We start from the raw sequence: 510,918 nt of genomic DNA on the forward strand, positions 1-510,918 counted from the left end.
TTGCTGGCAGGACTTCCTGCTTCAACATCTAGAACTTCAACTATGCAACTCTTCTCCAAAATAAGCTCTACAAAATGCCCACAGCATTTCTATAAACCGCCCTCAGCACTATAGGACTTTACAGACCACCACGAGTTCCCTGTCTTTGGGCAGAGAGAAACATCTTCCAAGCTTACTGCTCTCATTCCTAATTTTCTCTGTTACTTTGAAACCCCTATATTCTCTGGTACTCTTTTGATAATGTCACCACACTCAGAAATATAACCTGTTTGGAACTCCTTGGAATGAAAACAACCATCAATTCACTTTGCCATCCAAGTATTTCTCACTTAGCCATGTTCTGTTCAATGTTTCAGTCTGCTTTTTCAGTTCCATTTGTGGGGAACAGAATTCTAAGAGAGCTCCCAAGAGTCTCAGCTCCTCATATACATACACTGTCCATCTCTCAGTTCTTCAGTGAAACACTTATTGAGGTGGTGTTATGTGCAAAAGATTCTGCAGATGTAATTATTTTAAAAATCTATTGACTTCAGTTACACAAACAATAAAAAATTTAAAAAAAAGAAAAAAAAATCTATTGACTTTCTGATAAGGAGACCTCTGGTCAGGATGGACCTAATCACTCACATGAACCTTTTAAGTGTGGATCTAGAGGTCAATGGGAGAGAGAGAGAGAGAGAGAGAGAGAGAGAGAGAGAGAAAGAGACAGAGAGGGAGAGAGGTGAAGTATAATAAGCAGTGAACACAGCAGAAGTTCTTTGATGCTGACCTTGGAGATGGAGGAGGATGCCTCTTGGCCAGAAATGTGCTTGGCTTTTAGGCATGGAGTGTTCTGTGCCCCTGATGATAGTCAGCAAAGAAATGAGGATCTCAGTCCTGCAACAACAGTGAACTGAATTCTGCCTTAGGAAGTAGATTCAGCTTCCCATGAGAACACTCCCTAAGAAAAACCTTGATGTCAGCCAGTGAGACTAGACAGAGAACTACCCATGTCATGCTTGGACTTCCAACCAACAGAACTTTTAGCCAATAAATGGATGTTGTAGTAAACTGCTAAGCTTGTGAGAGTTTGTTACTGAGCAATAAAATGCTTTTCAACTATCTCTTGTCTTTGCATTTATCATGCAGATTCTGTAGAGTTTGTTTCCCAGTTTACTTTTTAAAGCTCTTGCAGGAATTTAAACCCAGAATTGAATTCAAATATATAAGAGAGCTATAAAGTGAGAATGTAAGGAGCATATCTGAGTCCATACTGCTTCCATATAAGGTCTTATGGCCCTTTTAATAAATGATCCCTAAAGAAGACAAAATCATGACCTTGTTTACTGTGAAGATATAAATATACCAATTTTTCATTTATTAAATATATGTTTTCTCTGAAAGATATGGGATAAATTATTATTTGACCATATTGTATTCACACATTCCTTTCTGTGATGTGGTATGGGGTGTGTGTGTGTGTGTGTGTGTGTGTGTGTGTGTAAAATACATATATGAAGATTTTTTAAACTGCCTGTTTTTCTTTCCTAAAATACATAAAATATTGACAAGAATATTGTATTACTTGCATATTTTTTTAAATTTAGCCATATAGAAAGAGGTTAATCATGTCTTAATTTAGTACATATTTATTGTTGAATAAATTCAACTCAATGGGGACTATTTTAGATATCAATGTAGGTGAGATGATACATAAGTGAAAACTAATATTGTCAAGAATTAAAACAACAATGAGTTAGTACTCCCAGGATATAACTGTTTAAGGTATAAATATCAGTGAAGGAGAAAAATGGGAAAAATAATGTCAAGAAAAATAAATGGTACTCTCTTCTAGTACACAGAAAAAATTAAATGTGTCTCACCAGTACATTATGATAGTAAAAAATAGGGAGAAGAGCGTCATCAGGAACACAACATGTTATCCACTGATTAAACCTCCTTAGGGACCTATGAACACCCCAAGATGACCCAGAACAAGCCAGAGAGAAAGAAAATGTGGATGAAAATATGATACCCACCTGCAAACATTTGAACATTAAACCTGAAATGGAGCTATATATCATTACTCACTACCTACAACTAAAAATGATAACAGAAAATTACAAAAGGTCAGTTCTGTTTAATCTTATTTGTAAGTACTCAGTATATCATCTCTTCTCTTTGATATTTAGAGAAGATTCATAACCTAATGAGGTAGACCATTTAGTCAAAATAAATTTATGATCCAGGTCAAATTTAGGAACATATGTGTATGTGTTTGTGTGTTTGTGTGTGTGTGTGAGTGTGTGTGTGTTTAAGGTCTTTACTACTGTAAAATCTCGAACATGTTTAAGCTTTTCATTCTCTCAATTGCCTTTTTAGTACCTAAGAATAATTTTTAATGATAATTTGTGTTTATACCACCTGTGTTTTAGACATTTATGGTAAGTGGAGCAATGATTTTCAGTGAAAAGATGATAACATTGCAAAAACTTAATAATTTAGTCAATGGTATCTCTGTGTCCTAAAAAGGATATCTCTTTATGCTAAACACAGCATTTCACAGACTAAAAGGTAAAATAATACTTTATAGTGAAAAGCATGTTGGGCTACCAAAAAAAAAAAAAAAAGACAATGGAAGATATATTTAGGTACCCAAATATCATTCTCAAGAATATTTAATTTTTAAAAAAGAGCATTTCTGTGGAGACCTTTAAATTCATTACTGGAATACCATTCCTGCTACAGGGGTAATTTTTTAAAAAAAATATTAAGTTATTTGATTTTATTCTTGCTTAAGGCTAGTATTTGCCCAGGAAGATAAAATGAATTTGCAAAGCACATAATAGAAATTTATTATCACTAAGGGTACATTATAAACACAGGGTTTTTTTTTTTAAGGACAGCTGATTAATTCACCAAGCAAATATTTATTTTCAGCAAACTCTATTGATGGGCCCTGTTCAAATCACTATAAAGACAACAACTCTAGTCTTCCATGAAATTTCTTCACGATGGCTCTTTCAGCTATGAAAATGCTTGACTGAAATTCTTGAAAGGCTATGACAAGTTTAAAGCTCAACTTTATGTTGCTAAGCAGAGCTGTGCACATTCTGAAGTTCGGCTGATAATAGTGGTACCTGGGTTACCAGCTGCAAGTTTCCTGCGGATTACACTCCTCCATTCTCTCCACTTTTTCCCACTTCCACTGCTAAGACATTCATTCAGGCCACTGTCATTTTCCCGCTAGATTAATGCAAAGGTGCCCGCATTCATTGCCCAGCCTCCAGCCTTGTGCACTTTCTTCATCTCCAACCTTACACATTTTCCAAACTGCAACAGCATGAGCTTTCTAGAAGTTCTATTCCCTTGCCTATAACCTCATTTCCCCCATTGCTTTTGAAACAAAGTTCACATCCTTAAAACAACACACAGGACCCCTGCTAACATGTGCAACCTCGTATTACTCACTCCTTTCTATTATATGCTCTTGCCATGCTGAGCTGCTTTCTGTTCTCTAACTATGCCATGCCCCTTCCCACCCTTGGACCTGTGGGGATATTTTCTTTTCCCTGACCAAAAAGTCCCCTTCCTTCTTATCACCCTCCTCTGCCCTCTCTCTCTCTGTTCTTCATGTTAAGGTTTAATTGCCATTTCTAGAAGAATTCCTGGATTCTCCTTAACCACTTGCCCAAAGTTAAATGGCTCTCATCTTCTCCTGATATATTTGCTCATTATACACAACTGCCTGTCTTTGCTCCCTTTCAACAAATGCCCTGTGTCTTGAGACTACTGCTTTCATGTCCCCAGTAGCACGTATGGTATCCAGGGCATAGCAAACACCCAAGAAGCATGTTTGATGAATGCCAAATGAATGATTAAACAAGGTAATCAGGATGGAACTCTGTCCTATCTATTGAATGTTGTGATTAAACTGGAAATATATTTATTCCTTGGCATGCAATGCTTCTATTTATGATTTTTACCCAACAGTTAGAGGATACCCAGCCAGATGGCATAATGAAATTGGATACATTGAGAAAAGTTGAAAAACAGGCTGTTTTCAAAGATGTGAGAGGGTTTTAAGAAAATCATTTAGGGATAGCGTAGAATATCAGGGCTAATGGTAGATCCAGGGGAAGAATAGTACTCTTAAGACTGAGAGGAGAATGGCACTAGGGCCAAAGCTGGGAGCCAGCTGTTGAGGGGGACCTTGGAAGAGCATCTCAGGTCCCTGTGAGCAACTTGGAAAAGAAGGAGCCAGAAGAATAAGGATCTCCCACCCTTTGACCTCTTGCTCCACTGTCCCTGTGGGAGGAAACCAACCCAGAAGCCAAGGGGCAGAGAAATCTGTGGATATAATCTGGGAGGGTGATGTTTGGATGCAGAAGAGAAAACAGGGGAAAAAAAACACACCGTAACGATGCAATATTTCAAGAACTGGAAAACAATAACAATTTTCCTCTCATGTTGCTGGAGATGGAACCCATGATCTTCCACTACACAGTTACAGTCCCAGCCATGAAAAACTATGGCAATTTGTAAAGAATAAAACAGGGCAATGAATTTTGGGCAAAATGCAGAGTAAATGACTAGAAATATGTCCTTAAACCAGCTGGGAACAAGTCTTGTTAATAGTGTGTTCTAATGGAATTAAAATAAACCAACCTTCTAATGAAATGTTTAAAATTACTTTGTTAAATTCTCCTGCTCTATCATGCTCCCAATCCTCTCATTTCTGTTCTGGACACTGTGTGGTAATGTCATTCCCTCATCCCCGAAGTCTCCTTCTTGAATTTATTGGCATGTCCTTGCATTCGAGATAACAGTAGGTCTCCGGGTGTTGTAAATTGTATTTAAATCAGTAAGGGATGCTTGAGTAAGGGAGTTTAATTCTGCAAGTCTAGGGTTACATGAAAATTGTGAGGTCCAGGGCTTGTTGGGACTCACTGAGTGTGTCAGTCGGGTTTTCATCTCTGTGACTAATAAGAACAACCTGGAGGAGGAAAGGTTTGTTTGGGCTCATAGTTTCAGAAGTTCAGTCCAGAGTTCACTGTCAACTAGCTCCAAGGCAGAAACATCATGGAAGAAGGGCATGAAAGGGCAGGGAGAACACCGCCAATGACCTACTTCCTCCAGCTAGGACCCACCACCCAGCAGCTATCAATGGATTAATTCATTGATGAGATCAGAGTCCTCACGATGGCCATCAGTTATGGTCTAGTTTTACATAACTCTAGAATGCATTTTCTCCTGAGTTTGTCACCTCTATGGGTTTTGGATACCCCACAATTTTGTAGCATGATTATAACAGTAACAGCAAAATAGTGAAAAAGAATTCCAAATACTAGGGAAGACAGCCAGCATTCACTGGGCAATGAGAAAAAAAAACCCTGCTGTTTCCCATCAGCAGAGAACAGTCTGTAGGACCCATTTCGTGGGTGTGTGGCTCAAGCTGAAGCTCTTCTTTAACAAATCATAAAACCAACTGAGTGCCTGAGATTAACAGCGTTTCAATTTGGAAAAGTCCAAAGAAGGTCCATAGTTGTAAGTGGAAATACCAACGATGAAACGGAAAGAGATCTTAAAGAATCGTCAATCCGCAAACTACTTTTTTAGTCAAATAAAAGATCACCATTGGCAAAAGCTCACCAGAATTAATTACAGGACCAAAACTGAATTTCCTAATATGCCCATTGGTTGATTTATGATTTTCATTAAAGATGTATACTATAAAATAAATTTACTTGCTGTGTATTGTATATATATATGTATGTGGGTGTGTGTGTGTGTGTGTGTGTGTGTGTGTGTGAGAGAGAGAGAGAGAGAGAGAGAAGCAGGCACACAAGATCATCGTGTTTAATTAATAAAAAAATTTGTTCTTCATACATAGAATCTAGAATATTCCTCATGAATAAACTTTTCTATTTTAGAAAATATTTTCAACCATGAAAAGAAACTGCAACTTCTGTAGTTACAAAGTAACAAAAACTATTATTTATTTACATGTACTACCAAGAAATGCCGATTTGACATGCTCTACTTAATACCCTACAGAGGCATCCCCCTGCAGGTGACCTGTCTGTGCCTTATTTCCCCCAACCCCTCCATGATGTGGCCCTTCCTACTTTCCTAACCTCAGCTTGGGGTATGTGACCTCACTGTAGCCCTTCTGACTTCCTTTCTTTTTTCCTAAATACACCAAATCCTCTCATTCTGGAGAGACACATGTGCTAATCCTTCTGACATGATGTTCTTTAGACCATTGACTTCATTCACGCCTCATCTTGAAGGATGGAGTCAAACAGCACCTCCTTTCCTCCACTCCTACCTCAGAACCCCCTTTCCCATATTAGCTATTGTATAATCCTAGTTATTTCCTCCATAGAGATTTTCAGCCTTACCTGCTTATCCATTTGTTTTTTGTCTAGTATCTTCTTTCCCCTCTAGAGTAGAATCTTGTTTGTTTTTCTAGTTTACATGCTAATCTTCAGAGCCACTATATGCATAGATGATCAATATATATACTCAAATGAATACAAGAAATGAATTTTTATATATTATATAATACATAACATTATTCTTGGTGCATTAAATTTCTTTCCATTTTATTTAAAATATTTTTTAATCATGGAGATAAATAATGCTGGATTATTTGATCTTTACCATGGATCTTACTTTAAATTTAGTTCTGTCAATAAATTAATCACTGCTTGCCTACAGCAGCCAGGCACTGTGCTTGGCTCTTGATAGGAATATTAGTTTTCCTCCAATTCTGTTTATATTTTCCATAGTTCTCTGAGATAATGGACCCCAGAACTGGGCAGAACAGATTCTCCCTGGAATATTCATATGTTCAATATTTTTTCTGTAAATAAATATAATAATTTCAACCCTACACATCTCTAATTCAGCTGATGTTGAAGTTCTGTTTTCATTAACCTATGTTCCTAACACTTTATATTTAGATAGTGGATAAAAGTCATGAATGATTATGCCACATTCTATTAGTCCTCTGTTTTATTTTCCTGCAAACAAGGAATATATGCTGGAAAAATTTGATTTTAGGAAAATAATTTTCCTCATGCAGATAGAATTTAAATTTTACAATGAATGTTTAGCAGGAGCTGTATTTATTCTGCAAAACCGACTGGCTACCCAAGGTAAGTAATGGTGTCTATAAATATTTACTAGTTCTTTTCATCAACAGATGTGCTCTCAAAATATTCAAATAGAACAGGAGGGAATAACACGGATTTCCTTCACCTCCCTAACTTGATGATTTTTTTCCTTGTTTGTAGAGATATTTCCTTGCTGCTCCTCGTTTCATCCTATGCGATAGAGTCATGCGTGAGTTTAGCACCTATGATAACTTGTATAGTTAAAAGTAATGTCATTTATTCCATTTAATCTGATGGGTGATTCAACAGTCTATCCATGGCTAAATGGGACACGCTGAACATTCCATTTTCCTGCTTTAATTCTTGATATTCACCACATTTACAAAAAAGTTAAGAATTGGGGAATTATTTTTCTAGAGTCCCCATGTGAAACCCTTGTCTCTCTTCTTGCTGCTTCTTCACCTTGAAACACAGTTCACTTTGTTCTTCTATTAATGTCTTTAGTCAGCTGGACAAGAGTCACGGGAAGCTCCTGTACTAAGAAAGATTTGCACTCCCAACACACAGCTATTGACAGTGCTCAAAAAATAATTTGCTTTTAATAGTGGATGAATAAAAATAACAGGAGAGTTGTCTAATTTGTCTACATTTCGTAATGTAGATGTGATTTAGTCGTCCATGAAGTGCAGTCTGAAAAATGGACGTAAAACAGCTCTGTGTAGATTTACTAAACACTTCTTCAATCAAAAAAGGAATTTTTTAAAGCTTGAAAAAGATACCAGCTATGGTGTCCTGAAAGCCTATCGAATGGGTGGCCCAACATACAAAATTACATTGTACCAATATATAACTCTAATACAGGCGTTTATAAACATGGAGATTTTTATGAAATAAGATTGGTATAATGAAATTAAGAATAAAAGTGCTCAGAACAATGACCAGTACAGAAGGCCACAGGAGAGAAAAAAGAAGGTGAGGGATATTGAAGTCCTATTTAGCCATGAATTGATTGTTGAATAGCTTATCACTGAGGTATTTTACTATTCTAAAAAATAATTCACAAATGTTTCAATCTATGATTTTCCAATGAAGTTAAATAGGGTAAGTTTTGAGGTAGCTGCATGACAATGTTTGCCTCTATGGAAAGTTTTTCCTTGGCTGTTACCATGTGTGTCAAGAAATATATTGAAGAGTCACACTCGGAGGTGCATACCTGTGGTCCCAAGTACTCAGGCAGCAGGGGCCATATGGCAGCTTGAGTGCAGGAGTTTGAGGCCAGCCTGGGCAATGGAGAAAGAGTTCATCTCACAATAATAGTAGTAAGAAAAGAGAGGGAGAGACAGAGAAGAGAAAGAAGGGGAAGGAAGGAATGGAGGGAATTTAAGAAGAAGGAAAGAGACAAAAAAAGAAAAGATAAACAAAGTAAGAGAGGAAAGAAGTATATTGAAGGATAGACTTTAGCAAGAGCTCTTACTTCAAGCTTGTTTACTTTTACCTTAGTATTTAAGGTTCAGGTTACTTTTACAATTCTGAGCCAGAAATAATATCTTTTTTCTCCTACAAAATAGTTTAAGGTGATCTTTCAAGTTTTAAATCCCAGTATTATTGCCTGCCTCTTACTAACGCAAAAGCAGGAAGGTAAATATCTAATAGGATAGGTCTTAACTTCTTTCCTTTTTTTAATTTTCTAAATGTTAAGAAAGGATTTCTAAGAAATTTCTCTTTTGTAATAAAAAAACACACTTTTAAATAGAATATCCAAGTGCTCTAATGAATAAGTATATGTTGACATAGATTCAGATGTAAATGATTAAATAAATAGCAAAAATTTACTGACACCAAACTGAGCTGGCTTGGTTAGCTCATTTTAATGATCAGTGTTAGATAATAGTTGTAACACACGGATATTATTACATACTATTTTATAAGGCTACTAAGTATAAGGTTTCTTGAATTCTATACTAATTTTTAACCTTTACAGTAGTTTTCAAAAATCACTGTTTACCTTTATTTAAAAAAAATCCTCCTGTTAAAGATAACTTTGAATGAACAGTCAAGAGAATCCCTTGCTCAAAAAGGTTAGGACATTCACCATGGTCTGTGTCCCTCTGGGCTGAAATGATATTAGATTTGGTGAGGTGAACCGTATATCACAAGTACTCCCAGTGCTGGACAAGGAAATATTTCATTGCAGGGGAGGGGTGGATTTAGAATTACTCTGTGCTCTCAAATGCTGTATTTTATCTTTGGACACATCATTGACATAGTCTCTTGATTTCATCAAATTTCTCACCAACTTGCTTGGTTGTTCCCCTCCCCCCCAAGCAAACACACACACACACACACACACACACACACACACACACTCATTGATAGAAAGCACAAAGCTATTTTGATTTTTCTTTTTTCTTTTACTTGCTCCCAGCAAATCTTCCTCCTTTCTTGCAAGCTTAACACTTCTAAATTTAGTGATATGTGATTTGAATTAATTAGTTATCACTGTATTAAAAGGGATCACGTCTTATTAATTTTTGTATTCAAGGCACCTACAAAATGACCATACTGACTCAACAAGCCATGTTTGGTGAATTTATTAATAAAATATTTGGCAAGGAAAGGTCTATCACAAACTCGTCCTTTGACATGTTACTGCTGAAACTTACAGTATGAAAGTCCCCTCATGGATTCCAAACATTTCAAACTATTTTTTTGACTTAAGGTTTAAAGTCATTTATCCATATCTTTGTTTTGCCATATCAAAAACTGAGCCCACATTGGAAAATAACTATGTATCCGAATATTGATTTACAGGAAGTTACTGCAATTTTTGGTATACTGTTCACATAAAATTTTCCCTTTAAACAATTAAAGTTGTATAAATACAGTTTTTTAATACAGAGGCACATGTGTATTTCCACATTTGATCTATTTCTAATTTAGGTTTTACTATATATAAATAGGATTTATGAAATTTTATTGCTAAGAAGTTAAAGATCACTATTTGAAAAAAGTTTTCTTTTTATTATTTTTGAAGAAAATTCATAATTGCTTAACTTAAAAAATTACATACATAAATTCCCAAGTGACTTTGATTTTCTTAAAATAACTGCAAGCAGTTCTTATTCAATCAACCAATCAATACATATTTATTGACTTGCTCTATTTACCAAAACTATTAAGCACTGAATATTCCAAGTTATTTGACCTTGAATTATTGCTTTATTTAGGAAGCAGATACATAAAAATAATGGCAACACATCTTGTTTCACTTTTCTTTACTTATAATCATCTTTTAGTTTTTCTGTTTGATCAACGTTATTTTTCATATAACTTAAAAGTTTTTAATTCTTTAGGGATCATAGTTCTTTCTCATTTACTATTAATCCTATGCTCTTTCCATATTTCATTTTTCTCAAGGCATTCCTTTTTTCTTCAATAATCTTCTGAATTCTTAATTTTTGTTTTAATTAGATATATCTGGTCCTTTATTTTTTTTCTAAGTTTTTAAGAATGTCTTCCTAAAAAGAAGTTAAAGACATTATGAAACACAGTTTTCTTTACTTCTCCATCACCCAATTATTTTGATCTAACCCCAATTATAGTTTATTATGCCATACTTGCGATGGCAGGAGGCAAATCATTGCCTTTCCAGATTCCTCCATGACAGGAAGTTTTAATGCTTTTCCCAGTGTCCTATTTATTTCTGATGTTGAAAAGTTTCTTCTTGAATTTCAGAGAGGAAGTTCTACTTGCATGATTCCACATTCTGCATTCTGGGAAGGGAAAAATAGCCCTCCCTTCCTCCATTGTGTTCACCTTATTTGTCTTGGAAATTTCTTCTCTTGAAAAAATGTCCACATGAAACTTTTATTTTCTGAATAGAATTCACACTGAATGTCATAATGTGGCTAAATCTATATATGAAGGTGAAAATAATCTGGGGAACTTTTTCAAGGTAAATGAACTTGGTCAGACATAAAGGATATTTTAAAGTCCCAAGGATCCTTAAAACCATCTAGGTCCCTGACCTCACATGCTGCAGAAATAAAACTGAGCCCAGGGATGGGAGAATTGCCCCACATCACGTGGACAAATTCGGTTCTCCAAGCCTCTTTCCATTCCATATAACCAATGAAGCTGTCTAAGAACCGTTTTATTACAATTATTAATGGATATTAAGTGCATTTTCATACATGCATATAGCCGCTTTAAATCTCTCTTTAAGAGTTTTGTATTTCTATATTTCTCTGGAAGTATCTAGATGAGGTGATTTCTATCTTCTGTTTCAAGAGTTCTGCCATTCTCTCCTTCTGGTTCAGTAGGATAGATTGTGTTCTTTTGATTGTGAATCAGCATAAATCATGCCCTATTGGTTTTTTTTTTTTTCTTGTTTTACTCCTACCTTGAAGAATAAGAACAAGATAAGATAAAGGGAAACTACTCTAGCTACTAGACTATCCTCTGCTGTTTTTTTGTAAAAATCTCTTTTTCCAAGTCAATACATCTCTGCCTTCCCTCAATAAAACAGTTGGGGCTATAAATAATATGGTTTAGAGGTATTTGCAACATCCACATGACCTGGCATATTGTGCTAAATGCATTTCTGCTGAATTTTTATTTTGGCTGTTCATTAAGCCAAGTCATCATTAACACCTGCACAGTTAAAGAAAAACAAACTCAGAAATAGCAAGAATTATCCCATAATGGTGCTGTACTTATAGCTTAGGTTTTTCTTTTTCTTTCTTATTTTTTCAATTTAAACTTTTGTACATTTTTTCTAACCCTCTGCCCAATCTTCCTTACACACTTTTTACATCTCTCTGAGCAGCCCACTAGGCTCATTCTTATATTATTATTTATATTTTCACAGTTCAGTTTGAATGCCTTTCTTATACTTAATAAAGGTGGTTTCCCCAAAACTGAAGAACGATGTTCTTCCACAAAAGCACTCTTTTTTTTTATTGGTTGTTCAAAACCTTACAAAGCTCTTGACATATCATATTTCATACATTTGATTTAAGTGGGTTATGAACTCCCATTTTTACCCCGTATGCAGATTGCAGAATCACATTGGTTACACATCCACGTTTTTACATATTGCCATACTAGTGACTGTTGTATTCTGCTATCTTTCCTATCCTCTACTATCCCCCCCTCCCCTCCCCTCCCATCTTCTATCTCTACCCCATCTACTGTAATTCATTTCTCTCCCTTGATTTTTTTCCCTTTCCCCTCACATCCTCTTATATGTAATTTTGTATATCAATGAGGGTCACCTTCCATTTCCATGCAATTTCCCTTCTCTCTCCCTTTCCCTCCCACCTCTCGACCCTGTTTAATGTTAATTTTTTCTCATGCTCTTCCTCCCTGCTCTGTTTTTAGTTGCTCTCCTTATATCAAAGAAGACATTTGGCATTTGTTTTTAGGGATTGGCTAGCTTCACTTAGCATAATCTGCTCTAATGCCATCCATTTCCCTGCAAATTCCATGATTTTGTCATTTTTTAGTGCTGAGTAATACTCCATTGTGTATAAATGCCACATTTTTTAATCCATTCATCTATTGAAGGGCATCTAAGTTGGTTCCACAGTCTAGCTATTGTGAATTGTGCTGCTATGAACATCGATGTAGCAGTATCCCTATAGTACGCTCTTTTAAGGACTTCAGGGAATAGTCCAAGAAGGGCAATAGCTGGGTCAAATGGTGGTTTCATTCCCAGCTTTCCCAGGAATCTCCATACTGCTTTCCATATTGGCCGCACCAATTTGCAGTCCCACCAGCAATGTACAAGTGTACCCTTTTCCCCACATCCTCGCCAGCATTTGTTGTTGCTTGACTTCATAATGGCTGCCAATCTTACTGGAGTGAGATGGTATCTTAGGGTGGTTTTGATTTGCATTTCTCTGACTGCTAGAGATGGTGAGCATTTTTTCATGTACTTGTTGATTGATTTGTATATCCTCCTCTGAGAAGTGTCTGTTCAGGTCCTTGGCCCATTTGTTGATTGGGTTATTTGTTTTCTTATTGCTTAATTTTTTGAGTTCTTTGTATACTCTGGATATTAGGGCTCTATCTGAAGTGTGAGGAGTAAAGATTTGTTCCCAGGATGTAGGCTCCCTATTTACCTCTCTTATTGTTTCTCTTGCTGAGAAAAAGCTTTTTAGTTTGAGTAAGTCCCATTTGTTGATTCTTGTTTTTAACTCTTGTGCTATGGGTGTCCTATTAAGGAATTTGGAGCCCGACCCCACAATATGTAGCTCAAAGCCAACTTTTTTTCTATCAGATGCAGAGTCTCTGATTTGATATCAAGCTCCTTGATCCATTTTGAGTTAACTTTTGTGCATGGCGAGAGAGTTTTGTTGCACATGGATTTCCAGTTTTCCCAGCACCATTTGTTGAAGATGCTATCCTTTCTCCATTGCATGCTTTTAGCCCCCACAAAAGCACTCTTGTCACTAAATGTCCCTTGAGATTTGATGCAGAAACCACTTTTAGGACCATAATTGTTACTTACCTAAACACTAATGGTTCAATGATCCATAAGCTTGCTCAGAAAGAGTCAATAGTTAAATATTTTTAAGAAATTCAAAGAACAAAATTAACAGCCTGAAGAGCTGAAAAACATGCTGTGAACCAATGTTTTAGAAATGATTCACTATGAGAAATTAAATTCGTTAAGCTACGAAATTAAAAGGTGGTATTTTCACTGCATAATATAACTCCCAATCAAATGTCATGAGAAGATGCGTGATATACTGGTGCTTGGAATTCATTTTAGGTAATTTTCTGATCATCTATTCATCACCCTTAACACTCACCAAATTTTATTCACTTAGCCATTAGAAATATTTCTCAGGGTTTTGGAAAAAAAAAGGTCTAGGAATGAGTTCTAAGTTTTCGATAGCTGTATCATAAGTAAATGAAGGAAAGACCATTATAAAAACTAGCATATTCCATGATAGGCTAAGAATGCCTAGTAGTCCATCAATCAGGCAAATTCAATCAGAAGTGGACTTGACCATAAGGAGTTTTCCCCTATTAACTACTAAAACTTTTTTAAATTGAGAAATAATAGAATCATAATGATATTCTTATCAATTCCTGTACTTCACAAGTGGGAAGAGACAGGCTATGAAAGCTAAATGACTTGAAGCAAACAAGAAGTAGAGTCCAGATCATCTAAGGCTGGCATACAGGGAACCAAGCCAAAAGTAAATGTGTAAATTGGTTAATTCATTCAAGGAGGACTCATCAATTACAGCTACATACAGCTCAGGGAGCACTCACTTTTATCTTTAAAAGTCATACTTAAGAATTAATTTCAGTATAGTGGTGAATATCTTCCCTGTAAGGGATTTAGACCCTGAATTAAATGTTAAACAACAAACCAGACACACAATTTAGAGATAAAACTCTCATGTAAGTTACTTGTCCACATTGTAATCAGGTTATTTGACTTTTGTTGTTGAGTTGTGGGAACTCTTTATATATTCCAGATATTAACACCCTCAGCTATCTAAAGCAGTCAAACTCAAGAAGCAGAAAGTAGAATGGTACTTACCAGGGGAAAGAGAGGAGGAGGAGGAGAAGGGAAGTTGTTCAGTAGATGGATAGTTTGTTTTACCAGATGAAAAAGTTCTAGAGCTTTCTTTTACAACAACATGAATATTGTAATGCTACTGAACTGTACACTTAAAATGGTTAAAATGGTAAATTTTGTGTGTTTTTAACCATGGTTTTAAAAAATGTACAAAAATAAAACTCTCGACAGAAAAATAATTCAGGCTCTGTTTCCAAGAAACCAGAATCAGGCAGGCAAGTCTTATAATAGTGTTTCTTCACTGAACCAAAGTTTGTTACCAACAGATATGTTATTCCCAAATCATTAGCAATAAGACCACTGAAAATGCAAAAGGCAGGCATTTGGATTTGAATAACAACAAAATTCTATTGTAGTAATGAGGTAGGTTTCCTCTTATGCTTTTTAAAAGTTTAGGTTTTCTTTATTAATTCATAGAAACTGCTTGAATGCAAAAATAAGTAATCAAAGGTTCACTTAATTTTATTTGCCCTAGTTTGGTCAAATTGTAGCTAGCATGAGGCTTGGAACTAATTTTTAAAATCTCAATTAGCTGGATGTTCTTTAATGATCAAAAATGTATCCTAGCCTTGGTCTTCACCGATTCCTTGACACAATGTTCAGCTTGTGGGATTCTGAAAGGCATGACCTGAGAGGTCTGCTAATGTCAAATATAAAAGCCCTTTTGGGGAGTTCCCTTAACATCCACAAACCTTCTGCTGAACCCACCCCCAGCATTAGCCTGTGCTTACAATAGGCACTTTGCTTATCTAGTATAACCTTTGGATACAGACAAACACACCTCCTGTAAGTAAAGCTAAAGAAATTCTAAGACTTCAGAATCAGTGTTTGAGATAACCAACTAACCTATTGACTTGTCTTTCAGGACTGCGTTTCTGGAAAACCTGGGAAGGAATGTGAGACAGTGCAGGGGAGAAGAGCAGAAGGGGAACCAGGAAAGCCACTGAAGGCAAGCTCTTCCTTGACAGGCAAAGAGGTGGCACTTGAGCGATGGGACGGACCCCGGGCGGGGGAACCGAGGACCCGTCACCGGCGGACGACAAAGGCCGCGCAAAAGCAACGCAGGGCGGGCGGCGGGCGGCGCGGGAGATGAAAAGCGGGAGGCGGAGCTGCGGGGCGGGCGGGGGCGCGGGAGGCGGCGGGCGCGGAGGCGGCGCTGCAGCCCCAGCCCGGCCGGACCGCGGAGGCCAGGCGCCCGGCTCAGCGCTGCCCGTACTCCCGGCGCCGCGCTCCGCTCCCGGCCACCTAACGGCCCGTGGCCGGCAGGCGTCCACGAGTTTGCCCCGGAGCGCGGGGAAGTTTTCTGCCCGAGCTCCGCTCCTGCAAAAGCAGTACCTGCCGGCGCCGGGCGGCTCCCCTGGACTCCCCGCGAGGTAACCGCGCTGGGGCTGGGGGCTGGGGGACCCGAGGGCCAAGGCTGCAGGGCGCCGCCTCGCACCCGCGGTGGAGCGGGCTCTGGGTGGGCGGGAAGTGCATCCGCACCTTTGCAGGTACTTCACCGCCGCGGGATGAAGGAGGCATGTCACCTTTCCTTGCTCTCCCCGCGCCAATGTCTCAACCCACTTGCACCCACTTTATTAGCTGGGTAGGGGTGGTGGTGGCGGGAGATGAAGTGGGGTCCGAAGACTTGGAGAGGGGCTGATGGGGGAGGAACTTGTTAGCCACCTGTTCTGGAGTCCTGGGTCCCGGTGGGGCACCCTAATCTCCAGGACTCTTGCTGCTAGCCCCCACGTGGGGCTTGTAGAGGTTCCAAAGGGGACGTCAATTAAGCACTGTCTTGAGTTTCCGATGCCGGTTGACCGGGTCTTCCAGAGTGTTTGGCAGAAAGTGGAGCATCTCCGCGGTGGTGTCTCCTTTGCGTCAATCCCAAACTCAGCGCGACCTTGCTGATGCTGCGGGCGAGGTGGGAGGGAAGTTGAGAGGACACGGAGCTCAGGTTCCATCGTGGCCTCAGCAGAGGGGTTGAAAGGGGCGCTATGAGGTGGGCTCGTGGAGCGGAGCGGGTCAGAGAGAGAGAGAGAGGATGAATTGCTTGGTGGTTTTGTCACTTGCTGCTGCTGTTACTTTCTCACGGTTACCCGCTCCCTTCTGCCCCGTTTGAACATCCTGTCTATCAGCATGTTTCTGTTGGAAGGCTAAAAGGTGTTACGTTTGATGCCTGTCAGGAGTTATTTCCAACTAAGTTCACAGGTGCTAAGTCTAGAGCTGCCGCCCCTCTTCCCTCCCCTCCCCGCAGGTCCGCCCCCGACTCCCTCCCACATGCAAACTGTGCCTGAATAATTCCCAGGATTTTGGAAGGAATGGCATGTAAATAATATGGAGTGTGTTTGTGTGACTCCCCCGCCCCATTGTGCTATCAGATCCAAATCAAGACATTGCGGATGTCTAACAGGACTCCTTTTAGGCAGGTTCCCCCCCCCCTTTTAGAATATGGTTAACAAATGCTTATTTTTCTTCTCTTTCACTCCAAACTTTAATCTATCTCTATGCATTTTTTTTCCTTTTCTATTACTATACCTCTTGGTTTAAAAGACGTGGACTTTTGGACTCACACAAATGCACCAAAATATACTGTGACCATATTTAATATTTATCTGTCTCCCTGATTGAGTGGCCTGCCACCTGCCAATTCCAGTACATAATTGTAACACCATATGCCAGTCTACCAAATTGAGGATACGAAAAATGTTATTGTTTTCTATGGGCAAAAGTAGCCTGACTACCAAATTTTATTATTGCTGAAAGTGTTTTTAAGAGCTTCAGTCAAAGTGAATCAGATTAACAATAAAATTGAAATTCTATCTGATACATTCAAACAAAATAAAGTACCTGGGCACTGATAATTGACTGGTAATTGAGGGAGAATTAAAATCTTCTCATCACATGGAAAACATTTTGAGTGAATACTAAATAAGAAATAGCACACATTGAATGCCTTGAGAAAACAAGGATTTTCTTATTTCATGTAGTTTTTATTTCCTTTGTTATAGTAACGTCCTCCAGAAAATGAGCACCTTGCATATAGATGTTGGTATGTACTAACTAAACACCATATTTTGTAATACAGAGGCTTGGTGACAGTCCAAATGCATAAATGTTTTAAATCATTACCAACCATCTGTTCTCTCCCACTCACTTAAAGTGCAATATTTTATTTTCACAGGTATCACTACATACATACTCATTTCATACATTTCCATGAACATCCTGAAGCCTCACCTGGTGGTATGTGATGTTGATCTGAGTTTGGCAAGTGTTGTGTTTAGCATATAAGCTCCTCTTATAAGCCTTTCTTCTTTTATTTTCAATCAAAGAAGAAATCAAAAAAGTTTTAGAGCATTTATGCCGAGGCTGAAATATACTCCAGAGAAATCTGCTCACCAACCACTACCTTTTGGTTAGCAAGAGAAGCTGAAAATTAGTGCAGATCTAGGCTCCTCCTCATGACATTCTTTCCCTTCCTCCATGGTCACAAGCATAGCATTTGATGTTCTAAAGCAGTGGATTAAAACCCTTAACTTCAGAAAGTTAGTGCACTTTCCACATGAGCATAACACCTTCCAGGGAAAAATTTTACAAAATGAGAAACGAACTTAATGTTCCAGTCTACATATTAATATACCTAAGAAATACAAATTATTCCCCACACTCCTATTTGCACGTATGGATAGCATGGGATATTATATATATGGATGAAATGTTTATCTAGAAAGTATTCTTTATGTCTGTGTTTGTGAGTCTGGATGAGTTAGTATGTAATAAGCCACTGTTCATGTCATCATTAAAGAGACCTTTGAGGTTTTGGGTGCCCCCCCAACCAAGAATAATTCCCCATTCGGTGCTGTTTGTTATAACTAGTACTGCAATGTTAGGGTGTTTTATAGCCTCAAATTAATTTGCATAATAAATGTGTGTTGTTTGTTCAGTGCAGCCAGAACCTTAGGACTAATCTTTTAACTCAACTCTGGGCACAGTGTCCCAAAGTTAATGGTGAGCTTGCTAATACTTTGCAAATAACTGATATGTACTTGAGGAACATTAAAAACCTAGGACAACACAGGACTTTGCAATACACTGTTTCTGCCTTGAAAATATAAACATTATCTAACTTAGAACCAGTATAACATTAAAAAGAATGAATCCAAACTATAGATAATGTTGAAAGTAAAGTTGCCTTTAAAACTATGGTCTAATTTAAACCTTTGGTTCTTAGATAAAAATATGCTACATCTTATTTTTCTGTATACTAAAAATGAATTAGTAAGGGGAAACAGTTTCACCGTATGTAGCAAGCACTCTAAATTATTCATGTTAATGAAAGAAATAGAGGCAAAGATAATCTAAAATCATGGTTATTTAAAAAGTCATTTGTGTTTGTCTTTGGAATGTATTACATGTTTGATTTGAAAAAAGATTTTCATCGTTATTGTGGGCAAATTGCCTTTCTAATTATTTTGTTTTGTTCAGGTTAATTTTTAAATGAGCTAACATACCTCAAACACCAAAACTCATTTCTGAGGAGGTGGGGCAGATGGGCAACTTGCCCAGAAAAATTAGCTGGGTTGCAGGAAAAAGAAAACCTGGTAGGAAGACCTTCAAGTAGATATATAGAATTCACAGAAAGATAATCAGGAGTTTATTGTATATCTATTTAATGGATGTGTGTGAAGAATTACACAGGTTTCTTGAAAATATAAAGGTTCTTTTTTTAGTCAAAATTTGAGAACTTCAATCCCACTTCCCATGTAGCAGAGGTTATCAACATTTTAAGAAATTGTTTTAAAACCAAATAGGAACATACTAATTTTCATATAAATTTTTATACTTATTTTGATATGAAATATTTGAAAACCAAAAGGAACATACTAATTTAAACATCTTACTACAGAGTTTTGGAGGTTTTTTCCTGAAGCATACATCTGTGTATGGTGTTAAGTGACATCCCTAAGCCTTATCATGCACTTTCTAAAAGCAGCAGCAGTAAGAAGCCATCTGAATAAGGGGTTTGGTCCATTTGATCTCTGTACCTGTGCTTCAAATCAAAAACACATTTCATCAAAGGGAAGCTCTCAAGCATCTATTGTTACCGTGGACCTGGTTAGATAAAATAGTTGAAATTCAGCAAGACTGTCAATTTAACAGATTTCTATTGTGTTTTTCAAAAGCTCTAGGGCAAAATTGGTTGTGGATGAAATAGTTACTTGAACAAGAAGCTGATTCACACCACAGCAGTTGCAGTTAAACACCTTATTTGTAATCAGCATTTAGCAGTATATGGATTGTGGTGACTTGTTGGTTCCATGGTCTCAGAATTTGGGAAACTTTTGTGTTGAAGGTTAGACCTGCCAAAATATATCATTGGAAAAACAGTTAAGATCATTTTTTATTTCAAGCATCATATCCAAACTCTAACTTTCATAGAATTAAAGAGAATGGTAATAGAAAAGCAGATGGATCCCTCAGAATGAAGACTGTTCTCATTATCAGTGTTCTTATTGCTTAAAGGGTAAGGATACCTTTTTTTTCTTTTCAGGGAACATTTTCATTTTTTATAAGGCATGACATTTTTATAGATTGGACGGGACTGAATATTTTAAAACAAGTACTGTGATTGGAAACATAAAATTTGAGACCCACAGGTTATATTTTATAGACCTTTATTAAGGGAATTGGTTTCTTCTGATCACTACCTCAGTATTAGAATCAAAATTAAGCTTTTTTTTTTTTTTTGTTACAGAGCTAAGAAGGACCTTAAAAGTAATTTATTCCAATGAGCTGTTTTACAGTTAAGGAAACAATGAGGGCCCACAGTGATCATGATGAACTGCTAAAGGTCACACTGGTAGTTAGAGGCACAAACTAGAAATTTCATGAACTCACTCTGACCCAGCTACCCTGTAGTAAATTGAGTAGTCAGATATGGAGTTAACCCTTGCTGGCCATCACAGTATCAACTAGTACACAGTAGTCATGATGTACAGTGGTACAGAGGTAATTGCAGATGGCTGAGGTTTGCTGTCTTCTGTCATACACTGAATAGTCACTGGGATATGGACTGTGGTCCTCAACCCTCAGAAGTTCTGTCTTGTTGTTGTTGTTGTTGTTGTTATTATTATTATTATTATTATTATTATTATTATTATTATTTGATACCAGGGATTGAACTCAGGGACACTCAACCACTGAGCCACATCCCCAGTCCCCTTTTTTTTGTATTTTATTAGAGACAGGGTCTCACTGAGTTGCTTAGTGCCTCACTGTTGCTGAGGCTGGCTTTAAACTCACAATCTTCCTGCCTCAGCCTCCTGAGTGTCTGGGATTACAGGCGTGCACCACTGCACCAGCTTTTCCTCTGTTTTAATAACAAATATTTTGTGCTGCCTTCTTTAATTTCTTCAAATGTAATTCATAATTAGAATAATTGCTGAATATAGCTGTAATTAAAAGGAACAATAAAGTTAAAGTAATTTGTAATAATATGAATTTCTCTGTACTGTTTGGGGTGACTTCATTAGAACACAAAATACAGAGCTTATATATATGTATATGTGCATATATGTATGTGTTTATATGTTTATGTGTGTGTGTGTGTAAACACTAAATTTGAATTTAAAACAAATAAAAACATCAGAAAACGTCCATGCAATAAGTTCAGGAAAATGAAGGAATGAAGATAAACTAAAGGTGGGTTAGGAAAATTAGAAACCAGATTTCTTTGTATATGATAACTGTAAGGAGAACATAATGGTAACTGTCTAGGGAAAATTTGCCAAGTCAAATCCTAAACTGTAAGAGTAGAGAAAGCACAGAAGTATATTTTGCCAGTAAGAGAGTGGATATTATTAATATACTTCCACCAAAATTCCAAAATGACTTCATGGGGAATTTCCATGTTTTACATATTAATGTGTGTTCGACTTCAAGGAACTCGACAGTTTACCTGCCATATCATAAATAATAAACAAAATATTTCTGAGATGAAATTATTGACTTGTGCTGTTATTTTCTTGTTTATTTTCTATTAATATAACAGTCTATCAATTCTCGAGTTAAGAGATGGAATATACAAAATGATTCAATAATTCATCAGAGCAACCTTATTATAAATTGCTGGACTTTGGGTGGAAGTTCTTACAAATCTTTAATTGTGATTGTGTACCAGATTCTACAGGTTGATACTCCCAACAACTTTAGTTCATTGGGATGTGTGATATTATATGAAATATTTGGAAAGAGCCATCATTAAGTGTCCCCCACCAAAAGCCAGAGTAAACCCCCCCACACCTGCCTCCAGTAATTTTAATAACTCTTGAGTGGATACAACCCTTCCTGAAATATTCCCAAGGGATGATGAGCCATCAAGCTAAAGAAACAAGATTTTTATGTAGGTGGAGATTATCTTTCTTGCCACTACTCATCTGTCCACATTTCCTTTAAGTGGGGTCAACCCCTTTGCCCACTGGTCTCCTGCCTCAATGGAAAACCACAGACTAAAGTCTGCCCTCAAACTCAAGATCATGCTCTGAGCTTTTTCTGTCATTGTCACCTTTGTAAAAACTCACTTCTTCTGGTCCTTATTTCCCTTAGGAATCTATCTTTTGTGGGTAAATATGAGTGTTGACAAACTAATGTACAAGCAAATTAATATTTCAGTTCTTCCAGGCCTTAATCTTGCTTCAATATGGAGCTCCAGAAATTGAAACTTTTATATATATATAAAATAAGCGAGGGTAGTACTGAAGTTCTACAGTAAAAGGTGTCTCTATGGCTAGAATGTGGTATACACACACACACACACACACAAACACACATACACACATACACACACACACACGCCATTACATACAAAGTTAGAGAGAGAATGCATTCATAATTCACACATATATGCATGTTTATGTATTATGTATGTATTACATATGTTCATCATTTTAGGCACAGAAAAATACAGGAAAGGTGTTATTAAAAGTTTGTATTTTTAATGCCCTCAAACATGCTTATGCAAACAGGAACTGCAGTAGTTCAATATTGGAAGTTACACATAATATGTCGTCCTGTGAAATGTGTTTATAGCAGAGGCTAAAATCTATTACCAACTCAAACTGTTGAATTAGCATTCTATTATATCATTTGAAATAAATGTGCCTGTGCTGGCATATTGGAGTCAGGGGTATAGTGAATTTTGTTGTCTGTCTTAGAGGTATTTAATCTGTGTACTGTTTACATGCTAAAGGCATTCCAACACATATTCTCTGCAAAATATATAGTATTTGTAGAGAAATGAATGGGCGTGAACATACTTTATATACAAAGATATGAAAAATTGTGCTCTATATGTGTAATAAGAAATGCAATGCATTCTGCTGTTGTGTATTTAAAATAATAAAATCAATAAAAATTGAAAAAATTAAAAATAAATAAATAAAAGAGACCAGAATGCTCAGAGAGAGAGAGAGAGAGAGAGAGAGAGAAATTAGAGAGCTCGGAAGATAACCTGTATATACCACATAGAGGAGTGAATAGAATCTCAGAAGCAAGGAGAAGCCTGAAAGTTAAACCTGAATTTTCTTTCAGTGTTCTATCAGACCATGGTGCAAGACCTGCTCTTGAGAATGAAGAGGTAAAGTGAAACACCATTTTAGTATTTGCTTTAGCAAATATCTTGAACTTACCAAACTGTAGAATTTTTTTTAAAAAATGAGATTATTTTCCCACTCAGACTCAGTTTTATGTGTCTTTTAGAACATTGTACATCTTATTCTTTCTAAAGAAGAAAGAAGCTTTTTTGTTGTCAACCTGAGATTGAAGTCATAGTATGGCTGCAGTGTGTATGTGAATAAACAATTGCTTTGACACTGACCCTGGATTCTGGACATAGAAAGGCCACATTTCACCCAAATCAGGAGAAGCAAAGCAGCTTTTCCTGCAAAGGAGATGCAGCAATTGTATAGAGCACAATTTGCTCTATGATTGTTTTGCCGTCTGTGGTTCATCCTTCCTAGAAGCTTTTTGGTCAATTGAATGGCCCAACATTCAACCTCAGGCTGACCCCTAACTTTATTCCTTTTACTTTTGTTACAATTTCTAATACGAGTGTAGCTGTAGCGGTGCAAAGGGAATTGAGAGAAGATGAAATTGAGGTTGTTGGATTGTGGAGGTGATAAGGAGAATAAGGAGCTGCTTTCATTTGAGCACCACAGAGATCTATAGAGGCAATGAAATTTTACTAGACTATCTGCCGTTTCTTGTTCTGCTTTTTATTCATGTATGGAATAGAGGCAAAGATTATGAAAGCAAAAGCCCTCCTTCCTCTTTGTACTGTTAACTGTGATACATGAGAAAACCTTGTTTGTCAGAATAAACATGTATGGCACATTCTGGCCACAGAGACTCCTTTTACTGCAAAACTTTGGTACTACATTCACCTGAAATCAAAACTCTAAAGAATCAAGATAACAAAAAGAAAAATACACCAACCAGTTCAGGTGACAATAAAAATTTCTGAAGTTTCTATTGGTTCTGTATAAAGATGGGAACAACTCTGTCGATGCAAACAAAGAATATAATATTTTCCCATCAGTTTCAGAAGAAAGAAGCCCCAAATTCCACTTAGTTTTGTAGTCATTTCTATTGTGCTCTCTCGCTCTCTCTCTTTTTTAATCACACAGGGAATTAAAGCTGTGACAGCCTACTTTAAGTAAATATTGTCTGTGAGGATTAAGGCAAAGACTATCGTATTGATTATGTGCTTAAAAATAAATTTCAAAATTAAAATACAGGCAATATTTGTTAGAAACATCATTAAGTATTTTTTTCCCACAGAATTCTGTGAACAGGAAGTTAAAAGGAAAATAATTTATTTCTCCTCAAAAAATCAATTTCTCAATTATTAAAAAATGCTAAGGTGCTAGTGAAATTTTGGGACTAAAAAACAATATGTACCAATACCTGTTTATCTTCTAACATTGGCACTTTGTTATCAATCAGAACTTTTTTTTTCAGAGAGTAAGTTTCCTTTGCTCTGACAGGGCTAGCATTCAGTTGTATGCACTGCTACTATCTTTCTGGTTATTTGTAGTGGGAGTGTAAATTGTACTAATGGTTAAATAGTTTAAATTCTACTCCTGTACTACCAGGAACACTTTTGTAACTTGAGCCTATGGATATATACACGCCCTAACGAAGTCTGTCTTTCTTTTTTTCAGACTTTACTTATCAGGGAATTATAACTGTGTAGAATAGAAATGAATTTTCAAATCACTCAATTCCCAAATACCAAGATTTTCTAACCACACCGACATCAAGTGCTACCTGTTACCGAAAGCTCAGTCCTTTTCCCTGGTGCCAATTCATGCCAATTTAATAACAAGGAAACAGTTTTGAGAAAAAGAAAAAAGGAGAAGAACAGGGGACTCCAATCCCAGAGGCTGTGGTTCTGCCCATAAGGGAGAAGAGAGGTGTTTTAAAGAAGCTCTTCAAAGGCTCCATTTCAGGTGTCCCCTGATGGTGTGTTGAAATACACTTGTTAATTTGGGAGATAGTCACTTCCCAGATCTTCTGGTGACATCTCTTCCTGTGGTAAGTGTTTGTTCAAGGAGAGATAACTTGGCCTCTGATGGGAAAAGGTAATGTTGTTCCCCACCCCTAGGTTATGGAGGGGGAGAGGGAGAAGAGGAAGAGAAAACAACTGGTCCCTTTTAAACTAAGCAGCAAGGGCTATCTCCAAAAGGCAGAGTGAACCACTGTTACATACCCAGTAAGAACTGCTTGAAATTTAATGTAGAACATTCCAAAAAATTAATTACAGCTCAGAAAAGCCCTCTAAATTCCCATTTAGGTATTTGCTATCTCTTCTTGTCTGTCTTAATCAAACATCAAGGGAACTGTGTCTAAATCCAACTTGGAACCTCTGCCCAAGGTACTCTAAGCCTCCAGGTTTCCCAGAGCCCAATCTAAGTTTGATTCTTGACAGTCCCTTTCCTTCAACCCCAAAGGTCTTCCACAAGTCCTTCACTTGTGCCTCCAAAGTACAGGACCCACATGCTTCTGCCATCGCCCAAGTCTACATTTTCAGCTTCCTTTGGGTAGGTAACTGCAGGGGCTCCTTAACTCATTTGGCATTGCTTCCCCTCCACATCCACATCCACCCTCCAGAAGAATGCCAGAGGAGCCTTGTCACAATGCACATATAATCCTTATGACCCCTCTGACTGCACACACCACTTGCTCTGTTCAAGGCAGTGTCTAAAACTAGGAACCTGGTTCTTGTGCAAAGCCCAGAGAGGTCAGCCTTTCCCAGTCTCATCTCCTTGCTGCTCCCCTTCTCCCTCTGCCTCGGAAGCCTGGCTGACTTCCATTTGCTCTACCTACCAGGCTCTCTCCCATCCTCACAGACTCAGACCACCATACCCAGACACTGCCTGATTCATTCTTTGTTAACACTTTTAAAATAACTAAAATGTCAGTTCCCCACATGTGCCATCTCTTCTCTACTAGACTGATTCAAATGTTCTTATAATCTACATACACATACATATATATTTGCATGCATAGAAATTTGTACATATTTATGTATCCATATCCTTCACTATAGTTAGAAAAGTTGTAAAATCACATTTATTTGTGTAATTATTTAATTAACCACTTAGGGACCTATCTAATTTTGATGGTCCTTGTATTCCTAGCAAATGCCCAAATGCCTGATTCAAGGACAGAGTGGAATAGCTCTTCAATAAATGTTGGATGGACTTGTTTTTCTTTATCTCTCTACATGCATACATATATACTGCACAAATTCATATTCTAATGAAAAATAAATAATGAATGCCAGCTATAAGCCTCACTTTTTTCTTCGTGACCTCCCCAAATATCATGCTCCTCTTCTCTCTTTTCTCTCAACAGTGCAGAGGTGACTTAAATAATACTACATTTACTTAGAAAATGAGGCTGGTCTGTTTATTACTCTCCTCCAAAACAAATTCCTAGGCATGCATTTTTACTATTTCCTATAGCACGTGAAATTTTTGATAATTTCTGGAGTTTTAAAAAGGTTTTACTTTGAAGGGGGTTTATGCTGTTCTGTGTGTACACATTTCAGCATGAAGCAGTGGTTTAAGCTGTGCCCATGTTGGAGAAAAGAGAAAAACAAATCCTCTGACTTACTATTCACATGGCTCCCATATGAAGATAAAGGAGATTAAGGAGAACAAAAATTAAAATAAGAATAAATATGTGAAGTTGAAAGAATAATGTAAAAGTATATTATAATTTAAAGGTTCACATGTTTAAGAATTACACAAAGCCTTCACGCTAGGATGGAAATTGTTAAGGAAGAGATTGGACGCTTACTATGTTTTATGAGCTATGCTAATATTTGTGCCTACATTCAAATTGCTGCATTAACATTGAGCTGGGTTGGCTTCCTTCTAATTGAAGACTTTCCTGCTTGAAGTATTTTAGGGGACCCTGATAATTCTAGAATACCTGGTGCCAGAAATCAAGGAATTGCTCAAAAACTGATGGGGACATATCAGAGGGACATAAGATACAGGTTTAAGGGACTCCTGCTGGCCAAATTTGAGATCTTGTGAACATAAAAAGTAATGACATATGTAACGGATTAGAGCACATTAAATAAGAAAAAAATCCACCTGCTACTGGTGTGTATATGAGCAGATAGAGTAGATAGGAGGAAAGCTCTGCTTCACTGAGGCTTACAAGCTGATAAGTGGAAGAAACGATGGAATGATAATACTATGTTTGCAACCACCGATTGCAAGAATAATCAAAAGATGTTCCAATATTGGGTGAATGGTTGCTGGGGAAAGGATAGTCACACAAATCATTTTTTTAATTATAAGGGGGAAAAATACCTTTATAAGAAGCCAAGACACCAAATAAAACAAATGATCAGACTTGACATCACAAATCTGAAATCATGTGCCTTTGGTATGGTACATGGAAAAGGATGCACTTGCTTCTTCAATATTCTGTCAAAAAAAGTTTAGAACCAAATTACGAAAAAATAATCAGACAAATTCAACTTGGTGAATGTTCACCAATACAACCAACCAGGACACTTCAGAAATGTTAATGTTATTTTAAAAATAAGAGTCTGGACAATTGTGCAGGACTAAAGAAGACTTGGAGACCTGGCAACTAATTGCAACACGTTCTTCTTGATTGGATTCTGGATAAGAGGGAGTTACAAAGGATATTAGTAATGGGACCACAGGAGAAGTGGTCTATAGAGCAATGGTGTGATGTGAATGTAATATTCATGTTAAATTTCCTTAATGTGTGATAATCATACTGGAGTTATATAGGAGATTATGTCTTTGGGAGAGGGTATACTTAAAAGTATTTAGGGATGAAATTTCATGAGCACTGCAACTTACTTTCCCATGCTTCAGCAACAATCTTTTTAAAGTGTGAGTGATAAACAGATATGATGAATGTCAACAATTGTTTAATGTAGATTCAGTTTGTAAAGACTATTCATTATATTATTGTGGATCTTCTCTGTATGCTAGACAATTTTTTTAAATAAAAAGTTGAAAATATTCTATGATTTTGAGCCAACTGTCCAAATGATGAGATAATTTTTATATATTGAAATGAGCTGACATGTTCAAAAGGTTTTTTTAACCAATTAGTATCCTCTAAACTAGCTAAATATCTTTCTTCAGCATGCCATAATAATTCTATAGCTTATATTTAGACACTTAAGAAAAAGCTATCTGTAAAAGTATATGTTGCAGGCAATATAGGGGTTAAAGCTTAAGATGGTAGTATTAAAAATATTAAAATACTACTTTTTCTGTTTCTCATATATATGAAAACTTTTCAACATGGGAAACCTTAAGGGGAAATTAAGCATCTATGGGAATATATCATTTTCTTCTGCCATATTGTTCCTAAACATTGGTGCTTGCCCACAAAAATAAGCCTAAATTTACTGATGACTACTACTAAAATCTGTACAACCTAGCAGAATGCAATGTGCATTGTAGACTAGATCCCAGGAAGATTTAAGATGCAGCGGGATTCTCAACTGCACATTGTCAGGAAGTGCAGCAAGCACTGTGAGTACTTCTGTATTAGAAAACCATACTTAAGGTCCAACAGCATACATTTATGAATATCAAAAAACAAACTTTCCCTTTAGTTAAAAAATAGTTATTGAGGATCAGTTCTATGTGAGGCACAAAGTAAATGAGGTTGAGTAAAAATTCTTACAAAATTTATAAATAAAAATGTATTTCTTCAGAAAGATTTAAATTTAAAAATATTTATTTAAAATACACCTTCTACTATTAAAACATATGATGTCACATTCCTACTCAGGTTCCTGCAGAAGTGCTTTGCCTTGTGCTAAGATAATGTTTAGGGCTCTACAGGGTATGTATTTTCACGTAACCACAGGAAGTGGAGAGGTATTTTTTGATATATGATATTAACAAAAGAACCTATAGCCAGGTACAGTGGTGCATGCCTGTAATCCCAGAACTTGGAAGGCTGAGACAGGTGGATTGCAAGTTGGAGGCCAGCCTCAGCAACTTTTTGAGGCTCTAAGCAACTTAGCGAGACCCTGTCACAAAATTTTTAAAAATTACATATAACAACAAAAAGGTTTGAATTTCTGAAAAACCTGAAAAAAATGGTGCCCCTTATTAGGAGAAGGATTGGAATTTTTGAAAAATCTGGAAAAAAAAAATGGTCTCTTGATACTGACAACCTATACTGTCCAAAATTTCACTATAGTAGATTCTCCTTGAAAAAAAAAAAAAATGCACACACACACGCACGTAGTTCATTTGTAGCTTGTATTAACACAAATATCAGTAATTTATTTGAACTAGGTATTGTTTTAATAAGGGGAAAATACTAAAAATTGTTATGGGGAAGGAGCTATCATTAGAAAGTTTTGATCATCTTCAAATAAATGTAATAATAGCTTTGCTCAGACACCATCACCCTCTGCCACTCCCAGCCTCTCATGTTTGTATTAGTGGTGAAACAAAGGGTACCAGGATACCCACAGTGCTACCGAGAGTTTTAAGACCTGAGAGAACTGGATGGAATTGAATTTAGTGATCTTATTAAACTTTTAATATATTTTTATTTCATATTTTTTCAAAAAGTTCCAAGACCATGAATAACAAGTGAAAAGTTTGAATTTATAGCAATAGGAAAGGCGGACTTCCATACAAAATTTGGCATTAAAACAAAGCAGCTATGCAAACAATTTGTGTAGGTAATTATTGGCTGGAAGCTATTTATACTCTAAGTTTATTGCATATACACATATGATAATAAGACTTTGCACAAATGAAAACTTTTGATCATAAATCCATGTAAAAGATTTTGCCTTGGGAGTAATTCTGGATGTTATGAGTATATTTGAATTCCCTTGCAAACAATGCAGATTTCTAGACCAAGTAAGTACCCATTTTTCACTCATGATATTTAATAGGTCATTGTACCTAAAGTCTTAGAAAGGACAAATGTAGTTGTTCTATCTGTACACGTATTAAAACCTTGCAACTGCAGAAGAAATTGCAAAGTAGAACTGTGAATCTTGTCACCAGCAGTAACCTAGACTATAGTCAGACTCATAATTATCAGAAATAAATACCTAATCTTTACCTGAGAAGTCCTCTTATCATTACATATTGGAGTCATTGATTAACTGGGGTCTTTGTGGTGTCTACTTAGTCACTTAGAAAAAGCATTAGTAGAATAAAAAGCATTAGTAAAATAAAATCTAGCACAGCTGTGTTAATGAATCTAATACATTTATAACACTTAATGGAATTGTACACTTCTCCCACCTAAGCCAGTTTCACTATATGTTAATAAAAATCAAACGTAGTATCCTTCCATTCCCCTTTCTTGTTTTAGATTTTGGTTTTTAATTTTTATTATTATGTTGTATTTCATATTTAGATGAAAGCAGTGCTCAAAAATCAGTCTTTTCAGGACTGTTTTCCTTTCTGCGTTATTTTGGTTTATGTTGGAGAGCTGATTTCATTAATAAGAAGTTTATCCTAGAAGAACTCATTGTGGACTATTCTTCCTGATTTTCCGTGCCTAATCCACATCTCCCCTACCTCCACCCTTTCCCCTTGTCTCTGGTCCATAAGCCTTTTTCTGATAGTTTTCCATTCTTGAAGGAGACCGACAAGGTGAAATGGCAAAAGGTGGTGTACTGGGCTGTCTACAGGTCTGGTATGGGTCTTGTCCAGAATATTCTGTCTCACCAAAATCATTTCATTTGCCTTCACGTTGGAACATTCAGAAGCTTGTAAGTCTGTGTTGTGATTTGGTGGTCACAGCTCCATCCCTTTTCTTCCATAGTAGCTCCAGCATGGAGACCGCTCCATAGCTAATAAAAGTGGTAAGTGACTGTGTTATTTTCTTCAGCCCCATGTCCCCAGCCATTCTGAGTTTCAACAGGGAAACATACACTTCCCACATAGCCTATTTATGCCCCAGATCTCACTGTTCCAACCTAAGTTTTTCTGGACAGACTTTTGAGACTATATTGTTCTTATGAAAATCTATCCAGCTCCAGGTTTGAGAATGGTTTTATCAATTCTTACCTTTCTCTTATTTCCCTCCAGATTTTAAAGAATTTGGCAGGTATTCTTTGCAGTTATTAGTTAGTTCTTGTCCTTTTCTTATTTGATTAAAAATGAAGTTCTTGGGCTGGGGCTGTAGCTCAGTGGAAGAGCACTTGCCTAGCATGTGTGAGGCACTGGGTTTAATTCTCAGCACAACATACAAATAAGTAAAATAAAGGTCCATCATCAACTAAAAAAAAAAAAAATGAAGTTCTTTTCCTATTTTGTGTACTTACTATTTTTTATTATATTATTTCAAAGAAAAAAAGTGAAGTTAAAAAGGCTTTACGTCACCATTAGCAGATATTTCAGAGTTCTAGTCACTAATTTATTTGCATTAAATATTGTATTAAATGCAGAAATTACATAAATTGATAATTCTAAAAATAATAAAAAATAAGCAGGGTGTGCCTGCTCTGAATATAAGGAGAAATAACGTTTTCCATGTCCTCAAGGTGTCCTGCTTTTGTCAGGGGAGAGTAACCACTGAGATCGACACAGCATCTCGACTGTTTCATACAGTGAAGGTGTATTTCCACTCAAGTCACAATCTGATGACGATCAATGGAAACATTCTCTTCCAGGAAGATTTCAGGGATCCATGTAACTTTCACTTAACAGTTCTGCAGTCTTTCTGTGCCTTGAAGTCTTCCACTGTTTCCTCTGCAGATAAGAGAATAGAAAGATAATGTGAAGAACTTGTAAGATATTTGTAGGGGCCAAGCCTCACCGTGGTATGTATGACTTTTATTCATATTTCACCTTATTGCAAAGGGACCAGAAATAGTGGCCTGCATTTGAGTTCAGGAGGAAGAGAAAGGGAGGATTCAGGGAACAATATTGTCTGTACTACACCCTCTTCAGGCTGCTCTCATTCTTACCTGCAAGAAGTAGCCAACTTACATTTTATGTTAAGGATTCACTTGTTTTGCATATGTGCACAAAACCCAAACAAAATCTTGTTTAATTTTTTTCTGCCTTTGACCTTTAATAAGAAGAGACTCATACTGTTCACATATGTGACTTCTTTTTGTTTAGATTTTTATTGTTTGAAAATAATAGATGTTTTCTAGAAATTGGAAATAATATATAGAATGTGTCCATTACATAAGGTTTTAAAATTTATTTTTCAACTAATTTATTCTTGCTGATTTGGACTGAATGTTCTATCAATTACTGAAGGAGAGAGATTTAAAAATATGCCAATTTAGGAGAAGTATCCATTTAGTGATGGATTTATCCATATTCTTTGATTTTTCTGTCATTTTCGCCTTATGTTTTTTTAAGCATGCTATTATGTGCATACAAATGTAGGACTGTGATATAGTTCTAGTGAATTTTATATTTTATTGAAGTGTAGTCACTCTATCTGTGTATAGCATTGAATTTTAACATCTGTTTTGTCTGACTGTGGTATAGCTACCATATTTCACCACATAATTTTTGCAGATTGTATGCTAATTTTTTTGTAAGAAAGAGGGGTGTGACCATTATGTGAAGCTTTTTATAAAAAATACACTGATATTGCTTAAAAATTAATTTGTTACTAAGCTGTCTTCAATACAAGAATTGGATGCATGGAATACTTGTGAGAATATGTTAAAATTGCATAGTCCAAATCAATGCATAAAATTTTCTTGTGAAAGTTTAGCAAACATTTTTCTGATCTAAAAAGGAAAGTTAACACATTAGTTGTTATTCACTTATGCATAATAGTCAAATTATTGCATTTGAAAAAATTTACTACAGTGTTGGAAAGTATTGACTTGTAACATCTAATCTTCTATGTTGGAAGATTCACCACTGCTATTGTTTTGTTGTCTGATGCACCACCCCCAGGACCATTCACATAGGATGAGTTTACCCTTAGTACTGCAGCCTCTGGACAGACCTTGCAAGTTGGCTTTTGGAAATACACGGACGGTACATGTGTGCAGAGAATCCTAGGCTCATGGCTCACAGTGTGTTGAGAGGACAAATGAGCATCCAGATGCCACTGATGTATACGTTGTTGCTCTGTTACTTTTGAAGTGACATGAGGAACAGAATTATACCAAGTGACAATTATTAAGGTTATAAATGGATCTGGAGGCTGAAAAGGGGTGTGATAATTATGCAGTGGCAATGATTATACAGTGAAGTAGGGTACACCAACTTGCCAGTGATTTGTAATTCCTTGGTTAATATTAATACATTCTCTGTTTACTTTGAAATCTGTCTTCATGGTTTAAGATTGTCTCTTATACATTATATCTGGTTGGATTTTGAAAAAAATCCATTCTAATATTTATTTATTTATTAACTAAAGAGTTTTTGCCTTTTCACTTTTATTGTGATTACAAATCTATTTGAGCTCATTTCTGCTCTCATTTTTTATTCCTACTCTACTTTTCCAATAACTCTTATTTTTTATTTCTTTTCTTTTACAGAACTTTTCATACGCCTTCCTCCCAAATGATAAATACTGGAATGCTTTCATTTTGATCACTCCTCTCCTGACTTTTAGGCTATTGCTTTCTTCACATGAATTAGAGTCTATTGTTTTTATAAATAGTAAATATTTTAGATTTCTCTAAGTGCTTACCATTTTCTTTGCTCAGCACCCCTTCAGTCTGCCCTTTCATTCTAATTCTTGAAAGACAGATTTTGCCAGGTCTGTGAATCTGTAGGAATAGTCACTGCATTTTAGCATCTTGCACCTAAGTTCACCTAAGTTTTTTTTCCTTTCCTACAAAAGTAGAAATACTCTTCCTAAAGCTAGAAGTGTCTTGCTCTTCTGTTTGCTCAAGGTTCTAAGTCCTTATCACAGACTCAAGCAAACTCTTTTTTTTAAATTTATATATAACAGCAGAATGCCTTACAATTCTTGTTACACATATTGAGCACAATTTTTCATATCTCTGGTTGTATACACAGTATATTCACACCAATTTGTGTCTTCATACCTGTACTTTGGATAATAATGATCATCACATTTCACCATCATTAATAACCCCATGCTCCCTCCTTTCCCTCCAACCCCTCTGCCCTATTTAGAGTTCGTCTAATCTTTGCATGCTCCCTCTCCCTACCCCACTATGAATCAGCCACCTTATATCAAAGAAAACATTCGGCATTTGGTTTTTTGGGATTGGCTAACTTCACTTAGCATTATCTTCTTGTAATTCTAAATGCCATGATTTTATTCTCTTTGATTGCTGAGTAATATTCCATTGTGTATATATGCCACTCACTCTTCATCATTGTCTAACTATCCTATTGAAATGTTCAAACAACACATCAACCAGTTTTACCTTCCAAAAAATCTCTGCCAATCCTTTGTCCTACTCCTGTTCCTGTTTGATATATTTGCTGCCCCCACTCCCTGCAAGCCTGTTTGCAGTGGCCGGTCATCCTGGCCATCCTGGCCATTCCTGGCCAGGAATAAGAAGTCATCTCTTCTTATTCCTGTTTTGGACCTACTGGTTTTTGTACCCCGATTTCTTCCTCTGGTCTTCCTCCCTTGCTTTATTAGGTCCTCCTATGGGTTTGGGGGAGGTAAATTTTTTCAAGAATTTGTCTGAAAATGTTTGTTCTACATAAACCCTTGATTGAGACTTCAGTAGAATTTGGTAGCTTATAATAGAATTTTAAGTAAAAATCATTTTTCTGGAGAATCTTGAAAACATTCTTGCTCCATTTCTTGTTCTAAATTTCAGTGTTGCTAATTGACAAGTCGGAACAATTCTGGTCCTTGATCTTCTGGATGGAATCTACTTGTTTCTCTCTGACAGAAAACACAATCTTTTCTTTATCCTTAGTGTTCTGAAATGTCAAGATGATGCATGTTTCTTTCTTATCCATTATGATAAGTCCTTTGGTGATCTCTTTGAGTCTGAAAACTCATACCCTTCAGTTCCCCCAAGTTTTCTTGAGTTATATCACTCATGATCATCCTCATTTTGATTTCTCAGTTCTCACCATCTAGAGTTCTCATTATTTAGATGCTGACTTTCTTAGATTAGTCCTATTTCCTGGATTTATTTATTTATTTTTTCCTGTCCAGTTTTTCAATTCTTTGTTCTTTAGTACTGTTTCCTGAAAAATCACTTTAATTTATCTCTTCTAAATATAATGAGTTTTTCATTTGGTTTCATTTTTCATTTGTAAGAACTTTTATTGCTCTCTGGTTTCTTTCCTTTCTATTAACTATAGGGTCCTGGGGAATGTGTGGCACATTTCCTGGGTTTTATGGCACACAGTTATCTTGCTTCTTGTTATCTATGGAAACACTTTGACTTTAGCTTTTATGATCTTTTAAGTTAGTTATCACTCCTCTGTGTTCCACATTCTAAAACTTTATGATTCTCTCTTTATCTCATAATCATCTTCTCCCTCCTTCTCTACGTCTTTGCCATTATATTTCTCATCTATTTTAGGGGGACTTGAGCAAGGATCAGTACTGAGTCCAGTCGACCCCCATTTAACTAGAAATCCTCTACATCAATCAGCTAACAAATGAATTAAAATTGGCCAGTATATTAATAGCTTTAAAACATGAATAGTTACTTATAAATTTTATAGTATCCTTGAGACTTCTGAATACTTTTCTATATATTTTATTATATTTCTCACTTTCTGGAATATTAATTTTCAGAGTTATATATAATTCTGTTTTGATTTGTTGGCATGATTCTAGGCTTATCTCTATATGTTTATATTATTTCTATAACTACCTTAGGGAGTTTCTTTGAAATTTTAACCTGAGCCCTGTGTTTTTGTGATGTATCCTTGGAATATGCCTCAAGAGTTTATTAGATGATTTTTGTCACATATATTTGCAGCTTTATTTTTCTTCTTAAAATCAAGATTCCTAGATTAGCACCTTTACTGCTTGAGTTCATGCTGTTTTGCTATTAAATGGTTGCAGGCTAGCCACATATGGGCTAAAATGTGAAACAAGGAGTATATAGTAAAACTCAATAAATATGCATATGTGATTGCTTGAAGCTAGTGATGATGCTTGGCTCACAAACTTCACTATCTATAAGAAACAAATCATATTCATTTTAGAATATGCATACACCTGTACTGTTTTTACAGAGTTTTATGTTAGCCATAGAATTTTACTATTGTGGTGAAAGCTGTATTATTCTTTTTATAAAAGAAATTATACAATAACAACACATCAGACATCTAGATAATATATAATGAAGAAAAAAATCAATCTCCCAAATAGGTGTATTGATTTTCTAGCTAATCATCAACAGAAATAACTACCTAACATATCTAGCATTAGGAAGTTGTATTCTACATAAATACAATACCACTTCAAGGATTTTATTGTTCCTATAATGAGCAGATGGGGGAATTTGATGCTATGTATAGGTGATAACATAAAACACTTCTTACCTAGATAAATAAGAACAAGTAGCCATAGGAGTTATGTATGTTTTATTGACTCACTATAAAAATATTTATTTGAACTTATATGTAGACAAGTTGTTGACTATGGAGCTATGCCAAACTCTTTCCCTAAATTATCTATGTCAGGAATTTGTTGCATAGATGTAGTCTTAGCTATTTGACATTAAGTAAATGCAGAGATGGCTATTTTCACCATAAAAATTGACATTCCAAAGCCAGTTTGACCCACTCTGCTTTATATTGCAGCTAACATTCTAATTTGAATCACTGTTTGTATAAGAAGCAAGTGGGAGAGATCAAAATGACTTTCTGGCATCTCATTGCCAGTAGCTTTTAAATGCTACTGGGTTTTGTTTACTTGTTTTCTCAGATTTTTCAAAAGTTGAAATATTGCTGTGAAACTTAAAATTCTGTGTCTGTCTCTCTTTCTGTCCTGTATTGTCCTCCTTTTGAAAGAGCTTGCTTTCAGTCATAATGCCCCCACCAAATTCACTAGATTTTATGAAGTATACTTTCCCCCTGAAAGGTACTTTGTGTAGTCGACATGAAAAATTTATGTCCTGTTTTAATTGAAACAAATGCAAAATTTTAAGTTATTATTACATAGTACCCACAGTACCCCATTATTATTTAAAGTTCAGGGAGATATCTATATCTATATCTATGTATATGTATATATATATATATGTCTTATGTATATATATATATATATATATATATAGACTTAGCTATATACACACATACACACACAAACACACAAACACACACACACACACTATCTTTCCCTTACTGCACACTACAGTAAACACACACATTTTTCTTCTCAGTCTGACACTCAGACTAATGGTAGTGCTAGAAAATTCTTCATCTTTCAGTTCCATTCTTCCAAATCTCTTTGGTCTTTTAAACTTTTTTTCTCAATACATTCTACATTAACCAAGTCATCTTCTCTGATCTTGTATTTTTCTTCTTGGTTTTTTATTTTTGTCCATGTTTGATAGTAAACCCTCATTCCTACTATTCCTTAAATCCATCCCTTTTTCTTGTGTTCATGTATTTTAAATGTCTGTTCATTTAACGGTCAATGATAATCTTCTGTGTTGGTTTCTTAATCACAGATTCATCATGATCTACTTCCTATTACACAGTCCTTTCCTTCTGAATTTCTTTTAGATCCTGATGCTCTATTACTTGGACTGAAGGAACCCCTGAGGCTGTAACCTGTACCCTGTTTTATGCTCCCATTTTCTCTGTGGATGCGCTCGAGTATAAGCATCATTTTTATGGTGCCAATTCTCATAACACCATTTGTCCATTCAATCATGCCTGGATTATTGTATCTACTTCTGAGCCCTGCATTTAAAGAAAAGCATTAACAAACTCAAATATGTCTGGAGAGGATGATTAAATTGATTGAATGCTTCTAAACCATGTCCCGTGAGGAATGGCTGAAGGAATTGTATATATTTATTGTTTATCCTGAAGTAAAAAAGATTGAGGGTAGACAGAATAATTGTTTTCAATAATTGGAAAGTCTGTCATGTAAAGGAGGGAACAGATTTGTTATGCGTTGTTCTAGAAAGCTCCACTAGAACCAACTTATGCAAATTGTGAAAGGAGACATTACAATATTCTCTAATAAAGATCAGGGATTAAAGCCTAGTCCTTCGACTTTTCCTACCGTGACCAGCAAGGGCTTTAGTCATACTGGGGCTTCGTGAATACTGATTGATTGAACGGAGTGGACATGAAAGAATAAACCTCTCTAACAGTAAAAATAGAATGCTTTTTGAAGTAAAAATATTCAGTCTTTCAACAAATCTTTATTGATTATCTATAGTACAGCTGTCTCTGTGCCTGAAATCAGAGTATTAAAAGATTCGTATCTTAATATTGTAGAGCACTTTTTTGGGTAAGGCATTCTTCTAGATATTTCCACATGTTATTCCATAGCACCCTCATATGATAGGTACTTTAATTTTCCCAGTTAGATGTGAGAAAACTGAGGCACCTGGAAGTCATATAATGAGCTGTTTCACAAGGCTGAGAAGTGACCAAGCTGTAACCTAAACCTGGACAGGCAGGCTCTAAGATCTGTATCCTTCACCACTGTGATAAACTTCCTCCAAGAGGATTGGGAAATTGGAACATGATCCAGTCTGGTCCTTTCTCTGCAGATTCCTTGCTGAATGGCTATCCTGACTGCCTCTGTGGTCTTCTTACCTTTTAGTCCATCTGTACCCTATGTCCACATGAACCTTCCCAGATGCAAACCTGATCATTCCACTCCCCTGGACACTTCCATTGGTTTCTCATGTCCACAGGACAAAGCTAATCTCCACAGGTTAGGTCCCTCTTCACCTATACCTCTTTCTTCATCTCTCCCTGAACCCTGAACCAAACCATGCAGTTAAATGAATCTGTTATGCAGATTTCTTGTTTGGGGAGAAAACAGGGTAAATGTGAGAATTAATCAATATAAAATATTTAAAACTGCTTTCAATGCATTGACTACTCAAAGAAACGTTAGCATGTTTATTTCCATCTACTCCTGATGATCCTGTAAGAGTTGCTGTACACAAAGTACAGTTTATTCCTTAGTTCTCCTGCTATATGGACAACTGCTTTGTAGTAGGACTGAGAAGTAAAGCAGATTTGTTGGGTCACCTAATTAATTCAGAGGCAGAGTGGATGCAGGAACAGTCCAGTCACAGTGTTTCCTCTGCAGACTTCTGTACTTTGCCTTCCTCTGGGCCGACTTCTCTTTCAGATTGGCTTTCCATCAGGGCAACTAAAAGGCGTCCAGCCAGCCACCGCAAGAGCTACATATAGGCTTTGTTGCTCACAGTCACCAAGGGAGAAAACATTACTTCCTACATAACCATTCAGTGGAAGCTCTGAGCTTCATTCTGGGTAAATCACCTGCCAAACAGTCACTATGACCAGGGAAACCCAGAGTCAGCTGTAGTAGTGGGTTTTGAGTGGTGAACCCTAGAAAATATGTTCAGATCCTTATCCCAGAAACTATGACCTTATTTGGAAAAAGGGTCTCTGCTATTGAAATTAGGTTAAAGATCTTGAGATGAGATCACCATGGATTATCTGGATGGTCAGTTACTCCAATAAATATCTTTGTAAGAGACAAAAGAGGACACACGAAGGAAAGGAAAAGGTAATGTAATGTCAGAGACAGAGACTGGATCTAGGCAACCACATGCCTAAAGTCACTAGAAGTCCACAAAGCGAGGAGGGATTCTCTCCTTTCTTTTTCTATTAAGGGGAGCATGACCCTGAGTACACCTTGACTTCAGACTTCTGGCCTCCAGAACTCTGAGAAAATAAATTGCCGTTGTCTTAAGCCACCATATTTGTGATAATTGGTTATGGCACACACAGAAAAGTAATTAAATGGCCATTCCTGGGTCAACTATTTTGATCAGGAGCATCAGATTTGCAGTCAGGATAATGCTATTTCAGGCCTGTTCATGGATCTGAAGGTGGGGACAAGCCATTCTAAACTAACTTCCACAGAAAGGCAGAAGGATATTGGAGAGGCAACACAATAGTCACTTCAATATCCTCTAATTCCAATTTCTATTTTACCCATTTCTTTTGGGTATCCCACAATGGATCCCAACCATGGACTGTAAGCCATAAGCATTTCTTACATTACACTATTATTTCTAACAATCATATCATTTGACTTGCTATTCCTTTAGCCAGTCCATAATTGTCTCTTGCCTCATCTGTCATATCCATTACTGATAACTCCTTCTAGTTGTCTTAGATATGACTACCCAAATTGACATGTTCTGGTATCACATGGTTAAAGCCTAGGATTTTTTTAAAAAATGGCTTAAGGGCTCCCTCTATCTTCATTGATCCCTTTAGTAAAATACAATGGATTCTGTTCATACCTTGTGTGTTGCTTAATGTTATTCCAATGATTCTCAATATGTGTTTGTTAATGGTAGTCCTGACGCTTCTTGACTGGTATAAATACATGTTAAAAATTCTTATGATTGCATATAAATAAATATAAAATACAGCACTCTTTATGTTTCATCCCTACTAAGCATTTTGAAATATTTCAAACTTTAAAATCTAACTTAGACTGGGGAACAAGTAAAGTCAAAAGATGGGATGAACAGTCCATTTAGCAATAATCTCTGCATTTTCCCCCTCTAAGACAACTATTTGTAATGGTCTTTGGTTTTAATTTTATGTAGTCTTTGAAATAGGCTATTGTTGCTTAAAAGAGAAACTTCTATATTGAATACTAAAATGTAAAATATAAGTTTAAAACTTTTTCTTCTAAAACAAAGAATTTGAGGGCAAAGCCTTGTCTTGTTAAAAATTTTAATTATAATTGGATCTTAATTGCAATGACTAAAAGCAGAAGGTACCTGTTAAATAAATTACACAGGGAATCTAAGCAACAAGATATATAAGAAAGCACCTACAAATTAGTGTCTAGTAAAGAAATATATTTCTGTGTCTGTATGACAAAACACATTGAACAGTTAAGTAATTACAGGAGGGGACCATGAAACACTAAACCTAAGAAACCATTTGAAAAAAATCATCATTATTCCATCCATTCATAGCAATTTTAACCATCTTCCTTCAAAATGATATTTTGTAATGGTATTGCACTGTGTTAGTTTCTCTCTCTCTCTCTCTCTCTCTCTCTCTCTCTCTCTCTCTCTCTTTCCTATTAAAGCAAATAATCACAGATTTGGTGGCTTAAAAACAGCACAAATTTACAGTTAAATAGTTCTATAGGTCAGAAGTAAGATATGAGTTACAATCAAGTTTTAGCAGGGCCAGATTCTTTCCTGAGGCTTTGAGTGGGATCCATTTCCTGTCTTTTCCAACTTCTAGGAACCCAGTTTTCTTTGACTCATGGTTTCCTTCTCCCATCTCCCAAAATAACTAAGGTGAACAAGTCCTTTCTGTAGACTCCTCTTCTGTTTCCTTCTTCCAGTCTTTGGGACCCTTGGGCTGAGATGGTGTCCACCAGATAATTCAGAATAATAATTCGATATGTTCAGTTCAGCTGTCTGGCAGTTTCATTCCATCTGCAACCTCAATTCTTCATCACCATTGACAGTGATGTATTTGTAGGCCTCAGTGATTGAAAGGTGGACATTTTGTGGTTGGGGGCATTATTTGGCCTTCCATATGTACCACTGTTAAATTCCAGATCTTGATCATTGTGGTATGAATATATAACATGCAATCACTGGAGGAAGCTGGATACAGACATTCAGGAGTTTACTATTTTCATGTCTACGTGAATCTTAAATTATTTCAAAATGAAAGTTTCTTTAAAAAAACTTTCTTGTGGGAGGAATGGGGGAAACATATAGACATGCTTGCAGAATTTCAGGAATTATAGTGATCATGATGCACTGCTAACGGTCACACTGGTAGAACAAATATTCTTAAAAAAAAGTAGAATGCAGAAAATAATAGAAGTGAGAGCACAAATCAATAAGCAGAGTACCAAATATAATAGGGAAATTATGATATACTTTTACATAAAACAGAAAAAGCTCTAGAAAAAGTCAAAAAATAAGAGAAAAGGTGCATATATCTACATTAGGACTATAAATGGAACTATACCTACAGCTGCAAAAGAGATCTTTAGAATCAGAAGAAAATCCTATGAACAACTTTGTGCCTATAAATTAGACAACTAATGGGAAATGATAATTATTTAGACAAATGTAATTTTCCAAAGGTGATTTTTAAAAGAAAGTAAGATATTGGATCAGCAAAACCAAACAATGTTCAAGTACACACACACACACACACACACACAGAATGTAATCTATAACAAAATCAGCATTGAAAATCAGAAGTAAAATATTAGACTATAAAATAGATTTGAGTGCATGTTAGCTCTATCAGATGGATACCTTACAATGTACACAAAAGTAAATTCCAGGTCGATTCAAGTATTTGATATGAAAAGCAGAACTTTCAAACTTTTGAAAGGAAACATAGAAACATAATTTTATGATTTGAAAACAAGGAAAGTTATCTTAAAAAATCATGAAGGACCCGGATGTAGCTTGATATTTCCCATTTTCTCTTCTGGGAGGGTCTCGGAAGGAACTATATCAAAGGGCTCCCTGAACCTCTGGCTTTTACTTGTACTTAACAAATGGGAGTCGCTGACAGGTCTAAGGGCAGGAGGAATTTGAGGATGGGCTAGTTATCCTTCCACTTGCTGTCTCCAGATTCCAGAAATAGCTTTCTGCTTTTCTTTCTTCCCTTCTAGAAGCAGGTGCTGTTACTTGTTTTGGGGTACTTGCTCTATCTCTTGTTGGTCTCTCTAAACCCTGCCCACATCTTTGTAAATGTTCTGTTATTAAACTCTCCAGAGTTTAAATGTGACTATATCATGTGCTTTCTTTCAATACTCCAGCTGATAAATCGTAAAGAATGATAAAACAGATTGAAAACTTTTGCATGATAAAACAACACCAGTGAATGAAGGAAAAAGGGAACAGATGGAAGAAAAAGTTACAAAGAGGGAGATCTTTGTCACACTAATAAAGACAATGAATTCGTATCCAAAATACATAAAAACTACGCATCTGTAAGTAGGGAAGACATACAACAAGGAAATTCATAGAAGTTAAAACCAGAATGGCAAAAGGCAACACAAAATGAACAAACAAAGAGAATTGCTAATCTTCAAGCCCTACAGAACCTCTGGTCCTTGTTACATCTTATCCCTACCCCTGGGCAGCTGTGGTTCAGAAATGAATGGGAGATGAGGTGCCTGAGTCCATCAGGGTCAATACCTGTCTAGAAGCTTGTCGGGGAGTGAATGCAAGGGCTTGCTTGGGGATTTCCAGAGGAAAGTGCCCCTGGGTAAATACATTAGTGATTAGACCCCAGTGGGGGAGCTGGTGATGGAGCTCCCTTTCACAGAAACCTGGGAAGGATGGAGAGAGGGGAGAAGACTCTTGTTCTGCAGAGCCATGTGTGCTTGGGGACAGAGGTAGTAAACTTGTCCAGGGAAGGCAGTGCATTGATGGACTTCATCACTGAGAACCTTTATTTGCTTGGGATGGGTAGGAAAGAGATGGAGAATGTTGTAGCTACTATGGGAGACAGAGAAGGCATGCACTGCAGAGGTGCCCCCAAGGGTGAGGACTGGGAAGAGGGCCACGAAGCTGGAGTTTCTTGTATGCCTAACTGCCTGCCTCATTTGGTCTCATCCCCAGCCTTCCCTGAAATCCCACCACTCCCTCCCTAAAATCCGAAACTTCTGCCAAACTCAGCAACTTCTAATATCCTTTTCTGTAAATTGCCCCTAGCTAGTAATTTATCTCTATACTGAAGTCCCAAAATACCTCTGTTGATAGCCATGATTATTTAAAAGAATAAATTTTAAAGTGTTGGGAGAAAGATAATGGAGTGAAGCAATTATCTTTATATTTCTTTTCCTAATTGTGAGGGATAAATCAATAGGCTATGCAAATAAAACTAAATATGTATTTTTAACAGAGAACTGTAGATGCTATATTTCAGTATTTTAATAGTCTCTACTCCTCCATTTGGAGTTTAGGACTACAGCTTTACAAAGACAACTATAACATTTACTCATCAATTACCTGAATTCTGTTATTGGAGCTCAAAATTCAATATGCAATGCATGGTTAAGTACCTCTTAGGTTGTGTCCATGAGTGGGAAGAAGAGGTTGCACAAAGTACAGGAAGCCTTTAGCCATAGAAACACTATAGAATGTTTGGACATAAAACAGCATTATTCCAAGTAATTTCAATCTCCAGTAGTCTGCACTTTTTCTGCAGGCTTGGAGGCAGATGCATGATCTTCAAATAGGTGTGTTTTCCCATCACAACTGACCCTCAGGTTTGCTTAGAGCAATACGGCTGCTTCCTCTGCCTCACCTTTGTTTAATGAGAGCCATTTCTTCACACCAATGTTGGGTTAATGGACTGAGATGGGAGAAAATCAAACGTATCTCTGCGTTTTACACCAGATTGCCTTTCTGCCTTGTGGCTTTAATCATTCAATCCTACTCACATCTGCCATAATCACAGTTATGGCTTTTCCCCTGTCTGTCTTCTCACCCAGGAGGGTATGTCAGGGTATGGCAACATCTCCGGAAGAAAGGCAGGGCAAATCCTTAATCTTTTTCCAGCATCGTAGGTAATAATTTTCCTATGCAAACCCCCAAGGAGTCTTTTTTTTTTGGCTCTTACACCCACCATTCTCATAGGTTTGTGGCTCTGTGCTGATTTATGAGTTTTCTTCTATCCTTTCTCTTCTGAGATAAGTTTTAATTATGTAGACAGATTGTAAAAGTCTCTTTCTTCTTGTAAACAACTATTTCTTTGTTCGTAGTGGATTTTGTCCAAATGGCTTCCTCCTATCTGAATCTTCTTACATACCCAGGAATTATGTCTGTTCATGGTTTAACTGTGGGATAAGGGTAGAGAGAACTGGCTTCTTTCCACAATTTCCCTGGGGATTCAATCTTCAATCCCTAGCACTGCAAATCTCCCTTGGGACCTTTGTTGCATATGTCTTGAAAGACCATCATATTTTATTTTTGATTCAATACAAGAGCAAAGGATCACTTATCAGATAAGCAGTATGGTAATGCTCTCACTTCTCCTTATTTAAAAACCTCTTTTCTTACCAAAATCAAAATTCAAAATACTTGAAATCCTTAAAAGTACTAGTGAAGTCCTTAACAGTTACTCCTGCCCCAGGGACTCTAAGTGGATTTGAAAACATGCCTCAGATACGTTGATGACCATACCTCTTTATTGTGGCCCACATAGTAGTTAAAATATAAAGAAATTATAGGAAAAATATTTTTAAATGAGTATTTGAGATGTGACATTTTTCTTGTTCTGCATAAATACTTTTAAATGTCGGGTGAATGTTTTTCCTAATCAGATCATTCTAATTACCTGAATTTCGGTGAATGTGCACAAATGCACTGGCATTTTATGTGAGCTCATGTGTGTTCATATTTTTCTAAAGGGAGCTGTTTGCATTTTTTATTAGATCTCAAAAATGGATGTGACTTAAAAAATAAATGGTTAAGATTACATTGAATGAAATTGTTCTGAAACAAAAGCATCTCACTATTTTTAAAAATCAAGTAAACTTTTATTACTAAGGGAGATTTCTGGATTCTGAGATAGATTTCAGTAATTCTAAGCTACTGTGGGAGGGGTCCTTGACCTCTGACTTTTAAAATTGATCCTTTTATGCCTTTGGTGGTTTTTAAATTCACCATGTAAATTTGAGAAATTATGCTACTTTTATATAAAAAGGAAATGTTAGATTAAACTCCCCATTTTTGATTTATATGAAGCCAACCCTTCTTATTTGTGAATTACACCAAAGTGGGATGAAAAATATTTGGAAAGAAAAAAAACTGTGACTGTAATGAACATGTACAAACTTTTAATTTTCATCACTATTTCCTTAGCAATACAAGTACAACAACTATTCTTATACTATTAACATTGCATTAGGTATAATAAGTAATCCAGAAATGATTTAAAGTATACCAGAGAATGTGCTTTAAGTTATATGCAAATGCTATGTCATCTTCTATAAGGGACTTGTGTATCCTCAGATGCTGGTATCCACTTGCATCTTGGAAGCAACCACCTTGAACAATTATATTTTGTCTGATAGGAAGTATTTTCCTACATTCCACAAACATATTTTTCAAGACCAGTCTTCAGCAATCCATTCAATGCTATTCTTCCTTTCTCTTGAAATCATCTTAACATAACCCTAAATGTAATTTTACTTTTACAATACAAAGAGCTTAAGTTTGGCCAAAGTTTGCCTAATTTATGTTAGGGTGTTATTTATTAACTGTAGGATGATACATTACTTAGATAAAAGAATGCAATAGTAAACTGCCCTTCAAAAGAGATCTACTTTATTCTAACCTGTCTTAAGAGCATGACATTGCATGTAAGTCTTCAGTGTTATCCATATGCTGCAAATTTTTATCATAGTTGGATATAAATGCCATCAGTCACCTAAAACATGGATTTTGTTTTAAATTCTAGGTTACTTCATGGAATGTGCCTTCAGAGGACCCCAAAAAATTAAAGTTTTATGGAAAAACAAATCATGCAATCTTCAGATTCAGACATGAGGAGAAAGATAGCCATCTGAAGTGGTCATGAACCCCAAGCAAGTCTTCCTCTCTGTGCTGATATTCGGAGTAGCAGGGCTGCTCCTCTTCATGTATTTGCAAGTCTGGATCGAAGAGCAACATACAGGTAACATGTGAACTTTTTCTTTTTCTATTTTAATCATAATGTAGCAATGACCCTTTTCAATTAAATAAGTTGTGATGCTATAGTAAGTCAATTTTCTCCAACATTATCAACAACAAAAAATGACTTACAAAAATGCAATTCTTATCTCCTAAAAGAAACTAAGATCATACCACTCCAGAGGTTATTTGCTTGGAGGTTTAATACTTAAAATATTTGTTATGTCAGTGGGAACAGCCTGGCCCCTTGAACCCAGCATAGATATCTTTTAGAGAATTTACCTGCAAAAATATAGCATTTCTTCTATCTCTGGTCTATCTACCAAACATCAGGCACAAACCTAAAGGAGGAGCTAATGTACAAAACAAAACAAAACAAACAACAAAAAAAAGCAACTCTCTCCTAACTTTTTCTTAATTCTTTCAATACTTTGTGTTGATAATTCACATTGACACAGAAATTCTTTAATTCCTATATTTAAAGCAGGGGCTAACAAACTTTTCCTGTAAAAGACTATGGGAAATATTTTAGGCTTTGCAAACCAGACCATTTCTATCATGTCTACTCAGCTCTGCAAATGTATCACAAAAGCAGCCAGAGTTGATAAGTAAACAAATGGACCAGGCTGTGTTTCAATAAAACTTTATTTAAAAAACTGATGGTGGACTAGATTTGGCCCACAGGCAATAGTTTACTGAACCCTGCTATGCTCATCTTGTATTTTTTTTCATTCAGTTATTAGCAATTGCTGCATATTAGAAGCATTCGATTATATTTATAATGATAGTACTATTAATAAAGGAAATATCCTAGAGTATCACAGAAACATAAATACTCTGCTGTTGTAAAATTTACTTGTTTTCCATTGTTAGAAATAGACTGTGGTTTAATGACTATTAAGGAAAATATAGTAAAAACAGAATGACTTCTTAATCATCTCTAATTGTGAAAAGAGATTGCTTATAATTATTTTCTAGAGAACCTATAACATTGTCAAAATGTGTTTTTTATTCCCATTATAATTTAATATGAACTATAAGATTGTACTAACTTTTCTATATTACTGAAAATTTTTATCATAATAACTGATGATACTTAATGAAACCATGTATGATAAAATATATGGGACCAATTCCTCCTGAAAGATAATTCCTGGTAGAGATCCTGTCACACAGTAGCCTCCAAAGGGTGTATGTTGAATGAATGAATAGATTGAAACTCACCATAGACTTAGGCTGGGATGCAATAAAGGAGAAAGAATCAAAGGTTGCCATATCAGGAGGATAGCTAATATCATCCTCTCATATAAAGTTTACAAGAGGAGTATCATAAGACTCAAATACACAAAGGAAAATATGTTTACATATGTAGACTAATATAGGGGAGAAATGTGGTTTATCTGTCAGAGAGCAACTAGATGGTACCTGAGGAAACAGTTAAGTCATACAATAATACCCATAAATAGAATACAGTTGACAAAACATATTCATAGGCATTGATACCTAATATTTATTGAGAGCTTAATACATACTAAATGTTGGCATATTTTTTTCTAATCTCATGATATTTTGCTAGATGGGTGATATTCTGTTGTACAACTAAGAAAACTGAGGCCCCAGTGGGGTAAGGAACTTGAGGCCTCATACTGGTAGGCCTTGGTACAGAGGGAAAGCCCACCTTTGAACCTGGGTTGTGCCACTATGAGGTCTTGTTTGTACCCTGTCTCAACCTCTGTGAAGAAAGGGGAAATTTTCTGCCGGTCTATAGTACAGATGAAGCCATGGAGGGATTTAAATGATGTGCATACAAAGCTAAGAGTTTTCAGTATGACCCACACCCAGGTCTTCCTACATGTCATGAATGCTGAGTCTCCTTACTGAAACAGTGGATAAGACAGATGTAGAATAAGTGTAACCGTGTAAGTAGAGATGTTTCAAAAATCAATGAAATTGGTGAATTAAGCAACATACAATACATAGGTGTGTAACCTCTGCTGCAAGTCGAAATCTTAATTTGAGTTCATTGTCTCTACAAGCTTTGGAAAGTTATTGTCCTAGGCTAAGATTACCTAATAAAACATTTACCATTTATCCTCTTAATTTTATTTGTGGTTTTCCAGAAGCACTTTCTTGGATTCTTAATATATTTAAATGGTCTATATATAATGATTCCCAAGCTACTCGTGACAATCAGCATAAACCTTAAACTCATGTTTTTACTGAAGAAAATCTGCATTATTCTTCATGAAGACTTCTGTCTGAGCTCTGCCCACAGAAGGCCAGGGACTTGTGGGTATTATACAGTTTCCTAGACAGAGCGGTAGCTCGATATTTTATATATGTTTTAAATAACACCAGGAGCATCAGGCATTTTTAAAGGCAATCTGTTTTTAGACATAAAATATATGAATTTGTGCTTCCATGTTAAATTAAAAATTGAAAAATCTGTCTTTTGGATACTTAAGAACTGTCATGCAAAGAAACTTATCAGATGAGCTGGTTTCAGCTCCTGAAACTTCCTATAAGTAATGAAGGATTTAGGATTGGAATGGTTTTGATTCAATGTACATTTCACTTACATGTAAGAACTTTTATGTTCTTGTCATACCTTTCATTTAAGGCTTTTAAAATCTAAGATATGGACTATTTTTCTCCAAGCATCCTTGGATTTCCTGAGCTTTTTATATCAAAATAAAATGTTTTAAAATTCCAAAATAGATCTTTAAAATGATACGCTCTGATATGCAAATAGAGATTATAAAGAGGTATTCTTTCAGAGATGAAGGGGAAGATGTATGGCAGAGAAATTAAAATCTGTGCAGTTGTGCAACCTAGTTCCATATACCCATTTTTGATAAAAAATTAAATGATCCATTTCTTTGTGCTGTGTATCAATGTAATTATGAATTTTATTTCAAAAATTTATTTGTAATATTTAAGAATACAAGTTTTCCATTCAGACAGATATGAAGAGCTCAGATGTCCTATGTGTTAGCTTTGTGACTGTGCAAATATCTTATGCTTTCTAAGCCTCAGTTTCCTCATCTATGTAATGAGGTTAATAATTTCTACATAGGGTTGCACTGAAGGTTAAAAGACCAGTGCTTGCAGAGCACTCAGCATGGTGCCGAACAAGCAGTATGTACAATGAATGCGGCTGGTATTATCATCCTAGAAAGATGCAGAGCTTGTTCTGAGTTCTCATATTAAGACTCAGTCATAATTCAAGAATACTAAATTGTGCCCAAGCTTGGGCCTTGACTTATGAAGAAATAAGGAAAAAGGAAAAAGGCTCAGTTCCAACTCAGGTTAAAATGCAATATAACTAGCCCAATGCCAATCTGGTTCCTAGTACAGAAGTCAGAGGGAGAATTGCATGCAGGTTGGGGGCGGGGGGGTGGTTATCGTCCAGCAGCATCTCGTGTCTCTGCATGCTGCCTCCAAAATCAGGTGTCCATGCCCACAACAGTATGTCTTGAAGATTTAGCAATCAGAGATGCCAAACACTGTGGTGAATCTGAGGATATAATGGTGACACAGACATGATCCTTTTTCTCAAGGAAACTATAGTCTCATGGATATTAAAGGAGAAAATGGTTCTGGGTGCTGGCCAGTGAGTTGGTACAAGAGGATTGACTGCAGTGATGGAAAAGAGACAGGACCTCCATTATGGAAAAAATAATGAGTTGGGACAAAATTAAAGACCCCAGTCAGTTGTCAGTGATAGAATTGCTGATCAGGTAGAAATGTAGGGAGAACCTGGGTGGGGGTTGGGAGAAGGATGACCACATCAAGAGGACAAATTCAGGATAAATCACAAGTATAGCTCACCCTCCCCCAAGCTACTGTTCAAATTTGCTATTTGGTGCTCTTTCTGTAGGTAGAATCTTGCTGTCAAATACAATCTTGCTGCCAAAGTGCATGAGGTGTAACTGTTTTATATTTGCAATACAATAGAGCTAAGACCCTCTCATGAGATCTGGAAAAGAATTCAGAGATTCTCTTGAGTACACCTGCTGAATGTCTCCTCCAAGACCCAGGATGAGATATAATCCCCAAGTGAGCTATGAAGAGGGTAGAACTGAATCTGTGGTATTTGGAGGTAATGTATGGTATTAATTACCTTTGGAAGGAGGCAATTAAGGAAAAACAAGACCATAAGGATGGGACCCTAGTTCAATGGGACAGTGCCTTTATATGACACTCATGTGATGCTTTGTGCCTCTTGGGACTCCACAGAGAGTTCCTTCCAGCAAGAAGGACCTCACCACATGCAGTTGCCTGATCTTGAACTTTTCATTTTTCAGAAAAAATGAGTTGAATAAACCTTTATTCTTTATTAATACTCCTTCTGTGACATCAAGTTATAGCAAAATAGAAAGTGAACTCAGTCATGACTTGTTCTTTTAAAAACATAAATCCAGTTCCATCACTCTCCTGTTTAGATTTTTTTAGTGATACCACATTATTTTTTAAACAAAAACATCTCCCCACAGGCACAGAGGAGAATGGGCTATTGCTTTATTGCCACATCTCTTCCTCTACCAAACCAAGTCCTTTACTGACTTTGTGCCCTCAGTGCCAGGCCTGAGATGCTCGTCTCCCATCTTCCATCTCTCACCTCTTAAGGTTTAGCTCAAATATCATTTTCCTTGTTTACCCTTGTGTATCAGCATCCCATCCTGCCACTCTCTCAAATTCTATATTTCCTTTACAATAAGTATTACAATAGGTACTTGTCCATTCTGTTACTTGTTGTCTCATTTATTGTTCATATCCCTCTCTGTCTTATTAACTCCACGAGGGCAGGGGCCTAATCTGGCTGACTGACCTCAACATCCCCTTTCCGTATCATGAAACCTAATATGTGGTCAATGAATGATGTTTTTGTTGCATGGATGGATAAATAATGTTTTGTTAGTTATCCAACATGCCAGCCAAATATTTACATAGACTATTTGAATATTCCCAGGGACAAAGAAGTCAGCACTACCCAAGGCATCCACTGGACTACAGCAACCTCCTTAGAAAGATTCATATATTAATTAATAGAATCTGCATCCTTAATCTCTTCTCATCCACCCACTTGTACTCCTGACACTTCATGAGACTCGCTCTTCCTCTATAACATGGTATCATCATTTTCCTGAAGGTTGAAACCTTAGATTTTTTTAACCATAAAAAAGATAACACAGGCCACTCTCAATTGAACCATAACATTTACTCTACATTATTTTAACAACATGATGTGTATTGTTCTTGTATATAATTTGTGTGAAAAATAAGCATATCTAATAAAATTTACTATCAAGTAATATACACGTTTTTAAAAGTGCAAAACAGTAAAACTTAATACAGAGCTCATCTAATAGTTTATATCCTTCTAAGATTTCCCAGAATTAAGTTTAATCTCAGTTATTTCAAATTAAAATAATTCCCTAGCAGCATTCTGTATTATAATGGTATTAAAAAATCTTTCTGAATAATATCTAAGCATTTTTATTCAGGACCAACATTTTTAGCTATTATTAATGCCATTTTTGGATATATGCTTTGAACTCAGAAACTCTTTCTTTCCTATCTTTAAGTAGACATCTTTTGTGATTTCTGACAGTTTCTGATTTGTACCAAATAAATACTAATATCCAAATTCAGTTTATGGTTAAGCATTAATACCTAAGGTCAATGATTTTACTATGAGTTATCATTGATGGTCTATTAAAGAATCATATAGTTATACCTCCACTTTGTTCTGAGGGTGTAGCTCAGTAATGAGCATGTGCTTAGTATGCATGAGACCCTGAGTTCAATCCCCAGCACCAGCAAACAAAACAAAACAAAACAAAACGATCTAGGGAATAAATGAAGAATGATTGAGCCAAAACTATGATCCTATTTTCTTAAAAGTCATGTCATGTTGGGTGTGGTGGTGCACACCTGTAATCCCAAGTGTAAACTCAGGAGGCCAAAGCAAGAGGATTGCAAATTCAAGGTCAGCCTCAGCAATTTAGTGAGGCCCTAAGCAACTTAGTGAGATCCTGACTCAAAATAAAAAAATAAAAATATCTGGGGGTGTAACTCAGTGATATAGCATCTCTGGGTTTAACCCAGTACCAAAAAATAATAATAAAGAAGAAGGAGAAGGAAGATGAGGATGAGAATGAGGAGGAGGAGGAGGAAGAGAAGGAGAAAAAGGAGGAAAGGAAGAAGAAGAAGAGGAAAAGGAGGAAGAGGAGGAAGAGGAAGAAGAAAAGTCCTGTCACCAATTCCACAAATCCAGATTCTATGAGACTCTGCTCCTAAACATTATTTGCCTGAGAAGTAAGGTCAGGGTTGTATCCCATTTGATGGCTACTTTTTTCTTTTTCAAAAGTACACAAGCATCAGTAGTTTAAGTTGTATTTTAACCCTTGTTTTATTCAACTTTGTGTTGGTGTGACCAAAAACCCCGACAACAACAAATTTAAGGAGGAAAAATTTATCTTGTCTCAAAATGTCAGAGGTTCAGTTCATAGTCAACTCCATTACTCAAGGCCCAAGTTGAGGCAGAACATCATGGTGGAAGGGTATGGCTGAAGAGTGCTGATCACCTGATGATCACATACTTTCAGAGTATGCCTCCAGTGACCAACTCCTCCAACCATAGTTACCTATGGTGCCTATAGTTACCACCCAGGTAATCCAATGAAGTGGATCAATCCACTTGATTAGGATACAGCTCTCATAATCTAGTCATTTCACCTCCAAACATTTTTTTGCATTGTTTCACACATGAGCTCTTGGGGAACACCACATATCTAAACCATAACAACCTTCCTGTGTTTGTAAATATGAAAGCAAAAATTAGTAGCTGCAAGCTCACAGTTTCAAGCAAAGGAAGGCAGCCTTATTGCTTTCTCTCAGATAATTGACCAATTTTTCACAAGCAAACTGTCCTCTCTGCTTCTTTCCTAGGGAAATTCTATCTTGCTTTCTTTTTCAAACTAAGTTTATTCTTTTTCTCTCTACATTGAAGCACTATTTTTGGCATGAAGAGTGGTTTCTGGACTACATGGGTACCTTCTTTGCTCCTGAGCCCCTCTGATGAAAGAATGCATTCCTTTCCTCCAAAATTAGCCTGGTCATCCCGATTGTGATGTTGTTGTATTGAAATTATATTTTCTTTCAGGGTGTCTTTTTATACCCGAATCAGAACAAAGCCACTTCTAACATGGAAAGACATAGTCTCAGAGGAATAAAATGGCGTTTCTTGAAAAAGCCACTCCTTTGAATTACTTTCCCTGGTTTAGCCAAGATGGCAAACATTTTCTAATCAAATGAGCACATGCTTCTGCCTCCATGCTCTAGATGCTGCCACAGCCCATCTTCCTTGGATGCTACTGTCCCTCCCTCAGGCCTTTGTGTTAGTTCTTCTTCCTGGAGTACATTTCCTGGGCGTTTCCACTGCCGCCATTTTCTAATCCTGTAGGCTATAGCTTCAATGTCACTATCCTACTAGAATAGATATCTCCTGATCTTTTCTCTCATGGCACCTGTTTTATTGTTTTAGTGTTTTTAATTTACTTCATGGTGCTTATTCCAATCACTAATCACGTTTTGTTTGCTTACATATCATCTGTGTCTCCCAGTGACATGGAAGATTCCTGAGGGTGGAGAACTCGTGTCTTGGTCCCCTGGGCTCCTGAAGCTTCTTTCTGCATCCAGGTGCTGATTGCAATCCTTACTTTGCCAAGCGTCTGACGTACCCCCGTTTTCACTGTTGAGTCTTATTCACCCAGCTCCCTATCCCCTGCGGACTCTCTCTTCACTCTCTTTCCCAGGTGTCTGAGCATCTGGTAAGGTCGAGTGCTATCAGCCCCATTTGCCTCATTCCCCAGAAGTGAAGGAGTAAGGGTTTCAAGTTGCTTAAAGTCTCCCGAAATTAAATAATGTTCAGTAGCCAAGCTGTGCAAGAGAGTCGATCCCTTTGTCAAACCACGCAACAGCTGGGGGTGGGAGGGGATGGCAGGAGAGAGACTTTCAAATGATTAATTCAGTTTATTCAGGAAGAGCATTGCAGGGGGAATATAGGTGTCATAGCAAACTATGTGCATATTCAAGGAGGTTGAGGCAAAGAGAAGATTTTACTAGCAAAACAAGGAAAATTCACATAAGCTGCTTGGAGACATGGTTTATTGCTCTTCGCGCCTGTGGATAGAAATTGGCATCAGCTTATTTGTGGGTGTTTGATTGCTGAGACAGTGTTCTGTCTACAGTGTCTTATCTGAACTGCTGCAGTTAAAGAATGTTAAAGGTAAACTTTGTCACAGAAATATGTGCATTTTCAAGCTCTGCAAAGTCTGTGGTGCGTGTAGAGCATGAGGGAATTTCTTGTGAGGTTCTACAAAGTCTTTTTGAGGCAGCCGTCCTTCTTCATTATTTCCCAACTTTAATTTTGTCTGGGTCTGGCAAGAATGATTTCATATTGTATCAGCAACTTTCTGTCAAAACTTTTAGATAGATTTTTTTTTAAAGATCTATTGATGCATTTGAATTGAATGCATTTGATCTCTACATATGTGTGGAGCACATGTGCAGGGTCATGCTGTTGGTTCAGATCAGCCCTTACTCTTCTCTGGCTGCTCTTCCCATGCCTCCATTTCTTTTGCAGGCTGCTCCTTCTCTCCCACACTAAGTTATACCAAAAAACTGCCATATTACAAAGTAACCCTTCATTTGGTCCATTGACAGGTGTCTGGCCAACTCTCAACCCATCATTCCTAATACATTACTATACACCGTTGCTCACAATGATTTAGCAGTCCAGGAATTGTGTGGCTGAGCTAAGCTTGGCCAGTGAATGATTCGCTTTCTTGGAGCTTTGGTTTTTGAGACCTGGAAGAGAGAGAGAAAAGAAAACCAGAAAGGAAAAGAGGAGCAGTTATAGATGAAAGCCAGCAAATGTTCAAGTCTCTGGAACTACTTCTTCAAAGGTCCTATACAGTTCCTGCTCTTTCTTAATTTTTCCCCATTATCAGTGAGCGATCATCTTTCTCAGAAAGGAGTTATTGAATTTCAGAGGGGCCTCAATATGGAACCCATTAGCTCTACTCATCCTTTAGGATAGAGATTGAAGAAGCACATGGCAAAGAAGCATGCACCACTGTTTATATTTTATTTTACACTTCAACCTGTTTACTACTCTGCCCTAGACTTAATGCAGTGCCTGGCACTAGTAGCTGCTTAGTAAATCTTAGCCAAATTAATGAACCACCCTAAAAGCTAAGCTTAACTGAGTTAAGACAGTGAAGCTGGTGTTTAACTTTGGATTTTTCAGAAATTAAAGTGCTTGATTTACTAAGGGGTGTAGATTTTTTCTCCAGGGGTATCCTGAAGTATCTCTCTTGAGATCACAAATGTGTTACCTAAAAGAAAATGTGGTTTACATGCAAAATGGAATGTTACTCGGCCATAAAATGAATGAAATCCTGCCATTGTGGCAAAGTGGATGGACCTAGAATACATTATGTTAAGTGAAGTAAGCCAGACACGGAAAGACAGTTCCTTATGAACTCTCTCAAATGCAGAGGTTAAAAATGTTGCTGTCAGTGTAGAAAAGTGTGACTAAGTGATTACCAAAGGTGGGGAGAGGAAGGGGATGGGTAATAGGTACAAAAATACAGTTAGCTAGGAAAAATGAGTACTACTGTTCAACAGCACAGCAGAGTGACTAGAATTCCAGAAACAGATATATGTTTTATGAAGATCTAGAAGAGAGGCACTTGAAGGACCCAAACATAAAGAAATAAGGAAATGGAAATGCTAATGACCCTGGATTGATCTGTATACATCACATACATGTATTGAAATATCATACTCTATCCCATGAGTATTTACAATTATTATATGTTAATTTTAAAAATTACTAAAAGAGAAAAGAATAAAATTATCAAAGACTTTGAGAACAATAACAATATAGAGAATATGTTACCCAGAGAGGTTAATTTTTCCATTTTTAATGGCTAAGTTATCAATTAGCAGATATTTTGGAAGGAAAATTCAAAACTTAAATGAGGGCTCACAAATAATAACCTTTTAAAGTCTCTTATCCTGTTATATTTCATGTGGCTAGCATTTTGTATCTAAAGGAGATATTAGCAAACTCTTAGAAGCTCTCCAGTTTGGAAGTAGTATTTTGTAGTGAAAAGTACTGAGCTAAAGCTATTGACTTCTAACCTATTTTGTATCCTTGAACAAGTGGATTAAGCACTCCAGATTCTGGTTTCTTTTCTTCTCCCATTTTCTAACTTTTTTTTCCTTCCTGAGATAACTACCAAGTCTAAATTTATCATCACAACCCTTTATTTAGCATCACATTCTTGTCCATGTCTCTATATTTTTAACACATTCTTGTATTCCTTTTTCATTTCCATAGCCACACACACACAAACAGACACACACACACACACTTTCTTGCACCTTGCTTTTTCATTCAACAGCAGTTTTTTGAAATTTGTTTATATTAATATAGGTAGGTAGTTCTAATTCATTCACCTAACTGCTAGATAATACTCCATTATGTGAATATGCTACGTTATATGTCCATCTCCAATTGATGCTCATTAAAATTGTTCCTAAGGTTTTGCTCTCACACATAATTCTGATCCAATATCATTGCATATCTTTGTTCACGTGTTTGAGAGTTTCTGTGCAGGGAAGAAATTACATATGCAACAAAATTCCCTCATACTCAAAACTCTATATGCCATATTATTATCTTTTTCTCTGCTCAGGTGAATCCAGATTAGGACTTCTGAAAACACCACATATGTTCAATGATCATTCGAGGAAAACATACACAGAAATATTTATTTGGGTACACAGATTTCCATGCAGAATTACAGCAGAAAGATATAACTATCAGACACAGAAACTGTTCTCAGTGTTTCTTTCTTTATTGGTATGCCAACAGAGTAGTTAACAGTTCATTGAAAATCGATTAAAATAATTACCAGGTCATTAGAGTGGACTTCCAGTATGAGTGTAAAGACCTCACTCACTAAATTATTCAGAGCAGTAGGCAAGTTAAGTCCTGTTAGCAAGTATTGATTCAGTATGTAATACCACCTAGTCCAAACTCTAATTTTCCTAATAAAAATAAACTCTTTTGAATCCAAAGCATCAGCTGGCCCCAGCTTCCTCCTTTCCCAGAAAAGCCACTGAAAGGCTTAAATTTGCATCGCCAGTCAGTAAGTCACAATACCGGCACTAAAACATAATTCCTTCTCCTCTGGACTTCTTTTCCTCTTCCTTTCTTTCTTCCCCTTGAGATCCAAGAGGACTCAAGACACTTTGAATTATTTGTACATTTCCTGAAGTGATCTGAGCATAACTGTCCCAAAGCCTGGGTAAGCCTAGCAACCAGATGCATCAATCACCAGGAGCAAGAATTTGATCTTTCTTCTCCAGCTGAAAATGTGTGCTCAAATATGTGCTATGACAAGTGTGGTCGGACCCCAGCTTCAGAAGCAACTTCAGTGTTACCCAACCACTGTCTTTGAGAATAACTCACTCCTCACTCTGTAGCTTTCTTTCCAAGTTAACTTTCAAGAGAAACTCAAGCAACTGAAAGTTTTGTTGGCAAGTTGCACAGCATCTAGTTCATCACAAGTAAGTAGACACCTGGAAATGTGAGGCATTTTTAAACAAAAGAACTTCAAGTTTCATTAAATGTTCTTTCTGTTATTTTTCCCTAAGTTGCAGAACACTAGAAGTTTTGTTATGGGGTTGCAAATATTTGTGTGTGTGTGTGTGTGTGTGTGTGCTAATCCAACACAGAGAATTAATCACTGGTGTCCTCTTTATATTTCTTAACCTTTTAGGTACATTTCTTGTTGTGCGAGTCTGCCTGGGCTGTGAACATTTGCTGTCAGGGTCAAGATTCCAGCACATGGACACAGGGGACCCCAATAAGAGGTCAATGGAAAAAAGCTGGAAGAGATATTTCAGAAAGTAAGAGTAGCCAGTGCTTTATGCAGATCTCTGGGGTCATCACTACCTTCTGGCTCTGTTTGTGAGCTTTACGACTCTAGATACTTCATTTTTCCAGTTCTCATGAGTTAAACTTTTGGGTCATTAATCATGCGAGTTACATAGGCTTACTGCTGTATGCAGAAATCATTTAATTAATGATTATCATGTTAATGGAGAGATATATTTCCAATAGTTAGAATACCTACATTGCCAGCCAATCTTCCCTACTTTCCTACATTAAAGGTGTTGGGAAACATTTTTTACTTTTCTTGATGAATTAGGAATAGAGTTGTGGGGATGTTTTGCTCCTGGTTATGAAGAAGCCATATAAGCTTTTGGTTATTTTGTTTCACAAAATACTATATTCCACAGTGTCATTCTCAAGATCCACTGGGCTGTCTCTTTTTGAATGTGGCAGCTGTAGATAGACCCAGATAAATTAATGGAACCTCATTGTTGTTGCCTGGCAATCCCATATTCCCTCTTGAGCTTTTTCTCTCCTGTTTTAGAGAAGTAATTTCTGATGTGTTTTACTTCCCCCTCAGTGACCTTCTCTCCTCTTTCTCTCATCAAGTACATCTCTTCCTGGTGTCTCTGACAAGATGGCTTCTCCTCCTCCTCCTCCACAGAAAAGAGATAGAGAGCATCAAAGTTACACCTCCCAGAGCTTCCTGCTACTACAATATAGACTAACCTACTTCTACTTCCATTCCTTCCTCTTCCTCCAGCTACTTCCTCTTTCCTCTAGCTACTTCCTCTTTCCCCAGCTACTTCCTCTTTCCCTCTCCCTGCTCCTCTTCCACTTCCTGCTGCTCTTCCTCCTCCCCCCCCCTCCTCCTCCCATCTGGCTTCCAAGGCCTTCTACCCCTTTAGTGTTCCAAGTTATCCTCTGTTTATCCTCCTCTCCTGTATCTTTTTATATCTCTCTGCTTCCTTGTATCTATATTTAAATACAGTTCAGTCTCCCCTGTCTGAAAATAAAGCATAACTCAAATAGCCAGTTCTTTCAACCACTCTTTCCTTATGGCCCCCCATCTATTCCATTTCTCCTCTTCAACTTCTTCAAAACATTTTTGGGTAATCACCATCTCCACCTTATTACTCTTCACTTTCCCTTACCTTATTCACGCAGTTGGCACCCATCATCCACTGGTCCTGTTCTTCCCAAGAACCTTCCCACCACTGAGTGCTGTGAGTCCTTCCCAGTCCTCATCTTCTGATCTCTGTGCAGCATCAGATACTGGCAACCACACCAATGCCAGCTTCCCCTGCCCTCCATGTGAACAGACTCTCCCAGTTTTCCTGCTCCTCTCTGACTGGACTCTCCCTTTCCTCCTCCAACTTTGCTCCCTTTCCCTATCTGTTTGACATTGTGTCTCCCAGAGTTCGACCCTCAGCCTTCTGTGCATCTCACTCAATGTACATCCCCTGTGGGAGCCCATCCTCAGAAACCCAATCCTTCTCCAGTCTCTGTAGCCATCTGCTTCTGGGCATGTGTACTTGAATGCCCCACAAGCCCCCACTCAGGAAGACCAAAGCTTTCAAACATGGAAGCTTCATTACTTTGCTTGAAGCTCCTTATGGTCCCCTAGTGGTTCTTATGACAAAACTCTTCATCATAATTTGGCTGTCAAGGTCCTTCACCATGGCTCTGAACCTAACTCTTTCGGTTCATTTCTGGCCACATTTCTGGCTTTGCATTAAGCTCCCAACTGAGCTAAACTCTTGAACTGTCCATTGGATCCCCCAATCCTATGTCTTTGCAGGTTCCTCTAGAGCATGTCTTGTTCCTTGGCTGTCTAAGTTGCCCTTCTCTTGTGCTGTCTACAGGTCTCTGCTAAACTCTCTTGATGGTATACATAGAGTGTATTATATTGCCCTCAACCAGTGGACCATGATCTGTGGAGATAGCACTAAGGGGACATATTATCACATCTCCTGGGCCTGTCTTGTGCTTTCCTTGGCCATAATAGGAAATATTTCAGTAGCCCAATTTGAAAATATTGAATTAGAAATATCAGCATAAAAATATCACTGGTGTGCCTTCTCTCTTAGATGTCAAACACCCTCTCCAAAGCCATGAAAATGTCTTTTCAGAGTGCCCGTAAGAATCCACCATCTCATTTCATAGAGAGAAGAGTACTCATGTACAATCATTTGTCCTTGGTCATTGTGACATATTTTTGCAAAACTTCATCATGCAGTATTTTAATGATAATAAAGTTCAATTGTAGTGCAATTTAATATTCTGGCTTTTTTCTAAAGCAAAATAAATTTACTTTTCAGGTTAGTTATGAAACTTCCATTCTGTTGCTGCTCTTATATTCTCAATGTTACCTTTCTAAAATTTATTTGTTTTCCAGAACATTTAAACTCACTTGGGTTACCCGTCTATGTGACCCACAGTGCAAAATTGTTGTCCAAAGTGTTTGTCATTTTTTAAAGCCAGTAAAGAAGGATGGGGGATAGAGTTAACCTCAATGACATTGACAGCTATTTCTCAAGAAGCTTCCATTTGTTTGGCCTCATATCAGGAAAAGAACAAAATGTATCTTGTGCAAATGTCATTTTTTTCTATTCAAATGACATTTAATGATTATGTGGGTGGCTGCTGGTTACATATTTAGTAAGACTCTTGATGGAAAAAAATTAAGAAAGCCAGAAATTGATGTCAAAGTGGTTCAGATTCATTCGAGAAAAGCAATACATTGGGGAGCTACCTACCTTTCCACACTGTGGATGTGCCTCGAGCCCAGTACTTTGGTGGAAAACACCAAAACATACTTTTAATAAAAACATCACAATGATAAATGTAGAATTCTAGAATGCTTATAAAGTGCCTTCTGGGTAGTTGTTTGCAAATAAAAAAAAACATACATGAGGACTTACATATTTCGTGGTCCTATGAACAGCTCTCAAATTACTTTCATAATCAATTTATTGTGAATGGTTAATTTGTATGAATTGGGATCACATAAGTTTGCACTTCTTGTAATATGAAACATGGTTAAAAACAAATAATTTTTAGTATAAAATATTCTCATTGGTTTCTACATGACCCATCGCATAATAGTTAGCTAAGAGAGACATATATAATATCACTAAGAAAAATTATCAATTTGAAAAAACTCATCAGATGTTTAAAGCCAAAAATATCTAGTAACAGGAGAAAACAAGAGTAGCATCCAGCTTTCATGCGCTCAATAAACCAACGTAAGCTTGACTAAGGCTTCTTTTAAGTTTGCGCAGGAGAGAGACAAATCCATAAAACGGTCAGTCTGCTTATTATCACGCTGCCAGAAATATATTGTAAATACTGAAACTGCCTCAGAATTTTGGACTCAGAATTTTATGATTGACCTGTAAGGGTCAGTGCTTGCATTTTAGATCCATCCCTGAAGCAATTCAATAATCAACAGAAGTCAGAAGTCCGTTCACTGAACCACTGAAGAAAATTAGGTAGAGATTCCTGGTTTGCTATGAATATAAGGTTGTATGTCTGATAACCTTTAAAAAGCTAAGGAAAAATACATAACTGCAACCCTAAATCTCATCTCCAAAAAGCATGGTGCTACAGTTTTGGAAAAAAAATGTGAAGTTATAAGCAATTCAGAATTGAATTGATGGAGAAATTGTACTATACTTTAAATGAAATCTAGTCGTAATGGGAAATTTTAATAGATTTTAATTCTGTCCTCTGGAAGTGTTTTACATCCACTAGACTGAGCTTGAAATGGTGGGCATGCATTTGAACAAAAAATCTGAATGAATTCCAATACCATCATTGAAATTTAAATAGCATAAGTCTTGCTTAGTTTGGAGCAACAGGTAGGCAGATTTTTCCCTCTGTATCTCTTATATTTAAATTTCCTCTTCTCTGTTTACAATTGGCAAGAGTCAGGTTATCCTTGATTTCTGCCAAGATGCCAAGTTCACTTGGCTGATGTTGGATTCCAGAAGGCAGAGAGGCATCTTCCCTGAAGCAATTTCTGATGAAGAAGAAAATGAGATCTCAGGTGTATTTTTAGCATCTGGAATTCTTAAATATTCATTTATTCAGTTTTGACTTTGGGGACCTTTTGCATGGTTACATTTCTTGTATGTGTACAATGAGTAACACTACCGTGTGAATCATTCTATTAACTTCCAACAATCGTGTTGCTTTTCCTGAAGTGAGAGCTCCCTTGTAAGGCTCCTATGACTTTATAAGAGCATATATCTGCCCGCATTTGTGTTCTCTGAATATTTATGAGAAGCATTGATGGCCAAGGACTGCAGAGAGGTACAAGAACTCCCAACAGAGGGGGTTTGTGAAAATGTGACAGGGTAGTATTTCCTCTGCCTGATCAGAAGTGTCAAAGAGCCTAGGTTTTAGGAGATGGTGGCATTTGAAGAGCAGGCTCATCACTAGACTCTGGCTGTCTCCTCAGATCTTAGCAAACCACATTCTTGATGTCAACATATAAAAATGGTCTCTTCAATGGCTGCAATATTTATGCCTGCTTTGGAGCAAGTGGCTCCCCAGCAGCTCTGAGAACTAATAAGGTGTCCTGGGTAAATGAATAAATCTTCCCTTCTTTTTGACATTCCTCCCCATTGCCTAGTAGCTTTCCCCAGACTTCTCCCTTCTTTTTGTTCTGTTCCTGTAGAATTTAACTCAATCCATGGAATGAAATCTATCTTTATGGTCTTAGGAGCTACTTTTTTTTCCCCCTACAAATGCAAACTTTTTATTTATTCTTAAAATCTATACAATTCCAATAGCATCACTAAAATACTACTGAATATTTATTATGAGCTTTTGCCAGGGCCATGGATCCCTGGGGAAAAGGAAGTAAGCAGATTTAGAGACATTACTGGGTACTGGCTCTGAATTGACACTCGTTTCAGGAGACTTCATTTCTTCATCACTGACAGAGAAGGGACAATAGGGTGGAAAAGGGGGGTGATGGTTTTCTCACCCATCATAAAGGATCAAGGCCAACATCCCTAAAATAAAAAAATAGGTTAGCAAGAGAAAAACAAAACAGCTTGCATACAACCTACAAAATCAAAGAAGGAGTTGAGTGTTTGAAATTTGACTCTCTTTTTCATAGAAGAAAGGGAAGTGGGGAAGGTAGTGACAGTTAAGGAAAGGACACCAACACAACCGTGTTGGTCAACTGCATTGGGAAAAAGGGTATCTTCATACCAAGTCTCCCGGTTGACCTCTCAGAACCACCCTCCAGAAAACAGCCATTATTTGATGAGATCATCCTAGGGAAGGAGTTTAAGGCAATTTCATCTCTTTTGGAAGACATTTTCTTAATCAGACAAGGGAACTTCTAATGCAGAACCCTTCCTGCCCTTTAGGAAGAAACAAGGGAAGGTTAGCAGGACCTTGATTCTGAGACTCTGTCTTCAGCTCCATGTGTCAAAGCACCAGCAGGACTTGTGAAGGTCAGTGATCAATGGGGTTTCAGCTCAGGCCCAGTGGCCAGTGTTCTACAAGGCCATCTGTGGTCATTCCCCAATTACAGAATGCATAATGGGAACCGATACTTGGCCCCAGCAGAATCCCAGAGCTGGGAATTTTTTTTTGGGGGGGGGGGGTACTGGGGATTAAACCCAGGGGCACTTGACCACTGAGCCACATCCCCAGCCCTATTTTGTATTTTATTTAGAGACAGGGTCTCACTGAGTTGCTTAGCACCTCGCTTTTTCTGAGACTGTCTTTGAACTTGAGATCCTCATGCCTCAGCCTCCTGAGCTGCTGGGATTATAGGCATGCGCCACTGCACCCGGCTGTGGTGTTGAGAATTCTGGGAACATGTCTAATGTGTGTCTATTCTCAGAAAATATCCAATGCAAGAACTCTGCCTTATCTGTATACTATTCCCAGTAGATGTCTATTTAAAAGAAGGAAATAAACAGTTGATCAGCTCCAAGGAACTCCCACTAAGTAACCCAGTTACCTTGACCAAGACCCTTGACCCACTGGATCTGTCTCCTGACCTTTAACATAAGGAAGTTATCACAGGAGTTGTTCACATTTCCTTCCAGCTCTAACATGCTGATCTTTCCACTCCCAACTCTTCTCTCAGATTTTTTTTTTTTTATTTCAGGAGTCAAACTGGAGATGTATTGGGTTCATATCTATTTCTTTGTATTATAACAAAATAAAGATAGCCTAGACATGCCTGCACATTTTTAGTGATAGATTGTACAATAAAAGCTGATGTTTTCCTATATTCTTTTGCTTCCCTGTGTATCAAACTTACCTTTATTCCCTTTACTCTCTCTGCCAGTCCCACCTCTCCATTTTGGAGTTCTTGCTAGTTTGACATGAAAAATGTGTTAGTAAGTCTAATGGATAATTATATGGGGGAGGGGGAGATCTAAATTTCAAATACAGAATAATTGCCCAAGTCTTAACCAAGGCTAGCATAGCATAATTACTTTATTTTTCCATTCCACAATTTTGTATTGTTGCTTTGCATCTACAAGGCTGATTTTTCATTAATTTTTAATGCTGTTTGTAACCCGATTGCAGTTTGTATTCAGTGTGACTTTGAATAGAGTTCTACTCACAATGAAACACAATATTGTAAAAAGCTTTAATATAAGACAAAAGCTCTTACTGAAGTTGTAGGACCGGCATTTATATTAAGGTTGTCCATTTAATGGAAGGAACATGCCCACGTGTATCTAGGATCATATCTGAGCACTAGCAACAGTTATGAGCAGTTCAAATAGGAAATCATTTTTTAAAACCTTTTATGGTAAGTTTCTCTAATTCATTTATTTGAAATGCATGGATGCATTTGTTCTTTTGTTATTACAATACAGAGGGCTCACACAGGGTCATTGCTGCCTCCCTCTCTCATCTACACTTCTCTTCTTTTTCCTGGTAATTAGAGGGTGAGAGTCTCAGCTTCTCTCCTAGGGCTTCCAACCCAGCTTCATGGCACCCTGGAATAAACTATATTGATCATATTTGTGAGAAAAACACCCAAATGTATTTATACACAGCACTGGATTTTAAGAGATAGAAATCTTATTTTCAAGTATGGTAAATCAATAGATAAGTAGATAAATGGATGGAAGGAAAGAAGGAAGGTAGGAAGGAGAAAGGTACATTCAATAAGAGGATTTTCAGAATAGCCCCTGGGAAGTCCACAGTGGTTTCAGGAATCACTCAATTTGTTGTTCTAATCATTTTATCATCAGGACTCTCTCCTTTCTGGCTCCTCTTCTTGGCCTGAGTTTTTCTGTTCACTGTAATCCTCAGTAAACTACCATGTTTAACAGAGAAGATACCCATGAGAAATTCCAGGCTTTTTTATCATCTTTATTGATAGCAATTGCAAAGAAGAGACCCTTTCTCCCCCCAGTGCCCATATCAATCATTGAGAATGGACTCTGAATCATCCTGCTGGGGTCTTCTGTTAAAGCTACATAGGAGTTGCTGTACTCATGGAAATAAATATTTGGATGGGCCATTCTGAGCTACAGAGCTTTCCCCATGCCAGGAAATTATGGTTTGTGGATTAACAGCCGCATGCCAATCAAGGGGAGAAGATACAGTACTCTAAAATCAGGCATGGAGACAGGATTTAAATTGATGTCCACAATACCACATTCAACTCTGCAGGGGTGGAGAGCTCACAAAGTGACCTCATAAGTCAGAACCAGAGAAGACTCACTGGAAACCCTCCTATCCTTGGGACAAGCCTGAGTTTCCAAAGTTCCTAGACTTACTATTTCCTTGAAGGGTTGTGTTTCCTGTCCAAATGCCTGACAGAAATCAGGATTGTCTATCTCTTTTTATGCTGATTACAACCCCATAAGGTAAATACTAGTAAGATTCCTATTTTACATTTGAGGAAACGGAGACACAGGGAGGGTAAGCAACTTGCTGAAGGGCCCACAGTTAATAGTGGAGTAGGACTTCACAGGCTTTTTTTCAGACCATAATAACCTGAGACTTTTTTTTTAATTTTTGAATATTGAACTGGAGTATTCCAGTTCAATAATTCTGGAATTAGTATCCTACAGTTTATAAGATGACCAAAGTTATTCTGATGAAGAACTGTCTTCAGATCCACTGATCTCAAGAACAAGAGGAAGGTGGGATGACAGAAGACCAGAGGGTTTCAGTTATGGGATAAGCAATAGTAAAGACAAGAATACTTTTTTTGAAGCTGGTATTGCTGTTTTGCCCAGGCTGGGCTCAAACCCTTGGACTCAATCCCAAGTGGCTAGAACTATATAGGCTTATGCCACCATGCCCAATAGAAACAACCTAATTTGTGGCAACCTGGTCAGGAAATTCTGGTACTGTTTTATCAGAAGGAGAACATTCTGGAAAGAGGTTAAGTGATAGCATGTTCTGATGTCTCCTTTAATCACTGCTTTCTCTGCCGCTATCAAAAATTACTCTTAATAATAGGCAACTAAAAGATGTCCAGCTGCTTCCTCTAACAGGACTGGAAAAATATGTTTTATATCTGTTTAAAAAATATTTTTACTAGTGTGAAATGTGAAACTTAGAACAAAGCCTCTGTGTCATTTTAGGTACTATTTCTTCTTCTTGCAATTGTTTTTCCCTTTATCTCACCTAACTCCTGCTTACCTTTAGCTCTCACACTCCCTAACAGCACATCCTTGGAAGGCCCCCTAATCTATCTACCTGTTAGATCCATGGATATACTCTCTAGGCCTTCTGCCTTTCTTTCATAGCAGTTATCATAATTTGCAATTATTAATTTACTTTTGTGACTAATCATCTAGACCATATTGATCTCCCACATTAAATTAAACCAAACTAGTGACTGTTATAGTTTGGTACTGAAAAGTCCCTCAAAGGCCCATGTGTTAAACACTTGGTCACCTGCCCATGGTGCTATTGGGAAGTGAGGAAACCTTTTGGAGGTGGAGCCTAATGGGAGGAAGTTAGGTCATTGGTCATATGCCGTAGAGGGGGATATGGAGACCTGGTGTCTCTCTCTCTCTCTCTCTCTCTCTCTCTCTCTCTCTCTCTCTTCCTCTCTCCTTCTGTTCTCAACCAACATGAGATGAGCAGCCTTCTCTGCCACATGCTCCTACCATAATATACTGCCTCACCACAGGCCTAAAGGCAACAGGGCCAAGCAACCATACACTGAACCCTCTAAAGCTGTGAGCCCAAATAAACTTTTCCTCCTTATAGTAGATTTTCTCAGATATTTTGTTGCAGCAACAGAAAGCTGATTAATGCAGTGACTGTATTTGATTATTCACTGTTATGTTCTTAGCATATTGTGCAATGCTTGACACATAATGAGAAGGTGAGAAGGTAAATGCCATTGATTTGGTAAGTCAGTCATTTAAAAACATTGGTTATCAGGGAACATGACACGCACCAGCTATCTGATTCTTCTCTGATGACTGAATGAAAACAGAGTACTTTAAGAAAGCACTGATACCTAGAATAGAATCAGTACTTACGGTAACATCTCCCTAAATGGAATCTAAACCACGTAAAAAGAAAGAAGTGGAAGAAAGCCTAGGAGAAACTTGAAAAGGTCTTAACAAATAGGAAAAAAAAAAATTTAAAACCACTGGCAAGAAGGCAATTATCACCTGCAAACATAAACAAACAGAATCTTAAACTGTGAAAATAGCTAGAGACCCCATTAGAAAAGGGCAAGTAATCAGGCCATTAGCCAGAGAAACAAGAGCTAATTACAGTGAAGCAGCAATAGTGTTCTTGGGTGTATTTTTTTTTCCACAAAGTGCTACAACTGAAAAAAGACTTTTACTATCTTCTAACCAGTAGACCTCAAACTCAGGTCTCCATGTCCTATATGCTGAGGCATATAAGCTGTTAAGCTGTGCATGAACTTCCAGAAGTCCAGCAGATCTTACCCCTCTCTCTAAGATGGCTGAATGAATGACTTCACAGAAAACAGAAGTCCTTGGCATTTCCATCCAGTCACATTAACTCTATGAGGTTATGGATGCACATTATTAACTGAAGTGAAGAGGTGAGAGTAGTTGGGTTGGTAAGCTAATCATTTAAAAAACACTGGTTGAAGGGGAGATATAAAAAGGTTGGGTGACTTTTTCCAGTCGCAAATGTAGCCCACCCCATGCCCAGAGTGGATGGTCTTTTCAAGGATCTGTGAAGATGTGAAAATATTTGAGAGCAGACATAGTTTTTGATTCTGCAAAGGAAAAAAAAAAAACAGAATAAATTAAAAGCAATGCCTATCAACTTAAATGCCTAAAATATATCGCTGTAGATGTCACTGACTGTTAAATAGAAATCTTGAACAGTTTCATAACATTTGAAGACTATATTATTTTTTATCCAGGAGATTTTGGTTTGGGTGGAGTGGGTAGGAGAGAGAAGGGCAAGTGGGTGGAATAGTGGCCATTCTGACAGGACTGAGGGGGACATGGGAAGAATCAGGCTGAGGGAAGCCACTTAGTGTCTGGTGGTAGGGATGATGTTTCATAACAGCAGTGAGTGACTGGGAACCAGATATATAGGTGGACATGACCACAGAGGCCTCAGGGGACGCTGTGGGATGCATTCTCCTGAGCCAACTGCAGAGGAAAGGATCATTGATATTATTTTCTTTTTATTAAAATCTCTTTTTGAAGTATTTTGTTGAGCTTAAATCTGACACTTTGGTTAAATAGCCTGGTTTCAGAGCCCTACTCAGTCTGTAGATTTCTAATTCCCTGAGTTTGAGCTCTCTGAACCTCAGTTTTCTCAACTATAAAATGGGTTATTTGTATGTATTTCCAAGGCTGTTGTAAACTTATTAAAGAATGTATGAAGAAGAAATAATGGATAATCTGGACTCATTGTAATTAAAAACTACCTGAAAGACAATGTCAAAGGAATGAAAAGACAAGCCAGGAATGGGGAGAAAACATTAAAAAAAAAAACACATCTCATAAAATGTCATTATCCAAAATATGCAAAGAATTCTTGAAAGTCAACAATAAGAAAATGAACAGCCAATTTTTTTTCATCAAAGAAAGTATACAATTCATCAAAGAAGATATACAGGTTCAAGTAAGCATATGAAAAGATGCATAACATCATCTGTCATTAAGGAATTGTAAATGAAAACAATTTAAACAACAAAATTAAAACAAGCGAGATACCTCTACACACCTATTCAAATGGCCAGGGTGTATGGGAACTCTCTGCACTTACCGCTCAATTTTGCTGTGAACCAAGAAATGCTCTTAAAAAAAAATAAATTTATTGCGGGGCAGGGTAGCTCAAGCCTGAAATCCCAGCCACTGAGGAGGCTGAGGCAGGAAGATCACAAGTTCAAAGCCAGCCTGTGCAATTTAGCGAGGCTCTAGGCAACTGAGAGAGATTCTGTATTACGCAGCACTAAAAAATGACAAAATCATGGAATTTGCAGGGAAATGGATGGCACTAGAGCAAATTATGCTTAGTGAAGCTAGCCAATCCCTAAAAAACAAATACCAAATGTCTTCTTTGATATAATGAGAGCAACTAAGAACAGAGCAGGGAGGAAGAGCAGGAAGAAAAGATTAACATTAAACAGATACATGAGGTGGGAGGGAAAGGGAGAGAAAAGGGAAATTGCATGGTAATGGAGGGAGAACCTCATTGTTATACAAAATTACATATAAGAGGTTGTGAGGGGAATGGGAAAATAAACAAGGAGAGAAAGGAATTACAGTAGATGGGGTAGAGAGAGAAGATGGGAGGGGAGGGGAGGGGGGATAGTAGAGGATAGGAAAGGTAGCAGAATACAACAGTTACTAATAGGGCATTATGTAAAAATGTGAATGTGTAACTGATGTGATTCTGCAATCTGTATTTGGGGTAAAAATGGGAGTTCATAACCCGCTTGAATCTAATGTATGAAATATGATATGTCAAGAGCTTTGTAATGTTTTGAACAACCAATAAAAAAAAATTTTAAATTTTAATAAAAGGGCTGGGGTTGTGGCTCAGTGGTTAAGCACCCCTGTGTTCAATCCCTGATGTCAGAAAATAATAAATGTATTTATTAAATTAATTTAAAAATTATTTGTTTATTAATTTTTAAAAAATAATATAAGAACCACCTGGCACAAGACCTGATGATACAGGGCATGTATAAATTTTCCTATTGTAATATCTAAGTAATTTAAATATAGCAAGGGTTTTTTGCATATTATTTAAGTATTGTCCCCATTTTTCATCCTTTTAAAGAGTCTTCTTACAGAAACAAAGAGTAGACACATAGTTACCAGAGACTAGTGGGAGGGATGGGGAAAGGGAAGACATTGATCAAAGACCACAAAGTTTCAGTGAGACTGGAGAGGATAAGTCTTGATAATCTGTTGCACTGAACAGTGGCCACAGTTGATAATAATGTATATCGCAAAATTGCTAAAAGAATAGATTTTTAACATTTTCAGCTCAAAAAAGAATAACAAACTAGTGGGGTGTCATTATGTTAATTAGTGCAATTGAATTTTCTGCAATGTACACATAGACCAAAACATCACATTGTGATCTATAAATGTATAAAACTATTATTTATCAATCAAAAATAAAGGAATAAATAAAAACAGTCTTTATAACTATAGTATGAAATATGAATATTAAAGTAGAGAAAATCATCTCTATTTTCAAACCATATAGTCCTGTAAGTAGAAGAATTCACCAAAAAAATTAGAATTAATAAGTGACTTTAGGAAAGTGGCAGGATATCATCATTACAAAATATTTCTGTTTCCATATACTACCCATGAACACTATGAAGCAGAATTGGGAAAGTAATCTCATTTACAGTAGCATTAAAAAGAATAAAATACGTAATTCAAAATATTGAAAAGAAGTACTAAACTTATTTTAAAACTGTAAAACATTAAAGAAAACCTAAATAAATGCAGAGATAGCCAGTGATAAAGGAATAGAAGAGTTAATGTCAAAATGGCAATAACACTCCACACTAGTAAGCAAATTCAACACAACTCCTATTATTAAATAGGAACTACCTGTTTAAAAAACAAACAAAAAAAGTTTCCTTTTATTTGGGTACAAGTGACACATGCCTGTAATCCCAGTGACATTGAAGCATGTAAATTTCAAGTTTGAGGCCAGTACCAGCAACTTAGCAAGGTCCTGTTTCAAAATAAAAAATAAGGACTCGGGTAATAGCTCAGTGGTTAAGCACTCCTGGGTTCTATCCCCAGTATCTCTCACACACACACACACACACACACACACACACACACACACAAATTATTTAATTTAAAAGCTTACTCTTTTTAGCCAATATTGACAAACCAAATTTAAAAATTTATATGAAAATACCAGGAGGGAATCAAAATAACTAAAATAGCATTGAGAAAGATGATCAGTCTTGAAGGAATCACACTTACAATTTCAAAGCTTATTTTAAAACCACGGTAATCAAGATAGTGTGATGATATTCTTGAAGAGATATATAAATCCACAGATTAGAATCAAGTGCCCCCCAAATAAATCCTCATGTTTATGGTCAATTGATTTCTAACAAGATTGCTGTGAGAATTCAATAAGGAAAGAATAATATTTTCAATAAATGATATGGAAACAAACAGATAACCACATGCAAAAGAATGAATTTGGGGGCTGGGGCTGGGGCTGGGGCTCAGTGGTAGAGTGCTTGCCTAGCATATGTGAGGCTCTGGGTTCCATCCTCAGCACCACATAAAAAAAATAAATAAATGAAATAAAGGTATTATATTCATCTACAACTAAAAAATATTTTTAAAAAAGAATGAATTTGGGCCCTTACCTCATGGCATAACTAAGAACCTAGAAATGGATCAAAGACATAATGTAAAAACTACAACTATAAAACCCTTGAAAACATAGACATATATCTTTGTGACTCAAAGTAGGTAATTGTTCCATAACTCTGACACCAAAAACACAAACAATAAAAGAAAAATTAGATAAAACAGACTTCATCAGATTTCACTTTTTGGTTCATAGGACTGTCTCATCAAAAGAAAAAGATAACTCAAAGTATGAGGAAAACTGTTTACAAATGATATACTCAATTACAGACTTGTATCTAGAATATATAAAGAACACTTGCAAGTCAATAATGGAAAATCCAAGCAACCCAGTTAAAAAACAAGCAAAGAATCTGAATAGACATTCCCCCAAAAAGCAATACAAATGACCAGTAAGCACATAAAAAGACTAAAATTGCTCGTCGTCAGGAAAATGCCAATCAAGTCTCAATGACTTATCGCTTCATACCCATAATGACAACTACACAAGAAAACAGACAAGTACTGGCAAAAATGTGGAGAAATTGGAACTCTGGTATAATAGTGGTAGAATTGGAAAATAACTCAAGCCACTTTGTAAAACAGTCTGATGGTTTCTCAAAAGCTTAATAGATGAGTTGCATGGTATGTGAATTATATCTCGAGACAGCTGTTATATTTTTAAAAGTAAGGTCTGAAAGAGCTTGATTAGATATAAGGAAAAATCTCTTAGCTGAATGTAATTAAACAGTGAAGTATTGAAATGTGTTGAGGAAGGTTGTTGAATTCTCAGACGCATTTAAAAATAGGACAGACCATCTCTTCAGGATAAAGAATAATCCTGTTTGGGGATAGAAGGGGACACTTAGATGTGACTTGAAGTCTCTTTCACTTATAGGATTCAATCATGATAATTGGGTAATAATGCTCAAAACACAAAAGATCATCTAGTGCATTACATAGGCTATTATAACACAGAATTTCAGTTATTTCAAACTTTAGTTCACAAAGTGAGCTTGCAAGATGTTGGTTTATCTTTTTACATGCTCTGCAGTATTTATATAAACCATATCTAGGGCAGACAGCAGAAGTACCATTTAGGTTAACATGTTCATATTTTGTTCACCCCTACCATTTATTTATTTGTTTGCCTATATTGTTACTGAGGATTGAACCCAGGGGTGCTTTCACACTGAACTTTATCCCCAGTCCTTTGGTTTTTTATTTTTAAATTTGAGACAGGGTCTCATTGAGTTTCCCAGGCTGGCCTCAAATTTGCAATCTTCCTACCTCATTATCCAGAGTTGCTGAGATTACAGGTGGTTACCATGGCACCCCGCTAAATTTAAGTACCTTAGATTGATTTATGAAACCAGCAAGGATTATGTCTTAGTCTGTTTGGGCTGCTATAACAAAGATGCCATAAACTAGTTGGTTTATAAACATTAGAAATTTATTTCTCATGGTTCTGGAGGCTGAGGAGTCCAAGATCAGCAGATTCTGTATCTGGTAAGAACCTGCTTGCTGGTTCACAGATGTAGTCTTCTTGCTGTGTTCCCAAATGATGGGAGGAACAGGGGAGCTCTCTGGGACCTCTTATATTGAGGCACTAATCCATTCACGAGGGCCCATCCTGATGACCAAATTTCTTTCCAAAGATGCGGCCTCCTAATTTCATCACCATATGGGTTAGGATTTCAACAGATGACTTTTGGGGGGCATAAAAACATTCACACCATAACAATATGTGATCATTTGGAAAATTAATCATTGTTGTGATCTAAGGTGTTTTTTAACTTCTTGACTGGATGACTGACAAATATGGGTAGTCTTATTTCAAGACTCTGTTGGGGTTTTGTGCCAAAGAGCATATTATTAAGGTACCCCAGCTAAACAGAACCAGTAGGAGATACTGGTTTAAATTTGTGTGTGTGTACACACATACATGTATATAGGATGCAATTATGGAGGCTGGGGAGTCTCCTGATTCGCCATCTGAAACTTGGAGACCCAGGAAGCTGGTCATGAAATTTACAGATCTGAAAGCCAGAGAGCTGATGATGTAGATTCCAGTCTGAGTCAGAAGACCTGGGAACCAAGAGTCAAGGGCAGGAGAAGGTTGGTGCCTGAATGCAGACCTCTCCTCGGTTCAGGCCCTCAGGGGATTGGATGGTATACAGCCACATTGGAGAAGGCCATCTGTGTGAGTCCAGCAATTCAAATACTAGTCTCTTCCAGAATCACTCTCACAGACACACCCAGAAATAATATTTAACCAACTGTATGAACTCCCAAGGCCCCGTCACAGTTAGCTATGTAGTTTACTTAGGCAGTTGATCCTGAATTGTTTGACAACTGTGTCTAATTCATGAGCTATTTTAAATGTCAAGTGTCCTTGAGTCTCTCCTTGCTACACAAAAGACCTTCCTGGAAGAAAAGAAGTGCTTCTCCAGATCTGCCCCTGCCTAGCCATGTAGATCTGTCCTTCTGACTGCCCTGGGCTCCAGTTCGTCAATATCCAACTCTCATGTATACTACAGAAGAATAAAATATTATCATTTTGTTTTCTTTTAATTTCCAAATATTTCAGGTTAATTTTCTGGAAATTTTTTTTTTTTTGTACCAGAGATTGAACTCAGGGGTACTTGGCCGTTGAGCCATTGGATTTTGTATTTTATTTAGCAACAAGGTCTCACTGAGTTGCTTAGTGCCTCGCTTTTGCTGAGGCTGGCTTTGAACTTGGGATCCTCCTGCCTCAGCCTCCACAGCCACTGGGATTATAGGCATGCACCACCGCACCTGGAACTCTGCGAACTCTTAGGTAGTGAGCAGGTACCCTCATCATCTGTAAGTCAGTTATTGACAATGGTTCTTATAATTCACAGTGATTTAGAAAGCAGGGTATAGTTGGTGTCTGGTGATGCTGTAGGATCCAACAGACAATGTGCTGCTTCTCCTGGGCCCATTTGCACCTTAAAAGAAGACACAAACAAAGCTTGCTCTCTTGTCCTCAGCCCCATTGCATTAGAGGACTATGGTTTTTTTAATAGACCTCTCTACTTTATGACTTAAGCAATTCCTGCTTCTCCTGTGAGAGATTTTAGAGAGGTCATATTAGTAGATTCCCTAAATCCATCCTACTTAAGATGATTAGTTAAAATCAAGCTTGAATTTGAATCAAAAATCACTGGAGGGTTTGTTAAGACCCATATTGCTGGGGCCCCCATTCTTTCTGAACCTGTGGCCTTTTGTGAAAAAGCCTGAGATTTGCATTTATAACTAGTTCTCAGTGCTTCTGACCTTGCTAGCCCTTGACCACACTTTGAGGGTCACTGGTCTATAGTAACCATTTCACTAGCTGTTTGTGGGTGAAAGATGGGGCATATGATCTAAATTTAGGCCCTCAAATATTGAAGAAATGTCTGCTGAGAGACGTGCCCTGCCATATTTCTAAATAAACTTATTTCCTTTTCTTTTCCCTTTGGACAGTCTGTTTCTCAATGTTTAGATTAGAAATACCTTGAGACTGTCCTGTGACCACAAGGAAACCAAGCTGATCATGACTCTGAGGCTGAGGTAGCCAAAAGGGGAAAAACAAGAAATTTGAGTCCATGATGAAAGTGACCAGATAGTAACTTGCCTAAGGCCTGAACTTCCGGTTATATGAGAAAATAAATATCTTTTTAAAAAAATTTATTGGTGCTTTACAGTTATATACAATAACAGGATTCATTGTGACATATTCATACATACACATAATGTATCCTTGTTGTTTTAACCAATTTGAGTTGCAGGTTTCTGTTTTTTTAGTCAGAGGTATCCTAATTAATATGTCAGAGACGTCAGGGAACCTGAAAACAATAAAGGCATCAGAAAACTTCAAGTAGGAAAAGGAATCTTTCCATGCAATCAAGAGGAAATATTAGACACACAGTGTCAAGCAAGAAGAAACAGAGACACCGTGTGTAAGTGATGAGAAAGCAGCTAGGCGAAGGCCAGTTGCAGATTAGCAAAACAGAACTTTCTTCAAGTGGGAGAAGCAATTCAAACAAAAGACTAGGCTAAATAAAAACTCTGTTGAGGAAATCTACATTGAACACGACCACTTTTACAGTAGGATTTATTTTAATGTGTTTCAACCCTGAGGCAAAAGCTCTGTCTTTCTCCATCTGCCTTCTCAGACCACCCTGGTAATAAATGACTCAAGTCTGCTTATACCTAAAGAAAGGAAATTGGACTTTCCCCTTCCTCTGCTCAGCCAGGAGCTTCCCCTCCTGCTAATGGATGACACAGCGCCCTGACTTCTCTCCAAGGGGCCAACGGCTCAGAGGCCAGCTGCCCTGAACCATCTCTGATTACGGAGAGAAACATCAAATTGTCAAACTCACCTAGGTAACTGGGACGTAGCCTTGAGGTTAAAAAACAAATTGTCAGAATCAATTTTTAAATTCACTAGGAGCCACTATCAGACAAATGAAGTGGCCGTGATGAGCCGACTCCCATAGAGTGTGATGGGAATCAAGCTACCCGCATCAGCTCCAATTAGATCTGGCACCCGAGGAGCCCGAGCACACAGCCACGTGCCACCTCTGAGTAAACAAGCTGTCATGGCAACATGGGGACCGGACAATTACATACAACACAGATCTCAGCTGGATTATTGCAAGACATTGTGTGGTTTTCAGCTGTGGCCACATGCCCATGTCTATCCAGGTTCAAGATGGCAGATGTATCACTCAGTATTTTGCAGTCTAAAAGCAGAGTACAATGAGCAACAGTAACACAAGATCCTTTAAATAATGGGAAAATCCCACTTCCCAGAGTGAACCAAGATTTTGTAGAAAAAAGAAAAAATATAGTAGGGCCTTGGTTAAAGATGGACTTAATGCAATCTACTCCCAAGTGACTGCAGGCCATCCCCGGTGTGTGCATGAATTCTTAAAATTACAATCTTATCTGCTTTCATGGGCCTTGGTTTATTTGTTTGTTGGGTTTTTTTTAATGTAAATCTTGTTATTTACTGAGATGCACTAGATACACTACTTTTGTCTAATTTTGGATGTAACCAAAAACCTCTGACCTCTGCAGAATACCTTTACTGCCTTGAGAATTGTCATCTGATGTTTTGACGAATCTGTCAACACATGACAGTGCAGTCCTATAGAGTAAGGAATATAGAGAAGTGGGATAAAGACAGAACTTTAGTTCTGTCCATCCTTCCATCTCCCTTGATAAAGACCAAAATTTAAACAAAAAATGAGTTATATATCTCAATATGAAAGACATTAATAATTATATCTTTAGAAATGAAATCAGTATGTCCAGTATGTCCCATGTTCATTGTAGCATTATTCACAATATCCAAGAAATGGAAATAACCCACGGGTGTATCAACAGATGAGTGGATAAAGAAAAGGTGGTACATATACACAATGGAATACTATTTGGCTATTAAAAAGAATGAATTCCTCTCCTTTGCAATGACATGGGTGGAACTTGAGATCATTATATCAAGTGAAATAATCCAAGCACAGAAAGACAAGCAGCTCCTGATCTCACTCTTATGTAGAATATAAAAAACGTTGATCTTGTAGAAGTTGAGAGTAGACTGGTGGTTTCCAGAGACTGGGTGAGTAGCAGAGAGGGGGGTATTGGGGTTGGGGAAAAGATGATGATCGGTGGGTACTAAGTTATAGTTGGATAGGGAAAAGATATTCTGTCATGCTATTAATGAGTAGAGTCACCACAGATGACAATAATGTGCTGTACATTTCAAAAGAAATGACTATGAAAGTATTTATCATAAAGAAATAATGTTTGAGGAAATAGTAATAATTGGACATAATGTTTTCTCCATCTCCCATGACTATTTCCTTTCATTGCAACTGTTTCCTAAACATTCAAATGTTTTTGGTAAAAAGTGAAAGAGTGTTATCTTGAAAAAGGAAAGTATTCTTTCACACAGAAAGATAAATATTTCCCTTTAGATGCATTCATTTCTTTTCATTATTCCTTCCTAATTTGTGGAATCTCCTTTGCCCCTACTCTTCTGATTCTTTAGTCTCTTAAAAAGATCATATTTATTTTATAAAATTCTGTCAGAATTTATCCTATAAAGCTCTGTCAACGCAAAGCATTATCTAATATGTCTTCCCATAAAATTGAAATACTTATCACATGATAAAAAAATTTCCTTATTTTATAAAATAATGTGCCTGTTGGCATTATTTTATATTCAAAAGTCCTAAGGAATTTTGACTGGAGTAATCAGGAAAAAAAAATGTCAAACCAAGTTATTCTGAGACTCTGACCCAATGCAACACCCAAGCAGAGAGTTGTGTTTAGAAGAAGCTTCAGCCATAGCTATGAGACAAGATCTGAACAGGAATGTGTAGCATGATTATAAGAGTCCTGTAGGTCTAGTAAGGAAGAATTTGTGAGTTTCCCGGAAGCACATGGGATAAGTCAACAAGGGACTTGGAGAACAGGCACTAGGAAGGTGTATCAATGGGCTGATGGATTTGATGGCCAGATGGATGCACTAGAAGTTTCAGAGATAACTGCTAAATGTAATGGTAGACTTCAGGTTCTGAGAAGCTGGAGAAATGGGCAAGAGAGCAAGATAGAAACAAGTCCTGTGTTAATGAGTTGAGATTTGAGTGTAACCTAAGCAGAAATTTCAGTGGTGGGGAATCTGCAAGGTCTGCCTTGTACAACTTGCCTACGATTGCATTCCACCCAGTCTCTGTTCCCCCAAACACAGTGCATTTGGAGGGAAAACATGCCATTAAAACAGAGCTCTGGAGATATTTATAAAATTTGGTTCCTTAGTACTGAAATGACAGCAGAAAAACCAGCTGTCTCTGGAATGTCCTCTGTGGTGCCATCTTTCCTATCACCAATGCTATGAGAAGTGTGATCAGGACCTTGTACACGCCAGAGCTGTCCTAGAATCTTGGTTGGGAACCACTATGCATATGAAATGGCTCAGACTTTTCATCCTGACTTCAGTGTACTACAGAAGCCCCCATGCCAGCCTTACTCTTCTGGCATCTGTGTCCTTCCAGAGAGCATTTAACTGACAGAATGGGATCATCAACAATGAAACCTTACAAAATTCCCAACAGGAGCCTTCCCTGCTGTTTATATCTAAAAACTAGACAAGATGGTACCCAAGCAGCTCTCCAATATGATGAATGGAAATGGGCAGCTAAAGCCAGGGAAACTCAGCATGTCTGTTCTTTCTTATTCCACTTTTGATACTGCTGAGAAAGAATAAGAACCCATCATATCACTGGTTAACACTTCAGCACTCCATGGCCTACAGAATAGAATTCTAACTTCATAGGCAAGTATTTATGGAATTTGAAGTAACCTCCAGTTGTTCAGCATTGTCTCCAAATACACCAACGTGCACACATAACTACTAAAATATTTAAGTATGACCAAAGTTCTTGGATGATTTCTTTCTTTTGAATTAGGAAGAATATCTAATTAGATTTTTTTAAAAAAAGGTTGTTTCATGGAAATAAGATAGTAAATAGGCAGAATAACTTGTTAACTAATAATTATGGGTGATGGAAGGTGTAAAAATTTTAAAAATGAAATATTCATATAGTTTCTGGATTTTGACATGGACTTGGAACAGTAAAAGGATATGTTTTGTTGCATAAATAAGCGATATTTTAATTAAACTTTACTCCTACATTTATTAGTATTAGCCAGAAACCAAACTATAAATATTGAATAAAATCCCATTTTAGCATAGTTGAGAATAAAGTATCATGAAAAATTCAGAAAGGGAAAAGATTTAGTATACAGGTTATAAACGTGTCTTCCTTTGGTCACACACTAAGTCTCAAGGAATAGGAAGCTGTTGCTAAGACAACAATTACAACAAAATGGGAACAAATTGACTGGTCTAGCAGGTGAATTTATTCAACCCCAGTAGTAGTACTGTGAACAAAATTAGAGCCCTAGTTTTCAAATGAAGCTAATTATTAAGATGAAGAACTAAGAAAAATGATCCTTAGTTAAAAATTTTATTTAAAGTTCAGGCTCAGCTAATTCTACATATTGTGTGGTACCGTCTCCATTTCCTCAGAGGCAAAAAGAATAAAATAAAAGCTGAAAAAAAAACCCCACACAATTGAACAATCAATACTTGCCAACCAATTACTAATAACAATGTCTGACTGAGTTTCCTGACTGTTGATGTATTGATGAATTTTTGAGAAATGTACTTGGGTTTCTAGCTATAGAAGGTGAATTTCCCTCTAAGCATTAAAATGCTTTTGCTTGTTTCATAATTAAAATAACCTGCTTCTCTGAAATGAAAGCAGAAAGGGAGTCAGAATGCGAAAAATTAGAGGGATAGCTTTGAGAACTTGTATCCATTAATGTTTTTCAAACTTCCTAGATTTCAAAAATATTTCCTCCTTGTATCTTAAAATCCTATACTAATTTTAAGTTGTCCACTTTGATGGATAATCCCTAACTTGGAAAACCAGATTATTTTACATGTTGGGGGTGGAGACCTAAAGCACATTTCTAGTCCAACAAATCAGACATTAAAGTTTCTATGACATTATGTGTCATTGCCCTTGCATCTGGTTTTGCATAACATACTATTCAGAGTAGCCAAAGAACTTAAAAACCAATTCAATATTGAACTGTATTTCCTGAAGAATAAGAAAGAGGTGTAATTCATTATACATCGTAATACGTCTCAAAACTGTCCTTACTTTCCATCCCTTCTCTTCTCTTCTACCTTGTGGCTGCTACAGATTTCTTCGTTCACAAACCTTCCAAAACGTTCTCCCAGTAAACAATGTGGGAAACTTTTCTGCCAGTCCCCCCGTTCCTTCTTTTAGTACTTTACTATTAGGGCTACCACCTGTTCTACAGATGCTAAATCACAGAGTCCTCAAATTGGTCTGCAGAAACAGAATTCTTAAGGAGAAATCAAGAGGAAGCAACTGGTTTCAAATAAAAAAAGTTATTTTGTGCTAGCTTTTCATCACTGTGACCAAAATATGCGACAGGGACAGCTTAGAGAAATAAAACTTATTTGGGTTTATGGTCCATGGTTGGCTGACTCCACTTCTCTGGGCCTAAAGTGATTCAGAACATCATGGTGGACGGGTGTGTGGAGGAAAAAATACTCAGTTCATGGCCACTGGGAAACAGAGAGAGAAAGAAGAGAGAGCCAGGGACGAGATATACTCCAAGGACATGCCTGTAGTGACCCATTTTCTCCAACTAGGCTCCACCTGCCTATAGTTAACACCCAGTAGTCCATTCAAATTATTAATCTATCAAATGGTTTAATCCATTGATGAGGTTACAGCTCTCAAAATCTAATCATTTCACTTCTGAACAGTCCTGTATGAACACATGAGCTTTTCAGGGGATACCTCATATCCAAACCATAGTAGCAAATTTATTCAAAGCTTATCATCAAATGCCGATTGGATAGTAAGATTGCCCAAACAAGATTCTATATTTCACCAACAAAAAATGCAACATATCTTATTAGAAAATGGCAAATATACTCTTATTCCATTTTTATAATTGAAGATAGTTCATTTCCAGCAATTTATGCCACTGGGCCAAATTAAACTGAATCTTGAAATGCAGAAAATCATAGCCATTTTTCTCAGTTTTAATCATCATAGCACCTTCATAAATTTTCCTATAGCTTGCATGATCTATTAAGTTACTAATACTTTTTCTTGAATTAATTTAAAGGCTGCTTGCTTAGATTCACCCTAAACAAAGATATCCGTGAATTAGTGCAAGCTTTAACATGATAATAACATTGTTGATTAATTTTTAAAATTAATGCATATATCCAAAGTAAGAATTGGTCATCTTTAATATTTAACATCATCTTGGAAAACAGGCTTCAGGAATCACTGACCCCCGTCTCTTAGCCCCACATAAGTACACAGACACAAACTGAAGCAATGCAAATGTTCTATTAATGAGGATGGTGTGTAAGCCCAGGTACAACTCACTATCTCTGCCTTTGAGCAATGTCTTATTTCCCTCATAAAATCACCTGTGATTTACCATTTACTTATTTATCAATCAATAATTATGAAGGACCAGCAGTACATTTTGATTTCCAAATGAAATGACATCTAATCACTAAGAATTTGGGAATTTGTAACTATTTTGATTTGACATGAAGACTAAGATCATTTTATACCTTCAGTCTAAAAATATCTACACCCACTATAATTTTGCAATAACACTTAGAAGACATACTTTCTCAGAAAGGTAAAGTATTTGTAGCAGAGAACTCTCAGTGACTCTGACAGCAGAAATGTCATTTACGATAGACATCATTCAGGTGATGGAAGCACAGATATTTAAGAAAAGGGTGTTTAAGCCAGAAAAAAAATTTATATTTTGCTCTGTACAAATGTTAGGTTCACTCTATGATATTCAAAACTAAGTATGCATATTAAATAAAATAATTTCTTGAATTTTCAGTACAGGTTCCTCTTTTTTCTTAATAGCTTAATCATGTTTTAGCACTTTTTCCCAAATACTAAGTTTGAAAAATTAATTTTTTTTAATCCAAGTTTTGTAGGATGGGTTAAAGGGTTATACCTAACATTGTGGTGTAACTCTGGATTTAGCAATAATTTGGAGATTACTGTTTTCTAATTACTTGAAAGCAAAGAAAATCAATTATATTTTGGCTTTTCAGGGCCTTACTGCATTAATAAATCATGAGAGATTGGGGCATGTAGATCAAGAGTTTATCTGCAGCTGGGAACCCAAGTTTTCCTATAGTTCTCCTGACAAGTCTGCAAACTATTTAAAAGGGGAGAATTAAACCAAGCAGTGTGCTTCATAGATACGAAACCACAATGGACTTGGCTGATAAAGGTTAGCTGTGATGATCCCTGTACCAAGTGGGAAATGCTAAAATCAATTAAGATGAATTCTGTGCCATATCAAAGGATTGTGTGTATTGGTTGCTGCAAAAGTCACCTGACTTAGGTCTGAATTTTATGCCATAGTGTGTCTTCCTGTTCATTTTATCTGGAGTTTATTTAAAATATAAATTATGGCTAAGATATTTTGGGGCTACTATATTGATTTCCTTATCAGGTTATGATTTCACATTTTTCACCCATAGAATATGAAGATTGGAATTTCCCCTCAAGATGAATTCTACTTAACTTAAGTCTTGGAGGATACTATTCTATCAGTCTGTATCCTGGATTTGAGAATGATGATGAAATTTACGACATACATTGCTTTTCTTTCGGAGTCGCTCTTATTTTCTAACTGTAAATATGTGATACACAGGTCACGAACCTCTTGTTTTGCTTATTATCCAATGTTGATTCAACACTGAAACCAAGATTTGCACATTTCGTTTATCTCTCAAAGTTGTGAGTCAATACACTTTTTGTGTTATATAACTCACTTTAAAAGCAATATTTCCAAAAATTCACATTTTGCAATGTGAATTAGGCCCTATTGAGATAGTGGGTAGATTGCAGATTCTGGAAAAGGAAAATCTAAGTTTTAGTTGTGCTGTAAAAAGTTTACAAATCACCTAACCTTATATGAGTGAAATATCTCATCTGTGAAAATAGGTCAGCATTGTGAATGAACACAATCAGGTCCTAAAATCAGGAATTCAGTAGTGTGAATCCTGTCTTGGATACTTGCTAGCTGTATGGCCTTGGATTAATCACACCTAACCCCTCTGAGTCTCATAATACTCATCCTTACATTTGTGGTTGTAGTTGGAGCCACATCAGATTTCCATGAAGATTAACTGAAAAAAAAAAAAGAAAGAACATTCCAAGTATTATATCCAGGCCCACATTTTTTTAAATTTTAGAGCTGAAAAAAAATCCCTTCTGCAAATACCTTTATCTCTAAGTTCCTGAAATCCATATCTGACATACTTAAAATGAAACATTTTCTGTAATTTTCCATGTTAACATTCTGTGTAAATACATATCAATAGCAACATAAAAATAGCTATACATAAGAGGAGATTGGCAAGCCTATTTAACAGTTTTGTAACTAAAACTGAAATTTCAGTCATAAATATTTTCACTTTAATATTATCATGGAAGATAAGCCTTCTAAGTTTTCTAATGTTAATTTTTATTTTGAATCTTGAACTAAATGAAGGATGTGTGTGTTTGTGTGTGTGTGTGTGTGTGTATCTCCAACAAAGAACAAATGAGAGTAAAGATTTTCTTTGAATAAGATATTCTCTTTCCTTTATTAAGGATTCAATAATTTTGTCCCCTGTTCCAGACCCCACAGGGAATATAACAGCTGTTCCAGATCTGTCAGGGGGTCTCAGTTTTTGATGATTATGAACCCCCTAATTCACTCTATCTTCTGTAGCAAATAAGAGTTCCCACTGTGTGTGTAGAGTTCTCTTGTAAAACACACAAGGGAAAGTCCTGGGGACTGAATTAGAACAAACTATATTTCATGCTTTTATAATTATGTCAAAATAAATCCTGATGTTACGTATAACTAATAAGAGTCAATAAAAAGTGTAAAAAAAAAGAAAATGGAGAAAATTAGTTTCCATAGCATATTAATTCACCTAATGTGAAAACAACTGCTTTTCATATTTTTAACCTGAAATCTACATTCTCCTATGTAAGCTTCTGTATTTTTGATTCTGATTTAGCATAAAGATATAAATAAGGACATTAGTCTTTTTTAGGTTTGAAGAGCATCATTCAATCATCTCTCAACCTCTTTAGTCAAAAAACCAAGAGAAAGAAAAATATAATTACATGGAGTATTAATGTAACTGTTGCAAATACTGTGATATTGGAAATTATGGGATATTAATCAGCCTGATACTTTATAGTTTTAACATCAAATAATATAGTGACACTTTATTCCAAACTGTGACCAAGAGTAACTCTCTTCTAACAATGAGAAGAGATTTTCAAGGGCAGCCTGACACAGAAGCCACCATCTCATTGTCCTGGGCATTGTTCAGGAAGATTCTAAATCAGTGCCAGTCTGTGAGCCCCTGCCTGGCACCTCTCTGCAGAGTGTTCCTAAACCTGTGTGTCTCAGTAACAACATAAAATTTATGAGCAGCTCCCTTAGATAGCCCCGACTATCCCAGCATCTAGGCACTTTTTAAAGTGATAATAGCTGCAAATGCAGTGCAGATGTTTGTAACTCAGTACATTTGCAACACGGGAAATGGAATGGTGAGAGGAAAAGGTGTAAATGTGAGAAAATGTACCTGGAATGTAAAGATGACTTTCCTGTATGACTTTGTCCTGTATCTTTGCCAAGCAGGACTGCATTTCCAATTCCCAATGGTTGGTATGTTTCTTCTCTGCCCATATGTAAACTCCTTCCTTTTTTTACCTACAGTGGAGTCCCAAACTGTACACATCACCTTCTTCAAGACCCTGGGTATCACTTATGCCGAGATGATGGGAGAATTCTCCTTCTTGTAAAGTGGCAACCTGTCATGACATTATACCTAAAGGACATAAATAAGTTTCCATGACCTTCTCAAGTCTTTGAAAATGAGCTTTTATCCTTATGAAGCATCACCAAGTGTCAGGAATTGGAAAGATGAAGAATCACTAACATGATTGTCTTGAATACCTGAAATTCTCAGAAGGTTGCTCATTAACATGTAGATCACTTTGGACTGTTTGAGGTCCACAGGGATCCAGATAAATTGTCATTTGCCCTGCACACAACCCTTTCACAAATGTCATCTCGGGGGGGGGGGGGGGCTGTGAGTTTTAGCTTCCTCGGGAAACTAGACTGATAATAAGGTTATCTGGTTATCTAGTAAGACTGAAGGCTGATAGGGTTATCTACTGTTAGTGAGTTTAATCCCAAAAGTCATTGTAAAGTTGAGATAATGTCCTTAGTAATTTTGTGAGGTCTCAGGGACAGGTACACATGAAGATACAGTCACCATGAGTTATGGTTCGGCACATTTCAAATTATTATAAATTTACAAAGCAGAATCTGCTAAGAATAATGAAGTGGAATATACTTGGTACACTTTGCTTATGAACAGGAGGCACTTGGTAAATATTAGAAGGACTTGCTTCAGCCCGCTCTTGGTAACCACAGACTCTCAGGGCAGATTCTCAGCAAAGGGCCAAGAAACTCAATTAAAAAGGTGATTTTGCTAGTGTTTCTGCTAATGTTGGGCCCAGATGAGCACTGAAGGTGACCTATACTGTCAGTAGGGATGTCGAGACAGAAACAAACTTCTGCACATCTTTTCAAGTACTCCCCCCAGCCCCATGCTGACATTTCTGATGTCAATAAATATAAATTTGTAGAACAAGCTCTAGAGAACAGGATGGAGACTAATCCAAGAAAAACTAACTTTCAGACACTCCAGTAACTCTTTTGCAGTTCCACCGTTGTGTGCAGAGAGCAGAAGAGGCCCCCTTCCTCTTTCCAGATTGGCATTCAAGATGGTGTAGCACACGCTTGGATTCCTGCTTCCTGTCTCCATGCATAAAAGCCATTACCCTCTCTGAGTCAGGTTTGATGGGAATGTTTTCTGCTCCATTTAAACTTGTTTAGAAAGTTTAAGAAACCAGCTAATTTTAAGAGAATATCCACAAGAATATCACACCTCATATTTTGACACCTTCCCTTACTTCATGGAAAACATGTTATTCATTTGAGTATCCATTAAGGCTTTAGGGCTCTCAAGTTGTGAAAAACATGTGTACTTTATCCCACTTGAGGCTTTTTTTAGAACTTACTATCAGGAAATCGGTTGGAAATATGTGTGTCTGTATGTGTGTATATGTGTGTATATGTGTGTGCATGTGTGTTTAAGTAACTAATCATATTAACTTCAATCACTATTGCAGGTTGTGGTTTAGTTTAGTATTAAGCACACCAACATTAGAGTCCATTAGACTGTATTTGAATCATTGTTCTATTACTTAATAATCCTGTGACCTTGTGCAGATTATTCATTTTAACTCTCAGTTTCCAGTTACTGTTAGAATCCAATGAGATACTTATAAGTGCCAAACATAAAAGAAGCACTCAGTACAAAAATAAAAAAAAAAGCTATTGTTAGATTTTTTTGGGATAGTTTTAGGGAATACCCAATCAATTTCCTGAAAATCAGTTTTCCCAAGTTAATTGGCCTGTTCATCCAATTTTCAGTCCCCAGAAATGGCAGTTCATCAATAGAAAAATTCACTTCTTGGTGTAATATAAATATTTCAAACCAGGTACAGGACAAGTTGCTGCAGCCAGAGTTAGAGACGATGGCAGGGCAGGTGTAGGAGTACGTGGTGGAGAGACAGGACACACAAGACCTGAATTAGTTGTCAGGATACAAATGGTGAAACACGCCAGATGAATGTTTACTCAAACCTTAATGCTGAGTCAGTGAGAAGGGAAACCTGAAAACCTGATGAAATGAATACCAGGAAAAATTTTACATAAAGTAGCAAATTATTCATTAATAACTAATGACAAACGGAGTTTTGGTGAATTGACTTAATGTATATTAGCTATTGAAAAATTGGCCTGGTTCTCTATGAGGCCCATTTTTATAACAAGTAGGAAGAATGATCACATTTAATTTATCTTGTAAAAATACATGTTCAGAGGCAATCAGATCTTATGTTAGTGCGTATCAACCTGGTAATACAAAGGAAAAATGTTCACCTCAACTAAAATCTTCAAGGGCTTAGATCTCCCTCAGGAAAAAAAAAAATGTGCTTTGAAAAATTCATCCCCAAATAAATTATAATGTATTAAATTTTTTAAAATGCATAACAAGTTCTTCACAATTTGAGGTATATGTGGTAAATAAAAAATAAAACAGCATTACCTCTTTTCCAATCCCTATTTAAGCAAGCTTGTGACTGAACCAAATGGGACCACAGGAGTCTATATAACTGTCATTCTTCAGATTAAATTACTACCTTTCCTTGTAGCTATCGCTTCATACTGGTCCTGTATTTCTTTGTGAATCCTTCATCATTTGGGTTGGGATGAGCAATACCATATGATTTCATCATCTTCCTAACATAAGATCCAACACACCTACTGAAGAAGCATGATGTTCTCTCACCCTGAAAAAAAAAAAAACCCCAGTCTCTGAAAGATATGTGAAATTTCCTGGTTCCTATGGGAATTTAAACCTAACCAATTGCACATTGCACACAAAATAAGCATTTAGATGAAGTTTCCTAGCACTAAGCATGCCCTTTCAACCGGACATATCAAAGTCTAAGTATGTTCCTCTTATACTGTCATCTCGCTCCCTCAGGCAGAAAGAGGCCTGAGGTTGTCTTTGCTCTGAGTATTGATAAAACTTCAAGTAAATGACAGTGAAAACCAGCTGTGAAAAGCTTTTGAATTTTTTGCCCAGAAGTTTTACTTAGAAATTGACTTGCTTTGAAAAATTAATTCCAGTTCCCAAGTAGTGTAATTTAGCCCTTAATTATATATATATATATATATATATATATATATATATATATATATATATTGCAGTTTTATTGTCATTCCCAGTATTGAGGCAAAGTAAGTGCCATATTGAGGATGGAACAATCAGCTACAAAGATTAATGCCACCATTGAATGATCACTACCACAGAACCTGGAAAGAGGGACGTGCAGCTACAAAGCAGTATGTCCTCACCAGAGTGTGGCAGGAACAATGTGGACCTTGCATGTTTCTCTGCACAATATTGTTATGCAAATCAATGAGAATTACTGGAATGTCGGAAAATTCATTGAAGTTAAGATATAACCTTTCTTTCATGCTTAAATATAAAATACGGACATAACCATCAATTTCTCAAAAATCAATTATTTGGAGTAAACTAAAAAGCAAATTTTCATTATCCAATGAACTTTGTATGTGAGACTATCCTTTGTCCTTCATTTTTTTTTCAAATCCTGTTTTGTGAGATGCACCTGTTATATTTTTGGAAACAGATTTTTATGGTAACTTGGTAGATCCTTTGTTAGCGTCACATTTCTAGCAACTTTAATACCAATTAATACTGGTGGGAACCTTTGGCCAGACTGATAAACATGAGTGGGTGATTTTAGGATTAAGTCTCAGAGACAGAAAGCTCCCATTTATGTTTTTAATTAAGTGCAGGCTTCTGTCCTTTGCTTGAACCTGAGGAGTATCGTGTAGCAGGATTTCGGTGGGGCAGCATTCCGGCCATTTCACGGAGCTCTCTTTTGCAAACAACACTGAGAGTTAGTACAGGCTGTGCTTGTGGGCTCTGGCCTGTGCATGGTATTTTCAATCTCCTTTGTAACGTTGCTTTCATTCCAAGATCTTAGACAAATTTTAGGAGAAACTGGATATACCATCATGTGGAGAGAAGAAACAACTCAGCATCTGAATCTCATTCATTTGTTACTTACTCTATTGACTGATGTCCTTAGTGTACGGTGGTAAATTCAATATCCAGGAGAGCTTAAAGATGAAAAGAGGAGGTCTCTGTCCTCATGAAGTACCTCACCTGGGGGCAGGAGGGAGACCAATAACCATGCTCAGATAACAGAAGGCTAAGTGGATACTGTGCATTGTGCCGTCCAGCGGCCCAGAGACGGAGCCCCTGCTTGCTTTTCTGTGATCTAAGAAACAGTCATCTGAGAAAAATTGCTTCACCCTTCATCTGATGTTGATTTGATTTTTTTTTTTAAGTGCCCTTTCAGCCGGCTGCAGTGGCACACACCTGTAATTCCAGTAGCTTGGGAGGCTGAGATGGGAGGATCAGAGGATCACAAGTTCAAAGCCAGCCTCAGCAATGGTGAGGTGCTAAGCAATTCAGTGAGACCCTGTCGATAAATGAAATACAAAATAGGGCTGGGGATGTGACTCAGTGGTTGAGTGTCCCTCAGTTCAATCCCAGGTACAAATGCCCTTTCAACTGAGTCCCTTTCAAAATATGTACCCATGTTCTATCCCTGTCTTTTTTTTTTTTCTTGACAAATTTCTCCCTTGAAGCCACCTGTGTGGCCTATACTATCTCTCCTAAGGAAACTTATATCAAATGCTACCCTGATTTTTCTCCGTGATTCCATCTCTTCATTTCCTAGTCTTTTCAGTCAGCTGTTGCTTTAAATTCTTTAGATTAATGAAGCTTAAAGAGCAGTCATGACTCCCCCTGCTCCAAACCCACCCACCTCCTGCACCAAACCTACCACCCTGCTTGGATATTTATGTGTCATTCACGTTTGCTGCCATGACTGTTAGCTGGCCATCCAGGCTTGATAATTGGGTTTCATCCTGATGTAGTCTTTGGACTTTTTTTGAACTTCTCCCCAATTGTCCCTAATATCCAGTGAGTTAAAAGTTCCCCTTGGTCCCTGTTCCACAATATGGTTTACCTTCCCACACAGTACACTCCCTGCACAAAATTATGTAGTCAGGCTTTTATGCCCTCTAAGCTCAGGGAATACCCTCCTCAGTTCATTGTTCAAACACTGAGGGCGTGTCTATTGTATGCAAATCACCTTGAGGTATCAAGGATACAAAAAAAATGGAAACAAAATACTGAAAGCATTTTCTTAGAGGACAAGAATTCATTCTAATGAAAGATGCAGATAAATTATTTGTGAAAAACAATGTGACATAAATTTGATCATAAAAAATATTATAAATCTAATGGACTTTCCAGACATCTATAGAATATTTCATCCAACAACAGACGAATACACTTTCTTCTTAGTAGCTCATGGAACTTTCTCTAAAAGAGACCATAATTTAAGGTCACAAAGCAACTCTTAACAGATTTTTAAAAATGGTATAATTTCTTGCATCTTATCAGATCATAATGGAATAAAATTAGAAATCAACATGGAAAACCCCTACAAAAGCATATAAACACAGGTGATTGAACAATATTCTTTTGAATGATGAATGGATGATAGGAGAAATCAAGGGGAAAAAAATTTTAAGTTCTTAGAATAGTGATATAACACACCAGAACTTCTGGGACACTATGAAGGAAGTTCTAAGAGGAAAATTTATAGCTATGAGAGCCTACATAAGAAAATCAGAAAGATTTCAAATAAACAACCTAATATCGCATCCCAGGGCTCTCAAAAAAGAACAGACCAATTTCAAAACCGGTAGAAATAATTGAGATCATAGCCAAAGTTGATGAACTTGAGAGTAAAAAAGCATCATGAAACCAAGAGTTGAATCCTTGAAAAGACAAACAAGATTGATAAGCCCTTAGTGAAATTAACCAAAAGAAAAAGAGAGAAAGCCCAAATTAATAAAATTAGAGATATAAAGGAGAAATCACCACAAACACTTCAAAAATCTAGAAATCACCACAAACACTTCAAAAATCTAGGGACAGTTTTGAACACTTATACTCCAATAAATTGGAAAACCTTGAACACATGGATACATTTCTAGACAAATACAATCTGCCAAAACTGAATCAAGAAGACATAGAAAACCTAAACAGAGCAATAACTTTTAATGAGATACAAGCAGTAATAAAAAGCCTTCCAACAAAGAGAAGCCCAGGACCAGATGGATTCTCAGCTGAATTCTACAGACCTCTGAAGAAGAACTAGTGCCAATACTCCTCAAATTATTCCATGAAACAGAAAGAAATGGAACACTTCCAAATTCTGAAGTTAGTCTCACTCACATACCAAAACCAGATAAGGACACATCAAGGAAAGAAAAATACAGATCATATATCCCTGGTTAACTTAGATGCAAAAGTACTTAATACAAAATTAGCAAATCATATTCAGTAATACATTAGGAAGATGGTACACCACAACAAAGTTGGTTTTATTCCAGAAAAGCAAGGTTGGTTTGACATATGCAAATCAATAAATGTAAATCATCGCATAAATAGAATTAAGGACAAAAAAAATACTTAGTCATCTCAATAGATGCAAAGGTCTTCAACAAAATTTAGCAACCATTCATGATACAAACACAGAAGAAACTAAGGATAAAAGAAACTTACCTCAACATCATAAAGGCTATATACAAACAACTCAAACCAACCTCATAGTAAATGGGAAAAACCAGAAAGCATTTCCTTTAAAATCTGGAATAAGATAAGGCTCTTTTATATAGTGCTAGGAATTCTAGCCAGAGCAATTAGGAAAGAAAGCAAATAAAAGTGATAAAAATATGAAAGGGAAAAAGTCAAATTATCATCACTGTTTGCAGATGATATGATCCTATATCTATAATAACCAAAAAACTCCACTAAAAGTGCTAAAACTAATAAGCAGCTTTTGCAAAGTAGCAGGTTATAAATCAACATAGAAAAATGATTCACTTTCCTACATACCAAAAATGAATCTGCTGAGAAAGAAGTGAGGAAGTGATTCCATTCACAATAGCCTAAATAGTAACACCTGGGACTAAATCTAATCAAGGAGGTGAAAGACCTCTACAGTGAAAAGTATAGAACACTGAAGAAAGAAACTGTATATACAGATTTAATGCAATCCCTAATCAAAATACCAATGACATCATTCACAGAACTAAGGAAAAAATGTCCTAAAGTTCATTTGGAAGAATAAAAGACCCAGAATAGCCAAAGCAATTCCAAGAAAAAAAGCTATGTCATCACAATAACTGACTTCAAATTATACTACAGAGCTGTCGTAACAAAACCTGCATGATACTGGCATAAAAACAGATACATAGACCAATGGTATAGATGACACAGAGACAAACTCACACATCTACAGTCACCTGATCCTTGACAAAGTTAACAAAAACATACACTAGAGAAAAGTCAGCCTTTTTAACAAATGGTGCTGGGCAAACAAGAAGAATTAAGAAGAAGAAGAATGAAACTAGAGTCTTACCTCTTACCCTACACAAAACTCAACTCAAAATGGATCTAAGATCTAGAAATTAGATCCAAACTATGCAACGCCTAGAAGAAAACATAGGGTCAACACTCCAGCATCTAGGCACAGGCAATGACGTTCTCAGTAACACCCCTGAGCTTTGTTTCCTAAAGCTCAGGAAATAATGCCAAGAGTTAATAAATGGAATGCCATCAGATTAAAAAGCTTCTGCACAGCAAAGGAAACAATTAGAAATGTGAAGAGAGAACATACAGAATGGGAGAGAATCTTTGCTAGCTTCTCTTCTGACAAGATGATTAATATCTAGATTATGTACAACTCAAAAAACTAAATAACCCTCTTAATAAGTGGGCAGATTAATTAAGCAGACACTCCTCAAAAAAGAAGTAAAACTGGCCAACAAATACATGAAAAAATGTTTAATATCATTAGCATTTTGGGAAATGCAAATCAAAACTACCCTGAGATTTCATCTTATATCAGTCAGAATGGCAGTCATCAAGAATACAAGTAATAATAAATGCTGGAGAGGATGTGGAGAAACACGTACACTTTTACACTGTTGGTGGGATTGTAAGTAAGTACAACCATTACAGAAATCAGTATGGAGTTTTCTCAAAAGACTACGCATGGAACCATCATATGAACAGCTACATGGCTCCTTGGTATTTATCCTGAAGAATTAAAGTCATCTTACTACAGTGACATATCCATACCCATGTTTACAGCAGCACAATTAACAATAGCCAAATTATGAAACCAGCTTAGGTGTCCGTCAGTGGATGAATAGATAAAGAAAACGTACTATATATACACAATGAAGTTTTCTTCAGCCATAGAGAAAAATGAAATCATGTTATTTACAGGAAAATGTATGGAACTAGAGACCATCATGTTAAGCTAAATGAGCCAAACTCATAAGGTCAGGGGTCATATATTTTCTCTTAAATGCGGAAGCTACAGAGGAAAAAGGAAAAAAAAAGTTGTGGGTGGATCTTTAGAAAATCAAGAGGAGATTACTAGAGGAAAAGGTCCAAGGGCTGGCAGGTATGGAGGTAGTGGGGAAATGGTAGGAAGTGATATTTGCCTAATCATATTGTTCTACTATGTGCATGTAGAATGTGTAACAACAAATCCAATCATTGTGTACTAATATGATGTACTAGTGAAAAAATGTGATGAGAGTACCATCTCTACTTGGCCATTAGGGAACATGTCTCTAAAGAAGTGACTCTTAAATTTTGAAGCATGAACAGGAATCAACCAAGCAGAAGGGGAGGAAATAACATTTCCAAGTGAGTGAGAAGTAGGATAAAGACGTATCTGACCTTGAGTAGACATGCAGACCTTTTATTATTCATTTAGTGACCCAGTCTTCCTTTTCTTAATTCCCATGAGATTTGAAGGCTATTCCACCTTCTTTTGTGGTTATTGTTGTATTTTCCAGGTCCTACCCTTAAAACCTTGGGTTACAGGTTTTAAGGGCATGGACCATGCATCAGTTGTCTTTAAATTCACTATAGAACTTGTAACAGGCTGAAAAATAGCCCAGAAAGATTTCCACACCCTAAACCTCAGAACATGTGACTGTGTTATCTTACATGGCAAAAGAGAGCATGCAGGTGGGATTCAGTTAAGGACCTAAGATGAGAAGATCATTCTGAATCTTTCAGGTGGCCTTATCACAAGGGGAAAGAAGAAGGGCCACATAGAAGAGGTAAGGACAGAAACTGAAGTCAGAGCAATGTGACAGCCAACTTTGAACGTGGGAGAGGGTCATGAGTCAAGGAATGCAGGGAGCCTCTCAAAGCTGAGAAAGGCCTGGGGTGGATGGATTCTCCCTGAGAACCTCTACAGGCAATGCAACCCTGCTACACATTTTAGATTTCTGACCTCAAAACTGCAAGATAATAAATTTGTGCTTATTACTAAGCTTGTTATGGTTTGTTACAGGTGCATAGAAAACTAATATAGTGTTTAATATTCATAAGTGTTGTGTAGATTCATGACATGGTTTTCAATATGTTCCTTCCTATATTACCATGGCAGGTATAGAATCGGTTTTTATTTTTGCATAGGGAATCCTAAATGTAACAATCACTAGATTGTGCTCATTTGGTAAAATAAAGCAAATGGAAAATGTTCGTAATAAAAGTTTTAGTTTTCAAAAGGGATTTACATAGATGGCTAATGAGAAATTCCAGATATTGTGGTATAGCCACTTTCTTCCACTAATGATATCCTTTAGTTTGGAATGCAATTCCAAGAAAATCTCTTGGGGGGCAATTATTAGAATCTATGAATTTTCACTAATGTTCCCACAAAATACCATCTTACATTTGTCTTATGCTCTATAATTTACAGCACAAAGACATTATTTTGTATGCATTGCATGCTTCTTGGTGTTTTCAAAGAAAATCCATAACTCCTTTTAATAGATGTTGCGGACAATGAGAATGAAACATGGAGTAGAATTTGAACATTGCAGGAGGACCTTAGAACACACCCAGTCACCACCAGCAGCAAGTGGTAGAAATAAACACCTGTGTGTCCTCAAACCTGTGCAGGACTTTGGTTTAACAATTGAACCACCCAGAATTTAGTCCTAATTTTAATTGGCCTTTGATAATGCAGAATTTCAAATACAGTCAGTCTTCATTCATTAATTCTGTATTTGCAAATTCAATTATTTATTAAAATTTGCTTATAACCTCAAAATCAATACTCATGGCACTTTGACTATCATACACAGATTTGCACAGAGCAGCCAAAAATGTGTGTTGCTCAATGCTCAGCTGGACATGACCCTCTCTGTCTTCTTGTTTCAGCTCTTGCACTAAAATGGACATGACCATGCTCTGTCTTCTTGTTTCAGCTCTTGCACCAAAATGAGCATCAGACAAAGACAGTCCAATCTAGTGCAAGAAGCTTAGCTCTGGAGGTAGCTGTATGGAGTTTGAGTGCTATTTCTATTGCCTCATAGAGAGACAAATCACTTAACATTGTTGAACCTTGTTTTAGTTAGTTTTTCATTGCTGTGACCACAATACCTGACAAGAATAATTTAGAGGAGGAGAACTGTTTGGACTCATGGTTTCAGAGGTTCAGTCCATGGTCAGATGACCCCATACCTCTGGGCCCAAGGGGAAGCAGAATATCATAGTGGAAGGGTATGGTGGAGGGAAGCAGCTCAGGTCATGGAAACAAAGAAGCAGAGACAGCTCCACCCACCAGGGACAAAATATAAATCCCCAAATCACACTCCCAGAAGTCTTCTTCCTCCAGTTGCACCCTACTACCTAAATTACCACCCAGTTGATCTCATCCACTGATTAGGTTACAACTCTAAGAATCTTTATCTTTGAACGCTACTGCAGTCTCTCACACAAGAACTTTTGGGTGATACCTCATAATCCAGACCTTAACAATCTCTTGTTTGTTTGTTTGTTTGTTATGAAATAAACTAGAATTGATCAGGACAAGTTGGTTTTAAAATTAAAGATTACAATTTATGTGAGATTATGTGTATATGTGTACAGATAAGTATATATTTCTCCTAGGAACAATGGTTCAGGGTTCATTAATTCCATGTTTACAGAGTCTTTATAGGACAAAAATAGCTTGAGAAACATGAGTGAGCTGTACATTTGGATGTGAGATATTTTACAGAGCAACTAGTCCTGGCCATGGTAATATTAGAAAATGCTCATAATGAACCTCCACTGGAAATAAATGAACTCAACTCCTGTGTTAGTGATAGCTCAGGCTGGGCATCACACTCTGCTCCTCTCTTGTAGAAACAAGAATGGATGAAATAATGAATTCCTTCTACCATATTTTATATTTCTCTGTTTTTATATAAGCCATATACATTACTTACATGCTTATTTTTAGCAAGTTACAAATTTTCCCCACTGTATTACATTTCATAGATGTAGATTAAAAACCATACAAAATTCATAGAAATGTGATCATGTTATCACTTCCCTACTTTTCCCAAAGGAGTTTACTTCTTAGTGGGGAAAAAAAAAAAACTCCATGCCAAACCTCCCCAACTGCACACACATATATTTATTATGAAGTAGGATTTTTGTCAACATGCTTTCATTTAATAATGTTTGATTAAGTACTATAGTAAGCATGTGTGGAAGAACCAGATACACACATACACGTATATATATTTTTTCATTATTCCTTCTCACAATGCACTTATACCATTTTTGGAAACTAAGTGAATATGTGGAAAAGGAAGAGAAAACTGTATCATCAAATACATGCAAGTATATTGGAATCTATCCATTCAATCACTAACTTAAAGTATTCCAAGAGAATATGAGAAGTCTTCCAATCATAATTATAACTCTTTGGAACTTTTCATGATTTCTATTCATGACCTGATTAAAAATAATTCCTTCACTCCCTTCTACCAATGGATTGATCCTAAACATTGGTTAAAAAAAAAAAGTAGAAAAAAAATACTGGTGCCACACATGACTATCACAAAAATTATTCTAGTGTTTCCATACAGAGTCCATAAACTCTAGCTTGGTGGGTGCAATGAACCATATGAAGCTATAAATTCTGAATTTTATGCACCTTATAAGAACACGGTATAAAACATAGATGGACTGCCTTTTCTGGTAGAGTGAGAATTCCCTGGTCAATTTTTGCAGTTATGTTGTGTATTATAGCCACTCGAGTCCATCTGATAGATCATCTCTCTGAAGAGCGAAACCTGTGGTTAAATGATTTGTTATCATCCCATTCAACCTTTTTCCCCTCATTGAGCATGTAGCACCTGACTCCTTTTGCCATCATACAGAGAAAATTCAGAACAACCAACCCCTGTACAATTTTCTTGGCCTTAATGTAGGTGAAAGAGAGATACATAAGATTCAAAACTTTCAGAAAGAATTCATAACCTGGGTAGAACCATGCAGAAGAATATAAGGAGTTCCTTGTGTTAACAGCAGGCAGGATGTCAGTTCTTGCCTTGTTCTGGCAAACAAAATCTAACTGGCTTTAAATAAGAAACTGCTAAAGGACTGAGGGCTTGCAGACTGTGTACGGCCATGCTGAACTCTGTTTTGGGCTTTTAATGGCCACATAGGCCCACACTTCCAGGGTTCGCTTATGACTCAGGTACCAAGTGTTCCAGAATCCTAGCTAGAGAGTTCCCCTTCTGAAAATAATTTCAGATGGACATTTCAAGGCCTGAACAAAGCTGCACCTACTAATATCACACATACACAGCTGCACACATATTCATTAATAACAACTCAGTCCTTTAAATTAAATTAAACAGGATAGAGTTACTGCTACTGCTTCTGAAATTGCCCCATATCAGAAAGACCTTAAAATTTCTAATTATGTCTCATTTAACTAAACTCTTAGAAATTTAATCCTCTTCAAATAGAGTCTATTGTCCTAAAATTGCACATTTAGATAAGGAACCGAGTTCTTTTACCAAAGTACTTCCTGAACGTTGTGAAATGTCAGATTCAATAATTTATCACCTGGATACAGCATGCTTTGAAGTTGAGGACATGCTAACAATGGTAATGACACAGTAAATTATGTTACCATGGCACAGTCACCTCCCATGTCTTCTTGGATTTCAGCTCCTTGAACTTCACATCTTTATCAAGGCCTGGGTCAAAGAGGCATGGCAATCACACATGCATTAAAATTGTTTGATCTTCTAGAATTTAAACATTTGCTCCTTGGATCCTGGCATCCATGACATTTTTAGGTACAATAAAAAAAAATCCTAAATCTGGCAGACATATTAATGTTGAGGTGTTTTGTACTCCACTGCCGTTCTTCTCCCACCTTCTTAAAGATACAGGAGGCTAAGAAATTTTGCACTTGGCAGGTGAAGGTGTGTGGAAGAGATAAGTTCTTGCAGATAATTGATGCCGGGCAAATGAGATTTTTATGCTTTGTTATAAATTTTTAAAAAGCAGTTCTGGTATAGTCTAATTTTACAGGTTAACATGATCCAGTAAACTGTGCTGATTGTACCTACAAATGGATACAAGAAGTAAATTTGGAAGGTGTGTCAGCCTCTTTGGAATTGGAATGTACTTTCTCAACATTGGGCCTAGAGGAGAGTGAATGATACTCTTAGATAAGGCCAGTTGGCAGCCAGAGTTTGTTTTATCCTTCCTTCCTTGATAGCTTTCTGAAATAAGGCTTTCTTTTTTTCCTCTGTGTTGTATAGCAGGGGGTACTTTCCTTTTGTATCCAGTGGAAATTTAGTACATTTGCTATGTGGTTGGACAAGTTTATAAAGAAAGTGTAACCAACATCAATCCAACAGTGGAGCTCTTTGCAACTAATGAAATATATCAGCAGAAAACCCTCAAAATCCTCACATAAGAGCTGCAATATGTGCTTTTCAAAGGGTCTATGGCCGCACCAATTTGGGGGCATTTTAGTTTTCTTTTATCTGTGATCTAGACTGTACTCCCTAGCTTTTAGAAAGTATAAATAAAAAAATAGAAATACATGGTGGGGAATAATTTCTCCAAATCATTATTATTTTTAAAAATTTTTTTGTAGTTATTGATGGACCTTTATTTTATTCATTTACTTATATGGGGTGCTGAGAATCGAACCCAGTGCTTCACACATGCAAGGCAAGTTCTCTACCACTTAGCCACAACCCAGCCCAAACCATTATTATTTTTGCTCCTACTCATTGACTGTGTTATAGATATTTAGTCTTCTAGATTGCTATTCTTAAAATATATATGTAATTTATGTATTATACATAATACATAATATGCATTCTACATAATACATAATATGCATTCTACATAATCACATATAAATTATGGATTATATATTTATTTACATATGATATATTTTTCTATTGTACATCAATTATACACTTATCAATTAATATCATTTATCTTTTAATAATTTCTAACATATAAAATCTGACATACTCATGTATTCTTCTCTAACTTGAGCAATGTGTAAAAATAAATAAATAAATATAATATAATATAATCACTATAACAAAGTTAGAAACAGAAAATGTCACCTGCGCTGTGTACAGGTCCAGTGCCAACATGAGGACAGGAGCACTCCATCCCATTTCTCCAGGCAGGCTGACAGCACCTTGTCAATGTCAAGACTGGGGCAAAAAGGGTGGGGTAGCTCAGAAGGGTGGGAATGTTTTGTCATCATTATCTCCCAGTCACAATTTAGCAGATGGAGAAATGGTGGCAGTAAGTAGATTTCATTTTATGGCGACTCTACAAAGAACACAAAAGCATGTGAACCCCCAGGCTAGTTTTTAAATGCCAGTTGTGTTATAAGTTGTTCTCATTAACTTGAAAACATTTTTAAAGTTTTATTTTTGTTGAAAAACTCATGCTGGGGCTGGGGCTGTAGCTCAGTGGTAGAGCGCCCACCTCGCATGTGTGAGGCACTGGGTTTGATCCTCAGCACCACATAAAAATAAATAAAGACATTGTGTCCAACTATAACTTTACAAATATTTAAAAAAGATCTCACACTGGACACTTAAAACTCCACCCCTTACTAAATAGTAAGGACCTAAATAAGAAGATTATTTCCTGGAGGCAGGGAGCCACCACAGGACCCTGTGGGATGGTGGGGGTGACAGACAGTCTTGGAACTTTCCCCTTTTTTTCCTCCAAATTTTCATTAATACTGATAATTGGCCAAACCTGCCAATATAAGAAAATCTGGGAAATTTGGTTTCTGGTGACACAGAGCAAGGCAGGAAAAAGGTGTCCATAAATCTGAGAACAAGTAGATCCTATACCACCATGATTGGTAAGAGCAGGGGTGACAGAAAAGCAAGTTTGGGAAATGGCGAGGACCTCAGTTTGCCTCTAACACAGGGTTAGCTAAAACAAGTTCAGACCTCTTTTCTTCATAGTTTTAGGGAATCCCATAGAGTACCTTGCCCGTAGTGAGTGCCAATAAAAATCTTCATTAAATAAGTGCATGAATGTAAGCATGAATGGTGATGTAAGCTAAATATAGAATTGTGTAATGGAAATCTGGAAGGTCATGGAAGAACTTGAATGCAGAATTCAGGGTTTGACATTTAAGTGGTAGGCAATGAGCCATTAACTGCTGTTTTAGAGTTTATGCCTGAAACATGACCAAAATGATCCTTTCTTTTGGATAGACATGATGATAAGATTTTAGCTCAGTCGGTCCATTATATCGTGTATAATTTGTCACGCTCAGGGCAAAATAGAAAGGTTGGGCCTCTATTTCAACTATTAAAAATTTCAATATAGAAACAGCAGTGCTAAGTGCTGAGCCCTTGATGCTAACCTGAGCTCACTGCATTACATTCGATGCTTCAGCGAAATAAATTTACTAAACTCAAAATCAACTGTCAAACAGAGTAGGGTAGCTACAAGAGAGTTTTAAACATAATTTATGACAACTATCATTTTTTACTTATTGTTGAATGGACATTATCTTGATCTTTTCTGAAATTAACTCTCTATAGGCAGACAGGATGCTTAGATAAAAATAACTTCCTATGAAATAGTTATTCAGAAATAATATAACATGATAAAGGCAATATTACTTAAGTATTAATCTGTGTTCTCATTCCATTATTTAATTCATTTTCTTAAAATAATTTATTTTGGATATCTTTCTGGGCTTCAATGGGAACTAATACACAACTGTTTGGTTTACCAATATTCAAGTCAGAACAGTGTTTTGTTTCAATTCGTGTCTGGTAGTGCTCACTTCAATTAATTAAACTAGTACCCCAAATTGATTTTCATGGATCTATTTAATCTTCATTGTGTAGCAATGTAAGACAGATCTATTCCAAAAAATCACAATGAATTAATATGACAGGAGTTCAGAAACTGGAGTCATGCTATGTATTATACCGTCTGATTTCTACAGATGTTCCAATGTGTGTTCAGTAGCTTACTGCAGATTTATTGCACTGTCTATATAATGGTTGGCATCTACAGTCTATTAAGACGTTATGCTTGTGAAAGAGTGTTGATTTTATATTTAATATGAGTGTAGAAAGAATATTGGATTTTTTGGAATAATTTTCTACCATTCTGATTGTTTAAAGTCATATTTTTTTTTCCTTTTTGCCAGATTTTGGCCAAAAAAAAAAAAAAAGAATGAAGTAGAAAGAAACTTGGAGGTTTTGAAAATTCAGTTGAAAGAGAGAGACAAGGAACTCCAACTTCTGTAGGGTATATGTTAGCAAAAGAATAAAGATGTAAATATTGAAAACAACAATTACTATAAATTTTCCAGAACTGACTGTTCTGATTATATAAATAAGTAAAATCCTAAATATTATATTTAATCTTTCACCTAAAAATAACAGAACTGTGTATAATGCCAACAACGAAGATTTAAACAAAGACAAATAAACTGGACAGTACTCATCTTTAGCAGCAATAGATATTAGAAGACAATGAATTAATACCTTTAAAGTACCATGAAAAAAATAACTGTTAATCTAGAATTCTATTTTTAGCTAAAACATCATTTTAAAATTAAAAAATACACATTTTCATCTTACAAAAGTAACCCCCACCTTTCTGGCTTAGGTAGCTCGGTAGACACTATGATTTACTGAGATAGAGGACAAAATCAGAGTATGTTGAATTTTATATATTTTAGAACATATAAATAGAGCTAATTAGTACTTAATTGGATCTTACTATTTTGATGGAGATAAAGAGTTGAGAGTCATCGACATTTAAAAGACTTTCAAAGATATGGGAGCAGATGTTGTTGTATAGAGAGAAAATTTAAAATAAAAATTTAAGGGGTTGTAGGTAAAAGCCCTAAAGAACCCAACATTTAAGGAATAAACAAAAGAAGAAGATGAGGAAAGATTAAGAAGAATTTAAGAGGTAAAAGGGAAAAACAAAATGTGGTGTCATGTGAACCAAGGAAATAGTGTGGAATCCGTGATAATTGTTAAAGAAGTCAGATATGTTATCAATGTCATACATAAAATTATATAAAGATTGAAAATCCTTCTATTATATTTGCCCACAAGAAGATTATTGATGATCTAGACGAGGAGAGAATTATTGCTGAAGTGGGACAGGAAGAGAGAGTGAGTTCAGAATTGAATGGAAAATAAACAGCAAGAGACAATAAATGTGGGCACCTTTCACAAATCCTGGCTGTAAATGAGATGGAGGAGGAAGAACAGCAGCTGGCAAGTACTTTGGAGTGGAGGGAGGGCTTGCTTTGTTTTCTTATTATAAAGCAGAGATTTGGTTCTTTTCAAAGATCTGAAAGACCGATGGAAAGAATTCAATAGCGAATGGATGAAGAGAGAAAGAAAATAATTTGAAGAACCTACAAGATTTGTGATCCAGAACAGCCTTGAAGAGGGAAGGGACATCTCTTCCATTGTGACAGAATGAAGGAAGAATTGTGTGGCTGCAGATATGTCCAGAGACTTTGAAGGGGAAGGTCATTTTAATGGTATCTATTTTCACCTGTGAAGTCAAAGATAGGGTGATGTCCTGAGCAGGGAGATGGTAGAACAAGAAGTCTGTGGAGAAAGGAGAAGCTATAGAAAGCCTGTAATGATGGGTTAAAAGAGAGAAAGAGAGAGAACAGAAGAATTGCATTTCAAATACCTCAAAAGTCAATTTAGGGTTGGAAGCCATGACTTTTTGGTAAAAATATGTATCTTATTTGGAAAAGTGTGCAACTGAGTATTTTATTACATCTTCACTCATCAATCAAATGAAAAGGTAGATACTTGGATTGATCCTACAGTATTACTTTATCAGAAAGTTGAATTTAAAGGTTAGGGAACAAGGATTTTTCTGCAAGCTATGAGAGTAAAGTCATGAAGCATTGAGGAAATAGCACTGATTTATGCATATACTATTTATAGATCTAAAAGGAGTAGACTATCAGTACAAGTTTTAAACATTTTTCTCACTTTTTTTGTTGGAGCATTATGGTTATACATAATAATTGGGTTCATCCCAACAAACTCATACATGCATAGAAATCAATTTCAGTTCATGATCCCCCTCTCCCCCTTTCCCCTCCATTCCTGCTCCTTCCTCTAGTCTACTAGACTTCCTTTCACTTATCTATTAATTTGTATTTGATTGTTCCTTATGTAATCTTATCCTTTAATTTTTTTCACTTTAAATAAAAGAAAATAATGTTTTATGTGGTGTCACTGACAAAGGTCCAAATAATGTTTTAGAAGTAAATGATTTAGAAATTAATTTCATCAAAAAAATCTCTTCTTTATTCCCCTTATTTTCTCCAGATTAATTTCTACTTAAATATTTATATTTTATATAAGGTTTTATCAATATTAGAAATGAGGAGCTGGCAACGGGTAGCGCATGCCTGTAATCCCAGCAGCTTGGTAGCCTGAGGCAGGAGGATTGCAAGTTTAAAGCCTGCCTCAGCAACTTAGCAAGTCCTAAGCAATTTAACAAGACCCTCAGCAACTTAGTGAGATTATGTCTCAAAAATAAAAAATAAAAAGGGCTGGGGAAGTGGCTCAGTAGTTAAGCACCCCTAGATTCAATCGCTGATGCAAAAAATAAAAATAAGAAGTAAAGAAAGAAAGAAATGAGGAAAATAAAGCACATTATTTTCCCTTGGTGGAGCAAGACTAGGATTGGGAGAGGGAGGAGCAGGTGGCAAAAGTTAGGAAAGGGAAGGAACATTTAGGTGTCTTCTGTACAAGGCAAGGGGAAAAATGGATCATTCCGAAAGTGTCCTTGAAGGAATATAGCATACTCTCACTGTAACTTCTTTCTTTCTTCACAGATTATTTTTAATGTGCTTTGAGTTTCAATACCTTTCCCCAGACCATGTCACAATGTTGTTACAATAAGATGATTGATGGGGAGAGGGACTTATTCAACTGAACTGGATTGATAGTCCCAGCACCATCAGCAGCAGCCTGTCAATCTGAATACATTAGGTTTAACATCCTCAAACTCACAATAACTACTCCTTTCTAAGTCTCCTTTACCAAAGTGCACACAGGACCTACAGGAAAATGAACATAAGAGACTCGAATTATAAATGCTACTTCTTCCACTTCATTATAAAAATAAATGAAAAGAAAATACCTGTGTGCTACCCTACCTATGGAAATTGACCAAATTTTGTCAGTGGATCTTTTGACCCTGCTAGAGGGGAGACTTTTCTTTTCATTTACTTTTCTTTCTCTTTATTTTTCCAAAGAGAAGGAAAGTGTCAGACAGCAGTTGTGTTGTCACTGCCAGAAAATATTATTAAATCATAACTACCACACCAGAAAGTATTGCCCCATAAGTTTAATGCAATGTCAGTTTTGATCTAGGTGTTTCCCTCTCTCTCCAGAGAGATGTTTAATCTTTTAAACAAAATTGAACTGAATGGATTAAAAAAAAAGGGCCTGTGGTAGTAAAGTGTCAGTCCTGTTTACCAGCCAAATAACCAATTAGAGACATCCCCATAGGTGAGTGTACAAATCTGAAACATTGGTTTGACTATGAAAATATTGATTGTGGAGGTGCAAGGACAAATAGTACCATTTACTTGAGAGAAAACTATTAGAAAATTGGGTCATACTACTGGAATTTAATGTTTTCAATGTAGATAGCTCTCTTTATTAAAAAAAAAAGTTCAGAGGGTGCAAAACCAGATGAGATCAAAACATGGTATAGAAACCAATACAGAAATGTAAGGGTTTATTAAAATCATCATTAGCAAAACTCAAAGATATTTACTGAACACAGTGAGTTCCTTAAAGTCATGATATTTACAAAAGTTTAATGAGACCTATTTACTTAGTCTTTTTGGAAATGACTTGAATGGTCTTTTTAATAGCCAAATGAAAACATAAAAAGGAATTAAAATAATTTGGAATATCGTAAAATATAGCTAATGAAAAAAGACAAGCAGGTATACATAAAATTGTGGCTAAAATATCACCAGCTAGTTAAGGCACTTTGTTAAAGGACGAATGTATGAGCTAAGTGAATGGTTGAAGCATTTGAGGGTTAGTATCATCCTGGCAGTTCTAAGAATCATATTATTTTTTTATTTTACTGGTGCTTAAAAGTTGTGAATTTAGAGTCACCATCTGCTAAAAATGTAATAGCATTTCTTGTAATGTTGATAATAAGCCTAATAGTTCAAAATTGCTGCTTCTGTCTTGAACATTCAGAGACAGAAGTTCAGAGAGGAACTGGCCAGTCACATAACTGTTAAGTGGGAGTTGTGGATCTAAGGGCAGACCTTCTGCGACTTTCCTTTGTTAATCCTTAGCAATTAATACTCCATACGTGCACATGAGCAATAGCTATGTGATAGCATGCTCTTTTCCTTTTGATTTTGTGGCCCAGATCTAAAAGTCTTCTACTTTTCCTGATTCACCCATTATTTTTTAAATTTTTTATTTGTTCTTTTTTAGTTATACATGACAGTACAATCTATTTTGATATATTTATACAAGCAAAACACTCCCCCACTTATATTGAGTCCCATATGGCTTTATAACTTTTGGCCACCCTCACCTAACACTGTCATTTCCTAACTGATTCTTGTTGACTTTGAGGGTTAATCCATGAGGGTTCACCCTAACACAGATTTGGAAACAACTTCCTAAGGCAAGTAGCTCGTTTGGTTCCACATATTTGTTGTCTGTTTCTTAAGAAGGAAATTTCTTATTTGTGTGCCCTTCCTCAGGTTTCTTCCATTTCTATATATTCCCTGGGCTGTAAACCATTTTCAGAGTCACTAAACTTTCTCTTTCAAAACAAACAAACAAAAGATTGAACAACTCTAAAATAGTATTTCATTTTACAGAAAAATCCATCTTTCCCTTTTTTCCCCTCCCTCTCCTGACTGGATTACCCCAGGAGTCTCAGGTTCATAACCAAAATGGATTTCTACGACATCAGGGAATTTTCTCCAAGAACCATGTTCTGTGAGGTGGCATTCTGCCCCTTCCCTAGGGGGCAACAAGTGGCTGTGGCTGGTTCTGTTTTGACAGCAAACTTACTTTCTTGTTATATTTGTGTTTTTAACACATATCTATTGAGTGATTATGGAAGATGCCAGAATGACAAAAATAAGGATGAAAATTCCTAGTTTTTCAGTCCTGGGAGGGGAAAATTCTCTAAAGACCCTTATCATTCCTTCAAAAGCAGATTGAAAATAGGTAGCTGGCTGTGAGCCGTTCTTTCCCCAGCAAACTTCCTTATACCCAGCAAACTTCTTGACTACGTATGTATTTTAATTCCATTACGTGACATTATCCAGTCTTCAAGATGAAATATTAAGATGTTTATGGAAAATTTTTCTGCCATTTAAACACAGGAAGGAAAGCTCCAGGCAGTAACTGTTCTCTCTGTCCCCTCCATTTACACATTAGAGCCCTTATTTGTATGCACCAAAACTAAACATCTTGCCAGGGGATACCTATCCCTTTGTGCCCTGCTAAAGAGGTGGCATATGAAGCTTGAAATTCTTAAGATGACAAATAGCCCTGCAGGTTTGGCCTCTTCCCCTGCTGCCCTGAGCTGCTGGCAATCTATTTCAAATTGTGTGTGCATTGTAGGGTGAAGTGTGTATCCAGGAGTGCCAGCCTCTCCCCGAGCAGTGTCCTATTGAATATGGGATTAGGTGCAAGTCTCCAGGGACAAACCAGAGAAGGAAAGTTTATACAGTCACCTGCGGCACAGGCAGATGAACAGAAGCAACCTCTACGTTCCACACGTCTTTCAAATGTTTGTGATGTCGTGTGGAATTTTGTCATATACTTTTAAAAGGACCAAAAAAAAAAAAAAAAAGCACCCTTCACATTTCTTTGGATGAGTAGTTCACCCATCCATGCAGGCCTAGAACAAAAAAAATAAATAGATCTGAATTTTAAACAATCTTGAGTTGAAGCTAGACTTGCTGTTTTCGTTTAAAGCCCAAATGGTACTTTTCAGTACAAAAAAAAATGTCATCCTTCTGAATCACAGGAGGGATGTGATAGTGGCGTTTGCATGGGTGGATATTTTTGGAAGCCAGACATCGCAACCTAAGCCCCATCGTGCTGGCTTCATGAAAACGTTGGCAGAGCTCATACCTGCCTTATTATTTTTTCCCTGTAAGGCTTAGGTATTTGTAAATGTGTGATCTGAATTTTGTTACATTTTTTTTCTTCACCTTTTGAAATTACTCTTTTCTCTATCTATCTAATATCATGTCCCCAGGTTTCCGCCTACTTGGTTTGAGAGCCGAGCTCAGTCTGCCTATGAATGTTCAGATCTAATTTCTTTCCCTAAAATATTTAGCAATGTCACAACAGAGTTCAAAATAACTGGTCAGAGTAGATCCAGAGATATTTTAAGTTCTGGGAAAAGTCTCTTACGTATCCACTGGAATATAATTGGATGATGCATATTTGAGATTGGTTTCTCACCCTCCATAGTCTCCCAGATGGAGACCAAAACCTGCAGTACCAATGTCCATGGTTCTGCTCGCCTCCCACCCCCAGCACCCTCACCCAGATTTAAATATAATTGATTCAACTGGACAATAAAACCTCAGTTAAAAAACCAGATAAACATAATATGTGAATAACTTTATAACTTTTTTAAAAATCTGTAAAAAATAGTGAACTGGGGAGTTTTAAAATCAAACTGACAGATTGGGGCTATGTAAACAGCCAATTCAAATAATTCCATGAAAAAAAAACTTTACATATTTTGCACAACAAAGGAAGAATAAAATTGACCCATTTCCACAAGACTTCAGAGAAGATTTTATACAAAAGACAGTAGATTGTCTACATCCTATAATATCATGCAAGAAAGAAGGGCTAACCCTGTCCTACTTTATATCAATATAAGATATTTAAGAAGGGTTTTTTTTCAATTTTTTAAAGATGTAGCAAATTCAACAATTATTTATTTATCAATTGGACTACATTTAATTTATTTGTATTTTATCTTCTTGGGGAAGCATTGCTAAATGTTTTTGAGATAGGAAACTATAGATCACAAATCAAAGGATAATTTAAATCAATCTGTGTCTTTCAGTTTTGCACAGAAATTAGGACAATTTCATAGAAATCTGAGTAAGTATATGTAGCAAAGAGTGATCTTTGAAAGTCCTGGACTCAAGTCCAGGATCTAACACTTACTTGGTAATCTTGGGCAAGTTTATATCTGATTTTCTGTTTCATCATTTATAAACTATGGAAAAAATGTTTTCCCCCTTTTACCCCGTAACAGATGCAAGAACTCAGTGTTTCAGTGTGTGTGTGTGTGTGTGTGTGCGTGCTAGTAATTTCTGTACAGGAACTTACCCTTGGTGTGTGGGTCATGACACATCTGCTTCTACAATACCTGAATCTGAGGCAAGAGCACCAGAGTAGATGCCCCTTTCTTTCATTGTAATCCCCCCAGCCTTGTGAAGGGCTGCAGGCACATGAATTAAGACTCATCTACACACACATCGCAGCCCCTGGGGACTGGTATCCTTTGGATACCCCCTTATCCCTGGGGCCCACACTCCAGTGATGCAGTCTGGTCCTCTCCTCTGGAGTTCTGATCTGGACAGAATTTGGAGAAAGAATTTGGCATTCTCTGTGCATAATCTTGGTAAGGTGTGGACTCCCAAGGTAAGCACCTTAACCTTCCTCACCCTCTGTGAAGATAACATGTCTGTAAGAGGGCAAGAAGGACCCTCTAAAGTACTGCCCCTGGCTGGGGAATAATCTCACCCCACAATTCCTGGGACTATCTTAAAGACAATGTTCTTTCCTTTTAGTTGTACCCCTAGGTTATGTAGTGGAGAATAATATCATTTTTGACCTGTGTAGAACATAGGATGCTATTAGTTTAAAGGAACTAAAAATATTTAAAAGATTTAAAACCTCATAACAAGAAATTCTGAGGTATAGTTTCCCTTGGTTCAATAATTCAGGGGCTCAGTGACAGGAATCCATAGAATGAGTTGTTTTTGTCTTCATGTCCCAAGCATTATATTCAGATGTGACAACATCCACCAACAAAAAAGGAGATGGCTTCTGCTATGTGTCTTTTTATTAACAAGGAAATCCTCTTAATGAAGCAACTCGTTCAAATTCGTCTCTCATGTCATTGGCCAAAAAAAAAAAAAAATCTCAAAATCGAGGGAATGAGCCCCCTATAATGATTACTTTAAAAGTGTCATGCATATTTTGTGAGAAGAAAGGTAGGAGAAATGATCAGGGCAGTCACCCAATATGTCTGTCAGAGTAGATAAAGCTAGAAGGTTACTAACCATCCTAGGAATGCCAGATTCTTAGTCCTGTGCAACCCAGTTCCCAGTGGCTGAATATGGTGGAGACACTCTTTTTTAATGTTCCCACTGAGTTTTTGGTGCTCACTTATACCCACCCTCTTGGACTGTGCTACCTCTGCCTTTCTGGCAGGCTGTGTCACTTGCTTTTCCTGAAATCAGTGCCTCATACTGGACATTGATAAAAGATCTTGCCAGAAAATAAAGCACATTGCCTTAGGCATTTGGGTGCTGTGTATTTCTCTTCCCTCCAGGAGTGTCTCACTCTGTGTAGAAAGGCCCACTCCCAGCCCCTGCTGGAGGTCACATGGGTTTAGCCAGTATACAGACTTTTCTATGGACCTTCCCTGCTCTCTCTCTCTCGCTCACTCTCTCTCTCTCTCTCTCTCTCTCTCTCGCTCTCTCATAATAAGCACTGGATGGTGTTTGCTTTTTGCTTTCTCCTAAATTCCAACTGTTGGCCAGCCTCTCCTGCACCAAAAAAAAAATACTCTAGGCAATTAATTTTTCTAGAAAACACAACTTGTCCACTAAGTTTGCGGAGGATAGTTTCATAAAATTACTCCTGAAAGCAATAAAGTAATAGCCACTGATCTAAGCCCCTTTCCTTATTTTCTTCCTTCGGTCTATGAAATATGAGCTTCCCTAACTATCTAAAGCCTAAACCTTTGATGTGGGTCAATGTGAAAGAAAAGATGAGTGTGATAAAGATTTTTTTTTTAAAGATAAATGAGGGAAAACTCCAGGCTAGTGAGAATAAAACTGCGCTGACATCTCAAAGAATAAAATGAAGCTCACCTCTGGCCTCCACCAGCTTACTTCCAGGCTAATGAGGCAATGATTAAGAGAATAGGGGAAAGAGCAATGAAATGTCCTTGTTTCTTCCAGATGAAAAGCTGAGCAGGAGTGTGTGTCCATTAGCCAAGTAAATTGCTATTTAAAGTGAACAAACGCAGACTTCACAAGCAGAGATTCTGACTGGACTCATATCTTTACCTTTCCAAATAAAATGTTCCCCCTTTGCTGCCTTCATGCAGAAAATTAACTCCAAATAATATTAAAACTCCTAATTCAATATAGGGTCGATTAATTTAGTCTTTAAAAGTAAATCTACCCAGGAAAAATAAGATGGTTTGGAATTAGTTAGCAAAAGTTGCTATTGAATCTTTTGAGGGTTTCCTTGCAGAGGGTATCTATATAATATTAACAATAAATGGTAAAGTTTTTGAAGCCTAGATGGATAATCAAATGTTGTCGACTCCAAGAGAGACCTCAGTTGATGATTCACTAGTTTTAAAAGGATAGATCATTGGCAAGTGTCCACTCTACTTTTGATTGCTAATCTAAGCATAGGGTAACATTTTAATACTCTGATTAAACCAAAATATGCATTTGTTGGCAGAGCTGGTGCTTTAAATGCACCCCAAATGATAATATTTTTTATTCTTTAAAATGAAAAAGAGTAAGCTTAGATGCCAAAGTGCTGGATAATAGAATCTATTTTCAGATATAGTTGAGAAAAGCACCTTAAGGAAGAAGGAATGTAGGTAAGCCCTTGGTTAATATGTATATCAATAAATATTATTCTTGTGAAAATAGAAAAGAAGTTGTTTTGACTATCTATCGTTGCATTAAAAAATGTTCCAGAATATAGTGGCATTTAAAAAAAAAAACACCTATTTTGCTTGCAGTTTTGTGGGTTAAGAATTTGGGAGGAGTTCCACTGGGCAGTTTATCTGATATCCACATGACACCCATGTAGATGGGTGGAACTGAAGAATAATTCCCAGTGTGTTCATCAGCTTTCCATTATCATTAACCAAATAACTGAGATAACCAACTTCCAAAGGACAAAGATTTATTTTGGCTGATGGTTTTAGTATTTTCCATCCACAGTCATTTGGCCCATTGCATTTGGGCCTGCCATGGCAGGGAGGGCAAGGTGGAACAAATCACTCAGCTCATTGGCAGGGGGTGAAAGAGACAAAGAGACCAGAATCCCCCAGCCCCCTTCAAGGATGTACCCCCCAGTAACCTATAACCTCCCACTTGACCCTACCTTTTAATGGATTCTAGCACCTTCCACTAGCACTAAGCTGAGAACCAGGTCTTTAATAGATGGTTTTGGGGGGAAATTCAAGATACAAACTTCAGAATCCAGGATAGTTCCTTGATTGACACATCCAGTTTCTAGGATGGGATGGCTGGGAAAGCTGAGAGTCACTTATGTAATATTTAGGCAGCTCTCTTTCTCAATGCCATAACAATCGCCAGGTGATCCAACTTCTCACACTGCATCTGGCTTCTCCAGAGCATGTTTTCAAAGACTCAGGAAGTAGAAACTACCTGATTCTCCAGGTCCAAGCCTAGAAATTTACAAAGCATTATTTCTGCCTAATTTTACTGATTAATCAGATTACTAGGTCTGGATGGCTTCTAGGAAATTAGGTTCCTACCCCTGGGTCCTGGCCTGGGCATGGCAGGCACCTGGCTGGCTCTGGCAGATCCAGGGAGGCTCTGCTCTGCTCTCACCTGAGAGGCCAGGTTTCCTGAGGAGCCAGCTAAGACTACCACATGGGTTTGTTAGGAATGCTGTGTGAGGGGTGGGGCAGGTGGCAAGGCTAGGGGCCACCAGAAGATACTGGGAGAGGAAGAAAGCAACCTGGGAAGAAGGCCATTAGGCCTAGGGCAATGGAACAAACCAGCTCAGAATAAGAGGCTGAAAGAAAGCTGCCTGGGCACATGGTCGAAGCTCATACTCACACACATCTGTACCTGCAGTGGAAGTTTCATGAACCAACAGTCATTCCTCACTGTGTAAAGTGCACTGAGAGCTTCTGTTCCATTCTATTCTTGAGGTGCTTTGTTTTATTTGCTTTTGCTTTGCTTTGCTTTGCTTTGCAGAGCTGGCTGTTGACCAGTGAAGTAGAGCAAGTCTATAATGCTGGTGGCTCTGGAGGTTGAGGCAAGAGATTCAGAAGTCCCAGGCCAACCTGGGCAATTTGGTGAGACCTTGTGTCAAAATAAAAATTTTTTAAAGGGCTTGGGATGCAGCTCAGAGATAAAGTGCTTGCCTAGCATGTGCCTGCCACAGTCCAGCTGCAGCAAAATAACTGGGGGTCGATGAGCAACTTGTATAGATTGATACAGCAGGAGTGGGAGCCGTTTATTGTAGGACAGGAGGGGTATATATACATCCACACAGCTTATCTAATTAACATAAACTCGATACAGCAGTCAACTGATAAGGAATCTCCACACTTAATGGCTTGCTGGCCTTACTTCACAAACCACTCCCTCTGGCAAAATACCAGGCACCATCCTGACTTGTTTACAGACTCTAACATTTGCCAGGTCCTGGTTTCAATCTCCAGTACAGGAAAAATAAAGAAGTTTTAGTTTTCTAGTGCTGATGACCCTCTGAGAACAAACATGCCTTTCAAAAAAGCCCTCTTCCATCCCTCTCCAAAAGAGGAGGAAACAAAGTGCCTAATACAGAGCCTTTTCTCCTACTTCATGAATGCAAAATGTTCAGGATGCTACAAAATCTCATTTTCATTCTAAAGAGTGAATAAATATATTACAACAACATTCTCTACAAAATAATTCATTCTGTTTTTTATTTTACATAATGAACACTTTGAGGACATTTAGAATATTATTTTCTTTCAAAATGATTATTCACTCTTAACTTGGTAGAAATGTGTATTACACAAAGGAAAGTACATTTCTGCTTTAGTCAGTAGCTGGAGCTAATGTTATTAAAACTAGTGTTCCCATTTTGCTGAGCTATTTAAGACCTGGCAATAATGGGTATTTGCTTTTGCCAATCTGACTTCAACATCTAAAGGTCTTCCAAAAATCTTCTCTGCCAAGAAATGACTGCCTCCAAAATGAGATCCTGAATATCAAAAGGTTTAGTCTAAGATTTAAATCTCCCAGCCCAGTGTTGGGAATCTGAAAGGGACTATTGCTTGTCGCATTAATTATGTGCATGTCAGATGGATCGAAGTGGGAAGAAATTCTGTACTTGAGAATTTCCAAGACAACCTAAAACGATTGTTCTTCATACTGATTTTGCTTCTTCTTTGCAGAAGGGTCAGCCCAGGGGAAAAAAAAACAAACCTTTGAGCATTCGTTTTTTTCTCCATGCTATGACGGATGGCAGACCCTAGGGCTGGGGAGTGCAGATGGAGAGTCAGCTCTGCCAAGGCAGATGGTCAACCTCAGAGGCCCAGATTTATCTGTATCGATATGTTTCTGAAGGGCCAGTTTTTGTATCTCAGTACACACTGTCTGAAGCCCCCAGTTCTCAGTGTGCTTACAATGGCTCGTTTTGCCCAAGCATCCTAGCAACAGATCAACTAACAAAATAGAAACAGACACAGGAGCAAGTGGAATTTATCTAAACCTGCAAAAGGGCAGGGAGGATTCCCCCACCATCCAGAGGCTCATCATTAATGTCAGCTGAGGCCACTGACATTTCAATAGCAGCATAAATCCAACCACAAATGATAGAATAAAACTGTTGGCCTGTTCCTAGTGTTTACCAAACAAAAACTATACAAGTTGTAGTCCTATACAGACCATTTTAGACCAACTAATTTTTAAATTGGCCCAGTTAAACTTTTCTATTCCTGTCCTTACAATAAATCAAGTTCATTGTTAAAGGTCCCACCATTTATTGGAAGGAATGGAGGAATGGGGGAAGGGTTCTTCTGATTTTTCTGAGCAATGCTCCCTGTCTATTTAGACCACATCGGACTATTGACAGATCCATAGTTGCTGCTCATTCCAAAAGTGGATAGGATTGGAGCCATAAACCCATGTGGCCTTGGCTCATGATTGGGAATTTTGATGTATCAATTTGGGTTTCACTAGCCCAACTTGTATTTGGAAAAAAAACAAACAAACAAACAAACAAAAAAAAACACCAAGAGGAAAGGAAAAGAATTCAGTAAAATGAAAAGCCACTTCTCCCTTAGAAACCAAGGGAAGGCAAGTGAGAGAAATGTAATTGAGATGTCAAGAAACACACAAAGACTGGGAGCAGTGGCACATTGCTGTAATCCCAACAACTCAGCAGATTGAGGCAGGAGGATCACAAGATTGAGGCCAGCCTCAGCAATTTAATGAGATCCTAAGCAACTTCATGAGTTGCCTCAAAATACAAAGGGCTGTGAATATAGCTCAATGGTAAAGCTCCCTGGGTTCAAATCTCAATAGGAAAGAAACAAAATTCTCAAAGACTGAAACTACAATAAATGAAGTAATTGACGTTGAAGATAGAATTGTCATGCAATTCTATGTATCACCTGATACAGAGCATCCCTAAAGACAAATACCTAACAATACACTATTTTCTCTGCCCCATGCACTGAGGCGAGAGCTTTATAAACATGAGCATATCATGTACTCAGAAAAAGTAGGAATTAAGTATTCAACCTTCACAGTGACCCTGCAAAGTAGGTACTCATATTACCCCTGTTTCAGGATGAACACATTTCAACTTGGAGAGGTTAAGCGATGTGCCCAATATCCATTGGTATTTAACTGGCAGAGTGACAAACCCATGCTCTTCAGCACTCTATGGAATGGCCCTTCATCATGATGGCCAATAACCTCGGACAGGATGAAAATCTCTGGGCTCATATTTCAATTCTGCCATTCACTAACTCAAATCTTGTGCATATTACAGAAAGATTCTGAGCCTGCTTTCACTCCTGAAAAAAAGGAAGTAATTATCATCAACTCTGTGATTTTTAGGGAAGAGTGAATTAACTAATATTTAAGTGGCAACACAATGCCCACCTTTTAGTAGGTACTAAATAACAACTAAATCACTTTTTAAGAAACTCATTCTGAAGATCTTCTGTGGCATTCTACTTCTGAACTACTATGATTAGATATTCACCAATTAAAATAAGTAGTTGATTTATTCAAATAATTCAATAAACAATAAATGGCTAGTAAAAAACAGTAATTTCCAGAAATATTTTTAACAACATAATTTACTGAAACACTTTCAACACCTAGGGACTAGTTGTAGATGTCTTATAAAATATCCCATTGCTTACTTCTCCCTGCTCTCTCACCTCAACTATTTGGTTTTTTGGCTTCTCATTATTTATTTGCCACTTAGTAGTTTGGTGGTTTGGCAAACTACTTTATGATTCAAGATTGTTGTTGTTATTTTTTTTAACCTGAAGTGGTTATATTTGTATCATAATACTGTGCAGATAAAATGAATTATTCCATATAATATGCTGATAACAATGATAGGTATATGGATATTGTTTTAGAAACATTAGCTACTATTATTAGTGTGATTATAAAACACTCTACTAATATCACTTAGAAACAGGAATGAAGTAAAACAATTTGGTTCTAATTCATTTTCAGTTGAAATATCAGAGAGAAGATAATAGATGATAATTACATAGACGGTAGATATTGAATGTGTGTGTGTGTGTGTAAATACACACAAACATAAGCAAGAGAAGAGGAGAGAACAAGAAGTAATATGGAAGGTGAAGTCCCTCTCTGCTTTCTTCTCAGGGTTACATAGCCCACAGGGACCCATGATTAAGATAAGTCAGTCTTAACTCGAAAGTCCATGTTCTTTCTCCTAAATCATGCTGTTTCCTGTGGGAAGAGAAAATCTTGCATTTAAGAGGATTTTATGTATTCATTTTCCTCTCTCCTTACAGACCAAAGCAAGAATAGTTGGTGTATCTACATTCAATACAGGAATAATTTTGAAATTATTTTAAAATACCAACAAAGGCATTTTTAACTCTGATCACCCAAATATACATTCGGAAGACTGCTTTTCTCATGAATGTTGCATTATACTAGATAATAGATAAACATAGCAACAGTGGAGAACAGAGCTTTAGGTCTGGCTCTAGAAATCCACCTAGCACTATAACCTCGTTGCCCTGTCTACGAGTTGAGGCACTTGAAGCAAGTAAACCTTCAAGCCCCTTTCTCTCTAAATCCCTATAAAATAACCAGAATTAAAACCCTACCTCCTTCCATTCTCCTAATTAAACCAGAAGTGTAGAAGTACTACAGTTTCTAGAAATATATTGACAGTGTTTTTCCATTATAGTCTAGATGAAACAAAAACAGCATTAAAAAATACAAGGGAGTTAGCATTGTGTTATCTGGGGATTGTCATGCCCTTCCCCCACTTTTTTTTAAAATAAGGAACATGTGCACAGTAATTTTCTTTGTCATGATTCTATGCCTTCTTCATAGTGCATTTTGCCAAAGAAACATCGGACATAAATGAACATTCTCAGGTATCCTAGCAACAGGATGTGATTAATAATACCTCTCAGAGCAGGGCAGATAAAATGCCTGAGAGTGAACGCAAACTCAGAATTGGCTACTGAAAAATTGGTAGTGCAGTAAGGTATGCTTGATAAGATTCCACGACAGACTTTATTATACAAAGATGGAAGCAGGAAAAAGTGAGAATATATTTTAGAAGGGAAACTGTATCTGAGCATGAAAATGTAGTGTTTTGTGTGCACTGTATAATACATATGCACACAATGCATGTGTGTACTAAAAAGCACACACACGCAACACACACACACACATATACAAGACACTGAGTTATAATGCAAATGCCCCTTCTCAATACTGATAAGTCATCATTGAATTGCTGTTTATATGCCTGGGGTTTTAAAAGATCAGAAACAATCACTATGATTAAGAGACTGCTTCTCTTCTAAAATACTGAAATGTACTATAAATTGATAGCTATTTGATGTTTCTCCATGGAACAATATCAACACCTCAAGTCTAAATAGCTTTTAAAAATATCAAGACTCAGTTTATATAAATAGTCTTGATACTTGGTATTTAGTGTTCAATTAAACACATTTTCTCATATAAGAAAAAAGTTTTACCTTGCAAATTCAATTTTTATGAGATTAGGTTCCATTTTCATTTCTCACAGGTGGAGTGCTGCATTTAGGTTTAAATAGAAATAAGATGTAAACCATACTTAATGTTTTGCTTTTAAACTAGAATCTGTGATAAGATAAAGCATAACTAAAGCAGAATCCATGTTCATTATTCCAAAAGCCTCTCTGTTATTTTATCACCCACTTTTCTAATATAATAGTTTTCTAAGTTGTCAGTTGTAATATAAATATCTGCTAAAAGCTCTATTCAGGTTGTACTTCCACTAAATTTTAGCAGTACTAAAATTTGCTTCATACTCTTTCACATTTCAGGGTGGGTTGGAGAGAGACACAGCTCTCCATATGCCAGGTTGATCTAAAGCATTTAGGTTCAGGGCTTGGTGCTGGACACAGGCAGGCAGAAAGACACAGGACTCAATGCAGACTAATCATGAGCCAAGCACTGGAGGGAGTGCTATGACAATGATATCAAGAACTAAAGACACCTGGGTATTTTTCCTAAATAATTAAAATCATCAAACTATAGCAATTTATGCATACATAAATTGCTCATAACAGCACAATGCAAAATAGCCAGACTATGGAACCAGCCTTGGTGTTCATCAGTGGATATATGGATGAAGAAACCATATATATACACAATGAAATTTTATTCAGCCATAAAGAAGAATCAAATGGTGTCATTTGCAGGAACATGGATGGAAATTGAGAGCATTATCTTAAGTGAAATAGCCAAACTCACCAAGTCAATCAATGTATGTTTTCTCTCATATGTGAAAGGCAGAGAAAAAAACAGAAAATCAAAGAGAATTCAGTAGAGTGGAAGGAAAGGGACCAGAGAAGGGAGGAGGGAAGGAAAAGGGGAAATACCAAGGAATAATTTTGACCAAATTATATCATTACATCATGTGCATGTACTAATATGGAACAATAAATACCACCATTATATACAATTACAGTGCACCAATAAAAATATGGGGAAAAATGGCTAAAGGGCCACAGAGAAGGGTTCTCAATTTGGTAGGCACAGAGGGCTGAGGGAAGTGGCCCAGAGGAGGAGTCTTCACCGAAGGTCTGTCAAGCTTCAAAGAATGAATAGGGTTTGGATAAGCGGGAATGGCATGGTGGGAGGAATAAGTGGGGAGCTGGAGGGTATGTCATTCCTGGCAGTAATAGGTGAGTGTTCTGTGCCTGAGGATAGCAGCAAAAGGTAGGTTGTGGCCAAATCGTTCAGTCATAAATTTCATATTAAAGAACATGGATTTTAATCTTCAGCAGATTGGACGACAAAGGTGGAAAAACCATTGAAATCCAGTAGGAGCCTTTAGAATATATATCACCCCAGAACAAGATATCAAGTTCATGAACCAGGGGGATGGAGTAAGAAAGGAGAAGACAGAAATGAAAGGCCTTATCGAGTGAGAATGTAAGAGACTGAGGGAGAAAAGAGAAGCTGAGCAAAAGGGTGCAGGATATGGTTCTTTTTAAAAAATAATTAGAACTTTATAGTTATACATCGTAGTTGGATTTACCCCAACAAACTCCTACAAAGCTGGAATTCAATTTCAGTTCATGATCTTCCCATTCTCCCTCCCCTCCCCCACTCTCCTTCTTGTACTCTACTAGAAGTCCTTTCAGTCGTCTACTTGTTTACATTTGATTGATTCTTTTTACTTATACACGAAGGTGAAATTCCTTATGGTATATTTATATATGCACATACCATAATTTTTTAAAGAATTCATTATGCATTGAGGAGGCAATTGTTCTCAGGTTTCATGTTGGGATGCTTTTCTTTAGCATCATTGAAATACCTGACAAGAACAATTAGAAGAGGAACAGCTATTTTGGGCTCCTGATTTCAGAGGTTCGCCCATGGTAGGCTGACCCCTTGCTCTGGGTCTGAGGTAATGACAGAACATCACAGCAGAAGGGCATAGTGGAGGAAAGCTGCTAGTTCATGCAGCCAGGAAGCAAAGCAAGAGAGGGCCATGAGCCAGGGACAAAATATAGTCCCCAGGGGCACACCCCCAGTGACCTACTTCCTCCATTCATGCCTCACCTGCCTACAGTTATCATTCAGTCATCCATTCAAATTATTCTCCCATGAAATGGATCAATCCACTGATTAGGTTATAGCTCTCATAATGTTATCATCTCACCTCCAAATATTCCTGAACTAACAAATACATGAGCTTTTCAGGGCACACCTCATATCCAAACCCAAGGGATGCCTACCAAGAATGAGCAGTTTTGTAGGGGAATGTAATGATTTAAGGACATGTGTTGAAGTACAATCGAAGATGCATAAGTTTCCACTACTCTTAAAACTGACGTAGATTTTGGAGTTAGAGATGAGGATCTCAACTAATTTCTTACTATGAAATTAAATATGGAGAGAATGAATAATAATCCATACAAGAAAGATAAACTGGAAAAGAAACATAGCAAGCCATTTCCATTTAAGCACTGCAATCTGTGTCATTTGATGATTATAACGTTGTCTTATGTATGTTTTTATTTTTCTAATTTGAAGTTTAATGTATATATAGTGAAGAATTGAAATCTAATTAAGTTCCTTTTAGAGCTAATCACTTTATAAATCTATTATTATAACATTTATATAGCACTCTTCAATTTACAAAGCCCTTTCCTCTAACACAGGAGCCAGGAATTGTTTGAGATTTCAGTAAAAAAAAAATGCTTTAGACCTGTCTTGCCTCCCTTCTGAATCATTGGACCCCAATATTTTATATGAATTTCATCCATTTTTTGCTGGCTTACTCTATGGATTTCATCCATGCAGCAGGTTCCATCCCCACTTTACACATGAAAAAGTCAGAATGACTGATTTGCTTGTAGTCAGCATCATTATAGGTATGTTATATTGAATAAGTGATACAGTCTTTCATATATATGCAGAACAATTCCTCCAGAATTAACAGTTTAAAACTATAATAAGTTTGTATTATCGCAGTTTCTGGGGGTGGGGATTTTGTAGTAACTGAATGGATGGTTCTGGGCCCAGGTCCTCCATGAAGTTGCAACCAAGATGGCAGCTGGAGCCTGAATGGGACATTCACATGCCTGGCAGGTTGATGCTGGCTGCTAGCAGGAGGTCTGTGTTTCTTTTTGGCTATTAATAGGAGGTTTTAAGATACAGGGACCTTTCCATAGGGCTGACTTGTATGTCCTCAAAATATTGTCAGGCTTTCCCCAGAAGGAGGGATCCAAGAGAAAGCTACAATTTTTTTAGGGCCTGAACTGCAGGTCACATGCTATCATTTCTGCAAAATCCTATAAGTTATATAAATCATCTAATTTAATGTGGAAAGGGACTCTCCAGGGACATGAGTATCTGGTGAAGGGAAGATGGGGATCACTGGTAACACTGACTACCATACTATCTTTATATATCTCAAATACTTTCACTTTCAACTTTTTACAAAGCACATCTTATTTCATTCTGATGCAAATTATAGACTCTCAAAGAGACATTTTTCTGTAAACATAAGTCAAGTTTCGCATGCATTTTTTTCATAATTTTTATTGGTGCGTGATAGTTGTAAATAATAGTGGGATTTGTTGTTACATATTTGTACATGCACACAACATAAAAATGTAATTCAGGTAATATCATTCCATGCATTTTTTAGAGTTTTCAAAAATGTTTGAGGCTTCTAGTAATCATAAGTGTACAATCAAATAGTCAGCTGTGGCCTATCCAATAGTAAAATTAAATGAGGAGGTACATCACACTTGATAATAAATGAGAGGTTTAAGTGAACTAATCATACCATTTATCTGTTTGAGTCATTAAAATAAATTACAACAAAGAAGGCCTCTGGAAACCACCCAAATGAATAGAATGTGCCATCAATCAAGGTGCCAGTTAGCTGAATTCTACACTTTGAGTTGTACATTTTCTTTTTTTTTTCATTTTATTTATACATGACAGTAGAGTCTATTTTGACATATATATGGAGTATAACTTCCCATTTTTCTGGTTGTGGGTTATACATTTTCTACCATGTATTTTAGAACTTTTTAAAGACATGCAGGCCTTGTAGAAAAACTTGAGTAAAGTTCACATGTAGTTTTTATGTGTTACATAATGTCTTAAAAACCAGCTTCAACAGTGAAGTATTGATAGACTAAAAGAAAGTGACTCTGGAAAGACGACCCTTATTTACCCATGAAAACTGAGTCTCTCATCTCAACAGTGGTGTCCACACACCATCACCATGGTGTAAAGCGCCTTCTCTAAACTCTTAAGCATGCACAAGCATCTCATGAATTAGCAGAAATCTTAGTTTGTTTCAGCTTAACCTATTGCCCCATCTGGATGTTGCTAAATTCCTTGAATGAGAAGCCATATCCTCAGCTTCACCTTCCTCACCACCCACTTACCCTCAAGCCTTCACAGTCTTTCTTGTGTTCCTTGTCCCCTGTCTGTTAGAATCACTGCCTCACAATCTGTCAACCACTGTGCACTCAACAGTGTTGGATGCTGTTAGAGCTCCCACCCTAGACTTCCTGAAAACTCTTCTGTGCTGTGTGACTCTTCTCTCATTTGATCTGCCTTGATCTCTGCTGTTTCTGTCATCTCATAGTCTGACATCACAAAACAAAAGTTGCATTTTTGTTTTTTGGTTATTGACCTCAGCCCACTCCTTTGTGCCATCTGCTTTTAGGCCTCATCCAACCACTTTGTTCAACCAATAATGGGTATTCCCTCATCTCTAATAGCTCCCAGGCTCCAAGTCCTTATAACACTTCAAACTCAGTACGTCTAAACAGAATTCATCATGCTGCACCCCACCACATCTTATTATTTCCCCAAAATACATCACTGTGCCCAGAGTTATCTAGTCACCTGGGCTTCTCCTTCTCCTCTGCAACTCACATTTTGTAAATCACTGAGCCCAATTACATCTGCCTCCCCGCTGTCTTCTGCATTCCCTATTTCTCTCCTCTCCACTCCCTGTATCATGGCCCATTCACCCTTTCGTCACCTATTGCCTAAAGTCTCGGACAATCCTCTTCCTTAGGCACTGGTATTAGTGTTCAAATCCTGAAAGCAAGCCCCACAGTATGTCTTCTTGATCAATTTTCCTTGTCCACCTTGCCCATACTATTTATTTCCTTTGCCAAGAACCACGCTTTTGCCTATTTCAGATTCCCTTAATCTCATGCATAACCTTAAGATCCAAATCCAATACTCCTTTCTCCATAATTTCACAGGCACTTCCTTCTTTCTTAAAAGAATTGCTTCATCCTCTTGTATCTTTAAACGTTCTGCATCTTTTGGTGTACTTCTCATTTCATGTTAGATTGTCCTTTCTATCCTTCAAGGTTATAAGAAATCACAATCTTATTTTATTTAGCTGTTGTCCTCATAGTGCTTTCCATGTGGATTTTCATTTCGTGGTTTATTGTTTAGTGAATGACTCTTGTTAACGAGCTTTTTAAAACCAAACAGCATAATTAGTACATATTTACCCAGTTTTTATAAATTAATATGAAGGCATTCTTTCATCCTTGAGAACTGTGCATGACCACCTCTGGAAGCAATCTGGACGTGGGCTGAAATAGTGGTTGTGTTTGGAATTGCCAAACACATCTTTCATCTGAGTTACATCATGCTCTCTTGACCCCACACTGCAACTTATCTGCCACTTCTCATTTCAGGAAGAGTGGAGAAGAAAAGAGAACAAAAAGCAACTTCAGGTAAGATTTTGTTTTAATTGGCTCCAGCTTTATTTCCTGTTTATTTCCATCCTTAAAAATCTCTAGCTGTAATTTAGTGTTCAAAAATTCACATACAGAGCAATGGCTTATCGTCCTTGAATTGAACAATATTAAGTAATTTAATATAAATTAATACACTTAGCCCTTTTACTTTGACATTCGTCAATTATGTCCTTTTCATTCTATATATTCAAAAGAAAATGAGATGGAATGTATAATTTTTCATGATTATCTATCCAAAGGTAAGTCTTACAACCAGAAATTTTAAAACATAGACATTGCAATAGTTGACAACTAGTTTCTTTCCCCCAGATGTCTATGAATCTCAATTGTTTCAAAAACCATTTGTGTAATTGATATGTTTCAGAACAGTGTTAACTACCTGAGAAGAATCTTTACATTTGGGAGAAATTTTTTAAATGTTTCCACATCTAAATTCTGTAGCCACTCAGAGGTGAATGATGTTTTGGCAAAATGTCAGTGAACATAAAAGGGGTTGATATTTACTAGCTAATGAAAAAATAAACTTTTATATTTCCATATGTTCATTACTTTGTTGTGAGGTAAAACAAATTTTCACTTACGAAGTAAATCTTTATGATAGGGACTGACTTTCAGCTCACAATGCCCAGATATTGCTAATAATCATAGAGAATTCTCATTTGGCATATGTAAATATTTCCATCTCCCTTCGTAAGTCCCCATCAGCCCACTATTCCTATAAGAATTGGAAGGTGCTAATGTAAAGAAACATCTCAACACTACCATCTTTCAACTTCCTTTTTGTGTGTATGCTGGAGGGGGTTGGGGGGAATCTGTTAACAAGGTTTTATTTATGTTTCCAAACAGCCAGTATATTCTCCTATAGGAAACAGTCTAATTTAAAAGTGTGTAAATAGCATAAGTCCCTACCTCTTTTCTCCTCCTTAACTTTAGCATTCATCTCAAGCAAGTGGACAATTATTCTCTGTCCAACTTCCCTGTTAAATCTTGTTGTTTCCATTCTCTCTGATGATCTTTTAAAACCCAATCATGAATACAAAAAGAAAAAAGAAAGAAAGAAAGAAATGTGAAGGCAAGAAACTGTCTGGCCTCCTCACAACTGTGATTACTTCCATTATTGCTCCTTGAGGGGAAATTATTTGTGCTGTTTCTAAAATGCTATTGCTGTGCGGCTGTAGGTACTGGCTTCTTAATTAAGGAAACCTTTTAGTTTGGAAGAAAGCTAAATTGACCAGAGTTTTCAACCAAATGCCTCTTTAAGTTCCTTCCATAGGGATCCTAAAGTTCTATGTGACCAATGTGACAAAAACCGTTAGAGACAGAGGCAGGGAACAATAGTCTACAGGGTTTTGAGGAATCTCCCTTTACTAATGGAGCTAATTTGCTCCATGTGATTCAACTTGTCTGATTTCTATGAGAAAAGGAAGTCAAGGATAACTAATGGATAAAGCCCAACTTATTGGGGAAGTTTGGAGAACTCCTTATTAGTTCAAACAACACAGACCATGCCCTCAAGAAATCTGTATGTGTAAAGATAGTCAGGATTTTCAAGATCCAGACACAAATTTTGCCAAAATAGTCATAAATACCCCCAATCAATCATTTTGTGACCCTGGCCCACATATGCCATCTTCAGACAAAGTAGGTGCTTAAGAGACCAAGAAGAGAATCATGGGCATCTCTATTTCTTCCTTCCTGCCTGCACTTTGTTGCTTGTTCTCTTAAAATTCTATATTCTGCCCCCTGGGTTAGACACCCCTATTGTTTACAGCTGGGTCCCGTCTCTCACCTGAGGAAAATCAATGGTAGGTCCTGGGCCCTTTCAATTTATCCCTATCCAATTGCACTAATCATAATGGAAACCAAAGGATTCAGAAAAGTATATTGTAGATAAATATATTTCCCATTCAACAGGAACCCACCAAGTTCCTCATAGTTTTTGTTGGTTAATTTTTTGCTTAAAGAATCATGCATCTAGATGAAAGTTACCCAGAGGTAAGTTTTTGCTTAGGATAAACAATAACTTCCTAACAAGGCTGGAAAGAATAAAATTACGTTAGTAAAGATGTACAAAATCTAGGCATCTGTTACTCAGCTTTTCAGCACTATGACCAAAATACCTGACAAGATTGACTTAGAGAAAAAAGGATTTATTACAGCTCTTAGTTTCAGAGGTTTCAGTCCGTGGTTGGCTGGATCCATTGCTTTGGGTCTGAGTGAGACACAACATCATGGTATGTTGAATTGTTTTTCCAAAATGGCAATGAATGTTGCCAAGTTATACATATTCTCTTGTGAGTTCTCTGTGGCTTGTGTAAAACAGCATCATATTGGAAGCCATAACTATGGCAGAGGAAAGCCACTCAGCTCAGGCAACCAGGAAGTGGGGTAGGGCAGAGGAAGGGAAAGGGACATGGCACACCCATAGTGACTTACTTCCTTCAACCTTGATTCACCTGCCTACAGTTTCAACCACCTCCCAGGAGTCCACTCAGCTATCAATGGATTGGTCCACCGATGAGGTCAAAGTCCTCAGGTCCTCCCAAAAGTCCCACCTCTGAACACTGCTATATTGGGGACCAAGCCATCAACCCATGAGTAAGTCCTTGGGGCACATTCCATATCCAAATCACAACAGCACCCCTGTAAGGAATGTTGGCAGAAAGAGTCTGGTTAGATTATTCCTAAGGTTCTTTCCCATTTTATGTCTATGGTTCTACTTACTGTTATTACTTAATTTAAGTGAGTCTTTTATGTGTTAAAAATCAACACACAAAAAACTTAAATGGCTCACATTTTACTATTTTAACTAAGTGAATCATGTTCTAAAACTTAGGCTAATTTATTTTGGACTGAGTTTCTCATACAGAATATATCTCAGGAGGCTAAGACTGTGAAATAAAATTGTCCTATAGTCTAGCAACTTGCACTTGGAATCAGTCTGCATTCTGATTATAATCCTAGTTACAGTTTCATATATAATGCTGTTTTCCACCATCCAAGAATAACTCATAAGAGAATATGTATAATGTGGCATGATACATTATCATTTTTGAAAAATAATTCAAAGCATATTCCCATTGACTCAAAGTTTGGATACCAATACCCTGTTCATACAACATGGTCAGAAAAATCAAAGCCAAATTTGACTACTTGGCTTGGTGAACAATTATACCACATACTTTAAAATATGGTGGTATAATGGCAACTGGACAAAATATGAAGAGTCAAGTTCTTGTTATCATCCATTTCCCTTGAACCAAGGGGCACTCAACCACTGAGCCACATCCCAGCCCTTTTTATATTTTATTTAAGAGACAGGGTCTCTGAGTTACTCAGACCCTTGTTAAGTTGATGAGGATGACTTTGAACTCATGGTCCTCCTGCCTCAGCCTCTCAAGCTGCAGGGATTACAGGTGTGTGCTACCATGCCCAGCCATTGATTGTTTTAATGACCCAATTTCTTCACCAGAAACATAGAAAAAGCTGGGTGCATTGGCACACACCTGTAACCCCAGTGATTCAGTAGGTTGAGGCAGGAGGATGACAAGTTCAAGGCCAGTCTCAGCAACTTAGCAAGACCTTATCTTAAAATAAAAAAACTAAATAATTCAGGGGTAGAAAGTCCTGGGTTTGATAGCCAGTACTAAAAAAAAAAAATAGGAACAATGATCATTTTATATAAAAATTCTACTAAGTTTGAAGTACCTGAATTAGAAGAAATACCTGCGTTGAATCCATAGAATTTTTTTTTGGTGGGGGGTGGCAGGATATACCCAGTATTGAACCCAGGGGCACGAGACCACTAAGCAACATCCCTATCCCTATTTGTATTTTCTATAGAAACAAGGTCCTACTGAGTTCCTTAGTGTCTCCTTTTTGATGAGACTTGGTTGAACTCTCAATCCTCCTGCCTCAGCCTCCCAAGCTGTTGGGAAGTCCATAGAATTCTTGATATTAAAAAACAACTTAGTATAAAATACAGTGAGAGGAGTGCTTCATAAGTTATTGTTTAGAAAATCTGTTAGAAGGCTTATTAAGGTAAGTAAGAGACACCATCTGTTAAGTATATATTGTTCCCAATTTTTCCAACAAGAATCCTTTCAACTTCAGTTAAATATTAAGTAAAGAGCAGTCCTAGTGGAACAGAGAATGGAGTGATCAGTAGAGATGATAATACATATTGTAAAATGAAGCTGTATACTTTCTATTTATGGCATTAGAGCATCCATAAAGTTAGCAATGGTTTGTTCATTTGCATAATCTACAGTTACCAATAGTGAAGAACAGTGCTATTGTTTTTCTCAACTCAAAAGGTGAAATTTGTTATTGGAAATTTAGCACACAGTAGAACACCTGCTTTACAAACTCAGTCCTTTGGTATCTACTTTAGACTGGGCTTTTTTGTTTCTTGGAAATGTTTTGAACAGCAATAACACCTCCAGTTTAAAACATTTTCACACACTTTCAATATGTATCCCTTCAGAATAAAATACTGAAGAAAAATTTCCACCTGTGAGTGAATAAAATGTTTACTTTCTTATATATTACTTATTTATTGGTTGTAAATTTTCAAGTAGATACACACTTAGCATGGACTTCTTCTGTCATTACCATTTTTGTATATTTTTGTCATAGTTCCCATATACTATCAAAAATACCCTCAAAATTATGTATGAGGAAGATCTAATTTGTCTTAGTTTTAATTATCAGTGATGAACATCAAACTTACAAAGTCAGCAGTACAGATAACATTTGAGAACCATCGTTTTTTAAAAGTCCAATTTTTGAACAACAATATTTTTTTAAAGAGAGAGAGAGACAGAGAATTTTTTAATATTTATTTTTTAGTTTTTGGTGGACACAACATCTTTGTTTATTTTTTTATGTGGTGCTGAGGATCGAACCCAGCGCCCCGCACATGCCAGGCCAGCATGTTACCACTTGAGCCACATCCCCAGCCTCGCACACCAATATTTTGTAATATCTCTCTGTATTTTACTCTCCTTTGAGAATGATTATTCCAAATAATCAAATTATTTGAAAATGTTACCATTCCAACATGTTTATGTCCTTCAAAAGCTTTTTATTTTTTCCTTGAAGCCATGTCATTTGGCAGCACAAAAAGTGCAGGAAAAGTATCTGAGGCATTTGTAAGTTGATAACATTCAATTTTATAAACATCTTCTTGATCCACATCTTTATAGTCCTGTTGAGGATGCAAAGGTGAGTTCAGTGTGGGATAAATGTCCTCAGTTCAGTCACTCTCTGCTCAGGGAGAAAGGCAAGTACTGAGGATTAAAGCACAGTATGAAGAGTGCCTTTTAGAAAATTATGTACAGTATTTCATGAGGAATTCAAAGAAGGCTTCCTGAAAGAGGGGAAATTGGCATCAATCCTTGACAAAAGAATGGGAGTAGTTTACCAGGTACAAGATGGGAAAGGGCTGGCTGTCCAGAGAGACAGAGACAAGCAAAAGCGTGGCCTATGGAGGGACAGGTCAGTGGTGTAGTAAGTGGACAGGTCAGTGGTTTAGGGCACAGTCATAGACCAGAGGCAGAAGGTGTGGCCAGAAAAGTAGGTGTGAGCCATAATCCACAGGGACATCTGTGCCATTCCATAAAATTTGCACTTTGTGCAGTAGACGCTAAAAACTCACCAAGTCCAAGCGATTACAGGATCCATTTTCCTTTTCCAAGGATCCATTCACTAGAAGTATGGAAAGGCAGAGGAACTGCCTGGGGATGCGGAAATCAGGTGACTTCTCATTTTAATACCTAAGAATGAAAGAATGAAGGTCCCAGGTGTCTTTACCAGGACAAGGACATTAGAGAGGAAGCCAGAGAAATGGAATACAGATGCAGATGGAATTGACTGGACTGACTGGATATGGGAAGCATGGGAGGGTGACTCCCAGCTTTCCAGCCTGAGATGAGGTGAAGGGCCACGTGTATAGAAAGCACAGAAGGAGGGACAAGTTTGGCAGGGTGGAGAATCAATGCCACCATGTCTTTGTTGATGATACTTGGCTTATGAGATACAAAGGCAAAACTGTTAAGAATGTTGAACAACTAATAGGCAATACAGCTGATACATCCTGGAGCTCCAGAGACATGTCTAGAACACAGCTTCACCTTTTAAGTCATTGGTACCTGGATAAGAGGTGAAGTCCTGGTTAGGAGTGAGCTTACCCAAAGGGAGTTGGGGGTGTGAGAAGAGAAGAGGCAGGATGCATCGCTGGAAAATTCCTAACATTAATGAAGAACACATTAAGAGAAGTGGGATCCTAAGAAAGACCAAGGATGTCCTCTGAAAATGGGTGGCAGTCTCTGTCTCTGAATCCCAGGGAGGAAGAGAATGAGAAGAAGGAAGAAATGTTCAAGGCATGCCACAATGAGCAGTAGAATAAGCACTGGAAATGTCTTTTGGAGTTAGAAAAAGGGGGGGCAGATCCCACAGAGAAATTATTTTTTCAGGGGTTCTATAAATGAAAATCAGATGATAGTGGTTGAATAAGGGAGTACAGAACAAATGCAGACTTTTCAAAGAGTTTTTGAAGGGAAAGGAGAGAAGAAGAAGAGACAGACAGAAACTCAATCATGAAGTCAGAGAATGGATGTCATTTCAGTTTCTATGCTTAGTGCCTTCCATTTACCCGAAAAAGGAACTTATGAGGATTCTTTAGGAAAAGTTAATTGCTGAAGGTTGCATACACTTACTAGAGGAACAGAAACGCATTCTATTCAGGGACTTTCTGGAACCAGCTTGTACCATCTGGAAAGATACCTGTGACTACTGACTGTGGCCATCTCTTCCCAACTCTGCATTCAGGCCATGAAGATACCTTCAGATCGGCCATGGTGGGAGTCTTCATACCATAGAAATTGGCAAACACTACAAACCAGAGTTGGTCCGGCTTTAAATGTTGACCAGTGCACTGTTGGAATAGCAAAGCCTGGGAATTTCCCACCGCTTTGCAAATGGGACTTGGCCAAAGTCACTTCTTCAGCTAACTCTGAGACCTCAATCCAGACCTGTGATTGACAACCAGCCTAACATGTACCCAGACCTCTGTTGAAAAAAAAAAAGTAGTAAATTATTCTTTCCTCATATCCTGTGCCCAAGTGGTCCAGGTTGGAAATTCTTCTATTTATCCATTCTCTAGGACTAAGCTACCAATTTTCTGCTTTGGCCTCCTGGGCAATCCATCCCCAGAGTGTTTGCTTTTTTTTTTTTTTTTTTTTAATTTTTTATTGTTCGCTGTTCAAAACATTACATAGTTCTTGATATATCATATTTCACAATTTGATTCAAGTGGGTTATGAGCTCCCATTTTTACCCCATATACAGATTGCAGAATCACATCAGTTACACATCCATTGATTTACATATTGCCATACTAGTGTCTGTTGTATTCTGCTGCCTTTCCTATCCTCTACTATCCCCCCTCCCCTCCCCTCCCCTCCCCTCTTCTCTCTCTGCTCCCTCTACTGACATTCGTTTGTCCCCCTTATATTATTTTTCCCCTTCCCCTCACTTCCTCTTGTATGTACTTTTGTATAACTCTGAGGGTCTCCTTCCATTTCCATGCATTTTCCCTTCTCTCTCCCTTTCCCTCCCACCTCTCATCCCTGTTTAATGTTAATCTTCTTCTCATGCTCTTCAACCCTACTCTGTTCTTAGTTACTCTCCTTATATCAAAGAAGACATTTGGCATTTGTTTTTTAGGGATTGGCTAGCTTCACTTAGCATAATCTGCTCTAATGCCATCCATTTCCCTGTAAATTCTATGATTTTGTCATTTTTTAATGCAGAGTAATACTCCATTGTGTATAAATGCCACATTTTTTTTATCCATTCATCCATTGAAGGGCATCTAGGTTGGTTCCACAGTCTAGCTATTGTGAATTGTGCTGCTATGAACATCGATGTAGCAGTGTCCCTGTAGCATGCTCTTTTTAGGTCTTTAGGGAATAGACCCAGAAGGGGAATAGCTGGGTCAAATGGTGGCTCCATTCCCAGCTTTCCAAGAAATCTCCATACTGCTTTCCAAATTGGCTGCACCAATTTGCAGTCCCACCAGCAATGTACAAGTGTACACTTTTCCCCACATCCTCGCCAGCACTTGTTGTTGTTTGACTTCATAATGGCTGCCAATCTAACTGGAGTGAGATGGTATCTTAGGGTGGTTTTGATTTGCATTTCTCTGACTGCTAGAGATGGTGAGCATTTTTTCATGTACTTGTTGATTGATTGTATGTCCTCCTCTGAGAAGTGTCTGTTCAGGTCCTTGGCCCATTTGTTGATTGGGTTGTTTGTTCTCTTATTGTCTAATTTTTTGAGTTCTTTGTATACTCTGGATATCAGGGCTCTATCTGAAGTGTGAGGAGTAAAGATTTGTTCCCAGGATGTAGGCTCTCTATTTACCTCTCTTATTGTATCTTTTGCTGAGAAAAAACTTTTTAGTTTGAGTAAGTCCCATTTGTTGATTCTAGTTATTAACTTTTGTGCTATGGGTGTCCTATTGAGGAATTTGGAGCCCGACCCCACAGTATGTAGATCGTAGCCAACTTTTTCTTCTATCAGACGGCGTGTCTCTGATTTGATATCAAGCTCCTTGATCCATTTTGAATTAACTTTTGTGCATGGCGAGAGAAAGGGATTCAGTTTCATTTTGTTGCATATGGATTTCCAGTTTTCCCAGCACCATTTGTTGAAGATGCTATCCTTCCTCCATTGCATGCTTTTAGCCCCTTTATCAAATATAAGGTAGTTGTAGTTTTGTGGATTGGTTTCTGTGTCCTCTATTCTGTACCATTGGTCCACCCGCCTGTTTTGGTACCAGTACCATGCTGTTTTTGTTACTATTGCTCTGTAGTATAGTTTGAAGTCTGGTATCGCTATACCGCCTGATTCACACTTCCTGCTTAGCATTGTTTTTGCTATTCTGGGTCTTTTGTTTTTCCATATGAATTTCATGATTGCTTTCTCTATTTCTACAAGAAATGCCGTTGGGATTTTGATTGGCATTGCATTAAACCTATAGAGAACTTTTGGTAATATCGCCATTTTGATGATGTTAGTTCTGCCTATCCATGAACAGGGTATATTTTTCCATCTTCTAAGATCTTCTTCTATTTCTCTCTTTAGGGTTCTGTAGTTTTCATTGTATAAGTCTTTCACCTCTTTTGTTAGGTTGATTCCCAAGTATTTTATTTTTTTTGAAGATATTGTGAATGGAGTGGTTGTCCTCATTTCCATTTCAGAGGATTTGTCGCTGATATACAGGAATGCCTTTGATTTATGCGTGTTGATTTTATATCCTGCCACTTTGCTGAATTCATTTATTAGCTCTAATAGTTTCTTTGTAGAGCCTTTTGGGTCTGCTAGGTATAGAATCATGTCATCTGCAAATAGTGATAATTTAAGTTCTTCTTTTCCTATTTTGATGCCTTTAATTTGTTTCGTCTGTCTAATTGCTCTGGCCAGTGTTTCAAGAACTATGTTGAACAGAAGTGGAGAGAGAGGGCATCCCTGTCTTGTTCCAGATTTTAGAGGGAATGCCTTCAATTTTTCTCCATTCAGAATGATGCTAGCCTGAGGCTTAGCATAGATTGCTTTTACAATATTGAGGTATGTTCCTGTTATCCCTAGTTTTTCTAGAGTTTTGAACATAAAGGGATGCTGTACTTTGTCAAATGCTTTTTCCGCATCTATCGAGATGATCATATGATTCTTATTTTTAAATCTATTGATGTGGTGAATAACATTTATTGATTTCCGTATATTGAACCAGCCTTGCATCCCAGGGATGAATCCTACTTGATCATGGTGCACAATTTTTTTGATAAGTTTTTGTATCCGAGTGGCCAGAATTTTATTGAGGATTTTTGCATCTAGGTTCATTAGAGATATTGGTCTGTAGTTTTCTTTCTTTGAAGTGTCTTTGTCTGGTTTAGGTATCAGGGTGATGTTGGCCTCGTAGAATGAATTTGGAAGTTCTCCCTCTTTTTCTATTTCCCGAAGTAGCTTGAAAAGTATTGGTATTAGTTCCTCTTTAAAGGTTTTGTAAAACTCTGCTGTATACCCATCCGGTCCTGGGTTTTTCTTAGTTGGTAGTCTTTTGATGGTTTCTTCTATTTCCTCAATTGATATTGGTCTGTTTAGGTTGTCTATATCCTCCTGACTCAATCTGGGCAGATCATATGACTTAAGAAATTTATCTATGCCTTCACTATCTTCTAATTTATTGGAGTATAAGGATTCAAAATAATTTTTGATTATCTTCTGTATTTCTGAAGTGTCTGTTGTGATATTGCCTCTTTCATCCCGTATGTTAGTAATTTGAGTTCTCTCTCTTCTTCTCTTCGCTAGCATGGCTAAGGGTCTGTCGATTTTGTTTATTTTTTCAAAGAACCAACTTTTAGTTTTGTCAATTTTTTCAATTGTTTCTTTTGTTTCGATTTCATTAATTTCAGCTCTGATTTTAATTATTTCTTGCCTTCTACTTCTTTTGCTGTTGTTTTGCTCTTCTTTTTCTAGGATTTTGAGATGAAGTATGAGATCATTTATTTGTTGGTTTTTTCTTATTTTAAGGAATGAACTCCAAGCAATGAATTTTCCTCTTAGAACTACTTTCAATGTGTCCCATAGATTCCAATATGTTGTGTCTGTGTTTTCATTAATCTCTAAGAATTTTTTAATTTCTTCCTTGATGTCTTCTATAACCCATTGATCATTCAGTAACCTATTGTTCATTCTCCAAGTGATGTATTCTTTTCCCTTCCTTCTTTTATCGTTGATTTTCAGTTCCATTCCATTATGATCAGGTAGGATGCATGGTATTATCTCTACTCCTTTATATTGTCTAAGAGTTTCCCTGTGACATAATATATGATCTATTTTTGAGAAGGATCCATGTGCTGCTGAGAAAAAAGTGTAACTGCTTGATGTTGGGTGGTATATTCTATATATGTCAATTAAGTCTAGGTTATTAATTGTGTTATTGAGTTCTATAGTTTCCTTATTCAACTTTTGTTTGGAAGATCTGTCCAGTGGTGATAGAGGTGTGTTGAAGTCTCCCATGATTATTGTATGGTGGTCTATTAGACTCTTGAACTTGAGAAGAGTTTGTTTGATGAACATAGCTGCACCATTGTTTGGGGCATATATATTTATGATTGTTATGTCTTGCTGGTGTATGGTTCCCTTGAGCAGTATGTAGTGTCCCTCTTTATCCCTTTTGATTAACTTGGGCTTGAAATCTATTTTATTTGATATGAGTATGGATACTCCTGCTTGTTTCCGAAGTCCATATGAGTGATATGATTTTTCCCAACCTTTCACCTTCAGCCTATGTATGTCTTTTCCTATCAAATGTGTCTCCTGTAGGCAGCATATTGTTGGGTCTTGTTTTGTGATCCATTCTACTAGCCTGTGTCTCTTGATTGGTGAGTTTAAGCCATTAACATTTAGGGTTATTATTGAGATATGGGTTGTTCTTCCAGCCATATTTGTTTATTTATGTTACTAAACATGGTTTGTTTTCCTCTTTGATTATTTTCCCCCCTTTAGTGTCCTACCTCCCACTGTTGGTTTTCATTGTTATTTTCCATTTCCTCTTCCTGTAATGTTTTGCCAAGGATGTTTTGAAGAGATGGTTTTCTAGCTGCAAATTCTTTTAACTTTTGTTTATCGTGGAAGGTTTTAATTTCATCTTCCATCCTGAAGCTTAATTTCGCTGGAAACACAATTCTTGGTTGGAACCCATTTTCTTTCAGTGTTTGAAATATGTTATTCCAGGATCTTCTAGCTTTCAGAGTCTGTGTTGAAAGATCAGCTGTTATCCTGATTGGCTTACCCCTAAATGTGATCTGCTTCCTTTCTCTTGTAGCTTTTAAAATTCTCTCCTTATTCTGTATGTTGGGCATCTTCATTATAATGTGTCTAGGTGTGGGTCTCTTATGATTTTGCACATTCGGCGTCCTGTAGGCTTCTAGGATTTGGGATTCTGTCTCATTCTTCAAGTCTGGGAAGTTTTCTCGTATTATTTCATTGAATAGATTGCTCATTCCTTTGGTTTGAAACTCTGTCCCTTCCTGTATCCCAATGACTCTTAAATTTGGTCTCTTGATATTATCCCATATTTCTTGGATGTTCTGCTCATGGTTTCTTAACAGTCTTGCTGAGCTGTCTATGTTCTTTTCAAGTTGAAATACTTTATCTTCATTGTCTGATGTTCTGTCTTCTAAGTGTTCTACTCTGCTGGTAGTATTCTCAATTGAGTTTTTAAGTTGGCTTATTGCTTCCTGCATTTCTAGGATTTCTGTTTGTTTGTTTTTTATAACCTCTATTTCCCTGTATAGTTGATCTTTTGCTTCTTGGATTTGTTTATGTAATTCATTGTTGAAGTGATCTTTCATTGTCTGATTTTGCTGTCTGATGTCTTCCTTGAGACTCCAGATCATCTGAAGCATGTATATCCTGAATTCTTTATCTGACATTCCATCTGCTGCAGCTATTACCTCTTCTAACGTTGAGTTGACCTGCAATGCTTGTGGTCCTTTCTTTCCTTGTCTCTTCATACTGTTCGCGTTCCTTTCTACTTGGTGAAACTGTTGTGCTATTGAATTTTCCCCCTATAAATTTATATTGGTCTTGTATAGTTGCAAAGTCTCCCTCGCAGGCACGGGCGGCAGCTCTGTCCCTCTGCGGGCCGCTAGGCTTGTTCTGTCGGTGGTCACAGTTCTGTCTACTTTGCAGACGCAGGCAGCGGCACTGCCCCTCTGCAGGCCTCTGGGGCTGTACTGCCAGTGGGTCCCAGGTCCGCCTACCTTGCAGGCGCGGGGGGGGGGTCGGCTCTACCCTTCCTCAGGCCACTGGGCATGTTCTGTCTCTCGGTTGCAGGTCTGGCCTGTTCTGATGGTGGTCACAGTTCCGTCTACCTTGCAGGCGCGGGGGGGAGGGGGCGGCTCTGCCTCTCAGCAGGCCGCTGCTCCTCTTCTGCCGGTGGGTCTCAGGCCCGCCTACCTTGCAGGAGTGATTGGAAGCTCTGCCACTCCGAGGGCCACTGGGCCTTTTCTGTCGGTGGTCACCGTTCCACCTACCTGGGAGGCACGGGGGGTGGGGGGCGGCTCTGCCCCTCAGCAGGCCGCTGGGCCTGTTCTGTGGGTGGTCACAGTTCCCTCTACCATGCCGGCGCAGGGGGAGGGGGCGGCTCTGCCTCTCAGCAGGCCGCTGCTCCTCTTCTGCTGGTGGGTCGCAGGCCCGCCTACCTTGCAGGAGTGATTGGAAGCTCTGTCCCGCCGTGGGCCACTGGGCCTTTTCTGTCGGTGGTCACAGTTCGACCTACCTGGCAGGCACGGGGGGTGGGGGGCGGCTCTGCCCCTCAGCAGGCCGCTGGTCCTGCTCTGTGCGTGGTCACAGTTCCCTCTACTTTGCCGGTGCAGGGGGAGGGGGCGGCTCTGCCTCTCAGCAGGCCGCTGCTCCTCTTCTGCCGGTGGGTCGCAGGCCCGCCTACCTTGCAGGAGTGATTGGAAGCTCTGTCCCGCCTTGGGCCACTCGAGTGTTTGCTTTTTAAGGAAGCTCTCTTGAAGAACTGGTTCTCTGAACTGTGTTAATGAACTCTATTTTAAAAATAGCCAATTTTCTCTGGATTTCTGATTTCAGAATAATATTTATTGTTGAGTGAAATAAAGTCTCTTAGATGCACTTTTCCATCCACAAAATAAAAGACTTGCATTGGGGCTGTTCGTTAAAAGAAGTCTTGAAGAGTTTATTTTTAAACAAACTTCATTTTCCAGACAGTAGAATTTATGATAGAGAATAAATAACAACACAGCTGTGCCACATTATTTTGCAAATACCTTAAACTTCATTGTGTAACACTGCATTTAAAGAGTGTTTTTATGCAAACTAAACAAATCTGAAATGATAAGTAGCTAGTGTAGGGGAAACTGCTGTGTCACACCAAGTAGTCAGAGTAGAAATATAAAAACACCTCCCTGAAATTCCTTCCACATGTTTGATGTTTAACTTGGATTGCTATTATAGTGAGCATAACAGGACTGATTTGCATTCCATTGAGACTTGAAACATGAATTCTTTAGATGTGGGGGAAATAGTATCTTCAGTCACTCACAATAGGTTTCATGTTAAAGCAACATGCCCCACTGTATAAATGAGAGAAACTTACCTCTGTGGCCATTCTTTAATTATGTATGTGGTCCTTGCACCTGAAAAAAAAAGAAATGAGGAAAAGTTTTATCATTTGTGTTTGCCAAAACGACTTCAGGTTTCCATCTTAAATTAAATGTTCTGTTTTTAAAAGAAGTCACGAGGAATTCCCAATTAAAATGGAAATTAACTCTAATAAAAATGGACTTTCATGAGCTGAATGATCTTATTAAGCCAGCACAGAACCAAGCAGTTTGCAAAAAAAAAAAAATTAAGCTCATGCTAATTTGAATTTATTATGAAAGTGTACCTTATGTGTGTATGTTATGTTATCAGTCAATATAATAGTGTATATAAAATAATGTAGAAATGTACATAAAAGTATGTATAGTAGACTTTTTTATGACATGATTTGGGCATGGAACATTTCAGGAAAATGCAGATTTTGATAAGTTAAAAGTGCCACTTACACAAACAAAGCAGGAAAAATATACACAGAAATAAAATACCAGTGATCCTCATGCTTACTTACAAAAGGAGTCTTAAGTCATACCTGATTTTCCCATGGGGAAAAAACATGAGGTTGTATTTCTAACCAAAGAATGGATGCCCAACTTTTATTTTTTGAATAGACATGACCACAAACATTTTAATCAACAGTAAATGATATACTTGTATACTGTGTAACCTAAAGCCCTCTAAAGTAAATGCATGTCATTTGAGCTGAGCAATGCAGAAATCATCCTATAGATTGTCTTATTCTTTCACTGAAAATCCCAAGATAAGAAAGAGGCTTTGCAGGACAGCAGAGCCACCAGGAGGAACTAAGAAGCCAAGAAACACCTGAAGCCTGCTCCTGCCACAAGTGGGAATCTAACTTGTATGGCAGTTTCAGAAACTCTGGAAAAGGCCAAGGCTTAGTGGGAGAATTAGAGACTCCAAGGGAAGTCACGTTGTAGGGAACACCAGAACCAGGGTCCTCTTTCAGAAGTGGTTGAGTGATGGATTGACTAATTCACACTGAGAAACTAATGAATGGCCGTGGATCACCATGTTATTGATTATAGATGGCACATCGGAGTTCTCGTAGAGACACTCATCAGTGTCTGACAGGAGCACTTACAGGAGGGGATGACTCTGAGCATGGCCCACACCTCCACATGAACATCACTCTTGTGCAGTCTTCACAGAAGGTCTCTTGAACCCTCTCTTGCCTACATCTGTTTGTTTATACATTGCTCCTACGTCTTGGCTATTAGTAAGACTGTGCATCTCTGTGCAACACATTTCTGACTGTACAGAAACAACCTACATTTCTCACTCTGGTCTGCTCTTTTTGTCTTCATAAATGTCCCTGAGATGCATTCTTACTACATGTTCTCTAAAAACACAGCTTTCCCACTGGCATTCAAAGAGACAAACAACATATCATATTCAAAACCTGACTTTATTTCATGCAATATTTCTTGTTTCCTTTAGACATTTTTTCTAATATTTTCTAACTACCTAAACTTACAGACTTCCTTGCCATTTTAAAAGTTTCATCCAGGATGAAAGCAAATGTGAACTACATTAAATATGAGTTTTTTCATTGACCTTCATGGTACCTAGAAATGCATGAAATCTTACTAGAACATATAGTTATTTTCTCTATATTTTTTTTTTAATTTTTAAATTTATTTTTAAAAAATCATGATAAAGTGAATATAACAAAATCTACCGCAATGACCATTTTAAAGTGTTAAAATGATTTAGTGACATTATACATTGTTGTGCTACCACTACCACCATCCAATCACTGAACTCTTTTCATCTATAAAACGGAAATTCTTATCCCATTGAACCCAATACTCCATTTCCCCCTCCCCAGCCCCCGACAGCAGCATTTTCTTTTCTGTCTCTATCAATTTGACTACTCTGGATACTTCAATAAGTGGAACCATACAATATTTGTGTATTTGTGGCTAGCTTATTTCATAATGTCCTCCAGTTTCATTCATGTTGAAGCATGTGTTAGAATTTCCTTCCTTTCTGCAGACTGGGTGATATCCACTTGTTTATTCACGCCACATTTTATTTATCCATTCATCTCTTAATGAACACTTGGATAACATCCAGATTTTGACCATGGTGAATGAATAATCCTGCTACAATCATGGATGCACAAATGTCTCTTTTAAATATATATATATATATATATATATATATATATATATATATATATATATTTTCCCAGAGGTAGAATTGTTAAGTTATATGGTAATCTACAAGGTTTTAATTTAGCAATAATTACTAAATTTGTAAGACTCCCAATTTCATCATTTATGTATTGGCTTATTTGTGGCTATTGCTGGTGGTGATTTTTACTCCCTTGTGCTTTCTCCTAGATTAGCAATACCCAACTAAAAAAAAATCATACAAGCCACATATATGTCAATCTGATTGAATGATTAGTTGCATTTTTAAAAGTAAAAAAAAAGTGAAAATCGTAACATTATTTAAACTACTATGCTAAAAGTATTATCATTGTATCATGTAATCAATATAAGATGCTAAAAATGATACATATTCTGAACATGTGTATTACAGTAAAAAAAAATCAGTAGTTTATATGATAAAGCAGTTACAGATAAGTGTAGTCTACCTAGACAATAAAGGTATATTTTATGGAAAACTATTTTTTACTGCTTCAGTGTTTTAATTAAAATTTAAATTAATTAGAATTGTGCTAGTCACATGTCAAGTGCTCAGTAGCCACCTGTGGCTTGGGGTTACCATGGTGAACTGCACAGAGCTGAACACCATTGCTGGCACTTCCATGGGACAGTGCTGCTCTAGGTTATGATCTTTCTGAGGGCAGGGAATTGGATCTTGGTCACTGTCACAGCCTCATCACCCGGTTCATAATAAGTGTTCAAAATGTACTTGCCGGATGATAAGCTAAATTTACTCACCAAACATTTAACTGGAGGCTCACCATTTGCCAGGTATTGTCATGACCCTGGCACCCTGTGGAGTGAGCTTATATAAGCAACATTCCTGTCCCAGGATGTCTTTGCAAAGACTGAGGTTGTTACAGGTTTTATTTGCTTAATTTATGAACTAGATTTTGAATGAAATGGGAAAATATACTGAAAACAAAGAAGCTGCTTGTACAGGTCTTTGTTTAATCTCAGTGAATACTGATTTTAAAAAATGAAGGAAAAGGTGGCTTTGTCAACCAACAGACTGGAAAATGGCCCTGTGAGTTTGCTAAGGAAACAAGTCCCTAAGAATGGTGGACATGGATTACAAAGATTTGACTAACGAAAAGCAGAGACGCGGGAACATTCGCAAGGAGGGTCAAAATACTTGAGACAGTGCAGTGCATTTGAAGAGGTACAAAGGATTATCTCTAACGAACCCCAGGGCCATAAATCTATAAATTAAAATGCAAACTTTATTCAGCATCCTAATTCATTTTGGAAGAGAAGTTACTCATTCATTCATTTATTGAATAATTATTAGCAGAATGCTTATTATTTACTACTACGAGTCAAAGGAAAAACACCAAAGTTATTTATGAAGTAAAGACACACACACACACACACACACACACACACATACACATGCTTCTTTTGATTTGATGGTTTGGAGGAAATGAAGAGTAGAATAGTATTTTCTGAATTTTGCCTTCGGATTCATGATTGATCAATTTTGTTTGCCCTTGAATGAGTATTTGCCTAAAGAGATGATGAATATTACCTTCTCAGCATATTGTAACATGAAAAAGAGAATAAAAACCACTGCTTTTCATCGCTCATTGTCTTTATTTCACTTGTCGGTTTGCAGTATTCTGCTACTACTAAAAAACGTACGTAAATACAAGGAAAGCATATTACCTGCATGCAGAATTCCTCTCCTACCTACATGCTATTGAAAACAGGAGTCTAGGTCCAAAAGTCATTTGGGGGTTGGACTGAAGAGAAATTGCAGGATGTCACTAGCATCTGTCTTTTACACAATTCTTTGTTGCATCGCTTTTAATTGCAATCAAACACATTTATCAGTGACTGATTGGAAATTAATATAGAGACCTCTAAATTTAAAAAAAAATAATAGGATATCTTTGTTAAGGAACGTTTTATTCTTATTTTTATTGCAAAATGAGCCTAGCCAGTGTTTGTATGCCTGCCCAGTGATTGCTGTCTGCGGCACATCCTCCACAATGGAGAACAGTACTAGTCACTGTGTGCTAGAGGGACAGCTGTGCACGGACTTCCTGGGAATGATAAGGGCATTTGTTAATATCAAGTGATAGCATTCAAAGTATCCTTCAACGTGTTTGAAGAATCACTGCTACGAAGTTTTTAAAAATGTCCTCATATTCAAAACTAAATTTAATTCATATGTAACTATTGTGGTTGTATAAAATATTAAATTGCAACATTAAATGATTTAGCTACCATAATTGTTGATCTAAAATAATCCAACCCATAAAAGGTCATGACTATGTATGTAATATGTAATGCTCTTTGGGGCTGTTGTGTATATTAGAAAATTGCCATCTTCTTTTTTTAACCCAATGTGAATGTAGAGAATATTTTTTAAATGTAAATTATAAATTCATTGTGAAAATTTATTTTTCTAGTTTTGAACTAGAATGCTAGGAAAAAATATACATCTTCCTTATGAAAAAGAATATGTATGTATATATGTATATATATTTTGACCCATTACAGAAGTCTTTCAATTACAGCTTCCCAGCACATCTGGCTAAGATCTTGGTTTGACACTTAAGGACCAGTAATGTCCAGTTCTTGTTGTTCTATTCTAGTTGCAATGTTTGAATTACACTGAACTGCTCAGGAAGCATTTAATATTTCTGTTTTGCAACAATGTTTAATTATCTGAATGGTTTGAAAGTTGGCAGTAGTCAAAGTCTTTGAGAGATCGCAAAAATTAAAGAAACAAAATCTAAATGACCTGAAAGATGGATCTCATTATCTTCTGTTTTTAAATAATGTATAGTGATTGGTGGCAGAAATAGATAAAGCAAGCAGATGCCTCAAATCAACTTGATTTTTTAAAAATCTTTTCTCTTTGAAGACACTGCCTGTTTCTAGTATAAACACCAGAGAATCTACTGCAGTACAAGTTATACATCAAACTCTTTCTACTAGGGGATGGTCAAATTTAACATTGTCACTCATGAGAAAAATGTCAAAGGAATATCTCTGTACTGAGTGAAAAGTAAAATATTTGCATATAAGATGATACCTATGTGAGGACATTCAGTTCATGTTTGATGATAGAAATGCAAACACCAAGGCAAAGATGTGACTGATTAAGTTTTTTAACCATTTGATTTCATAATTTATATAAACAAAATAATACAGTATAGTTTACTATTCTGATGGAGATCTAGGTAAAAAAAAAAAATAGACCACCAATGTGACCCTTCAGTACATAAGTGCTCTTCAGGGCAGAGGAGTAGGGAACATTAACAAAACTCAGTTCTGAGCATTTGAAATCAGAAAAAAAAATCATAATTTTTAGCAACTCCACATTTCTTCCTACTCACCCCTGCCTCCACCAGCTCCTGGTATGTTCTAGAGATCTGCTATACATCATACTTGTAGCTAACCATTTTGGATTGTACACTTAAAAGTCTGTTAAAAGGGTAGATTTTGTTTCAATGTTCTTGCCATGATAAAATATAATTTTAAATATGATAAATAGTCAAGTTCTATCTACAAAAAAGATTGGCTGATTGTAGTTGTAAATATATTTAAAAAGTGAGCAAAGTATCAAAATTAGTCATACAGTGGTCCAGCTCTCTGTCTCAGGTAATGAGAGATTTGAAACATACTGATCCCACCCAGTAGGTGGGCAGTTTTGACACCACTTACCTCCATCTGAAGTGGGGAGAGTGTTATCTTCAGAAAGAAACTTTTCAATGTTTCTCTTTCTGTATAGGTGAAAATGTTCATAATAAAATATTGGAAAGCTAAAAAGAAAAGAAAAGGAAAAAAAGTGCCTTTGCTTTCTCCTTCCGTACAAACTCTATATTTCAACTCTAGGTCACATCATTTAACTCTAAGTTACATTACCTTTCCAGAAATGCGTGTTGGAGTGGGCAATCACACTGGGTCTTCCAGACAGCTCAGATGAGCAAAGAGGCAAAAGGGATTTCCTTTTTACATCCATCTTTCTTTCTGCCCTAAAACTAAAGAAAAAGGAAAGATGAAAACCTGATCATCCTCAGTTTGGGGACGTATCTACAAGGCAGGTCCCCTCTTCCTGTGTGCCAGCAGACTAGCTTATGCAGCGTGTTCCCCTCTTCTCACCAATTTCGATCATCCAGTGTCTGTATTCATCTATGTGCAAAATATCACATACACTATTAGACTGCCAAGAGGTGTTTGCACTTTTGAATTCTATGAATGAATAAAAAGATATAATACGTAGCACTTGTATTTTCTACTTTTTAAACAGCATTACATATTTAAGTTGTACAACTTGGTATATATATGTATATATGTACACATATACACACACATATATATACAAGCATAAATACAAACACTGTGGACCAATAACCACATTAAGCTAATGAATACATCTGTGAAGTTACATAGGTACTCTGTGTATGAGTGAGTGAGTGTGTGTGTGTGTGTGTGTGTGTGTGTGGTGTAGAACACTTGAGATCTGTTTTCTTAGCAAATTTCCAGTATACTAAACAGTATTGTTGACTACTGTCACCATGCTGTACAGGGGAGCATCAGAATGCATCCATTTGCATAACTGAAACTTGGTAGATTCTGACTAATATCTCCCAATTCCTTCATCCTCCAACCTCTGGCAACCACCATTCTATTTTCTGCTTCTATAAGATCTAATTTTTTAGATTTCTCATATAAGTAAGGTTATGTGGTATTTGTCTGTCTGTAACTTATTTTATTTAGTATAATATTCTGCATTTTGTATTCATGCTCTCTTAAAGGGCAGGATTTTCTTTTTCTCAATACTGAAAAATATTCCTCTCTCTCTCTCTCTCTCTCTCTCTCTGTATGTGTGTATGTGTGTGTGTGTGTGTGTGTGTGTGTTTTACAGCTTCGTAATCCATCCATTGTCAACAGACATATAGGTCATTCCCATGCCTTAGCTATTGTGAATAATGCTATCATTACCTTAGGATATCATGCAACTCAATAGCAAAAAAAGAAAAAAACAACAACTAGTAATCCAATTTTAAAATGGGCAAAAAGTATGAATAAGACATTTTTCTAAAGGATGTATACAAATGGCCAACAGGCATTGGAAAAGTTGCTCAGTATCACTAATAATCAGAGAAATTCAAATCAAAACTACATTGAGAGATAATCTCACAACTGCTTGAAAGGCTGTTATCAAAAAGACAAAAGATAACAAGTATGGGAGAGAGGATGTCGTTGGAAGGGAACCCTGGTCCACTGTTGGTGGGAATGTGAATTGGTACAGCTATAATAGAAGACACTATGGAGACTCCTCAAAAAATTAATAATAGAGCTACCTTATGGTCCAGCAGTCCCACTACTGGATATGTATCCAGAAGAATTGAAATAGGTTTCTCAAAGAAACATTTTCAACTTTTTAGCTGGTTTTTCTAATTTTTAATAACTTGCTTAGGTGATCTCATATTTTTCTATTTTCAGTTGGTCAATATCTATTGGAAGAGAACTGCCTTTTGAGTGGTCACACTTTAGTTACTACATTAGCTAGAGTAGTAGATGGAGACACCTCTGAACAGGTGGCATTTGAACTGAATCCTGATCAGTGTGAAAGAACCAGTCATGAGCAGAGTTGAAAGAAGAAGGAATGGCAAATTTAAAGGCCCTGAGTCAGGACAGGCTTTGTGGGTTGAGGGGACAAAGAATGAAGTCCATGTGGTAGAGAATGGTGTACAAGGATGAGTATATGTAGGCAGCATATCACTCATATGGGGCCTTCTAGATTACTGTAAGAAGTTTGGATTTTATGATATTTCAATGGAAAATCCCTAGAGAACTTTAAACAAGGATATGAGATGAATTGTTTTTCCTTTAAATACTCGGACTTAGAAGAGATTCTAGAAAAGAAGCGGAGATTATAAGACTATTTAGAAAGCCATTTAAGTTTACCAAAAGAAAAACAGAGAGGCCTGGTCCAGGGTGATTTCAGTAGATATGATACTATCACATTCAGAATGTATTTTTGAAATAGGTCATTCTGATGGAAGGATTGGATATAGGAAAAATAAGAATAGAATGATAAAGAATGACTTTAAGTTTTGGGCCTGATCAAGTTGGTGAATAATACCGTTAGCTGGGATGTAGCAGAACATGATAGGAACAGGGTTGGAGCTGAGGCTAAAAGGTGAGTTCAATAAATGTTTCTTGAAAGAAAAAAAAAGGTGAGTTCAATATAGTGTATCTTAAATTTGAAATGACTAATACCTATCCAAATAAATATGCTTCCTGGATGTCAACTTCAATCATCTAGTGAGAGATAATAGGGGAGTTAACCAAGGAAGTATCAGTGGGAAGGGAAAAGGGGGCAGATTTGAAAAATATTTGAAAAGCCAAAACTAAACAGGATGTGGCTATTGATGGCAGGTGAGGGAATTTCCTCCTTGCAGTCTGGCTAAGAGGAGCTTACCTGATGAAATTACACACTTGAATTGGAAGCATGTTTACATTATTCCTTCCTTCCTCTGCCTTTTTGAAATTGCTTTGTGAAGGTACCTTGTCCTTCCAACTCTAAGGTCAGGGACCAATCACCCACACACAGCAGCCTACGGAATAATACAAGATCTGTGTCTGGGAGGAATATTCTGGAGACTATTTGGTGCTAATTTTTCATTTTATAAATGAAATGAATACAGTCCTGAGAGGTTCACTTGCTAAAGGTCACACACCAGCTTTCAGGAAAAGTCTGCAATGTTATTGGAAGCCTTCCCCTTTTGCTCCAATCCTACTTGTGGGGCAACCTTCAAAGGATGAAGCTTCATCCCTTGTATGTCAGAAAATTGGGTCTGTCCTGGAAGGAGTCAGTGTAAAGGTTACCAGGGCAGGCTCTAGTATCCAACTGCCAGCACCAGTCTCCTCACGGGGCCCCTCTAGATCATACGACCTGACTTGCTCACCTCATATGTGAAATGGAGATGGTAATACTTTAATTTTATGGAGTTCTTATAAGGACTAAGTGAATAATGCCTGCCAAGCCCTTGGCCTAAGTCGAGCTCATGGAAGGTTCACAATAAATTTTAGCCATCTTTTTTATTGCTTTGGGTGATTACTTGATTTCACTTGCCTCTGTCTTGTAGCATGTAGGACGCCAACATTAATAACAAACACAGAAGTTGATTGCTCTGGTATGAAGGGTGCATGAAATAATTGTAGGTGAGTACTGAAGGGAGAAAAGAAGGAAGAGAAGGAAGCAAGGAGGGAGGGAAAGAAGAAGGGAGGCTCCAATATGGAAAGATCTTTCTTATAATCTGGCCCACATACTGAAATGTGAAAATGTAGCAGGTATTTCTTTTTAGTTTTTTTTAATATCTAATTAGTTTCATATGACAGTAGAATGAATGCACTTTGACACATCACACATAAAAGGAGTATAATTTCTCATTCTTCTGGTTGTACATTATGTAGAATCACACTGGTCTGGTCATGTAGTCATGTATGTACATAGTGTCCGATTCATTCTACTATCCTTCCTATCCCCATCCATACCCCTCCCATCCCTTCACTCCCTCTGCCTAATCCAAAGTATCTCTACACTTCCCTGCCCACCCCCATTGTGAATTAGCATCTGCATATCAGAAAAACTATTTGGCCTTTGGTTTGGGGGGATTAGCTTATTTTACTTAGCATGATATTCTCCAGCTCCATTCATTTACCGGCAAATATCTTAATTTCATTTTTCTTTAAGGCTGAATAATATTCTATCATATATATATATATATATATATATATATATATATATATATATATATTTCACATTTTTTATCCAGAAGAACACCTTGGTTGGTTCCATAGTTTAGCTCTTGTGAGTTGAGCTGCTATAAACATTGATGTGGCTGCTGCATCACTGTATTGTGGCAGGTATTTTTATTGTGAATGTTACCCCTTTTCTGACCTGCAAAATATTCAGCCTGTTACCAGAAAATGGGAGAGGTAGAGAAAGATGGTATGTCTCTGCAGGGTAGTTACTGTCAGAGGTTTGCTGTTGTTTCTAATGCTAAACTCAGTTCCTGAACTTCTCAGGTTGTACCTTCCAGATGTTTCTGTGTGCCAGTTATAGGCTACAGAAAGAACAGAGACAAAGTGCTCTCCTTCCATGAGCTTGCATGAGACAGAGACAATTGACAAAAGGATTTACTGAAGCACAGAAGCTTCAGTAGACTGGGTGCTGTGAGGATTGGCAGCATGGACTCATGGTTAGAGCACCAGAGTTTGGATCCAGCACTGGGAAACTTTGTGACCTTGTCAAATTAGCAAGCTCTCTAAGCCACAGTCTTTACCTATAAAGTAGTGACAGTGATGATACTGAAGGAAGAAATAAGGTTAAGGAACAAATAAGTTGATACCCGTAAGGGACTTGGCCTGGCATGCAGTCCACTCCTGCACCATTGTCTGACTCCCAGCAAGAAACAATGGTGGCTCAGAGGATGGCCACTCTGAACACTGAGATGTGAAATCCTCCAGTTTAGATCTTGAAGAAGGAATGGGACATTTTCAAATAGAAGGAAAAGAGTTAGTCCAGTCTTGTGAATATAAATAGATGTGGCCTACCCAAGGGATTTCCAGAACTGGTATAAGAGTATTGAGTTACGCAGGTAAGTAAGGATCCTATTTTAGTGAGCACTGGATGCTGAGTTAGACTGGCTCCTGTCATAGTGAGAAGTAATTAGAGTTGTTTGAAGAGGATATTAGCATGGGCAAGGCGATTTTTAAACAATTGATTTGGTAAATCAAAATGAGGATGGAGACTGAAATCAGGAGTACCAAGTTGGGGACAGTTGCAAAAAAGTCTGGGCTTTGTTGTACTAAGAACCTTAGTTGGAATATTGTCAACATAGAAAAAAGAATGAGCATAAGATATAAAAAAAAAAAAATCAAAAGGTGACCATATGGAAGCAAGTATAGGGATGAGATGCCTGGGAGATGTCAAAGTCACATGCCTGGATGGCAGGAAGGACTGTCTCTATAACAGATAGTAAGTTTGGCGGATGAATGGTTTGGTGAAAAGCATTATGTGTTTCATTCAAGTATCTCTGCACTTGATCCAACCATAGACCCACGTGGGAGCTAGAATTTGTAGAAGCAAAATTGAAGTTCAAGAGAAGCCAAAACTAAAGCTAAGGAGATAAGCCTAAGCTAAGGAGACATAAATCTATATATCCAGAAAGCACTATGTGGGGTTGAGGGGGAATGAATACAACATATAAAGGAAAAACATAGTAACGGCTTGGCCGCGAAGAACTTCTTTATTTATTGTCCTATTTCACAGAATTTAAAAGCTGCATTGGATATTAAGACATTTTGTAGAATAGGGAATGAAGGCTCAGAGAAGCTAAGTGAATGGGTTTTCTACCAGGTAGCAGAGAATCAGGCTTGGGGCTCAGGCCTCCTGGGTCTTTTCAGTATTATTCTCATTTTAGCAGCTGCCTCTTGGGCGGGTCCCGCTCTTAGACACTCCTGGATAGGATCTGCTTTGCACTCTATGTTGGGCAGAGCATGCTAGACAGTGCTGCTTCCTCTGCAAAGGGAGCCTGGCAGGAGCACCAATGCACCCTGCTCTGGGCAGAGCACAGGTACTCCTCCTTATAACATAGAGTGGCTTTATTCAGGATGCCCTATAAAGGAGCACTTGTCACAAACACTGATACTGGATCTCCCCCTACTTGTCTCTAATTTGTCTTTTCTTTCAGTTGGTTAACTAATTTTGCAACCTTCATAAAACATAAACCATCTATCACATCCTCTTTGCTTTTTTCACTCATGTGAGTTCATTGATCCATTGTTTATAATCTCCTTCCAAAAAATACTCAGGCAGGATGCAGTTTTAGATGAGGGATTCTTTAAATCTCAACCACATGTACTGCCATATGATGGCAATAATAACTAAATCAGTGAAAAATAAACAGCTATTTCTGGAAGTGCACAAAACTGATGCTCCAGGTACAAACATTTTGAACAATTGAACGTAATTTGATTGAAGGGATAGTCATTTGAGATCTTAACCTTTTTATGAATTCCTTATGAAGCCACAGAAATCTCGATACCTTTCCAATTTTCTTCTCGAAGGAAATAACTTGAAAAATGCCAAGAAAAGAAACAGAAAGCATTTAACATAAGCTGAGATCATTAATACTTAATGGGAAAACATAAAAATCTACTGTGAGGCATTTTAAAACAGCTACTATAAAACCATCCCTTCCAGGAGACTAGGAAGTTCTTCAAAACTAGGGCTTAAATAGTCTTACCCACAGAAGGACTTGACAGAAATAGAACAAGTAAAAAACCCAGGGATTAGGAAGAAGTAGATGGAGAGCAATTCAGATTACTTCATTTAATTGCTATTTGTCATCACAGATTTCCTGAAGCTTGGTACCCCCCCGGGACCACTGAGTCATAGGCTCTTCTGTTATATATATTGTCTGCTGATGAGGTGAGATGACCTTTCAGGATTTCTTCAATTTCAAAACTATAAAAAACCAGTTCTGTTGGCAATATCCGTAGACAAAATTTGTTTTCTGAAACCCCTTTTGTTTTGAACCAGTGAGGTATGAAGTCAAGAAATACTTGGGTTAACTCAAGGAAAGCACCACGATTACAGGGCTTCCCTCTTGCAGATTTCTATGACAATCTCCTCTCTTTCTGGGTTCTTCTGGTTTTGGTCTCGCTGTTCTCTTGCTGATTGATCTTCAGCTGTCCCAAGTCCCCTTTCGGGACTCCAATATCACATATAACCCACTGCAGTCACCTCTGTTCTGAGGCATAATGGAATGGAGAAAAAGAACACTCAACTGGAGTCAAATTCTAGTTTCACCTCTAGTTTTGTAGCCTTGGGCAAAATACCTAAACTCACTCTCTTCTTCCTCTCTTCCACCTTATTGTTTTTTCTTATTTTAATGTTATCTAAATAACTTATTCACAAAATAACGAATACAATAGAAGTTCTTTTGCTGGTCTTAAGTGATTTGCCTGATAAAGCCCTCCTCTCCTTTCTCCCAATGTAACCCATTGACTGAGATTTACAGCTAGCTCAACATGGGGTGCCCCTGAGCCCACTGTGAGCTGGCCCCACCTGTGGAGAGATGTAGGTGGACCAAGAACCCATTGTGTTTGTTCCCAGATCTGCTGTGCCAATTGTACTTGTTCATTTAGAAATTTAACCCAATTATAAATTATGTAAGCCAATGACATAATATGAGTATATAAAAGGGAATTTCTGTTTCTCTGAATTGGTTTTGAAAATTCTCTATGGAGTTGAATTAGTAAAACCTATAGAATTAGATGTGAGTAAAATATTGGGGGGAAAACCCTTCAATCTAAGGGGATTCTAATCTAAATGGGATTCTGCTTTGTGCCTTTAAGTTGTCAATCCACTTTAATGTTAATGAAATTGGGAAATACGGATGACGATTGTGAGTTTGGTTTATGTAAGGAAATGCAGACTGGAAACATGTAGCTTTATTACATGCACAGAAATCCTGGTAGTATTCCTATGGGATTCTTACAATATTAGTTAGATAAGGGTCACATAAAGCACTCAGTAGCATGTCTGGTATTTCATAAGGATTCAGAACCTGTTAGCTGTTATTGTGGCTATTATTGATTTAATAATTGTGCATCCAGGCAATTTTAAAAGAAGAGGGGGGAAAGTAAGGTTAGATCAAATCAATATTTCAAAAGAAAATATTGGGATGAACTTTTAAATTCAGCCACTAAATATTGGACAGCGAGAGGCCTAGACTTCACAGTGATATTTTTGTTTTCTTTATTTTTACATCTAAATATCTTTTTGTAAAATCTAGAGGCTATTGATAATCAGATTGCTGCAAGATTTAGCTGGGAAAAAAAAGTGACTCATTATTGAGGAACAGGCTTTGGCAATCCAAGTGTAATCCTGTTTAAATTTTAACAAATTGCAACATGGCCTTAGGAAGCTGTCTAACCTTTTCCTATTCTTTTTATTCTTTATTAGGGAAGGAGGATGATAAACCATTTTTTTTTCCAGTGCTGGAGATCAAATCCAGAGCCTTATGCATGCTAGGCAAATGTTCCTCTGAGCTACACTCCCAGCCCTGATAAACAACTTTATTAATTTATCATGTGGCCAGAAGAATTACTTCAATTTCTCCTAAGAAAAGTACATATGGTCCTATTTGTGTTCTCTTACTGGAAAGTGAGCTCTACCTGGCTCAGTGTACAATTCCGAAGCATGAAGCTCTCCAACCCTCAGGATAAGGATCAGTGAAATGCTACTTTTTTTAAAAAAAAATTGATTTTCCATCAAAGCTCTAGAATTATTCACTTATTAGGTTGTTTACGCCAAATTTCAACATGTGAAATGTGCTTCACCACAGAAAATGAAAATGACTCAGATTAAAGGGATAGAATGAAGGGAAAAGATCCTGTTTCAATGGATTATGTGTGCCCCTAAATAAGTAGTAATTCCATATTGAAACTTGTAAACACAATGTAAGAACGTGTGTACGAGATGCAATGTTTAAGCTCTTATTAATTTTAGCAGCTCTGGTCAAACTCAATTAATTTCCATTATGTAAAGCAAAGCCCCAATTCTGACACTGAAAGTCAGATTCCCAGTTGTTCAGAGATGAACATTCACAGGTATTTAATTTATGATCACGTACCTAGTAAGTCAGTCCATACAACCATCCTATAGGTAGTTATTACCTTAAAATATAAATAGGAATAACAATGACTCAGAAGATACAGTATGGAAAAAATCCTTTGAAGAGCTGTTCACTCTATTAATATTTTGGGGGAGATGGGAGAGAATACCTCTCCTTAAAAGACAATTCATGAAAGCTCTCCTTCCTCTTTACCAGATCTTTAAAGTATTAGCTCTCTCAAATGTAATTTAATTCAACCCATATTTATGCATGACACTCACCTAGGTTTGGGAAAGTTATAAAGAGGAATAAAAGTGGGTCATCCCTGTGTTCAATAAGTTTGCTATATAAAGTGGGAGACAGGCCTTTGACTAATGTACTTCAGTCTGTTATGTGTGGAGAGCTGAACCAGACCAGGAAAGAGTATCCAATGCCTCTACATGCTGTCATTATGATGTCCCAATGTCAGGTTTTCAGACACACTTAAGCAATTGGCAGTTGCGTAGCCTTTATCTTTGCGATATAACCCAGAGGAGGAAAGCACCTGCCATGTCCACATTTTTTAAGGAAATGATTTGATCATTATAAGCCAGTACCTTAAAAGGGATACCAGATGAGAACAATCCATCATACAATCAATAAGCAACTTACCAAATATCATAAGAGATAAAGAAGCAGATGCATTTGACTTTATGAGTAGCTGTTTTTTCAGCACCAATTTAATTTTCTTCCATGATTAAGTGATAGGCCATATAAATAACAGATATAATCAGTTTCATGTGGAAGAAGATTTGAGGTTCTAGCCTAAACAATAGTCTTATCGCTAAGCCAGGAAAGTGTGACCTTAATCATGCTGCTGTTACATGGGTGAACAGGTAAATAGAAAGTTGCAATTACATTAGAGTGGGTTGGAGCAGCGGATTACATATCAAGTTCCAGCCCGTGGGGATCAGTTGTACTGAAAGACCTATCATTTATTGATGAGCTATATAAATGACTTATAAATACCTTCATCTGAAATGCAGAAATTACTAAATCAAGTAGAACTGCTGAGACCTTATACGAGGCAATTCAGAACAATACAATTCAAAATGCACTTGGATGTATTTTCTTTTAATCATTCTAATAACAAAAAAGCATTTCATTGATACAAGTATAACCTGGTATATTTTTGCACAAATGAAATTTGGTAAAAACTGATTAAAAAGACAAGAGCCAAGAAAACTTTGCTCTCAATTAGGGTTAGAAAAACAATGCCATAAATGAATTGCACTGACAGTAGGAGATTTAAATGGAACAGGAAGGAAGTACAGAAAATTAATATTCCTACGTTGCTTAGGTCACACTACTCTTGAGTGCTTATTTAAGTATTAGCATATTAACATATTTCAAAAGACGTGCATGCAAAGAACAAAACATAATACATATGTATTAAAGATGTTATATTTATATTTACATAGTATAGAATATGATATGTGTTATGATTAAATATGTAAAATAGTATGTGGTATATAATATAGATATTATCATAGATTATGAATTCTATATTTATAATGTTATCTAAGGAAGAATTGGAATTGTGTACCTGAAAAAGCCAAACACTGCTTGTGTAAATACCTGCTTTCAGTTCCTTAGAATTGTTCTCAGCATAAGCAGAGGCCCTCCTCTCCCCATAGATGACTGACCAAAGAGAAATATAGTATGTTCGTTGGGCCATTTCATCTGGCAGAAGACGGTCCTCCTTAGGACCGTCATTAGGATGAACAAAACTCTTACACAGCTCTTAGTATAGAAGGAACAACCATTACTTCTGGACAATGTAATTATCCTTGGATTGCTTTCCCCAGAGCCCTATTTTCTCTACCTGGATTTCCTCTACTGTTACAAGTCTTCCAAACTAAGGTACCCAGGATGGGCCACTGACCCCCCTCCCCCGCCCCAGGGCTAGGAGAAGTACATGGCATATCTACCCCAAGTATCAATGTTACCCAAAGACATATATCCAAAGTATACAATTTTACACAAAGATTTCAAGTGGAAAATATAATTTGCATATTAACATACTAATACATTAATTGAGCAAAATGCTAAAAATAGAGGGAAATCATCTTCTGTGAGATGGCTATTTTCCAACTGCACCCATCCCAACTTCCCAAACTTTCCCAGGCGGAGAGCTCAGCCACAAAACTGTCATTTGCATGACAAAGTTTAAAGGTAATGCCAGGTTTGCTAATAAGTGACTCCAAGCCTGCCATTTCTTCCTTAGCCCAGAAACACAGAAAATGACATATTTAATTTCATGACCTTCTTCTTGCCCATGACTGTCCTTGTTACTATAAAATATTAGAGGTTTTGAGTCTTATTTGTTAGAAAGATTTGTAAATGTCTGGATGTGATAGTAACATATGAATTTTCTTTCTCTTCTTTTCCAGGATGGGACCCAATAAACTACTTGCAGCCTGCACCCAGAATCAGTGAGTAACCTCCTCATAATGTTTGAGTCTTGGCTACTAACAGATTAGCAGAGCAGCAACTAGACTATCTTAAAACCTCAGCATTATGTCTAAGTGCCTGTTCTGGTGTTGATTACCATCACCAGAAGGCACAACCCAGGTGGCTCTGTTGAAGTGTATAAAGTGTCAGAGAATGGGAAGAGAAGCAAGCAGACCATGACCCATGCCCTCAAGGAATTTATAAAGGAAACCAAAGCCTTCAAAGATAGATTTCTCTGATATCTAGCTTAGTGAATAAGTAATATTTATCTTATTTGGAAAAGTTTACATTTTTATTTTGAAAGCATTTACCACTTCTGCCTGGAACATTGGACCATATTCTTTAGTTTCCAAGGTCCCTTCCTTTATAAATATAGTAAGACCTTCTTAACTCAGATGTTGTTAATGAACAATTTTTGAATCATTATTCTAGACTAATCGGAAATATATTGTTGAATGGTCTGCAAAGAATGGTTATGCTAAGCACAATAGAGAGAACTCTTGATAACCCGTGCAAAAAGATTGCATTATTCTCATGGGTCTTCATATAGCGGTCTTTAGGCAAACACATTCAGCTATAAAATAAGGATCCATGTCATTAAGTAGATGTCTCCTTAGACAGACTTTATTGGCAGATCATAGTATTGAAGGTAATAAAACTGCATTGCTTTCAATAAATTCCAACTTCCCTAATTCAGTCTAGCCTTTCTTCCTTACCTTGCCAAACTCATTATTTCAATCAGATGAAGTTTACTATTGTGCAATTTGTGAATATACATATTTACCAATAGAAAATGATCAGTTCCTATTATTTCATTTGAAAATTAATAAATAGAAATTTTAGGTTTTAGGATGCATTTCTGTAACATGGGTCACAGGATAATAGTAGTATATTTACTTTCTTTCACATGAAAAATGTTATACCATTCCATTTCCTTTTTTATAGTTTCATACAGTAGGTTTTTTAGTTTTGGTTTTGTTGTTGTTGTTGTTTTCACTTAAAACTCAATATTTTCACAAAGCAAGCAAGACCACTTTCCAGTACCACAGCAGATTTGAAGTGAGGGAAAAAATCAGACTATGTCCTCCTTAGAGCATGTTGAAAAACTGGAATGGTAACTGAGTCACCTTTCATTTCTTTATTCCTTTATTCATTCCACAAACACTAAGCCATGGGCCATGCTTATTGCAGTCTAGGGAAGTAGTGATAAATAAAATCCTTTTCTTTGTATTCACTATGTTGGCAGCTTTAAAACTAAGAAAGAGATAGAGACAAATAATTTTCCCATATGATAAGTGACATGTTATCCCAATAAGCAAAGTGCTTTGGGAACACAGAAACCACATCACTAGAAAAACTGGGGAAATACTCATAGTAGGTATAACACTTAGCTGAATGAATAGAATTCCTACAAGTAGAGAAAGGAAGGAAAGCTTTACAAGCAAAAGAAGAGCATAGAAAGCTCTAGAAAAATAGAGCACAGTGGGAGTTAGTAGTGCAGAGCTACAGGGTGGGAGTGGTGTATGGTATGTGAAAAGCATATGATCAAGAAAAGATGCTTTTGAAGGATTTCAAAATGACCCCTGGAGTTCAGAGAGAAAGACTGGAGAGTCATCTGCACAGAGTTGAAATGTAAAAACATGGGAATAAATGAGACCACTTGAGGATGGAGAGAGAACTTTCAGGAACACGGTATAAAACAAGTTTCTTTCTGAGACAGAAGGAAAAGGGGGATTTAAAAAAAATAGATAAACTTGAAGGTGAATGCAAAGAAATTTCAGGAAGTTTATGTCTGAGAGCTTCCATTTTCTTTCCCACTGTCTGGTTGGAAAAGCGTGCGATATGGAACTGGAGGACACCAGTTTGAAAACTAATTTAGCCACCCATGATCCATGGGACGTGGGCAGGTCATACAATCTCTCCAGATGTCAATGTCACCATGCGTAAAATGGACGCAAGGATAACAATGAATTAATGAGTTTGAGAACTTTATAATCATGTGAAGGTGCTTCATAAACTATAAAACACTATGCTGAGAAGCAGCTAGAGTGGCCAGAACACTGCTGAGCTACCTGGCTGAACTCTTGTGTATGTAAGAGGGATAACAGTGCATAGATTACAGAGGTGGCTGAGAGCAGGAAAGAGGTATGTATGTCCTGGGTGTGCCCATAAATGATGCTCTAGAGTTGGGGCTGCAGGACTGTTATCCTGTGTGAGTTATCTCCTGTGACTGTTATCTATGCTCCTCCACATCTCTCTGCTTTTGCTTGTACTGCTGGAAAAGATTTCCTTCCTTTCTCTACTTGTGGGAATTCTATTCATTCAGCTAAGCTTGCCCCAGGATACCTCCACATCCATCCCCACTGTTTCTGGAGAAAGAGGGGAAAAAATCACAATGAGAAATGAATAGAAGAAGGGGATATATATAAATGTTTTTAAAGCAGAATGAAGATCCCATTTTTAAAACATGACTTTGCATATAGGGCCATACTATATGCAGCCACATGGATAATTGGATAATCTGGGATTGGAGGAAATCAAAGCAGGTACCCTAGTGGCTAAGGGATAGTGCTTTTGAAAGAGAAATTGGAAATGTTGGTCAATGCAGATTTCAGAAATTTAGAGGCCTTATACTCAAGGGTTGGTGACCTGTCCTCAACTCTGTTTTGGCTGAATGATGCCTTTTCTGTTCAATATCAATAGCCTGTGATCCTAAGATTCTTGTCATTGTCCAAAAAAGTGAGTGGCTTACTCTAAAGGTAGAGTTCCTATATGTCCGCATGTTCACATGTTCTCAACTATCAGCTAAACTCCAGCCACAGGCCTACTTCTCAGAGTAGGTCAGTGGTTGGCAAGACCCCTGACTGGCCTTCCTCTCTTCCCACAGCCCACCCTTATCTCACAGTCCTGATCTCAACCTCTCCTTGCACTTGAGCTTGAGTTTTCTAGCACAATGCTTTTCCCATCTCCTCTGGAATAGAAAAGCACAATTTGCCTCAAGTTCACCTGCCACCTGCTCCTCAGGCCTTCACACAATTCTAAACCTCAGCATAGGATTTGCAGGTTGCAATATACAGAACTGCATGCACAGCCTCCCATGCTTGGACAAGGGTTATCTCACTAGCCACTAGGAAAATGTCTTGTGTCCTCTTAAAATGCTTAGTGAGCCTTGGGGATCCCAAGCAAGAGCTGCCAAGATCTGTCTTGATAGTTACTAAACTTTCCTCAGAGGGAGATTTGAATTGCTAGGGCTCTCATCCTTAATTTGCCAAATGGCAGTAATAAAGAAAATATAGGCTAAATCTTGCACGTTATTGACTGCTATTTTAATTAATGTAAAACATATTCCTCATTTGGGAACATGGTTGACTCATTCAGTCAGTGATTATTCATGAAAGATGAATGCAAGGTGCTAGCAACTATTGAAGATCTTTGAAGAAAATGAATAGGAGCATCTTCTATGAATAATATTTGCAACATTAGGAAAAACCTGTCAAATCCAGACGAAATTCTAGGTTTCTGTGAAACTATGACTCCAGAGATTAATTAGAAGTTGGGAGAGCCCAGAGCTTTTTCTTCTGTGTCCTTCCTCCTCCAATCAACTCCTCTTTTGTCTCAACCTGAGTCACATGAAATTCACCTCCAAACTCCCTGCTTCCTGTACATTCCTTCAGTTGACTGGAGTGACCTGTTAATATGCAGCTTGCCCCAAGACACCTCAACATCCACTCCCCACATGTGGGACTTCTCTACATGGCCTGAGCCACACACAGTGCAGATACATCTCTGCCTTCCCCAAGGAAGGACCCATTGATGCATTGCCTCCTGTGGTGCAGACAGGGTATTTTCCCTCCATCCCATAAACGCCTATCAGTCTTCTTTTGAATGTGCTTTTGAATCACCCATCTCTTGCCAGCCAGACCCCAGTGGCCCCTGAAATTACCATCTCACCCCTGCCTTCTTTCTACTGAAGAAGCAGCTCATCTCTTCCTGAAAGCCCACACAGAGGTGGACATCTCTTCATTTTATTTTTTTGTTCAACCACACTCTACTTCTCTTTCTTGTTTAATCAGCCTGCCTTCCATTTCTGGGTTCTTCATATATTCTCTTCTTTACTCACACCTTCTTTCTACCCTTCATTTATCTCACAGGTCTTACTGACACTTGGGATTGTCTTCTATCACTTTTCCATGTAGTTGGAAGAAATAAGACATGTCCATTCAGTGGCAAACTGAAAATTAGGACTACGGTGGCATTTCAGTTACATTTTTCTCATTGTTCTTCAAAAATCCTCTGCTAGTAGGGAAACAGCTTTATTTGGCTTTATTTGGCAATCCCATGAGTCTCTGACAGCAAGAAAACAGCCCAGACTGTAACATTTCAGATTTGGGGAATCTTGATAAAATGTTGTAGGCAGAATCTAAAACTTGAATTTTCTACTCTAGGTTCTATGCTTCCCTAGGATAGAGAGTAGGGGGGGAATGGCTTCTATTTAATGAACAGAGAGTAATTCAGAATCATTTCTTAGGGCTAATGAACTGAGAAATGTCCTTTGAAACTTCAGGAAGAAAATCTTCTAGCAGGGTTTATGTACCAGCCAAAGAATACACATATTCAAGGGGAATACCATTTTATATCTTGATAGCAGACTGTACTCTGCCAAAGGAGAAGCCTACTTTGTGCACAAGCTGCAGGGGTGGGAGACTTTAAGGAAAGACACACCCCTCTCGAGCTATTACAGATGCTCTCATTCAGAGTGAGTTGCGCTTGTGCCTTAGAGAAGCTTAGCATTAACTAGGAGCCTCCTCCTGGGCACAGTTCCTGGAAGGGACAGTATCTACTGGTACTCAGTGTTCTTGGTGCTGATTAAACTCAAACAGAAGGAAGGAAGCACAGCCGGCAGTGATGAGTGCCACAGGTTGTAGAGATGCGTGGCCTAGACCTGAGTCCATATTCCATCTCGCAAAAAAGAAGCTGAGGTGCTAGAATCCGGGTTGGGTTGTTTTAAAGCTCAGAGGTAAAGAGGGCAGTTACCCATCCTGTTGTATTGATCGCCAGTCCCCAGCAGCCCCACTGTTCCTTCCACACGCCATAGGGCATGCTTCCCATTGTCAGCCCGAACATCCTTCTCTGTAAATCCAGGATTATCAAAACTGGTAGGAAGGGATAGTTAGACTTTTCTGCAGCCTTCCTGAGCTTATGTGAGAATTAAGCCTTACAAATCTTGTAAGATTGGATGAACATGATATTTTTTTAAATGAAGTCTCAACCTTAAGATTCGTGGCCTAAAGATTTCAGCTGACAAGTCCCAGAGCTGCAGAGGAACAGGAGTCCATCCTCCTTGATGGCCTCCACCCCCCCCCCCTCGAAGGACCACTGCAGCTATTCACACAGCTGTAAATTCTGCACAAATGGATGCTGTCATTCTCCTATCCAGAACAATAAACCATGGAGTTGTTAGGGTCTTTCTTCTTTTGTAGGGGAAGGGGTTGTACATTTTTATTCTTGTATGGAAATAATTAACAAAGAAAATGTGGCACCCCACAGTTAATTTGGCTGTTCTTTTAAATGTTTTCCTGGTACCTGAATTATACAGACATATTATTTTAATAAGCTGATCTGCAAGTGTTTTTTCCCCTTCTCATTGAGGTTCGAAGTAATCTAGAGGGTCAAGGTTTCCAATCTTTTTCTCTTTCATTAAAATGATCTGTCATTTCCATTGTGGCTACACCCAAAAGTCAATTTTTTTTTCCGTTTTGTTAAAGTGCCCTATAGAGTAATTCAGTGGTGATAAAGATGGAATTCTTCTCAAAGTGTAACTACTCCCCTTGCTGGAATAAAGTGGCAATGACATTCATCTTTGGAAATTGAATCCTATGCAGGGCAAGGCTTTTTTTTTTTTTTTTAATTTTTGGGTTTTTTTATTTTTTTGGAACTTTTTGTTCTTGAACATAACACTAAATTGAGACAGTTTAATGAGACTGGATACATTCATCTTATCATCATTGTACTTTGTATATCAGGTAGACTAAATTTATGGTACTGCATGAGATATTTTTTAAGGTTTCTCATGCCTAGAAAGTAAGAAAATATGGTCTGTGGCTGTAGCTCAGTGGCAGAGTGCTTGTCTAGCATGTGTGAGGCACTGGGTTTGATCCTCAGTACCACATAAAAATAAACAAATAAATAAAGGCATGTTGTCCATCTACAACTACAAAAAAAATTAAAAGAAAGTAAGAAAATATTACCGATGGTGTTCAATGATGAAATTCTTTTATAAATAATAGAATTTCTTAATTTGTTAAGTGAGGTACAATTTATACACAATAAAATGCACAAATCTTCATTCAGTGTTCAATCCAATGAGTTTTGATAATTGTATGTATCTATATAATAGCCATCCAAACTAAGGAGTTGACTCTTACACACTAAATAGTTCTCTTATCTTCCCTTCCAGTCAATTCCAATCCCAGACCCACTACCTTTCTTCCTCTATACCCCTCACTGGCTAGACAACACTTTCTTATTTCTGTCCCTGTAGTTTATTTTGGCTTATTCTGATTCTCGAACATCACATCAATGAAGCCAGATAGCACATGCTTTATAAGGGTTTCTTTCACACATTATAATATTTTTAAAATTACTGCACATATCTTTAGTTCATTCCTTTTTATTGCAGCATAATATTCCATTGCATGGCTATGTTATTGCATTGTCTATAGTTATTTACTGATTATTTTTGTCTTTGGCATTTGAGTTGTTCCTAGTGCAGGGATATTATGAATAAGACCATATCCACATTTTTGTACACTTTTGTTTATAAATATGATTTCATTTCTGTTGGATAAATGCCAAGAACTGAAATTGCTAGATGAAGGTTAATGTTTAACTATGTAAGAAACTGCCCAACCACTCACCAGCAGCACTGAAAGTTCCATAAGTGCTTCATCCACACTGACAATGGATATAAAATCGTACCTTGTATGATTTCAATTTGCATATCTCCAAGGCTGTTTGTTCATCTTTTTGTGTGCTTATTGCCCATTTGTATACCTTCCTCAGCGCAAAGTCTATTCAAGTTTCCTCTCATTTTTGTTGAAAACAAAACCAAAAAAAATAGATCAATTGTCTAGTGTTGATGTTAAGAGTCCTTATATTCTGGATATAAGCATTTTGTCAGATACATTCATTGTAAATATTTCAGTTTGTGGTTTGACTAGTCACTTCATCAAAGTCCCTCTCCATAAGGAGAAAGTTTAATTTGGATAGAAAACAATGAATTTTTTTCTCTCTTTGGTGGTTCATGCCTTTTAGTGTCCAAAGAAATCTTTGTCTGCCCCTGGGTTGTGAAGATATTCTGTTACTGAAAACGTGGTGATAGGAACTTTTTAAAATTAGCAATAAAAATGAGGACAGTTCGAAGTCAAAGAGGCATGTTTATAATAGCTACAGCACAGGACTGCTTCTATTCTTTTCTAAATTTGTGATTACTTCTTAATTTACAGATGTCTTTTTAATTCATCCCCCTTTCATCAAAGAAATAGAAGGTAGTAATAGAAACTTACATGTTTTGGGAACTGTCACACTTAAAGCACTGGGGAATCTCAGTGTGAGGTTTGAATGCCCTATGTATGATAATGACTTTAGATAATGATCTTTATGTCACAAGTGATTTTACAGCACTATTCATTGTCCTTCAGCAATGACCTCAATTCCAGGGAGACAGAGCAGGCTATTTGTATCCTTTATCCTCACCTTTGCAGCAAGAGAATGATAGCAAATTATCAAATAGCTTAATAATATCGCTTATTGCATAAATATGTGAAATCATTAATACCTTAAAATATAAACTCTCAAATGTATTTATATATATGCACACACACATATCTCCCTATCTATATAGATAAAGATATAGACATAGATATATATATAGAGAGAGAGAGAGAAAGAGATAAAAACAGATACAAACGTATATAAAAGAACCTCATCACCTTCATTAAATCGATGCTCTAACATCACCAGAGCTTAGAAAATCTCTAACAAGCCAGGCATAATGGCACATGCCAGTAATACAAGAGGCTCAGGAGGCTGAGGCAAGAGGATCATGAGTTCAAAGCCAACCTCAGCAAAAGCGAGGCACTAAGCAATTCAGTGAGACCCTGTCTCTAAATAAAATACAAAATAGGGCTGGGGATGTGGCTCAGTGGTCAAGTGCCCCTGAGTTCAATCTGTAATTACCACCACCCCCCAAGAAAAAAGCTCTAAACAGAATTTATCCCTTTACCTATTGTTTATTGACCCATACTGTGTGCTAGATACTGGATACAGGGTTGCAAACAAACGACCAGGTGCGTGACCTCTGGGGGCTTACGGTCTAATGGGGAAACAGTTCGTCAAATAACAAAGGAAATGTTATTGATTTCATTAGATGCTCTGCAGGAATATTGCAGGGTGCTGTAAAGACAGTACAGGGAAGACCTGTTTCAGGGAGGTCTGCCTGAGCCGGTGGCAGAATCAGAGACTTGGACTGAGGGGAAACAGCTTGCAAGTATGAGTGGTGATGGATAGCACTTCACCTAGACGGTCAGGGTCACTTGCTGGTGTTCATTGAATAGACAAAAGGTCCACAGAAGTGTGAGGCAGAGAGAGGGATGCTGACCAAATCCCATTGGGGACATGAGGTGGATGTTGTTGAAGAAGGCTGTAGAAGGCCAAGGACCAGATGATTAGGAAGACTCAGAGTCTTAAAATCATGTCCAGGACTTAGAATGAGACCATGGGAGGGACACCACATCTCACAAACCTAGCCAGTTATTATTACTCCCTTCTAAGGCAGGTAACGTGGACTGGAGAGAATCAGGGAACTGCACAAAATAATGGCTTTAAAAGGAGTCCATAGGAATTATGCAGTTAGAAAAGAAAGGAAGGCATCCTCTACCCCGTTGGTCAGGTTTAATAAACATTTGAGGCTTATCTAGTCTATTGGAGTACAGGAGCCCCTACAAGATCCTCTCTGCAATTTGAATTTTTCCAGTCATTATAATCTGCCTATATGGAAGGGTAGACAAGATATGCTAGCAGGTATCCCTTCCTTGGATCTTCAAGAGAGACAGACGTGTGACTGGGAGCTACCAACAAGGTTGTGGTCAGACTATTGAATGCACCAGGGCCAGTGTCCCCTCCTTGATCCAATACCTTACTGTGGCCATGTAGCAAGTGCCTGTCTTCCTCCTCTCTAGTCAGCATCTACTACCAACAGCACATGGCACAACCCCCTCTAGGGATCAGCCGAACCTGGGAAAAGAAAAGGTATGGGCCCTTGACACTGGAGAGGCTGGAGCCTTTAGAGAAAACTGCATCAGAGTAATAGAATGTGGGCATGCAGTGCCAGGATGGTGAGCCTGCATCAGGGCCAGCATGCACTGGCTACAAAATGCCCTAGCGAGGACGTCAAAGACTTTTGACATTTTTTAGCTCTTCTATTCAGTCGGATATCTGAAAATGCCAAAAACAACAATAACAAACTAGTTTTGGGAAGAGGATCAGAAATGAATACTCAAGATTATTAATTTCATAAGTGGGAGTCAAAAAACTCAATGTAGAGATGAACAAGTAAGTGATGGACAGAGTCTCAATGACACTGTGGGCGTTGATGAAAAAAGAAAAAGAAAAATGAAAAGTAGACATGCATTAAAAGAATGGCAAACACTAGCTGGGCACAGTGGTGCACACCTGTAATCCCAGCGTCTCGGGAGGCTGAGGCAGGAGGATCGAGAGTTCAAAGCCAGCCTCAGCAATGGCAAGGTACTAAGCAACTCAGTGAGACCCTGTCTCTAAATAAAATCCAAAATAGGGCTGGGATGTGGCTCAGTGGTTGAATGCCCCTGAGTTCAATCCCTGGTACACCCCTCTCCAAAAAAAAAAAATGCAAGGGACTGGGGATGTGGCTCAAGCGGTAGCGCGCTCGCCTGGCATGCGTTCGGCCCAGGTTTGATCCTCAGCACCACATACAAACAAAGATGTTGTGTCCGCCGAAAACTAAAAAATAAATTTTAATTCTCTCTCTCTCTCTCTATCTCTCCCTCTCTCTCTCTCTCTCTCTCTCTAAAAAAAAGGCATAGTCTTCTGCAACTCTTTAAAAAAATGCAAGCACTAGAAAAGCAAATAATAAGAAAAATATAAATGTTAAGACAAATCTAGTAAAATATATTGTTAACAATGTTCATTACAAGAAATCTAATAAATGTAAACCAGAAAAAGTTTTCCCTACTAGTCTTTATAATGTGTATGCAAAAAAAATTTAAATCAACCATTATTTGTTTAAAACTTTTGTTTAAAAAAAATGGACTCTATTTCTCCCAAAAATCATCTAGCTCTTGATTTACTGCTTTTGAAATCCAGAGGTAACTCTAGAGATAAACTCAGACGTTTGGTAATAGGGAAGATTGGGAGTCTCTTTTACAATGCTATATATATTTTTGTTGAGTTGGTTGCAAAAACATTAGTTTTAACAGATCTGTGATTCTTTAAAAAGGTTTTCCATTCATTGTATTAGATATTTTTTCCATACCTCCTGAGGCTAAATTTTGCTAGTTGATATCACCATGGAATTGGAACATAAGAGCATAGAACTAATTTCCTCATTTGACTTTTAAATTAGTTTGTGTGTATGTGTGTGTGTGTGTGTGTGTGAACTAAAATTGAAATGTTTCGATTATGAATAATGCCAAGATGAACTGGTACACTCCATTGACTTTAATGAAGTGCACATGTTCCTGCAGGCTTATGAATGACAGCCTGGTTGCAGAGTTCTTGAATCTTAATATTTAATATTTGCTGTATGCACATATTTTATTTATGATAATACCATAATTATAGCTCTTTAATTTTATGAACACAATTGAACTTATAATTTTTTTCATCAATTTTTCTAAGGGATTGACATTACTAAGGGTGTGCCCAACCTATTTTTACATAAAAAAGTTGACAACCAATTTAATATATTCAAATTAGCTAAGATATTCTACATGACTTATTTGAAAGGCACAGTGCCAAGAGATTAATTTTCAAGGAATAAACAGATCATCATTTAAAGTCATCTAGATTTTTAAAGTTTCAATTCTTGGTAACCAAAATTTTAAAATGAAATTTGGATCTTTGATGATCATAGTAAAAAGTATAGAATAAGTCAAACATTAAACAATACCTACTACCTCACCGACGTAGTCGTCGATGAGCTTGGCCAGCGCGTCGCGGAACTCGATGAGGCCCTGCGCGGGCAGCGCGATGGTCTGACCGCTCTGTAGGCCGCCGGGCCCGGGCCCCGCGCCGAAGCCGCCGCCGCCGCGATTGACCGTCTGGCGGATGCGCAGGAAGCGGCCGCGCTGGTTCTCCTTCAGGTCCAGGTAACCTGCTGTTTCTGGGAACCAAGAAGACTGCAAAAGAGAATGGCTCAGGAGAACTCAGAAGGAGAAAATAAAAAAATAAGTCAGAGAGGCAAGATGAAGTCAAGATGGATTTAGGTCAATAACTGGGCCTTCCTTCAGCCATACACACTATAAGCAGACTACCAGACAGCCAAGGAGCATGCATAAAGGTACTCCATCTCCTTAGTAAGTAGGAAGAGGCAAATTAAAACCACAAAAAGATATCACTATGGGGGCTGGGGTTGTGGCTCAGCTGTAGAGTGCTTACCTAGCACGTGTGAGGCCCTGGGTTTGATCCTCAGCACCACGTATAAAATAGATGTATTGTGGAGGCTGCTTCTTGGACCCTGCTACTATCAGAGCATACACCAAACACTAAGCGGCCGAATTCCGGCTCCCGGAACTGAGCCCGCGGGGGCTGCTTCTTGGAGCCTACACTTATAGGAGCTTACACCGAGCACGGAGCGGCCGAGTTCCGGCTCCCGGAACTTCCCTGGACCGGGGCTAGGAGCCCGCGGAAACTGTGTCTCGGTCCGGGTCCTGCTGAGGGCAGGTCAGGACTCACCCATTGCTTGGGTTGCCTGGCAAGGGGAACGAAATGCTGCCATTCGCATAGGATACCAACATGGCAGAGATCTGATGTCAGCAGAAAGCGGTGGAGGAGAGATCTTCATCAATACCAGCGGTGACATAAGCAGTTGGTCTTCTGGTAAGGGGGGTGAGGCTCAGTCACCCGAGTCTCCTCAATTTGTCCTCGAGCCGGAGGGAAGGAGCCGGGCCGCCGCCAGCCCCCGGAGCAGGCCCAGCGGCTCGCCAGCGTGGTGACCGCGTGACCCCAATTGGAGAGGGGGCGGAGCGGAGCCGCCACCCACACCCGCCAGGTGGGCAGACCCACGACCCAGTAGTACATGGGCGTGGTAGGAGGGGCAGGGCAGAGCCGCCCTTCGCGCTTGCAAGGTAAACAGATCTGTGACAGCCTGGCGGGTCAGGCCCAGTGGCCTGCCAGTGTGGTACACACGTCACCCCAACTCGAGTAGGGGCAGAGCAGATCCTTATCCCACGCCCGGATCAGGCCCTGCCGGTGTGGTGGTCACGTGACCCCAATTGGAGTGGGGGTGGAGCGGAACCGCCACCCGTGCCCGCAGGGTGAGCAGACCAGTGATCAACCTGCAGATCAGGCCCAGGGGTCCGCAGGCGTGGTAGGAGGGGCAGGGCAGATCCGCCGCCCGCGCCTTCAAGGTAGGCAGACCTACAACAGACCGGCGGATCAGGCCCAGGAGCCTGCCGGCGGGGTACAAACACCACCCTAATTGGAGTAGGGACAGAGCAGAGTCGCCTCCCTTGCCAGGAACAGACCCAGCATCCTGCAGGCGGGGTAGTCACGACACCCCAATTGGAGTAGGGGCAAAGCAGAGCCTCCACTCGTGCCCGAAAGGTGGGCAGATCTGAGACCGACCAGCGGGACAGGCCCAGTGGCCTGCTGGTACGACAGACACGTCACCCCAATTGGAGTAGGGGCAGAACAGAGCCGCCACCAGCTCCCAGAACAGGCCCAGTGACCTGCCGGCGTGGTAGCCACGACACCCCAATTGGAATAAGGAGAGAGCAGAGCCGCCGCCCGCACCTGCAGGAAAGATACGCAAGCAGTATGAAAAGACAAGGAAAGAAAGGACCACAAGCAATGCAGGTCAACGCAACTTTAGAAGAGGTAACAGCTGCAGCAGATGGAATGTCAGATAAAGAATTCAGGATATACATGCTTCAGATGATCTGGAGTATCAAGGAAGACATTAAACAGCAAAATCAGACAATGAAAGATCACTTCGACAACGAATTACGCAAACAAATCCAGGAAGCAAAGGATCAACTATACAGGGAGATAGAGGTTATAAAAAACAAGCAATCAGAAATCCTAGAAATGCAGGAAGCAATAAACCAACTTAAAAACTCAATGGAGAATACTACCAACAGAGTAGAACACTTAGAAGATAGAACATCAGACAATGAAGACAAAGTATTTCAACTGGAAAAGAACATAGACAGCTCAGCAAGACTGTTAAGAAACCATGAGCAGAACATCCAAGAAATATGGGATAACATTAAGAGACCAAACTTAAGAGTCATTGGGATACAGGAAGGTACAGAGCTCCAAACCAAAGGAATGAGCAGTCTATTCCATGAAATAATACAAGAAAACTTCCCAGACTTGAAGAATGAGACAGAATCCCAAATCCTAGAAGCCTACAGGACGCCGAATGTGCAAAATCATAAGAGATCCACACCTAGACACATTATAATGAAGATGCCCAACATACAGAATAAGGAGAGAATTTTAAAAGCTACAAGAGAAAGGAAGCAGATTACATTTAGGGGCAAGCCAATCAGGATAACAGCTGATCTTTCAACACAGACTCTGAAAGCTAGAAGATCCTGGAATAACATATTTCAAACACTGAAAGATAATGGGTTCCAACCAAGAATTGTGTATCCAGCGAAATTAAGCTTCAGGATGGAGAATGAAATTAAAACCTTCCACGATAAACAAAAGTTTAAAGAATTCGCAGCTAGAAAACCATCTCTTCAAAACATCCTAGCCAAAGTATTACAGGAAGAGGAAATGGAAAATAACAATGAAAACCAACAGTGGGAGGTAGGACAGTGAAGGGGGGGGGGAAACAATCAAAGAGGAAAACAAACAATGTTTAGTAACAGAAATAAACAAATATGGCTGGAAGAACAACCCATATCTCAATAATAACCCTAAATGTTAATGGCTTAAACTCACCAATTAAGAGACACAGGCTAGTAGAATGGATCACAAAACAAGACCCAACAATATGCTGCCTACAGGAGACGCATTTGATAGGAAAAGACATACATAGGCTGAAGGTGAAAGGTTGGGAAAAATCATATCACTCATATGGACTTCGGAAACAAGCAGGCGTGTCCATACTCATATCAAATAAAATAGATTTCAAGCCAAAGTTAATCAAAAGAGATAAAGAGGGACACTACATACTGCTTAAGGGAACCATACACCAACAAGACATAACAATCATAAATAATTATGCCCCAAACAATGGTGCAGCTATGTTCATCAAACAAACTCTTCTCAAGTTCAAGAGTCTAATAGACCACCACACCATAATCATGGGAGACTTCAACACACCTCTATCACCACTGGACAGATCTTCCAAACAAAAGTTGAATAAGGAAACTATAGAACTCAATAACACTATTAATAACCTAGACCTAATTGACATATATAGAGTATACCACCCAACATCAAGCAGTTACACTTTTTTCTCAGCAGCACATGGATCCTTCTCAAAAATAGATCATATATTATGTCACAGGGCAACTCTTAGACAATATAAAGGAGTAGAGATATTACCATGCATCTTATCTGATCATAATGGAATGAAACTGAAAATCAACGATAAAAGAAGGAAGGAAAAAGCATACATCAATTGGAGAATGAACAATAGGTTACTGAATGATCAATGGGTTATAGAAGACATCAAGGAGGAAATTAAAAAATTCTTAGAGATAAATGAAAACACAGACACAACATATCGGAATCTATGGGACACATTGAAAGCAGTTCTAAGAGGAAAATTCATTGCTTGGAGTTCATTCCTTAAAAAAAGAAAAAACCAACAAATAAATGATCTCATACTTCATCTCAAAATCCTTGAAAAAGAAGAGCAAAACAACAGCAAAAGAAGTAGAAGGCAAGAAATAATTAAAATCAGAGCTGAAATTAATGAAATCGAAACAAAAGAAACAATTGAAAAAATTGACAAAACTAAAAGTTGGTTCTTTGAAAAAATAAACAAGATCGACAGACCCTTAGCGATGCTAGTGAAGAGAAGAAGAGAGAGAACTCAAATTACTAGCATACGGGATGAAAAAGGCAATATCACAACAGACACTTCAGAAATACAGAAGATAATCAAAAACTATTTTGAATCCTTATACTCCAATAAATTAGAAGATAGTGAAGGCATCGATAAATTTCTTAAGTCATATGATCTGCCCAGATTGAGTCAGGAGGATATAGAAAACCTAAACAGACCAATATCAATTGAGGAGATAGAAGAAACCATCAAAAGACTACCAACTAAGAAAAGCCCAGGTCCCGATGGGTATACAGCAGAATTTTACAAAACCTTTAAAGAAGAACTAATACCAATACTTTTCAAGCTACTTCAGGAAATAGAAAAGGAGGGAGAACTTCCAAATTCATTCTATGAGGCCAACATCACCCTGATACATAAACCAGACAAAGACACTTCAAAGAAAGAAAACTACAGACCAATATCTCTAATGAACCTAGATGCAAAAATCCTCAATAAAATTCTGGCGAATCGGATACAAAAACATATAAAAAAAATTGTACACCATGATCAAGTAGGATTCATCCCTGGGATGCAAGGCTGGTTCAATATACGGAAATCAATAAATGTTATTCACCACATCAATAGACTTAAAAATAAGAACCATATGATCATCTCGATAGATGCGGAAAAAGCATTTGACAAAGTACAGCATCCCTTTATGTTCAAAACTCTAGAAAAACTAGGGATAACAGGAACATACCTCAATATTGTAAAAGCAATCTATGCTAAGCCTCAGGCTAGCATTATTCTGAATGGAGAAAAACTGAAGGCATTCCCTCTAAAATCTGGAACAAGACAGGGATGCCCTCTCTCTCCACTTCTCTTCAACATAGTTCTCGAAACACTGGCCAGAGCAATTAGACAGACGAAAGAAATTAAAGGCATAAAAATAGGAACAGAAGAACTTAAATTATCACTATTTGCAGATGATATGATTCTATATCTAGCAGACCCAAAAGGCTCTACAAAGAAACTATTAGAGCTAATAAATGAATTCAGCAAAGTGGCAGGATTTAAAATCAACACGCATAAATCAAAGGCATTCCTGTATATCAGCGACAAATCCTCTGAAATGGAAATGAGGACAACCACTCCATTCAAAATATCTTCAAAAAAAATAAAATACTTGGGAATCAACCTAACAAAAGAGGTGAAAGACTTATACAATGAAAACTACAGAACCCTAAAGAGAGAAATAGAAGAAGATCTTAGAAGATGGAAAAATATACCCTGTTCATGGATAGGCAGAACTAACATCATCAAAATGGCGATATTACCAAAAGTTCTCTATAGGTTTAATGCAATGCCAATCAAAATCCCAATGGCATTTCTTGTAGAAATAGAGAAAGCAATCATGAAATTCATATGGAAAAATAAAAGACCCAGAATAGCAAAAACAATGCTAAGCAAGAAGTGTGAATCAGGCGGTATAGCGATACCAGACTTCAAACTATACTACAGAGCAATAGTAACAAAAACAGCATGGTACTGGTACCAAAACAGGCGTGTGGACCAATGGTACAGAATAGAGGACACAGAAACCAATCCACAAAACTACAACTATCTTATATTTGATAAAGGGGCTAAAAGCATGCAATGGAGGAAGGATAGCATCTTCAACAAATGGTGCTGGGAAAACTGGAAATCCATATGCAACAAAATGAAACTGAATCCCTTTCTCTCGCCATGCACAAAAGTTAATTCAAAATGGATCAAGGAACTTGATATCAAATCAGAGACACGCCGTCTGATACAAGAAAAAGTTGGCTACGATCTACATTCGGTGGGGTCGGGCTCCAAATTCCTCAATAGGACACCCATAGCACAAAAGTTAATAACTAGAATCAACAAATGGGACTTACTCAAACTAAGAAGTTTTTTCTCAGCAAAAGAAACAATAAGAGAGGTAAATAGGGAGCCTACATCCTGGGAACAAATCTTTACTCCTCACACTTCAGATAGAGCCCTAATATCCAGAGTATACAAAGAACTCAAAAAATTAGACAATAAGAGAACAAACAACCCAATCAACAAATGGCCCAAGGACCTGAACAGACACTTCTCAGAGGAGGACATACAGTTAATCAACAAGTACATGAAAAAATGCTCAACATCTCTAGCTGTCAGAGAAATGCAAATCAAAACCACCCTAAGATACCATCTCACTCCAGTAAGATTGGCAGCCATTAGGAAGTCAAACAACAACAAGTGCTGGCGAGGATGTGGGGAAAAGGGTACACTTGTACATTGCTGGTGGGACTGCAGATTGGTGCAGCCAATTTGGAAAGCAGTATGGAGATTTCTTGGAAAGCTGGGAATGGAGCCACCATTTGACCCAGCTATTCCCCTTCTTGGTCTATTCCCTAAAGACCTAAAAAGAGCATGCTACAGGGACACTGCTACATCGATGTTCATAGCAGCACAGTTCACAATAGCAAGACTGTGGAACCAACCTAGATGCCCTTCAATAGACGAATGGATAAAAAAAATGTGGCATTTATACACAATGGAGTATTACTCTGCATTAAAAAATGACAAAATCATAGAATTTACAGGGAAATGGATGGCATTAGAGCAGATTATGCTAAGTGAAGCTAGCCAATCCCTAAAAAACAAATGCCAAATGTCTTCTTTGATATAAGGAAAGTAACTAAGAACAGAGTAGGGACGAAGAACAGGAGAAGAAGATTAACATTTAACAGGGATGAGAGGTGGGAGGGAAAGGGAGAGAGAAGGTAAATTGCACGGTAATGGAAGGAGACCCTCAGGGTTATACAGTGGAGGGGGTAGAGAGAGAGGAGGGGAGGGGAGGGGAGAGGTGGGGAGGGGGGAGGGTGGATGATGGGAAAGGCAGCGGAGCACAACAGACACTAGTATGGCAATTTTCTAAATCAATGGATGTGTAACTGATGTGAATCTGCAATCTGTGTATGGGGTGAAGGTGGGAGTTCATAACCCACTAGAATCAAAGTGTGGAATATGATATGTCAAGAAATTTGTAATGTTTTGAACAACCCACAATAAAAAATTAAAAAAAAAAAAAAAAAAAAAAAAAAAAAAAAAACAATACCTACTGTTGATATACACAAAAAATAGAAGCAATTGGGAAAGTTTGAATAATGATATTAATTGCACAGTTCTTTGAGGAAGGATTCTTGCTAATTTTTATAACCAAGGAGTCCAACCATCCATAATAGTTGTTAGAAGAGTAAAATGTGCTCAGATACTTTTAAAACTATATTTAAACTTCATGTCATATATCAAGGTCTCAGGATCAAGCTATGTTTTTCCTTGTTTGATTATTTTTTGTTAATTTTTTCATGACAAACTACTAATCAAAGTATAAGGGAATATTTAAATTAACAATTCTTCACCGAGTATGAAGAGGGTAAATGACTTAATTCATGAATGTAGCAATGTTGTATGTTAAAGAGATTTGAAATGAACAATGTATTCAGTCCATGTAACATACTCTGAAAATTCGCTATTACAGTTACATGCACACACTCAGCAAACCTTACATGCTGCACAAATTCAGGGAATGAGAAATTAGGAACACCACCTTACTTGCTACTATTGGTACTCTGCATGTGTCAGGAAAAGCCTTACTAGTTGAATCATATAGTCCTTTATTTCATAAATGATGGAGTTTAGGTGGCCCTACCCAAGCTCATATCTACTTGAAAGAATTAGGTCTAGAAGCCAACACTCCACTATCCTGGCTTGACCTCTATATGACACAGGTAACATTCATACGCCAGGTGTCTCACCATCTAGCACATTAGAAAGTTCCCATGAGGACATGACCTAACTTAATGTCCAAGTTCATAGTTGGCAATGCTTTGACTTATAGACAGCAGCTACAATTTTAGTTCTACGTCAAAAACTCTTGAGGGTAAAATTTATCATTGTACCTTTTCGCTTTATGTTGGATTCTGAACTTGGAGTATATGTCCTGTCCATTACCTCCTATTTGTGTGATTTGGGGGAAATTATTATGCCTCTCTGAACTTTAGGCTTTTGTGTATGTTTGTCTTACCATTTGCATGGCACAGTGCTCTGTAGACTGTAAGGAACTACAGAGATTATAAATATCCAATGGACAGCTATTGATATATTTGTCAGTTTGTAGAGTTGGGGGCATATCAATGACAGCAGAAGCCAGTGGGTGCATGCGTGCCCTCCCACCAGTATCTAGTGGAAGGGCTTGCTTAGGCTGAGGTATAACCAGATACATGTGGGCCTGGACATCAAGACAGGGGGAACTTGCCCCTCTTTATAGTGTTGCCCTTATGGAGGACAAAGGCAAGGGCAGGCTTGTCAGTAGAAGGAAATCCACTCTTAGGATCCGAAGTACAGGAGGCTTCGGGGAAATACCAGCTGCTAGCACTTGCTGGGCTTGTGGGAATTTGGATCCTTGAAATGCTCACGCTCCTGAGGAGAAACCATGAGTCTAGCTCACCACCCACCTGTCACCCCACAGGGACCCCAGTGAGTGCATTCACTCTAGCCTTCCAGTCTGCTCACAGATAAAAGTTTGGAAACTTTTAAATAAGAGAAATAAACACAATAGGTGTCCCAGGTTTACTTCTAGACTCTTCTCTTGAAGGATCTCCCGTTTTCCATTTCTACCCTCTCTCCTGGGCCAGCTGTTTATTTCTTCTGGTGTGATTTCCTAATTGTAGCCACTACTAATCTGCTAATTACTCTGCTGATTCTTATCCAGCCCTCCCACACAAATGATCCCCAGTTTTGTTCCTGTCCTGTTCTTGCCTAGGCTGAGAAAGGCCCTCAAAGTTTTCATCATGGGGACCCGGCTTTCCAGTTCTGACTGGGCTCCATCCCACCCACACCAGGTTTCTCTGGGCCAGGTGCTCAGGCCATGACCTGCCTGACTCAGCATTTTTGGAAACATGTCTGGGCTACCCCCAAAGAGCACCCTCGGCTCTGCTGAAACAATTCTGCATTCTCCAAGATAAAGTCAAGTCCTACCTGTTCAGTGGAAGGTTTCCCTGAAGCTGTTCTGGTTGATGCAGTCCAAGCTGGACTTGTATTTGTCTGAATTCTTACTACTTTAGTTGTTAAGTGCTGAATCACCTGGAATTTAATTGCTCTCTGATTGTTCAACTTCCCAGGTGAGACAAAGAACTGTACTGTGACTGTGTCATAATGTTCCCTGCCCTTCTAACAGCCCAGGCTTAAGGACCACCTACTTCTGGATTAACTGCTCAATCCATATGCACGTGCAGGTGAAAGATAGACTATTTCCTTTGCTCTCCCAGCAACCTTCCTTTTGTGAATTGGTCCCTTTCCATCCCTTGAGCATTTTTAGCTCTGGATTCTGGAATCAGATAGAACTGGATTGAAGCTCTGGTTTATTGTATGACCTCGGGCAAGTTGTTCAGCCTCTCTAAAATCCCTCTACAAAATGCTGATGTATTATGTCCTTCAGCCCAGACCTTCATGTCACTAACTACCCACAAAGGCCTAGAGACAAAGCTGCCTGTGGCAACAAGTCCCTCTGGTTGTCTACCTTACACCTCTCTTCCCTTGCCCCATCTGCATGCTCTTTCAACAGCTCATGGCCACATGAGCAAGTGACCACAGCTTCTGTAGCTATCATCCTGAGATCCTTTGGGACAGTCAGGAAATACCTAAATATTGAGATAAGTGTTCTCCACATTCATTGAGAAAGTTCTACCAAAATCAAAAAGCTAGATGATAGATATGAGTATCTAATACTGGTGAGCACCTACCAGAGTCAGCAGCTCTATATCCTGCAATCCTTGAATCTGCCTTTGTAACAGTTCTTATTATCTTGATGTTCTGAACAAGAAACCTGAGGTTCAGAGCAAGTATGTTTCTTTTCCACAGTCCCAAAGGGACTAGGCATGGAGTGTGGGTACAGCCCGAAGCTATAGGGCCTCAAACCTTACCCTCTTTCCATTCCACATCAGATCATTCCAGGTGACCCTAGATGATGTCCATCTTGATTACACCAGCAAACTTCTAGTCATGTAGTACAAAAACACAGAGAGAGATGGACATGCTTCTCCATAGGTCATGAAAATTGTAATAGTATGAAAGCAGTCAGTTGGCAGAAGAAAACATGAGAAAGTATGAAAGGCATCTTCACTTAAATGGTTGGGGCTACAAGCCAAAGGCTTTGGCGTTCAGCTTTTGGATATTGAGTAACATTTTGTGATCTTAGGTAAATTGACTGCATATAAAAAGAAAATCCTAATATATCTACAGACATGTTACAAATGAAAATGATTACTGAGTATGATATAATTATATTTAATAAAGACCCTATTAGTCTTATGACTATTTACAAGGTCTAAGGCACATAAATCTTCACAGAAAATAAGGTTCAAGGGCAAAACAAGTAAAAATGAGGATAGAAATATTACCTTGATCCTTGTTCTGAGTTAATTTAGAAACTATTCTTTCAAGTTGCATCTCCGCAGCTTATGGTACTGAGTATTTCTGATGCAAAATCGGTTACCATGGATTTGATTCTGCCAAAGGCAAAAGGAAAACATAAAGTGGAGGTGAAGAGGACTTTTTCATAGTTCAAGAGTGTGAAAAAACTTCCAGAGGTTTTGTTTCAGAAAATATGCTTTTAAACGTATTTGACGGTACCTTTATCAACAGAGCCACAGAATAATAAAAGCTTATTTAACTTGTCTTTCCTCTCCATTATTCCCCAAAGTCCAAGACTAAATGAAGGAATGCTCTCACCAACTGCATCCCATACGTCAGAAATTTATTACCACACTCCCTGGCACTATTTCACCCATCTTTCTAGAATATTTTAATTCTAAACAGAAGGTAGGGAGATTATACTGGGATCTAGACTTTAGTCTGATGATAACCTGGCACCTTCCATTAATCCAAAGATCTCACTCATTTTTTTTTAATTAAGGATTTTTAGAATTTGTTCTTTTTAGATATATATGCCAGTAGAGTATGTTTTTAGATATCATACCTACATGGAGTATAACTTGTTCTAAATTAGGATCCTGTTGGTGTTTTTGTACATGATGTGGGGTTTCCTTGGTCATGTATGTATTCATATACGAACATAGAAAAGTTCTGTCTGGTTCATTTGATTCTGAACAACAACTTCAAATTAGGCATCCTTCACTAAGCCATAACACATACAGGACACCCTGCCAACAGGATGGGCATGCAAACTCCTCACCTCCGCCTAGGTGTCCCTCGTGTGCCATGATCACTCAACTCTCTGAGGTCTCCAATTCATGGAATGGGCTCTCCAGCCACGAGCTGAACCCCTGTACGTTTTCTTGTCCATACAACAGAGTGTGGTCCAGGCTGACAGGGAGATGAAATGGTCTCGAAGATCCTTTTCAACATTAAAGTCTTGAGATTCCATGACTGAATCAGAGTTACATGTACACAGAGGATGCAACAGAACATTACGGCGAATCCAACAGGGGCTCCTTTCTTCCTTGAGTCCTTGATGTACAGGGCGAAATCCTACCTGAAATACAGAGGTATGTTTCTGTGTGTGGTTGCAGGAAAGAACACAGTAAGTGGGCGAGAGCACTTTGTCAGAGATTCCTTTGGTCTCCAATTTGGAGTTTCAGTGATTTTGACAAAGGAAAGAAAGAAACAAAAAAACAAGAACCTGCTGCAAACCTCAAGAATGAAGGGCCATCAAAGACTGCATTCTGTATACGGCAGCAGCAGAGACGCAGTTAGAAATGCCAATCTTAAGGAATACCTCCTGAGAGCCCCATACTGTGCTGGGTGTTAAGGAACAAGAAAGCAACAGGGAAATGTAGAGACAACAAACAGACACAGGAGAGCAGGCTGGGAGCAGCTGGGTAAAAGCTGGTCTCTTGGCCTAACAGGGAATTCATTTAATAATTTTTTTGCAATTAATTTCACCTTTTTCAATGCATTATTTTCTATTTAAAGAAATGTGTGTTCAAAATGCACTATTTTGAAACCAAAGGATGTAAGTTGAGGGGAATTATAAATTAGGCCAGGAACTCCACTTAAATTGATTTGGTTTAGTGTAGCATGTTTAAGAGCGACCCAGTGTAAGGGAGGGGATCAGACCTTTCGGATTTATATCTGATATACTATAATTCCTAACTAATTGATTGTGGTTGCAAATACTTAAAAGAGCCACTTGACCATTCTGAAGTTATTTCTCTACCTAGGTCAATTGTCTGAAATACCTATTTCGTAAGTCCTCCAGTTTGAAATTTAACCAAATTCTCTTCCTGTGCTCTGGGTACCATCTCTCCCTGTGCTCTTATTTACCTTCCTGGATGGGTTATGCACATTTCCTTCTTGACCTAGAACCTCTTCTCGACTTTCTTCTTCAGTTAGTATTCACAATATTACGTCTTCTTCTTGAGGGAGAGAGAGAGCAAGCCACCTGAATCCTGTGTCTTCTTCAGGTACAGCTCTTTCCCTTAGTTGCTCATCCTGAAAGACTTTTCCCTGCATCCTTTTCTCTCCCCACCACAAATCTCTTCCTGTCCACTCTATTCTGACTTCTGTCTCAACAGTGCCACTGGCTCACATTGGCTAATGATCTCCAGGTTGTTACATTTAAAAGACATTTCACAGTCTACGTGATATGATTTGTCTTCATCTAGTTACCCTCTCTTTCTTGAAAAAGAAAGCTTGCTTCTCCCAGTCTGTTCCTTCTCCATGCTTTGAGAAGCTGTCTTCTTCTATGAGACTCTTCTTGGCTGACCCTTAGTCCACTTAGCTTTCGAATCTATTCTCTTTCCCTGCAGATTTCAGCCATTCCCACAGGCACTGGCCATCTTCAGAACGACAGAGCCATGTCATCAACTGCCTAGTGAGGTGCCATTACTGCCATTCCCCTCAAACCTGTTCCTCTTCCAACATCTCGCAACCCACCTAGTTACTTCTGCTGGAAATGTAGAACTTGACACTTCCCCTCTCCTTTAGCTCACACATTCAATTGTAAGTCCTATCCATTTCTGAAATGTGCATCCTGCTCTCTCTTTCTGTCCTTCTCCACCCATGGCCACCTCTCACTGACTCTTTCCGTGCCACTGTTCACGTCACAAAACGCATTTTGCCATATGCAGATCTGAGGGTGCCACTCCACAGCTTGAAACATGTCAGGCTTCCCATCATCCTCAGAAGGAGATGCAAATTCCTTTACATGATCAGATAAATCAGCCCTTTTCCTACCAACCTCCCTCTACTTCCTATGACTCTCTAGAGATCTGCTCACCTTTGCACTCAGCTTGTCTCACCTGCTCTATCAAGAATGGTCCTTCCAAGTACCCACACTGCAATAATTACTTCTCCATCCTCCCTGACTCCCCTTCATTTCCCAATCCCTCCCCACTTCTGAGATTGGCCTTAGGGTTCAGATTAAAGACCACTTCCCCCAGGACAGTCTTATCTCCTCTTAATTAGAAAAGATGTCCAGATCTGGGGCAGTAGCTCAGTGACAGAGCACTTGCCTAGCATGTGTGAGGTACTGGGTTCAATCCTCAGCACCGCATAAGAATAAACAAATAAAACAAAGGCATTATGTCCATCTACAATTAGAAAAAAAAATTTAAAGAAAAAAAGACATCTCCCCACTCTTGGCTATCTTAATACTCCATTGACTCCATTCTATCCACACTATATTAGCACATTGAAATTACATAATGATTGGAGCAATTTTTTTGGACAGATCTTCACACATTATGTTCATCTCTGACCTTCCATCAGTTTGCCCATTTCCTGATATATAGTCAATCTCAAAAATTTTTGCCAAAGAAATGAATGATTAAGTTTTTATTTTTTCTTTATCTCTCCTAAAATCTTTCCAGACAATCAAATTTACCTTCCATAGGTTTCCCATCTTATAAGGAAAAATTGGCATAAAAGGTAGAGACAGTTTGGGTTCTGTTTTCTAAATTACATAAAGGGACTAAGAGAATAATAAAAATTAAAAGGAGAAGTGAAACCCTTGATACATTGTATCATTCCCTCAGAAAAAGGGAAGCGCTTTGCTTCCCTTTGTTTAGATACGCCAGGACTCACATGAGTTAGTACTCACCACCCACATTTCTTCCGGCCGCCTCTCTGTCATTGGTCACTTTCCTTTGCTCTGTTGGTCCATATTCTCCTTTTGACAGATGTGGTGAAGATCAACAAGTGAAAGTTCGATTTTATCAATGTGAACTTTGACCTTGCTCATCTTTTACTTTTTTTCAGTTCTATTTTAAACATGTTTTAATTCTAATATTAAAGTCAATTAAAAATACAGTAAGGATGCTCCAAATATAAAAAGTCTTATTTGGGAAATGGGAACAATGGGATTGCAACGCGGAACACATGCATAAACCAAAATGGCCTCTAGGAAGTCCAAAGAACAAAAGAAGGCTAGAGGTTTTATCAAAAAAGAGAAAAAATATATGTAAGTTGTATTCAGAGAAAGCTTATTGACATTTGCGCCCTTTGCAAAAGTTGGCTGGCTCCAACTGGGAAGGAGCAGCAGTGGCTGTTAAGTAAAGCTAGTCTCAAAATCACAGCAGGCAGTTTCATCGTCAGGTAAAGGAAAAACTAGACTTACCAAGTCATTTCTTTGCATTTGACTAGCTGGTATTTGTGTTCTGAACATTTCCCCTGAGCTCTCTTGTCTCTATTTTAGTTGGTTATGAAAAGAATGATTTCTTTGTATAATCAGTTTTTCTACCAGGCAGCTAAATGTACATCTCAACAACCTAGAAGCCTCTACCCACTGTTGAATGTTTATATATCTGCTTACAATTCTCCTGACTTTACGGGATTAGTAACTCCAAATATAAACAGAAGAGGTTTATCTTGACTTAGATTTTGCAATCATACTAATGGATTTTCTCCTATGTCCACACCCTTCTCTATGCCTCCTCCTGCAGCTAACAAACAGGATATCCATGCAGGGCAGCAGGTTACAAGAACAGCCAGTCAGAGAACAAAGCCAAGCAAAAGGGCTTATGTTAAAATACCACCTGAACTGTGGCCCCTGAATACTGTGCTCTGATCAGATGGGCTAAACATATATAGAGAGGCAATCGGTAGGATGTAGGCAAAGAATCATTCATTCATTTGTTCATCTAGCCATAATTTATGGAATGCCAACTATATGGCAACCACTATGTATTTAATTAATTGGAACTATATGTAAATCTTTTTAATTAGCATTATTCTTTGGGTGGATCAAGCTCAGTATCATTGGATCACACACGTAGGTGCTGGTACACAGTAGGGACTGGAATATTAAAGCACACTGTGCCCTCTTTCCTCCTCCCAGGCTATTTGATATTTGTCATGACAAGATCACCAACTCGGCTCATTCACGAGTGCCCTGTTCACCAGCACCCAAGCTGCTGAAAGGACTTGGTTTTGCTGGCTCCAATTTGATTCAAATCAGTGAGATTGGACTATTCTACGCAATTTTTACATGACAGATTGAACAGAAATAACTTCTAAAAATTGCAACAATCCCAGGAAAGACTGAGAAGCAATCACATAAATCATTTGAACGTGCAATGGGAGAGGCAGATAGCAAATATGCAGGGAAAAAAGAACAATGCTGTAACTGGAGATGGAAAGTGGGTTTTAGGAACAATTTTTACAGTGATAAATGGTGACATACTAGGACACTGTAAGGATAAAGTACTAGAGATGTCTGGCTGTTTCAACCATACTTGAAATCTAGTGAATGAAAATTAAATGACTAAACAACATTACAATAAAATTTTTATATGGCAGGGAAACCCACTTTAAATCCAGTTCATGCCCCCCCCCACACACACACATTGGTAGAAGTTTCCAGAACAATGAAGGTACATATTTGCCTCAAGTTTATTGAAATTAGTAGACCTCTGTGAGTATAATATATCCTCCCTGTGTCTAGAGTTTACCTAAATTTTAAAGATCTCTCAAAATAGATTCATCAGTCAGCATTTGATCCTGACCAAAAATATAAATAAGAAAAATTAATAAAGCCTACTAGTGTAGCTAACCTCTTTCTCTTCAGGATGCTAGTTAAGATCTTTCTGTTATTCTGACTACATCAGAGACAAAATTCCAATTACATACTGACTCTTTTAACTTCATGCTAATCAGTTTCCCTTTCAACTAGGTCTGAAAATAGGTGTTGGAAATAGGATTAGGGTGGTATGGGGAGTGAAAGAAGGAAAACCAGAAATATTTGAAGCTAAGAATTCTAAGTGAATAATTAGAAGCAATGCCTCATATGCCCAATTGACCTGGGTTCTACTCAAGATCAGCAAGTAGCCTAATGGTCCTTAACTGCATCTGCATTCCAGAAGTAGCTAAAGGATTCAACAGGCTTCCATTAATAATAGTGGGGAAATAGTGGCTGGAGAGAGGCCAGGGCAGAATGGTTCTATTTGTGAGGATCTCATGACCCTGGTAAAGGAAAGGTGGCCCCTCCAAAAGATTTCACAAACTGTTGGAGGGCGGCTCTCCCCCGACTGGAGACCCATTGATGAAACCCCATGCCTTCGCTTCCTCATTCAGAAAATCAGTATCTGTTCAAAAATCTGTAGAAAGCTACACAAAGACAATTTATAATGCCTCCTATTTGGCCTCTTTATTCATAGACAGTTTGCCAACTAGGCTACATCAGAACCGGATGTGTTAAATGTACTAGTTAAGCTCTGGAGCACTGGGGTTCTAAAGAGAGTTTAAAAATAACATTGATTAGAAGTAAACATGGTCCACAGTCTATTGAAAGGTCATTGTGATTCTGCTTCAAAGAATTAAAAGAGTTTCTACCAAATAATTTTGAAGAAAAAAAATAAAAGACATAGAGTTAGCCTACATCAATTATTGGAGTATGCATCTTAGTAACTGCCATTTATTAAGCCCTTAAGTACATGCTGACAAGCTGCTAAGAACTTTACACGTAGCATCTCATTTAATTCCCACAAAAATCTTCTGCTACTATTATTATTTCCATTTTACAGACAGAAAACTGAGGTTCACTTACATAGCATGGCCCACGTCATATGAAGTTACTAGGTCAGTTTTGAAACCTACATATTTCTCATTGCAATGTTTTTCCTCTTAGCTACTATGCTAAATTTATAAGAGTCCTAGAAATAATCAGGAGAAATCATAACTGGATAAGAATTATAGAATGAAATGCCATTCTTCTTATCTATCCTGCTATTTTATTGTTTCATAAGATGAATGGAAAAAAAAAACTATGTCAGGAATTGGAGTCATGATATCACTTAACAGAGGAGGAGGACATAACAACCACATTTCCAGAGAGTCTATTTAGTAATACTGTCACTGGGGAAAAACCTGTTCCTATAATAGAGGACTATAGATTTTTGCAATAAAATCTATAGTCCTTAATTTCTTCATAAATTAATTTATGAAGAAACAGTAATTCATTGCTATGATGTCCTAGATCTACTCAAAAAAAAAACTTTCTTCTCTAATTAAATTAAATTGATTATAAATTGGATTCTTCATCCCAGAGATGGCCACATTTGTACTGGAAAAGGAAACAGCTAGAACAATATTACTGTGTAAGAGATTTTGAAATTGGACCTTGTCACTAGGGGGCACTTAGGGATATAAAATCAGCATTGCCAAAAAGTACTTTCTGGAATAAAACAATTAGCGGTCATATGTCTTTTCAAGGAAGGAAAAGAAGAAAAGAAAAAAAAAACACCTGTTTATAGACATCGTCATTCAGTGTATCCCCTGATGGACCATTTTTAGGTATCAAATTGGTTGGAGGAAGAGCATTTACAGTAGGCACAGTTTTGAAGTCGGAAGCCCCGTCTTCTCTCTCCCTGTGGCTTTTACCACTGGAAGCAATACCTGAATGTGTTAAGGAGGGAAATAAAAGAAAGAAAAAGGAGGTACAAACACCTTTGCCTTGCTTGGTCCCTTTCATTGCCTCTTTCTCTCTGCCCTGGGCTACTTTACTCCTCCCCCAGGACATTTGTCCGCCCCTCTCCTGCTCAGTTATTTGGTCTTGGTTTTACAAGACTATCTTTCATTTTGTTTTGGTTTTTTTTCCCATAATGCCTAGTTTTGTTCTCCTGCTTTATTGTTCTCCTTTGCTTTCACTGATGTGAGACTGAATTGTGGTTTGGGCTTTTATGCCTGTTTTGTGTGTGTGTTTGTTTGTTTTACTTGTTTTTCTTTTTGGACATTCAAACTCTTATTAAAGCATGCTTCTGGAGTCCATTTTAACTAATCATTATGGTAATGGACAGTGTGTTGACTGAGACCAGAAGAGAATAGTTTCTCACTCTGATCAAGTAAAATGGGAAGAAAAAAGGAGCAAATAACACATCCTCATAGAATAATCTCTTAAAGGAAACAGACAAGCAGAAAAAACACATTTCATGGTGTAGATACAAGACTAAAACCACAGATTAAAAGGGAAAGGTGTAGCCGAAAAAGTTTGTTTTTGTCTGTGTGATACCCCAGTAACCACTTTAATTGATTTTCTGTTCCAAATCCACTATTTCTTTAGGTTGTAGGGTGAAGAAGTTGTAAACTACATAAAACCATCAAGGACTATCTTTACAGGATGTCACATCTTTCAGCAACACCTTATAGTGAAGATAAGGGACCTTCAAATGCCCTCTCCCTTTATTGGTGGTGGTGGTGGTTGGGGGGGTGGGGGTCTTCCTATATTTTGTACCCTATCTATGAAATTACCCTGCAGTTATAATTAAGAAAATAATTGCAAATACAATTTACCAGGTCCATGCCCATCATTTCATCCTGTAAATTGAAACAAAGAAAGCTTCTCTACACTTCACCCGACGACCTAGTTTGTGAGCTTTGGGCAAACCTCCCAGGAGGGGTAGAACTGGGTCTTCCAGAGTAATGAAATGATGGTGTGGGACTGGGAATCATGAATTTGATTCCTCTTTCCCCTGACTCTCCATGTGGTCATGGGAAAGTCTACACATCATCAGGGTCTTTTAGGTAGGAAAATGATTAGGATAATTATTATGCAGATTTCTCTAGGGCTTTGATTTCAATAAGCCACTCAGCACCCCATTCTGCCCTCAACCTTTAAATAAACTTATTATTCACACAAACAACAAGTGATATTTTGGATGCTAAGTTTCCACAAAGTTATTTCAAAAATATTTTTAGAATACTGTTAATTTTATATTACTTATTTACAGCTAAGTCAAAGTATAAGATTCAGGGCTGGGGATATAGCTCAGTAGGTAGAGTGATAGAATGCTTGCCTCACATGCACAAGGCCCTGGGTTCAACCCCCAGCTCCACAAAAAAAAGAGAGAGAGAGAGAGAGAGAGAGAGAGAGAGAGAGAGAGAGAGAGATAAGCGATCCATTCAGTTAGTCAATCCTTATGTCTGAGTTATAATGAATAAGCAAGTTAATTTTAATTTCTTTTTGTGACTTACTGAAAGGCATTCTTCTTTCCACAGTTTGCCACTGACTTTTCCCACTTGGAACTATTCCACTCACCTAACACCACAATTCATATGTGCATTTACGTAGTCATTACTTTAATATTGTGTAATTACTTAATACTTCCAAGAACATAGAATATTTTCACTTGTCTTATAAACTGTTGCATGTAGACAGTCTCTGACTTAAGATGTTATGGAAATGTTAGGCATTCTATAGAAATCATACTTCAAATTTTTAATCTGTCCTGGACCTTGTGATGTTCCACATGATCATGACACTGGCTGGGAGTAGCAAGCTCCCAGTCAACCACAAGATCACAAGGATGAACACCTGATAGTCTACAGTGTACGGTGTCTCTAAGCCAGGATGTTCAGTAGGTTAGGTAGATTGAGTGTATTTTCAACTTATAGTATTTTTGTTTTATGGGGGTTTATTTGAATATAGCCTCATAATATGTTGCATTCACTTCCTGATTTTTAGAAATACCAAAATGGTCCGTGGTTGCAAATACCTTAGTTTTTGTTGCAAGAGCCTACAAACAGACCAAGCTAGATCGGAGCACTAGAACTTGCTGCAAAATGTGCAAAGACAGCAGGAACCAAGGCTCCTCCACAGTGGTGCCACCAGGGCTGGGTGCTGAGCTTTATTGGAAGTTTGTAAGAGAGTTTTTGTTGCCCCAGAAATAGGAGCCAACAAAGCCAGACACCCTTCAATACAAGGTCAGTTCTGTCCAAAAAAACAAATCCCAGTTGCATATGGCTTTCTAAAATCCTAGTATAGACATTCTTAGAATTTAAACATGTGTGTGTATGTGTGTGTATATGTATGAATGTGTGTGTGTGTATATATATATATATATATATATATATATATATATATATATTTCTTTTTTTACTTTTTTGTTTTAATTAGTTATACATGACAGTAGAATGCATTTATGCACTTTGACATATCATACATAGATAGGATATAATTTCTCATTTTTCTGAGTGTACATGTTGTAGAATTGTGTTGGTCATGCAGTCGCATATATACATAAAGGAATAATGTCTGTTTCGTTCTACTATCCTTATCCCCACATCCTCTCCCATCCCATCCCCTCCCTTCACTTTCCTCTACCTAATCTAAGGTAACTCTATTCTTCTCTAGTGCCCTCCCCTTATTGTGAATTAGCATCCACATATTAGAGAAAACATTCTGTCTTTGGTTTTTTGGAATTGGCTTTTTTCGCATAGCATGATAGCCTCCAACTCCATTCATACTGGTGAATGCCATAATTTCATTCTTCTTTAAAACTGGGTAATATTCCATTAACTATATATACCACATTTTCTTTATTCATTTATCTATTGAAGGACACCTAGGTTGGTTCCTTAGTTTAACTATTTGTGAATTGAGCTTCTGTAAACATTGGCATGGCTGCAACACTGTAGTATGCTACTTTTAAGTCTTTGGGGTATACACCAAGGAGTGGGATAGCTGGGTCAAATGGTGGTTCCATTCCAAATTTTCTAAGGAATCTCCATACTGTTTTCCAGATTGGTTGCACCAATTTGCAGTCCCACCAGCAATGTATGAGTGTGCCTTTTTCCCCCACATCCTCTAATTAGATCATCCTAGACCCCGAGGACACTATTACTTGTTTGGGTGTATCCATCTGGAATTGCTGCTGAGACATTCATAGCATTCTAGATATAGTTCTGATTCTCTTACCACTACATGATGCTTTTTAGGTACCTAAGAACTTACATATTAAGGTTCATATTATTTTATTATAAATTATTGTCCTTTTTCCCCTTGAATATAAACAGGATACTTTACTGATTTTTTTAAATGTATGTAAGTTTTTTATGCTTGTAAGTTTTATGCTTTTTAGTTCAAGACAGCTGTATCTCTTAGCCATTGCTGCAAAAGAAACAACCACACAACTTTGTAGTTTAATACAACCACAATTTATGTAGTGTACAATTCTGTGGATTGGTGATTTAAACTTGGGCCTCCTCTTTTTTGGAAGGGTTGGGTGGTAGCAGGGATTGAACTCAGGGGCCCTTGACCACTGTGCCATCTCCCCAGCCTTATTTTGTATTTTATTTAGAGACAGGGTCTCACTGAGTTGCTCAGCACCTTGCTTTTGCTGAGTCTGGCTTTGAACTCACAATCTCCTGTCTCAGCCTCCCAAGCTGCTAGGATTATAGGCATGTGCCACCATGCCTAGCTTGGGCCTCTTCTTATTCCCATAAACAGTTGCAGAAGTCCAGCCTGGTAGTGGATACATCTTACAACCTTAGGGCCTCAGGACAAGCAAGCTGATTCAACCCTGGTCCGTGTTTCTCTCATCCTCATCAGGCTTCAGGAGACTTGTTCACCTGGCTGAAGCACAGGGCTTCACCATGCAAGCCTAGACTCAGAAGGGTCCCACACCACTTCTATATTCTGTTAACCAAGACAAATAACTGAATCCCTCCAATTCAAAGGAGAGAAAAATAAACTCCATAAGCAAAGTCCCTTTATAGTGGCATGTGGGTACACAAGGAAAACAATTGCTACTCTGTTTACAGGCAAATGATCATAAATATTTGCTGTAAAAAGAGAATTCGGTCTATCTCCTTGATAGGTTTAAGGACCATTACTATTTCCAAATAAGAAACAGAAAAACAAAAATATGATCTTAGATCATTCAATAGGCATATAGAAGGTGGAAATAGCAATCAATATTCTATAGTAATAAATAAAAAGTGGAATAACAAGAATAGAAGAAATAGAATATGGGGCAAAGTAGAGGGAACTGTGACCACGCACAGAGCAGGCCCAGCGGCCTGCTGAGGGGCAGAGCCGCCCCCCACCCCCCGCGCCTGCCAGGTAGGGGAACTGTGACCACGGACAGAAAAGGCCCAGTGGCCCGCGGCGGGACAGAGCTTCCAATCACTCCTGCAAGGTAGGCGGGCCTGCGACCCACCGGCAGAGGAGGAGCAGCGACCTGCTGAGAGGCAGAGTCGCCCCCTCCCCCTGCGCTGGCAAAGTAGAGGGAACTGTGACCACGCACAGAGCAGGCCCAGCGGCCTGCTGAGGGGCAGAGCCACCCCCCATCCCCCGCCCCTGCCAGGTGACCACCGACAGAAAAGGCCGAGTGTCCCGCGGCAGGACAGAGCTTCCAATCACTCCTGCAAGGTAGGCGGGCCTGCGACCCACTGGCAGAAGAGGAGCAGCGACCTGCTGAGAGGCAGAGCCGCCCCCTCCCCCTGCACCGGCAAGGTAGAGGGAACTGTGACCACGCACAGAGCAGGCCCAGCGGCCTGCTGAGGGTCAGAGCCGCCCCCCACCCCTCGCGCCTGCCAGGTAGGGGAACTGTGACCACAGACAGAGCAGGCCCAGCGGCCTGCTGAGGGGCAGAGCCACCCCCCACCCCACGCCCCTGCCAGGTGACCACCGACAGAAAAGGCCCAGTGGCCCGCGGTGGGACAGAGCTTCCAATCACTCCTGCAAGGTAGGCAGGCCTGCGACCCACCTGCAGAAGAGGAGCAGCGGCCTGCTGAGAGGCAGATCCGCCCCCTCCCCCTGCACCGGCAAGGTAGAGGGAACTGTGACCACGCACAGAGCAGGCCCAGCGGCCTGCTGAGGGGCAGAGCCGCCCCCCACCCCTCGCGCCTGCCAGGTAGGGGAACTGTGACCACGGACAGAAAAGGCCCAGTGGCCCGCGGCGGGACAGAGCTTCCAATCACTCCTGCAAGGTAGGCGGGCCTGCGACCCACCTGCAGAAGAGGAGCAGCGACCTGCTGAGAGGCAGAGCCGCCCCCTCCCCCTGCACCTGCAAGGTAGAAGGAACTGTGACCACGCACAGAGCAGGCCCAGCGGCCTGCTGAGGGGCAGAGCCACCCACCACCCCCCGCCCCTGCCAGGTGACCACCGACAGAAAAGGCCCAGTGGCCCGCGGCGGGACAGAGCTTCCAATCACTCCTGCAAGGTAGGCGGGCCTGCGACCCACTGGCAGAAGAGGAGCAGCGGCCTGCTGAGAGGCAGAGCCGCCCCCTCCCCCTGCACCGGCAAGGTAGAGGGAACTGTGACCACGCACAGAGCAGGCCCAGCGGCCTGCTGGGGGGCAGAGCCGCCCCCCACCCCTCGCGCCTGCCAGGTAGGTGGAACTGTGACCACCATCAGAACAGGCCAGACCTGCAACCGAGAGACAGAACAGGCCCAGTGGCCTGAGGAAGGGTAGAGCCGCCCCCCCTCCCCCCCGCACCTGCAAGGTAGGCGGACCTGCGACCCACTGGCAGTACAGCCCCAGAGGCCTGCAGAGGGGCAGTGCCGCTGCCTGCACCTGCAAAGTAGACAGAACTGTGACCACCCACAGAACAAGCCTAGCGGCCCGCAGTGGGACAGAGCCGCCGCCCGCGCCTGCGAGGGAGACTTTGCAACTATACAAGACCAATATAAATATATAGGGGGAAAATTCAATAACACAACAGTTTCACTAAGTAGAAAGGAACGCAAACAGTATGAAGAGACAAGGAAAGAAAGGACCACAAGCAATGCAGGTCAACTCAACATTAGAAGAGGTAATAGCTGCAGCAGATGGAATGTCAGATAAAGAATTCAGGATATACATGCTTCAGATGATCTGGAGTCTCAAGGAAGACATCAGACAGCAAAATCAGACAATGAAAGATCACTTCAACAATGAATTACATAAACAAATCCAAGAAGCAAAAGATCAACTACACAGGGAAATAGAGGTTATAAAAAACAAACAAACAGAAATCCTAGAAATGCAGGAAGCAATAAGCCAGCTTAAAAACTCAATTGAGAATACTACCAGCAGAGTAGAACACTTAGAAGACAGAACATCAGACAATGAAGATAAAGTATTTCAACTTGAAAAGAACATAGACAGCTCAGCAAGACTGTTAAGAAACCATGAGCAGAACATCCAAGAAATATGGGATAACATCAAGAGACCAAATTTAAGAGTCATTGGGATACAGGAAGGGACAGAGTTTCAAACCAAAGGATTGAGCAATCTATTCAATGAAATAATACGAGAAAACTTCCCAGACTTGAAGAATGAGACAGAACCCCAAATCCTAGAAGCCTACAGGACGCCGAATGTGCAAAATCATAAGAGACCCACACCTAGACACATTATAATGAAGATGCCCAACATACAGAATAAGGAGAGAATTTTAAAAGCTACAAGAGAAAGGAAGCAGATCACATTTAGGGGTAAGCCAATCAGGATAACAGCTGATCTTTCAACACAGACTCTGAAAGCTAGAAGATCCTGGAATAACATATTTCAAACACTGAAAGAAAATGGGTTCCAACCAAGAATTGTGTTTCCAGCGAAATTAAGCTTCAGGATGGAAGATGAAATTAAAACCTTCCACGATAAACAAAAGTTAAAAGAATTTGCAGCTAGAAAACCATCTCTTCAAAACATCCTTGGCAAAACATTACAGGAAGAGGAAATGGAAAATAACAATGAAAACCAACAGTGGGAGGTAGGACACTAAAGGGGGGAAAATAATCAAAGAGGAAAACAAACCATGTTTAGTAACATAAATAAACAAATATGGCTGGAAGAACAACCCATATCTCAATAATAACCCTAAATGTTAATGGCTTAAACTCACCAATCAAGAGACACAGGCTAGTAGAATGGGTCACAAAACAAGACCCAACAATATGCTGCCTACAGGAGACGCATTTGATAGGAAAAGACATACATAGGCTGAAGGTGAAAGGTTGGGAAAAATCATATCACTCATATGGACTTCGGAAACAAGCAGGAGTATCCATACTCATATCAAATAAAATAGATTTCAAGCCAAAGTTAATCAAAAGGGATAAAGAGGGATACTACATACTGCTCAAGGGAACCATACACCAACAAGACATAACAATCATAAATATATATGCCCCAAACAATGGTGCAGCTATGTTCATCAAACAAACTCTTCTCAAGTTCAAGAGTCTAATAGACCACCATACAATAATCATGGGAGACTTCAACACACCTCTATCACCACTGGACAGATCTTCCAAACAAAAGTTGAATAAGGAAACTATAGAACTCAATAACACAATTAATAACCTAGACTTAATTGACATATATAGAGTATACCACCCAACATCAAGCAGTTACACTTTTTTCTCAGCAGCACATGGATCCTTCTCAAAAATAGATCATATATTATGTCACAGGGAAACTCTTAGACAATATAAAGGAGTAGAGATAATACCATGCATCCTATCTGATCATAATGGAATGGAACTGAAAATCAACGATAAAAGAAGGAAGGGAAAAGAATACATCACTTGGAGAATGAACAATAGGTTACTGAATGATCAATGGGTTATAGAAGACATCAAGGAAGAAATTAAAAAATTCTTAGAGATTAATGAAAACACAGACACAACATATCGGAATCTATGGGACACATTGAAAGCAGTTCTAAGAGGAAAATTCATTGCTTGGAGTTCATTCCTTAAAAAAAGAAAAAACCAACAAATAAATGATCTCATACTTCATCTCAAAATCCTAGAAAAAGAAGAGCAAAACAACAGCAAAAGAAGTAGAAGGCAAGAAATAATTAAAATCAGAGCTGAAATTAATGAAATCGAAACAAAAGAAACAATTGAAAAAATTGACAAAACTAAAAGTTGGTTCTTTGAAAAAATAAACAAAATCGACAGACCCTTAGCCATGCTAGCGAAGAGAAGAAGAGAGAGAACTCAAATTACTAACATACGGGATGAAAGAGGCAATATCACAACAGACACTTCAGAAATACAGAAGATAATCAAAAATTATTTTGAATCCTTATACTCCAATAAATTAGAAGATAGTGAAGGCATAGATAAATTTCTTAAGTCATATGATCTGCCCAGATTGAGTCAGGAGGATATAGACAACCTAAACAGACCAATATCAATTGAGGAAATAGAAGAAACCATCAAAAGACTACCAACTAAGAAAAGCCCAGGACCAGATGGGTATACAGCAGAGTTTTACAAAACCTTTAAAGAGGAACTAATACCAATACTTTTCAAGCTACTTCGGGAAATAGAAAAAGAGGGAGAACTTCCAAATTCATTCTACGAGGCCAACATCACCCTGATACCTAAACCAGACAAAGACACTTCAAAGAAAGAAAACTACAGACCAATATCTCTAATGAACCTAGATGCAAAAATCCTCAATAAAATTCTGGCCACTCGGATACAAAAACTTATCAAAAAAATTGTGCACCATGATCAAGTAGGATTCATCCCTGGGATGCAAGGCTGGTTCAATATACGGAAATCAATAAATATTATTCACCACATCAATAGACTTAAAAATAAGAATCATATGATCATCTCGATAGATGCGGAAAAAGCATTTGACAAAGTACAGCATCCCTTTATGTTCAAAACTCTAGAAAAACTAGGGATAACAGGAACATACCTCAATATTGTAAAAGCAATCTATGCTAAGCCTCAGGCTAGCATCATTCTGAATGGAGAAAAATTGAAGGCATTCCCTCTAAAATCTGGAACAAGACAGGGATGCCCTCTCTCTCCACTTCTGTTCAACATAGTTCTTGAAACACTGGCCAGAGCAATTAGACAGACGAAAGAAATTAAAGGCATCAAAATAGGAAAAGAAGAACTTAAATTATCACTATTTGCAGATGACATGATTCTATACCTAGCAGACCCAAAAGGGTCTACAAAGAAACTATTAGAGCTAATAAATGAATTCAGCAAAGTGGCAGGATATAAAATCAACACGCATAAATCAAAGGCATTCCTGTATATCAGCGACAAATCCTCTGAAATGGAAATGAGGACAACCACTCCATTCACAATATCTTCAAAAAAAATAAAATACTTGGGAATCAACCTAACAAAAGAGGTGAAAGACTTATACAATGAAAACTACAGAACCCTAAAGAGAGAAATAGAAGAAGATCTTAGAAGATGGAAAAATATACCCTGTTCATGGATAGGCAGAACTAACATCATCAAAATGGCGATATTACCAAAAGTTCTCTACAGGTTTAATGCAATGCCAATCAAAATCCCAACGGCATTTCTTGTAGAAATAGAGAAAGCAATCATGAAATTCATATGGAAAAACAAAAGACCCAGAATAGCAAAAACAATGCTAAGCAGGAAGGGTGAATCAGGCGGTATAGCGATACCAGACTTCAAACTATACTACAGAGCAATAGTAACAAAAACAGCATGGTACTGGTACCAAAACAGGCGGGTGGACCAATGGTACAGAATAGAGGACACAGAAACCAATCCACAAAACTACAACTACCTTATATTTGATAAAGGGGCTAAAAGCATGCAATGGAGGAAGGATAGCATCTTCAACAAATGGTGCTGGGAAAACTGGAAATCCATATGCAACAAAATGAAACTGAATCCCTTTCTCTCGCCATGCACAAAAGTGAATTCAAAATGGATCAAGGAGCTTGATATCAAATCAGAGACACGCCGTCTGATAGAAGAAAAAGTTGGCTACGATCTACATACTGTGGGGTCGGGCTCCAAATTCCTCAATAGGACACCCATAGCACAAAAGTTAATAACTAGAATCAACAAATGGGACTTACTCAAACTAAAAAGTTTTTTCTCAGCAAAAGAAACAATAAGACAGCCAATCCGTAAAAAACAAATGCCAAATGTCTTCTTTGATATAAGGAGAGCAACTAAGAACAGAGTAGGGTCGAAGAGCAGGAGAAGAAGATTAACATTAAACAGGGATGAGAGGTGGGAGGGAAAGGGAGAGAGAAGGGAAAATGCATGGAAATGGAAGGAGACCCTCAGAGTTATACAAAAGTACATACAAGAGGAAGTGAGGGGAAGGGGAAAAATAATATAAGGGGGACAAACGAATGTCAGTAGAGGGAGCAGAGAGAGAAGAGGGGAGGGAGGGGAGGGGAGGGGAGGGGAGGGGAGGGGGATAGTAGAGGATAGGAAAGGCAGCAGAACACAACAGACACTAGTATGGCAATATGTAAATCAATGGATGTGTAACTGATGTGATTCTGCAATCTGTATATGGGGTAAAAATGGGAGCTCATAACCCACTTGAATCAAATTGTGAAATATGATATATCAAGAACTATGTAATGTTTTGAACAGCCAACAATAAAAAATTAAAAAAAAAAATAAAAAAAAAAAAAAAAAAAAAAAGAAACAATAAGAGAGGTAAATAGAGAGCCTACATCCTGGGAACAAATCTTTACTCCTCACACTTCAGATAGAGCCCTAATATCCAGAGTATACAAAGAACTCAAAAAATTAGACAATAAGAGAACAAACAACCCAATCAACAAATGGGCCAAGGACCTGAACAGACACTTCTCAGAGGAGGACATACAATCAATCAACAAGTACATGAAAAAATGCTCACCATCTCTAGCAGTCAGAGAAATGCAAATCAAAACCACCCTAAGATACCATCTCACTCCAGTTAGATTGGCAGCCATTATGAAGTCAAACAACAACAAGTGCTGGCGAGGATGTGGGGAAAAGGGTACACTTGTACATTGCTGGTGGGACTGCAAATTGGTGCAGCCAATTTGGAAAGCAGTATGGAGATTTCTTGGAAAGCTGGGAATGGAGCCACCATTTGACCCAGCTATTCCCCTTCTTGGTCTATTCCCTAAAGACCTAAAAAGAGCATGCTACAGGGACACTGCTACATCTATGTTCATAGCAGCACAATTCACAATAGCTAGACTGTGGAACCAACCTAGATGCCCTTCAATGGATGAATGGATAAAAAAAATGTGGCATTTATACACAATGGAGTATTACTCTGCATTAAAAAATGACAAAATCATAGAATTTACAGGGAAATGGATGGCATTAGAGCAGATTATGCTAAGTGAAGCTAGCCAATCCCTAAAAAACAAATGCCAAATGTCTTCTTTGATATAAGGAGAGTAACTAAGAACAGAGTAGGGTCGAAGAGCAGGAGAAGAAGATTAACATTAAACAGGGATGAGAGGTGGGAGGGAAAGGGAGAGAGAAGGGAAAATGCATGGAAATGGAAGGAGACCCTCAGAGTTATACAAAAGTACATACAAGAGGAAGTGAGGGGAAGGGGAAAAATAATATAAGGGGGACAAACGAATGTCAGTAGAGGGAGCAGAGAGAGAAGAGGGGAGGGGAGGGGAGGGGAGGGGAGGGGAGGGGAGGGGAGGGGAGGGGGGATAGTAGAGGATAGGAAAGGCAGCAGAATACAACAGACACTAGTATGGCAATATGTAAATCAATGGATATGTAACTGATGTGATTCTGCAATCTGTATATGGGGTAAAAATGGGAGCTCATAACCCACTTGAATCAAATTGTGAAATATGATATATCAAGAACTATGTAATGTTTTGAACAGCCAACAATAAAAAATTAAAAAAAAAAAAAAAAAAGAAATAGAATATGGAAATATGCAGAAATAGCAAGACTATTGCAATCTTCCAAATGAGGGATTGGCCAAAAACATTAAGGATGTCCCAGGCCTCCAGGCAGGATTCTGCAATTCATGCACTGCAGGGTGAAGGAAGTTGAAACCTCACTTGTTTCCCAAACTCTGGGCTCTGGCCCAGGACTGAATTAGCCTAAAGGAAGAAGCACTTTTTTCTAATTCTTCCACCCAAAGTGCACGCCTTTTCTTTACTTTGTCAATCTTGAGGGGATACTTACTCAAAAATCTGCCTTTTCATATGAGTGGGATTAATTTTTTGAATTGCAAAGGTAATCTGAACATTCTTGGCCCTGAGTCAGGAGGCTGGGTTTTTGTCTCATGATTCTACACATTTGCTCAATGTTCCCTCTACCTCGAATGAGCATCTCCCTCATCTTCCTGGCAAATGTCTTCTTGCTTTTCAAGAATAACCCTAAGATTACCTGTGTCCACACAAGATTACACAAGTGTTTCTGATTCTGTGCCATTTCTCACCTTGATGGATGAGAATGCCAGCCCAGTCCTCCTCGTGTTGGTGCTTTGCCCGGTAACATCCCTCCATCATCAGACCTTGTCTAAAATGGGATCCAGAATAATCTTAGCTCTATTCTATCATAGCTAATCCCAGCCTTCTGCCCTCCAATCATGCACTTTAAGGTCTCCAAGGAAGAAAGTACACAGCAAAAAGACTCGAGCAAAGAAACACTCTCCAGTTTTGTAATGCTTTTATGCCAAGCACCATGAAGTCTCTCTGAGCCAAAGTCAAAGGCAGGCCATTGGTCCCCAACCCATTTAGGTCATAGAACCTTCTTTCCCTTCTCAACTAATTCTGCATCCAAATATCAGCTTGTCTTAATAGTTTGAAAAGGGAAAAAAAATTCTCAGGAAAGCAGAAAAATTGTGCACAAAACAAACATCTTTACACCCCTCCTGCTAATGATTTATCCATAACATTGTTAGATATGATTTGGTATCTCAGCTCTCCTCCATAGTTGGAAATCAGAGTCTAGAGCTGTTATTACATTAATTAATATGAATTAATATCATCATGTTATAATAATGTAATTATATTAATATTTATAATTTTTATATTATATATTATATTTAAGTTTTTATAAGTGTTCCAAATCTGGGACAACAGGACAAAATGGATTAAAGAACCAATTTATAAATCCACTTCCCCCAGTAAAGTCTTACTGGTTCCCCCAGTGAGTTGACTATTTCTCTGTTTTCTTTTGTTACCTGCTCAAATGCCATTGTATCCTTTCGGTGCAATTATCTCCAGATGGATTTCTTGTATTCCAAGGGATATGCAAGATCATCCATTAAGGAAGAATTATTCGAATTTATTCTTGTGTGTGTTTTTTATCTTTCTTTATCTTTCTAAATCTGTACTTTGACTTGAATCAAAGTGTGAAATATGATATATCAAGAACTATGTAATGTTTTGAACAACCAACAATAAAAAAATTTTAAAAAAAATAAATAAATAAAATAAAGGCATTGTATCCAAATAAATAAATAAATAAATAAATAAACCTGTACTTTGAGATTAATGTAAATTTACACCTTGGTATAGGATAAATGATAGATTGCTAAATAGATAACAAATAATGATAGACAGAACTGAGTGTTGCATAATGAAAAGAAAGATATTAAGCCTGTTTGTGCAGGCTGTGAACTTCCTAAGCTGGGTTTTTTCCATTGCCATGTCACCAGGTCAAATTTCATTTGCCCAATAAATTCATTTTGACACTAAATTCTTTTAGATTCTCTGCATCTGAGTTCTCTTACTGCAAAAGATTACCTGAAAAGTACTTTTCTGGATGAACATCTCTGCTACCCAGCTCATCTATGCTTCCTAAAAGCCCCAATGTGCCAAACAAATCCACAGTTCTACGTATAAACTAGGAGCAAAGCAGATACAATCAGACCATTTAGAGGTCAAGAGTGAATCTAGAGAGCTCCATCCACAGCTTTGGAAATGGAGCAAGGTACCTGCAGGGATGGGGTAGGAGGAAGGTAGAAGGCATCATTCTGAACCTGACCCCCAAAATGAACTCCAGCTGTCACTGGGTTAAATGAGTCACCATCAGTCTTGTTTTCGCTTTCATTTAATTATGCAGTCCTCTTGTACCTAAGGTTCTTTTTTCCCCTATTTTCACTGATACGTTTATCACTAGCCACTAAATAATTAGCTTTGTGTCATTACACACTGTCCTCACTCAATGTCCAAGTATCTAATTAAACTGATTACATGTACAGTTATGCTCTGCCTGGCAACATATTAGTCAGCTACAGACCACATACACAATGGTGGTGTCACAAGACTGTATCACCTGGTGACACTGTACCTATCTTAGTTTGTGTAAGTAAACTCTGTGTATACACGAGATTGAAATCAACAAAGAAGGCATTTCCCAAACCTATCCCCAGTGTTGAGAGATGCCTGACTATAGTTTGCATTTCTATTTTAATTATATAAGTAGACTTCCCTGAATAGTTTGGCAACAATAGCTTTACTACTAACTCTAATGTTTTAGAAATTACAATGCTTATAATGAAATCCCTGTAAGGTTGGTCATTTTTACCTCACTGGTTACAATCTCAGAAGTTAAAGAGAAAAAGGTAACTTTCTAATGGTGCAATATAATGAAATGCTATTCCTTTCTCCAACTTCAAACATTTTCTTTGTATAAACTTTGATTTTTTTGTTTATTCTATTTAAATTTAAAATTAAATATCGAGTTTGATCTTATGAAACATTTAATTACTTTTGGAAATGCATTTTATGAGACCCAGCGAGTATCAGTTTCAATGATACGGACTAAAAAATCTAATATCATGCTTGGAACACAAGTTTTCAGAACACACTGCGTCGGTGGTGATATTTACTTTGGAAAATGAATTATTGTGTTATGGGCTAAATCCTGCCAGAATTGATTTTGAAAATCCAAGGTTGAATATTTTTGGATACAGTAGTTTAATATGAATTGAAAAGGCAAATAGTATTATATTAAAGTAAAAAAAGTAATAAAAATGATTTCAATAAATTGTTATACTTGTATTTATTACCTACTCCATGGCTCTAAACCATAAATGGGTAGGTATATCTGAAGTGTAAGCAAATACTGCTCTGGATAAATGTGGTATAAGCACTTTCAAAGCTTGTTGCACAATCTCATTATCATGATCAGTTATTGCTTTTCTTCCCAAGAGAAAAGTTGTCCATCCTAATTTAGTATTGAAAACCTGATTTTTATTCTATTCTCCCAAGTGAAAAGTACCTCCAATTCTTTCAAGTGGAAAGATATGCAGAGTGGCTTTTGGGGGTGTGGGAACCAAGGAATGGCCAGAATCTCCAGATACCCAGAGAAAAACCCATCCAGGTCATGGACAGTGCACCTCACTGTCCCGTTACAGAAAAAGCCTGGCCTCAAAGTTCTGTCCCATCTGCTCCCATGTGACAATCACTTATTGCCAGCAATTATGGGAAGTTGTTTCCCATTTGGTATGAATGAAGAGGATAATTAAGACACCATAGTCAGAATTTCTTTAAATTTTTACTTCTGTATTTTCATCTTTTATTTTCTTTATTCTCCTTGTCCATTCATAAGTTATCAATTTTAAAAAAAAAATGTACTGTGTGTCTAAGCCAGTGCCACATCATAAGATTGCAGAGATCAAGGATTTGTTCCCTCAGAAGGGGGTACAGGTAGGTAAACCAGCGAGACCCCCTGGTACAGGTGCCACAATAAAATATGGTCAGGGTGCCATGATGGCAAGTGGAAGTGGAGGAGAGCCCGGCTTTGCAGAGGGTAAAAAGGCTTCCTAAACATCAGCCCTATGCCACTCTGGTATGTGAGGGGCTGGCTTCAGCTCTCACTCGTGCAGTGCCCTTCAGAAGAGTGGGCTATGACTGTCACTGCTTCTGGTAACTCAGTGGTTCCCAATGATGACAGAAGACAGTGACATTTTCAAAAATGCATTGGTAGGTAACATAATAAAGTGTTAAAAGGTTAAGATAAAAGAAAGTAATTAGCAGTTGGAGATTAGCTTTGAGTGTATTGTGTGGCTGGAAGGCCACAAAACAACAGGTAACTCACCCATCTCCTCATCAAAAGTTTCCAACTCTGTTTTCAAGGACTTAGACCTGGGAGTCAGCTGTATGGATCAAGCAAGGCAAGGAGAGGATCCCTTTGAAGCAGCTTAGCTGGAGCTTCCACTGAGTAGTGAGATCGCCCCCGTATAGTGATTCCTCCTCCACTTCCATGCCATTGGAACCCTTATAATGAGATTATGTGATAATACATAATGTTCACAGATCATTTAGAAAATATATATATTAGAGTTGTTGTGGCTTGTAGTCAATTATATAGATAATATTGGAACATTTTGGCTTTATAACCAAAGACTACACTACTAATAATAATGCTTTCTCACTTGGGAGTTTGCTGGTAGTTACATACTGGAAAATTACTTACTTAAAGGAAATTTCTCCCACCTTCCACATGATCACTAACTTCTGACTGAGCAATAGCATCCAAAGCACTGTACAACCTTAACGGTCAGATCTGCTGCTCTTCCCTTTTAGAGGTGAAAATGTGAAACAGAATTAAACATCTTACCCATTTAGCTAGCAAGAGGTAGAGCAAAACTGGGATTGAGGCATTCAGAACCAAGGTCCCAGGCTATCATTATGCTGAGGTGCTTAAACTGAAGAAAATACTGTATATTTTTCTAATATGAATATTATTTGCTAGAAGGGAAACTTTGTTGATAGATACAAAATAGGACTCTTGTTGACAATAGAAAAATATGGTCCAAATCAAATGATTTTCTATTATCATTTTTCTCTGATAAACAACAGAGAATCAAATTAAGGGATTAGGTACCTACATGTACCCATAGCTATAATATCTGATTTTAGGTTATGCAGACCTGTGCATGCAGGCACTGGTCACACACCACACACCCCTGCACACTGTGAAAGGACAAGAGACAACTAGCAAAGCCCAAAGCAGCACTTTAACTTGGGTTCACATTTTCTCCAGCCTGTCTTGGAAATTACTGCCCAGTTTCTAACATCATTTGGCCACCAATTCTCCCTCCTACCATTTAGCCTTTCTTGCCCACAGAGTTTGATTTTGCCCACATAGAATAATTACTGCCAAATTGTTAACTAGTGAACTGAAAACACTGACAAAGAACAGACCTTTCCAATCCTTTGCTTCCTGTGTCCAGAGACCTCCAATAAAAAGATTTGTTGCTTAGAGTCATATTTACAGAGAATAAGTTATAACAGCATAAGCACAGGGTATGGGCATGTAATAACTGTGCAGAATGAACTACTTCTTGGAGTTATAAGCCAGTGTCTACAATCTTAAAAGGACCAAGCAGGTCCCTAAGGATACACTGTTGAGCAAATCATCATGGGATTCACAGACTGGTTCAGACCTGGTCCTCCTCTATGAGATACACAAGCAATGAATAATCTAGCTCTGTCCCCAAATGGGCATTTCATAGTAACTATATAATTTCTTATTGTTAACACTATTGAAAACAAGATCTTTGATAATTATGAGATTTTCACATCTCTCTTGAAAGGGAAACTGAAATTTGAACTGAAAAAAAAAATTTTTTTGAGAAGCACAACCTAAACTAGATAATTATAAAATGTAGAGCAATTACATTAAAATACATGACAAATCTGTTTCATTTAATGATAGCAAAGCAGCCTTTCTCTCAGGTTCCTTGTGTTTTAAACACTGTTATGTGGATTCATTCTAGATTTTTAATCTCAATTTAAAACTGTTCATAAAAATTTTCTAAAACTGATTTTTAAATCACTTGCTTATTTCTCATGTATCCATGAGCTATGACAAAAAAAAGGGAATGTGAGTCTGACATTTGTGGATGAGGCTTGAATTAGCTACCTATTGCTGTGTGAACACTATCCCAAAACTCAGCAGCTGGGTAACAACAGACTTATCATTTCACAGTTCTGGAATCCAGGGTCTGGATTCACAGGAATCCAGGCACAGCTTAGGCAGGGAGTTTTACCTTGGGGATTTCCACCACCTGCCGTCATCTTAAGGCTTGGTTCTTCCAAGTTCACTCATGTGCCTGTTGCCAGGTCTCACAAGATCTGCTTCCAGATTCAATCATATGAACAATTACACAGGACTGTCTCGTGGCCTGACAATGGCTTGCCCCAGAAGTGAGCACCAAGACAGAGCACCCCAGATGGAAGCCACAGACTTTCTACAACTTAAAATTAGAAGTGATGAATATTATACGCTAGAAGGAATCAGTAAAGCTACTCAAGTGGAGGGGATTATACAAGGACTTGAAGACCAGAAGGTAAAGACTGCTGGGAGCCATGACAGGGCACCTTACAGAAGAGTTATCAGAAACCAAATTATAAATTCAGGGTTTCAAGTAGAACAAAGTCAATGTTATTTTTTGCTTTGCTCTAGTTTCCTCTAGATCTAGTTGCAACCCTTAGATTTTTAGTATTGTGAATCATTTTCTAAAGAGGTATGTTCAATTTAATCTTTATATTTTTTTCTGTTTCTCTTGCTTTAGTTTTTTCTTCCTTTTACTCATTTATCATATTATTTTGTCATTTGTCTCTTCCCCTTCTTTTTACTTTTTTAAATTCTTTTAGTTGTCAATGGACCCTTATTTATTTATATGCGGTGCTGAGAATCGAACCCCATGCCTCACACATGCCAGGCAAGTGCTCTACCACTGAGCCACAACCCCAGCCCCTGTCTCTTCCCCTTCTTTACTGAGAGCACTTGCCTGCCATGTGTGAGGCTTTGTACTGGCTTTGTAGCAATCTATGAAAATTCATAGATAAAGAACATTTCTGCTTTGTTTGGGGTTTTGGTTACTCTCTTAGGAACGATTTTGGCACATGTTAACACCATTCTGTGTCCACCTGCTTTTCTGGATTTAAAGGTTGTGATTCTTCACAAGAAATGAAACTTAAAGTTTAAATTCTCTTTATTTTCTCTGACTTTACCACTTTTGAGAAAAAGCTTATGATACCTAAGTAATTTCTTACCCCAGAGTGGTAAGATTCTGGATTGAAATTGAGTATCACCTGCAGGGCTGACCAAGACCAACCATGGAGAGTTGTGTGTAGACGGTCTGAGATGAAAATTCTCTAGATTTATGTGAGACAGTTTGTCCCATAAAGTGACTCTCCCACTCCTTCTTGGCTGCCACTAACATCCACATGGTAGAAGATGATGGTGGTTATTGTGCCTAATGGAAAATGTCCCTAATGAGTAGTCTGGAGTTTTGACATGTATTTGTTTGAGCCATATTTAGCATGTCTGCCTATAGATTACAAGAAAATCAAAACTTCATCTAAATTAAAGACCCTGCAAATGAACGCTTACAGAAACTTGGCTCACCGTGTATATACAAGGTAAATAAGTAAAAATGCCCTCTTTAAATTCAACCATGATTACTTCTTCCCATGTTTTTAATTCTGAAAACTTTTTTGTAGTGGCTTAATGCCATTGTATCACTTGGGAAGAAATGTTATTTTATTTTCTAGTCCTGTAGTTATTTTCCTTTTCAAGCCATTTGTCAGTACGAGTAGTGACATCAAGGCGTGAAAATTCAGGGCCACCAAACAAGTGACAGTGACTGAATAAATGTTTGAAATGGATTTATTCACATTCTAATCTATCAATTAACCAAATAATTTTGGACCTTGAATGTCCCCCAAAGTCTCATGTGTTGAAGACTTGATGGTAGCCTGTGGCATTATTGAGAGATGGTGGGGTTTTAGGTAGGTGGAGCCTAATGAGAGGAAGTTAGATCATTAGGGGCTGTCCTTGAATGGTATATTAGAACTATAGTCCTTCTCTCTCTCTCTCTCTCTCTCTCTCTCTCTCTCTCTCTCTTTCTCTACCTATCTATCTCTCTATCTCTATCTCTATCTCTCTCTATCTTAATCTCTCTCTCTCTCTCTCTGCTTCCCAGTTTCCAGAAGTTGAGTGGCTTTTCCTCCATGTGCCCCTACCATGATCAACTGTGCCACCGTGGGCCCAGAACAACATTGCTGACCAACTATGGACTGAAACCTCTGAAACCATGAGCCAAATATTTTTTTCTCCTTTTAAGTTATTTATCTTAGATATTTGCACAGCAATGAAAAGCTGACTGACACACTCATCTATGTTCATTTATTCAATGAGCTTTTACTTTCTGTTAGGAATTGTGCAAGGCCTAGGAGTTTGAGTGGTGAGTAAGAGACAATGAGTCCTTACCTTCAATGATTATAAAATCCTTTAAAGAAAAAAAAAATGACTCTTTTCTCTTTCTCAAACCCTCTGTAACTAGGCTCTTGTTACCATCCATTCCCAGAATAGATCACGTGTGGCCTTCTCTTCTTCACATCACTGGTTTCTTGTTCAAAGTTTGAGGCTAAGACATCTGATGGCAAAGCTTCATGTTCCTGAGTCCTATCTTCAGGGTCTGGGAAAGTGCTGACCTGTGGTGTGGGCTCTGCCTCGCAGTGGAGCCAGCTCCAAACTGAGGAAGGAGGTGCAGCATGAATAGGAAAATATGTAACAAAGAGCCACATCTACCTTTCCCCTCTTACTGGATTGTTCCATCAGCATACAACCATGCTGTTCTTCCTCAAGTTTCTCTCCTAGACCCCCTTTCCCTCACAACTATACAACTATTGCCCACTGTTCTTTGCAGCAAGAGCAATGTACCCTTCACAACAGGTCTATTTGTCCATATTTTTCTGAAAACCTTTCTGCATTAGTCAGAGTTCTCCAGATAGACTCTATATTAACACACACACACACAAATACTACACACACATACACACCAATGCATGTGCATTTAGATATAAAGATATGAGGGGTTATTTGGTGAATTGGCTCACACAACCAGAGGCCACCTGCAAGCTGGGGAGCTAGACAAGTCAGTAGCCTGGCTCAGTCCAAGAAGCTGGAATCCTCAGACATAGGAAGGCTGAGAGTGCAGCCCCCATTCTGAACCCAAAGGCCCAAAGGTCCCAGAAAACTGCTTCAAATGGCACAGGTCAAAGGCCAAAGAACCTGGCATCTGATACTCAAAGGCAGCAGGAGACTGTGCCCCATCATAAAAGGAAGAGCTAGAGAGTAACTTTCCCCTTCCTCCATCCAATCATCAGACCTTCCCCCTCAGGTCATTGATCTACCTGCCAATCCTCTCTGGCAACACCCTCACAGACACTCCCAGAAACAACACTTCTCCAGCCATCTAGGTGTCCCTCGAGCCACTCTAGTTGGCACTCCAAATTAATCATCACACTGTCCAAAGGGACTTTCATGTCCATCACTTCACAGGACTGCTCCAGGTTATCAATGACCACCTCACTACCAGATCCATTGGCTGAGTCTCTGTCCTCATATTCAACAGCTCTATCAGAAACATTTGACCCAGTTCCCTCCCTTGTCCTCAGAAGAGGCTCTGCATCGACATCCACGACAGACCATCTCCTGTTTTCAGTGGCAGGTGCTCTTTGCTGTCCTTGGTTCCTCTCTCCTGTCTCTAGTTTTCTAGGCACAGAAATTCCTTATCTTTCCTTATCTTATGCCATGGTAACTTCATCTAGTCTCATGCTACTCACCTCCAATTTATATCTGTCTCTTTCTCTCTCTGGACCCCAGATTTACAGATCCAGCTGCTTCCTTGATGTTTGATATTAAAGAAACATAGTAAGTCCAAATAAGTTTCTCTAGAAACTACAGTTCTAGATCATCAAATTGTCAGAGAAAGGATACATATTCTTAGAGAAGCTGAAAAGAAAAAAGAAGGAAGGAAGGAAGGAAGGAAGGAAAGAAGGAAGGAAGGAGAAAAGGAAAAAAGTAAGAGAAGATTTCCAGTCTCGTCACCTGAAGTGTTACAAACAGTGCTTTGGTTAATATGTCTCGGTGAGCATGTACATGCATCCCCCGTAACTGTGTAACTGGAAGTGGAATTTCTAGATTGTGAGACAGACACATACTCAGCTTTGGTGAATTCTCATTGCTAAAGAGTTTCCCCAAGTGGTTATACAAAAAAAGAATCCACCCTTAGAATAGGAGAGCTCCTCTCTTTCACATCCTCACCAACAGTTGACATTTTTGGCTTTGTAACTGTCTCTCTGTATCTACCACCATCTATGAGGAGCTTAAGACAAAGGACTTTGGATTCCCAGGGTGTGGCATACAGTAGGCGTTTGATGAAATTTTTGAATAAATAAATTTTATTTCGTTCTCTTGAAATACTGTCACCTAAAGAAAGTAGTTTCATAATTTTTGAGTAAATGAATAAATACTTGAAGGACTCTCCTGTGGAAAAGGAATAGTAGAACAAGGTATAACAAATAGGGACTTCTAGGAGTCAGGAATCACTGACATACATGTCAGAGAAGGGTTTGGAGAATATTCAAAGGCTCCCTAACCCCTTGGCTACTGCTCCTTCTAAACTATGAGCTCAGTGAAGCCAGTGACAGGATTCCATTCACTGTGTGTCCCCAGTCTCCAAGAGGGGCTAATGCAGTGCCTGGCACACAGTGAATTACTATTAGAGGAAGGAAAGTAGGAAGGGAGGGAGGGAGGAAAAGAGGGAGTTACATAATGGCGTGCGTGGAGTTGTGTTGTTGCTACTGTTTTGGTGCTTGGTGGCTTCTGCTGGTGAAACTACAGTTCTAGATCATCAAATTGTCAGAGAAAGGATACATATTCTTAGAGAAGCTGAAAAGAAGAAAGAAGGAAGGATGAAATGAAGGAAGGAAGGAGATAAGGGAAAAAAATAAGAAAAGATTAATTTTAATAAATTTATCCATAATTTTGTGATCAGAAATGTTTCAAGAAACTATAAAATAAACTGCAGCACACATGTACATTCTATGTTTTAGGGCCTCTCTCTCTCTCTCTCTCTCTCTCCCCCCCCCCCTCTCTCTCTCTGCCTTTTTTTATTTTCTTTTAATTACCTATGGGTGAAGGGACTGGGAAGTGGGTCATCATAAGCCTTTCAATGTTCAGAAACGGAATCTTGCCCCTGGGCAGAGACCAGGTTGTGAAGAGCCTGGTGGGTCTTGTTTACTCTGTGCAGGAGTTTGTGCTTGATCTTGCAGGCAGCTGTAAACCAGTGAATGATGTTAAGCAGGGAAAAATAGCATAATAGATTTGCTTTTCTAAAGGTCATTCTGACAGCTGTGGGGAGGATTGATTGGGAAATGGGAAGGGGAGGATGGGAGACTAATATACAGAAGACCAGTTAAATGTTGAAACTGATCAAGAGAGAGTTGATGAGAACTCGAACGAGGGCTGTGATATGATGGAGGAGAACAGAAATGGATTCAACAGCTTTTTAGTAAGTTGACTCAAGCCACTGAATTTGCAAAGGTAGTAGGGTTTGTCAGAAAGAATTAGAGTCCGCTTTAAATTTGATAGTAATAATTAAATTGTCAGGCCGACACTTGTACTGGATGTTTGAGGTTATGCCATGGAAGGACTTTGTTAACTAGAAAGCACTGCACACGTACAAAGTGGGATAATTGGAAGTCATATCTCCCAAGTCCCTGCGTCAGGGCAAGTATCAAGAGTTTGAAAATGAGTTCATGTTTATGGGTGACCAACAGCAGGATAGCACATCTATTCTCAGACAGAGCTTCCTGTTTGTTCTCAAGCACACATTACAATGGAAATTAGTAGCACTCAAATGATTGATGGTGCTCTCTTCTAAACATGCCACTTAGCAAATACTTGCTGCAGCTAAGTAAGTCAGGAATTCACACACTGATGGATGCCAGACACGAAGGCTATTTTTTTGTGAATGGACTGAAGATACCTCACTGTGCAGAGAAAGCATCATGACTACATGGGTTGTGAGCAAGACATTTTTTTTATAACTTGGTATTTAGGTGTGAATAATGTTGCTTGATTGTGCATATTTATGTTTGTGGCCCTGTCGAAAGAAGCATTTGGCTGCTTCTTATTGATATTTTATGAATTTTTTTTTATGCAAAAGCCTTTATTTAATGCCTACAACTCAATTTGTAAGCAATCCTAATTTCCCAATCCACTTCTTAATTTGGAAAAAAAATACAATATTCCAACCTTGTTAGTAGAGTATGTGTGAAAATAAGGAGGAAAAAGTGGGGAATCTTCTGTGGCTTGAATCCATTTCATTATCACAGAATTTTCCTTATATATCTAAGCATCAATTCTACATAGACAACTATTGATCAACATTTTGAAGAAAGGCTGTACATATGTTCTTTGAGATCACTTAATTTTTACCTATCCTTCCTGCAGTGCAATTTAAAATATTCAGGCTTCTGTTTTGGCCAGTGGGTTGCTGTGAAATAATCCCATAACCTCTCTCATACCACTTTGCTCATTTTCTGCCCTTGGTGAAATATTCATTATTAACTATTATAAATTATAAAATCTTTTTTCCCAAGAAAAGTGTGGACTTTCTTTTTAACAGATTTAGCCCAGATAGGACAGCTTGCCTTAGGCAGCACTACTAGTAATTGAATGTGCATGCTCAAGTGTAAACCATAGGAATTTTTAGAGAAAAGGAAATCTGACGTATAAAATGGAGCTAAGGCAGAAGGGGAAGAGAAGGGGAACTTCAGTGTTCTGGAACTTCTTGATTCCCATGTGTGAATCCCTGAATAATTGAACACTATAGCATATGTAAAACATTAATTTTCTCTCTTTCTGTCCTCCAGTTTATGCTTGGCACATAATAATCATTATTATCACTATCCTTATGTATAGGTCAATTTTGGGGGGGAATTACTTTTTTATTTGTTCTAATTAGTTACACAGGACAGTAGAATGCATTTTGATATGTCATACATAAATGGAGTATAACTTCTCATTCTTCTGGCTGTGCATGATGTAGGATCACACCAGTCATGTAGTCATATATGCACATAGAGTAATAATGTCCACCTCATTCTACTATCCTTCCTACCCTCACCCCCTCCCCTCCCTTCACTCCCCTCTATCTAATCCAAAATACCTCTATTCTTCCCTAGTCACCGCCCTTACTATGAATTAGCATCCGCATATCAGAGGAAACATTCGGCCTTTGGTTCTTAGGGACTGGCTTATTTCTCTTAGCATGATATTCTCCAGTTCCATCCATTTACTGGTAAATGCCATAATTTCATTCTTTTTTAAGGCTTTGTGTATATATACCACAGTTTCTTTATCCATTCATTTGTTGAAGGACATTTAGCTTGGCTCCACAGTTTAGCTATTTGTGAATTGAGCTGCTGTAAGCATTGATGTGGCTGTGTCACTGCAGTATAGACAGGCCCATTGTATTATGGACTTAAGCATTAGGTCTCCACAGTCAACAAGAATGTATTGAGAATCTATTCTACTTTTAGGAACTGTGGGTTATAAAAATAAATAACACATGCCTCTTGCTTTAGCTCTTCGTCTTCTCTGGAATAGACAATACATAACTTTGAAAGAGTATAATGAAACTATGTTGGAGAGTTATACAGAAGTACAGAGGATGCTCACCTAAGCTTAACAGGTAGAGAAGGAAATGATACTGAAAACTCCCAGAGGAAGAAATATCTCTGGTATCAAGGGACCTTTATTTTATTGTTTATATGTGATGCTGAGAATCGAATCCAATGCCTCACACATGCTAGGCAAGCACTCTATCACTGAGCCACAATCCCATCCTTGTTTTGTTTTGGTTTTTTTGTTGTTATTTTGTTTTGTTTTTTGGTACCAGGGGTAGAACCCAAGGGCTCTTAACCACTGAGCTACATCCCCAGCCCTTTTTATATTTCATTTTGAGACAGGGTCTTACTATGTTGCTTAGGACCATGCTAAATTGCTGAGGCTGACTAAGAACTAGAGATCCTCCTGCCTCAACTTCCCAAGTGGATGGGATTACAGACATGCACCACCACACCCAGCTCTTAATGGTGTCTTGATGAATTCTTGGATATAGTCTAGAAGTGGGGAAGATCAATATAACTTCTTTAAAAGCAGTTGGGTAACATATTTCAAAAGTCATAAAAAGTATTAACACTTAGAATTTCTCTTCTTTGAATTTTTAGCTTAAAAAATAAAAGCACATGAGCTAGGGTTGTAGCTCAATGGTAGAATGCCTGCCTAGCATGTTTAAGGCACTGGGTTTGATCCTTAGCACTACATGAAAATAAATAAATAAGTGTATTATATCCATCTATAACTAAATTTTTTAAATAAATAATAAAAATGCATAATTATATTTAAGAATATGAATTGAATAGTTGTTTGTAGTAACAATATAGAAACCATTAATAGAGAGATATTTAAGGAAATTATATTTCATCAACTCAATGGAGTATCAGACAGACAGACATCATTTTTGCTAAGAGTATTTACTAAGCAATCTGTACCAGGCAAAGATCTAGACTCTGTGTACACAGAGTCAAATAGACCTGATTCCTACTTCAAGGAATCATAAGCTCCTTCAAATAGGAACCAATAGTAAAATGGGAAATATAGAGGATCAATGAACTCTTACAGAATGAGGAGAAACACAGTTCAGTGGTGGCAGAAAGAAGGCAGAGTGCACATGAGGCCCTGATAAAGCAAATTAGTAAGACAAGTGGAGCCACCAGGAGGATGGGGTACAGGACTTGAGTTTTGAATGATTGAATGATAAGTGGGGAGAAAGCATGGAACTAAAAAGATGTTCTAAAACTTTATAAAGTTCCATTGGAAATAAAGGCAGCCTATACCATTGGATATACAGTTTGATCCAGACTATGTAAAAAGACACAAACTGTAAAACTGATTGACAATAAATAAATAAAAAGAAAGGGACCAAAACTATAGTGATAATGTTTGTCTTAGCAGTGACACTTTTCTCATTCCTCCTATTTGGCTTTTCCCAAATATTCTTTTAAGGGTTCTCAGCAGGAGGATAAGAGCATGAAGTGTTCCTATTTTAAAGGGAAACTATTCACAACCCCATCTCATAACAAAATAGGATGGGCACATTTCCAAGAGGCAATAGCACAGGATAACATTTCCCAGAACATTCCCCCAGCACACCAGCCCAATCCTGAGATGACAACAACAAGCAAAACCCAAATTCAGGCCACGTTCCATAAGCCATCTAGAAAAATTCTTATTGACTGACTAAGGTCATGACCTGTAAATTCATCCCTCTGTAGAAGACCCACTCTGCTTATCCCTGAGCCAGCCCTGAATCTCCCATTCACGGTTGCTTTAGTGTCTTAATTTGTCTAATGGTTTGAAATTTACGAGACATTTTTATAATGTTCTTCCTTTTATTTTCCCCACAACCCTGTGTAATAGAAAGGAACATTATTTTTCTCATTTTACAGTCAAAGTATCTAAGACTTTAGATAACGTTTCTTGCCTGCGGATATAAAGCTGGTGAGTGTTAGAAGCAACACTGGAACCCAGATTTCTTTCTGAACATAGTGTTTGTTCCTCTGCATCACGGATACCAAATGGTAGGCCACTGTCTTCAGCTAGAAAAGGCAGGCCAACATCTGTGAGAGAGACTAGCTGACTATTTTTCATCTCTGTAGGCTCCAGTGCCAGGAGAATTCTAGCATATGATAGATGGCCTGTCGATTTTTGTTGGAGCAATGAACAAAAGGATTATTCACACTCCAGCTTAACACTTAACAAACACACAGGTCCTAAACAAGTCATCTAAATAAATATTATCATTGTCCTCGAGGAACCTACTCAGGAGAGAAAAATAATCATATTCACACAAAGGTCAGAAACGGGGAAAGAAAGATGGGTTACTTAGAATGAAAAGAAAATCTTTGAGACAAAGTCTCCTAATTAAATAAAATAGAATTATTTATCATTAAATATCTCTTTTATTCCAAAGAATCAATTTTCCACATTAAATGTCATTTTACATTGGGGGAAAAAGAAAAAGCACAGAAGAGAGAAAGTCTTTGAGAATCATCAAAGCATGTCTTATTTCTTACGCAGGCACATACCTGCTCTCCTGCCTGCATCTAAAAAGGGGATTCATTTAGCATTCACTGATGAGCATAAGAGTATTTCTGTTCTCCTGCTGAGACCGTGAAGCTTTGGATTTTTTTTTTTTTAACTTATTAAGTTGGTGCACACAACCATGCCCTCGTGGCTTCAGCTATATATGCCCTTTGAAAAATCTCTAATGACATGTTGGACACCCTGCATATAAATGTCACTACTTGGAATGAGAGTCAGACTCTTGCTCATAGGAAGATTCTCTGCTTGGCTTCAGTGCAGTATTAGCCCAGATCTAATGAAAGAAAACTCCCTCTGAAGCGTGATATCACATATTCTTTCTCTGCCATTCATATGGTGTTGGTAAACAGTTTAGCAATACACACAGGAACAATTGTACTAGTGGGTAAGGAAAGAGATTTAAACTGATATCTGTGAGTTAGGATCTTTTAGATTGTTTTCAAAACTCAGCAATGCCACAATCATTTCCCCCTCTGACTTTTTAACCAACATTGAAGATTTGGCTTTGGATTTCCACATGTATGGAAGGTATCTTTAAATCCCTATTACGTTTTTTTTTTTTTTTAACATGTGACCTTTGGAAATGATTTCCAATAACTGTAGCCATCTTTAGGCTCAAGGCTCAGTAGTGAAAGGTCACCCTACATTTAGACTAAATGTGGATGGATCTGTACTCCCTGCAGCAGCCGATTGCTTCAGGGCTCACGGTTGTATTTGACCTGATGTTCTTTTCAACCCAAGCATTTAGACAGCTTCCATATGAGTTTTTGTTTTAACTTATTTTTTTTTTACTTCAGTGAAAATTCAATGGGTTTATATGTTAGCAAGTAACTATTTTTCTTTTGAGATGCATATTTTTCTTAGAAATTTAAAATAGTAGAATAGGGGATGCTTTTTGAAGTTCTTTTACATTGAAGATGCTCCTAGTTCCTAAAAGGGTCGTCTCATCCTTCTCTCCAGATTCCTCATATAAAGGCAACAACATAAAATTAAATGAAAGTAAAATAAACCTCTAGCCCAAGTTGCTATGTATAAATACTTGTTATGGGGGTGAATTTTTCCTCTTATAAACTCTTAGGACCATCAGGTCACAATTGCTACTATGAAAATCACCTTGGAAGCAATACACTCTCCTGCCCCTAGCTTCCTGCCCTCAGGGCACCCTCGTGGCTTCCCATATTCATGTGACTTTGACACACCATGCAAATGAGTCACAAGGGTGTTTTTCTTTCTGTCTGGTGAGATCCTGTGCATGGCAAAGAAGGACTTCAAAAGTATTTGAGAGAGTATATAGGAGTGGGATTTAGGAATGCTGATTATCAGGGTCAGAGATACCTGTCCCCTTCTGGATTATGGCCTCCTTCTTGCCCAAGTGAGAAGCAGAATTGCTTTCTGAAGCTCGGCACATGGAGCCTTGGAAGGACTCTGCACTGGCCATCTGGGGACCTGAGTTCACATTCGGGTTCTGCCTTTTACCAGTCATGAGGCTTGAAGCTAAAGCGCTCGTTCTCCAGGCTTCATCTTTTGTCCGAAAAAAAAAGGAGTTGATTGAATTAATTTCTGTAAATCCAATGAAACAGTGTCCAGTCTCGACCACAAGTCTCTTTTCTAAGTGAGCATCTTCCAATCATATTCCCCAGGGAGAGAGATGGATCCCCACAACTCTCTCTGATTTCAAAGAAGATGCCCCAGTGATTCCACCTGCCCTAAGAATGCACCAGAAAATAAAATAATTTCTTATATTCATGTAACAGTTAAAAAACTGTTTTCACTTATTCCAATTATGGTAGTTTATTTAGTCCTCCTGATTAGCATAGGTTTGGGGTACACTATTGGAATCCCTCTGTTTGCACTGCCACCATCCAGAGGAATTCTGTGGGGGTCTTGGTCCTTCCTGCTAGCCCAAGGTGGTGGAGGCCACCTCCAATGACTGGACAATGATGGAAGAATATGGGATACACAAGGCCAGGTTCTCCAGCTGGACCATTCTGGGATGTGACTGGTGCTCTGCAGGGGCCTTCCCTCAGGAATCGGGTTATGTCTGGGCTCTCTCCCCTCCTCTATTCTGCTGTACCTGCCCCTACTGACTTGTCCTAAAAGCACTCCTTACATCACTTGCACCTGAAATCTTGCCCAGAGGAACCTCATCTAATAAAACAATAGATTTAAACAACAAAGAAAAATTGACTGGACAAAGAGGTGTCCTGTCAAAAGACCCATGTCTAAAGCTCTGCTACTTAGCTCTTGGCAAAGGGCCCAGAGATCAGAACCTCTCTCTCCTCATTGATCAAATACAAATAATAAAGCCAATTCTGCCTACTGTATAGTTGTTGGAAGGATCCGATGAGCTCATGGATTCTGCAAGCGTTTTGAAAGTTGCCAAGCATCATGTAAATAGACAGAAACTAGTTGTCAACCTAAAACAAAAATTTTGAGCTGGAACCAAAATCACTCATAGGTTTTCAGAAGAACCAACTTAAGAACAATTTTCAGCTTCAGAAAACATACTTTACATCTTGGTTTCCTCCTACCACTGGCTTCCCCACATTCTACAAATATCTCTCCCCTGAATGTGTGCCGTTCTTTTAAGCGGTGCATCTGGGTTCCAGATACTGACTGGAGAAAGTGCCTCATTTGCCCCTTCATCCCTGATACTTAGGGTCTCCCACTCTCTGCCTGCCATCACCTGCCAGTGTCTGCCACCCTCTCCTAAGTGCTGCTTTTAACTTTATTAGTCCCTTTTTTCTTTCATGGCAAACATATTGGGTCTTAAAACTTCAGAAAGGAAATAGACTCCACCTTGAGTTGGCAATAGATCATAGTTTCAGTCCTGTACTTCGGATTTGGAAATGTTGTCATGAATTGATGGAACACAATAAAACAGAGTTAATAGAATCTACGGCCCAGATGGTGGCTTGATTAGAAACATCACAATGTGTCCAAAAGAACATGGCATGCCAGCAAAGTTTTTTTCCAGGAAGGCTCTGCAAGATTCATGATAACATTTTACATTTAATAAGGATCTAATTAGAGAGCTCAGCATGAGAGTTTGAAGACATGAAGTCAAAACAGTTTGGTACAATAAGTATTTTGTCAAGTACTTGGGCGCCAGGATGAAAGGGAGATGGCACATAGTCTCTGGTGGAGGAAACAGATAACAAAAACAGATCATTGCACTAGAGTACAGTAAGTGCCCAGAATGCTCCAAGCAACTATGTCCAGCCTGGCATTCAAAAGATATGTTCCCATCTAAAGCATCACCCTCTAGCTTTTATAAGATACTTAAAATTTTATATATATATATATATATATATATTTTTTTTATGGTACCAGGGATTGAACTCAGGGACACTTGACCACTGAGCCACATCCCCAGCCCTATTTTGTATTTTATTTAGAGACAGGATCTCACTGAGTTGCTTAGTGCCTCACTTTTGCTGCAGCTAGCTTTGAACTCGTGATCCTCCTGCCTCAGCCTCCTAAGCCTCTGGGATAACAGGCATACACCATGGCACACGGCAAGATACTTGAAAATCTTAACCTCCTTTAGGGGCTTCTGTTCACTGTCCTGCCATCATTGTCTCAATGATGCTTACTTATCCTTTGGGTCATCTGATTCATCATGAGAGTCCCCCTTATCTGTGGAAAAGACATTCCAAGTCCCCCATGGGATGCTTGAGATCAAGGGTAATACTGAACCCCATGCATGCTAATGGGTAGGTGGCATACACAGAGTGGATACACTAGCAAAGGGATGAGTCACTTCCCGGGAAAGATGGAGCACTCCTCAGAATGGCATGCAATTTAAAAGTTTCCTTCCAGAATTTTCCACTGAATATTTTCAGACTGGAAGGAGAAACCACAGATAAGGGGAGAACACTGCAGTGCATTTGTGCACATGTTGCCATGTCCCTGATTCTTCCAGACCTTATTCTAGATTCCACATAGAACAAGACAGCCCCGATCCCAGCTGTCTGGTTGTGGAACTTACACTAAATGGTCAGAAACAGACCACTGACAATAGGATTGCAGACTGCAATAATGACCATGGAGGAAATACACAGAGTAATGGAACCAAGAATAAGCAGGAGAGGCCTCCTTGATGTAAGAGGGCAGGGAAGGCCTCTCAAAAACAAGGCATTTGAGCTGAGACCTGAAAAAAGGATTAAGGGTACTCTGGGTAAAGGGAATGTCCAGGCATCTGGGAAGAATTTCATGTGATCAAGTGACCAAAGGGAGTCCAGTGTAGCCAGAGGGAGTGAACAGGGAGCGGAGTGTCACAGAGTGACACTGGAGGAAGGCAGAGGCCATCGTGGGGGTCATGGGAAGAAACATGATTTCACTCTCAGGGCCATGCAGCCTTTGAAACTAAAACCACGTTATAAATCGCACACACTTGAAAGGAAACCTGAAATCAGAGTCCACAGCAAGGAAATGTGCCATCACCTTGTGTGAGCTGTCACCAGCTCTTGCCTGGATACTGAGGTCCCTTGTTAGTACCTCCCTGCCTTCATCTGCACCCTATCAAGGTCCATTCTCAATGCAGATCCTTTAGAAGTTCAGAGAAGTCATGCTACTTTTCTGCTTCAAACCCTGCTATGGCTCCCCATGTCATTAAGAGTGAAAGCCAGAATCTTGGCACGGCCTCTAAGGTCTCTCATGGTCTAGCCTCGGCAACCTGCCTCTGTCAGCAACCCAGCCTCTGCCCATCCCTGTAGCCGCAACCCCCCCCACCGCCGCCAACTTCCTTGATATTCCTCAAACACATGAAGGTGCTCCCACTTGAGCACTTTTCACAGCTGCAGCCTCTGCCTAGAACTCTCTTTCCCAGGACAGTCTCATGACCAATCCGTTTGCACTCCTCAAGACCTCGTTCGGGGTCTCCGACTTCACGAACACCCCATTTCTTCTGTTCTCTTGCTTCCGTCTCTACCTGACACTCCCAACTCCCTTAGTCTATTTTTTTTTCCTTTTCAGTAACACATATCCTCTTGGAGCACATTCCATCATTTCCTTACCTGTCATATCTATTACTTATTGTGGGTGTCCCCTCTAGAGTCTACAATAAGCTCTGGACGGCAGACATCTTTGACCGTGGGGACTGTGGTAACTATTCAGCTGTTCAGTTTCCTCTCCTTCTGGATCTAGGGTGGGAGTATGTTTTCTCTGACTAGAATTTGGATGAGGCCATGTCATTTTATTTGGCCAACAGCCAGTGAGCAGAAGGGACGGGTTCCACCACGGGCAGAGCCTTTCATAGCCAGCACCCACCCTGTCATGTCCCCTCCTCCCTCTGACACAGCATCCTTTCATTTTCTAGGTGGGGGCTGCTCCACTTGGCTCACTCCCTGGGTGGTTAATGTGAACATATCCCCCTGGCAGCCATCAAAGGGCATCTATCATGATCAAGAAAGAAACCTTTCATTTTGAGCCACGGGGGCTTGGTGATCGTTGGTTATCACTACCTAACCTGGCCCACTTTGACTAAGTCTCACTTGTGCAATAATACCTCATGGGTTCTTATCACAGTGCCAGGTGCGAAGCACATGCACAATGAGTGTTTGTTCAGTGAATTTGCACCTTTGTTTTTAAAGTTTCATATGACACGTTTTAAATTTAAATATAGTCAGTTTACCACCCATATCTGGATACAGGCTTTATTTCATTAAGTGTCCTATGATGGCACTGGTCAACTAGCAACATTAACAACCTACTATGTGAGTTAAGTACCAGAGAATAAGCCACTTCCTTAAAGCAGTTTTTAATCTAGTTGCAGAAACAGAACACATATACAAAATCGTAAGCACCACTCTGTGTGTGGGTGACACATCCTAAACGCTGCTGAGAGTTCAGAGATGAAGAAACTGCTTAGGGCAAGGATGTTAGAGAAGGGGACAGGAAGCCACTGAGCTGGCTCGATGGCTTGCACAAGCAGAAATAAGGATAATGAGAGAGGGCTCCTGCCAGGAGGGGCAGCCATCACTCACACACAAGCAGGAATGGACTTTGAAACAGGAGAAGGTCAGACTATAGAACTTCCTCGGTTGAAATGCTGGATGTCCACATGCTGGCTCCATGACTTTGGACAAACCAGAGTCTCTGTGGCCCCATTTTCTCATTTGTAAAATGGAGATCTTCCTCAGAGGGCTGTTGTGAGGATTCAATGAATCAATACCTAGAGTGTTCAGAGCAGAACCTGACGGGAAGTAAGTGTTCTTTGGAAAGAGGTGTTGAGGACAGAGCCGAGCTCAGAGTTTGCAGGATCTTGAAGCTGAGATGAAATAGTCTGTGGGTTCACTCGATAGACAAAAAGCATTTTCCACGAGCAACTCAAAGGTTGTGATCAGGAAGCTCTGTTGGAGAAGGTTGGTGAGGAGTAAAGGTCAAATAGAGGACACGCTGGAGGCAGACTTGATCCTCACTGTGAGCTGTTTTAGGCACAGACCACAACAATGACCAAGGAAAAGACAAAATGGAGATGTCATAGAGGAGATGCTCCAGACCTACCTACTGGCCATGTGGGAAAGAAACGAAGTGACCAGAAAGTTCCAGGGTCTTGGCAACTAAGCAACATCATGGGAATAACCAACCAAAATGGCAAAGATCAGAGGGCAACAGATTTTAAGGGAAAGATGACAAATTCTATTTTAGACACCAAAGTATCAAGGTCAAGTTATTTAGAAGGAAACTAGATATGATAAACTGAAGCCTAACTAACTCAAGGCTATGCCCAAAGGTCACTCAGAAAACCTTCCCCAAATAGATTATCTAACATACCTCCCTCCCCCACTCTCTCTAGATCATCACCATAATTTTTTTTTCATTCCATTTCATGACACAACATTACATTATTTATTTGTTAATTTGTTGTCGTCCGCTCCCCCACTACCCCCATGTAAGCAGTAAGAACAGGGACCTTATCTTTCTTACTCCTTGTTGAAATCTCAGAGAGCAAGACAGCCCTGGCCCTGTAGGGTTTCAGGAGTTATTTTGTGAGATAAACACTTTGTATTTTAATCTGGGAACACAGCTGCTAAATGTATATAAACAACGAAAGGTCACTTTCAGCCTCTTTAGTAAGGAATTACAGGGAAAAAATGAGGATTAAAGCAGGATGGCTACATGGTAAAACATGTTAAAATAGAAAATTATATATAAGTTAATATAAAGATAGAGCAGTGAATGGAGCAGAGTTGAGACTAGACTTGACCTTGTGGAGATTGCGTGCAAGTCAAGGATGCAAGCTGTGGGGCAAAGCCATGTTCTACAGTCAGTACTTGGTGCGGAACAGACTAGCCACCTGGACGAAAAACAGATCAGGGTCTTTTCTTCAAGAACTGCACCAGAAAAAATGTCAAGTGTATCAAATATTTAAACATAAGATGTCACCAAAAAAAATCATAAAAATACTGGAAGAAAATTGCCTATTTTTTTGAAACAGCCGTAAATGGGTAAACACCTTTCTAAGAATAGCATGAAACGGAGACATCATCATAGAGCATTTGATAATTTTTTTAAAAAAATTTTTTAGTTGTAGATAGACACACAATGTCTTTATTTATTTGTATGTGGTGATGAGGATCAAACCCAGTGCCTTACACATGTGAGGCAAGCGCTTTTACCACTGAGCTACAGCCCCAGCCCCGTATTTGATAAATTTACCTCACAAATATTAAAGACATCTACAAAAAAAAAGAAAAAAAACCTTCCATAATCCTACTCAAAAGACAGTGGAATTAAAGCATACTTAGAATTGCACACAAATATCTGACTTCTCTACTGTGCAACAAAACTATTAGACATAAAATATAGATGCATGGAAAATGGTAAATTCACATAAAGGAAATGCAAAAGATTAGTAAACATAAAAGAATATTCCTCACCCACAATTTGTCAAATGCCAATTAAAACCATAACAATGCAACAGTTTCAAAGCTTGGTAATGCTAAAGGCTAGACAACATGAATAAAACATCAAACGCTTATCTATTGTGGTTGGAGTTGAAATTGGTATAGTCCTTTTTGTGGTCATTTGGCAATAATAAGTAAAATTTTAAATATGCATACTGTGTTAGCTAAGTAATTCCAATTATAAGAATTGAGCCTCCATGCTTATGTGAGTCAAAAAAATACAAGAAGAACCATTGGCCAACTGTAATAAGAAATTTCTAAACACATGCAATTGTTACCCGCCTAAAATGTTATGGATTTTCTATTCAGTAGAATATAATGCAATAATTGAAAACAGTGAGGTCAACCTATATGATAAGAGAAATGCTTATGATATACTGCTAAATGAAAGAAGAAAAAAAAACAGAAGTAGCTGAGCATTCTATACAGAGTGGTCCTGTGTGTATAAAATGTACAAAGACAAATGTAAAAATCCTTCAATGTGCCACAGAGACTTTCAGAACGTTCTACTGTGTTAACTGCTATCAATTGTAGTTACCCATGGGGAACTAGACTGATAGCAAAGAAATCTTTTTCATTTTCACTTTATACATTCTCAATACTGGAATTTTTTTTTCAATGAATATAATTACTTTTAGAATTCCTTAAAGGAAGAATAAAGTCCTCAATATTTCAGTCACACTCTCCTTTTGACCCACCCCCCCAAAAAAAAATAGTGTATCTGCATTATTGACTTGATTATTCATGAGACTAAAATGTCAAATACGCAGGTTCACCCAAGTCATCTGCCACCTGGAACATAAGAAAATTGTGTCCGTTTTGAGAATTTTGGGGCCTCTCTGAAAGAACCTCTGTGAAGCTGTATTAGAGAAGAATAATTAAAATCTTATTTTCAGATCACCCATAATCATAAAGGATATGCTGAAATAATTCATGTACTTCGAAATAGTCAACTTTTCTTCACTTGGTGAGGCAATTCAGCGTCCTTTGCCAAAGGAACTAGGAAGCAGACAGGACAAGAGAGAAGGCATGTCTGGACAGAAGGTTAATTCATTGGAAGACCAAATGATTATGAACAGCTGCATCACTAGTACTCATACCTGTGGGTGTGCTGAGGGAGGGGACTCCTGAACCAGTGTCAGCATGTCATCGAGGACTTTGTTTTAATTTTAATCAAGAATCCTTATATGCATTATTTATATTTTTACCTTGTTTCAAAAGCATTTAAGGAAGGGAGATGAAATTTTCAAAAACCCCCAAGAACTATGTTGCTAATCTCGAAACTTAAAATGAATGTACTGATTTCAAGTCTAAGACAATAACACCCATTTTTTAAGGCTTTAACATGCTTTTACTGTGCCTGATCTTGTCAAAAGGATTTAGAATTCTTTAGAAAAATGAAAGTATCCTGTCAATTAGTTTTTCCGTGTTTTTTCTTTATACAATAGCCATTGTTTAAGTCATAGTTCTCATAAAATAACCCACCTTCTAAAACTTACCAGAAAAAAATGATTATTAAAACTTAACAACATCAAATTTTTCTAACTAGCCCTTCCCACCCTAAATCATCAATTGGGTCTGTCAGTTGAAAAATGCTTGAGACTTCAGAAAGAAACAAAAACTATTAGTCCTGAGAAAACAGCATTATGAATAAACTACATATTTTTCACTAAACCACACAATTTTAAGCACAGGAACTGAGATGGATCATGTTCATATCTGTTCTATTTTAGTTGCAAATCTTATTTCGCTGGGTAGTGGTTGTTGCTTATTTTCCTCAACATCCACTTCAACATCATTTCTTGTCCTATTATGGTGCATTGTCTTTTGGGGTCCCTTATTAGGCCTATTGACTACAAGACTCTCTGAAATATATATATAAATATAGATATATAGATATATAACATGTAGATATATAAACATGTGTGCACATATATCCATATGTGTGTATGCATATATGCATATGCATATACATATACATATATACATATATGAATACACACACATAATCATATATATGATCTTGTTAGCATTAGCTGTACAGGTGCTTTTTATTGTTGTTTCAGGAGTAAAAAGGAGAGTGAACATGCATTAATTTCTCCCCTTGGCACACACTGTTCATTTAGTCTTCAAGCAATACCATGAAATTTGCTATATTATCATCCACCTATCTCTGATTTGCATCTGTGGCTTAAGGTTGTTAAATAACTCACCCAAGACTGCACAGCTAATGAGCAGCAGACACAGACCTTGAACTCAGGTCTATGATGCCAAAGCCCATGCTTTACCACAGTCAGGGTCAAGCTCAGGGGCGGGCCAGATGGCCTGCTGCCTGGGATGCCAGTCTATAAAAAGCCCAGGACATTGCTAGAGTAAACCAAGAGCGTGTTGTTAGGTCACTCAGGTTTCCACACACAAATTTTCACATAGTTATAAAATGACTGCGCTGCTACTCAACCAGGCTCCTCCTGCAAGTGAGAAGTTTCGAGAAAGGCACTGTAAGTTGTCCAGTGCAGCGTCAGGTCATGGTCCCCGATAAGGTGACACTCACCTGAGATTCACAGTTCAGTCACAGTCAGCTAAAATTCTAAACCCAGATAATGCCTGGCGCAGTGCTGGTCACTGGGAGTAAATGACGTCTCGTATTAGATTGCAAGTTGTTTTAATAGCTTCCCGAGAAGTCGTTTGCTTTGGATAACCAAAAATAATGAGCATGAGTATGAGATCACTGTTCTGAATGCTGGAAAAGATGGGAGCCTCTTATTTTGTCGTCTGAGGTTCTTGCCAGCTCGGCCTTGCCTTACTTCTCATCATGAGGCAAAGAGATGTCCCAGCTCCCCTCCTGATTTCCCCATCTTGATTGCTTCCTGCTGCCCTCTTACACTCCTCTGTGAAATACAAAATGGGCAGTGCCCATTTCCTTTAGCTTTGTTCTGAAAAGAGCAGCTCAAAGCGTAGCACATATAAAATGTGGAGGTGTTTGTGTGGCCCACACAGTGAATGGACAAGTCTGTAAGAGTAGGAGGATGCCCAGCTTGGGAACATGGGCAGGCCCAGGTGCTGGGAGTCAAGATCTTGGTGCACCTGCCCACTGCCTGAGAAGCTTTGCTGTGAAGAACAGTAGAGTTTCCATTATTGTAATCTGGGCCCAGCTTCAATTATCTCTAGTACAAATACATGGAGAAAAATAAAACAACCCATTATAAGTATTGCAGACTAAGCAGGAAAAAGAAATTTGAAGTCCAAAATGATCATATGTGCCCCTGAATGGGGGGAAAAAAAAGTCCCTTCTCCCCTCTCCCTGCCTATACTTGCATAAGTCCATAATTGTCCTTTGCTGAGGGGCCAATCACACAACGCTCTCAGCCCATTGTCTGGAACAGGTGCAACAGAGCAAAGCAGAGGCAACTTGTCCTTATCTGGGCGCCAGTCCAGCCGCCAGATGGGTGGTGGAGAAAGAATGTACATTTTATGTAACCAATACCTTGTTAAGGTTGTTAACTGAATCTTACAAGAAAAGAGCTGTCTCTGAATACATCCATAAATTACTGCATCAATTTCTCAGTGGCAAAGTTAAATATGAGCAACAGAATCAAGTAAATGGCATGAATTTAGATGAAGTCTCTGATTTTGATAGAGCTTCATAACTTTAGTAAATGTCTAAACTATGTTAACTGCATCAGGGTCTCAGTTCTGCTTCTATTTCTTCGGTTCAATGAAGTTTATGGTTTCCCTCTAAATTTATATAAAATATTCTTTTATTTAAAAAAATCTTAAGAGTCTTTTGCTCTGACTACAAAGATTTAGATTGCACAATTGTTTTCTTGAGAAGGGTGTGGTAAGTAGAAAAGAGAATGCTTATAATGAGAGTATCTTGTTTTATTGAGCACTTACTACTTGCCAGGCATTGTTAAATATGATACATACATATCTCAATGTGTCCTCATGAAAACCTCAGGAATTCTGATCATCAGTATTTTGGAGGAAGAAATCAAGGTTTAGAGATGCTACGAAATTACCTGAAGTCAAATAACTAACAAAGAGAATTAGTCCTGGAACTCAAGTGTGTGTTCTTAATTATGCTGTTACAGGGTATCGTTTAATTTGAAATACATGTTTACATTTGGAAAAATCACATAAAGAGTTTGTTTCTCTTTTTTTAATGCTTTTTAAAAATACATCTTTGAATCTATGCTGCCTAGCACCTAAGAGTTTGTGAAGTTTTTCCATTTGAACAGATGGGGGAGCTTGTAGGCAGCTAATCTTTTCATTCTCTGTATTCTTAAAAAAAGACCTAAAGACTCAGTAATAAGCGTAATATTAGCTTTTGTGACTGGTCCTGGTGATGACTTACCATGACAGAGTTCTAGATGCTTGGAGGTGCTGGGGTTTAGCTGCAAGTGTGCATCTGGAAGAGAAGATATGGAGAGATGGAGGTAACCTGGATCTGGGGTGTCCCAGGAATTGGCAGAAGAGTGGGGCCTTCTAGCAATGTTTTGGCCAAATGAAATTTTATCCAATACTTAATGGGAACCAGGTGCAGTGGCACACACCTGTAATCCCAGTGACTTGAGAGGCTGAGACAGGAAGATCTCAAGTTCAAGGCTAGCCTCAGCAACCTAGCAAGACCCTGTCTCAAAATTTTAAAAGGGGGCCAGGATGTATCTCAGTGGTAGAGTGCCCCTGGGTTTAATCACCAGTGCCAAAAAAGAAAAAGAAAGAAAGAAATTGATAAAGGCAGCTTGCGACTGTGTCAAGAGTATGTTTAGAGGCAGAGTACCTTGGTTTGAATCTGACCCTATAAAGTAAAAGGGTTTTGTTTGTTTCATTCACTCTTTGTCCCCAGGACAGTGTCTGTTACATAATAATGTCCTCAATATTGGCTGAATGAATGAATGGGCAAATTAATAACTTACTGAAGCCTCAATTTTCTCATTGAAGTAGTAGGTATTTCTCAAAAACATCAGTTTTGGAGTTTCAAACAAATAGTCTTATAACTACAGACCACACTGTTTTCCTCTGGCTCCATCCCATCTCACAAAGGGTTTACGAAAGTCCTCAGAGTTTCCGCTACCTGACTCATGAACCTGGTACCACCTCCTAGTTTTCTCCACTTTAACTCTGGTGCCTGTGGAGATATTTCCTGCAGTGGCCTTGGACCTCAACACCCAGGTTCAGTGCCAGCCATCCAATGCCATCTTGCTTCCCTGAGCTGCTGCTGCCCCAGGCCAAAGCCATATCTATCAGTCAAAGTCCCAGAGGAAATAGAGACCACACTCAGGGGGAGGTAAATGAAGAGGGATTATTCACTAAGGGATTATTTCCAAAATGTGAGGTAGGAGTGGAAGAAGCCAACCACAGGGGGGTAACCTCAGATTAGTAACCGGACACTTGTCCTCGCCCAGGCTGGAGGAGCAACCATACACTTGGTCCTCATCCTCTGTAGTAGCCTTCTCTCCCAAGTTAGGTCCAGAGCTGGAGGTGGGCATTCTGTAGGCGTGTGAAGTTTCTCCTGACATCTGCAGGCCAACCCTGCCTGCTCCCCCACGTTCTTCCTGTTCTCTGCCTCATTCCTCTGGCAACGATCACCAGGGAGTTGTCCATTTGTCTCTGCTGGACTGAGCAGAGGGACAGATTCAGTCCTTTCATTTCTGCATCCTGGGCATCCAGCACAAAACCAGCCCAAAGTACACTTCCAAACAACGCATCTTGAGTGTTTGAACAAATGGAGAAGTGCATGAATGCCTGTCCAAATGTGCAGAGAAGAAGAGTTGTATTCAAGGCCTCAGCCACGCCTTCTTAACCAGCCAGAAAGTGTGTTCTCTTTAAATAGATGCAATACATTTTCCTAATAAAAAGTTTAGGTTAAAAAAAAACTAGATGTGTTAAAAAAAATTAAAAGTGAACATCGCTCCTTTCCTATCAGAGCCTACATGGAGCAAACTGTTAAAGTGTATCTCCTCTGACTTTTTATGGATATTTAATTATATGTACTTTTTTTAATGTTAGATTATGTATACTTTCTGAAAATGCAATGTAGGTATTGTTCTATAGCATTACATGGAGATTCAACTTAGTGTTTTGTTTTGTGGTACCAGGGACTGAAACCAAGGACACTTACCACTGAACCCCAACCCCAACCCCATTATATATATAATTGATATATATATATATATATATATATATATATATATATATATATATTAATTTTGAGACAGGGCCTTGCTAATTTGCTGAGGCTGGCTTCTGAATTTGCAATCCTCCTGCCTCAGCCTCCTGAGCTGCTGGGACTACAGGTATGTGCCACCACACCTGGCCTCAACTTAGTTATTTTTAAAAACTTGCTGGGATTATGCCTTACTGAGCATGACATGCAAGGCTGAAACCTCAGAAGTGAGCAGCTGTGTGGTCTTGGGCACGTGAACTGCTGTAAGCCTTGGTCCTCATCCTCTGTAGTAGCCTTCTCTCCCAAGACTGTTGGAGGACTAAGTGAGAGACCCATTCCATGTGCCTGACACAGGACTGATATACTTACCGTAAGTGCTCGCTAAGTGCTAGCCACTGCTACCATTCTCCTTTAATCATGTGGCCATGATAAATAAGTAAAGGTGATTGAGAAATGAGGAAAAATCGTCATAAAATATATAATAGGCAAAAATTAATATGACTAAGAGAAAGACAAACATGCTATTAGAAAAGACAGCCAAGGAAATTACTAGAAGAAACACCAAAGCCCTGTAAGAGTGTAATATTGTTCAAACTGTATAATAAAAAATTTAAAAAGACAAAATAATAGGATTGCCTAAATGGCAGGTTTCCTTTTAAAATGGCACTTTTTAAAATCTCAGGCTTGAAAGAAATGTTGGGAAATAGGTATTTAGTAATACCTCTATATTAGTCTGAGGCATTTGATACAACTCTTGAATCCATCAATTCTACTTCTAGAAATTTGTGCTAAGGGAGGGTCATGGAGATGGAGATGGTAGCATACACCTGTAATCCCAGTGGCTCAGGAGGCTGAGGCAAGAGGATCACGAGTTCAAAGCCAGCCTCAGCAAAAGTGAGACGCTAAACAACTCAGTGAGACCCTGTCTCTAAAAAAATACAAAATAGAGCTGGGGATGTGGCTCAGTTGTCGAGTGCCCCTGAGTTCAATCCCTGGTATCCCAAAAGAAAAGAAAAAAAAAAGGATATTCACATGAACAGTCTGTACAGTGTTCTGTATGATAGGGTCCCCTCCCCTCCAAAATAAACTAAATAACTTAAGTGTCTATAGAAGGGGAATAAAGAAGCTCTAGTATATTTTTAAACCATTAAGTAGCCATTCAAAATAACATAGAGTGAGAATATTTAATGCAAGGATTATTTAAGTGAGCAAAAATATTTTAACTGTCTATGTGATAGATGATACCACTTTTTAATTTTTTTTATTTATATGTGACAGTGGAATGCATTACAATTCTTAATACACATATAGAGCACAATTTTTCATATCTCTGGTTCTAATCAAAGTATATTCATACCAACTCATGTCTTCATACATGTACTTTGGATAGTAATGTCCATCACATTCCACCATCATTTCTAACCCCATGCCCCCTCCTTCCCCCTCTCACCCCTCTGCCCTATCTAGAGTTCATCTATTCCTCCCATGCTCCCTCTCCCTACCCCGCTATGAATCAACCTCCTTATATCTCAGAAAATATTTGGCATTTGATGTTTAGGGATTGGCTAACTTCATTTAGCATTATCTTCTCTAATTTCATCCATTTACCTGCAAATACCATAATTTTATTCTCTTTTATTGCTGAGTAATATCCCATTGTGTATATATGCCACTTTTTTTTTATCCATTTCTCTACTAAAGGGCATGTAGGTTGGTTCCACAATTTAGCTATTGTGAATTGTGCTGCTATAAACATTGATGTGGCTGTGTCCCTGTAGTATGCTGTTTTTAAGTTTCTTCTCAGCAAAAGAAACAATCTGTGAGGTGAACACAGAGCCTACTTTTTGGGAGCAAATCTTTACTCCTCACACATCAGAGAGAGCACTAATCTCTAGGGTGTATAAAGAGCTCATAAAGCTAAACACCAAAAAACCAAATAATTCAATCAATAAATGGGCCAAGGATCTGAACAGACACTTCTCAGAAGAGGATATTCAATAAATCAAACAATAAATATGAAAAAATGTTCAACACTGCTAGCAATTAGAGAAATGCAAATCAAAACTATTCTAAGATATCATTTCACTCCAGTCAGAATGGCAGCTATTATGAAGACAAACAACAATAAGTGTTGACGAGGATGTGGGGGAAAAGGTACACTCATAAACTGCTGTTGGGACTGCAAATTGGTGCAGCCAATATGGAAAGCAGTATGGAGATTTCTTGGAAAATTGGGAACGGAACCACCATTTGATCCAGCTGTCCCTCTCCTCGGTCTATACCCAAAGGACTTAAAACCAGCATGATACCACTTTTGAAAAATAAAAACAAAATATCTTAAAGGATGTGTCACAAATGTTAACAGGCTGTCTTAGTCCATTTTGCATTGCTATAGCAAAATGCATGAGGCTAAGTACTTTTTAAAGATGTTTCTTTGGTTTACAACTCTGACGGGTGGAGATTCCAAAGAGCATAGCACCCACATCCGGGGACCATGGCAGACCAACAGAAAAGGAATCAATTGTATGAAGAAGGGGTCAAGCACATGCAGCAGCCTCCATTATTACAACCTGCTGTCACCAGAAGGGACTCATTCCATGAGACAAGCATTAATTTCCTCCAAGGATGGCACCCTCTGACCTATATACCATCCTTTAGACCCACCTTTTAAAGGTCCCCCCACAACCTCATCCTGCCACCCAATGGAGTACACTTCTAGCACAAAACACTTTGTGGGGAACACACACCATATCCAAACCATAGCTCAGGCCTTGCATATTAATGTTAGGATCCCAAGTAGTTATTGACTTCTTTCATCTGTATTTTCTAAATTCTTTACAACAAACAAACACTGATTTAGTAATAACAACTAAGACAATAAAGGATTTGTTTGTTTAAAGTCGTGCTAAGGGTATATTTATGTGGTAATTTCCATTTATTTGAAATTCAATCTTCTTCATTACATGTGTAACACAACTCATTGTAGAAAATTAGAATGTGCAGAGAAACCAAAAGAAAAAAAATCACCCATAAATCCACCCCTCAGATATTCACAACGTTGTCCGCGAGAGAGATGCTTTTCAATAAAAAACAGACTCATGGCAAACATGCTGTTTTGTCCCTTATTTTTTGCATTGATTGTATCCATCCTGTCATTTTTTTTCACTGGCTAAAGGAGAATCTCGCTGGATGATTCTGACTTCAATAGCCACTCCTCTACTGGGGACCTCTCAGGTTTGCTCTCAGCCAGCCTGGAGCCCATGTGCAGAGTGGCTTTGTGTGCACTCCCGAGACTTCCTTAAAATAAATCCTAGAAGGGGGATTCTTGCTTTACTTTTGACTCTTTCCAAGACCTCTAAGTAGGGAAAGGGAAAAAAGAAAGAAAGAAAATGAGTAAGGCAATTAAAATTTGAGTAGGCAATTAGAAACAAATGGCGGTAAACCCAAATTGGACCCTTCACTGACAGAATGCCTTCAGACTTCTCCTGATGAAAACTGGAGTCAAGCCATGCTCATGTAACCATGTCGAGTCTGGAGACGTTGGTTAGAGGCACAAGCTCTCTGCCCCACTTAGGCCACCAGCTCCGTGGCACAACTTGGTCCTCACCTGGAACTGCTCCATTTCAAACATCTGAGATCCCAGTGCCTGGCTGTCTCTTGCTGTTCTCTGGACACTTCTCACCCACCCAACTGATCTTTGACCTCTTAGGCATCCCCCTCATTCCTACATTTTCTCCGTCTTTGGCCACCTTCCTTCTCACTCTGGCCTAGGCCTTGACCAACCATCATCAGATTCCCCTTTGGGACCACCAAGCCCCTTGCATTCTGCCTTTTTCACCTGCTAGAAAAATGGAGAAATCACATGCTGATAGGCATCACTCCACCCAGTATCTAAGCAGTCCTATTCCCATAAACAATGGCTCCACCCTTCACTGCCCTCTTGAAAGCCTCACTCTTTTCATTTTCAGTCCCTCCTTGCTCTGGATTTTTGGTGGGAATTCCAGCCTGAGGCATGCCCTCTCTCTGCTCACACTCAGTGCACACCCTCTACCCCCTTGACCTCAGGCATCAAAGGAGATGTATCTCTTATTTCACTCAGAGCCAAACTAAGCCTTGACCACCTATCCCCCAGGACCTGTTTCTGGAAGTTTCTAGAACTGTCTCTCCAGAATGTTTTCACTGGTCTTCTCAGCAGGTTCTTTGCCCTCAGCTCAGAACTATTTCTAAGTTCTCTTGTTCCATCAGTATTTCTACATTAACACAATCTCTTGTGTTGTTATTTTTCAAATCTCTCATACTGAAGACTTCCCAAAAAGGACTTTTTCCAAAACAAATCTTACCTCTTCCATCCTTAGCACTTTGATTGTTTTTCCCCCCTCATCTGTGTTATGAAAATTTTCAAACCTACAGAAAAGCTGAACGAATAGCAAAATGAGCACCTATAGGACCATCCGCATGATTCACAAGTTATTAATCTGTTGCCTCCTGTACTGCCTGACACTGTAAGGGTAAAAGAAATTGAAGTTAAAGCGTAAAAGTTAAAGGGTAAAAGACCGGGTATTGTAAAGTTTCTAAGCTGCAAGGTCTGAGTTAAAATGTAAAGGATTAGGTATTGTTAGGTTTCTATGCTACCTGCAAAACCTGAAATTTCTGTAGCTGTTAAGACAATGCTTGGAACTGTCCAGTAAATATTTCCCCTGACTACTTGGTTGTTTAATAACTGAAGGGCTCTGTGTAACTGGTCACGTAGTCATTTAGGCCCTAAATCAGTTTGAATGTAACCCCCTCCTTAGGAATGACCTATCACTCCAGCCTGACCTGTTCCCGCCAATGAATGAACTAATCATGTTTAGGAGTTGTTGTTCAATTTTCCGGTGCCTCATGATGATTTGTTCTGATGTATACAAAGCCCTCCGCCCTCCCCAAAAAGTGTACTTAAGCAGTGCTCAGCCCCTGCTCGGGGCTCTGGGCTGCTTTCCCTTCTTGAGTGGGCACGGAGCCCCAGCATGCTGGTTCAATAAATCCCCTTCTGCCAATTGCATGAGTGGTCACTTGGTGGTCTCTTTCTCCGACGTTTCGCGGGACCCTTACAACACCACCTAGTACAAGTTCATGGGCACATTTTAAATTAAGTTATAGACATGCTAACACCTCACTTCACAATATGTCTATGCTGACACATATCTCTGGAGAATAGGGGTATTCTCCTAAGTAGCAAAAGTTCCATCTTCACATCTAAGAAGGTGCCATGGTTCTGCAACAACCTCTGATATCAAGTCCGTATTCAAATGTCTCCAGTCAACCAAGAATGCTTTCACAACTGTCTCTTCCCTGAAGCAGAAACTCACCAGTGTTTAAACATTGAGTTTGGAGTTCGGTTCTTTATTTTCTTGTAATAGTCTCTGGGTTTCCTTTGCCCTTCCCCATGACATTGACTTGTTTAGGGGTCCAGGTCAGTTGTCTTTGAGGAAATCCTGCACTCTTCCTTATCATGTAGCTTAAATGAACTGACATCCAGATCTGGAAATTAGGTTGAGCTGATGGGTGTCACTCTACCTTGGGCACTGAAATCTCCCAGGTAGGATTTTACTTCTTAGTGTGTGTTGTCATTAGTTTGGTGCTAATGATGCCGAGTTCAATATATTTGTTGAATGTGTTCACAACAGACCTCTGTAATTTTAAAAAATGTACTTTCCTTTGCAATGATGAAGAAATTTGTGAAGTAATACTTTGCACGTTGGTAATATCCTACTTTAGAATCCACTGATGGTCTCTACCTGAAACATGTTTCAGGTAGAGACCATCACATTTTCTTAATCCATTCATCTATGTTTATGACATGGGGGATTTTAAACAATTTTTATTTCTGTCATTTTTTCTACATTTCTTACCTAACATTCCTTAGTGAGAACTTGACCTTTTCCCCCTTTCTCATCATTTGTTGGGGCATGGGAGACCCCTATACACTCATTAATTTTTAATTATACAATGTTTTAGAACCATCAATCATAATCATTTTTTCCAGTTTGCCCATTTTCCCAGTGAAGAACCCTTAAAGTCAGTGCCTGCATCATTTTTGCCAGGACCTTTTTTATTTTTGAATTAGTGGCAGAAAGGGATATCCTTTCAGACCCTGGCCCAGGAATAGGTTTCTGTAAGGAGCCTTGGTTTCTCCTTCCATAATAGCATGCAGCTACCAAGACCTGGGTGTGCTCATGGATGCTAGGGTGTTTGTTTTTCTAAATGATGTATTTCTATTTCTATTTAATTGAAATTTAGAATTCCTCTGTTTTGTCACAATTCTGTTACACTAAAATTTTCAGCACCTAAAAATATTAATATTATTTACTTTATTAAGCTTCTTTGGGGGGGTGGAATTCACTGTGGTATATTTATACATGTACAAAGCATAATTTTGTCAAATACATTTCCCCATAACCCCACTTTTCCTGTTCCTCCTCCCTCCCTCCCTCTCAGTCTCCTTTCTATACTTCACTGATCTTTCCGCTATTTTCATGAGATCCAGTCCTCCTTTCTCCCCCTCACTTTCTCTAGCTTTTGCATATGAGAGACAATATTCAACCTTTTTTTTTTTTTGAGTCTGGCCTATTTCACTTAGCATGATATTCTCCAGCTCCATCCATTTACTGGCAAGTGACATAATTTCATTCTTCCTTATAGCTGAGTAAAACTCCTTGTGTATATAGACCACATTTTCTTAATCCATTCATCTATTGGCTGGCACCTGGGTTGGTTCTTATAGCTATTGTGAATTGTGCTGCTATAAACACTGATGTGCATGTATCATTATAGTATGCAGATTTTAGATCTTTTGGATAAATACCAAGGAGTGGGACAGCTGGGTCACATAATGGTTCCATTCCTAGTTTTTTAAGGGATCTCTAATCTTTCCAAAGTGGTTGTACTAATTTGCAGTCTCAACAACAACATATGAATGTATTCCCCCCCACACACACATCCTTGCAAACATTTACGATTATTTGAATTCTTTACAATTGCCATTCCAACTGGAGTGAGATGAAATCTCAATGTAGTTTTGATTTCCATTTTCTGACTGCCAGGAATGTTGAACAACTTTTTTTGGCCATTTAAACATATTTTCTTTACCCTAATTGTACTTAAAATTGTTTTAAAATGTTAGTGCCAATATTACTACCAACAATAAATTTACTGAGTGATACTTCCAACTCTTTTCAATACATTTTGCTCTTAGAACAGAAACTTTGAAGATAAAGTATTGTATTCACAGTGACTTGAATTTTTTTCTCACTTTTTTATTATTTTGATAAAGAGGTATATTTGTTTCAGTTCACATTCAGTTTTAGGATTTCCCCTTTTATCTTTTTACTTTGCATACCTAAAGTATTTGCACATTTCAAAACCCACAACTGTATAAAAAGGTATCTTCGGAGAAGCCTCACTCCCAAACACATCCTGCTCATCTGCCCACACATGCCCATTTTTACCAGTCTCTGGTTTATTTTCAGTGGGCTTCTTTCTGCTAATATGACCATATAGATATATACACAGTCTTATCTCAAAGAGATTTATTTTACTCTTTCTATTTTAATAAATAAGTTATCCTCCACAGAGTGGATATATGTGAGTTGTTCTTTGTCTAATATATAAGTATATTTTTTATACTTATATGATATATATACTTATATAGTATATATACAAGTATATATACTATAATATATATATATATATATATATTAAAGTATATATACTTACAATGCTATAACGGGTAATGTGCATTTGAATATTGTAGCGGCGTATCTTCAGGATGAACTAGGAATCAAAGGGCAAATCCAAAGGTAATTTTATTAGATATTGATAAATCTTTCTCCTAAGAGGTTGCACTTCCACTACCACCATTGTCAAAGTGGCTACTTCTTGACTTCCTTGATAATAGTGTACCACGTCCTTCTTGAATTTCTTACACTTTCTGGCTGATCTTTCTCCTTGTCTTTCTGAGCTCCTCTTCCTCTGCTTACACCCGAGTTTTATTTCTTCTCACTTTATTCTCCTTATTAATATCACTCATGGTCCATATCAATTAACCCCAGAACTGTGATAACTGCTACACCTACACATGAAGCCCAGACAACCCCTGGAGCTTCAGACTCATGTACCTATCTGCCTGCCCAATATTTCCATTTTTAAAAGTCCTGTAGGTACTTAATCCATGCAGAAAAATAGAACTCATTATTGTACCCTCCAAAACTTCTCCTTGAATGACACCACCATCCTAGCAGACATCATATGTCCAGCCTGCTAGTTGCCATCATTTCTTCCTTTCACTTACCTACCAAGCGACCAGTTTTACCTGTTGTGCTTTCCTGGAATGGGTACCCCCTCTGTATCCTAATACCACTTACCCTGTCTCAGAATCTCCTCACCTCTCCTGAATAGCACTATAGTACTGGGCATGGTGGTGCATACCTATAATCCCAGCATCTCAGGAGGCTGAGGCAGGAGGATCACAAGTTCAAAGCCAGCCTCAGCAACTTAGTGAGACCCTGTCCCAAAATTTAAAAAATAGAAAGCACTGAGGATGTGGCTCAGGGGTTAAGCACCCCTGAGTTTGATCCCTGGTATGGGGGGTGGGAGAGAGCTGTGGTCTTCTAGTTATTCTCTGCCTCCACCTTAGTCCTGCAAATCATTTCGACACAATGACTACAATGAGATTTTTATTGATTTCTAAGTTCCACCTTGCTTAGAGTGAAGAATGTTGAATTTACTTTTTATAATCACTTCTGAATATCTAATCAATAAAACTGATCTAGAGTTTAAACAGGCTCTGATGTGTGTGAAAGAAACCTTAGATAGCAATTTAAAATAAAAAGTAATATTGACACACTGCTTTCTCAAGCAGACCCTTTCTAGGTCTGTGCTGTTACAGAGGAAGCATAATGTATTTTGTTATTTGAACCAAAAACCAGCATCGTGCTATCGTGACTAGCATTTTTTTTTTCTTTTTTTGGTATAGCAAATATCTTTTAACTAGGAAAAAAAGAAAACTCTCTATAAGCAGTGAATTTAATCAAAGCCAAGGAGAAAGGACTTTCCAGTTGGAGAAGATTGTGATTGGTGGTGCAAACTACCAAAACATTATTGACCCTAACTTGGTTAAGAGAGAAAGATGGATAGAGCAAGGCAGTGAGAGAAAATAAGTTGCCATCTTAAATTCTTATTTATACCAATTGGGTGTGTTTAAATGTAAGAATTACAGTGAGATAAACACTCACTGTAGCACTCTTGCAGAATTAGTGCTGTTGGCTTGTACCATAAAACACTAAGGGTTTATATTCTCTGTTCTTTTGAGGGAAAAATAGAAGAATAGGAGTTTTTAAGATGATAAATCATGTAGCAATTCATGCATAAAATGGTTTAGGACTTCATAAGTTTAAGTTACTTGTTCAAGTTATACGTTCATAGCAATAACCAAATATGACCAGAGGTACACATTTTCCAAATAGAAGTAAAGAAAAGGAAAGAAAGAAAAATTATTCAATCATCATTGTGAAAATCAATCCACTCATATACTGCTAAGAAAAAAAGTGAACTTCAAGAAACAAAAACTGTGCTTTACAAAAAGCTAATAAGTTTTTATTCTAATGAACAGTAAATCATTTCCCCTTTAATTTTAATGATGCAAATGAATAAGAAACTTATTAAAGAATTTTCTATGGTACAATCATTGAACACAATCATAGATCACTTTATCATTTCTGCCTTTGGGCACTTAAAAAATAGGTAAAAAGTTCATAGATCGCCACCAAATTATTGGTTTTATGGCAACCCCTCACCCCTCAAAAGCCTTCTACTCTCACCCTCAAAGGGAATTAGAATTAGAAGGATACTTAGGACTTTTGAAACATAGAAGAAGCAAACAAATGGAAAAATCCCCAAAGGACAAAAAATTATGAAATCAACAAAATCCTGGAACCATCCTCTGCTGTTAGAATTACATAGGAAAATATTCAATAGGTTAATACTAAAAATATGGTGCCACATTGGGGCCATCTAAGAGCTACCATTTACGTTTGGCCTCTGTTACTTGAACCATTACTTGAACCACAGGCTCATGATGGGCTGCAGGTTTACCTACTGCTCAACAGAGCGACCCCTGGCAGAGGTACAGCCTTGTATTTTTCTTTCTTTGGAATCTTGGTCTACACTATCCCAACAACCTTTCTGGAGGTACATTTAAGCCATGTCTTTGGGGGAGAAAAGCTGAGAGACCAATCAACAATCTCAGCATGAACAATCCTTCTAGCTATTTCTACCCTTAAGCATTGATTGTTGATGTATGGACAGACAAGAGATAATTTTAAAAAATAGCCATATTTATTGTCTGTCGTCCCTAGTACTCTAAAGCTAACTTAAGAGACAAACCAGCTTTCTTCATCTGGGTGTGTTTTGTTTTAATATTTTTTTCTGGGGGAAAAATCGTTATTTGAATTTGCAGAGAAAAAAAAATGGGGCATCTCATTTCAAAATTCAGTTCGAGTTTTTTAAAAAGCTAGAATTTCTCACCAGTTCTAAAGCTAAAGAGGAAGAAAAAAATTTACTTTTACTAAGAATGTGGATCCTGCTATAAGAGATCATGAGATCCAGTGTCTACCATTGATTGGTTGTGTGATTTACAGTTTCCCTGACTATACTAAGACTTTGAGTGCTCACCAGAGATAATTAGAAGCCAAGAACACCTGGGATGGGAAAACTTAAGGAATTAATAAAGCTCAGTCTCTATTAAGAGTTTCATGAATATAAAGGTAAGAAAATGAATTTAACCCTACAGTGGTAGGTGCCATATCATCATTTACCCTAAGAAGCATATAAAGTGAAACGGAAATAGATACCTGTACCCACCTTTCTTCTCAAGGCATGTTTTGCTTGAGAATCAGAGCTGGTTCCCCAGAGAACCACAGGCCTGGGTGTGGCATGAAGTCCCAGCTGTCCTTCTCTCAGCTGGTTTCCCCCACAGGAGTGAAAGCAGCAGCCTTCTTTCTCCCAAGCCATTTGGCAAACTGGGGAATGGAGACCATGGACCGAATTTGAATTAATGTCTGTGCCTATATACATTAAGGTAAAAGCAGGATTCTGTGCACTTTGTTTTTATTTGGTGATGCTAAAGTTCTTGACTATTTGTTAGTCATTTAAATCTCACTCTTTTTTCATTTTTAATTTTTTTTTTACTTTTTGCATTAAAATTCATATTCTATTTATTTCTTTTCCATACTCCTTGGTCATAGAAGAATAGCATTTTCGAAATCTTGAAATTTGTGCTCCTTCTCCTCCTCCTCCTCCTCCTCCTCCTCCTCCTCCTCCTCCTCCTCCTTCTTCTTCTTCTTCTTTTTTAACCAGGGGTGCTTAACCACTGAGCCACATCCCCAGCCCTTTTTATATTTTATTTTGAGTCAAGGTTTCACTAAGTTGCCTAGGGCCACACTAAATTGTTGAGGCTGGCTTTGAACTAAATTGTTGAAGCTCGTCCTCCTGCCTCAGCCTCCCAAGCCGCAGGGATTACATACATTCTTCTTAACCACATTAGAAAATAGCTTCCATCTGGCTTCTAGATAATCTGGTTTTATTAGCCTGAGCTTGGGTAGCCTGTGACATGAGGGAGAGTACTAGACTGGCTCATTATTGATGCCAGGTGCTGTGCTAAGTCCTTTACATATATGAATTTTTTGAATCATCAAAAACAATTCTGTGCCAGATGCGGTGGCACACAAGCCTGTAATCCCAGCAGTTTGGGAGGCTGAGGCAGGAGGGTCTCCAGTTTAAAGCCAGCCTCAGCAAAGGTGAGACACTAAGTAACTCAGTGAGACCCTGTCTCTAAATAAAATACAAAATAGGGCTGAGGATGTGGCTCAGTGGTCAGGTACCCCTGAGTTCAATCTCTGGTACCCACTCCCCCTCCAAAAAAATTCTGTAAGTATATTTATGAATCTTATTTTACAAATGAGGAAGCTCAGAGAAGTTACTTGCCCAGGACCACTTATACACGGGGTAGGAAAACTAGGATTCAAATCAAACATTCTGATTGCTTGGCCCCCGCTCTTGGTCATTCATGGAATCTTTTGTTCTACTCCCAGCACTGACTTGGTGAAGGTCTTTAGATTAAACTCCATCTACTTCAGTTTATAAATAAGGAAATTTGCCTAATTTTCTTCTGCCAAAACTGGCAGTTAGTTGCCTTATAACTCCACAACTAGTGAGAACTTAGACTCTCAAACTAAACTTCAAATATGCTAATTCCTGGTGGTAAATCCTTAGAGTACCTCAGAGAAGGATTCTCTTCCCATTCACTGTGGAGAGTGTAAAATTTGCAATCCAAATTATTCAAATATCAATAAAATGCAGCTGTTTTCCAATTTTCTATTTGGTTAGGCTTTTTTTTTTTTTTTTTTTTTTGTCTCTGTGACAAAATGAGAAAAACCATTTAAGGGAGGAAAGGTTTATTTTGTGTCACAGGTCCTAAGGCTTCAGTCCATTGTCAGCTGACTCCATTATTTCTGGGCCTGAGGTGAGACAGTACTTCCTGGTGGAAGGGTTTGGTGAAGCCAAGCTGCACCCGTCATGTGACTGGAAAGCAGAGAGACAGACAGAGGAAAGGTCCAGGGACAGGATATAGTCTCTAAGGGCACACCCTAAAGACTCACTCTCTTCAACTCACTCTCTCCTACAGTCTCCACCCCCCCATAATCCATTCAGCTATGAATCCATCAATGGATTAACCCACTGATGAGAGCAGAGTCCCATGATCGAATCCCTTACCAGAAGGCCCATCTCCGGACATTGCTGCATTGGAGACCAGGCCTTCAACATGAGTCTCAGGAGGACATTCAGATCCAAACCATAAGAATATTTATTCCTTTCTTTATATTCAACTAGAGAGCCTTCCTTAGTCTCCACCATCTCTCTGCCGAAAATTACAGGGTATTTGCCTCAGCTCTGCCCCGGTGTTCTCCTTCTGCCAAGTCTGTTCTTCTCGAACTGTGTCTCACATTCATCTATGCTCCTGTATCTTGTCCGCATAATCCTCGTCCTCAAACCATGGATTAATCTTGGATTAATCTTTGTAAGACATTATTTGGGTCATTCCCTGGCTCAAAAGTCTTCGAGAACCCCCTCACCAGGTAGATCTAAAATCATTCCCTAAGTAGAAAGATCCTCCATGACAATGATCCCTCGGATACTTTACCGTGTCATTTCTTATTCTCTACCCAGAACTATTCACCTTCCTTACACAGGCATTTGCAGGCTTTGTGCCTTTGCTCGAGCTTATCCTGAGGAATGAAATGCTGTTGCCCTCATCGACTGCTATTGATACCCTGCCCAGATCAAATGCTGTCTCCTCCAAGAAGCCCCTCGAGGTCATTCCCCTAAACATGACCTTTGCTTCTTTTATGTTGTTGTTATTTGCCAAGTCTTTGGAAATCATCAGTCCTTCTCATCCTTTTTAGAGTCAAAGACTTTAAGCAGTTATGAGCAGTATTTATTATTTATAACCCCATCATTGTGCACTAAAACAGAAATGTGAAGAAATCTGCCAAATAACATATATGGAGTGATAGTGGCCAAGTCAAGACGAGGAAAGTCTGAAAGTCTGACCCCATCACTAATGCTACTGTATCAGGATTCAAATACCTTGTATCCCTGATTAAATATGCAATTTACTATAAATATCTGACAGCCCCATGACTTGCTGTTATCTGTGTGAAAGACCTCATTTGTTTTCTCTACTTTATTTCTATACCTCAGAGCACCTAGAATATTACCTTGACCCGAATAGATGCTCATTAAAATATCATTGTAGGACCTCATGGATGAGTCTTGCTGAAGATAAAGCATCTCCAGTTTTGAGAGACAATCTACAAAGTCTTTGGCTTGAAGACCAAGACAGGCTAGAGTTTATACCTTTCTTTATTTAATCAATATTTTTAAATTGGCTCAAGTAACACATTTAACATCATGAAAGTTTGAAAATTGAACTGAATGCCCCAAATATGTTGACAGTCAAAAAGAACGTTAGCCAGCTCATGCACCTGTTTCCTGGCCTGAATTATTCCCGTGATTCTGGATTTTAAACTCAGACTCTATTTTTAACTGTTATTGAACCATTACTGTAGCCACCTTACACGCAGCAGAGTAGGAAATAAATAATTAGCAACTTAATTTTCCAGCTTATAACTACAAATCATACCTGGGTACTTTGCTGCCTGTCTTTCACACAGATGTGTAGGTCTACCCTCATATATGCATGCGTGCACAACACAAAACACACACACACACACACACACACACACGCCATCCAATCACACAACTGTGTTGGAAAGACAGCAAGAGGGAATTCTCTGCCCATGGTGAGCCTTACATCATTCATTACCATAACAATGATAATTGGTTTTCCTTTTGTCATTATTATTGAAAGTCCAGATTCACTGTAAACGCAAATACAGATTTAAAAGTACTAGAGAGCCAGGTAGCAGCTTGATGTGACACCTAAGAATCTCTAAGGATCTACATAGCCCTCAATAGGAGATAAAAAGCAATTGATGGCTCTCTCTGGGACAAAAGTGGCAAGATGACATGTCTACACTATATCTATTAGTTCTCGGTCTTCTTCCCCATCCGTCACAGGAACAGACTGACTTCAACCAACAGTTTACATCAAACTCATTTTCTAGACAAAGAAACTGAGGCTTGACAGAGAATGAAGTATCAGCTGAGCCAGGCAGCATCCTGAGCGCCCGTAATTCACTTTGCCCCTGGGTTTCTGCACCCCTCATCCTTTTTCTTCTCAGCGTTTCAGGGCATTGTTCCTTAGGTTTGCACGGAGTTGGCTGGAGGTAGGCACCATAGGTTTGATTGATACAGCAATTTGCGTCTCAAGGCATCGCTCGATAAATACAGTGCATTGAAAGGCTACTCTCTCACAAGCCAATTTCCCCCTCTGGGCTGACTTTAGAAGCTCATTGATGTCACTTCCTTCCTCAGTCAGCAAGTGAATTTTCTTTAATTCTCAAGACCAGCTGTCCATGCTGTCAACAGAAAGTTATTAAAATTCCTTTAAAGTGAATAAAAATAGCCTAAAAGCAAATGTACTTGGAAACAGGAAAGAATCAGTATGCAAAGTCCACAAACCTCTGAGCAAAATAATGTTGATCCAACCAGAGATTTCAAACACTGTATATTCAAGATGCAAAAAGAAAAAAAATAATTAAAAGATGCTAAGCCACATACCCCTTAATCTTTTACTAGCAGAGGCTTTTCACTGTTAAAATTTATCCCCCTTAACTCCATTTCTCTTTTTCAAATATGATTTGAATAAATTGGGGGATGAGTTAGGTTTTACTGAAGTCGGAATTCCCTTCTTTTTCCTTGCATGGACCAAAGAACATTTATATCTCCACCAGATGTAGATGAGATGATCCATAAGCAAGAAAAATACATGATCATTAGCGCCATTCAAAAACCACTAGGACTACAAAATAATATGATATATTTTAATTTACTATAATTTTAATAGCTCAAAGGAAAAAGATCACTTTCTCTTATTCATGGAAATGAACTGTCTGGCTCCCAAGTCCCTCGGATTCTCGACCAATTGCCTGACCACAGTCACTAAAAGACTGCCCTGTCAACTTCTTTATTTTTTTTAACTTGTTTTTTTTTTTTAGTTAGTAGAATGTATTTTGACATATCATACCTACATGGAGTATAACTTCCCATTCTTGTGGTTGTACATGATGTGGAGCTACACTGGTCATGTATTCATATATGATCATAGAAAAGTTATGTCCGATTCATTCTCCTGTCTTTCCTATTTGCATCCCCACTTCCTTCCCTTCATTCCCAACTTCTGAATCAGCTCAGAGCTCTCCCTCAGTCTCCCAGCAACAGTTCTCCCACTTTGTTGCCTGAATTATACACAATCTGATAACCAAGTCCCTCCAAAGCATGGACATGTTCCCTGCCACACATATCACCTGCAGTCACCCACCACTTCCTCATAGAAGCAGACACCTACCCTGAATGCTGGACTCCCTCTGGCCTTTTGCCAAGGAAACTTAGACCCAGAGTGTCCCCAGATAGGCCAGGTTTATATTTTGGGTTACCTACCCATTGCTTGAGCTATCAAGTTCAGCTTGCCACCACCCAGGGCTTTCTACTTATAGGTAGTACACAATGCAATTCGAAAGAAACTTTTATATCCACTGTAGCTGTGCCACAAAACTTTATTTTAGTAAACTGCAGATTAGTAAAAGAAAAAAAAGTGGAAACTTGCCTAAATTAAGCTAAAAAGACAATTTATAACATTGTCGATCCTCAATAGAAGTAAAAATCATAATCTTCTAAGTTATCTAGGCTTAACTCTCAATCTTTAACTTCCTTTGCCAAAATTTGGAATGTTTATTGTGTTCTTAATAGAGAATTAATAATACTAAAGATGTTTATAAAATAGGGGAACTTTTAGATCCCCATTGCTAGGACACGTAAAAATTCTTGGAAAGTAAATTAGGAACTATTTCAAAAGAGTGCTGCCATCACAAAACAAAGTATTCAGTATGGTCCAAGATTCAACAGAGGTCAACTTGGGGCCCCATCATGGGCCCTCTAATATTTTTTTTAACCCATGAACCTTTCCTTTTATGAGGAAGTAGAAGTCAAGAGTAGCTGCCTTCGACATGTTGAGTCTTGTACAAGCTGCACCCACTGAACATGCTGCCGATTATTCTGCAAATATGCACTGACTACCTGAGAGAAGCCAGCACTGGGCTGAATCCTGGAGATTCACAATAAATAAAATGAACCCAGATCCTGACATTATAGGAGGCAAGCAAAAAAGCAAACAAACATACAAATAAAATAATGGCAAATTATGGTCAGTGGTATGGGAGAAGCAATGGGCTGAGATGGAGAATCACAAGAGATGGTGTGACAGGGAAGAACCCCCAGCTCTGAATATTAAACGGAAAACAAAAAAATACAAAGAGCCAGCCCTGTCAGTTGGAGAGAAAACACTTTATGCAAAGGACCAGAGGCCTTAGAGGACTAGAAACAGACATAAAACCAAAGTGATTGGAGGCCAGCAGAGGAAAAGGAACAGCCTGCAGGGTGAGATGGGAGAGATAGGCAACTTGAGCTATCAAGTTCAGCTTGCCACACCCCGCAGAGGATGAGATGTAGGAAGAGGTTTGAAGAAAACCAGAATGCAAGCACGGAGAGCCCAGCAGGCGAAAGTCGAAGTTCAGGGAGAGACATTGATGGGCTCCACAAGGCAGCGGCTGAGGACAGAGTGGCCTGAATTGTAGATACAGGTGGACAGTTCCTATCTGGTCCCTGTGCCTTTCTATAAGTGATGGCTGCAGCTCTGTGCCCCTTTGCAATGTAAAGACAAAGTTCTACTTCCTTGAGTTATTAAATCTGCCCTGTTTCATATTGCCATATCTGTCCTCGACCCCCAAAGGCTCAGATTACTTTTTAAAATATTATTTGATGGGCGGGGAGTGTGAGACGCCAGCATTCCACAGATATAGACTATCAAATTCCTGGGCTGGGATTGTGGCTCAGCGGTAGAGCGCCCGCCTCCCACGTGTGAGACCCTGGGTTCGATCCTCAGCACCACATAAAAATAAATAAGTGAAATAAAGGTGTTGTGTCCAACTACAACTAAAAAATAAAATATTAAAAAAAAAAGAATATCAAATTCCTCTACATACATAAATAACAGGTTTATTTGCTCCCCAGAAAAAAAGGGGAGTAGATTCATGACCTTAACTCCTTTTCCTTCCCCTATTTCAACACTTGACATGTAGCATTTTCAAAATGGTTTAAGCATCCCTACAGGAAGGGTCATGCTAACTGTGGGTCATAGTACAGAAGTAGACAATGTCCCAGAAGAGGAGGAAATAGAGTTCTTTGGGAATAGGAGCAAGCCATTTGGCAGCAACTGTCTTGTTCACAGTTGAGTCCCCAGAGTTTAGTATCCACATAAGACATATAGTAGCTGCTTGTGTTGGTCAGCTTTTTTTTCATCACTATGACCAAAATACCCGACATGAACAACTTGGAGAAGGTAAGATTTATTTTGGCTCATGGTTTCACGATTAGGTCTGTGGTAGGCTGCCTCCAAGGCAGAAACATCATGGTGGAAGGAAATAGCAAAAGAAAAGTTGCTCACTTCATGGCAGGCAGACAGCAGAGAGAAAGATGAGAGAGGGTCTTGGAAAAATAGAGTCCTCAAAGCCATAACCCCAGGGGGCTACTTCCTCCAGTCATGCCCCAGCACCCTAGAGTCCTCAGCATCCCTCAGTAATCCATTCAAAGTATTAATCCATCAAATGGATTAATCCAGTGATGATGTCAGAGCCCTCATGATCTGGTCTTTTCACCTGTGAACATTCCTGCCTAGCCTAGCACATGAGCCTAGTCCAGATCCAAGCCATAACACTACTCAAATGATATTTGTTCCTAAATGAATAAATAACACATGATATCACTCTTTCTGATCCTTATTTCCTATATCCACGTGTTGTCAACTGCTTTCAACCTTTTCTTCAACATGCTTTCTTTGTTTTTTCCCTTGATCTTTCTTCCTATTTCTAATTCCCTGGTCTAAGCCCCAAGCCACCATCTAGTTTATCCATCCCACCAAGGCCTCCTACTTATTCTGTCATTTCTCTCCCTACCTTGTTCCATCTATCCACCACCAGTTGACCCTTCCTTCATGTCCCACTTCTTCTGAGGAGCCATACTCCTGCCCAATTGTCTGTTGCTTCAAACATAAAGAAATTGGCTGGTTCTCAGGTCAGCCACACTGTTTCCTTCTGACCCTCCCAGCTAGTCCCACCAGTCGTTTTCATGGATCTCTCCAACTCTATCCATTTTCTGAAGGTCTCATTATTCTGATTCCTTTACCTACTTGGCAAGTTTTATCTCTGAACTTACATTTAATTTCTTGTCTTCACCATATTTTAAGCATTTGCTCAAACATACCTATCCAAAAAGATGCAGATATAAAAGCTATTCTAAACTCTGTTAACAAAAAGGCTAGCCACAAATCAATTGAAATTGTGGTCCTGTGTTGGCAATGACATATTTCTGCATAAGTTGAAAGGGAATATAACGATGGTTAATGGCAGCATATTGCTAGAAATCTGTGTCCCCAAGACCAATCACATTGGTTGGGCCAATTGCAGAGCAGTTACTCAGTACCCCTGAAGAAATGGTCAATACAGAGCATGAGATCCTGTTTGAATTAGTTTCCTTTTTCTGCTATAAGAAATTATAGTCATTCCTTGGTATCCACTGGAATTGTCCCAGAAACCCCCTTGGATATCCAAATCTGAAGATGCTGAAGTCCCTCGTGTAAAATGGTGTAGTATTTGTTTATAACCTATAAACATCCTCCTGTAGACTTCAAATCATTTCTTGGTTATCTATACTATCTAATACAATGAAGGCTATGTAAACAGTTGCTATACTGAATTACTTTGGGCATAATGACAAGGAAAAAATAAGTCACTACATGTTCAGGGCAGATGCAATTTTTTTTCAAAAAAAAAATTTAACAATGATTAGCTTAATCTATGAATTTGGAACTCAGACACAAGAGATCCAATTACACCACCAACCTGATTCTCTTAAAACAGCACAAATCTGTTAATCTTCCAGTCTGGAGGTCAGAAGTTCAGATGGATCTCACTAGGCGAAGGTGTTGGCCAGGCTGCCTTCCCTCTGGAGGCTCTAGGGGAGACTCACCTTCCTCCCCTTTTTCAGGTTCCAGAGGCTGCCCACAGTCCTGGGCTCATGGTACACTTCCAGCACTAAGCCACTCCAACCCCTGCTACCATCATCATCTCATGGTCTTCCCTCAGCCTTTGACCTCCTTCCCTCTGTGATAGGGAAGGACCCTTGGGTCTACATTGTACACACCTGGATCATCCAAGATCATCTTCCCATCTCCAGATCCTTAATCATATCTACAAAGTCCCTGTGCCATGTAAGGTTCCATACTCACGGGTTCCAATGGTTAGGATGGGGACATTTGGGGGGGTCCATTATTGAACCTACCATCATTGTCCCATCAGCTTCCATAACCTACAGGTATCTTCATTTTAATTGAGGACACTAATCTCAATAACTTCTCCTTAAATTCTGTTCCTTCTCATATTATATCTCAAGTAACATCCTTAAACTAAAAGAACCTCTAGCTAAAAACTTGAGTGTTGTCCCTGCTCCCTGTTGCTGTACTCCTCACCTTCAATCAGTCTCCAGAACCTACTCAGGAACACCACCTGCTCCAGGACCCTCTTCCCCTCTCTCACTGCCTGGGCTCAAGCCCTCATCTCTCCTGCCTGGACAGTGGACATGCCCATTGTTCTCCTCTACCCCCACTCCTCCACCCATCTTCTGCACTACTGCCCAGTCCGCCTTTTTCCACGACAGCTTTGGTCACCGCATCCCCTTCTGAAAGACCTTTGCTGACTCTCTGCCTACAAGGTCCCCAATTTCACTTCAAGTTACACCACATTCCAGGGTTGGTTCTTTCCCTCTTCCCACACCCTGTATGTCCCACCTGCTACAGCATATGCTTATGCGATCGTCACCCCCTTATTCACCATGCATGTGTTCCAAGATGCTCTGCCAGGACTTAAAACTGTAGACAGTACCAAACGCTATATATAGAGTATGTCATTTCCTATGTTGGCGGACCTACGATAACGTTTAATTTATAAATTAGGCACAGTAAGAGATTAATAGCAACTAGTAATAAAATAGAACAATCGTAACAACATACTGTAATAAAAGTTAACTTAAAATTTATGAATTATTTATTCCTGAAATTTTCCATTTAATATAGACCCCGGTTGACCATGAATAATTGAAACTGTGAAGAGTGACTGGGCAGATGGGGGGGGGGGGAGAAACGACTGTATACCCAGCTCAGAACGCCCCACAATTCACCAAACACACCCTACTCTTGCCTTCCTCTGAGATGTTACTCATTCTGACCCCTGCGATCCGGAATGCCCCTCTCCCATCTTTTGCTTTCAAAACTCATACAGGTTTTATTTTAATCCTCTCAAATCTGGGAGGGTGTGGTATTGTGAGCTCTTGTTCTAGATGGGCAGATAAGCCAGAGCATTATATAACTGATCCCAAATCAAACACTTAGTAATTGGTACAGCTGTCCTTACATGCCAGGCTCCAACTCCTTTTCTGGACTTCAGTGGGCACCTCCATCTCTCAGGTCTGATTATTTCATTACTTGGGTTCTCATTTTTCTCCAGAATTCCTCCAGATTTCCCTCCATCCCTATGAAATAAAACTAAGACTTTGTAATGGTGTTCTCACCCCCAGTACCCAGTCCAGCTTCTTCTCCACTTGGCAACGAGAGCTGAGTGGTAATTTTAAAACCACAAGTCGTGACATTTTAATGTCCCTACTTATATTCTGGCTTAAATCCCCTTAATGGCTGATTTTCTACTTCTCTTGAGATGATCATAAATCTCCCAAAAAATGTTCTCCCTGGACTTACCTGCAGCCTGGGTCCTGCCTGCCTGTCCAGCCTCACCTCACATACCACCCTTCCTTCTCCCCTCTGGGGCCATCTTGCCTTCCTTTCCATTTCTTGGACTCACCCTCTTCCTCCTGCCACGTGGTCTTTTCTCATGGTCTTCCTTCCGCTGGAATGTTCTTCCCCCTTTTCTCAGGGAAGTTAAATGTCTTGTCATCTTTCTAATTTCATTTCAAATGTCACTTCTTTAAAACTGGTGATCTGCCTAATTCAGAAGATTTTTCTCTAACTACTTTGCCTCTTCTTTAAACACTCTGCATATAATCTAACCCAAATCAAACCCAAATATTAAAACATATCAAGAGTATTTTATTGAACAGTACCCTTTAAAATGAAGAAAATTGTTGTTTGTTTTTTCTAGAAACTCTTGAGTTTGGCCCCTGGCATTTCCCAATAATGATCCCTTAGCGCACTCTTCATACCGTCATTCCATTTCCTGCCCTCCTCGTGCTTCTTCTCTTTCCCCCATGTGATTCCTCACCTCGTTCTGAATACTTGGAAAATTTTAGCATATGTTTATGATTGGTTGATTAATTGAATGGGTAGGTTTCATTTATGTTTTCATCTTTTTTTAAAAAAATAGTTTGTCAGTTTCTTAAACAACTAAATATGCAACTACCATACAACCCAGCAACTATACTTCTGGGCATTTACTGTAGAGAAATGAAGACTTATGTTCACACCAAAACCTATACACATGTTTAAAGCAGATTTACTCATGATAGTCAAAACTACCCACATGTCTTGAACAGGTGAATGGCTAAACAAAGGTGATGCATCCCTACTACGGAATAGTACTCAGCAAGGAAAAGACACTAACTACTGACACAGGTGGCAACCTAAATGAATACCCAGAGAATGACACCAAGTGACAAAACACCAATTCCCAAATGTGGTATAGTCTATATTACCCCATGTATATTCCATTTCTATAACATTCTTGGTTTTCAAGATGTTATCATGGGGGGAAACTGGGTAAAGGGTATGAGGACTCTGTCTGAATTATTTCGTACAACTGCATGTGACTGAAGTCAATTATTAAAGTTTTTATTTTTTTAAAAAAAGGACTTGTTTACTAAAGTAGACAGAACACACTGAGTTGTTCACCGACTCAAGATCACTGTGGAGCCATCAGATTTCTTCTTGCTTTTTTTTTCTGGTGATTCATTGGTTATTTACTATTCCCTAAGGATTTCACTTCCTTCTACTCAAGATGTACATGACCTTAATCCCTCTGAGGTTATTTTCACAATTATTGAGGTTGGTGGGTTTTAGAGTACTTGTTCTTTATGTCCCTTTGTTGCCTCTCATACAACCACTCTGAATTTTGTCTTTTCTGACCAAGAGACCACTGACAGGTTTTTCCTGTCCCCAGAAGAAAATCACAAAGGATAATCATGTCTCCCTCACTGCACAGGTAGAAGAGGCGTGTTGAAAGGTCGCACTTCTGCCACCTGCCACCTCAAGTCTCCTTGTCTATTCCCAGGGTACCCTGCGCTCAGTGTCGGCATTATACTTCAACAGGTTGTCCTTGTTTGGAAACCTGTGACTGGCTGTTGTTCGAATTTGTCTTCGGTCCTTTTCATCTCTTCATTTCTTTGCCAACATTTAATACATTCTGCTGATGATCACCCTTATTGGATTTCATTTTCTGTTATCTTCACCTAACATGCTTTATTTTGGTTTTCACTGTCTCCCCACACACACACGAGCCAATAACTGGAGTGACCTGAAGGGTCCATATGATGACGCAAACCCTTGGTCAGACAGCCAGTGAGTGCTAAGGCAGTTTTGACTGACAGCAGAGAAGAATCAGCATTGCATTTTTTTAAAAAATTGATTTTCATGCTAAAAAAAAAATTCTTTTTGTTTTTCTTTTTCAGTGATTACAGAAAAAAACCAGGAACGTAGTACCAACCAGGTATTTCCACACTTCTCATAAACTGTAAGATAGAATTTTGTTTTAAATGTTGATGATCAAGCATGTGTAAATGTTGAAAGTGTTATGCTGGTGGTTAGATATGAGCAATGCATGTTATTGATTTTGAGAACAAATAAACTCGTCCACTGTGGATGATCCTGCAACTTTCTTTGTCTGTCCCCAACCCTATTCCTTCTTTTTTTTTTTTATTGTTGGTTGTTCAAAACATTACATAGTTCTTGATATATCATCTTTCACACTTTGCTTCAAGTGGGTTATGAACTCCCATTTTTAGCCCATATACAGATTGCAGAATCACATCAATTACACATCCATTGATTTACATATTGCCATACTTGTGACTGTCATGTTCTGCTACCTTTCCTATCCTCTACTATCCCCCCTCCCCTCCCCTCCCCACCCTTCTTCTCTCTCTACCCCCCCTATTGACCTTCATTTCTCCCCCTTGTATTATTTTTCCCTTTCCCCTCATTTCCTCTTGTATGTTCTTTTGTATAACCCTGAGGGTCTCCTTCCATTTCCATGCAATTTCCCTTTTCTCTCCCTTTCCCTCCCACCTCTCATCTCTGTTTAATGTTAATCTTCTTCTCATGCTCTTCGTCCCTACTCTGTTCTTAGTTACTCTCCTTATATCAAAGGAGACATTTGGCATTTGCTTTTTAGGGATTGGCTACCTTCACTTAGCATAATCTGCTCTAGTGCCATCCATTTCCCTGCAAATTCTATGATTTTGTCATTTTTTAATGCAGAGTAATACTCCATTGTGTATAAATGCCACATTTTTTTAATCCATTCGTCTATTGAAGGGCATCTGGGTTGGTTCCAAAGTCTTGCTATTGTGAATTGAGCTGCTATGAACATCGATGTAGCAGTGTCCCTGTAGCATGCTCTTTTTAGGTCTTTAGGGAATAGACCAAGAAGGGGAATAGCTGGGTCAAATGGTGGCTCCATTCCCAGCTTTCCAAGAAATCTCCATACTGCTTTCCAAATTGGCTGCACCAATTTGCAGTCCCACCAGCAATGTACAAGTGTACCCTTTTCCCCACATCCTCGCCAGCACTTGTTGTTGTTTGACTTCATAATGGCTGCCAATCTTACTGGAGTGAGATGGTATCTTAGGGTGGTTTTGATTTGCATTTCTCTGACTGCTAGAGATGGTGAGCATTTTTTCATGTACTTGTTGATTGATTGTATGTCCTCCTCTGAGAAGTGTCTGTTCAGGTCCTTGGCCCATTTGTTGATTGGGTTGTTAGTTATCTTATTGTCTAATTTTTGGAGTTCTTTGTATACTCTGGATATTAGGGCTCTGTCTGAAGTGTGAGGAGTAAAGATTTGTTCCCAGGATGTAGGCTCTCTATTTACCTCTCTTATTGTTTCTTTAGCTGAGAAAAAACTTTTTAGTTTGAGTAAGTCCCATTTGTTGATTCTAGTTATTAACTTTTGTGCTATGGGTGTCCTATTGAGGAATTTGGAGCCCGACCCCACAGTATGTAGATCGTAGCCAACTTTTTCTTCTATCAGACGGCGTGTCTCTGATTTGATATCAAGCTCCTTGATCCATTTTGAATTAACTTTTGTGCATGGCGAGAGAAAGGGATTCAGTTTCATTTTGTTGCATATGGATTTCCAGTTTTCCCAGCACCATTTGTTGAAGATGCTATCCTTCCTCCATTGCATGCTTTTAGCCCCTTTATCAAATATAAGATAGTTGTAGTTTTGTGGATTGGTTTCTGTGTCCTCTATTCTGTACCATTGGTCCACCCGCCTGTTTTGGTACCAGTACCATGCTGTTTTTGTTACTATTGCTCTGTAGTATAGTTTGAAGTCTGGTATCGCTATACCGCCTGATTCACACTTCCTGCTTAGCATTGTTTTTGCTATTCTGGGTCTTTTATTTTTCCATATGAATTTCATGATTGCTTTCTCTATTTCTACAAGAAATGCCGTTGGGATTTTGATTGGCATTGCATTAAACCTATAGAGAACTTTTGGTAATATCGCCATTTTGATGATGTTAGTTCTGCCTATCCATGAACAGGGTATATTTTTCCATCTTCTAAGATCTTCTTCTATTTCTCTCTTTAGGGTTCTGTAGTTTTCATTGTATAAGTCTTTCACCTCTTTTGTTAGGTTGATTCCCAAGTATTTTATTTTTTTTGAAGATATTGTGAATGGAGTGGTTGTCCTCATTTCCATTTCAGAGGATTTGTCACTGATATACAGGAATGCCTTTGATTTATGCGTGTTGATTTTATATCCTGCCACTTTGCTGAATTCATTTATTAGCTCTAATAGTTTCTTTGTAGACCCTTTTGGGTCTGCTAGGTATAGAATCATGTCATCTGCAAATAGTGATAATTTAAGTTCTTCTTTTCCTATTTTGATGCCTTTAATTTCTTTCATCTGTCTAATTGCTGTGGCCAGTGTTTCGAGAACTATGTTGAACAGAAGTGGTGATAGAGGGCATCCCTGTCTTGTTCCAGATTTTAGAGGGAATGCCTTCAATTTTTCTCCATTCAGAATGATGCTAGCCTGAGGCTTAGCATAGATTGCTTTTACAATATTGAGGTATGTTCCTGTTATCCCTAGTTTTTCTAGAGTTTTGAACATAAAGGGATGCTGTACTTTGTCGAATGCTTTTTCCGCATCTATCGAGATGATCATATGGTTCTTATTTTTAAGTCTATTGATGTGGTGAATAACATTTATTGATTTCCGTATATTGAACCAGCCTTGCATCCCAGGGATGAATCCTACTTGATCATGGTGCACAATTTTTTTGATATGTTTTTGTATCCGATTCACCAGAATTTTATTGAGGATTTTTGCATCTAGGTTCATTAGAGATATTGGTCTGAAGTTTTCTTTCTTTGAAGTGTCTTTGTCTGGTTTAGGTATCAGGGTGATGTTGGCCTCGTAGAATGAATTTGGAAGTTCTCCCTCTTTTTCTATTTCCCGAAGTAGCTTGAAAAGTATTGGTATTAGTTCCTCTTTAAAGGTTTTGTAAAATTCTGCTGTATACCCATCCGGTCCTGGGCTTTTCTTAGTTGGTAGTCTTTTGATGGTTTCTTCTATTTCCTCAATTGATATTGGTCTGTTTAGGTTGTCTATATCCTCCTGACTCAATCTGGGCAGATCATATGACTTCAGAAATTTATCGATGCCTTCACTATCTTCTAATTTATTGGAGTATAAGGATTCAAAATAATTTTTGATTATCTTCTGTATTTCTGAAGTGTCTGTTGTGATATTGCCTTTTTCATCCCGTATGCTAGTAATTTGAGTTCTCTCTCTTCTTCTCTTCGCTAGCATGGCTAAGGGTCTGTCGATTTTGTTTATTTTTTCAAAGAACCAACTTTTAGTTTTGTCAATTTTTTCAATTGTTTCTTTTGTTTCGATTTCATTAATTTCAGCTCTGATTTTAATTATTTCTTGCCTTCTACTTCTTTTGCTGTTGTTTTGCTCTTCTTTTTCTAGGATTTTGAGATGAAGCATGAGATCATTTATTTGTTGGTTTTTTCTTTTTTTAAGGAATGAACTCCAAGCAATGAATTTTCCTCTTAGAACTGCTTTCAATGTGTCCCACAGATTCCGATATGTTGTGTCTGTGTTTTCATTAATCTCTAAGAATTTTTTAATTTCCTCCTTGATGTCTTCTATAACCCATTGATCATTCAGTAACCTATTGTTCATTCTCCAAGTGATGTATGCTTTTTCCTTCCTTCTTTTATCGTTGATTTTCAGTTTCATTCCATTATGGTCAGATAGGATGCATGGTATTATCTCTCCTCCTTTATATTGTCTAAGCGTTGCCCTGTGACATAATATATGATCTATTTTTGAGAAGGATCCATGTGCTGCTGAGAAAAAAGTGTAACTGCTTGATGTTGGGTGGTATATTCTATATATGTCAATTAAGTCTAGGTTATTAATGGTGTTATTGAGTTCTATAGTTTCCTTATTCAACTTTTGTTTGGAAGATCTGTCCAGTGGCGAGAGAGGTGTGTTGAAGTCTCCCATGATTATTGTATGGTGGTCTATTAGACTCTTGAACTTGAGAAGAGTTTGTTTGATGAACATAGCTGCACCATTGTTTGGGGCATATATATTTATGATTGTTATGTCTTGTTGGTGTATGGTTCCCTTAAGCAGTATGTAGTGTCCCTCTTTATCCCTTTTGATTAACTTTGGCTTGAAATCTATTTTATTTGATATGAGTATGGACACTCCTGCTTTTTTCCGAAGTCCATATGAGTGATATGATTTTTCCCAACCTTTCACCTTCAGCCTATGTATGTCTTTTCTTATCAAATGCGTCTCCTGTAGGCAGCATATTGTTGGTTCTTGTTTTGAGATCCATTCTACTAGCCTGTGTCTCTTAATTGGTGAGTTTAAGCCATTAACATTTAGGGTTATTATTGAGATATGGGTTGTTCTTCCAGCCATATTTGTTTATTTATGTTACTAAACATGGTTTGTTTTCCTCTTTGATTATTCCCCCCCCTTTACTGTCCTACCTCCCACTGTTGGTTTTCATTGTTATTTTCCATTTCCTCTTCCTGTAATGTTTTGCTGAGGATGTTTTGAAGAGATGGTTTTCTAGCTGCATATTCTTTTAACTTTTGTTTGTCGTGGAAGGTTTTAATTTCATCTTCCATCCTGAAGCTTAATTTCGCTGGATACACAATTCTTGGTTGGAACCCATTTTCTTTCAGTGTTTGAAATATGTTATTCCAGGATCTTCTAGCTTTCAGAGTCTGTGTTGAAAGATCAGCTGTTATCCTGATTGGCTTGCCCCTAAATGTAATCTGCTTCCTTTCTCTTGTAGCTTTTAAAATTCTCTCCTTATTCTGTATGTTGGGCATCTTCATTATAATGTGTCTAGGTGTGGATCTCTTATAATTTTGCACATTCGGCGTCCTGTAGGCTTCTAGAATTTGGGATTCTGTCTCATTCTTCAAGTCTGGGAAGTTTTCTCGTATTATTTCATTAAATAAATTGCTCATTCCTTTGGTATGGAGTTCTATACCTTCCTGTATCCCAATGACTCTTAAGTTTGGTCTCTTAATGTTATCCCATATTTCTTGGATGTTCTGCTCATGGTTTCTTAACAGTCTTGCTGAGCTGTCTATGTTCTTTTCAAGTTGAAATACTTTGTCTTCATTGTCTGATGTTCTATCTTCTAAGTGTTCTACTCTGCTGGTAGTACTCTCAATTGAGTTTTTAAGTTGGTTTATTGCTTCCTGCATTTCTAGGATTTCTGTTTGTTTGTTTTTTATAACCTCTATCTCCCTGTATAGTTGATCCTTTGCTTCCTGGATTTGTTTGTGTAATTCCTTGTCGAAGTGATCTTTCATTGTCTGATTTTGCTGTCTAATTTCTTCCTTGATACTCCAGATCATCTGAAGCATATATATCCTGAATTCTTTATCTGACATTCCATCTGCTGCAGCTGTTACCTCTTCTAAAGTTGAGCTGACCTGCATTGCTTGTAGTCCTTTCTTTCCTTGTCTTTTCATACTGCTTGCGTTTCTTTCTTCTTGGTGAAACTGTTGTGTTTTTGAAATTTTTCCCCCCCCCTATATATTTATGTTGCTCTTGTATAGTTGAAAATTCTCCCTTGCAGGTGCGGGCAGGGGCTCTGCTCTGCCCCTCCTCCAATTGGTGTGAGGTGTCTACCACGCCCGCGGACCCCTGGGCCTGATCCGCTTTTCTGTCGCAGGTCTGCCTACCTTGCAGGTGGGGGCGAAGGCTCTGCCCTGCCCCTCCTACCACGCCCGGGGACCGCTAGGCCTGATCTGCAGGTTGGTCGCAGGTCTGCCCACCTTGTGGGCAAGGGTGTCAGTTCCGCTCCGCCCCCACTCCAATTGGGGTCACTTGACCACCACACAGGCGAGCCGCTGGGCCTGATCTGGGCGCGGGCTAAGGCTCTGCTCTGCCCCTACTCCAGTTGGGGTGAAGTGTGTACCACGCTGGCAGGCCGCTGGGCCTGATCCACAGGTCTGTTGCAGGTCTGCTTACCTTGCCAGCGTGGGCGGTGGCTCTGCCCTGCCCCTCTTACCACGCCTGCAGACCGCTGGGCCTGATCTGCAGGTTGGTCGCAGGTCTTCCTACCTTGCGGGCGTGGGCGGCGGCCCCTCTCCTCGCCTCTGGCTCGACGACAAAGCGAGAGAGACTCGGGTATCTGTGACTCACCCTCCCTACCAGGGGACCAACTGTTTCCGTCGCCGCTGGCACCGATGAAGTTTTCTCCTCGGCCGCTCTCCGATGACATCAGATCTCTGCCATGCTGGCATCCCCTGTTCTATGGCTGAATTCCATTTTCTTCTCTTCCAATAGGCGGAGCTGTGCCCTCTGAGCTGAGCTTCTGCCCTCTATGTGCTGACAGAAATCCCTGTACGGTGGCTCCTGGGAGTCTCTCAATCCTGTTAGTCCAGAGCCCTTTCACTTATCCGGCCCCTCCCCCTGTTCCTCCTCCCAGCCAGCCAGCCAGGTCCTGTTCACCAGAGGCGGTTCCCCAAGGATCTGATTACACTTGCAGCCCCACCGCGTGTCCTATATCCCGAACGATGAACACCCTCTCTGTCATTCAATTAAGCCCCAGTGCTGTGGTGGGGTGATCTGGGAACCAACAGTTTAATTTTTCAGGACCCCTTTGGTGGGCACGCCCCCAGAAACTGGCGGCTAAGATCTTGGGTGTCGCCGCTGGTGTTAAGGGGAGGTGGGGATCTGGAGTCCCCTCTGCTTCCCTACAGACACGCCCCCGGTGGTTTCCTGGCTGCTTGTATCTGGAGGGGGTGGGAGTCACACACCTGCTAATGTGGATTCCGCTGGGAAGGAATTCTGTCGGCGGAACTCTGGTGATGTCACCACTCTGCTATGGCAGGCCCCAGGCTCCTTGCCGGAGTGTCCGAAGGGAGGGGTGGGACTGGTCTGTCTCTGGTTGGTTTCAGCTCCCGGTTTGCTATTTCATGAAGGCTTGGCGAGAGACCTCTTCCTAGAGTCCCTGCACCGCTCCTGCTGCGCTGCGCCTCGGAGGCTATCCGCCCTGACGCGGGGGCCGCGTGCAGGCAGCCGACAGTCGCCGAGTCGCGCGGGCAGCGGCTGGCGGGTCTGGACCTCTGCGCTGCGTGGCGGAGATTCACTCGTCTAGCGCAGACTGTCACCTCCAAAAATCCTTCCAATTCCCGGCCGGTCTCTCTTTAGTGGAATTTTGCTAGGAGTTTCTCAGCAGGTCATATCTAAGCGTATCCATGCGTCTCTCTGACCCCTTTGTTGAGGAGGTACTGAAAGCGCTGCCTCCCCTCTCGCCGCCATGTTGGATCCACTTTCCCGACTATTCCTTCTCTCTACCTCTTCCTACCCCAAAATGGGAAAGAGTAGACAAATAGACTCTGCGAGGTCTAGCATGTAAGTGTCCCTCTGACCATACTGGGACCTCTGCATACCATGATGGCAGAAATATCTTTACCTACTTTTACCTAAACAAAAGTGATTCTCCTTTGGGATTTTTCTCAAGTGCTAATTCACCCAGCTAAAAGTCATTCCCTCCTCAGCAGCTAAGGACTGAGCCCCTGGCAGTGGAAACCCACCCCCAGGTGACCTCCCTCTCTGATCTTTAATGTCCATTCACTGTCCTCCGGCATCTTCCTGTCTGCTTCTCTTTTCTTACCCAATCTTCTTACTAATCTATTCTTTCTATTTTCGAATGTATAGAACCTTTCTATATAACCTTTAAAGGGGCTTGAGATCTTCAACCACACAAACCAAAAGAGGTCTGCACCAAAACCCCCTAGTGACCCACTCTGCCTTGTCCCTCTGTGAGCCAGTTTAGCTGCAGTGTCTCCACAGGCCTGTGAACTAGACTCAGAGCATGCAGACATTGGCCTGTAGCAAAATGTGCTCAGATTTCACTCACAGATACAAATCTCTTTGTCTTATTTATTTTTCCTTCTCTGGCATGAATTACAACTCACCCTTGCCAAGGAGAAAAGTGGTCAATCTATATTGATGCCAGTCAAGGGTGCACTTTTCAAAGTCACCTAATGTACTGCAAAGTAAGCTCCAATTCTAGTTCCCATTGTCAATCTACCCAGAGTTCTAGCTTTAACCTAATCTCACCCAACTTTGAACATAGAGACCTCATTTCACTAATATACTGTTACTGCAGAATCAGTAGGCAAAATTGAACACATTAGGGGTTTTTTTTGTTTTTTGTTTGTTTGTTTGTTTGTTTGCTTGCTTTTGAACAGAAGTGTCAACGTTGCTGGGAGCCATAGCATAGCACATGCCTGTAATCCCAGGGGCTCTGGAGGCTGAGGCAAGAGGATCCCACGTTCAAAGCCAGCCTCAGCAACCTAGCCAGACCCTAAGCAACTTAGTGAGACTCTTTCCCTTATTAAAATATTAACAAGGGCTGGGGATGTGATTCAGTGGTTAAGCACCCCTGAGTTTAATCCCTAGTACAAAAAAAGAAAAAAAAAGCATAAATGTTGGTTTTGCAGCCAACTTAATACCTGAGAATATTGTCATTGTATAATAAAGTCGGTTGGCCTTTTCAAATCGTTTATTTGCCTTTGAACTTAATCTCTTTATCATCGTATTTGCAATTATTTGTATGTACCCAAACGGTTTCATAAGCCTGAGCGACAGTTAACCCGTAAAATTTATTGCCGCCCTTTTCATTTAAGTCACATAGAGAATACTTTTCTTATAAAGAGATGTTTTTTCATTAATTTATTAAGTTAAAAGCATTTGGTCAAAACATATATTAAATTCACTTCTTACAGGCAAATTGTCATTTCCTGCATTTTCCTACTTTGTACATTTGGCTAAACGAATAGAATATGCAGACACCAAAACAGAATATTTGGTCATATAATCTTAAACATGGATTTGATGCCAGATACAATCAAGATGGCTGCTAAAGAGACTGACATTCTTGGAACTGTAACTAAGAGAAGGCGATCTTACTACTTTATACAGTCATTCTCAGAACAGATAGTTGTATCGTGCCTTAATTGTCTACCAGCTTATATTTCTAATCCTACCATGGAATTTCTATTCATTTTTCTTCCAATTAGGGATGTGTTCTCCACTCTCAAGAACACACTGGCAGTACAATTCAAAACCCGACTTACACCTCTAATTGATCTCAATCCTGGCAAAGAGTCAAAAACCAGAGTCACCCCCTTTTTCAAACCACTCTGCCACCAAAGGAATTTGGCTCTTGGAAAACATTTTGAAAACTCACTTTGGATAATCAATATAGTATTCTTTATCAGACAAATGCAAAACGGAGCACTGTTGAGCATTAATCTTGCCCCTAAATCCTTCCCACTAGGCACTATAGATTGAGTAATTAAATTGAAATTGAAAATTGAGTCTTTTTTTTTCTTCTTCTTCTTTTTTCTTTGTTTCCACCAGGCAGGCTATGAGTTGTGTACCAATGTGAGAAATCAGGGCTGGGGAGGAGGGAAGCTCCATCCTGCTGGCCAATAGCCAATGTGCATTTTTAGCTCCCAGCTCATTTGCCACACCTGAACTCAGAGAACAAACAACCATTTGAGTCCTCTGGAGGGAGCCTTGGATTCTTTTCTGTGTAATTCACTGGGGAAATTAGTATGCGTTTTTAAAGTAACTTGTTAATGTAGCTTGTTTACGAGAAGAGGACAAAAATGAGCAGCGAATTGCTTGGCAGCTTAGGTCCCAGAAAGGGATGAATGCATGACCCATTTTTTTTTAAGCTGTCTCTTTGGCAATTCAACGCTGCAATCATTTCCTGTCTGGAAAATGTTACTCGTGGAGATGAAATCTCCTATAGGTTTTTACTGCATAATTTTCACCACGGTAGATTAAAGAGAATACCTTAAAAATGCTACCCCCAAATAATTTCAAAAACCAAATTAAAATATGGTCATCATCATGAGAATAGGAAAACTAAAATATAAAAACCTTTCATTTAACTTTTGGAAAAAATGCCTTATTCTATGGTAGACAATGGAAATGTCTAGTAAATTAATACCTTCTGTTTATGTTTCTTTATATAGTAGATAATGGAGCCCATACTGAATTAATACCTCGTGTTTGTGAAGCCAGGTGACGGAGAGGGACACTGGATAGGAGGCTCCTTTTCCTGTGGGGAGATGTGCAGGATGTGGAGAATATTCCAAGTTGAAGATAGCTGGCTCTAATCACCCAGTTCAGAGAGGCCAGTCTGTCAGTGTGTCTTGAAATCTACCTTTGAGATTCCTAGCATCACCATGGCACAGGACCACAAACTGAGAGGACCAAAACACAGATATGTATGGTCTTAACAGTTCTGAAGTCTGAAATCAAGGTACCAGCAGGGGCCTTCTCCCTCTGAAAGGAACTGTTCCTTCCCTCCCACTTCCTAGATTCTCAGGATTGCCAGCTCCAGCAATCCTTGGAGCTCCTCTGCCTGTGGTTGTAGTGCTCCAGTCTCTACCTCTGTCCTCCCTGTGTGACTCCCCTTTTATAAGGATGCAGCCAGAACGAACTCATCAGAACTTGATTATGACTGTAGAGATACCACTTCCAAATATGACCAAACTCCCAGGGACGAGGTGTCAGGGCTGCAACATATCTTTTGGGGGAGAAACAGTTGAACCCATAATGAGCTGGAAATCTTAATCACCTCAATTCCACCTCCCCCTCTGACTGTTGAGCACAGAAAATCCGCCCCTATTGTTAGCACTGATTATTCACCCTGGCTGTGCATCATAAGCACTGTGTAAGCTTGTTAGCACTGATCCAGAACCAAAGTCCCCAAGAAATTTTGAGAAGTTGGATCTAGAGTTAAGTTCAAATGTAGCGCAACTATAGTAGAGCAGACCAGGGTGCGGGTCCTATATGCTTTACAAAGCCCCAAGCATCGCAAACACAGAAAAAGCAAAAATAAGTTTTATTTCTTTCTCAGCCTCATGTTTTAAGTTTGAAAACCTGTGGAGCACACATGGAATAAGAAAGAAGAGCAATGAAACTGAGTTGGGCTCTCTGGTCAAGTGGGCTGTGGTCAGGCTGCGGAATAAAAATCACAGCCTGCCTTGGGAAAACCAAGAGAGAGGCTGCTTTAGTTTTTCAGTATCTGCCCCACATCCCCCGAGGCTGGAGGACAAGAGGCACACTATGCTCCCCCATACTCTCCTCTGCATTTAGGGTGTGAGAATAGTTTGGCATGGTGCTTGGAACCTCCTGGTGCTCTGGAGTCCAGTAAGGCCTGCTGAGCTGGTGACCTAATGACCTTGGCAGAGATAATATTCCCTATCCTTAATGGAGTGTGTGCAATCATGGCCCAGATGTCTCCAACCTGAGCCAAGCTTCCACCCTACCCTCTGCCCAAGTTCCATGGGCCCACTCAGGCCTCTAGTAGCAGAGTGAACTTCATGGAGATTGGGGCTCCTTGAGTCCCCCCAGTCCCAGACTAGGTCTTGGTGGAGTTTCCTTTAAAACTGAAATATTTAGACATACAGAATATAGGCCTCGATTTCCTCTTTTGCTCTAGATCTCACAAATGTTGGAGACAGTCCTACTCAGATATCTGCAATTTCAAAAATTCATTATGTGATTCTAATGAAAAGACAATCCTGAAGAACTTCTCACCTGTAGGCTATAGGATAGATTTCTAACCTTTGAGAAGAAGTCCAAGGTCATTGGATCTTGGTACTCCTTTAGACTAGCCCCCCGCCCCCAACTTCCTAGAATATTTCCCATCCTATTCTTTCAGGAAAACTATTGTGCCACTTATTAAGCCATCCCACCAACACACCAGACCCCTTTTCTGCATGCACAGAATGTGTTCATAAGAGATCTAATTCGTGTATCACCTCTTCCATGGAATATTCCCTAGTCACGCAGCTAAGAATAATCTCTCCATCTCCTGAGGTGCCTTTTTATTTTGACTCCCCTTTGCTGTAGACTTTTTTTATTTTCTACTCTGTATTCCAATTATTTATACCCCAATATGATTTTGGTAATTAGAGAGTATCACTCTAACAGGAAGAAATCTCATTTGGTTCATCTCCGTATCCACTGCTAGGCCTGGCATGTCATAGGGCCCAACCAATTGCTGATCAAATGTAAAATCTTCTGCTTACCAAATTAATACCTTAGTAACCAGAGGGACCACTAAATTTGGGCAGTCTGCTCCCTCTACATTGCCGTGTTTAAACCTGCTGTGTTCTTTAAGGCAGAAACCAGGTATCGTTCTTTTCGTTTCCCAAGTGAGTAATCTAAGCCAAAAACAAGAATCAAAGGCTTGGGAGACCCACATCTTCATTTAACTTTTCTGTCCACAATCCATATTGCCTGCAGCATGTTAAGCAGTTTGCTTAGACTTGGGAACCCATTTCCTTCTTGAATGTGAGCATGCCAGGGGCATTCACTGCTGCCTTTTCAGTGTAGCATGAACTTTAGAACTTCTAAATTTAAAGCAGGATTGCATTACCCTGCACTATTCTTACCAAAATGGCCATGCACTCTAGGAGAGGATTTTGACTTAAAAGATAGTTTCTCTTTGCAAATTCAGCACGAATGGAACAAGTGAAGATCCCATTCTCCTGATTTCCTGTTAAGATTACAATCTAGAATTAGAAGCTGTGCTTTTTAAAATCTATGCAATTTGTGAGTCTTTAAAAAAAGTGTTTGAAGGTGAAATTGAATGGATCAAAAATGTAGTGGCATGAATGGTGGTTAGCAAAGAAGAATTTATAAAAACTGGTCTTTATTAAATGTTGGATGGCTCCAAACTTAGAAAATGCATAGGTGTAAATGCCAAAGACTCCCCCCTTTAATCGGAAGCCAAGAAAATTAACATATTGTGTAAGGGCATCTGTGCAATGGTATATAGATTGACGAGACAAAGGGAAGGTGAGTAGCTGCCCCCCAGATGTTTTAAAGCATGAACAACAAGTAGGAAAGAATGGTTGGAATGAACACTGCAAGAACTATTGGCAATCAAATATGCCAATGGTTTTCATTCAAGGGCTCAGAATGAATTTGAATAATTGCAACCAATGGTTGTGCTGGTCTTCAATTATCTATATCCCATTTAGTTGTCACAACAACCCTATGAGGATTAGTAGTTTAATCTCCATTTCCTACAAATAGAAACTCAGGCTTGAAGCCAGGTTTAGTAATTCTCCAGATCCTACCATGCTTAGCACTAAATTAATAGTAATAGAGAGCATTGTTATTAAATTTTTTATGAACTTTCTGTGCGTAGACACTAAATTTTATGCTAAATTTTACATAAAATTCTCTCATTTAAAGCTCAGAGCAGTAGTCCTGTGAGTCAGGTACCAATCAAGGGATTTGAGATTAGTGAGATTTCACAGACTACCCAAGGTCATGCACATGGTAAATGGTGACACCAGAGTAGAATTGGGCAACCCATTTCTACTGCTTTACATACCTTTACTTATGGGTGCATACATGGTGAGTACAGAGCTCAAATATGAACCCAGATGTATCTCATTCTGAAACCCTTTCTCTTCACCATTCTGCTATACAAATACTTTCTCTACAAATTGTTCTATTAACTAAACCAGCCTACTTAACACCACCCTCATCAGCACCCCAATTTTGACACCCGTACTGAAGCAGTTGATTATGACTCCTTGGAATATAGATACTTAAGCTGTAGTATGTCTTTTTTCAAAGTGGCTTTTTTTTTTTAGCAATCAAGATGAGTATACTCCCTCTGGGGTCCCTGATGAGCATTAAATTACTTTTTAATTAAATAAGTAAAAAAAAATCAAGTGAATCTGGTCTAAGAGAAAACTATTTGTCACCTGAAAAGAGATTAAAAACTAGGGGGAAAATACACATTGGGATAATCTGTTGCCTACTGGCAATTTTTCTCAGTGAAACCCAAACAAAATATCATGGATGTAAAGTAAGAATTGAAGCAGAAACCTTTATCCTCATCTACGATAAAAGATTCTCTTTTATATATATATATATTCCAGAAAATCATCTTACTTCTGAAAAATCTCCTAGAAGTTCTCTATTGTTAGCATTGTATAGTGTCATTGTATATGTACTCAGGTGAGAAAATATGGGGTACTGAAATGCTATACTGAAAATGTAGTGCTTATTTAAAACAATAAAAAATGGTTAATTTTCCATCTAATAAAAATGACTCACAACATTTACGACACTATTATACAGAAGACCAGAGGAATCTAGCCCATGAACAATTTTCTGGTCAATGGTTCTTTTCTTTTTCCTCCTGTTGTTTGCATTATTCTGATCCTTATTAACTTGCTAGTATCAGTCCCTGAAGATAAGCTGGGTAACTAAAATTTTTGCACTTAGTAAATTTATTAGCAAAATAATCAGTGCCATCATTAGGGGTTATTCTATTAATACACAGGAACAAACCTCAGTAGCCAAGTCTTCCTGCCAGGAACACCATGAACAGAGAGGTCCTTCAGCATTTTCTAACTCAACCACCATCTCCAAGTCAAAGCCACTCACTTCTTGAGTCAGAGCTATGTTCGAATGAGCCACAGAGCCAGTGTGTTTTCATGTTTGGGTTTATATTCTAAAATACTGTATTTTTTTCCCTTTGAACTATTTTACCCATGTTTTTCTTTCTTCTTGTGATAAGGAACTGAATGAGGCCTTCTTACTTCCATCAAGTGAAAACCTGATCTCTTTTGGAATTGTATGGAAGAGATATTTGAGTTGTCATGATTCTGGAAAAAAGTTGCTTGCTTTTCTTTCATTCTTCCTTTCTTTCTTTCTTTTTTTATTTTTAATTTGTTCTAATCAGTTATACACAACAGTAGAATGTTCTTCGATTCATTGTACACAAATAGAGCACAATTTTTCACTTCTCTGGTTGTACAAGAAGTAGGGTCACACCATTCGTGTAATCATACATGGACCTAGGGTAATGATGTCCGTCTCATTCCACCATCTTTCCTATGTAAGGTTGTTTGTTGACATTAAAAAAAAAAGTTGTTTTAAGAAGTAGTGATCATTAATACCAGTCCAGTTCTGGAAATTTTCCATTATTCATCTGGTCTGGAGCCTCGGGCTGATCCCTTCCACAAACTGCCCTGATGTTTGTAGGTATTGTCTCTGTATTTTACTGAGGAAATGTTCCTTGGCACGCATGAGAATGTCAAGAGTAAAAAGAAATGCCCAAGAGTTTTCTACCTCTAGCCAGGAAGAGAAAGTGACCACAATTGTCCCTTTTATTATGTGTAAAGTGAGACCAATTCTATTTAACCTTTATTTTGCAAAGTAGTACTTATCAGAAAGCAGATTTCTGGGAAGGACAAGAAACACAGACAAAAAAGTGAAAATTCAGAGTATCAGGAATTACCCAATGAAAGCTACCATGTCTTAATGTGGAAAAAGTCATTATCCACAGAAGTGCTCTGTTACATTCTGTGGTCAATCATCAAACAAAGATGCAATAAACAAGATTCTTCACTGTTTCGTCACTATTATGTCTTGCTCAAAATGTATTAAAAGGAAATATTCTCATCATATGATTACTGAATAATTCAATTAGGAACATGTTCTGTGGATGTGAAATAATGTAATTTACTATGTTGAATGATTGGCCAATCAGATTTCTCCCATTTTCTAAGGCAATGGATTAACTAAAATGTGACCATAAACAAAACAGTTTTTATTAGGCATAATCTACTTTGTAAACAAATGAAATTAATTATTTGCCTGACCTAAAGCTTTGAAAATGAAAGACCCAAACTGAACACATGCTTCCAATTTCGATCCTGTTACTTAGATGACACTTAATATAAAAGTTACAATTTAACTTCCCCTCAAGTATTCCATACTTGAGACTAAATGACTCTTAGAAATATGTTCATCAACAGATGGGAGCCACTTATGGCCTCATAAACTCCAAAGCAAGTGAAATTACCCCAGCAAAATAGAAAGAGATGACAATAAAGCCTCATCTGCTTATCTCAGTCATGATTAATACATTGCATATTGGTTCAATGATGCAATGAATATTGACAGATAATCACCCTTCTTCATACAAGAGAAATACCGAAGAGACAAATGCTAGTGATGTATGCTGTCCATCAATCAATAAGTAATTTCAGCACAAGCCCTGTGTGTCGAGCCATGGATGTGCTATGGAAGGCATAGGGGAAGGTACCAGCATCGCTCTAAAGGAGCTTTCTGTCTTGACAGACAAGTTGAACACACCTGACACACTGCACAGAATAGCAGAGAGTGTGTTATTACCTGCTAGCTTAGTAATTATGCCACAGAGATAATGAGAGATTTTGGAGGATCAATGAAGAGTACAGTGGTCAGTTCATGAGGGCTTTGAAAATCACATATTCAGAGTCAGAAAGAAATATAACATGGTAGCCTGGAAAAAGGTCTCAGGTAAATGAGTGTGGAGTTTTTCTCAGCACAAGAGCCTGTGTTTTCCCTTTATCTCCATCTCCGTTGGTACCCATCACCAATCCCTCTTCCAGCAACTCTGACTTCCTCCTTCTTCCACTCTTTCCATCGCAAGTCCATTTTCCACTTGACCAGCCAAGTGAGCTTTATAAAATGTAAATTGGATCACGTGATCCCCATGTAAAATGTCCATCAGCTTATATCATACCTTGGGTGAAATCCCAAGTCCTTATCATGATCTTCTACATTGGTCCTGCCCTCCTCTTTGATTCCATCTCATCTCACTGGGTGGTTCTCACGCGTGTGACGACCACACTGAGCTGCCCTCTGCCCTTCCACCTAGCCAGGCCCATTCCCATGAGAGAGCCCACAGGCATGCACTGCCCATGCCTGACATGCTTTGCCGTCCAGTCGTTCATTCTTCCTTGTCATTCATCTCTCAGCTCCCGTGGCTCCTCCACAGACATCTTCCCTGGACATCTATTAAGGGCAGCTTTCCCCACTCTGCCCCTGACACACTCGATCATCACTCTGCTTTACTACTTCATACCATCTACCTTTTCCTTGTTCACTCATTTACCCCTTTATGATCCATCTTCACCCACATAAACATCAGCACAGCAAGAACAGGGGCCATGTCAGCGTCATTCACCCTCTAGCCTCGACACCAGAAAAACAGTGCCATGCTAGGTGCTCAATAAAAACTCCTTCAATGTTGCTTCATTAATTCTTCCAGCTGCAACAATAGTCTGGGCATGGGAAGGAAATATGTCTAAGTAAAATATCCATAGTGGTAATGAATATTTGAGGTGGAAGGAATAGAGTTTGGTGACTGAATAGAGAACAGGACTGAGTAGGCTCAGCCAAGGATCAGCTCAAGGCCCCCAGGGTTACTGTAGAAAGGGGATACTCTTTCAAGGAATCAATAATTTGTGGCAAAAAGCTGTGTTTAATAAGTAGACACTACATGTCAAGCATTAGATGTGTATTTCTTTCTTTCTTTTTCCACAACCTTACTAGGTAGGTATCACTATCTCTATCTTTAAATGACAGGTTGGTTCAACAACTCCAAGTTATTCAACCAGGTATCTGAGCCCAGTGAGATTGATTTGAGAGAAAAAGTCCTGACTCAGAATCAATGGATGGCTGCAAGTAAAAATCAACCGAGTCTGATCTTCAGAGCTCTCTCTGTCCCATTTCACAAGCTGTTGGGTTGATATGGGGGTGAATGCATGTCTCACCGCCAGCCTTGGCTCATAGGGCTTCTTTTACAAATTGGTCTGTGCACCTGGGGATTCCAAAAGTTGTTCTCTTCATTTTGGAATAATGCAAGGTAGCTGAAAATACCTTGAAGAAGACACTAAAGAGATAGGTCCCCCGCTGAAGGTAGGAGGACTTGATTAGTGGAGGAGAATTAAACCAGGGACCTTGGCAACAACCACCCAAAGAGTAATAAAGCCCCAGAGAAACTAACCAAAGTGCAGTGTATGGAGATATTTTGCTTCCATCTATCCGGACATCGACCTAAGTTACTACCTAGAATATAGAACCTAGAGTTTGTTAGCTATGAGTTTGTTAACTAGGTTTCCAAAGAAGACAGGCCTGCTGATATGAATGGGGAATGAGAAGATGCTGCCACTGAGTACTCAAGTGTCTTCTTCCTTGTGGTGGGAAATAGATGTTTTTCCTCAATGTATAAATAGCCATGGAGATGGCATCATAGTGTTAGTGTCTTGGAGATAAAAAGCCCTGGGAACAGATCCTCTAGTCTCCAGAAGTTTACCGGGGGTTAAAAGGTGACATCAACTTGCCTCCTTTCATCTCCAAGTCCAGGCATACAGCTTTCAAGTGCCCACATGTTATTATATGTTCTCCCAGATTGGCAGCCACTGAAATGTCCCGATGCAGAGTGAATTTTCTTGAAAAGGCCAACATGGATGGAGTGAAGACACCTCACTCCATAACCACCATATCTGGGTATGCATGTTTCTAGAGCTAATTTGGAGGCAAAAAAGAAGATAAAGATGCCACGAAGATAAGAAGCTTTGTTCCAAGGCTGGCACCTCTGTGTGGTTTATGCTATATGAGGAAAGACCCAACAAATAGGCAGGGCTAGCTGACACCAAAATTTTCAGGAGCAAGAACCCAGCAGAGCACCCAGACTCCAATCAAGAACCCAGGAGAGCTTTCATTCTTGGTACCCAAAATCATATAATTCAACTTGGAGAAGAGAAGCAACTAAAAGTTGGGCAATAGCTACTCTCCACACTAACTAGACTTGACTTGGGCACAGCTGGCCATCTCAGGGTAGTCAGTATGAAGGATGGCATGCACTTGGATCTAACAGCAAGGAAAGACTCATACACTTATAGATGGGGTAATGCTGAGAGGCCAATGTGTGTCATATAGTGAGAAACTGATGATCTTAGAGGCAGACAAGCCTGGATTTTAATCTCAGCTGTAGCAATTTCCAGTGAGCAAGTTGTGACTCTAACCACTGGTGGAGCTGGAGTGAGGACTCCAATCACTTATGTTAGTGCAGCGTCTGGCACACTTGAATCACACTTGAATCATCAGCCAGAGCTTACTGTCACCACACAACCCCTCCCTACAGACTTGGCTTAGGAGCTTTTCTTTACCTAAAGGAGAGTGGAGCCCTGGCAGGGTTGGAGACCGACACAAGGACCTTCCCTTATAATTGGTCTAGATTCCTCCCTCTCACACAAGAAGGTGCATGCTCCAGACCTGGGCATCTCAATACAGGGGTCATGATACAGGTGAGGCCAAAGAGTCTTCCCACTGGCCTGGCCAACTGATCCCAAAGCACCAGTCTTTTCTTTGGCTTTTACAGATGAATGGTGCTCAAAATCATATATTTTCATCTTATTACAGTACTGACTATAGGCCAGTTATAGTGGCCTACAGTTATTGGAGGCCCAAGCCTAAGGAAAATTCCTATATGGAGCCTGAGAATCCTTTCCGCCTGCTATGGATGATCCACTTTCCTTGCATGGGAAGTAGATGAAGTTGATAAGTTGCAATGGTCTTTTCTAAGCAGTTGATGTCAAAATGTGTTTGCTCCTTCCAAGGAGCAGATTACAGAATCAAAGAAAGAAGATGATCATACAGTGCCTGCAAACCTTTGGAGAATTTTTGCTCGCTTTATGATACCTGTTTCTCTAGAAATAAATCAGGCACACTCCTAGCTATCAATATCTCAGTATAAAAGAGAATAGTAATTGGAATTCAGCAGCAACCCCTTCCAGGATGCTGCTGCTCCAAGAGTTGGCAAAGCCGTTGGCATTGCTCAAGTAGCTTTGGACTAGTGGGCAGTGGGTGGAGGGAGAAGCAATCCCCCAGGTGTCTGCTGCTTTCTGAGACCGGACTCTGTCTAAAGGAAGTAATGGAAAAGGTTAGAGTGCCTCCAGCTCCCTCCCCTAGGCTAGCCGCAGGGCTGCACTTACCCAGGCTAAGCTGCAGGTGGCAGACACTTCCCTGGGATCCCCCAGGTCCCCAAGGAGCTCATTCTGGATCAGCCCTAGGAAGTGAAATTGTGTGATCTCTGAAGGCTCTCCGCTCTAGGCCAAGAGATCAGTATCAGTGCCACTCATACCCACTTCTGCAAAGAAAGAAGAAAAGACTATGACCAAGGAAGTGGATGCTTCTGGTGGCCATTTCATTGATACCTTGAATCAAGTACTATTATCTCCACGAGAGGAAATCAATTTGGGAAAATGCTCAAAAGCATCAAAACTTTAGAATTAATGAAATAATTGTCTTAAAATAAAATTGACAAGTTTTATTCAAGTGCATACACAAAGAAGCCCTTCCAAACATCCCTTCGGTGAATTAGACAAAATTGTTCAAACAGAGCTCTAGTCACATCAGCAGGACAAACTGTTCCACTCCTCTCCGCCTGTTTTGCAGTTTGTTTACGTCTTCGATTCCTCCCTTGAATTCTTCCTCAGACTGAAATCCTGAAAAGAAACTTAACATGACCTTCGGGTCCCCATGTCAGGATCCGCTGTCACAAGCAACCTCTCCTCCTGGCTCAGGACCCAGGGGACCAATGATGACACCAAAGTGTGAGCCTCCTGCTCTCTCCTGAAGGTTGGAGAGGCTGCCATGTGTAAAGCTGAGTTGTCAGATATGCAAGTGACATAAGCCAGAGGGGCGTGTGTCACTCAAAGGTGCTGACACAGGAGAATCTGATCTGGGGCTAGGAGAGGCTTAACCCAAATAAGACCAATGGAATGTATCCCTGCAATGTCCTGCCACTCTCACACTTGGCATTGCTGCCCCCAAGGCTCAAGTAGCTTTAGACTGGAAGGCAATTGTGGGGACCCTGGGTATATGCTTCTTCCTGGGATTGCTTTCTCGCTTATGCTAACACCCAGCTCCTCCAATATCTTCAGCATCTTAATTAGAATATTCTCTTGGACCTCTCCCATTTTAATTCTCTGATGGCTCCTAGAAATAAATCAGGCCTCTCTGTCTCTCTGTCTCCCAATAAAGCTTCTCCATATTTTCTAGATGAGATCCCAAAGGGGGTCTAATATGCTAATTCATTTGGCCAATTACTCTCCGCCCACCCAGGCACTGTCCTGCTGCAAATTTCCTCCTTGGCTGCCAACTGGCCTATGGATAAGCCACCCATAGGTTCAATACCCACCCCAACACTGCTTACGTGCACAGAGTCTGTTGCCACGGACATTTCAATCTGAAGTTGAAAAGCAGCATGCTGGAGGGTAAACCCAGTGCTGAGGGGAAATTGGAGAATAAAGTCACAGAGAGAGACTGCATAGACAATGGGAGAAACCCATTGTAGTCAGACATAATATGTCAGTCACTGTACTATGGATTTTATAACTGCATATAGCTAATTAATTCCCAGAAAGATAATGTCTTATCTTTTCTCGCCACCAGAGCATCAGAAAGATGAGATTTTCAGCATCACCCTTGGCAAATGGTCCAGAGAGGCCTCCTGTCCAAAGTCGGTGGTCCATCTTAGGACTGCCTTCTGTCAGCAAGGGATTCTTACAAATCTCTGTAGTCTAGCTCAGCTCAGTAGGACTAGGGTTCCTCCTAGTTGTAAGGTGTTTGTTCTCTCAGCCTTATTTTGTGTCTATAGATTCAAGTGCACACCAAAAATTGCAATAAAGCTCATGCTAACACACACAGCTCCACCAATATCTCCTAAGGGAGAGCCAGTATGGGAGGACAGAATCGAGGTCTCTTATTATAGTGAGAGTGTTTGGGATCCTGGACCCCAGCCCATGCCATCACTTCCATGACAACGTATTAGAATTCCCCCTTTAAAAATTAGGAGGCAGAGAATGATGGATATTAATTGGCTCTCTGTAACCTCACTGGCTCTGCCTACCCAGACTCCTTCATCTCTTAATGTTTCCTTGTGTCTGGCCAGATGTCCAGCTGACTACCCACTCCTACAGCCCTGCCTGAGTGACTGCCCTCTGTCTTCCCGTGGAGGAGCAGGCTGGAGCTGCCAACCTCTCCTCCCAGAAGCCTATTAGGAAGGCTGGTGGGATTCGGTGCAGCAACTCTTGAGCAAGTGTTCTATGTTGGTTCTGAGAGTTCCTCGGTAGAACTGAGCTCCCCATCCCACTGTGCTTACTTGCTGGACAATTCACCCTGTATCCCCTGCCTTTCCTTCCCTACCTCACCCTACACTCCCACCAGTGTTTTCTGGAATCAACTCCAAATTAACTGCTTGCACTTAACTCCTAGAGCTCAGCTTCTAGGGAAACGCAAAGGCTCTGTCCTAAAATCCCCCAACTAGTGGGTGGCGGACCTGGTTGATCCAACCCAAAGTCTCTGTTTTTTCTACTTTGCTGATCACCCTGCCTGTGTTCCAGACCTCACAACAGCTTCCTTCTCTCTTGCATTTTTCAATCCCAACTCCCTCCACAGCCGACTATATCTCTGAAGTTCCCTGGGCCTGGTGTACCCAAGGTAACCCTCAATTCCAGGGTCACCTCATGGACTCATCTACGTGGCTTGTGAAAACCTTTGGATTCCTAATCTGTGCCCATAACACCCCTTTCACCCAAAAAAAAGAGAACTTTACACTCAGGTATTTTGCAACTCAGAGCAACTGGTTCCTTCCTCCTCATCATGCCCCTCAAAACAAGAACAAGAATTTCACCTGGCAACTGCACTCTCTAGAGCAGGGTGTTGGAACCAGGGTGCCCTCTTTGCAATTCCCCCTGAAGAATCCTGCAAGATACACATGCTGTGGTCAGCTTTCATCTTAAATGCAAAGGAAGGAGAGGTTGACTGACCACCGCCAATTTTAGAAAACTAAACACCTGGAGATATTAAAGAGCCATATCCCAAATCTGTTAGATATCTACAATTGTCAGTGAAATATTAAAATCTTCACATTCAAATATCTACTTATTCTCTTATCATGCCTAGTATCATTGACTAGATTGGGCTATTCCCATCCACATTTGACATGTACAGACATAAACGAGGTGCTAAAATAGTGAGGACCAAAAGTTTTGAATATTTTTCATGTTTCTTAGCTTCAACCTTATGTTCTACTAAATAAAGTCTACTGGGTAGGAACTACAAAGCTCAATTATATTCTACTCTTCTTTGTTGGCTGTGCAGAGTAAACCTGAGAAGTTATACAAGCCTATCTTCACTTATCTGTAAATTTAAAAACAAAATAAGAGCCTCATTTTTTCCCACAAAACTTGAAAGATAGAATGATAAATCTATAAGAGCACATTGAACCCCATGGAAAGAAGCCTTATCTGCTTGCAGACATTAAGATAATGTCTTATTTCACTTTGTATAGTCTTGCCAAGCCAAAGAGCAGCACTAGCCTCAATGGACACTCCCCCTTGCTGATCCCACCAGGCTACATCCGCTGTGCACATATTTTAAACTCCTTTGGCTTCATGGGGCGGGGGAGGAGATAGGGAGGATTTAAATCCAAAATTAACAGAACTGGCAACTAAAGTCATAATTCCAATCCTTGCATCCAAAAGGATTTGAAGGACCTCACTAGAGAAACAATTGTAGCGTGCTTAAGTAGTTTCAAGGTTTTGAAGATTGTAACTTGGAGAGGATTAAGATTCACCAGAGTCTCCCTTGACCCTTGAGCTCCAAGTGTTTATTATACCCGTTCTCTCCCTCTTTTCTTTTCTTCTGTTTTCTTTCTTTGTCTTTGACCTTACTTCAATCTTTTTTTGTTCCCCAAGTTCTCTGTTGTCTTCATTCTTTTCTCCTGCCGCTCTACATTACCACTGAACATTTACCCTATAGTCTTAACTTTGCTAAGGGCTGCAAGCGAGAGAGAAGGAAGAGGAAGGAGAGATGGGAAAAAAAAGCAGAGGGGGAAAAACTAATATTTACCTTGAAAATGCTTGTCACATAGAAGTTGCTCAATAAGTAAATATTCATTGACTGAACCAATAAAAAAAACTAGCATTTATAAAGAACGTGTTTTGTGTTAAGCAATCTCTACATGCATTTCCTGTAATCCAACTACTGGATTACAGTTGTTTATTATCTCCGTTGTATGGACAAGGAAATTGCAGTTTCAAAAAAACAAAATAGGTTAAGCAAGTTTACGCAGATAGAAAATGACAGAACAGGTGCACAAACCAGTTCCTCCCTAACTCGAAAATCTAGAATAGTCATATGTCTGATGTTTTCCTTACATTGGTTCATTTAATGGACATTAAACAAGGCATACACTGTTTGACATTTGATGAGTTGAACACAAGCCAGGCATGACTATGGCAGAGGTTTGAGGTTCTGCTCCAGCAATAGCTGTGTTATCTTGAGCAGGTTGCTTAAACTCTCTAAACTCCAGGTCCCTCATCTGTAAAATCTGAATCTCATCTTTAGGTGAATGTAGTCATTAACTCAGCTCGTGACATGACCCACAATTTTAACTGGTCAAATAAAGTGAAGAGCATTCTAGAGGGGGGAAATAAAAGGAGGAAATGAAAATGATTTTGTGGAGAGCCTTAAAAAAAAGGTGCTTAAAGGTGAGGTAGAGGCTCTCCTGGTATCACGTTCTTCCTTGGTCATATCCCCTGCCATAAGTATGGTAATCTGGGGTCTTCTTATCTATATCTCCTTCCCTCCTGACCATGAGGTCACCCAGTGAAATCAGGGACCTAGTATTTCTGGCTAGTCAGATCTCCAACACACAGCCCAGGGCCTGGCACACCATTAGGTTCAGGAAACATTTTCTCAATAAATAACTGAAGGTAGGAATGGGTTGGGTGAGGATGCACAGCAAGGTGAGTCAGAGGGCCCTGGATATGGGGACGCCATACTCACCCCTCCCAAGTGTCCCCCAATGTCTGTCAGAAATGAGGCCGCAGACTTCCCCCTCTTTCAATTATACAATCAACTTCTGGAAGCCTCAGAATCAAGATGTGACAGGAGTAGCTGTGCCCAGCGGGACCAAGCATGCCTTGTATCCTCAGAAAGGACTGACTTTCCCGCATCCCACCCACCGCCGTCATTTATTAACTGCTAGAGACAATGATGGCATGGAGAAAAGTAACCACACTCATATCTAAATTCAAGAAGAATCACAGAAGATACATTTTTAAAAGCAATATAATAAGATTAAAAAAGCTAAATGCTAAATGATATGAAAGGGTACATCACCCTCGAATCACTAATATTATCATCATCAAATTTGTTCCTTGTTCATCAAGATCCCCTCAATCCCGAAAGACACATTGTACAATGTCTAGGACACTCTCAGAAATGGCATCATCTGCACAAACGTGTAGTCAGCATGAAAGGCACATTGGTGACAACATACATATTTACCACAAGTGCCATGCTTCAATTTATAAAAGCAAGCAACAGAAAGCAGATTAATCATTTCTGAAAGATGGCTGTAATGCCATCACTTATGTGCCAAACATTTTTATAAGGCTTTTGTTTCTATTAATGCAAGTAATCCTCACCACCTGTGATGTAGTTACTACATTTAGCCTCACTTTTCAGATAAAGTAACTGAGTCCCAGGAAGCCTAAGAGTTCTGCTTGCAATCATGTGCCAGGTGCCATGGCCTTCCATTCATAGACAGGCGACCTTCTCAGAAGAAATTAGAAATCCAAATGTGTTCCTGCAACTCAAGGTTGGGTCTAGATCAAGTCATGTGCTGCCAATCTTACAAAAGGACACCTGAGGTCTCAGTATGACCCACGCTTCCTCCTACCCTATGTTCCATAGAGCAGGAGACATGGAGATGCCTGACTTTCTTGTACAAGGAAAAATAAAGTCCTGGCTCCCTTACAGAACTCAAACCATAGGGGAACACATTTATTTATAGAGCAATAGTTTTTATAGTCCCATTCCCTTTCTCCTACACCCTTCTCCTGGTAGAGGGGCCCTCCATGTCCTGCCCTAGGTCTCTGCATGGTAAAATAAGAACAGGAAAAGTCTTTCAGCCAAGAAAAAATTGGGCTCATGAATTGTCACATTTTCTTTAGATGAATGTCTTAAACAAATTATGTAGTGTTTTTGAAACTCCATTTATCATCTGTAAAACAGAAGTGAAAGATGATCATGGCAGTACACGCAGTGTGTGTTTGTGGGTCAGGCACATAGCGGGCACTCAGTAAATGGCAGACAATGTAATTACTACAGTACTCCCTAGGCAATGCCTTCAAAGCCCACAAATTCAGTTAGCACTCCCACCAGCCATTTCTGCTGTTCTGGCTCCTGATAGCAGAGTGCTGGAACCTATGGTCACATATTAATTAAGTAACTATTTGCTGAGTATACATTTCCCTGTGAGAACATTAGCTCCATGTGGACAAGAACCACACTAGTCTTGCCCACCAAGCAAGCCCTGACATCCAGCAGAAACTTGACATTTACCAGGCTCCCAAAGTTTGGCAGGAGAAAATGTGAACCATTCATTTCGATGTTGTAGATCAGAGAAGAATTCACAGAGGAGATATACTTGATGCAGAGACCTTGAAAAAAAATTAACATGAATGAAGTTTTCAAATACATTCCAGAGTTAATGATTATTCCACAAGTTTTTACCCTTTGACATATTTGAATGTTTTCTGAGGTTATATATCTTGCAACTAACTTTGCAACATGCACTCTTTTAGAAGTATTTTTGGAAAACTAAAGCCATAGCTTACAAGTAAAGAAATCAAATAACAACTGTAAGCTGGAATGAAATTAATTTTTTGCATACATGGTACAGACTAATTGCAAAAGTCTTTTAGAAGAGAGTAGAGTCCCTCAGTGGAGGTCTGGGTGGTTTCATGAAGAAGGTGGGATTGACCTAGAAGATTTTGAAAATCCCAAGAAAGAAGTAAGTGATGGATGAGGGGAGGCCAAGGTTGGAATCAAGTGGGGCACAGAGTCTGTGTCGAAAGAGATGCAAGAACACAAAGAAGGGGCCCAGAACACTAACCAGGCTGAAAATGCCAGCAAAGAAATCAGGACTTCAGTTTAGATCTAGTGGATCCAGTCCAAAATGTTAAAGGATGAAAAACGAAGTGTTTGGGGAAGACTGATTTCATAATAATTTTCAGGAAGACTAATTAGAGCTAAAGAATATCCAATTAAGAGGTGATAAATTTTAAAAGATAGAGGCATTATGAAATATAGACTAGCCAATTTACTTTCTTTTTTTATTGTTGGTTGTTCAAAACATTACATAGTTCTTGATATATCATCTTTCACACTTTGCTTCAAGTGGGTTATGAACTCCCATTTTTAGCCCATATACAGATTGCAGAATCACATCAATTACACATCCATTGATTTACATATTGCCATACTAGTGACTGTCATGTTCTGCTACCTTTCCTATCCTCTACTATCCCCCCTCCCCTCCCCTCCCCCACCCCTCTTCTCTCTCTACCCCCTCTACTGACCTTCATTTCTCCCCCTTGTATTATTTTTCCCTTTCCCCTCATTTCCTCTTGTATGTTCTTTTGTATAACCCTGAGTGTCTCCTTCCATTTCCATGCAATTTCCCTTTTCTCTCCCTTTCCCTCCCACCTCTCATCTCTGTTTAATGTTAATCTTCTTCTCATGCTCTTCATCCCTACTCTGTTCTTAGTTACTCTCCTTATATCAAAGAAGACATTTGGCATTTGTTTTTTAGGGATTGGCTAGCTTCACTTAGCATAATCTACTCTAGTGCCATCCATTTCCCTGCAAATTCTATGATTTTGTCATTTTTTAATGCAGAGTAATACTCCATTGTGTATAAATGCCACATTTTTTTAATCCATTCGTCTATTGAAGGGCACCTGGGTTGGGTTGGTTCCACAGTCTTGCTATTGTGAATTTAGCTGCTATGAACATCGAAGTAGCAGTGTGCCTGTAGCATGCTCTTTTTAGGTCTTTAGGGAATAGACCAAGAAGGGGAATAGCTTCGGAAACAAGCAGGAGTGTCCATACTCATATCAATTTACTTTCTGATTATGAAAGCAGCTCTCAGGATTTTGTGAGTGGGTGACCAGAAAGTGATAGGGCCATCTCAGAAATAGAAAAGAGCTCAGGAAAGCCTCTGGTGGCTAGATGCATGTTTTCTTCAGGGGTAATCAGAATGAAGTACCCTCAGGAAAATGGAGGTGTCAGATTTTACTCTTTTTCTTACTGTTGTTATTCTCATTAGGGTTGTGATATAAGCCTCAAGGCTAACATGCCATTAGTTTTGATCTTAGTGATCGTCAACCCTTACTGGGCTTGGAAGGAAATGGAAGGGGTGATAAGGGGAGGGACCAACAGATCCTGGTAATGGGTTTTATAAGGTAAGTGATGGTAACATGAGGGATTCTGGAAGAAGGTCTGGTGGTCACCCATGAGGGTTTGTTGGGTGCTGGAGCTACCACTTTAGACAATTAACTCTTTTCCTATATATCAATTCAGTCAGAGTAGAGAAAATTGAACAAAGCTGAATAAACTAAAATGAGAATAAAGTTTGACTTGCAATGAGTGACGGGCTCGTCTCTCAGGTAGTCAAGTCAGCTCCCTGGTTAAACTAGTCCTGAGAAAGCTTCCTGATGATCAAAGGGAAGTGGATAAGCAGAGAAGGTGTTTCATCTGGTCTAGGTGAGAGTGGATATGAAATTTCTACCTTATATTCAATTTCTATCTCTTCTTACTAGTATATTCAAGTCTACCATTTTGTTTTTCTCCCCTGGATAGGAGAGGGACTCTCCAGATCATAGCTTTTATTTTTTTTAAATTCCCTTTGTTTATTTTCTAATTGTGTGGTCCCCAGAAGCCTATGGAACACCTGGATGGCTTTTTAAAATTAAACCCAGGAGCCTCACCCTTAGAGATTCTGATTTAGTGTGACCCCAGTAAGGCCTGGGAATCCAGAACACTAACAAACCTCTAGGGACTCCACAGCAGCATTGAGTGACTTTGAACCAATCTGATTTGGCAGGCAGGTAAGGCTACATGCCTCCACACCTACTTTAACACACGCAGCTATGCATGTGTGTATTTTATTTGTTTTCTTTTCTGCCAAAGATTGTTTGAACACAGATTTTTCAGTTCCTTAACAAGAAGTGGTCAACTATTTATCTAAGTTAACCTTGACTTTTGATAAATGCTGTGTTTTTTTTTCAACAAGGTCACAAAACAATCATTTGGAATCCCACCATTAAATAATAACCACATTTGTACTTTCCACAGTTATTTATTGATCATCTTCTACGTGCCAAGCACTGTGTGTGCTAAGCACCCTGAGAATGAGAAAGATACGATCTCTGAAGTTATGTTCTAGTGTGATGGGGTGAAAAAAGATATCATAGAAGTACATAAGTAAAGTCATTTCTCATTGCAATTAGGGCTGTAAGGAAAATCAGCAGGGTGCTGCAGGAAAGAACGTTGGGGAACATAGTTTAGCCAGGGTGGGCAGAGACAACTTCTCCGTGGAGGTGACTTTCTAACTAGCCAAAGAAAGAAGAACCAGCTGTGCTGGCTTCTAAGAGCTCAGGTAACAGTTGAAGGGGTCAAAGAACGGAAGAATGGGAAATAACAGTGAGCTGATGTTAATGGCGGACTGGGAGATGGTGAGGGTGAGACAGGCCCTGTTGATGGCCATAGTTATGTGAAGTGAGAACTCTTCTGTTAAAGGCAAGGTGGTCAAGGAACTAAGTTTACTGGCCTGAGAGAGAAGTGGTTTCAGGAAATGAAGTTTCATCCACCTGAGAAACTGTATGGGAAGCAGAGTGGGGTGGGGGGCGCGGAGGGGAGGGCAGTTTTCATTTAAAGAAAGTTATGGAAAGCAAACATTCCAAAATTCTCTGGCAATCAAAGGGGAGCTTGATGACCATAGAGCATAAGGTCACACCGTGGAGGACTGATTTTGTTTTTGTTTTTGTTTGTGAAGCAGAAGAGCAAATTGATTGGTGCGCATGTAATGAAATACAAATTGCAGTGTGGATCATAATGGAAAACTGAGCAACCTTGAAATTCATTATGTCACTGGGATAAGTGGTATTACTACTACAACTACTACTACAACAACAATAATTATTATTTATGGGTGTAATAGAAGTAGTAATAGAAATATTCATGGCAATTTTATTTTGGTGCTAAATACTATGCTAAGAATGCCCATGCATGTTCCAATAACCCTGAGATCTTTCAAATGTACAGTCAAGTTGTATAGTGTTGGTGACAACTTTATGGACTACAAAGCATTGATCAAAACAAAGAAAGATATAGGGCTTAGAAGACATCTTGGTAGTCTCTAGAAAAGACAGCAGACAAATAATTTCAGAGTTGAAAATCCAAATAGATGAGTCAACAGCATGCAAATAGAAGATTGGGGCAGCTCCTTCATGATGCTATACAAGTAGGTTAATGGTGATCAGGAAATATTCTCAATCCTCTTGCACTTTAAAAACAGCAACCCCCTTAAAGCTTGGTAGGTAGAAGGATCAAGAGGCCTGACTCCATCCAGTGCTTCTTTCCTCTGGTCTTTTACTCATTTTCTAAAAAATCCCTGGTCATCCTTGAAGACCTAATTCCATTCATTCATTCCTTCAACAAAATTTGAGAGCAACTACAATCAGCTAGGAACCATTCTAGATACTAGAGAACAAATGGTAAATGTAAGAAACTCTCCCCACTACTTCCTCTACCTCTAGGCTGGTGGCACATGCTGTAGCCTAACTGTGTGTTACTTGTTTGTGAAAGTTCCAATACCATGCCAAGGACCCTGCACATTTATCTCTAGAATGGACTTTTCCATAATTCTTTCCAACTCTAAGAGAGGTCAGGCTATTTCTGTGCTTAGAGCCTTCCAAAGGCTCCTTAGTTTACCCAGAGTAAAAGAATAAGGCCTTACAATTTTTTTCTCTATCAGAGATGAGGATCTACCATGATGCCACCTTATAAATCCCAACTTGCAGGTCTTCCTTTACCCAGTTAATGCAAGAGTTATAGGAAGCATACAGTCAGATGAAGAGCACATGATAAATGGGTAGTAGACTCATCCTTCAGGAAAGAGAACTAATATCTCATTCTACTTTTTCTACTATTTTACATAGCAGAATGTCAACTAGACTTTTCTGGATTCCTTCGTTATTCTTCACTTTGGAAAGAGGGAAGTACTCATACATGAATGAAATTGTATGATATTATAACTCTAGGTCCCAAATTATTGTGATGAATAATTTCATAAAAATAAAACATTTTCCAAGAGAAAGAAATACAACATTTTCAAGTGCTTAGAAAACTGAAATGATCATCAAGACTTGATAATTGGCCTGTTATAATTTTTAAGTTGTAACATATGACTTTGAACTACACTGGGCATTAGAGTCACCAAAAACCAAACAAAAAAAATCAATCAAATGCAACTATGTTTTATACCTACATTCTGATGCACTAAATTAGTACTTGAAGATAATATGCACACTAAAATCTCAAGAATCACTGATGTACAGAAAAATTAAGCTACATATGATTGCACCATAGGCAAAATCAGGATTGAAATCCAGGGCCCCCTTCTCTCCATCCTGTAGATACTATTTTTCATTTCAGTCTGTTAATCCTGTCTGTGTCCACTCCGGGTGCCATTTTTCATTTCTCATTATTGTGTTTCAGTGAAGAAGCTTCCAACAAGATATATGTTTAGCATGCCTTGCTAAATTGTTTCTGGCAGCTTACATGAAGTTATGTGCTCTGCTCAGTCATATTTTAAAACAAACGTGATGTTTCTTATCTAGTATGCCCACACTTGTGAATGTGCTTCCAACAGTTCTCCTTTCTATTTTAGCAGAACCCCAAATTTCACATGCCTGAGGATCTGAAGGAAAAAAAGGAAAATCTACTCAAGTCCCAGATACCCACTGCGATATTAACCAAGACCAGCCACACACAAGGAGAGAATCAAGCTCTGGATAAGATTTCAGGGTCATCATCAACAAACAAGTTGACTGAAAAACATCAAGGAACCAAGACTGTTTTCAAGAAGTTCAACGAGATGAACTGGCCTTTGGACATTCGGCCTTTAAACAAAAGTTTAGTTAAAGACAACAAATGGAAGAAAACTGAGGTGACACAAGAGAAACGCAGGTCTTTCCTTGGGGAGTTTTGCAAGACATATGGCGGAGTGGGTCATCCCCAATCCCATCTCTTCCATATGGTATCCAGGATCTATGTAGAAGATAAACACAAAATCTTATATTGTGAAGTGCCAAAGGCTGGCTGTTCCAATTGGAAAAGAATTCTGATGGTACTGAATGGATTGGCTTCCTCTGCATTCAACATCTCCCATGATGCTGTTCACTATGGGAAGCATTTGAAAACGCTAGATAGCTTCGACTTAAAAGGGGTATATACTCGTTTAAATACTTACACTAAAGCTATATTTGTTCGTGATCCCATGGAGAGATTAGTGTCAGCATTTAGGGACAAATTCGAACATCCCAATAGTTACTATCATCCAGTATTCGGAAAGGCGATTATAAAGAAATATCGACCAAATGCCTGTGAGGAAGCATTAAATAATGGATCTGGAGTCAAATTCAAAGAATTCGTCCACTATTTGCTGGATTCTCACCGTCCAGTAGGGATGGACATTCACTGGGAAAAGGTCAGCAAACTCTGCTACCCATGTTTGATCAACTATGATTTTGTAGGGAAGTTTGAAACTTTGGAAGAAGATGCCAATTACTTTTTACAGCTGATTGGTGCTCCAAAAGAACTGAAGTTCCCAAACTTCAAGGATAGGCACTCTTCCGATGAAAGAACCAATACTCAGGTGGTGAGACAGTATTTAAAGGATCTGAGTAGAACCGAGAGACACTTAATCTATGACTTTTATTACTTGGATTATTTGATGTTTAATTACACAACTCCAGTTTTGTAGTTTGCATTTATTTTCTAAAGCTCTGTATTTACTTAATGTCACCCTCAAATCAGCTACTGTAATTTTTCTATGATTCTCTGTGTGAGGGAAATTTAACTGGGTGCAGTTGTTTTGATTTAATGATAATTTTCACCGAATGGCGTGATAGCAATTGGCACAAAGTTATAAGAAAATCACCTACTGAAGACATGTAAGCAACCCACATTTTTGGAAAAGAGCTGCTTTAGCATTATGGATCACATTGTTGAAGCAATAATCTAGCCAGCTGCTACATTAACTGAAAAACAGCCTCTTGAGATGGTAAAATAAGGATTCTAAAATAGCATGGATGTGTATCTATATTGTGGAATTCACAGTCTGAAGTGCATGAATCTATTTTTAACAATCTGTGGCATAATCAAACCATTGGAGAGTTTTCTTACACCCTGGAAATCTTTCTATCAACTGTAATGATAAATCCATTTTGAAATGATATTTTGGGCTTGGGCATTTTCCTTCAGATATTATGTATTTATAGTATGAGAATATAGCAGAAAAACCAGATGAACCTACGGCTTTTTTATATTTAGCAGCCAATAAAAAATGCGCGACATGCTAAGATCAAAGCAACGAAAGCAACCTTTCTCTTCCAGAAAAACTTAAGAGGATTGATTCTGTTTCCTTTTGAGCCCTCCATGAAAAGACAAAACGAACACAACTGCTAAAAATCTTCATTTCTGAAGCAGACGGCTGAGAGGTTTAAGCCTCATCAGATCTAAATGTGCTCCTAATTTCAGTTTAATTGGGCAGAGGGGAAATCGTTTCAGGATGGAATAATCATCAAAAACAAAAGTTGCCCTTCTGAATATAGACCTCTAACAATAACAAAGTTTTATAAGAATATTATTTGAATCAAAGCATCATGTGCATAACTTTATATGTGGAATACACTCTAAGAATAGCTTTTGTTTGCAGTCTAATTATTCAGCTTGGGAATGACTTTTTAAAAACTAATATACCACTTCAAAGATAGGTTATGTTCCAGAGAATAAACATAACAAGAGCCCCTAGAAATGTTTTTTAATAGGCTTATGCATAAGCAAATTAAGGTATTTTCTTTTTAAGTTTAAATATTCTATACTAACAAAGTAAAATACCATTGCATTCAAATGTTAAATCAAAGTCTTTGGAAAATAGGACCATGTGTCAATGTATTTTGGAATTTTTTTCCAAGGGATCCTAAATTAAAAGACACATTTAGATGATGGGAAATGTATTTTAGTTGGTCAACTATTACCCTGAATTAAGCCAAGCACATGTCAGCCAAACCTCATTTAAATGCCCTTCTTGAACATTTTCTTCTCCCTAAGCTATGACTGATTATCAGTAAATATTAAGTAGTGTCTCTCAAGGAAAAATAGCATTAGGGATTAAATATTGATAGACAAGATTGTTACAGTCGTACTTATTTCATTTTCCCCTTCCATTTCATGCTGTCTATTCGTCAATGGTTCCACTCTTTACATACACCTGCCTGGGCCCATCTGTGCCTCTTAAGCAGTGAGTAAACTATAACAGGCTGAGTCATCAGAAGGATTAAACCTTCTCAACTGATGTTTTACTACTTTTCCATCCCATGCCCTTTTGCCTCTAGACCATACATGAGCTGTGTTTTACTCTAAGGTAATCTAAATTATATAAATGAAAATTTTGCCATTCTCTAGAGAATGGAGTCTTAGTATCTTAGAGACAGTGTAATTATCATTTTATAGAGAAAGACAGAAAATATAAAATATCCCAAGAAATCTGAAATTTTATCCTAAACTACACCAAGCTAGTTTTAGATGGAATCTGTAATAAAGGCAATTTTCTCAAAGATATTCCTAAAACCACATAGCAAAAAAAATAATTTTCTTTTCATAGCTTTGGAAAGAAAAGAAGATGGGAGCAAGGGTCCTGTCCTTTTATTGGCATTTCTAATGGATTGAGGAGGGTGGGATACACACACACACACACACACACATGATTATTCAGCTTTGATGATAGAGAAGGTGTGTGGCAGGAAAAAAAAAATGATGTACAATGCTCTCTGTCAATAGCTATTCTGTACCTTTTGCTGTATAGGCTCCACCCCTATCTGTGGTTTCACTCTCCACAGCTTCCCTTAGCTGTGACCAACCATGGTCTGAAAATATTAAATGGGAAATTCCAGAAATAAGTCATTGATAAGTTTTAAAGTATGCACCACCCTTTGTAACATGATGCAACCTCTCGCCCTCCCATTCTATCTCACCTGAAACATGACTCACCCCTTTGTTCAGCATGTCCATGCTGTATAAGCTACCTGTTCGTTGGTTACTTAGTAATCATCTATTAGCAGATTGACTATCAAGGTATTGCCTTGCTTGTGTTTAAGTAACCTTTATGTAGTAGCCTGATACTACATCACCATGTCTGTATCATTCACCTCACTTCATTTCATCACACAGGCATTGTATGATCACACATCACCACAAGAAGGGTAGTATATTGCAGTGAGATATCTTGAGAGAGAGAGAGAGAGAGACCATATTTTTGCAAATTTTATTGCAATATATTGTAATAATTGCCAATTTCTTATTAGTTATTATTATTATTCTCTTACTGTGCATAATTTATGAATTAAACTTTACCACAAGTATATGTATAGGAAAAATATATAGCCTATACAGAATTTGGTACTACTGCCCATGATTTAAAGTACCCACTGGGGGACTTGGAACACACTTCCCATAATGAAAGGGAAGAACTCTATCCCTTTTCTGACCCTTCACTGAGGCTCAATGGAGTCTATATAACTACAGATGGTCCTTTGTTCTCTCATTCCTTAAATAAACTCTCTGAAGCTGTATGTTCATATGGTTGTGCCTCCCAAAGACCAGGTGTGTTTTTGCCCCAGAAGTGCAATCTGTTCAGGCACCTACTCTTCGTTTTAGATGCCTTCTTTTCATGTTAGAACCAAAGACACCAGTCATTCTCCTGGAGTCCTTATGATTTTAAATACCTATGTCATTTATGACCCCTGCACTCTTCTGCTTTGCAAGCCAGGTCACGTCCGCCCTCATCATGTCTGCCTGCGTATAAATTCAGGTGGGGACATCGCCGTTCCTTTGGACAGTTACAGTTTCATGAATTTAGCTTCTAAAGGCAATGACCACATCCAGACTCATCTTCCAGATGTCCAATGTTCCCATTTTAACACTAACATCCTTTAAGTGTAATTATGTGTCCTCTAATTAAACCCTAAGGATCCTATTTGTTTTTATAGGCAGCAGTAACACGATGGGCAGGCCCTTCACTCTGTTTTGCCCTGTCTGGAATTGCTATTAAGGTAACAAGTTGGCAATTAAATGCAAAGCCACAGTTATTTGACCTGGGAAGCTACCTATGGATATGCATTATGGATGTGATCGCATCCAGAAACCACCACAAACTTCAAAGGACGTGTGGTGAAGAACACCCAATTTTGTATTTCCTCATATGTGTTTGGAAATATCCACTAAGCCAATGGAAACATGAGACCGTGTGCTATATTCTCTAATTTTACAGTCTATAAAACATTCTCTAGCCATTCAAGAGCTACCTGACTAAACTTTATAATTAGAAGGGAGAAATATACTTTTACATTTTATTCAGGAATAATTGCTGTTCAAAAAGGTGTTATCCCTTAAAACACATAGTGATTGCAGAGGGGAATATATGAGCAAATATAGAAGATTTTATTAGCGTTCCCTTTGAGATCTCCTGCTGAGTTGGTAGAATTTGGGCATAGCAGGCAGCCAACACAGTAAACATCTTCATGATGTGAGATCTTACTTGGCCTCTTGGGGCATTTTCAGCCTCTAGGTCTTTGTGGTACATGGAGAAGCAGAAGTTTTTTTGCCCAGAATTAACATCCCAAGGTGTTCCGATATTTGAAGAAAGTTTGACCAAAGTCGTTCAATACTAGCTCACTCACCCAAAACCTTTGGAACAAAGCTAACTTCATTTAATCCTCCCAGGATCCTACCTTCTCAATCTCAATCATAATCATGATAATAATATTCATGATCACAGCTAACATTTATTCCATATTTCTGGGCATTGAGCACTGCTTAAGTATTTTCCATACATTAATCTACCTATTCTCCATCTAAGTAAGAACTTAGATGCTATTATAAGAAGCCCCCTCCCTTCACACATATAAAAAAGGGACTAAAAATGTTGTTAAGTAACTAACCAAAAGAGACAATTAGGAAGTAGGTAGGGAGCCAGGATAAATGCAAGCAGCAAATACCACTGCCAAACTCTTTTCTTAAAATATTATAAACTTAAGTAATTACTTTTGCTTTCTCTTACCTAAATTTAAAACAGCTAAAGGTATATATATATATATATATATATATATATTGCAATCTTGAATTTTTTAATACAAATATAAATATGTGTGCATTTAGTTAGTAAATTCCAAACCAGTTTATCCCTTTATTCCTGCTGACTCAAAGATTTTTGAAGAAATTAGTCTTCCCTTGTTCTACATTTTTTTAAACCACCATTGATCAGGAGATGCTACATTTTTTAAAAATGAACAAAAAGACCCTGAAAAAAATTTAGCTTAATAAAAAGAAAATATCATTTTCACAAGAAATTCCAGATAGGAGCAGTCAAGTTCAAGAGGAATACAGCCACTTTCCTCACATAAGCACTTTCCTACTTCAGTAGCTACTCAAGATGGTCGTGGCTCAGCAGATGAGTCACAGTGACACCTCCACAAATCCTGTGAGAAACTAAGCAATTGTCCATTTGGCTGAGTTCTCATCCCCAGAACCAGTTATAGTAGTCAGATAACTGAACTGACTTAGGAAGATTGTAGAAAAGAACAGAGGAACCCGTTGACTTAAACCAAATGCAAGCACCATGAGAAAAGGTCAAGAGGGATAAGGGCTGAGCTAGGAAGCGAGGGGCCCCTCCTAAGCCAGCTGGACACACTGCCTGAAGAAGGCCAAGTCTGAGGAGTTGGGAGTCCTGCAGAACATTCCTCACATCATTCACTTCTCAAAGGGCCTAGTCACTTGCATCTCAGTTCTTCCCAAGGCCATAGCCTTCCATGCAAATTTAGTCAAATCCATTTAAGCCCTCATCTTTTTCCATCTCTGAGGCTCTGCTCAACTCTCACCAGTATTTGGAATGTTGTCTTGTCTATCTACTTGGACATTTGTCTCATGTTAACTCACCAAAGAATCTCAGATTATTCAATTTTGAAATCTCATCTCTTCATGAGCAATCTGATTGATCAGTGGGAAAAGTCAAAATTATTTTCTCATGTGACACACATCAGACACTTATGAAAAAGTGGAGACATTGCTTCCATGAGTGTTTTTCTTTTCTTCTTTGCTTCATTAATTTGTTTGTTCATTTGCGATCTGTCCCTTCTTCTGTGAACATAAAATCTCTGTTGTCTCTGGAACATGTCTTAGGTCTCCCAAGAGGAAAGGAACTGATTCCATCTGATTGACCTTGAACTCTGTCCAACAGAGGGAGACACAGAGAGTTATTGTAGCAAATGTTTTTGTTGCTGAAGGTTAAAGATCCTATTCTTCGTTTATATTTCTGCCTTATAACTTTCAGACACCCACAGGACCAGAGAAATTTTGAGAGAAGACACCAAGCCAGGGTAACCAAAAGGGATCTTTGCCACCTACCCTTACCATACTGACAGACACACATAGCCTAAAGGGTTGTAGACAAAACAATATTTTATATTTCTAAATGTATGAACTGTTTGATAATTTTTGCAAATAATCATGAAAAATCTCATGATTCCCGTCAATAGAAGAGCCTTTATTGTCATGACTAAGGTAGCAGACACCAGAAAAAAAAATTTTACACTCATTCAATGAAGAATAGTCCTAAATCTTGTCCACAAAATCTAAAAATAAAGTATTATCCCACCCACCATTTTATGAATGAAAAACCTGAGTATCAGAGAGGTTTAATAACCAGTCCCAGAGCCAGAATCAAGCCAAAGTCTTTCTGACTCCAAAATAGAGACCACACACTAGCAGCCCCTAGAGCCAGATCCGGACATAGATGTATTTGCTTTGGCCTACAGTGCATTTTATTTGATATTTGTTAGCTGCCAACATTTTAAAACTGGAACTTTTTCCTTAACAAGATGGGATTTGTTACCCTGTATCCTACATTCCCACTGGAAAACAGTTGGGCCCAGGTGAGGTGGGCTGGAGATCCCTCCATGTTCTCACTCCACCCTGCCACCTCCCCTGCCTGGCCCCAGGCCCCTGGCTTTCCACCCCTGCTCTGAAGTGTGTGTTCCTTCACCCACCAAGCTCACAAGGGAAAAGCAGGTGCCAAACATTTCCTTGACCATGTCCGCGTTGTGCCAGCAGTGATGTTATCATCTTCTGTGTGTCCTTATCCTTGCTCAGGGTGCTGCTTGTCCTTGGGTGCTGTATCTAGTGTATCTCCAGGCAACAGTTCATTGTTTGAAGAAGTCTCTTTGGACCAAAGACAAAGATGTTGGGAGGAATCCAGTACCTTTCTTTGGCATCTTTCTGTCTTAGCCACTGGGTCCCCTTGGCAACCACATTCCTTCCCACTTCTTAGCAAAGATGAGGCATTCTCCCAAGCCCTGGGAACCTCAGGATCTAGGGACAGATACTGGCTCTGATTACTACATCCAGGTTGTTATTTTATAGCCTTCCTTCAAAAACCTCCCCGATTCAGAGGGTGTACCCACCCTTGCTTTACTCTGAAAATGACTTGTTTTCCTGCTTTCTCATGCACACCTTCTATCTGAATTTCTGCTATTGCTGGGTGGCATCAGCATCCCTAGGGACATTCCACTGGCTTTGCTCTTTATCCTCCCACTTCAACACTTAATCGGAGAAAACAGAAACAGCCCAAGTGAAGGGATAACCATGACTCTTGTGCCCAAGTAGCAGAAAACCTATGGCAAATAACATAGCACCTCATTTCATCCCTTCTTTATTCCAGGTCAAAATATTGCCAAATCTTAGAAAATGGTTTTATGGAGATATTATGAATGGAATTGTATTCAAAATGCTAGAGTGTCTTCCAACATAAACTGACAATATTATTGACTGCAATTATCCCTGGGGAAGGAACCGGATTTAATTTATTAATGCTTCAAAAATAGTGCATGGACCACCTGTATTACAGTTAGTCTAATTTTTGTTTAAAACAGAGTCTTAGATTCCACCCAAGATATGCTAAATCAGGACAACAGTGAAACCCACTTGGAAATTTCCTCCTAAACCCCTTCCTGGAATGATTCTTCTATACAGCAAAGTTTGAACATCACTTATGTGCATGTGATTTTTTTTTAAGTCCTGGTCAATTATAGATGATAAAATCAACTCTTTAAATCTTGTGACTTTGTTGAAAAATTAAAGACTCTTGGCTCAGAGGCAGGTTCACAAGTCTTGGTACCAAAGTCTTCTGTGGGATTTTGACCAGAACTAAAGCAGAAAGTTGGCGTCTGACATCTGCCAACTGCAAGAACTAGAGCTGAAATGATGAAGTGAGTTATGGGGACAGCACTGGGCACTGCCCAAACTTTCTGAAAGCTTTCAGACTGAAACAGGGAAATGGAAACTTTCCCCTGTTTGAAACACAAAAGACAAATGGGTATTGAAGGCAATTTTGGCAATTCGACTTCACACTGAACAAAGTGAAGACAATATGAGTTTCTCCAATAAAAAGCAAAAAACAAAAGCAGTTTTCAAATTGACCTAAGATGAATGAAAAATGGAAAATATTTGCTATTTGGTTATTAGTTTGAGAGCAAGTGCCCCAGGAAATATTTTGCAATTTAACTTAAATGGTAATGTAACTTAAATTGTACATTTTCTTGGACTTCATTAAGGAATTTGTCTCCCCTTGCCTTTCTATTAGGTTGAACCATATGACAATCAACATTTGACCAGCTTTGATGTACAAACACAGTCCTTCCATTTGGTTCCACTAACAGTTTCAATGCTGCTCACCCAATTCCAGCCACATTAGATCTTACCTGGACTGATGAAAATAAGTTCTAGATGTTTTTTAACTTTAAAAAAGTAATTTTCCCCCTTTTAGCTTTCTTCTTTTTTTTATTTTTAACTATAATAAAATTTACGAGTTCACTGTTGGATAATTACCACGTCTGTGTTAGTCAGTGTTTCATTCCTATAATAAATACCTGAAGTGATGATAGGCCTACAGAGTAAAAAGGTTTATTTGGGCTCACAGTTTTGGAGGTTTCCATCCATGATTGGTTGGCTCCATGGCTTTGGGGGCTGTGGCAAGGCCTACCATATTGGCTGCAGTACATGGAACAATTGTTCATCTCATGTCTAGAATTCAAAAGAGGGAGGAGGAAAAAGGGGCTGGGGTTTCAGTGTCCCCTTCCAGAGCATGCCCCCAATGAGCAGAAGACCTCATACTAGGTTCCACCTCAAAGTTCCCACCACCTCCCCAAAAGCATCAAGCTGGGAACTAACTCTTTAAAACACATGAGCCTTTGGGAGACATTTAAGATCCAAACTACAACAACATCCACAGAGATTTTTCATCTTGAAAAACTGACATTACCCATTAAACCACAACTTCACTTTTTCTCCTTTCCCCAACTCCCAGACACCACTATTCTACTCCCTGTCTCTGTGAATTGGACTACTTGAAGTACATCAAATAAGTGGAACCCTACAGCATTTGTCCTACTGTCTAACTTATTCCACTTAGCATAATATTCTCAAGGTTCACTCATGTTGTGGCATGTGTCAGAATGTGTCAGAAGGTCCTTCCTTTCCAAGGCTGGTTAATATTTCACCATATACAAAATTCCCCCCTTTAATCCATGCTACATCCTTTGAAAATAAGTATTTTTCAGCATCATTCAGCTCCCCCCCATACAGCCCCTTCACAAAACTTCTTATTGCTTGTCCTCAAGGCTCCCAAAACCATAACCCTTTCCCAGCTTAATCATCTAGGACCTGCATCAAATCCATGGCTCTCCAGCTCAATTGAACTAGTGGATTCTCTGAACATACCTCTCGATTTTCCTCTATTTTCTTCATACTCTTTGCACTGCCTGAAGTATCTATTTCTCCTCTCACTTTAAGGACCTTCTCATTCATCCTGCAATGTGATGCCCCCTACCACACCCCAGTGATCTCACTCCTCTTGCTTCGCCCACTCTACCTGGGGCATCTCTTCCATTCTCCTTACCTTCACTCCACTTTAGACTGATGGCTTCCAGATCTCTCTTTCCAGCCACATGTCTGTTGAGAACTTTGACCCAGATTTCTAATTTCCTGCTTCACCTCAATGTCCCCTGGGCCCTTCTAACTCCACATGACCAAAACTGACCTTGTAATCTAACCCCCAAACCTGCTGTGTCCATGTTTGTCCATGTTTATTTTATCATATCAAAAATGAGGATAGCAATACCTACCTCATAAAGAGACTATAGGAAATGCATGCAAACTGTTTAATAAGTGATCAATAGATTGTTTCTATTTTTATTATCCAAACATAGCCTCTGCATATTTCTATCTTTGCTTTTATAGAATTCTAAGTGTTTTACATGTGTCTTGCGGCTTCAGTGGACTTAATTTCTTGAAATCAAATCTGTGATCGTTCATTATTGTAATGCCAGAGAAGATGCTTGTTAAGTTTTTGTTGAAGAATTGGATTCCAAATAAATCCCTATGCTTGTCTCTGTAACATAGTACAGTGTCCTTCCTAGGCTCTTTATAACTTGTATTACAAGAATACAAAAATGCCTCTCATATTTTTGGTTAGATTCTAAAGTTACTTGCAGTCAGGAACTTTGCCTTAATAAACAAACATCTAACTGAATTTGAGACTTTCAAGTGTTGATCCTTTTAATAAGATAATAATTTAAAATAATATAGCCAAACATAAAAACAAATAAATAAACTAAAAATCCATTACCTCATTTATCTGTGGTCCCTCTCTTTGCATTAGTTCATATCTTGACCCTGCTATATTTTTTTATCTCCTCAAATAAGATATGCTTTTCCCTACCTTGGGGCTTTCCTATGAGCTCTTCCCAGAACCTAAAACTCTATTGGCCAATCTAATATCTCATAGATGTTTGAAAAAAAAAACCTTTCTTGATCCCAAACCAGGCTAAGTCATTCACAGATACTTTTCCAAAATTATACATTGCCGCTGGAAAATTGGAAAGATTTCTGTGTCAGAGAGAATCACATTTCTTGCTTTTCTTCTGCACCAAGTGTTCAGTCAATACTCAGAAAGTTATGTTGACTGATTGAATGAACAGAACTCCAAGTTTATTCCTCTTTCATAAGACATTGGCAAATGCCACACTAAAAAGGATTACATGGGCATTATTCCACCAGAATTTATTTAAGACTAGATTCTTAAAGACGGCACTACAGGTAACAGAGATTTCTTTATAGCAGAAAAGACTGGAGAAAAAATTTTAAATTACCTCTGTGTTCGCCAAAAGCACTAACTGGTCTAATTTAACTTAGAAATGGTGTGGTGCTGGATCTTTTCCAAAAATGGAAATAGTCAAGGGAAGGGCCTAAGAACAGCACTCTTAATTCACACTGTTCGTCAGTGTTCCACCTAGATCCAAAGCTACATCTTGCTGAACTCCTGGTAGCCATATCCATTCTGGTATAAAGTTCACAGAATAAGCCTCAGTCATGCTTTCTGTAGCCTTCTAGGTATTTCTTGCCTGTAGTGATTTTACCATGTCTCTTTGCCTGTGTAAGGGGCTGAGCCTCAATACACTCCTCCCCACCAAACTTAATAAGGCTCAACGTGACCAGGACTTGGTACCCTTGCATTAGCCAAACCCATAGACCTCTACTAATGGAAGTGATTTTTATGAAATCTATAGCTTCCGTTTATTTATTCAATCAACCACTTGGCAAACATAATTCCATATCATTGTTAATCTGCATATTTCTGTGTTTTCCCCCTCCCCATCCACTCTCATAGGTGGACCTTCCCTAGGTGCCCTACACAAGGTAGCTTTGGGAGAAAAGACAGAACATTGGTTTAAATGCTCCCTTGGTCATGAACACCTGTTTGATTGTCAGTGACCTCTGTGCACAGTGAACCAGGAAGGCATCACCCACAGCATGAGACTGTCTTGACAGCAGCCAGGACAGATTCTCAGAAGTCACTCCTGCACCCTTCCCAGTGCTGTGTCTGTCCTGACTGGGTGGCGCTCAGATTCATTTCTCACCCTTCCTTGCCCTGCATCAAAGGACAATTGTAGGCTGGGTTTCCCAGGCCAGAGTGGCCTATTTCCAACCCAAGGTACACTGTCAACACCAGAAAGCCTTCCTGCATCTTTCAAGTAACTCTCAAGTTCTGAAACAGCAGGGAAATTGTGCATGAAAATCAGACCCAGGTTCAAACCATAAGTCTGGCAGAGTAGAATGCATAGCCCCAATAGCTCTTCCGTGCCAGGTCAAAATCAAAAGAAAATAGGACAATGATACCCGAGAAAGGGGTTCTTAGGATGAAAGTCTGATAATTTTGAATATGCAGCCTAGCAAAAGCAGCCCTATTCCCCTTACCAGAGAAGAGCAAAGTCACCTTCCATAGAGACCACAAAAAAACATGCCTGAGTCAGGTAATTTATAAGGCAATGTTTGCTTTTCTCAAAATTTTGATACAGGTTGATAACCAATATCAGCACAGCCCAAAGAAGCAAATTCTGAGATACAATAGCTTGCAAGTCAAATGCATTATAGGACATCATCAATATCTATCAGCAGGAAATGGTACACATGGAAAAGAAAATTTTCAAGCTATTGGATAAGAGGGAAGAAAATGAATGTGAAGTAGAATAAGACATGATTTGTTGACATGGTGCTACTTACACATGCTTGGGACTCACATCTGGCAAGGACGACTAGAGCTAATCCTGCTAGTTAGTTGGGTTATTTCTTTAAATCTTGGATATGTTGGTGACCTATAGAAAATGAAGTAGAGATGCCAAAACATTTTGGCTTAGTATTGAGGAAGGAGTCAGTAGTGTCAGGATATGCAGATATGAAGAGTTACAATATAAAATCCTGGAACCTATCACACTCTGATAACCAGAATGGGCCACAGAACACTGTTCTCTAAGGCAATATGGAATGCACTCTGGAGTGGACACCATCATTTTCTAGCTCAATGGTGTTTTTTTTTTTCCTGGAAGGAAGAATTCACAATTAAAGAAGCTAGAGCAGGGTTCTACAGTATTACTAGAGATGATAGGATTCTAAAATAGTAAGGCCAGGTGTGCACTTGGTTTTCTGTGGCAAGGTGGATGACCATGAGAGGAAATGGCTGGAGTTGACCTAGTGAGAGGATTTGACCTGCAGGTATCTGTAGCAATGGCTAAGAGATCATTTGTAACTCAGAGTGAGATAACTGGCCAACTGACCAAAGTTTTGCTCTATTTGTGAAAGAGAGTACATGGTGACATCATTTGCCTCACTAGGAGATCATAGATGTTCATGCAACAGTGCCCCTGACTTAAGTGGGTTTACAAGACAAAGCCCCTTTGTTGAAGAGAAGATGGTATCCCCTTGAGCAAGGACCCTGTACAACTACTCCAGGAATATATGGTATGTATTTCCCCAATCTTCTCATAAATAGGCTTGGTAGCATTTGTTAGAGTAACTGTACAATGCAGAAATACCCAGTTCTATCTGTATGATATAGAGTCTGAACTGACACTCATACCTGAGCACCCAAAATGCCCTCTGATCCTCCAGTTGGGGTGAAGACTGGTGGAAACCTGGAGATACTTTAAATTTCACACCTGTTCCTCAGAGAGTTCAGAGGGTCCACAGGCTTACCCTGTGATGCTGTCCTCTATCTTTGAGTTTATAATTGGGATAGAAATTCCGAGAAGGGGCAGAGTCATCACATTGGTCCTGTTAATTGTGGTGTCAGGGTCACTAGGATAGAACAAAATTAGTAGAATCCCCTGAAACTGCTTCTACCTCCAACAAAATGCTAAATTAGAAGCAATACCACCCAGCACAGAGAAGCTTTAGATTAATCCTCAGTGACCAACTCAATGACTTCACTGGTGTAAGGGCTCCTCATCATACCCCTATTCAAGGACCACTACGATCTGCACCAAGTGACAGACATGGTGTCCTTGAACAGCAATTCAGCACAGCCTCTGACATCTGGTTTGTGGGTTTTGATCTGGTGAAAGTATTCCTCTCCTTCTATAGGAAAGATCAAACACAGATCACCTTCTCACAGCAGAAAGAGAATATTCGCTGTCTTGCTCCAGGGCTATGTAAATTCTGCTGCTCTTTGTTACAGCATGGTCCATGGGGACCCTGATTATTTTGACAGTCTGAAAGTCATCACATTGGCTCACTACATTGATAACATCATGTTAATCTGCCCTGGAGAACAGGAAATGGCAAATTCTGCAGATAGCCTAGGAAGACACAGTGTGCAGCAGAATAAGAGGTAAACCCATGAAAATTTAGGAAATCTGTCACATCAGTGAAGGTTTGGGGGTAGAATAATTTATAGTTTGGATATAAGATGTTCCCCAAAACTCCTGTTAATTCAGGAATGTTTAAGGATAAAATGAGTAGGTTTTGGAAGCTGTCACCTAGTCAGTCCATCCTAGTTTGAATGAACTTGGTGGTAACTGTAGGCAGATGGGGCATAGCTGGAAGAAGTGGATCACTGGGGGCATACCCCAGAAGGATGTGACCCATCTCTCTTCCCTTCCATCTCTCTCTGCTTCCTTGATGCCATAAGAGGAGCAGTTTCCCTCTGTGATGCCCTCCCACCCTGATGTTCTGCCTCATCTTGAGTCTAGGGCAATGCAGTTCAACCAACTATGAACTGAGACCTCTGACTTAGTTCTTGGAGAACCTCTTTGAACTTTGTAGACAACAAGTACTGCACTTAGGAGGACTAGTCTAACCTATGTTAACTCAAAAGGCTTCTAGTTCATTTGGAACTCAAAGAGTGTTCTGCTTCAAGTCCAAGTCAAGTCAGCTTTCCATCACTGACAAAATACCTAAGATAATCAACTTTTTAAAATGAAAAGTTCATGTATAACTAAAAAGAACAAATAAAAATTTTTTAAAGGGAAAAGTTTATTTTGGCTCACATTTTTGGAGTTTTCTGTCCATAACTGGTTGACCCATCGCTTTTGGACATGCATAGAAGCCATACAAGGTAAGAGTGAATAGTAGAACAAGCTGCTTACCACCTCATTGCCACTTGGAAGCAAAAGAGAGAGGGGAAGAGACCAGTGTCCCAATAACTCCTTCAAGGGCATATATCCCCAATGACCTGACTTACTCCCATAGGCTATTCCTCTAAAAAGGTTCCATCACTTCCCAAATCTCCACAGGCTGATGACTGGGCCTTTAACATAGAGCCTTTGGGGCAGGGGACATTTATGCAAACCACATTGCCCAGCTGTGTGGTGTATGTGAAGATGCTGTGTAGAATTCCTGACAAATCCCAATGGGAGAGCACACATATCTACTTGAAAAGTATTTATTGGTATATAATAAAAAATTTTGCCTGATCAGAGGATATTTAGTGCCTCTATAACTATAGCTTACCATTAAAAAGTGAGTATTACCACCAAATCCTAAGATTAGATGTGCACAACAGTGATCCATTTTATACAACTGAAATATTATGTTTGGAACCAGATGTGGCTTTGCCAGAAAGTGTAGGTCACATGAACAGGTGATTAATAACTGGCCCATATTCCCATGTCACCTACCTGTATTACATAAGTGCTTCTCCATCAACTAGCACACCTGGTTTGAAGGGGGGTTCCCTATGGACAATTGAAGGACTAAATAAAATAAGCATGTCTCATAGATGAATTAATGTGACATGTTGGTTTTAAGCAAAGACATGAAGCCCCATTTTAATCCTCTCAGAATTGGCTCCAAAGAAAAGTGGTACAGGGAACTTCTAGCAGACCCCAAAGTTTTGCAAGAAAATGCATTTGATCTCCCTCTGCAAGGAGGGAAAAGTGCATATGGGAGGGTCCTTGGGCAGTAACCAATAGCTTGACTTTGTTTAAGAAAAGGTCTATAGGAAAATGAGATTGAAAAAGAAAAGACTTCTTGAGGAAGTATGTGAATGAACCTATAAAAATGCAGATCTTTGTGTCTGGAGAGCACCCATTCCCAAGGGAAGCTCTCAACAACCACATGAACATTGTGAGTCCAGTTTGCTCCTCAGCTCTGCCTCCCCGGTCCTGGTACAATGGACCCATGAACAGAGTGACCATAACAGCAGGGGTGAAGGCAATGCACAGGTCAAACAGGGTGACTTTCCCTTACCCACCATTATGTTTGGGGGTGGTGCTATTGGGAGGTTGGGGAATCTGAGAGAAGAGTCCTGGAGAAAGGTTCTTAGTTCATTGAGGTGTGGCCTGGAAGTGCCTCTTAGTCTTTCTTCTGCTTCCTGGTTCATGAAGTAAGCAGTTTGCTCTATCATGCTCTCCTGCTGTGATGTGTTGTCCTCACCAGAGACCCAAAGGAATGGGGCCACTCAATATTGGACTGGAACCTCCAGAACCGTGAGCCAACATGAACCTTTTATTTTTATAAATTAATTACTTCAGGTGTTTTGTTATAGTGACAAAAACTGACTAATACACAGATCTAGCTACTTCCACTACTGAATGCTCTGCTTGCTTGCAGTAGAGACCAGACATTTATTTGGTATCACTTGACTGCATTGGATCTCTATCACCTTAGAGGGAGCAGCAATTTTTCCTACTGAAAATTTATATTAATTCCAAACACAATTTCTCTCTGATGCTATCATCAGCACCACCATTTAAAACACTCGAAAAGGCTGATCTACCAACATACATCCCACACCCAACATGGCCTCCATAAACGAACTCATTTCATGTCAAATGAGGTATGACAATGTGAGCACAATCATGGAATTCACTGGGTTGACCTTGAAGGCAATCGAAAGTTCACAAAGAATACAATGCCCTGTTAGAGACTCAGCTCATATATCAACCTAAAAACAACATCTTCATGGGTTGGGGCACTATCCTTCAGAATATAGGATATAAACTGAATGGCTGTGCTGCATCTCCATTGTCTACAACACGGGGGATTTGGGTAGAAGAAAGATTCTTCCCTCTCTTCATTCACACTGAGCGATATAGAAATTGTGTCCCCCTTTCCTGGTAACTGAGGTTTTGAGGGGATATATTTTATGGTCCCTGGAGGAGAAATTTTTATCCAGAAGATTCTTGAATGTCCCAGTAATTTAGTGGATACTTTGAACTTCTCATACCAGTGGAGGAAAAAAAGGAAAAGAAAGGAATTACTGTATTGATGTGTTGGTTAATTTTACATGTGAACTTGACTGGAATATGGGGTGCTCAGATAGCTAGCTAAACATTATTTCTGGGTGTGTCTATGTGGGTCTTTCAGAAGACATTAGACTTTAAATCAGCAGCCTGAGTGCAGCAAATTTTGCTCCCCTGTGTTGGGGGGGGCATCACCCTAGACACTGAGGAACTGAATAGGAAAAAGAAGTGGAGGAAGAGAGAGAATTATTTCTCTGAATCACTGCTTCAACTAGGACTTCAGTCTTCTGTCCTCAGACTGAGCTCATACCTTTAGCTCTCTGGTTCTCAGGCCTTCAGACTTGGACTAAAACTTAAACTATTTGTTCTCCTGGTTCTCAGACCTTTGGTCTCAGTCTAGAACTACACCACCAGATTTCCATGATATCCAGGTTGCAGACAGCACCTTAGAGGACTTCTCCACCACCATGACTGAATGAACTAACTCCTCTGAAGAACACTAATACAACTGACAAGGAGATCTGACCATGATAACCATGAGGAACTAAAGATACTACTATCAGATAGGGCCAAGGAAGAGGAAGTCTAAAACCTCATGGATCCTTGGATATCTCTTGGTGCTTTTATGCCTTGTAAAAACAGTATAAAATCAATTGCTGCAACACCAGTCTCAAAAGCATAAACTAAATGACCTTTCTCAAGTCCCTGAAAGATGACAATCCAGGCCATAACACCAGACAAGTAATCCAGATCAGCAAAAGTGTTGGCTGAAGTTGACATCTATAACAGATGATGGAGGAGGCAGACAGTGAACATCTGTTATAATCTTACCAACTTCTTGTCTTATACTTTTAGAAATTTTAATTTTTAATGGAGATGCTGTGATTGATTGGACTTACAACTTCCCTCTTGGGGAGGAAGTGAGACTTTTTCCATAGAAATGGAGACTCCTATTGTAGTATAGGAGGATGTGAGAGATCAGACATGACAGCTCCAACATGACACCATTCTGATAACCCCGCAGGTACAAAGGGTAGATAGTATCAGACACCTCACAAGTACCACCTTAGATCTCAGCCCCACTTGCCTCCAATTTTAGTTGCTAAAGCCCACAGCATTTTGTGGGCTCCAGCTACATACCAGCTCAAGTGACAACACCTTACCTTATGCGTGTATCTGTTATCTCTTGTGTCTTTCTTCAAGACTTTACTATTAACACCTTTTGGGGTCATTAACAACCCCCACTGGGTGAACTTTTAGTCAAAGAAAACACAAGCTGGCAGATAAATTTTCTGAGATGCTGAGATATTTTTAGCTGCTCCCAGTCACACATTCTTAATGGCAGTCAGCTAGATAATGAATCCTTAAATCTGTTCTCTCTCCTGAATTAACTCTTCTTTTCCTTCCCTCTTGCTCCCTAGGATGTATCCCATACCCTGAACTGTATCGATCAGTTAGAACTTGATAAAAAGAAAGAACCAATAAGAATGAAATAGGATGAGGACTTTCTAAAAAGAGATTCGACTTTATGCAATTCTATGAAACTCTTAAAGAGATGATGAAGGACCATTGCTTATCAGTCTGATGTCAAAGGGAACAGGCAGCTGGGGAGGAAAGCTATGCATAAAGTGAGTGAAAGAAATGACAAACCAGAACTTACTTGGTTGAGCCATAGCCCCAGGACAACCTGGCCCCTGTGTCAATCTCCCCCCCTCCCCCTAAGCCTCCAAATTGAGTCAGAAATCACATAAAGTAAAGGAGAAAGTCTTACAAGGGCTGGAGATGCTGCTGGCCTGGCGGCCGTCTCAAAGGGCTTAAGAACAAAGTAGTCATAGTGGCAGAAATGGAGGTTGTATGTAGTCTCAGAAACCAGGACTTCTGCTCACCAAGACAGATTTAGGTAGGGTCTTGGCTGCGTGCCAAGCCTGCCAACAGTTGAAGGCACTGTCTCAACCCACCCCAACCTGACCCTGGCTCCAACATGACACCATTCTGATAACCCGGCGGCTTCTGCTGGCCACTTGATGGCAGACTGATTCCACAGAATCACTCCTCTGTGGACGGGGTGGTGACCTCACTATTACTCCTAGTTCTCCTCTGGTGAACATAGTCAGCCTGATCTAACTTTATGTTCCTTCCACCCTGATCTTGTACCCTGGCATCCAGTGCTACACATGTGCCTGAGGTCTAAAGACATAAATAGGAAAAAAAAAAAATCTCCTCCAATGGGATAAGGAGCTGCATCTACAAGCAGGAGTCTCCACAGAATGTAAGTATTTAAGATCTTGAGCTTCATGTGAATATGCCCATATTTCTGCATTTCTATTTCTTGGTCCCTATCCAATGCCCTATTTCACATAAGAGATCCCATGATTTGGGGAATTTATTTAATTTTGTAACTTACCTACAGGATTATACTTTGGGTTTGATTTTTTTTTTTTCAATTTTGGCCCTATAGCTACTATATATGAACTTTTGTTTGGTGGTTTGCTTTGGTTGGGTTTGGTCTGGTCTGATTTGGTTGCAGTGGGTAGAAGGGTGGTTGACACTCTTAGAGACTTTCAGTCCCTTATGTAGATCTTGAACATGGAATTGGAAATTATTTAAATACTTATTTTCTTTCTTCAAGCTCTTCAGCAAACTTAAAAGTAACCAACCAAAACTATTATACTCCTTATTTCCACTAAAATCACAGCAAACACTTAATTATGTAAATTCACACCTTCTGTGGGCATTTAAATACAGAAGAAAAATAACACTACTTAATGCGATGAACTATCAGTGTCCCCCTTATCAATGTAGACAGTGTCATTAATGCTTTTAAAATTAATCAGCTAAAAAAAAAATCCAGAGACAACCTGAATCAATTCAGAGAACCCATCCTTAAGGTTTTGTTTCTGTTCCTCTAGTACCAAGTCTGGTGACCAAATTTTGATCATGGACTAGAGCATTAAGACTGATATGCAAGATGGGATTTGTTGTATGACCTCATACAATTGTGAGAGCTGGCTACACAGTCTGTATATGGCTAGTGCTTTTCTGTCAAATATGATCCTGAGGTAAGAAGGGTAGGCAGTGAACAGGGAGGGATAGATGTAATGGTTTGGCTCTTATTGGCCCTGAAACGCTCTTATGTTAAAGGCTTGGTCACCAGCCTGTGGTGATACTGAAGGTGGTGGGACTTTGGGGAGGAGGGGCTTAATGGGAGAAAGTTAGGCATGCTCTCAAAGGAGATATTGGCACCCTGGTCTCCTTCTTTCTTCTTTGCTTCCTGGACACCATGCGGTTAGGAGCTTTGCTTCACCACATGCTTCCCACCATGATGTGCTGCCTCACCAAACACCCAAAACCAAAAGGGCTATGCAAAGCTGGACTGCAACCATGAGCCAGCAATAAACCTCTTTTCCTTTTAAGTTGATTATCTCAGACATTTTATCCTAGCAATGGAAAGCTAACAAAATACACATGAAATGGAGACAAGCAAGGAGAAAAACTGTACCCATCTCTCAATGCCTCCAACTTTGCTTGTAAAATGACCTCATGAGACACTGGTACCCTTGGTCATAGAGCTGAATGTATACTTGGCCCAGGAAGTCAGAGAAGCTGACAGAGGTGATCTAAGACATCCAGTCTATCCATATACCTATAAGTCAGACAACACCAATATCACCCTCTAAGAGGTAACTTTCTTTTAAACTTCATGAGAATATTTGAAAATTTTTACATATTCCTTAAAATTGTTAGCTAAAACTAATTTTAAGATGATCTTTCCAAAAGTGAATGACTTAGAGTTTGGGGTTTTTTCCCTGAATAATTTTGTGGCACAAACTCAGAAAATAAAGATACTAAACCCTCAAGTGTAATATACATTATTCTAGCTTTGTTTGTGTGGACTTTTAATATTTTTTCATTACTTAATTTAATTTTAAAAGATTTATTTGGCTCCTCCTTGTTACATGCAAACTGTGTACGAGATAAGCATATGAGAAAAAGATCCCAGACCAAAGATCATACAATTTAGAAAGTCAAATAGAAATCAACAACCCAGACTGTGATAAATTACATACAAAAACATGAAAGAACGTTTTAAATTAATTTTAAATCAATTTAAGTGAATGAGAACTACATTCATGCATGGAGAAATTGAAGAATAACATATCAAAGAAATGGTATTCAAGCTACATTTTAAAGCTAGAATCTAGTTTGCTACTAAGATAGAAGAAGAGCAAGAGGAGATCTTCAACAGAGAAAAAGCAATACAGGCAATGGTGTATTTTAAAGAGAGTGTACAGAGGCTTTTCTAGCAAGCGTTTCAGACTGGCTGGAATGTGAGTAGGATTTAGGGGAGAGAAAGGGTAGGTGAAGGAGTGGATGAGAGGATTACTGCTGGGCTTAGGAGATGATGTTTTATTTAGTGGTCTATTGGGATGCACTGGGAACTTTACAATAGGAAAGAGACGTGTTCAAAGCACTGCCCCGGGGATGATTTCTTTGGCAGTTGTTGGTAGAAAATTGAAGAAAAGGAAACTAGGAAGGACTGCAATGAATTAGAGAAAGCTCTAGATTGGGAGTTGGAAGACCTGGTCACATATAATGTGTTCAATTTGGACAAGTCCGTTCTCCCACTAGACTTCAATTTCTGCTGCAAAAATATCATGATAAGGAAGTTAGTTATCCCTCAATTCCCTTTCAGATCTAAAAATACAGTTTTTTTTTTTTGAAAACCATAATGGTAACAATTATATGAATAAATGAGTGACTTACATGAATAAATGAATGCAGGGAATATATTTTCACTTAAATAAACCAGAAACTAAATTGTAATTTAGGAATTAAATCAGTTAACATTTAAGAATGAATGACAGCTGCAGTTTGGATATGGCTTGACTTATGTTCCTCAGGTTTCCATCGGTTGAAATTGAATCCCCACTGTGAGGTATTAAGAAGGTGGAAACATCATCTAACCATGGTGTTTGGAGGTGGGGTCTTCGGGAAATGATGAGAATTAGACAAGGTTATTAGGGTGCAGCCCCATGATTGAATCCTGGTGGCTTTCTAATAAAGGAGAAGAGATTAAAAGAGACACACCTATGTGCACAGACTCTGCCTCTTGCTGTGCAATACCCTCCAACACCTGAAGATTCTGCCAAAGAGAACATTATCTCCAAATGTGGCCCCATGACATTGGACCCCCAAAACCACAGCCTAAGTAAACCCCTTCATATTAAACAGTACCCAGTCTGTGGTGTTGTGTTATTAGTAAGAGAAGATGGATTAATCCAGAATGAATGAACTAGTGAGACAAGTTCAGAAGTTGAATACTTGAGTAATTGATTTTTTATAGTAAACTGAAAATTGCAACCAATGATCCTTATGTCAACTACATATATAATATTGATACCCCCTCAAGTTAAAAAAAAAACACGTTCTTAAATATCTTAATTAAGGTCATATTTTCTGACAAATAAAGATTTCAAATTAACGTCAGTTTTAGATTTCTGAAATGTTATCATTAAGGACAATTTTGAAAAAAAAATTATGAATAATTGAAATGCCTGTCCTCAGCTATTCCTGAAGTTGCTAATGACCACAGCAGGCATAGATTTTATGAAACTTTATTGAAAAGATGAAGGTTGACCAAGAACAGTGGTATACGCCTATAATTGCAGCTATTTGGGAGTCTAAAGCCGGAGGATCACAGGTTCGAGGCCTCAACAATTTAGGGAATTGTTTGTGTTGATTTTTAATATTTTTTCATTACTTGGTTTAATTTTAAAAGATTTGTTTAGCTCCTCCTTGTTATATGCAAACTCTATACAAGGTAAGTATATGAAAAAAAGATCCTGGACCAAAGATTATAAAACTTAGGAAGTCAAATACAAATAAACAACCCAGACTGTGATAAATTACATACAAAAACACGAAAAAAAGTTTTAAATTAATTTTAAGTCAATTTAAGTGTATGAGAACTACATTATCAGAATAAAAAATAAAAACGGCTGAAGATATAGCTCAGTGGTAAAGCGTCCCTGGGTTTAACCCTCAGTACCAAAACTATTTTAAATTTAACTTAATTTAAAAAAATAAAAACTTTAGATTATAAATTTTTGTCACAAGATTCCTGAAATAACTATAAACATCTTTACATTGAAAATGACAAGAGAAAAATCCAGTCTTTCATAATATATTTTTATTTTTTTGGATGAAAACGATAAGATTTAAAAATTCAGGATCAAACCAATTTGACAATTTGGTTACCCATTCCAATTATTAATATTATTGCTATATTATTATTATTATTATTATTATTATTATTATTATAGTGATGCTTGTGATTATAATTGTCTTCAAATCCTTTGTGGAAAGAATCCATGTATAAATGCAAATGTAGGTCTTCACCTATAAGCTTTACATATACTTTAAACAGTTACTAACAGTTACACTATATTAAAATTAAAAATGCCCTGCTTCCCACTGAACACTGCTACCCAGATTTTCCAAAAAAAACCCCTCAATCTCTAGACTAGCATAACTTGTGATAGGTCCGAAACCTCTCATCCCTCCCATTCAGTTGCCCATCTGGACCTACCGCTCTCTCCCGCCCCTACACAATCCCAAAGTCAACCACTGTATCTCAGGCCAGTGCTGCATTTCACTGGGTCTCCTCAATAGATTTCCAGCATCTGCCTTTGGGTCTGTCTGTGTTATCATTAGAGTTACTTTCTTGAAACACAAATATCATTCCCTTGCCAAAACCTTGCTGATGGCAGGAGACAATAAATGAATTGGCCTGTATCTTACAGTAATCTACTATGCAAATTCCACAAATCACACTTTCAGGGAATATTTCATGACATAAGAAAGCGCCCAGCGTGAGGAGAACAAATCAGATCATAAATGAGAACGTACAGTAAGATTTCAATCCCTAAATATTGTAAATACGTTTTAAATGATGCATGTGTGCTGCAGTAGTTTTCAGGGATTCTTGGATTTCTGTACACTTGACCTGTCTGTAGGCAGCCTGAGGCACCAATTTACCTGATTGGGGAGGGGAGCAGACACCTGGGATTAGCCTGTCCTAAAGGAAAGAAGAAATACAGAGAGAAAGAAAAATACAAAGATAATATTCAGCCTTTGGGTACAGACATGGAATTTTTGAAGTGGTTTTGAAAGACCTTCTTTACCAAGACAGGAATTATAAATAAATAAGTAAACAAATAACTTAACACCCATCTAGGACCTTGGCATATAAGAAATCAGATTGGTAACCAAATAGCAGAGTTGCTTCAACATGTAACAAAAACTCAGAATATAAGAAAGCAGCGGTTCTATTACTTTGTGATCTCTGAACTCCTTTACAGCTCTTACAAATTACTGAGGACCCCTTCATTTCTAGTAGTTTCAATATCACTAGATATTCATATTCATTTATTTGTGTAGAGTATATCTATTGACACTTACCACTATAATTTGAACATGGTTTGTCCTCTCAGGCAATATGCGATAAAGTCATATCACTTGAAAAGTAATGTTTGCATTTCTGAGACTGGTTAAAAAGTCTCCTCCTTCTGATCCTGCTTTATCTCCTTATCTTCCTCTCTTACCCCTTAAACACTACCACTGAGTGACTCACTGTGCCCCACAGGCCAAGCTGGCTCAGGGTTTTGAAGAATTCTAGCAAGATGCACACACTTACTCTTACATAGGGAAAAGACAGAGCAAAAGGACAGGTCCAAAGCTCATACGAAAATTTGTATTTCCCTTAAAATACCTTTGCATTAGAAAGGGGGTCATTAATCACTTTTGAATGTTCACTTGTTCACCTAATATTTGAAATCATAGAATTATAGCATAACAAATGCTTAGAGCTACATCATTCAACACATTACCACTTAGCTAATGTGTCTCTTAAGTACCTGAAATGGGCCTAGTGAAATAGTTATCTTAGCTAATTTTTAAAAATATTTATTTAGTGGTAGATGAACACACAGTATCTTTATTTATTTTTATGTGGTTCGCTGAGGATGGAACCCAGTGCCTCATACATGCAAGGCAAGAGCTTTACCACTGAGCTACAGCCCCAGCCTCTATTTTAGTTAACTTTAATTAGTGTAATATTTAAAACTGCTACTCAATTCAGTTATTGGAAATTTTTAAAGTATGTTTGTGAATCTACTTTTCCAACTGTGAATTTCATGATCTCTAAATACAAATCAAGTATTTCCAATGAAAATTTAGCATCCAAATGGAGAGACATCATAAGACACTTTACAAATTTCAAACAATAAGAAAAAAGGTAGTGTTTCACTACTAATTTTTAATGTTGATTAAATATTGAAATTGTAGTATTGCAGCTACATTGGGCTAAATAAAACACGGCATTAAAATTGATTTTACCTGTTTTTCCTTTTTTAATGTAGCAAGTAGAAAATTCTAATTACCTAAGCAGATCATATTGTTTCTTTTAAACAGTGCTGCCTTCAAACTCATTGTGGTAGAATTAAATCTAAAATTTAGTTCCAGTCAGGCACTGAGGTGCACGCCTGTAATCCCAGAGACCTGAGAGGCTGTGGCAGGAGGATCACAAGTTGGAGGCCAACCTCAGCAACTTAGCAAGACTCTCAGCAATTTAGCAAGTCCTTCTTTCAAAAAAAAAAAATAAAAAAGGATCAGGAATATAGCTCAACAGTGAAGTGCCCTGAGTTCAATCCCCTGTACCAAAATTAATTAATTAATTAATTAATTAATTAAACCTGAAACTTTCCTTACTATACTGAGTATTTTCTACTTTTGAGTATTAGCATATAGATCTATCTCAAATGCTCCCAGATGTCAACTGGAAATAGCATTACCCTTTTTCTCTGAGATTGTCCCTCATGAATACTGTAATCTCCATGCTATTTAACAAGGTATTTGCAATGCGTGAAAAGATTAAATACTCATACTGAGTTCATCCGTATGAGGGGAATCATTATGCTACTGCAATACTGTTGCAACTCCATCTGTCTAAACCTAGAAAGTCTTTCTTTCAAAACCAGGCAAGTGGAAGTGGCTCCAGACATTGGGCACCTTTGTATTAAAAGTATTAAAGCTGACAGTACTTTTATTTTCTATTTGCCATTATGACCTGGTCCCCCTTTGTCCTGGCTTTGTGACCAAGGATTGGACACTTAACAATTCCCAAAAGGTCCCTTTCCTTAACTCTTAACAAAGTGTTAGCAAGTATTCTGTCTCTTATTCACAGCAGAGTCTTGGGCCTTTCAGTGAGAAAGTAAAACCCAGAATAGCTTCCAGGGCATTCGGAACATTTCCCATTGAAATGCAAACACTCCTCTGGCGCCTCTGAAAATTCTGAGAAATTGTTGGGTTTTGGTGATGTTTCCAGGAAACCTGGCTCTCTTCTGTTCATGGCTAGTTCAAGTTCTTTCCTTGTCCAAGGACATTCAAGTCAAGTCAGCAGATGACTGTCTCTTGCAGGGCAAACTCCCAACTTGAACACTAAACAAAGAGGAAATTTCTCACTCCAGATTTGGAATTATGACCAGAAAACCTCAGAACCTGAACTTTGTTACATCTTTTCTCCAAATGTGGTTTATCTTCCTGACACACACCAGTCCTGTTCACAGTTCACACAGTGACCAAGCTCACATCTGAAGGAAGACTATTTGGATTTCATGGCAGACGTTTTGGACTCTCCAATGTAGCCATCCTGAATGATCCAAAATTTGCCTGTCTGCATTTTTCCATTGTTTTTACAGCCTATATTCTTTATTCCAAAGCATCAGTATAAAATGTGTAAGATGAAGTCACCTGTCTTTTCCACCCTTTATTTCCTCAATAAGATAAGTAACTGAAATGGGCACATGACAAAAGATTATTTCCAAATGCTTGATTAGCATATCACCAGATTCCAATCTTAGCTAGAAGGAACTTCACAACCTTACTGCCTGCACTATGTGAACTTGTTCCTGTGATGCCATCATATGATAGAGGCAATCCTTGCAGTTTTACATGCACCCACCTCGTGGGCAGGATGGTGTCTGGTTTTTCTTTTGTTGCTCATAGACTGAGCTCCATGAACACACTAAATGATTGTGGCTGAAGGGAAAATTTATCTAACAACTGCTAGCCTGATGAAGGAAGAACAGGGAAGATTCATGCTGAAGCAGAGAAGGAGATCTCATCTGGGTTGGAGCTAGAAGTCACTAATGCCTGTGGAAGAAGAGCTCGTGAAGACTAAGAAAGAATTAATTGGAATTATGACCAGGTCCTGTGCAGCACTTGAACCCAATAAACCATCTGCAATCTCCATGCTCATCAAATAGGAAATCTTAAATATAATGAAATCCAAAGGAAAACTTAGATGAAAAATTCTGACATATAATACAAGTTAAGAACACTATTCAGTCATAGCAAAACAATTAAATCCTGCCATTTGCAACTGCATGCATGGAACTGAAGATCATTATGGAATGTGAAATAAGCCAGGGGAGGAAAGCAAGAACCTCATGATTGCATTCACATGTGAAATCTAAAATACTTGAACTCATAGAAGCTGAGGGTAGGAGATCACCAAAGGCTGAGACAGTGGAGTGGGGCAAGGTACAGGGACAGGTTGACCAAGGAGTACTAAATTATAGTTAGATAGGATATGATGTTCCTGTGTGCTATTGCACAGAAGGGTGGCTAGAGATAACAATAATGTGCTGTATATTTTCAAAATCTAGGAGAAAGGATTTTGAAAGTTTTCACTACAGAGAAGTAATAAATGTCTGCGGCAATCAGTATGTTTAACCTGATTTAAACATCGTGTTATGTGTACACATGTCAAAACATCACATAAATACATGTAAGTTTTTGTTTTTTATCTATTAATTAAAAAATAAATTTTAAAGAAAAGGCATAACTCTATACCTAATAATGAACTTCTCTGGGGAACTGTTTCATCTGAAAAGTAAGGAATCTGACTAAATGGTATCCAAGTTTCAGTGAGTCTATAAAGCTGAGTCATGGGTCTTTACAACCTGTGCCTTTCAAATAAAGTTTTGCAAGTCTGTGGCTCAAAATAAGATCACAATATCAGTAATCCTTCATAAAATCCTACATAGAGAGATTTTCTTGAAAAGGCAAACGTTTTTTTAAAAAACAAGTGGCAGAAAAGATTAAAATGAAAATCAACTGATAGGCATTAGTTTATAAGTGCGGTTCACATCTAGACACTTTGAGGGCGCAGGCACCCTGCTGGCTACACAGTATATGTGTGAGACATTTTTCTCAAGAATTTTGTAAATATATGCCAGGTGCGGTGGCACACACCTGTAATCCCAGCTGCTCGGGAGGTTGAGGCAGGAGGATCACGAGTTCAAAGCCAGCCTCAGCAAAAGAGAGGCATTAAGCAACTCAGTGAGACCCTGTCTCTAAACAAAAAATATAATAAAGGGCCGAGACGTGGCTCAGTTGTTGAGTGCCCCTGAGTTCAATCCCTGCTACCCCCATCTCTCCCCCCACCCACAAAAAAAGAATAGCTTCTAGAGCATTTGGAACATTTTGTAAATATATTTTGGAGTACTTCCTGAGAACCAAGGTAGCAGTTCTGGGAAAGTGTGAGAACAAAGAGAAAAGTGGCATGACTTTCATGAGCCACATTGACCTTGCCCTTGTGGGCCATGGAAGGCAGTCTCCTGGACCCTTCTGCAGCCATGCATTCCCACAGACTCTCTCCTCCATGTCTGATCAAAATGGACTTTTCTGGGTTCAAATTTGAGGCTGTAGCTAAAGTTTTAGTTTTAACAACCAGGTTTCTGAATATGGATTTTAACTGTTAATCAATTTATGAATCAAAATATACTTTAGAACTAACATTGGCAATGCAAAGCTTGTTTGGAAACTAGCCATGTAGCACAATGAATTTCCCTTTTATTACACACATGCACACATGTACATACGAACTTTCCATATTAAGCTGATAATACAGACATAAGGATTGAGGAGATGGTGTGGAAATTATCCATGTTCATGTCTGAGAAATGCAATAAATTTAGCATTTATCACTAGAAGAAAAACATGCATTTTTCTTACAGTTGAGAGATTATGGAGAGATTATTAACATTAGTAAGAAAATATTTGAAACTGAAAAATAAGATTTTGAACAGGTAATTTACATATGTAAGACATTTTTTAAAAGGATTTTTCTCGATTCTTAGAATCTTCCAAACAAACAAACTGACAAAGAGATTGGTACGAACACTTCCATATGAACACTGGGAAAAAGAATATCCTCAGATTTAACTTCTAGAGCATTTGGAACATTAAAAGCCAAGCTTTTTAAAAACTTATTTTTTAAAAAAGTAGTCCTTTTTCTTATCACAGCCACACATCTCCTATTTAGGATGTCTTTTGGGGATTCTAACACAAGGTACAAACCCATGCAAAGGTTCTGGACCCAAGGTAGAAAGGGCAGGGTCGGGGAGGGGAGCCACTTGCCTGAGCAGGGCACTGCTTCAAATCAGGTCTTCTGTTACACAGTGAACGTGGAAACGTGTCAGTTTGCAAAGAAAGAAAATGAAAAATTGCTTTCAAAGGCCTCAAATGGTCCCTGCTTTGAGGCATTGGGAAAAATTGATTTCAGTAATTGAAAGAGAGCTTCGCTGTGCATGAATAAGCAGCTTCGCTGGAGATGCTGCCTGCACGGCCCGCTGACTTCCGAGATATCTGAATTAAGATTGTTCTGTGTCCACGAACAAGACAGGTGGGCTAAAATGTGTGTTTCTTTTTCCAGGTGCTTTTAAACATAAGTCTGAAAGTTAGTTATTATAAATGCCGATTGTGTTGAACGCTCATTAAAGGAGGTGGGATGTGGGTCGGTGGTAAGTACAGAGCCCTGGGTTCCATCTCCAGAACCAAAAACAAATGAATTAAACAAAACAATAAATGTCAATTAAGGTTTTCTGGAAATAATATCAAATTGCTTCCCTGCTAGGATGGCCATGTGACCAACTCTAAGTTGATTGAAAGATTAGCCCTATCTGAATGGAATTCCTTTTTTGTTTGTTTGGTTGGTTGGTTGGTTGGTTGGTTTTGCTTTGTACTGATAAAGGAAACATTGTCACAGATGTGATTGTCAACCACAGCACAGGTAAGCCAAAGTTTTTTATGTTTGAAAAATCTAGTTTTTTAATTCTAAATAATGCAATTAATTTCCCTCTCTCTTTGCTCATATACTCATTCATTGACTGCCCCTGCATCTCTTTCTCTCTCTCCCCACCTAACTCAAGAAAAAAAAAAGGCAAAATACTAAGCTTTAATGCACATCCCTAAAGATAGGAAGTAATTTTGGGGTGCTTTTCTTACTTAAAACCCTGCTTCTAAACAAGACCACCTCCAAAATATTCCAAAAACAGCCAAAATAATCCAATTTTTCAATGATCTTGAGAGAAGATCACCATACTCTATTGTGTTAGACAGCTTTCCATTATTGTGACAAAACACCTGAGATAATAAGCTTATAAGGATGGAAGGTATGTGTTGGCTCACAGTTTCAGAGGGTTCAGTATCTGGTTGGCCTGTTGCTCTTTGGCCTGTGGCAAGGCACTATATCATGGGAGACTATGGGGGGAAGTTGTACCTCATGGTAGCTATGCAGTAAAAAGAAAGAGAAGAAGGGCCAGAGTCCTGTGACCCGCTTGGAAAGCAGGCCCTGAAGGACCTGACTTCTCCACTAGGCCCCACTTCTGTTACCTTCACCTCCCAATAATGCCAGGGGCTGCAGACCAAGCTTTTAACACAGAGACCTTTGGTGGTTGTTCAAAATTCAAACCATAATATCCACTGGAGTTGTTCATTCTAGAATTATAGGATCTTTTTGTTTAATTTATTTTAATCTTTTTGTCTATGATTGACAAGTAAAAGTATGGATTTCTGTATGTACAACTTGTATGTATTTCTGGTGCACAACTTGATGTTCTGAGATACCATACGTATTCATTGTGGAATTGCTACCTCAAGGTAAATTTAACACATACGTTACCTCACATCTTTTGAGTGTGCGTGGTATAGAAGATTTAACCCAGGGCATTTACCACTGAGATAAATCTTCAGCTCTTTCTTTGAGACAGGGCTTTGCTAAATTACTGAGGCCTCTCTCAAACTTGCTGTCTTCCTGCCGCCACCTCCCAAGTCACTGGGATTACAGGTGTGTACCACTAGGCCGTGTGTGTGTGTGTGTGTGCGTGTGCACACACATATATGTGGTAAAAACACTTCAAAATCTATTCTCAGCAATTTTCATATGTACACTATATTCCTGTATTATTAACTAGTATCAAAATGATGTACAGTGAAGCTCTTGACCTTATCCCCCCCAACTGAAATTTTACATCCTTTGCCCAAAATCTCCACAATTGCACCACCCCTCGCCTCTGATAATCACCACCTTACTCTCCACTTCTATGAAGTCAACTTTTTTAGATTCCACCTATAAATGAGATTGTGTAATATTTGTCTTTCTGTACCTAACTCATTTTACTTAGCATAATATTATCCATGTTGTCACAACTGACAGAATTTTCTTCTTTTTTAAAGACTGAATTGCATTCCACTGTGTATTTACCACTCTTTATCAAAATTTTTTTTTTGAGGGGTCAGGTGCTGAGGATTAAACCTAGGGCCTTGTGCATGTAAGGCAAGCACTCTACCAACTGAGCTATATTATCTCCAGCCTACTTTATCAGTTTATCTGCTGACAGACATGTAAATTGATCCTTATCTTGGCTGTTGTGAATGATGCTAAAACATGGGAGCACGGCTATCTCTTGAGCATCCTGATTTCTTGGCCTTTGGCTTTATACCCAGTGGTAGGATTGCTGGATCAAATGGTTGTTCTATTTTTAACTTTTTAGAAACCTCCCTACTGTTTTCCACAAAGCTTCTGCTAATTTACATTCCCACCAACTGTGCACAAGAGTTTCTCTTTCTCCACATCCTTGCAAGCACTTATCTTGTGTCTATTCTATAATAACCATTTTCACAGGTGAAAGTTAATATTCTCACTGGGGTTTTAATTTTACATTTCCCTGATGGTTAATAAGGTTGAGAATTTTTCACATACTTGTTAGCCATTTGTTTGTCTTCTTTTGAGAAATTTCTACATAGATCCTCGGTTCCCTAATTGGGCTATTTGTTTTCTTGCTAGTGAGTTGAATTCCCTTACATTTTGGATATTAACCTTTTTTTTTTTGAGATGTATGGTTTGAAAATGTTTTCTCCCGTTATGTAGATCATCTCTTCACTCTGTTGATTGTTTCCTTAACTGTGCCCAAACTTTTAAATTTGATATAATCCCACTTGTCTATTTTTGTTTTTATTTCCTGTGCTGTGGGAAGTCTTATCCACAAATCATTGTCCAAATCAATGTCATTGGGCTTTTCCTATTTTCTTTGGGTGGTTTCAGAGTTTTGACTCTCATATTTAAATCTCTTATCTATTTTTTGTGATTATTTTTTTAGATGATAAGAGATTTCCATTTCACTCTTTTGCATGTGAATAACCAGTTTTTCCAACACCATTTATAGAGACTGTCTCTTCCCTATTGGAATTTCTGGCATCTTTTTCAAGAATTAATTGACTGTAAGTGTGTGGATTTATTTCTGGGCCCTCTATGCTGTTCCATTGGCCTATATATCTATGGTTATGCCAAGGCATGCTGTTTTGATTATGGTAGCTTCATCATATAATTTGAAGTAAGATACTGTGATATTTCCAGCTTCATTCCTGTGCTCAAGATCATCTTGGCTAATTTTTTTTCCTATAGAGAAGTGATACACATGTACAGATAATGGAATATATATATAATGGTATATTCCCCTTAATCTCTCTCTCTCTCTCTCTCTCTCTCTCTCTCTCTCTCTCTCTCTCTCTCTCTCTCTCATTTCCTAAGAATTGCTTCTATTTTGTTTAGTTCTCTGATTCTGGGGTAATTAAATCCAGTCCTAATATTTGCATGATTAGGTCCCTCCTTCCTCTTCCCACTCAAAATTTCACTCTGCACCATGAGAAGTCTCACAGGCATGAGTGTGTAGACACGTCAGTCCAAGGTCCAGATGTGTGTGTGTGTGTGCATGCACACACACACACACACAATTGCTAGGAGCTGGCCACTGGCCATCACTAGAACCTAAGTCTGCAGACGTTAGCAATTTTATTCCCATGGGGAAAGGTTTGTAAAAGTAAAGGCTGCCCAAGCCCTGAGAGCAGACAGTGCTGGAGTCCCAGTTATGGGCAGTGTGGTCTACAGGACCTGTTCAGGGGGGAGGGTGGTGCACCCAGAAGAGGGACAGAGCCATCTTGAACAGGAGCCCCGAAAAAGGTCCCCATTGCCAGGCCTGATGGACACAGGGCTGCTGCTCTCAACCTCCACTAATCTGCACAATAGGCACCAGTGGGCAGCAGAGCCCAGCTTCCCTTAAAAAAGCAAAACCTTAATCCAAAGTCATTAACTCTGTGGCGATTTCCATCACGTCCTATCAAACATCCTATGGTCTGCATGGCCTCAGGATCCATTTTAACCATCTTCAGCTGAGATTCACACAAATCTTCATCTTCATCCTCATATAATGCATTTCCTCCGGAATCCTCTTGTCCTTTTCTCCTTTCTCAAGAAGAGTGTCATTCTTCAATGTGGGGGCAGCACAGAGATCACTGATGACATGCAAAATGGCTCTAGTTGGTACATTGAATGGACTTTTCTGAAAGTTAAATAGAGAATTTTAAATACTTTATAAAAATGTAAGTAGCAGAGTAAGTCTATGATGTTGTTACATAGAGTGATGCTCAGTGAAAATCTGAGTTGTGTATGAGTGTGTGTGTGTGTGTGTATGTGTGTGGTCACATGTTAATGACAGAGATACATTTTGAGAGCCACATCATTCAGTGACCTCATCTTTCAGCAAACACCATGGGGTATACTTACCCAAGCCTAGATAGTATAGAACAATCTCTAGACATGGGCATTTGTTGTTGTTGTTGTTGTTGTTGTTCTAGGGATTGAATCCAAGGATGCTTAACAACTGAGCCACATCTCCAGCCCCTTTTTTAAAATATTTTATTTAGAGACAGGGTCTCTCTGAGTTACTTAGGGCCTCGCTAAATTGCTGAGGCTGGCTTTGAGCTCACAATCCTTCTGCCTCAGCCTCCCAAGCCACTGGGATTATAGGTGAGCATCACTGTGCCTGGCTAGACATGGACCCTTGATGGAGTCAAGAGACAGTGAACACAAGAAGTCTGAAGCTTCTACAGACAGAAGTTGGCAAATGGCTTGACAATGAACCTTTTTTAATAAACAGAAGTAGTATACTTTAATATAATGAGAAAATAAGTACAAGATAGTAAATACATAAACCAGTAACATAGTCATTTAAAATCATTACCAAATATTTTGCACCATACGTAACCATATATACCATATGGCTGGCAGCACAGGAGGTTCATTTACACCACAATACCACCAACATGTGAATAATGTATTGCAGCACAGTGTTATGACAACTATGAGGTTATGGGGAAATGAGAATTTCTCGGCTCCTTTATAATCTTATGAGACCATCGTCATACCCATGGCCTACTTACTGTTGAGCAAAACATCACTGCAGTGGCTCAGGTTGCTGAGGCAGGAAGATCGCCAGTACAAAGCCAGCCACAGCAAAAGCAAGGCACTAAGCAACTCAGTGAGACCCTGTCTCTAAATAAAATACAAAATAGGGCTGGGGATGTGGCTCAGTGGTCAAGTGCCCCTGAGTTCAATCCTGGTACCAACCCTCAAAATGAAACCTCATTGCATAGAGCATAATTATGTTCTATGACCTATGATAAATGAGCATGATATATACATACACACACACACACACACACACACACACACACACACATATATATATATATATATATATATATATATATATATATATATATATATATATATATATATATGATGTGTATGACGGTAAGGAGTTGACAACTTAGAAATGGCAAAAAATTAAAGATGGCAGAGAAATGATGTTAGGGGAAGGCTATTCATCAAACTGAGGGGAAACTACCCACTCCTCTTCTTGGCTCTTCTACTTCTCATCTGTACAAGCCTGGCCCCTAGGAAATCAATCTTCTTCAGCTCCCTATTTCACAGAGGCAGTAGGAAGACTGAATGGAAAATGTATGTGACCACTACAGTGCGGTTCTCTGTAAACGCACCTCCCTTCTGTAATCCCAGGCCTTGCATTTTCTAAAATCTGGCTCCCTCAACTAGGCCTTTCTGTTCAGTAACTTCAGTAACTTATTTCCCTATTCAGCGCTATTGGCTCATTTTCTGCCTCTTACTTGGTTGCAATCCAGAGCCCTAGAAATGAGTCTTCCATTTTTATTTTAGTCAGCTCAGGCTACCATAACAAGCTATCACAGACTAGATAATGTAAACAAGGGACATGCATTTCTCACAGCTCTGGAGACTGGAAATCCAAGGTCAAGGTACCGGCAGGGTTGGTCTCTGGTGAAGCCTCTCCCTCTGGCTTGCAGACAGCACCTTCTCAGTGTCCTCATATGAACTTTCCTCTGTGCTAGTTCAGGGGAGCATGAGGGACTCCAGTGTCTCTTCTTCTTGTGAGAAGACCAGCCCTTTTGGATTAGGGACTCCCCCTTATAATGTCATTTAACCCTAATTATCCTTCTAAAGGCCCTGATTCCAAATGCAGTCACCTTGGTGATAAGGCTTTCTACATGTAAACTTTGCAGGTACACTTTTGCATCCATAATGCTTAGTGTGCTCTTATCTTCTCATTACTGTACCAGCCAAACTAATGAAGGAATGGATATCTGCTAATGATTTTCAAACAGAGGTTGAATCACTTGTAACACTTTTGTAAATTACAGAATCCAGGACCCATTCCAGATCTACTGAACTACAGAACTTGGGGGATGGTGCCCCAGAAGCTATGGGACCTGTGCAGCTGCTTCTGATGCCCCAGCCTGGCTTCCTGCCTTCACCTCCCACCCCCACTCCTGCCTACCCACCTTCTCCCCACTCTCTGATTTTCCTCCTTACTAATCAACTGCAGCAGTTCTTTCAAAAACCACCCTATGATTTCATGATTGCAAAATTGCGTGGTATTTCTTCAATCTCTGTTCCGTTTAATGTGCCTGCAACGGTTGTACCCCAGGGTACCCAGATTTCATGAAATTCTCTTTTTGTTCTCCATGGCATTGTGCCCACATGAATTACATCTCTAACTCAAGTCTTTACCCCATTCCCGAAAGGCACTGTCCTAAGCCATTTTTTCCTTCCTTCTCCCAAAGCATCTAATTCATTCCAATAACCTCAAACACTGCTTTTTATGAAAATAATCCTGAAATCTTTAGATCACTCTATGAGCACCTTTTTTCATTGATCTTCTCCTCCAGATACATGTCTTCTCAGGACTGTCTCATTTATTCCTCAAACTCAACATATTCATTTTTTTCATCAAATATTAAGGAACAACCATGTGCTAGGACCTGTTTCTGGGAACAGGGGCAAGAGCCAGACATAGTGTCACCCTTCCAGAGTCTGCAGTTTCATAAAGAAATGTCATCCAGCAACTGTAATGCGTAACATAAAAACTTTTAAAAAAATATCTCCAATGCCATGAGGTGGGAAGCTCAGGGTACTAAGAGGCAGAGCCAAGAGAGACCTGGCAAGCAGGTGAGGCTTCTGGAGAGACTATTATCTATGTTCAGCCCTAAAACATGAGTAAGAGTAAATGATGAAAAGAGGAAAGACAAGAATATATCATAGTAATCATTTATCAATTCTGGGTGAATCAACACCGGCTTTCCTTTCTATCATCACCCCAACTGGCCTTACAAAGCTCCTTGGGTACAGGCTGAGGGGACACTCCCAGAAGCCTGGGGCACAAGCCTCCCATTCTCCAGAATAGCAGAACCAGGAGAATGTGTGGGCACATGATTTAGGTACGAACAGTGAAATGATCTCTCCCAAGAGTTTGGAATTTTGAGCTTTTGAGCAGAATAAAGGACAAGTATTTTCTTTTCATAGGCCAAAAAAAAAAAACGTAGGCACCCAAAGAGGTAGATTCTAAAGAGAACCACAGTGGAAAACAGGAGCAAGTGTGTCAAGGTGGGGAATGTTATAGTTAAGATCTTTGGGTCTGAGGTGATACAAACTTGACTTTGAGTCTCTGCACTTCTCGTGAACTTCATGACCTTGGGCAATTTCCTTGGTTTCCCAAATTATGAGATAGAATAACAATCACAGTTTCATCATTGGGTTCCCTCAAGGGTTACACGAGCTGTCTCATGTAGAAGGCTCAGCACAGTACCTGGCATAGATAGATGATGCTGGACCAAGCAGTTGGCAGGATGAGTTCTGCAAAAGGTCAAGGAAGGCAAGGAGGGAGTGTGTCACCCAGAGTCACACAATAGAGAAGGCCCTGGAGCCTGAAGAGAGCAGTTTACAGGAAGAAAGAAGGATGGAAACAAAATGCAATGGGTGGGAAAGGATGGCACAAGGAAAAACAGAGATGAGTGAAGCTGAGTATTTAAGCCTGTTATAGGGAAGTAGATTTAATGATTGATCTCTGTGTGTAACACAAAGGTACCCATGAAGTTCCCATCTCCAAGATGGGAGATACATGGCATGCTTAAAAGCTAATGGAAAGAGGGCTGGGGATATAGCTCAGTTGGTAGAGTACTTGACTTGCATGCACAAGGCCCTGGCAGGGTTCAATCCTCAGCACCACAAAAAAAAAAAAAAAAAGAGAGAGAGACAACATTGAGTGAAAAATTAAGACATAGAAAATGGGGCACTGTAGTAATCCCAGAGACTCAGAATCCTGAGGCAGGAGGATCGTAAGTTCAAAGCCAGCCTCAGCAAAAGTGGGGTGCTAAGCAACTCAGTGAGACCCTATCTTTAAATAAAAAGTAGGGCTAGGGATGAGGCTCAGTGGTGGAGTGCCCTGAGTTCAATTCCCAGTACCCACCTACCCCCAAAAAGAAAAGAAAATGGTATAATCAATTGTATCCATGGATCTGAAAGTGTAATCTGCACATTTCTAGAGGTCTCTGAGATCAAAACTATTCTCACAGTCATAAAAAGATATTATTTGTCTTTTTTTTTCTGTATGACATTTTGTTGTCATTGCAGAAACAATGGTGTGTAAAACGGCTGGTGCTTTGGCACGAATCAAGGCAGAGGCAGGAAATCTACCCCCGTCAACACTTGCCACAGTATCAATGCCAGTTCCACTTAAGAATGGCCTTCATGAAGCACAAAAAGTATGAATTTTATTAAATCTCAACCCATGAACCCACATCTTTAATACCCTATGTGGAAAAATCACATAAAATACTTCTTTTTCAAACCCAAAGTGATGGTTTTGTTCACACCACATTGTGAGCTGAGCCAATCCCCTCTTTTGTGGAATTCAATTTTTACTTTAAAAATTAGATGAAGAACTATGGCTATTCAAATTGAATATTTAAAAAGCATTTTCTAGGAAATGAACAAACCAAGCCTGTCATTACCAAAAAAAAAAAAAAAAAACTGACAGAATTTATTTCCAATAATAATATTCAAGCTGGGAACCATGACGCATACCTGTGATCCCACAATTTAGGAGGCTAAGGCAGGAGGATTACGAGTTGGAAAGAACTTAGTAAGACTTAGTGAGATCCTGTCTCAAAATAAAAAATACAGTTGGTTGGGGAATGTAGCTGAGTGGTAAAGAGGCCCTAGGTTCAATCCCTAGTACCAATAATAATAGTACTAATGATAACAATAAAAATAGTAATAATAAAACTTTCAAGCAAAAAGTATGATTTTGGAAACTTTGTATCAACTCTCTCAATGTTTTTAAAGACCTTTTTGATGTGATTAGTGGTGATATTAATGAATGTGATATTTTTAATACTGTAAAATAAAATGTACCAAAATTCAGGAAGATATGTGCAACTCAGTGACTCAACGTTTTCAAATGACCATGCATAATGTTAAAAATCACATCTTATTAAAGCATCAAAATGCAAAACAAATGAATGGTTTTAAAGTCACAACGTATGAAACAGGCATCAATGCATCTTCAGATCCAACATTATAGCTAGCATTTAAGAAACTATTGTTGAGTTTTGGTGTGATATCAAAGAAAATATCCACGATTATCTGAATAGATTATTAAAATAGTCCTCCCTAAAAATGTCAGTGAGGCAGGATTCTCTTTCCATACTTCAACCAAATAACCATTTCCCAGTAGATTCTATGCAGATGTAGATATGAAAAATCCAGCTGTTATCTTTTAAACCATACTTGAAGAGATTCACAAAATTATAAAACAATGCTTTCTTCTCACTTGTTGTTTTTATTAGGAAAATGTATTTATTTTCATTTTAATTTAATTACTACATGTTGGATTTATTATTGCCATTTTAATATTGTTATTGAATTTCTCTAATTCTATGTTCCAGCTGTTAAGATGCTAAGTGTCAACACATACAGTTTACATTAACAAAAAGCTCATTGGGGTGCCCGGTCATTTTCAGCTCTGTAGGATTCCTCCATCAGAAAATTTGAGGATAACTGGATTAGAGAATGGCATTTGAGGCGCAGGCAAGTGTAGACCCTGAACAGAATGGAAGGGATCCCCCTACAGGAAATAGAAGGAGAAGGCGACTTAGCAAATGCCAAGATATTTTTAGGTTGATGGCAAGAATTTGAAGAATTTCCATTGGAAAGCTTGTTTTACTGCAATGTAGAAGTGAGCAAAGTGGAAATGAAGAGGATGTCTGGAGTTTGAGTAGCCCATGGAGCAGCTCTGGAGGCCAAGAGAACCACCTGGCCAGAGCCTGCCAGAGCACCTAGGGACGCAGGATGGGTGAGTACAGTGGTCCCCCCTCACCCAGCAGGCTAACCCATGTAATGTTTTGCTGTAGGTAAAACAGGGATGAAACATTGAATGATTAAGCTAGTTGATTTGTAGATGCTATAAAACGTCCTAAAATATTGTATTAGTTGCTTGGTTCACTCTATATTCTAATTTTATGAGTACACACTTTTTAAATTCAGCTTCTGATACTAATTTTGAAATCTCACTCTAGAAATCTGGGCAACTGTCAACCTTGCCATCTTATTTCAGCTTCACAAAGCAAAACAACAACTTTCCCAAAGGAAATAGTTAAATGGGTTTCTCACATTTTCTTTTTGAAAGGTAAGCTGTGGCTTGTTTACCCAATGGATTACACAGTAAGGAGCTTATGCAACCAAACAATTGAAGTTCAGCTTCCTTGTCTGAAGTGAAAAAATTCAGTTACTAAGGCTAAATCTTCAGAACCCCAATTCTAGGATTGGCTCTTGTCTGCTACTATATCATTCTGACAGAAAACTAAAGGTTAGAACTCTGGCTTAGCGACCATGAGAGCACTTGTTCCCCTTCACCAAAATGAAAGTCTCGGAGGGTTGCACAACACTGAAGTGTCTGAGGAGCTGTGTCGCCATGCTGGACTGCTTTGGAATTAATGGTCTCAGCTGAGGCCGAGATCTGTCTGCCCCTCTGACATCTCATGGGCCACCAGCCACTGGGAGTAGCAGTTTTTCAACTCAAAATGTTGGACAAGATGAGAAGGCCAATATGAAGTGTGCAAGTGTGGGAAATCATCAATGTAATATGCTATGTGTGATGTTGGTGCTATGAAAACACGGTAGAGATCTTTCGTTTATCTTGTACAGCAATCCCTCATTAAAAGTAGAATTATTCGTAATAAAAATAAATAAGAATCACACTGCTCTTAAGTGATTCTTTTATCTGTCTCTTTGGGTGAGGATAAAGATTTGTGCACAGAAAACAATTTCAACAAAAATATAAAGTATAATGAGTAAATCTATAAACATTTTAGATATTGTTACAATGTTCTAATATACTAACCACTCTCAGATATCACCATGATCCTGATGTTGTCAATTGTTGGTGATAAAATCCTTTGATTCTTATAACTCTTTACTGAGGAGGAATATAAAGGGAACTTAATATTTACATGCTCAGAAATTGGGGAGGTAAGAAGCTATTTAGAAGAGTGTTATGGGAGGAAAGAGAAATGGCACCTAAATAAAATATTTAAAAAAAAGATTTTATGGAGAAATGAAACACTGAATTTTAAAGGACAGGGAGGAGAGTTCGGGAACCCAAGGACTCCTGTTGGAAAAAATCTCCGTATTATGTCCCCATCCAACCCACCCCCAAAATTCATATGTTAAGAAGAGAACATTAGGATATATACCAAGAGATATGGGAAATGAGGGCACAGAGAGAAAAGGTTGTGCAAGAAGATACCACCTACAAGCCAAGGAGAGAGTTCTCAGGAAAACCAAACTCTCATCTTCATCTTGAACTTAAAACCTCCAGAGCTATGAAAAAAAATAGTTTTTATTGTTTAAGTCACTCGGTCTGTGGCATTTTGTTATGGAAGCCAGAGAAGACTAATACAGTTCCATGTGAATAAGAGAAAAGTTGGGGTCAGGGATGGTGGGGGAGAGGAGCTTGGAGAGACCCCTGCAGCCAATCATGAGGGCTCAGTTAGTGTCCACAGTTTGAGCTCCACCTGGAAAACAAGGAGAGCCCTGGAAAGATGTAAAAGGGGACAATCAGAGAAGAGGTTTCAGGTTTGTAAGGGGGAAGCTCACTGGAGGGGGCACAGCTGTGAGTGGTAGACTCTCCAGGAAGCTAATAATGCAGATGTCAATCACTGAGGTTCTGAACTGAGAAGGTGGTGGGGTGGATGCCAGAGAGGATTATGAGGTTACAGTGATAGAACTGAATGACTGGGAGTGTGAGTTGTCAGAAGTCAGGGAGGATCCCAATTTCTAACTTGGGGAGCTGGGTGAGTGGAAATGGCATTTGGTATGGAGTGGAAAATATGAAATTCTGTGGTGGATATATGCATTTTACACGCTCTGGGTGGAAGGGGAAGCAGTAGTGAGCTAATGAGCGTGCTCAAAGGAAGGCCTCTTTTTTTCAGAATGGAGGAAGAAGCATGGGCGGGGGTGTGGCTCTGTAGTGCAGTGCTTGCTTGGCATGTGCAAGGCCCTGGGTTCCATCCCCAGCACAGGAAAAGAAGAAAATAAGGGAGGTGCATGTGCAAACCCCAAGCTGGGGTCTGAGGCCAGAGGTGGAAGGATGGGATATTGGAAGATACAAAGGGATATTTGCTGTTTTTCAGTTGCCTGCATCAAACCTTCTTCCGAGTTGCTCCCAGGGTCCTTTTGGAGAGGCAACTTGCAAAAGTGATGGAAAGCAGGGACTCCGGACGGAGTCTGACCCTCATTATTTTGAATCCAGCTTTTTACCAGACTTAGAAGTGTGACCTCCAACAGAGTAAGTCAGCTATCTATGACTCTGCCTCGTTGTATATAAAAAGAGACAATAGTATCTTCTTTAGAGTCTGTGGGAAGGACTAATTGTGTTAGGTGTCACTCTTGGCCCTGCACTCCCCGTGGAGTGTGGCCTCAGGAGTAATTCCTTGTGGCTCTCCCCTTCTATGGAAGCCACCTCACTCCCTGAAGGCTCACTCCTGGGATTCTCCACCTTGAAGCAGAGAAGCCAGAGGAGGAGCCATCCGCCTCAGCACTGAGGTGCAGGTCCTGCCCCAGGCTTCTGGAGGTGTTTGGTGACACCATCTGCAAGCTTGTTTCCCAGCCTGCCCTCAATTCTTTGAGTCTCAATATTCTTTTGATAAATTCTCCAGAATTATTTTCTGTTCCAGCTAGGAGTCTCTCTGATGGAGAAAGAGGGACACAGATGATTCTGAACCTATCTAGGATTACTAAGTCACAGTGAAGAGCAAGTCTACTTTAGAAATGTCACCTCTGTAAAGTTACCAGTCCTCCATGGTGTTATTTTTTCCCAAAAGTACTCAGTGGCTTCAGTGGAAATGTAAGAATCATGCAAATGTCATTTATTATCATCTCCAAAGCAATCAGGAACCAGTGAAGAGATGACATAGTGATCAGGGTCTGGTTTTTATTTGTGTGTGTGTGTAAAAAATTGCAACACATTTTTCACTAATCCATTAAAAAAAGGCTTTTAGTTTTATTTCTTTAATATTGCTTCTGCCTTAAAAGTCTAAAATGCCACCTTGGAATTATCTGTAACCACTTGAAGTTTATAAAATGCTATCATTAATGTTAATAGTTCGAATTTACCTAACTCTTTTGTTCAAAGCACTATATCATTAAGTGTTTACCTAAGCTAGGAAAGATTTATCTTGTCATTATATAAGGGAGTAAAATGAGAATTTTTCCAAAATTTGGCATGGATATATTTCATTGATGATCAAATGCCTTTTTTTATCATGAACGTCAGCATCATCATTACTTAGATTTATTAATTATGTTTGTAAAGTACTCCTGCTAATACTACCTTATTTGAGCCAAAATCACTTTTTTTCCCAACTGCACATACTTTCTAGTCTTTGCAATGTGTCTTGGATCTGTGGTAGGTGCTAAGGATATACCTATTAATTACTAAGACTAATTAACTACTACAATTACTAAGGGGGCATCCCCTATTCTCAATACCCTTACAAGCTAGCAATGGAGTTAGACAAGTAAACTAATGAGTGCAGCATCCTGGGAATAATTCTATGCTGGAATTTGGGAACCAGAGAAGCATACAGGTGGTCCAAAACCAGAATGGGGTAAGGAGGGAATCACAAATTTCCCATAGATTTTTAAAAAACACAGTACAGAGATAATTACCTGTTCTATTTCATAGAACAAAAACAGGGCTCAGAGTGTTCCAGGGCCCCCCAGTCAATAATAGCTAAGGAATGGATCAAGATGACCATGTCCTACCCCTCTCCTTCCACTATACAATGATGTGTCACAAAGATCATTACTGTCATTTTACCAATGGTGACATCACGACTGTATGAAATTTAACAGGGAATAACCATTATGTACAACTGTAATACACCAATCAAAAATATGGAAAAGAGATTTAATAGAATAGGTACATCCTATGACTTCACTTCAGACTTGACCCCTCCCAGATCCTGTGAACTCAGATGGGCTTTTCTGATTGTGTGAATGTGGGGAAATGAAAAAAGAACAACAACAACAAAGGTTAAAGAGAAGGATGGGTAATCATTTAGGAAAGAAGCAAGAGAAAGTTCTATGTATTATTAGAAGAGTCATCAGAGGATCTTCCTACATAACTCACCTGTTGCAGATTGGTTATATTTGGGGGGCTCACAGATAATGACTACTTCCACTCTTCATAAAATGTTCCGTTTCTAACATTGTTCCAAAAGCATTTTTTTAACCATCTAGTTTTTTGGTCTAACTTCTTATGCTTTCTCCTTGAAACTGGGAATATCTTTGAACTGGGTTCTCAACCTTTTCTGTAACGATCACCTTGGGTGGTAATGAACACCAAGATGATGGTGTAGCTCTTACTATGTTCAAATATAACCTAAATTTGGTACTACATTTCAATGATTGCTCATTTCAAACATTTTGATCTAGCCCCCAAGTTTCCAAATTTCTTTGCTTCCTAGAGAACTGATTTTTTCCACTGTGGATGTCTAAGCAGCCTTTAAAACACTCCACAAAACTCCAAATGGTTATATTAGCTGGGTAAGAGATAAGGGTTAAGGAAAGTATCCAGGCATCCAACCACATTACTGCCATTTTGTACAAGCTTCAGATGAAATACAGTCCCTCAATAAAGTCCTTCTGTTTCTCTTTCCCTCCCTCTCTTTTCCTCTCCCTATTTGCTGGAGAGGGGAACCCTAAACCCTGTGGAGCCTCGCCAGCAACACCAAAAGAATCTCTTGACTATTTTCCCAGGGAATTCCTGCCTTAAATGTCAGCCGAGTACAACTCCCCAGCCAAAGCAGAGTCTGCCTGAATCTGAATCAAGGCAAATGTGCCTGTTATGCCCAATAAGAAAACCTGGCTCCATCCATAGGCCATGGGGGTGCAGAGAGAAACTGATTTCTTTGAAAGTTTCAACATCCATTGGAGAGGCAGGTTTTCTCAGAGTCACCTCATTGAGGAAGAGGAGGTTACATCAAGCATTCTCATCCCTTGCTGGTGTTCAATTGCTTTTTTTAAATTTCATTCCTTTGGTGGTGAATATATCTGGAAACCACCCTGAATTATAAACATAAGGTAATGCATCTTTGAAAAGGAAACAAAGCTTCATTAAGCCCTTTGTTGTGGAGGCTTGGGCTGCTACTGCTGTTGTTGTTCTGTTTATTTGTTTGTTTTTAATGAACATACTGATCTATCAGTGCTCTGGGGGAAATTCATGATGCCGAGATTCATGAAAAGCAAAATAAGATTTATGAGTTGGGATTGGATGTGCCCACCAGCCTGGAGACACTTCCCGTCTGGTACCGAGGCATTGTTGGCATTTTTAGTGCCTTTGTTTCAGTCTTCAATCTCTGAACACATGAAGAAATATTAAAAGTTCTCAGGGCAAGGGTAGGGAAAAGCAGTCCACAAATCTCAAAGATATACATCAGCTCCAAAGCAAAACAGTATGGCGTAGAAGATTAAAAATTCAGAAACAGAGCACATTGAACAGCTAGTTCTGGCTAGGTACCCTTGGCATTTTTCAGTTACTTCATGAGGCTCTTGGACTAAAAATCCATACAGTCATTGGGTGTGGAAGACCAACTTCAGATCAATGTACCCCATAACTATCATTCACCCCACCCCAGAGAATCACAGCATTATACAGTAAGAAAGTCAGGTTTTAATTATAAATCATTATTTCATTTTTAAATGAACTAAGCCTTTTTAAAGTTGTCCAAAGGGGAAAAAAAATTGATTCTGACTCTCATTTGGGTGGAGGCCCAGTTGCAGGCAGTTCAACTTGGAAGCTATTACTTACATTCACCAGGGTGCAACCTCACACTGCCCCACCAGCAACCTGAGCACCTTATAACTGCTTTCTTCCATCCTCCATACGTCATCACAGACGGTTCTGTTGGAAATTACTGTCCCTCGTCAGAAGGAAAGCCAGGCAAGTAGCTGGTTATTGCACAGAGCTGAGAGGAAGAGTGGGGACTCCATCTCAAATACAAAAAGGTGAATCAGCAATGCAATATTGACACAAAGCACATCCAGGAGGTGAAGAGTTAACCTCTGAAAGATTGTATGCCCCACTCTGCTGAGAGTACCAATAAGTGTATGAGTTGGTGCCAATTAGGGTGGCCCTTTCCTTGATGGGAACAGTCATCCCTTAGGAACGGGACTGTCAACATATTGGCCAGCCAGAAAAAAAAAAATGAAAAAGAGTCTGAGAAACTGTGGTAACCAAGTTTTGCTGGCACTTTTTAAAGGGGTGACTGGAGCTGCCATGGCCCTGTGGAGAATACCAATGAGCCTAGGGCATCCTGCAAAAAGAGGGTCTGAAGAATGTCCCTCCACTCACCAGCTAAGGAGGAGTGCTCCTCATGGATTCCTGTAGGCCTGACCACAGGATTCATTCAAAAGAAGCACTTAAACCCTTGGGTTCAAAGACCTCACAAACACTCCTGACTTCTTCTTCTTAGGGTTAAGACAATTACATTTAGCACAACTACCTGCAAAGTCAATGTTTTAAATTTAAAAAATAAATAAATAAAATTTTAAAAATTGGGCACCATTTTAAAATCTTGTTCTTAAATCTAAATGGTAAATAGTTTTAAGGTTCAATAGGAAACATTTCAAGTGTTCTTGGATTCAAATAAATCCTTCCTACCCCTCTCATCAGAATTTATTCCAATTTTCAGGGAGCATATTTTTTAAAGGCTGCAAGCACTGATGCACAATAATCAGTGTGCGACCATATTCTTAAAAATATAAACTCAGCCAGGTGTGGTGGTGTAAGCCTATAATCCCAGTGACAAGGGAGGCTGAAGCAAGAGTATCGAAAGTTCGAGGACAGCCTCAACAATTTAGTGAGATCCTCTCTCAAAGTAAATAAAAAGGACTGGGTGTATGGCTCAATGGTCAAGCACTGCTGGATTCAAGATTCAATTCCCAGTACCAAAAAAAGAAAAGAGAAAACAAAGAGAGAGTGTAAACTAAATCTTTGTTATCTGAGAATACTTGAAACGGGAATAAAGTGCTCCTCTGAAATTCATACTCAACATTCTAATTCCCTATTCTAATGAGAACTTTGTACTCATTGTCCTTGTCTTAAGTACACAAATGAGACAACAAAAGGTTTTAAAGCATAATCCATCTTCCCTCTGTATTTCTTCCTCATCATACTTCATTCTGGAAAAAAAAATCCAATTTGAAATGAGGCGGTAGGTGGAGAGACAAAGGAACCTATAGATATACTATTATCTACTATCTTAACCAAAAATGTGTTATTATCACATTTTTGGTTAAGATAGCCAAACACGCATCCATGATGACAGCATGAACTGAGCATTATGATTAATCCAGTCCTATCCACCTGAGGTCAATTTAAAAAAAAAAAAGTGCTGCTAATTGTTGGACCCTCTGAAAATTCAAGCTCCTTAGGCAGGGTCACTTTCAGGAGCATGTGACCTGTGCACTGGACTCACTATTAAAAGGGCCCCACACTTTGGTTAATGTCCTGGTATTGCAATTTTGAAATCCTTCATATTTTTTGAGCAAAGAATCTTGCAATTCATTTTGTACCAGGACCATCAAATTATACAGTCAGTCCTTATACTTGGTTTCCAAATATTGAATTTACCTACAATTCCTCCATCATTTTTTCCCCATCCAGTCTCTATATTTTTTAAATGTGCTACTTCTTACCCCAAAATTATTAATATAGCATCCAGATGAGAACTCTGGAGCCGTCTCATTATTTCCTATTTTGCCTTATTTTTTATTATCCAAATCAGTATTGCCTATGTTACAAATGGAGTTACAGTTATATATTGTGCTTCTATTCACATTAAAAACTTCCAATAGAATTCATGGGCTATTTGACACTCAATAAAAAAAAAATGCATAGAAACCTAGATTGCAATTCATCTCAACTCCTGGATAATACAAATCCATTTTCTGATAGGTATCCAAATTCAACTACAACATAACTACAAGCAAGACAAATTTTCAGCATTTCTTTATGGCAGGAAGATTTCAAATAAAGGTCTGGGGAAACTTTTTGTTTGCAACCATAACTGGCTAAAGAAACATGATGTAAGTAAATGTTTTGCATTCCTGAAACGTTCCTGTGTCTATAGTGATCAGGTACTGAGAAGTTGATTTCAAGTTCAAATATAACTTAGCGATTGCCACATGGTGCAGAATCTTTCCACCCCTACACTCCAAAAACCCAATCAGACAAGTGGCCGTAATCTGACTCCTAGCACACTGAGAGCTGCGGGGCAGGCAATGAGAGCTGCACTCTGGCCAGGGAAGGCATGAGTGACAGACCCGCAGCAAGGCGGTGGGGGTAAGTCCTTCTTTGCCTTAAGGCAACAACGTGCAGGGCCAAAAGATGAAACTCTTTTGTTGCAGATATCTGTGCCTTCTTACGCAGAATCTAGAAGGCAGCTCGAAGGTAGATGGGTGGTTCTTTTAAGTCTGAGCACTGAGCAAAATCAGAAGAGGAGGAGAGAGAAGGTAGAAGAAAAGGGATGCCTTTTAGCCAAGTTCTGCACATAAAGATTTGTGAGAGCATGGAGAAATTACTCTCTGGAGGTAAATCTGTCTGTATTTTTTTCATCAGAAAAATTACTTACCCGGGGATTCAGCTGTCCAGCAGCGGATGAGGCTGGGCATTCAACTAGAGAGTAATGTGTCCGGTTCACTACCACCGGGTCACATCAACAAGTCCTCTTTGTTCTGGGGCAAAAGAAGCAAAGCAAATTGTGTTGATCCATTTCCAGTGAGCATGAACCTGTAAGAGAACATTAATGATCGTAAAGGGGGTTTGAGTGACACTGGAGAGCCCTCGCAAGGCCACAGGTGCATACATGCCAGTGAACCTTAGGGTTCCCAGCCAAGGGAGGCTGCTTACTCTGCCTAGAAGGAGATCAGATTTGTGGTGGTGGTGGTGGGGGGTGTTGTTTTTGTTTTTGTTTTTGTTTTTCTGTTTTTAAAAAAAGGCTAAAAGCACCCTTAAGGAGTATATGTTTTGTTCTTAGAGTGTTGTGTTTTTTAATTTCTCTGGCTGATGAAAATTGGAAGCTGGAAAAGCATCTGAGTTTTTAAAATTAAGTCCCTGGAGAGGTAGACAGGTGTGTGCATGAGCAGGGACAGAACTCCTGGAGGGGCTGAAGCAAGGGGTGAAGGGGTGTCGCTGGAGGCTGGCCTTCTCCAGGACCGCCTCTCCTGGGTGCTGGCCTGCACTGTTGAAAAGGGACTGTTTCCTGTTCACCCAGTTCCCTTTGCTTCCTGCTCTGTCCCCCTCTTTTCTCCCATTCAGTCCGGCCACACACGACAGCACCTGGGGTAGCACCTTTGCCCCTTGGTCATCCAGCTACTGGTGAGTTCCAACGTGACTCTCATGACTGCCTTTTCAGTTTGTGAGTTCTCTGAGCTTCTCCCCCTGTGGGACAGCTTTCATGCCTCTCCTAGAATGCCCTCGCTGGCCCGTCCCAAGTGCTGTTTTCATCTCCTGACATTCTCTTCCTCTAGGGAGGGTAATGTCAGTGTCATCCCAGCTGGGGTTTTTCATAATTACATGATTCACTTAGAGGAGCTCACTTAGGCATGGGACGCTTGGGGTATGGCTGGCTCTTCCCTTTCGGAAGCCAGTTCTTCCTTTATCCTGCCACCCAGAATTGAGCAGATAATGGGTTTCTTTTTCCAAGTTGGAAGCAAAGCCTCATATCAAACCAGAGGCTGAGGGGAGGTGCTGAAGGTGAAGGGAAAGTCCCCCCAAGCCCATCTGCTGCCGTATTTCTTTACTGCCCTTGCAGAACACAGGCTCCTGGGGACACTAAGTGATGGGGGGGGAGGATATTAGGGACCCACAATGTATCAGGGGAGAAGCTGTAAAAGTTCTAATCTCTTTTAAGTACTGGGCATCTTTGCCTAACCCTTTGCTGTCCTCTGTGGTTAGATTCTTTGCTAAATGCTTCCTATACTTTTTTGCTCTCATGATTATCACAGGTGAGGGATAAGAGCAAATGTGTCAGCTAACAGGGTAACTGGGGTTGCTGTCCTCCCAAAGGGGTATCTTCTGACATTTTTTTGCCAGAGAGGGATGGATGTCAAGAAGACCCCAGAAAAAAATTCTTTCTTCAGAGCCTTCTGCTCTGAAGACCAGTGTCCCCTGCCACACCCCCTTTTCCTAGTCCTGAGCTCTAAGCTCTGAGCTCTGCCCCCTGCAGGCAGCAAGGTAACCAGAGCGCAGCTTTCTGTGTTCCCAGCTGCCAGGAGCCCCTCTGGGTTACCTGAGGGGGACATGGAACACTAGGAGGGGCTGCCATTCCTCTCCTAACCTTTCAAAAGCATCGTCACCCCCTACTTCCCCTTGCCTCTGCACCGATCCCCCGCAGACCCAAGGCGTGTGCAGGTTCACTTGGCCGCGACCCCGCCCTGCGAGAGGGGATCCAGGCTCCCCTGGGGCCTTGGTTGTCACGTTCTCATGCACAGTGTCCCTAGGTAGGCTCTGCTCCAGGCTACCCGGCTCCTCCTGCCAGCAGCCAGCTCCCTCCTGGCGCAGGAAAGAGGAGGGAGGGAGTGTCCCTGTCCCAGCCAGGCCCGGTCTGTTCGCACCACGATGCCAGTCACCTCACTGAGACCTTCTCCTTCCACTAATTTACCTCTCAAAACACGGTCTTAGGCAGTCCTGGCTCCCATGCTGGCCTCCCCTAAATCCACCTGCTAGGAGGAGGCGGGACCACTCTACAAACCCGTCTCAAAAGGTCATCTTGAAGCTACAAAGTACAAAGCTAAAATAGACTTGCCTGTTTTTCTGCTTTATGTTCAGAATATAAATAGCATACAAGTAGCACAAATTTTAATTTTTGCCTAAGGGAATTAATTACTTTATTCTTAATATTTTAAGCAATGTGGGAGGCTGAGATAGGAGGATAGCAAATCCAAGGCCAGCCTGAAACCCTGTCTCAAAATAAAAAATAAAAAATAAATTAAAGGCTGAGGATGTGGCTCAGTGGTATAACGCCCCCGAGTTCACTTCCCAGTACCAAAAATAAACCTCTTAAAGAACTTTGAATTTAGACAGTTTTCTTTCTAGGAATAATGCAAATGAATAGTATTTGAACATTAAATCAAAGGAGACTAGAATAAGGAGATCTTGACCATCACAGAGATTTTCTAGAAGCTTCTTTCTTGGTTTGCCCCTCTCCAAATCCTCTGCAAGACTACAGGCCCTGCCCCTCACCTCTAAATTTATAAACTCTTCCAACTGAAAGGCTGGTCTGGTGACTTCTGACTCCCGTTTGTTTTGCCTTTCAGTAAGTGTGGACCTCTGTGTAGAAGAGAGAGCATCATGGTGGCTTTCAAGGGGGTGTGGACTCAGGCTTTCTGGAAAGCAGTCACAGCGGAATTTCTGGCCATGCTTATTTTTGTCCTGCTCAGCCTGGGCTCCACCATCAACTGGGGTGGAGCTGAGAAGCCCTTACCTGTGGACATGGTTCTCATCTCCCTTTGCTTTGGACTCAGCATTGCCACCATGGTGCAGTGCTTTGGCCACATCAGCGGTGGCCACATCAACCCTGCTGTGACCGTGGCCATGGTGTGCACCAGGAAGATCAGTATCGCCAAGTCCGTCTTCTACATCGCAGCCCAGTGCCTGGGGGCCATCATTGGAGCGGGGATTCTCTACCTGGTCACACCTCCCAGTGTGGTGGGAGGCCTGGGAGTCACCACGGTAGTCTCTTAAACTCTTCTTTGCAGACTAGGACTCCACGGTGCTTTCAGACTCTGATGAATAACACCCTAGTGGCCAAGAGACATTCATAAAATTGATAGCTCTTGAATGACTTGAAAATAGCCAAGTCTAGGTAGCACAGCCACGATTTGGGTTTTTTCCTCTCTCTCCATCCCGATATCTGTACTGATTATATATTTATCTTAAGGCATTTACAATTATTTGTTTATTCGGTTGCAGAAGAAATTATTTTATTTCCTCTCATGTTCATGAGATTTAAAATGATCTCCATGAAGGGTCACACTTAAAAAAAAACAAATTGAGCCAGGTACAGTGGCGCATACCTGTAATCCTAGCACCTTGGGAGGCTGTGGCAGGAGGATCCAGAGTTCAAAGCCAGCCTCAGCAAAAGCGAGGCTCTAAACAACTCAATGAGACGCCGTTCTAAATAAAATACAAAAAAGGGCTGGGGATGTGGCTCAGTGGTTGAGCGCCCCTGAGTTCAATCCCTGGTACCAAAAACAAAAACAAAAGCAAATTGACATTTGATCCTTGTTTTGTTCTTCACTGATTAGGAATAGCATTTGTTATCTCAGAACCAAGGTTGCTTTTATATACACACACACTCCTTAAGTTTTAATTGAGATATATATTAATTCATCTAAACTTAATAAATGGATTTAATCATTGCTAATAAAATTGTCTCTCATGAAAGTTTTCAATAAGTGCAGCAGTGGCACATTTAGCTTCCTTTGTAGAAAAGAAAATTCAGCACAAACTCCTACTTAGTCTTTATAAAAGTAATTATCTTCAACAGCCCAAAATGAGTGTAAATTTATTCCTTCTTTTTGGAAGAGGGAAAGGTCAGAGGTCTCAGCTGGAGATGGGGTGGAAGATTCAAATTAACGATTATTTTCTATACAGAAAAAAAAAACATGCCTTTCATAATGATTTGTAGTCAGAGAAATGTACTCTTGCTTCACTTCCAATGAAATGTTTTTCTCTCTTCAGGTTCATGGAAATCTTACTGCTGGTCACGGTCTCCTGGTGGAGTTGATAATCACATTTCAGTTGGTGTTTACTATTTTTGCCAGCTGTGATTCCAAACGGACTGATGTCACTGGTTCAATAGCTTTAGCAATTGGATTTTCTGTTGCAATTGGACATCTATTTGCAGTAAGTTTCCAAGTCCATTTAAATAATTGATCCATCTCATTTATCCTCACACTAGAGCTGGCCCAAAGAGGTTGTGTTTTATAGCTATAGCTCTTTAGAATCCTGCCTTGTCCATTTTAGGTGGTCTTTTTTGCCAACTATGTGATGAGAATGATGATATAGTAGCTAACATCTTGAGGTTCTTCTGACTTGACAAATAATACAGCAAATTGCACGGGACCTGCTTGCAGCCTTCTTTCAGCTATGACTGACCCCGCTTTCTTTTTTTCTTATAGATCAATTACACTGGTGCCAGTATGAATCCAGCCCGATCCTTTGGACCTGCAGTTATCATGGGAAATTGGGAAAACCACTGGGTAACCATCATGTGTACAATTCCTGTCTTCTTAGAGTTGAGGATAATTATCCACGAGGCTTTCTTTTTTCATTATCTTACTCACTTGTTTCTGTTGCATTTCCCCCAACTTTGACTCTGGCTTTATTGCATCTTTCATAAAGACTAAGGAAAGTTTAGCACAGATCTGCTGCAAAACATCTCATCTTATATCTCTTCTGGGCCTGCAGTAATAATCTTTCTTTTGAATGCTAGTCTGAGCACTGTATCTGACAGGCTGCAGCAGAATACACCTCACAGGGAGGTCGCCTATGTGGAACAAATTAGAATGAGAATGGTGTGATAAATATGGTGTTTAAATAATTGAAAGAAAAGCTTTCCCAGAAATAACAGAAAATAAATTTATTTGAAAAATTAAAAAGAAAGAAATATTTAAAAGCACCATCCTTATCAAAAATATTTACCTTTTTTTGTTTACAAAAGCATAACCCAATTAATAGTATGCGAGTTGGAAGCATTTGAACTACAGATGGTGCAGAATAAATGGTACAAATGTTTATGCTATTATCACCATAATCATAGCTGGAAAAATAAATGACTCTCAGAAAAGGCACGCTTTTCAATCTCAAGTCTAACCTACTTATTAATGAGGTGGCAATGGTTCCAAAGAATTGTGAGCTCCATATGTAGATACCATGATCAAATTTGTTTCCATTGGAATTTACAGTAAAGGAATTTAAATCCGGTGAGTGAGTCATGAGGCCTTCATGAAGGCCATTCCTACATTGACTTAGAATAACCAATATAAATAGAGACGTTTGTAAGCCAACCTAAATTGGGACTTTTATTGTCATTCATATGTTGCCAATATTATTTTACATTTTTAAAAAAAATTCATGAATATAGCAGAATATGTTATTTGGGTTTTGATCTTATGCATGTGGTGGTTACTGACCTAGTCACACCCACTCCACTGTGGTGTAACATTGCAAAGAAGAAAATATTGCACAGTTACTATAAAAAGTGTACAGAGTTTTAAAAAGTAATTTGTAATATTAAATAACAGTATGAGAGCTAGTGTTCAAAAGCAGAATTTTGGACATGACCATGCAAAGACTTGGCCAACAATGCCATTTTTAAGATTGATCAGGCTGGGGATGTGGCTCAAGTGGTAGTGCGCTTTCCTGGCATGCACGGGGTGCTGGGTTCGATCCTCAGCACCACATGAAAAAAAAATAAAATAAAATGATGTTGTTCCACCCAAAACTAAAAAATAAATATTAAAAAATTCTCTCTCTCTCTCTCTCTCTCTCTCTCTCTCTCTCTGTCTCTCTCTCTCTCTTTCTCTCTCTCTCTTTCCCTCCCTCCCTCCCCCCACCTTTTAAAAAAAAAAGATTGGCCATTTTGCCACTGATATTTCCATTTACATCTCAAAAGATTTGCTATTTTATGACATCAATCTTACTAAAAATGAATGTCCACTTATAGAAGTGGTTATGTGAAATTTAAAATCAATTTAAGGTACCTTTGTAGACTAGAAATACCATCAAATTACAAACTGTGATTTTTGTATGTTATAACAACATAATTTTAGTTTTCTTTATACTTCTACATATTTTCTATATTTTTTGCACAAAAAAAAACCCTGCAAAATTTAAAAAGTCACTTTAAAGTACATATTTCTTCATTTTGGAATAGTGACTTAGCACTGAGATTTGTTTACTTTTGAGAACATGCAGCTAGCTGTGCCCTTCATAGGTGTTTTGGGAAACAGTAGCAATTATTTAGCATTGCCTGTTCTCCTATGGGATTTGGAGCCTTGAACTGGTACTAATCTAATGAGATCTTGCCAAAGGAACAAAGAGCAAAGACATTTAGAGGAGGTCTCTCATTTCTCCTTTAGAGGGCATGTAGAAGATAAAGTCACCTACAGGCTTTTCACATTCAGGATAAGGAGCTTGGTTCTTCTAGTCAATCTATGCAACAGTTTCCCTGTTAAGAACATGTGTTCAGTCTCAGCTTAAAGCTTGAATTTTCTTTAGATTTTACAAGGAGGCTCCTAAGAATGATTAATTTCCAGAGGCTGTTTTAAGCAAGAAACATTTATCACATTTTTGTTCAAGTGAAAGAAGTATTGTATAGTAGAAAACTGTATAATGGTTCAAAAGAGAGGTTTGAAGTTAGACCTGAAATTATAGCTCAACCACTTGCTAAGCATGAAATCTTAAGCAAGTTTCTTACCCTCTCAGACTGTCTTTTGTCTTCTCTATAAAATGCAGATATTAATAATAAAATCTATCTCAAAGGTTACTGTTAGAATTAAATGAGGTGATACCAAAAAAGTGCCAATTACAGCAGCTCAGAAAGAGGGTTCAACCAACAGGATTTGTTTTCTAAGTGAACCTGTTGAAAGTGCATCTAATACCCTACAGCATATCTGTACTCTAAAACAATTGTTGTGGTTCATTCAGACTCAAAACTTAGTTTATTCAAGGCATATAAGTGATATGATAAAAGCTTCATTTATTGCATTTCTGCAAAATTGCTCGACTGTGACTAGCTATCATCCATAAATACAGTCTCTGTTCACCAAGCCACCCTCGAAAGGAGAACTCTCTATAATAAGAGAAATGAATAAACCATGGGGTTTTCTATTAAATCAAATCACCAGATTTTAAAGAGAAAAAGCAAGGAATGTGAGGAAAATAATAACATGGCCAGTATAGTCGCCTACATCTTTAAATTGTCTAAGAAGCATAGGATGGTGCTGGTTACTATAAGCTGGGACCTATTAAATACTTTATCAGGATTATTTCATTTAATCTTCACATTATGTCTGCATTATTATAATCCCCGCTTTGCAGATGAGGAAATTAAGGCATAAGAAATTAAGCCACAGATGTAAGCACTCACAAAATCACTAAGTGATAGAACTGGGATTCCATTTGCCACGCTCTACTGAATAACTAAAGCCCCAAATGATTAAACTGTACTATGATCTTGATTATGCAGAAAACCAAAGTAGGAGGGCAATATTGAGTAAATAAGAGAAGTATTCTCCAGAAATTCCTTTTTTTTTAATTTAGTTGAACAATTCCTAGTGTTTTTATTTAAACAATTATCAGAAGATGGGAAAATACAATTAATGAAAGGAAGACAAGAGAGGAAATAAATTTTGTCTTCTGTTCAAATGTTATTTAATAATTTATGAATTTCTGATGTGGATTGGGCATATGTTCTTAGTTCCTTGTAAATTCCCCTCATTTTTATGTATGACACATTTGCTCTCTTTAATTTAACCCAGCTGAATTCTATACTCATGAGTTGTTCAACAGAAAAGCTTTCTTTACTCACACTCTATCCTCTTCCATCTTTCCCCCAGATTTACTGGGTTGGACCAATAATAGGAGCTGTCCTCGCTGGTGGTCTTTATGAATATGTCTTCTGTCCAGATGTTGAACTCAAACGTCGTTTTAAGGAAGCCTTCAGCAAAGCTGCCCAGCAAACAAAAGGGAGCTATATGGAAGTGGAGGACAACAGGAGTCAGGTGGAGACCGAGGACTTGATTCTGAAACCTGGAGTGGTACATGTGATTGACATTGACCGGGGAGAGGAGAAGAAAGGGAAAGACCCATCTGGAGAGGTATTGTCTTCAGTATGACTAGAAGATAGCACTGAAAGCAGAAGAGACCCCTTAGAACGGTCCTCAGATTTCCTTCCACCCATTAAGGAGACAGATTTGTTATAAATTAGACATGTGCAGATTTGTTATTTCATGTCATATTACTCAGTCTAAACAATAAATATTTCGTTATTTACCAAGGAGGAAAGGAAGAAATCTATTGTGAATTTCAAAAAAAGAAGACTTTTTGGAACTATATATCTAGCTTACCTAGGTATAGAGTTTTTTGAACTTTCATTAATAACCTATTTAAAATGTATATCAAGATTGGGCTAAGTCTTGCCTTACAAAATATATAGACACACCTATCAAATTATTTCTCCTTTACCAGAACTTGATATTGACAATTCTCACTTGAATTTATTCCATTAAATTGAGTTGAATAATGACAAAATGCAGAATGTCACAGGGTCATGCACACTTGAGATAAAATACATCAAGATTTTTTTTATGGGCAATCTCTTATTTATAAACTACCTCGGCAAAAGAATATTAACAAGGATCATTGTTAATTGTTTCCATTCATATTGCAAATACTGACTCTCAAACCCAACTCCAATTTATTATAATCCTTCCTCTTCCTCAGTATCCAAGGTAATATGGAACTAAAGTCCAGAAATTGGAAAAAAAATTCTGAAATCCTGCATATTTATTAGTTTCACCTAATAAAACATCCCAATCATAAGAAACACCTATTTGGATTCAGAACAAGCATATTTATGAAATCTTAATGGGGGTGGGGAAAAGTTACCATCATGCAAAAATCACAAGGCAAAAGGAAATCTGTATTCTGGTATCAAATGGTTGATCTGTTTTCAGTGCACATCCTCAAATGCACCACACAAGGTTAACAATCTAAACTTTTAACCACTAAACCACTTTGCTTTTTTTTTTTAGTTTATTGGTAAAACTGGGGGTTTTGTTTGTAACTTTGATTATCTATATGTAAACATTAGCAGAGACAAAGTTTTGAGAACAAGAACTTAACTAGTTGGTATTTTATTGGTTATGAGTCCTGAGTCCTGCTCACTCTAGAAAGTGTGGATTTGTTCTGCCCAGGCCCAACTCTGCTGCTCCCTCACTTCTTGTGACATTTCTTCATAATCTTTACTGCAAGTGCAATGACATTTGAGTGAATTAAAATGTATGACAGACAAGGTAGGACATGGTGGCAGCATAGGAAGGTGGCAACATCTAAACAGTTACTTTTCAAAGCTATTTGACAAACCTTTCATTTGTAGAGATATTGTACCTAAGATGTCTTTAATATATTTTTGTTACTGACCAGTTTACTTGTTAAAAATAATTTGTTTTTCCTGCACTGCTTTGCTTTTTGTTCATAGAATGTTCTCTGAAAACCCCAGTTCCTGTCCTCTTAACCATCTAGTCTAGACTTCATCTTAGACAAAGAGCGGCAAATGTCAATTTCACTGAACAAAAGCTGGTAGTAGAAAAGCAAAGACCCATCACTGCGAGGAATGGCTTGTAAATAGCTCCTAACCAAGGGCTTTCTTCTCCCAAGATAGTTCCAACCGAGTGTCTCCTTTTAGTGTTAATGGCAGTTGTGTGTCTGTGGCTGCGAGATAATGGACCACTATTAAACCTGATTCTCTTTGGTGCTAAGAAAGAGTGATGCTCAAGATTCCCCCCAGTGTCTCCAAGTCAGTGTGATGCCTGCAAGTGCCCCTGGCATATTTCACAGCAGGTGCCTACAGCACAGGTCCTTTCCTCAGAGGCACAGGGCAGGGCCACACTACACACTATGCCAGGGACAGGGTGGCACCCATAGAAACCAGGGTGCAAATCTCCCAAAGGTGGCTTATGCCCATTATTTCAAATGTTTGCACAATTTACCACTAAGGATTTAAGATCAAGGTGGTTCAAAAGGCAATACCAACCATCAGCAAACACGTCAGTTCAAAAATAAATTTAGTTAACAAGGAATAAACAGATTTCTGAATACGCTTACAAAATACTGGTTTATTATCATTTTTATTCTGCCATATGGTTTACTACATGTGCACTTACTTTTACACTCACTTCCAATTGTAGCATTCAATAAGTTAGGGATTTAAATAGAAGAGTGAATGATGTTTTTGTAATTTGTTTCCTAGCAGTTAGCAGAGCACCACACACATAGTAGGTACTCAAAACATGTGAGTGAATTAATAAAAAGGTATAAATCTCATATGGGGTTTAAGAATGCAAATAATTTCCTTTTCATCTTCCTTTTGCTCAATGCTTAATAAAAGCATGATTCCCTATATTACTGAAATAAGGCAATATAAACATGGAAATCATAAAATGTTTTTGCATTCTACTACATTTAGGGTAGGAAGTGAATGAAAGCTTTAGTGCTCCTTTTCCCTGCATGTGAGACAACATATTTTGTATTTCACTCAAGGCTCTGCCAGTAAAAAGTAATGAAATTGTACCTTTCTAATGACATCTATGCAGCAGGGGTCTGCTGCCTTGTAGATGGCACCAAATTATCCAAGTGTATTAGCAGACTACGGGCTTTTTCCTTTAATCCCTTCTTATTAATGAAGTGCATAGTGCTGTTCCCAAGAGACTACAGCTGACAGATACAGAGAGAAGAGATCAGAGAGGAAAAAAAACAGGAAGACATAAATGAATTATACCCAGCCATGGAACAATGCCAACTGCCTCTTCCCTCGGGAAGAGCACACAAACATCCCCAAATTAGAAGGTGCTCCCTACACTGAAAATGCAGAGCTGATCAAACTGGGGGGAAAAAACACAGTCTTCCTTTTTTAAGTTTTTGAGGGTTTTCTTAAAAACTTAAGAGCCCCAATTGTGAATGTATATTTCCCCTGTTGAAGCTGACATTTTCTTTCCAAAGTCCTAAGCTTTTTACACTTGGAAGAAACTATTTTCTGGCCTCTAAATAGTTGTTCCTGTCATTTGACACTTTCCATAAGTTCTCATGAGCATTTTTCTGCTGTAGCTCAGAGGCACTACTTGGAGCTGCTGCCCAGTGTTAAGATTTTACAAGATTAGAAATATTTGGAAAATACATATGATGGAAATGAGCTGTCTGTTTTATTGGAGTTCTGATTCCAAACAGCATAGAATATTCTTCTAGACCATGAATCCAGGCAACATGTGCATTGGTTGAAACTCCATAACAATAGGGAAACTCCAAAATGAAATAACAAATGCAAATGCTAAAATTAATCCTGGCAAGGTCCTTTGCGTCAGCATGTTGATACCATTCCCACACATGAACAGGAGACAGATAAATTGCCTCTGTAACAACTGAAGATGGCAGTCTGGGCTGAGCAGACAACCTCATCCAAAAACATACAAAAGCCAATATAAATTCTTTGCCTATGCACCATATAATATGTGAATTCAGAATATTTTATACCTGATGGTAACTGTATCTTCCCTAATATGTTAATGGCATGAAAGTTATCTGGAAAATGTGGTTATACTCTGGAAAGTGTAATGTAACAAGAAACACTTTCTTTACCTCAAATTTTGTGAGCTTGCATTTGTGTTTTAATACTTTTCCAATCACTGAAACTGCGCTGACTTTTGAACCCTGTGATTCCGAATTGAATTAAATGGAAGACATTTAATTCAAGAATCAAAAACCGTGGCCACTCACTTTTCCAAATGACTACTGATAACCTGTGAAAATACATATCAGGTAAATATTACACAGCATGTGCAGTGAACACTAAATTGAAAAGCAGTTACAGTGTTACCTGTTTATGTTGAAAATCAAAGCGCTAAAAACTACACCTAATTTATACAACCATTAGGATGTATCTCAAGATTCTCTTCAAGATTAATTAAATCAACATGCAATTTATGAATATATATACATAATTATTTATCACTTTTATGACCCCAATCACAATAAAATTGTAATTCATGATGAAGTAAGGAGAATAGACTGAACATATGGTTATATTCACAGTTATTTATTAACTGAAATGTTATTCCAACATTAGAGCTAATGTTAAAAAGATTTCAACTGTAATGTCTAATATTTGGAATAATCTATTAAAATGTTAGCATGGTGGTTGACTTCCACAAATCATGTTGCATCTCGTACTACTCAGCTTGTGCAAATAAACTTTCAAATGTTTTAAAGGTAAACTTGTGTCTAATGGTGTTCGAAAATCCATTCATAGTTTTTGCAAGTTAGAGTTGATGAGATTCCTTTAAACTAAATAGGAGGTTTAGGTATTTGAGTGTAATTAGCACCAAATGAAATGGTGGCAGAATCCACAAGATCAAATGTAGTTTTTTGAAAGCCTGCAGAGTGCACACTGTGGTAGGCCCTGATATAGTCAGCGAAAATTATGCTTTCACAGGCTTAATTCAGGATGTCTGCATCTATGCAAAATGGACCATGGGATATCAACTATCATTTCAATGAGTCTAAGAGTGAAAACTCAACTGCTGCTAGTATAGCTAAATAAATGATCCATCTGCAGGGCACTTGGCAGATTCTGCCTACCCAGATGGATAATGTAGGCTCCATGAGTACTGGTTTACCCTCTTGGGTTCTTGGTTTGAGGGCCTTCTCAATTTTGAGAGGTTATAGATGCTCAGTAAAGGACCGAGGATAATCATTAATGTAAGGTGCAACCTATCCGATGCAGTATCAATGATGCCTAGGAGCCAGTACCTCTCAGCGATTGTGATATTGGAGTGAAGTTATTCATGTAGGTATCTGTCTCTTTTGCCAGAGTCTAAACTCCTTAAGGGCTAACACTGTGTTTTATTGTCTTTCCCATTCTCATGCCCAGCCTTAGTCACTGAGGCTTGACATTTCACTCAGTAAGCTCTTGTTTCTGGGCATGGTGGTACACTCCTATAATCCCAATAACTTGGGTGTCTGAGACAGGAGGATCACAAGTTCAAGGCCAGCCTCTGCAACTTAGTGATAATTTCAGAAACTTCACAAGACCCTGTCTTAAAATACAAAATTAAAAAAAAAAAAGGCTGGGGTTATGGTTCAGTGGTAAAATGCCAATTACCCAAAAGACAAAAATAAAGATAAATAAGTTCTTGTTGTATGGATAAAGAAATTAATGACTGTCTTACAATCATTAGGAAATGCCACAAAACACTATTCTTCAATCTAGGTTTTTGTTGTTTTTTTTTTTTGCTACATGATTGTATGGTAAATATTTGAATTCTTATAGTTGCAGGTAAGATCCCAAAATTAGCTGAAACACCAAAGAAAAAGAGAAATGCACAAAAAGAATAAAACACTAATTGGATTTCTGAAATTCAAACCCAATGTGTAAGCAACAAGACATATTTTCATTGCTCTATTTAGACAATGCCCAGATGTTAGATGGAATTTAGCTCATTGAGTATTTCAGCAAGAAAACTATTTTAACAAGCATGGAAAGCTGGAGATACAATATCAGACTGCTTTTAGATAATTACCCTGCTTGGAAACTGTCCAAAAGAATACATCACCTGAATTAATTCTTAATATTTTTCAGTTTTTCCACTTCTTGTTTGGGTTTAAGGAGACATTGAGTACCCTGAAAAGCTGAGCTGAGTTCTTCTACCTCCACATATTCAGAAGTCTCTGAGAAAGCAGGACCCTGATGTTTATAACCTTTTTGCATATCACAAGGATAGCACATGGCTAGTGTACAGTCAATGGAAGGTACATGGATGCATGGATGGGTGGATAGAAGAAACACTCTGATCTAGAGGTATTACTTTAATCTGTGAGCAAAAGGAAATCATAACCTGTATTCCTTTTTCCCCCTTCAAGATCCACTTTACACAGAAAAGCTATGGATTATGAAAATATTAACCAAGGGTAAGAAAGGAAGAAAAATGAATTAATTATAATGATTATCAGTTATTAGCACATATATACGGGGCCTTAGTATTGTTCAGTATCATTCTCGATCATTATAAAGCATGTATTACTATCATTCCCATTTCCAAAGATAAAGAAACCAAGGGTCAAGGGCAATAAGTAAATTACCCCAAATCATATCTAATAGCATAGCAGAAACTGGAATCCCAATTAATCCCAATCCCCCACATAATTCCCCTAAATCACACAAAGTTCTCCCAATTGTCTATCAACCTTATTTACCATTGGCCACGTTTCCCTTCAATAAAAAATTCTTATTATAGAGACTCCTCATTGTACCACACCACCATGAGAAAATAAATTAATAAATAAAATACTGCAGCCCTAGAGGAGGTGTTACAGACTTTAGAAAAAGTATCAGATAAGAGATGGGAGATGGGATTAATGTTACTATGGATCTACTTGGAACTTTAGATAATTTAGGAAATGAAGGGTTTATTTTTTCTAAGAAAATATCATCCAAGACCACTATTTAAGATTTTTTTCACTGGATCCAGGAAAGACTCAAAGACTCAAAGTTGAGGATTAATTGCATATTTTCTCAATCTTCTGCATTTTAATAATAACAATGTAGCTTTCCATTGTCCAGCACCTGTTCTGCACTCATAGGAACCTTATGAGGTAAGCAGTGCTCATAATACTGTAGGTATGTTCCCTGTTTTACAAATGAGGAACAAGTCTAAGGAAGGTGGATAACTTCTTCAAAGTCACAGGGCACTTGTGTGATAGAAATAGCATGGGAGGCCAGGCAGCCTGTCTGCCACTCTCTGCTCTCAGCCACCGCCCTGCAGGGTCTCTGTGCTGGGCTGTTTGTGGGTGCCAGTAGTGCCAACTTTCATTATCTGCTTTTTCCAAGCCTTTGATTTTTCATATCCAATGCAGATTGCAATACACTGGAACCTTTCAGTTGTTGCCGACCTAATCTGTGATTATCATTTCGACCACCTCTGAAGGAAGATTTAAACGCTCAAGTGCAAATGCCACAAAAATAAATCAGCAAAACTCACAGTGTAAGTTTATTTTTGAAAAGGACTTGAATGCTGAAAAAAACTCTTCGCTCACTAATTGTGAGCAAAGGTGGGACAGAAAACTCTTACACAATATACTGTCCACGATTTGCTCAAAAGTAGTTCTTTAATTTACCTAATTGGACAATTTCTCTTTGCCCTTCATTGAGGCTTAATCCCTCATCCCAATTTGCATTGTCAATAAGTATATTAATCCTTATCAACCTATTAATCACCCAATCCACGTGGACTCAAGTGCCCATTTTGTTCACGGATCTGTAGAGGATTCTAATAAATTAAATATATTTATCACACATCTATTTGTTTTAGTGAAATATTAATAAGGACATCAGTAAATGTGTTCGGCAATAATCTGAGCTACTGTATGACTACTTACCTCAACCAGCCTGTAGAGTTAAAAGACTGCTTATATTTTATTTAAAAAAAAAATAAAACAAAGCAAAGGTATTTTTTGAGTGGGTGAAATTGTAACCTTGTCACACTGGCAACAAGTTTGGGAAATAATTGGATGGAATGACTGTTACCAGTACTTTCTCCTTCAATAAGAAAAAGATTTGTCTGTCTAAAATAAGACTGAATATACCTATTACCTCCTTGTTTCTAGACTGCAGGACTGTAGCCTCAGTCCCAAAATATGTCAACTCCAGACTGGCAAAAGACACAATACATAAATAAATCTTTAAAAATGTATTACCAATGACAACGGAAAATTATTTGCTTAAATTTTAGGCTCCCAGAGGGGGGAAAAGAAAAAAAAGGAAGAGGGAGAGAGAAGGACACTAATTGTTCAGTAACAGTGAAATAGGCAGAGAGGGTCTCCTAGCTCTCCTGCCCCCATCCCCAGAACAGGAATTACTAAAACAGCAATTGCCCCTGTACAGAGAAAAGTCCCTGTGCTAAATCAGCATGCTCTTGTCATCCTCTATTGTAGTTAGTGCCCCAAAGAGAATTGGGCTATGCATCGTCTTTGACAAACATAAACCCTTATCTCAATTTTAATTGTTAAAATGTCAGGGCAAGAGAAATAGTTAGCCCTTCCTGTAGGACAAAAGGACTCACTACATCTTGATTTTCAGCCATGAATGCAAAAGCAAAGCAAAGCCTCCCCCTTTTCTTTCAAGAAATCTAGTCCCTAAAATTTATTTCTTAAAAAAAAAAAAAAAAAGGTTATGAGGCTAAATCTCATGGCTCCTGGAAATACTTCACCATATTAAGCTACTCCAAGGTTTCAATGTCAAAACTTATCACAAAGGACTTGAGTTTTATCTCGTTGTTCCAAAAGCTGATATTATGGAAACAGTAGAACTTTGAAGAATGAGAGCAGCTGAGATTTCTCTAGTGACCTGCAATAAGGAAGAGTTGAGAAATACCAATATAGATTATTCAGCCCTGTGGTGTTGGTACATTGTGGTTAAATCATTCATATTCTTTGAACTCAAATAAAAAATCCTCATCAAACAATGATGACATTTTCATCTCATCAAAGTTTAATCATAAGAGTATTGTAATTCTGATTTTCTTCACCTCAGTTCAAATTGAAAGTAATTGTCAGACGTCATTTTAATTCTAACCATTACATCCATTCTTCCATGTTCTCCCTCATATTATTATGGTCCATTTTCTTTTCTAAAAGGCATGTCATTTTTTTCTCTTATTCAAGCAATTTTAAAAGAATTTTGTCACCTACTTATAAATAGTACACTTAAGGCTCATTTTAAAACACATTTGAGATAACAAATTAACATGAATGGAGAAATTTTCCTTGAAACACTGAGAGACATGAGTGGTAATAAGTTCTCACTATTGAATTGTTTGATGTTGGGAAACCACTTAATTGCCTGAACTCTTGATTATTTAAAAAAAAAAAGTTGAAGCAAACCCCATTACAGGCTTGAAATGCACAAAAGCACAGAGGGAAATACACACTTGTTAATTTTCTTCCATTTGGGGCTTAGGGGGAAAAAAACTGTTTTATTTCCAAATATCCTGGTACCTGAGCTGAGAAAGAAAGCAAGTTTACCCTATTGAGAGAGAGCGGGTAGATTCCTTCCTTTGGACTGCAAAGGAGTCCTAATCACCACTTTCAGGGATATATGGAAAGCCAGTGTGTTTGTCAGCTTTTCATTGCTATGACAAAGTAACCTGAGAAAAACAACTTAAAGGAGGAAAGATTTATTTGGATTCATAGTCTCAGAAGTTTCAGTCCAAAATGGGATGGCTCTATTGCTTTGGTCCTAAAATGATGCAGAAAAATCATGGCGGCAGGAGCATGAGGTAGAGCAAAACTGCCTTGTGGTAGCAAGAAAACAGAGAGAAAGAGAGAATGTAGAAGGGACCAGGATCAAGATATACCCTTCCTGGGCATGCCCCCACTGACCTCCCTCTTCCAACTAGACCCCTCTTCCTACAGCTTCCACCACTCCCCAATAGTCCATTCAACCCCTCAATGGATTAATTGATTGATTTCATCAGAACCCTCATGAATCAATCACTTTCCAAAAGCCCCACTTCTGAACATTGCTGCACTGGGGACCAAGCCTTCAGCACATGAGCCTTTGGTGGACATTCCAGCTCCAAACCATAATAGCCCACAACAAAATCTAAAAGGGCTACAGGGATTTGGGATATGTATGTGGCTTTTTCTATATTTTCCACAAGAGACATGTATTGCTTCCAGGATCAGAGGGGACAAAAATGAATGATATATTTAAAGAGACCTAAGAGGTCTCTTTTAAATATATGGGCCAGAGAAGGACAAAGAGTACATAATGTGGGGTCGGCCATCAGAGTGCAGTGTCCCTGCAGACACCAAAATCTGCAGGTGCTCAGTCTCTTTATAAAATGACATAGTGTTGGGGCTGGGGTGCTGACTCAGTGGTAGAATGTTTGCCTAGCATGTGTGAGGCACTGGGTTCAATTCTCAGCGGTGCATATAAATAAATAAAATAAAGGTCCATTGACAACTTAAGAAATTAAAAAATAAAAGAAGGCTATAAAAAAATGACATAGTGTTTGTATGTGACCCACACACATCCTCCCATGTGCTTTAAATTGTCTGTAGATTACTTATAATGCCTAATACAATGTAAATGCTCTGTAAGTAGCTGTTTTTCTGTATTTTTAGGTAATAATGATAGGGACAAAGTGTGTACATGCTCAGTACAGATGTAATATTTTTAAAGTATTTTCAGTCCTCCATTGGTTGAGTCCCTGGATATAGACTGTATGATTTGGAAAGCCTATTGTAATTCCATTGCCCTCCTCAGTGGCTGGTCAAAGAAATGGCCTGAGAATAATTCATTGACTGTCATTTGAAAAAACTATTCCCTATTCTTAAAAGGGGGGTATGATAGATTTATTGTGAAGGTGACCATCTCATAGTTAAAACCTCTTGTTTGTGTGTACCTTTTTTTTTTTTTTTGGTACCTGGGATTGAACTCACAGGCACTCGATGATGGAGCCACATCCACAGCCCTATTTTGTACTTTATTTAGAGACAGGGTCTCACTAAGTTGTAGCACCTCGATTTTGCTAAGGCTGACTTTGAACTCAAGGTCCTCCTCCCTCAGCCTCCCGAGCCACTAGGATTACAGGTGTGCACCACCATGCCTGGCCTGTGTATACCTTTTAAATATAATATTGCTGTTCTTTCCCATCACGGGATGAAATCTACTCCCAATCCCTTGAATTTGGACTGGCCACCTTGCTTTGATGAACAGGTGATGCCCTGTGGGTCTCTAGGCCTCAAGAGTTCTTGAAGTTTCAGGTCTCATCTCCTTGGGAAACGGCTTTGAAATTGCCACTTGGGGAAACCCAATGTAGTCACCTGGGGAATGAGATCAGAGAAGCCAGCTGCCCAACCATCCAGCTGAGGCCTCAGGGAATAGGCCTATCTTAGACCATCCAGCCCCAGGTGGCCACCAACCAACTGCAAGTGAATGAGTCCATGATAGAGCCGCAGCAGAATTTTCCAGCTCAGACAAACCCAAAATGCCAACTTACAGAATCATGAGCAGGTAAAACAGTGGTGGTTTTAGAATGTGAAGTTTAGATGTGGTAGGTTTTGATGCAACAATGAATAACGGATAGACACAAGGATGTATCCAGCCTTTGAAGGTGGGTGTGTGGAAACAGTACCTGGCTGTTGCTGCTATTCTGACTCAGACCTGTCACCTGAGAAGAGCAGAGCAGAAAGAAGAAATGAACTTGACCTTTCACATTGTCACTGAACTGCTAAATTAAACACCCTACCTCTAGACACCGTGTTGTGTAGCGAAACAGTAAAATTCCCCATGGTTTAAGTTCTTTTGAGTTTTTTTCTTGCTTGAAGAGAAAAATATCCTTCATTGGATTTTCATCGATCTTAGGATAAAATTGAAGCCTGTTCATGATCTGGTCCCTGCTCATCCCTCATTTCTCTTCCTTCATATTTCAATATCGACCCCTTTCTCTTCCTCCTACTTCCCTGCTGATCATACTTGAACTTGGTTCAGTTCCTCAAATGAGCCATGCTCCCTCCCCACCCCCCTCTCTGTCTTTACATGTCCTATTTTTTCTTCTTCTTTTTGGAACTCTCTATTAAGCCACTCACAATGCCTTCACCTTGATTTTCACTGTTATAAAAAAAAATGTATGTGGTTTACATAACACTTATTTAAATAGTTCTACAACATTTGCCCAACTATGTCCACCCATTTTTCCCTCCTCCCATAACGTCAACCACATTCACCTATTGTAACTAAATATTTTGGTAATTACCTCTGTGTTTCTAAATAATAGATTTGTGCTGCCACTTGCTGATTTTGTTAGCTCTTGGTTTTAGACATTTATCTATTGACCTGACACTATTAAAGAAGATTTATTATCTTTCCTTGCTTGTTTCCAACACACGAATATATACATACATGCCAAATCTCGAATTTAACCTTGATTTCTTGTTTTCCTTGCATGAGTTTGTTTTCCCTGAAGCTATAAATAATCTTGCATGAGTTTGTTTTTCCTGAAGCTATAAATAATAAGGTCTTTTCCTTAATTTTTATGTATTTACAGTTCAATTCCCAAATTCTTCATCAATTATCTAAAGTTCCTCTTAATATGTTCAGATATAGCGAGAACTCTATCAGTTTTACTTACCTAAAGAAGCTTCTTCAGCCGCCACAGTGGTTGCACACCTGTAACCCCAGCTACTCAGGAAGCTGAGGCAGGAGAGTGACCTGTTCAAGGCCAGCCTGGGCAACTTAATGAGACTCTGTCTCAAAATCAAAATCAAATCAAATCAAACTGGCCGGGGGTATAACTCAGTGGTGGAGTGCTTGCATAGCATTCATGAGGCCCTGGGTTTGATCCCAGTATAGAAAGAAAGAATGAAAGAAAGAAAGAAAGAGAGAGAGAAAGAAAGAAAGAGAGAAAGAAAGAAAGTCCCCAAGAGGCTTCCTGTGCCAGCCTAGATGAGTGGAGCTAGTCACGTGGTAGATCTCTGTCACTCTGTCATCCTAGGCTCTCTCTTTCCATCATATTGGGGATTCCTTTCCCATATTCTTTCTCTGTCCTCTTTTTTTGATTTTTGTTCATATTGATGGTTGATTGTTAGTTTGTGGAGTATGCAAATTTTAAAGGCTTCTGACTCATAGTTAAGAGAAGACCTGATGCCTCATTTCTAGAAGAACCACATGCCACCCACTTCTGAGCTGTAGATTCTGAGAAGCTGAGTCAGATTTCACCTTTCCCAACTTTAGCTTAGCCTTCAGTTCTCTTTTATCCTTCCCATCCATCTTTCGGGGTTAAAAAACTTGATAGCTATTGCCTCCTTTTCTGTTTTTCTTATCCTTTGGAGTTTCATATTTTTTTAAAAAAAATCACTTCATAGTAGTTTGATAGGATCTCAGAAGGAAGTGGAAATATTTAATCTGGCAATTCATCACAGAAATCCTCTCATCTCTTCTGCTCTTCAAATAGTGTTACTTCTTCTGTGAATCCTCTAGAACTGAGAGCAGACACCTCTGTTATGTGCCCTGTGTTAACACTCTTGTGTTCCTCCCACCAGATATGTGGTAGTGGGTATGAGTGGGACCAAAACACAAATTTATTTTTGCCTATTTCTGCCCCTTTCAACTTTCTTAGGAAAAGCCATCTTCCTCTGAACCTGTAAGGAAGGATAGCAGATCCCCACGAGTTCCTGCCTTCTCTCTTGACAAAAATACATTCATTCACAATACCAGATTCACTAACTAGAAAGTGTTCTGCCTGAAATATGTAGTAGCTCCTCAATCTTTCTTCAAAATTAGGAATTATTCCCTTCCTCCTTGATATGACCTTTAGTTGGAGCTGCCTGACTTCAGGGAAGAGGCTGTGACCAGCTTCTGCCCTCTCTCTACTCTCCTCCTGTCACTCTTGACAGTGGCCCGCAATAATACTGAATTTGCTTTTAGTTATTTTAGTCCCTATTCTCCTATTTCAAATGGTTCAGGTGTTTCCCTGCACAGGAAGTCTAATGAAATATTCAACTGGGGAGATCTCCCAACATCATAACTGTAGGCAAGGAGGAGGGGAATCAAATCCAGTTGCCAGATTCAACAGATAAAACAATGATGATCAGGTGACTGATTATTTGGGTCTGCCCAATAATTAAAGTTGACCCTTCCCCTCATAGGGGTGTGTGTGTGTGTGTGTGTGTGTGTGTTTAATCTGGGATTCCCATTCTCAGGGATTCTCCTTACCTGCAATTCCCAAGATAACCTGAAGGGGGTGCACTGATCTGTCATGCCTACCATGTGCCCTCACAGCAAGCTTTAAGATGGTTTCAGCTTGAACCTTCCTCCCCTTGAGTAACATTCCCACATCCTCTGTACTGACAAACTGTAGGCATGCAACTGATCCATATACAACATGGAAGCAGTCCATCAGGCTTTCTGCTGCCCTCTAGTAACAGGTTAGATGCATGGTGATCTGCAGTCCTCAAAAACAGCAAGCTCTGGGCTGGAGTTGTGGCTCAGTGGTAGAGTGCTCACCTAGCATGTGTGGGGCACTGGATTCGATCCTCAGCACCACATAAAAATAAGTCAATAAAAATAAAAGTATTGTGTCCACTACAATTGAAAAATATTAAAAAAAAAAAAAGCAAACTCTCCAAATAACCATATTAAAGGTTTGAGGTGACTTTTAATGTGGTATCTCTTCACACTTTACTCCTTGGAATAAAAGTTGGGAACTTATCACATCATTTCCTGCTAAAGAAATTCTTCTTTCTCTTCTACAGACTTGTACAGTCTTACACAGGTGAAGAGGATAAAAGGTAAGGAACTGTCCTGGTATATAAATCCTACATCAGGCAGAATTTGCATCACATTGACTTCAACTCCCCATGTCTATTATATCACCGTCTTAATCAAAAGAAAGGCAAAAAAAGTTTCAGTTTCTCAATTCTTGTTCACTTTGTCACTTATCAGTATCCACCACTACTTCGTAAAGCTTATTGAGGGTAAGGAGTCATTGGGGTAGCTTCAGAATGTGGCACAAGTATATTACATGGATAGCCATCTATACATATTGATTGATTGATGGCTGAAAGAATAAATTAATCACGAGTGGATTTCTGCCTTGGACTGTGATACAATAAATGGTCAGTTATTTCTCCTCTCCTTAATCAACAGAAGTATGAGTTTCACTTCAATTTGCAGGTGTAAATTAAATAGAAGTGCTAAGTCTTGAGACAAATTACCAGTGAAAGTCTTTAAAATCCCTTTTTAAAAAAAATTTAATGTGAGGTCCCTATTCTCCTATTTCAAATGGTTCAGGTGTTGCCCTGCGCAGGAAATCTAATGAAATATTCAACTGGGGAGATCTCTCAGCATCATAACTCTGTGAAAATACAATAGCTTTGTCTCATTTCTAAGAAGAAATTGAAGCTAGATTAACATGAAATTAAGTTGGTTAAGGCCTCTTTTTATTGTTCAAGCCAAGTGCAACATGAAAAGTAAACAAATTATATTTCTATTCTAAAATTCTATGATTCTATGATATGAATAATGGAAAATAATTTGGACTTCTCAAATACTTCCAGCAATAATTTTGTAACTTCTAGTTATAAGCATTTGGAACATATTATATTAGAATTTCATTACTGAATCTTTCCCACAATAATACTGAATTTGCTTTTAGTTATTCAAAAGAGAGTGAAGCAATCCACAAAGGGTTTTTTAAAAGATTTGGGACAACAAAATTTACCTGAAGTAAATATCTCAAATATGTTTTCTTTCTAACTTATTAGTTAATGAATTTATCATATGTACCTCAACCTGCTTCTCAAAAGGATTTGAGGTGGATTTTAGTTTATAAAAGTGTATTCAGGTACATAGGACAAAGACAGAAATAACAAAGGATATGGACAGAAAGATGGTTGCATATATAGAGTCAAAAATAGGTATTTGCTGCACTTAAAATTTGGCTCTGAAATTTCTGAGCTTGAAACAAAGGATAAAATGTAATAGGAGTCTGTGTTGACATTGCTATAAAGTTTTTAAAAAATGGATTTTCAATAATTACTATTTTAGTTTTTGTATGAAATTCCAGGAATAATTTATCCTAAGTCTTTATAAATAAAAATTTGATGTATATTGAATGTCTATCGTGTGCCAGGTACTTTCCTAAGCTCTTTATCAATAATTTAATCCTTAAAAAAAACATGGCTAGTCAGGCACAATGACACACAGTCCCAGCGGCTCAGGAGGCTGAGGCAGGAGGATTGCAAAGTCAAAGCCAGCCTCAGCAACAGCAAGGTGCTAAGCAATTCAATGAGACCCTGTCTCTAGAAAAGACAAAATAGGGCTGGGGATGTGGTTCAATCTCCACTAAGTACCCCCAAATAAAAGAAAGCATGGCTAAGTGGATTATTATCCCTGCTTCACAGTTAGAAAATAAAGGCAAAAGGAGATAAATTGTCCAAGATCACAGCCCAAAAGAAGCAGTTGTCACCTAACCCAGGTAGTCCACGTCCAAAGCCCCTGCCTCTGAGAGCCACACTGATATAAAATCTTCTCCAGTGGCTCCACAGGTCACCAAGAAAGTGTCCATGTCTCACATCAGCACTCAGGAGATGGTGCTAGCTTTTGATTTACCCTCAAATCTTGATGCTGCTGTGTTAGAATCATTGAGCTTAATGGTCCTCAAACCCCACAACCTACTGAAGTTTCTCCAGACCCCCTAGACTCATGTATATCCCCTCTCTAGTTCCTGGAGGCATTGTGACTCTATTCTTGTGTCTGGGAGGCAGTGAGGCAGAGCTTTGGGCAGTGAGTGGAAGCAAGATCTTGTGCCACCAAATGAAGAAGGGGACTGGGAAGGAGGAGGAGGAAGAGGAGGAAGAGACAACAACAATAACATTGGGCTTTGTCTTTGTCCTCTTTGAGAAAGGGTTTGTCTGCTTGACTTGCTGGTGCTAGAGATACAACTAAGCATAGACTAAAACCAAGTAGAGAAGGTGAATTCCTTCCAGGGATTGCTGACTTAAATGAGACAAGAAAAGAATGTTTAAATATGCAAGGAGAAGTGATGAGAAGAGAGGAAGAAAGGGAGTGAGCATGTGGAACTAGCAGACAATTGGTGGAAAGTTGTTCCCTAGGATGTGACTCTCCCTGGGACCCCGCCCCCCCCCCCCAGGTCTCCTGCCAAGTGAGAGGAAGGTGGAGGTGAAGGAGGGAGGGAAGAAGGCAAACACACAGAGCGGGAGGGAGGGAGGGAATGTGAACGCACAGGCTAACTCCACATGAGTTTCTTCTGTAAATTGGACAAGAGACCCAATTCTGTATTTAGGGTTTGACTAAACCCAGTAGGATCGGCCAGCTTCAATGAAGGAACCCAAAGACCAAAAAAAAAGACAGCTGTGAGAACTTGCAGAGATATTAAACTGAGATTTCTGAACCCTCTGGACCTGGGAGGTGGTTTCCTGCCAAGTTTAAGCTGATACTAGGGTCACTCTAGTTTCCATGGTCCCCAAAGGAAACCTACTCTCCACCCAGGCTCCAAGAGACTCCCTGGGTTGGCAGCAGGTATGATAAACACAGTAGACCAAATTCTGTTAAAACTTGACCTCTAAACAACTAGTTTCCAACATTTCATGAAAAGTTTCCTTAGTAATATTACAAAGCCTTGTAAGTATAATTCCCCCTGGCCCTCACCATCACACATGCACACGCACACACACACACACACACACACACACTCATACAAAACCAAAACAACAACAGTATCAACACCTACAAATACCTTTATATCATACAAAATGATCCATGTGTATTCTGGAAGGATTACAATGACTTTGCAGGATTTTTTTTTTTTTAAAGAAAGAGGGAAAACATAAACCCAATGTAGGATCATTGCACCATTGGCAATCTCTTGGTGATTATGATCTAATCTTTTCTTTTTAACTTTTCAATTGTTTTGAGAAGATGCTCCTCAGAGGCCAGGTGCTTAGGATCAGGATATGACTAACTGACACTCCAAATGATGTAGATGACAATAAGCAACAACAGTCATCAGAAGAAATAACTGTGATGATAGTAATAATCCTGGAGGTGCCATCAGAGCCCCACGTTGCCATGACAACTGCAAAACTGAAAGGGGGTGAAAGACGTAGGAAATCTTTTACACTGGAATGCTGCCTTCCTGGAACTCCTGAGAGTGAGCTTATGCATTGTATCCTAAAGATGATTCAAATAAATAGCAATCTTTCTGTGTTTCAATTATACACAACACAGTTAAAGACAAAATGGCCTGCCAAGGTCGGAAATGATATTCTGGGGCGATGGCGGGGGCATGTGCTTGCCTTTAGGTTCTGCCTCAGAGAAACAGCTGCACAACGTCTTTTCAGAGAGAATTCAGGCCAGCTGCACTGTGAGAAATATACACAACAAAATGAAAATGTTCCAGTGTTTCCATCTTCGCAGCTGTCCAGGGTAGTTCAAGTTTAACAGTGGCACACTTCGTTCTTTTAGGCACAATATAGAAATTTCTGAGTCCTGGGATTGAAATGTGAATGGATATAAAAAAAATCTCTCCAGTGATTTTGCAAGAACATAAAGGAAATGCTGGTGCCGGAAGAGGTCAGAAAATCCATCTGGATTGCTTTTAAGCTCAGCAGTTCTATCTTTGGGGTATTTTTTTGTTTAAAAACATTGATCACAATGTTATACAATTATATGTGAAATCGTTCTTTGTGTCAGTCCACACACTGGCAAACACTTGGGAAGAATTTTTGTCCCATTGCTTGGGATAACCAGCTGGTCAGAAAGCAGGCTGGGAGAGTGCCATGAGAAGAAAGCTCTGGAAAGGTGGAGCCATGAAAGGTGGTCCAGTACCAGCCAGCCATGGTGTCCTCCCCAACACGGTAGGTTCATCAAGCCTGGCTCGCCGTTGGCACCCAGAGCATCTGGGATGACCAGTGAGCTAGGAGGAAGGCTGATGCTTCATGTCAATAGGAGAATGATGCTCCATTCTCCTTCCAACATGTGGGGCAATAGCTACTAATGTTTTCTTCTCTTTCCTGAATAAGAGTATATAAGCTGATCCATTAATGATACAATCATTTAATTTAGAGAAAATTAATTTAATTAAAGGATCCACTTTGTCATATTTCTTTTCTTCCGAGAAGTTAAGAAGTCTGAAGTAGTATCTTGTGCTTACAGTTCTCTAACTGAAAGTGAGTGATAACCGAATAATTCTTCACACTGTCCTCCGACAACACCATCAATGTTCCCGAGTGAAACCCAGTTCGGGGAGTCAGATAAAACTGTATTTAAATCACATCTTCACTACTTACCAGCCGTGGGAACTTTATCTTTCTAAATCCCGTTTTTCTCCTTCATAGGACAAGCATAATGAAGTTACCAAAGCCACTGGAGGATTAAAGAAAAGGCATATTATGTGTCAGGTCCTGACCACCAAGCACTTCATTTTAGGTGACAAGGGGAAATCTGGTAACATATGCCACTGTCAGTCATTATAAGACATTTATTCACCTTAAAGGAAAGAAGAGCATGAGAAAACCATGCTATAGCTTTGTACTGAAAATTCCTTTCCAAACCAAGAGGAGTCGTTTCCATTGGAGCAAGAACACTTGGTCTGGAAGGTTTGCAGATGATGGGAACAGGCTGTATCCCCATGTGTAGGAGAAGGGTCTTCTACCTTCCTACTATGAACCCTAGAAATCTCCAAAAAGACCCTACCACTTCAAGGCTTGTCCCAAAAGAAATTTTAAAACCCTGAAAGGACATGACTCTGATTTGTTACTGCCTGGTTATCTGATCTCAACTACAAGGAATAACCATCACCCCCATTTGGAAGCATTCTTGAATCACAGACCTGGCTCCAGGTTGCTTCTGAAGTCTCAAACAGTGGCCACTTCCAAAGAGCCCCTTCCTGGTGCTGATTTAGAATTCTAGAAGCAGTTGAGAAAAAAGGCTTGGCCCTCACCATCTCCAGTGATTCGTATTTCCTCTCTTCCAGCCAAGTTGCAAGAAGAATCTCTAAAGTGGTATAAAACACATATTCAGTTATCAAAGTTTTCAGTCCTTGAGTCACTTTGATTTCATTAAAAGCAGTCATTCAAAAGGACTTCTTGTAAACCAGTACCCCAAACAGACTAACATGAAGCAGGAGCAAGTGATTTGAATTCTAAGAGGTTTTCCTCTTAAAATGGGCTTTGTAGTAAAGGTTGTGATGCTGAGAAAAGATAAAAGGGAGCAGAGTCACAGATGGAGTTCAGAATGACTTGAAAATCAAATATAATCACGAAGTGTTAGGAGTTTAGCCAGATGAGCACACAGTGAAATCTCAGTCCTCCGTTCTTTCATTAAGATTTCTATTTCATATACTCCGAAGGCTGATGTCAAGGGGTGGACAAGCACAGAGGGCCCCCTGGGGAAGGTTCAGAGGGCTCCTGGTCAAGGTTGGCCCTATCATTAGGCAGAACAGGCAGTAGCCCAGAGCTGCAAAATATTAGAAGCAATGAAAACACACAGTGACTGGAGATTCTGTGACTGACTGTAGGCTCGCAGGCACCAACATTTTTCAATCCACCTGGAGCAATAAAAGTCTTCATCTCCACCTTGCAATTCAATCAGGGGCATACAGTATTGATTCCCGACATTAAATTACACTGAGGGCTTTTTTACTATTGTTGTTGAATACAGATATTTCCCATTGTTTATAATGCCTATCACTTTGAAGAAAAAAAAACTTGAAGGAGCTACATCATTTGAGACACTGTGCATTTGAGTGTTTTAATAAGCAGATCTCATTGATTTACACATTTCAATTGCCTGCTGCACTGAATCCCTAAGACCAGACCAGATTTTAAAGGACTCTAAATGGTGCTTATTTAAAGACAAGAGGAATTTTTAAAGGGCTGCCTTTCTGAATGCTGATAGTGTGTGTGTGTGTGTGTGTGCGTGTGTGTGTTTTGACCTATAAGGACCTACATACTTTATGATAAATGATTCCAAAGCTCTCTCTTAACCAGCCTCAACACAGCTAGGAGGGATTAACCAGGGCTTTCATTTACCCCCACAAAATATACTGCTTGGTGCTATAGAATGCTGAATTCACACAACTAAGAGGCCACTCACTAGAACAGCCACACAATAATGCCACATAGTACAGCCCCTGTACTGTGTGCCTAGAAACGAGCAGGCAGACCTCTTTCTAGATCCAGGCTTTCTAGACGCCAGTTTTATTCATTACCGTCATTAAGTCATTTAGCTAAATATTATTAAAAGCAATTAATATGAATAGAAAGAGCAAAAATAATCTGATGTCTCTATAAAAGCCACATTAAATGCATTGCAAAGAGGCTTCAATAAAAGATCGCTTTTTAAAAATGCTGTCATATTAAGAGAGCAAGATAAACGTACAAGGACAGAGGAGGGAAATGATCAGAAAAAAAAATCTAGAAAGATGCTGATCTCAGATTGCTTCCTACGTTTCTAGACTTCTCCCCTCACTTAAGAAACTGAAGCTAAACATTGTAAAGGATGCTGTGTGGATGCCACTTGGGGGTGAGAGCCAGTGAAAAACTTTAATCACAGGTTCCAATTCAAGGACAGGTCTTGATCTCCTTCACGAGGCTGATGAACTAGTGTATAATTATGAATTTCACATTTAAATAAAATCTATAATATTTGTATAAACTCTACTATTATTCCCTACCTTAACTGACCTTTTTTTCCCATCGGGAAGAGGTAGGGATGGGAGGGGGGGCATTAAGGGCTTTATTTTGATCCAAGAAGAAGAATTTCATTTTATTATATAAGAAGATAGCACATGGGGATTTTATCAAGGTGATTTCTTCTTTCTTTTGTTGTCAGGCCGATCCTCACTTTGAAAGACACAGAACGATTTTGATAATTCTTCTTTGTGATCTTCCCATCAGTTGACATTAGCATTCATTTCTAGGTCAGATGGCACACAGTTCTCTTCCCTGCTAAAAGTCACTCCCTCAAAAGACACAATAAAAATAAGATGGAATATGGTCTTTTAATCTTGGCGTCATAAAAGAAATGCTGAGAGATGGGATTCAAACTACTCCCAGATGACACATCACAACTTGAGGAGGGATGGGGTATATGGTCCACGTGAGGGAAGCTCCCTCTTGGAGAACCATCAAGGCATGTCACAGATAGGACCAGGAACACGGATTATCCCTCTGGTGCGACCTATTCCATTACATTCTGGAAGATAAAACATGGCAACATGTTTCACACTCTATCTTCATTAAGAGAAGCTGTTTCCATGTAGGAGTTCAGGGATTATTAGCGTGATGATTCCGAGGCTGTCTAGGCTGTTAAAATGAAAAATGCCCCCCACCACAAATGGGTCTCCATGTAGCTGGTCCTAATAGGGTCACCTTTCATGATTAAGCAACAAAGCTAAATCTGGTTATTGTAGCCTAGGTGACTGGAGCAAGTTAACCATACACCATCTGATCAATTAACCTATAAAGGGAGAGGTCGATTTTTTTTTGCTCTAACACATACATGCAATGATCTGGATATGGTTTGAGTGTGTCTTTCAAGGGTTCAGGTGTTAACAGCTTGGTCCTCAGTGTGGCAGTGTTGGAAAGTGGGAGATCTTTAAGAGCTGGAGTTTACTAGAAGGTCACTGGGATGCTGCCCTTGAAAAAAAAAATGAATGCAGTTCTCATGGGATCCTGGTTACGTTTCATCAGAGAGTTGCTCTAAAACAGTGAGCTGAACTCTGACTCTCTCTCTGGTTAATTGCAGTTATATAGGAGGAATACGTTCAAAGGGCCCATTGTATAACATGATAATTATAGTACTAACAATATATTTATTTTAATCATTTTTAAAATATTAATGTGTTTAAAGATGCATTATAATTATACACAATGCAGGATTCATGTGTCATAGTTGAAATTAAGAGCAAATTATAATTGTTCTCACCACAAAAAAATGATATGTGAGGTAACATAGATTAATAAGCTTGATTTAGCCATTCCACAATGTATACATATTTCAACTCATGTTTTACATAATAAATATATTCATATATAATTTGTTGATTAAAAATAAATAAATGCTTATCCGGATGGGATGATGTATACAGTAATCCCAGCAACTCAGGAGGCTAAGGCAGGAGGATCACAAGTTCAAGGTCAGCTTCAGCAACTGAGCAATAACCTGTCTCAAAGTAAGAAATAAAAAGGACTGGAGATGCGGCTCAGTGGTAGAGCATCCCTGGGTTCAATTCCCAGTATGGAAGCAAATAAATAAATACCTAAAGAAAGAAAAACAGTATGTGTAGCAATATGTAATAGAGAAAAAAACTCTTCAATCTTTAATGAAAGTCCATTTGAAAACAGAGTTCGAGAACATATTCTTAGTAAGAACTTCTTGTTGTTTTACAATTTTCTGCAAATAAGGTAAAATCTATAGTATTCCTGAAACAGCATAAATAGAATAAGTAGGATTATGTTTCATATTTACCAATAGCCCTTTTTCTATAAACTAACCTCCATGGAGTTCCTACAATATAATCACCATTTCAGAATTACTTAATTTTTTCTACATGCAGCACAAATAAAATGCTTCATCAAAAAAATTTTTTTGAGGGCTTGTCTAGCTACCTACTCTATTCCAGAATTCTGACATATGAAAATTTTTTGCAAAGTAGAAAGTGCTCTTCAAATATGAATAGCTGTTTCTCAGTCTGAGCAGCCATTCCCCAGTCTGCTGCTTCCTTACAGTGGTTATTGGCTACTCTTGAGAAAGAAAGAGAATCTAATAAGTTTCAGAGGTTATACAGAATCCTCAGCCACTTCTACCCTTTGTAAGAGAATCATATAATATTCTCATTGTACCCACACTAAAGGCAGCAGATCCTTCTCGGTGGCCTAACAGGACAGAATGCTGGTTAGGCAGCACCACCTAATGGCTGCTGGACAGAACCTGTGTCCTCTACCTTGAGAATATGGGCTGCTATATCACTCTCTCATAGGTGGATTTTAGATACAAGCAGAATAAGCATTCATACTACTATGTCTACCAAGGTCAAAAGAGACACATTACCCAGACCACCTCCTTAGATGCTGGTAGAAATGTGACTGGACAGGTCAGCCTCATTAGAATTAATGACAACAAATTAGCCTACCCAAAGCTAATAGATCTAGGGCACCACAACTGTACAATGACATCCTGTGCTCTGTGGAAGACAACTCTTTTAATTCTTGCTACAGTCAAGGAAAAAGAAAATAAAAACTTACCATAAACCCTGCTATAACTTAGCATCTGTCTGAAAAAAGAACTTAAGGGGTAATTCAGGCTAAGGTTCACTTTCTAAAGACTAACTTCAAAAATGTAATAATAAACGATTGAGATGAAGGTGGGGTCCCTTTTCATTTTTAGATATAGGTCTAGAAAAAACAGGTTTTCAACGTTGTCACCCTAACCATGAGTCATCACTTAGAAACAGTAACATCCCTGTGCACAAAAAAGACGAAACAAAGGGTGTTTTATATTAGGTTAGTCCATAAACATTTGTGATGTCATTATTTCCATGTTATTTTTCTGGGGGAAAAAAAAAAAGAATGACTAAATCAGATAAACACCTAACCTTCCTCCTCTCTCAGGCTCTCTCACTGCTGCTGAATCTGGCCTTTGTCTTCAAGGCTTTCAATTCCTTGACCTTTATTTCCTCGCTGAATCCCTTAATACTTTTGCCCATTTTCTCAGTCACACTTTCATCAGGATCCTAATTTTTTGGAATCTATTACCCACCTCCACACTCTCCTTTCCAATTTTTAATCTCACGTTATTCCAGTCCGCCATTTTGCTTTTGATCACCATCTTGAACACCAAGCCTTACCAGGTGACTGAGTGGGAGTGTGTTGTGGGGGCAGAGGGCAGCAAATTGAATACACTGGATCTGCAACCTGTCCATGCTATCTCATTTCACCTTAACTCTGTCCACTGGGCAATCCTGGTCATTGTCTCTACTGGCTTCTATCAAGCTTCCCTTTTGGGCTCTTCCGGTTCTTTCTCCCTTCTCAAGTCCTCACCACCACAGCCAAATGACTTCAATCTGAACTCTCTCATTATCCTCCCTTAAATTCCAACTTCCCCTGCTTCTCATTCTTTTCCCCTTTAAGCCACTTTCAATCAGAAATGTCCTTCACAGATAGCCCTGTCCCTCTTCAGGTACTTAATCTAAGGATCATTTCCTCTCCTCGAATCTTTCATCTCTCTCTCTCTCTCTCTCTCTCTCTCTCTCTCTGGCATCTTACTTCTTTGGTTAAAAATACAGCTCTTCCTTTGAACCTCTATTTTCATCAAGACAAAGTTTCATCTGCTGTTTCTTCTTTGCCAAACTTCCAGAAAGAATAGCTGGAACTCACTGCCACCATGTCCTTTGATCTCTTTAACCCTCTAGTCACTGACTATTGGGTTTTTCCATCACTAATCAGTCCTCCCAGTTACCAAATCCAGAGGCTTATCTTTGGGTCTCTCGTTCTTCTATCTCTTCTCAGTATCCAGTCCTGGCACCATCTTCTTCATGAAACCCCTTCCTGTGCTGGCTTTCAGGAACACATGTTCACCTTACTTTTGTCCCTGAGCCCAAATCGTTCCTCCCAGTTCCCATCCTTCTGCCTTGGTCATACCTCCAAGGTAACTGGACTCTTATGTGCCCAACATGGGGAAAACATAAGAGAACAAGGCAAACAAAAATCCTTACTGGGCAGAGACAGAATATAACATAGTAATCAGGAAAATTATTTTGTGCATTATAAGGTAAAGCAGATATGATCATTGTTTCTCTTAAAGATGAGGAAATGGAGCCTAGCATGAATAAGGAATTTGCACATGTTGGGATTCCTCCAATCCAGCCTTCTGACTGGAGTCCACACTCCTACCCACTGTGCTGCACAATATCACCAACATCACCAGTGCCCAAACAAACACCTCTTCCCTCAGGTAGAACAGGTGTCTGTCCAGTAGACCTGACTCTTCCCCTGAGTTTTGCCTTTCCTTAGTGCTTACTGGCTCTTCAGGACCCTGACACCACCATGTTTAGCCCCAGTAGCAGGTTCTCTTCATTAAAATCCCAGCCCAAGAAAGAAAAGAACTCATCTAGAGTTGATTTTGTTTTCCTTCACTCACCTAACAAAGACAGAAAGGGAATTTCAAAAATGTCAACATCTAAGGAAGATTTTAACTTCAAAGTACAAATAAAGCATATAAATTATACAAAAAAAATAGGTATATGTGCAGCCAACCATATGGAGTACAGGTTTCTGATATAGGCATAAATACCGAAGTGACTTGCCCATTCCATCCTCCCCTGCTTTTGGAAAACGTCTATAGATAAGATCACCAAGGGTATACAGTGTCATCTTCCAGGCTGAGGGGCACAGTAGAAGGCTAGGTGGATGCCCATTGTACCCCCATGACCTAATCCTTACAGATACAAGTTATTAGCTCCTCCTTTCAATAGGGCACCTATCACATCTCCATCCCTTCCCCCCATTCCCATTAAACTATGGTCTTATGAAAGTCTACAATTAAAAGTTCTCGACACAATGACAACTAAACTAGATGGGAATCCCTAAAAGTTAGTTTAGTTCAGTTAAACAATTATTGAGTCCCTACTGTATGCTGGACCCTGTACCTGGCACTGAGTGGACAATCAATATTGGCTGATGGAGTAAACAAGTAACTAAGTAAATCCTCTGCTGTGTTCTGTGGCCATGCATCCCAGTCCTCAAGGGTCAAGTTCAGCTCCCTCGCTGAACCAGTGTACACACAAAATGTAATGTATTTACAAATGAGCTCTTGGCCAGCCCACTAGTGCTGGTTCAGGAAGCCAAGACAAGAGGATCACGGTGTAAGGTCAGTCTGGGCAGCTTAGCCAGACCCTGCCTCAAAATAAAAATAAAAAGACTAGGGATGCAGCTCAGTGGTAGAGCACCCCTGGGTTCAATCCGCAGCACTCACTTCCTTACCTCCTTGGATTCCTACTCTTATTTTACCTGAGTCATTTGCAGCTCCCTTCCCAGGGGCTCCCTCACCTACCAAGTCCATGGCCTCCTCTCCCTTCCCACCACTATTGTCCTAGGTCAGGATGGTATCACCTCCCATCAGAACAGGTACAGAAACTTCCTTGGCCAGACATTCCAGCTCCAGGCTATTCTGCCCCCTACCTTTACCCATGCCGCTGACTCTCCACCTTGCACCCCAAATTATCTTTTTTATTTCTGAGATCATTATCACATCGACTCCCTTTTTCAAAAATGTTGATAAGCATCCCACCTTCCTCAACTCTGAGGCCATAGCCATCCACGATGAAGTCCCAGCTTCCATCTGGAATCTTACCCAAACCACACTCCTTTATCCTACCTGGCCTCCGTACCCACTCACCCCAGGCTCAGCAGGTTATTCTCTGCTCTGGAGCAGGACCTCCACTCTGCAGCCGCTGCATAAGCTGAGGTCATTCTGTCCTCCTCAAATGCCCTTCTTTTGATCTCTGCCTGGTACTGGTCTACACCTCCTCCAGGGCCTCATTCAAGTCCCTTCTTCCCCTAGGTATCCCTCCTACTTGGAAATATCCTTTACTTCCTTTGTTTCTCTTAATGCAATCCACTCGCACTTTTACTATAGAATATTTCACAGTGTTTGTGATGTCAGAATCATTCCAATCTGTCTCCCCTGTGGGATTTCGAGCCCCAGGAAATCTTTGACTCAATCGAACTCATCCATGTAATCCCCATGGTACTCAGCCCAGTCATAGCTGAATTGGTTTGGTAATTAAATATTTTGTCTATAACTAAAATGAACATAGAATGCTGCTAATGAGGAATGACTGGGGTTTAGAGATGATTTTAAAAGACTTTAAAAGATCTTGAAAGTAAAGAGAAAGGAACAATTTGTTTTGCATGAACAGAAGTGAGTACCCTAATCACAGACTGTCTCATACTCAGTCTTCCAAGAAAACCCCTACACTTTTTCTACAAATGCAAAGTTGTATTCACAGGGGACACTGGTGAGAGTTTCACTAACTCAAGTTTAATTCATCATCACAACAATAAATACAGTTCCAGGTATATGCCCTGCAGACAGTAGGTCAATAACATCAACACTCACATGAAGGATGACTCCAGCATAAGACAAACTAGGCTGGAAAAAAATATATGAAAAAAAAAACAACTTTTTTTTATTGGTTGTTCAAAACATTACAAAGCTCTTGACATATCATATTTCATACATTAGATTCAAGTGGGTTATGAACTCCCATTTTTACCCCAAATACAGATTGCAGAATCACATTGGTTACACATCCACATTTTTACATAATGCCCTATTAGTGACTGTTGTATTCTGCTGCCTTTCCTATACTCTACTATCCCCCCTCCCCTCCCCTCCCATCTTCTCTCTCTACCCCATCTACTGTAATTCATTTCTCTCCTTGTTTATTTTCCCATTCCCCTCACAACCTCTTATATGTAATTTTGTATAACAATGAGGGTCTCCCTCCATTTCCATGCAATTTCCCTCTTCTCTCCCTTTCCCTCCCACCTCATGTAAAAAAAAAAAAAAAAAAAAAAAAAAACTTGTAATTTGCCCAATGCCAGTTTCTGAACCATCCCAGAATATGGTCTCCTAAAGATCGGTAAACATTGGAAGAAAAAGAATTGGAGTTTCAAGGGTATTGCCCATCTGATGATCACCAATCATTGCATTCCATGTTCCGCAACCTGATATTTCCTTCCTGGACACTGATGAGCAGCTCCCTGAATGTCCTCTTGACTTCATAAAGCAATTCTCCCATCATTGGTCACACACTCGTGATTGGCCTGCCCCTTTGTTGGATAACTCCGTAAGGTGTGGTATCCTCCTCTGATCTGAGTCTAACTCTATTAATCTTGTCTCTAATGGGAATAGAGGAACTAATGGCCCTGATCCCAAATATCTAAATCTCCTACAACTTAGCATTCAGTGATAAGAAGCGACGCAAAAGATGAACCTGAAGAGAAGGTTGCCAAGAACAGCGTGTACCCTCCTGGCATCTTCTCTCTATGTTAACCCTTACCTAGCACACCAGGGGTAGTCACAGCCACACGACATGGGAATTTCCGAAAAGGCTGAGCCATCTCTCTACAAAAGAAACATGAAAAAATGAACCATAATTCCTACTTGCTGTTACCAGGCATGAAATCCACCTTGTTCCTTGAGCTTGGAGTCAGTCACCAGTTAGCTTGAACAAACTTAACCTCAATATAGCATCCTCATGAAAACTCCTAATACCAACATCTGGTCCCCTTTATCCCATTTTCTCCTAATGTCCATCTCTAGTCTTGCCCCACACTATTGTCTAAATGTTTGTATGTCTCCAAAATTCGTGTTGACATCTAATTCCCATCATGTTGTTATTAAGAGGCGGGGCCTGTAGGTGACTATGTCACGAGGGTGAAGCCCTCATGAACTGGATTAGTGCCCTGATAAAGGAGGTTCTTGGGAGTCTCTGTGTCCCCTCCATCATGTGAAGATGTAGCAAGACATTGCCATTTTTTTAAGGAAAGAGCTAGCCCTCATCAAACATTGAATCTGCAAGCACTTTGATCTTGGGCTTCCCAGCCTCCAGAACTAATAAGAAACGAATTCTTATTGTTTATAAACTACCTAGTCTAAGGTAATTTTGTCATAGTAGCTCAAGCAGACTGAGTCACCCCATATAAATAATTTTACTGTGTAAATACTGGTGCTAATGTTAAAATAGTCTATGGAAGAGAATAGCAAACTTTTCTTTATTCTGAATCTGGCTATGCAAAATTTTGATTAACTTCTTGCATGTGCACACACACAAAAAAAAAGTGGGTGGGGGAGAAAGAAAAATTAAAGGACAATGAAAAATAATAGATGTTAGAGTTTTTAGAAAATAAATTTCTAGGAGATTTCCTATGATCAATTCCCCATAACTTCTCCGTGTAAAATATTGTACAATGAGAATTTATAGTCTGACTGATAACCCTCGGGCACTGTAAAATTCTTCATCATCAAAAATGCAATTATGCTCACTATACTGTAATTACTAAGGAAAGAAAAGTGCACTCATACATTTTACAAAGATTTTCTAAAGAGAGGAAATGATAGGGGGGATTTCTAATTAACTTTCAATTAATCAGAAATTCAAGTATAACCAGAAAACTCCATTTCTTAAACATTCCATGAGCACTTGCTATGTGCCAAGCAATGAATTACTTTGGTGAAGAGCAAGAAAGCTCATTTCCTAATTGATAGATGGAACACCTTTCTGGAAATCCAATTTAACAAATTACTCTGCTCTGGATTTGCATATCAAAGGAAGTCATATGTAAGTACACAAAGCTCTGAAAGATTTAGATATTTTAGACATCCAAATCCAAAAGAGACAGTAATATTAGTTTTCAAATTTTTATCTTTATGAAACCATGAAGTGTTTCTCCCTTCCACAGGAATGTTCTAACAGTAATGCCAAGTTTCAGAAGTAGGGACATAACCTTTATGTTAGTAGTTAACAAAAAAAAAAAATCAACTCAGACTGAATTATTAAATACTTGTTAGTTGTAACTAAAAAGACTGGAGGAAGCAGTGGAAACATAGGATCCAGCATCCGGAAAGATACTGCCAGCAGTAGAGTTTTCTGTCTGTCTCTGGTGCTGAATTTGTCCTAGAATTATTACATTCTAGAACTCACATCCTTGTGCCTCCTCACCCAGAGGAAGGGGGTGGGGGTCTCTTCCTACAGCATTGAGAAGTACTGAATTTTAATTCTCCAGAAACCTTAGCACATATCTCCTCAGTCTCTTTGATCCTGATTGGTTTAGAGATCCACCAAGGAACCAGTTCCAGGGCCAGGGGAGATGGATGGGGAGTTCGATGGCATAGGCCACTTTGGAACCAGCAGTAGGTCTACCCCATCCCACCCTGGCTGAAAATAAGGGAAAGTGGTTTTCCCAAAGGAAATCCAGGGTTCTTACAAGAAGAAGAACGGGATACTGGGGCGAAAACATAAATAAGTAAGTGTCTATCTAAACCCATAAATGCAACGCAAATTCTGAGGGGTTTGCCCTTATTTCTAGTCTTGGCACCAGATTAATAGTAATTTTTCTATCAAGAGTTTTCTAGCATGTTTATTTCAACAAATTTTCGTGAATGCGCTGTGGGAGGGTAGAGATAGCAACATAAGGCTGCCCACATTCCTCTAAAATTCTGGTGTACTGGGACAAAATGTCAGAGGTCTGGGTAGGAAATCTCCAGTGGCCCTTGGGGGGGGGCAGTCAGAATTAGTCCTCTGTCCCTGGGATTCTAGAAATTGCCAGGAGGAGAGCAGGCAATTCAGGCACTTGGGCTCTAAGATTTTGCTGGGTGGAGAACGTGGAGCCAGAGACGATTATCTCTACCTTTAACATTGTTAACTATACTTTGCAATTTGTCCCTCTAGCCAGTATGACCTGGACAAGTCAAGGTTCCACATTACAGGACATGATTAAAGGAAACGTATTACGTTAGCAGATGAGGAGAAGCCTAGTAATTACCATGATTTCATCTTTTAACTAATCTTTTCTACTTTTTTTTGCCCAAACGTTGGAAAGCAGGGATGGAATTCTAGAACAGGATTTGTCACAAAACCCTCTATCCCATTAGAGGAATTCTCTTGACCCACTGAGAATGTAGCCAATACAAAAAAATAGAGACCTCAAGCCAAATGGAGTGCAGCTTTTGATGGTAACACTGTAGCTGCTGAAGAAAATCCTGCTGCTGAAAGGAAATGCTAAAACAGCAGGAAGCAGCCAGCTCAGAACCCCGCAGGGAGAGCAAACCGGATCTGAATGAGCTCTGGGTGCAGCTAAAGACCAAATGTTAAAAGACAAAGAGTGTCAGAGGCTCCTAGGCAGGCCAGCTGCTGATTTCTGCACCCACTGTCTGCTGCAATCCTAAATGTTTAAAAGAAGGGTCAAGGAAAGGGACCCAGAATTTCTGCCTCTGTAGAGCAGTTTATTTCCATCCAACCTACATGTTAGCTGGCTGCAGCATGCCACCTAATGGTGACACCAGTTGTTCTGGTTTAAGAAGATGGCACTTTAAAAAAAAAAAAAAAGAAAAGAAAGAAAAAAAATCTAAGTTTCTCTGATCTAAGTGAAACGATAAGAGTCTAAATTGCTTTAACAGTTACAAACAGTAGCCTTGCTTAAATTTTTTATGGCTCTAATGAGGATCTTGAGTATGCTTTTAAATATTAACATTCAGATTAACTACCAACTAGATGTAGGGACAACTAAAAAAAAAAAATTGGATAAGCTTAATAAATGTAAAAACCAAAAAAAGACTCAAATTAATTAACTACTTTAAGTCCAAGAATTTCAGGCTAGAATTCCTGACAACTTTATTTCTCCCATCAATGTTTTATTTTAACTGTTAAGTGACAGTCCCGCACAGCATTTTAAAACCAAACCTGTTAAAGTTAACAACCCGACCCTAAGAAGCACATTTTCTGCATCATTGTTTTCTCTGGCCACTTATTCCTTCTCTCCATGTTATACACACGACTTACCAAGATGTGTTCTCTGGGGGGCTGTGCCCTTGAGCACACCCCATTGCAGAGGAATTTACATCACATTTATAATCAGGATAAAATTACCTGAAGAAACAAAAGGCTAAGAATCCCATACTGAGGAAGGGAAAGGCATAGAAGAGAGGTCTGCCGGAATCACAGGCAAATGCTGTGTTGATGAGTCAGAAAACCGGTGTGATGATACACCAGTGCTCTGTACTTCTGCATCTCCACCCTTTGTCAGGTGTTGGAAGCAGATAATCCATCCATCCTCCCTTCTTCCCTCCCTCCCTCCTTCCTTCCTTCTTCTTTCCTTTCCCCTTTCATTTTATTTGCTCTTTTTGATACTGAGAATTGAACACAGGGCTTCACAAGTGCTAAGCACCCACTTTGCCACCAGGCTACATCCCCATTGAAAGTAAATAATGTCTGCACAAGCTGCCCTGGTTTGATTTTTGTTGTTTGTTTTGTTTTTGTATTTGTTTTACATTAGGGATGGATGTGTGTGTGTGTGTGTGTGTGTGTGTGTGTTAAATATTTAGATTTGGGTGGATGTGTCATTTTGCTTAACTGTAGTAATCATGTCTGTGTATACCAAAACATCATATTGTACGTCCTTGTTGTATACAATAAAAAATAATTTTTAAAAAAAATTTTACCTAATTTTGGGAGATGAGGAATGAACAAGAGGGTATAGGAATCAGTTTTAAAGCAAGGAGATCATCATTGCAAAACTGAAAAAGAAAAAGACATAATGGGTTTTTCCCCCCTCTCATTATACGATGTTCTGTACAATTGCTCTAAAAGCAACTGTAAGTGGCATTAAGTTTGGTGCCTCAGTGTGGTGAACTGATGAGCTCAACTAAGAATCAAGCAATTTAACCATAAGTTGCCTTTTTATCCTTGCTGTTTCAGCTTTGTCTTGTCACAGTGGTGAAGGCTAAAGGCTCAGATCATATTTTAAATTCCAAATGTACTGTAAACTAAGCAAATCACCCAACATATATAAGATCACACACCAGCACCATTGAAAAGTCTTTATGCAGCATCCTTAGAGGCAAAAGAAATGATATTGGTCGAAAATAAAGATTGGTGTTTTCAATAAATCAGGCAAGTAGGGAGAGGGCAAAGGATGCTGGGGAATGGCTTGTGTCTACAACTGTGAGCAGACGCAGGCAATTTTGGTACCCACCTTCCAGACTTTCAGGGTCTACACTGAACTGTAGAGGCTGAGGCAAGGATGTTTCTAAGAACAGCCAGCATGGGTGTGAGGGAGATTTGGCCATGACATCTGTCACCACCCCATTGATGGCCAGGGTTGATTGGGCTGATCTGGCTGGCTAGGCAGGTGTCCTCTTCAACCCTCACTGCTCCACGTCACTGCTGCATGCTCCTGGAAGAGGATGACCTTCCTCATAGAGGAGGATGGTTCATAGAGTACAGGAGTAGCTATGTTCCGCTGCTAGAACCTCTAAAGTTCTCAAGAATGGCCAGCACCTCGCAGTGTGCGCTTCTCCAAGTCAGACCTTATTTTCTCGCCCATCTACAGAGCTCAATGTGTTTTCCATAAACTCAAGAAAACTTTGGCTATGGCTCTGGGAACTGCTTCAGAGTTTGTTCTTGGAGTCTAACTTGGAATTATTTCCCTCTTCATCCCTTAGTATCTATCAGCTTAGACTTCAGAACTTTTTGGTCCTTGGCAAACTCATTTCTATATTACAATTTTAGTTGATTTAAAAAAAAAAAGGCTGCTTGTGATGGAGAACAGTTCATGGTGACTCCCAGGAGATGTCTAATGGAATATGTAAAACCGATATCTAAGGAGGTTGAAATGTTGGGGATCCACATAACTGCCTCAGTGACCCCCCAGGATATTCAAGGGGGAGAACCCACATCTTCCTAACGCTGTTAGGAAGATTATGATGTGCTACTGATGCTTGACCTGCTCTTACCCCAAGAGATTCTGATTCCACTTGTCAAACATGGGACCCAGATATCATTTTTAAAATGTCCCCAAATACATGTTATGTGCAGTTAGGGTTGGGCTCCTAATTTTAAATGATTTAGTCTAATTTACATACTCTCTTGGCATTCATTAAGCTTATTGTGGAGCTTCAATAAGGTTATTAGTGGTGGACTCCAAAGGGACCTGAGAAACTTTCTCAAGAGACCCTGAGTGGTCACAGTTCTCCCAAGGCTTACACTAGCGACCTGATCGCACTAACCCACCTCCCCAATGGTTTTGTGAAATTTGTTCTATTTTCTATTAAGACAAAGCACTAAGAAGGGCAGTATTTTGGAATTGTGTGAGACATCGCTGTTCTTCCCTCTCATCTTGGAAGCAAAGGAAAAGCTAGCAGGTGACAACCCTCCCACAAAGTGTCTTTAGGATGAAAACAATATCTTCTACTGATATAAGAAATACCTTATTGTATTAAAAATCATAATAATGCCAAGTCTCTGAACCTCTTAATCATAAAAAATTGGTCACATACCTAAAAAGACCAGCCTTTTCATGCTACTCAATTTCTATTTAATTATTTATTTATTTTAGGAATGTCTTGAGAAGCAGAAGCCAGTTCACAATGGTCTTGAGGCATCTTGTTTATGTTCTTGAGACAAACCAGTCAGATAAGTTTTGGATCCTTAGGCTGAACTTCAACAACATTGCTCTGAGTCTTTTCTTCTTCTATAAGATGAGAAAAGTAAGATTGGCTACTGAGCAAACTGATTTCATGGGTGTAAGAGGGTGTGTCAACTATGAAGTTCCTTACAGATAAAATGGTTAGTCTGGGACAGTAAGAAAAGACACCACCAATACCAGCAGATGCCACTGACTTATCAGAGGTTATGTTATTCAGTTTTCTAGTACTGTGACAAAATACCTGAGATAATCAACTTTAAGGAGGAAAGGTTGACTTTGGCTCAGAGATTTCAGACCATTGTCGCTTGGATCTGTTGCCATGGAGCCTATGTAGGGGACCCACATAACTGCCTCAGTGACTCCCATGGATATTCCAGGGGGAGAACCCACATCTTCCTAACATTATAAAAGACTGTGATGTGCTACTAATGCTTGACTTGCTTGATTGACAGCACAGTCTATCATGGAGAAGAGCACATGGCAAAGAAGGTCTGTTCTCAAAATAGCTGAGAGAGAGACAGAGAAAGAGAAGGAAGGACCTGGATCTCAATATCCTCCTCAAGGACACACCCCAATGACCTAACTTCCTTCCACTAGGCCTCACCTTTTAAAGGTTTCTAACACTATAGGCTGGCAAGCAAGTCTTTAACACAGGGACATAGGGGGACATTGCATATCCAAACTGCACCAGAGGCTAACAAAGTACTCTTCCAGCTCTCTCACAAACGTTTTCCAAACTACTATTCCCCACCACATAAAGTAGTCTATACAATAAGTACTAGACACAAAGTTCACTCCAAATACTCAGAAAAACATTTAATAAATCTTCCAAATAATTTTTTAAAATTGAATACATAAACACAAAGGGTGGTTACCAGGAGCAGGGGAGATGGGGGAAGGTATAAAGGGTACAATATTGTGACTATGTAGGATGAATGAATCCAGAGCTCTATCTAAGGTACAGCATGAGAACTAGACTTAATAATATTGTATGATACACTTTCAAATTGCCAAGAAAGTAGATCTTAGGTACTCTTACTAGAAAAGAAAGGGAGAAAGAGAGAAGGAAGGAAGAAACTATGTGAGATGACAGGTATGTGAATTTGTTTGCTTGTAATGATCACTTCAGTCGGCGTGTGTGTGTGTATGTGTGTGTGCGTGCACATTGTACACTTTAGATTTGTACAACAAAAAAAAAATAAACTGTTAAAAAAGAACTAATCTATGTGTGGCAAAATACAAATGCACCAAGTTGAGGGACAAATGAAAATAAATATATAAAATTTTCAGGTAATACAGAATAACTCCCTGTATAGAAACCTAGCAGCAATGATCAGAGAGTGTAAAAATCTTTTTATATTTAGTTTATTGATCAGAAACTTATTGAACCACTATTATGGGACAAATAGTCTTCATACCACAGTGTTGGTTATAAAATTATGATACCAAAAATATGAAAATGATCAAGATGTCAAACATTATATAAATAATTCAGTAAATTTATGACATATCTTAATTATAGAAATTTAGGCAGTAACTACAAATGATGCTTTGAAGAATATCAATAATATTTATAAATGCTGATAAGATGACATAAGTTAAAAAACCAACACACTAAATGAAATATACATAAACAATCTCAGTTTTGTTTACATACATATGGGTGAAATACAGATGCTCTTGACTTACTATGGGATCACCTCCTGATAATTGAAAAGCCAAGTACAAAATTCATTTCATATGCCTAACCTGCCAAACCCCAAACCTTTGCAATACAATCCAATGTACAATATCAGTCGTTTCCCTTCCTGGTCTCAGGGCTGACTTGGAGCTGTGGCCTGCTACCCACTGCCCATTATCACAAGAAAGGACCATACTGCATATCAATAGCCCAAGACAAAATTCAAGAACTGAGGTACAGCTTCTACTGAACACATTTCATTTTGCTCCATTGTAAAGTTGAAAAATCTGAAGTTAAACTATCATAAGTCAGAGGCCAGGTCTCTCTCTCTGTGAGTATATACTAAAATATTTTTAACTTCTTTACTCTTGGTAGAAGGATTATTTTTAATTCCTTCTCATATTTTCTGCATTTTCCAATTTTCCTATTTTAATCCCCAAGCAAACAATTGCTTATTTTTTTCCAAAATAAAAAAAGCATAATGTTTAACAATAAACAGAAATTACTGCCTTTGTTAAGCATATGGTAAAGGTTCCCTAATGCTCTCATTTGGCATATTCCCACATTATACCATTTCCAAAATGTATCCACTTAGAATAAGTTTGTAAAGATTCTCTTGTATTTAAGTGGCATCTTTATAAAATTACCTGCTTCTTTCTGTGTATTTAAGCTCTTAGAACCACCTTTTAAGTTGTAGTACAATCATTCCAACTGAGGCCTTCTGGTTGCTATGACAATTTATTTCTTATCTCTGCTACCCTGTGATCCCATCATTTTAGCATTTGGCAGCATCTTACTTGAGTTGTTTGTGTAGTGATGCGGGGAATCTTTGAACAGTATTGCTTTTATATAATATTCTTTAGTAAAGAACTAGTCCTTTGCAATGTGCCATTTGAAGAAAGTTCAGAGCAGGGAGGATAAATAATTCATAAGAAATAACAAGAGAACCATCATGCCCAGGTAGTTCTGAGTCTAGATTTGTATGCCGAAGCTGAGTTATAAATAGAATTTGTGCAGCAGGGTTGTTGTGTATTCTAGTTAAGAAAGCAAGCCTAGGTTTGTCTTTTGAATTATATAGAAAAACAATGCTAGCCTCCCATCATTCATGTACACATTCATTCATAAAATATTTAAGGGGACCCATTTGGCACAAGACCTGTGATATTTGTAGAACAGAGGATACAGAGAAGGGCCAGATAGTCCCCTCCCAGAAGAAGCCGACTTTTGCTGCAAGGTGGGAGTAGCAAAGTGTTGCCAGAGACTACATTTTCTAGCCACCTTGTGAATCCAGAGGCATTCATAATGGAATGAGAATAGATGGGATGTGAGTCACTTTCAGGGAAGCATTTTGGAGAAGATGGTTCACCTTCACACTTTTGATCTGCAATAAACCAGAAGCTGAAGGATCCAGACCAGAGGAGATGGAAGAACCTCACACAATGAAAGGATCCATAGAAGGTCCCATGATGTGGTAGTCCTAAAGTAGGCCCACAAATCATTTTATATTCTTCACCTTGAAAGATGGAGCATAATGCACATGCCCCTGAGTGTGAGCTGAACTCAGTTACCACTTTTCACACATAGACTACAGAGATAATGGCTGAGCATGACTCCTGGGGGTAGATTGTGAAGAACAAGTGCCATCCAGCTCTCCAGATCTCCCCTCTAAGGAGATGTCAGCTGCTAGGCCATGACAATGCTCAGTGGAGAAGCCCGCATGGTGGGAGACTGTGAGTGTCCCCTTGGGGTAGATCCACTGCCCCAGTCAAGCTTGCAGGTAACACATCCCCAGTTGACCGCTTGATTCCAGCCTCATGAAAAACCCCCGAGTCAGACCAGCAGCAAAATGTCTCCCAAATCCCTGGGAGGATTGTGAAATACTAAATGTTAGTTTGTTTAAGCCAGTTAGTTTGGGAATTACACAGTCATAGATAACTCATAGATAAAATAGGGAGAAAAAATTCAAACAAATAAACTAATGAACTTTTTAGATTAACCTCTGGAGAAAAAACTCCCACTAAGCAGCAACGCCATTCTGAATTAGTATGTGGAATTACTACAAGCTAGGAGTTCGTTAGAAAAGCTAGCATAACCTTGACTAATATGAGGAGGTTACATATGTTCAAGTTCAACCTCCCATGTACCACACAGTTCAGCACTTTTAGGTGCTCAATAAATATTTATTAAAAGATCCTAACTGTACCAAGACACTCAAAGGATAGAGACTTTGTCTTCATTGGTGAGAACAGAAGTTCTCATGGATCAGGTAGCATCTGAACAGTACCAGGAACTGGAAGAACTCTGAGAGACATAATTAGCAAGAGGGTATTCTAGCCAGATATTACATCAGAAGAAAAACTAAGAGATTTAAGGGAATTTTTTTCCTCTCTTTCTGAAAGAAAAAAATATTAGTGCTAATGGCTTATTCAATTGATTGCAATATAAAGTGATAGGGGGTTGAGGGAATTGAAATCAGAAGTAAAATCAGGGACCAAACAGAATTTGGAATTGGATATTAATGTTAGGGTCAGTAATAAAAGTGGCATTGAGTAGAGCTACCCCTGGCCTTCATGGGTAAGTTTATTAGAATGGAAAGAGACTAAAAATATGAAGACCATTGGTAGACTGTTGAAGTAAGTTGCGACAGGCCACAGGGCCTCTTCTCCTGACATAGAAAGAAGGGACAGGTGTAGGAAACACAGGAACATCTTAGCCCCTGTCTTGTGGTCCCCCAGTGGTAATGGATGGTGCTGTCTTGGGCAGGTCACGCTCTTTCTGTTTGTGAGTAAATTCTGTGATTATGGAATAAAGTTAAATCAGAGGATAATGAGGCCAAAATAACGGCCTCATTAGCATCATGTTCTGATCAACTGACTGCCTAGTCTTTTAGAAAGACCACACCTGTATCTTGGGCTAGTCTGATAAAAGGAAGACAGATATGAATTGCCCAGTCTTACTCATTGCTGAACCCCAGAAGCATCAGCTGTTCTTCTGAAGCAGAGCAATGGACCTCAGGGAGTGGGAACCCAATTGGCAGAATATATCATATTGTCCCTTGAAATTCAACCTTATATCTGGCCCAGCTAACAGAGGTGGTCTATACTCAAGTAAGTGCCATAAGAAAATGGAAGAGCAACAGGCGAGATGGAGAGAGTCATCTCAGGGTTAAAGGAATCCTAACATCTCTTCCAAGACCCTTCCTTTAACATCTTGTCCACCTCTGCCTTTCTTTCTAGGGCCTTCTCTTACCTGTGTTGACCTCTTCGTACTCCTTTACCGACACTTGCAATCATTTCCTATTCTGAAACTCTTCCCGCAGCTTTGGTCTTCCTAGAAGTCGGATTCATTTCATCCGTTTCCTTTCCTCTCTGTTTCTGCTGTAAAGAATTACTAACCGTGCCTCTTTGATCTCTTTTGGGGGCAGAAGCCACCCCAACCCACACTTACAGATCATCTGCGGCACTCAGAAGAAGATGAGAAAGTTGCTGGTACATTTCAGCTTGCTTCATTAAAAACAACTCTAGGCACTACAAAGTGTGTGTTATTAATATGCATATGTGATATCTTTGAGGCAGAGCTGCCTTTAAGGTGTATTTGCAGCAGGACAACATTTTCCCACGTGAGGCGGGGAACAACAGTGAATCATATGTGTGGGAGGGGAAAGCCTGTGGGCTATGTACAATACTTATTCCCTTTGTGTCTCGCTTCCCTCTCAACCTCACCCCCTCCCACCCACTTTATTAATGGTTTCTGCAATTACTGGTAACAGTGCATTGCCAGCAAAGAAAAATCAGGGACTGTCTGACAGATTGTCAGCAGGAGGGGCAAGAGAGGTTACATGTGCAGAGAAACGAGGGCATTGCTGCTACAAAATGGAGTTTCTGAAGTCAGGGTAGTCTGGGATAGGTGGAGGTCAGAAATCCAATTGGATATAGGATTCTGTGTTTTATAGCACCTGACATTTTATAAATATAAAGGGAGGTCTCAGGACAGGAAAGGTCACCCTGAGAGCACATCCCACGTCAGCTAAGATGATGCTTTTCAAAGGATTTCATGAAGGACTGACACAGGAGGCCCTGAGAAACTCCAGAGAGCATATTTTATGTGAGATTCAGTGGTTAAAATATCCAAGAGATAGATTTGACTTTCTTTTCATTTATTACTCTCTATACAAAAGAAATATTTGAAATTAGGGCCAGAAATTGAATGCCTCCATAAAGATTGTTCCATTAAATAAATAAACATATAAATATATAGTCTCTAAGAAGAGTAACTGAGAAATGCTCTCAACGCTTAGCTTTTGGTTCATGGGGTTGACAAGGGGAATGTTAATCTAGCTAAATAAAAAACTAGGTTCTTTTTCACAGGATACAGCAGAATACTAAAATGGCCTAAGAATTGGAATAGTTGTAAATGGCTTTGCACATCTGAATAACTATATTGTCCTGAAACCTAAAGCTAATATTGAGACTTAGAAGGAGGAGACTATTTCTGCACATTTGTGTTTTATTAGTTTACAAACTTCACATATGCAGTGGATATTATGTTTTAATATGTTTAAAAATAGTTTGAAAGAGAACTATTGGGCATACAGATACCTGGATTTGAAATAGAAAAATCTCTATTGTATTTGGTACAAGCAGCATTTATACCTTCTTCTTTATTGTATCTAAGCAAAATAACTAAAAAGGATCATCTTGTCATTTGATATTTTTTAAAACTACTATGCTTAGAGTTTTAGGATATATATATACTAAAATATACATACAATCTAAAATTGGGGGGCTAAATTTGCTTCCATTATAAAGTTTTGCAAAGTTAAAGAAAACATGGCTAAGCCCCCAACAGGACTTTAATGGTAATACAAACCCTAATTTTATTTCTTGGTGAACCTTAAAAGAGGAATTGAATAAAATTTTATATCCATAAAATTTTAGTATATATCAATATCTATATATATATCTATATATATATATATCTATATCTATATATATATATATATATATATATATATATATATATATAAAAAACTCTAACCACAGCCTGCCCACTCCTCTCCTGAGTGGGACTGTGTTAATATCAGCATGTCAATTGTTTGTTCTCCATAACACACAATCACACACACGATTGTTATAGTTCTGTGTTAGTCAGCTTTTCATCACTGTGACCAAAAGATCCAACAAGAACAACTGAAAAGAGGAAGAGTTTATTGGGGTGCATACTTTCACAAATCAGTCCATAGTCAACCAACTTCCTAGCTCTGGGCCTGAAGTGAGGCAGAACATTATGGCAGAAGAGCAGAATGAAGGAAAGCTACTCAGTGTATAACAGCCAGGAAGCACAGAGGGCTTGAGCACAAGGCTCCAAGGACAACATAATCCCCAAGGGCACAGCCCCAGTGACCTACTTACTCCAGCCACATTCTACCTACCTATAGTTACCATCCACTAATCCTTTCAAATTATGAATCCATTAAATGTATTAATTCATTGATTAGATTATAGCTCTCATGGTCTAAGTGGTTCACCTCTGAACATTCCTGCATTGTCTCACACATGAGCTTTTGGAGACGGCTCATATCCAAACCATAACAATGCACATATCCAAACACAGAGAGGACAGAGACAGAGCAAGGAAGAGAAAGAGAAAGCGAGAGAGAGAGGACGATGAGGTACAAGCCTTCTATTCCCTGGACTCTGGCTTTCTATAAACCCCAGCCAGATCTAAGATTGTGTGATCCAAGTTCTGTGGAGGCTCTGGTAAAGTCGGATCAACAAGTCTTCCCATGCCAGGCACTCAGCAGAGCCCAAGGCGGACTGAGATAAAGTTGTCTGCTGAAAGACTACTGATCCGCATGGTTGACAGGTTTAAGAAGTCTACAATGTCACCTTCCAAATCTGGGGAATTCACCTGGAGCAGGGTGTCACCCACAGTCCTTAAGTATATAAGAACACTCAGATTTTGATCTTCTTTCCTGGTATCCAGAGCAGGCCTCACCCCCCAGGCCTCTTTTCTCTCTTCCCTGGCACCTGGAGCTTAAATGTCTTCTAACAACCCAACAGAATAGTCTCCTTCCTCAGAGCCTCGCTACTGCCCACAAGCAATGAGGGCATATGGAGATATCCACTTCAAAATGTCCTGGTAAAGGTTCATAGCCAACCCCTCCCCTAGAAAGGCAGCTTGCCCCATCATGGTGGGCAGTCCCTCCTCAGGGTCAACTCTCAGTGTCGCTCTGGGCTTTCAAAGACTGCCTGTCTTCTCCCTTAACCTTTCAAATCCCTGTCCTTCCTACACAACTCAAGCCTTTGGGGAGACTCAGGGAGACACAAAGAGGATGCGTGTTCAACCCCAGGGAGTGCGCTGTTCAAGAAGGGATAGGAAGAGTCACAAGCAGCAACAAACATGGCAAAATGAGGCACTACCTGCTCTTGGAGATTCAAGGAAGTGTGTGGGGGGCTGAAGATGGGGGGAACATCTTTAGAGGATTTGAAGAATGCTTTGTAAAAAAAAAATGATATTGGATATAGGCTTTGAAACAAGGCCTTGTACCCTCCCAAATCCATTTAAATCCACATGGGAAATCCCAGGACATTTAGATTCTGTAACATGTCACAAGAGGCAACCAGTTGCCACCACAAAATTTAACCCCCAAAAAAAGAAGTTTTGTTAATTTACCCCAAATCCTCAAATCTCTGCTTTCCAAACCCACCGACCTTTCCCATCTTGTACATAGGTACATCTTCTGTTTAAGCTCCCTTCCATCTTCTCTCCTTTGGCTCACCCCTCCAAATACCCTGGCACCTAGATACCTATCATCTACTGAGTTACTAGTAGGAAAATGTACCTCAATGAAACGGCACTTTCTCATTGGCTTTGTTTCCAAGAACTGGCCTTGCGGTAAAATTAACAGCCCTCCAATTACAAAGGAAGCATTAGAGTATCCACTAAATGCCAGCCCACCATTTGAAAAACGTATCAGATTTTATTTGTACATAAACCTTCTATCATTATTGTGCATAAATGCCTCACTAAAGAGGCTCAAAAGGAGCAATCATGAAGTAGAGATTGACAGTCTGGCTGCAGAGAAGGGACAGGAAGGGCATTGCAGATGCATCTGGTCCATTGGGACCAAGTGCAACCCGTGGAAGTCACACCAGCGATATCTGCACATGTGAAGGTAATGGAGCTGCAAACGATAAGGGCATTTGTCAAAAGGGAGAGAACAGTGTCTGTGATTTAATCTCACCTCGAATCACACTATCTTGAAACTTATGTAAGAGGAATAGGGAAAAAAATACCCTGAAAAATTATGTTTGGAAAAAAAATCACTTATGACTTATTTGCATATCTCTTAGTCATTGTGAACAAAAAAAACGTCACTTCCCTGAGGAACAAATGTGACAATTGAAAACACTCATCCAGATATCCTGAGGACTCCGAAGAACCCAGATAAATAAGGTGAGCATTTTGGATATCTGAAACATTGAGCTGTAGAGATTTTTTTTTTTTTGCTACCCCATGGAGCTGGCCAGTTTAGAGCCCTAATCCAATCTGTGTGCTGATTATGCTTTCTGTTTTCCCCTCTTGTGTATTAGCAATCACAAAATACAAAGTGTCTCAAATAATGTCTAACAGAATTCCTGACCCATCCTTGTGAAGAAGTGCTATGGAATTCAAACATTTCATGGAGGGAGGTAGAGATTATCAAAGGATGTCTTTCTTGTTTTGTGGCAAGATAACTCTACCTGTACTCTAACAGGAACAATAGTTCAGAGAAAAGAGAGAAATTCAGTGAAGTTGATCCCACGCAAATTGACTCAGCAGGAATTTGCTTAAGACTCACTTTTGGCTTTCATGGTACTTTGTTATTTTGAAAATATTTAGCATAGTTCTTTCCCTAAGATGATGATAATTTTTTAAATTTTCTTTTAGTTGTAGATAGACATAGTACCTTTATTTTCCTCTATTTTTATGTGATGCCAGGGATAGAAACCAGTGCCACAAACATGGTAGCAAGCATCCTAACACTGAGCCACAACCCCAGCCCGGATTTTTTTGAAAGAGTTCTAAGATTTAGATATAAGTGGACCTGTGTAAGTGATAACTATTCAATTTTCTGATGGTCTAGATGTCTCCTTCCAATTCATCACTGAAGGGTGTGACGACCTTCACATTCACACCATGGATGGGCTCCTCTCAGTAGATCCAACATAGAGGAATGGAAGTCTCTGCCCCTAAAGACACAGGCACAGAAGAGATCATTCAGTTCAAGAAACTATGAAGAATAGCCTAGACTCTATTAGGATGAACGAACAAATGAACTTGACCATGTTTTGTTGGTTTCAAGGACTTGATAAAAGGACAGACAGTCCCCCCAATGGACCTGAGTATCCTATAAAAGAATCTTCGTTTCAGTACCTATGCTGTGATTTTTTTTTTCATTTTTTTTTCTTTTTTCTTATCATAAATCAAATGAACATGAAGACTCCAGGAGTGGAATACAAATTCAGTACTCAATACGGAAAAGGCTCGAGGGGAGTGATGGAATCTAATGGAAGTAAGACCTAAGACCGGGTGCAAGATGAATGCTATGACCTGAACACATGAAGAACTTCATAAACGTTATAAAATCACTAAATGATTAAAAACAGAATGAGCTACCTTAGTAGATGGTGACTTTCTCATCACTGGAAACATGCAAAACAAGGCACTCTTTGTCTGAGATGCTGTGAGGTCATTCCTCCATCGGGGCAGGAAGTTGGACCAGATGACCTCTAAGGGGCAGAAGAGAGGAGGCCACAGAGTACACTGTGTCCTGGCCCTCAGAAAGTCGCTGCACATGCCAACATAGCACAGCAATGACAACCCAGGAAGTGTTCAGCCATTATTCCAGAGAGCTCGTGGATTCTGAATAGCACAGGGACCCTGGAGAATAGTGAATAATAAATAAAGTATTTCTTCTTTTGTTGGTCGGCGTCTGTCCCTGTTCATTAACTCTCTATTCCTGGGCAGCCCAGGGGGATTCTGGGAGGCATGATGCCTTTAGGTGTTCCCACAGCTGAGTGGAGCCATTGAACAGCTGGAAGCTCTCTGCCTGCTCCCTAAAGGGAAAAATCTCCAATCTTCTCCTTTTTCCATCTGCAACACCTCAGTTGTCCTCCCTCTCCATATCGGTGCATCAAATAAGATACACAGAATCTAGGCACACATTCACACCCTGCTGTTCAGAGGTATTCATTTGTAAAGGACTTCAACACTGGCAAGACAATTAATTATGGTCCTATTTCTAAACTATTCATTTTATACTTTCAAGGTCATATTGTAGATTTTTTTCATTAGTCTTATGCAAAATTTTAAAACTAAAAGCTTTTTTCTCTCTTCTTCAAAAAGCAAAATAATCTCTCCCAGGTTCTTTTGTTTGTTTGTTTTGTTTGTTTAACATATTCATGTTTTTATAGATGAAAAACAAGAGCAAGAACTGGAGAAGAACCAGCCAGCATATAAGGAGAGTTCATCATAACTTCTTTCTATTTACTCAAAACCCAGTGGAGTCTTCCTCCCACCCCCAGGGCTCAATCGGCACCTGATGACATCACAGGTCACAGACAAGCCACACCCCCAAGAGTCTCTACTCAGCCCTTTCCTCCCAGCCTCTGGGCAGATGTGCATGTTGACCCTCCTCCCCGAAACTCTCTTTCTTGGTTTCTGTACTTCTGAATTATTAGATTCTCCTCTTGTTTCTTTATTGCTAATTCTATGCCTCTTTTGTTGGCTTTAAGCTCTCTTTTCTTCTAAATATCACTTTCCTCTTCTCTTTCCATACTCCTCTCTCGCCCTCAAGTCTTATCGCCTGGTTGAAAATTATTTTCAGAATTTCCCCTCCATTCTTGACCTTTCTCCTCAGAATTGTCAACTGCCTGCTGGACATCCCCACACTGTCCCTGAACACCCCGCTGAACTTGGAACCACATGACCTATTAACTAGTCCCAGCACTTTCCCAGGTCACTACCCTCCAGGGCTTCCTAGCTGGAAGACAAAGGAGCTCCACCAAATGATCTCCTAGGTTCGTCCTAACTTGTCACATATTGCACTCCAACTCTGGCCCCATAAAGAACTCTTTCTCCTGTCCTCCCTTAGGTTTGACTTCTCCTAATCTTAACTGGGCAAAGATTTCAAGGCACATTTGGAAAAAAAAAAAAAACTGAAAAACCAAACTCCAGTCAAGCCCCACCTCCTCCTCAAGCCCCACCTCCACTCAAGCCCCACCTCCTCCTCAAGCCCCACCTCCTCCTCAAGCCCCACCTCCACCTCAAGCCCCACCTCCTCCTTAGGTCCTTTGCATCTCACCAGCCATATCATTCCTCAGTCTGCCTCTTGGCTTCCTCTTCTCCAGACATGTGATTAGCTACGCTGGCATCAGCCTGGCCCCCTGGCTACTCATCACATCCTAAACACCCATCTGTCCTGCTTCATACCTCTGTGGCTTTTCTCTGACTTTTCTGTTCTTCAATATCTCCTTTCACTCCCAAGTTCCTCTGCCTGTTAGCATCTCACATGCACTTTTCTTTCCTAAATGCTACAGGCTTTCAGATTCCAACCTGCCACAACCATCCCAGGGACATCTCTTGGATGCTCTTTGCCCTGCCCGTGGTCCTTACCCTTAAAAAGTTTCCAGTCACCTGGAAAGGCTTTCTAAAAACCCCAAACCTCAGGCTGTACCCCAGACTAATTAAATCAGCACCCCCCAGGAGGAACCCAGTGTTGGTGTCCTCACAGGTGACTCCAATCTGCAGTCCAGGTCGATAGCCACTGCTTAATGCCATTTATCACTTTCTTCCTTGTAGTTGTAATTACACTGTATTTGTCTTATTCCCACCACTAAATTCGAAACTCCTTGAGGGCACAGACCATCTTACCACATCTGCTTGTCCCCTGCAGTTCTGAGTGAATCGGAGATGCGATAAATATTGTTGAATTGAATTTGGAAACTTGAACTTAACCATAAACTTCAATTTTTAGAGCTTGCATGGAATTTTAGAAAAGGCATTTTTAAAAAAAGGTGGGGGGAGTCTCTGCCATTACCAAAAATATTCTGGTATGATTTTTAACAGCCCTCATTAAAGACTGATGACCTGAAAGTGGGGGAGGGGGGCGGGGGCTAATGTTATCCTTTGCTTTTACCCTTTCAGTTTTGAACTCTTCACAAGTAAAATAAATATTCTCTTTTCACTGAATAACCAACCACAAAATGTGACTGTGTCTATGTGCTCACTCCAACTGAAATAAACAAAAGCATCCAGTGACATGCACATGATCTGCCTTCCCCAGCTCCAATGCAGAGGGTCCGACAAGCAAAGATCCAATGTGAACTTGACACAGTGCATCTGACCTCCTTTCAGGAACTGCAGAAAATGAAATGAAAAATGAGACAGAGACGACTTGCCAGCCCTTCATAGGGCTACAGTTGCTAAGGAAACCGCTTGCTTAGCCCCAACCTGTCCGGCACAGCCCGATTCATGCATTCTTCTGGGTTTTTGAAAATAAAGATATCCGTGAGAGAAAAGGATAGAGAATAAAATTCAGAGTTGTATTGGTCCAAACAAAGCCTAGTGCTGCTTCTCCCTCCCATGCTGCTTCTTTCTCAGTCACCTAGAATATTTGCCACCTGGCAAAACCCTCCTGGAACTAAAATCATAGAATTAGCCAATAGGGTAAACAAAACAATAGGAAGCCCTATTTGACATGCAGCAGTAGCTAAAAAACTGCTTCCTCACCGCGACTAGGCTCTTTCTTTCCTGCTGGGAAAGTAGGAGGCAACTTTTAACCCAGCAGGAGATGCGCCTCAGCCCTCTCCTGCCCCACATCTCAGGAGAAAGTGCTCCAAGTTTCTCAGCACCATGAACACACCTGGGGCCTCCAAGTTAGCTCCAGTGAACCTGAACTGTATGTGTGGGAAGGACAGGCAGGGGGCTCCAGTCTCCAGGGCAAGTTAGGGGAGTAGGCTGGTCATAGGAAACAGAGACATTACAGTCAAGGAGTCCCAACTTCCCCAATCCTCTTAGAGGATGCAGAAACAAGAAAAGGCACAGAACCATGTAACAGATAAGGAAGATGCTCCTCTATCAATCGTCTGTTAAATGAGCAAATATTTCTCCAACATCTACTGAGGAAGCATTATGCTCAGCCCGAGATTGATAGAGCTTGATTTTGGAAAGGATTTTGGTGATAAATATTGCTGCACTTCAAAGATTTCCTACTTCTCCAGTTTTCCTTCAAAACTTTATTTATTCATTTTGCTTTCAATAAGAATAATTTATTTACTTCTCCAAATCTGCTTAAATGCAGCACAAATAAGAGTGGTCTAAAAAAAAATCTGGTAGCACATGTGAACTGAGGAAAGGAAACTTGGGTAGCCAGGAGATAGGTAGGAAGTTTTTCACATTGATTTTTTTTTTTTTTTTGGATGTGATGCTGGACATTGAATCCAGGGCCTTGAATGCTAGGCAAGCACTCAACCACTGAGCTACACCCCGAGTCCCAACAATTGGCTTTTTTTTCAATTTTGAACTTAGTAAACATTTTTAAATAAATAATACTTAAAAATAAAATTAAATGCTGCTTTCCTAGGCTAAACTATCCAAATTGAACTATGGATTAATTTACATATCTCTAGGGAAATGTATACTGATTTTTTTTCTGATTCATAAGACTTTCATACAATCTAGATAACATAAAATGGGTCGTTGTCTACCAATTTTATGAAAGGCAATTATAAATATTTAATACATATTACATAATATATAGTATAAATACCTCATTCATTTTTAGTTTGAGGTGTTTGGACAGGTTGTTTGTTTTGAGGTGCTGGGGATTCATCCTAGGGCTTTGCACATGTTAGCCAAACCCTCTACCACTAATCTATTCTCCTAGACCCCCATACACATTTTTCAATAGAGTACAGCAATATTTTAATGATATGTATTAAGATTAAGAGCATACAGGTGATAATGACTATTTTTATTAGAACATAAATAAATGTGTGCAATTAATAGAAAAATTGTACAGACATGAATTATTTCTTGGAAATACACTTTTAAAATGTGGAATCCTATTATGCAACATGGATTAAATTCTTTTAATTCAGACTCCTGGGATATTACAGATGAGCCAGTAATCATGTCCTCAGATCTAAAGATGGTTTTGGTTTTCTCGGTTCTTAAGGCAAAAAAGCAATTCTCCTTGTGGCCAGACGGAAAGCTCTCCTGTACGAGGTAATTGAGATGGGCTCAAGGCAGTAAGAAACCAACTAACTGGTATAATCACAACTAGGTAATTCTGAACAAGTTGCCCAAGTTCTTCCACTTCCAAAACACAGGAAGCGCAAAATAATTATGTTCATGTGAAAAGACTAATTAATGACCAGTGGGATTCTCTCAGAGTGTGAAACCCATCCAAACATGGATTATGAGGTTTTTCTTAATTTTACAGGTGGATGAAAAGATGCCAGTCTGTTCTCTCTGATGCCGGTCTTCTGATGGGAGGTCATGGCTGGAGGCTAGTACATTCTGCTAAGCCCTCAGATTACCATGTCAGTGGCAGAGGACCACGAGAGCATTTCTAACACTTCTGGAAACCTGCTTTGCAAAATCAATAGGTCAAAAGGATTTCCTGTATTTGAAAAGCACGACAGTGAAATACACAAGAAATCCACTTGAAATACAATATTGAGAGCATATCATAATCTGGCTTAAACGGCCAGTTGTGCTGCTCTTGCTCTCACCCGGGGAATGGCAGGGATGACATACACCAGGCAGGTGAAGAAGGTGCATAGCCACGTGGGAAGTGGGCAGAAATCACCTGAGCCCAGGACCCTCTCAAGAACAATTAAATCAGAATCTCTTACTACGAGGCTCTGGGGCTTCCCAAGCTAAGAATCATTTATTTATAGGAAGAACTGTTTCAAAATGTGATCAGTCAAAGGTGAAGAGATTTCAATATGCAAAGGCTGTTTAAGAAGATATTAAGATATTGGTTGTTGAACTGTGATTCCAACGTAGGTAGGTTTGTGTGTGTGTGTATGTGTGTGTGTGTGTCTGTCTGTCTGTCTATAGGATAGCACATTTCCTTGGTATTCTTATTGTTCTCTATTTACTTCTTTGTCTTTGTTTTTGTTTCTTTGTACTTTTTTTGTGGTGCTAGAGATTCAAGCCAAGGCTTCATGCATGTCAGACAAATGCTCTATGTCCTGCCCCTGTTTGATTTAATTAAAAAAAAAAAAACTGGAGCAATACAGCATACATCAAAGAAGTAATAATGTCACTTCTCACTAAATAATTATTTTTTTGGAGGTGGTGGGAATTGGACCTAGTACCTGAACACATACTAAGCAGGTGTTCCACCACAGTGCTACAAACCCAGCCCTCAAAGGAATGGGGGTTTTGCACCGGCAGCAATGCCTTGGCCTGCCTGAAGAATGCAGTCGTGTAAAACCTTGGCCAACCCTCCCACAGCTGGCTGGAAGATTCTCCTCCTTGGGCTGTGAAGCACTCTGTTCCCTTCAGGATCCACTGGCAAGGACTTTTCTTACACACGGCACTTGTTCTCTGTCAGGCCAGGAGTTTTGGGGGCACTCCCAGTAAAACTTCTCCTTGAAGGCTCCCTCCTTCCAAAATGCATGCCTGTATGCCCTACTCATACTTGCATTTTGGCAGGGACAGAGTTCCTTTAGGATTTCTTTAGAGGGTGCATTTAAAATGCTGACTGCAGGCAGGGTCTGAATGACCTATGCGTCTGCAGGCAGCCTGTGAGTTCCTTCCACCTAGCCCGACAGTCATACAGCATCTTTGGGTCTGAGGAGGAGAAGGTGGGAGGAGAGCTGAGGAATGTCTTCATTTCCGCTCCTGTCATTAAGCCCTGCCATAGCCTGGGCACTCTCCGCTCCAGGCGACTCCCATCTCCAATGCAAGGCCAGGCTGCTTTGATTTCGCTTCGTTTGGGATCTAGCTCAACCTTGTTATATGCCAAATACCCTCCAGGGTGTCCTACTTTTTTGGATCTTCTCCTGTGTCTTGCTGTCTTTTAGGAGAACACTCCTCCCCGCCCCTCCCTTCCCAGGGAAAAAACTCTGAGGCCCACTGACCTGCTGTTTCAAAATACTGCACAAAAGGGTTTTGCAAGCTTGAGCAAAAATTATGAAAATATGAATTACTATGACAAAAGTTATACCAGCCAGGTTTGAAAATAAATGGGGCATGCTCTGAAGCTAATTGAAAGAAAAAAAATATTCAATAACCATTTGCAAATTAGTCTAGGGAATAAATTCTCCTTTCTCAGCCCCCATCCAGATCTTTCTTAGTTCTTTCCTTCCCTCTTGATCCAAAGCCAATTCACATCCATTCCTAAGAATTTCTCAAGTCTGAGAAATGAGTGCAAGTGGAAGAACTTTGTTTTGAGACACCATGGATATTTCAAACCATGTAGACTCTGAAAGGAATTACATACAGTACACTGGAATTTCCCCAGCCCTATTTTGTGTTTTATTTAGAGACAGGGTCTCACTGAGTTGCTTAGCTCCTTGTTTTTGCTGAGGCTGGCTTTGAACTTGTGATCCTTCTGCCTAGGCTCCAAAGGCACTGGGATTATAGGTGCATGTCACCACACCCAGTTTGGGTTTGACTTTTGAGCTGCCAAATAAAAGAAGAATTCTCTTTATCTCTTTGGGCCTCAGTTTTCTCCTTAGTAAAAGAAGAACAATATCTCAGAGGCGTATGATGAGTAATAAATGAAATGCCATGACATTTTAATGTTCACTAAATGTTGTCTCTAGAAAGTGCAAATTGGAGGGCCCAGGATGTAGCTCCTAATAGAACACTTGCTTAGTATTCATGAAACCCTGGGTTCAATCCCCAGCTCCCCAAAAAATAAAAATAAAAAAGCCAGTTGGTTAATAGTAAGGACTTGAGACTTCAAATTCCATCTTTTGAACTTACTGGTTATGTAACCTCGAGCAAGGTTTTAACCTCTCTAAACTCCAATCTTTTTCAAATATTAGGAATTAAAAATTTAGCTTTCAGTATATGGAATATTCTTTTTATTTTTTTCCAACTGGGAATTGAATCCAGAGGTGCTTAACCACTGAACCTTTTTTATATATATTTTATTTTGACACAGGATTTTGCTAAGTTGCTGAGGTTGGCTTTGAACATGTGATTCTCCTGCTTTAGCCTCCCGAGCCTCTGGGATTACAGGCATGCACCACAGTGCCCAACGTATATGGCATATTCTAACTGCTCAAAGAATAATGATTTTATAAAAATGTGGGGGGGGTCTTTTCTTTCTTTTTTTTTTTTTGGTTGTTGTTTTTTGGTGAGGGGGTTGTTTGTTTGCAATGCTGAGGATCAAACCCAGGTCCTTGTACATACTAGGCAAGCACTTTACCTCTGAGCTATATACCTAGCTGAAAAAGTGTTCTTTCAAATACTCTCAGATCTATAGATAATTATAATAATTTTTTATTAGCATATGTATAGGTATGTCTCCAAATACATGTTTCACTGTTGTGTGGGAAATTTGCTAACGAACGTGGTTATTGCTTTTCATATACTAAACTTGTTTATGTCTAGTTATCTAGTTCCTTTTTATTTGGATATTTTGAGTATTTGAATCAAAGATGACATGATAATAAAAATGTTTCTGTCCCAAGTACAACTATACCACGTCACCTTACACAGGATAAGGAGCAGCTCCATTCTGCATTAGGAACTTAGAATCTTAGAAATAAAATGTCAACGAGAAAGAAGTCCCCATTGTAATGAAGAATTCTGGAGGTGGGCCAGTGGGAAGCCTGCCTTGTTCTCATAGACAGGAGTGTGGGTAACAGAGTGTGAAGTGAAGGGAACAGCAGGCACTTAGGATGACTTCCTCCCACCTAGAGACTGAGGCCAAACCACTACAGTGTGCAGCCTGCCTGATCAGATGACACCCAAGACCCAGTCTGACCCTATGACTTTCTGTTAGCAGAAATACAAGAACAAGATGTGGCCCAATTTCTCCTAAATATCAGCTATATCTAACCCAAGAAGGAGCTTGCTCAGGGGATAAGAGAACTTGGTCCTAGGAACAGTAAGTAGGAGATGGGAACAGCTGGTGTTAATTGCTTTTTCTTTCTTTCTTTCTTTCTTTCTTTCTTTCTTTCTTTCTTTTTTTTCCTCTTCTTTATTTGTCTGGTGTTAAGAGGTTACAATTTGCTCAATACACATGGGAAGTGACATAAAAGCATGTGACATTATGCAACATCTGGGTGTAAGAAAGAATTTCATGGGACTTTAAATAAGCTTTGAATTCTGCAAAGAGGAATTGTATGTTGTTATTATTTTCAGGAATGAACCAAGAATGCAAGCACTGAGCCTCTCCAGAGTTCTTGGGTGAGTACCCATGAACACATCCAACCTTCTCCCTCTCATCCACATGACCTTGATCATCCATGAAGTGTACACGTGTGCAAGCACACACTCCCGCACACATACGTGCTTTTCAGCAACACGTCTCAAATCACATCAGCTCAGAAATTATTTACCTCTCCGACCAGGCTAATAACCTCAGATGGCCACTATATCTGCTCTTCTCCTCTAACCCACTGGAAGCATCAGCAGCATCTACCCTCTGTGACAAGCTTATTAAAGGGAGAACCACACACACTATTGTTCCTTGGGCTTGCACTAAACCTGACACACAGTAGACATTCATTAAAGCAAGAGAGGGAGGAAGAAAGGAAGAGTCTCTTCCCGCCCCCCCCCCATCTATCTCTTTCTCTTTCTCTCTCTCCCTCTCACTCTAATTTTTGCTTTAATTCCAGGATCCCAAGGGGAACCAAAGATTCAAAATGAAGAGCAAATACTTTACTCACAAAATAAATGCATTTCTAAAAGGAAGTCTAAAGGTATAAAAATAGATGCTGCATTACCCATATGCATATGGACTATAAAAGTCTCTATGAAACCACCACAAGGAAATGGCTAAGTAAATATGATACAGCTACACAGCTGAAAACAGCACCCTGTTTTTAAAAAAAATCTGTTTAGATTATTTCTTTATATGGAGAAATTCTCACAAAGTATCTTTTAGGTGAACAAAAAAAAGCAGATTGTACAAAAAATGTATATATAGTAGATCCCATAATGTGGTGGAAGAATATATATATGAAAGAAGAGAAGGATATATCGCAGAATGTTAAAAGTGGTAATGAAATTAAAAATGAGTTAGTTTATCTTTATAAATGCATTTTATCTTTCCCCAAAAAGGCTTATTTTATCTTTTTGAATATATTTTATTTACCCCCAAATTCCTGCAGAATTGCCACATACTCAATTTATAATCAAAAAAGGGAAATTATTACAAGAAAATAAAAGCCATGTGAATAGTAAATGTGACAGAAAAGATTTGAGAAGATCTCTGCCTGCAAGTCAAGATTCCCAAATTGTGATGGGTGGTGCCAAATGTCACAAAACTGCCAGGAAGGGCTGTTTTAATTACATTCCCCAGTTCAGATTTCCCAGAAACTTCCATGGCTATGTGGGTGCTCGCTGATTACTCTGTGCAACAAACCAAGCTCTTCATTTTCCTGCTCATTTTCCAAACAAGGCTGACCACGATTTCTAGAGTAACGCATGTGACTGTACGTTGGCTCTCCTGAAAACTCAAATGCCACCACAGCTAATTTTGTTGGCTTATTCGTTTTTGCTTTTGTTTTTGCTTTTTTCCTGAGGATTGAACCCACACTGACCCACACACAGACAGGAAAATAAAGTAGCAACCTCACTGTTTGGAATCTTAGGAAGCCAAGTCTCCAAGTGTGCCATGATGACATCTGCTTCTAATTGAAATGATTTATCAAAGTGGCCATCAGCGGGAACGGGTCGGTGAGTGCATAAATCTAGCACAAACACTTTCAGGTCTGAGCCTGGAAACAAAAGTCTGGTTTTGTTTTGGGCATTAACAAGTCATCGGCTGGCGGGAGGAGCCCATGGAAATCAATCACTCTCTCAAACACTCTGTCTCCCCATCTGCACAATGGAATTAATATCAGATATCAATTGCCAATGGCTATCTCTGGTCACAGGGAAGCTTCTCCTTCACTCATTTATTCTTCCAATAAACATACTCAGAAAACTTTTGATGTACCAAGCATTAATCCCTCCAGGTCCCCCAGACCCAGTGTTAATTTTTGTTCTCATAGATAAGCTGTCTGAGGATTACTGATTCCCCACAACCCTTCACCAAAGTACCCAGTGCTCCCACTGTCTATCCCTTAGACTACTGCTATAGTTTGGGCTGGGATGTCCCCCCAAATATCCATGCTTTAAAAGGCTAGGTCCTTATCTTGGTGTTACTGGGAGGTGGTGGAACCTTTGAGGTGGAGCCTAGTGGGAGGAAGTTAGGTCATTGGGGGCCAGCCCTTGAAGGAAATATTGGAATCTCAGCCTCTCTCTTCTCTCTCTCTCTCTCTCTCTCTCTCTCTCTCTCCTTTCTGGCCACCATGGCAGCTTCTTCTGCCTCCTCTGCCTGGTGCTTCCACCACGATGTTCTCCCTCACCACAGGCCCAAAAGCAACTGAGTCAACTGACCATGGACTGAAACCTCTGAAACTGAACCAAAATAAATTTTTCCTCCTTATAAGTTGATTACCTCAGGTATTTTGTCACAAGGACAGAAAGCCACCAAAGTGAAAATGGAGGAGAAAGAAGGAACATAGAAGAAAAGTACCACAAGTGTCTGACATTTGCTAGGCATGCTATAATGTGACAGATGACAGTATAAGTTATGTAGATCATAAGGGTTTTCTCAAAATCATCTTATAGGCTGAAAGCCTTATTGCTATGTGTGGTGTTTGTACCCAGAGCTGATTAAAGACTTTAATTTGTTCTATTGTGCATCTATGGTTTTTATTTCCTCATCCTTTTGTTTTGGCTATGGCATGAGGACCTACTGAAGGTCAAAAGCCAATTCAGAGTCAATGAAAAGATGACCACAGATGCTGCAGCAGAGTCCAAAGAGGGATGATTTTGCTTCATTTTTGCAATGTCACAAACACTTTTCTGGTGTCAGGAGCAGGAAGAGAGGAGGCTCACTCTGTGGGAATTTGAGCTGCAATGTCTCCCTGGAGCAGTCAGGCATCTGAGAACACTGGTGCCCAGTACTTAACACCTCAAAGGATCCCTGATCTTCAGATTGAGAAAAATAAATGAATTCAATTCTGGAATCTCCGAATTCTCCATAGCAGCTCTGAGGCTGCCCTATACACTCTGAGCCACGGAGGCATCACCACTGGGGCCCTTGCCTTATAAACAACAAGGAAGCTGACACTGGTTCAAACAGCAGTGAGCAGCCTGGCGCAGAGTGGCAGAAGCTGCATTTCCAGGATGCGTCTGAAACAAGTAGTAATTGGGCTTGTCTGAAGTCGGTCTCACTGTTCACATCTTTCTTTTTTGGATGACTCTAACCCAAGCAGGTAATTCCCAGCTTTTAATTTTAAGCAGTTAAGACTCTTCTCAAATATCTCCCTAAATAAAAGGGACTAGAACAAAAGCTAACCTGAGATGCCTACACATGTCATGTGCCATGTGTGATGGACACATGACAGGAAATAAGCCACATAGTGGTGTCTGCAGGAAAACAGGAAGTAAAATATATCACTACAGGATGGTCCCAGCATCGGCCTTCATATAATGAAGGAAACTAATGACAGTTACATGAGCATGAGCAGGCACATAATAACAGTCTACACTACACTATCATTACATATACAGTGTGTATATATGTAATTTATATATATGTATGAATATAGTATATAAATGTCACATACTATATATCATATACTATATTCATATATACTATATGTACAGTATATGATATATACTATATACATGAATATAGTACATATACTACATAACTATATGTATACTATGCTATATGAAATATATATACTATATTCATGTGAATATCCATGCTCTGCAGCAGCATTATTCACAACAGCCAAAAGGTGGAAGCAACCCAAGTTTCCATCCATGGATGAGTGGATCCACAAGATATGGTATATACATACAACCAAATATTATTCAGTCTTTACAAGGAAGAAAATACTGACATATGCTATGACATGGTGGAACCTTAGGAATGTTATGCTAAGTAAAATCAACCAGACACAAAAGGATCATACCATATGATTCCACTCACAGGGGAACCTAGAGTAGCCAAATTCATAGAGCCAGAAAGTGGAATGGTAGTTGTCAGAAGCCAGGAGAAGAGGTTGGGTCATTAATGTTTAATGAGTACCAAGGTGTGGAAGACGAATAAGTTTTAGAGATGGATGATGCTGATGGTAGCACAGCAATGCAATTGTACTTTATTGGTTGTTTTTCTGGTACTGAAGATTAAACCCAGGGGCGCTCTACCATTGAGTCACATCCCCAACCCCTTTTAGTTCTTATTTTGAGACCGGCTCTCACTATGTTGCCCAGGCTAACCTTGAACTTGAGATCCTACTGACTCAGACTCCCAGGTCATTGGGATTACAGGCATGCACCACTGCACCCAGTGTGAATCTACTTTAAAGCCACTGAATTGTAGACTTAAAATGGTTTACGAGCTGGAAGTGTAATTCAGTGGGGGAGTGCTGGCAAAGTATGATGGAAGCCCTGGGTTCCATCCTCAGCATCTACCCCCTACCACCACCACCACCACACACACACACACACACACACACCAAGGTTTATGTGATACATTTTATATATTTTTATCACAATTTTTAAAAAAATATTAGTGTCATAGAATACATTTTATCCAAATCAAGCCAGGCCCAGTGGCACACGCCTGCAGTCATGGCTGAGATGGGAAGATCACAAGTTCAAAGCCAGCCTCATCAAAAGAAGACACTAAACAACTCAGAGAGAGACCCTGTCTCTCAAATAAAATACAAAATAGGGCTGGGGGTGTGGCTCTATGGTCAAGTGCCCCTGAATTCAATCCCCAGTACACACACACACACACACACACAAAAAGAGTCTTCTAAACCCTTCATCAAGAATTGTGTTGCCCCTAGTGATAATGTAAGTCCACCCATTTTATCTTCTCATTTCACCAGATGAGAGCAAGGGGCTGTAAGATGAGGGTCCAGGATGAAGGGTGGCATTTCTAGCTATAAATAAAAATGAAATTCTTTTCTCCTACAAATTTGAAGTCTTCTTATGCCCATGAAAGCTGAACCTGATAGTCACCCATTACACACTACTCGTCACTCACCGTTGTCAATGAGTGGCACTGAGCACCCACAGAAGGCAAATTACTATTGAGTCTAGGTGGAAATCACAGAGAGCTATGAGACCCAGCTCTTATCTTCTGAGACAAAACTGAGGTCTTGAGACCATGAGACACACATGCAAAGTGCCGCAGTCTGGCTGAGCACAAAATAACCGAGCCTCCACGAGGCACTTGTAGGTTCAAACAGGAACTACTATATTGCCGAACTCTCAGCCGCACTCCACGCACGCTTCCTGGGAACTCCCTCACCCTCCACTGGGCTCCACGAACTCCACAGGAACCCCACGAGAACTCAAAGGGGAACTCAATGGGAAACTCCTCGAGAACTCAAAAGTAGCTGGCGACCGAGGCAGCAGGAGCCGCCCTATTGCAGGGGTCCATATACAACTGAATACACAGCCTGCCCCAATCCAGCATCATCCAGTCACAGCAATTATACACAGCTTAACTTAATTATCATCATCTTAATGGCTCGCTGGCGTCACCTCTCAACCACTCCTTCTGGCAATGCCAGGCGCCATCCCAACTGGGCTGTGGCTCTCAACAGCAAAGAAAATCCCAATGAAAGCTGGTATTTCATAAGTACTAAAATCAACTTAGCCACAGTAATAAATAAGAAAATAAGAATTTATAAAACTATAACAGAGCTGGGCATGGTGGTGCACACTTGTGATCCCAGCAACTTGGGAGGCTAAGGCAAGAGGACTGCAAGTTCAAGACAAGCCTTGCCAATTTAGCAAGGCCCTAAGCATCTTAGCAAGTACCTGTCTCAAAAATAAAAAATAAAAAAGGTCTGGGGATGTTGCTCAGTGGTTAAGCATCCTGGTCAAGCCCCAGTGCCCAAAACGAAATGAAACAAACAAACAAAAGAATAGAAATAAAAAGCTAAATAACTTTTCCAATTTATAGCAAGAGTACAGGCATAACACCAATTTTTGCATCAACAATATTCATTGAGTCCCCTGTGTGCCAAATACTGTGATAAATCTTTCATTTGCATTATCCCATTAATTCCATGTAAGCAGCTGATGAGGTAATTACCATTAACCCAATATTACAGAAATGGGTTTATTAAGGTTAAATAACAGTATAAGATGCTCCATCATTAAATGGAAAGCTGAGTTCTCCTCCAAGAGAGTCCACTCCACCGCCCATGCCTGTGACTCTCATTCTCTATTGACTGGGTAGCATCACACTCTACAGATGATTTCCTTTTTGCACCCTTTAAGTGTGACTTTGCACAACCATTTATTTGGCTGTACAAAAATATAAGATATTTGGCACTACCAGTTGCCTATAGACTATGGGTATAGAAACTATGTCAAGTCTCTAAAGCAAGTGATATTTAGATTTGGATACTCAGAGGCACATATGGGCAAAATACAAAAAAAGAAAAAAAATCCCAGGTTGTGATTTTGAACCACAGAATGACAATTAGCATTCCAGGACTCACCCATGCACTAATTAATCATGGTTGTCACTGATTGCTTCAGGACACATGGATAAGAAACTGCTTTTAATATCCAATTTCATATTAAGGAGAGTCCTTTTCATGATTCTAGGAGAAAAGATGGGTCTTATAATATCTTTGTGACGATAACAATTTATAACAGCACACGTAACATAGTGTAAGATTCGAAAGTTGGAATGCTGACATTAAAAGGTGCCTTTTGCTTTCAAAAGACCCAGTGGAAGATCTTTGGCTTCTGACCTCTCAACCACCAATAAAAGTTAACATGCTCTCACTGAAGTTCACTTTTAATATGATACCGTCCACAAAGGATCACTAGAATATGCGATTTGGGCCATTTTTGAAACAGCGAGCATCCACTTGTGCTGATTCATCCACAGATTTTCCGGCCAGATGCCCCATTGGCAAAGCCCCGGAGCCTTCCTTTCATTAGTTCTCCGCTCCAGCCATCCGAGGTAATTCCTTCCTCTCGTCTCTCCTGATCTGCCGGTTGCAGACAGAATCTATCCAAGGAATAAACAAACCTTCCGGAATGGCTAAGCGCAGCTAGGCGCTCTGAGGAACACGTGGGAAGGGTCTGCAGGGTTTAGAGCTTGAACTTGGGAGGGAGCTGCCTTTCTTTCCCCCATGCCTCCCCTTGGGCAGGGTTGAGGGCAAAGTAGAAGATCAAGGACACCAGTGAGAGGAAGGAAAATAAGGGAAAAGTCTGCTGTAAGAAAACCATCTGTAACTGTCTCCAAATCTTCTATTTGTATTCAAATTTGTTCTAAGTGCTTTGTTCTGGTTGGTTTTTTTTTTTATTGTAACAGAATGCAGAGACAAGTTCCTAAGTGAGCTAGACATGTTTTTATCTCACTGTTAAGTGAGCAGAGAGAAAGGATGAATGTGGGTGTGAGTGCAGATGGATAATTTTTTTTTCTTTTTAATCAGGAATATTGTGTTTTAGCCCCCAAGGGTTTTCAAATTAGTTCATGATTGGGGTAGAGCTGAAGAGAGGCCTGGTGAAGGGAGCCACCAGGCACTCCATTGTTCTCTTGATGACTTCACCTCAAGGCAAGAAAGAGAAATTGGTCAGAGTTTGGAGAAGAGAAAGGAAATTTCGCTTTTATTGAGGACATACTGTATGCACCGGCAATTCACTTAAGGTGGTTTATTAAATCCTTCAAAACAACTTTCACGTTAGTCTTATTTTCATTTTATGGTTGTGGAAATTGAATCCCAGGAAGGTAAACCACCCAATCAAAGACCCAAGGAAAATAAGGGCTAGAGAGGGAATTCAAGCACAGGTGTTCCTGTCTTCCCCAGCAGGGGGAGTCAGCCAGAAGGGTGAGAGACAAGAAGGCTGGAGCTCCCCAGAAAACTAAGCATGCTTTTTCTTCATGTTTGTGACAGTCGTTGATAGTTAAATAAAATAGATCAAAGGGCTCTGGACATGAAAATGGACAGATTATGATATCCTAAGATATGTAACCCCCCCTAGACTCAGAACCTAATGACAGAATGGGCTTAATTAAAAACCTATTGACTTTGAAGTTTTAAGAATCCATATTTAACAAAGGGATGTAAATTCAATATTTGCTCTTTTACCTACTTGCTTAATAAAGATAGTGTGTTATTATATATATAAAATCAAGGGATAAATATAATCATCTGTTTTCTTACCTTTTTTAGTGGAGGTGGGGGAGACCAAACCTAGGGCCCCACACGTATAGGCACATGCTATACTGCTGAGCTATATTCCCCAATCCTGTACTTACAACTTACAACTTGGATGGCCTCTCTCTCTCTCTCTCTCTCTCTCTCTCTCTCTCTCTCTCTCTCTCTCTCTCTCAATGGATCTTTATTTATATGTGGTGCTAACATTCAAACCTGTGCCTCTCACATGCTAGGCAAGTGCTCTACCACTGAGCTATGACCTCAGTCCCTGACATCTGTTAATTAATCACCCTTACCTCATGAGCTGGTCAGACCATAAGATCCAACTAAACCAAGCACCTAAAAACCAGTGTCACCACATTCTAATTGTAGTAAAAATCTGCAGGCAAAACTGAATGTTCTGTAGTAGACCTAAAGATATAAACTTACAAAGATGTTACTTAAAAAATCAAAGATGGCCATGGTGTTTCTTATTTATTTGTACATTCTTCTCATGAAGAGTTGGGTTTATAAGCACTCTAGGTATGTTCTGTGACTTCTTGACCAATAGAATATAGCAGTCCATTTCCAGGCTCAGGTCTTATAACTTAGCCACCATGATATAAGGAACTTAGCCACCATGATATAAGGAAGCTCAAGCAGTCCCATGGAGAGGCTCAAGTAGGGGGGGAATGAGGCTCCCAGCTCTAGCCCCAGCAGAGTTTCCAAATGAAAGCCAGTAACAAATATGTGAGCCACCACGATGGAAATGGATGCTCAATCACCGCAGCTGGCACTGTGTGAAGCAGCTATAAGCTATTCCCACTAAGACCTGTCAAAATTTCATATTCACGTGCAAAATAAATGACTCTGGTTGATTTTATATGGCAAAAATATCAGTGGGGATCATAATGCAGTGATAACAAAAACACATTTCATTGCTTCCTTAGAGTTTAATAAAATTTAAAATTGCATAGATATTTGTTTTTATCTTGCTTGTTGTCTAGCTCTCCCTCTAGAGAATAACTGCATGGAGGATGGGGGACGGGGGAGGGACCTGTACCTGTTTCCTTCATCTCTTTATTCCCAGCACCAAGAACAGAGTCTTGCCCAGAGGAAATGCTCAATGAAATGTTTGTGAGTTGAAAGAACCAATGAGAACAACATCCTGATAACTATATGCTACATTTCTTCTTCCCTCCCTAATTTAAGGGTCTGAATCTTAAACTGGAATGGTTTTAAACATTCTTCCATTACCCTTGAGATTTTCATGAAACAGAAGAATTGCAACAACAACAACAAAAGATCAATAACTCAGCAAATATTAGCTACCACCCAGTGTGGAAAAAGGACTCATGGGATCTCTAGTCAGGTATTAGAGGTCACTGTGGCCAGCAAGTGGCAAGGAGAGGCAGGAACTAGCATAGCCCATGAAATATTTAAACACAGTCATGGTGATGCATCTCTGCACGTGGTGGAGATACATCACCTCTAAGATCTATCTTCTCCAGGTTAAATATTCTCTGTTCCTTCAGTTATTGCCCAAGTGAAAAATGATACTCCGAATAAAAATAGCACAGGATTTTGTTCTCGGACAAATCATTTCATCTTCTCTGTGCTTGATGTTCAAGGTCTGTAAAATCATTGTTTAAAAAAAAAAAAAACGACTTAACATGATCTTTGTGTGTCTTGAATGTAATAACGGTGATGAAAGCATTTTCCACTGCAAAACACAACTTGATTTTTAGTTAGCACCATCATTTTCCTGCTGACGGATGAGTTAATACCTGTGAGAAAATTAGAACAAGGCTCCGCACATAGGAAGTGCTGTTAGATGATTGTTTAATAAATAAATGGGATCATTCTGCAGCTCCTCACTGACCATTAGACTTACCTGCCTTTCCCACCTTACCTCACCATACCAGTCTTCCCTGGCTCTCTGCTTCCCAGATTTTCCAGCCCTCTTCTGTTCTCTAAGCTTTTCCCCACTGCAGGGCCTTTCCATTAGCTGTTTCATCCCTCAGATCTCAGCTCCTCAATGAAGCATTCTCTGGCCACCCTAAACAAGTAAATTATCCCACCCACACTCACCACTAAGTCACTTTCTAGCACATCACCCAACTGTATTGTCCATGTGGCTTATTCCCTTACATGATGATCTAATGTATTCATGAACTGCAGTGTTTCTCCCTAACTCCTTTGACTAGAACAGAAACTTACTAGGAAAAAGAACCTTGGCTATCTTATTCATAGCTAAGTTCCCATTGTCTAGAAAAGCATTTGGCAATTAGTAGGTGTTCAGAAAATATCTGGTAAATAAAGGAATGAATGAAGCCTCTCTTCCAGATATCAATAATATCAGGTGTGGTGCCCATATCGGACTCAGGACACTGAGTGATGTTAGACCAAGACTCATGGTGAATGCCATTGACACCTGTCAGTCCAGCCTGAGATCAAATGCACTCTTTCAGGAATCTCATTTTCTTATCAACTCAGGTCACACTTTCAACTCAAATCCCCAAGCCATTTTTCCACTGCTTCTAGACTTTGGCTTCCCCTTTCTGCTCCTGGACACCTGGCTGGTTGGTGCCTGTAACAGTTCCCTCCCCACCTATGCCTAAGGTGCACACAAAAGATTAAAAAAAAAAAAAGTACAACAGACAGGAATTGCCCCAGGCTCTGCCTACAATCTGCTCCCCCCACCCTCTCCAAGACAGATCTCTATCTGGTTCCCAGTCCCCCAGCCTCTTGGACTATTACTCTGTTGAACAGCCTAGCCAGTATTTTTGTTCAGCATCTCCCCCAAAACAATACCTCCCTGCCTCTACACACACCCTCAGGCACCACACCTGAATACAGCATCCAAGTGCAGGCTTCCAACCCAATCTCCCTTATCTGAGAGACAAGAACATATATATGAACAGTGGTGAAGGTGTGTGTGCTGGACTCACTTAGGTCTTTACACTTATCTTTGCTGAAGTCTATCTTGATAGACTTTCACCCACAGGCCCAATATTTCTGGATTTGTATTCAGTTATTTAGTGTCTTTGCTAATAGGCTCGTCCTCTTCACAAAATCAACAAAGATGATTAGTGTGTCAAGAACAATCTCATTCAAGTCACTGTTGACAAAGTCTGAATAATACAAACACTCTTCAACTCTTCCAAGCTGAAAATGACCCATGAATCAACATTCTCCAAGAACTATTGTCATTGATAACACTGCCTAAACACATCCAATCTGCAAGATCCCTCAAATAAAAAGAATTTACTAACTGGCTTTCTCATGGATCCATAGTGAGCCATGAGTCCTTGTACCCTGCTGACAGGCAGCATAGTTAAGAACTAGAAATACTGTGGGGGCAGGGGTGACCATAAGCTTTACCCTGTTCTACCCACCAGGAAAGACTGTGGCCAGGGACCAACGGTGAAGTTGGCGATTTCTGAACCATATAGACTAAAGAGAGGTCTCTGGTCATCCCAATGCAAAAATGCTCCCACAGTGGAGTGGGGATAAAGAAACCATTCAGGGAAGTCAGTGGTACTTTTTGAGAACTTCTTGTTCAATGAAGGATGGAATGACAAAAATTACTTCCTCTAGAGGGTAGTGGGAAGGTGGCTACAAATGGCCTCCCATGTAGTAGTTATCTCTATGTCTGGAAGAGACATGTGAACCTGCAGGAAGTAGGAACACTCATTCTCCAAAATCCTAGGAAAAAAATTAACAGTGACGTTTTGTGGAAACAATCCATTTTTCTTCATTAACTGAGACTAAATAAGCATGACTCTTTCAACTACACAAACACAGCAGAGTCAGAGATGCCAAATATCAGAAAGCATGAATCCAAGTCACTTTTTGAAAATACCAAGACAAAAATATCTTTGTTCATTCATTCAGTAAGAATAGAATGGTCATTTATTATATGCTAAATAATTGATTCTACCACTAAAGAACTTGAGAGAGACGCCAAAGCACACAAGAAAACCTCTCTCCCCACCATAATTTTACACTTCTGCTAAGACATACCCAAATGTCAATAACAATGGAAGAATTGTGTACGACAATATAAAAACGTCAAGTTTGTATTTGTGTTAACTTTTTGCTGTTATGAAACAAATTACTACAAACTTAATCACTTCAATAATACACACTTATACCTCATGGCTTCTCTGGGTCAGGAATCTGGATAGAATATAGCTAGTTTCTCTGATTGCAAAACTACAATCAAGGAGTTAGCTAGGGGAGGAGCACCAGCCTGCTGAGAGGCAGAGCCGCCCCCCACCCCCCACGCCTGCCAGGTAGGCGGAACTGTGACCACCGACAGAAAAGGCCCAGTGGCCCGCGGCGGGACAGAGCTTCCAATCACTCCTGCAAGGTAGGCGGGCCTGCAACCCACCAGCAGAAGAGGAGCAGCGGCCTGCTGAGAGGCAGAGCCGCCCCCTCCCCCCGCGCCTGCAAGGTAGACGGAACTGTGACCACCATCAGAACAGGCCAGACCTGCAACCAACAGACAGAACAGGCCCAGTGGCCTGAGGAAGGGTAGAGCCGCCCCGCCCCCCGCGCCTGCAAGGTAGGCGGACCTGTGACCCACTGGCAGAACAGCCCCAGAGGCCTGCAGAGGGGCAGTGCCGCTGCCTGCGCCTGCAAAGTAGGCAGAACTGCGACCACCGACAGAACAAGCCTAGCAGCCCGCAGAGGGACAGAGCCGCCGCCCGCGCCTGCAAGGTAGGCGGACCTGCTACCGACCGGCAGAGCAGGCCCAGCGGCCTGCCGGCGTGGTAGGCACATTGCCCCAATTGGAGGAGGGGCAGAGCCGCCGCCCGCGCCTGCGAGGGAGACTTTGCAACTATACAAGACCAATATAAATATATAGGGGGAAAATTCAATAGCACAACAGTTTCACCAAGTAGAAAGGAAAGCGAACAGTATGAAGAGACAAGGAAAGAAAGGACCACAAGCAATGCAGGTCAACTCAACATTAGAAGAGGTAATAGCTGCAGCAGATGGAATGTCAGATAAAGAATTCAGGATATACATGCTTCAGATGATCTGGAGTCTCAAGGAAGACATCAGACAGCAAAATCAGACAATGAAAGATCACTTCAACAATGAATTACATAAACAAATCCAAGAAGCAAAAGATCAACTATACAGGGAGATAGAGGTTATAAAAAACAAACAAACAGAAATCCTAGAAATGCAGGAAGCAATAAACCAACTTAAAAACTCAATTGAGAATACTACCAGCAGAGTAGAACACTTAGAAGATAGAACATCAGACAATGAAGATAAAGTATTTCAACTTGAAAAGAACATAGACAGCTCAGCAAGACTGTTAAGAAACCATGAGCAGAACATCCAAGAAATATGGAATAACATCAAGAGACCAAATTTAAGAGTCATTGGGATACAGGAAGGGACAGAGTTTCAAACCAAAGGAATGAGCAATCTATTCAATGAAATAATACGAGAAAACTTCCCAGACTTGAAGAATGAGACAGAATCCCAAATCCTAGAAGCCTACAGGACGCCGAATGTGCAAAATCATAAGAGACCCACACCTAGACACATTATAATGAAGATGCCCAACATACAGAATAAGGAGAGAATTTTAAAAGCTACAAGAGAAAGGAAGCAGATCACATTTAGGGGTAAGCCAATCAGGATAACAGCTGATCTTTCAACACAGACTCTGAAAGCTAGAAGATCCTGGAATAACATATTTCAAACACTGAAAGAAAATGGGTTCCAACCAAGAATTGTGTTTCCAGCAAAATTAAGCTTCAAGATGGAAGATGAAATTAAAACCTTCCATGATAAACAAAAGTTAAAAGAATTTGCAGGTAGAAAACCATCTCTTCTAAACATCCTTGGCAAAACATTATAGGAAGAGGCAATGGAAAATAACAATGAAAACCAACAGTGGGAGGTAGGACAGTAAAGGGGGGAAAAATAATCAAAGAGGAAAACAAACCATGTTTAGTAACATAAATAAACAAATATGGCTGGAAGAACAACCCATATCTCAATAATAACCCTAAATGTTAATGGCTTAAACTCACCAATCAAGAGACACAGGCTAGTAGAATGGATAACAAAACAAGACCCAACAATATGCTGCCTACAGGAGACGCATTTGATAGGAAAAGACATACATAGGCTGAAGGTGAAAGGTTGGGAAAAATCATATCACTCATATGGACTTCGGAAACAAGCAGGAGTGTCCATACTCATATCAAATAAAATAGATTTCAAGCCCAAGTTAATCAAAAGGGATAAAGAGGGACACTACATACTGCTTAAGGGAACCATACACCAACAAGACATAACAATCATAAATATATATGCCCCAAAAAATGGTGCAGCTATGTTCATCAAACAAACTCTTCTCAAGTTCAAGAGTCTAATAGACCACCATACAATAATCATGGGAGACTTCAACACACCTCTCTCGCCACTGGACAGATCTTCCAAACAAAAGTTGAATAAGGAAACTATAGAACTCAATAACACAATTAATAACCTAGACTTAATTGACATATATAGAATATACCACCCAACATCAAGCAGTTACACTTTTTTCTCAGCAGCACATGGATCCTTCTCAAAAATAGATCATATATTATGTCACAGGGCAACTCTTAGACAATACAAAGGAGTAGAGATAATACCATGCATCCTATCTGATCATAATGGAATGGAACTGAAAATCAACGATAAAAGAAGGAAGGAAAAAGAATACATCACTTGGAGAATGAACAATAGGTTACTGAATGATCAATGGGTTATAGAAGACATCAAGGAGGAAATTAAAAAATTCTTAGAGATTAATGAAAACACTGACACAACATATCGGAATCTATGGGACACATTGAAAGCAGTTCTAAGAGGAAAATTCATTGCTTGGAGTTCATTCCTTAAAAAAAGAAAAAACCAACAAATAAATGATCTCATACTTCATCTCAAAATCCTAGAAAAAGAAGAGCAAAACAACAGCAAAAGAAGTAGAAGGCAAGAAATAATTAAAATCAGAGCTGAAATTAATGAAATCGAAACAAAAGAAACAATTGAAAAAATTGACAAAACTAAAAGTTGGTTCTTTGAAAAAATAAACAAAATCGACAGACCCTTAGCCATGCTAGCGAAGAGAAGAAGAGAGAGAACTCAAATTACTAACATACGGGATGAAAGAGGCAATATCACAACAGACACTTCAGAAATACAGAAGATAATCAAAAATTATTTTGAATCCTTATACTCCAATAAATTAGAAGATAGTGAAGGCATCGATAAATTTCTTAAGTCATATGATCTGCCCAGATTGAGTCAGGAGGATATAGACAACCTAAACAGACCAATATCAATTGAGGAAATAGAAGAAACCATCAAAAGACTACCAACTAAGAAAAGCCCAGGACCGGATGGGTATACAGCAGAGTTTTACAAAACCTTTAAAGAGGAACTAATACCAATACTTTTCAAGCTACTTCGGGAAATAGAAAAAGAGGGAGAACTTCCAAATTCATTCTACGAGGCCAACATCACCCTGATACGTAAACCAGACAAAGACACTTCAAAGAAAGAAAACTACAGACCAATATCTCTAATGAACCTAGATGCAAAAATCCTCAATAAAATTCTGGCGAATCGGATACAAAAACATATCAAAAAAATTGTGCACCATGATCAAGTAGGATTCATCCCTGGGATGCAAGGCTGGTTCAATATACGGAAATCAATAAATGTTATTCACCACATCAATAGACTTAAAAATAAGAACCATATGATCATCTCGATAGATGCGGAAAAAGCATTTGACAAAGTACAGCATCCCTTTATGTTCAAAACTCTAGAAAAACTAGGGATAACAGGAACATACCTCAATATTGTAAAAGCAATCTATGCTAAGCCTCAGGCTAGCATCATTCTGAATGGAGAAAAATTGAAGGCATTCCCTCTAAAATCTGGAACAAGACAGGGATGCCCTCTCTCTCCACTTCTGTTCAACATAGTTCTCGAAACACTGGCCAGAGCAATTAGACAGATGAAAGAAATTAAAGGCATCAAAATAGGAAAAGAATAACTTAAATTATCACTATTTGCAGATGACATGATTCTATACCTAGCAGACCCAAAAGGGTCTACAAAGAAACTATTAGAGCTAATAAATGAATTCAGCAAAGTGGCAGGATATAAAATCAACAAGCATAAATCAAAGGCATTCCTGTATATCAGCGACAAATCCTCTGAAATGGAAATGAGGACAACCACTCCATTCACAATATCTTCAAAAAAAATAAAATACTTGGGAATCAACCTAACAAAAGAGGTGAAAGACTTATACAATGAAAACTACAGAACCCTAAAGAGAGAAATAGAAGAAGATCTTAGAAGATGGAAAAATATACCCTGTTCATGGATAGGCAGAACTAACATCATCAAAATGGCGATATTACCAAAAGTTCTCTATAGGTTTAATGCAATGCCAATCAAAATCCCAACGGCATTTCTTGTAGAAATAGAGAAAGCAATCATGAAATTCATATGGAAAAATAAACGACCCAGAATAGCAAAAACAACTCTAAGCAGGAAGTGTGAATCAGGCGGTATTGCGATACCAGACTTCAAACTATACTACAGAGCAATAGTAACAAAAACAGCATGGTACTGGTACCAAAACAGGCGGGTGGACCAATGGTACAGAATAGAGGACACAGAAACCAATCCACAAAACTACAACTACCTTATATTTGATAAAGGGGCTAAAAGCATGCAATGGAGGAAGGATAGCATCTTCAACAAATGGTGCTGGGAAAATTGGAAATCCATATGCAACAAAATGAAACTGAATCCCTTTCTCTCGCCATGCACAAAAGTTCATTCAAAATGGATCAAGGAGCTTGATATCAAATCAGAGACACGCCGTCTGATAGAAGAAAAAGTTGGCTACGATCAACATACTGTGGGGTCGGGCTCCAAATTCCTCAATAGGACACCCATAGCACAAAAGTTAATAACTAGAATCAACAAATGGGACTTACTCAAAGTAAAAAGTTTTTTCTCAGCAAAAGAAACAATAAGAGAGGTAAATAGAGAGCCTACATCCTGGGAACAAATCTTTACTCCTCACACTTCAGATAGAGCCCTAATATCCAGAGTATACAAAGAACTCAAAAAATTAGACAATAAGAGAACAAACAACCCAATCAACAAATGGGCCAAGGACCTGAACAGACACTTCTCAGAGGAGGACATACAATCAATCAACAAGTACATGAAAAAATGCTCACCATCTCTAGCAGTCAGAGAAATGCAAATCAAAACCACCCTAAGATACCATCTCACTCCAGTAAGATTGGCAGCCATTATGAAGTCAAACAACAACAAGTGCTGGCGAGGATGTGGGGAAAAGGGTACACTTGTACATTGCTGGTGGGACTGCAAATTAGTGCAGCCAATTTGGAAAGCAATATGGAGATTTCTTGGAAAACTGGGAATGGAGCCACCATTTGACCCAGCTATTCCCCTTCTCGGTCTATTCCCTAAAGACCTAAAAAGAGCATGCTACAGGGACACTGCTACATCGATGTTCATAGCAGCACAATTCACAATAGCAAGACTGTGGAACCAACCTAGATGCCCTTCAATAGATGAATGGATAAAAAAAATGTGGCATTTATACACAATGGAGTATTACTCTGCATTAAAAAATGACAAAATCATAGAATTTACAGGGAAATGGATGGCATTAGAGCAGATTATGCTAAGTGAAGCTAGCCAATCCCTAAAAAACAAATGCCAAATGTCTTCTTTGATATAAGGAGAGTAACTAAGAACAGAGTAGGGTTGAAGAGCATGAGAAGAAGATTAATATTAAACAGGGATGAGAGGTGGGAGGGAAAGGGAGAGAGAAGGGAAATTGCATGGAAATGGAAGGAGACCCTCAGAGCTATACAAAAGTACATACACGAGGAAGTGAGGGGAAGGGGAAAAATAATACAAGGGGGACAAATGAATGTCAGTAGAGGGGGCAGAGAGAGAAGAGGGGAGGGGAGGGGAGGGGAGGGGAGGGGGGGGGGGATAGTAGAGGATAGGAAAGGCAGCAGAACACAACAGACACTAGTATGGCAATATGTAAATCAATGGATGTGTAACTGATGTAATTCTGCAATCTGTATATGGGGTAAAAATGGGAGCTCATAACCCACTTGAATCAAAGTGTGAAATATGATATATCAAGAACTATGTAATGTTTTGAACAGCCAACAATAAAAACTAAAAAAAAAAAAGAAAAAAAAAAGGAGTTAGCTAGGGTTGGTTCCTCATCTGAAAGATCAATTGGCAAGAATCTAATTGGAAGCTTGCTTTTGTGGTGGTTAGAAGAATTTATTTTGAAGGGAATATTAGACTGGTAGGATCAATGTCTAGCCAGGAATTGGCTGGAAGCTGTCCTTAGATCCTTGCCACATGGGCTTCCTAAATGTGGCAACATGTTTCATCAAACCTCCAGGAAGAGTCTACCAGCAAAAAAGGACATCAGGACGACCTCTTGTAATATGATCATGAAACTGACAACTCCTCAAGACCGACATGTGCTATTTATTACAAGCAAATTACTCAAGAGGTAGTGATTACACAAAGGAATGAGTATCAGAAGAGGGAAATCATTTAAGATCATCTTAGAAACTACTACTGCAATGTTTAAGTAGGAAAAATAGGAAATGTGAGTATTAAAAATAAGACATCCATTCAAGTTTGGTGGACAATTTTTTTTTCCAGTAATGGGGATTGAACCCAGGGTTTCACACTACATTTTTTCCTTATTATACAGATGTTTAAAAACAGGAGAAACAGTGTTAGTCAGTTTTCCATTACTGTAACAAACACCTTAAATAATCAATTTATAAAGAGAGAAGATTTATTTTAGCTCATGATTTCAGTCCACAGTCAATTGACTCCATTAATTTTGGGACCATGTCAGGGAGTACAGAATAGAGCAAAACTATTTCTTCATGGAGGCTAGGAAGTAAAAGAGTGGAAGAAGAAGAGGCTGGGGTCCCCATATCTACTTTAGGGCATGATTTCATTGACCTAAAACCTCCCATTAGGCTCCACCTCTTAAAGGTTTCCATCACCTCCAATAACATCAAGTTGGGACTAAGACTTTACCACGTGGGTCTTCAGAGGATATTACAGATGTAAACTATAGCACAAAGGAAAACCTTATTCATCTTTGCTGCCCCCTGGGATTAGAAAGACAGGGGTCACAATTATCCCAGAAATGTCCTCACATGGGAAAGAAAATTGAAAGAAAAACATGGAGGTTGTGGAGGAAGGAACCAGACTGCTGGTTGCTGCTCAGGTCAATGACTATAGAAGGCACCAAGGCACTATTATCCATCCCCTTGGCTCAGAGGAGGTGCCCCAGTGACGTCACTCCATGGAGCGTTGAGGGGAACTTCATTGCATTGTTAGAAAAGTGAACTTTGGGCTTGAAAGTGACAAGCTTCAAGACACCTTCCCAAGACATTGGGGAAAGATACTCCCTTCTTAAACCTAGAGCAGAAAGCACCACTTAAGAAGGCATGGGTTACATCAACCTTCCACGATGTAAAAGGCCACATGTGTGATCACCATTTCCTGAATGTCATTATCAGATGAGCCTCATGAAAACAGAAAACTCAGAGGAGTACTTACATTTGCGTTTTTTCTTGCTCTACCTTTTATTTAAATGAATCATGGGCCAGGCATGATGGTATACGCCTTGAATCCCAGCAACTCGAGAGGCTGAAGCAGCAGGATCACAAGTTTGAGCCCAGTCTCAACAACTTAGTGAGGCCCTGTCTCAAAATTAAAAATAGAAAGAGTTGGAGATGTAGCTGAGTGGTAAAGCAACTCTGGTTTCAATCCCCAGTACCAAAAAAAAAAAAAAAAATCATATACTGGACTTCTTTGGAATTGGGGTTTTAAAACTAGCTTCTCCATTGCTGCTCTCAAGTGTTCTAGCAAGTAAGCAGTGATTGGGGGTGGGGTTGGATGGATGTGACAAGTTGTATCTACGTGTAGCAAGCTGAAACTAGCTATTCCTCCTGCTTCCATAAGAGGAAAGTGTAAAGAGAGAATTTGGTTTTTCTCCTCCCCCTGTCTAAGGTAGGCTATTAAGAATTCTGAGGGACACACTAATGGGAAATAAATCACCATTTCTATGACTTTAACCCTGGACTGCTATGTCAGGTTGCCACTTGGGCAGGTATGAGAGGAGAAAGTTTGTTTGTTGGATCTCACTGCACTACCAGATTCCCCCAGGATAAAACACTTTAAACCACACAGAGTTAAGGCTGGCTATCCCTTTGCTTTACAACCATTATTATGAAATGCAAGGATCAATCACTAAGAAGCATGAAGTGAAAGCAATTTCCCATGGCTGACTTTAGTGTCACTAAATGGATCCTAATTCTGTTACTGGTACTGTTCCCACTGAGTATCAGATGCACTTTTACCCCCTACTCCCAATTTCTTTCTTTTTTTTCTCCTAATATTGGCTCTTCTTCTCTCCTTGCAACCTTTTGTTTTGGGGGTGGGGAGGGAGGAATTGAACTTAGCAGTGCTTAACTTCTGAGCCACATCCCCAACCCTCTTTATTTTTCCTAAGTTGCTTAGTGCTTTTTTTTTTTTTTTTTTCTGAGGCTGCCTTTGAACTCATGATCCTCCTTCCTCAGCCTCCTGAGCCACTGGGATTACAGGCATGAGCCACTGCACCTGGCTCCTAGCAACCTTTAAGACAAAAAAAAAATTATTTCCCCAAAGAGCAGTAATGGTGTGTAGAGACTACCATACAGGGAGAGGCAGATACAGGGAGAGGCAGATAGAGAAGTTCATGTCTTCTTCAAGCTCTTTGCTTCATAGATAATGACTCTACCTACCGTGTGACAAGAACTGGAAAGTTTCTCTGATACTTGGTCCAACTCTCTCCAGTACTGGGTCCAACTCTCTAACTGTCCCTACAATTTCAAGAACAAGAAAGTCTTTGATTGAAGAATAGAAAGAGGAAGAACTTACAAACCACATGACACCAGGAAATACAACAAGTGTACCTATTTATCCTTAAGGGGGGGGGGGGTATCCGATGAAATCCAAACTTAGCTTTAGCATCCCACAGAGGAACTGTTTCAATCCTGATGTCCTGCCATTCCTGACTAATCAGGTCAGAACCCAGGCAGGGGGCCCAGGATGTTCTCCCAGAAGACTCCTCAACAGACTTGCTCCTCTCCACTGGGACAGCTTCCTTGGCCATATCTCCTGAGCTCCAAGTAACTGCAAACTTCAGCAAGTTGAACCACCAAGTTAGGTGACTCATTTTGCAGTGTAACCAAGTGCTGCATTTTGAATCAAGGTTATTGACTCAAACACATGTGCTGCCTAGACTTCAGTTCTGTGCACTTCAACAAACTTCTACCAGACTCTTCTAGTGTGTTAAGAGGGTACAAAAATAAACCAGATGGGCTCTGTATATTTTGAGAAAGGAGACAAAGAAATGCTCCTGATCCAACATGATAAGTCCTTTAATATACAACAGACAGGGACTTGAGAAGGTATAGAAGTGGGGTATTTAGTTCAAGGGGGTAAGGATATAGGGGAGACAAGGAAAATGGGAATAACCAACAGCTTCCTAAGGACAGCTAAATGGAACTTATAAATTGGCCTTGAGTGGAGGGTGTTCCAGGGAGAGGAAATAGCAAGAAGATAAGAGGTATGAAAATCCATGACAAATAAAACCCCATCAGGTGGTATAAGGTGGGAGAGAGTGGAGATGGAGTTGGCGTGAAATGCAAAGCCCTGGTTAGGAAGTAAAGGGAATAGCAGGCCACATCCAAGGGCTGGACTTGACCCATCAGAAGGGAGAATACTGTCCCTACAGGGTAGTGCTCAGAGCAATTATACATTTAAAGAGGTGACTCTAGCAACATCTGGACTGAATTTGAGAGTCAGGAAGATTAACTAAAAGGAGTCTAAGAGAGAAATTACAAGGACCAAACTAAGTCCAGGCATCAAAAAAAGGAGAGTTAATTGGAGATTTGGGGGCCTTAGTATTTGGTAACCGACTGGATTGAGTCTCAAGGTGATGAGCTTTGGTGCATTAACTGAAGAAAGACACATTTGAGGGGGATCTACTCTCATAAAAAGATGAAGTCTGTCTGTACACCTTTGTGGAAGAAATTTCTAATTGTAGTGATGATAATGTGACTGATTTTCAGAGACGCTCCAGGGTCAGGACCTGCTGTAATGGAGACCTTAGCTAGGGGCCTCTTCAAGCCTAAGACTCTTGACCTGAGAGACATTTGGGTGGTTACTGAGTTCTTGATCATGTTTGAGGATTGTTATGGTTTAGATGTAGTGTCCCCTAAAAGCTCACAATACAAGAAGGTTCAGAGAAGAAATGATTGGGCTGGGCTGGAGTTGTAGCTCAGTGGTGGAGTGCTCACCTAGCATGTGTGGGGCACTGGGTTCAAGCCTCAGCACCACATAAAAATGAAATAATGATATTGTGCTCACCTACGACTAAAATAAATATTTTTTTTTAAAAAAAGAGATAATTGGGTTGTAAAGTCTCAAGCCAGTGAAATAATCCCCTGATAGGAATTAACTGAGTGGTAGCTAAAGTGGTAGGGTGTGGCTGGAGGAGGTGGGAATTGGGGCGTGGCTTGGCCAGTGGAGTCTCTCTCTTTGCTATCTGATGATCATGTGAGCTGCTTCCCTCTGCCACACTCTTCTGCCGTGTTGGTCTGCCTCACCTTGAGCCCCAAGGAATAGAGTCTCTGAAACTAAGACCTCCAAAACTGTGAGCCCTCAAATAAACTTTTCCTCCTTTAAAATTGTTCTGATCAGATCCTTTAGTGACAGCAAGGAAAAAAAAATAGGCTGATTAAAACCAGGAGGATCAGGTTCTTTTCAGCTAGAATTCAGATGAGCCCATGGAAAATTCATCCTTCCATGCCTACTGGAATATTGCTTTATACCCATTCCCAGCCCAGATTTCAGAACACAGGGCTTTGGTGGTTCTAATCCAGAGAGAGGTATTGGAATGATTGTGATCCCCAACCCAGGGGACAAGTAGGAGGTCTCTTAAGCTCTGGGTCCCAAATGGGTCCATACTATTTAAACAGCGGAAGCTGATGATTCTGCCAGAGAAGCAGAATAGGGAGGTTGAAGTCCCTATACCTAAACCTTTCGGTGGATCCTCAGACCCACTCTCCAAACACTGGTCTCCAATGACTGGCCTTAAACTGACGAGCTAGATCAGACCATCAACAAGCATCTGTAACACTACATCACCTAGAGGGAACCACACCACCTTCTCCTCTAGGAACACAAGGGGGATTTAAAATACTAGAAAGTGAATTTAACTGCTTTCAAAATTCCATGCTACCTTAACACTCTGTGGTCATTTTCTTCTTTAATTCTGAAAAAAAAAAAAGGCTTAAAATTTCCTCCAAACAGAACTGCAACCTTCCTGTGTTACACTGACATTATTCACACTTGCTAATGATTAACTCCCTTTGACACTGTAGCATTGTAGAAGGCAGAGTTAAACAAACAGCTTCAGGGGGCCCAGAAATGAGTTACAGGAGACTGGGCCAACTGACTTGGAAGAACTCCAGTGCTATTTCCCTAGTTTAGACTTGTCCTAAGGGGCATTTCCATTTGGGGACCTGAAGTTCTGGAATTCCTTCCTCTTCCTGGTTCAACAAAACTCTAATTTATTGACCTGCAGGGCACAGTCTAAGACATCTGTTAAGTTTGGCATTTCCTTGACCTGTACAGAGGATTCTTTGAGTAAAAATGGCTGGCCTTTTGTTCATTTCGGGTTTTGCATCTACAATACACATGCAATTAGACTCTGATCTAAAGGAAGGGCTGAAGGATAAACCCAAGAAACAAAAGCATTTTGCTTTTTGTGTGTGAAAGCTGTTCCCCCTGGGGTGTGGCCTCCATGGAGTCCTCTCTTTTTCAGTATGACCAAACTTTAAATAAATATCCAAGAATCTTTTCTTTACTGTATAAGGAAAAAAGGTGAAAATGTATTAAATGGCATATTTTTGTGCTTTGCAGGGAGAAAATCAGTCCTGCAAGAATGTGAGAAAATTCCCTTACATAAGCCAAACAATTGTTTTCTAAGCAGTGCCTAATAGCTCATGTTCACCTTGGATGAAAAAGATAATGAAACATAAACAAGCTTTGGAACCAAGGGAAAGGAACAGACGGGCTTACAAACCTCCCACCTGCACACGCTCTGCCAACAACCGACAGCACAGGTTATACTTGGCAGGTCTTGGGGATGGAGGTAAGAGAGGCACTCTCCACTCCAACTGAGAGGTCCTCTGGGTGACACTTAATATTGCTTCATTTCAGATTTCCTATCGATTGTCTTGGCCATAATGGGAGATGTCCGTGGGAATTAAGCTGAAAAGAGGCCTGAGGAGATCTTTTGTGGTCCTTCTGCCAACTAAGGAGAAAGAGGCAGGAAACTTACATAAGGGATGGTGGACTCTCCTTTCCTGTTTTATCAGAAGCAAGCTCCCATAACAAGAAAGAGAGAAAGAAAGAAAGAGAAAGAGAGAAGAAAGAAAGAAAGAAAGCTTTATCCCCAAAAGAGAGATTTCTTTTTTAGTCTATCCAGATCAAAAGGGGAAATAATTTCGATTTGTTTATAGGAAATGTGGACATGCCCAGGGGTTATGATAAATTGAGATCTAGACTTCATATGGGATTTGAGCCTGCACAGCTTATAAGAATGCTAGACTGCAGTGTCTTTAATACAGACAATGTCCTCAAACCTTTCAAAGCCAGTATAATTGAAAATCGTAGGCAGGAGAAGATTAAGCTGTTTGATCAAGGATAGGAAGAGATACTTTCTCATTGAAGTTTAAGAGGAGCCAGGAAGTTGAAAAAAAATGGCAGAAAAGAGACTCATGCCTATATAGAGAATTTTCAGGAGTAATGTGTAAACTTGATTATCTAATCATCTAAAATAGGGATTATGTCTTAATGTGTGATGATAAAAGGAAGTTTTTTTCTGAATTAAGTAATGAAAGAAAACAAAATTATACATTCATAAAACATAGGATCATACATTTTTTGAGAGTTTTCTAAAGTACAAGATAGAGTTCATTGAGAAAGAAGAAAGGGAATCTGCCATAATTCATATTAAATTACTACTAATAAAAAGGATTAAACTAGGTAGGAAGTCAAAGATATTGTCCCAGCGGGCCATTCTCTTTTAGATTTCCAGCAGTGGCAGGGAAATTACATTGACCCTTCCATAGTTTTTTTTTTTGTTTTGTTTTGTTTTTGTTTTCTGCAATCAACTACAAAAATTGGGACAAAATCTACAGATAGCACAACTTTTGACTCCTGCTCAGATCTGGACCACAGACTGGAGTTCACTGTCACTTTAACTACACCAGAACCATCTAACAAGACAGAGCAGGACAATCCCTCTGGTTTGTCTGGTTTTGCTAATTGAATGCAGAATAATGCCAAATCCTTCTTAAATTTATCCTAAACCCCGTAACCATTTGCAGCAGAAGGGAAGGGTCTGAAGTCAAGATTCATCTGACTTTAAGTAGTCTTTCAACTATTTATGTTCTGCTCCAAGTAACAAGTTTCACAAGAGCACTGACTGGAAGAACCCAGGTGGTATCAAGTCTGGCTGCAAAAAAAAAAAAATGAAGAATCTGATTATGATGGAAACCAATTTATAGACAAAATCCACAGTTGAATTTCTCTGTCTATGGCTGCCATAATGAAGTGTCACAGACCAGGTAGCTTGAACAACAAAAATGAATTCTCTCATATCTCTGGAGGCTAGAAGTCCAAGACCAAGATGCCAATGAGATGGTTTGTTCTGAGGCCTCTGCCCTTGACTTGTGGATGCCATCTTCTGTGCCTTCCCTCCATGCATGTGTCTGCATTCTATAATCTGCTATTCTTATAAGGCCACAAGTCTTACAGAATCAGCACCCACCCTAATAATCTTTTTTTTTCATTTAATTACATCTTTAATGACCTTATCTGCAAATACAGTGCAGTCACATTCTGAGGTATTCTGGGTTAGGAGTTTGGCATACGCATTTGAGGGAACGCAATTCAGTCTGCGACTCAACTATGCTAGCATCCCCACGAGGGACTCTTACAAAGAAGAAAGGGAATTAAGTTGGCCTGGTGGTGCACATAGCTAGAGTCCAAGAGTTCGAGGTCAGCCTGTGCAACGTATAGCTAAAGTTAGCTGCACTCAAGATGGGAAAATTCAAAACTCCTGCCTCCCACAACACGCCAAAAACCAAAACAAAACCAAAGCCCTTAAATTAATCTCTGAAATTATATATGAGAGTTTCAGAACTAAACAGGATGACAAAGAATCCTTCCCATCTTTTCTCCAGGAAAAGGAGGTAAGAGTTTGTTGATCTATCCAGACACCTGCCTGTGGCCAGTGAGAAATGTGGACAGCACCTAGCATCATGCCTGGCAAAGGTCAAGTGCACCATAATTATCAAATATGAAACAGGTCTAGGCTTTGTAATTGTATATACTGCAAACAAATTTTTTAAGAACGCAGAAAATCTGTGCCTTCTCAAGGTCAGATAATTAAAATACATTTTAATTTTCCTTTCTGCTTCCCTTTTCATTCATTCATTCATTCATTAAATAAACAGGCACCCAGCATCTACTGAATTCTAGGAGCCATGGTGAACACCTTCGAGGTGATCAGAGCCTAGGAGACAAGTCAGACAGAAAAACACATAACCAGGTAATGGACAACAGCCATAAAGTGTGTGTGATGGATACTTTCATGCTGCAGTCTTTTTATGTTGGTTGGACTATAGTCTCAAAAAAATATAAGTCAAATAATATTCTGGGTGTTTCTATGAAGGTATTTGGAGATGAGCTTAACACTGAAATCAGTGGACTTCAAGTAAAGCAAATTGCCCTGCATAATGTGGCTGGGCCTTATCCTATCAGATGGGACCTTAGAAGAATAAAGACTGTCCCCCAACCCTGTAAGGCAAGAGGAATTCTGTCAATAGAATGTCTTTGGACTAGGATTTTGGCTCTTCTCTGAGTCTCTAACTTACTCATCTGCCCTACCAGATTTAGCAGATTTTAGACTCACCAAGACTCCATAGTTGTGTGAGCAAATCCTTAAAATCTCTCTACACTACGTGTTGGGGGATGTGTCCACAAAAACATACATTATATATTGCATATTGTACATATCCTATTAGTTCTATTTCTCTGGAGAACCCTAAGTAACACAATAGATATATTTTTTTTACCTTCTTCCCTCCAAATTACATAAGAATGGGCATCTGATTTGGATCTGGAGAAGAGTGTATTTCCTAAAATTAGTCAGTTATAAAACTAGGGACTAAGTTTAGGGCAGTATTTCTAAAACCAGTGTTCATCAACCAGATAGCTATTCTAGAATCCAGAGATCTCTTCAAGAATTGTTTTTAATTTTGTATTTCCAGTTTGATGATCATTGCAAATATTAATACAAGGATATTAGGTGTCACATGGATAATTCTATAGCAGCATAGAGCTTTCATGTGACTTCAGTATCTCCAATGGCATTTATGGCTATGATCAAGTTTGCAAGAAATCGCATCAAAACAGGATCTACAAATGGCATGATGAGTGAATTTATATATCACATAACACACCCTGTGCTGGAATGTCCAGTAGTTATGCTGGAAATGAGAGTTACATGTATATGACACACACACATGCATGTGTATGTCCATGTACACACATATTCATGAACAATCGTTTCAAATGGGTCTTTAAAAAAAGAACTTTGATATTTTAATAATTCTAGAAAATGGTAGATTAAAACAACATTTAAAAAATCTTCATCTACAGATACCTAGAAATGCTACCTGAAAGTTGAGTAGTTGAGCTTGAAAGAAGAAAAGGAGATGGGCTGGGGATGTGTCTCAAGCGGTAGCGCGCTCGCCTGGCATGCATACAGCCCGGGTTCGATCCTCAGCACCACATACAAACAAAGGTGTTGTGTCCGCCGAAAAACAAACAAACAAACAAACAAAAAAAAAAAAAAATATATATATATATATATATATATATATATATATATAAAGAAAAGGAGAGATAAAGAGTCTAAGGACACTAGAAATAAAAAAGAAACAGAAGCCTGAATTCTGACCTGATTTGTGCTGATGAGTGAGCGTGGCAGGCCTGGGGAAGGGGCCTAACTGAAGGCAGTGAAACCTAAAAGCCTGAGTGTTTGTTTGTTTGTTTTGAAATATATTTTTAGTTGTAAATTAACTTTATTTATTTATATACAGTGCTGAGAATCAAACCCAGTTGTGAGGCAAGCACTCTACCACTGAGTCACAACCCACCCACCCCCCAAAGGCCTGGGTTTTACAATGAGTCACAAGATGTTGACAACTGAAAGTGTAACTCACATGTAAAGCTAGATCTTCAAGAGCTGCTACCCTGGAGAAGCAGAAGTAGGAAAATCTCTGCCTGTTACTCAGGGGCCTGACAGAGAAAAGCCCTGCGGTGGCTCAGTGTAGGGAACATTTGTTAAGAGAAAGCACCTGACTTGGACTGAGCCTCTGGTGGTCTCAAGGGTTAAATGCTGCTATCCACAAGGCCTGGGAAATTCTGAGCGAATACATTCGCAGATACTTGCTTATCACTTTTGGGTACCTTACAGAAGAAATGCAGATTCATTTTGGAAGGATGTTACCACAATTTTGTCACAGAGAATTCTCACTTAAAATGAATCAATCATGTGCTTAGCATGTGCAGGATCCTGGGTTCAATCCTCAGCACCAAAAAAAAAGACAAAAAAAAATTGTAAGTCCTACATACAAATGAATTCATAATAAAAGACTACAGGAAAAAGCAGATATAGCAAGATCCAATGCCTAGAACTATAGGTAGTAACATAGCAACCTGAAAATGAATATAGAAGAGGATATGTAAGCAGATTAAAGAGATTCAAAAGGATAAACAAAAAAGAAATATGACAAATTCAGATAGAATTGAAAATAACTAAACAGAAGGTCTAAAGAAAAAAATGAACATTGAAATTATAAAGTCAATGAATGGATTAAAGAACCAATTAGATGCTATCTGAAAGACACATTAATGAATGATATGAATAAGTCAAACAAAACAAGTGTAGAAAGAAATATTTTAAAACTTTAAAATAGGGAAAGATTTTAAAAGATAAATAAGAAAAACTAAGACACATTTAGAAGAGAATAAAAATGCTTAATAATCATTTATTAGGAATTCAGAAGAATGAAGAATGAACAGAATAGCTGAGTATTTCTCAAAATTGATTAAAGGCATGAATCTTCAGATGAAGTAAAACATTTGACTCTTACGCACAATAAGTAAAGTAAAAATACCCCACAATATGCCACTGTAAAACCTGAACTAGAAAATCTTAGAACCAGAGTAAAAGAACAGATACAACCAAAAGGAAATTAGACTGGCAAATAAATTCTCAGTAACTAAAGTAACTAAAGAAGACAATGGAATAATTTCTTTGGTGTGCCAAGAGGAATAAAAAAAGATATCCAGAATTCTATACCCACCTAAACTGTCATTCAGTAGTGAGGGTACTGAAAGAAAAAACATTTTTAGACAAATGTTGAAAAATTTTCTCATTTTTAACATCCAATGAAATAATTACCAAAGTGCATACTTTAAGGGCTCCAAACTCCAAAATTAGCAACTAAATTTAAAAGAAATTATGAGTAAAGTAATTGATTAGATGTATATAAATTTAAATAAGCTTTGACTATATAAAATATTGGGGAACAATAACATGTAATACAAAATGGTGCATTTTAATAAAAATGTTAAAGATATGATTACTATGTTAATTTTATCTAATCAAATGATCATCTAAAAATTTTTAAAGATAGTCACTGAAAGAAGAGAAATTAAATGTTTAACAGAGGAGAAAAGAAGAAAAAATTAAGTTAGAAATATACAAAGAAATACTTTTAAAAGCAGGCAGTTAACACCAAAAGAAATGGCAGAAATACATTTTATAAGTCAGGAAAATCAATGTAAATGGATCAAATTTACCAGTTATGACAGAAATTCTCAGATTGGATAATTACCATTTGAAGGAAATATAGGGAATTATAGAACAAAATAAATGATAATTCAAAGGTAAAAACTCACTTTAAAAATGCAAGATAAGGGGGATTTTACAAGAAACTAACTTATTTCTGGAATAAATCAAGAGCATCAAAAAAGAAAACTAGAAAAGTAGAACTGCTGTATATTCAGAGGCGTAACAAATCAAGTGCATGGACCTTGTTTAGATCCTGATTCAAATTACCAGCTGTAAGAAAGCACAAGAAGGGCTGGGGATGTGGCTCAAGCGGTAGCGCGCTCGCCTGGCGTGCATGCGGCCCGGGTTCGATCCTCAGCACCACATACAAACAAAGATGTTGTGTCCGCCAAAAACTAAAAAATAAATATTAAAAAAAAAAAAAATGTCACCATGACTACAAGCATAATTTAAAAAAAAAAAAAAAAGCACAAGAAAATTGGAGGAATTACATATTGGGTATTATATGATGCCAATGGATTAATATTTCCTTGGATATAATAATAACATTTTGTTATAAAACATTTATGTTATTTGAACATACATGAGGTAAAATGACATAATGTTTGAGAATTGCTTCAAAGTACTTCTGCAAGAAAGATCAAAGAGAAAAGGAATCTTTTTAAAGGAAAAGGGAAAACTAATGTGATCAAATCTTGATACGATCTGACTAATGAATATACAGAGGCTCACTGCACTATATTCTCTACTTTTGAACAAGTTTTTTAAAAGTTTTTAGTCTAACTACAAGACGTTCTAAAAAAAAAAACCCTCTAAAACACAATAAGACACAAAATTTTAAGTAAAATAATAGAAAATAATGCAACATATCAATACCAAGCCAGAGAAAGTTGGGGGGAAAAACTATGTTCTTATCAGCCAAGTAGATCTTAAAGCAAAATATATATATTTTGCTGTATGTATTTACTTATGAAGTATATCAAGGAGAATTTAGGAGGTCATCTCGTAATGATAAAAGGAACAATAAATCAGAGAAAAAAATCCTGAGCCCATAGTTACCTAATAACGCTACCACAAATACATGGCAGAGGTATGAGGAGAGAGATGTCAGAATGGTGAGAAATTTTAATATACTATAGAGGACTTTATGATTGCCCCCAAATGTATGTCCACACCCTGATGCCTCAAATCTTGTTCCTTTTTTCCCACTATTTTGGAAAAGAGCCTTTAGAAATCTAATTAAAGATCCTCAGATGACATTATCCTGCACTGTCTCAGTGGCCCCAGATCCAGTGACAAGTGTTCTTCTAAGAGACAGAGGAGGACATATGAAGGTGGAGGCAACAATTGGAGTTCATGAGCCAGGGAATACCTGCAGCCACTGGAAACAGGAAGCAAGTAAGAAAGGAGTTTCTCCTAGAGCCTGCAGAGGGAGTGTGGCCCTGTCACCACCTGGATGCCCACGTCTGCCCTCCACAACTGAGACAACAAATCTCTGCGGATTAAGTCTCCAGATGTGTGGGAGTATGTTGACGGAGCCCTAGTAAACTAATACATACACCCCTCTCTGCAGCAGGTAGATCCAACAGAAAAATAACTTTACCAAACACAAAGATTTCAACAACATAATCAACAATGTTTACCTAATGGGCATAGAAGCAGCCCAGCACTCCATTGTTTCTTAAAATGCATATTCTTTTTCATCACACATGAATTGTCTCTATATAAAGTTGAGTAACATCATAACAAAAATAATTTAAGACAATATTGCAGAGCTGAAATCATTTTTATCCTCTAAATGAGCAGGTGCATTGCCCAAGTGTGAGAAAAATTGGCTTAGAACTTTCTGACCCTTTGTATACTAGAGACAGCTTGTCATTTTTCTGCTTAAGAAAGAATATAGTTCACTAATTAGCCACAAATAAACAACAACACCCAGGCTCTTAGTTTTATCTATTTTGGGTGACTCTTACAGGAACTATAATTTTCAAGGACACGCAGATTCTATTGTCATTTCTAAGTAAGAGCTCATGTTACAGTCATTGTCATTGTCACTTGCAGAATAATTACTCTTAAAGTAACAGTCCCCTGAAGCAAGAAGGGTTTTATTGTTGTGGGTATTTTTTTTATTTTCTTTCCTTCTTCTTTTTTTTTTTTTTGGCTTTTTTTTTCCTTGATGCTGCTGATCAGCCCTGAGGCTTCATAAGTAAATACATATAGCATTAACAAGCTTAAATAAATTTTGCAAGAATCATATATATGTAGATATAGATATATAGATATAGATATATAGATATTTAGATATATAGATATATACACACACACACACCAGATATATATGCCCTTCACAGAAAAAAAGATGCAAGTTAACACCTCGCATATGTAGGAAAAAAGTAAAGGTAACTTTCAAAAAAGAACCACACTTATCCTTCTTAACTAGTATACCAACAGAAAACAACTATCAAAACACAGCAAGGTGATGAGAACACACTCACAATGTGAGCTGCCTTTGGCTTTCTCCTTGAATCTCATCTTGCATACTGTTACCTCCCCAGGGCAGGGATCAGGTTATTATTATTTTTTTTGGTACCACTCTATTTAATCATGCAATGAATGTCCACTTTCACCTTGCAGAAATAGTAGATAATAATTTTATTGAAAGAAAAACCTCTTTCACACTTGTGCAACCTATTGTATCTCCTGGCCCCTTGCAAAGGAAAGAAATCTTTAGAACTGAATCCAGTCTGGAAGGAGGAATGTTTGCCCAGTGAAGCATAAAGTATGTCCTCGGATATCTGGGAGAAAGGTCACTGTCCCAGGGTTTCTATTTCATCAACTGTACCCTGTCACGGCATTTCCTGGAGGGATTATGTAATGGATTGGACAAAGACCTCTCTGGTTGCCTACTCTTAGTGAAAAGTAAGCTTTGGAAGGAATAGTTAAAACATAAAAAAGACAATTCCTTAGGGCAGCTTGCAGATAGAGCCAAAAAGTCTCATGACCCATAAAATACTTTAAGTTCTCACCAGTTCTAGCCAGAGAGCAGTGTCAGAATCACATCTAACAGCATGAGCTGTGTCTGCCAGCAGACATCACGTGATAGGTTCCAAATTTCTGCCTCATTCTCGTTCTTTTCTGTATTATGGTTTCCTTCGGAACTGGATTGGTTTCTTTTTCATTCTGACCTGTGCTAATTTGCAAGGATGCCTTCAAGGGGTGAAATGATACCTTTGGAGAAGTCATCTAAAATGCTAGGTGAAATCAAATTCCTCATGCCAAATTCTCAGAGCAAAAAACACGGTGTTCTAATTGCCTTTTCCGGAATACAATTCTTTTTTGTTAACTTTCTTCTTTTCTAAGGTATTATCCCAGGCAATAACCAAATCGCTGATAAGAAACGGATGCAATTATTCCTTCACTTTCAGGAACAGAGCAATTAGAACCAAAATCGAATTGATTATAGCATGCAGAAGCACATTCCTTTTGGGAGGTGGACATCATGAGCCGGATGATGGTGACAGGTAAGGAGGGGCTTGGGAGGTGCGCAGCTCAGTGGCAGAGTGCATGTTTGGCAAGGCCCTGGGTTTAATCCTGGCACCACAAACAAACAAAAATAGGTAAAGAGAAATGCTGAGAGCTTGCACGGGGACAGCTGCAGACTTGAGTAAATGGCTCAGTTCCTGCTCTGTCCCTCCGAGCCTCACAGACCTACAGTTAAAGAGATTTTCCCGATATGCCTGTAATTGGGACCATTGAAACTTTCTTCTCCTGTAGATTCTCAGTAGCATTGCCAAAGGCTGTCTTTTTCCAATCATCCTCATCTCTCTGAACTTTTCTGAGGACCCTACAGTCATTTCACAGTGTCCTACTACTCATCAAGACTTAGTCTCTCCTTCAAGAAATTCATCCCTAACGTTTCCCAAAGATGACAACCAAAATACCCCAGACTCCAGAGTCTCTCGGAGGCTCTCCTACATGCTCCTCCTTCCCTTCTTTTCTCCCTTCTGTCACCTATATGCTGTTCCCACTACCCTCCTCCTCCACCAAATAAAAGGACAAAGTAGGAAAGTGTGGGGTTCCCCTATGCATCACCTCTAGGTCACGCTAACTCCACACACCAGCTTGCCCAGCTCTCTCCAAGGTAAACATCCTTCCTGTCCTCTTTGGCAACTTCATGGGCTCCCTGAGAGTTTTCAATGTCCAGCCATCCACTTCCTTGTTCCCTGTCGTCCCCTGTTCCTCCCCTGTTCTGTGGATGGAAGGTGGTGTACACACTCATAGGAGAAACCTGACCTAACTCTCAGGTGAGACCATTTTTCTCAAATTTGGAGAGGGGTAGAAAGAGGGGAGAAGAATTAAGTAACTTATTGAAGTAATTTGAAACATTATTTTTGTATTAAAATAAACAGGGATGTGTATGGAGCAGAATGCAAACTCAACATTAATTTTTTAAATGAAAATGGGACTTCAAAGAGGCATCGGTGCAGGGCAATTTCTGACAGCACCAGTAGATCTTTCTGCATATCCGTTCTAATTTTTCTCTACCTAAAAGACAAGCAGAGACCCCAGAAAACACCCTCCAAAATCCCAGTGGGTCCTGATTTAATTTCTTCAATTCACCAAATTGAACACCCACTATGTGCCAGGCCCTGAGAAATAAATATAATTTGAAAAAGTCCCTATCTTTGAGCAGCCAACAGTTTAGAGATTAATGGAGATAACCAGCCATAATAGAAGGTAAAAATTTTTAATAATAGTGTATTTGCAAAATACTATGGTTTCACATATGAGAGAGCCATGAACCATTTTGGTCAGACCAAAGAAGAGTTCATCCTTTGGTAATCTAGCTGTATTCCTTAAATTTTTTGTATTTTTTTTTTCTACTAAATCTTCTACTATCAGCAAAGTCTGCTTTAGGTATCACATGTCTGTGTTTAATTAATTTACTTTGCATAGTTCCAAACACATATAGGATCTAGTTATTATTCTGATTCTTAGAAACAATAGTTGTTAAACACATTCTCATGCATTGAAATGAGTCCCTCCAAAAATAAAAATAAAAGTATGTTGTAGTCCTAACCCTCAGTACTTCAGAATGTAACCTTACTCGGAAACAGGATTTTTATAGAGGCAATCAAATTCAAATAAGCCATAAGTGCAGCCCTAGCCCCATGTGACTGGTGTCCCTACCAAAAGGGAAAATTTGGACATGCACACACAGAAGGAAGGCAACGTATAGACACAGGAGAAGGTGGCCATTAATTGGCACAGTGGGTCTACAAGCCAAGGATCACCAAGTATTGCCAGCAAACACTAGAAGCTAGAAGAGGCAAGAAAAACTTCTCAAGACTAGCAGAGAGATACCATGACCCTGGCAACACCTTCATATCAGTCTTCCTTTAGAGGTGTGAAGCAATAAATTCCAATTGTTTAAGTCACACTGTTTTGGGTACATGTTATGGCAGCCTGTTATAGTTTGGATCTGAAATGCCCTCCAAAGGCTCATGTGTTGCCACAGTGTTCAGAGGTGGGACTTGCGAGGAATGACTGGATCCGAGGCACTAACCTCATTGATGGAGTTAATCCAATGTGTGAGGTCATAGCTGAACATCTATTACGAATGGAGTCCAGTTGGAGGGAGTAGGTCACCAGGGGCAAGAGTCCCCCACCGCCCTACTTCCTGGCCACCATGAGATGAGCAGCTCTGCTCCCCACCCTGATGCTCTGTCTCACCACAAGCCCACAGCAATGAGGACAAGCAACTACAAGTGGAAAACTTTGGAACTGTGAGCCAAAATAAATATGTCTTCCTCTAAGATGATTTTCTCAGGTATTTTGTCAGAGTGACAAACAGCTACTGCACAGTGCTAGTGAACTCATACATGTTCTAGAGATCAGTTCCCAACCTCTCGAGATCCCTCGGAACCCAAGGCTGGGTGTAGGAAGGAAGAGAAAACTAATGTTTAATGGACATTGTGCCAGATGCTTTACTTCTATTATGAGACTGTCAGGGTAAGTGACACCAACCAATCGAATATAGCCTTCTGAATAAAAGCTCCAATTCTTGGTCATTATAACTTTTTATTCTAAAAATAAACTTTGTCTTTCTGGCAATACTCTCTGCTTGAAGTTAACTTCCAGATGAATTTCTCTGCCACAGTGGCTCTCAAAATGCCATCATGGGGTCAGGAACATCAGCAGCAGCAGCAGCAGGGAACTTGTTAGAAATGCTCCACACTGTAAGTCCCACCCCAGATCTACTAAAATCAGAAACTGATCATAACAATAAAAATAAGCTGCAGCTTTTATGTTATTGTCTCCTTAACTAATTGGCAAAGGCCAAACAGAGTTTTGTAGGAAGGGCCTTTGAAAAGTGAATGTAATGTAGAGTTGTTATTTTTTTTTTAATTTTCTCCCACAATCAGCACTGCTCTGCTTCCTCCCTGGGACCCCCATGCCTTTGTCCTCATGCTCCACAATGTCTACGCAAACTCACCAGACTGCTTTATCCTGGCCTGGTGTTTCCCATGGCATCTCAAGATTCAAAATTCCCCCTTTCCTTCAATCCGATGACCATTCACTCAGAAGAGGGGTCTCAATTGCATATTTGGAGGATAAAATTATGGTGGTTTCAATATGGTTTAAGTGTGTTCCCCAAGGATGCATATATTGTGCATTTGATCCCCAGCAATAGTAAGAGGTGGCAATAGTAAGAGGTGATGGGATTTTTAAGAGGTGAGGCCTAATGGGAGGTCATTACGAGCCCCCTGACCCCCAGAGCTCTAACTTTCTCTCTGGTCATCTGATCTCTCCCTCTTACACCTGCTCCCCTATGACACCATCTGCCATGATGTGATCAAAACAAGAGACCCCTAACTAGAGGGCAAATTAATGGAGTTTCCCCATATTGGACTTTCAGTCTCCAAAACTACAAGTTAAATAAACCTTTTTTTCTTTATAAATATCCAGCTTTAGGCATTTCAGTACAGTAATAGAAAACCAACTGATTCAATACTATTGACTAATTTAGAATTAAAATATTAATGACTCATGGGCTTTCCTCCTTCATTGGCCTCAGTTGCATGATTTTTTAAAAAGTACTTCTTCATCCAAAATAACTATTTGGGAAGTTTTCAGGTATTGTGTTAAAATAAAACAAAAGTCTTCCTGTTTTTATTTTTGATGGTGGTCTTAAGAGTGGCATAGTCCGTGCCCTTTAAATTATAGTAAGTCATGGAACAAATACTTGGCATTCATGAGGCCAGTCCTGCTTGGCAACTCCTTCCAATTCCTGGGTCATCAGCCTGCCAGCTAGTTGACCTTGAAGAAATGGTACCAGGTTTATCCTACTCTTTTGCTGCATTCCACATTGGGTGAGTTTTTTTGGTTTTGTTTTTCTGATATTTCAATTTCTTAACAGGAAATTTTAGCTGCTGTTTTCAATGTAATTGAAGTGTTTTGTCTGCATACCCTGAGACCTTCAGGCTAGGGTGGTGTATTTTTAATAAATCAAATAGATTCTAAGCTTTGTCCTTATGACTTTAATGACAGCCTCTTAGATATTAAAATCTTGAGAAACACAGGAATGATGCCTCTTTAGTAGGCATCGTTAGGCATCAACAGGTTAAAAAAGAAAAAAAAATTCAGATCATGAATTTGTCTCCAGGTCCCAAATATTTGAATCCAAGGTTGTTTATGGAAGAAAAATGTCTAATAAACATTGTGACAAATTATTTATCCCTGTGAGGGCATTATTGGGATAAGTGACTTCAACTTTAGATACCATCCCTGAATAGAAGTTTTCCAATTCAAATCCATAAGATTGAATTTACATTTGCCTATATAAGAAATCAGTCAAGGTGATGACTAGTTTCATTTCCAAACTAAGTCCTCGCCCTCAAACCTCAATGGAAACCAAACAAGCCATCAGAGGAATGGAATATAGGCCACTGTATTAGTTAGGATAATCTTTTAAATAATCAAAGAAATTTGTTCTCTTATAATTGAAATATCCCTGGGAAGATAAATTTGGGGATCTGTTTGATTAAGGAACACAAAAATGTCATTAGGAAAGGATCTAATCCTTTCCACCTCTCCACTCTGTCTTTTACAAGTCAGTCAACTTGCCAACCCAAGTTGGCTCCCCCTACCCATGTTGCAAAATGGCGTCAGAAGTTCCAGGCTTCACACTGACCTAATACCTTAGATAAAAGAGACACCATCTTTTCTTCTAATACCTTCCTTAAAAGACTGAGGAGACTTTTCTCACAATACCCCAACAAAACTTTCTTAATTATTCATCTAGTAATTATTGAGACTTAGAATATGGCAAGCAGTTGGTATTCATCAGAAAACAATATAAAATTTCCCCCTCTCATGGAGTTTCTCACAGAAGCTTATGTTTTAATATCCCTTGAATCTCATTTGAACTGTTCTCTGACGTCTTAGGTTCTGGTAGCCTCATTTTTTTCCTTTTGTATTGCCAGCCTTAGACATGGTAGCTATTCTCAACTGTTAGTGGCTGTCATTTCTTCCATGTTCCACTTTTTATTTCAACCTTTGAATGCTTTTGTAATCAAACCCCTGTATTAAACCCCCTTCTGTTTGAAACAACAAGTACACATTTCCTTTTTTGAAGGATGCTGACGGATGTAGGATGAAAACCTAAACAAAGACCTGCTTGCTACTGGAAAAAGTTAGAAAGGTGAGAGTGAATCCTGACTAGGTACCCACTAGAGTATTTATCATCCACTGGGACACTTCTGAGCAAAAGGCTATGAGTTGACAATACTAATAAGAATTTAGGACTGATTTCCATAAAGGTGGCATATGTTGAGCATTACCGGTAAGTTCATCTCCAGGCATCTATCTGCATGGATGGATTTGTGTTGAATGGAAGGAAACCTTCTAGGAGAAGTTTCCTGTATGAGCAACCTGAGGCAGAGAAGTTAACCAGATGAAGGAAGGAAGAGTCAAGAAGTCGTAGGAAGATAGTATGGTGGTGTTTCCTCTGTCCAGACACATGGTCTTCATCAGTGCCCCCTGGAGAGACAGGCCACATTTGCAGCCCTTTTTATTTTATATTTTGAGACAGAATCTTGCCAAGTTACTTAGGGCCTAGATAAATTGCTGAGGCTGGCTTTGAACGTATAATCCCCTGCCTCAGTCTCCAAAGTTACTGAGATTTCAGGTGTGCACAACAATGTCCAACTCCATGTGCTAATTTTAGAGACGTGCATCTGTGTTCCTGCAAATGAGCTGCTGGATTTGGGGCATGAGCCATGGTGCCTAGCAAGAATTACTCCTTGAAAACCCAAGTGACCATTGGCTGGAGTAGACTCTGACTCTAGAAATCAGTGAGTTCTGGATAATTCTCTCTTTGGTCCCACTTTAATCTGACTCTTGTCTCCATCATCCCATCAAAACTGCTCTTGTGAAGGTCACAGGTGACATCCACGTTACCAAATCTACTGCTCCAATATCAGTTTTCACCTTATTTCATTACCAACATCACTAATCTTTTGTGTTCTTCAAAAGCTTGTAGAGACATTCAACTACTCTGAATGAATGCCAAATGGTTAAAGGAAAATTAATACATCATCTAATCCATTCAACTACTAAGAATGATGACAATAGTAGCTGACATTACCGAGCATTTCCCATGTAATGGACACTTTTCTAAGCATCTTATGGGATTATCTCATTTAATCCTCACTGCAGCCCTGCTGGATGAATGCTGTTATTATCTTTATTTTCCAGATAAGGACTTTCAGATACAGAAAGGTCAAGTGACTCATCAAAGGTCACCCAGTCAGTAAATGGTAGAGACAGGCAGTCTCCATACTTCCATTACTTGACCTTAAGCAAATCAAAATGTGTATCAGAGTTTTCAAATTGTCACCCAGATATGTCTTGGTAATATCTATATAGGAAGGAGGAAGAAATGAGTTCAGGGAGGTCAGGTTCTTGGAAATATCTGCACACTATCTCACCTTCTGTCTGAGCTGAGGCCACGGCTGGTTGGGATATACTGACCTACAACCACAAGGATCAGAACAACAGTCAAGGAAGCCATGACAGGCATGCTGTCCAGCAGGTAGGAGGTCAATGGGTGGTCGTCAACATCAGCTCAGGGTTAACAGAGCAGGGAGAAAGGAATTCTTAGAAACGAGCAGGAGATTGCGAGTTCAAAGCCAGCCTCAGCAACAGTAAGGTGCTAAGCAACTCAGTGAGACCCTGCCCCTAAATAAAATACAAAATAGGGCTGGGGATATGTCTCAGTAATTGAGTGCCCCTGAGTTCAATCCCTGGTACCCCACCAAAAAAAAAAATGGGTAGTGTTCTGATCAAAGGCTAATGGAGGAATCTGTTGGAGGATGCCAGAAAAACCCAGACACCAGCTTGAAGTTCAGAATAGAACTCATCACTGAAAGAGGAACTGGCAGAACAAAGCAAAAATACAAGCCCTAGAGAAAATGATTTTTCAGTGGATTATAAAAACAGAGAATCAGGAGGAATGCAGGAAGCATTTTGCAGAGGCTCCAGAGAAGGGCAGGGAACCTGTTTGTCGTGCCCCATTGTGTTCCTCTCGCTACCTAGCACACACCCTATACTGTTGTAGGAGTTCCAATTTATGCAATATCAAGCCAAAACTCTGCCACTGATGGCATGCTCAAGTTCACGTTCAGTAGCTACTGACCACATGTACCACAAGAGGAGCTAGGCCGGGATTTCTCATGCTGGGTCTAAGAACACTAGCCTCGGACTTCTAAAGTGCCTCTAAGACACAGGAGGTTTCCAAAGACCATATTGAGGCATAGAGAGAAGGAATGTGAAGGATAAAAAACTAAGCAGGCTGGACAATTTCTTATCTTCCTTTCCAGAAATACTCCTCACATTGCTAAATTTCTGTGTAATTGTTCATTCAAGTCATACTGTTGACAGAGGCTAAATGTATCACCAAGCACTCTCAAAGTCTGATAAAAATTGATGGGATAATCTGATTTTTTTTTAATAACCTTAGCAGTGGAGTCAATTAAGATCAGAAGCAGATTGCTCCTAAAATTTATTTTTTCCTTTCATAAATACCCTTTATGTATTGATTTTTTAACCTGGCTAAAATATTGCTTGGACATTTTTGACCCTCATTGAAATACTCCCTAAAACTGGCTAAATAGTGTAATTAAAATAATATCAATGTTCAAAATAAAATCAACTAAAAAGGGCTCATTTGCATGAATACAGAAGCACATCTTTAAAATTAGCACATGGAGCCAGGTAGGGTCATGCACGCCTATAATCCTAGTGATTTGGGAGGCAGAAGATCACAAGTTCAAAGCCAGTTTCAGATACTTAGCAAGGTCCTAGGCAACTTAGAGAGACCCTGTATCCAAATACAAAATAAACAAGTTTGGGGGTGTGGTTCAGTGGTTAAGTGCCCCCAGGGGTTCAATCCCTAGTACCCTTCCAAAAAATTTAGTACATGGATTTCCTATTATCCAAAAATGTAAGAATGTGCAAAACTATAAATTATTTACAGCAAAACTTTTCAGTGCTTTCACAATATATTTTTTTCCTCGCGACAGTGGTATATTTTCCTTTTCTATTCTTTCCTTTTTGGTTGTTGTTTTATCGCCCAGTGAACCATTAAGTGTCAGTCTTAATTACTAAATCTTTAAGTCCATAAATTAGGAATTTTATGTCATCAAAATCATAGCATTTAGATTAAACTGTCTTTTCTCAAATAATTCCATTTTTAACTTTCTTCATTTTAACACTTCCACCTTACCAAAACTACTCCTAACATAAAGAACGATGAAAAAAGATAAAACATGAAAGAAATTGAGTTAAAAAAATCTCTTGTGGTCCTAATTTGAATTGAAAGTAATGGTGTAAGTTCAGTAAAAATCAGAGTATAAAAGAAAATTATAAGACAATTAGAAATGTGAACACCAACTGGATATTTAACAATATTAAAGATCTTCGTGATATTAAAGATGATCATGATATTAATATTAATATTATAATATTAAATTAATATTAAAGATTGTAATGATATTAAAGAATTCACTGATGAATTTCTTAGGTATGTTAGTGATACTATGGTGATGTTTTTTTAAAAAGTCTTTAGAAAACCAGACCAAAAAAAATTTTTTTTGAGATAAAATGTTATGGTGTCAGAGATTTTTCTGAAAAATACTGTACAAATGGAGAAAGTAGTTGTTGAATTTGGATGAGGAATGTGCAGGTGTTAATGGAACTGATCAGTCAAGCTATGTATCCATGTATGTATACTCTTTTCTTTTATGGAAACAAAATTTTAATTAAAACATAATAGATTTCAATTATAAAAGGCATGGATGCTGAATAAAAGTAAATTAAACATTCATAACACTGTATGCATATTAGTCATAATAATGAACTTTTCGATTTTTTGGCATGAAAAGATGTTTATCATATATTATTAAGTGTTAAGAACGAGGGTACTAAAATTCATGCTTGGAGAAGTTGCAATTTTATAAGATATGTATCTACTGAGAACATACATGTGGATTTTTGCATATGTATATAGAGGAATTACCACACTTACATTAAAATTGATAACACTTACATTAAAAATTAGCATGATCGGCCTTTCAGGTCCCCTTCTTCCTCTGGGGAGAAGTCTTTTCTGCTGTCCTTTAATAAAGTTTCTAGTTTCCACTCTACCCTTGCCCCGGCAGGCTTCTCTGGTGTTATACTTCAGCATTTGGGGAAGCAAGAACTCGTCACCGGTAAATAGCGGTAACAGATTGGAGGTTCCCCACCAAGATCTACACCCAGACCACCCATCACTCAAATGGCCCTGCAGCCTCAATCGGACTTCTATCATGGACCACTGGATAGACCAAATTTTTAAAAAGGGGAACTCCAAAACGGCTTGCTCCGCACTGCCACCCATCTCCCACTTTTTGGCCTTCCCACCTGCATTCTATCACTGCAGGATAAAGAGAAACAAAGGACAGGAATGTGGGAAGACCTTAGCTATTAAAAAAAAAAAAAAAGACCTTAGCTATAAAAAAGGGATGCCTTTCCACGAATTCTGCCTCTCCACCTTGTTGGGTCCCCTTTTTCCTGTAGGGAGAAGTCTTCTCTGCTGTCCTTTAACAAAGCCTTCTACTTTCCACTCTAAAAAAAAAAAATTAGCATGATCATCGTAGGTAGAGAGGGATCTATCTCCTGCTGTGCTTCTGCTTTTCTTCATCTCTTCCTTTCCGTTGGCTACCTCCTACTTCACTTTCTCCTTCTTATCCTGTCCTTCTTTTCAGATATTTTCTCCTTCTTCTCTATGCTCACTTGTCTTTATTTCTTTTTTATTTATTTATTAATTTTTATTTATATATACAATAGTGGAATGCATTACAATTCTTATTACACATATAGAGCAATTTTTCATATCTCAGATTGTATACACAGTATATTCACACCAATTCATGTCTTTATACCTGTACTTTGGATAATAATGATCATGACATTCCACCATCATTAATAACTCCATGACCCCTCCCTTTCCCTTCAATGCCTCTTCCCTATCTACAATTCATCTATTCCTCCCATGCTCCTGTTCCCTATCCCACGATGAATCAGCCTCCTTATATCAAAGAAAACATTCGCCATTTGGTTTTTGGGGATTGGCTAACTTCACTTAGCATTATCTTCTCTAACTCCCTCCATTTATCTGCAAATGCCATGATTTTCTTCTCTTTTATTGCTGAGTAATATTCCATTGTGTATATATGCCACATTTTTTAATCCATTCATCTATTGAAGGGCATCTAGGTTGGTTCCACAGTGCAGCTATTGTGAATTGTGCTGGTATAAACATTGGTGTGGCTGTGTCCCTGTAGTATGCTATTTTTAAGTCCTTTGGGTATAGACTGAGGACAGGGATAGCTGGGTCAAATGGTGGTTCCATTCCAAGTTTTCCAAGGAGTCTCCATACTGCTTTCCATATTGGCTGCACCAATTTGCAGCCCCACCAGCAGTGTATGAGTGTGCCTTGTTCCCCACATCCTTGCCAACACTTATCGTTGTTTGTACTCATAATAGCTGCCATTCTGACTGGAGTGAGATGAAATCCTTTTTTTGTTTGTTTTTTTTTTTTTTTTAGAGAGAGAGAACTTTTTAATATTCATTTTTTAGTTTTCGGTGAACACAACATCTTTGTTTGTATGTGGTGCTGAGGATCGAACCCAGGCCACACGCATGCCAGGCAAGCGCGCTACGGCTTGAGCCACATCCCCAGCCCCAAGATGAAATCTTAGAGTAGTTTTGATTTGCAGTTCTCTAATTTCTAGAGATGTTGAACATTTTTTCATATATTTGTTAATTGATTGTACATCATCTTCTGAGAAGTGTCTGTTCAGGTCCTTGGCCCATTTTTTGATTGGGTAATTTGGTTTTTTGGTGCTTAGCTTTTTGCTTCAGTATAAATGACTAGAGAGTCATACCTAACTTGCCTGGCACTCAACAATGCTTTTCTCCAGAAACTTGCATCACATTTTTTTGCAAGTTATTTAATTTTCTTGCATTCGAATATAAGGTTTCCCTCCACCAATTTTCCTTTTCATCTACAGAAATCAGATTAAATCAGATTGAATAAAGACAATTAAATTGGACAACTATTCAAAAGAAAATTAAACAGGGTTTTTGCAGGATGGAGGAAGTGGTAAAATGCTGGATTGAGTCTTATTTTCTAAGGAACTGATTGTTTATTATCGGTCTTCAAAACTGTAGGAAAACCTTCTACCATCATACAGCTTCTTCTATGCATCTAAGAAAATGTTGGTTCTGCAATTTCTTTTTTTTTAATTTATTGTTGTTTGTATTCTTTTTTAAGAGAGAGAGAGAGATTTTTTTTAATATTTATGTTTTTTTAGTTTTTGTTGGACACAACATCTTTATTTTATTTCTATGTGGTGCTGAGGATGGAACCCAGTGTCCCACGCATGCCAGGTGAGCGCACTACTGCTTGAGCCACATCCCCAGTCCAGTTCTGCAATTTCTAATGTGCTAAATGCTGAGGGACTGCACCAGGTCTTGAGATGCACTTCCAGAACTTTCTTCCCATATCCATGAGCTACCAAAAGTTAGCATGCATTAAGAAAAGTCAGTGCCTGGAGCAAGTTTATAAGGGCAAACTTCAGTCCCTTTAGATAGGAATAATAATTGTAGTAGGAATTATTTCCATTTCATTTATAAGGCAACTAATTTGTAATGTCTTTTAAAAAATCCTCTAAATCTAAAAAACAGTGAAAAACAAAGCCAGGATTCAAGCCTGGGTCTTGCTTGGTTCAGACCAGGCAGTTCATCATGTTGCAAAGGCTTCCTTTAGCCTTAGAGGAGCCACAGCAGACCTGTGAGTCCCGAGATGAAAACACATTCATGTTCCCTCATTAAATTCATGACACAATTCCTCAGGCCTCATTCTGCTTGCACACCCTGCCATGCTCCCCTATTTAGTTTACTCCCCCACTTTCAAAAAAAGAAAGATGATTTTTATACCTTTTCCTTTCTTCTCAAATATCCAACCACCCCTTCATATATTTGTCTCATAATTGTTGACTATCTCATGCTTATTGGGAAGAGATAAACAGTCCGAGGGACATATTGGCTTCTTTCCCTTTCCCGACAAGCAGGACACATCAACGTGGGCAGCGAACCTAGGTGGGGAGGAATGAAGGGACAAGAGACACGAGAGATGACAGCAAGACAGGAGTTCTGATCAAGCTGCAAATTTTTATTGTTCACACAGGGGTATTTATATGCTGGGGATAGGGAAGCTCTCTAATCAGCAATTGCTGGATGTGGGTGGTAAAACTGCCAGCTGCAAGATCTGATAACCGCAGGATGTTCCAGGGAGATAGGTAGCTGCAGGATGTCTCCCAGGCAGGATGTCTCCCAGGGGGCTGTTTCTTGTAAATGTCAGGCTATTCTTTGAAGGAGAATTTCCTTCTAGCCCCTGACATTTCCCAAATAAATCTGTCAACCCACTCACATCTCTGTCAATGCTCTGCCCTATACCCTGATACTAAGGACCACTCCGTGCTGTGTGGAATAGTGTGTGCAGACTCTCCTCCACCCAACTCTCCATGGTAACCCTTCTCCCCTGCATCTCCAAGCTCTCCACTGAAGTAGCCCATCAGCATATGTTTTAATCAGTGTTTTGTTACTATAACCAAAAGACCTGATAAGAACAATTTTAGAGGAGGAAAAGTTTATTTTGAGCTCAAGGTTTCAGAGGTCTCAGTCCATAGACGGCCAGTTCTATTGCAAAGATGAGGCAGATAATCATGGCAGAAGAGTGTGGTGAAGGAGACTGGATCGACGCATGGCCACCAGGAAGCACAGAGACAGAGAATAAAATTCCCTGCAGACTAGGAATAAAATATATACTTCAAAAGTGGCCCCAAGGACCCGCCTCCTCCAACCACCCTCGACCTGCCTACAGTTACCACCCAGTTAATCCCCATCAGGGCAAACCTTCTTGGAAGTGTGCCTCCAGAATACATTTTAGAGATTTATTGCAATATATGGTGACCATAGTAAAAAATAATGGATTGTCTACCAGAAGATTAATTTTAAATAATATTATCACACACACTCCAAAAAAGTGATAAGTAGGTGAGGTGATGGGTATGTTAATTAGCTTGATTTAATCTTTCTACAATCTATACATATAACAAAGTACTACTAGTGGTAACCTAGTGGTAGAGCACACTAGTAGGTCCTGGGTTAAATGTCCAGCGCTTCATAAGTAAAATGAAATTAAAAATAAATCGCAGTGGGCCCCATAAACTTATACAATTTTTATTTGTCTGTTGAAATGTTTAATTAAGAATTTTGAAAAGAAGATTTGCTCCCAATGACTTCTCCCTCTTCCTCCCCTTTTGTATACTCTTCATCCTCCTACAACGAAATGAATGTTTCCCTCTTTGGGACTATTTCTGGCTTCCTCTTCTTCCTCTTATTTTGTCATTTTCTTACTTCATTCTGCTATTTCGACTGTGTTCCACCAGGGCTTTTCATCTTTGTGCCTGTTGAATTTCATGGAAGTACTAAGGAAAGCACTTGGGGTGAAATTGCTCTTGAAGGAGTTTGCACAATGGGGCTGTAGCTCTGTGGGCATGCTTGCTCCTGAACTAATGAGGGCATGTTTGCTTATCAGAGTACCCAGCCTTCTACAGCAAAATGACCTGATGCTCATTTATATGTTATTTTGAGTATGCTCAATTTGTATTTTCCCTCTGAAGTCTCTGCTGTCTCCCCAAGTCCTTCAAAAGCCAGCAAGCTGAAAGGTCTGGAGGACAGAAATAGACCCCAAGAGGGAGGCTCCAGGCAACAGATAAAGTGCTCTTAGATCCATCTAGCGAGGGGACAATCTCACTCACGTGATTTGGCCAGGTTCCCAGCAAATCCACAAAAGCATCAACTAAGTCTCCTTGTCCAGATGTGGCAGTGGAGCCCATTGCTCCTCTAAATGGTGACACATGGCCTTCTTCAGCACCTGCGGTTCCTATCAGGCAATGTTCAGCACAGGGAGAATTTGACTCATTATCCTCTACTGTATCTGCCATGTCACATTACTCTTCAGGCCCTGCCAGAACACTCCAGAGGCTGATGCATTGTGACTTGACACCAGTTACCCAGTGCTGTACCTCATTAGAGGGAGCAGTAGAGGCATGAGCGAGGGGGGACCTGCTTTGCACAATCCCGACTCTCCCCACGACTTCATTTAAGTCTCTTGATCTTTTTTGTGGCTGTCATTAGGGGCTCAGAGTTTTTATGTCCTGGTCAATTTCCAAATGACAGCTTTTAGTGTCAAAGTGATCAAGGAGGGATGCTTTCCCCTCCCCCCAGTGACAACAGCAGACAATCACAGGAAATTGATCATGTTGGATAAACTCACCTGATCCTAAAAATGATATTGGCTTCATGCTCCAGGGCAGGGCAAAAACAACTGAGAAATAATTGCCAGTACACCCCAGAGGGAAATTCTTTCTGTTCCCCAAATTTGACAATCAATCTAACTCAGTGCACGTGACTAAAAATCACTGCTGTAAAGAACGTAATTCCATTGACACACCAAAACACCATAGCAATTTGGTTCGAATTGGGGGTCATTTTATCTCCATTTTTTTCTTCATGAAAACCTATATTTGCAAGACCAGCAAGGACTTATAATATAAAAACAACAACCACATCTAAAACAAATCAGCATATCCTGATTGTGTGATCTTGTTAGAGCAAAAAGTGGTCTTTAGCTATTTTGATAATCCCCCTCACAGTTTTTAAAACATTAAAACAAAACTCTTTATGTCCTAATCTATTTTTTGTTGCTATAACTTAATAACACACACTGGGTAACTTATAAAGAATAGAAGTTTGCTTAGCTCACACTTGGAAGGCTGAGAAGTCCAAGAGCCATGACACCAGCATCTGGGTGGCATCTGATGAGGACCCTCTTGCCACATCATTACATGGTGGAAGGCAGCACATGGCATGATAGAACAAGCATGTATCAACTCAGGTCTCTCTTGCTTTAAAACCCCACCAGTCCCATCATGGAGGGCCCACCTAACCTAATCTAATTCTAAATATCTCTCAAAGACCCCATCTCCAAATATAATCAACATATGAATTGGGGGATTAAATTTCCAACACATGAAACTTGGGGGACACATTAAAACCATAACAACTGTGGTGCATTGTAATGTCCTTCTTCACCTAGTCTGAGTTAAATGTGCCCACTACCTTCAGAAAATATACCACAATTTCCATTAATTTAGTATTTCCCATACAGAAAGCTTCTAGAATGGATTTATTCATCTCTCCAAAAGTGAGGAATCTAACTTGACCACAATGATCCAGAGACTTCATGTGACCAGGAAAAAATAGTTTGCACGCCTTTACATTTAATCTCCAATTGCAACCAGGGCTTTTAATCTTTGCATCTGTTGAATGTCATGGAAGTACTAAGGAAAGCACTTGGGATGAAATTGCTCTTGAATGAGTTTGCACAATGAGGTTGTAGCTCAATGTGTATGCTTGATCTTGAACTAATTGTGGCATATTTGCTCATCAGTTAGAGTACTCAGCCTTCAACAACAAAGTGACCTGGTGCTCATTTGTATGTTATTTTGAGTATGTTCAATTGGTAGCTTTCCCTCTGAAGTCTCTGCTGTCTCTCCAAGTCCTTCAAAGGCCAGTCGTCCTTATCCACTGTGCTTAACTCATGAAGCCACCTACCATGTCCATTTTCTGCACACAACCAGCCTAGGTTTTTCCAAATTGGAAAATGGCCCTGATTATAGTGTGTAAGAAACCAAACTATTTGGAAAGGAAAGCTAGAGCCTTAGCAAAGAAATCAGGATCACATCCCACAACTGTATTTCCTAGACTCTACCTCACTTTACCAGTTGGGAGGAGATTCAGTAGCCAATAAACATATAAGAAACTCTAAGTGTTCAGCAAGAACATGAATTGACAAAAGAGACATTAAGAGGATAATGAAGCTGGGTATAGTGACAAACACCTGTAATCCCAGTGACTCAGGAGGCTGAGGCAGGAGGATTGCATGTTTGAGGCCAACCTGGGCAACTTACTGAGACCCTGTCACAAAATAAAAAATAAAAAGGGCTGGGGATGTAGCTCAGTGGCAGTGCGATCCTGAGTTCAACCCCCAGTACCTAAAAGAGAGAGAGAGAGACAGAGAGAGAGAGAGAGGCAAATGAATAGCATACTTGCCCAATGTTATCCAACAACAGCCATTGTGTCCAGTATTTCCCATCTGCAAAAATATCCTCTATTTATACACCTATGTGTCTATTTATTCATTTATTTACAAGATGAATGTGTTTTTCTTCACCTTTTCATTTTTTAAATGTATCAGACTTATCAAATAAATACTACAAGTGGAAATCAAGTATTGTTTCTTGCTTGGTTTTAAAGGGCTTAATGATCAAATCTAAGGTTAACTATCCTTGGGTATAGGGTGCTCTAAAATCTTAGGATGAATTAGGCTATGTCAACCTTCAGGCAGTAGGGGCTCTTGGGGGTACTAGCTCCTCTATTGTTTCTTTGGGTAGACTTCCTAATCCTTCTGCATCTCAGTTTTGTTAACAGTGAAAGGGACTGATAATAACACTAATAAGGTGAGGATTTCATGAAATAATATGTAAAAAGCAACCAGCACATTTTAGGCAATCAATAGATAACTAGTTCTTTTCTTTTTTACTTGCAGTTAGATTTCTTGAGATACACATTAATCTAAGTTGATAAATTTCTTCAAAGACCATACTTATACTTTAGTATGATCTATACAAACTGGAATACAGCCAGGATGTATTCTCCCTTTATTCTGGACCCCAGTCTAAAGATGAATGACTTTTACAATGATTACATATTTCAATGACAATAATTTCTATATAATGGGTTAAATAAAATACATCTTAATAGTATTAACTTCACCTGTTTTTTTCTTTCTCTTTTTCTCTTTATAATGGGCCTACAGGAAAACTCTGAATTACATGTGCAGTCCACATTATATTTTATTGGACAATGCTAGTTTAAAGAGTGAAAACCCAGAGATATCCCAAAAGAATCATGAGAGGTGAGGTACTTGCCACATTCACCAACACTCTGAGGCTGAACTGAAAGAATTTAGTGCTCAGGTACTTCCTTAGCTTAGCCCTCCTTTCAGGTCTGCCCAGTTGACCATGCCCCCTTGCTTCTTGCTTTTTTGATAATAAGAAACAAACTACCACTGTAGAAAGAGGTCCACAGCAGTGCTATCTACCCAGTTGAGCCACATTTCAAGTGCTATGTAGTCACAGGCGGCTAACGATTATTGTACTGCACAGCTCAGCTCCAAAGAATGAACCCACTATTTCTTCTTAATTACAGTAAGATCGCTCCACCTGGTCAAATAGAGATGGATTTTCAAAACAGCAGGAATATAGCCTCCTCAAAAGAACCAAGTTCAAGCACCACTCTAATCTGAACCAAGCTCTACATTTTTTTCTTTGCATTGATTACAATATTAACCTTTTTTTTTGGGGGGGGGGCGGGTATTGGGGATTGAAGATTGAACCCAGGGTGCTTAACCACTAAAGCCACATCCCCAGTCCTTTTTTATATTTATTAAGATCTTGCTCAGTTGTTCAGGGCCTCTTTAAGTTGCTGAGGCCAGGTTGGAACTTGAGATCCCCCTTCCTCAGCCTCCCAGGACACTGAGATTATAGGCCTGCACTACTGCACCTGAAAATAACCTTTATTTAAATAATAGTCTCTATTTAAGATTTAAGGATAGTCTTGGAAATAAGAAGAGTTTTATCTTATAAAATAGAAAGATTTACAGTCTAAGACAAAGTAAGTTACTTTCCGACTTTCTACTAGTTGCCAGATATTGCATTTTGACTTTTTTTAAATTTGTTTTTAGATGTTGATGGACCTTTATTTTTTTCATTTATTTATGTATGGTGTTGAGAATAGAACCTAGTGCCTCACACATAAGGCAAGTGCTCTACCACTGAGCCACAAGTCCATTTTGACTCTTAAAGAATTCAGCGGCCCACACCTTGACTAACTGCAAACTGGATATGGAACATGGTAACTCTAAGACAAAGGATTTTTTAGGATTTATCTGCTATTCTCATTGCATACCTCAGGTATCCAAGGACGGCTAGCAGACTAGACCTAGGTATGAAATTGTGTGTACGTTACATAAAGACAGCAGTTTATTTACACTATAGATTGCATATAGAATTTTTAAAGTAACACCTTTAAAATGCTGGGGAAATAAAGATTAGCCCTTTCCACATAGAATTCTGGCAACTAATTTTTGCAAGGACATTCATGATTACTCTAGGATAAATGCCCCTGGAGGTGTCCCTACAGAGAGAAGCTTCAAGCAGAGCTCGGTGCTGTGACCAATGAGGGAACTTCCATGAATTAGCTGTCCTGTTGCACCCTGAGGTTTGACTTGATTTCGACTCATTCTTTGATTGGACCAAATATGTTACATTGACTTGATCTCCACTTCATAAAACGTGTTTGCTTTAGAAAAGCAAATCTGTATTTTTTTAAAAGTGCAGATGTCACTTAGTTGAGGGTTTGGACCACACAGGAAGCACAATGTTAAGAACAGTGGGATTGGGGAGTGTCCCCTTTTCCTCCCTCTCTCTACTCCACCCGTCACCATGGGCTAATTATTTAACCCCTCTGAGTCTCTGTTTCCCATTAGTAAATTAAAAGCAATGACTTAAGATCTCCCTACCACACAAAGACATTCAGATGACTAGCAGGAATAACAGTGTGCCTCTTTCCTCTGCCTTAGGCACACAGGAGCTGAGACTAGCAGAATAACAATGTGGCTCCTTCCTCTGCCTTAGGCACTCAGGAGCTGACCTTCTGCCCCATCCTCTAGTTCCCCTTTTCCTATACCACTCCCTACAGCTAAGAGGGAGAGGCAGAGAGGTAGAGAAGTCTACATATCAGGGATCAAAGAGAAAAAGTAATTAACTGAAAATCAATTAAATCCTTAATGGTTTCAAGAAAACTCAGAGCTCTTAGCCACCTTGATCTAACTTCATACGTCACTAAAGGCTGGGTCCTTTTTCTGCCTCCAGACTCTGGGGGAATCATAAGAAATGCTCCAGACATGTTAACACAGGCCATTTATCATGTCGCCACAGAGAAGGCGCCCATTCATGGGGCCAACAGAGCAGGTGGGAGCCACTTCCAAAAATAAAGGTAACAAGGTATCAATTCCTGTTCTACTGTAGTACTAAGATTCAAAGGAGAAGGAGAAAGTAAAAATTATACCTAAGCCTGGCTTCATGGTATGAGCCTATAGTCCCAGCTATTTGGGCGGCTGAGGCAGGAGGATCGCTTGACATCATGAGTCTGTGGCTAGCACTTGCAACATAGTGAGACCCCTATCCCCCAAAATCATGCCTAATCTTACATGTGGTTGACAGAAATGGAGGAAGCATAGTAGGGTGCTTCTCAGGCCAAATCCTAAAATTAATTGGGTGGTAGTAGAAAAAATAAGCCAAATGTGGTATAGTCTTTCCAGCCACAGAGTGTGAAGAATATGTGATTTCAACCTATGAGACATTCAGTTAAATTCATGGATTTCTTCATGGGTTTTTAATGCAAAATGAGGGATTTTTAATAAAATGTTAGTAGCAGCTTGCTGCTTCAATTGTCTCGCTCAAGGGGACACACTCACTTTCCTTTGTCTCTAAGGGTTCTTTGATATAAGTTTTTGAGAACTTCATTTCCTGAGCTTTTCTGTTACCACCAGTGGAACTTGCTACTCAAGTTTCTCATGGACACACAGAGAGACACTGGTAATCTGCATTCTTCTAAGAAATGTATGCAGCAGTGTGCAGTGACACTACTCCCAGCTCCTCTAGAGGCTGAAGCAGGAGGCAAGTTTGAGGCTAGGTTGGGCAACCTGGTAAGACCCTGTCTCAAAATCAAATAAACAAAAAAAGGACTCAGGACAAAGGACCCTGGCCTAGCATGCATGAGGTCCTGGGTTTCATCCCTAGTACTAAAAAGAAAAGAAAAGAAAGAAAGAAGAAAGAAAATAAATAAATAAACAAATGCAAATTGGTCAAAACCAAGAATATGACCATCTCTTACAGGTCTGCAGAATCATCAGGCGGTACTATGGATTGTTTAAGGAGGCAAACAGCACATAGTCATGAAGAATTCCATGTGCAATAAACAGACCCAACCCATCTTTTTTATTTTTAATCCACTTGTCAATAAAACTAAGTTCAAAATGTTCTGGAGTTCTGGGAAGCAAGTGAGCTATAATGAGGTCTGGAAGCAAAGAAGTGGAAGACCAAGAATTGACCTTATGCATCCTCGGAATTTATTTCCAACTCTAAAATGCTTTTAATAAGAAAAAAAAAAGATGTATTAGACAAGATTTTTGCTTATGAATGGAATAAGAAATTGAATTTATCTTCCTGCCTTAAGAAGAAAATGGGACTAGATGTATGGCTTGTTTTCAGACATTAAGCCATGGCACTGTGGGACTGTGTTCAAGAGAACAATGGCCGACTACAGGTAATGAAGTCAGTTCTCAGGCTTCCAGACCAGCAGCTTTGCTGAGTAGAAGAGAGAGAGATCAGAGTTCAGTAAAGCCAAGAAAGCTAATAGTGAAGAAGCAGAAAATCAGGCACCAAAAACTACTTGGCAAAAGAACTCCCAGGATCTGTGGATGAGCTTCCTCAAGTCTTTGGTTGAGTACCGAACTGAACATGCAACACAAGAAATTTCCAGAAGTAAGAAAAAGAATGACCAGAAATGAATACATAGAATGCTCTGCATGGGACTGAGAATGATTTTGTGCCCCATCAGACAAAGCAGGAAGATCTTGAAATATGGAAATTAAGTAGAATCCATACAAGGATACTGACTTCCTAATGGAATTCAGTTAGACTCAGACTAAAGGTTGCTCTGAATCTGTTCTACCAAAGCTTAAAAGTATATCAAAAGAACACATTAACTCAAAGTCACTTGATAGTGCACCAGGACAAAATTCAACAATATATTTTTTAAATATAATAAAACTCAGCAAGTTTTATTATATTTAAAAAATTGAGTAAAAAACTAAAGTAAAACCATAAAAAATAAATTATTCTACAAGTAGACAGGAAAGAAGACTAAAGGAACAAAGAACAGATGGGACCAATAGAAAAAAATGTGTCGAGATAAGAGATTCAAACTCGGTTATGGATAATTACACAAAATATAAAAGATCCAAACACTCAAGTTAAAATGCAGAGATTCTCAGATTATAAAAAAATTCAATTATATAGCATCTATGAGAAACATTTTAAATGTAAAGATATGAATAAGTTACAAGGATGGAAATTATATATATATATAATTTCAAAAGAAATTTGGAGGGCTGGGCTGTAGTTCAGTAGTAGAGCGCTTGCTTTGCGTGTATGAAGTCCTGGATTTGATTCTCAGCATCACATATAAATAAGTTTTTTAAAAAGGTCCATCAACAACTAAAAAAAATATTTAAAAAAAAAAAAGAAAGAAAGTTGGGGCCGGGCACAGTGGCACATGCCTACAATCCCAACAGCTCGGGAGGCTGAGGCAAGAGAATTGAGAGTTCAAAGCCAGCCTCAGCAACTTAACATGAGGGCCAAAGCAATTCAGTGAGACCCTGTCTCTAAATAAAAAAATAATGTTTTTTAAAAAAGAGCTGGGATGTGGCTCACTGGTTAATAGCTCTGGGTTCAATCCTTGGTACCAAAAAGAAAGAAAGAAAGAAAGTTGGAGTGGATAGATTTTAAAACACCGATTACCTGAGATAGAGACAGTTTTATGCTTTTAAAGCGGTCAGTTCATCAAGAGGGCCATAATATCCAAATGTATGCACCAAATAACAGTTGCAAAAATACATGAAGTGAAATGGGTAAAAGTCAAAGAGAAAATAGACAAATCCACAATTAAAGTTGCTGCTTAATAATAGATAGAACAAGGAGATAGAAAATTAAAGCAACTACAGAAGATTTGAGCAGCTCCATTAATGAACTTGACCCAACTGAATTTGTAAAACACTCCACTCTACAGCAGAATGTGTGTGTGCGTGTGTGTGTGTGTGTGTGTTTAGTGTATCCAGAACAATCACTAGGATAGATCATACTGTGGGCAATAAGATGGCTCTGTGTCTTACTGTCCCCCCCACATACACACACACAGATGAATGAAATTGAAAACAGAAAAATTAGAAAAGCAAAAGTTGGTGTTTATAAATATGAACAAAATTGATAAACCTATAGCCAGACTGATGAAAAATGAAGAGAAGAAACAAATCACCAACATCAGTAATGAAATATAAAACATCACTACAGATCATATAGCTATTACAAAAAAAGAATATTATTAATTGGATGCCAATAAATGTGCAACTAGATGATTAGAAAAACTGAAAGACACAAATTACTAAAGCTCCTTTAAGAAGAAATACACAATCTCAATAGCCCTAGGAACAATAAAGGAATTTAATCAATAATTTAAAATACTCACATGAAGAATTCACTGATGAATTCTTACAAAAACTTCCTAGAAACAAATAATCCAAATTCTACCCTGATTTTCTGTCTTTTCCAAAGACTTATTGCTTTATATCCATCTCCTTTCCTCTCTCAGAGCTGCATTTCCTCATCTAAAAAGTTTAATAATAATTTTTCTCAATTTTATCATAAGAACCAAATAAGAAAATGATGTAAAATAACTGTATATATGGAAACAAATTAAAATCAATGGGGGGGCTGGGATTGTAGCTCAGTGATAGAGCACTTGCCTAGCATATGTGAGACACTGGGTTCTATCATCAGCACCACATAAAAATAAATAAAGGTCCATAAACAACTAAAACAAAAATTTAAAAAAAAAAACAATGACTTGGGGTGTAGCTCAGCAATACAGTGCTTGCCTAGGATATCTGAAGCCCTGGATTCAATTCCCAGCACAGAAAAAATTTTTTTAAGAGTTTAGTCCTTTTCATTAATAAATTATTCTTATCTGCATATGTCCTGTTTGAGGTTTCTCACTTTACTTAGAAAAATCCTGAAGTGTATTTACCTAGAAAGACAAATGAATGCTAGATTTTTAGAATGATTGACAGGTGATAGATAGATAGATAGATAGATCGATCTTATTTTCTATTAAAAGAAATATCCAATAGATCTGTATGTGTCTTTATTTAAAAACAACTGAGGTTTGGTATATATGAAACCCTTCCTCTGGAGTGACCTTCTTAAATTCTGCATTAAAATGCAATGGAAATATATCTGTCATCTTCTCCCAGTTATAAAACGCTGATTCAACCTCTCAGAAGCCTTTTTAGCTTCTCTCAGCAAACAGAAGCAGGTTCCCTGCTCCTAGTTACATAAAATTGAACCACAAACCCTCACCTGATGGTGTCTGTCCAGTTGGACCTGAAACTGCCCAGCCCAAGATTTTCTTAGGACAAAATTGCCAACGGAGAAAGAATGGGCAGAGAGCCAAAGTCAGAATCAGGAAACCCCCAGACAAGGAAGAGTTGGCTGTGCAAACTCAAGATACACTGGTGCTAGCACATGGGTTCCAAAGCAACACTGTTTTGAAAATCAGCAAGTAAAACTTGTCATGCACGAAAGTGTGCAGATATCAGATCTAAATGCCAAGTATATTTAACCAACAAAGGAAAGGGTTGAACTTGGCCAGAATTATCAACACAAAAACCAATCACGTAACCATTTCAGCAAATGCTGGATAGCACCCACAGCTGGAAAACAAAACCAGAAAGTTAGTGACTCTCACCACTGCCGCCCCACCCCCACCCTGCCCCGCAGCGGTTTACCCCATCAAGCTAGAATAAGAGGGCTGTTGTGACCAAGATATTTGCTCACAGGGCTTCCAGTGCAATAGAGACACATGTGAACATAGAGTAATAGAGAGTGACATTCCTTATGTTGTGTCAGTTTAAAAATCCTGATAGACGGAGATATAGATGTCAGCTTGTAGGACAGGCAGGCTTCATTGCCCATGGACATCACACTGCCAGCACCTGTCCACTCAGCAGGTTGTGTGCCTTCAAGTGAAGGAGTACACGTGATCTGCTCCCCAGCCTCTCCTCCCCGGGCTGCAGCGGCCGTAAAGGGGGCACCTCCTCTCAGTCTGTGTCAGCACATGGAGATCAGTCAGGGGAGACCACTTATAATTATTTGATGCAGATGGTCACTTCATTTGCATAGAGACCAAGCGGCCAGTTACAGGGCATTGAACTGCCTCCTCCTCCCTCTTCCTAAGCAAGCCCTGAGGCCATCAGGCAATATATTTTAAGCAAAGAATAGCCCACTCCTACCTCTCTGGAGGCTCATTTTGTGAGACATCCCTTTCTTCTAGGAAACTCTAAAAGAACAAGTTCCTGGGCTGTGCGATTTAAACACCAGATGCAGAGACTCACCTTTGCCTAAATGAGGCCATCAAAGTGTGTGGAACTTGTAATGAGAGCTGGCAGGCTTCTCTGCTTCCATTCCAAGGGTTTAGAACACATGAATTTGTAGCAGATCCTCAATTATAGAAACGGGCTCTCACAGGAAAACTGAGATAAGACTTGGGCCCACAGCCTCATCTTGCTACTCCCAGAACCAAGAAAAGAAACCAGGAACAAAGAACTGTCCAAAGTTCAGGGGGCTGTGATTTTTTCTTTTTTTTTAACTGAGAATGAAACCTAAGGGTGTTTTATCACTGAGCTATATCCCCAGTCCTTTTTATTTTTATTTTGAGACAGAGGCTTGCTAGGTTGTTGAGGCTGGCCTTGAACCTGCAATCCTTCTGCTTCAGTCTCCTGAGTTGGTGGGGTTACAGGTGTGCCCCACTGTATGGGGCAGGGATCTGAATTTCAAAGTGAGAAGGGAACTCAGGAGGCGCACGAGTCCAATGGGTTTCCAAACATTTTTTAGTAGAACTCTCTTTGTGTAAACAGCATCTTTGAATACCAAAGTATAGAACAGGAAAAGCAAGACTTTGGAAGCAGAGTTAGGGGCTCTGGACCCACCTCTGCCTGGCCCCTCCCATTTGTCCCATGATGCCACAGGAGAGTTCTCTGGCAAAACCTAGGTCTCCTCAGACTGCTGTGTGAAAACATGGATGAGTCAGATGTTCTCACTGTGGAGAAAGCAGAGCTACAGGGAAATGGAGAGACTGGTCCAAGGTCAACATGTGAGCTCTTCCAAAGTGGCAATAAAAATAGTCTCCCTTCTCCCAGTGCCAGGCAGATGATCCATACTGACCCCATGGTCTCTGAGTTAGCCAAATCATGGTGACCTTCTTGAATAAGGAGAGATTTAGTTCACCTTCAGCCCCAAGTTCTCTCTCCTATAAAACAGGATCACCACAGCGCATCATCGACCACCAGAGACATTGAGTATCTAACACAAACCACAAAGCCCCTCAAAAAGACCCCTTATCCTCTCCATCCACCCTGCATTCCTGACCCCTACCACCAGAAGCACATGTCCAACCCATGCCACGCTATGTATTTTGTGGTGAATTGATCAGTGTGTCCCCTCTTCCCAAGGAAGAAGAAATGAGGAGTGAAGTATTTGAGCCTGATCAACAAGGACAGACCATCTGTAACACAAGGACCCTCTACTCCTTCCCACCCTCCCCTCTACAGAATTTTTCTGCCTGAGTTATGCAAATAATTGCACTTTGCCTGACCTCTGTAGACAGAGCAGAGAAAAATCATTCCGTTCAAAAGTGGAAATTTGCCCAGATTCTTATTGATAGATCTTTGGTGCATTTTAAAATCTTCTAACAAAAAAACTCGTGCTGTTCTCAAACAGTGCCAGCTATCTGAAGAGCATTTCTCAATCTTGGAGTTCAAGGTTGATTTCTATTTCTAGATGATCGTGACTAACATGTTCTGCAGCCACATTTATTCAGTGGTTCATGGGCTGCTCCTTCTGCATAGCCTCCCATGGATCTTTTCACCAGTCAGGTCAACATTTGTGTCTTTTTAAAAACATAGTAAATCTCTTTGATTGGGACTTGAGGCTGGAATCGTTCGATTGTGTTAAACTTAACTGTCTTATCTCCCTGTGTGCAGGGCTGTCCCCAGCATGTCCAGAAACTGCGTCCCAGCAGGGCCCAGGATGCCAGTACCCAAAACAGTCAACAGGAGCATTGAGGCAGGACAGACAGGCTTGCTCTGGCTCTCCCAGGACTGGGTCCCCGATGATGGGAGACAGGGAAACATCATGGGATTTTTACTCCAAAACAGAAGGTTGTTTCTCCTCTATATAGACAGAAGTCTGAGCAAAGACCAATTAATTTCAAAGGGGAAGAGACAGCTGCACATATGTTGCCCATGAACGGTCTTCGGCAGGCTCCCAAGAGCCAAGAAAAATATTTCTGTTGGGAACTTTTTTAGAGGAGCATATTTTTTTCCTGCAGATTTAATGCTCTTTTTTTTTGGATTAATTCTTTCCATTCCCTGCCATTTATTGAACACCTATTACATGCAGGAATTTTTTTTTTCTTTTTTCTTTTTTTTTTTTTTGTGGATCTCTTCTTTCATTCATTCTCTTATGTTTTCATTCGTTAGCCAACCAAGTTTGGAATAGTTACTGAGTGTCAGGAACCTTTTGCCAGGTGCTGGGCGTACAGAGAACAATGACATTGACCCTTGGTTGAGGAGGTCAAGGGGCATTGATGTTGAGTCAATGCCTGCTCACTGTTGGGCCTTTGCCAAGAACTCTTGGACCTCAGTCTCATTCATGACTCACAGCAATCCTGGGCACATTTCACAGATGAGGAAATTTTAGTATACTGTCTCTAATTCCAACATCAAAATTCTTTCCAGCTCACCAATGACTGTAACATAAGAGCCCAAAGTGTGTATTATAAGAGAGATACATAAAGGATAACATAGCACCATCCTTTCCATCCAAAGATGATAGCCATTTCTATTTTTTCTTTGTGTACTTCCTATTAAAAAGAAATGCCTAATGTGGAAAAAAAGATTGGCAGTTCTTCAAAACATCATTACCATATGATCCATTAATCCCACTCCTAGGACTATGCCCAGAGAAATAAAAATATTTCTTTGTCCAAAAAAAAGTGCAATAATATCCGCAGGAGCCTTATTCATAATAGCCCAAAATGGAAATAACCCAAATGTCCATCAAATGGTGTATGTGGTATATCCATACTAAGGAATATTATACAACCATAAAAAGAAAACCACGGACACATCTTGAGTGAATGATGTGTATGAACCTATGTGAAGAAAGCCAAACACATGAGGCCATGGAGTGTGTGACTCCACTTATGTGAAATTCCATGACAGGAAAATTCATAGAGACAGAAAGCAGTGAGTGAGAACCAAGGGTTGGAAAGAGTGACTGCTCATGGATATAGAGTTTCTTTTGGGGGGAAAAGGAAATGTTCTGGAATTAGATAGTGATGATGATTGTTCAACCTTGTGAATAAACTAAAAACCACTGAATTATATGCTTTCAAGAAGTGACTTTTAGAATATGTAAATTATATCTCAATTTAAAAAGAGAACAAGATCCATGAACTGCAAAGGTGTCCATGAGTCATGGCCAAGAACAGCCTCACTGCAGGGCCCCTTTGTAGCCCCTGCTGTTGGAGCTGCCAGTACAGCAGTGCAGAGGCCACTGTAGGGTACTGGGCTGCTCCAGTGCACATGTGTTGGACAGCAGCCCTTGGCAGAGTTTGGAAGTAGGTGACATTTGTCTCTCCAGCTCTCCAGCTCCCCTGAGATGGCCCTCACTTGTCTTTTGACTTCAGTCAAGTCTCACTGATCTTTCAAAGAGGCTTATTATCCAGACTTTTGGGCTCAAATAAATGAATAGCAGAAGAGGGTCCACCCGCCATAACTGTTTTCTTCTCATAAGATGGTAGCTGCCCATGGCATCTAACCCACTTGAATCAAAGTGTGGAATATGATATGTCAAGAAATTTGTAATGTTTTGAACAACCCACAATAAAAAATTAAAAATAAAAAAATAAAATAAATAAATAAAAATTCAAGCAAACAGCCCCCAAAACTCATCTCAAAGAGTTCCATCTCCACAGGGTCACCCAGGAGGCCGAGAAGCCTCCTGCTGCCCTGGACGGGCCTGCCGGTGCTATAACCCATGAATGCATGGATCTTTCAGATCATTTTGTTTTATAAATGAAAAAGTTGAACCCTGGCCACTTCGGGTTCTAATCCCCAAGTCACGTGCTAATAGAGGCCCAGCCCCACTCTTTCCTGCCTCCTGCCCAGGGCTCTTGGGATCAACATGCTGCTTCTGTACATCCGTCTCTTATTTGTAGAAATCCTACTCCCAAGATGACAAAAATACATTTGCCTTAACACCTACATCAAACCCTTACCCTCTCTGAACCCACCGGAGCCCAGACAGGAAATTTCACTCATTTCAGGCTTGTTTGCAGGTTTCGACAGAGCAGGACCCTAATTAGAGGAAAGTCAAGAAAAAGCACAGAGGGGAAGTAAATGCTACACCGCAAACGCTTATCTTAATCACCTTAACCATGCAAGGGCTCCTCTTGTCACAGTCTCTGTTTCATCTTTACATGCCATGACGATTAGAACTCTTGATTGAAGTCAAACTAGCTTATGAAAAAGGAAATGTATTGGCACACAGAGGTAGGCTTTAGGTAAGGTTCCATCAGGGCTTCAAAAATGTCATCAAAGATCTGATGCTTTCTCTGGCTCTTGACTCTGTTCTCGATATTGACTTCCTGCCATAGAGACTCAGCCATTCCAGAACTTATACATGAACTTATACTTGAAGGTACTTCAAGGCCAGGGGTAAAGAGCAAGCATGTACTCCCCCAGAGAGCTCCAAAAGAAGTGGATCTCAATGTTTCACACTGTCCTAACAGAATTTTTTTTCTCCTTCCAAACAAATGTAGTTGGATTTTTTTTTAATTCTCTCTGTGATACTGCAGCCTAATTAATAAAGGGTCATTAAACATGAAAGCTAATTCTTCCATTCCGCTTGAACTTATTAATAAACAAATCTCAACGTCAGACTCTGTCTTCTTAAGAGTGGCTTTCTCACTCAGTTTGGACACCAAACACCCATTAAAGGAGGAGAAAGAAAAGCTAACAAGAATCCTCTACGCAGTCCACATAATATTTTCTTTAGACTAAGAGATGGGTCTCTGGGGGTTTGCACTGCTAATTATGATACACAGTTTGAGACCTGAAGATTGATCTAGTAGGAAAGCAGAATAAAGCCTCCTGCTATCCGGGACTATTCATCAAAACCAGAAAGTGTGTTGTGTGTGTCACCCCCTCCCCCAACAAAAAGAAATTGCTGGAAAACATGTTATTTTTATAGAGTCATTTGGCTCTGCGAATACTTCCTGTTGGTCAGGATCAGCCATGGGCCAAAATGTGAAATAAGAAAAATTGGATCTTTACTATCAGTAACATCTGTACCCCAACCTCTTTTTGGTAAATCTCTCCTCACCCTCAGTACTCTCGGCCACTCCTATACCCCAACTAGTGCCTTCATAGAGCCCCCACAAGACCCAGCATTCCCTTCTTTGGAAACTGGATGTCTCCCAGGAAACCTTCCATCATTGTTATTAGTAGACAGAGTTGAGTACCCAAAATGTGAATCTATTTATGAGTGAGATGGACATCTACTATTTTTTATCTACCCTGTAATGTTTCTGTGGGAGACCGGCCTCCCCACTAGTCCATGCAATACTGATGGAGCTGTCAATCAAGAGAAAGCACCTTGTTTAGAAATGGTGAGCCTGTGACTCAGGGTGGCCAATCAGTAGAGGTAACTGTGTGACCCAAGTGGGGACAATCAGAGTCCTTTTTAGAGGCTGTCATGAAAGGAGAGAGAAAAGAATGTGCTTTTCTTCTGCCACTTGACCTGGTGCTCTGAGAACCACATAAGCCAGACATTGGCAATGTCCATGAGATTTTGGGCCTGAGAGCACAACCAACCCAGAAGAGAAGAGAAATGAAAATTGGAGCAATATGGTGGCGTTGGCTTCATTTAAGTGTGTGATTAAGTTTCATCTAAATTTTTATCCATCAACTGATCATTTACCAACATCATGAAATGGTCACTTTAGTTAGGTTAGCTCAATGCTGTTTGCAATTAAAAAAAAAATCCTAAGTGATATAACAGAATATTAAGAAGCCTAAGGCAGGGCTGGGGATGTGGCTCAAGCGGTAGCACGCTCGTCTGGCATGCGTGGGGCCCGGGTTCGATCCTCAGCACCACACACCAATAAAGATGTTGTGTCTGCCAATAACTAAAAAAATAAATAAATAAATATGTTAAAAAAAAAAAAAAAGCAGAGCTATAGTGGTTTTCAGAATGGTACTGGTCCCTCCATCTCTGGCACAGAGCTGCCTACTCGACCAGAGGCAGCTACTCCACTTGGCAGAATGACCCCACAATTCATTCAGCGTTTGGTGCATAACCACACATGGGGCCTCTGGATCGGAGGCTGAGCACCACCTGAACAATAAACCAAAACCAAACCCTGGAAGTCATCAATTCAAAATGAAGAGACAAAGGGAAGAAGTTGGGTGCAGGCTCATGACGGATCCCCCAGATGCTGTGGTGAGCAGGTGAGTCGTTGTTCTCACCTCCCACCCAAGTAACCCTCTCTTCCTCCAGATCACTAGCTTGGTTCCTGAGTACTCCAGCACCTGACCTTAAAATTGGCCATTGAGACGCATAGGAAGGGAAGATTACCTACAACACAGATAGGATATTTGTTTATTTTATTAATATTTATTTATTTATTTGGGTACTGGGGCTTGAAACTGGTGGTGGGGATTCTGCCACTCAGCTACATCCCTAATAATTTTTATTGTTTATTTTGAGACAGGATTTCATTAAGTTGCTAAGGCTGGCCTCAAACTTTCTATCCTCCTGCCCCAGCCTCCCAGAGTCTCTGGGATACAGGTATGGGCCACCTGACCCTGGCCAACAAAGATAAGATTTAACTAATAAATGGTACAGGTAATGAAAGTTAGTAATTCAGATAAGGAGACTAACCTCCCTCCAGGTAGTTCAGAAAATACTACAAGGAAAAGATAAGAATTGAAGTAAACAGTAAGGGGAGATTTGAATTTCAATGGTGGCAAGAAGCAGAAGATACATTTGCAAAGGGCCTATTGGAAGTACTTTTCTCAGCCTCTTTCCAATCAAATTAGACCTCCCATCTCCCATTCCTTGGGGCCTTATTCTCCTTCCTCTGATCTGATAAACTAATCCCTGCTAAGGTGTGAATGGATTGATGAATAGCTCCTTCTGAGTAGCACATTTGCATTTTAATGGGGACCTTCTGGACAGAAAGCCTTAAACCAAAGAAATCCTGCAAATACTGGTTGGTCATTTCTGGTACTGTGATAAATTTCATAAGGGAGAAATTATAGGACAGGTAAGTTTTCATTTCCCCTCAAATCACACTTTTGCATGTAGAGCTGGTCTTCTCATCTCAGGGCTCAGAGTTTAATAAAACTCAGTTTGCCCAGAAAACCACATTTCTCACGGGAATATTCTATTCACACACCAGCCACTAGAAGCCTAGCTCCCTAAGTAAAGCTTACTCATAGGAATGGTTCCCAATTCTACATGTGGGCCAGAGCTGGCAGGGACTTGTCATCCATGCTGGACAAGAAAGGAAAGTCTCTGCAGTATGATAAAACACAATCAATACGACCTGTTACTTCCAAGTTTCTTGATTCTAAATGCTCTCAAGTTTGGGAAATCTCATGAGGCAATGATTAAGTAATAAAGACAAATCTCAAATGAACTCTTTCCATATATAAAGAATACATACATAAAGGATTATAATAGCAAATGCCTTCTTTTTTTTTAGAGTGGGGTGTGTACCAGGGATTGAACTCAGGGGCACTCAACAACTGAGCCACATCCCCAGACCTATTTTGTATTTTATTTAGAGACAGGGTCTCACTGAGTTGCTTAGTGCCTCGCTTTAGCTGAGGCTGGTTTTGAACTCGAAATCCTCCTGCCTTAGCCTCCCAAGCTGCTGGGATCACAGTCTTGTGCCACCACGCCTGCTATCAAATTCCTTTTGACTATAAGTTTGCTTGGGTTTTAGTAGTAGTACTAGCAACATTGCTCTAGAAAGAAAGTTCTCTCTGGAAGCATAAATGGAAAGTAACTGAGTTTACAATTTTCTTTCCTCTCTTTTTTTAGTGTGGGAATTTAACCCAGACCTTTGTGCATATGCTCTACCACTTCCAGACAGATTTTCAATTTTCTTACTTCTAGCTCATATTCTTTTCTCTTAAACATGGGTGCCTGTCATCAAACCAAAGTTACATGTTGTGGTGATGATGTTGGGTACTGAACGAAATCCACAAAATACACAGGAGGATCAGAGTCCATGGCTGGAAAAACCCAAGAATTCATCTTGGAGACCCAGAGAAAAAGGTTGGCTAAAATAAATATATTTTAAACCTCTCTAGATTTTAATCTTCCTATTAGCAAAATGTAGGCAATGTCTTGCCAACTGCCAAGCATTGTCACCGTAGCTTGTCGGAGGGTCTTTTTTGAAAACCCTGCCAAGTTGAAAGCTTAATTCACTCATTATATAATTCAGCTTTCTTCTGTTTAAAAGTATCGTTTCACTCATTATAATTCAGGTTGAAAATATAAGGAAATATACACAAGGTTTACTTTTGTGGGCATTCTATAAAGACTTCAGAACCAAAGGATATAATTAAGTACATAATTAACTGTTACCACATCCATATGATAGGAAAAAAGTGGCCTCCTCCAGTGGCCCCTTTGATTAAAGTCAAGCCCAAAATGGCTCTTGTCAGCCATGGAATCCTACCTGGTATCCTACCTCTGATCCCTGGTTCTCAATACAGGGGTATCTTCAAAGACCCCTTTTTTAAATTCCCAGGAGAGCCATTATAAGCTTCTCACTTTCTCTGGAGTTTAACACATGTACAATTTCAGACCACACATATTTCTTAAAAAAAAAAAAAAACCCACATATCACAATTGTGCACTGCATCTTAATGCTGTCTGTGCCCCAGTGTGTAATTTGTTTGGGGTTTTTCTGTTGCTTTTGTTGTTGTTGTTGCCTTACTTTGAATAAGTAAATTAACCAATGAATGCCTGAGGACACACAGCACATGTTCAGGGTTTGTGACACAGGAGGGCATAAAAGCAAGGATGGCAATATCTGCTAATAGAACTTCCCATCCCCACGAGGGGGTTTTCATTTCTTTTGTTTGCACAATTTAAATAGGCAAAGCTACCCCTTTAAATGACAGGAACCTTTTGTCCCTATGAGATTTCAGTTATCAGGCCACAGTCTGGCAGTTTGAAACCATTTCCTTCCCAATTAGCTTGCAGTTGGGTGGTGCCTCTTGCTGTTTTGCGGCTTCTCTACCTTCATTTGACCTTCAGCATTATCTGCAGTGCTTTCTGTTTAGCACCAAAAAAAAAAAAAATCACAATCGATGCAGGGAGGCACCTGGTGTGTTTGCTCAAGAATTCTGTGCTTGAAACCTTAGAGCTTGTCAGGATTTGGAGACTGTAGGTTGTCTGTAGTGGTAGGTTTGCTCTATGACCAAGCTACTTTCTCTTCCTGGGGACTTTAGGGAATGAAAGCCCAGGGAAAATCTCCACACATTTAAGGCATTAGCAACAGTGCAAAGCAAAACACCTTTATCAGCTGATTCTATCTCTTCAACCCTTATCTTGTTTGAACTGAGATTTGGGCTATTTGCCCTGAAGCCAATCCTCTCTGGCTATTCCAACCCCCTTCCTTTCTGTTCAAAATGATTGCCTACAAGTAGACTGTCTTAAACATTCTTTGTCAGTCTCCTCTCTCTGTACCACCACCACTGAACAGCCCAGAATGACAATGGAAGTGTGTGTGTGTGGGGGGGGGGGGATGTGTTGCATACGGTGTGTCCAAAAAGATCTCAGAGAATGCAAGAGGATCACAATTCCCCAGCATGAGAGAGGATACTCCTACCAGAGTGAACCGCAGCATCTGATTCAGTCAAGGGCATAATTACAGAAACCTTGAAGTCAAAATATAAAAGAGAGACCTGTTTCCTTGAATATATCAGAGGATCATGAAGCTGCTGGAGGGAATGTAAGAAATATTAAAGGGACACCTAATTTTTAAAAAATTAAAAGAAGGGAAATCTTTACCTTCAAGCTTTCAAGATTTCTTCTAAACAAAATGGAAAGTTACTTTTGATATTTCAAAAAGGCAGAACATCTTACATTTCATTTGTTCCAGCCTTGTTTTTCTACAATCGAGGAAACTGAGGCCTCAGGTTCAAGGTAATCACTCAAGATGAAAAAGCCCAGTGCTGAGCCCCTTCTTCCAACTAACTCCTTGCTCACTTTTTTTTTTTCACGTGGGCTTTTTTTTTTTGGTGGGGGGAGAATTAGAAGAGGTTTGAAATGTAACAATGGCAGAAGAGAAAGGTCTAAGTCATCAAAATTGTTTATTCTGCATTTTATTTGGAGTCTGCCTCTTTTGACATTTAAATCATCAACATTTTGCTGGGTGCAAAACTCTGAAAAAGAAGAGAAATTGCAATCTGCTGAAGAAGTTTGTCTGACAAAGACATAACGCTAAAAAATGTCAAAGGGTGAAAGCTAAGTATCGGAGCTACACAAAGAAGCCCTAAGTGAGCTTCTTATACTAGAAGCATCAGCCTGAAAATCAGCACTGTGGGGAGCACGTCTGTCAATCAGAAAACATCAGGGCCATTTCTTAGAGAGCTAAGGTCAGACCCAATGGCCAGAGTGATGAGTTTCCAAGTGAAATCCAAGGAACATCAATGGCAATTTGTGCTAGAGTGCTATTAATCACTTCATCATAACAATCATTATCACTCTTTTTGTTGTTGCTAGTGAGGATTAAACACAGAGGTGCTTTACTCTGAGCTACATCCCAAGCATTTTGAACTTTTTTTTTTTTTTTGGCAGTGGGTTACCAGGAATTGAACTCAGGGGCACTTGACCACTGAGCCACATCCCCAGCCCTATTTCATATTTTATTTAGAGACAGGGTCTCACTGAGTTGCTTAGCACCTCACTTTTGCTGAGGCTGGCTTTGAACTCATGATCCTCCTGCCTCAGCCTCCCGAACCGCTGGGATTACAGATGTACACCACCACACCTGGCTTTATTTTTACTGTCAAGATCAATTTTCTGCCCAGAATTTACCAGAATGACTACATTCAGAAGAGAGAGGGGAAAAAAAAAAAGACAATACCAAACACATGAAGAAATACCATATGGTGTTAATAGGATGTTAAGATGGTCTAACTACTTTGACAAGTTCTAACAGTGTCTTATATAAACTAGACATACATATGCCCCAGGACCCAGCAATTCCACTCGTTGGTATTTACCCAAGAAAAGCAAAAACATTCATTAAAAGGTTGCACAAGAATATTCATGACAACTTTACTCAGGAAATCCAAAAACTAGGAAAAGCTCATCAAGAGGAAATGGATAAACTATAGAATATCCATACAATGAAGTATCAACCAGCAATAAAAAGAAATCAGCTCTCACTACACAGAACACTATGGGTAAATCTCAAAACATTATACTAAGGGGAAGAACCTCCTCCACAAGAGTTATTGACAGAAACATCAGAACAGTGGTTGTCCCTGTGGGGAGCCAGGGGAGGCAGAAATCGACTAGGAAGGGGCTTGGGGAGCTTCAAAGATGATGGTAAGATGTTCTGCCTTGAGAAGGGTTTGGCTGTTACACAGGTGTGCATATTTTTCAAAACTTCAGTGAATGTGTACTCAAGACTGTGCCTTTCATTGATTGTAAATCATGCACCAAAACGAAAGGCCTGTAAGTGAATATTGAACTTTAGTTAAATATGTGCGTCCTGAAGGATTTAGGGAGAACTCTATCGATGTCTCAGATTTACTTTGAAATGCATCAAAAAAAGATTCACAGATGGATACAGGGATAGGTAGGAGAGAAAAAGAAGATTAACAGATGATAAAATAAGTATAATAAAATATTAATGATAGAATCTAGGTGGTAAATCAACAAGTGTTCAGTACAATGTTCTCTCAGCTTTGTTGTCTGAAAAGTTTTAGAACAAAATTCAGAGAATAAATCTACTAAGATTCGGGACTGCTGAATCCTTCAGTATCTCAATATCTATTTCTCTCTCTCTCTCTCTCTCTCTCTCTCTCTCTCTCTCTCTCTCTCACACACACACACACACACACACACACACACAATATTACCCTATTCTCTAGGAATTTCCGGCCCCCAGTGTAAAGTTCACTAATTTGAATGCAAACATATCAGTAAGAACCATCTCCAAGGAGCCTTTCAACATACACAGGAAGAAATAGGGTGAGCCCACAACAAGTTTCTGTGTGGCCTAAGTAGCTTGGAGTTGGATCCTAGAACTAGTGTTCCCGAAGCTGTCAAGCTGTCTACTCTCTGTGAGACTTACTCTCCCCATCTATAAAATGACCAGCATCACCATCCTGTGAGTTTCATATGATGGTAGAAATGAGCCATGGAAAGTACCAGCCTATTCCTGAGCCCAACAAAGTGCTCAGCGTACAGACCTCTCATTGAGATGGGCACTCAGCATACAGTGCTCCATTAGCTTCGCTGACAAATCAGCTTCCACAGACTGGACCCATTTTCATTTAGGAAAAACTGTACTTGAGAAATGCCCGTTTTTGGAAGCACATTTTTAACATCCTAACTTCCTTCAGAGTTTTTCAAATAAAGCAGTCAGAGGGCTGTGTGGAATCCTCAGCACCACATAAAAATTAAAAAAAAATAGAAGACTGTGTGGAGCTCAGATGGGCAGAGGTGTGTCCGTGTGCTTTGTACGAAACCCAGTGCCACATCATCACGGCAGGTAAAACTATGTCATGAGCAGGGGGAAGTGAGGCCACTAGGCTTCCTTGCTCGTTTTTGTCATTTTTCTAATTTTAAACACACAGGCCTGCCATGCCTTTGCACTGTTGGAAGGCTCTCCTGAAGGGCAAGCTCAACACTGTTAACCATTTGCTCTCTTCTTTGCCCATGAGGACCTGCCATCCCTCTCCCCTCCACAGAGCAGATGCACTTGATCAGACTTCCTTGGCCTGAACGGAGCCCTGATGTGCCGGACAATAACACTCTGTTTCTCACAAATACGCTCATGACAAAAAACAAAAAGCAAACAGCCCTTGGACCACACCAAGATTAAAGCCTTCCCCTGTTGTATTCCAATGCCTGTGTTTTGACAACACGAATTCTTAGGGGAGACCATACTGGTGCAGTTGAAATTGCATACTTCATCATATATCATACTTCTTGAGGAAGTAGATGGGAAAAGAATGCTTGTTACTGGAGAATCCGCTCCCATCTTTCTTTCTGAAAAGTCAGAGCACCCCCAAAACAAGATGGTGGTGGCAACCTGGGATGTTGACAATAATAGACAAAGTCACCAGTACATTGATTAAGCTTCCTTATCTATTGAGAATAACTCCTTGGCAGTCTCATAAATGGTGTTTATTGCTGTGGGCCCTCTGCCTCTGATGGAAGGATTTTAATTATTGGTTCAAAGGACAGCCCACAGAAAGGAAGTCTGAGACTTGAGAACCCAGGTAACTCAGAGGTGTTCATCCAAATGAGATAACTTGCAATTGACCATTAACTTGCATGTTGCAAGAGGGTAGGGCTGGCCCTCCCCACAGGAGACCCTGTAGATTACTTTCCTAGTACTAAGGTAGGCCGGACTGACCCTCTCCTGGGGAACTGAACCAGAGCAGGCACTGTGTCTATTCACTTGGCACCATCAGCACCCAGCACATGGCCAGGCACATTGGAGGCTCTCAATAAGCATTGGCTGAACTAAGCAATAAGGCTGCAAGGTGCCAAAAGGATGCTGTCATGCTCACAGGCACCAGCCCTGGCACCTCTTTGGTTCAAATCCTGGCTCGGCTGCTAATAGGCTCCGCAACCTTAGCTGAGCTATTAAACCCATGTGTTCCTGTTTCTTCTTCTATAAAGTGGGAATAAAAAGAGACCATCAATCTCATGGGATTACAAGGATTGCATAAATTAACAAATGTCAAATCCATAGAAGAGTGCTTAAGGTGTGGTTAATGCTATACAAATGTTAATCACTATTTTTATTTCGTCAGACCAGTTCAGCAGGACTGAAATTTGTATGAGAACTTCCTAGGTCTTCTTGGAAGAAAATAAGAAGGAAACTGTCGCCAGGTGCGGTGGCAAGTGCCTGTAATCTCAGCAGTTTGGGAGGCTGAGGCAGGTGGATCGCAAGTTCAAAGCCAGCCTCAGCAAAAGCGAGGTGGTAAGCATCTCAGTGAGACTCTGTCTCTAAATAAAATATGAAATAGGGCTGGGGATGTGGCTCAGTGGGTGAGTGCCCTTGAGTTCCATCCCAGGTACCCACCTCCCCAAAACAAGAAGGAAACTGTCAGACTCAGGGTAGGGCACCTGAACCCTACTCTTAACACAACAGGCATGCTGCAGGAAGAACAGAAAGTCAATCCCAGTAGTACCCTTGTTAATCTGGTGTCATTACTCATAGAACATCCATTCACTCTCAAAACTGTCACAGTTTGAATCACAAGTGATGTGATCATCTCTCACATCATCCACCTTCATATTGTGATTCAGAGTGAGTGAAGAATTCCATCAGTGTGCCACCGAGAGCTGCCCTTCAGGACTCAGCAACTGTGATTCACAAAACCTGTTCTCTGTGTCTCAGTGGAGGCCACTGTGAAATGCCAAGAGCAAGACCAAGGATCATTGCCATTAGTGGGGAGGAGGAGGGACACCCTCCCAACTTCAAGGATGCTGAGGCTAGGACCATGGCACCCAGAGGAGGACTGGCCAAGGGGAAGTGCAGGAAGAACAGAGCAAAACACCCATGTGGCAGCTGACATATGTTCAGGGAATTGTGTTGAGGGAGAATAATTTGAAGATGCTGACTCAGCTCCTCCCTCTCTGCCATCTAGTGAATGGCTCTACTCAAGGGGGCCTGGCTTTTTCGGAGATGCCTCTTCTGGGTGGGTAAGCCTGCCAGATTCTGGGTTTAAGGACTCTAAGCCCACTTGCCTACAGAGGAAAGCCAAGCTGATTCCAGGGTCAGCAGCCTCTGTGTGGCCGTGCTTATGAATGGAAGAAGGCCCCAGTCCTGCCCTAAGAAGCCGAGTGGCCAGGAACAGAGATCTGAAGGAGTCCTTTGTCTTCATAACTTCATGGCAGCATGACCTACAATTACTCATTTCAAAGCATGTGTTCATCCATTAATTATTCTAATTATATTCATTCTGAAGCCAATAGGAAAACCAGGACCAGAGCTTTTTGCTTTTATTTCTTGATTAAACCTTTGGACGGAGCACAGGTTCTCCCTGGTTCCTGCTGCCTCTCATCCAGACCTCAGGAGAAGGAAGAAGGCATGAGTTAGGTGGTGTTATTCTCTGCCAGTCAACAAGGAAGAGCAAGGTGTGATCAAACAGTAATGTGAAATAAAGGAAGTCAGCTCTACCTGGACCGGGATCAGCCGCACCTCACCTGGAGGACAGGATCAAGCCGCTGGCTCAGAGCAGAAGGGCAGATCATTCTAGAGTTAGCAGGTACCTGTAACAGATCCACCTTCTCTAGGGATTCCTTCCCAGCGATGGCTGAACAACTCAACCTCTTAACTAGAGCAGCAATTCTCAAACTCCTTGGTCTCAGGATCCCTTTGCACCCTTCCTATCCAGAACCCCAAAGAACTTCTGTTTATGTGGATCCTACCTATCTATAGTGACCATGTTTGAAATTAAAACTGAGAACATTTTAAAATATTCAAGTATACATTTATTTTAAGAGGAAAATAAACCCACTATATGCTAACATAAATAACGCATAAGTAACACAAATGACATTTTTAAATTTTTTTAAAAAAAATATATTTTCCAAAACAAGATAATTAGCAAGCAGAGCAACATTGCTTTATGTTTTTGCACGTATCTTTAATGTCTGTCTTAATACAAGTCCGCTAGTTTCTCAAATCTGCTTCTGCCTTCAACGTGTGGCAGTATGTTCTTTTAATTAGAGTATTTGAAGAAATTTCAGCTTCACAGGATTAAGTAGTCAGAAAATAAGAAGGGCTTCACAAATCCTCTGAGAATATCTTGGAGTGTCCAGTGGCCCCCCCAGATCACAGTTGAGAGGCTGAGTTGCTAGTGAACACCAGAAATCACAGAGGAGAGTAACTGTGAACTCCCCCCACCCTGCCACACACACACACACACACACACACCACCTCCCATGTGTGCACCGTGCTCTGATCTCCAACCCACTCTGCTCTGCTCTTTTCCTTCTCAGTGTAGGAAATGAGGAAAAGTCACCTCTGAGAGCTTCTTCCACTAAGGAGGCCTCCCCACACCCAGAAAATAAACCCACTGCCAGACTACCAAGCATGGATGAAACCACTCCAGTACTCTGCCTGGAACATTCTCTGTTTTGAACATCTTCTGGGAACCCCAGGCACACGTGGGCCCCTTATTGCATATCCAACCATCCAAACACTGGTTAGGTCTTTTTTACATCAAAGATCTCCTCTCCTCATCTGCTTCTCATTCTTAGTATCACCAACAATCCCCCAGGCAGGCCTAGGGGACATTGATGGTTTCACAACCCAGAAAGACCCCGGGTGGCACTCACCAAAGAGATGAAGACTGCTCCCCAGAAAGAGACATGGAAACCATCTTGAGAAATTTTAAACAGACATAAAGGCCAAGATCTAAGAGGAGAAATGAAAAGTGTGTGTAATTGTTCCACGCATTCCATTATAGTTTCAGAAAAAAAAAGTTATTTTGAAAATACTCTTACAAAAGGAAATATTTTGAATCCAGAGTGAGAATGAAAATTCCATTTAAGGATTGGGTTCGGGGTAGAACTCAGTGATAGTGCACTTGCCTCGCATGCCCCAAGGCCCTGGCTTCAATCCTCAGAGCTGCGAAAGGTGGGAGAGGGGGGACAGGGATTATAACACTATAACACTGGTGTCAGGGATCATTCCATCTTATTAATGAGAAACCTGCATTTACTTCCCAGGTAACCCTTACCAAAACTAGGGAAGCCTGGTTTGAGAATTGCTGTCATGGGAAGCCAAATCGTATGACTATTTTTTTTTAATATTTATTTTTTGGTGTAGATGGACACAACACAATACCTTTATTTTTATGTGGTGCTGAGAATCGAACCTGGGTCCCACCCATGCTAGGGGAGTGCTCTACCGCTGAGCCACAATTCCAGCCCTTTTTTTTTTTTTAACCATCATCTAAGACTAGTGTTGATGTCTTTTTCTGTTGGAGGGTATACTGATTCACATTTTTTTTTTTGGTGCTGGGGGTTTAACCCAAGGGTGCTTTATCACTGAGCCACATGTCCAGGCCTTTTAATTTTTTATTTTGAGACAGAGACTAGCTAAGTTGCTGAGATTGGCCTTGAACAAACAATCCTCAACCTGTGGAGTCACTCTATGACTGGTGTGTACCACCACACCTGGTGATCCCCATCTATTTCTGTTGGAAGATATTAGAGATTTCCATAGACCTAGGAATCCTTGTCTTTCTGCTCTTATTTAATATTTAGCTGGAAAGGGCTGGAGTTGTGGCTCAGCGGTAGAGCACTTGCCTAGCACGTACAAGGCCCTGGGTTCGATCCTTAGCACCACATAAAAATAAATAAATAAAATAAAGGTATTGTGTCCAACTACAACTAAAAAATAAATATTAAAAAATACACTTAGCTGGAGAACTAAATGATTTTTGTTCAAATATCTCAAGCAAGACAGCCCTTGCCTCGAATTCTCCAGTGATGGCCCCTACTGTTCCTTAATTCTACTATGATTGCTGTGCTATCAGATATGCTTGTGTGTGAACTCACAGCAGTGGCTTTCGTGGTCACAGGTGTGACCTCAGCCACTCACCATCATCAGACTTCAGAGTGTGCTCCCACAGACCTCCATCTGCTATTACTGGTCTCTCCAGAGAAGGGGAAGAAGCAGCTTTTCTCTTCCGGCATCCATAATCCTGCCCCTACTGGGATGCCTCCCACCTTAGCTTTTCCATGGATCTCTGAAAGTTTTGTTTTTAGATTGCTTAGGAGCACCCTGCCCAGTTTGGGCCCAGGAAAGAAGCTTTAAAACCCAGAAAGCTGTGAGAAGAGAAGGAAGAGGGGTTAGGGCTGCTTCTCAGTCACCTTTGGGAAGTCCTCTCTCCCTCCCCCCACCATTCTTCCCTCTCCCTCTCCCTCTCCCTCTCTCTCTCATGTGTGCATTACCTGTACTTGGATGTGGACCCAAATGTACAAACATTTCACTTCCTTCTTTGATTTACACCCTCCACAGATGCCCCAGGACCCCAGAGCCCTTGTGCCCTGGAAGGTGCTTGATAGGCCCCCAAGGAAAGCAAAAGAATGTTCCTGCAGCCCTGCGCCACCCCCACATGGTATCTCATTAGAGGGGCATTCAAAGCAGAACATTAGCTGACAAGGCTCTTTGAAGAATTTTTTTTCCATTCCCTTAGGAGTATCTTCCCAAGGGGAGATTCAGATCACTGCCTTGGTTTGTTTAATGCTTTAACTTTAGTTTCCAGCTACCCCTTTGCAGGAAATCAATCAACAAATATTTAATCAGCACCTACTATGTATCTATCACTCAGAGCCTCTCCAAGTGAGAAACAAGGGGGATTACAGCACAATCCGTGCCCTCCAGGAGAATGTGACCTATTTAGGAAGACAAAGCAAACACAAAACAATTCAATGCTACACTGTGTGGATCTAAGTAGGGCTGAGAGTTGTAGGAAACTGTATCCTAGAAGAGGGAGGATTTGTCTTCAGACTTGAAAGATGTATTGGTTTTAAACAAGGAAAGGAGAGAGGTCACTAAAAGCAAGAGGAGATTGTATAATTAGGGGCACTAAGGAGACTACACCAATTAGAAAGAAGATAACACCCCAGGAAGTCTTGGGGAAGAGGGTGATTAGAGACCAGACTGTGGAAACTCAGAGACTTTGGTAAATTTGAATGCAATCTTTCTGCCCTTCATATTTTTGGAGTTTCCTTAGATTCTTTCCTGGAAAAACGGGGTGTATTGTCACCAGGTTGTGGCTGCTGAAATCTCTGGAATTGTGTGATGTATACTTTGCCTGAAATTCAGTTGATAACTTGAACATTGCCTTTTCCCCATCTTTTTAAAAAAGCATTATTAAAATAGTCAAACAGCAAACAGGAAAAGCATTAATTTTAATGATTCTTCAGGATGGTTGTTTTCGCCCTGAGCACATCTGAGCGCTAGGATTCTGAAGGCAGACCTGCAGGGCAGCCTTGGGAGAGAAGATGGAGATAAGCCAATGGGGGTCTGGATGCCCTCAAGCCACTCCACTTTTTATGGGTTTCCATTTAGGATTTTTCAAAAGAACACATAAATAAATCCTTGGTGCAAAGAAGTCCTTGGTGACCAATCATTTGTATGTTATGAAAAGCAATTATCAACTTAGGTGGCTTGGATCCTCCTTTTAAGGGGGCCACCCCACCCCACCCCACCCTACACAAACACACACACACACACACAATAGTGTAACTACAATATAACTGATGGGTTCATTTACTCCCTTATTTCTCAAGAATTTGTTAAGGCCCTACTATGTACCCAGCACCAACCAGCCAGCATCAAATAGGGATAAAGTCAGATTAGTGCACTTTGGTCCCGAATGTCAGGATAAATAAATGAGGCTGCTGACGACAGTGATAATGATAACAGTGATGGGGTGACACCAATACTGAGCACCTACTGTATGCCAAGCACTATGCACCAAATGCAGTATCTACTTTGATTTTTGCCACAATCTATGAGCTATTATTAGGCTGAGGGTGGCTGAGGTTGAAGACATTTGCCCACAGTCATACAACTGCAGAGAGAGAGAAACTAACTTCAAAGGTTGTGCTGTTAGCCATAAGGATTAATTGACTTGGCTTTATAATGAAAACAGGCTACCAGAAACATTCATTTGTTCTTTAAATAGTAATTACACAAATGGATATTTTTCTGAATTTTTTTTCTCTACAATCTACAAGTCAAATAACCATTCTCCAGGCTCCCAAACAGAGAAAGACTCTCCCACCACATATTTCCTTGCTTTGCCAGCCAATCCTGTCCTCCTGCTCAGAATCCACAGTCCGCTGAGCATGAGACAACAAATTAAAATGAGAAAATGGACACCAGACTTGAAACCCACTTTTAGAGAAAATAGGAACTACCAGACTCTAACATTGTATATTTTTCTGAGCACGTGACTATTAACTTCATCTCATAGCTGGTGACACACACCCTGTAACTTTGTTAGTGCAGAACCCAAGCTCCAAAATCACATTATTTGCTAACAGGATTTGGGTGCTTGCTGTTGTCACAGCACAATAAATTAAAAAAAAAAAAAAAGGAGGAGAAGAAGTCATCTCTAAATTGCTCCTGGAAGAGGGGTTTGCTCACGAAATTGCCCAGTTGTGCCATAAGTTACCATTACTCTTACGGTCACTACAAAGAAACTCAGGCTCACTTTGAAAAAGTCAGCAAAATTAACTGGGTCTTAAATAACTCCCTATCTGTTGGTTTCAGCAGTGCTTTAGCAACAGAGGCAGGAGAAGAAGGTGCAGAATCCCACCAAGATGTTCCCTTGCTTGAGTTATTTTAGTACCCTGCCATTTCAATCAGAGAGTTAAAAAAAATTTGCCTTTTCCCCATGTATCAAGTTGTATGGCATCAAACATACAAGCAAAAAAGTACATTGTTGGCATAAAGCCACATTAACATAAACAGAAATGGAAGCAGAATATTCGGTGGGTGGAAGAAAATAGCTCACATCAGTGGACTACTCATTTCAGTTGACTTTACTGCAGCTGATAAACTGTGAAATTTCCATAATAATATAGAGTACAGAAAACAAACAGCAATTTTATTTGATAGGGAAATTGCATCCTGTTACTAGATATAAAATTCTAAAGCATGTTCAATGGTATTTTCCAAGCCTTGAAAATGTAGACATATGTTTTCATTTTTAAAATGGAGTTGTAATGTAAATAATAAATCCACCACAATTTGGCTGGTCCAGAGACTGCTGGCATCATTAACTCAGAAACCCAGAGATACAAACGCTCTACTTATCTTGGTAGGCCCTCAGCCAGAAGTCGCCCATAACTCTGTGGATGTTTATACGTGTCCTCTGCTTCATCTACATTTCTGTCTTGCTTAAGGGTTTTCTGGGGTTCCCTATTGCTATTTGTATCACATTTTAACCACTCATTGCTCCTTGATGCCCTTCTTTCTCCCTTGCCTTGTGTCCCCTTTTTTATTTTTCTTCCCACTTCTCTGCCCACTAGTTCAAGAACAAATCAAGCCCCTCTTCCTGATACTGTTCATGATGGTAGATTGATGGGGAAATGGTCACACAGCTCCCTCTCTTGCATCTATGCCCTGTGACCTTGCAGGTCCGCCATCCAAAGGTCTCGCTTTGCAGTTTGCTTGGGTCCATGGCAGGCACTGGAAGTAACAGAAGATCAGAATGATCCTTAGGATGCCTCGTGTGTTTCCATTCCTCTTGAAATTGCTATTTCTACTGCCTTGGGAATAAGCTCATGCTAGCTTTCTAGAAGATGAGAGACCACGTGGAGCAGAGTTAAGGTACTCCTCCTACTCTAGAAGGCCTACCTAGTCAGCTGAGAGTTTGCAAGAGACACATGAGGGAGACAAGACCAAAACTGTCCAGCTGAGCTCAGCCTAAACTGGCAACCTCCAGAATCACATGCTGTTGTTTTAAACCTCTGAGAATGGCGGTGGTTTTAAGCCACTAAGTTTTGGGGTGATTTATTACATGGCAACGGCAAAATGACATTATTTATCATAGCTTGTTTTTCCTCTTACTTCCCTGCATTCATCACTCCTGACAGAACACTGATTTCTTCCAAGAATTCCAACACATTTGGAAAACAACATTCCCCAACCAAACAAACGATACCTACCGCTCACTCTGGAATATGAATGTGCGCATGGATAGGAATCCACCCAGCTCAAGGTGATGCGTGCTATTCTCCGTGTCCGCCAGTCCCTACCATCACCAGCCACATGATCTTTCTTGGTTTCTTTTTTCTACCTCAATATTCTTTCACATAAAAATGAACGTTCTAATTTGCCAACTGAGAAATTACCAATAAAAAGTATTTCAAAATTCTCCATAGATTACTAACATTCATTAAATTGTAAGGCTGAAAAAACACTTGCTTTCCCTTAAAGAAGAATAAAATCATGGCATTTGTAGGTAAATGGATGGAACTAGAGAATATCATGGTAAGTGAAATAAGCCAATCCCCCAAAACCAAAAGATGAATGTTTTCTCTGATAAACGAATGCTGACCCATAGTTGGGGGAGTGGGAGAAGCGAGAAGAATGAAGGAACTTTGGATTGTGCAGAGGGGAGTGAGGGAAGGGGTGGGGCTATGGGGATGGGAAAGACCATAGAATGAGACAGACACTATTACCCCATATACATGCCTATATACATGTATGAGTACATTAGTGGTGTGACTCTGTACCATGCACAACCAGAGAAATGAAGAGTTGTGCTCCATTTGTGTACAATGTGTCAAAATACATTCTGCTGTCATATATACCTAATCAGAACTAATTAAAGAAATTTAAAATATAGGAATCAATAGCTTCCCCCCAAAATAAAAAATTTTGAAAATCAAGAAAAAAAAAATACTTGCTTTCTTTCAAATTCATCTACCAATGAGAAGTCTTTGCAAGACAAATAAAATTAAATCCATTGATTCCAAAGTAGTTTATAAATTTCAGCCCTGCTAAACAACCACAGAATCTGAACCACAGTAAAGAGACCGTCAATACAACCACAAACAACATTTGTTCAAGCTACAACATGCATGGCATCTTGACTTTCATTCCTCCCCTAAAATGCTCTAAAATCTTATCTTCAAACGTGGCATTGAATTGACTTGTGACCAACACTAAATTTATCTATGAAATTCATACCTTTATCCCAAGGAACAAAGTGATTGCACCATTCTTCCTGATTTGAAATATATTACAAAGCTACAGTAATCAAAACAGCAAGTTACTGGCATAAAAAAAAACATCACAGAGAACAAGGGAACAGAATGCAGAGTACAAAAATAACGTATGCATGGATAATCAAATGATCTACAACAAGAAGGCTGAAAATAAACAATAGGGAATGAATGGTCTCTGCAGCAGAGAGGGCTGGGAAAACTGGACATTCACATGCAAAAGTGTGAAATTAGACACTTAGAACTTTATCTCACACCAGAAACAAAAATAAACTTAAAATGAATTAAAGACTTAAAATTAAGACCTGAAATTATAAAACTCCCAAAAAGAAAAGTAAGGAAGAGTTTTCTTCACTATAGCTTTGGTAATGATTTCTTGGATATCAAATTAAAATACAAGCAACAGAAACAAAAATAAAGTAAAATTACACTAAACGAAAAATCCGCTATGGTGGTTCCTCAAAAATTTTAAAATAGAACTGCCAGATGATCCCAAATTCCCAATCCTGGGAATATATGCAAATAGAAGTCAAGATTTCAACAAGATATCTTCACCCCTATGTTTGCTGAAGCATAATTCACAATGGCTCAGATATGGGAATGCCTAAATATCCCTCAACGGATGAATAGAGAAAGAAAATGCGGTGTATACACACAATGGAATATTAATCAAACTTTTAAACACAGGAAATCCTACCAACTTTGACAGCATGGATGAACCCAAAGGACATCATTCTAAGTGAAATAAACCAGACACAAGGACAAATACTACATGATACCACTTAAATGAGGAATCTAAAATAAATGCATAGAAGCAGAGAGTAGAAAGGTAGTCGCCAGGAACTAGGAGGAGGGAAGGAAATAGGGAGTTATTAGTTCAAGGGGACAAAGATTTACAAAAAGAAATAATTTTCTGAAAAAGGAAAGAGTACCCTAACTACTATGTATAACTATAAAGCACTAATCATGTATAAAAATAAAAAATAAATCTACATCTTTATCATTGACAAATTGCCTTGGCCTAGCGGGGCACCTGGCATATGTACAGAATTCAATCATTTTGGTTTGCACTGAGTTTAACTTGAATATTGATACAATTATTTATATAATGTATATCAACATCACATGGGCTTTGCATGCTTTAACTGTACTCATTAACAGTTGCACAAATAGACATAGAGAGACTGAGAAAACAATTTAATTTCTTGTAAAACATATTCTTAGACCTGCCATTAGGAAGTTTTAATTAGGCTGAGGCTTGATACTAGCAAAACTTCAAAATAACAAAACAAGATAGAGGCTTGTTTCTTTCTAAACTAAGAATTCAGGTGTGAGTCATCTAGGGCTAGAAGAAGGCTTTCTCTCTGAAGTCCTAGGAACACGGGATCCTTTTAGCTCACAGCTCTGACATTTCTAAGCAGAGTCTTGGCCACTTGGTACAAAATGTGAGGTTGGGCTATTACACCCACAGTTTAGGCAGCACAATAAAGGAAAAGACAAAGAAAGAAGGTGAAGGGTACACGCTTGGTACTTTTCAGAAAATTACCTGGGGAAGCCAGGTATGGTGGCACACACCTGTAATCCCAGCAAGTAAGAAGGCTGAGGCAGGAGGATCACAAGTTCAAGGCCAGCCCTGGGCAACTTAGAGAGACTCTCAGCAACTTAGCAAGACCTGTCTCAAAAATAAAAAACAAAAAGGGTGGGGATATAGCTTAATGGTAGAGTGCCCTGGGTTCAATTCCCAATAATTACCTTAAGGAGCTATTTGAATCTATTGGCCAGAGTTTAGTCACATGACCATACAAATTGCAGAGGAGGTGACAAAGTCTTTTTTTTTTTTAATGGATCAAAAAAAAATGGATCTGGGAGCTGAGGCTGGCTTAGTGGTAGAGTGCTTGCCTAGCATGGGTGAGGCACTGGGTTCGGGGTTCGATCCTCAGCATCACATAAAAAAACAAATAAATAAAATAAAGTTTTAAAAAATGGATCTGGATTTTAATATAGAAAGAACAAATGTCAAAATAGGTAACTAACAACTCCTGCAGAATGTGATCTATGCTGGGGAGATTGTCCTTATTCTTTCTCATACTCTACAATTACCCATAATGTGCCAGTTTTCCACTTTGCATAATGGCCCCCTGACAGACAAGTGGAGGTGAGTGGTAGCAAGAAATACTCCCTCAATCAGTACTCTTTTCTGTTGAAAATGAAAAATAAAAATAAAAAATACTCCACCCAAACTTGCTTACAACATAAAAAAAAGTTTATTGGCTTACATAAGTAAACTGTCCAGATGGGACTGTCTTCAAGAATGATTTCATTTGGGTTTCATTAAGGTCACCAAGACCCACTTTCTGTCCCTCTCTTAGCTGGGTGATGCATTCCTTTACTCACTGACCTTAGTCTCGTCTACATGTGGTGGCAAGATGGCAGCCGTAGCACCAACGCACAGGCTTCCAAGTTCAAGTTCCTTGGGAAAGAACAACAGTCTCCTCGTGCCTGGTTCTCACTGGGCCACTAGGCCAATGAGTGGACCAATCACTGTAACCAAAGAGAATGTTGATTGGCCTAACCACCCCTGATGTAAGGGATGGATTTGATGCTTTTTAAACCATAGGGCTTGCCAGTGAGAGGAGGTGATTTCCCAAAGGGAATCTGGGGTATCTTTTTACCTTAAACAAAACAAAACAAACAAACAAACAAAACAAAAAAAACAGTAAATGGATACTTGGAAGACAAACAACAAATCTCTGTTATGGAGACATTTCACACAATGTGGGATTTGATTGGTATTTTCCACGACTCAAGATTCAACCATTTCTTAAGATATTCGCAGGACTATGGAGTTAAGAATAAAATCAACTCCACAGGCTTGATATGATAATGGATAAAACATACTTAAAAATGTTTAGTGTAACATCTCCAAGCAGGAATAAAGTTTGCTAAGACACCAGTAATGTGGGGGTCATTGTGTCTATTCTGCAGAGTAAGCCACTAGAAATTGATTGTCTTCTTTGGTATTGTTATTGGCCCTACCTCGGAATCCCTAAGCCAGTACTGTCATATTCTCTCCTGTATTCCATTCTCATTTTTTCATCCTAAGTCTGTTTGCCTTGCATCTTTTTTCCTATTTTGCTACCTCTCTTTTATGAAAACTTTTGTTAATTCTATGGAAATATTATTAATTAATTAATTCTTCTGTCTTCAGTGACCCAAAGTTCCCAATTAATATATAGTCTTCATCACACTACTTTCTAGATAACAATGCCATCTTCCAACACAGAATCTCTGTCAATATACCAGCTATTAAAGTTATTTTAAACTTTAGTTAACCATTAAAGCCATTAAAGTGGCTTCCCTCTGTACTTGGTATGCATGTGTTTTGTTTCCTCTTTGGGGGGACTCTGAGAGAGGGGTATAGGTCCTAGCTTTGGGGAAATAAGCAATTTCAGGTTGAGGCCAAGCTAACTGCATGCAGAAACTCCTCAATCTTCCTCAGCAGCAGGAGCAACAGCAGAAGGAGCAGCAGCCCAACTCTTTACTGTTCAACTCTCTGTGTCCTCTGTCAGTGGATTCAAAAGCCATCTGTAAATGGTGACTCATCATTATCATCATCAACTATTGGGCAGCTCCCATGTCCCCAAAATTCCTCGTATATTATTTATTATTCTCTCGACGCCCAGAATATTGATAATGCATTGTTCTCATGTCCCAGACAAGGAAATGGGGCTTGGACACATTCCATCTTTTTGCCAAACATCTCACAAGGGCAAGCTACGAAACTGATTGGAAACCAGGTTGTCTGATTCCAAAGTCTCTGCTTTTGCACTCTGACATATTGCTGTTTAAAAATTATTTCTTAGATATACTGATGGGGAGAGGAAGCACTCCACTTTTGCACTTGATAAATTATTTCAGATAGAACTGTCGTTGTGAGTGATGATTTTTCATTTGTTCACTGTCAATGTAGAGTCAGTCAGTGAGCATCTTCCAAAGACCAAACAATACGGGGCAAGGATTAAGAGGTCTTTGGGGTTGAGGTCCCATTTTTACTTTGGGTTGGACTCCAGAACAAAGAATAAGAGATGATGGGGAAAACACACGAAAAAGAAAGTGCCCTATGGTTCGCTTCCACATTAGACCCTGCAAGAAGTATTTCTCGAATGTTAGTCCCTGTGAATCCTGGAAGCTTAGTACTTTGGAGATTTCTAGACTCCCCTCACTCCTGGGTGATTCTTGCAGGTAGTCCAAGGACCACATGTGGAGAACTACTGTCCAACATCTCAAAGCCCGATTTAGAAGGCCAGAGAGAAAAATTCAGGAATGGCTGAATGACATATGGTTTCTCCTCTTGAGCACACCTTAAAGTATTTATTGAAAAGGATCATTCTGTACAAAAATCTGACCAGCCGTATTCCCACAAAGGAATACTGTGGGGAGAAAACTTATATCTGTATACAAAAACTTGGAAAAATAGAACTTAATAAATCTCATAAATTAATTTATTTAAGTGGAAAAGGTCAAATTTTAAAAGAAGCTTATTGTGGATGATCTTATACAAAGAACCTTTTATAAAGCAAATAATTATCTTTTTGAGGAAAAAAATAATAATTATCTTCTGGGCCAGGGATGCAACGTGATGGTACAGCAGCTTTCCCAGCATGCATGAGGCCCTGGGTTCAATCCCCATCACTGCAAATAATAATAATAACAACTTTATAGTTTGTCTTCTTTGAATACTTAATGTTTATTTAAATTGGATGGTGTAATAACAGGACACCTCTGATATCTGGACGGTCTAAATACTGAGAAGTTCTAGTCATCGAAGCTCCTCCTCATTTCCCAAACAGTTACGGATGAGCTTTGGGGAGTTATTCAAAGTAATGTGCAGAGTTAGAAAACAAGCAAAAACCACCACAACAACAACAACCAAAAAAAACTATTATTCCTAAGTGCATTTTCCAGAGAGTGTGTGTCTAACTTTCTAACAGATAGGGCAATCAAAGTGTTGGTCCCACATTGCAATATGATTTGAAATTCCTTGCCTGCTAAAATCCTAGCCAAAAGGCTCCCTTTATTTTGTATTAAATTATCCCATTTGGTTGGCTGCCTTAATCAATTTAACTGATTATTTAGCAGATCACCATTCTCCTTTGTGTGGGCACAGAGTTCATGTGAACGATTTCTTGGGCCCCAGTTCCTCTCTGTTTTCCAAACACTGGAACTGTCTCCCATTATGTGCTCTTGTCCGTAACCTCAGCTTCATAATGCTTTGCAGCCTGGTTGAAAAAATTAGTAGTTGGAAATCTTTATTTCCTGGTTGTGGGAGAGAAGATTTGGGGGAGAGGTGGTGAGGTAACTGAACAAAGCCAGTCGAACAGTTAATGCTTTAACCTTGCGTATAATTTATACAATAAACAAAGTCACATGCTTCCCTAATAATTTAGATGTAAGCAAATGTTGATTTATTCAGGAAGGCTATTGCCAGAAGCAAAGCCTGCAGCACCAAAATTTGAATTAAACTAGGACAGAAGCAGGCTAGTCTATAATAACATTTGTATAATTTTATTTTTGCCCGTGGCTCAGTTCATTTCCTTGTACAGTAGATGCATGAAATTGGTTCTTCAGCCACCTTTAGCTGATGTTCATTGATATCCAGGCAAGCAGGGAAGCAAGAGAATGCACCTTTCTAAGCTTTGTGTTTTCAATCATAAGGCCTTGAATTCCTGGGTCATTTCTGACAACGAGTATCTTTCTCTAAATTGTGTTTTTTTCCCGCAAATATCTCTCAGAGTAGCTTCATTTAACCTAGAAATACGGGTCTCCCCCCTCTTCCAGAGGACTCTTAGAACTGAGACAGTTAAATAGATGCAAATGTTGTGCTGTTTTTATTCCTTTATTCAAGCCCTGGGGCATGAAATCTGAGTTCTCTAACTATGCTTTCAGCAGTGAAATAAGGGCCTTAGGAAATTCTTTAAATGATGGTAAAATAAATAAATAAACATTAACTTGAAATAGTGAAGACTTTTACTATTAATCTTTGACCTAAACAAAAATTAGGAACTACATCTTGCCACTTTTATTCGGGTCTCAGACCCTTTTGAGGGCGCAGGTTTTTTGAGTGGGTAGATAATTCATTCATGAGAACTTCTGAAAAATAGGAGAAGTTTTTCATCCAAACACAGCAAAATTTGTTTTTTTGTTGTTTTTTTTCAGAGCAATTCCCTACAATCTACCATCTCCCAGCAGGACCCGGACACCAAAGGAAAGAAGCCTTACTCAAAACCCATAATCACCTTCAAATGTCTCACGACTTTTTATTGCATTTCCTCCATACTTTGATTTCAGGCAAAGTAACAGCTCTGTCGGGGTCAAAAGTTCTGAAATAAAGAATTTTTCCCCTTAGGTCAGTAAATCAAATATGCTAAACATTTCCCCCTAATCTTTTGTTAAGGGAAGAGTTAAGGGGGGGGGGGAATGCTGAAAATTAGAAATGAAAGAATTGGTATTTACACTTTATGTGAAATATGCATTTATCTCTCCCTTCTTCCAGCTGGGAAGGTAAATAGCAGACCTAGTGTTTTGAAGGCAAATATTGTTCTGTCCTATTCTTGGTAACAAAATCTGCTCCCAGGCCTTCTCCATCCCTGTCTGATTGTGCCCTGGGGCTCCTGCAGGCAGCCAAAGGAGCCTTTCAGAAAATCCAGGCCATGTTTGCCTTCATTACAAATTCCAAATAGAACAAGTTTTTGCCTGGCTTAGGCTCTGGTTATGAAAGTTTCCCACAGCTCTCAAAAATATACAGAATAATAAATGGCCGGGCAGAGAAATAGACGGCAACAGTAATTCCATCAAAGGTTTCTAGTCACATCATAAACCACAATTGCAGGGCCCGAGGAGCTTCTGTCACTAGGACCCAGAGATAAAATATTTTGCCTTCGGCCCTGAGGTCAGGCGTTGGGGCAGGAGCTTTGAGGTTCTGTCCTTTGTTCACAGGCTGGCAGAGAGAAGGGCACTTGATCCCAGCCTAGGAAGAGAGAGAATGCCTCCCTTCCTGCCCTGTGGCCCCTGGCCTTCCCTGGGGACAGGCCTTGAGGCTCACCATTGTGAAACTTTCTCACCCCAAGGGGTAGCTATGAAGCTTCAAAAGTTTTCAGGCATTTCGAGCATAAAAGCAAAAATTGATGAGTTTCAGTGGGATAAGCTCTGAGGCTCAAAGGAAAAAGCCCTCCGGCGGTGGGTGTGAGGAGGAAACTTTTTATTGTCTTGCTGCTGGATTTTTTTTTCCCCTCTCATTTTTCTTTTCCTTTTGCTAGTCTCTTTATTAAGTCAAGATGTTCTGTGAAATGCACCCGCTAAATATTACATGCAGACGTCTTAAAGGAACTCTTTGCTCTGAGTTTAGAGGAGACTCCAGTATGTCCAAACTCCTGTCTCCCACCCTTCTTCCATCATCCCCACCCTCTGTGGGCGGGGGTGGGGGGGGAGACGGGATGGGGGGGATGGGGTGGGGGGGAACAACATGAGGCAGTGTATGATGACACACTCCAGAAGCTGTGCCTAAGGAGGACTCCAGATATCTACCCTATCAAGTTCCACACAATGTCCTTTGTTCCCACACATTTTAATTTAAGAAACCATGTACAGACTACTTAACTCTGACAATGACAATGGGGGATTTAACATTGATTCCCCCTCCCCCCAAAAAAATAGTCTTTTAACATACATGTCCTCCCTAGAAGCTGATGTTCTTGATTCCATGTTTTTGTTGTTGTTGTTGTTGTTGTTGTTTTGGGCCAGTAATTATAGCCTGGCAAGTCCTAAGCTACCACATGGACATGAGATTGGTGGGCTGTGACTTTACAACAACAAAACAATCGGTTAGGGCCTTGTCCTAGGGGATTCCCAACACAGTCATTATTTCTATATTACATTTTAACCTCTTGGGATCATTAGAATGATGAGAGGAACACACGATGGTTAGTGATTGAAGAATGGACACAAGATTGTCTTCAAATCCATTGTTAAAAAGTCTTTTAACACAACCAAAATTTTATTAATGAACCTGGGCTGAGACGAACACTCCAAAATGTCTCTATCTCTATTTCACATTCAGTTAAACTTGTTCTAAGGCCAGAAGTATAGCCCAGTGGTCCAGCGCTTGCCTGGCATGTGTAAAGCCCTGGGTTTGATCCCCTGCACCACAAGATATATACATATATATATATATATATATATATATATATATATATATATATATATTTCACATAGTTAAACTTCTTATAAACTGGGCACGGTGGTGCACACCTATCATCCCAGCAGCTTGGGTGGCTGAGGCAGGAGAATCGTGAGTTCAAAGCCAGCCTCAGCAACAGCAAGGCACTAAGCAACTCAGTGAGACCCTGTCTCTGGATAAATTACAAAATAGGGCTGGGGATGTGGTTCAGTGGTTAAGTGTTCCTGAGTTCAATCCTCGGTATTCCCCCCAAAAAACTTGTTGTAAACCCTTTTTCCACATGGGCTGCCCATATTAAACAGAAGCATCAGATAAAATCTATAGACGGGCTGGGGTTGTGGCTCAGTGGTAGAGTGCTCACCTAGCATGCATGAGGCACTGGGTTCGATCCTCAGCACCACATAAATATAAAGATACTATTCCACCTAAAACTAAAAAATAGATATTTTTCCAAAAAAAATCTATAGAAATGTGCTTAATTCCTTTTCTCTATTGATATACCATCTAGAGAATATACATCTCAAATTTCAAAAAAAAAAAAAAGGTTTCATGAATATTTTCAACTTGATTCAACTGGAATGACAATATGAAGGGAAACTGTTTCATTGGTAATGCTGCTACTTGCGGGGTATTCTGAGGTGCTCATCCTGCCTGCCTGTGTCTATATTAAGGCAATGGCGGAAAAACAGTCAGGAACAAGGTGAAAAGAAGCTCACTCCCTGTCTCAGTAAATAAAGACTTCAGACTTCAGACTTCTTAAATGAAAATATACCATTAGCATCAGATTCTAATCACAAGGTAATTATTTCTGAAGAGGTTCCTAAGTAAGACACAGGCACCCATGACACCCTCGGGGTAATGAATGCACCTAGGGACTGATTCTGCCCTTGGTTGTGTGTGAGTTAGTTGTCCTTGGAGTGAATAAAAGCTGCTTTCCGTGTTCTCTACCCTCCTGTATTAAAAAAAAAAAAAAACAGAGTAAAATGCCACTTCAGAAGGTACAGATAAAAATGAATCAGATTAAAAAACACTCCTCAAGGGCAATTTGGATGAAAAGTTAAGCTGGGTAACATCAAACTAAGGCCCCTTTCTGTAAAATACATCAAATTCATAGAAGGTTTTTTTTTTAAGTTAGTAATCTTTCTAATGAATCTTCGACTCCAACAGCTTTTTTGGTATAAGAACAGTTTTAAACTAATATAAAAGATGACATGGATTAACAGAAAGCACCCAAAATATTAATCATGTGATAAAGTACTTTTCTATTCTTCATCCAAGAAGAAGAAAAAAAACTCTTTGTTCAAGGCATTTGGAGCTAATAGAATTGCCCACATTTGAGATAAAGATCCGGGAAACTTCTTGTGTGCTTAATCCCTGAGAATCTGCCCCCCATCATGTCATTACTTCGTCACTGGCATAAATTACTCCAGATCACCTCTTTAAGACCTCTCCATTAATAAACCTTCAAGATAACTATCAGATGCTATGACCAATGTTGGCAGGGGGCGGGTTACAGTGTAAAGATGCCTGCCCTCATCAGGCTACATTTTAGATGATCTCTTTCCACAGTCTCCAGGCCATCCAGTGATCCACAAGTCTTTGTAGCTATATTATAATCTTTTTTCTTTCTCTAGACCATACTAATTAAAGGGCCTGCAATATGATGATATTCATTCTAGAAGCTGGGGGGATCAGAGGTGAAGGAGACAAGTGACATCCCATCTCAGGGAGTTTATTTTTCACTAGATGAAGATATTTAATAAACCAGCAAACAAATGAAGACACTCATCTGAGACAGAGACTGGTGATATAAACATGAAGGAACTTAAGACAGAGGGGACTTCTGGGCATGGGAAGGCCTTGTTGTGAAGCAAAGACATGGAGCTAAAACCTAAAGTCCAAGCAAAAGCCAATAGTTGAGAATCCAGGAAGATGAATTTTGCTCATTTCTTATTCAGGACTCACTTAACTCCAATCACGGTACAGATCGTTAACTCCACACTCAGTGTCACAGACAACGTCTATGATTCCAGGCAGAAACCTTCAAATCCCAGCAGAGCAAGAACACTCACCTTTCTTTACCACTCGGACCACCCCAGGCAATATTGCTCAGTTGAGAGCATATTTAATTACCAAACGTTCTACAAATATTTTCCAGACTGCATAGATAAAGCTGTGTAAATCGCTGCCCTTCAAGAGCATATAGTTCTTCCTTTATCCTAGAAATATTTAGGATGAATTTGCATCTTCAATAATTTACCATTCATTTGAATTTACTATTATTTTCTGACCAACCAGGTGACCTGCAAAGCGTGTTTCCTTAGACAACTAAGTTCATTGCTCTGTGAGCAATTCCATGCTCAAGAAGCACATGCGTCAGAACTACTCTTTCACTGTAGAGGCAGTAGACTTTCCTTGCCAGTCAGATTTAGAAATGATCGCTTTAGCTTGTGGCTTACAAGAAAAGACTTCATATCATATATTAATTTTTTAAAATGTTTTTTTAAGCCCCCATATATCTTTATGGCAAACCCGGAGGACAGGTTAAAAACCGAATGATTATAATACGGTGGCGTTCAAAGGCATGAAACTTTGCCATTGCTTTTCCCATGTCACATCTGGACACCTCCATTATGGTTACTTAGGTGTCTGATGGTTTGTCAGAAAACTAACCATAACTTAGGCGGAAAACTGGACTCCATTAAAAAAACATTAAAAGCGGAGAGGGAGGCGAGTTGATGTGGCATGGCTTCCAGCAATAAGAAAGCAAGAGTGCATGCTGGAGCTTAGAAATAGAAAGTGATGTCCTCATAAAAACATGGCTCCAGGCGGGTGTGCCACTAGAAATTCTTCTGTCAGTTTAGAATATTTCGCTCTAAGGGATTTCGACTTTCAAATGTATCTTTGGATGCAAAATAGGCTGCACAGGAGGAGATAGCATTGAAGAAGGGAAAGAAGCATTTGCTTCCAATTATGATCAGTTTATGTTAAACTGAAGGGTTGTTTTTTTTTTTTCCCAGATAGGATATTCGATCAGAAAGTGCACGTGCGTTAGATGCGCTACCTCACTGATATCCAGTGATCCACTGCCCTTCATAACTAGAAACCGTTGCTAATAACAGGTAGAGCTAAACAATATTAAAAGCTTTGGTACTACTGGTTATCAGGGGAACTTTTTCAGCCTAATTGGAAAGCTCAAAGCTTCAGGCATCTGAGATTTTTTTTTTTTTTTTTTTTTTGGTTCCGGGCTTTTCTACAGCATTCCAATGCAGTATATCCAATCGATAATGTGATACTATGCACAATACCATCACGAGGCTTATTAACTCCCCTGAGTTTTGTATTTGACTTGTTAAACTGTAAAAAAAAAAGTTAGAGAAACAAACAGAAGAGAAATATCTTGGTCCCTAGCTGCTGAAATATAAAACAAATAAACAAACTCCAATGCTCAAAGAAAACTCAACAGGGAAAAATAAAAAAATATATATACAGATGTATTGTTATGCAGAATATATGAGCATCTTGAGTGTCCTCTGTTGGTATGATTTGTCCTGTGTGATCACAAGGCAAAAAGAAGCATCTATCCTGGCAGACTGGATTATGTGTAAGATTAAGTTACAGTGATGTAGATGCCTCTCTAATGCCTATATACTTGGGGCTTCTTCCCACAAGAGATTGTGCCATTTTTCTGTACAACATGGCTATACACAGTGCGTTAAGAAAGCTGCAAGTAGAAACCGGAAGTTCAAAGAAATTTGGGAGGGTCCTTTCCTTAGAGCCACTGCATAAGGACTTCTCGCTGTCTTCTTACCCAACCTCCATGTATAGAATGAAATGGCAAAATCTTTACATTCCTGTGGCTCCGACAGAACACGATTGATTCAGATGTGTGTGGAATTGCCTGCTCCAAAGAACTTCCCACTGAAGTCACCAAGAAGGTTTCCACAGCAATGACCAGAATAAATTCTTCATGTCGTTTTGGATTTTTCTTTCCCCTCAAGGTTCACCAAGTTGCCTTCATCAGAGATTTGGAAGGGAATGTAGGTGATGTGAGAGGAGATGCTGATCCAGGACCCATGAGATTGGTGTCTCTGGGACCAAATGACAAAGGCTTCCTTTGTGTCTGGGAGAAGTAGACCTCAATTTTGAACCCAAAGAAACATATTTACTTACATTTTAGTATTTCTGAAATACATCATGCAATCACGGTCAGCCAGCAGCAGGGGCACATGGTCATCAGGGCCAATACAGAGCCACAGAACCATAGAATGGCTCAGAAGGGAACCCTGGAGATAGAGCAGAACATCTCTCAGGAAGGAGATGCTACATCCCCAGTGCTCTTGACATCAAGAGGAGGATCCTATGCAGGCAAACAACTCAAAGACACTGAGCTGGAAAATTATTCATGAGAGTCATGCGAATGTGAAGTCTTACAGATACCAATTTATTTTATTTATTTTATATAAATAATATATATATATACACACACACATATGTACAAGAGACATATATGAGATAAACCAATGCCAAGCTGAAGAAATTCTTCAGTAAGTATAAAATTCTAAAAGAAAATTGAGTATGTAACCCAGTGGGAGAGCACTTGCTTACCTGCACAAGGCTCTGGATTCAACCCCTAGCACTGAGAAGAAGAAGGAGGAGGGAGGAGGAAGAGGAGGAAAAGGAGGAAGAAGCAGGTGGAAGAGGAGGAGGAGGAGGAAGAAGAAGAGGAAGAGGAGGAGGAGGAGAAAAATCTAAAATAAATAAACAAAAATATTAAAAAGGAATGCACAAATGAGAAACTTAAATGTAAACAAAAAAATTTCAAAAAATAGCTTTTATTATTCCTTTGTGAAAAATCTGTATTTTTAAAAATATTTTTATGAGTTGTTCATGGACCTCTATTTCATTTACTTTTTTATATGAGAATCAAACCCAGTGCCCACCACATGCTAGACAAGCACTCTACCACTGAGCCACAATCCCAGCCCTGTGAAAAATTCCTTTTTAAATGGTTGTTCCCTTGTCAGTGCAGAGACAGAACAGATAAACCTCTGTTGCTATTTTCTTTCTTTCTTTATTAATATTTTCCTGCATAAATGTTCACATGGTGCAGTAGACATCTTCTTTCTGCTTGGTGAGGTCACAGTTGGTGGAGTCATAATACAGAAGAGAATGAGTTAGCCAATGCAAGCTTTATGCAACAGTGCTCTTTTAAGAAGCTAGATGACAGTCCAGAGAGATGGGACATCCAAGTAGAAAAAAAATCACGACAAGTCAACAGCAGCTAATGTACTCTTAGAGGCATGGCATTTACTACTAAATTATAATCCCATAATTTTATGTCACGTGCACTTCGAAGAAAACAATCTATCTTTAACACTTGGGGGCAGGGGCGCAGAGATAATAAAAACTGTAACCCCAAAAGGAAATGGCTATGCATGATGGAGACCCAGGGAAGAATGGACTGAGTTAGCCCTTGGACACCAGCCTTGACCCTAGAGTGCCCCTCCTTCTGTCAACTGGGCTGGGCCTCTTGGAACTGCTGCTGCAGTTGTACAATTTTTACGAGACCTATTATGCCAGGCTCTCTGCTATTGTATATCTTTACAAATAAATATCTCATGTGTCTCAAAATAAGCTCATGCAATGGAGATGTCAGCACCCCAGAGCAGAGCAAGCCAATAAACTGAGACCACGTGGCTCTGAGTGCCCATTACACACCACAGCTGCTGCCAGAGGAAAGAGGGAAGGTCCCCTAGGCCTCTGCCCATCTCTGCTAACCTGGTCCCACATTTTCAGATAAAGGTAGAGAAAGATGGTACCCACTTGGCGCTCCCAAACTCCACCAAATGCTCTCACGAAGTGATTTAATGGCCAAATCTGGGAGGTTTTCAATATTATTCTCTTCCCATTTAATCACATCCTCCTTAAAATCCTCTTCTCCTCTAGGGACTTCAGGACCCCTTCTTCTCTTAGGACTATTCTGATTTCTCAGATCCGTGGGCTCTGCCTCTTGGGTTCCTTCTTGACATTCATGGAATACTGGTTTCCCCAGGGCCTTCGGACGCTGAACTGTTGAGGAGCCAGAAACATGGATGTCATCTGAGAACTTGTTAGGTATGCAAAGGTTCAGAACAAGGCCTTGAGAAAGACTCTACCAGCTTCTCCGAGCTGCGGCCAACCCCCCAGCCCTTTCCATACCACTTTCCATGACCAGATTACTCTTCATCTGGAATATCAACCGGGCTCTTAACTCAGTGCCTTACTCTAGTAGCTCCTCTTTTATTGGTTGTTTGATGCAAATGTCGGAGGTAGACTAAGTAATGATCCCTTAAAGATGTTTATATCCTGTCTCTAGAACTTAGGAATATGTTCTCGTCCATAAAAGGGGGAAATTCACAGATAAGATTTTGAATCTTGAGATGGGGAGATTACTGCTGATTATTCAGGTGGACTCAATGGGATCAAAGGATCCTTACAAAAGGGAGGCAGGAGGATCCAAGTGAATTATAGGAGACGTGACAATGGAAGCAAGAGGTTGGAGTGATTCAAGGAGGGGACCAAACCACTTCCAAACCATAGCAGGACCACAAGCCAAGGGATGTAGGTGGCCTCTGGAAGACATGAAACTAAGCAATTTGGTGACACATTCTCCTCCAGAGCCTCCAGAAGAAGCACAGTCCTGCCAACTCTTAATTTTAGATTTCTTATCTATAAAGCAATAAGATAATAAATTCTCATTGCTTTAAGCAGTAATTTGTTACAGCAGCAAGATGAAGCTAATACTCTGTCATACCCTTTTTTTTTTATACCTTTATTTTATTTATTTTTATGTGGTGCCGAGGATCGAACCCAGCACCTCACACATGCTAGGCGAGCGCTCTACTGCTGAGCCACAACCCCAACCCCAATCTGTCATACCCTTTTTAAAGCCTCGCAACCTTTTTTTCCTAAGTCCTATTTCCAGACTCACTGCATTGTCCCCTGACCCTCCCTGAAGCCAAGTTCTTCTGCCCCCATCCCCAGACTTGAGACACATATTGTTCCCTTAGCCACACAGGTTCTCACCCTCCTTTTTATTCTGTCAAAGTCCTCTCTCTTTCTCTCCAGGCCCATCTCAAATGTGATGATGTCTCCAGATGTCAATGAGAGTTGTCCCCCCCCCCGCCCCTGGCCCTCTACTGCTCAGAGCTCACTGTAAATGCTCTCCTGTGGCTCCCAGCACTTGAGAGGAGTGCCAGAGTCTCATTAGCTTCATGGCAAAAAGTTTTCATGGAAAAAAGGTTTAAAGTAAAACATTAGGCAAAAAGTAAATAACTAAAAATAAGGGGGAAGGTCCTCAGCATTTATTTAAGGTGCACACTGTGTATCTGTACACTCCCTGTGTCTCAGCCCAACATCCAGAAAATGTGAATAATCACTGCATCTTCCTCCTTAGGTTCTTACCTTTGTCCTTCTCCCTCTTTGGTGAGCTGACTTATAGGTGAAGATAATCCATATCGAATGCGCAGGACCATACCAGGAATAGGCTAATTGTTCAATAATGTTAGGGGTAAAGCACTATTCTTCATTAGCTTTCAACTAACAAGTGTTGACCTTTATCATAGTGCAGGTCCTTTGTGAACTGTTTCACAGAGTCATTGAAGACTCGTACTCTCTCAAGTACATACTACTATTATTAATTTCGTCTTAAGAGATGTGGACATTGAGGCATAACGTGGTTTGCCAAAGTCAAACATTAAGTAACAGAGATTCAAACCCAGGTAGCCCCATTCCAAGTCCTACACACATAGCCATTGTGTGACTAGTTTATTAATTCTAAGATGCACTTTTTCTAACAATCAACTGTTATCATAATTTAATGGGCTGCTTTCTTTTTTCTTCTAAGAAATTGCTAGAGTGTGGATGGATCTTGACCATCCCCCCTAAAGCCCATGTGTTAAAGGCTTGGTTGCCAGCCCATAGTACTATTGGGAGGTATGGGACCTTTAAGAGGTGGGGCCTGGTGGGAGAAAGTTAGATCATTGGAGAGGTATCCTTGAAGGGGATATTGGGACTCTATCTGGCCCTTTCCTCTCTCTCTCTCTCCCTATTTTCTTACTGGCCACTATGAGGTGAGCAGCTTCTTCCACCATGTGCTCCCTACTATGATGTGCTGCCTCACCATAGACCCAGATACAACGAGGTCAAGTGACAATGGATTAAAACCTCTGAAATCATGAGCCAAAATAAACCTTTCCCCTTATTAAGTTGATTACCTAAGGCGTTTTGTCATAGTCACAGAATGCTGACTAACAGAAACAAAATGGTGTTCCGTGTTACAACTGATAGCATCTTGGATTTCTAGTGTATTACTTAACTACAGAGTCCATGAGGAGAAGGTCTGGTTCCTACTGTCATTCGCAAACACTCTTGTCTCCCTCTGCAACCCAGAAAAGTGATCCCAACAATAGGAACCAGAGTAGGAGACTTTGCACTGCCTGAAACTTGTTAGCCGGAGGCCAGGTGGGGAGACTTCTCCTGCTGTACATCCAAGTGTCAGGGAAGGACCTTTGAGAGGCAAGACTAAGTCACATGAAGGCAGCCTACAAGGTTTGTCTTCCTTTTCACCCCGAAGGTTTAGGCATGTGGGTTCCTGAAGTGTTTTCAACAGTTGAGTGGCAGGGGGAAGGCTGGCCAAAGTTCACAGCAACAATGGCCCAGGGGTATATTAATAGAGCAAGGCTCTGTGTATATTCCTCAGGGGGGGACTCTGTCTTAATTAGAGACATTTCACACAAAAGACCAGGGCTCATTAAGGTTTCCTTACACTGATCAAGTTTGTACCTAAGCCAATACAGAACTAAGCTTTGCAAGGTATATGTAAACAGAAGCATTGTTACATTATGGTAGGGAAATTATGTTCAACCTTAATCTATGGGTTCCTCCCCATTCAGGGTCCTGTGGACCTTATCTTGAGAGTGAGGCATAGAATGGACTAAAATTCAGGGCTTACATTTATGTCCCTCAGTGCCCCTCTCTGGGTTATTTGTGAACCAGTTGCAAGAATGAGTAAATGAATGAATGAATGAATGAGTGAATGATTATTCTCAGAGCCCTGGGCGTCCAGAACAAAGGCCAGTTAAGAAGAGGTGGTTCAGAGTCAGAGTTCTGGGAATAAGAACAGGGACAGATGGTTGACTTCAGGGTATGGGAGCTCACAACTACCTTAGCTCTTACACTGGGCCCCAAAGTTCAAAATCTCCAGGATGTTCTGAGGCCTTAAGAACGCCCGAGAAATCCCGAATATTCCATATGTGTTTTGAATGGGCCAAAAGATGGAAAGAAACTTTCAGGCTGGTTTGGGGGCTGAGCTCTTGTGTTGAACTGAAAATGAAGATTTCTTTCAATCTTGGAAAGAAAAGCCACACACTTGAAAAGGCCCAGAGTGCAAAGCAGAGGTTGTTTTGAAAGCTGACTTTGATGACTGAACAGAGGACCGTCTGGGTGCAGGGGATGCGGAGGGGAAGTTGGGAAGGCAAAGGAGGAGAAAGCCCAGGAGTGCTCAGTCAGGATGACCAGGGAGGCGGGGAGGGAGGGAGTGTCCCCACAGCATGGGACTCTCCCCCCATAAACCCAAAGTAGCAATCTACTGTGACTTTCGCTCCCCAAGAGTAGGCACTCCAGTCATATGCATCTCATAGAGGAAAATGACAAAACTGAACGTCTTGAACAATAATGGTGATTGGAGTGACAAAGATTCTCTGGGGCTTTGCTTGAACAGCATACTAGGGGCCACAGGGGGAGGTCACAAGGATGCCTTATAAAGGGCTCTTCTTAATAAGGGCTTTTCTGGATGTCTGCCAGTGTGTGTGTGTGGGGGGGGTCCCTGAGTCTCTTGGGCAGGTGGGAGTGGGAGTGAGAAGGGCAGTGGGCGGCTGGTCCAGAAACCACGGGGAGGTGCACACCGTCTCTGTGCCTCTGAGCACAAAGCCCACCTATGTAAGGAGGAGGCAGACCCAGGACTGTCCAACAGAAGGCCTGGGGGTCTGAGAGCCGCCTTTAGAAGCTGCAGGCTTTATGGGAAATTCGTGAAACAGAGAAGTCCTGGGCCTCTCCCTCCCCTCCCCTCCCCATCACTAATCAAAAGAACAGAAAAATAAAGAATCCTGAGCATTTGAAGGAACGAGAGAAAGAGAGAGACAGACAGACAGATGTGGACGGGGAGGGGCTGGTGAATAGAGTTCTGCATTTAAGACAGAATCCTACAGGTGAGACTGAGGGCGAAAGTTTCCAATTACAGGGAAGGGGGAGACTGGCAGAGAAGATATGAAATCTCGTATTTGTGTTTGCTTTGTTCCAGAAATGAAGATCTTCCTGCCCCAAGGACAGTCTTCACAGGAACCAAACTGCACTGCCAGGGATGCTGGCATCTCTCCTCAGTGTCCCAGAACGGCCCAAATGGGGCCACACCACTGTCCATAGCTGGAATCTGATGGCCACACCCATACTGGAGGGTTGGAGAGGTCCCAAGAGGACCTCAGGGTCCCTTACTCCAGACCAGAGCATTCACCACAGACCCCCCAGAGAGGGGTCTCTGCTTCTTTTCTTCTTTTCCAGTGGGGTGGATCCCCTGCATGCCAGGCAAGTGCTGTACCACAGAGTCACAGCCCAATCCTATGGGGTCCATTTCTAATCAGAAATGACCACAGTTCTGCCTCCATTTCCTCTGTCCCTTCACTGCAGCCCCAGCCCCCCCCCCCTTTTTTTGTATTTTATTTAGAGACAGGACCTTGCTAAGTTGCTGAGGCTGGCTTTGAACTCGTGATCCTCCTGCCTCAGCCTCCAGAACGGCTGCTGGGATTACAGATGTGCACCACCACACCTGGCCTGCATTGCATTCTTTAAAACTTTACTTTCTCCACCCTTCCTGACACCCTGGGCAGGCCTTGGGTGGCTTCCAGGGTCAATGGAACTGACATGCTGCTCACTCTTAAAGGATTCAACTTAGCATTTCACCCCACCCCACAGTTGTTCTGTGTAAATGTTCTTGTCCATGGCTGGAATCCGTGATTCCATGCTAGATTTCATGGCCCAATTTTTTTTTTCTGCTCAGCCCTCCTCCCCACTCTCTACCAATTCTAAACACAGCATCTTTTATTAAATTTGTTAAATTTATCTTTTTAAAACAGATTTATTGAACTATATTTCATATACTATGTCACCCATTTTTAAGTATATAGTTCAGTGGCATTTAATACACTCACAATACTGGTCCACCATTAATGCTAGTTCTAGTATATTTGCATTACCCGCCAAAAGAAGCCTTAGATCCAGTTGCTGTCTCTCCAGCTTCTCTCTTATATCCCCACATCTCCCCTTACCCACCGTAACCCTGGCAGCCTCTAATATATATATATATATATTTTGTTGTTGTTGTTGTTGTTGTTGTTGTTGTTTGTTTGTTTGTTTCTGAGGATCATCTTCCTATTCCAGACATTTCACACAAATGGAATCATAGAACATATTATTGTTCTTCTGTAACCTGCTTCTTTCTTTCACTTAGTTTTCAAGATTCACTCATATTTTAGCATGGATCAATACTTCATTCTTTTTCTTGTCGAATAATATTCCACTGTATGGATATACCACATTTTGTTTATCCATTCATCAGTGGGTAGCCACTGGATTTTTTTTCACTTTTTAACTCTTATGAAAATTGCTACTATAAAATTCATGCACAAGTTTTATGCATATGTATATTTTAAAAATATTTTTATTATAGATGGACACAATACCTTTTTTTTTTGTGATGTAGAGGATCAAACCCAGAGCCTCGTGCATGCTAGGCAAACGCTCTACCACTGAGCTACAACCCCAGCTGTATGTATGTTGAGTCACATAGCACTTCCACATTTAATATATTGAGGAGCTGCCAGATCTTTTTCAGAGGCAGCTGCACCATTTTACATGTCCACAAGCAGCCATGGGGGTGGGGGAAGGTTCCAGTTTTTCCATATCCTTGTCAATGTCTGTTATTATCGAAGATTCACCTTGAATAAGAGACATATATCCAATTTGTTAATCATTTACTCTGGTCTGACACCTGTATTTAGTGTTCTCCTAGTTACCTTGTTTAACCAACATCCTGAGAAGCAAATATTAGTTTCCTCATTTTACAAATGGGGTAACCAAGGACTTCAATTTAGTGACTAGCCAAAAATACCAGTCGTGGGGCAGGGATTCCACGATATTAGTCTGCCTCCAAAGTCCACTCTCAAATACTACCCTAGACAGCTCCCATGATGCCTTTCCAAGCTAACCCCAGCCCCAGCAACCATTCCTCCCTGGGATCCGAGGGCCAGTCATGATTTGCACACCACCTTGGGTTGCCCCCTGGTTTATTTGCTGTACAGAATGTTGTTTTCCAAGCCAGACAGTAAACACTTTATTGGCTGGGACTCTTCTTCCTCTGTTTTGTTCCTGGGAAATAAAATGCGTAAGAGACCATGGGTTAATGAACATTTTAGAGGGTGTGACATGTTTTGCTTTCTTGCTTCTGACAGTTGCGGGGTAAGTTGGAGAGGTAGCATTTCCCCTTCAGTTTGGCTCCATGAACAAAGCAAGAAAGTATAGATGTGAAGATGCCCACACACGAACTCACAGGACCCCTAAAAAACTAGAAATCTGTGTTACAAAGTGTTACCTATTTTTTTAAAGCAAGTCTTTATAATAACAAGAATAATATATAATTTGGCATTATTCTTAAAGCGCAAGACATACATATGTACCACACACGTACTCATACATATATATGTACCTTTTTACACACATATTATATATTCTCTGGTCCTCCAACACCACTGCAAAGCAGGTCTTAATTTTCCCTGTTCTAAACATAAGCAAACTGATGCTCAAGGGATCATTCCTACAAATTTGCACTTCTAGTACATACCCCGTCCACCTTTGGCCACACTCCCTCTCTCAGATGCCCCATTAGCGTGCCATCTTCTCTTCTCTCAGCACTTCCCTGTGGCCACCACAGTCTGCCTGCGCAGTCCAGCTCCATGTAACCCAGTTCTACATTCCTATCTCTATAGCCTTTACACCTGAGCATCCTGACCCAACAGCAGCAAGTTACAGGCACGCGCGCACGCGCGCGCACACACACACACACACACACACACACAAACATTCTGAAATAAGACGCAAGTACAGTTTCATCTCCTAGACTGGGAATCTAGGCTTTGACATGATGTGCTAAGACTGGATAGCACTCAAATAATCTCCTGAAATATGTTCAGCCTCAGTGGATTCCAAAGTGTTACCTAATAAACCCCGGGGGGGGGGGGTAGTGATTAGAAAATAGAATCCACAAGAAAGAAAGGAATCCACTTGATCATGTTCTTATTGGTTAACGTACAAGCTAGGCAAGCATTTTGCCACTGAGCTACAATCAGTCATTTTGTTTTATTTTATTTTGAGATAGTCTTGCTCAGTTGCCCAGACTGGCTTTGAACCTGTGATCCTCCTGCCTCGGCCACCTGAATTGCTGGGATCACAAGTGTGTGCCACCCCTTTCGAATAGTTATGTCTCTTAGATAAAGCTGAGTGAGCATCACTGAAAGAACCTCTCCAACAGAGTCTTGATAGCTTGGTTTTAATCCAGTGTGACATTATCACATAATCTCTCTGTGCTTCTATTTCATCTGCCTTTAAAACTGGTTGAGTTTCATGATCAAAACTATGAATTGACTGGGACTGTTATTCAATGGTAGAGCACTAGCCTAGCATGTACAAGACCCTAGATTCCATCCCTAGTTCCCCAAATGAACAAAAACTATTAGATTGAATATGTAATTATGAAATAATGATTTCCTTAAATATGGAATGATGGTTATTTATTTGGTGAGGGGCAGTGGAACCCAGGCCCCATGCATGTTAAGCACACCTACCACTGAGCTAACCCGCAGCCTGATAATTCTTTAATAATGAAAAAGAGACCCTCTGGGAGGAAAAGGCTCAAGGGCAGGGCAATTTCTCTGGAGTCTACAGGTGATCTTTAAGCGTACTAGAACCCCCAGGAGGTCTGCAGAAACCCTAGGCGTTCATATTGGAAGGAAACCTGTGGCTTGACCATGGCAGAATCAGGAACTCCCAAATCTACCAACTGGTGGCTCCAGATTAGAAGTTGAAGGTGGTTGAGGAGAACTGTTTTCCACAGAGGTCTGCATTCATATTCAATCTCCAGATGCCCTCCTCACCACTTACAAATAGTACAATACAAACTATTTAGACAAAGAATACAGACTTAGCTGAAGGCCCCTCCTTGAAGGTAGCCCGTGATGTAAACCAACAATCCTCACCTGCACCAGGAGGGCCTCAAGTGATGGTGTTGGATGCAAATTTTTACCATCACATTCTAGACTTTCTGAGTGAGCCTGTCTAGGCCAGGATCTTGAAAATCAACCCACATTTCAAGGAATCATTCTTTATTTGAGATCCAATGTTTGAGATTCATATACCAGCCATGCCCCTTGTGCACAACCCTAAGGAAATTCTAGAATTGGCTTCAAACACTAATTTTCTCTCAGATTTTAGTTTATCTCTATAGTTAAGTGATAGTTGGTACCTGAGAACTAATTAAGTGTGCAAGTTCAGAGGAAGTATAAAAAATAAGATCTATATTGGTTTCTCCTAGTGAGGTTTCTCACTTGAAACCAGCATAAACACAGAAGATTTTTGTTTGCTTTTGCAGTACTGGGGATTGAACCCAGGGTGCTCTACCACTGAGCCACATCCCAGTGCTTTTATTTGTTTGTTTGTTTGTTTATTTTAAAACAGGATCTTGCTAAATTGCTCAGATCCTCACTAAATTGCCCAGGCTGGACTTGAACTTATGATGCTCCTGCTTCAGCCTCCTGAGTCACTGGGATTATTACCACACCCAAACTCACAGAAGTTAAAATGGGGCCCAATTTCAGGACTACCATTTGTTGTAGAAATGCAATCTGCTTTGTTACCTTGGCACTGAGGAGGGGGACCTCTACAGAAAGACACCCTGACAGACACTGGATGTGTGCTGATCCTTACGCCATACTCAGAGGAAGAGCTGGGTATTTTTCAACAACAACAACAAAAAAGCAAATGAAGAATGATAAACAGGTACCTTTTAAACAGAATCATATAGGTACAGCGAGCCCTCATTTAAACCAGTGGACTCCGAACTTGAGTGTGTATTTCACATTCCCTTGCTTTTTGCTTTAAAAATGGTAAAATATGCATAAGAAAGCACATTCAACATTTTTAAGCACATAGTTTGTTGAGAGCCTCAGCCAAGTCAGGATGGCGCCTGGCATTTTGCCAGAAGGAGTGGTTGGGAGGTGACGCTGGTGAGCCATTGGGATGATGGTGATTAAGTTAAGCTGTGTATAATTATTGGGATGGTGACTGGTTGCTGTAACTGGATCATGCTGGATTGGGGCAAGCTGTGTATTCAGTTGTGTATGTGAACCTCTGCTGTCCGGCAGTGGGGCGGCTCCTGCTGCCTCCGGTGCCCGCTACTTTTGAGTTCTCGCGGAGTTCCTGTTGAGTTCCCGTTGGTTCTCACGGAGTTTCCGTGGAGTTCTAGAGAGTTCCCGTTGGGTTCGGGCAATAAAGTAGTTCCTGTTTGAACCTACAAGTGGCTGGTGACTTCCCGGTTATTTTGTGCCTAGCCAGACTGCGGCAATAGTTCTGTGGCATTAGTACATTCACCTTGCTGGGCAACCACTTCCCCATCCATCTCTAGAACTCCTCCATCTTTCCCAACCAAAGCTCAGTACCTATTAAACACTAACCACCACCCTCCCATTTCTTTCTATCCCCAGCCCCTGGCAATCATTCTACTTTCTGTCTATGAATCTGACAATTCTAGGTATCTCATGTAAGTGGAGTTACATCATGTTTTTCCTTTTGTGTCTGGTGGTTTCATCTAGCACAATGTTCTCAAGGTTCACTTATGTTGTACCATGTGTCAGAACGTCTTTCCTTTTTTCAGGCCAAATAATATTCCCCTTGATAAGTCTACAACATTTCATAAAACCCGTGACATTCGGATTGTTTCCTCCTTTTGGCTCCTTTGAATAATGATGCTATAACATTAGTATATGAATACCTGACTGAGTCTCTGCTGTCCAACACCCATGAGTAAGAATCTTAGCTTTTAAGATATGTTCTCCAGGACTTTGGAAACCTATGACAAAAAATACTAATTCCAAAGTCTGCAATCACCAAATGCTAAGTCTATACATTCCTCCCTTACTTGACTGTCAACGACTGTGGTCTTTTTACCCCCTTTTCAGTTGCTTTTCTAATGCGTCTTTTGCTTTATATCAATTAATGAATCCATTTATTCAATAAGTGAATTCATTTGTTCATTCATTCAAATATTTACTGGGCACCATCTGTGTGCCAAGCATGATGTGAGACCATGGATACCCTTGTGTGAAAAGGTGAAAAAGTTCCTATTTCATGGAAGCAGATGGCAGCAATTCCTATGAAGGCACAAATGGCAAACTGATTCCTACTCTAAAGGAAAAGTCCAGTGAACTATGAGTATTTATAACAGAGAGCTCTGGTCAGGTCCCAGGGTGTTGGAAGAAATTATTGAGCTGCAGGATAAGCAGGATTCTACTAGGGCTAGTGAAGGGAAAGAGCATTCTACGTTCAAAGGTCCTGGGGCAGTGAACTGATTGGAAGAGCTAAAGAAGGTCCAGAATAGCAGAGTCAACCCAGAGTGGAAGAGGAAATCCTCATGAGGGTGCAGAAAGAGATGGGCCAGACCAAGCAGAGCCTTGAGAGATCTGGGAATTTACTTCCAGAGCAGGGAGATACCACTGCAGAGATTTGTTATATATCGAAAGACTACTGAGGGCCTGGTCCCTTCTATCGGAAAGGGAAGTCGATGTGCTTACAAGGAGAGTCTTTGTCTCCCTGTACTGTGGTGCACATCTTTCCTGAGTGTAAACGGGAGAAGCGACCCCCCTGCAGAACACAAAGGTCATGGGCATAATGTTGATGGGCTTGTTTTTCATATTAGAAGTTGGTGAGTCAGGTGCAGTCGTACACACCTGTAATCCCAGAGACTCAGGAGGGTGAGGCAGGAGGATTGCAAGTTTGAGGCCAGCCTGGGCAACTTAGCAAGACCCCACTTAAAACTTTTTTTTAAAAGGTGGGGGTAGAGAGCTAAAGATTTTGTAGAGCATCCTTGGGTTCAGTCCCCACTACAAAAAAAAAAAAAAAAAAATTCAGTGCCTTGAACTCATACTCTTTCCAAACTTCCTCTTCTTGTCCAGACAGCCTCTACCATGATGCTTACATACAGATGTAGAAGTTAAAATTCCACATCAGCCAGATCCTTTGTGATCATCAAGGACATTTGCAATTAAGCAAGCCAAGGGTAATCAATTCCAATGCTTTGAGCTAATAGACCCCCGTGGACCTTAGGAGATATCTCCCCCCATAAATTAATTGGTACCATTGGCTTTATACGCCCTTCCTCTTGTCCTGAGCCATACAGTGGCCTCTGCCCGAGGTGAGGTACCCGTGTCCAGACCACGGTCCACTTCAGCCTGGGAAATCTTAAGAAATAATGGAATTTGTTTTTATTTGCAGGAACAATTTCCTTTCGATTCTTCAAAAGGAAATGAGTCTGTGTGTGTGCATCACAGATGAGACTGTACATAGAGGCTCAGAGCAGGGAAGGAAAACCGGAAGACTCTTGCAACTTTAAAGGGTTAAGCTTAGATCTCTTCAAGACTGTCCTGTGATCTGACACATCTGATGGACAACTGGCCAGGGGTGGGGGGTGGGGTGAGGCCTTCTTCTTATAAAAGGCACAAGCTCAACTGAAGCTGAAGTTCAGGAGAGTCATCACAAAGAAAGCGTAGTTTCCTTGGGATGGGAGCTGTTTTGTGTACTCGCCTGGGGGAGGTGGAACCAGCACTCCCATTAGGTTTTCCTAATCTAATTAGGAAACATACACAGCCAAGGTTCTCCCAAATTAGAGCCAGCTAATTAGGCTGTGAAGATATTTCTCTAGAACTTGCTTTGGTTGGGAAATACCTTTCTCTTTGTCACTAAGGAGGATGAGTGGAGGTGCCAAGGAGAAGCTGTTATGCAAGGTAAAATAGAAAGAAGGAAAAGGAGAGGGGGGGGAGGGAGGGAGGGAGGGAGGAAGGAAAGGGATAGGGATGGAGGACAAAGGGGGTGGTTTCCAAAGAATGGGACCCCTCAAGACCAATCCAGGTCCATGGGTCCTCCAGGCATTCCATGTGGCCAAGTTACAGGGATTATGACCCAGTGCAGTATGCAGGAATGAGGGGGAAAGTATTTCCCACTACTTTCTTACCTGTCTACCTCCTTCGTTCCATATGCAAAAAAAAAAAAAAAAAAAAAATGGGTGTGGGCATGAACAATAGAAAGTTTAAATAAAATAGCAATAGAAAGTTAAGCTTCAACTTGAATAGTCTGTTAATCTTCCTTCTGGGCAAAGTCACCCCTTTTCTGCTCATTCAGAGGACAAAAGTCTTACTGAGGTTTCCAAAGACAGCTGGACCTCATCTGATGCATCTTTGTTATGGGTTGGACTCACCCACCAAAGAATGAGCGTGCTACCTCCTTCCAGGAATCAGCTCTGTCTACAGAGATCATCTCAGACTCTCAGGAGACCTTACAGGGGATGTGATATCAGAGCAACTATGAAAGTCAAATTCGTCCTAGAAAAGAGAAAGAAAAGGAAGAAGATGCCACTTGTTTGATCATTCAAATAAGGAACTTGATCTCCCATGGACCAATAAATCCGTTAACTTTACTTGCTGAATATTGTGGCATAGGACAAATTATTTGAAAAGTTCATTCACTGATTCAGTGTGTACAAGCCTCCTATAAGAGCCTGTTTTTTTTGTTCAGGATGCTAAAAATAGCTACAGAAGAGAAAATTGAATCCAACTTGCCTGGTTATAAGTAACACAAATGCAAGATCTCACCTGGTGGGAAGAGATGGTTCTGGAGTCAGAAAGAAGGAGGGAGTCTCTCTTTCCTCTTCCTCATCTTCAGCAATAAACTCTACTATATCTAAAAAAGAACAACAACAGCAACAACAACAAAAAAACCCCTAGCAGAGAGGACCAAATAAAGCCATGGAGTTGACAGTGTTTGAAAAATTATAGAAATGTAACTTCTCATTGTCTCAGGCTGAATAAGAAAAGCTGAAGAAAAAAAAAGTTGTGATAGAAAAATAACAGGACTAGGTGAAATAATGTCAGAGTCAGTTATAGCTAAATATATCATAGATTAAAATGTAGACTGAGATCTATGTCAAGATGCTTTGAAATTAAACATGTTGTCTATAAGCAAAGATTGACACTGTCATCCTAATTTACTTCTCTAGTTTTCCAGGCAATGACAATGAGAACTTGTGACCTCCAAGAGCCCAACAAAGGAAAGGGAGAAGTCATTTTATATCTTTCTACCCTGCAACCCCAGTCCTGTTCCCCACACACTTGCAGAGAAGAGGGCTGTGGGAGCTTGTGTTTGTTCTTGGTTTGGTCATTACAATTTAAAATTTTTTTCCATAAGTTTCTATCATAGGCTTAATTCTTCCTAGGTTGAGCACAAGGAAAAACCTTCTTAGTCCTTTAAGGTTCTTCCTTGGTCTTTAAAGCACTTCATAGACAGCCAAGATGCAATTCCAGGAGGTTGAGTTGATCGTACCAGTGTGCGGAGGAGATGTGCCTCCAAATGCGATTAGGATAGGCCCCTCTGCCATGGGCACCACCTGCCTGACCAAGTGTGACAAAATATAAAAGACTGTAATCCAAGTGGCTTGCAAGGCTGAGGCGGGAGAATTGAGAGTTCAAAGCCAGCCTCAGCAATTTAGTGAGAACCTAAGCAACTCAGCAAGACCTGTCTCTAAATAAAATACAAAAAAAAAAAAAAAAAAAGGCTGGGGATGTGGCTCAGTGTTTAAGTACTCCTGAGTTCAATCCCCTGTACCAAAAAAAGAAATAAAAGAGGAGCCACAGATGGATCCACAGACATGATTCCATTTTTTTTTAAAGTTGAATAGATTTAAGAACCAGAAAGTGATATTCTTACAGGAAATAAGTGAAACATGTTCTTACTCTCAATCTAAAGATTTTTCTTCATCTTTCTATACTAATGTGTGTACACTTGCACATTTCCAGGAAATAAAAGGTCACCAATAAAATAATAACAAGTTACAAGGAGCCCAAAGGAAGCTGGTGTTTCAGGCTGAATAGATAGGTCTAGGCATCTCCAAATGGCCACAGAAAAGCAAGAAAACTAAGGCAGTGGCTATATCCAACTCAACCCAAGCCCCAAGAGAAATCAAAAAGTAAAAACACAGGTTTTTGTTTCATGGTTCTAAATAGCCAGTTTCACTCATTATTTTATTAATCTGAAAGCTGTTTCAAATGTTGTATTTCACGTTCAAGGTCATACCTGCATAAGGACCAGCACACAGGGCACATCTATTGTCCAACACCAGCCTGTTTTGCCTACATAATTCGTACTATCCAGACACCATTCAGCAGTTTCAGAATTTGTCTGGCTCAGAATACCCATGTTTTCATCACCCAGGGAAGGGCTCTGCGATGAGTGGGGCATTCTGGAGAGCAGGATACAGGGTCGTGAAGGGGTCTCTCTGGGCTCATGCTCAAGATGGGCAGAGCACTGGGTTCTCTGCTCCTTGTCTTTATAAGAAGCCACACTCAGGTGCAGCTCATTTGCTATGTGCTATGGACCTGACACAAATTAAGAAGGCAATCAGAGAACTGGATGTCTTGTATTTTTACCATAGGATACTTTCTCCCACCCAAGTCATCTATTTATTTTTGGAGTTCAATGTTTGTGTAGCTACTTCATTTTTAAAATGAACCAGCGAATGAACCCAGGGGTATTTACCCACTGAGCCACACTCCCAACACTTTTTATTTTTTATTTTGAGACAGAATCTCACTAAGGGCCTTGCTAAGTTGCTGAGGCTGGCTTTGAACTTGAGATTCTCCTGCCTCAACTTACCAAAGGGCTGGGATTACAGGCGTGCACCACTGCACCTGGTAGTCCTGCCGTTCTGTCTACTGTCTCTATGGATTCAACTCTTCTAAGTGCTCTCATATACGTCCCTATTATATTTTGATACCACTAGATAATCTAAACCCTAGGTAAATAAATAAAACCAAAATAACATATCTATGAATTCTGACCATTTTCCAAGTTCTGAGTTAAATGCTTTCTCTTTACTACACAAATTTTAAAAGACAAGTTTTAAAATTGGCACAGAACAAAGATTTTTGCCCGCTACACCAATTTTTCTTTAAATAGACTTCACTGTAGGAGGGAAACCTGGGAAAATTCGTGTCCCCTGACCTTGTAGAAATAAGGAGTAACTGGATTTAATAATGCTTTCACCTATCAAGAGCTTCAGAAGCCATAAATAAATAAATATCTAACTAATGAGTTACCATCATTATCTTTTTACAGAGTCTTTTTTTTTATTTAGAGACGTCAACAATTAGAAAATAAATAGACATACAGACTTTGTTTTCTCAGCAGGAGCTGCTGTATGTTTGGAAGAATAGATTTTTTTTCCTTTTTAAAAAAAAAAAATTAAGGAATCTATTATCTCCAAAGCAACCTTAGAGGGACAGACTGAGGATTTCATTTTAGAATTTTATATCCGACTGTCACAACCAGATGGTCTTTACGCAATGGAAGTTCCCTGCCATCAGATATAATTGTTCTTATCACTATTATTATTAATGCTATTATTAAAAATAATATTGAAACCACTTAAATGTCCCTGTTGAATAGCCCTATAGATTTACTTCCCACTTCCCAGTGCCCAAATGAACTAATTAGGTTTATATTCATTAAGGCCCTAGAAAACATTTCCTCTCCTGATAACTTTGAGGAAAGTACACAGATTCTTGCTTCCAGTCGCAATTTGCTTATAGTGGTTCTTATTACACTTTGAAGAGTAATCTGTTTGCTTCTTATTTAATTATTATCTTTTGACCAGCTATGCTTTGTTCTTGTTGGGTTTTTTTTTTTCCCTTTAAACTAGAGCGTATCCAAGAGGTCTCTTTTAAATAAATTCTGTTTTTAAACACAGCCTGATTCCATTGGGTAAGTTTTATAGGAATTTTTCAGGGGTGGAGCAGGGAAAGGTTTTTTAAAAATTGAAATATGACATCCATATCATTAGGGTTTTAAAGTTAGTCATATGCTTAAGGCAGATTTTTTTATGGTTAGCAAAGCTGAGAGGTTCTGACACCCAAAGGATGCACGAAGAGATAACTTACATAAATGTATATGGTGCCCCGGAGGTGCTGCAATTGTATTATGGGGTTTCTCATGAACACCCATGGTTTAGACAGCGGAACAGTGAAGCAAAGCTAAGTGGTTCTGAGCAGGATGGGCTGAGTGTGAGACTGCAAATAGAAGTAACTTTGAGCGCTGACCAGTGTACTATGAGGCGCCGGGATATGAAATAGCAAGAACCATCTAATGAAATGTTTATCTTATTAAAAATATTTCTTGAAAATAGCCACTGCATAGCTTTAAAATGGATTGCCTAACAGATTGCAGAGAACAATCTGAAAATTATACGGTCTAAAGCTTAGGAAAAAAGAATAAATATAAACTGGAGAATGTAGCAAATGGGGTAAAAGGATGTGACTCATCAATGGGACTCTTTCTTAGAGATGCAGATCAGCCCCAGAGTTCATTTCTTCCTATTTTCAAAACTCTGTGTGTGTGTGCGTGTGTGTGTGTGTGTGTGTGTGTTTGTGTGTGTTTAAAAGGCTCGCTAGTGCTGATTTGGTAATTTCTGAAAGGCAAAAAGCAAATAATTATGAAGAACGAGGTTCACGGCAGAATTCTAGTCGAGTCTCACTTCTTACACAAGCAATTATACAAAATGCTTAATTAATTGTTTTTGTATGTGTGAGGCAGTCTTGTCAAAGGATCCTCCAAGGAACAGAAAGAAAGTATACTCTCTAGTAAGCAACATCACAGACATAATTTCTTCTTTTTTCTTTTCTTTCTTTCTTTCTTTTTTTTTGTAGCTTAGATTTACCTTGGAGAAATATCTCATTTGCCCCATTATTTTTCAAGTGAAAAATTGAGAAGTCTATGCAATTTCTAGATGAAATAATAAAGTGAGATTTTGTTATTATCTTTAAAAAAGATTAGCCAAAGAGACTTTGATGAATTAGGGTCTCCTGTTGCCTAAATATCCTTTTGTGTTTTTAACTTATACGGTGACACCACTGGGACCATGGTATTTACTCAACAACTACTATAAACCATAATGATAAATAATTGCTATCATTTATTAAGAAGTTACTATGTGGCCGGGCATGGTGGCACACACATGTAATCCCAGGGGCTCAGGAGGCTGAGGCAGGAGGATCATAGGTTCAAAGTCAGACTCAGCAACTCAGTGAAGCTCTGTCTCTAAATAAAATATAAAAAGGGTTGGGGATGTAACTCAGTGGTTAAGCATCCCTGGGTTCAATCCCGGTACCAAAAAAATGTTACTATGTGCTAGTTACAATTCTGGATACTTTCTGCATATTATTCCATGTAACCTCAAATAACCTCAAATGTTCACAACTTTCTTCACATAATCTGCCTTCTGATGAATAAACATATTTATCTGTCGAATAAGACTTTGGAAATTGGCAGCCAGAGTATCTGACCACAATGAGATTTTATTTCTTCAGATATTTTTTGTGATGCCTTATAGTGTGAGATTGTAACTAGTGTTCACATTGGGCCAAACTAGAGAAGAAACTCTGATAAAAGACCAAATTGATTTTAGGGCCTCCATATGAGGGCTTAGTATGTGTTTCTATATCAAAATTATGTAGAAAATTATGCCCACCAGCAGATCTATTAGGTGATTTCCCTTCTTAGAAAGTGAGATATTACCAACTCTTAACATTGACAATGATACAGAAAACTAAGATGTTTTCCAGAGGCTAATTATAAACAGGTAGTGGCTGGAGCCAGGCTCCAGGAATCACAAACCCATTCTGTTTGAGCTCATTAATGCTTGCATTCAACTCCAGGAAAATAAGCAAATGCCCCAGCATATTAGGAGATTTTTCAGGATGGCTGATAAAAAACAGGTGATTTCCTCCAAAAAAAGAAACTGACTCAAGGATAAAATAAAACATCATAATTTGCCTTGCTGTGTTCCAGAACCTTCCACGGTGGTCACAGGTAGAGGCTGCTGGGAGTAGTGATGGAAACGTTGTCATTCGGTGATCACTGAGAAGCCGCCTGGGCACACGGAGTGATGTTCCTGCACATTCAGGTTGAATGGGCTTTCTGAGGCTTCTCTAGCCCTCCTAATGGAAAGTGCAATGGAATTTTTAAATTTGATCTGGGTGTCTGACTGCTTCAGTGGAGGGCTCTTCAATTTCACATTTCATCTCAGCAACTAATGTCCACATCTTGTCAAATCGCCACCGAGAATGTACCGCAGGGCTACCCTGGACAAATCCATGATGTTCTGTGGGAACTTGCGATTTGAGGGTTCAGTGACTACGAGCAACCAAATGAGCTGTCCCACGTCCACATTAGAAGGGGGACTGCTGCTCCCTCAAAGAACATCTTATTTTCTCTTCCACGACGGTCATAGGGATAAACTTTCTCAGCCGAGTTCCTGGTTTAATTCAAATTGTCCTATCATTGTTTTTATGCCTTTAGACCCGATGGGTCTTATTTTGATAGTGAAATGCTGGAAGATGAAAAGGGAGGTCTGTTGTTTTCTTGCTCACAATTTTATTGCCACTGTCTTCTGTATTGCTAATGGTTGTTGGGCTGCTGGTCTCACTTCAATTATTTATGGGGGAAAAAAAAGAGAGGCTAGAGGATTTTTAATATACTTTTCCCCCGACTTCTTTCTGATTGGCCCAAAATAAATAAATAAAGCTCCGTAGAAATCACAAAAGGCAGAAGTTCACTTGCACAGTGATAAAAAAGTACTTGCAAGTCATTCTGTCATTGCAAGGGCTGATAGAAAAGTAAAGTCCTTTAAGTTTGTGTCTCATACTTGCCAAGAGAGACCTGGCTTTTCACATGCTGTTTTGTTAATAGTCTATTTTAAAATTTTAAAATAAGTTGTCCCTCCCTTGATTTGGAGGTCCCCCTGAAGTCTGACCATCTCTTTGTATTGTACAAGACAAAATGCATTTTCAATCTAGTACTTTATATTTAAGCAACTATATTCTAGACTCTCTGGCCTTTGACTCTAAGTCCCTGTCCTATAACCTGGACTTTGATATCCCTTCAAACTGTAAGAATAGTAAGATCCCCAGCACAATAAGGAGAGTATACTTGTAGATTGTTTGCAGGAACTAAGAAGAAAGTTGACCTTATTAGTTTTAGTCATATTTTCTTCTATGACTCTAAATGTCATAAGCCATCTTTCTCATCCACCTGTTCCCCAGATCTGCTACTAATTTTTTAAAAAAAATTTAGATGTTGATGGGCCTTTATTTTATTCATTTACTTATATGCGGTGCTGAGGATAGAACCCAGTGCCTCACACATGCTAGGCAAGGGCTCTACCACTGAGCCACAACCCCAGCCCCTACTAATTTTTGTTGTTCCCAAAAGTTAATCTGTCAATGAACAAAGATTTATTGCTATCAAAAATATTTAAAAGGTTGTGCTACAGGCCTTTAGGACAAGCCCAGAAAGAGAATTCCAAACATATGGTCCAGGCAACATTGCCACAGATGGGAATGCTATGCACAATTCCTGAAGATGGGTGGTTTCAGGGAATACCACTTGCCTTTCTTCTAAGACTGCTTCCTGTGACCTAGTCCCCTGTCCATGGCTAGCTGGCCACATTGCAAAGCTGCTTTCCTTCCATATGTAAAAATCATATAAAGCTTTAGATGCCCTTAAAAGATTTTTCCAGCTCTAGAACCGTAGGACAATGATACATGGATCTCTTGGTGACATGTGATCTTTTGATTAAAAGTCACTTTAGAGCTGGGCACAGTGGTGCATGCCTGTAATCCCAGCAGTTTGGGAGGCTGAGGCAGGAGGATCAAAAGTTCAAAGTCAGCCTTAGCAATGGTGAGGCACTAAGCAACTCAGTGAAACCCTGTCTCTAAAAAAAAAAAAAAAATACAAAATAGGGATGGGGATGAGGCTCAGTGATTGAGTGCTCTGAGTTCAATCCCCAGTACCAAAAAAAAAAAAAGTCACTTTAGATCACATGTTTAATAAACAGGCTAAACATTTCTAATTTGAAAATCCAAAGAGCTACAAAATTTGAAACTTTTTGAGCACAGACATAATGTCACAAGTGGAGAAATGCACAGAACAAAATTTTGGTTCATGAGCAAAATTATGAAATATTTTGTATAAAATTACATTCAAGCTCTGTGTATATGAAGTATAACTAAATTTCATATTTAGAATTGTTCCTCATCCCCAAGATATTTCATTATGTATATGCAATATTCCAAATATAGAAAAAAATCTGAAGTCTTCTGGGTCTAAGAATCAGAGGAGACACTCAACCTGTATGAGGTCATTATATCAAATGACTTGGGATATTTCTGCCATGGTCTCTTTTCTTCTCACTTCCTCCTATATTAAAAGTTAATGCCATTCAGGGACAGAAACAAAATTTTTATTCAGCTGAATTCAGAGTTTTGTGAACATTTAAAAATTTTTATTGCAACTCACAGAATGTATCTATGAGGGAGGATATGCAAAGAATAATATTAAGGCAGTATCTCCGTGTTGCAATATAATTTTTTGTATGTGTGTTGATTCGTAAGCCATTCCTTTTTCTTCTTATAGGGCACTGATATTCTCAAACCAGATACTCATGTCATAGGAACTTGCTATGTTTAAAAAGTTTGCCAACACTCCCTTATTCCCATGATGACATTAATCTCTCAGGTCATTATAGCATTGATCAGATTGACCATATTTTTTAAAAGCTTGGCCCTTTCCTTTTCTGTTGATATTGCCACAGTTGCTTACCTTACAGGCTTAAAAAAAAATACTTCCTGTGAAATGCTGCCAGTTGCAGATATTACAAGACATGTCTGGTTCTATTTAGGTTTTCTTTTCTCCTTTTTTTTCTTCTTCTAGTATCCTTGGCCTTACAATCTCTTTTTGTTGTTGTTGTTGTTGTTGTTTTGTTTTGTTTTATAAGACATGTCAGCAAAGCCTTTGAATTAATGAACTGTGAAGTGCTCAAAAAGTATCCTGCAAGGATTTAACCCTAATGAGAGGTGACCCTTGAGTTTATCACCAAATATCCCACCCTAACTAAAAAGAATTAAGATAACCACTGGCTTAAGAACAATCTCTTTGAACAAAGACCCAGAGAGAAAGAAGTGATGAGGAGTGGGGGAGGTCAGGCTAGAGTAGCAATCTGGGGAAATGTGTTTATGTTAGAGACTCTGGCTCTAGTGTGCACTTCGGTCAAATAATGGACTTAGACAAACCTACCTATAAAAGATACCAGGTGGAGTAAAGAGAAGGGAGGAGGCAAGGTTTCAGAAGGTTGATCAAATAAACCCAAATGGTTGGTCCTTGGCTACACCTAATGTTAGGTTTTGTTTTCTTTTAATTTTGCCATTAAAAAAAAATGTGGTGTAACTCCTTCAATCTTTTTACAATTCTGCATGGTTGAACATTTGAAATGAG

The 510,918-nt window shown here is 39.2% G+C and overlaps 2 protein-coding genes across 14 annotated transcripts; both read left to right on the plus strand.

Moving 5' to 3' along the window:
* Nucleotides 1-15,877: 15,877 nt before the first annotated feature.
* On the plus strand, nt 15,878-284,871 carry Chst9 (carbohydrate sulfotransferase 9). Of its 11 annotated transcripts, none has more exons than XM_046433284.2 (6): nt 15,878-16,073; nt 46,818-47,033; nt 124,620-124,658; nt 156,156-156,197; nt 251,079-251,116; nt 282,837-284,871. In XM_046433284.2, the coding sequence occupies exons 2-6, from the start codon at nt 46,934-46,936 to the stop codon at nt 283,929-283,931; spliced, it is 1,314 nt and encodes a 437-aa protein (XP_046289240.1). In that variant the 5' UTR covers nt 15,878-16,073; nt 46,818-46,933; the 3' UTR covers nt 283,932-284,871. The 11 variants fall into 11 exon arrangements, with proteins under 11 accessions (XP_046289240.1, XP_046289251.1, XP_046289261.1 ...); XM_046433295.2 differs by having other exon boundaries at nt 282,840-284,871; XM_058578256.1 differs by lacking the exon at nt 15,878-16,073 and adding an exon at nt 64,394-64,480 and having other exon boundaries at nt 46,908-47,033.
* Nucleotides 284,872-331,603: 46,732 nt separating this feature from the next.
* On the plus strand, nt 331,604-344,470 carry Aqp4 (aquaporin 4). 3 transcript variants are annotated; one of them, XM_046433323.2, is made up of 5 exons: nt 331,604-331,757; nt 334,733-335,147; nt 336,159-336,323; nt 336,599-336,679; nt 340,040-344,470. In XM_046433323.2, the coding sequence occupies exons 1-5, from the start codon at nt 331,726-331,728 to the stop codon at nt 340,316-340,318; spliced, it is 972 nt and encodes a 323-aa protein (XP_046289279.1). In that variant the 5' UTR covers nt 331,604-331,725; the 3' UTR covers nt 340,319-344,470. The 3 variants fall into 3 exon arrangements, with proteins under 3 accessions (XP_046289279.1, XP_046289303.1, XP_046289313.1); XM_046433347.2 differs by lacking the exon at nt 331,604-331,757 and adding an exon at nt 331,834-332,005; XM_046433357.2 differs by lacking the exon at nt 331,604-331,757 and adding an exon at nt 332,650-332,792.
* The last annotated feature ends 166,448 nt before the right edge of the window (nt 344,471-510,918 follow it).

The sequence above is a fragment of the Marmota monax genome, unplaced genomic scaffold, assembly GCF_021218885.2.
Source record: "Marmota monax isolate L192 unplaced genomic scaffold, Marmota_monax_Labrador192_F-V1.1 WCK01_AAM20220418_F8-fsc00126, whole genome shotgun sequence".
In the NCBI taxonomy this organism is placed as follows: domain Eukaryota; kingdom Metazoa; phylum Chordata; class Mammalia; order Rodentia; family Sciuridae; genus Marmota; species Marmota monax.

Bases quoted from the DNA above. Each gene is read 5' to 3' on its own strand.
- Chst9 (XM_046433284.2), top strand. From the start codon at position 46,934: ATGAACCCCAAGCAAGTCTTCCTCTCTGTGCTGATATTCGGAGTAGCA. The intron at 124,659-156,155 runs GTAAGATTTTGT...CTTCTTTTCCAG, and splicing joins AGAACAAAAAGCAACTTCAG to GATGGGACCCAATAAACTAC. The intron at 251,117-282,836 runs GTATTTCCACAC...TTTCTATTTTAG, and splicing joins AGGAACGTAGTACCAACCAG to CAGAACCCCAAATTTCACAT.
- Aqp4 (XM_046433323.2), top strand. From the start codon at position 331,726: ATGAGTGACAGACCCGCAGCAAGGCGGTGGGG. The intron at 335,148-336,158 runs GTAGTCTCTTAA...TTCTCTCTTCAG, and splicing joins GAGGCCTGGGAGTCACCACG to GTTCATGGAAATCTTACTGC. The intron at 336,680-340,039 runs GTAACCATCATG...TCTTTCCCCCAG, and splicing joins GAAATTGGGAAAACCACTGG to ATTTACTGGGTTGGACCAAT.